Here is a 484698-nt window from a genome sequence, read left to right as displayed (position 1 = left end):
TTTGGTTACCTTAATAGATAACAGAAAGCTACAAGTCGTGATTTCATTTGTGGGAATGGTGAAGTAAATGATAACACGTAATTTATTCATACACTGTCGGAAACCACCTGATCATATTTATTTTTATCAAGACATTATAGATGAGGGCTAGGAGGATAGTTGCATATTCTTCCTAACCTAAAAAAATAAAAAAAGTGACAAGAGGTTATATTTTTAAAATATTTACATTTCACTAATACTATTTGCGACGGACATTAGCCAACCGATTCCAGGTAACTAAAAGACCGACAGCAACGTCTATATAATAATATATTGTCTTACACACCTTAATGATACATTTATTGTGTTACATACAACTATGGAGGAATTGTTGCAACAATACAATTGTGGTGTAAGTATTTACATAATAATATATTGTCTTACACACCTAAGGCCATCCTCCCACGGCGCAACTGAAATCTGATGGAACTGGTTTGTGAAGGAACTCATAAACTGACCAATGTGATGCTTCGCACACGGCGCTACTGAAACCCAGTTGAAATAATAATCACATAACCTCAAACTATCAAACTGGACTGTCAGCTGTGTTGTACAAAAACTGACAATACGCGCGCTGCAGCGTTTACAATTATGTTATTTTAATTTTCCGATTAATATTTACTTTTGACGTCTCTGGTTGTTTTGGTTTTTACGATATGACGCTAGCGGCTTTACGAAGTGATGTTGGTACTACTGTTTTACGGTGACTGGAAACTTCAGAGACCGCGCGACTAGCATGTCGCATCTCTTCGCGACCGTTTTGAAGCTGAGAGATTCCAGTCTCGCCGTCAGCGAGCCGCCATTGAAATACATTAGCTAGATACTGGCTGGAATTTTAGTTTCAGTTTCGACGGACATAAGTTGCGCCGTGGGAGGATGGCCTTAATGATACATTTATTGTGTTACATACAACTATGGAGGAATTGTTAGTTGCAACAATACAATTGTGGTGTAAGTATTTACATAATAATAATATATTGTCTTACACACCTTAATGATACATTTATTGTGTTACATACAACTATGGAGGAATTGTTGGTTGCAGCAATACAATTGTGGTGTAAGTATTTACATAATAACATATTATATTGACACATCTTCATCTCATAAAGTACTATATCTACAAATTTCTTACATTACGAGAGAGAGCTTAGATAATATTTTTCTATTTACACTATCGATTCAATTTGGAAATTTGAATGGAAATATGTTGACTTTATGAATGGGTATTATTTTTTATGATAAAATCTATTAAATGCCTCATAAATAACTTAATTAATAGTCATCAAAAATACAGTTAGTGTGTTTATGTGACATAGCTGGGTACATTATTCACAAGGAGTAATTATAAAAATTCATTTACAAAATAAAATATAACAATACTTTCATTTTCAACAGTTAAATCACAATGAATATATTATTATATGAGTTGTTCAACATAAGTATTTATTATAAAATTAATAGTACATAGGTAGGTACTCAAATAATTAAAATAAATATTAAATAACTACTACTGGACAACTTTTTAAATAGCCAAAAGTGGCTTCTTATGTTCTCGGTAATTGCATTTGATCGTGGAACGGTTCATATTTAAAATGTTGTGGCAGACTTTTAGGGATTGGTCCGACGATAAGTAAATCACCCAAGCGAGTCGGTTCCGATTGTTGAATCGGCATATAATCTTGAAGACTATAATACCATGGCATTTCCTTCACTGACTCACCGTAGGGAAAACTATCCAGCGTCTTATCCGCTATGTAAGTATACATAGATAAAGAAGGGTCCTCGAGCGTGCCGTATACATTTGGATGAATATGTCGGCTTATAGGTTTGATATTTGCTTTATCCACAATTTCTCTATCGAAAATATGTTTTCCATCGATTACTTGATCACTGTATGAAGATTCTTTTATCAATGTGTTTGTTGCAGATTTTCGTTCTCCTTTTGAGACGTGATTCTTTAGAATTCTTTCATAATTCTTTTCTACATACTTTTCACCTTTCAGAAACCCTTTCCCGTTCTGAATGCTAGAGTACTTTTTCATTCTCCTTTGAGCGTCCATGACTTGATTTTTAATCATTCTCCCAATCATTTCAGGCGAAGGAACTATACGCTGACGTGTTTTCTCTTCTTTTATTTCTACACTGTCAGGAATAGCCCAATAATTTTTTGATTCAGACCCCGAACCCACCGGTTCATCTTGTGATTCAGACACGTCACCCGTTTTGTGATTCAGACCCATCACATCTTCTATGGTAAATGGAATCATTTCAACTTTAAAATCTGGTATTTCATATTGTCTTGTATTAGTATTCACATTTGACTCGAATGAGTCTTGTAATGACGATTGCGACATATTATCTTTCTCATTTTCATAACTGTTACTATCATTAACTGAAACACCATCATTAACTCTACTCTCATCCAATAATGATTTCATTTCGTTTTCAGAAGTTCCACCATACTCATCAGTTGTATTTGGTAATATTGAATTAGTTGGTAATATGTTTGAAACTGGGACAGGGATAACTTTGATAGTCAATGAATCAATCTTATTCTTTTCCGAGTTAAAGGGTGTCTGATTTGGGTCAATTAGTCTGGTATTCACTGTTTGATTAACACACGTTATATTTAAACCCTCAACAGTAGTGTTTTTGACATGGATGATGGACCTTTCAAATGAATCACTAGTAATGTTTTGTGAATCTGATTTATTTTCAATTACCGTAGTTTCTGTCGTAGTAGTTATTTTGTGTGTAGCTATCTCTAGTTTAGATTCTGTAGATGATTCAGCCAATATGGGTTTTGAATTTTTGTGGTTTTTGAAGCGCAGTTTACTTAGATTGGCTAACCTTTCTCTTAACTTGGAATTTTTAGTTTCAACATCAGTCAAAAGGCTTTTCCCTTCACTTTCGATTGTTTTTTTTAAATCTTTATTATTCGATTTCAATTCAGAATGATGTTCAATTTCTACTGCGATTGATTTTGACTCGTCAGTCACAGTTTTGTTCATCTCTTCATCTTTGATAACGGTAATAGATTTTACAACGTCAATATCTATCTCCTCTTTTTTGATTTCATCAACGACACTCGGAAATATTAACATAGCGTCATCAGCATCTCTCATGCCAATATATAAATATCTTTCTGAGCGGTTATTTGCGGGTGAGATTTCTTTTCGATATTTATTATTGGGGTAAACATACTGAACGTTAGTAATGTTCTCTATTTTCATCGAAGACTCTGTCGCATTATGTGTTGAATCAAGATTCTCACTTGGCAATGTTGTGTTTACATTTTCAGGGACTTCATGTATCTCATCTCCAAAGACAGTTTGTATCAAAATACATACCACAAAGAATGCGAATCTGAAAATAAAAAGAAACATTTATTGAGATGGGACGATTGAAGATATCAATTAATAAATGTTTGGCACCTATATACTACAAATTAATCTCTCTCTCGACCATGTCCGATCCTAATGAGATCATATGGGCCTCCACAGGGTGGAGGTTTCTATTAACAGATTTTGTTTTTACGAGAAATGGATCTCAGTTACTTGCTCAACCTATTAGGTCCATACTCTGACTCTACATAAATTGAAAAACATTATGTGTACTTGCCAGACCCAGGATTTGAACCTGGACGCTTACGCTGCGCGACCATCATACAAATGTACAAATTGAAAATAAAATATGGTTACAGAATATTATATTACTTCTAGTTCTATTTTTCCTAGGATAAACTAGTTATTCTTTCAAAAATTACGATACAGTAAAACCTGGATTTAGATGGACTTGATAAAGATTTCAGATTTAACATAGAAAAATTACAGTCCGTAATAGTCTACATAATATTTAAATTCAAGTGTCACTGCACGTAAACAAAGTTCGGCGCATGACTACCACTGTAATTAGTTCTGTTGTCACGTGGTTTCCTGCAACAGTTTTAACACATGCCTGTTGATGTTCATGCGACATTATGACATGTGAATAGGATTTTTTAATACTATTATAATTATTATTTATTATTATAATTTTAATGAATAGTATAAAACTTAACTTACAATTTTAAGAACATTGTTTATATGTTTAGAATACATACAATTAAAAACAGCTAATCTAACTAATTTGTCGGAAAACTTACTTTATTATGTAACAGACTATCGGTTTTAATGACACCTTCTTGCCTGACTAGTCCGTTACATGAAGGTCTTACTGTACCTTCTTAACCTACAAGAATAATTCGGCCCCTTAGAGTCAAAGAAACTTATTTTAATCTATAACAATTTTGAGTTACATATGATACAGGACATTAAATGACATGTTATGTTAAGTGACTAAGAAACTTATCAAAAAATTCAATGGATAAAAGATAAGTCAATACATATCGCCTGCAAACAATTTCTTGTTAACGTCTGGAATGTAAATTTACTCGTCTTTGGGGTCTCCTGTAAAGTAGAGAAAAATGAAATACGTTTCATTGACTCTAAGGGGCCGAATTGAAAGTATAATATATACAAAAATTAAGATCGAATCGGTTCAATAAAAGAAAATTCATAAGTCGCTGCAATGCTTGCGGTATGGAATACTGAAAAAGCTTACAAGCATGTATTTTATAATATTAAGTTCACCTTTGAATCTAAAGTGAACTGGTTTGCGATCAGAAACACATTTATAGACAATAATGGAGTGGTGGGTATAATATTAACGAAACATACATAATTTTATTTGTAGTAAGTACCTAGGCTTTATCTTATATGCCCCACTTTTTAGGGAAACATATTTTTTCATATGTTGCAAATAATTTATATCATTAATATATTCATTAGTTAAATCCTCAGCCGTGTTAGATGTTATGACTGATCTTAGATAAATGTACCTATCTCTATTTTTTAACAAACTTATAATACAACAAAAAACAGTACATGATGATCAATAAGGAGGAAGATTTATCGAGGACAGATTTATTGGTACCCACTCTGAGTGTGGGTAGGAGTAGAGCCCCTTGATGACAACGTCCTCCAAAATCAAAGAAATATTAAACACATAATGAAGATGTCATTTTCTATAACCCATTTAAAAAAAAAAACAAATAAATCATGATAACGAATTACAAAAGAATAATACAGCTTTTTTTACCGTTTTTCTAATTTTTGTTTAAAATATGATTATAATCAAGTGTAAAAATACAAAACTTAAATCAATTTGGAAAATAAATATTTTTTTGTGCGGCCTCATTGTGAGTAGGTTATAGTTTTATATTATTGTGTCCTTACCTTTTAATAGCCATGTTGATTTTACAATAAAACATCAGCTAAATCCGGCTATTTAAATAGGTTTTTGATTCTATCACCACTTTCACAAAGAAACTTAACTAAACAGAAAGAAGTATGGATTATCTATGTCTTAAATACTAAGAATTCCGAAATCATTTCTTGATTAAGTGCGAAACACTATTGCAAATGTTGTTTAATCTAGCTGCTACCAGGATGTTAAAAATTTTGTACATATTTGAATACATACTGGCCCTTTTGATAGGTGGACACACACATAAATGTAAAAGAGAAAGTCAATTACACAATACATAATGTGTTAAACTATTATTCAAAGTTTCAATTATTTTATTGCTGGTTCGCAGTTGTAATGAATTTTAAGTCTATAGGTGTATATACATGTACCTACTTAAAAATATTCTTACATAGGTAATTATTTTTATTAATTTAAATACGATTACCTACCTTAAAAGTTTGAAAATCCACTTAACAATTTACCCAATTATCTTGACCATAATAATATTATGGATTTATACTATAAATATACCGCATAATATGTCATGTTGTGAACGTCTTGAATTAGAGTTTCAATAGTTTTAACAGAAAACAACGCAGTCAGAGTGACATCGAGCGAGACTACGTACCTACATGCAGTCGGGAAAAATAACAGTAACAATAATCACACTCGCCCTACCTATGTAATTTGTGCATGGTCATTATGGGTCCCGTGGATTGTAGGTAATAGAAGACTGTGGATTCACCTCAAAGCTTGTTTAGGTTAGAATTCAAAATGTTACATCGACCGCATTGCTTTTCAATATAGTGCTGGAAAAGGCAGTAAGACAACATCAATGTCAACAAACCAATGACATACATATATATGTCATAGGCCAGAATGAAATTGTTGTCGGAGAAGTATTTGTGGACCTTGAGAAAAATGCCAGGACACTATAACTCACTGTTAATGTGGCGAAAATCAAATATATGGTTGTATCAAACAGACCTTGTGACACTTTCAGGGTGCACAACAGAACATTTGAGGGGTCAGCAATTTCATATATCTGCGATTCTCCATAACAGTGATCATAACCTACAAATTGAAATTAAAAAGAGATTGTGCTTGGCAACAAATATCGCTTCGGTCTAATGAAGGTGCTACGTTCCAAGGCATTGAAACCGACACTTGAATAATGTATCTTGTACAAAACATTGATAAGACTACTTGTCATGCGTAGTTTCGAAACCTGGTGTATGACCAAAAACATGGAAAGGATCTTAGACTTATTTGAGCGGAGCATGCTGTGCGGATTCTTTGAACCCATCAATGACTTGTACGCTTTGTCAGGAGCCTACATATCGTACAATCCACCAATTTGAGACGTCTTAGATGGCTGGGTGATGTACACAGCAACTTTTCGGGAATATATATTTATTTCAATCAATAATTTGGCCGACAATATTATTCAAATGCCCCAGGTAATCTTGGATTTCACGATCCGCTTACGCCAATTTTCAATGTTATTTTCACATATTTCAGGCAACGTTCCCTGTAAGGCAGCGATTTCCAAACTGGGAGGCACGGAGTGTTGCAAAGGGAGGCACGAAAAGTTTAACACAATCAATGTGGCCACTGGTTTGCAGTTTGGAAATGCATAGTTTATAAAACGGTCGCTAGTTATAAACTACATAAAAACAGTCAATAAAAGATTGTTTGCAAACCTGTCTGAAAATATGGAGACTCATTTTATAATAACTCACTTCTATACTATTGTGAAGCGCGCTGGCTATCGTGAAAAAATGAAATAAAAGGGTCACATCATAATGTTGAAATTTGAGGCAAATTTATTTAGGAATGATCATTTTGTTGTTAAACTTGTCTATTTGCTTGAAATTTAAAAAAAAATGAGTGAATAAATCAATGCAAGAACTACTAATGCATTCACTGATTTATAAAGAAAAAGTGAAGGCATTCATAAAAAAGTGGAGCTTTGGAAATCACAATTACAAAAATAATAAGTTCCCCATGTTTCCACTTTTAATAATTAATGATTTTTGCGCCAGATATATTGAAGCAAACAAAAATCTATTTACTGAGTTCTTGGTTAGTCTTCGCAGTTTTCACATTATTTTATTAATAGGTAGTAAAAAAAAGGCTCTGCTTTGTTTCATGGTTATTAAATATTTTTAATATGTGGTTGTGCGTTGCAATTTGATGTGATACCTATATGATGATTAATATACTTAAATGATAACTCTCCTATGTCTGATGTGTCAGCACACATCTTTTCATCCTCCGCACAGTCCTCACACAAAAATATTATAAATAAAGTTTCCTTTGCCAGATTGCAGTAATAACTACAGGTGTGTTCAGTGTACGTAACAAACAATTCAAGTGAATAATACGATTGCTTGCACAGTTACTTATTATATTATTTATTTCTTTATTAAACACCACAAGAGGCCGTGAAGCGGTAATAGTGGTAAAACTCCCAGGCTTGAGGAATTTACATAATTAGATTATGTAAATATATTTTGACCTCACTGGGAATCGAACCCAGAACTCCGGGATGGAAAGCCAGCGCCTTACGCACTGCACCACGAGAGCCGCCTTATATAGTACAATAATTATTATTGTACTTATTAATATAGAAATAATTATTATATAAAACTTATCCCCTAAAAATGTCAAAAAAGAGTGGATGTAATATTTCAAATGCGATCATTAAGAAGAAATCCTCCGATTAATTTAAATTGGGATGGCTCTCTGAAATGCAATCTTCAATGCATTCGCAAAAAGTAAGAATTGGTGATATTATATTTTTGTTCATTCGGAAACAGATGATTAGGTCAAATTCATCATATGCTCCATAGCAAATATGCAAGGAGAATTCACATCTGGAAAGAAGTGGATTGAATGGAGGTTGTACGAGGGTGGGTCAATAAGTCCTTAGAAAAGCCGACAGGTGGCGCGACTAGTACTGTAAGCGGTTTGTTTTCGTGCAGCGGCACTACCGATTCAGTATGCTGCGAAGTTTCAATCAGATTGGTCGGGTTGTTGTTTTTTATTTACGTACATTTAAAAAAAATTTGCTTGTTTACAAAAATGGAGAAAATTGAGTTTAGAGCTGTTATTAAACATTTTAATATAAAAGGGTTAACAGCAAAGGAAATAAAAAATGAGTTGGATTTAGTTCACGGCATATCTGCTCCTTCACTTGCAACTATTTATAACTGGTTAAATGAATTTAAACGTGGTCGTACATCAACAAAAGATGAACCACGCTCAGGACGTCCTGTAGAGGTGACTTCACCAGAAATGATCAATAAAATCCACGATATGGTGTTAAGTGACCGAAGATTAAAGTTGAGTGAGATAATTGAGGTTACAGGGATCTCAAAAGGTAGCGTCATTTCTATTTTACATGACAAATTGGGCATGAAAAAAGTTTCTGCAAGATGGGTGCCGCGTTTGCTCACAGTCGACAATAAACGCAATAGGGTGGTGGCCTCTAAAGCCCTGTTGTCGCTCATGCAACGCAATCCGGATGAATTTTTTCGTCGCTTTGTGACTGTAGATGAAACATGGATACACCACTATACTCCCGAGACGAAAGAACAGTCAAAGCAGTGGATTGCGAAAGGCGAACCATGTCCAAAGAAGGCGAAAACCGTAAAATCAGCTGGTAAGGTTATGGCTACTGTATTTTGGGATGCACGTGGAATTATTTTCGTTGACTATTTGGAAAAAGGAAAAACAATAACAGGGGATTATTATGCATCTTTATTGGACCAGCTAAAAAACGAAATTGAAGAAAAACGGCCTCATTTAAACAGGAAAAAAATCCTCTTTCATCAGGACAATGCCCGTGTTCACACATGTTTACGATCAATGGCTAAAATTGAAGAATTGAAGTTCGAATTGGTCGACCACCCACCGTATTCGCCAGATTTAGCCCCCAGTGACTTTTTCCTTTTCCCAAACTTAAAAAAATGGCTAAGTGGACAACGTTTTTTTTCAAATGAAGAAGTCATCGATCGGACAAATGCTTATTTTGAGGACCTTCCGAAAACTTATTTTTCTGACGGTTTAAAAAAAATTGAGAAACGTCTAACCAAGTGTATTGAGCTCCAAGGAGATTATGTTGAGAAATAAAAAAAAAATACAAAAATAAAGACTGTTTTTATGCTTTTTTCTAAGGAATTATTGACCCACCCTCGTATCTTTTAAAAATGCATTTAAGTCAAAAAGTACACTGGGATGCTATTACGAAATTTAATGATTTTGATATTTGAAAATAATGACCGAAACACCCGAAGAACGAAAGAATAGGATTGAGATCGCTGAGCACATAAAATCTGTTTGCGATCTAGTCAAAGTGTTAATTGATAATGTCGATTGTTAATTGGCTATAAAAATAAAAATGCTTCTATGCTTTCTGTACAAGAAATTCATAATCATGTATCTAATATTATATATTCCCGAAAGCTGAAGAAATAAAAAGTATGCGTTCGAATTTGTCGAATGCATCAATGCAGTCATTAAAAAATATTTTTTGGAATTACGGAAGTCTCGTTTTCATACATTAATTGTTGATGAAAGTACGGATATATCTCTATGCAAACAATGCTAATTTTATACGTAAATTATGAAATTAATAAATACCTTAAAATATAAGTTTTAATTAAACATTGTATCTGCGTGTTTGTGGGGCAGGGGATATAAATTTACCGTACTGGGTGACGAGTGACACTGTACCGTTTTTAAAAAAATATTTTTTTTCGGTTAGGTACATGTTCAAACACGCGCGTTAACATGATCTTATGCCCTACTTCATTTATTGTTCGTCAATTTATGGCTACGGCCGTATGTTGTAGCTTAGCCATATCTATCCACATTTATCTTGTAATTATTTTTGATTTTTTTCAGACATTGAAAATTATAGTAACTAGGTATTTAGGCGTATGTACTATAGCTTTTTTTTATCGTGTTATGGAGCTATGGGAACAGTGTTGTTATCTATTTCTATGCTGATTATAGTACAAAAGTATAAAAATATAGTATTTATGAAAATATTATATCACAGAACCATTTTTCGTCGTGAATTCTCCAAAATTATAGTATTGTACTATAATTATAATACGGTTGGCATAGACTAGAAGTACCATGACAAAAACTATATTTTCCCAAAATATGTTTTGCCGACCTAACATAAAAACTTTTAATCCTATTGACTCTAGCCAAGGGACTTCAGTCTTAATTATAAAAAAGAATTAATATTGTCTTATCATGAAGTCAATCTTCTGTGAAAAATGGAATTGAAAATTCAAATACAATAAATAATTTTCTACTTACTAGTATCTACCAGTGGCGGCCGGTGGTTTCCAAAATTGCTTTCATTGGGGGTGCACTAAAAATTTTCTTACTTTATTTAAAAAGAATATCAATTCAGCGTTGTTTCTGGTTAGCGAACACCTCAATCACTTCTCATTAAAGTCTGGAACTGTTTGTAAAAGTTTTTCCTCAATGCTTAACACAGGTAGACAGTTAAGTCTGTCCTGATTCATGGTAAGTATTTCTTAAAGACGATTTAATTCTTTTAATGGTTGAAAAACACCTTTCACTTTCCACAGATGTCATCGGACCATCCTTTTTTTATTCTGACTCTTTCTTCAAAGGAATTCGTATTATTATTGATAAAGTCTACGTTTACCGACATCATTTTAAAACACATACACTTCACTGATTAAACTATAATTATATGTATTATTATGAATCTTTTATTCAAAATTTATTTTTATGAACAAAATTATCGAAATAACATGAGAAAACACCTAAAAAGCCGACTATAGATCGCAACGACAGAAACCATACTGAATTGTATTGTAAGTAAATAATATTTGAAGAAAATATTAAAAAATATAACTATCGATTGCTTTGAATAGGTAAGTACGTATTTTTCGACTCTCGACAAGTCGTCAGTCCCTTCGTCTACAAAAAGCAATAAAGCTCCGCGCCAGTCAGGCAATGTTAAAAATATGACATCATGTTATAATAATTCACTCACTTGGTAAAAGAACATGGTAACTAAGATATTATTTTTTTATAAATTACTAGCTGAAGTACCCGGCTTCGCACAGGGTCGCTTCGTGGTTATATTTATCTTAGATATTTAAAAAATAATAAGAGGTACCTAATTATTTGTTTAATATTATAATATCTATGTAATACAATATGGCAATATGAAATCAATTCTAATAGGAGTAAAGGTCAAACAAAAGAATACTAAATTAAAATCGAATCCAAAATATGAAAACGTTATTAATGTTATTAATATGTAGTAAAAAAAAAATCAAAATTGGATGGAACAAACAAACAACAAACTTTGTATTTTATATAATACTAATTTATAAACCTTCGCAGGTATGCGCACAATTACTGATGAAAGTTTTATTGCAATCGGATGAATGGAATAGGAACGCATACGAATAGAAGAATATATAATATAAGAAAACGAAGAAGATGGTTGTACTAATTCAGAAACCTTTGCGGGTGTTACCACAACAACTAACGAAGGTTTCATCGCAATCGGATGAATGGTGTAGGAACCATACTAATAAAAGAAGATATAATGAAGAAGAAGAAGAAGATGGTTGTATAAATTCAGAAACCTTCGCGGGTGTTGGCACAACCACTGACGAAAGTTTCATCGCAATCGGATGAATGATATACGGACCATACAAATAAAAGAAGATATAATGAAGAAGAAGAATAAGATGGCTGTACTAATTCAGAAACCTTTACTGGTGTTACCACAACAACTGATAAAAGTTTCATCGCAATCGGATGAATGGTATAGGAACCATACGAATAAAAGGAAATAGATTGAAGAAGAAGATGATGATTTTTCTAATTCAGAAACCTTCATGAGTGTGCATACAACCACTTACCAAAATTTCATTGCAATCGGATGAATGGTATAGGAACGCATACGGGACAGACAGACAGACAGACATTCATTTTTATATATTAGTATAACCTATACTCTTTGCACAAGTGCAAGCAATAAGTTGACAAAGTTTTATCGCAATCGGATGAACGGTATGGCTGCGCATAAAATACGAACAAACAAACAAACAAACAAATATTAATTTTTATGTATTAGATTATATAACGATTTAAGGATCGTATCCATAATATGTATATTGAAAATCAATTTGTATTCAATATCAGCCTATTTTCAATGAATTTATGAGATTTAAATAAAAAAAACTATTTTTTTATCAATGAATTATGAATAACTGATTCAAATTTGAAGAATTCTCTGCTGCTCTCAGTAGGTAACAAATTTAAAACCAAACATTGAAAGACTAGCGAAATCCAAACGCTCACAAGCTCTCAGTGCTCCATCCCGCTTAGAGCTCTCTCTCTTTCTCATCACATCCAACAACTGTGGTCCAGAGTTATACCTATTCACCAAACGAGACTCTCCGGCACCTGTAGCACCATCAGCGGTGTCCACGACAGCGATCACCCTCTCGTCCAAGAGATCATTTCTGATTATTACTGTAGATTGGTGCTCCAATAAACGTGTGTTTTTTGAACTGTCGAAAATTAATTAATTTAATTGCCTGATTGAGTTATTCCTTTTCCTCCCCTAAGCAAAGCAGTTCCTACCCCTATCCCTATTTTTCAACCCCAACCGTGAACGTAAGAAGGTAGAAAAGGTGCTTGAGTTGTATGGCGCATCTGGACTCGTCTGTGAAAAAAATTGGCGCATGGTATGGAAAAAATTGGCCATTGTACGATATTGAAAAGGTATACCTACTTTCTTCTTGGTCGTGCACTCATGGCTGAGGATCGTGACCACATTTAAATTTCGCCATCCTTTGAGCGACCAAGACTTTCCATCCTTACCATACCTATCTAGTACGCCCAAAATACTATAATTTTGAATATCGTAAAAAATATTAAAATTTCGATATTTCCGTAGGTACTATAAATTGGTGCAAAATATAGCTGATGACAAGACGTAAGGTAAGGGGAAATACTAATTTAGACCGCGTACTACCTATAATTCGGTGACAAAGAGATGCAGTGTTGCCAACCGTACTATAATTATAGTATTTGTACTATAATTTTCGTCTGCGTACTATGTACGATATAAAACAGGTATAGTACGCCCAAAATACTATAATTTTGAGAAATCGGAAAAAAAGTTGACAATAGAAGAAAACAACGCCAAAATAATCCGTGAGAAACAAAAAAAAAATTATCCCCATGTCTAAAAAAAGGTGACGTTAATTACTTAACACAGCGATTTTCAAACTGGGAGGCGCGGAGTGTTGCAAAGGGAGGCGCGAAAAGTTTAACACAATTAATGTAGCCACATGTTTGCAGTTTGCAAATGCATAGTTTGTAAAACGGCCGCTAGTTATAAACTCCAAAAAAACAGTCCTATAAAAGGTTGTTTGCAAACCTTTCTGCAAATATGGAGACTAATTTTATAATCCCTCGCTTCTACACTATTGTGAAGCGCAATGGCTATCTCGTAAAAAAATAGTATATAAGGGTCAAATTAATCATGTTGAAATTTCAGGCATATTTGTTAAGGAACGATAATTTTGTTGTTAAACTTGTCTATTTGGTTGAAATTTAAAAAAAAAATGAGTGAATAAATCAATCCAAGGACCACTAAAATGCATTCACTGATTTAAAAAGACAAAGTGAAGGCATTCATAAAAAATTGGAGCTTAAGAAAATATCAAAATGACAAAAAAAAATTTCACCATGTCTTCACTTTTAAATAATTTCTACGCCAGATATATTGAACCAAACAAAAATCTATTTACTGAGTTCTTGGTTAGTTTGCTAATGCACTTTTCACATTATTTTATGATAGCAAAAAAAAGTCGCATGCGGCGCTGCTTTGTTTCAAAGCTATTAAATATTTTAAATATGTAGTTGAAAATCCTGACCCGAGGGGTCCGCTTCAGGATGTGGCGTCCATGATAGAATCCATTTGTCAATGAACGAAGATGAATTTGGATTGACTACTATTGAAATTGATTGCGCTAATAAACAAGCACATTCGTCAAAAATTAATGTAAGATAAGTACCTAGTGAAACCTTGTTTATTTTTTTTTAATTTTTGCATTCGTAGGTTGTTGACTATTTAAAAAGGTGTATGTATTATTTAATGAAATAAGAACGGGGGAGGCGCCTAGATTAGATTTTTTTAAAAGGAAGGCGTAGTAATATAAAGTTTGGAAACCACTGACTTAACATTTGAATTTTGTCTAAAAAAACAAGACGTTAATTACCCACGTTTAATTTTTTGAAAATGCAGAAAATTATTGGTCACTCAACGCGTACTATACTTTTTGACGAAATACTATAATTTTGAAGGCATTGTACTATAATTCCACTTTCAAAATATGGCAACACTGAAGAGATGGCAACACTGATTGATTTTGAAATTTGAATTGTCAGTTGCACGTTGCACAACTGTCAGTAGTGTCAGTTGTTATTATTAACAACATTATAAAAATAACAATCCATTCGTTGAGTTGATTTACGAAAGTACTATTTCATTAATCACGTATTTATCGTCTGTTTTTCTGCAATTTGAAACCTTTGAACAAGGGGTTTTTCTATTGGAAAATACTAAGCAAAACCAATTCAGATGGCTCATTATGAAACACCAGTGAAGCCGCCGAGGACTGCTTTGGTCGCTGAAACACCATTCACAATTCCGCCGTCACCGTTTCTAAAGAAATTAGGATACGGCACAGGTATTGATACTAATAATAATTATGGGTATAAGTTATAAGTCATAAATAAAAGATGCTGGTTCTTAATGTTTTTCATCTCGTATCATATTGATCATTAATTTATAATACAATTTGTCAGGGGTCGATGTCTTTGAGATGGTGCGTTCTCCAAAAGTGGGAAAATTGCGCTCACCATGGGCAATCAAGAGAGTGTCGGAGAAGAAAAACGTCAAAACAATATTTGGTAAACGGCTGCTCGAGGAAGCTGATTTGCTGAAACAGATGGACCATCCAAATGTTGTCGGGTTCCGTAGGTTTACAAAAATGAACGATGGCAGACCTTGTCTTGCGATGGAGTCTTGCGGTGGGTCGTTAGGAGACAAAATTGAAGCTCGGAGAGAAGACGAACTCGGCTCTTATCCACCACATAACATTATGAAGGTAAGAGAAACATGTGACTATTCAGATGTGGTGTAGTTTGCAGCTAACTTGCTTTTCCCTCCACGACATCTCCACACCTGTTATGTAGGCGTATACCGTGGCGTAACGAACGTTAGGTGCTCTTCAAATTTGTGCCGAAAGTGTCCCAGGAGCAACTTCCTAAGACCTTGGTTGGCGTGCACTAGAGTGTGCGTGATTCCTACTTCGATATAATGTATTACAGTCAATTCTTGATGAGAAAAGACCTTCTCGCTCGCTGTAAAATGCCGCAAACTTTTTAAAAGCTGAGAAATTTTCCCTCGTAAATACCAAGTCCCAATGGCCGACCGGTCCAACTGAGGGTCGGACCAACTAACTGGCAGTGGTGCGTACAGACTTTTAAAAGCAAGGCTACTCTTTTAAAAATGAGTACCTTACTACATCCACTATGTTGACTCCGTTACCAGGGATTAGGCCGCAACCTTAAATTTAATAATATTAAGATTTAGTTGTATTTTATACTTGAGTATGTACAAACTTGATCTGCTTTAAAAATTCTAATTTACGAGAGAGCCAATGTATTTTCATTTATCAAAAAAGGTCTGTAAATTGGAATCTATGTCTGATTTACTATTGTCTCGCCAGCTGTCTAATTTTCGTTAAAAAAATAATATCCATGATAGTTAATTTGTAAAATAATTTATCAATTCCGTTGTAGAGATACTCGTACAACGAGTGACTTGTACACACCGATGTCAAATGTGCCACATTTTTACTTACTTTTAGTGTTATTTATTCATTTAAGGTGGCTCTGGATATTAGCAAAGGCCTGGATTACATCCATACGAAAGTAAAAATACTTCACGGCGACTTGAAGTCCTTCAATGTATTAATAAATGGAGATTTTGAAATATGCAAACTCTGTGATTTTGGTGTGAGCCTGCCACTGGATGAAAACGGAGCTTTGACGGATGACAATGCTGATTGCTACATTGGTACGCTAAAGAAACTTTCACTTTAATATATACTAGTATTACATGTTCTTCTTCGTCCTGTAATTGGAGTTGAAATGGCATATGGTTGCTTGATACAATAAAACTTTCTGAATGTTCGTATACAACATAAGGGAAAAAGTGTACCAATTTATTTTTAAAGTCACAAATTTTATTCAGGCTTTTAACTGGATCTAGCTATGTGCGGTAATCCATTTCGCCAATGTACAGCTGAACAGTACAGTACAGCAATGTACAGTAGAAGGAACACTGGTTAGCATCTTAGCTTCCCTCATTTGAATATTTAATTTAATGTATCTATTAGAGCTTATGATTTCTAGGGTTTTTTTTGAACATCGAGAATCAAGAATTCCAGAACTATGGTATATTTCATTATCGGGAGTTCGAGTTTCGTCACTTTTCCAGGTGGAACATTTATATTTTGAATGTATTTATATTTTGATTGTATTTTTTTCAATTCTAGCAAAGTACTATTTTCCACGTAGCTTCGGTGGAATTAATGTGCGGCTTCCGAAATGACTTCAAATATGAGTGATTCTTGTAGTCACCGCTTTCAAACGTGAAGCTGTCTTGAGGCATGCGGTGTTGATTTTTGTTTTATATTTCTATTTTACTCATCTCATTAAATATTGAAAGTGCAGTTCTGTTGAACCTTTCTCGATTTCTTGAGAATTTCATTATTTAACAATTTCTTGAATTAAATTTCCTGAAATAAAAATCTCAAGATAAATTCATATTTTCTCATAATCTCGATCACAACCTCGAATATCTACATGATTGTGAACATCTGAGGTGTTTATTTTCTAGAAAGTCCACAGTAATGTTTCAAAACAATGACTTCAGAAATCGGTTAATTAAAAAAATATAAATCAATCCGAATATGTCCAATTTTATTACGGTTATATTAATTGCAAATAAGGCCTTATTGTCTAATAAAAATGGGCATATTATTCTAATTTGACAATACAATACAATATAAAAAAAGAAACTAATGTTAAAAGCTGTCACTTAGGATTCGAGTCCAATATTCGTGAAAACATTTTTGTATCTGTTCTTTTTTAATTAATCCATTTCTGCTAGTCTTTAGTTTTTGAACTTATTTTGTATGCTTTCGTTTGGGTTTCCGATTCCCAATGAAGTCTCGATACATTTATCTCTCGCAATTTATTTACAGAAAACTGCAGTAACATATATATAATATATATTATATTAATACTATCGACCGATGGTACTTGATGGAATTTGAATTTAAATGCTAATGAATTTAGTTTTGTACTATTCCATTTAAGTAATTTTTTGCGACCCGGGCGATGCTGAAAGGTGAAACCCGGGTCGCAAAAAGTGACTCAAATGGAATAGTACAAAACTTAAATCCATTAGAATATAATATATATATATTATTTAGCACAATAGTCCATGAGACAGTTTAGTAGTGTAGTGTATCAGTAGTATAATAATAAAAGAAGTGAAACAATCACAACCACCCAGGCTTTAAGAAAATCATGCAAATATATTGTGACCTCACCGGGTATCGAAGCTTGCCCCGAGCTCATGTATTTTTGCGTGCACTTATGGCGCATTTCTCTAGAGTATTCAAAAAAATCTTCACTTCTAAATTTATTATTCTTGCTCGACACAGGAACACAGTGCTGGTCAGCGCCAGAAGTTGTTAACGACAATGGATTGGTCACATGCAAGGCGGACATCTTTAGTTTTGGTCTCACTCTCTGGGAAATGCTGGCTTTGGAGCCACCTCACGTCGACCATATCGCTGATGATTTGGATGACTCAGTGATTATTGTTTCCGACAATGATGACAGCATGCTCAGTGATGTGAATACAACGTATGGTATGAATACTATTTATAGTCTTACCTATCTGTGATCGATATTCGAACTAAACCTATCGATCTTTATAATACCTATTGAAATACTATTTTTCATTGTCCTTGGTTCATCGCAACCCTGGTAGGTGTGAATTCATTATATCGCAATCGATTTTAATATTTCTTTTGTCCTGCACTTATTTTGACATGTATCACTTGCCAGGAAACATTATAATTTTATTTATATACATATACAGGGTTATCATTTCGATTACATTTCATATCTCATACTGATTCAAGTCACACGAACAGCAAAATTTCTCCTCAAACGCATTAATGGAGAAACTCTGATTTGTTCTTGTTTTAAAAGCATTCACGAATTACGTCCGCTGCATGGAAATGTAACTTTTTAGCCATGATGTCATGAGTCAGCCGTGACATCATGAGTCAGTCATGACGGTGGATGGTGTACGGCTGATGTAATGGGCAGTTTCTGTCTTATACAGTTTTAATCAGTCGCATATGAGCATCGCACTAGAGGTGAGTTGGAAATACAGTCACCAGTTTCTGTACTCAAGTCTCGGATGAAACTACCCATACTCAGTACGTGTGGCCCAATAAACTTGTGATGATATCATCGCGAGTTGCTCGCTAGTTGGTAGACTTTCAATACTATTGACATTAAATGCGCACGAGCGAGATAGCACTTGAATACAAGTATATTTTAATTTATCAGTCTATGCACGCGATTGACATAATCTTATGTATGATTAATAGGTCATAAATTTTGTGTAGCAGCACATTCCCTCGGGAATGTGGTGAGGTGACGGCACAGGCTCGTTATGGCTGCTCAAAACATGCTTAAAATTAAAAAAAAATTGTATATTCATTTTATAATATTAAAGAATATTATAACCTAACATAAAAACAACTCATAAATTTAAAATGTGTCTAAAATTTTATAATAAATGGGACATTTCGAAAAGTCGAGCTCAGTGTATTTTTAGCGATTCTATTGAAGTATTTCAAATACTAGTAAGTATTTTGGAACAAGTTTCAATACTAAGTATTTTTTTTTATACTGGTAGTAAGTATACTTAGTCTTCAAAATCAACTAGTTTTTCCACCTCTACGTCGCATGTTTTAATACCTACAGTCAATGTCATAATGTATGGTTTCTGGAATTCAATTACAAAGACAGTGTAGTACATGACTTATGCAGTAAAAGTGGCCTGAGCTGACAACTGCCTCATCCACCTGACATAAATGTACTAACAATATTATTTACTTATGATATGTGTTTTTGGTTATTTTTTTCCACCTCGAACCCTTAATTTTAATTGACACCAATTGGGAAATGCTGGTATAGACAACACCATTTGTCTCTGCTGCATACTGCAGCAGGGTTGTTTCATCTTTTGCCATTGTACATAAGGCATCAACTCCATTACACTTGTTATCTTATGAACAGCATCAAACTGCTCCATTACCGATGGGTCTTCTGCGTATCTGTTGTTTGGTAAATCCGCAGCATGGCCGATAATCTATGGAAGCAGATAAAACATTACAGCTGAATTTCACTCTGCACTATCCTGGGTTAGTTCTCTCGAACCATCTAACTTCCCGTTTATCAGACTCACCCCGTGTGTGTACGGTTATCTGAGTTGGTGTGTCATAGTTGTTACACCATTTTAATTGTAATGATTGATATTTATTTTTGTTTGCAGGTACCCGGCCCCCAGTCCCCGATATTAACAAAGATACTTATAGAGACATACTCACTTTGTTTTATTGCACTACAGAACAGGATTATCATCGGAGACCGACTGCAAACCACATCACTCAGTGTGTAGAGAATATGGTCAAAAAATAAGTAAGGAAACTTGAATATTCCAATATGTACATCTCCAAAATTTAAATACATAATATTATATCAAATATCTACAGCTTATTTTGTGCAATGAATCTACCTAAGATGTTATAATTTTATAATATGTACCTAACTGAAATACAATAAAGCGCAAACCAAATTGAGGTGCATGTCATGGTGCATGTCGCTTACTGTCACGGGCTGCCGCTACGGGAAAAAAGTGTGTAATGTCGTTGTTCTTGGTGTTTTATGTTATCAGACTGATGCTCCCATCCCGTAGCACATTTTGAACCTTTAAACGAACATTGTCAGTCAGGCAAAATCTGCCGAAATCACTCAAACAACAATGAGGTCACCTCACGTTGAACTGCACTGCATCGACACCTGCATGACGTTTTGAACGTTTTTATCATATTCCACATGCCTACCTACACTCTTTGAATGTCATGTCAAAATCACGTTTTTTTGTTTTTAGCGGTTGGCACTATGTATTTTCGATAATATAGTTGTCTATAATATGGTCTGCAGGTTGGGTTCTTTTCAAAATATTATCTATGGATGTCATGCTGCAAGTATTTTAACGTACGAACACGTAGAAACTGTTAAAATTAACTGAAATTAGCATGAATAATTAATAATAATTCAAATTACTAATACATTATAGTAGGTACTTTTCATCAGTGTCTTTCTTCAGTGAATTTATGGAGATAATGATATGAATGAATAAAATAACGAAACCATAGACAAAATTTTCGCTGCGACAGCGTGACAGTAGGCGACATGCACCTCAATTTGGCTCGCGCTTAAGAATAATATTTTATTTGCAACTTCATCCAATTGTTTTATTAGATTGTACATTTCTGTTTATGAAAGGAAAAGATGTGTCTAAAATCACCAGTTTTCTTGACATTCAAAATATATTGAGATTTGAATCAATTTGTATGTTTTTCATGTTGTGTGATTGATGTGAAATTTAGTAATCCCTGGTTCCCAACATCACCATTAATTTCATCAATTTAAGATGAATCGATAATTATCATAAAGGTAATGATAATCATCCACTTCAAACCTTGTTTTGATGAAGCGATGAAGGCTTCATACTTCAATCAGGAACTAAAACAAAGGTACCATGTGTCAATCGCATTAAGATCAAAATAAGTGGTTTCTGTGCGCTAACGACATGCATTGTCGACTAGAATGACAATTCACAGTTGACTCGACTAAAAGTAGAGAGGACCTCGACTTCATTCAATTCAGTTTACAAGTTAATGATTAACTTTGTTGAAATTTGGTTTCCACCAACCATCAATTTAGATTCAACAGACAGTTGAGCAACAAACATACACGTGGGTAAATGGCATATTTTAGAGTCGTTGATTAAACTAGCCCTTTTCTAATTTATACATAATAAGATATATCTTCCTTTTGCCCACAGATTTATTCATACCCATCGGTTTAATAATATTGTTATTATTAGAGCCCGGATTTATATACTAGTGCATGTTTTGTTAGGGAGTATGCACAGCTATGAGAGATGCACAGAAATTTGATTTGAAAGACACGGAATCGAAAAATAAAATTTTATTATGCATATAAATGCATATTTGAGACGTTAGAGCATATTTGAGACATTAGTGCATATTTCATAAATAAATGCATATTTTAGAGCTTTTTAATTTATAATTTTAGTTTTTTTTAAATTATTTTATCGAAATATAACTAAGATAGAAAGGTAGATAGTTTAGATCAGGGGGGGGCAAACTTTTTGGATGGAGGGCCAAATTCAAGAATTCAAAATGAGCGGCGGGCCGCAAGTAAAATACCATTTTTAGATATACACTATTTATTATCACGAAAAATAAAGATTACAAAAAAAATAATGCGAAGAATGAAATTTTTCGAATTCAGGTGCTAATTTTGTAGTTGATATTCTCAAAACTGCTTGTAAATAGGCATCGGAGATATTTGATCGAAAAGAATTTTTATTGAGATTCATGATCGAAAATGTTTGTTCACATAAATATAAGTTTATCCAAAAATATCGAACATTTTTCTTGTATAATCTTTAAGTTGAAGGTCTGAATTAAAGGCATTGTAAAATTTGGAGATTTCTTCACAACGATGCAATTCTCTTAAATCAGTGTCACACTGCAGATGAATAATCTCAAGTTGTAGCTCTGTCGGTACACTATCAATATCTATTGAAAATGGATCGCATACTATTGCTAAAGAAATTTTAATCTATTGTCAATATTTTTTAAAAAATTATAAAGAAGTTATTCGTTAAAAGTACAATTAATGATGGCGGGCCGCAAAAAAATACCCGGCGGGCCACATGCGGCCCGCAGTTTGCCCCCCTGGGTTTAGATGCACTTGCATTTTTAATGCCATCTCCGAGCTGTGGATTTATCAGAAAAAGTGAAGTCAACTGGGGCACTTTTATTAAAAGTCTGCCCAATCACCTCTGTGGACGTTGAGAGGTCGTTTTCCCACAAAAAAATGACAATTTTTAACTGCATATTTCTTTGGTTTTAGTGCATATTTTATTGATTTTAAGTGCATACATGCATGCATATAATCATGTTTTTTGTTGCATATAAATCCGCTCCCTAGTTATTATATTCATTTTTTGTTTATCAATTATGAATAATTAAATGCAATTTATATATATTTTAATGACTTTTTATTGACTACACATTTAATTTTATACAAGAATAGTTTTCCTTTCATCTTATATACAAAATATATTTATCAATAATTATCAATTGCTTAAGTTTTACAGGTTACATTGTTCAAGATCGTCTGTGTCCGAACTTACAATTTGTTTATTGGATTATTACTTTTATACTTACCAAAATAATATTTGTTTTACTTTATGCCACAAATAAGATAAGTAATAAAATTGCCAGTCCGACCAGTAAGCAAATTATTATCATGGTTTTTTTCTAAAATTTAAAGATACATTTTTATTAGTTTATATATGCTCAAACAACGGCAGAACCCAATCTATCTTATTTATTGTATTCGTCAGCTGAATACGAGCTATTCTAACTCACATTTTGAATGTTTTGCAGAAGAGTTTTTTGAAACAGCCCACTTCAGTTATTTATTATTAATATAGACAAGTGTATGCACCATTTTTTTCAAATATAATCCTACCTACTAAAATATGATGCGTACATTTATCCATAAAATAATAAATAATTTCAGTAATTTGTTTAAAAAAACTCCCTCCTCAAAAATTTCAATTGTAAGTGAGAATAGTTCTGCATTCAGCTGACGATTTGGTTATCGGGCTGTCAATGTGTGTTTTTTCACTCATCAACGGTTCTGGCTCATTCTCAAAGGCCATTCTCAATAGAAAATGTAGGAGAGTGTACCGTTAGGTGTATGAATATGAACACCGCTCTAACAGTGTCGCAATGGGTTCGGTTTAAAGGTAAAATGGGTGTGATAATTTACTGTGTTAGTTACGACCTAAGATGCCAGATCGGATCAGATAAAAATATGTGGTTGCGATGCAATTTGAAGTGATGTTATGATGATTGATATACTTAAATGATGAGTCACACGTAGAATTTTATTTTATAATTATTTTTAGTGTATTTCCTAATAAAAATGGCTACCCAATATGCCAAGGAGTCACAAATTTTATACGGCTACCACAAATAGAGGTCGCGATTAGTACCGACAACTCAATAATTCAAGTGGATTTTTATTGAAAAATACAAAACATCACTGAAAATACATGGAATACCCTTAATTTTACACCGTGAAACCGTTGGGTTCCGCAGAATACTATTTGGAAACCACTACTTTAAAGCATCACGCTGCCCTAAACCTTATCGATAGGTAGTGGAGCCTGTTTCAGGATTTGGGGGCCATGATTATGTGCATCCAGTATTCCTTATTTATTGAATTATTATAGTTACAGTTGATACATATTTATCTATGGTTGGTATGTATGATATTTCTCCTGTCAAATGATAAATTGTGGCTTGTTATATTATAAAGAAATTGTTTCATTTATACCTTTCTTGCCTTTGTCCTGTTTATTGTACCTTTATGAAGATTTTTGTTACCGGATTCCACATGATCTGATGCTTGATTAGCAAAATGTTCCACGGTGTCAATCAAGCTTTGCTATGAAGAAGAAAGCACAGTAATTATGTTGTTTATGTCCAGCAGCAGAGTATCCACATTTAAATTTTTCAGTTTGCGGGTCTGCATTCCGCGTTTGACAAAATTCACATGTCTAACAACAATGGAACTGTTTTCGATTTAAGCCTTTTCATCTATGTAATACACCCTGATCCATTATATTTTGTATTATAGACGTGATGCTCCATGAAAGAAATTTTTACTGATGATAATAACAATGAGAAATAGCAGGAGTCTGTGTCTGCCCGCTGAACTGGTTTTGTATCCCTCGACAGTGTTTTCATGTCTTGACGCTAAAGATTTGCTGGGAATGAACATGAATTACATGAAAATATACCCTTCAACTTATTTATTTCGTGATTTCTAACAGGACGTTATGCACTCAGCAGCCATCCTCAAGACATTAGACAATTAATAAACTATAGGATTTTCATTATGTTTTTTTATATCTGAGATCGTTGAGGTACCGAATGAAAATACTAATACTGGTATTTCGGTATTTCCTTTTAAATACCGATATTAATACCGGTATTTGTGAAATACAGTCGAACTTAGTTATTACGAGGAAGATGGGACCGACTGAATTTGCTTGTTATATAACATTTTTCGCACCACGTTCTGTTTAAGCATAGAACATAAAAAATCTGAAAACCATCATAAAAATCCCCGAAACAAGCATGGCATTCATAAACTACAAAAAAAGTTGTTTATTGTAATGAAGTGCTGAGCCGCCGGCGCTGGTAGGTACCTACTGACTTCACAAAGCTTGAATTTTTTACATGCAATTTCAACCATATGCGTGGATACTTTTTCAATGTTGTCGCGCGAAAACACCAATTACATACTTGGACACTTAACTAGTGTCATAAATTTAATCCGATCCCAGCGGCATCAGTCTAGTTAACTGCCCGCTCGGATTTTATTGCTTAGGGTCGAAAATGTTGTTTTTAAACGATCGACACATTAACAGTTTTGCTCGGTATACCCTAGAAGTAGCTCGTTATAAAAGTGAATAAATGTATGGAGGAAATCATAAACTAAAATGTCAACGAATGTTTCCTCATTACATCCGAGATCTCGCTATTTTCGTGATCGTAATATCCAAGTTCGACTGTAAATGGAAAAAAATCAGAAGTATCTACCAATAAATATAATTATAAATTTCTTTAAAATATTAATATTTTATACCACGTACTATTGCTGGACTCCAAAGGCATTGAAAAGCAACAGAAGTAAACCAGACATTGCGTAACCCGACAAAAAAATACTGTCATGTTAAATCTCCTACGTTAATATATTTTGTTTCCACTTTCAATACTGAATATATCGGTATTATCTGATTTTTAAATCCGGTATTTCGGTATCGAAAAATACTGGGCTACCGGTATTGCAATCCTTAATACTGATGCCATATTTATTACGTCCGTCCCGAATCACCTTTTTTCAAAACATTGATTATATCCAACAATAATAGCATAATATGTACATACAGTTATTTTTGTCTGCTGAAATTATTTCTTTTATACAATCCAGATAACTGAGATTCTTTTATACTTATATCATCAACGAAGCGGAAAATATTGATTTTGTAATGAAAAGTACACAAGCAACCAAACCAAGGGCCTTTCTTTAGTATACTGACTATTTCTGACTTAGAGTGACATTTTTTGTTTCACGCCACCTTTATCCCTCACGGCGGCTCTGAAAACATGTGTGACAAAAACAGTTTTAATTGAATTTGTTACACTCACTTGGAAGCAACTGTACCAGTGGTGTAATGCTAAATAAAATAGTGTTGGGTTGCTGGTTTTTAAAAATTCAAATCCCCCCCCCCCCATTCATTGTTTTCCCAAAACACATTTTTCAATTTATCAATTGTACTGACAATTTTGAATTTCACCACCAGGGAAATCAGAAATAATGGGAACTGAAATACCTAACGGGTAAGGTGATAGCAGGTAACAGACTCGAGTGAGGAAGAATCCAGGTTAAACTTACACACTTGTCAAGAATACGTTGTACGTCGAATACTGAAAACTGCTCTCGGTTTATGCATTTACTGTCATTTAATGTTGGTGTATTACACACCCTATTGCACGTGCATAATGCGTGCTTAATTTTCGTAGGACACTCACACATTTAAAAACCCTGCATCAACATGCGGCGTATTGAATATAGCCTATCGGTATTCTATTTATTATCTGTTCTGTTTTCACCGCTCAAATAGTGATTCAGATGTGTATAACATAATATTAATAAAAACTATTTGAAGAGTGTCAAAAGTGCTCCAGCCTGTAAAAAAGTCCCGGCGCGGTTGTATATCTACTGACATAAAATTCATATCTAAATAAATCACGGTTCTTGTTGGTTTACAGGAAGCCAGCGGCAAACAAATTTTGCAAATAGCCGATATACTGGATTATTTGTTAGGTTTTCATCTAGGGGCGGCAGGTTATATGAAAGTGTGGTGAAGCCGGCTAGTATGGCGAAAAAGTATGGTGGGGCGGGCTGGCAATCAATTTGTGGCAAAATTTGAACGTTAACATTATATTATATGGGTACGTTATAATGACCAAAGTAAATTCTCTGTGATGCCCTGAATTTTTTTTATCGCGTCGCTATTTTTCGTAAGTTATCGGTTATTGATGGCCTGCTTCATTCAGCTGTATGAGAAAGCCGATTCATTGCCCCTCTTTTAATTTAATACCTCTATGGTTTTCATTCTTGAATTCATGAATTTTACCAAAATCAGCTATGGAAATTGAATTAATGTTCATATTGAATCTAATAAAATTGGAGACCGTATAGTATACGGTTACAGGAAGTAAGTAGCAAATAAATTTTAAAAATAGCCGATATACCTACTGGATTATTTGTTAGGTTAGGTTTTCATTCTTGAATTCATGAATTTTGTCAAAATCAGCTATGAAAATTGAATTAATGTTCATATTGAATCTAATAAAATTGGAGACCGTATACTATACGGTCATCTCTTTCTGATCAGAAAGGTCACGGTGAAGTGTTTTATGTACAATTTACATGTAACCGTTACACCACTGAGTGTATGATATTAAGCTCTTATTTGCCTGTATTTTAAATGTGAAAGATTTTTGAAGAAGTATAATCGGTGACTCTACTGTAATTAACTGATTTTTATCCTATCAATAATTATCTTTGTGATAGATCGTCATTATTCAATTGATATGGTGTCTAGAAAATAGTTTCGAAATTATTTACTTTCTCTACCAAAAAAATGTAGATATAGGAACTAAAATATTTAAATATTACCTGTTGCTGAACCAGTAATGCCATCTGCATAAACATGTTTCTCACGTCTTTCAATGTATTTTCAACTTTGATAAGTTCTCTGTGTCTACTTTCCACATCTTGCAGAGCTAATTGAGCTTCTCTTGTTTCTACTTCTATCTGGAATAGCCATAAAAAAAATTACTACAGCTTTGATCTGACCTGAACAAAAACTAATCATAAGAAAGAGTGAGAAAGCAATCAGTACGCGTTTAATCTTCACAATATGCATTTAGAGTAAGATAGGAAATATGAAAAATTATGTTAGTAAAGCTCGATGTGAAGTTTAGGTAAGTATTGGTTTGACATGTGCTTAGGACAAAACCTGAAAATACGAAATATAAAGTTACTATTTTTAATTAATTTAGTAGGAAAAAGAACTGCACTGTGTTTAAACAAACTGCTTTCTTATTTTTCCCGAGTCACAGACATCTTGGGCGGAGGGCATGAGGAAATGGAAAATACTTTCCTTTACAAAATAAAAAGTTTCCAAAGAGGAAATTGGGACATCCTGAAGATCACACAAGGGGGGGGTTATGGCCCCAAACCCCCCTCCCCAGAAACAGAAAAATATAAATTATTCAATTATATGGAGTAATACTTTTTCTTCATCAGAACCTCATGAACAAGGATAACCATCTCAACGGGTTGGCCTCACTTACAAATATATGAATAAATTATGCTTTATACTTACATTACCCACAAACATTGATATCAGATTGGATTCTATAAGTCCATGGCATTCCTCCTCAGAAATTGATTGGCGAGCTGTAAATAACAAACATATTTAACTTCAAGGACATGCAGTAATTCAAAAGGTATAAATATGAGTACCTACATAAAATTACTATTTATACTGTATAAAGTATGGTGACAAAAGATCGTTTATTCAAGATGTTGCACAGGTTTGTATCATTTACATTTGATCACTTCGCACAGCTTTGTTTCAGTTCACAATATCCAAGATTCCCAAATTTTATGGACTACTTTTAGAACATTACCCCATACAATTACTTAGTCAAAAATGATACATTGATAATAGAATTTTATCAAAAAAATGAACAACATGCTTGTTCTTCAATAACCAGTAAATTTGACCACTGAAATTGCCATATTCTCATATATAAAACCATTTAAATGCCTTTTTTGAAAGTCTCACGACTTCAAGACAAATTCAAATTATTCAGGTGAAAATCTGAGATATCGAATGGTATTCTTTGGCCTTTTGTAGTAGCGCCTCCTTGTCTTCCAGCACCTCTTTTGAATCTTCTACTGTCCCCCAAGGTGGCGGTAGCAACCACTTTTGAAATCACTATACATCAGTCAATTATATTGTTACTCTCTTCCTTTCAGAAAATTTTCAGTCTAATTCAACCGGGACTGTGTTTATATATTTTTCGTGAAAATCAGGTAAAATTTAGATTGGATATCTTTGAGAGCTAAATCTGGACAATCTCACTTTGTAGGAAAGTACCATAAGTACTAGTAGGTATATACCATTATTTTTCATTTCATAATCACCAAATATATTAAAGCGTATTATTGTAAACTTGGAGATTGAAAATAAAGCCATATTTTTGTAAATCAGATGGCCGTAGTCACAGTGCCTTTTAAAATCATTCTTTGATCAATGTGTGCTGTATACATTTAATTTTTATTTAGTATATTCGACAAACTTTCCATTGAACTTTGTAATTTTGATAATATTGGAACCTTTTACGTTCTGTATTTGCTATGATATATGTTTAATATGTTATTATCTCAAGGTCCATTCTCTTCCTCACTTGAATACGTGTATTAATTAAGGCTCTAAATGCCAAAAAGTAGTATTGCCTGTAGTTACAAAATACCGAGTCATTGCAGTAAAATTTCATGAAGCAGACCTTTTGAAAAATGTGGTTTTACAGTGTGAAGCAATCACGGCAGCTTCTATAATTTTAGGTATTAAGAACTCGCAAGTGTCAACACACCATCGTCAGCCATTTTATATTGAATGAGGTTGACCACTGTAGTGCTATTTACACCATTATAAATAAAACAGGCCAACGGACTTACAACGTCGACAGGTTTAAATATTTTGCTGTATTTTTTTGACTTACTTGAGGCACTTAGACCATAGTTGAAGTTATTGGCATTAGTATGTAAAACACTTTTCTATAAAAATGTCAGTTTTTTTGTTTTTGGTACTTAGCGCCTTAATTAATACACATATTCACTTATTCAATAACATCAGTTTTGAATGTGCGTATGTGGTATATCGATAAGTCTACCAGCCTATCAGGGTGCGAGTTTTTAATTTCGCCCTGTCTAGTCAAAGAATTTAAACGAATATTGACTAGTGTCGCCAGAACCGCTCTAGGATAAATAACAGGTTATTAAATGCGCTCTACATTGCCGACCAAGCTGACGTCACGATTCAAACCATGATTTTTAGCATTAATTTAAATTGCTATACAAACGTCCCCACTACTAGTATCAACATTATCGTAAATTCACAGAACAGTTTTTTGTGATTTACTCGAAACTCAAAAAAAACCTCCAGAGCCGGGTTTAACGACTAAGCGACTCAACTCAAAAATACCCCAAATTCCTAATATATGGCTTTTACATGGCATGTCGGCCTGTGGAAGTTTAATTTTAACACTCACTCAATTTTATCTGTCGCTGAAGGAGTGCCATTCTGCTTTCCTTGTATTTTGATAGAAATGCTTCATTATTAGAGAGCGCGTCTGAGTACAGATGCCGCAGTGATGAATATTGTAATTTAATAATTCGAGACGTGGCGGTGTTGTCAGTGATAGTTTTAGTTCTCTCTTCAAATTCCTTAAGCGCTCCGCAGGCCTTCAATCCGTTTGCTGTAGATATTGTCATATTGGAGTCCATGTCATCTTGCATAGCTGTAAATTTAATACAGTATTAAATAAGTGTAGTAGGTAATTACATATCAACGTACATCGACTTTCTACTCACTAAGGGGACATCCATACATGATATCTTCGGTCCCTATTAAAAAAGTCGGATCTGAAATTTTGTCATTTTCGGATTATTACGTAAAAGTTATTTAAACACTTTAAACATTTATACCACAATCACAGTTTATTTTGTTTGTTTGAAAAATTTCGAGATACTCAAGTTAAAAATGACGGATCTACCGAGAGTGTCCGAAAAACTATGTCGGTTATTACCAACCGATGGCTGGGCATGGGTGAGCAAGATGCGTCGGATCTGACAGTTGCTGCTATGTTCACCGGACAGACGGATGTTTTTATAAACGTTTAGAAAAGTTTCTATAACCCGTATTTTTATTCATTATGGCAACTAATAGGTCACAAAGGATATTTGATGAAACATCTTTGATTGCTCGTACTGAAAAACAGCATTTTGCAGATCCGACTTTTTTAATAGGGACCAATGATATAATACAGTCAGACCACTTTATGATTGTTTATTGGAAGAATGGATGCAGAAATTTGGTGTACAATGCCAGCAACCTCCACTTTATGGACATATCCTCGTTAGTAATTTGTTTAATACCGTATAATGTAGGGGGGGGCAAGAACATTGGGGATGCCCATGCTTAGTTCAACGTTACCCAATAATTTTTAGTCACAGAATTTGTGTATAATTTTTATATAACAGGGGTTGCACCTAAAATATTTTTGATTAGTGGGTAACAAAAAGGTCTTTTTTCTTTTTCAAGTATTCTGATCCTTCAAGAAGAAATATTGGTAAAGAGTCATATTCGGCTAATAATGAAGTTTAATCATAGCTGAGATCCTAAATTGCAACGAGACAGTGAAAATATTTTGCTTTTAAAATGCTTACATTTTTACTTGGAGTGATAAAAATACCTACTCATCCGATACTTTTTTTTTTAATTTTGTGAATATGTCCACAGAATATGCAATTTTGGATAATCATGAAATGTGTGCTAATCAGACAATCAAAATTTATAATCCAGAAAATACACCAATACCTCTTGCCGCAGTTCAAATATTCCGAGAACTTCTGAATGCAAAAGCAGGGTTTAGCTGTGATTACCCATATATTCACGATATATTATGTAATTAAAAATAATTAATAATCTAGACTGCTTCGTCTAACACAGTTTAAAGTGTAATTGAAATATTTTCAGTTAATCTTCTTCAATCACTTTATCAAAAGCATATAAAAAAAAACAGCAACTCTCATCGAACCCATTCGGAAAATGCTGATTTAAATTACACTGAACACAACGTTGATCGAATAATCAACTCATGAAGTAAAATTATTACTAACCAAGAATATTTTGCTGCTTGCAGTGTGATGTGATATAAACAATCACGCACAAAAAGTAGCTGACAAATAATCAATTTAGAAAGTCTATTATTATATAAATATATATATAATACATACTTTTTGAAACTTGATATGTTGATTCACTGTACAGTCTTTTCATAATTTGAGTTTTTTCATTAATTTCATCTATCCATTTTCTGATTTTTCCCACCTGCCACGAGAAATACAGTTAAAACATAGAATACTTTAATAATAAATATCACAGATAAAAATAATATCACATTATTGATTAAATACCTCTTTAAATACTTCTTGTCGTTTACTATCATCGTCGGTTTCTATATCAATTTGCACTGTATCAGTATTTGCGGTTACACCCAGAATCTAAAACAAATTATTTATATTTAAACTTATATAGGTAAATGTATAGGTCGTTATGTACAATAAAATCTGTCTGTTACTCTTATTAATTCTGGAAGCCGGTCTTTTACAGTCATCTTAAAGAATTCATTTAATATAATCTAATAGAGACGTGAATATTGTACGGCTTATCTTTTGTGCACAAGATAAAAGTTGTAATGTTTCCTAGGTGACTTCATGTTATTATGTATTTCTTATCATGTCTAAATAAGGGCAATGTGTTATTTGTTTAGCAGTGTTACTTTTGAAATAAATTTACCATAAAAGAAAATATTTTTTGATAGACAACCCATTTGTATTAAAAACAATAAATTATCAACATTAATATAGTAAAGTTACTTTAATAGGTTACAGATAATTAATTAGGTAATAAATAAATTATTACAAAGATAATAATCTTAGTTTACCTTAGTTAGTGTTTGGAGGTACAGAAGTCTTTTCTTTGTCTCTTTTCCACTCACCGGAATTAGGTAGACGGACCACTGGACCATGTGAAGGATCGGGGCCCGTTGGTAAGGATTTCTGTTACCGAACACATAACAATATGAAACACCCTGCAGAGCATTTTTGATGTTTACCAACTTTCACGACTTGTCAAGTGGCACCATAAAATGACAACATCATAAGTTTGAAGAATGAGATTGGCGAGACAGTCAGCACTTTTACGTGTAAAAAGCTATTATCGCAATAATTTAAAAATACACACGATTAGTGCCATTAAATCCATGCACGTGTAGTCACATTAAATAGTACTACCGATTATAAGCATTACAAATATTTATAAACTTTACCATAACCACAACACATAATCATGGCCCCCACAAGGTGGGGGCTGACAGGGCTCTAGCCTAGGGGCCCGGCGTAGCGGGTCGAGCAGTTAAGTAAGATAAACACACCACACATTTGGTCTAATAGTAAAAAAAAAGGTGCTATTATACTTGAGAAATATGTGGCTATGCAATGCAATTTGATGTGATATGATGATTAATATAATTAAATGGTAATACATGCATAGAATTTTTTTAATAACTGTTTTTAATGTGTTTCCTGACTAATATAAAATGGCTATTTATGCAATATGGCAAGGGGTCGCATGTTACTTAGTTAACACAAAAGGGGGTCACGATCAGTACTCCATAATATGATGACGAGTGTCGACAACTCAATAATTCAAGGGATTTAATAAAAAATACAAAAAATCGCTAAAAATACACGGGGTATCCTTAATTTTAACTCGCGGAACTCTGGGGTTCCAAGGAATACCATTTGGGGAACACTACTGTAGAACTTTAATATCTACATAAGCACATACTTTTTGTTATGTTGGTTTTAAGTCATTTTTGTAATTTGTATTTATTATGTATTATGGCGCATTCGGCTATCGCTGTAATGCCATAATACTGTTTTCTAAATAAATAAATAAACATCATACTATCCTTAACCTTAGGGATATGTTGGGGGCCATGAACATAATAGCATAATATGGAAAAAGAACATTGTTTGGACAATGCCGTATAATTTGAACACATGGGACTAACATTATCGAGATTCTAGACAGCGACTTAATTGAAACAGTGCTATGAATTAATTATGTGCCACAGAATTATTTTATACTGAATGTTATTATCATATTCCGCCTGCCCTTCTCACATCAACAGTGAGGAGACAAAAAAACTCTTTGGATACAATTATTGCATCTCAACATATAGCAGTATTATACTACTGAGATTCCAATCCGCTGTTGGTTAAGCATGTAAATTGTAAAACATGAAAGTATATTAATTTATAATATACTCAAGTGATCAACGATTACTATCTATATCGCACCGTGAGTGTAAAACCAACGCATCTGCAAAAGACATATGTTGGATATATTAGGGTTTGAAGTCTTCGTTTTGTGAGGAGAAATAGATTTTCTAAAAAAAAACATAATATTTGGTTTATATCCACATTATATTGCATGTTCTTTCAGTTACTTCACTTTTACATGATCAGGTTCACGACTTCTGCAGTTGTTTTGCATTTAATCTCGAAATTGAAAAATTTGCAGATACGTTAGTTTTACACTCACGGTGCGATATATTCGTGTATATTAGTGGCGAAGGGTGACTTTTGGAAAGAGGTAGGCTGTGGAGTAACCACGCTTGTCAGATATATTTACGGGAAATAAGAAGATAACCCAATATTACTACTGATGAATAGGTACACTAAATCGATGAAATTTCAAAAGCTTAATTAGTTAAAAATGGTTGGTTTTTGTATCTAAAAGTAATACAAAATGTATACTTGTAAAAATTCGAATTATCCAAACAATACAAATGTTTAGGAATATTTACACTGATAATAAAGCATAATTTTATTGTGGCTCACCACTAAAGTCATTAATGAAATATGATTGTATCACCGACCTTCTTCGCGCTTAGGCGGAGATGGCAGACCGTGATAATGTCATGGCCAAAAAAGCGGGTGTGGGGGACAGAAACGCACGGTGTATGCTGTTGTTGCTGGTTTATTATAAGTCGTTAGGGTATTGTCGTTGGCGGTGGGTAGAGGCAGTTTTTGCTGGCTGTTGGCTTAGGATGCTTGCTTGGCGCCGACGCGGTCTTTTTGGCTGGAGAATTGGAGATGCTGGCTGTTCGGGGTCCGAGGCAAGAGAGTCAGGGCTTGCGGCTTGGCGTGCTGCCAACGCGGTCTTTTTGGCTGGAGATGCTGTGGCTTAGCGTGCTATCGACGCGGTCTCTTTGGCTGGAGATCCTGTCTGTTCGGCGTCTGAGGTGAGAGAGAGCTTTTTCGCGCCCATCCAACTGACAGATCCGCGGCGTCCTGGCGCTGTCGGTCGCGAACCTCCCTGTTTTACCGACGGATTGACTAGTGGCGGCGCTTTCGGTAGACTGCGTTCGTGTTTTGGCGGGAGCGCGGACGAATTTCGGATTTTGAGGCGGGCTGCGCTCGGCCGAGGGTTGCGAGAACCGCGAAGAGTGGCTGTAGTGTTTTGGGAAAAATGATGGTTCGGTCCGCCCTTTGAGGTGGTCTCTTGTGGGAGACCTTCATCCGGTATCAATTGTATAATTTTTCTTTAATATTGTAATTGAACTGGTGTTTACTTAGTAGAATACAATGATTTTGAAACAAGGCCTCTGTTAATTGAAGTGCCTAGTTTCAAAAGCCCCTAAAACGGTTTTTGGTAGTTCTGAGAAAAATGATTTTAGGTGATTTTGAGAAAAATGAGAAAAAATCATATCTATTAAATCTGTAAACTTTATGTTTTTATTTCGTTACATTCTAAAAAGTATTTTGGCTTTGCATTTTAGGGGTATTTGAAAAGCACACCCACCCATTTTAGCGGGTTTTGAAATTTACCCTAATTTTTGATCACACATATTAACGGTTTTTGGCGTTTTATAAAGTTCAATCTTTGGCCATAATATAGGTAACAAAAATATCCATCTAAATACATATCTAACTCAAAAATTTTCAAAAACCGTTTTAGGGGCTTTTGAAACTAGGCGCTTCAATTCTATAATTTACGAGGTATTGGTATTGACAGGACTTTCGGGTTATTTGGATCGTTCTGAAAATGAGTTTATAGCCCAAAAAGGGTGTCAACATGTATAGCTCGAAAATTGAAGAATTACCCAAAACTCGGTTTCAAAACCTTTGAAAACTGATGCAAAGTGACTGAAATTTGTACTAGTATTAATTATTGTAAGTTTATATTGAAATAAATAAAATGCGATTGTGGAAGTATCTATTTATTTAAATTAAACAGTAATAAACTAGGATAGTGTTAACCCATTTTTTGGGCCATCGCCATGGCATTTTCATTTGATACCATTTGAAATTCTTGAAAGCGTTGAGATATTCGTTGATTCATTTTTAAAAACTTCTCCATACAATTCAATGCGCAAGTATCCTGAAAATATAAGACGAAAATGATGTTTAAGTGTTCGGGAGACAGAACGAAGAGAGAAAACTTTTTTCAAAAATCATTTATTGATATCGACAGTCCCTATGTAAACTCAGACATCTACCAAGAAAGCATTTCTGCCAAAACCCTTAAAATTCTTCCTCCATCTTTGATTAAAATTAAAGAAAAAAAAATCACTTAATTTCGGAAAAAAATGTATGTAAAAACGGACAAATAGGTAAGTAGGTACGTACTCTAATTTCAAAAAATGAGTGTAAATGCAGATATGATGTTAATATGTCAGTCTATACATTGAGCACCAGACAGTCACATAAACAAATGAATGTCAGTTGTCTTTATGTACTCTGTGCTAGTTATGTATAATAATTGTATTTTCACTGCTTTTTTATGTTTATATCAAAGAGATTAGACTGTGGAGAGTGAACATATCGCCATTTTCGTACGAACACTACGAAGCAATAAGAAACAGAAAAAAAGTCTGTTGGTATTACTGTAAGCTGCTACTTCATTATCATTTGCTTTTGTGTTGTAAAAAAACATGGCGTTAAACGTGGGTTAAACCAGGGAGTTAGAGCGGACCCGTTTTGAGTTGCTCCGCTCCGGGACCTAATACTTGCTCCAGTTCCGATCCAGGGTCTACTCCGCTTCGGGTAAAAAAAATTGGTACAAGTAGGTTTAACTGGAACTGGCCAATTTTGATAGCCGATTTTGGCAAAATTCATGAATTCATGAATGAATACCTAACCTAACCAAACGAATAACCCAGTATATTGGCTATTTCGCTGGCTTCCTCTAAACCTACAAGAACCAAGGTATAATATGTATGCAAATGTTAAAAAAATTTAAAACAAGGTTTATTATTCGCCATTTTCATTATTAATTCTATTAAAAAAAAATTTCCAACAGCAAATCGTCTTTCATTATCTGCCACTTAATTTTAGTACTGAAAATAACCTCTTGACACTCGCTTGGGTAGTGGGCACACTGGATATGACTCGACATGCTGCTTGAATTCATTTTCGTATTAAATATAATATTTTCATTGGATTTTAGGATGAAAATTTAATAATACTAATAAAAACATCCACAGCAGCAGTGGAGCACTACAAATTTTCGATGCTTCGGGTAAAATCCCACTGCTCCATGGTCCTGCTCCGAGCTCCGCTCCAATGCTGTGGTCTGAACTGGCTTATCTTGCTTTAAAAGTTAACACAGCCCCCGTTTACACGTGCATCGATGTACTGTGCATAGTAAGAAAATGTATGGGGAAATATGTATTATCCTGCAGTTTGCATGATTGCGTGCATAAATCAAACAAGATTGGAAGCTTCCAAATTGTGATGATTTATTGCGCGCAAGTAAGAGTATTTTCGATCTGCGCCTGCACAGTAGAGCGAGATACCGATAGAGAACAAGCCGGTAAAAAAACGAACTACTCATTTTGAGCTCCGATTTTCAATACGACCTGTCAGATAGTAGTATAAAATGATAACATCGGGTCTCGCATACTCTTGAAGAATGAGATTGGAGAGACAGTCAACACTTTTACGTGTAAACAGTTATTGTCATGACAGTTTAAAATTAGCACAATTGCCGACAGTAATTCCATGCATGTGTACAGGCGCTATTATGTTAAATTAACAGTTCAGCCTTTCAACACCCACCTCGGATTTTTTCACCAGTCTGGTCGTAAAGTCGTGTACACAATCAACAAAGCAAAGCTCTGATAATTTATTATAGGAAACGACGAATTCTTTGAACTGAAAAGGTAAAAGCAACATGTATTAATAATAATTAATATTAGCTTATTATTTTCTATAATCTAAGATTAGCAATTTTATCGATAATAGTTACGGTATAAAACGCTGCATTTATTAGAAAATTGCATGTCATCTCACCGACTTAATTTGATCCGCTTCGGAAGAATCTGCCGATATTTGTGCCATTTTTATAAGTAGTTTCTTTTACTATCTGATAAAGGTGCTTATTTCAAACTAACGGCGAATAAAATATTTTATTTAACCTATAAGAGGGATCCAACTTCTTTCCGACATGATTTGACATTTGGGATAGTGTTGCCAAAAACCAATACTTTTCCTTGAAAATATACCGAGTGAAATTAATTTCAATAAATTTTAGACCATTAGGCCCCCATAGACGGACAGTTCTCGTAGCAGTTTGAACATGGCACAGACAATAACTGTTCAATAACTGTACGTTAGTGGACACACCACAGATCAGTTTAACTACCCCATTTAAATCTGTCGAACTGTCAACAGACGTGCCCATATACGTACAGTTATTATCTGTGGCAGAGCAAGTGTCAAAAACTATGGCGGTTAGGTTCGCGGAGATATTACACAGGGGTATTGTTTCAATTAGTTTTAGGTAGGGTATACTTGAACGATGATACACGAATAATTTTACTTTGAATTTATTATGGTTATAATTGTTTTTATTAGAAACAAATTGACATAAAATACACACCTATGACGTTGGTAAAATAAATCATGATTTCGCTAGTGGATTGTGTATTTTATCGATTCACCGAAACAATATTATACACATTCGTGTAAATATAAAATGTAATCTTTTCTTTTGAATAAATTATTCTAATGGACAGTATTAATTAAGTAAGAAAATGGTAATATTTATAAAGGTATTGATTTTATATACAATAAATTTAAACATGCCACAAAATTATATTTACATCAATTATCAGTATAATAATTAATTACTATGATATTATTAAAATATATACTTAAATTTTATTTAGATTTACCGAGATTGTCATTCACAATTAGGTATATTAATTTATGTTGTGAACGTCTTAAATTAATAAGTTTTAATATTCACTACATACAATAAACAAAATTTGAGTACTGAGTTATTAGTCTATATTTTCACAATAACTTTCATTTTAACATTTATATTATATTGTATAAAATAATATGTTTACATAAATAACTATTACTTTGTTTTACTCTCGTAAAAATAAATAAAATATAATATTTGCGATCTCCGCGTACATAATATTATTACATTTTTAATGTATTATAAAATATATTATAAAATGCAATAACAAGCAACACCAGCCGTAGTTGTATCGCGCGGTATATTCTACTTTACGTTACCAACATCTAACGTCACCCGAAAACTTTCGGCTAGTTGAAATTCCAACAGTTTTACAAAAACACGGGAGTAGGGGGTCGCTGGCAGTTTGAACATGGCAAACATCTAAAAGGTCGAAAAGTGTCCGTCTATGGGCGCAGCAGATTATCTACCAAAGATAACTGTATAGTTATTAACTGGCATGTTCAACCTGTTACGAGAACTGTCCGTCTGTGGCCGGCAATTAGTAATGGTTTTTATATTTGGGTGGAAATTAATCGCACAATGCAATAATCAAAATTCACAAAAAAATACTCTGGAAAGTAGTTTTCACACATAATAAATGATTTCACAAATAAATAAATGAAATCACATAAAATAGTTTGTTTCACAAAACAAAAATCATACATCACTCATTGTAAATATAAGTTAACAAAACTTTGATAACTACACACACTGGTAAAATTGTTTTCACCGATAAATTAATAATAGATCGCACAAAGAAAAGGTAGAAATTCACAAAATGTCAAAGTAATATTGTAGTGGCAATACCATATACTGGCAACAACGCTGAAATTCTGAAATGTCACCAACTTCACGGCGCATTGTGCTGTCCAGTGTTGCCAGCCGTACTATAATTATAGTATTTTTACTACATTTTTGGTCCGCGTACTATGTACTGCCAGCGCTCCATTGGCGAGCCAAAAGTCCGACGACAATAAGTCTTCAGATTTTTCTACGTTCTGCTACTGGCCAACAGACGTTCAACGAAACGAGTATATAATTAATTTGACGAGTAAAACAGTCGACTTTGACAGCATAGATAATATACGTATATCTGACAGTTAAATCGTTATGGCGTTAAATGATACCGACGTTTTATGTTTTTTGGGTTATTGGGTGGCAGATAATGTAATAACGAAGCAAAGGGTAGACAAATACTGGGTGAAACATTGGATAAGGAAACAAACGACATTATCCCACACAAATTTAATACGAGAATTGCGTTTGCAACCGAGCGATTTCCGCAATTATTTGCGAATGTCGGAGGATGTATACACAGAACTGTATAATTTGGTCTCCCCATTTATTAAAAAAAAAAATACTATGATGAGGGAAGCTATTTCTCCTCATGATAGATTATGTGCAACCCTGCGATTTTTGGCTGCCGGCGGAACATTCACTGACTTGCATTATAGAACTGCGATTGGAAGACAAACTCTGGGCAAGATAATTCCCGAAACTTGCCAAGTCATCATTGACGTTTTGAAAGGAGAATATTTCAAGGTGTGTATTATATTATACGTCATCTAATAAAGTTGGGCAAATTTACAAATATATCATTAACAAGTAGACATTGGTTGGTCTTATAAAGTGAACGTTTAGTGGATTGTTTTACCTATATAAATCATAGACGGCAACATCATAAGAATGGCAGACAAGATGCATTTGAGATAGGTATATATATAGTCACAAATAAGGCCATCGTTGACATGCTAAATATTCAATAGACCATTAGAATGCTGTACCTAGCCAGGACTCTCCATATAGGCTGTAAGCAAGCTGCTTAATTATTCCTGTTGAATGTATTGTAATACTAGTCATATTCTTCGAAAAGCAAGCATGGAATTTGATTTCTAAATGAGGCCACATAATAATATAGGTTTGCTAACATAGCTCAAATACTTACCATTTGTTGTATCGCTTAAGCTAAGGTTTATAGGCATAAAAACAAACAAAAAAACAAATATTTTTACAAGATATTTATTCATACAAAAAACATTAATTTATTATACCGGCTTTTGTACATTTTTGCTTAATATACGATAAACTGGTTGAGTATGAACAGTAGTTGCTGGCATTATTTTGTCACTTTGTCCCATAAAGGCAACTTCATGCATCAGCTTCTCGGCCAGCAATCTTTGTCCCTGTGACATCGATCGTAGTTTCATGGCCATCATTTTGCCAAAAACATCAAATTCATCTTCAGTCTTGCTTAGTTTGTCGGTGATTAATTCTAACACTTTGTTGGCGCTATCATTCGATTTTTTTCGTTTGAACGATGGGGGTTCTGGTGCTCTATTGAGATTCGACCTTGGAGTAGTCGACAACGTGGATGTTGAAGGCGAATATTCTATCTGTAAATAAAATGTTGATTATTTTTTGTTGCAGTTCCCTGATACGCACGAAGAAATGGAGACGATTGCAGAAGAATTTAATAGTAAATGGCAATTTCCAAATTGCCTGGGCGCAGTTGATGGGAAACACATTGCAATCGTGCCACCTGCAGGCGCCGGCTCCCACTTTTATAATTACAAACATTTCCACAGCATTGTTTTGATGGCGATTGCAAATGCTAATTATGAATTTATTTATGTTGATGTTGGAACAAATGGACGTATTTCTGATGGAGGCGTACTGAGAAAATCTGATTTTTTCAAACGTTTAGACGAAGGCAGATTAAAAATACCTGCACCAAAAAAACCTACTGCTAATTCTGATGCACTGCCATTTGTTTATATTGGCGATGAAGCCTTTGCATTACGTAACGATTTCATAAAGCCGTATTCACAAAGGCAATTAAATCACAGTAAAAGAATATATAATTATCGGACATGCAGAGCCAGGCGAATTATAGAAAATGTTTTTGGCATTTTAGCTGCTAGATTCCGCATTTTTCAAGCTCCAATAAACATGAAAATTGAAAATATCAATACAGTTGTATTAACTTGCTGTGTGCTGCACAACTTTCTTCGTCGCAAATCAACACATACTTATACTCCTTCTCATGACCTTGATAGGGAAAATCCTGAGACAGGTTTAATAGAGCTCGGACTGAGGTCACAGGACACCTTAGCGCCTTTGGAAGCAACGACTAATCGGAACTCGACTGCCAATGCTAAGAAAGCGCGAGGAGATTTCGAAAAATATTTTAATACTACCGGGGCTGTCACATGGCAAGAAAGTATGATAAGCAATAGATAAATTAAACCAATGTAACAATTTAGTTAAAATGTTTTACCTCAATACAATCTTCGTTGTTTAACGAGTTGGAGTAACTCTCATCAGGAGACATGTTTTCCAAATCGTCCACCATGCTGGATATTGAGCTCGATTCTGTAAAACAAAATGTAAATTGTTAAAATACAACATAATACTCAAACTTGTTTTTTATTATCTCTCCCCTAAGTACCCATTCCTTCATACGGTTAATATTGATATTGGTATAATTGGTGTAATCCAGTATATCGGGTATTTTCAAAATGTGTTTTCCGCTGTATTCCTCATAACCAAACTGTACCATTAATTTTGATTGATGATTGACGATTTATTGATTGTCTCTGAAGGAACCTAACTCGAGCGATTTTTGATTTTATGATCATTTCTTTTCTTCTTCTTTCGACCATGTCCGATCATAATATGGACCTCCACGGAGTGGAGGTTTGTATTGACAGATTTTGTTTTTACGAGAAATGGATGTCAGCCACTTGCTCAACATATTAGGTCCATACTCTGACTCATACACAAATTGAAATTCAATGTGTACTTGTCAGACCCAGGATTTGAACCTGGGACCCGACCACGACTCAATAAGCCGCGCTTCCACCGCCATGATCGTACCTATATATTATTATTTCTTACCTACCTCAGCAAAGAATAAATAATTTTATTGTGACTAGAAATGATTCATAGCTGTATGTTTTAATTGCTTAATAGTAGCTAATCTAATGCGATGTCACTTTCAGAGATACGACAATGTCATAGTCTGCACGTGTATAATAAATAGCTTTAAAGCATTCCCTCGTACCTATATATTATTATTATTTATTACCTACCTCGGCAAAGAATAAGAAATTTTATTGTGACTAGAAATGATTCATAGCTGTATGTTTTAATTGCTTAATAGTAGCTAATCTAATGCGATGTCACTTTCAGAGCTAGGTACGACAATTTCATAATCTGCACGTGTATAATAAATAGCTTATAGCATTCCTACGTACCTTCCATTTGGTCGTTCAAGAACTCCAAATTTTTATAGTACCACAGTTTGGGTAGATAAACTGCGTCTGTGCCGGCTCCGCTTCGATATGATGTCCTTACTTTATTTCTCTCCTTTCTGTAACCCGACCTCAATGTCTGTATTTTCTTTTTAACATCGTCGACCCTTGCCTGCGGCTCCACCTTGATTAAAATCTCCAAAAGTTCCGCATACGCCAAGGACTTGGCATCACGATTCTTGTATAGTGGGCTGGTCGTCTTCCACAACGATGGGTTGTCTTTAAAACAATTAATAAAATCTTCCAAGAAACTTTTCGAATGCACTCGTAGATCTACCATTGTTGTTATCGATGTGAGATGTCCGAACACTTTGAATGACAGTAAAATAATGATGGCGCTGTCGTCCGTCGGCATAGATATAAATAATGTGACGGTAAAGCGTGGTGAACGTACGAATTTCAGCGGCTCGGCGAGTAAAATATCAAACATGTTTGAAATCCAACGAGCCTGGTCTGCGGATTAAAAAGTCCGCAGACCTGGGGTGCTCCACGCGAAAAAAAAGTCCGAAGACTGTAAATCGTCTGACTTGCGTGCCAATGGAGCGCCGGCAGTATTATAAAACAGGTATAGTACGCCCAAAATACTATAATTTTGAATATCGTACAATAATTTAATATAAAATTACAATAATTTCACATTTGCTATGTCGCAATCGCGCAATCGAGTCGTCTTTTTTGAAAATTGGGAACCTGCGGCCCGCGGCGAAATATTTTTCCTAAAAAACGAGCTGACTATGAAAAATCGGGAACCTGCGGCCCACGGCGAAATATTTTCCCTAAAAAAAAAAACGAGCCGATCATGAAAAATTGGGAACCTGCTTCCCGCGGCGAAAATTTTTCCTAAAAAAAACGAGCCGACTATGAAAAATTGGGAACCTGCGGCCCGCGGTGAAATATTTACACGCTCTACTAAATTCTCCGTTATTTTTTTTCTGAGTTATAAAAAACCTATACATTTTTAATGCCAGCGCTCCATTGGCGAGCCAAAAGTCCGAGGACAATAAATCGTCTGATTTGTCTATGCCCTGCTACTGATCAACGAACGAATAAAAAAGTCGAGCTGTCAAAAGTCAAAAGTTGCGATTATCGTAATGTCTTCCGATAATCCTATAATTTTGTGTTATTTATATGTAGACTTGCATAAAATAATACAGCAGTGAAAACAACACACGTTTTACGTTTTATTTTATGAATTTCATAAATACAAATAAAAAATAATTGGTAAATCTCTCATTTTCTAATGTGTACATTAACAAATTAATCAATGAAAATGTTTAAAACAATTACAGTTTTTTTTGCGGTCCGAATAATTGCGTATTAATGTCAAAACGAATTTGCATAGCGATCGACGGACGAAGTCTGGCAACTCGGAGGGTAAAATATCAAACATGTTTGAAATCCAACGAGCCTGGTCTGCGGATTAAAAAGTCCGCAGACCTGGGGTGCTCCACGCGAAAAAAAAGTCCGAAGACTGTAAATCGTCTGACTTGCGTGCCAATGGAGCGCCGGCATAACAGATGACAACGCGTACTATATTTTATTCCCAAGTACTAAAATTTTGGAGGCTCTGTACTATAATTCCACTTTCAAAATATGGCAGCACTGTACCTACGTATTATTCAAATCGAAAACATGTAGGTATAACAACACTTCCTCGATTTTTTGTTGGTTGTTTAATTATATTGAAAAAAATAGGATGGGGATATATCTCTTACAAATTGTTAATAGATTAATGGAATATTCGTTCTACTATCGTTCATATATTATTTGATGTAAATCTACAACTAAATAACACTAGATACCGACCTAAGTACCTATATATTTTTCGGTTCATCGATATAACTTTGAATTATTAATGTCACTTTTTTAAATAAGTACTTATAGTATTATTTAAATCTGAACGTAAGTAGGTACCTAATACATACTCACGTTTTGCCAAAATATTGTTTAAAATCATTAAACACATTGTGTTCATTTACGATTAATAAGTTACAATAGTTTATTGATACGTGCAGACTACTTTTTCCTTAGTGCAAATCGATCATTTGAGAGTTGTAGTTGATTTGTGAATATCATCCATTTCCGATGTGACGAACATCTTTTTAAATGTTGTCAGCGCTTCGTGAAAACAGTCTATTCAATTGTGCGAATATATATTCCCCTTTATATTTTATACAGTATTTTTTTTAATTAAAGAAATGATTTTAGAACATTATATGTCATGTCACTATTTCGCATAAATTACATATTATTAAAAATACGTTGACTTGATTATATTTTACATTTTCTTTGTAATATTCAGGGCTCGAAATGGACCGGAGCGCCGTTCCGGTTCGTGAAATTGGTGAAATTATCACTCTGTCTCGTGGAAAAAATATTTGGACTGTCTGAGCTAGATAGGCCATATAATAGAAAATCTAACACACTTATTTTTATAAAATACACATAAAATTTGATAATTATGTAAATATCTTCAGATATTTGTCAAGCGCTCCGGTTCGTAAACTTTTCCATTTCGTAATATTATAGGTATGAGATCCGCAGGAAAACCAAATAACCGTATTTTAAAGACGTGTGTCATAAACATCAAAATAAAAATTTTCAAGAATGCGCACGTGTTTTCATTTTGAATAATAGAAGCTGGTGAATTCACAACTCAGTTGCTGATAAAATGGATAAAATATCGACATATCGGTGGCTAGCAAAAAAACATGTTTTTAATCCAAAAAAACTCATTGGTATTTTAATCACAGAACAGATTAATAAATTCAATTCCGATAGTACATAATACAGTATGTATGTACCACATTTTAACACAGGGTTTTGAATGTGTGAGTGTCCTATGAAAATGAAACACGCATTATTTACGTGCAATAGTGTGTTGCAACCTTTACTACACCAATATTAATGAGCGCCAATGCATAAGCCGAGAGCAGTTGTCAGTATTCGATGTATGACGTATTATTGACACGTGCTTAAGTTTATCCCGTATTCTTCCATACTCTAGATCAGTTGCCTGCGTCTCCTCACCCATTAGGTATTTCAGTTCACATTATTTCCCTGGTTTTAATGTATGTGGTTTTGAAGTATTAGAAGTATTATTTTCTAACACACAAGCTATGAACACAAATAAAGAAATTTAAACTGACATTTCAATGTCAACATAAAAATTCCTAATATGAAAGCGCCTGTACACGTGCATAAAATTACTGTCCGCAATAGTGCTTATTTTAAACAATCATGACACTAACTGTTAAGTAAATAACGTAAAAGTGCTGTCTCTCCAATCTCATTCTTCAAGAGTAAGCGAAGCGCGAGGTTGTCATTTTTTACTACTATCTGACAGGTCATATTGAAAATCGGTTAAGCTCAAAATGAGAAGTTCGTTTTTTTACTGGCATGTTCGCCCCTATCGCTCTACTGTGCATGCGCAGATCGAAAATAATCTTACTTGCGCGTAATAAATCATCACAATTCGGAATCTTATAAACTTGTTTGATTTATACACGCAATCTTGCCAACTGCAGGATAATACATGTTTCCCCATACTTTTTCTTACTGTGCATCCATGTACATCCATGCACGTGTAAACGGGGTATTAATATTAATACTTTCGACCAAAGGTACTTGATGGAATTTGAATTTCAATTCTAATAGATTCAAGCTCTGTACTATTCCATTTAAGTCGGCCATTTAAGTCGTTTCTCGCGACCTTTCGGCATCTTCAGGCGTCGTATACACTGAAATCCATTTGTTACGATTGATACATCGAGTTTTGAATTTTCGTACCAAGAGAAGATGAAGAATTGGTCACCTTGTCAACGGATCGTACTCTGAAAATAATTTTTCTGAAATAACTATGGAGAAACTTTGGATTTCTGCCCAAGATGAATATCCAGGTCTCTGCATGAGGGCACTGAAAATCTTGCTATAGTTTTCAACATCATATTTGTGCTCGCTTTCTCAACAATAACTAATATAGAAACTAAAAAACGAGAAAGTCTTATAATTTTAGGTGAAGAATTGAAGGCCTAATCATTCTGAAATCTGCAAAATCCGACAATCACATTAATTTTATTGACTTTCACATCAAATAAATTCCATTTTGTTAAGGGTAATTTTAGTTACAGTTTTACCATATATGTATATATCTTTTCTTTAATAATTTTTTTAAACTGTTATTTGTAATCTGTTTAATTTGTAATAAAAATTATGTCCGCATATTTTTCTTTGTTTTCTGACCGTTTGATTTTGGTGCACCGCTTTTTTTTCTTATGATCAAAAGTGCACCGTGACTTCGAATAGGTTAAGAACCACTGCTCTAGACCAAGCGGGTAGCGCAGCCGATATTATTTGAGTAATGGTTTAGAATGCTAGGCGCATATGTCCAGCATGGTTGCTGTTAGTCACTTCCAATCCGCCAGTCGCTGATGACACGCTCAACGGTTACCGCCACTATGCCTCCAATTTAATAAAAATGTTTTTCAATCCTTGTTGACGAAGCTTGTGACATTTCGACAACGCAACAATTTCCTTTGTGTATCAGATACATAGACGATGAAAATAACAATTAATTAAATAATAAATTTGTGAACAATTCATTCAATTTGTTCCTGTAACAAGCACCACAGGAAAAAGCTTATCTGACAAAATATTGGAAAGTTTCCATAATTATGGAATCGATTTGTCATATTTACATGGATAATGTTACGACGGGCGGGATGAGCGGGAAGTTTAATGGTGTCCAATCTCATATATCCACAAGTTTTATATGTTCATTGTGCATCACACAGTTTGAATTTGGCAATTGCGATGAAGCGTGTGCAAAAGCCAATAACTTTAATGTTGAAATAAAAAAGCGGCGAACTACATCAAAACAAACATTGATGTGTAATGTTCCAGCTGATTCAGTAGAAGAGTATTTCAGAAGAACTATCTTTGTTCGATTTATTGACCAAATAATAAATCAGCTCAATGAACGTTTCATGCGACATCGCGAAGTACTGAAGCAGTTTATAACTCTTCTACCAAATGGAAAAGATGCTCCAATCGAAAGTGCATTGCAAGAACTTCGTGAGCTATGCGAATTTTATGACCATGATATGCCTTCTACAAATCTTGCAATTTTAAATGCCGAATTGAAATTATGGTATAAAAAGTTCGATAAATCAAATGCAGTCACTCCATGCAGAAATGCTGTTGATGCCATATCAAAATGCGACAAAATGATTTACCCCAACATCTTTTAAAATGTGTGAAACATGCGTCATGCGTCAGTGAAAGATCATTTTTAACCTTACGCCTTTTAAAAACATACATAAAATATACATAAAACACACATTATATAAGGTACACATTGCACATGTGCACATCGACTGCTGACTAGATAATTAGTTTTTAATTACCACATTTAAATAACATGCTAATTATATCGAATGACCACCTTAATAGTTACGCGCTGGATGCGTCTTTAGCGTCCAATGTATTAAAGTAACCACGGCCGAAGTAATTCAAGAGCTTTGTAAAAAGAAAAGAAAACTTGATTTTGTTCTGTAAATAAAATTTTCAAATCCCACTAAATGTTTTTTTCATTCGCATGAAAACTATATTTAACCCTCCTACTTGCCCCCCCCAATAATAAATCCTGGGTGCGCCACTGGCAAACAATATAATATTAACCAGTGGTTTCCAACTTTGGTTCAATATTCTGAAAGAGTTAATTTTATTGTGGATAAACATAGTTTCAAATTTAATATATATTAAAATACGCTGATGGGTAAATGATATAATATTAACCAGCGGAAATGACAAGTGGCCCCGTCAACCTGGGACTACGCTTCTTGATTTTGATCGTCTGGAATCAAGAAGCAGGTGGTATTTCTTTCACCCGGACATACGCCCTGAGATTCAAACACCGGAATAGGAAACGGCGAGGAAAACACATCCAGAGGCTTGCCCTCTGGTGGCGCTCAACAAACTATAATAATAAGCAGTAGAAAGAGGATGCTGCCAAAGCCAAGCCAGTGAAGAAAAGAGCAGAAACACCCGGATTGCGAAGTCAGTGCTCCCGATGTACTCCCGACCAATTGCATCCGCCAGCGAACTTGGCCCACGGACGAGTGTATCGGCAAGACCCTGGCTCCAACGAGGGAAAACGGCATCAAATGCCCTGCATCATCAGCCGCTTGAGCCCCCTTCGACAACAGCAGCGTGTCTGTGAGCCTTGCAATCAGCCCTGGCCCAGATGCACCATGATGAAGAGAGCTACAAAGCGGCCTTCTTCAGTTGAGCAAAGCAGCCTCCATCTGCGGAAAGCAGCCAAGCAGCATCCTCAGCCATAGCATCATAGATTAGTTAGTTTTAAGTGTTTTGTGTATGGAAGCAATGTTTTAATTAAATTATTTCAGTGCTCGAAGTGGAAAATTTTACAACCCGGAGCGGTTGTATGAGGAAGAATGGCGCTTCGGTCCATTTCGGGCCCTGATATATTTTTAACAATAATTTTATAAACTTTAAAGCCATTTTAAGTGTTAAATTATGTTTTCTGCGTATTATATTAGTACAATACCAGTGCAGTGCGTGTAATTCGATAGCCACGGCAGGGCAAGCGAGCAAAAAGGGGTCGAGTAATACGCCGGTATGCATTTTTGTGAGGGATCGACTGATTTTCGGACGGTCGCTGTTGGGAAGGCTGGGTGCGACGTCCTCTCTCGGCACCCGCCCGTACAGTAGAACCGGGGAACCGTGAACCACTACGCCCACGAAGCGGCGTAGTGCTGACATCCGAGTCTCTACGGTCCGAGGGTGTTGAGAGGGCTGGGCGCGACGCCCTACTCTCGCAGCAGCTTTACGGTAGGCCCGGGAACCGCAAACCACTATGCTACAGTGCTGACATCCGAGTCTCTCCGGCCGCCGACGTACCGGGAGGGCTTCAATCCTTCAACGTCTAGAGATGCAACCACCCCTTATCAAGCCGCCGCACTGTCCAGTTACACGCGCTATCGGAATCAGCCCTTAGTCGGCCCGATCCCCATTCGGGCCTTTCCGGAGAGGTGCGTTTGTTACACCCCCGTATGGTCCCCGTTTGGGGATGTCTCTGTGTATCTGGAGAGGCCCGAGTCGGTATCAAATCCAACAAATAGTAAAGCAGCTGATTACGAAAATAAATAATAAATAATAGAGCAGGCAATGCCGTAGCTTATGACGGTTGAAAAATATTGCAACGTCGCCGCTCTCGTTGAAAGCGAAACACAATATGGCGGGCAGAACGCTGCAACAGCCAAATCGCAAGCACGTACATTTCGGCCTCCGTAAAATAAATTATTAAAAATGTAACAATTATATAATATTAACTTAAATATACCTTGACGTTTCCAAAACAATTCCGGTGTGTTATTTGTTTACCTCCACATCCCGAATCCAGACAAAAAACCAGACAACAAAATAAAAGTGACAGCTTGCTATTCACCTTCGAAAATGGAGGGAAATGATACAACGCACAACTTCCGCACCTATTAGAGATTCTTCAATTTTGTTTCGGCAGGAATTTAAATAAAATCGAAATACGAATTTAACATTCACGAAAATTTATTGTGATAACTGATATTATAGAAGCTAAGTAGCTTGTATTAAAAAAATGGATATTTTTTTGCAAGAATCGACCATCCCCAGACGTAGATGCAATGATCATTTTGAAAATGTTTTAAGTTACCAATGCAGTTTTGTTATTCGTGGATTACCGATGTGGATTTATTCGCATCCAAAACAGCACATGTCGTTGCAACGTACGTGTCACGAGACGTTACAGACAGTGGCGCTTTGTTTCACGACGCCTTCAGCCGAGTATGGGACTTCAGACTGGCGTGGATATTTCCTCCACCAAACTTACTTCCACGAGTCTTAGCACACCTGAACTCAGCAAGAGGGAGGTACCTACTAGTGGCACCGAGCTGGAAACAATGCTTTTGGAGAGCGGACTTATGACGAAGGGCGATAGTACCACCTTACACAATACCTCACCAACAGACGACACTAGTAGATACGGTGACCAACCGTCCACCTCCAAGGACCCAGGAGCTGAAATAACGGCGGATTGGACGGTAGAAGAAGGGCGCTCCTTACTTCCGGATGGCGGCCTTCAACCCTAAAAATATACAAACCAGCTTGGGACAAATGGAAGGCATGGTGTAACATGAACCTAATATATCATAATAACTCTCAACCAATGGAAGTGGCCAGATACCTAGGCTACTTACACAACAAGGAGAGTTTGTCGTACAACACCATCCTAGTACATAAGTCGGCCATAGCCACATTTTGCAAACCAATGATCATTGGAGATATCAGCAGCAACGTGGTAGTACGGCACATGTTAAAGGCAATTTCGGTACATAAAACCAAACCCGTAAAACAACCGGCTTGGGATCCAAGACGAGTGGTAGATCATCTTAGGAAAACAACACCGGTGGAATACAGCCTATACGAAACGTCTCGCAAGACAGCTACTCTGCTGCTTCTCGCATCGGGACGAAGGGTTCATGACCTCACACTACCGAGTATAGTAGACAATCGATTAGTGGATCAAGGTGACCACATAATTTTATGGCCAGTGTTTGGCGCAAAGACAGATACCGCCAAGCATCGTCAATCGGGATGGAAGTTAAGCACTTCCACATGTAAGAACATCGACCCAGTATTCTGGCTACGGAAACTCATATGCGTGTCAAACCCAAGGAGAGGAAGATGGGGATATTTCAGAATTATTTATATCTTCAAGAGGACCACCAAAACCAGCCACCAAGGCAGTTATAGGGAATTGGATAAGGTCAGTCCTGTTAGAAGAAGGGGTACAAGAACCACCAGGCAGTGTCCGATCAGCGGTGGCTTCCTTAAACTGGCTAGAAAAATACTCGATAGATGACATCTTAGAGAGGGGTAACTGGCGTAGTGAGTCAACATTTCACGACTACTACCAGAGAACGATGGACATACCATCGTCAGAAGGGGAAAAGAACCCATTAACTTCTCTACTCAACCCTATACATTGAACGGCACGTTGGAAGTACCTCGTCAATGAATCATGGTCACATACAGGAATTTGGCATACCCAACAGCAGGTGATAACAAACAGATATCTCAAGGACTTCAAAGTCAAATTCGAATAATGAAAGGTGTTTTAAGGCTTAATTACATTGGCAGACGCGCAGACCCAACCCGATCATAAATAAACATAGTATTGTTATTATTAAAAATATAGGTTGACCGAAAACTAGATATTTCTTAGATTGGTGGCTACACTGAACGTATTCCCGCGCAATTTTACGTAAAAAAACTGAGCTGTCAAACCTAGCGAGCGAGCATCTGTTGAAATTTGTGCGGCCGTTTGTTATTTTTCGACGAGGACTGGGTCCTCAGCGCTAGTCCATAATTTTTTTTGAAATTTCACCATCTTGTAGTTGTTGAAATTGAGCAGTAGAATGAACGACCATATTATGTGTGGCTCGCGAGCCGGCGTGTATTCGGCTATTTTCGTACGGTTTCGGCAATCTTCGCTTGCTAATGAATGGATCGCACGACGGAATAATAGAAAATTTTCCACTTTTGTCCCGATCGCTCACGATCCTTGAAAACCATAGAGAATAGAGTTTGACAGTCGTGGCAGACGATCGGGCCAGACGCAATCTGCCAATGCAATTTGAGCTTAACCTACCAATAAAACTCTTATTATTCATGTTGACTTTGAAGTCCAGGTAACTTCTACCTGGTTCCTTGACCCATATCATAATGAAACAAAGAAACATGAATAATAAGAGTTTTATTGGTAGGTAAAACTCCTTTCATTAATACTTACCAAGTCGGTTTAAACATTATTATAAAATTGAGAGTAGAGAATGCGTAGGGACATAGCGTAGATTGGTTCTTGCATTGAAAGCAGAAATACTATGAGTATATGACGTGACAGGGTAACCGTGAGTGAAGTAAGTATTTCTTTTTAATTTTTGATTTTAAGAATTTATATAGGTACTCGACATGTGTTTGTTGTGAACGTCTTAAATTTTAAAGGTCACTAAGTACATGATATGTATAAATAAATTGAAATTTAAGACTGTGGTTCTCTTGATTTGGTGCATCTATTTAGAAAGAGCTAGGTATTCCTTATCCTCTGTGATCTTCGACCTAATCAAATATCATGGCGTTTTCCAGGTTGCAAATCTTCCTACAGGCAGTAATATTATAAACATATAATTAGAGGTTCCGGCACAGGCAATCCGAGAAGTCTGGCCTGCCCTGAATACATTGATGATGGTCATACTCATAGGTCAGAAGGCAGCATCTGTAGTTATATAAAAAGTATGCAGGCCAGTATTTTTATTGTATTTCTCCATTGACCCTGCACCGCCACTGGTAATATTGTTAGTATTATCAATGAACAAAAGTTGGAAGTGTGGATTATTGAGAGATTGTACCTATATTATTTAAAATTTAATATTTTAGATGTTTTTTATCATTAGAATATCATGTATTTCTGGAATAAAACTAACGTTATGTACAGATTTTACATTTATTTTGGTTTTGAATTGAGACATCTTTCTAATCTTTGGTCAACCACCAACCCTTCAGGATTTACTCCTAATAATTATATCGATATTTCTGTTATATTTTAGCTAGTTTTAGTATTCGCGAGAGGTTAGTTTTTCTACGTGAAGTTTTGATAACTGGCTTAATAAAGCATTAACAATACCTTATAATTACTACTAGGTACTACTAATGGTACTAATTATTGCCTAGTAAGATTAGTGTAGAAACACTTATTATTCTATTGGCAACCAATCCTCAAAACATCATAAGAGCGATGAGCCTGTACCAAAAAATCGAAGAGGGTTTTGGGGACAACGCATAATAAAATTTGCGAGAACATGACTCAGATCCTTACCGGAAGGATACCTTCACTCGGTAGGCACTATCAAGGATTCCTCCGAGCTGAGAGTCCCGGAAGGCTCTCGAACTCACATTATGGCCGGCGTACTCCCAAGGGGCGACGTCCTGTGGGAAGGGAGTTCTCCATCGGAGGTACGGGCTCCATCAGGGATCCGTACTCTAAGCGAAGGTGACCGCATCTGGACGACCAACAACATTGAGGGCCGCCTAAGAGACTTTCGGGGAGTCTGGATGGCGTAGTGTACCCCCCCCCCCCTAATATTGGTAAAAATAATAGCCGTAGCCCGCATACCGTTTGTGCGGATACCACCATTGGTAAGTCCTTCTTTACTTTTACGGAAAGAATTTCAAACGCAACAATCAGCAGAGGTCACTCTCGAGATCGAAGACTTAAAGAACTCAGGGGTTCTAGAAGAAGCGGGTCAAACCCCCAGTTTTTCGCTCAACCCTGTTTCTGATCAAGAAAGAAGACGGGGCCCTATGCCCTGTTTTCAACCGAAAGCGTTTGAATGCGTTCCTACAGCCAAAGCCATTCAAACTAATTCACCATTACGAGGTTCCAGCCGTCTTACAAACAGAAGACTGGCTAGTAATAATAGATCTAAGCCAGGTGTCCTTCCAGTTACCAATGGCTTCTCAACATCGTCGATTCGTTCGACTAGCCTACCAAGGGGAGCTCCTACAATTCACGTGTCTCCCGTTCGTGCTGCCAACCGCTCCGATTTTGTTGATATCCCTGACCAATTGGGTCGCCGAACGCCTACGAAAGAATGGCTGAGAATATTCACTTACCTAGACGACTTCTTAGTAGCCAACCAATCCGAGAAACAGTCTCGGTTCAGGTGGAATACAGGATAACCTTCCTACAGTCTTTAGGGTGGTTAATAAATATTAAAAGATCCTGTCTGAACCCAAGCCAACAATGAGGGTCCCCGGACATCACGTAGGACACACACAACAAGCGGAGGTTTCTGTCGCCGGAGAAGTGTGTAGCACTCCGTCACCATCTGCTAATGCAGGTACAAATAGGCAGTTGGTCCCCCAGACAGGCACATATCCAATCCCTTCTGGGGCGACTCAACCTAACATCCTACCTCCACGAGGACGGTTGCATTGCCGACGGCTACAGCGCTCCAGTCATCAATATGGCCGAGGTCCCATCCTCGCCAATTGATGATAATCCCACCACAGGCCCAACGGTACATCATGTGGTGGCTCTAGGCGATAGGATCCTCAGAGTTGACATAACGCAGGTACAAAAAGGCAGTTGGTCCCTCAGACAGGCACAAATCCAATCCCTTCTGGGGCGACTAAACTTCACATCCTACCTCCACGAGGAAGGTTGTATTGCCGACGGCTACAACGCTCCAGTCATCAATATGGCCAAGGTCTCATCCTCGCTAATTGGTGACAATCCCACCACAGGCCCAACGGGACATCATGTGGTGGCCCTAGGCAATAGGATCCTCAGATTTGACACAACTCAGGTACAAAAAGGCAGTTGTTCCCTCAGGTAGGCACATGTTCAATCCCTTCTGGGGCGACTTTACTTCGCATCCTACCTCCACGAGGAAGGTTGCATTGCCGATGGCTACAAAGCTCCAGTCATCAAAATTGTCGAGGTCGCATTCTCGCCAATAGACGACAATCCCACCACAGGCCTAACAGGACATCATGTGGTGGCTCCAGGTGATAGGCTTCTCAGAGTTGACACACATCAATCACTTACTGACGACAGACGCAGCTGACATAGGCTAGGGAGCCCAACTGAATGAACACCCCCTATCAGGTACGTGGAAACAAGACCAGTTAGCATGGCATGGCATTCCAACAGGAAGGAAATGTTTGCAATTCAATCTCAGATACAATCAATCATAGGATCAGATCTGCTTCTGCAGACAGACAAAAAAACAGTGGTGGCATACATCAACAACGAGGGCAGCACAAAATCTGTCACCCTCCTAAACCTATGCCGACCGATACTAGTATTTACCAGTCGAGCCAACATCTTTACTGCACAATACTTCCGAAGAAATTACAACTGCGTGGCAGATCATCTCTCCCGCAGACAACTCATTCCCGAATGGCACTTCATCAACACCGCAACCACCCCCCTGTTTCAAAGATGGGGTGTTCCCGAGGTGGATTTATTCGCAAGCGAAACAGCACATGTCATTGCAACGTATGTGTCACAAGACGTTACAGACAGTGGCGCGCTGTTTCACGACGCCTTCAGCCGAGTGTAGGACTTCAGACTGGCGTGGATATTTCCCCCACCAAACATACTTTCACGAGTCCTAGCGCACCTGAAATCAGCAAAAGGTAAGTACTTACTAGTGGCACCGAGCTGGAAACAATGCTTTTGGGGAGTGGACTTACCAAAAAGGGCGATAGTACCTCCGTATACAATGCCTCACCTACATACGACACTAGTAGGTATGGAGACCAACCGTCCACCTCCAAGGACCCGGGACCTGTCCCTTTAACTATGGATAATTTCGGGTGGGTGGAAATAACATCAAATTGAATGGTGGAAGAAAGGGCACTCCTTACTTCCAGATGGCGGCCTTCGACTCTAAAAACTTATAAACCAGCTTGGAACAAATGGAAGACAATGCAATGGGTAACATGAACCTAATGGATCATAATAGCCCTCAACCAATGAAATTGGCCAGATACCTAGGCAACATGCACAACATGGAGGGTTTGTCGTACAACACCATCCTGGTGCATAAGTCAGCCATAGCCACATTTTGCAAACCGATTATCATTGTAGATATCAGCATCAACGTGGTAGTACAACACAATATGTTACAGGCAATTTCGGTACATAAAAAGAAACACGTCAAACCACCGGTTTGGGATCCAGGACGAGTGGTAGATCATTTTAGGAAAACAACACCAGTGGATTACAATCTATTCGAAACCTCTCGCAGGACAGCTACCTACTCGGTTGCTTCTCGCATTGGGACGAAGGGTTTATGACCTCACACTACTCAGTAATAGTAGACAATGGATTAGTGGAAAAAAGTGACCACATAATTGTATGGCCAATGTTTGGCTCAAATACAGATACCGCCAAGCATCGTCAATCGGAATGGAAGCTAAGCGCTTCCATGTGTCAAAACATCGACCCAGTATTCTCTGCTTTTTTCGGGATATTTTGACGGGGTAAATGCGAATGGATGGTAGTGTTGGAGACAAATTGCATACCGTCATGACCCCGAACTTCGCCTAGTTTTAGTGTGATTTTGCGTAATATCATAAAAATTAAAATGTTTTCGTGACTAGTAATTATATCCAATGAAGTATTTCGTTGTCAATTTTGTACAAGTGACATGAAATTTCACATTTTGTAGGAAAAACATTAATTTTTGATCATTGAAAGACACCAGGCGAAGCATGGTGTACTTACCCGAACTTCGCCCAGCGTTGTATTTTTCAAATGTAGCCATATATATAAATAAAGGAAAAGATTTAATAGTAAATAGATGTGTTCAAAACAATATGAACCATAGTGATGCGTGTATAAGGTTCAATGTAGCAAGATATTGGTAGTAGGCGAAGTACCGAACCTGTTCTGGCGTGTTTTCATACATTAGATAAAATTCTGTCAGGGTTGTCAATAAAAATGTGGAATAATTTTAATAGTTATTTATGAATTTTTTTTGAACATAGTAGTAAGTATAAAAAAGTAACATCTGTTTACAACTGCAATAAACTAAATCAACTACACATATGCCTATACATATTTTAAAATATGTTATAATCATTAGAATACAACTTATTAACATATTGAAAAATCGTTTAAAACTACTGAATCAAAATCAAAATTTCTTTGCGATAATATGGGTTCAGTTCGTGTAGAACCAAAACAATATCGGTTTTAATGATTTGAGAAATATAACCAATGAAAATATAAAAAGGAACATTTATTTACAGCAACAATTAATTAATTTAAATCAACTATACATGTAAGTATACCAATAACGAAAAAAATACAAATCAATCGCATTCGATTAGAATGCCATAGATAAAAAATGATAGGTAATAAAAAAATCTTATGATACAATTATTCAGCAAACTTTTATGCACATAACACAATATTTATTCACTCATAATGTCGTATACACCATACACATTAGAATACAGCTTATTAATATACTGAAAAATTGTTTAAAACTTCTGAATCAAAAATCAAAATTCCTCTGCGATGTGATTTCGGTTCGCTTAGAACCAAAACAATATCGGTTTTATTAATTTGACAAATATCATCTACCACCGGCCAGCCATATCTGTTTCTTCCTTTATTTCTCAAAAATTTTATCGTATAAGTTTCATTTATTTTTTTAATCACTTGCCCAATATAAAAGCGATCCGATTTCTGGACAAGAAATTTGACTAAAACAAAACAATGAACTGCCAGATTGTCATACTGTTCAGGTGTTTCGCTCGTTATATTGAAATCAATATCAGTTTTTATGTTTCTACTCTCAAATTATTCAGACACTTCACCGAATTTAATAGATTCGGTGTCAACATCACTATCTTCTCGAGGCAAAAAGTCATCAGATTCATCTAATAGCGAATATCTACTAATGGTACTAATAGTCTCTTCAGAATCTGATGAATCTGTAAGTATAATGTGTTCTTTTCGCTTCTTAGTTTTAGTGGGTGGAATTATTTGAATATCCGAAGTTACTGTAATTTTTTTGTTTTGATGCCTTTCGTGTTCTGAGCATTTCCAATCTTTTGGATCTTTAGATGTTCCAGGTAGAATTATTTCATTAGATGTATTAGAATGTTCTGGTACAATTATTTTACTGGATGTATTAGAACGTTCTGGGGGGAAATTGTAAGTTGACGCAGACGTACCGGGCTGGATGTAAAGTCTTTTATTTCTTTCTTTCTTCATAGGGTTGGGTGACCTATTTTCCTTCAGGTAATCTAAAAATGATTTTTCTATTGAATATTCATTTCTATTTGATACATCAGGAAATTTCCGCAGTACTTTCTCTGGGTTAAAAGGGTATATGCCGGTATTTACAAAAGCACTAGTAATATTATGCCTTTTTTCGTCCAATTCGTTAATCAGCTGTTTAAGAAGTTCTGGGAAATGTGCCTTATTTAGAGATGTTTCTCTTGGATTCTGGTATTTATATTTTAATAATATAGTACGCCACAACTTCTTCATGGGCCCAAAGTAACAAACATCTAACGGTTGAGTCAAATGACTCGAGTTTGGTGGCAAAAAAACAAATTTAATATTGTTTGATTGACACAAATCTACAACGTAATGATTGATGTGTGTCACCAAATTATCTCCAATTTTAGAATTAGCCCAAGGTATAGCTATTTGTTGGAACCAGTCTTCAAAAATAACAGAATCAAACCAGCCAGATTTGCTCCTGTTATATCTTGCTCTAATAGGTCCATTTATTCGCCACTGGTGAAATAAATGTTCCGCTTTATAAACCACATACAGTGGCAAGCAAACACCACCTGCAGATATGGCAAACATCACAAAATTGATCCTTTTGTGTAATTCACTACACGTTCTGGATATTTAATACCGCGGCGAAAAATGCACTTGGACGCACCCGGGTCATCCACCAAATTGGTTTCATCATAATTTAATATATTTTCCGGTGGTACATCTTTCAATGTCTCTTTCAAGTTTTTGAAATACATTTCGATTTCACTTGAATTTTTTTCGGCGCGTGATCTTTTTATATTTTGAGTGGATAGTGTTGTTAAATTAACTTTGTTACGTTTAAGAAAAGAATATGCCCATTTTTTCCCTGGCGGATTGCCATCAAATAAAAATTGTCGCCCATTGGACAATAGGTATCGATGCACCACAAGTCTTAAGTCCAGCAGAGTCAGTAGAACACCGTAATCCCCAGCAGCAATTAAAACTTTAACAATTTTGTCTTCTTCTTCCTGAGTAAGACGGGTTGGAGAACCAACTGGTTTTACATGTTTACCATGTAGCCTATCCAGCAATGTTCTTCTTGGAATGCCAAATTGTTTTTCCGCTTGATACGACGATAACTTTTTATCTCGCATTAATTCTAATGCAATATTCATCATCTCCTCGTCGTGTTTGGTGGTGTAATTTCTTTTTTTATTAGACATTTTCTTCGCACGGAATATTTTATCTGAAACAAAAAATATACTCGTGTAGTTAATAAGTAATATTTGTTGACAAGATCATGCAGACATATTATTTTAATACAGATATTTCAAAAACATAATTCATGGAATGTAAAATAATAAAAAGTACACATGGTGGTGCCAACCCTACGCGTAGGCGAAGCTGGGATCACTTTGGCGGGAAAAGGCTCGAGTCTCTTATTAATTCAAATTTAATACTTACTAGCTGAGCCAGCTGGCTCTCGCCAGTCTGTCTCGCTAGGTCTTGCAGACAGCTTTTCATCATAGTGACTTGGTGTTGGATTTTAATATAATAATTGTAAAGTGTGTATAGACGGCGCCATAGTTTTCCCTTCGGGATGGATTTTCATTTACGTCAGACAATTGAAAATTTATCTGATTTGTCAGTTTTACGATATGCATGTCGTCACTGCAAATACAAATTTGGAGTCATGTGCGTAGTCTATTCTGGAGTCTGGCCTTCTCAATATCATCTGACACCATTTCAGGCTGCTAAGCCTAGCAAAACAGCTGGCAATCGCCGATTGCTACCACTGTCATTTTAATTTTAATACAATATATGTGTAGGTATGTGCATTTAAATATGATAAATAGTTATACATCTCAATCGTGATTATCATAAATAGCGATCCAATATAACGCGAATATTAATCTCTTTCGGGTCCCATTTACATAATAGAAAAAGGTTAGCAGCATAAAAAATAAATTTAAACATTATTTTGTTTCATTGTCTATAAAAAATAAATGCTTGGAGCCACAGAATAATATTTTAAAAATCATATTTCGTTTTAAAAATTAACCTTAAACAATATAGTTTCCCGGTGCGGGACATTCATATCGAGACCAATGTTGATAAATAATGAAGTAATACATATTATATCTGATAAGAATAGGAATTTATAAGACCTAAAGATGTGGAATCAGCTTAAAAAGGCCTTCATCCAGCAGTGGATTGATACAGGTTGATGACGATAATGACGATATAAATGGGTAGGTATATAAAATCACAAATTTAAAAAAAATATTGCAGTTTATATGACCAAGAAGAGTAGAATTAGGTTGGGATAACCTTCATCCAGCAGTGGATTAATCTTGGTTGATGATGATAATGACGATATTATGAATGGGAAAATATAATATCAGCAATTTTGATAAATATAGTAATTCATATGACCGACAGAAATTCAAACAACTTAGAGAGGCCTTCATCCACCGGTGGATTGATTCAGGTTCATAATGATAATGGAAATATAAATAGATATAATATATTATCACCGATTTTGATAAATACAGCAATTCAAATGACAGAAAGGAGTAGAATCAGGCATGGGAGGCCTTTATCCAGCAATAGATGGGTTCAGGTCAATGATGATAAGGACGATAGAAATAAGTATAATATAGTAGTAGAATCAGGTTGCGGAACTCTTCATCCAGCAGTGAATTGATCATGGTTGATGATGATGACGATATGAATATGTAGATAAATGTAATATCACCGATTTTGATAAATACAGAAATTCATATCACAGAAAGGAGTAGAATCAGGCTAAGGAGGTCTTTAAGTAGTGGATTGGCTTAGGTCGATGATGATGATGATGACGATATGAATATGTAAATAAATATAATATCACCGATTTTGATAAATACAGAAATTCATATGACAGAAAAGAGTAGAATCAGGCTAGCGAGGTCTTTATTAAGCAGTGGATTGTTTCAGGTCAATGATGATGATGATGATAATGATGATAATAACGATATGAATATGTAAATAAATATAATATCACCGATTTTGATAAATACAGCAATTCATATGACAGAAAGGAGTAGAATAAAGCTAGGGAGGTCTTTATTAAGCAGTGGATTGGTTTAAGTCGATGATGACGATATGAATATGTAGATAAATATAATATCACCGATTTTGATAAATACAGCAATTCATATGACAGAAAGGAGTAGAATCTGGCTAGGGAGGTCTTTATTAAGCAGTGGATTGGTTCAGGTCAATGATGATGATAATGATAATGACCATATGAATATGTAGATAAATATAATATCACCGATTTTGATAAATACAGCAATGCATATGACAGAAAGGAGTAGAATCAGGCTAAGGAGGTCTTTAAGTAGTGGATTGGTTCAGGTCAATGATGATGATGATGACGATATGAATATGTAAATAAATATAATATCACCGATTTTGATAAATACAGAAATTCATATGACAGAAAGGAGTAGAATCTGGCTAGGGAGGTCTTTATTAAGCAGTGGATTGGTTCAGGTCGATGATGATGATGATGATGACGATATGAATATGTAGATAAATATAATATCACCGATTTTGATAAATACAGTTATTCATATGACAGAAAGGAGGAGAATTAGGCTAAGGGGGTCTTTATTAAGCAGTGGATGGATCCTGGTTGATGATGATGATGACGATATGAATATTTAAATAAATATAATATCACCGATTTTGATAAATACAGAAATTCATATGACAGAAAGAAGTAGAATCTGGCTAGGGAGGTCTTTATTAAGCAGTGGATTGGTTCAGATCGATGATGATGATGATGATGACGATATGAATATGTAGATAAATATAATATCACCGATTTTGATAAATACAGGAATTCATATGACAGAAAGGAGAAGAATTAGGCTAAGGGGGTCTTTATTAAGCAGTGGATTGGTTCAGGTATATGATAATGATGATGATGATGATGACGATATGAATGTGTAGATACATATTATAATATCACAGATTTTGATAAATACATACATTCATATCGTCGCTATAGGATTTGTTTCCCGAATAGACCAAATGTCAATTTTACAGGAGACGAAAAACAAATTTCATTGTCGTATATTTTAATATCAGTAGATGTATCAATCATTCTTTTAATACTGTATGATTGCAAAATTATCTAAGAATAGATTCCAAGAGTAATATACTGGTATAAATCATTAAATGCACAGAAAATGCGTTTTATTTACAAGTATTCACTGTGGATATTCGGGAAATTTTTAGCGCTCTCTCAGAATAATGGATATTCGGGACAAAACATGGACGTTCGGGATTTAAAACCGTAGCGTATTGCTGCACGGCCCACAGATTACTGAGTGGTCAAAAAGTACGCGCCTCAAATGTTATATTTATTTACACGATAATTGTTAATAATTACCTCTACTATTTAAATAGGTACTTAATGATCGTAATTACCCAAGTTCGTATGTAATAATAACATGCGGTAATCGCTTTTTCGGTTTTTTTTTCGGATTAAGTAATAAAATAGTTTTTAAGTAATTAACTATTTTTTTATTGAACGAATAATTCACAAGATTTAAGAATGTACCATTCTAATAATTGAACATACTTACATAATTTTTTAAAATAACTTCTGAGAAAATATATTATAAGGTATCTACTACTTCAATTATTAACCGCCGTCACGGTCATTTCTCCAATATTTTATGATGGTACTTACTCGTACTTGCTAACAATTTTATATTAATACTTTTTCCAAAAAAAAAAAAATCTATTTAAATATATCTGTATATTATTATATCTATATATTTCTATAATTGACAATTAAACTTATTACAAACCACCAAATAAATATTATATATTTACTATTGTAAGGAATAACAACACAAAATAATAGCATGTATAAATTAATTACCATTAGCTGCTAATATTAGGTAGGTACCAATATTCTTAGTATATAATATCCACCAAATAAATAGTTACTAACATGCATATTAAATTAAATTAACTATCAGCGCATTCAAAAATAAATATTAGCATCGCCTTTATTTTCATAGAAATACCTAGATTAAAAGTAAAATAAAGACAAACAATGTTTGACTAATAATAATTTGAAATAATAATTATTTTTTACGTCATAGTAGTTGCCGGGTCATACTGTAGAATTCATATAACCGTTGGGATTTTGTGTCATTTATCAAAACAAAATGCAGTTATTTAAGGTAAAATAGTCACTTCCACAACTCTACTGTAAGTTCAGGGCGAACTGGTGATGTATCAGCTATGAATGATCTCTTCAAATTTGATGAATTCACTATTAAAACAATAGTAACGTTAAAAACAATATCAATAAGACGAAATTTGAAAGAAGTCTCCGGACGGCCGAAACATATTAAAGTGGGCGTGATTGTTTTAGAGCTAGGCAGCGTGAATGTGGGAGCGAGATGCACGGCGTGAGCGCGGTTTGATTGGCTAAAGTCATATTCAGGAAATAAACACTCAGCCAGAGATATATTTCGACCAAAATTAACTTGGATATTCAGGTACAAATAGTTGGATATTCGGGAGAACACCACGGAGTAATTGTAACTTAACATGGCGTATTCGGGTTTTTTAAAAAAATATCTCTGTTCCTAGATAAAAATATATCGTTTTTATAAATGATTTCGGTAGAGTTCGATAAAAGAAATTGAACTGCATTAAAATGTCGATTTTGACAAAAATGGATATTCGGGAAACAAATCCTATAGCGACGATATGACAAAAGGAGTAGAATCAGGCTAGGGAGGGCTTTATTAAGCAGTGGATGGATCCTGGTTGATGATGATGATGACGATATGAATATGTTTTTAAATATAATATCATCGATTTTGATAAATACAGCAATTCATATGACAGAAAGGAGTAGAACCGGGCTAGGGAGGCCATTATCCAGCAGTGGATTGGTTCAGGTCGATGATATAAGAATGATAGAAATACGTATAATATCACAAATTCGTTAAACCGATAGTAGTAGAATCAGGTTGCGGAACCCTTCATCCAGTAGTGGATTGATCCTAGTTGATGATGATGATGATGATGATTATGATGACGATATGAATATGTAGATAAATAACATTAGAAATTAAATACTGTCAAGAATACAATCAACGTAGAGAGGCCTTCATCCAGCAGTGGATTTATTGAGGCTCGTGATAATAATGGCATTATATATAGATAGGTAGATAATAATATTATATCACTGATTTTGATAAATATAACAATTCATGTGTAAGTAAGGAGTAGAATAAGGCTGAGGAGGCCTTCATCCAGCAGTGTATAGGTCAAGATTGATTATGATAGGGACGAAAAAAATAAGTAGATATTATACAATATCACACATTTTGATAACTATAACAATTCGTATTAATTTCTTTCATTGTTTGCAATGGCAACTTTTTTAGTATGGAAATTAGTAGCCTAGGTAATTATTCAATAACAAAAATAGTGTGTGAACAGCCACAAAGAAGTATTTAAAAAAAATCAAATTTGGAATATCACGTTATCTATGAAATGGCCGTCAGTGGCGTACCCCGCTGTCAAAAGATATTATACGTAGTAAATTGTACCAGGATTATGGTTTTTTCACCGGAAAAAAGTGCGCCAATGCCTACATTACGATATTTGAATAAAAATAATCGAATTCGTTTGTCAAATAAAGGATTAGAAGGTCTTAAGCGACGAAGACGTCATTCTGACAGGCGTGGACAGTAAATATGGCGATCGTATACGGTGTGTAAGAAAATATCGGATATAAACGTCAAGTACCTGTAAAATCATTGAAAATTTGTGAAATGTGGTCAATTCAAACGGTAGATGAATTGGTAGGGCACATTTCGAAGTGAAGATGTAAAAATAACAATAAAATGTCGCTTATGAGCCGTTAGTGAATTTTCCAAAATCTCTTAGGATAATAATAATGAAAGATAATCAAAGATAGAGTTCTAAATGTTTTCAATTTATAAATATAAAACTTCATTAAACCTATAGAATACAAAAATAATAACTTACCTTCAACAGATTATTTTTACAGACAAATTTTTGTAAGACAATTCGTAACTCGACACTCCCGCATCACAACCAATCGTGTTTTCCTGACACATCCACATGAACTTAGATTCAAATTTTGGCACAAATGTTACCACTATAAAAAAATATATCTTTGGAAAGATAGTAGGAATGCCATTGTCAAAGAAAGAAGGGTAATTATTAGGTTTAACTAAAATAGGCGATGTAAGGTACTGCAGGCGAAGCTCGGGGTCACGACGGTAATGATAATGAAAGGAGTTTTACCTACCGATAAAACTCTTATTATTCATGTTGACTTTGAAGTCCAGGTAACTTCTACCTGGTTCCTTGAGTCATATCATAATGAAGATAAAGTGATGCCAAACTACATACATAAAAAATAGACGCGCGGGTATGACCAGTAAATAAAAACGAAGGAATGACCAACGACAAGAAAAAGGAAAATAAATTACTAGAATATAATCTCACGCGAAGAAGAAAGACCAACCCTATCTCAAGGACTTCAAAGTCAACATGAATAATAAGAGTTTTATTGGTAGGTAAAACTCCTTTCATTATCATTATGAAATTTGTCTCCAACACTACCATCCATTCGCATTTACCCCGTCAAAATATCCCGAAAAAAGCACCCGCATCGATATGGAAGGTCCGGTCAAAATAGTTTCAAAAATAGCCGTATATATGACAAATTGATGGCTTTCATTATATTTTTAGATCTCCTGCGTACCTAAATGTTTCGTTTGTTCATTAACAACAGGTAGGTAGGGAGCATTACAGCGGCATTAGCTTTTTTTGAGACTCTTTTGACCGGACCTTCCGTACCGATGGCGGGTGCTTTTTTCGGGATATTTTGACGGGGTAGTTAGTGAAAATACAAAAATGCGAATTTTTCACGTAATTTCAATGTAAAAAACCATAAAAAATACATTAAAAAATATGCAATAAAATTACTCAAAGGTATGCATTAAAAAAATGTGGAAAAAAATGTTTTTGTGTTAAAACTTGACGGCCACTTAAAAATCAAATTTCTAATGGGTACTGTTCGGTTATACCGGAGCCAGCGGAAAACGCATTTTGAAAATAGCCGATAAACTGTATTATTTGTTAGGTTAACCTAACCAAACCTAACCTAACCTAACCTAACCTAACCTAACCCAACCTAACCGAACCTAAACTAACCCAAACTAACAAATAATCCAGTTTATCGGCTATTTTCAAAATGCGTTTTCCGCTGGCTCCGGTATAACCGAACAGTACCTTCTAATGTATTTAGTCTATGGCTCCAACCAATGCTACCCACCTATAATACACTTTACGCGAATTGGGTAAAAATTGTAGCAATTTTGAAAGCGCTTTAGTGTACGTATATTTTTCATATTTAATTCATAAAAATTATAGAATATTTTGGCGTAAAATATTAATATTATTTACAATTTTTTAATCTGGCGTGGAAATAAAATTATTTAGTCTATGTCTGTGCCGCTGTCGCATTGGTGTGATGCCAAATGTGAAATTCGCATCAAATGCAAGCGGTACGACGGCGATAGCGGGTGCGTTGTGAATATTCGCGTTGGTTTGTGGGAGCCTCTATAATTAAGATTATATTTAATATTATTATGTACTATACGGTTGGCAGCACTGGACTGACGGGTTTATATTTTATTTTTAAGGCCATCCTCCCACGGCGCAACTTATGTCCGTCGGAACTGAAACTAAAATTCCAGCCAGTATCTAGCTAATGTATTTCAATGGCGGCTCGCTGACGGCGAGACTGGAATCTCTCAGCTTCAAAACGGTCGCGAAGAGATGCGACATGCTAGTCGCGCGGTCTCTGAAGTTTCCAGTCACCGTAAAACAGTGGTACCAACATCATTAGATTTCGGTGAAAAATCATATTTTCTTACCAAAATTGGTTAAATATTAATTGGAAAATCAAAATAACCTTATGTAAACGCTGCAGCGCCCGTGTTGTCAGTTTTTGTACAACACGGTTGATAGTTGAGCTTGACAGTTTGAGGTTATGTGATTATTATTTCAACTGGGTTTCAGTAGCGCCGTGTGCGAAGCATCACATTGGTCAGTTTATGAGCTCTTTCACAAACCAGTTCCATCAGATTTCAGTTGCGCCGTGGGAGGATGGCCTAAGTTTTTCCTAGATGGATGACAGATCGTTTTACACTGCGCATGCGCAAGTTAGCTTAGTTTTCAGTAGAGATGGCGCTGTCGGATGACAGATGTTTTGCACGAGTCCGTATCGTTTATGATTGCAACGTCTATAATGCGCTAGCCTTTTTAACAAGAACCTCGCGCACTATAACTAGGTGACATAAAGTTGGCAGCACTGTAACCATAGATAATGTGTTCGTATATTTGTCTATGGTTCTGTCAACTAGTCTATACTCTATATTTTGTTCTCAAAAGTCAAAATAGTCCGCCAAACGCACAGCTAATATACTTTTGCCAAGCGGTTCGTTGTATAAATTTAGATAGTGATGATATGCGTGGCTATTAATGGTAATACTGCTTAAATAATTATCGTCAGTTAAATCAACCTCAACACGTGCCTGTTCTGTTTTCCATTTTCAAAAGATCACGATGTTAAAATGTTATTGTTAGTCTTTCTGTAGTTATATATTCTAGCCTATTTTTAGTTATTTAAATGTGGTAATTAATTAGTATTTAATTAAATATTATCAAATATTCCTTTGCCATGACGCTTCCTTCGTCACCTGCAAATTCAAAACACCAGCAATAATTTTCCAACAAAATCCCACTAACACTGTTCAACAACTTCCGTAGATGTCTGCCCATAAAATTGTATCAGCTACAAAGAAGAAAAGGGGGCTTCAGTGCCGTAGATGAACGCATGACATTTTATCATTTTGTTTTGCCGGAAACAGTTTATCCTATGTAGACAATTATGGACAACTATGGAGATGCTTTTCGATTAATGAGGGCGATGTACTTAAGTTTATTAAAAAAACTAAAGAATACCTCCTCGCTCTTTGGGACCTGATTATGTCCCTACATTTTTTTAAAGGGTTGTATTGACTTTGTCAAAGGCCCGCTTTCATATATATTTAATCTCGCAATGGAGACAGGTATCTTTCCGGAAACCTGGAAGATGTCGAAGGTTACTCCAATCCATAAGAGTGGTACAGAGTCATCAGTGGAGAATTACAGGCCGGTAGCTGTTCTCTCTGCACCAGCAAAAGTTCTTGAGATGATCATGCACAACATGATTTCTCCAAAAATTGAGTCATTTATAATAAATGAACAGCGTGGATTTAGAGCCGGCCGATCAACGGAAACTAACCTGATGCTATTTACCGATTATGTGTCATCGGCACTGGATAGAGGCCACCAGGTTGACTGTTCTTACAATGACTTCTCGAAAGCATTTGACAAAGTCGATCATGACATCCGTCGGATCGATTTTTGAAGCTATTCGGGAGTTATTTTAGGAACCGTCAACAATACGTAACGTTAAGGCCTTTATCAGTCACATACCTTTTACACATTTTCTGGTGTCCCCCAGGGCTCAAACTTAGTGCTGTTGCTGTTCACGATTTTTATAAATGACAGCATTGGTAATAAAAAATGCTATGTTTTTGATGTTCGCTGATGACTTGAAACTCTTTTTGGAAGTTGTCACCTTGGACGATTGTCGTCAGCTCCAACTTGATATAGATAATATATTAAATTGGGGCAGGCGTAACAAACTAGAATTCAATATTGATAAATGCAATCTTTTATCGTTTACCAGAGCCTCAAAAGTGTTGTTTTTCCAATACTCGATGCATGACAGAGTTCTGTCACGAATATCATCTGTAAGGGATCTTGGCATTACGTTTGAGAGTAAACTGACATTTATTAGTCATATAGTTACCATTTGTAACAAGGCGCTTAAAAAGTTGGGCTTCGTCATGCGTACTTCCCGGGTCTTTTTGGATGTTACGGCATTAAAACTTTTATTTAATTCTTTAGTTCGAAACAGACTTGAGAGTGGGTCTATTGTTTGGGCACCGCATCAGTTGAAGTATGGCCTTATGGTGGAGAGGGTACAGAAGAAATTCTTGCGACTCCTTTACTTGAGGTTGTATGGATACTATCCGTGGCTTTATCCAACTGACTTTCTCTTAGGCATGCTTACATACTGCAATTTAGAAGAAATCTTTATTTAGCCATGTATTTTTTTCGACTTATACGAGGTATAAATAAGAACTCTGCCATTCTGGGCAGTGATGACCTGTGTGTCCCTGATAACTATCTTAGAAGTTGAGATCATCAGTTGTTTATTCTCCCAAGGTGCAGAACCAACCTGCCACTGGTAATGCCAATTGGGAGGCCGATAACTATGTTCAACAAAATTGCTTCGGGTGTTGATATATTCCACCTACGTGAGAATGAGTTTAGGTGGACGTTGTTTTATAAATTCTTAAAATAGGGTCTGCTTAACTCATCCGGTGTACTTCCTTGTACCCATCTAATTTATCTACTGATCTATCTCCTTTTTTATGTAATACTGTTTTATATATCTTTGTTTCTAAATGTCATGTTGTGAACGTCTTAAACTTATAATTTGTAATGTCCACAATATGTTAAAAAAAAAAAAAATTGAAAAAATTAAATAAATTGAAAATTACACAATTGTTAATTTAAAGTTTGATATTTTGATACATTTCAAAATGTCATTGTCACACTAAAAGTTACGGAAGCAGGGCGATTTTCATTCAAAGATTATGTATCGTAAGGGGAGGCATCCAAATAGAGAAAACGGAGTAACAGAAGAGGGTAAATGTGCCGCAGATGCCGTCATGAGGTTTTATAACTTTCTTTTTAGACCAAACCTAACCTAATATAAAGTTCCATTTACACGGTTCGCTTTTGACCATCATCGCGGATGAATCTTCCGCAGTCACTCGTATAAACGCACATTCACCCTCGAATCATCAAAAGTGATCATCCGGAATCGAAATCGAATAAAGTTAAACATAATCTACTTTTCGATCATCGCGGATGATTGCAAAAGTGGCACGCATGCGCCCCACGCCACTACCCATGCCACGTATGCGCAATGCGCCCCTGACTACTGTCATCTATTTACATAAATAGGTACGTAAACTGTCATTCTGAATTGAAAACAAACCGGTTACATAAATACTCCCATGATATTACGTCGCATTACCCATGTTTTTATCCACCAATGCCACTTTTTCCTATTCCTCTTTCTCTCTATGAAAATAATCATCTGCGATGATCATCCGCAGTGACTCGTGTAAACTAGCCTTTACCTGAAATAATCTCAGTTTGTGATAATGTATGAAAATTTTAAATTTTAAATTAACAATTAATTGGATCGAAAAGCCTATGCGCCGACAGAAAAAAGTATTTATTATAATTGTCTACATGGAATAAACTGTTTTTGTAAAAAAAAATTATAAAAGCTCATGACGGCATCCGTTACCCAGAAGAGAAGCGTAACTCGTATCTCATGCGTATAAAAAAAATCTCATTGTCGTTTTATATTATATTAATCGTGTGAATATCGTACATTCGTATACAATTTCACATAAAGATAATTTAAGTAATGCTTACCCCCAAGTCTCATCTTTCCTCAATCTCTTATGAAACTGTTACCTGTTAACCATAACAGACCAATGTTACGCATATCCAATGCGTTGATCCCAACATTATTGAATTGAATCATGAGAATGTAAAAGGCGTGTAGTTACATTCAGTTGTAATAAAATATGATTTTATTTAGATTTTGAGAGGGAAACATTAGCCATAATTCCTATTTTTATGTTGTCGTCATTTTCAAATTCGAGGTGGAAGCCCCTGAAAGAGGAGATATTAATCTCCATGTTTTAAACTGAGGCGTAGTCTTGTATTATCGTCACACAGTAGGCAATGATGGTGAAAGAGAGTGTGCTAGGACACTGCCAGTGTTTATACCAACATGACATGTACTATAGTAGTAGATCACAGCCTTCTCAAAGTTGGACATGTCTGATATGGACTGAAAAATTAAAACATCTGCTCCAAGACGCAGCACATGAATCTCCACAAGATGGATCTGTTCTCTATACAGACATTACACACAATGGTTAGCAATGCACTCAACCCATTGGCTCCATTATCTCAATCAAAACATACATATTGAGCCATGGAATTCAAACTCGCCATCCATGAGGAAAGTTAGAGGCGGGTGGTCTGTCTACCACTGCGTGTGTGTTATATTATTTTTTTTTAATTTCAGAATATTGATGTAGAATCTCAATTTACATGATGTCGTCCTCTCCTGAAGGTATGTTATCTATTTTTTCATGTCGTGTTAATTAGGGATTGCAATACCGAATGAAATTACCAATACCGGTATTTCGGTATTTTCTATTGAATACCGGTTTTAATGCCAGTATTCAACAGGAAATATATGAAAACAAAAGTATCTACTAATAAATATATTATATATAAAAATCTCTTTAAAATATTAATATTTTATAGCAAAACTATCTAAATATGTACATATATGTAAACCTTTGAAAAAGGTAAAGATTAGATATGGTAGAGATATTGATGTTTACAAATACCTACGTAGTATGTAAACTGTTGACACTTTCTTCTTCAAATGATCTTTCAATAAATTTATATTATGTAATGTTCATTTAGGTATGTGCCGCTCTGGTGATTCCACCTAACGTTTTATTAGTTTATTGCATTTTTTACACTGACCAATTCTTTAGTTTCATCCTGTAAAAATTAAAAGTTTTGTTCAAAAAAATCCATTTCTCCATTATTGTGTAAGCTACGCTTTAGTAGTTAAACATAAAATAATTAGGCACAGACAAGTCCATTATTGTTTATAATTATTATTTCATCATGAAATATTCGCTACTAGGACTTTGGTTACTAATGATTATACAAACGAACAGTATTTAACCATGAATTCAGAAACATCTAAAAATACACTGGACAACCTCTAACACTGGCTTTCAGTAACAAATATTTAATGTTTTTTTTTTACATTTTTAGATCATGCGCCTCTCAAATGCCATTTGGAAATTTTAAGGAAGCATTTTGGTCATACATCGTTCAGACCGATGCAATGGAAAATTATCCACTCTGTGATGGAAGATAAAAAAGATAATTGTGTGATAATGGCTACAGGATATGGAAAATCATTGTGCTATCAATATCCTGCTGTTTTCAAACATGGATTGTCAATAATTATATGTCCCCTTATTTCTTTGATGGAAGACCAGGTTCAAGCTTTAGAGGTAATATTATTATTGAATAGGATCGCCCATGACTTCATTTGCGCGAAATATGAAAATAAAAATTAATTAAATATATACCTACAATAAAAAAATAAACCGATTCGTTTTGAATGTAATTTATCCACCTATTATTATTTTCAAATCAATCAAATGGACAACGGTTGGATCTAGGCGCTACTTTTCTGTTCTATTTCTATGAATATCCAGTCACCGCATTGAACCATGTACATCAGTATCAAATTAGACTGATAGATCGACTGAGCTCACGCGATCGACAACGGTTGAATGTTGGATGACAAGTCCCGCTACTCACACCTCACCTCCCCATTCCACCGGTGATTTTGACCACTTTACCTATTCATACCACGATTCACGATGAATAATTATTGTAAACGCACTATTTTCGAGAAGTTTATAATCTGAATAGTGCGCCGTGACATGTAAAAGATAGATATCAAATTGATTTGTTATTGGATTTGAAATGTTTTTGTAGAAGAGCAGACCACAGAATTAATTTGCCCAATTATATTTCAGGTGGCAAATATACCGTCATGTTATCTCGGTTCAGCACAGACAAAAACAGGTGATGTCATTGACAAATTAATGGAAGGATTTTATAGATTGGTGTATTTAACTCCAGAGTACGCATCCGGGGAGTCAGGTACCAGGTTTTTTCTTTAATAATATAATTACAGTAGGTAATGGCGACAATTCAATATTAAGTGAATTTGCCGGCCAATGTGCTTTGCCAATTTACGCACCTCCACCATACCTAATTGCGACGAAATAACCTATTAACTATACCAGTGCTCCGCAACCGGTGTGCCGCGGGATGATGCTAGGTGTGCCGCGGTGCATTGCTTCCAAAAAAACAAATATTTTTGTATATTATACAATGCTTACTTAAAGTAGCCAAATTTGCGTACATGGCTGGTAATATATTTGAGCACCTGCATGAACTTAATAAAATGCAAGGTTAGAATGAAAATAATTAATTTTGGATCCGACTCAAAAACATTTAAAACTTTGCTGCAAAAGAAATTTCATCATTACTTTCATACAATCAATACGACTGGATTCGAAACCCTTTTGCAACCAATGCCAAAAATTTGAACTCAAGTTATAATTAAAAACAATAAGCAGTCTTGCTTGAAGGGTCTTGACCAAGAACTTCGGGTTGCACATTCAAATATCAAGTCAAAAAAATATATAAAACTTGTACGTTCATTGAAACAAGCTCAGGTATTACATTAATTAGTTATTATATTGATAATACAAATACCTACATAGAAATATGTACATTAAGTTCTTCGTTGTGTGGTATGTATATTTAATTATTATTTATCAAAAAATAACATAAATTAATGTAATTTTGGTGCATGGCCCCCACAAGGGGGGGGGGGGGGAGGCGGTGTGGCATGTCAACCAGATAAGTGAGATAAACACAAATTACAAATTTGCTCACATAGTAAAAAAAAGTCGCCTGCGGGCTATTTTACTACGCTAGTATTAATATTTTAAAACATACGATTGTAGGATACAATTTATTATTATTTTGTCAATATTTGACAAATAATAATTATTCTTAACCCGACAACTAACCATAATTCAAGTGGTTTAATAAATACCAAAGATCCTGGCCTGGGGTCCCCCTTCAGGATGTGGGGTTCATGTTTTGATGTATACATTGTTTTACATATGGTGTGTCGCGAATTCACACTTTTGGTGTGCCGTGGACAGTGACGTCCCGTGGAGGTAGGCAGATTGAGCGTTGCATGGGGGCGGCAGTTACCCAAAGGGCGGCAAATCGAAGAGAATCACTGGGTTATATAAGTATAGAAATAGCTACCTAAACTTAGTAACACAGGAAATACCTTTCCATTACAAAAATCAGCTCACTGATTGGAAACAAAATGTATTAATTAGGTACCTACCTACTATAAAAGTTTCAACAGGATTTTTTGTCGGTTTCGCGATGTCTAGTTTACTTCCGTTGTCCTTGGATGTCACTTTCTTGGTGAACAGCAATGACACGTGCACACCTAATTTAAAATTTATCCAAATATGTTTACCAGTCACTCTTGTCAAGTGTATTTTTAAATGTAGACACCTATCTGAAACTGTAGACTCGCAATATTGCTTATTGGAGCAGAGATGGCATTTAAATTAGATTTAGATATTGGAGTCATGAAAGGATGATAAAAAGTACTGTAAGTATAAAAAAATGTGCCGGCATTTTGGCACTGCCTAGGGGTGGCATTTTGTCTAGGGACGTCACTGGCCGTGGATGAGAAAAGGTTGCGGAGCATTAAACTATACGACTGTAGTGTTTATCAAATGTCGTTAATATAATTATAATATATCTTCCAAATTTTAGTCACTTATAATTTTAAATTAAATTATTTTTTGAATAATTCACAATATTAAAGAATGTGACGTTCTTTATTGAACATACATATTTTGTAAACACCTCAGAAACACACCCATCAGGAAAATCTTGAAAGCTTGCAGTTACAATAAATAAATAATACAATACAATAAATAGCCAAGAATGGTGCAAAAATCTTTAAATAGTATGACATTGTTGATCTGTTATTGTAACTAATATTTGTATGAACCTCAGAGTAATAATATAATATAGGGAGCGGCTATTGTTCGGCAAAATGAAGCCGTGTTTCTTGCGTATAACGCACAGTAGAACTTCAATTTTATTATTGTCAACGTTATACCATCGTGATGCTTCTTAGTACGGCTACCAAATTTAAACACAAAATAGTTAACCATGTGTTCTAAATATCATTGTTAGGTAATAATTGAGCGTAGTTATACACAATGCAGCAGTTATTGTGATTTCCATAAACTCACACGTTTGTTTTACGTTCTGCACAAATCAGCCAAGCTGCTGTCATGCAAAAATCTCATATAAATGCGTTTTAAAGATTTTACAAACCGCAGAATATGACTTTTTCGATCTGCATAAAGCAACCAAGCTGCTGTCATACAAAAATGTCATATCAATGCGTTTTAAAAATATGCCATTTTCGATGTATGATAATTATTATGTACCTAATTATTAAAATCCTAATTGTGTAAGGTGTGTTTTTCTACATTCAATTAATAAACATTATTTTCTCAATTACATTATATGTTTTTCATTTTATTATATATAAAATATATAATATAATTTAATATGTAGATTTTTCATGTAAAAATTAGTGCCAGGCAGCTAAATATTAATTTATAATTTGCAAGTTTTTCGAATTATTTTCAGAACTTTGAAATTCCCATAATACTTGAGTAACTTAGATGGTTTTTTTTAAAGAAAATAGTTGCAAAAATAAAGATTTTTCTTACAAAAATAAGAGTTGGCTGCATTCCAGAATGAAGATTCTAAAAAAACGGTTTTGCACAAAACAGCATGGACTGCTAAAACACCATAATTTCATAGATTTTATGCTTTTATCTTTTGAAAAGTTACACAAAATCATACATATATATATAATATCTATCATTCAAAATGTATAAATAGTATACACAGGCTTTGTGGATTTAAAGAAACACACTTTATATAAAAGTCCTTCTATCTCTGATTGAGGTTGGTGTGGAATGGCTGCTTTGCGTATAACTACGCTCAATTGAGGGTATTAGTTTCAAAGTCAGTAATCTCCATTTGTACTTTTTTATATTTTTCTTGATTCAGGTTCTGGAAGTACTTTTTCATCGTATGCATATTCATAAAATATCAAATATTCAGCTTCGTTAGATAGTTAAATGGAATTGAAGCAGAGGTTGATTGCAACGTTGTTTATATTCATCACCCACCATTTTTTTATATTCCACGAACAACTTTAAACATGATTTTATATTAATTTTAACAACATGAGTACATTTTATTTTTCTATTCGCTTTTTCTAATCGATTATTAATATATTTCCAAAAAGAAAACATCTTATTTTCAGTCCTGAATATGCTTGACATTTTTTTGCAATTATCACAAAATGTCGAAATAATTAGATTACTGATTTTGAAACTGACAGTCTCAATTTTCTTGCTTTTTAGGTATGGCGTTGTTGAAACAACTCCACAAAACTGTGAATGTCACACTTCTGGCGATTGATGAGGCTCACTGTGTTTCTCAGTGGGGACACGACTTTCGGCCGGCCTATAAACACTTGGAAAAACTGCGATCTGCTTTGCCGTTCGTACCGATATTGGCCGTGACCGCAACCGCAACAGACGTAGTCAAAAATGACATCATACAAATGTTAGGTCTGAGGTAAAATAAATAATTTAATATGTTCTTAGACTTACAACTGTTTCTGCCTCTGATTGCCTTTTGGATTTGATGCCTCCCTCCTTATGTATTGCCAGAGCATTCCATAAGCTATGTGTATTCAGTGTGCCCCGGGTACCGCAGGCTGTTTGAATACGATGATAATTCCAGCCAGTCTTTTAATTAATGCAGTTTATTACAATGATCGAGTTGTGTACTTTGAGGATTGTCTTTTTCAGACTATAAACTAAACTAATCTTCCTTTTGATACCGTAACCATTCATCTATTATTTTTAGATTTCTATACCATTTTCGTTATATAAATGTTTCCTTTAAATTTATTTTGAATAAAATATACTGCGCAAAAATTGACAAAGAGTGAAAAACGTCTTAGTCGGCTCGCACATCGGAACTCGTCTCGCCTAAAAACGTGTCGAATACGTCGATGTGACGTCATCGTTATTTAACGAAACAACATAACACGCGTTGCCAAATTGGTATGACTTGTCATAAATTTCTTTCCACGCTCAAATGATCCATAATGTGTTCTTGTGATGAGATCATGTGTGAAATAGTCCGTTTCTGACTTAACGAAATTTCTGCGGGTATACAATTTCACTCATTTGTTAAATGTGGGACCAAATATGGAAAAAGATGGACTTAGCTATAAATAAATTGATCCATTTTTTTAGTAAATAAAATTTAGAGTAGTAGAGAATTAAGAAAATATAATGTTAAGAAAAATACTAGGTACCTGAAAAGAAAATTATGATTACATGAAATGGTTATTAGCTAGTTATAAGTCCATTGGCTCCACGGTCTGGATTCAAACACACTTGAATTTTATTCAGCTACGAGTTACTTTTGTTTTGCCTTACTCCAATGCGGCCACTAATATGGATACTTACATATATTTTATTTTGATGTTCATTCTAGGTCTCCTGAAATATTGTCTTCCGGTTTCGATAGGCCCAATCTATATTTCAAAGCGCTTAAAAAGTCTACAGATCCCTTCGCTGATATATCCAAAGTTTTACTTCACGAAAGGAAAATATTTAATATTGCAAACGGATCCGTCATCATTTACTGTCTCACCAAAAAAATTACGGACTCTGTCGCAGATGCCCTAAATTGTAAGATAACAAAATTTAAAGCTACGAGGGTGGGTCAATAATTCCTTAGAAAAAAGCATTAAAACAGTTTTTATTTTTGTATTTTTTTTTTATTTCTCAACATAATCTCCTTGGAGCTCAATACACTTGGTTAGACGTTTCTCAATTTTTTTTAAACCGTCAGAAAAATAAGTTTTCGTTTTTTAGCTGGTCCAATAAAAATGCATAATAATCCCCTGTTATTGTTTTTCCTTTTTCCAAATAGTCAACGAAAATAATTCCACGTGCATCCCAAAATACAGTGGCCATAACCTTACCGGCTGATTTTACGGTTTTCGCCTTCTTTGGACATGGTTCGCCTTTCGCAATCCACTGCTTTGACTGTTCTTTCGTCTCGGGAGTATAGTGGTGTATCCATGTTTCATCTACAGTCACAAAGCGACGAAAAAAATCATCCGGATTGCGTTGCATGAGCGACAACAGGGCTTTAGAGGCCACCACCCTATTGCGTTTATTGTCGACTGTGAGCAAACGCGGCACCCATCTTGCAGAAACTTTTTTCCTGCCCAATTTGTCATGTAAAATAGAAATGACGCTACCTTTTGAGATCCCTGTAACCTCAATTATCTCACTCAACTTTAATCTTCGGTCACTTAACACCATATCGTGGATTTTATTGATCATTTCTGGTGTAGTCACCTCTACAGGACGTCCTGAGCGTGGTTCATCCTTTGTTGATGTACGACCACGTTTAAATTCATTTAACCAGTTATAAATAGTTGCAAGTGAAGGAGCAGATATGCCGTGAACTAAATCCAACTCATTTTTTATTTCCTTTGCTGTTAACCCTTTTATATTAAAATGTTTAATAACAGCTCTAAACTCAATTTTCTCCATTTTTGTAAACAAGCAATTTTTTTTTTAAATGTACGAAAATAAAAAACAACAACCCGACCAATCTGATTGAAACTTCGCAGCATACTGAATCGGTAGTGCCGCTGCATGAAAACAAACCGCTTACAGTACTAGTCGCGCCACCTGTCGGCTTTTCTAAGGACTTATTGACCCACCCTCGTATATTAAAATAATAATAGTATGATGAAATAGTGCGCAGATACTGTATGTCCAGTTTTGATCGAATTTGAGTTAACACTCGGACACCCGGCGTTTACACTCAAAACTTACACGTACCTAATCCCACTATTTCGCACACATATTCGAATTTGCGAACATATTTTGAAAAAAAATCATATCTTTTTATCCAGTTGCAGTTACCGTACATTGGACCGGAACTGAATGGAATGACCTACGAAGGAATGAGCATAATGTATAAATCACGGCAATCAGAAAGGCCGGCAAATATGGCCGACATTGCATGATTCACAAACATAAAATACACAAAATTACAAACACATACGAAGTTTACTGCATACGTACAGACCACGTGATATTTGTTTACGCAAAATCGTCGCGTTCCAAGATGGCGAATTTGGTTGTCCGTTTTTATACTGCAATAAATCAGTATGTTCCTTCCTTTCTTTTTTTATTCAATGGGAATGACACGTAGTTTATTTATAACAAATAGATCAAAATGGTTTATTTTTGGAATATGTATAACAATTCGTAAAATATTTAATTTCGAATACAGTTTGCACTTCTAAATACAACACAATTTTATTTTCAAGTTCAATTGTTTTTTTTATTATATTACTTCAATAACCCGGGACTAGAATAGGCTCGTATATAATGACGTGGGTAGTAACTCTATAGTAGTGAGTAGAGACGTCACATTATAATGAAGCTGTAGTAATGGGAGCATGATAAAACATACCTACAATTTTATTACAATGTATAACATATAATTAGCACAACATAACCAGATTTTTATTTTTATAAACACGTAATTACCGTGAAGGTAAGATAACAGTGCCGAAAATAAATCGCAATGGCGGAAAATGAGGATGTGTTATCTTTAACCAATATATCGCACCCGGGGAATAATAGTGGCACAAGTCGAAAAACCTGTTTCTTCAGGAGAGCAGTTTGAATATTTTATGTTTGTGTGTTAAATCAGTTTATTATAAATTTCAAAATATTTTCCATCAAAATGTGGGAACTAGGTATTTGATTAGGTTACAAATCTGAATTTTTTAAATTTTTTATATTTTAAGGGTATATAAGACAAAATTCGAGTTTGTGCCATTGTTGGTTATTGCCAAAATTTTATCTTGTGCCTCTGAATAATATAATTATGAAACATGATATTGTTAAAATATAATGTAAATAAAATCCAATTTGTAAACATTTTTATTTAAACCAAATAAGTATAAACAAAATAAAAATAAACCTTTTTTCTTATTACAAACAAAGTTGCTTACGACACGCTTATAAATTAAAAATTGTCAATGAAAATTATTATTGAAACAAGTAGGTAAGTCATCAGCATAATTTCAAAATAGCTGGAGAAACATTTTAATTATAAAAAACAATAGTTTATACTAATAAACCACAACATTGAAAAAAATATAGAATAAAGTCAATAATACATAAACAAATTAACGTGGAAATCAATTATCATCAAGAATATTATCAACCCTATCAGCATCGGTAGTAGTTGAAGCCTTCAATTTTTTGTAAAACTGATGATAGTGACTTGGAATAAGTTGTGCTTCAAATAAAGACCATAGATTTTAAAAGACATTCGCAAGAATAGAGGCACAACTTTATATAAGCGTGAAGTTGGCACACTTGCATCATCTGGTTTTGAATTTTATCCTCAATAACAATGGCACAATGATCATTGTGCCACTATTTCTGCTTGAATTTAAGTAAAATTTTATAATATAATAATGATAAAATTGCTTTTAAGGTCACCATTATATTTTTAAGAATTATGCCGCTGTTTGTGCGGATAGAAATAATATCTAGGAACATTTCTGCATACTTAACTCAAAAATGACAAATTTGGACTTGTGCCACTATTATTCCCCGGGTGCGATATCGACACTAAAATATATTTCAACAATAATTCAGGATATCCAACAACCTGCAGTATTACTTTTTTATTTAAATCTGTGACTGGTTAAAAAATTATCACAAATAATATTCTAATGGAAAGTCATCTGAACCTATAAATCATTTTTCAAGGGTTATTTTCAACCACAAATATAAGAAGAACTAACTCTACACAAAAAATCTTAGTCATGAATCAAACCCTGTTGAATAGTATTACGAAAAAAATAATTCTCAAGTAGTCTGTCTCGCGCTAGCAGATGACGATTCGCCGACCGGGTGTGAGAATAATACGATAATTTCCGCGTTAATGCGGGACTGGGTGTCTGAGTGTTAATATACACAAAATGATTGTCTGCATCATAGCTTTATGGTGTAAAAATATTGTATGTCCAAGTATGGTATTTCAAAAGATATTGTCTCGTTCAAATAATATATAATAAATAATTAAAAAGATAAAAAGAACATTTTATATACAACGTTTTAAAATTTTCTGTTGAATTATTATGCTCAATATGCTTGTACTTGATAAGAAGTAAATAAAAAACAAACAAACAAATATAGAATACTGAAATGTCATTTTGACATTTCATTTTGATTTTCATAGTAACGCACGTATATATTAATAATTTAGTTGCTAGGACCACCCCCTTAGCAACCAATAATAGTCTTTTACTTTTTACGGATTTTTCTGAAATAACTTTCCATAGAAAACAGAATTAACTGAAAATGAATTCAATTCTGCTTAAAGATGGCTAAAAGTATTAAAAGAATGCATTGGCATCGTGTTCTGATATATTCTAAAAGTTTCAAATGTCTAGCTAGTCGGGAAGTTAGTTAAAAATCGATTGCAAGATTTTTACTCGACAAACAACCACCGGACAAACAAGAATACGAGCTAATAAAAACGTTTTAAAATACGTCCATGTCGCCATTGATTTGAATCTTTCAAATTGAATTTTCTCAAAACATACATCATCCGCGCATCAATCTATCTATAAATAAACTCATTGTGAAGTACGAGCTGTGCTGCATTTTAATGAAAAAATCAGTTGGTTCATTTTGTTATCATGCAGGTCAGTTTGCTGTTTCAGTTCTGTTCTTAATAAGTACCAAAAAGAAAAATAACATAATTCAGGCAAAGTATTATAAACAAACAGTATGATAATGAGATTGTTATTATATTATATCTATTAAATTATCTGTTTATTACGGTTTCAGCGAATAACATAAAGTGTCACTCCTATCACGCTGGACTTTCTCTTAAAACTAGGAAATTTGTTCATGAACAATTCGTGAAAGACGAAATAAAAGTTCTGGTAGCTACAATTGCTTTTGGAATGGGAATAGACAAGCCAAATGTAAGGTGAGATGAACAATGATTCTTAACAGTAGGTACTTGATATTGTTATTCATAATATCAACACTAGTTTATCATTTTTTAAGTTTTAGGAGACAGTTGTTTTAATTAGTATTGTATTTATCTTTTTGTTAAAATTAACACTACCTACTTTCCGTCAAAGTATTAGCCAAATAGAGATTGTAGGTTGAAGATTGTTTCAGGATATTTCAAAAAGTACAGTAAAACATCGTTACTTTGAAATCGGCAGGACAAAAAAAATGGTAAAAAGTCCAATCCCAGAATTAATTGAAAAAATCTATCTTGGACTGCGCAGTGTGTTATTTATTTTGCTTATTTTACAGGTGCGTCATCCACTATGGTGCGTCCAGCGTTATGGAAGGCTATTATCAAGAAGCGGGAAGAGCGGGCCGCGATGGTAACCCATCGCTTTGTATTCTCTATCACTCGCCAACTGATTTTTCCACACATGAGTAAAATGTTTCTTTAATTAATACAATATATTATATTATATTCTCTACTGAAACTAAATCAGCAAGAAATATGATTATCTACTAAAATTATTACAGTAATCATATTTTCCTTGTTTACTGTCACACTCAATGTTAATGATTTCGAGATTCCCGAAAACCTGTAACGAGATTCTCATCATATTAAGAAATTTGCATATCTGTAAGCAGAATAAATCAGAAATACTTCAAAGAAAACCAAAAACTATTCTACAACATCGAAAATCCACAATAAAAATAATGATAATAACGACTAATCGTAATAATATCCTGAATATACATAATTTTATGTATATGACTGTCAATCTTATTTTATTTGATAATTCAGTTTTTCTGCATTCTTGCAGTGTTAACTCAATTTTACCACAATATTTTCCAGAAACTTACGTGAATTCGGAAGCATGTCCACCAATGCAAAATTGCAGCAAGAAAGCCTAAATAAATATATGAAGCATTATGTATCATCGCGAAATTGCAGGCGGCATTTGATCTTGTCGTACTTTGATAAAGAATTGCTTCCTCCTTCATCCCACCGAACCGACTGCTGTGATAATTGTACCAGAATGTAAGATTTTCATGTACATTATTTAATTGGTTTCATCAAATAATCGAGTCATATTTATCAGTTCACATTAAAAAGATCACTCAAAAGGAAGAAACACATTATTGTCACGTCACATCAGGACACACGAGTTCAGGGTAAGCTCACACCACTGGCAAAAAGTGTGCATATGTGTATCAAAACTAAACCAAAGTCACCTTACCCGAATCATATTGCACCACCAACCTTACGCACAGTGGGGCGTTCAGTAACGTGGAGGCCCGACGCAATGACTGATTTGGAGGCAAGCAAATTTTAAGTTTCCCTAAATAAATCCATGTGTACGGTTTTTTTTTTATTTTCTATAAATTATACATTCTTTAATCAAAATCTTTAATATAAGTATATCATATTGTTAAATTAAAAATAACATCCGACCACCATTTAACACTGTTATCCAAGCTATGTGGATAACAGGCACCGCTAGCTCAGGGTACTGGGTTTTCGCACTATCTCTCTGATGAATTCCAATCCTGTTACGGAAAGGACCATCGAAATCAATTGGTATTCGATGGATAATGTTTACCATACCGCTGCAGGAGTTAATTGCGAGCACTGAAAACTTAACTCGAATTGGACGCCAAAGCCTTTTCTATGAAAGAAAAGAACATAAAAGAACATAATATTATGGGATACAATTAAATTAAATGAAACACCGTGATGAAAATGTAATTAAAAGTCAATGGTACAAAAATGGCGACATGACGCCATAGTCAAATCACCACCGTTCATAAACGACGATGTTATAATACATAAATGAATATTTACGTTATACAAAAGACATATTAGCGTCTGCAAACTAAAATATTAACACAATAAGTCCTCAGCAACTTAACCTAACTTAAACCAAAATATCCACATGTGAGTGAGGTTATAATTAAAACAAATACTTAAAATTAATTAATACTAAAAAAATGAAATTGAAATGTATTTACAGCCGCTTGGCAATTGCCAAGCGGGAATCGCTCCTCCCACGTCCTCTCGTTCCCAAGGGTCAACCAGAAAAGGAAGGAGATCCAAACAAAATTCGATCGCCTGACATCGATTCCCCCCACCACTTATCCAACCCGGAAGCTTGAAGTGCCAACCGCAGGATTTTTGTGTTGCCCACGAGAGAAAAACCTCTCCACTAATTATGATTGTTAATTAGCCCGTTGGTGACGTCTGCAACGTCACAATATACTTCCACTAATAAAAATTCAGGTCCAAGGAATCTACTGTCAAAGATGTATAATTTAATATTGGAACTATCTGCCTTAATTTTCTGTCCCCAAGCAGTGCATGGCTTGCTTAGTCCCACGCGATGTCACTGATTTTAACATGATTTAACAGTGTAATCTAAATTCGGATTATTTAACAAGCTACTACTTGCAAGTTTTCCTTATTCAAAATAAAAGGTTACATACTTTTTTCCTATCTGTTAATAACTACTAGGAACCTATTTTTTATTTAAACAGATCTATAGAAACACTACTTTTTTATAGGTTCTAGGTTCAGTTTCATTTAAAAAATTGCTTTGGGTTCAGTTCCGATTCCATAAAAAAATATATTAGGTATATAGTTTTATATTAAAAAACTAAAATATTTAAATTCAAGAGCTTTGAGTAGTTAGCTATACTTCATACCCATTCCAGGTGGAGCATACGCGCACCAGAATTTATAACTTTTACACATATCTTTGTTTTTAGTGGTTTGGAAGAGAGCTACATATGACAGGTAAATAACACGGTTGTTCTGATGATTAGGGCCCGGATTTATATGCTAATGCATGTTTTGTTAGGGTGTATGCACAGCTATGGGAGTTGCACAGAAATCCGTTTCGAAAGATGCAGAATCCAAAAATTAAGTTTTATTGTGCATATAAATGCATATTTGAAACGTTAGAGCGTATAGACAGTAGTGCATATTTCATTAATAAATGCATATTTTAGGGCTTTTGCATTTATAATTTTATCGAAACATAACTAAATCAGGTAGATGCACTTGCATTTTTAATGGCATCCCCGAGCATTTCATTAATTTATCAGAAAAAGTGAAGTCAACTCGGGCACCTTTATATAAATTTTGCACTATCACCTCTGTGGACGTTGAGAGATCATTTTCCGCATATAAACAAAATATTGACAGATATGCAGAAAATGTAATGCATGAGAAAATTGAAAAAAATATTGTAACTTATTTTTTCTGACAAAAAAACAGCAAATAGTATTTAGGAATAGTTGTCATTTTTGTTTTTTTAAGTTGTGTTTAGTTTCCATAGTTTACAGTTTGCATTTCTTGTTCCATTATTTGTACCTACTTGTAAACAAAGTATTTTGAAAATTGTAATTGATTAACTTTATATTGATTATTTGTGTTTTTTTGTTATTGTATTATATTGCTTAAGATTATTAATTCGATTTTTTATTGGTAATATTGGGTGAAGTGGGTATTTACAATATTTTTCCATAAAAATGTAAATTTTTAACTCCATATTTCTTTGGTTTTAGTGCATATTTCGATGATTTTAAGTGCATATGTGCATGCATATAATCATGTTTTTTGTTGCATATAAATCCGCTCCCTACTGATAATTCTAGTATGTGAGTTCTTGTGACGTGATAATAATGTGTTTCTGCTTTTACTTGTGTAATATGTATAATATTTTGTAAGCGGGTATTTTTGAACAGCGGTTTCATATTATATGTTTTTTTCTTCTTTGCTATGCTCACAATGCACAGCATGTAAGCATGAAAGTAGTAGTTACCCTTTGTTCAGTGTAATTTAATAGTCCAGCTAATGGCCTGTTATTTTTAGGGCAAACACACCGAAAGATTCTCTCCGTTATGAAGGCATAAACGAAAATGGTCTCTATGACTTTTCAAAAGACACAGAACTCTTTTTAAACGCCATTGATTGTTTTCATCCGAAAGCATTTGGCGTAGGAATGATCATCGCTCTTCTCAAGGGATCCAAGACAAAAAAATTAAATACGTCTTATCTCACTACCGCCATACACGGAGCTGGTTCCTCAAAAAGTGACATGTGGTGGAAACAGATTGGTTAGTTTTAACGATGCTATTCTTAATTAACAGTCAAATGAAATATTATAATGACTTTGTCACCGTTACAATTATTTTACATATTTATTTGATAAAATTTTTTATGTTTTTTTTTGTATATTTTTCTGTCTATATTACGAATTTAATTGATTTCTTATAATGTAACAACATATTCGAATTTTACTGAATAGCGTTCCTGCTAGAGCAAGAAAATTTTATTAAAAAAGAAAGAAGAAATTTCGGGAACATTGGTATTTCTGTTATCCTAAAAGATCGCAACGGGGAAACTTGGTTGAGATCCAGAAAAAGAGGAAAAGCTGATCCAGTGCTACTAATGCCAACTGCAGATATAGTGGCATGTTTGAAAACTAAATCGTATGTACCTTTTTGTAACAGATAATAAATATAACTGTTTGATGAATATATTATAAAATTGAACAGATATGTTGTTCCTGATTTTTGTTATTAAGACGATACATCAGTGAAACGGCAAATAATTTTCAACTATAGGTGCGACGAAATTTTGGACTCGCTGGCATTCTGAGAGCGAACGTCGAGGTGTCAATATGTCAATTCGTTTCGTGATGGCGACGGGGGTATTAATTCTTAAATCGTGTAAAGATGACTAAAAACGTTACCCATTAACTTGAAAATGAAAACATGTCAGTGAATATATTATTATTGTTACTAATAGTACAATAAACAGAACATTAAATGGACGCATGTTGGATTTATATGACAAATTATATTTCATTCGGCATGCGTCATTTGCACCCGTAATCCGCGCATCACCTAGCCACGATCTTTTTAGACCATGCCTCAACTGAGGTATAGCCTTAAGTATTATTTTTTTAATCTCATATGTCCAGTCCAAATACAAAGTGATGGCCAAGGAAATTTCAAGACATTTATATATTTAATATGGATTATTCATTAACCATTCACTCAATCTCTGATTGAGTGCAGTGCAATCGGAAATAAAATCGAGAAAGAAAACTCAGATATCCTTGCCATGCATCAAAATACTCTAAAGGTTATTAATTAATATTAAATTACATAAAGTTTTTCCTTTTCAGTGTCCAACCGTTACTCGGAGATAGTAGTGATAAAATTGACTTACAACAGTTTGTAAGAGAAACTCCCTCTACTTCATCTAAGTCAAATGAATCGTCAAGTGTAGTTATCCAGTTGAATGAATATGAAGAAAAAATCATGGCCGTAAGGAAAATATTGTCTAAACGATATTTAAATTTAATTGGTATAATTCAAATCGGAGCAGGTGCTATGCCTTACTAAAAGGTATACAGTCGATTCCACTCAATTGGGTTCGCATAGGGACTAAGGAATTTTGGCGAATTCCACATTAAATTGTCACCTCCGAAAGGGGGGGGTGATGACTGATGCGCTGGACCCCCCTGATGATGTATGGTCATTATGTCATGGTGATATCGTCTGCTGGCTTCTTTCGGGGACATGCTTAAGTTGATTGACAACGCGGAAATATTGGCGAAAACGGCGTTTTATTGTTCGGAATACAGTTAGGTACAAAGTACTACAGCATAGGAAATATTCAAAAATATTTTTTAAAAAAATAATAAATTTAAAATGGCGGTGACGCCGAGAGCGCGGCGCCACAGCCGACGTCCGCAGAGACCAAAAACCGAATGAATCCACCTTTTTGGAGTAGGTTAACTCAGGCAAGAATTAAAAATATTACCTACAAATTCTGTCACTGAAAAATGACAAAAGGACAGCCTTTACACCCCATGTACCTGGCTGGTAGGTACATTGGGTGTCATATTTCTGAGAATTTTTGCTAACCACAGAAATATTCAACCAGACCTTTTCCAGGTACATGCTTTGAAAGGGACTGCATTTGCTGGGATTAACATTACTGCACTAAATTACAGCTTGCTTGTATGTTTAAAATTGAATAAGTATAAAATTTATAATGACGCTAGGTTTTACTTTGCTTGCTTCTAGAATTAATGTAGGTATAAAGAAAATGCAGGATTTTACATACATTAAGGGCTAGAATGATTTCATTAAATTTTGTAGAACTTGCAAAAGGGTGACTAAATTTTCATACATCTAAGCTTACGGGCTAGAAATTTGCCTCGCAGTCGATCTGTTCATGTTTGCATGAATCAGCCCAATGATGATTCAGGCCTCATGGCCTTGGATCCTCTGAGGATGCCATGGTTTAGGCGGTATCAAAATTAAACAATGAGTATTTTTCTTTCAAAAAAAATTGATTTTATTTCTATACAGTAGCCGTAAGAATAATACATTCTTAAATAAAATAATTAGTAGGTACTTACATACGATTTAATTCTGCAAAAATGTATCAAGTGTATTCACAGTCTTAATTTTCATGTAACATGGTACATAAATTGTTGAAAATTCTTGACAATTGACAACAGGAACTTTTAACATGCAATAATAGAGGCCACTTTCACCAGCACGGTATTTAAATGTCATCTGCACAAATATTTCAGCGCATTTACTGTCCCAATTATGCAATGTAAATTACTGTTAGTTCCTTGGTTAGGTTTTCGTTCCTGAAGATTTGACCCAAATAAACGGCTGCCCCAATTAGCCAGTGGCCCGATTAAATGGAATCTGTATTTCGATAATATCTTGTTTTTCTTATATCCTTTTCGTGATAAATCTTTATCACATTGTTTTTGGTTCAATAGTCATAGTCATCATAATATTATGTTATTGATATATTCCACCTGTATTATATTTATCTTAATTATAATAGACTTAATTATATACTATAGCGTTGTGGGTCCCAGGTTCGAATCCTGGGTCTGGCAAGTACACACATTGTTTTCCAATTCGTGTATGAGTCAAGAGTATGGACCTAATTGGTTGAGCAAGTGGCTGACATCCATTTCTCGTAAAAACAAAATCTGTTAATACAAACCTCCACTCTGTAGAGGTTGATATGATCTTATTAGCATCAGACATGGTCGAATAATAATCATAATTATAGAAATCATCACAGGGCATGGTCATAATTCTTGCTTCATCATTTTCTTACCTCACAATTTAGAAGATTCTCACTGTGACTTATTTTCTGTAATTCTCAGGAACTTATGAAGGTCAGGCATATTTTAGCCAGGACTGGCAACATAATGCCATATGTGGTGGCTTCAGATATTGCTTTGCAACAAATGGCTGTCAAACGACCGTTGACCTTAACTCAGTTAGTGGATGGAAAGTGTGAGTAAAATATATTTGATTCTCGTATATTATTTTCTATAGTATATTACCGACATGAGCTGGGGAAAATTTTTTATTGAATACCTAAATTATTATTACATCCAGACTGGAAAGGTTGCCACACTTTTTCCTGTTCGCAAGCTGAATATGCATGTCAAGAACGCTAGTGTAGGAAGCAGTTTTACAAAGCAGTCTTACAATTTGTTGCTCACATTCTTTTTGTCTCTTTGGACTGTATGGCATCGGCGAAGGATGGAGCTAGCCTGTGTAGATTCGACATAAATAGTGTCCACTAAACTTTGTTAGTCATACTTATTTGTTTTCATGGAAGTAGGAATACAGATTGCAGTTGTTATTGGTTAGTTTTTAAAATGCAATTAAACCCTGCCTAGACCAAACCATAATAGTCGAGGTGGGCTGTGGAGAGCCGACAAAAATAATGCACACTTTCCCAATCATACTTGTTTGTTTTCATTGAATGAAGAATACAAATTTCAGGTAGTTTTTAAAATTCGGTTAAACCCAAACACAATGGACCAATAACCAAAACACATTACAAGAATATTTTTTATGGTTTGTTTTAGGCAGGGTTTAATTGAATTTTAAAAACTAACCAATTGCAATTTGTATTCTTAGTTCATCGAAAACAGCAACGTTGAGTGTGCACTATTTATGTCGGATTACCATAGCCAGTGCCGTACGGAGTTTTGACATTTTTTTGTGAAGAATGTGTTGGGAGAAATAAGGAAATCAGAAAGAAATGCTATTTTACTTATATTTTATATACATTTTTATTTTCATTTCAGTTGATGGAATGTCAGATTCGAAAATATCAAAGTTTGGCAGTTCTTTTGTAAGTCAAATCAAACAGTTCTGTGTTGATAATCCACAACCCGTACAAACCATAGACGAAATTCTCTCACAGCATCCGTTACCTCTGACATCTGTGGGCCAACTTCCATCGTTTAATTTGTCCCAAAGACAATCGCTCAGTCTTTTCAATGAAGGGAAAACTATTCAAGAAGTTGCAGCCATTAGGTTTGTCAATCTTGTCATTTGTTAATTATACTAAGTCACTGCATTAAGTTATACTCGGTGAGGTTTAGTTGTTAGTCATTATTTAGCTTTGTAAATAACGTTATATTTTTTTATTATGCATTTTTTTTAGAAAATTGGAAACATCAACCATTATGAATCATTTCACAAGTGCGATGCGGTCTGGTTGTAAAATTGACATACGGACATTAATAACGGCACCAAAACTGAAATGTATTATCGATGTCATAAAATCTGCTCCTATTAACAGAGGTATGAAACAAAATATATTTTATATGTTGTCATCCACTGTTGTCATATTGATGGATTTAATTTTTCTACCTGTATTCATTGTATCATGCGTAAGCTCCACTCATTTTACAACGTTTTTCTTAGCTCGTATTCTTATTTGTCCGGTGGTTCTTTGTCCGGTACAAATCTTGCAATCGATGTTTAACTAACTTTCCGACTAGCTAGACATTTGAAACTTTTAGAATATACCAGAACACGATGCCAATGCATTTTTTAATACTTTTAGCCATCTTTAGGTAGAATTTAATTCATTTTCAGTTAATTCTGTTTTGTATGAAAAGTTATTTCGATACCATTATTGGTTGCTAGGGGGTCCTAGCAACTAAATTATTAATATATACGTGCGTTACTATGGAAATCAATATGACATGTCAGAATGACATTTCAGTATTATTTCTATCAAGTACAATTTTTTTTGATCGTTTAAGCTAGTCAAGTCAAGTTTATATGATTCAACAGAAAATTTAAAAACGTTGTATGTAAAAAGTTCTTTTTATCTTGTAGTTATTTTTAAATTAAAATAAGGCTGTTTCCAAAGATGTTGAAGAAAGCGTACTGTGGTTTCCTTAACAAAATCACTGAACCTAGTTTCAGTTTGTCATAAGTGACATTTTCTACGCAACAAATAACGATTATCTTCCTAAATTTTCAGAGTTTGTATGAACATTAATTAGTAAACCAGAGGTCTTTTTTTTACTTTACTTTCATAAATTAAATTTCTCCATCTCTATAGAAGAAGGTTTTCTTCAATATCTCTGGCTATTTCATAATTTACATTTTGTTCATTTGTTTCAGATATGAGCAAACTTGGTCCTATAAAAAATAATTGTCCCCCTGTCATTAAATATGACGAAATCAAATTGACTATAGCATATTTAGAAGTGAGGAACCATCTCGACGACCTTAACTGTGTTTACAAAGATGACTACAGTCTGGGAGAAAAAAATGGGATTGAAGTTTTTGAATGCAAAACTGTTTCTCCTTTTGGTTTATGCATAGAAGAACAACAAACCAATTTATCAAATTCTCCATCTGTAACTGATTCTGTTTCGGTGACTACTAACACATCGCAAAATGAAGTTCTTAATGTTCCTCATGTAGGATTAATTACCCAAAAAAAATCTGATACAATCTGCATTGATGATGGTCCTTGGGATGCGGATGATATTTTTAACACATCGCAAAATGAAGTTCTCAATGTTCCTCATGTAGGATTAATTACCCAAAAAAGTTCTGAAGTAGTGTGCATTGATGATGACCCTTGGGATGAAGATGATATTTTTGCAGAAAATATTGATCAGTTGGACAAAGATATGAATCGGTCCATCGATTGCACAATAAAAAAAAATATTGTTCCAGATGTTATTCGTTTAGATATTGAAGGAAAACTTTCTATCCAAAGTCTAAATGAAGTACAAAATCTAGATAAAATTAATACCACTCGTGCAACCCAACAAACCAGTGAAACATTGCATGTCGGTATTGATGAATCGAGTGGAAGTATACAGAAAAGAAAGGTTCCTGATTGGCAAACAGATGCGGTACAAGCTAAACGAGTAATGAAGAATAAAATGGCTAAGAATAGTTTATTTAATTGAGAATGTTATGTATTTTTATCCAAAATAAAGTATGTTTGTATGAAAACAACTTTGTTAATTTATTTAATTCTCTACCTGAGCAGTTATTAAAAATTATTCTTCAATTATAGTTAGTGAATAATATAATATCATACAGCGCCCATTCTAGCAGTCATGTTTAATATTTATACAAAAGTTGGTCAATCTCTTGATTATTGTAGATATATGTGTTATTGTGGATTAAGAAAATTAACAGAAACGTGTTGCCGTGTTAACTAGTTAGAATAGCCCTGCAAGTGTTAACTTTTGTTTTAGCAGTAGACATGACTATTGGGATATGGCTAGCATTAAGATAATTTTAAAACCACTAAGTTTGCGAAACTGGTGTCACATCAATGCTGTTCAGCTAACTATTAATTACTATAATATGACACGAGGCATCTATTTTCAAAACTGAATATTTGTAGTGAAAGTAAGTAAGTAAGTTCGTTCGATGGAAATTGAAGTGAGACATTGAAACGGAGGGCCCACTGTGTAAGAATAATGATTGCACTCTCTACCACTCTCGCAGTATCAATCAGTCGAAGAAGTGGATAACGTTTTCATCACGCATTGTGTACCAATGACCCACCGGTTGTTTGCTATGATTCAAATGAGTTGGACGCATCGTTTGAACATAATATATCTGCTGCCAAATCTGGGACTACGATTGATGCAGTATTTTCTAGATATTTATAACAATTACAATCGATGACTTATATTGTATTATATTTTAGTTACCATAAACCGGTAATTTAATTTTGAAATTTTTTGCAAATGGATACTTTATTATTATCCTAATAAAATTGATAATTTGTTTACAATTTCATTTAGTGTATTTTATGAATTGGAAAAGTAGTAATTTATTCAATATGGCGAGGGGTCGCTTGTTACTTGGCTATCACAAAAGGGGGTCGCGATTAGTGCATCATAATATGATGGTGAGTGCCGACAACTCAGTAATGTAAGTGGATTCATTTAAAAACATAAAGAATCGCTAAAAATACACAGAATACCCCCAATTTTACCTCATACAACCCTGGAGCTCAGCGGAATACCATTTGGGAAATGCTGCCGTATGTTATCACACTGCCCTTAACTTCAGCGATAGGTAGGGAGGCCTGCCAAAGATCCTGGCCTGAGGGTCACTTCTTCTTCTTCTTCTTTCGACCATGTCCGATCCTAATAGGATCATATGGGCCTCCACAGAGTGGAGGTTTGTATTGACAGATTTTTGTTTTTACGAGAAATGGATGTCAGCCACTTGCTCAACCTATTAGGTCCATACTCTGACTCATACACAAATTGAAAAACAATATGTTTACTTGCCAGACCCAGGATTCGAACCTGGGAGAGGGTCACTTATAACTAGTGGGATTCAAATAAACTTGTTTAAATAAAATGTTATAACACTCAATAGTGATTCAAAACACGTTAACAGTGAATCAGAATAATAATGTATGTACATATTGCAAACTTTGCAACCCTGTAAAGTGTAAACATATCTGTGTATAAACTGTGTGGTATGTTACAAATGTATCTGCAATCCGAAATAACTTGCAGCCAATTCAATAACCACCCATAGTAACCCACTTTTTAACTTATATTATATAGTTTCTATCTATTTACAATGTCTTTGATATTGAGCATATACAATATTACCTTTGTGACAATGTAGTAGCATCTCTGTCATTATGATTCGCTGCAGCACAGGACAGTCTGTGAGCCGGCTCATCTATTGGCAACGGCGACACAGAATTCAGAGTAATAACGACATTAGGTGTCACGGTTCCGGCATACAGGTTCGATAAGTCGTATTTGGCTGATGCCTATTAATTTTGGCCTGCTCATTCTGATCATAATGCTGGAAAAATGTGTGGCGGTTCCCTGTGTCCCGTTGCATTTACTCATACTCTGCTTTTTTTCGGGCGATGGACTTGATCTCTTTCCGCACCTGCAAAATGATTTAAGCGTTACTATCAACAACCACAATTTACAAATTCTAATAAGTGTTTAATATATTAATCAAACCAGCCTCCACAGAGGGAAGTCCGTTAGCTGTTTGCTGATTCTGTCTAACAATGGTTTAGATCAGGGGTAGTCAACCTGTCCCTACCGCCCTAGTGGGCGTTCCAGCTTTCATGGTGGGCGGTTGGGGTTTTGAAAACATCTCCATTATGTTTTCATGAAATTCCCCGTGACAATAAATTATTTAAATTTCAGAAAATATGCTATTTGTATCGCCCCCGCTATGGGTATGATGAAGAAAGTAAACATAAATTCGATAGTGGTGGATATGAAAACCTATGCAAAATAAAAAATGCCTGTCTTATATCCAAATATGTGGAAAATGATATTCAGTTTATTGATACCTTTCCCTACCTCATATCTTGTTGAATCAGGCTTTAGTGCTGTTAATCATATTATAACCAAAGAAAGAAACCGCCTGAATATTTCTGAAAGGGGAGACCTTCGTTTGTTCCTCACAAAAATTGAGCCAGATATCCAGTAGGTACAGTAGAACCTCAATTATCCAGATTGTTCAAAATAAAACAAAAAAATTATGATAACATCTGGTGTAAAATATGAGTTATGCATCCTGTGAAAAAAAATTTAGATCAGTAGTCTTCCGAATTCAATACGCATTAGACCATAGAGGTATTAAATAAAAAAAGGGGCAAGGAATCGGCTTTCTCATACAACTGAATGAAGCAGGCCAACAATAGCCGACAACTTACGAGAAATAGCAAAGCGATAAAAAAAATTTCAGGGCATCACGGAGGATTTACTTTGGTCATTATAACGTACCCATATAATATAATGTTAACGTGGAAATTTTGCCGCAACTTCATTACCAGCCCGCCTCACCATACCAGCCTGCTTCACCATACTTTCATATAACCTGCCGCCCCGCCCCTAGCATTAGACGTTTGTTTCTTGAAAATTATCGGTTACGATTTAAATATTTATTTTTAATATTACCGATATGTCATTAAAAAGAAAACGTGTCATATTGTCATTAAAAGACAAATTGGATATAATCGATGCTCTGAAACGCAGTGACTCAGGACGTTATCTATCTAATAAATATGGTGTCAAAATGTCAACTATCTCGGGATATAAAAAAACAAAGTGAGACTATTATCAAGCTTACTAATTGTTTAATGTCAGAAGATGGAAGCTCAGAGCAGAAAGTTATGAAAAAATCAGGAAATAAAGAAGTTGAAGAGTATATTTTTATGTGAATTGAAGATCCAGGACAACTTATATGTCTTAAGAGTATTCGTGATTTGGCAGCTTCTAAAAGAAGAACCTAGCCTGCTGATCGACCACGACTGGCCATTAGATATAATTAACATGCTATTTAAATGTGGTAATTAAATATTGATTAATTGATTAACAGGTCAGCAGTGATTGTGGCAAAAATCGAAAAATCGAATTGATTTTTTTAATATGTGTATGCAGTGGCGCACCCAGGATTTAATATTGGGGGGGGCCCAAGGAGGAGAATATAAATTAGTCCCATAGGCTCTTTTTCTTCTTCACAGTCTAATTTCTCGTTTATCTGTCTTTTGTCTATTGCACTCTGTGTACCTACACCATGGTCCCCACATCCTGAAACGGGCCCTCAGGCTAGGATATTTGGCGGGCCCCCTACCTACCGCTAAGATTAAAGGCAGTGTGAAACACTACATTAACGTTTTTCAAATTGTGTTTAGTTCAAATTAAATGTACTTATACAGTGAATTATTGGCGATTTTTAATACATCTACTTTAATAATGGAGCTGTCGAGTATCGACACATAATAATCAAAAAATATATTGCACAATTATATAAGTAATTGAAAATATTCATGGCCATGAAGTGTAATAGCGCCGCAGGAGATTTTTTTTACTATTAAAGCTAATTTATGATGTGTGTTTCTCTCTTATCTGGTCAACCCGACACGCCGGGCCCCCCACAGCCTGGGCCCCCAGGCTAGAGCCCTGTCAGCCCTTCCCAGCCATGACCTACACCACTCCGGAATTCGGGTGGACACCGAGAATTTTTTGGCAGTTCCATTAGGGATTGGGTTTCTAAAAAAACCTGACATTAGTGTTTCGAAATTTTTGTGTTAGTAATTAAAATCTAAGAAATTTTTCTAAAAAGTATGCTGGAGAATTAATACAAATCATTTTTTTGCCGTGTTTTTATTTGTCTAAGCCCAAAGGTATAGTTTATTGGCTTTCAATTTCAATGTTTAAAATCATTCTGATAATTTTCAGTTTTGGGGGTAAGTGTAGCTACTAAGATATCTCAGTATCTACTACAAATTGGATGATGCCATCTATGGAAAGGTGATAGCAAAGTCACCGATTTATAAAAATAATCAGAAATGGTGTCGATACCATGTTTTTTGAGGTGACTACATGGATTATTCTCCAGACGACATTTTGAAGTCGACGAGTGAGATGGTAGCTGTTACTAAATTATTTTTTAAAACACGGAAATCTGCACATTATGGTTGTAAAATTTGGTGAGTATATGTGTTTTGATATCCTGCTTCACGTGTTGTTATCGTTTTACTTATTGATAAGCATTTTAAAGCTTTAATCGATTAGACACACTTCCCCCACGAAAGTAAACGCATGGGGTAAGTGTGCCTTTGTTTTGTGTCACACTTCCCCCATATATTTTCTATGAATTCGCATAGTCATTATTTTAACTAGTGATGGGACACGACGCATTATTTATATCGATCGAAAAAATGTTCGCAATTGAAATAAAATGTTTATAATTTTATTGTTATAGTTTTATGTTAGCTAAGTAGGTAGGTACTCGGAAGAGTGCATGTGTTTCAATTTAATACAAAGTTTTTAAAATAAGTGCTTATCTAGCATGTGATAATAATTAATGTGGATTTTTTCCACATGTAAATATAAACGAAAGACAGATAAAGGAACTTACGACCAAGGAAAATTACAAAAAACAGTTGAATGTGTAAAAAAACAGGATATGTCATATGGATATGTATAATCATGTTTACGAAAGAAGACAAGACAGTTTTAGCAGTAGTACAATATTACCCAAAGAGATTGAAACATCTTTTGCAGAAAATTTGCATACGTTGGAAAAGCATGTCTCACAAAAAAAGTAGTCCTCGAATTAATTGGACAGTATATTAAAGAAAATAATATTAACACACCGCTTAAAATCGAAGTACCCGGACACAATTGGTTTATAGATTTTATTAAAAGAAATAAGTTATTATTTAAAGATGATGGTTACTTAAACCCGAACGGCTAAAATTATTAAACATGAAACATGCTTTGCCCACTGATTCTCTGAATGCTGGTTGTCCAAATTTGAAGGATAATAAAATTAATTGCGGGGCGCGGGTCACACGCTATTCCCGAAGCGCCGTTTGCGGCCGACTGAAGCCAAGCCCGCGCCGCGCTACTTTCGCGACTTTATTGTTTGTTTTCGTTATCGCTGGCTGTGCGATGTTTTCGTAACGAATCCGGCCGGGTGGTCAAGACAAAAGCATGTTCCATGCTAAAAACCGCAAGCCGTAGAATATGTTGGAATAAAAGTTTTCGATCCTTTTGTAATCAATTGGTACTATAACTTGTCTAATTAAATAGTACAATCATCAACCTGAGTTTAAAGGATTGTCCACAATGGATATATAATGTTGACTTTCAACTTGACATAACAAGTTTTTCCCATGATCCTTCAAAAAGTATACTCATTAGTGTCATCGGATTTCCGTCAACTACCTACGTTAATTAATAAAAAATAGCGCTTCACATCACTAGCGCTTCATACATTAGTATGACACACTTACCCAAAAAAATGTTTTAGTTCATTTTGTTGAAATTCTATACTGTAGTTTTAACTCAAGACTCAATATCCATTACCTATATGAAATATTACCTTTCTATGCATATAATACATTATGGTTTTGAAGTAATTTTGGAATAAAGATGAATTTAGTTACACTTACCCCAATATTGGGGTAAGTGTAACAAACTGACTAGTGATCAAAAAATATTAAAATGTCGTATTATAGTAAGATATACAGTGGGTTCCTTCTGTAAATATTAATTGTAATACTTTTGTAGATTCTACGGTAAAGTTTTCAACTGATTAAAACACACCTATTCATCATGAGCCACGTTGAAATTCATCTCATTGAATTATATGTCACACTTACCCCGACTCACCTTACTTAAGATAGGTAGGTATTGATATATTTATCGAAATTATGGTATTTTCGTAATTTTATAGTATCCCATATCGTTTTTGTTTTCCAACACAATCTAATGTAACCCAAAAATAAGTAGGTAAGTAGGGGTTGTGCTAGTTTTGGGTTGTTTACCAGTAGGTTTTGTTACGTTATGACGATATTATGGAGTAGTATAAAATTAGGTACCGTCAAATGGGGTTATTCCGCCTAGTAAAAAGTATTTTGTTTCTATGGCCACAACTTAATTTTACACTTGGGTAGACAAAATATTTCTTCATAACCTTATGCTCAATTGTCAGTAAAGTTAGTCATATTGTACTACATTTTATACATCTATAACTTTACGTTAATTATTATAAAATTTGACTTTTGTAAATGGTGTTTGCATATGCAGTTACGTCAACTGTCGAAAAATCATAATTTATCTATCAGAAATACAAAAGGTACGATATTAATATTTTTACTCTCCATTCCATTATATGTTAGCAATTAGAATGCATAGCTATATTTAAATAAATTGAATTTTAAAGGCTTAAAATACGCCAGGCGGACTTGTACCGCAGAGCGACATGAATTTTTAGAGTTATTCCGCCTGAGGTAGGGTCGGCAAAACACTTTTTAATAGTATTATTTTTTAATATCGATAAATACAATAAATTGTCTATTATTTATTAGTGGAACGCCAAAATAGGTATAACAACACGATTATTATTATTATTATCATCTGTTCGTTAATAAACCAATTTGATAGAAGCATGATGAAATTAATGTTGGCGTCTTATAAAATTATGTAAAAAGTAAGTAAGTACTTACTAAAATATAAAAATACACATAACCATAATTATTGTATTTATATATATATATTTTGTGATTAGATGTAAGAGGCTTCATTAAATCAGTTTTTGTATTCAGTTACAAATATACTTTTTGTGATATTTCTTTCAAAAAAACGAAAATAAGCTTAAAAAACAATAGTTTCATACATTATATTCCTACCTAATGCACGTTAATTTGTTTGAACATATCATAATCAGTGACGTCCCTAGACAAAATGCCGCCCCTAGACTGCGCCAAAATGCCGCCCCATTTTTATACAGTATTTTTTATCATCCTTTCATGACTCTAATATCTCAGAAGTAAGAAATGAATTTTATGGATACATTACTAACAAACTATAGGTATACTAACCTACCACTAAATCTAATTATTTCAATGCCATCTCTACTTCAATAGACGTCCACAGTTTCAGATACATTTAAAATACACCTGACAACTTTCAAAATTCGCGAGTGACTTGCAAAAATATTTAGATAAATTAATTAAGTATGTGAGTATGTACCTACTTACCTATAATTCAAATTATAATTCGGAAATCTACACGTGACATTGCTGGTCATCAAGGTTGACATCCAAGGACAACGGAACTGTTAAACTTTTTATGTTAATTAAGACATTTTGTTTCCAACCAGTGAGCTGAATTTTTTAATGGAAAAATATTTCCGTTATAACTAAGTTTATGTACCTATCTATTTCTGTATACGTACGTCCTAATGATTCTTATCAATTTGCCGCCCTTCAAATAACTGCCGCCCCCAAGCGATGCTCAATCTGTCTACCCTCACGGGACGTCACTGATCATAATAATTATTATGAACATAGTTTATGTACAAAAAATAATTAATTATATTTTTGCACACCCCTAAGGTCAATCTACAAAATGTATGCACGTGTAAGTGAAACAAGGGTAATTCCGCCCAGAAAATTTTGACGATGCAAAAACACACAAAAAAGATGAATATATATGGGTTTTGGTATTTAACATGTTTGCAGCACGTGTTATCAGTATTATTATACTACATTGCTGTTCCCTCGTAACAGTGATAATGACTTAGACGGATTTTTTAAACGTAGGTAGGCGGAATAACCTCTTGACCGTGTAACTACGCTTACATATTTGTATCAGTAAAATCAATGTATTAGAATGTAGATAAATATTATTCACTATTTTTAATAATTGCAGTTAAGTATAACCATAAAAACCACAAAACAATGGTACCTACGTAGTACAAAAAAAAAACAGAAAATACAAATTAACAACACGCCGTAGAAAGACCAGGCGGAATAACCCCGTTTGACGGTAGGTACTGTATTTTTTAATGTAAATACAAATGAAATTAAAAAAAAACTCAGCATGACCGGACGTCCATCCGTTCGATGACCCAACTTTAAATTTTCAAATCTTTTTTGATACAATCGTTTGTGCAATTTATTTTATCAAGGTACTAATTTTATTGCTAGCAACATCTTACCACTTGTCAATTAATTGTCAAAAGTGTGTAGAGTAGAAGAAAAAGCTATTTCATTTGACTCGACCACGACTCCGTTGATTTCGATCAAATAAAAATAATAATAGTCCGATTTTGACGTTTGACGTTCTCAACGATATGAAGTCATGAACGAATATAATTTGGTGAGGGCAAATCTAAAATTATTGGCTTTTTATGTGATATCACGAGTTCATTTTTATTAGCATTTAACGGGATTATAAAACTCTTTTTATCATAGGTATAAACAAGATTCTTTAAGTATTTACATTAGTGACAGTAACTGTCAGTAATGTCGGTGTGGTCCGCAAGTACTGCAGGTTTTAAAAGTAATTCAAATCGAGGCAATAAGTCATCTGAGGTAGTTGATAATTACGGACGGCTTAAATACTACAAGGTAACTGACATTTTTTTATCGATGTTTGCATTTTCTAGCAGAGCTTTTTAAATATCTAGGTATAGGCGAACTTCAATGCTTTCAACATTGTCACAGACTCATGCTTCATATAATTTTGCGGAACTCTTGGCTGTTTTAACGATATGTAAAGGTTTCCGTGTGTAAACTTTGCATGAGATCAACAAAACTATTTTGCAAAGGCAAATCTTTTTACGTGTGTGCAAGTTATTTCACTCTCACAAAAATGGTCAAGAATCATTGGCCCGATGTTTTCCAAACATTACGCAGACGTGGGCCGGTATTTTTTTGCATTACATATAAAAATATGTATATTTTATAACAACCTGTGGGTACCGGTCCACGGAACCTAATAGTGGAATAACTGATCTATATAACTGAATGTGCACAACTTTATAAAATGTAAGGTACATTTTAGACTTTTTAAACCATTTCAGGCACCGTCTCGTTCTTATTATTGAACGCAAAATCTTTCTAGCTCTCTATCATTTGCAGAATCTTACTCATATTTAAGCTTTTGAATGTTACATATTATATAAAATTATTATCTTATTTAACACTGCTACGCAAAGGTTGGTTTATCCTTTATATTTAATAAGATATCCACATTTTAAGACATATATGTACACCAGACATCTCTAAAACCATATAGACTAATTCAAAATCATCTCCACATACATACGTGCATCTGTAGAATTTTCGTGTATTAATGATTGTGTAGTGATATTATTCGTTAATTAAGAAAAAATACAGTTTATACCTACTTACTAAATACACACTGTTTCTATTACCAGACTTCACAACACTATCCCCATACTATAAGAATCCATACAAATCTATAAGTAATTATAGTTTATTATAATCATTACCTACCTATAAATATCTGTAATTAAAATTTAAGAAACATATATGCAGCGCTTTATAGCTTTTATAATTGACAGTAAACTTCTTAATTGTTTACTTTTGAAGCATACACTTAAATTTGATGTTGTTATACTTACATACACATAATGTGGTGAGATCCACGTATGTTTGTATGTATATTATTATGCATACTAAAAATCTAATAACTTATATACATTATGAAATTGAATTATGCAACTCTAAATTCAATTTCATTATCATTTTCTTCCTTTTGACTGCATTTACACAACTGACATATTGTTTATAATATATATTATTTATTATAGCATTAAATATTAAGTAACGTAGCCTTTCTATAGATTTTTTCTTTCATTTAAAATAAGGTCGCAGCCCGAGTCTTATAATCAGATCTAGGCACCGGTTTAAGGTGTTCGAACTACTAGTGCACTTCATTTCTACAAACTCTTTCTGGTACGAGTATCCATTTTAAGTTTTCTATTGTACCAACGTTTAAGTTTGTAATTAACATTTCACATGCATTAACTTTCTACTAATTCTACTGCAATCATCAAGATATAATAACTAATGCTTAAATTTCTATGAAACAATAACAGAGAATAGTACCTGGGTAATTGAATTCTTAATTATACATACAGTAGATCCTTACTCCGACATCGAAATACTCACATAATAATTATGTAGAACCTTTTAGAAGAGATGTGTATCTAGTTTTATTTTAGTATATATTATGCACTTATAAGCACCTTACACATTAATGTTTTACCAACACCGCTAAGTAACCAAAACATATAGTACATGCTATTCAGTGGCACTGCCAAATTGCACTGCTAAAACGCTAATGTGTAAGAAACTTCAATCATTGCACGCCTACTAACTGTCAACTAACTGCACATCATAATGTAGCAATTCAAAAATCGCATCAATACTTTATTCCTATTCAATATTCGCCCAAAGTACTTCACAATGTTGTAATAAGCATACAATACAGTGGCAAACCTGATTCTTTCCAATCAATCTGCAGTGATATGATATCTTTGTTTCCAAAATTTATTTTATTAATATACAATATTTACAATGATTGGTCATCTTTACCAAAAAAAAATTATTATAATTTCTATATTATTACAGGTTATTTTCAATTATTTAATCATCGGTTAGGTAACTGAATATTTTTTTATAAAACAAAATTTGTTTTATTCACTAATTTGAATCAAAACAATAAAGTTAATTATATAATTAAGAATTAACAGGGTATTAATTGAATTGAAGAGTGACATTCCAAACCGGCCTAAGTCTAAAAATCTGATTTTGAGATAATCATATTTTTGTGATTTGCAATTTACCTCTTAATTTTTCGGTACTATAATGTTTGGCAATTTTATAGAAAATTCAAAGACTCAAAAACATAGTATATAAATAACATTAAAAAGTATAGTAAAACTTCAAAAAAATTCATTCAAAAACTGACTTTTTTTTCAAAATGGCCCTAAGTCTGTACTAAGTACAGTTTGGGACACAATAAAATAAAGTTGAGTGTCTTTTGTGTATACAATTATGATTGTGTAATAGAATGTGGTCATGGACAGTTCTGTTGGGATGATTAATGAATAAAAATAATATAAAATTTCTTTCACTTTGATGCATTTTTTGATAAAAAGGTAAACATTGTAACTTTTACAGCATAATAATATATTATATAATAATACTACAATGTAGGATCAGTTTCAATAAAAAAATAGTTTACTGATGTGCACATGAACTTATAAAACACAAATTCTCTAATATTTACTCTGACATTTCTAATCTGACGTGTTACAATATTATATTATGGCCGCTTGGAGCGTAAATGAAGCAAAAAGAGTTCAACTGCGCATGCGCATATATCCTTAGGCCAGTTTGGAAAGAATCAACCGTTACCTTAGTGCTGTTTTGAGAAAAAAGGCACAATTCGACATCAAATTTAAGAGACTTAGGATTTTTTGTAAAATATAAGTTTTAGTGAGAATATAGATCTCAGCACACTCTATCGGATTCCATCAAAACATGAAAATTTGTAATTTTGGACTAAGGCCGGTTTGGAATGTCACTCTTCAATTGGTGATCGTATACATTATATCGATACATCAATTTTGTATTGTCAAAAGGCAATTTTCGGAATTGTTGTAATGTTAGTTTTTGCCTCCCTGCAGTGGGTGCTTATATTCTAATCCATCGGCATCGTTAGTTTTTGCTTGTTGTAAATTTCCGTATGTCTGAAGCTTAATTCACTCAAAGCTAATTGGTAACGATATGCTTGGATTACAAAAATTGATTAGTGAAATTTTACTCAGGCATTTGGATATTTTGAAAGCACCTTATTTATTATTATTTTTTCTTTCTATGTAATCTTATAATAACATTATACTGTTCAGTGTTTAATTTGTCTGTCACGAACTCCACGTTTGTTGTGCATGCATAATATTATCTAGTTGATAGTTAACTAGTATTATAGTATATTATAGTAAAGTATAACTGTGTGCAAAAGGAAAAGGGGGGTGAATCCAAACAATGACTTGGAAATGCCAAATTAAGCGTGCTGCATATATGAATGAAGGAGAGAAAGTACGAGTCGAATCAATGCTAGTAAACTTCACACAGAACCATTGAAATTCAAATTTTATTGGCTCCTGAAAAGTAAGGATTTTATACTTATTTTCCCTTTGCACACAGAACTAAGCTAAACGGAAGTATCGTTAAACTTAATACATTGACTTTTATTGCTCACTTTCATTACTAAAGATACCTCATTCATTGTTATGTTCACATAATCTGTCTGGAGCAGAATTTGGAATAAAAAATATTCTGTTATTAAAAAGCGATATTGAAATAATATGCCAATTTAAGAATCCTGAGTTTCTTCTTAGAGTCTCCTTTGTTTTATTAATACTATAAAAAAAATAGCACTACATACTCGCTAGATAGATCGAATGATTGGTAGTCCTCATAATCCAATGGCTTCTCTCACCAGGGTTACGGGTTCGATTCCCGGTGAGGTTACAATATATCTATGCAATTTTCTTATGCCTGGGTGATTCTGTGATTACTGTAATTGGGCCTTATGGCCTACTGTAGTGTTAAAAAAATGATATTGAATGTTTTATTATAAAGGAGATTTAATGTCTGGTGAACAGAGTGGTGGGATGTCGCAGGCGGGCGATGGACTGCACACGCCCGGTTACCTGTCATGGCGGAAGCTGCAACTCAGTCGAGCCAAGCTGAAGGCCTCCAGTAAAACATCGGCGCTCCTCTCTGGATTTGCCATGGTAATTACTACCATAATCTTAATTAATTACACCATTTTACATACATTGTATTTTACCGATCCTGAGTTGCAATTAGACTCTAATCAATGATTCATCATCATCATTTATGGCACTATAAGGCTCGGCGGGTCATGTTCCAGTCATCTAGTTTCGGGAATCCAGGTCTTCTCTTGCCATAAAGCATGTTGCCGATAAAGTGTGTACAGCTCCTCATTATAGCTTGACCTTCAAATACCATCTTGAACAGCCCCAAAGATTCTTATCAAAACTCCTTTCAAAGATATCCATATTGCTCGAGTGGTCAGCATTTTGAACCATACGTTGATAACAGGCGCAGGAGAGTTTTATATACGGTTGTTTTGGTTTTCCTCGGGAGTGCCTGTTTTTCAGAAATCTTTGGAGACCAAAATAGCACCTGATTTATTTCGTCGCTTGTGTTCTAATTAATTATTAGGAATTGACATCCCAAACCAAAAAATAACAATCCCAGCGCATCTATTCTACACACAAGATTGCTATCGAGGGTGGTTTATCATATTTTTATATTCAAGTATTATAGTTATTACAAAAAGTTAGCCGTCTAAATAGTCAAAACTGTATATCTCACTCTAAAAGGGAATGGGACGACTGGCCTCCGGACAATTGGACGCCGCACTGTCGTAGACACGTGTAGACGAGGTATTTTAATCTGTTTCTATCCATTACTTAGTAGTTTGAATTCATTTTACTCTTAACATAATGTATTCTTTATCGCGGATTGAGAATTACCATGCCTAAGGCTTTATATAAAATAAAAAACTCTTTTTTCGTTGGAATTTAAACATATGCACGATTAAATCATTGTTTACGTCTGCATATTTACATTCTTACCAACTTTTAAATCTAAATATAATCATTGAAGTATAAATAATAATATTGAATATTTTTTTTCAAAGTACCTATAAGTACCTAACGTCTATTTATTTTCGATTCCGTGGCATCCAGTTGTCCGGTGCCAAATCGTCCTAGACCCCTCTAAAAGTTAGCACAACCAAGAGAGGTGCTGTTAAAACATAGCTCTTATTGTAACAATTACAACTATCTTATAAAAATTATAATACCTCAATACAAAGATAAGGAAAACTTCCATGGATAGCAGTCTTGTGTATAGAATAGATGCGCAGGATTACTGTTTCCCCATTTTTCATTGGTGCCATACTATAATATGAATTTATAGAGTATATAAAACACGAGAAATTTCACTTTTATTTTCACTTGATTGATGATTAAATTTAGATTATAATTTTATTATGCCTATTGTTTTTATTTACAAAACATAATTTTATCTATTTTTCAAAAACTACAAAAATGAATCCTGGGATCCTAACATTTTCACTCCCGATATTTCAAGATCAAGAAATTGTACTGGATCTCGGGATCGCCAACCCTTGTTTCCATTAACAGAATGATGCGCTGATATATCCCCTTCTTCGTGTATAACCAAAGATGTTTTAAATGAATTGTGAAAATTTCTATAATAATGAAGTTAATGATAAAATTTACTCTTCGAAAGTTTCTACGCTGTCTTCGTGAACAATGTGTTGTTTATAGCAACTGAAAATATCACTTGATGATTTTTCAGATATCAAATTTTGAAAAATCATCCAACCAATCAATTCTCCAATAGGATATTATATTATAGCATGTTTATATTCACACAATGAAATTGACACGAATGAGGACGACAATAATACCTGATGACGCTCGTGTACTTTTTGTTTTAGAATCTACGGATGGGATGGCTCACCTTTTATATTTCAATAATTAGTAATTTGCCTTTGACAGGTCGCCATGGTGGAAGTGCAGCTGAACACGGATTCTAAAGTTCCGGAAGGCATGCTTGTGGCTTTTGCGATTTGCACGACGCTCCTCGTTGCCGTGCACATGCTCGCTTTGATGATCAGCACTTGCATATTGCCCAATATCGATGCCATTTGCAACTTACACAGTATTGCACTCGTTCACGAATCTCCACATGAAAGATTACATTGGTATATTGAAACCGCTTGGGCGTTTTCGACTCTGCTCGGTCTAATTTTATTTTTGCTGGAAATAGCCATACTGTGTTGGGTAAAATTTTACGATTTGAGTCCGATGGCGGCCTGGTCTGCTTGCGTAGTACTTATACCGGTTCTGATAGTGTTTCTGGCATTCGCCGTTCATTTCTATCGCTCTCTCGTCATTCACAAATATGAAGTTACAGTTTCTGGTATTCGTGAGCTTGAATTACTTAAAGAACAGATAGAAATGGGCGATCAGGAAGGAAGATTAAACGGAATGAGCCTTTTGGATCAAGCTCATATTGTTTGACAATATTTGTTTAACTGTTTGTTGCACGAGTTCTTTATGGGACTCACTTTGTTTTCTTGTACTTGAACCTTTATATTTATTATAACCATATTATTTTACTGGTGACAGCCGTTATGGCATTTAGAACCCTTGACGTATGTATACATAGTTAATGTTGTAAATTATTGATAATATTATAGATGTCGCCTCGTATATATATAATATCGTTAAAACCTTTATCAACTCATTACCATCTGTCTCGAACTCGCAAGTTGTAAATCGCAATCTCATTAATTATTTATATTTTTTTACTCAAAAAAAGAATACTAATTAATATAATAATGTAAACAATTATTAGAAAAATTTACTAATACTTACCGGAAATAAGTTTTTTTTTTACTACAAATATTAATGAATTTAACCTTTTGCCAAATGACATGGTGTAGTTTTGTCTTCCATTCCAATACAATAAGTTGAATTTTGAGTGTTCACTGTTGAGATTTCACTATGCTATGGAAATTTCAGTCATATTTAATATGTACATATTATGAAAAATATAATATAAATCTTTATTTGTACATAGAATCTTGAGGTACAGCCGGCGCTCGCGGAGTGCTCGGTATTCACTGAAAGACAGTAAGTCTAAGATGATGTCTGTGATATTGTGACAATTTTATTGTTGTACATTGAAATTTCAGATTAAGTATTACTTATAAACAAAAGAAGTATTTTCATTCAACATAAGAATAATTTTGGAGTTCCTCTACACGTGAAAAATACTAGCAATACTTATGTATAAACACTTTTACTTAATAGCCACTTTAGAATAAAATCAATCTTTTAGTAAAGATAATCTGTGTTTTATTTTTTAATTAAATTACTATCAAACCATATTCCCTTTTCCGGTGCTTCACTAAGCAATTTTGACACCATGACGTTACAGTGACCTACGACGGCCACAGCCACCTCTATTCATGAAAAAAATAATGGACCGTAGTGGGTTTCGAAGAAAATATACGTAATAATATGTAATTCTACATATTTGAAAACTTTTTTTATCAAATTAAATTGTAATTTATATATTACAATCATTAATATGTTTTCATAATGACTCCACATGGTGAAAGTTATTTTGCCTAAGAGCATAATTTTCTTTTTTATTTAACTCGTCTAAAGACAACCTTCTGAAGTGTCTTGAAATTGTGATGTGGAAAACAGGTACAAAACAGGAAAAGAAGGTATATCATCGCATCTATTCTATACACAAGACTGCTTCTGCCCGCTACGGCAGCTAGATAGGGTAGGAAAGTATCGAAAGATCAATACTTATTGTAACAATTATACTAAGTTGGCTGTTTAAACAGTCAAAACTGACTATCTAGCTCTGAAATTTATCATAGCCAAGAGAGGTACTGTTAAAACATAGCACTTATTGTAACAATTACAATATGTATTGTAATTGTTACAATAAGTGCTAATATTTTGATACTTTCCTACCCTATATAGAGCTGTTTTAGCGGCCGAAAGTAGTCTTGTGTATAGAATAGATGCGCAGGTATTAAATATTATTTTCTAAATAAAACAAAAGTTAGCAGACTTAAATCATAGTTTATTTTATTCAATAAACATTTCCTATGTAAATGCATTTCATAAAAGTTGAAAAAAGTTACAACTAACAAATTGTTAATAATTTAACTTTAGAGTTATTCTTATTGTACATATAAGGATTAGGAGGATCCATGAGCCAGTCTTACACCCTGGTCGACTATTAATTTTTCTTTGTACATCTGCCGGAAGGCTTGCAGCGCCAGCTCTTGGTGCGCCTTCTTGGATGAATTATTCTTTATGTAGTCATCGATGCAATTCATACATTTTTCATCCAGCTCTACATTGATGTCACTCAAGTTTTGTACATTATCGCTATTCAAGGCGAGTATCTAAAAAAATATGAATTTATCAGGCAGCAGATTAATTGATAAAAAACAAACTTTTAGTTTTGTTAAAACCTAATCATCACTTTTGCACTTAGTAGGAAAGAGAAAAAATACTTTCTACTGTGCGCCTTCTAAATATTGACATCTACATCATGGCGCTGTATTTAACCATGCACTTTTTGCATGATGGCAGTATTGCAACGGTTTTAGTTCCAGAAACGAACGCGGTGATGTGTATGTCTCGATATAGAAGCCGCAGTCTATGCATTGGAAGTAGATTTTGTGTTTGCGGTGGCTAAACTGAAAAAGTGCAAAGAAGTGAGCATTATAATTGAGGAGCAAACATTCAAAAAGTGATTTGTCACACATTTTGAAAAATGCCGTTTATTGTCAATTCTGATAGTCCATATTTAAATCTATGAAAGGAAACCAGAATCAGTGTTCAAAGAACCTTTTATCCTATAAAAAAATATAATGCCTTGCTTTTCATTCAAATAGTGTTTTGCCCACAAGTTTCATGCAAATCGTGTTTTGTCCATATTTCAAATCAAAAAATGAACCACTTCCGCGAATTTTGGATTATACAAAATACCAGGTTTAAAATTCTTTCCTTAACCCTTTATAGGGCAAAGGCCGAAAACGGTTTATTTATCGACCACCTCATTTATGAGCTATAAGTCATACACTAAATATGGAAATATCAACCTTAGTGCGTCAAGACGTTGTCGAGAACGTTCTCTGGCTATGAAATAAACCATCTAATATGAAGTGTACGTCAATCGCTCGCAAAACACTATTTCGACGATTGGTCGATGTATCAGCCATTGCGCGTTTGCGGTCGCGACTCGACGAATTCGCGAGTGACACTTGACTTTGCAAGTCATTTTGTTCCCATTTATATTATGTGTTGTGAAAAAAGGTATGTACATAAGTATTTAATATGCATTTATTTATGGATTTACATTATATTTTTTACAAATATATTGTGATAGAGTACTTGTTTCATCATTCTATTGCCAAGCGGGAAGTACATAACCTCAAATTTGCAATTCGCACGGCTGACTTCTAGAATTATTTTAAAAATAAAAAAGCGGCTTAGGCAGCTGTGTATAGTTATGTTTTATTGTGAATATAGTATACTATCATAGATATATTTTAGTTTTACTCAAAATATTTGGGATCGGAAAAGTTTTCAAAATATCCGCAAAGAAATGGTGTTTTTTTGTTAGTTGTGACATCAATTGAATGCTAAAGTACGAAATTACTATCAATATCGCAACTTTAATGGGTTTGTATTGTATTATATTTGACTGTAGAAGTAACATCATCATCAGCTGGGGTCTATCCACTGCTGGATGAAGGCCTCCCCAATCATACTCTACTTTTCTCGGTCATTTCGTAATATGGTAATGTTGTAGGTCGGTAGGTACTGTTACGATAATATGTTTTATTTTTGTTGCAGTTCACGAGTAAATCTAAGAAAAAGAGCTGTCGATGTGCTTATTGTAGTATGGCTAGAGAGCCAAAAAGCATATCTTATTTTTGTAAGCAATGTAACGTACCGCTTTGCACACTATGTTTTGAAAAGTATTACGTAAATGGGTGTAAAAAAATTAAAAAATAATTTTAACTTTTCTTAACACATTTTGCGCGGGCCTCAATACAAATTCACAGGTACACGCAGCGGGCGAAAACCAGCGGCAATTGAAATAAAATCGAATTTTACAAAAATCGCTCTATCTTCCAAACTATCAGTTATTTTTAAATGAAATTTGGAATTCACACTCACCATATATTGCTCCTCAGTGCTGTGTTTCTTTTTAGAACAAATTGTTTAAAATAACATAAGTACATGGTGCTAATCACATATTTACAGGAAGGTTTCGTAAAAAATATTCCATTCACTATAAATAAATTCCCGCACAAAAATTATTATTCTAATATTTGGATAAAGTATGATATTTATGAAAACACTCACCCCTGTGTAGGGGGACGTCACAAAATGTACACATATAACTAGTCAAACTTTTCTTTTTGTGCACCGAACACACTCGACACTGTCTTTGTGGGTATTTTTTTTTACCATCTGTAACAATTTTTATCATTCGATGCTTCTTCATATCGAGTGATAACCTACCAGGATGATCACTTTTACCCACTCTTCTTGGTAATCGTGATGTAGATGGCCCTGCTTCTTCCAAAATTGCGTCGGTTTCAACGATATGGTCGGCTATCCAAAATTTGCTTATACTACGCAAAAACTGTTTGTAAGTTAGCCTTTTGGTCGGATTTAATACTTTATAAACTTTAAAAGAATTGAAAAAAGCACAATTTAACAAATACATGACAACTCTCTTTGTCCATTTTTTTGTTCTTCGTATGATCGAGTAGTAAGAGAGATACTGATCCGCACGGTCAACCCCTTTCATATATTTATTATATTCGATAACACATAGCGGTTTCCAAATGTGTAGTCTCGTATTCCAATCGGTGTTGTGACTCTCTAAAATGGTAGATGGATGTATTGTTGAAATCATTCGAACATCTCTCTTTGATTTCCAGAGTTGTAACAATACATCCTTTCGCCGACGGAAAATACTCTGTCCTGCACTAAGATTGACGTGTTTAAAACATTCTGGGAAGCCTCGGTTTATTCGCATTGTTCCGCACGTCCTAATTTTATTTTCTAAAAGTGCTTCACTGGTTTTTACACTATTATAATAATTGTCCATATAGACATGATGCCACAAATTTAAATACGGACCAAGAAGCAATTGGATGGTGTCTAATAGTGGTCTTCCTTGCCCACTGTAAATGAGCATATTACAGATGTATCCCGTAGTGGCTTCACTGACCATGCGCACTAGGATACCGTATTTTATTATCTTAGATGCATTATATACTTTAAATACAAGTCTTCCCCGCCACGGTATAATACCTTCATCTAAAGAAAGTTCCCTTTGAGGCTTATAAACCGAAGAAAACTTCGGTATTAGGTATGTCATAATTGGCCTAATCTTTTCAAGGCGATCGCTGGAATCCGTAATGATATCGTTATTTGAAAAGTGCCACGATTGCCAAATTTGTCTAAAACGATCACGACTCATTGTTTTAGAATATATTGGTGTTTCTATACTCGGATCAGTAGACCAATAATCATCTCTTGTGTCTTTTCGAACTTGTCCCATAAGCAAAATGAGTCCGAGGAATTTTTTCATCTCACCAAGATTTACAGGCTTCCATTTGATAGATTTCTTCATTTTCTTGATTCGGGATTCATTTTGTGTGCGGTATCGATTGCTTTCCTCTACCATCATGCTAAGTAAATCATCTCCAATAAATAAACTAACTATATCCATCACATTTTCAGAATTGTTTGGTGCTACGCAAATACCAACGTTGCCTAAAAATGGTTCAATATGCGGTGGGTTGTCTATTTCAGACCATTCCATGACTTCCTCTTCCTCCACTTCACTGTCTTCAGAATCACTGATTTGTAACGGTATCACTGGTACCCTTCTCGTGCGAGGGAACTCTTCACTATCGCTGTCGCTATCACTGTCGCTGCCTAATTCTGGTAAATCTTCACCCGAATAGGCAGACAAATTATCGGCAAATATTTCGTCATCGCTTTCATAATTGTCTGAAGCCATTTTTTAAAGATTAAATAAAATATCGATTACTTAAATATATTTCACTTGTAAAAACACACCCGTTCTATAGCGCCGTATTTCAAGACTGAAAATTCAATACTGATATTCAATATAGATCGTAGTAGATTACAGACATCTAAATAACATTGGTTTCCACTTATGTTATAATTTATTGCTCCGCTCGCATACCAGCGTTATCGCACCGCACAATATCACTTACACAAGTGCGAAGAATGCATTCCGTCTATCACAAATTGTCGTCTTTTCACTCGCTCACAAAGGATAATATTATAGTATGAAAAGGAGGCCTATGTATTTATCACACATCATAAAAATATACATATAATCGCATTCACAGTACAGCGAACAAACCATGTTTAAAGAATACATCGATATTTCACAAAATGTTGTCTTCCTGCTCACCCATCAAAAAATAAACAAGTGTAAAAAGAAGACGCATATAGTTTTAGCATTCTTATCATCTACAGAAATATAGTTCGCTGATTTAGTGACTCTAAACAAATTTCCTGATTACGCACAAGCTCTCATTTGGGCTGCGCAAGAGTGTGTGTGTAAGTAAATGAATCGACGGTAAATTATTTTTTTTTGTAGATGTGTGTGTAGTTTGAAACATTTTCAAACCGTTGACATAAAATATTCGTATGCAATAATCGGGTAGAAATACCTTTCCCGCACTTCAAGTGGAGCCGGCGTAAAAGGTATTTCTACCCGTCCCGCCGACGAGCACCGGTACGGCGCGCGGGTAGAAATACCCTTCCCGCTCAAGATGTGTTAAGATTAGATAAATAATATGTACAACCATTATTTATTTGTTTTACTTGAAAAAAATATATCAAAAATTCAAAAAAAAAAAACCCCTGAATGGGCACTGGTTGATAAAAAAACCATCATAAATTATAGTTTTTCCAAATTTCTGATAGATATTTTTTATTTTTATATTGAAATTGTCTTAAGATATTAAATATCTGATGCAAAATGATAGAGATCGGTTTGAAATGAAGAAAAAAATGCTTTGCCCTATAAAGGGTTAAGGCCATTGGACCCGTTTTTTCCTGTCTTCTCAGAATCGTGGAAATGGCAAGGACGTTTAACACGAATTGACACATAATAAACACTTTATTTATTTAAAATCTAATAAATAATATTCAAATAAAACTTTTTGTGTCATTAAAATTTTCTGATTCGCTTTACTTTTTAAAATAAATGACAAATAGTCGGTCCTGTTTTCGAAATTGGCCAAAACGACTGTCACGCCACAGTGAATTTTTCAACTTAATAATAGTTTTGCAGGTGTATATTGTATGAAAGAAATGGGTAAAATAATACATTTGATTGATTAACCCACATACTTTTTTCAATATCAGAAAAATAAATATTTTAAAGCCATTTTAGTTTGAGTATACATCAGCCAATTTTGAATGATTTTTTCTCACAAAATAATATATACTGCACAATAAAAATATTTTTTTATTATAATATAACATTCAAGTAATACTATAAATAATAATTAACAATGAAAAAATAAATAAAACCCTATAAATTCGGTACAATTAGTGACGCTATATTAGCTATATTACCAAAACACATCATGTATTTATCCTATTTTCAGACAATTTAGAAATATAATTATTTTGCAAAATTAACAAAAAGAGACCATTTGATCAATTAATCCATATAGGTAACAATCAAATTGGCAAGACCACATGACGTAGACCAGGTGTTATAATTTGTGTTGACAAATCAAACATCATAAAATACCACTGAATCTCAAACTGAGAAAAATGTAGTTATATTATTTTATTTATTATCTTGTAATACAAATGGTTGCAACATGTGAGATATTGTAAGATAATTGAATCTTATAACCACGATAGCTACAAAGAAGTCCTAAAGGTATTCGTTCGGTGCAACATTTATAAAAAAAAATATTTTGGACTTGAGCAGTTTAGATAAAATATAGGTGGACTTTAATTATTTTGATAACTACCTACTTGGTTGGCTTTAAGCGATTTGAAAAACTTTGCATGTACTTAATACAGTTTTTATGTACCTGGGTGGCCATGTTTTGTTATTTTCAAAGGGACGTATCCAGGAGTATGTTTATTGGCATTATCAATAGAAACAAAATAATATTATTTTTCAAGGTCTATTTATTATCGATCTTAAGTGGTTTATGTCACAAATAGTAAATTTGTAGAAAATTTAAAGTAAAATACGTTTTCGAATGCTGTCATAGTAATGGCCACTGAAACATGTGTCATAATTTTCCTAATCGTCAAAATAATAATAAAATAAGTGTTTTGGGGCACAAAATCACGTATATGTTTTATGATGTATGTATTTTTCAGATGGTTTGTGGTAAAATCTTTTTTTTTCATACTGCCACAATTCAACTATTCATAATTAATTGTTTGTTAAATTTTTCATTGTGCACTTTGACTTAATAGGTAGGTGATAAAGTTTTTACCTTACTTTATTGTTAAGTGAGAATTAGCTGCTTTCGTTGTCAGTGTATATTTGATGAGTGCGCATCCTGACGATGTCGAAAGGCGAAACCAGGATCGCATAAAACGACTCAAATGAAATAGTACAAAACTTTTAGAATTTAATATATTTAATGCCGAGTTGAATTGAATGGAATCACCTTAGGCATTTATTAGTAATTATTTAACTCAAGTAAAACATATATTGAGGTAAGAACCTATTTCATTGAATAATAAAAACAATATTACTCTTCACATCACAAGTGACAAGATTTATATGAATTGTGTATTGCCTGAACTCGTTGATCCTAGACTAACACGGTCGATGGATATAAGAAACCCTCAATATAATAATTATCAAGTTAACAATTAATATCTATCAATATAATAATATCAATTATCAATTAATAGCTATCAATAGAAAAGAAAATAAAATTATAAAAAAAACAATTTATAATAGTTATTCTAATACATTGCATACCGTTAAACCTATACACTAATTAAGGAACCAATTATTAATTTTCTATACACTAATGTTCCGAAATCCTCCGCGGCAACCAAAACGTACTGCCGTCAAATACACGCTATTATAATAATTGTTTCTTAAATCATAATTGTTGTGTACTAAATTTAAAAAAAAACGTTCCTCGACAAATATTCATTGAATTGCTTTCTTTTATGAGTCATTTTTTTATAATTTAATAAAAACGCAATAATAACAGAAATCTTTCATGCCATCTTGTGAATGTTTTAAACTTATAATTTGTAATGTTAGCTTATGAAAATGAATAAAATTATATTTGTTTACACTTTCGTGTTTTTTAGTATTAGATTTTTTTTTGAAAAATATTTGCATTGAATTTGAACCTACAATATGATAGGTTCAAGAAAAGGTGTCACTTCACAAATTCAGCATATCAATAATATGAGGTTCTTATTTAGAGGTCTACTATTTTTATTCTTATAATTTATTCTACTGACAACAAAAATGTTTATAAAATTTGTTAGGAAAAAAATATTATTAATTCAACACTTTTAAAACCTCTGATTTCGTATCTACTATGTGAGTGAGAGAAGTGATTTTTGTTTTTTTACTTTGATATGGCTTTGAGTATTGTTATTTTTTATGGCGCTTATGTCAAATTTAAACCCTAAACAGTTTTATAATAAAAAAACCATTTTGAGTACTTGAGTACAATATGTTTTTCTTGATTAACTCAGCTCAACATCTGTGTGACAAATCACGTTTTGAATGTTTGCTCCTCAATTATATTTCTATGAATAAGTCATTTCCTCGGCGTAGTAAATCCTGCTGATTTGTGGCAAAAAACCGTCATGATTTACTCTACAAATGAAATAAAAAGCAAGATCCATAGGCCTTTTAATTAGTAAGCACAAATCGCTGCAGATTGCACTATTTGGATTTTAGGCCATGGGTTGAGTAATAAATTTTTGTCTTGAAAACCAAAACAATGGCAATTTAAAAAAAAATATTAGTTTGTGTTAGTATTAACAGATGGTAATATAAAAATGATATTTTAAAATTTAGATTACATTTTTTTAAAATATTTTATTTCCAATATGTAATATCAAATGCAATATACTATGCCTGCGCATCTATTCTATACACAAAACTGCTATCAGCGGTTATCGAGGGTAGTTTATCATATGTTTGTATTGATGTATTATAATTGTTACAATAACTTAGCCGTCTTAACAGTTAAAACTGTCTATCTCGCTTTAAAACTTAGCACAGCCAAGAAAGGTGCTGTTAAAACATAGCACTTATTGTAGCAATTACAACTAACTTATTGTAAAAATTATAATACTTCAATACAAAAATATGAAAAACTACCCTCGAAAGCCGCCGATAGCTGTCTTCAGAGGTATTCTATCTACCGTTGCACAAGTGATGAAATGAAATTATGTCATTGCAATTTGCCTTTGAGTGGTTTAACTATCATTAAATTAATGTAATTGCACTAACCTCATCTGCCAATGTTTTGCTGTCATCTGTTTGAGCCATTTCCGGGTGAAGAACTCTCTGTAAGGAGATCAAAGAAACGGCTTCTCGTATCTCTCCAGCTTGCAGAATATCCAACATAAGGCCATCAATGACATTACGCCAAGCATAATAGAATGCCATTGGCCCAAAATGGCGGGTAGATCTGAAAAGAAAAAACAGTAAATCATCTAGTTCTGTGTGCCCCTGATAACTGTATTTAGGAAATCGTGAGTGTTGTTGTGCATAAATAACCTGACATTGGTGATGCCAATTGGGAGGGCAGTACATCGGATATCGATATATTCCACTTGCGTGAAAGTGAATTTAAGTGGACATTTTCTATTAATTCTTAGGATATTTAGTCTATTTAGATTACTCTGTGTATTTCTGTATAATGATTTTGAAACAAAGTTTTCTTCTGTTATTTCTATGATATTTGGAATTATTTAGGTTGACTGCTGTTTCGAGTTATAAACCTGTCCTCGGAACGGCCTTTGGTAACCGTAGACTGTTTCGACGGTGGGTTTGTAACCTGAAACAGCTACAAACATAAATACCTTAAATATCGTAGAATTACCAAACATATTCTTATATTATACTCCAATAAAACTTACCTCAAAAGGTCATACGAGTTTTGCGCATCGATATGCTCGAAAACTTTACTCTGAATGTGCTGAAAAGACGGATTGTCCGGTTCATACTGTATGCATGCTCGGTCTAGTATAAATACATATTCACTTTGGTTGAGGAGATTTTGGAACAAGGCGTCATCGGTAAACATCGCAGGTTCCCTGATTTTCCTACCGACACTAGGGAAGTATAACTGGAAAATTGAAATTCATTATTTATTGAAAAAAAATATTTATTGTGTTCTCTATGATCAGAGTTCCAACAGTCTTTTTAATATCGACAAGCTATAGAAGAATTGACGATATATTGAACAATGATAAATTACCTGATTAAGTCGCTTTCTAGCTTCATTATTTGCGTAGTTTAATGTTCCATCTGGTTCTCTAAAAAATAATACAACAGCAAATGTTAATAGGTTTTAATTCATGGTATCGTGTCCGGAAATTTGTATGTATGCAGTTCACTGTATCACACTTCACCGTGAAATGTTGTATCGGAAATATGTGGTCGTATATTAAAGACTGTCCAATCTCTTTGGGTTGTATGGTACTGCAATTAAATTCATGTCTAAATAAAACACGTTTCTTGTCGGTTTACATGAAGCCAGCGTCAAACAAATTTTGAAAATAGCCGATATGCTGGATTATTTGTTAGGTTAGGTTTTCATTCTTGAATTTTGCCAAAATCAGCTATGAAAATTAAATTAATGTTCATATTGAATCTAATACAATTGGAGACCGTATACTATAATGTGCTTAAAGTCAGACAATGTTATCTACAAAAAAGTGTTTTTTTTTTTTTTTTGAGATAACGTTATTTTACATTTACGGCTACATGATAGTCAAACAACGTTATGTCAATCTTTTCTAATTTTTTATTAAATCGTCAGTAAAGTTTAACGCTAACTACATAAGTTACCCTTGTTTTCATATTTTTTAAAAACTATCTCTATAAATTTTAACATCATAAGCAAGATAAACGTACAATACACAATAAATTATAAAATATTAACATTAGGTTTTAAATAAACATTTCCCTTGTTGAGTTACAAGAATCTAAAATAACGATTTTTGGCTCTCCTGTAAAGTTGCACTTTTGTAGATAGTGTTGTTTGACACTAAGCCTCGAATATGGTCATCTCTTTCCGATAGAAAGTTCATGGTGAAATATTTTATGTACAATTTACATGTAACCTCGTGGTATACGGTTAGTAAAAAGACGCATACAGTTTGTTACAGATGAAATCCTTACTAAATATCTAATCAGTTTACTCAATTAAATTTCAATCAAAGCATGCATACATTTCATGAAGGAAGGATGAAATAAAGATACGATAATTACTAACCTCACTACTATTGTCCGATCTGCATCTTTTATTCCGTATGTAATATCAGTAAAAACAAACTTAGAAGAATCGTGTCCTGTTAATGCGGGATCTTTACTTATATAGCCTTCTTTTATAGTATATACCTAAACAAAATTATTGTGTTTTATTAGAAACTTAATTCACACAATATAATTATCGAAGTTAAATCTCTTATCTTAATTTAACATGAAGTGAATTAATGTGGTTTATAACAATAAAAGTGTCATATTTCATATTTTGTAAAATAAAGTATAGGCAGAAAACGGAATCTAACCATGGGCTTATATTGATTACAAGGAGTGCATGTAATGGTTACGCCACTCCAGTCATTGTCGTTATTGTTTTCCAGTTCAATTTTATCCAGTTGAATCATTTTCCTTCAAACTTAATTAAGTATAATATAAAAAGGGGAAAAAAAAATAAAAGCAGACGGAATTGAAACATATATCAATTGATAGCCACTGCGCCATTGATGTAGACCACTGGACCATCTTTAAAAATAGAGGTTCACAGTAGAAAAATCAACAATGGGTTGGACTTTGTAATGGAACACCCAAGGCTGACTATATTCAAACAGTGGCACTGAATTGAGAATTACGATGGTAATGCTAAGTTATAGATTATCTTTGAATGCAATGCGGTAACCAGTTTGGAAGATTTTCGATTGTATATTTCGTTCAAATTATTACTATTTATTTCAGTCTGCATCATCATTTTTTACAAACTGCTTAGGTACCATATTGCATTCCAAGAATGAGAAATAACTAACACTACCATCAAAGTTAATGGTTTCATGTCACGGTCTGAATATAGTGGGCCTCGTGGAACATCAAACTATCGGTAAATTCAGTAAGGCACGTAAAGACTGCGAGAGGTGGGTCACATTGACAGAATCAGGGCAACAAAGATACTGAGCAGGTGTAGGTGTGTACGCCACCGGAAGCGACCTAGAGGAAGACGGAGAATGGCTGCTTTGCGTATAACTACGCTCAATTATACCAAAGATGCCGCACGTAGGTTTGGCTACGTGGACGGAGAAATTAATTTAACCAAGTGCAAAAATAAAAAAGAGTGAAAAAATTACGTAGGTAAGTATGTAAATTGATATGTAGGCATTATAAAAACCAAAATTATGTCTTAAACTGCTGAGTAACTACAGTCGAACTTGGTTATTACGAGGAAGATTGGACTGACTGAATTTGCTCATTATAAGCATTACTCGTTATATCGTTGTATAACATTTTTCGCGCCACATTCTATTTAAGCATAGAACATAAAAAATCTGAAAACCATCGTAAAAATCCCCGAAACAAGCATGGCATTCATAAACAACAAAAGAAGTTGTTTATTGTAATGAAGTGCTGAGCCGCTGGCGCTGGTAGGTACCTACTGACTTCACAAAGCTTGGATTTTTTACATGAAATTTCAACCTTATGGGTGGATACTTTTTCAATGTTGTCGGCGAAAACACCAATTAGGTACTTAGACACTTAACTAGCGTCATAAACGTAATCTGCCTACCTAGTCGGATTTTATTGCTTATGGTCGAAAATATTGTTTTTAAACGATCGCCACATTAACAGTATTGCTTGGAATACCCGAGAAGTAGCTCGTTATAAAAGAGAATAAATGTATGGAGAAAGTCATAAACTAAAATGTCAACGAATGTTTAATTATTACATCCGAGATCTCGCTATTTCCGTGATCGTAATAATGAAGTTCGACTGTATATTAAAATACTGAAATGGTTCAATAATATTGGGATGGAGTACGGAGAAATCGATTAAGAAGACAAAATTGGCAATCTAGCGAAGGATTACTTAAATGATAAAACAAAATGTTTTATGTTCACCGCATTGCACTTACTTTGACAATAGGTGGCATCTGTAATATGTGATCGACTTTCTGGGGAATCATTTTCAACTGTTCGTCGAGTTGCTCATCAGTCATAAATGTATATTCGGGGGTAGATAGAGTACGATCGCCTTTATTGGTTCGTTTCCTAAACACTTTGGTAAGATCAGGCCGGGTGACATACCTGAGTAGTTTCTGCACCCTTTGTGAGAAAAATATTGGCGCTGGGTCTTTGCCATCAGATTCTATTGGAAAGAAATAGGTAGATGGTAATATAAAATTGACATTATAAATTTTAACCTCAAAATTTAAAATATATTTAACAAACCGTATGCTAGCGGAATATTGTTGAAATTTCTCTTTACAACATTATAAGAAGGAAGGTGACAGCGAGCGAATAATTCATTGCATCGAAATACTGTAAATTTTGGGATATAATTCACTAACGTCAAGCGCGAGGCCGCCATTTTTATTGACAAAAGTATATTATTAGTCTATGATTGACAGTTTTGTTTTAAATAGGTACCTATACAGTGCTGCCATCTTTTTCTATGCTGATTATAGTACAAAGGCGTAAAAATTATCGTATTTCTAAAAAATATATAGTACAGGAACATTTTTCGTCTTGAATCCTTTAAAATTATAGTATTTTGGTATATTTGGCGTAAAACCATAGTATTTTACATTTTTCGCGGAATTAAAATTATAGTATTGTACTATAATTATAGTACGGTTGGCATCACTGTACCTATATCTATAAGGTTAAGTATATTATTAATTTTTGGCAATGTTTAGAATAAATAAAATTAAAGAGCTATCAACTGCAAAAGTATTAAATATAAACTACGGATCCAGCCGTCCGGTTTGGTTTGTTTGGTTCAGTTTCAATGGAACATACGGAGTATAGAGACTTCTCCAATTCATTATATCTGGCAACATTGCTTATTATTGTTCTTATGTCAAAACTTTAGTTGTCAAACTCGAATCCAAATTCACAAAATAATACCTATATACAATATACGTTAATACCCCTTTTTTCCACGTACCTACTATTTTAGCAGGTTTTTCAATTTCGGTGCAACGATTTTTTAGGGAATGCGAGTTAATAACAGCTTACTTGAAATATGGCTTCAAATTGGTTAGTATTGGTTTACATTAGATCCCAATTCATCTAGTTTCATTTCCCTGTTACTAAGTTAGTTTATTGTTTTGGTAATTGTGCCGCAGATGCCTTTTCAGATACAAACTTTCTAGTACCCCAATGCAATGAAGTGCCAATATTTAACACAGTATGGTAATTTTTGCCGATTGCAACAGTTCTTACCCCCCTAACGTTCTTTTGTTTTTTGCTTGTCGTTGTGGGTACTTCTTTCTTCTGCCTTCCTTGAAGATATAGACTCTTTGCAGATAGCCCATAAAAGACACGAATGTCTAAAGCAATATATTCTTATTCCTAGTTGTCTGTGTCCAGTGAGATGATGTGCTATAATCCTGGTACCTACTTATAAATAGTGAGGCTGGCTTAATTTTTCATTTCATGGATGGTTATCTGTGTAAACCGGTGAATATTTGGAACAGTCAGTAGACCTTGGTGATGCTGTATAATTTATCTATCTATTATATGATTATTAGAGCCACTACTGCTCAATTTCTATGGGTGCTTTGCTTGCCCCTAGTTACTCAGCCACCCCCATGCGAAATTTGAAAAACTGCCCTAATATTAAAAAACATGAAAAGTTTTTATAATTACTCAATTGGTTAGTTATTAAATTGTATAACAAAAATAAGGAATTGGGTTGGTATTCCGGTGCATATCAGCATAGCCTATATACCTAAAACCAATTTTAATATGCAAGGAGTACTTACATTTACTAAGAATTGCCGAAAGTCCTACATAACTGCATACTTGCACATTATTTTTTGCACAAGTATACATGATGATCATAATATAGTCTCCACACGACACAAGTATACAATATGAAGAGTACAGTTTATGCTTGCACCATGTCATCAAAAATGAAATGAAAAATATATACAGTCATACAGTCACATTGGTTATTATGAGTAAGATGGGATTGACTGAATTTGTTCGTTATAAGCGTTACTCGTTATATCAGAGAATAGGTATTTTTAAATGAGCGGTCACATAACACAAAAAGTCGAAAATAAAAAATCTGAAAACCATCATAAAAATCCCCGAAACAAGCATGGCATTCATAAACTACAAAAGAAGTTGTTTATTGTAATGAACGCTGGTACCTAGGTACCTACTGACTTCACAAAGTTTAGATTTTTTACTTATTTCATATTGTCAGCAAAAGCACCAATTAGGTAGGTACATAGACATTTAACTAGTGTCATAAACGTAATGCGATCCTGGTGGCATCCTGTCTGCTCGAATTTTATTGCTTAGGGTCGAAATGTTTTTCAACAATCAATACATTAACAGTTTTAAGAAAGTTTTTGACAATTTTTAGCTCGGTATATCCGATAAGTTGCTCGTTATAACTGTGAATAAATGTATGGAGAAAATCATAAACTAAAATGTCAACAAATGTTTCCTCATTACATCCGAGATCTCGCTATGTCCGAGATCGTAATAACCTAGTTCGACTGTAATTGGTTCAGACTTGTGTAAATCTCTGTACCACACATTCAATTATACTTGCGTAAATATACTGTAAGTATATAAATTTAAACTTTGTTATGTCACTTGCACAGTCAAAATACTTATGTAATATTATCATACACATTCTCATATATAACCTGTGGAAAAAATTTGGAAAAAACTGTCCTATGATCTGTTCGGTAGTAATCTGTTTCATAAACAGTAGTATAGTAAATATAGTAAATCATTATAGTAGATTTAGCATGATATGGTCATTGCATTACATTACCTATACATTATAATAACAGAATTATTAATGATTTTTAAAAGTTCTGATATTGGTCATATTATTATTTATTTCAGGAAATGTTTGATTCATGATAGTCAACTTTCAAAAAAGACATGCAAAAGAGTTCCAACTGATAACCATCCTTTGAAGGGTATATCGGTGATGTTGGTGAGTACAAAATATAAAAATTAAAACGTAATTTAAAATAAAGATTGTTTCAAAACCATTAAGATATAGAAATTTCGCCATTTAAACGCCAGTTTAATCGACAAAGATTAGTTTCCTAAGTAATTTGACAAGCATTAACCGATTTATTAACCAGGAAAACATTCCAAAAATGGTTCCGATTTCGTGAAACCAATTTCAAATTTCGTGTACATCTATCTATATCAGTGGTTCTCACGTGAAATTTAACTGTGGCCGCACAATTGACATTGACAGTTCTATGGAAACGTCTGGTGGCCGCACCAAATTTCAATTTTGTTGTGATTGAAAAAATTAAAGCTAAATTTTATTTACTACAAAATGGATCAATTTTTTAATAGACAAGTCAATTTTTTTAACAAAAAAAAAGAAGAAAGGTCAAACGTATGTGTTTTGAGTCACTCAGTTGTTAACGCGGCCTTATTCGTATAGTATCAGATAGAGTGCGATAGCTATAACAAGCCTACGCGCATCGGCTGTCTTGAAGTAACTAAACTTAACTTTCACCACGGTCAATCATGACCCGTGACTGTTGGTTTGTGACAATAATAAATAAGGATTCGAAGGTAGGTAGGAAGAAAGGAATGACAGCCACCACGATTGGCCCAACCATTATGTAAAGTTTAATGGCATAATTTTAGATGTTTTATAGACAAACGATAATTTTATTATCTACTATGGCTTAGATTAGGCAAGGTTTAATTTAATTTAAAAAACTAACAAACACTATTGACACATTGTAGTCTTAGTTCAATGAAAACAAATACGTTTGACTGACAAAGTTTAGTGTGCACTATTTATGTCGGATCTTAACAGCCTACCTTCACCCTTCGCCACTGATGTAAATAGATAGCTTCTATTTCAACCTCGCCTAATGTCTCAATTGTTGATTTTGGCAAATGGGTGACTTAAAATGATTTTCAAATAATATTTTTTTTCAAATGCTGAAATTGTTTACAGATATCATCTAAAGAAAAGCAAAAAATTGATTCACTCTCTGATCCTCTTTCAATTACATTAGAAGGATATGATCCGTTGTCTATGTTTGCGGAAGAACATCCATTAGCCACTACGCCTAAGGATGTAAGTATTAAAATCTGGCACTATTGTTAATTATTGATTATTTATGACATTATTGTACTTCAAGAGCTTATCCGACCCTGGGTTGAAGCATATGGACACGACATGGTATGTTGCTCGCCAGTCTTCTTGCTTCTTCTCAGGTCATGCCAGCATCCCGTTTCTCCGCCACATACATTGTAGATGGTATTTAGCAGCCTTCCAGGACATCGGAATTCGGTTGGCTTAATGAACAGTAAAGCCAGGTTGAAATTCTCTTGGGTCATCTCCAGCATGCGGCCGAGCCAGGTTTAACGTCACCTCTTCACGCTCAGTGTGATGAAAAGCTGCTCGGTCCGCTCTCTTATCTCCTCGTTGTTGCTAAAGTTATACCATCGTACACCCAGTACCCGTACACCAGCCACAAACATCTGTCCCCAAAGTTCAGTATAGAGTTGCTCTGAGCCTTCATAAGGTAATTAGAGGGAAATTTGTATCAGGACTAATGCTATTACACAAAACATTGGTTTTCTTCATGTTGATTTTCAAACCTATTGGGTATGTGACTGCTTATTAATTTACGTGTCTATTTTGTAGTTTACCCCACTAGTCAGAGTTCCCTGAGGTTATACAAAATATTCCAATGGTTCTGCCAACCAAGAAAGGTTGAAAATCATTGGTATATAGTAACAGATATATACTAATCAAAATTGCTACATTTAGTAATAACATGAATAATTCGTTTGTAAAGGAATATATCCTACGACAGTGAATGTACGCACAATCGCAAGTTAATAAAAAACCATTTCAAATTTTGTTTCGAGGTATATGAAAAGACTAAAAGTAACGAATGGGCAGATACATGGCAGTCGCGAAGGGCTGCAATATTAATAAGATACACCACTGCAGAAAAACTGTCAATTATTTCCAGTTTTTTGCCTGGCGGTGAAAAGAGTAAGTACCCAATGATACGTTTTCATTAAAATCATTATTAAAATTCAGATCAAGTCCATTATAATATTATGGTCACATATTTTCTGTGATATGATTCTTCTCTGATTTATTTGTTTTTTCTTTAGTGATCATGAAAACACAAACATGCGTGGTTGATCAAGTAAAAACGCGATTGGAACAGCTGGATGACTTTGAAGAAGGATCTGTGAGACAAATGCTGAATTTATCTCAGCAGGAATATGTTTCAAGAATTGATATGCTTAACCGTGAACTCGTTCAGGTAAACTGTATTCATCATCTCGTATGTATAGTTCGTATTCTATATTGTGACTGACCTCCAAGCATGTAGTGTGAAATGACACAAGTAAGGGACGGGAACAGAGATGTATTTGAAAGAGTGGAGTAGCCAGAGTGCTATGAGATGTAGCACCAATATTTATTCGCTGTTTGTCATGTAAAAGGACAGAGGCAGGGGGTGTCAATTGAGATTTACTTGAAAGAGCGGGGATTTTTTAGTTCCCTAAATTGCTGCTTTAGTGATAATGTAGCAGACTTTATTATTTAGCTATATGGATATTACAACGTTTTTCCTCATTTTTATTTTTAAAATAAACCATGTTTTATTCATTAAATACTACATGAGATTCAATTATGTAGGATTTTTATTGAACATGCATAATTTGGAACAGCTCAAAAAGATACGTAATATATGTTTTTAAAAATATATTTGCACCGAGCGGAACCTGAATTAAAATGGATTTAGAATTACAAAAGATGGTGACCAGTATTAGTAGAATCTATCGTAGACTGGTTATATAGTAGGTGCTTAATAAAATGGATTATCTGCTGTGTCTGCCTATCTGTGTCTGTTTGTTCCGTTAAACTACTGAACCGATAATATTAATAAGATTTGCACAGCTTATAGACTACAGTAAGTCCTCGATTTGCATGAATTCGACTTAAGTGAATTCATACTTACGCGATTTTTTAAAATATGCTATTTTTGCTGCATTCTCTGTGCTTGTGTTTACATAGAATATTATGTTGTAAGTATATTCCATACTCCATTCAAATAACGGTGTTTGTACATGTACGTCTATGTAAAACGATTATTCCTTATATTAAAACAGAAAAATATTTTTTCTCTATGGTCAGTTTTTGATGTCTATGGGCACTTAACTGTCAAATAAACGATAATTTTTCACATTTTGCCGCTAGATAGCCCTAGTAGTCCATATATTTTGAACTCGCCATTACATACTTTCATATTATTTCTTTTATTTTTCGATTAATACTACATTATGGCAGGATAATCCGAATGCCGAATAAACGTTATTGAATAAATATAATCATTACAATATAAACAAATGAAAGGAAATGGTTTTCGTGATAGTATACCTACCTACCATATAATTATTATGCATAAATCGATTCCAGTATAATCATGTGAATTGAGTTGTTAAAAATATTATATTATATTTATTTGATTTTCATGAATCTGCGTCTGATGTGTATTTACTAACGAGACTCTTATATTTGAAAGCGTCGCCGCTTTTACGAAATTTGCGGCATTGTAGATTAGCTTCATCTACGAAAGCAAAGTTTAGTACCTATAAATAAAGCATTCATGATTGAATAAAATGAAGCACCAATTATAGGATCAATTGTAAAATAGATAATACCATTAGACAATAATCAAAATAATTCACTGAATCATAATGAAATACGGAAGAAAACAGGTACCTAGGTATGACAATTATCAACAAACGCGGGCTGTCAGTTGCAATCTGTCAAAAATTGACTCTGCCGAATTTAGCAATCGGTTCGCTAAACTTATGGTAGAGGGGCATTAGGTGTTCGGGTTCGGCGAGATGCTTATGTACAAAATTTCCATGAACACAATTATACGTTTTGCACGCCATCTGGCGTAAAATCGCATTCGAAAATATTGGATGAAAGGGGCCTTATTCGACTTACACGAAAATCTTCGGAACGAATTAATCACGTAAGTCGAGAACTTACTGTAGATTATTGGTACCGATTATAAATTCATCTTCTTCTGGTGATCCCAACAAACATTTTTTTTTGTTAATGGTGCGTGCTATCAATCCATCTGAAACTTATACTGTTAGATTCCTTCCTCATGATTGGTCTCCAGATAGAAACAAAAAAAGTCATTATTATCTATTTACTTTTGTCATGTATATCTATCTGTCTACTTCTAATTACCCTACTTCACCCGGACAAACCTTGCAAGCGATCACTGATTTGTAAGAACACCTCAAATGCATATTATTACAAAATTTCAATAGCATAGTCCCCGTATTGCGATGGTCGTGTATTCAAGTCCCATTTGGCGCATATATTTAAACAGGCTTATTTCAGAAGTATTCTAAAATCAGTTTCTCTAAGAAATCTTTTTGTTTATTTAGGCTTGGAATACAGAGCAAAGAGTGAAAGCTTTGAAGATTGCAATCCAGTGCTCCAAATTACTAGTGGATACGTCAGTCATGCAGTTTTATCCGAGTAAATTCGTTTTGATAACCGACATCCTCGATATATTTGGAAAATTGGTTTACGAGAGACTCAGAACAAAGGCTGAATATTATGAGTAAGTCAGTGACAAGGGGTGGAGGTAGGCTGTTAAGATTCAACATAAATAGTGCACACTAAACTTTGTTAATCCAAAGTATTTGTTTTCATTGAACTAATAATACAATTAACAGATGGTGTTGGTTAGTTTTTAAAATTCAATTAAACCCTGCCTAACCAAACCATAATAGTTTAGGTATGCTATGGGCGATCAGTACATACTTTTTCAATCATAGTTATTTGTTTTTGTTGAATTAAGAATTCATATTACAGATGGTGATGGTAAGTTTTTTTAAATTCATTAATCCCTGCAAACCAAACCATAATTGATAAAAAATAATCTTCTATCTATAAAATATCTAAAATGGTTTAATGCATAGTTTTAGATATTTTATAGATAAACAAATATTTTTAGACTATTATCTGGTATGGCTTGGAGTAGGCAGGGTTTAATTGAATTTTAAAAACTAACAGACACTATGTACACATTTTAGTCTTAGTTCATTATTTATGTTCGATCTTAACAGCCTACCTTCGCCATTGGTAGTAATTAATCCGTAATTGTTTATATCCAAATATATGGCAATGTTAATATTTTGAATGCTGAAAAATATAATAATGTTACTAATAAATGTCAAGTAATACATTGATGTTGTACAAAATGAAATATTATATTTTCAGACCAGGCAGTAGAAGAGCGACATCTTTACCTGAAAATTTTACTCCAGATATGGTGCCCGAAGCTGCAAAAGAAACATGTCAAAATTGGCTGTATAAAATGGCGTCAATCAGAGAACTTGTACCGCGACTCTATGTCGAAATGTCGTTACTCAAATGTTACAGTTTTTTGACTCGCCATGAATTTGGGTCAGCCTTGATCAGAATAACGTCTATGATCCGTGGTATAGGCCATCCACTGGTCGCGGCCTATGCTCGTTTTTATCTGTGTCGAGTCGGACTTACTCTGAACACTGCAAATAAAGAGTATTTCGTGCACAATATTAATGATTTCATTCTAACATATCCTCAGGTATTCACAAAGAAATCATTAAAAATGTTATATATCCTTAAAACTACAATAATTATTCAATTCCATTATATTATTAATTAATTATTTATGTATTATTGTATCAGATCTTTAGCAGTTGCGTCAGAAGTGAACTGCAAATTCAACATATCGACATGAATACTTATGTCAATCTTTATTCCCCATCTATTGACTGGATGCTATATGGACTTGTTCACTGGTCTAATATGTCTACGGCATTTTTAGACAAACTCGTAGAACAGTGCAAAAATACTACAAATAGGTATCTATCTCTTATCCTTAAAAAAGTCTACATTTTTCGTATTTCATACAAATTACGTACAAGGTAAACAGTATATTATTCTGGTTACATTTCAACTAATTGAATACCGTTGAGTAGAAAGGTGCAAAGTACCAAAAATACAAAAAAATCATATTTTACGTGGAATGGGTGCCAAGTACTATCATGCGTTAAATTGCAAAAAGGCTATATCTCCAGAAGTATAGAAAACATTTTACGATCGATCAACAAATGGCAGTGCCCCGTGTTATATTGTAACATATGAAGAGTAATATCAGAGCTCCATTGTAAGTTAACTGAAAAAAATGAATAAATGTTTTTAACAAATGAAATGTTTTTCTTAATTTCCCACACTTTTGATTTTTGGCACATAGCACCTTTCTACTCAACGGTATTCAATTAATGATAAATATCTTTAACCTATATTGTCATCTGTCATTATCGATTGTATATTATTGAATCTTGGTTAACAGGTATATATTATTTTATTTTTAGTAATATGCTGTTACGTTCAATAATGTCTTCATTTAAACCGGACTATATCACATGCAGAGCGATGCAATTTTTAGAAATGATTTCTAACACAGACACCGATGGTAAGCAACCCCAAGAAATTCAGCATTTACTTGGTGGAATTTCACAATAATCTTATAAGATTTATGTCACTTAGTATTCACCACATGTAAAAATGAACATACTTTTATTTTATGCTCCTATTTGAAAATATAATAATAATTAAAATAAAACACAATATTTCTAATTAATCCACAGTTTTGTCCACTTTATCAACTGAAAAAAATATTAATAAGTGCAGTAAAATCATCTTGTTCCAATTTTGTAAAATTGTTCGAAATCGCTTTAAATAGATTTTATGAATTTTTGCAAAAATTTCGATTTATGGCGAATTTCAAATTAATCGTGTTCATATTAATGTGGTTTTATTGTATTAGAACAATACAATACTGTATATATTAGTATTTATGTACTGTACTGCCCGAAGGACGATATTGAGCATGTCAATGTACAAACTGTGAGACCAAGAATGAATCGTTGGCATCGAAGAATGCACGGAAAAGTTTGTTTTATGACAATTTATGTACATCAGGTTCAGTGGGGACACTAAACTGGATTATATCCACAAGTTCGGGGCAGTCAAAAATCAAAAATACAGCTGTTGGACGTTGTTAATTCTGGTGTTGTTGATATGAAAATGAAATATTTCCGAATAGCCACAATAATTTGATTGTTTAATAAGCAATTATAACACATTTGTAGATGCAGTTGTGAGTGAAATGCTGGGTACTCTCGGCAAGAGAGTGTGCAGCGGTGGAGGTTCCGCCGATGATAAAGCATTACTTGCGGCAGCGTGGCGGACTATTCGGCAATTTAAAAACTTGCAACACTATCTCGCTTGTGCTGAGCCTTGGATTCAGTTTGCTGCCATCCATTTTTCAGTAATTATTTCTGTATATAAATAAATATATTAAATGCACACTATATTGACATTTTTTTATTGTGTGGTTTTTTACTATTTTCTCACAAAGTATATATATATACCAGTGGCGAAGGGTGGAGGTAGGCTGTTAAGATCCGTCATAAATAGTGCACCTTAAACATAGTCAGTCAAACGTGTATGTTTTTATTGAAATAAGACTACAATTTACAGATGGTATTGGTTAGTTTTTAAAAATAAATTAAACCCTGCCTAACCAAACCATAATAGTATTTGTATATTTTAGGCGATACGACAAAATTGTGCACACTTTTTCATACATACTTATTTGTTTTCGTTGGATTAAGAATACACATTACACATATTGTTGGATCATTTTTTTAATTCATTAAGCCCTGCCTACGCCAAACTATAATAGATATGAATTATTATTCTATCTATAAAATATCCAAAGTTATGTATGATTTAATTGCATAATTTTAGATATTTTATAGATAGATGAGTATTTTTTTACTATTATCTATTATTGCTTGGTTTTCGCAGGGTTTAATTGAATTTTGAAAACTAACCAATACCATCTGTAAATTGTAGTCTTATTTCAATAAAAACATATACATTTGACTGACAAAGTTTAGTGTGCACTATTTATGGCGGATTTTAACAGCCTACCTCCACCCTTCGCCAGTGATATATACCAATGTTATTTAAATGTAATATGTGCATATTATACACTGCAGCTGAAGCATTCAATATGAACTAATAATTTAATCTGTTGAAGCTTCAGGTATTTTTAAAAATAACTGTAAGGAACACCCAATAGGACCATTCATGGAGATATTCGTAGCAAATATAGCATTCAAATTAAATATGCAATGATCCCAAAATGCAGACACAGAAAGCAATAATTGAGCTCCTGGCTGGAATAATAGCCGTATCACAATATCTTCATTACGAGATAAGGGCAGTTAATTTTAGTATCACAGATTGGAGAATGGTACATAATTTGAACACATAGGCAGAAAAATAGTTTTATCCCGGCAGAATGTTTACACAATTGTTTAGTTTTTATATAGCTTTAGATCAAACTGTTTTAAAAGAGCAAGAGAACATCATTTTAATTCACATTTGCTCAATTACCTTAATTTCATTTGAATAAGTTACAGAAGTTACAATAGAAGTTACAAACAGTTATATAATGTGTACTGTGTACTTACAATATATGATTTATTGACTGTAGAATATTCTTGAAGGTTCAACAGATCAACTGGTTGCTTGGAGATATAATTTCTAGTGTTATGAAATCTGATGACTCTATTGATCTACATTATGCACAGCTGCAAGTTATTTTGAAAAAGGTTGTCACTCATACTACCGATATTGAGGGATTGTTTACTATGGTATGTATCATTAATTTTTTTTTTTATATTGTAGTATAATATTCCGATGTCTGAGAGCTGTAAATGGGACCGGAACCGAACCCTGTTAGCCGGTAAATTATTTTGAAGCCGGAACCCTTAATTTCGAATCTTGGGAACTCTAAACTGGAACCCATTAAACATGACTCGAAAGGGTTCAAGAAATCCCCAAAATTATCGCTCCGCCTCGTGGAAAATAATTTGAAAATAATTTTACCGTCTGAGGTAGATAGAACAAATTACACAAATCTAACGCACTTATTTTTTTATAAAATATACATAAAATTAGATAACTATGTTAATATTTTCGGAAAATTAACGCGATAATTTTCGGTAATCGCTCCGGTTCGTAGAATTGTTGCCCTGCCTTTAAAAAGAGATTACATTGTTCTATTCATTATATCATATTATTTTTGATCATTGTTCACTCATTCTAGACCTAGTTATTAAAGAAAAATACTAAATAATATTTTTATACATTGAATTCATTGAATACCTACAAATTGTGGTGTTCATATGTTCTACCATCCAAGAATATCTTGATAATATAGTGTATAGCAATGGTTCTTAACCTATTCGAAGTCACGGTGCACTTTCGATCATAAGAAAAAATTGCGGTGCACCAAACGGTCAGAAAACAAAGAAAAATATATGTTCATAACTTTTATTACAAACTAGTGAGACCCGGAATGCGTTGCAATGCCACTCAAAGAAAGAAAATGTTTGTCTATTTATTGAAGTGCTTTTGGATACACAATATTTTTTATTTTTCCATCTGGTGCGTACACGAATAAATCAGAAGGTTTTCCAACACGTGAGCAGGCTACATACATCTGTCCATGTGAGAAGCATGGATTTTCCAAGTGTAGTCCACACACTTGTAGCGATTGTCCATGTGCTTTATTGATGGTCATTGCAAATGCGAGTCGCACCGGAAACTGCAGGTGTTTGAATTCGACTGGCATATCTGTCGGAATCATTGGGATGCGTGGCTACAGTAAATCTTCTCCTTTAAATTTTCAATTTGAAATTGTGGCTTCGATGATATTCTTCATCATCTTTTTCACTGAAAGCCTGGTACCTTTGCAATGTCGTGGTGGACTTATTATATCACATTACATCTTTCGTCGATTTTCATAATTTAGTGAAGGACTTTTTCGGTTTTCACTATTTCGCGGATTTTTCTGCTTTTATCATTTTTTTCGCGGTGCACTTGCAATAAGCTAGCGGTGCACCGGTTAATTAAGAACCACTGTTGTATAGTAATAGCGAAGGGTGGAGGTAGTCTGTTAAGATCCGCCATAAATAGTGCACATTAAACTTTTTTAGTCATACATATTTGTTTTTATTGAACTAAGACTACAATTTACAGATGGTGTTGATTAGTTTTTAAAAATCAATTATCTCATTTCGAAAAAAACAAATACGAATGACTGGCAAAGTTTAGTGTGCACTATTTCTGGCGGATCTTAATAACCTACCTCCACCCTTCACCACGGTGTATAGACACATAATTTGTGAATATTAAAATAAGTAGGTATAAATTGGTGGGAATATTGTTTTCTTGAAGAACCGGAACTAAACATCTAGGAATTCTAACATCATTTGGATACAGTGCATTTGTGTTACTCGTCTTCTCCTTATCAAGTTAACAATGTATCCTCCTAGATATCAAATTCAGACAACTCCCCATTATGGAGTCCATAATATGCTCTTTCGTCGGGAGTGGATTTGTTGATAAACCCACAATATAGGAATGATCAGTTTGATTGAGTACCTATACTTATTGTTTTTTTTTTCAGGAAAATCTTCTATCAACTTTAAACCTATTCAAAGCTGGACCCATTCAAGTTGAAGTTTGCAAAATTTTATTAACTGCCTATCAAAATCAGCAGGACTGTCCGAATACTGACCAGACTGTCATCAATTATCTAATGCACATTTGTGTCATTTTACACAAGTCTGTAAAGTAAGCAAACTAGTCCGTCGCCTTGGTGACGAGCTGACCTATCCCATATTTTGTAAACTCCGGAATATTATGGGTGTTGGAAAATTTTATGTTTTGCTAAATACACGGTTTTACACAATGACATCAGTTTCTAATTAAATATTTTTCAACTAATAAATATAAACACGTCTCATTGGATCTCTTTATTAGGTTCAAATTTACTATTTTTAAAGTCGTTTTATTTCTCCAATTTTTTTAAAATTTAAAAATATATAAGCGAGAATTAACTGTATTTGTTGTCAGTGTTCATTTACCGTTGGTGAGTGTGTATAGTGCCTGTAGATGCCGAAAGGCGAAACCCATGTTGCAAATACCACTCAAATAGAATAGCACAAAACTTAAATCCATTAGAATTTAAATTCAAATTTTATCAAGTACCATCGCTCGATAATATTAATGTAATATGATATATGTTATTAGTAGAATTGAATGTTGTTTGAATGTTTTGAACATCATAATGTATGTACCTCTACATCTTATTGCAGTATGTGTAATTGATCACTGACAGTTGTCAATGGCCTTATTTACTTTACTTTCAGTGCTCTCACAGTTGACGATGAACTGAAGAGCATCGGCGAATTGGTGTGCGGTTTTGTACGTCATGTATCGTATGGCAGAGATTTTGAAAAGCAATTAGACTTTTATGTGGAAGCTCGTGCTGCATTTTACAAATTGGAAATGGTCCATGTAATACTTGTTCAGGTATAATTATTACTAATTGTAATTACTATACATATCGCTTACACTAATATCAGCGGCTCGAGGAAGGCGGTGGATGAGATCAAGGTTCGAATTGACTGTAGCGCCATCGAAAGAAGTTGGCAGTATTGCCAGGACTTCTAAAATTTCAACATTTATACTGATATTTTCCCTGTTCCAAGCAGTTCTTCATCATCAATTCATAGTTAAACTACATGATTGATTGATTGTAATGAGATTACTACAGCAAGATAGTAATAACATTAATCTGTAGTTGTCTAGGTACTGAGTTTAGGTTTTAATATGTGGATAAATAATTGATAAACTGTTTATTGATTCACTCGTGCAATTATGATTGTGATTATGATCTAATACAAGTCGCCTGTGACTGAGCGTTAGTTATATTTTTTGACAATAGATGTTACTATAAATCCATCTACTCTCTCATTTTAAGTAGTTGTTTGTAATGGTTTTGAAACAAAGTTATTTATGTTGACAGCTGTTTCGGGCTATAAATCCATCTTCGGAACGGTCGACTATAATTGAAGTTAAAGATTTGCGTATTTTGTAGCAAAAAAAAATCTAATAAAACCATCGCTGTTAGGTACCTGGTGAATTATAAGTCGAACACGTGCACGCGGCTAATTTTGTATGGCCAGCCCATCATTTAGAACGCCGACATGCTTTCGGCAGTTAAACATTTTTAGAATATACAGTGTGCCATCTTGAACTATTTTTTAATTTCTTTTCAGTATGTTAACAGTCTCTCCGTAGAGACCAGACGTATAGTATCAGGAAAGCATACCAGAAAATCAGGGTGGTTTGTTCATGCTTGCGCGGCATACTGCTACGTCACCATTCCCGCGCTCGATTGCCCGTTTACCAAAGTACAACTCTATCTACTATCCGGACAGGTCGCTTTACTCAATCACTGTAGAGGACAAGGTCAGTACCAAAGACACAGACACTGAAAAAAACCTATATAGATAGGTCAAGCTGAACAAAAAAAGGTTATTTAAGATTAAATTAGCTGGAAATCATTTTGTATTGCAGATCTATCTGTTGTAAATTTCAGATTCACTCAATTAGTGAACTTATTGAATTATAAACGAATAAGTTGAAACATACAGATATTGCCATGATAAGAAACATTTTTGAATGAATGGATGATATTGTTTGATTATTGCATACCACATGGCCCCCACATCTTGAAGCGGGCCCCCAGGCCATGATGTTTGGTGCCTCCTAACCTATCGCTAAGGTTAAGGGCAATGTAATGTTCTACAGTAGTGTTCCCCAAATGGTATTCCGTGTTTTTTAAATCCACTTGAATTGTCAGCACTCGGCATCATATTATGAAGCACTGATCGCGATACCCTTCTATGATAGCCAAGTAACATGCGACCCTTGGGCATATTGGATAAATGGTCACTTTTATTAAACACGCTAATAATAATTATAAAATTAAAATTCACTCTTGAAACAGCGCCGCATGTGACCTTTTTTACTATTAGAACAAATTTGTGGTGTGTTTATCTCACTTAAATGGTCGACCCGCCACGCTAGGCTAGAGCCCTGTCAGCCCCTCCCTTTTGGGGGCCATGGCGTATCATTTTGAACATGACACATATTCAACTTGTACCACAGCCGAATCATTCACATCAGCTATGTGGAAAGAACTAATTATTGTACATGTATATAAAAAGCATTACATTTACAAGAAAATTCAGTATATTATTTGAAGCTTTGATATCGATATATTTCCAAATTTAACCCTTGATTGTTTTTCAATATTTTTTTTTTTGCAGCGGAAGACTGTTTGAAGGAAGCGCTCACCTTGCTCAGTGAAGTACCATCGAAAAGAATGATTGACGGTCAATTACGAACAACGGATGCCTTCCTTGTTGCATATCTCAGTTCGTTTCTGTCTACTCTTCTAGTTGTGCCCGTAAGATATCATTTTAATATCCACTATGAGAGAAACTATAAATATAATATAAAACTAAGAATATTTTGATGTACATTTTTAAATAATTGTAAAAAAATGTTTCAACAACGGGATAATGTGGAATAATAGAAAAATTTTATTCACAAAAGCACAAATTCATGTACTTACATTGTTTATTGAGAGAAGCATACATATTTGATACAGAAAATTAATGCATTACAGGATAGAGCGGGAGCAGGAAACGAATTATATTTGGTTAAGGGCCTAATAAAAATGCTGAATCGTCTCAGTTGGGAGGCAACCGATCCTTCCAGATACACCCTTCTTCTAAAATCTATAGACTTGTTAGCGAATATGGCACAAGATACCTATCTGTATCATGTGGGAAAAGGTTTGTTTTTTATTTTTTAATATTTAAAATTAAAAATAGCTCCATTATTTTTTACACTTAAATAGAATTTTTTTTACATTTAATAGTTTTGGTTCAGTTATTTAAAAATGATTTGTAATTAAACATTTATGTTACGAACAAAAGTGTTCAAGATATATTCACCACTCTGTTTTCTTTTTCAGTTGATTCTAATGATACTTTATATGGATCTGAAGTTTCATTCATAGCTGAGATAAACAAAATGTGCGCATTGTTAGTTGATGAAATTCTATCCGTTCTAAAACAACTAGGCGAGGAGAATGAACATCACAAGCAGTCCACGTTGGCTTTAGAACTGTTTTGGAGAGTCGCGATAAGGACCGATACGAACAATAAAGAAACGGAAATTTTAGCAGTAAATCTTTGGAACTTAGCCCACAAGCACAGAAGTTGTGTTGACTTCAAGATGGCTGTATGTACCGAACTTACATAACTATAAATCAAATTATACATAATAATTATCTTAATAATTTAAAACATTATTACTTTCATTGCAGAATAAACAGATGCAATCGCTTCAGTTAAGAAATGGTAGTAGCGGACTGTATACAGATATTTTATCAAAGTTGAAAGTGTGAAATAAATTGATAACTATCGTCTATATGCAATAAATTAATGGAAAAAATGTTTTCATTTTTGGATCACAAACAAGTGTAAATATAATTAAGATGTTTATTTAAGAATAATTGTCTTAAACCCACTGAAATTATTTACTTATAACATTATTATAACTTTATTATTAAATAAAACATAAAAATCATTATGTTACCATTCCACTATTGGTAATTTTATACATCATATAATTAATTACAGATAAATATAAAAATATACTTTGGAAAGGTGTTATTATTTGAATTTGAAGAAGAGCATTAAAACAATACATAATTATCTTATAAATAAAATACCAATAGATATGAACTTCGGTAGATACTTGACATATTTTTAACATATGACTTACCATTTAGGTTGATTTATGAATTGTTAAGATGTGGTCAGTTTTCAATTTCGGTTTCATAATTTTATTGTTGAAATTATTTGATGCTATTATTATGTAGTGAAAACAATAAAATTATTTCACTCAATTCACTTTTTAAGTGTGTAAAACTATCCACAAAAAAATATTGACAATAATTTTTGGATAGTGTTTAAATTATTAAAAATATGTGTAATAATTCAAAATAATGACAGCATTATGCAAAAAAAAAAAATTAGCTACACGGTAACAGTCCCTTTTTGTTAGTTTTTTCCAACATTATCACAGTAGTAAATAAAAATAATTATTTTTGTATATGATGGCGAAAAGCAGTTTTCAAATGTATTGCAGATTTAATATCTACCATATTAAAGTTGTAGTATTGCTGATGATGATTGATATTTACTAGAAAGCAGCAACGTAGGAAAAAAAACACTATAATATTATAATACATATTGGATAATATCACGAAAGCTAATAATGTCTTATTAGGTACATATTATAATCACACTGTTGAAATATACATACAATTTGATGTAGGTATGTAATTTCATAATATATGACAATTAATCAAAAATCATAATGCTTTTAATCATTATTTAAAGTCTTTAATATTAATCACTTAATAGTAAACCTACAAAAAACAAATTAAAATAATATATTTAAGCCATAATTATCGCTTCCTAAGGAGTTAAATTTAAATCACAATTTAATTTTCAGCAATGCACTTTTAGGCGGGTCGCACATCTAAAATCAACTCGACTGCAACATGTCATTGTAATTTTGTTGATATTCCTAAAACACATGTAACTTAATGCACCTCCGCAAACGGCTCGAATGCGACATGAAGTAAAAAGCTGGTGTTACAAGCAACGAATTTCACCCGACATGGGGCGCAAGTATGATACCAAAATGTCGCACGGGCACATGTGCAGAAACCTCGGCTGGCCACGTGACGTCACTGTCCCGGCATGTTCTCATTTATGCGCACGGAAGAAAGATGCAATGTTATGCCTTATTTTGATTTACGACTATATCTCGATCGAGACAATTTTCAATGTGCGACCGAGCTTAAAGGAAGCTGTTGGATTATGGTGAAAGTGACTGCGTTGCATTAATTAGCAATAGATGACATCAGTGTATCGTGAACTGTCATTTGAAATGTCAGTCTGGAGCAGTGAGGATATACTGTATTACAACCATGTTGATACTGATGTAAGTAGGTTTGATGAAAAGTCATCTTTTCTTCTCAAGGCAACACTGGTCAGAAGTCAGATGGCGAACCGTTTAACGTATGCGTGCCAAAATTTCCCAAATATTATTTTTCGACTGCCTGACGTGCCGGCAGTTTTTCACAGGGAAAAAATGAAAAAAAAATTAAGAATTCTGTTAAGTAATAAAGTTCGAAAATTACAATTAAGTTCTTGAGATTCTATCTTTTATATTTTTTTCCATGTTCAAAGAGATCGTGGAAGCATTTTAACCACGCTTCCTTCATATATTCTTCTATTTTTAGCAATAAAGTTTGAGGCGAAATAGCAATCAGCTGTTTGTATTTGAACGACTGTCAATAAATTTCATCAGATTTGTTGATTGAATATTTTCATTTTTAATTGCCTGCTTGGTCTCAAGCATTGTAAATCGATCAAAATCAGAGACAGGCTTTTCCCGCCGCCTGATGAGGTCGGTGCGATAATATGTGTGACGCATAAAGCCTAAGGACCGACCTAGAAAATTATATATTTACATTAATTTTACAAACGTATTGCTTATTCTTAAAATTTGTAATATTTGCATGCTATTTTTTATACAATGCGATGTGTCATTTACACATTTTGTTGTTTCCGTTTGCGAGTGTCATTATTTTAAAATTTATTTGTAAAAAAAACTCTTGTATTTTCTTAATAGGTCATTTTTTTCTCTTCAAAATAAAACACTGGTGTGCCATGAAAAATAATCTCGCGTGCCATAGGTTCGCCATTCCTGGTATAGTGTATAGTGCAATCAGGATAGTATGTTTCTAGGTTCATAATTCGTCACCGTTCAGGCAAAAGTCACCAACCCTAAAAACATAGTTTTGAGATATCGCAATTTGAAAGTTTGAAAATGCAGGAAAAATCAGATTTTAATGTTTTTAAGGTTTTATCTACATTAAATTATTTTCTCATGTCTTCTTAACCCTTTCTAAGCGTTACGAATCCCGACTTAGTACAACAGTGCGCGTTGTGATTTCAAGCATCAATAAATCGTAATAAATGTCAGTCAAACATACACAAATAGAGTAGTAAAAAATCGGAGTCAAGTTCAAAAATGATTATGACAGAACCTAATATTTTATGTGACTCTAAAAATAAACATTCGTCGCCTAAATCTGATAAGAAATCACGAACAAGACTTCTTCATTGAAAAAATGCCAGCTTACTCGAGCGGCGCCATGACACTTACGAAATGGTGCTGGACTAATGCGTCGATGACAGATTAACAAGTGTAAGAACAGTTCAGTATTCTTATAGTCTACCGGCTACCATTTCGACAAATATGTCATACACATAATGAATAATAATATGGTTTATGACTTTTATGAGCATTTTTGTTGAGTGTGTTGAAAAAATATCAGTCATAAATAACTCATTTTTATAGCATCCAGGACATCTCAAACTGTGTAACTTTTGTTTGAACTCGCATACACATTGCAGCACTGCAGGCCGAGTATAAATAAATCATCCTTGAGAACTACTGGCTATTTGAGAGTGATGTACTTACCACCAGTGCCTGGTTTGTACCTACCATTGACCCCGAACTGAATGGAATCGAATGACACATAGTTTATATAACAAAATGGTTTATTTTTCGAATACCTATTACAATTCGTAAAATATTAAATTTCAAACACTTTTTGCACTTCTAAATGCTTTATAGTCACCACAATTTTATTTTCAAGTTCATTTGTTTTTTTTTTATTATATTACTTCAATAACCTGGTACTAGAATAGGTAATCTCTTATTTTATTATAATGACGTGATAGTAAGTAACTCGAGTTATTTTCGACTATAAATATAAGAAGAATTCTACATAAAAAAAATAGTAGTCATGAATCAAACCCTTTTGAATAGTATTACGAAAAAAATAATTCTCAAGTGTCTGTCTCACACCAGCAGACGATGATTTGCCGCGCAGTGTATAAAAATTCAGTAGCGCGGCACCTGGTGTTTGCGTAATACGACAATTTCCGCATTTATGCGGGAACGGGCGTCTGAGTGTTCGTGTCTTTTCTTTATAAATGGCTGATAACTAGGGTAAATAAATAATTTTTGTCTGTTTCACCTAATACTATAACCAGAAAATAGTATTTAAAAATGTTAATCAATGATAAACAAAGAGACATATTAAATCGCGGACTTCTAGGTATATTTAAATGACACCTGGTTCAAATTATTTTCCGAAACTATAAACTCGCGGATAATATACTGGCAGATAGGCGAATGAATGCAATCTCCAAAAGCATTCCTTTTGTAAAAATATTTTGTAAATTCACTTTGATCAATGTAACTTTCGAATATTCTATTTAACAGTTTACGCACCAAATAGTTTTTCAATCACTAAAAAACAATATAACTTATTATATCGCAAACTCGTATCGTTACAAACACGTCAGTCAAATGTCTTCGGCGCACATGCACTAAGAAGCGATAAGACACTATATACGCGGCAAATTTGAATTGGCCCGATGACTGATATATTTTTATTCAAGACACGCTCCCGAAAAATATTTATTTAAATTAGATAGAACAAAAGTTTAGGCTATCCATTGACAGATGTCAAGAGAAGGATGATTTTTGAATAAATTAAATCAATATTCGAATTATTCGCGCCTGGCGGAAAGCAGTACTAGGCAAACGAAAATCGAAATGACTTTAGTCAGCTGACGCGCGGATGACTCGCGCGTATAGGCTGACTAAAGTCAGTTGCCGCGTTAGAAAGGTTAATAATTTCTTTAAGGTAATTTTACTTTTTGATGCTAATTAAAACATCTGGAAGGTTTTGAAGGAGGCAAGGTAGCTCAATTATGGTTTGGTGACTTTTGCTTGTTAATAATCTGAACAGTGTTAGCCAAAAGAAGGATCAGTAAAACTCACCATCCATAGTATAGTGACTTTTGCTTGTACATTTATAACGAAGGATTTATTTTTTTTATATAGTCAATAATGTCTATAATAGATATATATAGATAGATGAATAATTCACCTATAATGACTTTTGCTTGTTAAGATTTTATCGAAAGTCATTTAGTGAAAAACAAATAATTCGGATTTAAGCAAAATTTTACTAACTAATGTACCGTGGTGAGTTTTGCATCTAAAAGAACATAATTTTACGCTTCGGGTGACATACTCAACTCAAAACTGCCATTTTCAGGGTTGGTGACTTTTGCCTGAACGGTGACGATATATTCATTAGAGAAGTTTGAATAAGCCATTTCCAATCAAAAATACATTGTCGGTTAAGAGATTTATTTAACACGACATGTAGAAATTTTAACACAACAAATTTTATAACAATTAGAGGAAAACTATGACTTGATTTTATATTACTTGCAAATAAAGTATTGAAGGGGACCAACACTTCCCTTATTATTCCTTCTTTTAGACTAAAATCGTAAATAAGCAAATTTTGACTTATTAATTCAAATATTAAGTGATCATTTTGACTAGTGAAGTTTGTGTTCACCATTTTGAATTAAAATACCCTAAATACACATGCATGGATTTACTGACTACGTATTATCGTGGCCATAACAAGAAAATGCATGTGTAAACACGTATTATTGTGCAAGCTGCAAGATTGCATGCATGGATCAAAAAAGTTCAAAAGCTTCTGAATTTTCATGTGACAGTTGGGATTTGTGCGATATCTGCTCCTGCGCAGTAGAACGATAGCGGCGAACCTGCCGAAAAAAAAGAACTACACTGCGCAGGGCATTTTGATGTCACAACCTGTCAAATAGCACCCATACAATGACAACATGTGTCTCGTTTACGCTTGTAGAATGAGATTGGAGAGACAGTCAGCACTGTCACGTGTAAACAGTTATTATCACGTTAGTTTAAAATACAGTATTGGTAATCCATGCACGTATACAGGCGCTATTAGACTAATATTCCAAGAGCAGAAGTGTTGCAATGTGTCATGCGACAAGATCACACATCTCAAACTGATTCATTTTAAAATACATTGGACCGCTACGGGATGAGACCTGTCATATGCCTCTTGTCGCCTTTCAATGTGTCTATAGTCTATCGCTGAATTCAAACAGCCTAGCTTTAACAAAATCAGCTGGGATTTGATTTAAAAAAAAAAGTATAAACAAGATTCATTTTGTGTGTTTACTGTTTAAATAAATTTGAGAGGTACTAAGAGATAAAATAATTGAAGAAGAATGCATACAATATAAAGTTTGTACTTTCTCAATTATTATATACATCCATTTATCATTAACATTCAAGGCGACTTCGAATAAAAATTAAAGTGAAAACTGCAAATAAACCAAAATATATATATATCACAATATTATACAACATACATATTTGTATATTTAGTAAAAATAAAATAGATTAGAAAATTATGCAATAGGATGACAGTTCTTGTTACAATACTAGGGATGTGTCTCACGTATTCACGTAAAAAAGTGTCTTTCAATTCAATACCAATACAAGGTACAGTAAATCCTCGTTAATAAGAACACAATAAGATCGAAATTTTCATGAAAAAATAATCCCTCATACATTATTTTCATATAAAACCATAGGTACTTTTAATTCGAATTTCGTAATATGAAATGATTTCAGAGTCCTGACATAAAAATATTCAATTAATCGTAATAAAGTACACTATTTCATGAGCCTGACATTGAAAATTGTGACAGACTTTTTTAACATCATTAATTGCTTATTTTACGAAGGTAATAAAAATAATCCTCAGTGGCACAACTGCTCCACTCAAAGTTTCAGGGTTAATTGTTGATTGTTTATTGGATTTTCACATAGTTTTACTAGAGAACCAATGCCAAATGATTGCGTTGACAAATTGGAAAAATAAAAAATATTTAGTATTTTTTTATAATTCTAGTTTAACACATACATGGTGGTAAATACCTACCCACATTACTTGGTAACTTCAATTAATGGATTAATGACGCATGGCATTTCCACAGATTTTAATTTGAAAGAATTGTATCAGAAATTTGTTAGGCACATCTATCTATGATCGTAAACGAAATTAGGTAGTGAAAATCAAATTTTTTCTCTCGAAATTTTAGTATTTTCCCCCCATACATTTCGTCATTCGAATTTTTTTTTTGCTTTTCGGTCCTGTGGAATTCGTATTAACGAGGTATTACTATATAATACTTTAATGCCTTCGTCTCTTGCATTTTTTTTGTGGTGATCTAAAGAAAAAGGTCACATAGACAAAATCATTTGATATTGATACTTGACTAAACGATATTTTTTACTGTTACCCAATTATAGAATCACATACTTGAGGTAAAATATGTTTGTAATAATTATCGTCAGTGTTCTGGCAGAAGACACTAATTCGAAAATATTACATATTGAATTAGTTATACCAAAATGTTCCTTATTTCAAACTTTGCTGTCTGGAAACCATCTTAATAAATAAACAGTCTTTATTTTAAAGTCATCCTTTTTACGATTACTTAATAAACTCACACAATAGACCATTTCAAACATTTTAACAACTTCAAAGTCAAATTACTCAAAACTAGTATTCTCCAGTTAGTGTGTTCTGCCAGAACAGAGACGTTATGCACTATCAATAAAAAGTAGTATTTTCTACTATAGCGTCCGGCTTTGTGTAGTTTACTACAACTAACAGTTTTATTTATTGTCAATTAAGTATTTAGTAAGTAGGTATAGGTATGGCTAATATTAGACATAATAGCTCAGAATAATAACATTAAGCAAATAAGCAGTCCACTGAAATAAAAATTTTGCGTAACCTAATAATATATTTGGGATACTGATTAATTTTGAACAAAAAGTATGGCATGTCTGATTTAGACAATATTATTATTTTCTAATAATAAATATGCAGTCAAAAAAGTATATTATTATTATATACTTTTGAGGTAGTGATACATTTTTTGACCGTTACTTCGATATCGATATGACCCAGCTGCGTATAGACTGAATTCAAAGATCGGTTGAGATATTCGCTTTTTTGAGAAATTTTCCAGTAAACCTCGCTGGCGAAGAAAGGTAATTCGAAAAATGTTCTTTATTCTATTAACAGACAACGTGAGATTTCTATTTCCAAAAAACAGTCCACATACGCACATCCGGTGCAATAACGTCATAAGTGCAAAACACACTTTTTTCAGAAGCATTTAAAGATTGTGAACTTGATAGTCACATGGTTTCATGATTTGACATATGAGACCTTTGACGGAAACTATAAGAACTACACTTATGACATTTTTGATTTTTTAGCACTTGTCACGTTGTTGCACTGGATGTGCGAATTAATATGGTCGTAACCTAGCAAAAAAAAAATGTAAAAATTTCACCTTACTATCCTATAACTTATAAAAAAATATTTAAAAATTAAATGACTCGCAGAAACAGATAACTTAAAATGATACAAATAAATGCCGATACGTTCAATTATATTTTGCTTATATTTATTGAAATAAAAGGTTTATTGGCTAATTAAAATGTGCATATTGGTCCAATTTAAATATACAATATGATAGAAAAAAGAACTAACCAATTACACTTGAAACACAAAAAAATACTGACTGTGTATTGAATTGTGGAAATAGACACATCTATCGAAATCAAACAGAGCAATCTTACAATCGCGCAACTGCACAACCTATGCTAGGTATCAATTATACGAATCGAGTCGTTTGTAAAATATTCTGGTACAATACTCTTATATTGCGGAATATAAAATCTAAAGAGATTATGAGATGCATTTAAAAGAAGCCACTTTTGCCACGAGAGGATATGTGCAGCCAGGCAGCGGTGATTCCCCCCACCCATCCGGAGCCGGTGGAAGCGGTCTCCGAGATGCCAGCTCGTCGGCAGACAGTCCCGCCGGTGCTCACCGCCCATGCTCCTCTTTCTCCGACAGACACGTGACGGAAACCACCGGTGCCATCTGAAATCGCAAAGTGTTAATATCATTTCGACGTTCTGGTTTTTTCTTATCTAAAAAAATATTTTTTAAACTTTGTGTGAATCGCGGTTTGAACAATTCAAATCTAAATGTGTTGTTCATACTTATGGTAGATTATAATTCCAAGTAGCAAAAAATTATGCCGACAGATGAACATATAGCAGTGTTTACTGTGGCAATGCTACAAGTGATCTACGCGCTGCAGGTCTGACATAGTAAGAGGTACTGGACTGGTACTCGCCCGATGTTTCGATGGTGAAGTGTGATGAGAGAGAAAGTAGTTGTACCAAAACTACATATATTTTAATTTGAAAGATTTGATTAGATTTTCCCTCATAAAACATAAATAGGGTAAAAATTTGATAAATTAGATACTTAAATGAATTATATTAAATTCCACAAACTGGTTATTCAGTCGATAGCTATTTCAGTTGACATCAAAAAATCAACTTTATTTAATCAATAATTCATTACAATCTAACATTTTTGATACCAAAACAAGACTGCATAATCTTACCACCACTAAAATACCGTTGTAAGTGTTATGGATATAGTAGAATTTGTTTTTTTAATAGTGTCCGCAAAAAAACACTTTGGAAGTACAGTATATTAGTAGTTTTCGCATATCGTTCAATCTAGTGATATACTAGTAGTTAATATACCAAAACCTATTAAAACAACTAAAACAATGTCCTTATGAAATACTGACGTTACTAAGAAATAGTAAAATATTCCCATTTCCTTATGTTTTAAAGAATAGTGAGAAATGCAATTAAAAAGAGATCATGTTTTTCTACAGAAATAAACATCAATTTACAAAATATTTCAAAGATTTGAAACATCAAATGGCTCTCATCCAAAATGTACATTTATTGACTTAGTACAGTATTTTACTGGAGTTCGAATTGTGTATTTTGCTTCTTCTGTAAAACTGGCACAATATGTGTACGTAATTACTATTTCCAAGATAAGCTAGATATAGATTGATACAGAGTGGACGTACTTTAACAGATGACTCCGTTTGATGGTTGGTTGTCAAACATGTGCTCAACTGATCTGGCCCATGATTAAAACACACATATTGATTGCAAAATAACATGGTGTTGTGAATTTAACCGAACCGTATGATTCTAATCAGAAGAAGAGTATTTCAATCTGATACTTAATTGGCACAACGACTATGGTAAAACACTGATTACCTGGGGCGTCATTTCCCAGGATCAGCCAATGCGACCCTTCAGGCATGGCGGGGACAATATCTTTACGGACGATGATCTTTCCATGAGTGTCAACCGCCCAAACATCTTGACTGCCCACAGACAGCTGCTTCAAGCTGCCCATCCCCGGCATGGCTTCCACCACGTGCCATAGTGTCCCTGTAATAAATAAAGTCATGGTACTAACAATACTTTGTTAGATGACAATCTGATTGGATGATGTAATACGTCTCCTTATTTCAGTTAATGCAATTATGTATTTAAGTATGTAGTACCCATAAAGGTAGTTTTGGTACATTCTATTCCAGACAATAACTCATAATATGCTAAAACCATCAGAACATTCAATATTGAAAACTGAAAGCCTTGTGTTAATTACTTGTCATTTGTTCAAGTTCAGCTCCTTCCAAACTACAAAAAACAAAAATATGTGAGATCACGTGATTCAAAAATGTGTAAATTTAGAGAAAATAAAAAACTTTCTATCACACGCGAAGTTGACGGTGGTTTTGATACATTTTTTGCAACATTGCACACTTTTTACCTACAGTGCAGGCTTACCATAAACTCGCATATGTTTACATGACATGAGAATGTTATAGATTCAATGCATTCACATCTTTAACTGTCAACTTATTTTTCATTTTTATAGGTTACCTATAGGATTGTCGACGGTAACTCCCATCCGCCAATAGGACTCTCCTTTCCGACCGACCGCCCATACTCCAGCGCCTCCCACGCTGATACCGACTAAGGGTTGTGTGCATGTCACGTGTTCCCAAGAGGCGCCCTATATTAAAGTTTATATTATTAAGTTATATAATGTAATATTTTTTGATACCTTTTGCAAAATCAAATGGTAGATAAACCCCGGATTCATATTTAATAAAAATTTCATGGATAATTATTAAATTATTAAGTTATTATTAAATGTTATTTTGGATCTGAGTCCCTTTATTGAGTGTCAATCATATAATTTTGTTGTTTGATGGTAGGTATTGTCATTTCCCTCCATTTTCGAAAGTGAAAAGCACGCTGTCACTTTGCTTCGTTGTATGGATTTTCGTCTGGATTCAGGACTTGGAGGTGGACAAATAACACACCGTAATTGTGGTGGAAACAGCAAGGTATATTTACGTTAATATATTCTAAATGATTACATTTTTATACAAATTCTTTTCAATTTAATTTTGGCGGATAGCGAGGTTAACACTGCTTACTGCGTTGCTGTCAAAAATGCTTTTCCCGCGCTAAAACAAACGGCCACTTACGAGCGGAACAAATGCGGCGTTGCCGTTCGTATTTTTTTTTAACGGCATTCAGACAATGTTGCCGGTCAGATATTTAACATTATTTAATTATTTTCGCAATCAACCCATACTATTTGTTGGTTTGATACCGACTTGGGTCTCTCCAGATACACAGAGACATCCCCAAATGGGGACCATTCGGGGGTGTGACAGTATGTAGTGGTGATAGTAAAATATACTGTCAATCAAAATGGAATAAAAATTAGCACAATCAATGCTGACTCATTGCGAATGGTTACGTCATGATTTTGACTTTTTGTATAAGGTAAATTACCATTTTCGTTCCTGACCTATTATTTCAATGTGGGCGTTGACAGAATAGATAGAAACAAACCTAGGCCAACCATAATACAGGTAATGCTTATGAATAATACTCACTCCTGGTGTTTCCTTTGTAACACCTGTTCGGAACAATGCATCTCCCGAAGCGGCAATCGCCCACACTGCGATTGGAACATTGGACTCATCGGTTGTATCTTGGGACTAAATTAAAATATTACATTAATCATTTAGCAAAATACAGATACACCATGCCCTGTTGGAGCTAGCCGCTAGCCAGGGGTAGTCAACCTGGTCACTACCGCCCACTAGTGGGCGTTCCAGCTTTCATGGTGGGCAGTAGGGATTTTAAAAAGATTTTCATTATCATTATTTTCTTTATAATTCACCATTACTGTGGAACCGGTGGGTGGTTGGAAAATTTTACTACTAACAGAGATACAAAAGTGGGCGGTAGGTATAAAAAGGTTTACTAGATACCCCTGCGCTAGACAATCACTGCTAGAACAATAACATTACATTCACAAACAATTATTCTTTGTTTACGCATGTATGTATGTATGCACATTTTCAGCTTAACATAGGGACATAAATTCTATTCTATAAAATAAAGTATTTAGGTCGCTTTAATTTGGTTGTTCAAAATTGTTCAAAATTCATACTGTATTAATATATTTCTGTGAGATATAACAGGTTACATATCCTATAAATAGATATTTAGAATAGAAGATATTTTATGAATGTGAAATGATATCTCCCATCTTGCCTTTAGATCATGGGTGGCCAACCCGCGGCCCGCTGGGTGTCAACTTGTGGCCCGTGGAGCAGTGAGAAAATAAAAATAATATCAAATGCTACCGTAGATGTGCTAATTTCGCAAATTGAGATTCGATATTGGTTCAAGATTTTAAAAAGCACCGTGTGCTTTTTGCTGCATTTGTTACGCCATTCTCTGTAGACGTGAATTTATTACCAGGAAATTTACAAATGGAACATTGTGAACTTTGTTGCGATGAACAGTTAAAGAAGAAATTCCATCAGGTTGGTTTGGAAGAGTTTTACAGAACATATTTGGACAAGGAGAAATATCCTGCATTTTACAAACATGCTCTAATGATGACTTCGCTATTTGGAAACACTTCCACGTGTGAACAGCTTTTTAGTCGGATGAAGCATATCAAATCCCAAGTGAGAACACGATTCACTGATGTGCATTTGGAAAACTGTTTGCGTGTAGGAACATCACTCGATATCGATATTGATGCACTTAGTTCTGCCACACAAAATCAAACTTCTCACTAAAATTTATTATTTTGTTTATTTTTTATTATTTAAAAAAAAAGTCTAATCTAATAAATATGTTTGATTCTAAGTTTCGCAGGTCCGTACATGTTGGAAAAGGGACGCTTACTAACTTTTTTCTTTCTTTCTAAATTCCCCGTACCTACGCCGACCAGCAAAAAGGACTCTCGTGATTGGCCAAATTTGATCGCATGATCTTTGATTCGGCGAATCACGAGCCTGACCCTGGCGCCGGCGCGCGAGGATTTCACCGTTGCGCAATGCGCGGCAAAATTTATTATATTTGAATACTTATATTTAGTCTTAAAATAATCTCTTTCATCCATCATCATTTACACTTTTTAAATTAAATTTAATTTATCTTAATTACACCTCCGCCCAATATGTGATTTTCACACACCGGACGAAGGCCTTTACTTACGAATAAAAAATACTTACGTGGTTGAGCAAGGAATCAGATTAGATGTTTTATGAAGCCGTTTCTAGAGGTCAGGGTTACGTTTCGACTTATAGCTACTAAATGATTATTTTACACCGGGAGAAGCCCGCCTGTAACAGGGGTGTATCAAAACATTACCCTCAGAAGAGAAAAAAAAAATGTTATACAATAAAATAAAATACACAACACCTATGTCTATATCTCTGGGGAGCGCATTGATTAGTCTCACACCTTTCGCTAAAAGTGCTTGATGATCCTGACATGAGGAAACAGTTCTGATCCAGAATAGGTTATGGCTGCAGCCACATAGTTAACTGATGGGCGCATATAATTTCAAATTCTTCAGGATGTCAAGATTGAAAACTATCCCTCGTGAGAGCGAACAAAAATGTGTTAAGAGCAGTAGTGACCTATAAACTTCGAGAGAGTGAAAAGTGATCATGCCTTGAAGATAGGCAGTCGGAAAATAATCGTTTGAAGACGAACACTAACCCATAGGGAGAGATCTAAGATCTTGGTGTTGCCTAACTCGTGCCATGGTCCTGACGTGTTTAACTGAGCACGGCGGAACCAGCGCCTTCTTCTGACGCAATCAGTGAACAGCTTCCGGCCGTGGTACGTTGAAGGGAAGTCAGTGGCATACTGCCATCCGTCGCGGTCGACTCCTCCGGGAGCATGAAAATCGACGATCCAATCTGACACCTTAAATAATACATTTATACTATTGAGTACGAGCCAGTATTTAGCTGTAGATGAAAAATTGATCATGGGTTCCCACAAAGTAGTGTCTAATTCATATTGAAAGAATTAAAGTAGTCTTATATCGAGCGCTTAGTGTGAGGCCTCAGTGCCAGCGTTCGGCGCAGCGTTGAGCGTTTTGCGCAACTCAAACGTATAACTGTATAACCAAAAAAAGACATTGTCTACGAACATTTTCACACACGGTTATACGTTTGAGTTGCGCAAAACGCTGCCACTCAGGACGTACACTTAAGGCCCAACTACAAAAATGTGTGTTTTGAATTAAGTCTGGTTTCGGTGACGAATCATACATCGTCGGTGTTTTGTAAAAAGGACGATTCAACCATTTTGGCGAAATCGAGATTTTAATGAAAAAGCAATGTGTACCTCACTAGCTTAGTTGTGTGAAAACGGCGAATTTCTATATCCACAGGAAAAGTACTTAAAAACGATAATCGTAAGGGCGAATATCCACTTTGTGTTATGAATAAAAAGTGAATGTGACATATTAGGCCTTTTAAAATATTATATTATAATGCCTATTATAAGGACTGTATTCTTTCTAAGCTTTATCATAAACTTGTTAGACATTAATAATCATCCACAGGCAATTAATAAATAAATGTCAAAAGTTAAATAACATTTTGGTTAATTCGCGCTTTTTACAAAACACGGACGATATATTGGTGACCCAAAGCTCTATCTCATACATATATCCATTTACAAAACAAAAACAATATTATTAAGGAATCACTAACCTAAGAGTTGTTATGTTGAAAATTTGTGTGTATTGTGATAAATTTGATAAATATGAAGGATTCAATGATGTATGATTCATCAATGGAGACTTATGGCTTCATAAGTGGACACATTACCAATAGTCTAGTTTACCTATGGTAAATATGTATTCAACTTACAAAGGTTATTATATTTTTAAGATCAATAAATTTAATGTGTGAATTTATAGTATTAAACGCTTATCTTGTCAGTTGTATATTTACTACAGGTAAGGTTGTCTGCCGATGATGAACCACAAACGCAGTGTAAGCTGTAAATGTAGGGGCCAATCGGCGAGGTATGCACACATGGGGGGATACCTCGCCGACTGGCCTCTACATAATATGATCTATGGCGGTAGGGCCGAGCTGGGGGTTACTCGCGGCTTTCATGGTTCATTGTCGACGGGCAGCTTAAGATATACATAATGCCTGAAGCGCGAAAAGCGAAACCCAGATCGATTAAGCGGATGTTCATTAATCTGGATTTACATCTTTGAAGACTGCACAATTGTTGCAAGTATGTAGCATCCAATAAAGTTGTTTGTATGAAGTTTACTATAATTTTTAGATTTTAGGTCTCATCTAAGTACATATTATTATAAATAAATTTGTATTAATAATTGCAGTAGTGCAGCAATTTAAATGGTAATATTAATTGTGTTAACATAGTTTCTAGTACACAATTAGAAATAAGATAATTGAGTCGTAGACTCGCAAAATCCGCTTTGGAAATTTTGCGAAATCTGCTTAGGATATTTTTAAACTACCTTTTCATAAATTGCATGAGGTTTCATCGGAAATTGAAGTATTTTTTGTGACAATTAATCAGTGTAATGAATTTACCCAATGCCAGTGCCTATTCAATAGTTTAGTCAGTTCTCGAGTTCTCTTGTGCTTTCCTGTTGAATCACTCCACATGTAGCGGTCAGTCGGCAGGCCAGAGCCCGTGTACCCTGACAAAGGATTCCATCTTTGGTTTTCATATACAAAATAATTTTGCGTATCAGTCATCGGGTTTATCCCGTCTTTGTGCTTGTCCAATACTAAAACAAATTAAACGTATTCATTTTGCAATATTCAATTATTTATCATAAACTCTATCCACACATGCGCAAGTACGGTTCAGTCATAGAGAGATAAAATAATAGACGGGTTCATACTTGAAATCAAGCTCTCAATTGATAATATTCAGTTTATTTTTAATTATAATTATATATTTAATTAATAGTTGAGTGGTATTTTTTTTAGATGCCGATACATTTTATACTTTTTGATTTTACAACATATCTTTTCTGTTATAAATCATATAAAAAGGGACATAATTCCGAAATTAGGATCACGAAATCGAGTAAGATAGTCAATCCTAATTGCTATACAATAAGTAAATTTAAAATCAAAGAATTTGAATTCTAGATAATTCACGGATTCTGTATGTATTAGGAATTTTGAAGCCAGTTCGATTTTCGAATTAAACCATTATAAGTGAGGGATGTATTAGTAATGAATCCATTATTTCCTTCTTCTATTGGCAACCCCAAAAATGAAATGGCGGCTCGTATTCTGGTTTTAAGTCGGTTAGTTGTTTACATAACCTACATTTATGTATTTTTAAGTGTTTTATGTGAATTTTTATCTTAAAAATACTGGTCAATGTATCGCTTTTGACTGCCTGCATAAAATTGACGAGATTAGTATCTTTCCATATGTATTTATCAAGGAACTGAAATACATAATGGGTAAGGCGATAGCAGGTAACCGACTCGAGTAAGGAAGAATCCGGGTTAAACTTACACATGTGTTAAGAATACGTTTAACGTCTAATACCGAAAACTGCTCTCGGTTTATGCATTTACGCTCATTTAATGTTGGTGTATTACACACACTATTGCACGTGCATAATGCGTGCTTCATTTTCATAGGACACTCACACATTCAAAACGTGCATCAAGATGCGGCGTATTGAATATAGCCTATCGGTATTCTATTTATTATCTGTTCTGTGGTATTTATAGTTAAATTTTATATTGAAATATCTGCTTAATAACGCAATATGTGAGATACGTGAAATGTGATATTGAAATTGAATTTAATTATTTACACATATGATTATTTGAGTGAATCTGAAATTATAATGGAATGTCAAAGTAGAAGTGTCAAGTGCTCTTGTAAGCTAAATTAATCGATAGACCAGAAATCCTTTTTTTGCTTCAGCTTCATACGTCTCTACACTGTTTAACAAAATATTTTGTCCACGTGTTAAAACTAGGAACTAACAACACCCTCCTGTTTAGTTAATCGCAATCGTTTTCAAATGAGGAATGCCCATAAATTTATCATTTCATTTTACGCTTCCCTGGTGTAAAGATCTATAAATTTACGTAATTTGATGCTTTTTATAATAAATATATCGTCACCGTTTTAGCAAAACCATCTATGTGTCACTTTTATCAAAAATGACTTTTAAATACCAAGTCATTCCTTATTTTTTTCTCTATAGGCCAGTAAAATGATCTATGTGTTGGGTAAACTCGCTCCGAAGTTATTTCAAAAAATAGAAAACAGCTATGTGTAAGGTTCAAAAACCACGGTTCACAAAAACAACTATGTGTATATTATAGTAACATATAGATGGTATTTTGATATCGAGAGTGTAATGTTTTTTTACAGTTTGGCTACACATAGTTTGTTTCTATGTTATATGCTATGCATTATGGTCTTGCACGACGGTTTGAAAGATGCTTTCTCAAAAAGAGAGACAGGAAATATTCAATAATTTCTGGAAGATGCCTACATGGTCAATAGGGTATAGGCGAGAATTAATTTAAAAGATGGATAAACAACTACAAACGTCTCGATGACAGTGACCAATTGAAAGCAACAATGACAGGTAATAAGAATCTGACTGAAGATAAATAATTGGTAGTGCAACCAAAAATCAAAACGGAGAGATTTGTGGAAAAATGTTACATTATGGTTTGATCTAATTCCAAAGTTCCCAGCCTTTATTGCAGAGAAAATACCTCCAGGATGTATGTGGAATCGTGTTTCCGATCCAAAATACAAATGCATGATGAATATAAAAAATGGTCTCTGGAAAATGGTCATAAAGCAGCAGAATATACTCAAATATATTTACCACCAAAAAATCAGTATCCACCAACCACGTAAAGATCAGTGTGCCATCACTGCCATCTGCTGTAGTTATAAAATGAAGAATGTTTCAGAAATGGAATACAATAGCCACATTATTAAAAAAAAAAAAAAGATGCTAGAAGACCAAAAATGAAATGAAGGAGAGTACCAGAAGTATTACTGGACGGTTAGTAATCACAATGGATCTCCAAAGTGTGCTGCTATGTCCAAAACACAGGCACAAATGTATTATAAACATAAGCTGCAACTACACAATTTCACCATATACATTCTTCATAATGTATCTTCTAATGAATTTGTCTCATCTCATCGAAAGCAGGACAATACAATGAATTAATTCTAATATCGGATGGGTGTGGATATCAAAACCGAAATAAATTATTCGCTACTGCTCTAAGTTATATCTTTAGAGAGAAAAAACATCGAGATTCAACAGCTTTTTCTGGAAAAAGGCCACACCATGATAGAGGCCGATAGTGCACATGCCACCTAAGAAAAGTATTTTAAGCCTCCAATATATTCACCATCTGATTATATAGCACGTATGCGGCTAGCAAGACCAAAACAACCTTATAAAATTAATGTCATTGATTTTTAATTTTTAAGAATTGTGGATAAGATTAAATCTGGATTAAGTTCAATCAGACCAGGAAAACGAATCGGAGATCCTGTTGTATATGATATTAAAATGTTACAGTATCTACCAGATGGAACAATCTTTTACAAACTCAACTTTATCAGTGCAACCGTTTGACTGCCTTTGTAATATATATAATGAATCATTGCCAATATCGCAGTCGAAATACATACATCTTCAGGAATTAAAAAGTGTAATAGAGAAAGATCACCACTATTTCTACGATAACCTAACATTTAAACCTGCTAATAGAAAGTAAACGAACTTATAAATATAATATCATCTCACTATTGCATTAATAATTAATAAAATGATATTGCAATTTATCACTAACGCACTATGTATATTTCAACTATTATTTATGTAACAGTTTTTCATGAATTTATTATTATTCACATTTTGATGAATAAATTAAACTATGTGTATTTACAAAACGGTCAAAACAACTTATGTGACATCACAAACTGTATTTTTATTATTTTTGTATTAAAAATAAAAGATTTTTGTAAACAAAATAATAATCTTAGACCATTTTCTGATTATAATAAAGCATTCTTCATAATTTTAATGTTTAAATGTAACATTATTTTTTTATTCAGTTTTATCCTTCTCCTGCACAATTTGAGAAAGTGCACATAGATGGTTTTGCTAAAACGGTGACGAATGTCCAAAATGATAATATTAAAATGTTTATTGCGAAGAAGAAAAAGAGTCGTACCTAAAAGGAGAGCCGATACATTATTTAAACACGCCATGACAGGTATATCACCGAGAAGTCTTCTATATGCGACTACAGCGACTTCCGGTTATCGACAACATCTTGTTGTCAGACAGCAGAAGCGGGTTTTTTCAATATTTTGGTAAAGATAGTATTTTTATACACAATTACTGACCTTTAGGGCAAGGTCCTCCCCAACCGCCAGTATAAAGCCAGGGGGTGTGATCGTGAGCGATTCCCCACACAATACCTTTACTAGATGACTCAACCCTCCGCAAATGTCCACCCATGCAACGCCAAACCATATCATCATTACTGATTATTACCTGGAATAAATAACATAAGAATATAAAATATATAACATCTACTTGTATTCATTTGTAAAAACATCATAATATGAATACTTCACGGAAAAACTAACTAAAAACTAACTCAAAAATGTTAACTTCATGAGACCAAAAAATTCATAGAAAAACGTTATTGCGTAAATAAAACACTACAATGTTATTGTCTATGCTTTATTTAAGAAACTATGTGATAAAAGACATTTTAAATAGTATGTCTTTATAACAGGATAGTTGATTGATTAACTTTATTAGACAGGTTAATCGCGGGGGATTCGTTTTGGACAGGGTAACGAAATTTCACGATAAACAGGGGATTTAAAAACAAAACAATATATAATATCGTCACTGTTCATACCAAAATGTTCCTTATTTCAAACTTTACCGTCTGGAAACCTTCTTAATAAATAAACAGTCTTTATTTTAAAGTCATCCTTTTTAAGATTACTTAATAAACTCACATGATAGACCATTTCAAACATTTTAACAACTTCAAAGTCAAATTACTCAAAAATAGTATTCTCCAGTTAGTGTGTTCTGCCAGAACAGCGACGATATGACAATGTCTTTTTAGTAATTTTGTTCGGCGTTGCAAAAAAGAATTTACATTGTTTACCCCACTCGGCCTGTCTACACTTATTATGTATAATATGTCGATTACTGTCAAATAATTTGGTCGTACGCGCATGATTCCACTCATTATGACGATTTCTGACATGTGGCACATGTCTAAATAAATGGGAAATAGAAAAATATTATTAAAAATTGTTCGCGATATGGTGAATTTGCACTTGCCGGGATCGCGATGAAGGGTTACCTGTATACATTATATTGCTGTAATACTATAATGATATACATACATTTTTTGATTTATAAACAATACGGAAGAGTCTCAGTGGTCCGCTGATTTTTAGACTAGCCACAGTTTCAGGCTCAATCCGGTGCTTATAGAACGTGAAGTGTACTCCATTTGTCCAAATGTCATATCCTTTCTCCTTTGCCACAATCTAAAAACATAATTAAATATTGAAAGCAATATCGAAGATGTTGAAGAATCTCTGCACAGGTGGAGCCTAATAACATGAAAAACCTTGACGACTCGCACACTCACACTGACTATTGTGAGGAAATCGTCAATGACTGATACATAACACAAAGCATTGAGAAAAATCTTCTCTTCTAGACAGAGCCCAAATATATGAAAGTGAAGCTGAAAAAGTGGATGGAAGAGTTAAATTAGCTGCAAGTCATTTCGTATTGTCGATTACTTTGTAGGAAGTTATACACCGTTAAAACTAGAAACTAGAATACTTTTTTTTAAACTGATTTTTTCTAGTGGGTATATATGCATGACATGTTTTCGAATTATGTGTGTTCAATATATAGGATATTACATTCTCAAATCTTGTGAATTATTTGTTGAATAAAAGAAATAGTTTATTAGAAAATTTAGATGAACAATCACAAAAAAACAGTACTCAATTTCTATATGCAGTGTAACTATATGACAGCAGCTGTCAGTTTTATATGAATGTTTCCATGCCGCCTGTGGTGCCACCCATTTATTGTTATGTACTCGTTATTAGTATGTACTTATTTATCCGAAAGTCAGCTAATTAGTGCATTAGCAGACTTATTTAAAGCATCATTGTCAGCTGGGGTCGATCCCCCACCGAATGAAGACCTTCACTCTTCTCAGTCACTAGTTCTTCGCATGCTACTTTGTCTAATCAGCAGGTTTTATGGTAGCCCTGTGGTCATTTAATGTCCATTTCATCTACTCGTTGACCTCCATCACATCACATACTCTTGTCTGTCTCCCTATCCATTGATTTCTTTTGTGGTTTTTTCGAGTTACGCCCAACATCCACGTTTCCATGCCATATTGTACTACTCGTATTTTTTGGATTTTTCTCACACGGTCCATTTTTTACACGCATATGTGAGCACTGGTAGCACACATCGGTTAAACACTTTGTGCTTGAGACAGAATGGGAGGTCACTTTTGAAGATAGTATTCAAGCGCCCAATTAAGGTTGTTTAAAAATGTACTACTATAATTCGTCGGTGTTTTGTAAAAAGGGCGAATCAACCATTTTGGCGAAATCGAGATTTTAATGAAAATACAATATGTACCCCACTAGCTTTGTTGTGTAAAAACGACGAATTTTTATCTCCACAGGAAAGTACTTAAAAACGATAATCGACTAAAATTAAATTAATTAAAATTACGAAATAAAAAGCAAATGTGACATAATAGGCCTTTTGAAATATTATATAATAATACCTATTATAATGACAGTATTATTTCTAAGCTTTATTATAAACTTGTTAGATATTTATAATCATCTACAGGTAAAAAACAAATAAATGTCAAAAGTTAAAAGTCCTCCTCCTGTAAAGTAGCATTTTGGTTAATTCGCCCTTTTTACAAAACACCGACGATATAAAGAGTAGGTAATGAATAAAATGAATAATGAAAAAATACCTTTATGCTAAAATCTTGCCCTGGAACGAGGTTCATTGATGAATCTCTCTCCTCTTCACCCCAGTCTCCTTCTTTCATTGTATTCCGAACTACAATCCCTTCCTTAAACCTAACAACAAAAATTATATTTTTAATTACCGGCATTGAATGAAAACCATTAGTATGAATATTCTGTATGATATTAATAAATTCACCTGGGATTGAAGTGTAAAGCGACATCTCTGATGTCCTTTTCTGTTTTGTGTTTAATTTTGATTCGCGGGTGCCCTTGAAGGTTGATTGAAAATCGTTCAACGACATCGTAGAGACAACCGGATATTTCAAGTTCCGTCCCAACAGGAAAGCTGTTATGAAGAGTTGCCAAGAAATCAACGTTAGTTGTATCCTTACCGAACACATCCATTTCCTGTTAAAAAAATACGCATTAAAGAGATATCAATAATAATCACTGCAGAATAATGCATGATACCATTACTTATTGTAAAAACAAAATACCTGAATATATAAATTATCTTGTTTTTCTACTTTCCATGACTGCGGATCCCAGACTAAAACATCTCCGGCGGCAGTGGCGCCCCACAAGGCTTCTGAGCTTGGACGTCCAGATACATCATGGACTTGACAGATTACTAAAATAATCATACTTGTAGTGATTAATTATAACACAAATATATGAGAACGAAATTATATTATAAAATCACAAAACAAAATCCTGATAGCTGTCAGTGATGTGATTTTCACCATCAATAAAACAGCTTGTTAATATATAACAATCGCGAAGGGTGGACGTATGCTGTTAAGATCCAACATAAATAGTACACACTAAACTTTGTGAGTCATACATAATTGTTTTCATTGAACAAGAATACAATTTGCAGATGGTGCTGTTAGTGCATAGTAAACTTTTTCAGTCAAACGTATTTCGCGAGTGGAGAACTACAAGGTTTTAAGTGTTTGTCCTTGGTGAAACAAAAGTAACAATGAGGCAGCTTAGAATACATCTTCATTGTTGGGTTATTCACAAAGATGAGAACTTAGAATCTTCTAGTATTAGGCTCGCGATTTGTTTTCATTGAACTAAGACTACAGTGCGTAGATCATCTCTTTCTGATAGAAAGCTCACGACGAACTGTGCTATGGTGAAATGTTTTACGTACAATTTACATGTAACCAAAAATAAGTACATACATCTGCTGTTGCACATAAAACATTCTCTTGTATTTACAAACTTTATATTAGTAATGTAAAAATTATGAATAGATGTAAGTATATATGTTACGCCGAATGTGCGAAATTGACTATTACATGAAATGGGCCAAATTTTGGCTAATTCATGTAATAGTCAAGCTCGTTGGCTTATTCATGAATTAGATAAATTATCTGCCGAGTGCGTGAATTCGCCAGGGTATGATATTCTTAAACTGTCAACATGACAGTAGAAAAAGTAAATTTAATACGGAAGGTTTTATTAGTTATAATTGGACATAATATTATATTATTATTATTAGGTTAGGTTGGGTTAGGTTAGGTTAGGTTTTGTAATTCTGAATTCATCTGAATGTCCATTTTGAGGTTAGCTAACAAGTATCAACAAACTATCACAAACATACAATCGACCATTGCACGATTGATACCCAAGCACGAATCAAATCGCGAAAATACCTTTTAATAAAATTCTTCCGTTATCATATTATAGTTCTAGATTTTTTTGCGCATAGTAAATGGATATGAACGTCATTGTAGCTATTGATTGGTATATTTTTATATTATAATCAATGACATTTGACACATTTGGTTAGTTTGATTAGTTGCAAAAAATACCACCGGAGCGTGACTATCTATTTTGACCATAGATAATATACATACATCTTGACCAATGCATGAGCATTTGACACATTTAGTTTAGTTGCAAAAAACACCACCGTAGCGCTACTATCTAATTTGTCCAATGCATGAATTAGGCAGAAAAATTACGGTCGAATTCACGCACTCGGCAGATATTTTGTCTAATGCATGAATAAGGCAACGGGCTTGCATTTTTCATGACTTAAATTTTGCCCATTTCATGTAATAGTCCATTTCGCACATTCGGCGTAACATAATATATACATAATTACAGTATTTCAACCTCATTCTCGCAAACCTTCAAACAAGTGATAAAGGATATTGGCATGGGGCAAGCAGCAGACATAGAGCCAGTGATAAACTTCACACTTAAATACAATTAAATACATCATGTTACGAAAAGTGAGCTAGGTTATATAATAGCATTCATTATACATATTAGTATCTTAATACAATATATTCTACAAACCATCAACTAAAAGCGATAACCACTCTTCTTGGTCCGTGTCGGATGCAAATTGAATTTTGAGAGGACTCTTGAACCGTCTAGGAGCATATATGGCAATACGTGGACATCCGGCTTCCGAACAACTGACGACACAGGTTATTTCACTGAGAATCATATTATGCTGAAATAAAAAGAAATAAAATATATAAAAAAAGTCACTTCAAAGGACATTAAATTTATACATAATTATTATTACAGTAGTGGAAGGAACATTAAAAAATTTATAGGACGATTGTGGTATTTAATGTTTGTGCTGTCAGCAATTCTCAAAGGCGCCGTGACATTCTTGATTCAAAACCTTGATTACGGCTCCCACATCCTGAAGCGGCCCCCAGGCCAGGATGTTTGGCGGGCCCCTTACCTATCGCCAAGGTTAAGGACAGTTTGATGTTCTATAGTAGAGTTCCCTAAAATGGTATTCCGTGGAACCCCATGGTTCTGCGAGGTATAATTAAAGGTATTCCGTGTACTTTTAGTGATCTTTTCTATTTTTCAATAAACTATAACTATTCACTTGAATTATTGAGTTGTTGGCACTCGACATTATATTATAAAGCACTGACCGCAAGCCCCTTTTATGGTATCTAATATGCGACCATTCGCTATATTGGATAAATAGCCATTTTATTAGTTAGGAAACACATTATAAAAAAATTCTACACTTGAATAATATATAATGAATTACAGTACACTCTCAGTAATCCGCCGCTCGATTATCCGACAACTACTATAATCCGCCGTTATTTTTACTAGTTGAAAGCACAAAATCAAGCTCTATAATTCGCCGGTATTCGATTGTCAAATTCAGTAATCCGCCGCGTACAAGTATACAACGCAGATGAGACGGGTTTATTTTGGAAACTTCTCCTTCGTAAAACGTACGTTCATCGCGAAGAAAGTAATGTACCAGGGAGGAAAGTGCCCAAAGACCGCATCACAATTTTGCAAATTTGTGGTGTCTGTTTATCTCATTTAACTGGTTGAACCCCCACGCCAGGCTCGCCCTAAGCCCAGGCCCCCAGGCTAGAGCCCTGTCAGCCCCCACCTTATGGGGGTCATGGCCTTGATGCACGATTACAATGATAAATTTGTATGTTTCGGTGGCTGTTTTCGCTACGGTGACCATTTGTTAGAGGACAGTCCTTTATTTTAAAAACAGAAAAGTAATGCCCAAAAAAAATAATCTTGAAAACCAATGGCTTAGGGGCCATCTATATATGACGTCACGCTCTATGGGGGGGAGGGGGTCTGATATAATGTGACGTCACAAAGTAAACAAAAAATATAAAAGGATCTGAAAATACAATATCTTTGATCTGGGAATTTCAATAATGTCATTTAAATTACTTTAAGTAAACAGTTTCAGAAAAATATTATATAATTGGAAGTACCCACTTAATAATACAATGGTGTTTTGACTTAATAAATAAGTAATAAAAAAATCATATAAACCTTTGTTGTGGCTCCATCAGGATTCAATATAGTTAAAGTCCCTCCACTGGATCCAGAATGGCATTCGAGTGCGAGAAGACAGTCTTCTGCTTCCTTTCCTGATCCGCCGAAGCATCGAGCTTCCGCACTGCGCACCCAACTTTTTGTATCAATGGCTTTTTCATATGATGATACTTCAATATCGGATCCCTGCAGCCGTCCCTTGAGGTCGTCGAGTATTTGAAGACGCCACGCTTGAGTTAGCTCTACTTGAGGCACGCTATGGTTATCAGCAAACCTGACAAAACAAAATTGCGGTCAATTTATGATTTTTTTTTCTTCAAATAATTCACAACATTTGAAAATGTAATGTACTTTATTGAACAACCTCAGATATACACTTACAAGAAAATATCTTTGAAAATAATACCATTCCCGGCGGGACTCGAACCCGCATCTATTGGATTCGCGCCAATGTGCTTTATTAATTGAGCCACCTGTGTCCTACCTAATTACAACGAAATTAGCTAGTATACATATATCTGAAGCGCTCTACGAATTGTGTTAATTTTGGCAATAGGCTTTTGTGGTTTTATTAATGTTATAAAACATTGTTTTTTTCCTTCGCAGTCTTTTAGAATTACTGTAGTTAGGTACTTTAGTTAATAAAAGATTAAAAAAAATGTTTTCTCTTTAAAAAATACCAAATGTTTGAAGTATGACTAATCATTAATTCGGCTGTCCTGTAAAGTTGACATTTTGGACCAAAATTTACTCAACTATGAATTATTTTATTTTTTAATAATTATAAGCAAAATATTGCACTATTTGTCTGATCAGCTATGAGCCGAATACTGATAAACGTTGTTTTAATGGTAGTGAATTCTGAATTTACTATCCAGCTTATTACATGTTATTCTAACTCACACCTTTGTCATCAAGTGCTTCCGAAAACTTTTTCTGTTACACTCACATGCCAGTTTTATTCAGGCCTCGGTCATAATATATTTTTCTGAATAAATAAATAAACATAATATTGAATTCACTCTCCTCTAACATTATTTTTATGCTATTTGCTATTAAAATAAAATAATATTACATTGGATTAGGTTGATGAAAACGTATGCGATTCATCTGTGTCTCATATAGCACATGATAATTGTAATTTAATTACTGTATTGGACCAAAACTCATCTTTGCCATACAGCAGTTATAATCGATTCAGAAGTGCCCATGATAAATTAATAAAAAATCAAATTTTAATATATTTTTTGAATTATTTACCAACTCAACATTCACAAAATTTATTTATTTATTGATATATAATTTTACTCATAAATAATACTTACATAAATATAGCCTCAAACCGTGATACACAATCTTTACAATGAAAAATAAATTTACACTCCAATATAAATAAAGTTTTATGAATATAAATTAACAGTGTAGAATGTTAGTCTCCAGAAATTTGTATATAAACATATATATTTATAATTAACTATTTTTTTTTATTCAAACGAATAATTCACAAGATTTAAGAATATATCATTCTGATTATTGAACATTATATAATTTAGAAAAACACTTTCTGAGAGAGTATATTATAACCAATAGAAAAAATCTTTTTTGAAAAAAGTAAGCCACCCGGCCGGGAATCGAACCCTGCATCTCCTACGGGTAAACGCCCCAATCGGCGCATTTTATCCAATATGCTACGGTATGACATACTAATAGCGCCAAAAGAAGTATAACTTCAAAAATATTTGTATGTAAAGATAATATTATTATTCAATGATAATAACAAAATTTCAATACATAATAACATTACATAATATTGGTAATAGGTCATACCAGTGTGGTAATTGTGTTGGATCCAAGGTGCATCCTCCGGCTTCCACTAGTGTCCAAACCGCGTCACATTCATCCCAATACAAAGCTGCATGATCGCTTTCATCATCACCAAACATCCCCGAATCCGTGTCAAAAACACTACTGTCGGTTTCAGGGTGCGCCTCCATCCCAACCTACAAATTAAAATCACGCCTCTTATTCAGGAATTGTCGTAAAATTATAGAAATAATACAATCTATGTTTGCATTCATCACAACGTAATAAATTCAATTCACTCACGACAGATCCGACACTGCGAACTGGACTCCAAGCTCGAGGGTTTTTGAGAGTTGTTTCAAAACATTTTCCCGTAACATCTATCATTCTGTCCCCCGCCTCTGAACCCTGCTGACTGTTTGACTTTATACTGCAAGTGTCTTCCGAATCTGACCTGTATATTGCCCAAAATACCATGCTGGTGAGAAAACTGATGACAACTGATACATATTATATTTCTACGACCACACAAAAACATTTACTGGTGAAGAGATGATTTGCAAGTTTGATGAAGAAGAGCCAATATTCTCTTATAAAAAATGCAAATTTATTTTATAAAATTGATTTCATCTAAGATTCATACGCATGCCACACGCCACCGCTGATGTAAGTATATAATTCTCGTAAAATATAATTCATATTAAGTACTATATTATCTGGTTTTATGAACAAACAGCAATTCAAGATAACAGAGACGGTTGATAAGAGAAATATATTTACGTTGGTGGAGTGGCAGAAATGAGATGCGGAGGTCTGAGCGGAAGAGTTCGAGGCGCCGGAGCTGATCTGGATGATTCTTCCCACGATCCTGGTGGGAGGGCAGCCTCATGAGCGCTCAACGGACGATTCTATAAGTTTAATAATACTATTTGCACAGTTTGAACAATATAAATTATCAGGGATATAAGGAACTCAATATATTCAGGGATGTGGGTCAATAAGAAATAGGAAAAGTACAGTATTCTGCATGGCATTATCCAAGAAAACAGAGGACTATACTGCATATTGTAACTTATGATCTTCCATGATTGGTACGAGTGCAGCTCCATTAAAATGTTTGAAGTAGCGGATGACAGCAAGGATTGCCGTGATGGTAGCCGACTTCCAATAGAGGATGGCACAAAAAGAAGAAGATATCCTATATAAAAGATAACATTTGATATTTTCATTAAATATATCAATCGTTTGATAGAAAAATCATTACTTACTAAAGAATTGAGACTTCGATGGCGTCCTCTTGGAGATCCTTTGATCAGGCTAGCATTGCTGGATGCTCGGCTCAAATGCAGAGGAGCCTGTACCAGTCTCCAATTTTTCCCGCTCAACTCTGCCGGGTTGACTCCACTACGCCAATAAACACATCTGTCCAAAGCGCCCACACCGAACACTTGATCATTGGCTGCGACCGATATGTGAGCCATATTTCCGCCTATTTCCAACCAGCCCTTTCCCATTGCGAGAGTTTCACTCGTGCCGGATCCGGCACCGCTGATCCCTTTCCGGAACCACACGCGTCCATCGGTGCTTATGCTCCAAACTGCATCACAGCCGACCGTTATCACGCAGAGTTTTGTCTCATCGGGGGCTTTCACTTCCAACCAGGAATCTCCGGTGGGGCAATCGCGAGTCACGCCCTTGCGAACGAGGGCGCGGCCGGTCCACAACAAGACCCATACCAACCCCGTGGAGCCGACTGAGATCTGCTTTACTTCGCAACCGGGAGGCACGGCAATATTTGTCCAACGTAAGCCTTCTGGTGCAGTCGTGCAAGCTCCACTGCGGAACATCACCTGTGGTCAAAAAAATGATTATAACTGACAAGAAAATTGTCTGTTACCCGCCCTGTATTTATAGCAACTTAACATTCATGATAATATTTTTAATAAACTTCCCAATGAACAAAGAAAAAATTATTATGGCAAACAAAAAGAATATCACTATATTATACAAAGACTGATCAATATATTGTCATAACATGCTTATTTTATATAGTAATTCCAAGTAACATGCAAATATTCGTTGTATTATATTATGTATTCGGCTTAATTCAAAAGAATTAATTGAAATAAAATACAATAATTATAATTATATAAGTAGGACTATTTCCACTTAGTATAATAACAATCAGGATCAGTTTCATCCGGTTCAAAAGGACATTGTTAACTGGTACAGAATATACAATAATAGATATTTATACTAACAAATAATTTTAAAAGGCAAAATTATTTATTGAAGATGTGAAGATTAATTTTTCACAGGCTGCAGTGGCCTATAGCATCGTGGGTCTGACAAGTACACATATTGTTTTTCAAATTATGTATGAGTCATTGTATGAACCTAATAGGTTGAGCAAGTGGCTGATATCCATTTCTCGTAAAAACAAAATCTGTTAATACAAACCTCTACTCTGTGGAGGCCCATATGATCTTATTAGGATCGGACATAGTCGAAAGAAGCAGTGGGTAAAAGTGTTGAAAATTAATGATATATTATGCTAGGCGAGACATACATTTTATTATTTTAAATTTAATAGTTACATATCAGCTACTCCAATCACTCTCCACCAGTGGCGAAGGGTGGAGGTAGGCTGTTAAGATTCGCTACAAATAGTGCACACTAAACTTTTTTAGTCATATGTATTTGTTTTTATTGAACTAAGACTACAATTTACAGATGGTGTTAGTTGGTTTTTAAAAATCAATTAAACCATGCCTAAACGAAACCATAATAGTTTTGGTCTAATTTGGGCAATACGACAAAATTGTACACACTTTTTCATTCATAGTTATTTGTTTTTGTTGGATTAAAAATACATATTACACATATTGTTGGTTAATTTTTCTAAATTCATTTAGCCCTGCCTAAACCAAACTATAATAAATAAAAAATAGTTCTATTTATAAAATATTCAAAGTGATGTATGATTTAATTGCATAATTTTAGATATTTTATAGATAGACATGTATTTTTTGACTATTATCTATTATGGCTTGGTTTCTCAGGGTTTAATTGAATTTTAAAAACTAACCAACACTATCTGTAAATTGTAGTCTTATTTCAATGAAAACAAATATGTATGTCTGAAAAAGTTTAATGTGCACTGTTTATGGCGGATCTTAACAGCCTACCTCCACCCTTCGCCACTGCTCTCCACTCTGCATTACGTACATATGTATTTGCAGGATAGAATTAAGTATATAGGAAATTAGAATTATGTCATATATTCAATGAAAAATTTGGTAATGAAGTACTTGTTATTTTGGGCAACAACAAATGCCATTTTGGGCCGCGGTTTGTACATCACTGTCTTAGGATCAAGCATGATGTATTTCATGTATTAATCTTGCAAAACACATCATGTATAAGTAATGAGCTCTTGAAAATTTCATTTGAGTCACTGACATATTAATGCAAGATTTAAAAGAAATATCAGCTTATGCACGGCATAACTTAAAATAAATGAAGTTTAAAAACTGGAGAATGTCATAAAAGAAAAAGAAAAATAAGCATTTTGGGCGTGTGCCAGATAAAAGTGTCAGAAAATGTGTGCCAATTCCGTGTAATGATCACATGAAGTACATCAGAGGAAAAAGCATGACACACACATGTTGTTCAAAATAACTGCAAACTCTAGTCACGGGGATAACCAATAACAAAGACATGATAGTTGATATAAAATGAATGAAGTATTTTTAATCTCACCCGGCCGTGAGCAGTGATGGCCCATACTGAGAGGCTGCCGGGTAATCCATTTGGCACTTGATGGCCTCCGATTGAAACATCAATGAATGGCTCCTGTGTAGGATCTTTATGCAGAGGTGCAATAGCACACCAAGAATTGAGAGCACTATATTTGCGATACCTCATCCACTTCCTTCTTCTCACGCAGGACTTCCATTGCTTCGTCGGGCCGTACTGTGCGGGAAAATCAACAGCATACGACCAACCGTCGTGATCTAAAGGCTGCCCGTCCAACGATAGCTCCAGTTGCCAATCTCCCTCCCATTGCCAAGCCATTGATGGCAATCGTATCCTATCGATGGATCTATCTCGACTGCCATCCTTAGTGGAGAAATGATATCTATCGGTTGGTAAGAGACGACCGCTGAAACCTTCCAGTGGTAACCATCGCTCATTCTCGTAAGCTTCTTCTTTTACGCGTATGGGTATCTCTAGTCCGTGAACATGTACATATATTTGCCTGTCTCCACCCACTGCCCATAAAAAGTGAGGGATGGCTGACAATTGCTTGAATTCTAAGCCTAAATACATAAATTCTCGCCATAGCGAGCCGGCTGTATTAAGTACATATACTCTGCCTTCATTATTAATCGCAAATAACAATGAGCTGGGCATTTTGGCATTAAATTATTGTATATTTTACACTCGGATAAACATTTTTCAAAAAATAAGAACAAATTGACAGCTGTCAGTAGTGTTTTATTCTGTTGGTATTGAATTTATTATTCTCAGTGCCTGACTGCCTGCGCAATAAAAAAATAAATAATATGCTATACAACAATGTCGTATGTAGCCATGTAGGTATGTTATTATAGCGAGAATATATAGGTAGGTATTTATTTTGGATGAAGAATTAATATTCATTTTTAAATTTCGTGTTCATGATAATTTCCATTCAACAAAGTATTATATTATTTCAAAACCAAAGAGATTTATCCAATCTGGTTGTTCAAAACAGAGGAGAATTAATTCGTCATAGCATACCAGTGATGCCAACCGTAATATAATTATAGTACAATACTATACTTTATTTTGATTTCGCGAAAAATGTAAAATACTATAATTTTACGCCAAATATACCTACCAAAATACTATAATTTTTACGCCTTTGTACTAGAATCAGCATAGAAAAATATGGCAACACTGTAGCATACTGGCAATACTAATTCGCACCTTGTTTTGACAGTTATTGGCGTTATTTTACTTATTTTGAAATTCACGGTTTTTTGTGGGCACAATCAATCGACTCGACACAACGTAAACTAAAATATATAGAAAATTTGACGCAGACATAAAAATGGAGTGGAGTGAAATTGATAGCAATGTTCTGTTAATAGAGAAGGCATGTTCTGAAAGCCTCGCAAACATTGAAAACATGGAACTTTTGTCCCAAGGTAGGTCCGAAAAGGATTGTATGGTTTATGCAGTTTGTGCGATTCATATAATTAAAATAATATTGAAAGTGTGATCTTTCGTAAATATATGTAAATAATATAAATTCTTTTGATCTTATTATTATTATTAATTATTAATCTAATTGTCTACATGGAATAAACTGTTTTCGTAAAAAAAAAATTATAAAAGCTCTTGTCCACCTCTGCTGCACAATTACTCAAATTTTGGCAGTATAACTTAGTCCCATAATATTGAAAAGTAAATTATTTATAGATATTATCCTTTCTGAAAATGAATGTAAGCGTAATTTCATTTTCAGTGACGTTGGGGGTAGATGATGAAAATACACGTATTTTACATGAGATACATCTTTTGAAGCAGGAAAACTCAGCTCTTACATCAAAGTTGGATGAAAATATTATATGTATTGTATGTATATTTTAAATTGTAGATATCTACTAATAAATCCAATAATAAAATTGTATTTACTCTTTTGACCTGAATATATATTTTTAATAAATTAGATTTGCCTTTCAGGAAAGTTTAAAAAAATCGCTACAACTCTTGCAAAGTGATGTCGCTGAGAATGAAAAAAAATGCTTAGAAACAAAGAGTTTGATTAAAATGACACCAAATGATAATCTAAGAATGATTAAAGCAAGGTAAAATCTTTTATTTACAAACCAACCTGTGCAGCACTAAAAGTATACTGCGGGGGTGTTTATAAATAACAATTCACCATGTATCGTCTACCTACAGCAGATATTGATATAGATATACCGGTTACATGTAAATTGTACATACAACATTTCACCGTGAGCTTTCTTATCGGAAAGAGATCACTGTATAGGTACTATACGGTCTCCAATTTTATTAGATTCAAATTTCATAGCTGATTTTGGCAAATTCATGAATTCAAGAATGAAAACCTAACCTAACCTAACAAACAATATGCTGTTGGGTTCCTGTAAAGTGTAAACCGACAAGGACCGTATTTTATTTAGACATGAATTTTATGTCAGTACTTAGGGATTGTAATACCGGTATTCCAGTATTTATGAATACCGAAATACCGGTTTTAAAATTCCAAAATTCCGGAATTTTCAATATTAAAAACCACACTCGTTTACGTTTTTGAAAATGAATGGAATGTTATTTCTACATTACTTTGTACTGTATTGCCTATTAAATTTAGTGTATAAGTTATGTGCTGCTGAAATTCAAATATATTGACTGAACTCAACAAATTTGAAATAGTAAAAAGACAAAATCCATCAAATATAGGTAGGTACCTATTTATAAAATTATCGAGATAAATTAACATAATATTATTTTGAAATAGAAGACATCCGTGAAATATGTTCAATTTTATTATACTATAATAAAATTATTGATGACTGTACAAGCGTTGAATTGAAGAAGCATTTCCTGCAAACGCACTTATTTGCACGTCTTACGGAACTAGCCTTTTTGAGGGTTTTAGTTAAAATTATCAATTCATTCAAATTGTTTGTAAAAATCACCAATTCTACAATATTAATGATCAATACATATTTTAAATGTCAACATAATAAAATGTAGGTAGGTAGGTTTTGCTATAAAATAATGTTTTAAAGAGATTTTAATAGCGATATTTACTGATAAGTACTTTTTTATATTTCAACGAATACCGGTATTCAATAAGAAATACCGAAAAACCGGTATTGCAATCCCTATCAGTACTATACGACCCAGAGAGGTTGGATGGTCTTTATTATTTCCGACACAACATTTCACGGTGATGTGTGATATGGCAAACTGCATACGTACAAGTTTCCGGACGCGAAATATGCCATCATAAATCGGCAGGTGTTCGAATTTAGAACTAAACTCATCACAGTATAAAAAGTAATTAATTAGGTATATGTCAAATGTTAGCATCTAATGGCCTCGCTCAGTAGACAATTTATACTGATGGATACTTTTGTCGATGGGAAAACATAACCTTTTTAAAATTTCACCCCATTTTGTTTAAATCTAATCTATAATAACTTGTACAGCAATGCTCAAATTTATTTAGGTTATACTATTAGTCGTGGCATCCCACTGATTTTGGAAATGGATAAGTATTCGGCCAAAACTATTGATTTTAGCAGAACTATTAATTATTGTGTTGGATACATTGTGTGGGTAGCGGAGTTAAACTGATTTGAACTACCTCACGCCCTGAAGATTGCTAACACTGTTCAGATGCCAGGACTAAATTGCTACTCTATATACCTACATGAAAAAAACAGCACTCGCAAGACAATATTCTATATTTGTTAGCGGTATAACATCTCCAAGGCATGCTCGCCTTTCATTCTCTTGAAGCTTGTAGATCACTTCTGCTCTTAAAGCATTTTTCTCGCGTGGTATAGTTTCAAATCCTGATATTCTGTAAAATTTAAATTTTTATGCACTTCTCAATTACATGCGTGGTCGCCATGACCTATTTTTGGATGAAAGCTGTTTCCTCATGTCAGGCTTACCAGGCACCAATAGCGAGGGCTGTGCGGCTGGTAAATGCACTTCCTAGAGATGTAGACATTTTTAGCGATGCATTAAGTATTTTTAAAAAAAAATTGTATTTTCTTCTATAAACGTCATGTCGTATTCCGTTCCACAGTGGACGTCCTGTCATATCACATCTCACAAAATATGACGTCGTGTCCGCGAATGTGTAATTTGTATTTTTCTTGAATTATTGTTTTTTTATTCTATTTTGCTTTATTTTTTTCTCTACTAAGTTAATTTACCTGTACTTTTTATTCTAAATGTCATGTTGTGAATGTCTTAATTAATAATTTGTTATGTGCTCAATGTGTCTTTTAAATAAATATCTATATTATTATCTGCCCATGACGATTTTCAAAATTTGTATTGCGCATTTCATGGCAAAAATATTGCTGATCTCTTGTTTACCTGTATGATCAGGTTATTTGATGTATAGGTGTAATACTGGTGGATCAATATGCATTTAATTAATTTATTTCTGTTTCAGGGAGACTCTAAATGTTGGAAAAAGGTTTACGGGAATCAGATGGGACTTTGCAGCACCAAATAATTTCGCCAAAGGATGTATCCTTTCAAAAATGATATACCTACAACATATTTTCTTTTTAGATATTTATTAATTATTGTCTACATAATCAGCATGCGAGATTTAAATCCATGTGTGCCCTTGTTGGATGAAATGAGTGTATCATGAAATACCACCACATAAATACCTGAACCTCTTGAGAACATTTTCAGAATGCCTGCTTCTAAAGCGCGAATCAAATTGAGGTGCATGTCGCCTACTGTCACGGCGATAAATTTAGTCTGGTTTCGTCATTTTGCGGAATATTTTGAACCATCACCATCTCTGTAAATTCACAGGGTAACCATCTCTGTAAATTCAGAGGGACATTTTCAACTATATAGTTATGACTCAAGCTGGACTTTCGAGTGTAATATTTGTCACGGGACCCCATTGAATCATGAATAACAAAACAAACCCATTTTTTTTCTCGCGGACATAATCAATTTTTTTTCATGAAACTTAACTTGTTAGTGAAATGACAGTATTATAATTTGATGGTATCTTGAGGGCGCACTGGCGCCATATTGCGGATCCCTGGTTTAGAGGGTTACAGCTTTTGGTTGGAATATTTTTTGTCAAGTTTCAATGGTTTTAAAAATAGTTTTTAATTATTTTGGGATTTATGATACTTTGCCAGTTCATGTAAGAGTATGCAATAAGTCCATTGCCCTAAAACTGCCATTTCGGTGAAAAGTTAGGGTTACGACAATTGGCCTGTACAGTGACAATATATTAATGGCATATTCTTTTGTCAACTCTCATGTATACGAAATACCATATTAGTGAATTCCCAGGGCATTTTCATGAACCTTCAGATAGCTGTATAATATTATCTTGTTTTAATTGTATACTGAAGATATATTTCTTATACCAAACTAATGCTAATACCTACACTGTTTCTATTATAATAATACATTTCTCATTGTTTAAGAAACTAATGATTCACTTTCCCAGTACATACCATAGTTTTGGTAAACCATTCTACAGTAGCACCATGAGTAAGGCAAAAGCGGTTCGCATTTGTAGTAGTATTGTATGCTAGCATTGAAACAGGCTTTGCAGCAAATATTGCCAATACACCAGCAAATCACCTATGGTGCCACTGTAGGGGTTTGGCACCCCCACTGTAGCATGATTTACCTATACCTCTAGAGTAATTTACTAGTCCATCACAGGATGAGTATGTGACGGTGGTCACACAATAATATGTATGTGGGTAAGTTTTTGTTTATGTTTTTATTAATTAAATTTTATTTACCAAAATGTGATTCTTAACTGTAAAAATATCAGATATTGCAAATAAGCAGAAGAAAATTTTGGAGCCATTCGAATTTGACAAGAATGCGGTGTCAGAAGAAGTAATTCAACACAAACTATGGGAACTCATCGAAGCCAAAAGTACAGTGGACTGGAATGATTTAGTTAAATTGTGCAGTGCCCGAGAAATTGGTACAAATAAAGAAAATATTCAAAGAAATTAATAAATTATGTACTTTCATACCAACCCGATTAGAGTCTGTCTTCTATAAGCTGGCGTGCCGGTTTCCCCCCCGCTTCAGCATACATCTCGGTCCCTCCCATTGACAACTTACAACAGTTGAACGCGATGGCACAATGCTTTTCGTGCGACGTGTACGAGAGTTTATAGAACACAGACTCTACTTCATTTCAATAATTAATTATATGCATAGTTGTAAATTAAGATAGGTAATATAAGATTTCCAAAATGTTAAATACTTATTTTCATTACTCATGTAACCGCTGTGAATATAAATATATTTCATGATGATTAATGTTTTTTTTTTTTAAATCCTGTTGCAGTTTCCAAATGAAAATTCATCTATTCATACATTGAAACACCCGCTTATCTATCTATTATAATATGCTGAATATCCAATTTTAAGGTGTACTCGTACTTGATGTTAAGAAAAATAATGTTTCAGGTTAATAGCGCCTGTGCATGGATTTTCTGGTAGCAATAGTGTGTATTTTAAACTATCATGACCACAACTGTTTACACATAAAAGTGCTGATGTGTCTCTCCATCTCATTCTTCAAGACTAAGTGAGACGCGATGTTGTCATTTTATGGTACTATTTGACAGGTCGTAAAAATCGGTTGTTCGTTTTTTGTCGGCAGGTTCGCCACTATCGTTCTACTAGGCGTAGATCGAAAAAATCTTGTCACATAAAAATTCAAAAGCTTCCGAACTTTCTTAACCCATCGCGCCAAATGCGCCGGTGTTACTGGGTGCAGGACATGATGAAAATCAAAATTTTTTATTCATATTTTGATTTTTTTAAAAGTTGAAATTACTTAATAATAGATGTAGCTATCATTTTATGATGTTAGTTATATATAGTCCAATATATTTTTTAAGAAATATTTGATTTATAAAATCTATTTTTATTTAAATTTGTCAAAATAATGATCAGTTCGCTAGGTATGAGGTGTTTGAGACAGTAAAAAACATAAAATGGCCCTCCATCTTCTAAAAAGAGAGTATTATATTTAGCTCCAGTTTTAGTATATCGTCTTTTTATTATTTACTTCTATTATGGACTTTTTATCTATCTCATTTTGTATAAAAAAAGGCTAAAAAAACCCAAAAAACTATATTTGACATGTTTTTTTCATTCCACGTATACACAAAGTTTGCTTAAAATGTAAATACGTAATAGAAAAATTCAAAACCTATAAATATTTTGTGCCTTTTTAAGTGATGGGTTAATTTATGCATGGAATCTTGATGGAAGTGCAGGATAATACATGTTTACACGTACATTTTCTTGTTATGACCGCGATAATACTTACTGTCAGCAGTAAATCCATGCACGTGTAAACGGCGTATTAAGAGCAATAAAATAAATTAAACAGATTAATGATTGTTTTAATATTTTTATTGACATAGTTCAAGAATAGTAAAATAAAACTACCCTTGACATTATCTAAAAAATAATTTACAAATGCTTGCAATACTTTGCATACAACCAAAAATTCACATTGGGGTAGAAATTTTCTGTAAAATTTAGAAAATTGCGTAAATTTAATTTGACGGGCTAATTAAACAAAACATTTAAAAAATATATCTCCGCCAAGAGGAAGCCGCTCGAGTAAGATAAAGTGGAAATAATAAATACTCAATTTTAATACTTTCCTATTTACATACTAAGTTAACTCTTCACCTTCGTTGAAGTCTATAAAACAGGTATGTATAGTGTTATTTCAAACTTACGAATTCACAGCTGAGAAACTTATCTTATCGATAGTGAAGATAAGAAACAGCTGCCGAAATTCAATCTACTTTTTTAAAAAGCAGCAAACTTTGTCAACATTTTAAATCCACGTTGGTTTTAAATTAAAATGGCAAAATTTCCTATATAAACCACAAGCACAAGAGTAAACATATGAAAGATACATTCTCCAATTTATGTAAATATTTCACATTTTTGTTAGATGATTAACGGCTGAAATTCTTAATGTTTTCTTTTGTAACGAGCCAACTAATAGTAATTTTTCAGACTCAACACGAAATTAATAAATAGGGTCAAATAAATTTGTGCGATTTCGAAGGAAACTGTTGAAAAACCAAGCAGAGACAGATATTAAGAAAACATATTGATAATTCTTATAAAAATATTTAAAGAATGGATACTACACAAGACAAACGGTACAAATTAGATTGTGAAATAAATATAATTATATTTATTATTAATTTCTCTGTAACAGGAACAAATGTAACGATCTCTAACAACTCCCGCAGTTCGCTTAATATTTAATAATGTGTCACTATTCACCGCCGGTCGGCCATCGATTTTCTTATAATTATATTTACAATATTCGTAATATTATTCACAAAAGTCTTCTATAATTTGTTAATGCTGCAAGATTTTATGACTACACTCTAATATACACAAAACTGGACACTTACATTATTGCAATTTTCGAGGAAGGAATCATAGAATTTAGCATCTATTTCCAACCAACCGAGAGCGGCATCACAGATTGAATGTCAATATTTCAGTTCGAGAAGTTGCGCTCGGACAAAATTGATTACTATCGATTTTCAGAACACAAAACGCGCATAGAACAATTAATCACAGCCAACTGACCATGTAGTCATATCATTGTAGCAAAAGCAACTTAAGCCGTTTCATTCCAAGTAAGACGATTCGTCAACATTCAATCCGCCTTAAGTCGTTTCGTTTTATTAACTGAATAGAATTAAAACACTTCCAGCGTAAGCCGGAAGGTCGATCAGGAACAATCGGATAATAGCATTTCAAAAATCAACTCGAAAATTGAAGTGTCAAAGCATCGCAGGGATTTTATCAATAATTCACTCTCCCGACGGGTGATCTGTTCGTAGAGATGTCGATCGAAAAATAAAAACCGAAATCTTCAAACCCAATTTATATTTGAACACAGCAAATAACACGGGTTTGAGAAGCTTCTAAAAATGCGGGAAAGCAAGCGTCAAATTTTTTTAAATGCGTCAAATCTTTTCACAATGGAAATGTCCAGTTTGGCGTGCGGCCTCGATCGACAGGCGCTTAAAGGAGTCCTCCCTTGCGGCCGAACAGCAGCGAGCTTAGAGTCCCCAGGGTGGAGAAGGAAGAGGAAGTTCTTTGATTTCCGGCAGAAGGGACGGAGCCCAGGTCAGGGCGGGACAGGTTGACGGTGCCCAGGTCGCGACGCGGTCTCTGTCGACGGGCCACCCGTTCCGTTTGCGCTTCTAGAGCCCCCGATCCCGGGTGCGCTGGTACCCCGAGGGCTTCTGCAGGAAGGCGGGCCGCTGCGGCCGCCCTCTCCGCATTGCCCTGCTGGAAGGCTTGCTTGAGACAGGTCAACTGGGCCATGGGGCTCTGTTGTCCACGGCGCGCATACAGGGCGCCGGTGGCCTGCAGGGCTAGAGGGGAAGTCCCCGAGCCCATGATGCCGCCCAGGCCGATCTGCTCCACCTTTTCCAGGATTCTGACTTCACCAGGGGCATATCGCCCGCATCCGGAGAGGCGGGAGGGGGTACGCGGAGGTAGGGGGGAGAAAGTTCGGCGCAGGATGTCAGCCCCTCCGGAGATGAGAGCGTGGAGTGGTGGCAAGGGGTGAAGGGGGGGTACAGGGGAGTTCCAATTTTCCAGACCGGGAGGTGGGGAAGACGGTGGCGTGGAGACGGGGGAACCGAGTTGTGGGCTGTTGCAGGGTGTGGCGGTGGGCGAAAAGCGTGCAGGAGTGCCGGCACAGGAGGGCGTAACGGCCTTGATGCCTCTTTCGTTGAGAATGTGCGCAAGGCCAGCGTGGGTTGAGTAGGTGCAGGTGGAGTTGCGGCGGGATACGAAGGCACGAGGGGTGCGGCAGGGAGAGTGACGGGCACTAGGCGGGCGGGTGGAAGCGCGGCTCTCGCGAGCACTGCCCCACATGCTACCTCCCGCGCTGCCCATCACACTACAGGCTGCACTGCCAGCCATGCTTCCCGCCATGCTGCCGTCGTCTGGATGCATCACCATGCTGCAACAGATAATGATTGATTATAGTTGTAGAGTGGCCTGACATTATTACAATTATATAAATGTAAATATTCATATTAAAAACACAATTTATTATTGCCGCAAAGCTCACCTGTTAGTAAAGGTGTAGATGTGGTTAGAGTTATCAAATCTCTTTCCGGGGAACTCGTCATCCTCCTCCACATCGTTTAGGCTGTACATCTGCAGACCCGATTCAATAGGGCCTCGCCCGCCCCTGATCTGGACGCCAGGTCTGTCTTCTAGGAGACCTGTATCACAAAAAATAAGTATTAGGAAACAATAACAGTAGGAACAATGTAATTTATACATACTGTACATAACTGTTTATTTTTCAATTTTTATTCACATCTATTCACTGGAAGATGCTTTTAATGATTGATATAATTTATAGTTAGATATAAAAAGGAAAATATCGAGTATTTAACAGATAATAAGGCTGAATACTGTCAGGAAAATATAGATAACAATGTTTTTCCTTACCGGACATGGTGGGGGTGGCGAGTTGAGCCCAGTGATGCAACGTGTGTGATCCTTCCATAGGTTTGACGATCTGCAACCGATCGGGTAATCTCCAGGAGGTCCCCGAGCCGCCTTCTCTCCCGTTGCTGCTGACAACGCCCGTGGACATGATGCTGTCGGGAGTTCGTAAACCGAAGGGTAGACCGCTCACTGGAGAACAGTGACCGCCTTCAAAAAGATCGCAAAATACAACTTGGATTATGTACCATTTTCGACTGCATGGAGATTTAGTTATGCATCAAACATGATGTAGCTATTTTGAGGCATACTATGTATTGAATAGTGAACAGTGTTGAATTGAGAAATCGGAAAGTATTTTAGAAACAACACAAATTTCAACAACCAGTCGTTTCTCTAACATTATAATATTGTTTGGGTGGGCTCGAGTGTTTTTAGCTGCCTTCATAATGTGTTCAAAAGTGACTTTTTACTGTGCGTAAAATGTTCAACCGGTGTCTACACATAATCACATATTATGGATGCAAAACAATGACTCAGTAAAAGAGAGATCCAGAAACTTGAAGGAAGGAAGGACGAAAAACAGTTAAAGGAACAAGCAAGAGAATGCGGCATGGACAAATTTAATCGAGTCATTCAGTGGTACCCAAGAGGTATATAAAACGCCTGAAAGGTAGACCTATAGGCCCCTGAATCAATGAAATAGTTAATTTCTGCAGCACATAACCCAGTAGAATGGAATCAGCTAGGAGAGATCTTTATCTAATAGTGGATTGATCGAAAAGATCACATACGCCTCTACAAGGGTAGAGGTTGTAGAAACAGATTTTTGTTTCTTTTGGTAGGTACATACCATCATAATCGTAATGGCTGAATCGCGACCCAGTTGACATGGCGGCTCGGCGTGCGTTCACTTCTGCAGGAGTCAGTCGGCGCAGAGCGGCTTCCAAATCTGCAGCCCCAGGAACACCGGGTATTCCCACATTAGGACCACCTCTGTCGAAACACATACAAAATTAATATTAAAATTGAGTATTGATGCATATTATAACTTAATGTTTGCCAAATTTCCATAATGAAAAGCATGATCAATTTTTAACTAAATCTTTAGGTATGTGTAGCATTACTTATTAAAGACTCTCAACGATGAACCCTAAAAACCAGCTGTGTTAATTGCTAAACATTAGTGATGGCCCCTTCTAGAACACGGACATTTTCAAAAAACAATTCCAGAATATTTTTGATTGTAATCAATGAATTTTCTCCTCGGTTAGTTTTAAAAAGTGTTAAGTCTTTTTTGTATGTATATAGCCGGTTAAAAGCCACATGAATTCGAAGTCATTTGAATGTTTTATTTCGATGAAACTCTTGAAAAATTAACATAACGTACACATAGGCATATGCCAGTTGTTTAGATTTTAAAACATTATTTCACAATAATAATAACAGTGTATATTGCTAGTGTTGTTAAAGCAAATGAAACGTAATATCAAATTTTATTAAAGTGAATACTCCAAGCAAGAAATTTAAATGTAATTTTTTGCTACTCGTCAACTTTTCTAGGCTCATTTGGGAGCAGTTTTTTCATACCAATAATTCTATTTTGAACGGTGAACATCAAAGCTATAATAATATATTTAAAACTCACGGATAGAAGTCTTCAGGGTCTCCGAAGCTGCTGACGACAGAGGCGTTGTCCATGGCCGAGTCCGAACTGCAGATGCTCATGCGCGGACCGGTGGCAGAAGCCGTGCCCAGAGCTGGTCTCTGTGACAGCCATGCTCCCGTGGAAGAAGACGACATGTGGAGGTTGCCCAATCCGCCTCGGGACGCAGCGGGCCTGTCCAATGCGGTCGCCGACGCCTTTGTTGAGCACCGCACGGTTTCAAACACTTTCTTGTATGATGGTCTGCAAGAAAACATGATATGAACAATCCATTCAATTCACTGAAAAAATGATGAAGAAAATAGAATATTACCTTATCAAATACAAGAAGTATAAACAATGTAATGATAAAATGTCTGTATAAATTATGATTGAATTTTTTTAAAATTGTTAGTATATTATTGTTGATTATAATAACCCGCCCCCCCACATGTGGTTCACACAGGACATATTATTTTCTTTAAACTACCCATTGGAACCCGGAAAATAGAGACAGACGACACATATAATTCTACACAGCAGTGTCGCCTGTCTCAAAAAAGCTTATTTTGCATTATAGTTTTTTGAATGACGTATTTTTTATTGCTAAGAATTATTTTTATTAAGCATTGTTATAATGCAATTTGAATTATTATGTCTTGAAAAGAATCTCTAAAAGCATCAATATCTTTTACAACAATCAGGTCACAGTTTGACTATTTTTTTTATTAAAATAATACAATGACTTTGAATTAACATTGCCGGTGTCCACTGACAAAATAAATCGCAGTACATATTATGATACACAGCAAACTTACATTCTATCCCCGATGCCAGAATCTAAGCTCAAGTCGGAGTAGAGTGACGATTCCAGCTCAGACTGCAGCGAGTCGTGTTGCGGCAGACCAGCGGCGAGGGCCACATGCGGCATGACATTGTGCTGCATACCCAGGCTGTGGTGTTGTTGCGGCACGCCACTCCTGGCCACCGGCTGCCCCCTCTTCCTCTGCAGCTTCAACTGCTCCTGGGCCTCCCGCAGTAGACTCAGGACTTCATCATAGTGGCCTTTGAACTCCGATAGCTCTGCCGCGAGGCTGTTTTGGTTATCTCGAGTTATTTCAAGCAGCGCTATTGCCTGCTCGTGCTCCAATGTCACCTTTTAATATAGACAAATCAAAATAAATTGTAATGTTCTCATGATATACTACATACTATACTTCGCTGATAAATGGTTCATGGAAAATTAATCGCTTGTCATATTTTATAATAGGTAACTATTATAAGTATGGAACTTTTTAAAACTAGAGTTAAGCTACATTTTTAAATCAAGGTTTGTCTATTTACATGTCTACCGAAGATCGGTGTGTTTGTTAATTTTTGAAGTTAGTTAGTTAGTGGTTTTAAAATATGATAATATGTATGTAATATTATTATATTATCTCTTTTTCATTACAATATAATTCAAATTTATTTCAGTATAACCTATTACTTACATCTGAACAAAATGCGACAAGCAAAGCTGGACGTGTCCGCTTCCTTGACAACCAAATCAAACCTGGACACATTTCATGTCATAAAATTGGTATATACGTTTATAATGTGTGGATCATATTATTTTATATTTAAGATTTTTTTAATACCATCATTGTGGGTAAATCAAATTACAGAAAAGTTCATTAATCTTTGAACACCGTGGACACGTCCAGTTTTGATTGTAGATTACTGATGGATGCCTCTATAAATAGAATTAACAAAAGATAATATTATTATGTTTTACCTGAAGCAATTTTTGTTCTGCAACCTGTAACCTGGAAGTGGTTGTGTCGAGGAGATCTTTCTGTAGTTGATATTCTTCTTTGGTTCTTGTGAGTTCATCTCCCATTCCATCAACTTCCAAATTTGCGTTTGCTGCAAGAGTAAAGAAATAAAACTTATTAAATTGCGTAGGTACCTATCTTATTTTATACTCTTCAATCATTTTCACAATACATAGAACAGATAGAAAAAATACAGTTAAAAAGTCACATTGTATTGGGAATTTTCCAACAGGCATTCTTGTAATGCCTTTAAGGAGGATTGTTCTATTCTGTTAGTGAGAACATGCATATTTCAGGCACAAACAACGAACTGATACCACCTATTTATTGGCAATTAAATTTTTTATAGAACTTATAAAATAAACGGTACATTTTTATAATAAACAACTTTTCCAAAATGGAGATAACAGTCACAGTTGTTTACGGATTCGGCCAAAAATTATTGTCTGATGCCAAAAATCACATCTTAGTAGTTTTAATGATATGGGTATTTCAATACATGTTTTCTTCAATACAAAGAAAAAAACAAGAGAATGGTGTGAAAGAGTTTAAAATAATCAGATATTTTTCAATAGGTTCTATTCTATTCTAGTTCATATTATCTGCATCTGTGTAGGTACGTAGATGGTAAATGGGTAATATATCGCTACATGAAAGCAACGGTGAGATAAAGAGAAAAAGTAGATTTTGAGATAAGTATGCCAATTGATTGCTGAAACCTATACATACATAATAATGAATAACTGAGATTTAAAAAAAAATTGGAATACCCCATTTAAAAGAAAAAAATGCCACTGTCTTGTAACTTCAAAGCAACAGTGGTATAACTGAGACCCCACTGTTAATACTGGTATACAAAATAACCTATCATTATCATTTATTGTAAACCGCAGAAAAAACAAAAGAAATGTGTAGTTAACTACTTCATTTGAATGACATAAACATGAAAGTTCAATTATCTCGAAACTAGTATTTTTGACTAATCTTACTGTTGCTTTAACGTAGCGATATGTAGTTAATATGAATGTACGAATCGGACGATTTATGTCACAATTAACTTCATTAGAAAATGTAATAATTTGCAAAAATTTGTACTTCAGAAGTAAAAAATGACGTGTCACATGCTGCATGTTAAATTAATGTATTGGTCAATCTCTTTTTCTTATTAGAATGTTTTATAACAATTCGATATATTTAGATTCAAAAAGAACTTTGCATACTCGACATTATACAATTACTTGATTTCGTATTTTTTTTATTGTAGGACTTCCATTCCTTTACCAATATATTTTAGACAAAAAAATATTACGAACGACTACGTTCTTAAGCCATTTAAAAATGGATATCCAACCTTTTAATTTTAACACGATAAAGATTACAAAGTGATTCACGTCATGTCACAGTCTGTTGCAGATCCTTGAGTCCTTCAGCTTACACGATATGTTGATTGTAGATTGTTGATGATGTCAAAGCAAGTATGGTCTGACAGGGTGCGGTTTTATGATGAAAACACACTGCAAGGCCACCTTGCTCCGCCACCCCAATACAAAACTAGCTCCCTCATCGGGCAACCAATCGATGACACATCTTCGTTAAAACATCAAATCATTATCAAATTAAAAGAGGTATTTATACAATACAAAATACGAGTGTTCCAACGAAACATACAGTAGTAACAATATTAACCCAAATATCAACCAAAGAATATTATTTTTTCAGGTTAGAAAATTTTATGTAACATTGTTTCATTGGTCAAACTACAAGTTATGGTTACATAATATAAACAAAATAATTTCAAATTATTTTTTATTAATAAGAACATTATTGAACTCAATAAAGCGATAATATAATGTAAATAGCCCCCACTGTCAGTTTTGACTACTATGAAGTTGGCTGTACAATAACACCTCATAGGCCAAAATACAGACTGTTATACTAGATCCGATTTAAGACACTTTCAGCTAAAATAAATATAGGTACTGTTACGCTTTGACATTTCCCTCGCACATACAGTAATATGAGTGACATATAATATCAACATTGGTCAGTACAATGTAAAATTTTACGAGCGTTAGTGATAATTTAATTTTAATGGCATATTTTTATTTGTAGTGTTCTTGTGCTGTATTCTGATAATGTCATCAATAAAAACAAGTTAATAAAGGACTGCCGTAAATTCAGTTAAACTTAGTCAAAATACGTAAATATCGTCTATGTTCTGGCAGAACACACTAACTGGAGAATACTAGTTTTGAGTAATTTGACTTTGAAGTTTTAAAAATGTTCGAAATGATCTATCATGTGAGTTTATTAAGTAATCGTAAAAAGGATGACTTTAAAATAAAGACTGTTTATTTGTTAAGAAGGTTTCCAGACGGTAAAGTTTGAAATAAGGAACATTTTGGTATAACTAACTCAATATGTAATTTTTTCGAATTAGTGTCTTCTGCCAGAACAGTGACGATATAATCGGGGACATCATATTATCCTATTTGGCTAATTGAATTGGTGAATAGACCACAGTAAAACGTACCAATTAATAAATAAAGAAAATTTAAGCAAGCAAAAATAAAGGTTTATTTTGATCAGTGAACACTTGCGTCAATTGCATACATTTTTAAGAAAGGCCAAATTTTTAAACTAAACTGATTTCAGTACATACTGCGATTCCATTAACCAGAGATGATTATTTTTGACTGATTTTCTCATATTTCTTGCTGTTAGTCAAAAGCTTTAATACATTTAAGATGGCAATAAAACAGTCTGTGTCTTTGTTATCTGTTATTAGCCTACCATCAAAGACTGACAGTACACAAAATTAATTCGAATTGACTTCACAAAATTATGAAATGACTCATCGTGTACAAAAGTATACTTTGTTCCAGCATTGATAAAAATGTTACAATTCTAGGAATATAAATAGAGATGATTCAATTGAGATAAATTAAAATTATAGAGAGCAACCATATAAAAAAATACTTCACAAAATCATAAAATAATATTAGAATATACAAACATAAATCTGTTGATGATTGGTATACTTAACCAAGAGTTTAGATAATTTTACACACAACATAGAGTCATAGTTCAGACAAAAATCACGAAGGGTAGAAATTACGACTTTGTATTTAGGGTAACATACTGTTTGAACTGGTAACTTTTCTAAATTAGAGATGTCGTAAGCATAATCACAAAACATCAAACCTTTAATTTTTTTATACAAAATTAAACATTCAAAAAGTAATTAATGCCCATCTCATATTTTCGTTGGTGACTTCGGTCAAAAAACTGTGACAATATAGGGTTTTTGAACATTTTATTCTTATGATTCACATCTGCAATCACCATCTTATGATTCGAAACGTTTACATTTTAAAAAAATCAGATAATTCAGCATGCTAATTGTAAAATTAGATTCACCTATTAATAATTAAACATAACATTCCATACAAGTATTGGTAGTGTAATTGTTCCAACTAATTTTATATTCAATTATTTTTATGGTCTTTCATCCATTTTATGTTCATATATACACATTTTTTTTTATACCTTATTAGTCACTTCATTTTTCAAGGAACTAACTTTTTCAGATAGATGCAAGATTTTGCAACATCTTTGATTTTCAAGGCATTTAAAAAATAAAGTTAGTAATACCTATCAGTTTGTTTTAATTTATGATACTTGGAATATACGCATCTTCTTAAAAAGTGAGTGATTCACCTTAACACAGCGGTTTCCAACCTGGGAGGCGCGATCTATTGCCAAGGGAGGCGCCAAAATTTTTTAATAAATTAATTTTTATACCATAATATCTACAAATAAATAAAACTTCATATCTTAACGTAACAGTGAAAATTCAGTGCATGAATGTTTATTTTAATATATAATACGTATATTTAAATCCTATTAAAAAATATTTGGAGCGGAGAAATTAAAAAATGGCGCTTTTGCAAACGCTCTGTTTCGGTAATGCACAAAACGACCGCTGGTTGCATGAAAACAATAACCTCAAATTTAAATGTCACTCGTAGCTAAAGTGTCAACTAAAGCGTGTAGGCAGGGTGTGATATTGTTTTTTTTAATTGTTTTTGACGTGATTTCTTTAATATAATATAACAATAATACATGTCTCCACTTTTAAATGATTTCTACGCCAGATATATTGAAGCAAACAAAAATCTATTTCCTGACTTCTTGGTTAGTTTGCTAATGCATTTTTCATATTATTTTATTATTAGTAAAAAAAGTCGCCTGCGGCGCTGCTTTGTTTCGGGGCTATTAAATATTTTTAATATATGGGTGAAAGATCCTGGCCTGTGGGCCCTATTCAGTATGTGGAGCCCATGATAGAATCCATTAATTTTTGTCAATGAACGATGATGAATTTGGTTGACTTCTATTAAAATTGATTGTGGTAATAAGCAAGCTCATTCGTCGCATGAAAAAAAATTATTAAAAAATGAATTTAATATAAGTAAGTAGTAAAAACTTGTGTGTTAAAAAAGTGTCTGTATTATTTAATGAAATAAAGGGGGGGAGGCGCCAAGATTAGATTTTTTTTAAAGGGAGGCGTAGTAACATAAAGGTTGGAGACCACTGCCTTAACAGACAGTAGACATTAAAACAAAATGTATGAAAATTAACTTTAAATTAAGGGTTGCAGGATGAATACGAATGGCACAGAGCAAGTTGTAAATTACCGAGTTGGGCGGCGACGTCTCGCACGAGCTTGGCCTCGCGCTCCTCCACGGCATCCGTGTCGAACACGAGGCGCGTGGTCTCGGCGCGCAGCGATCGGTTCTCGTCCTCCAGCCCCCCGATGCGGCGGCGCAAGACCTCCATGGACACGGTGCCCCGCGCGCTCGACACTCCGCTCGCATTCTCGCTGCTGCTTGAGTCGTCCACTTCGTTGGTTAGCACCTGCACAACATCGCAAAACCACACCATTTATTTCACACGTCAATACTACAATAAAATTGCGTAATAATTTTAAAGTAAATGAAATCAATAGGCACTTTAATAGATTTTCTAACAGTCTTCGTTAAGTAAAGTTAATTCTTATATATTTTAATCAGTACTAGAAAACGGGGAAAAGCTTCCACCGGATGGAAGGACCAAATTAAGAATGCCACAGGTTTTCTACTGACACAGGCTCTGCGTACCACTGAATACCGAGGTAGATGGAACCAAGCCGTGGAGAAGGTTGTCAGACATCCATATCATCCGGGACAAAATCCTCAATAATGAGGTCCTGACGAAGAAGAAGCTTAACGGGTGAAGCATTCATCCGGCAAGTGAACGTTGTGTACAAGATTTTTTTAGGATTCTTCTAATATGTATATTTCTGAGACTGCTACGAGTTATTTATTTTTATTTATCTTAGATTATAATGCTCATATATTAATATACTTTTGTTTCTCTTTTCGGCATCTTCAGAACCTATGGTTATGGAATAGAAAAAAACTCTCACGAATTAGAATTTACAGTCACAATCTATTAAGATCCTCAGTCGATAGTATTAATTTTCTAGTTAGTTTCGTTGTCCTTTTTTTTCAAAATACGAGGGTGGGTCAATAATTCCTTAGAAAAAAGCATTAAAACAGTTTTTATTTTTGTATTTTTTTTTTATTTCTCAACATAATCTCCTTGGAGCTCAATACACTTGGTTAGACGTTTCTCAATTTTTTTTAAACCGTCAGAAAAATAAGTTTTCGGAAGGTCCTCAAAATAAGCATTTGTTCGATCGATGACTTCTTCATTTGAAAAAAAACGTTGTCCACTTAGCCATTTTTTTAAGTTTGGGAAAAGGAAAAAGTCACTGGGGGCTAAATCTGGCAAATACGGTGGGTGGTCGACCAATTCGAACTTCAATTCTTCAATTTTAGCCATTGATCGTAAACATGTGTGAACACGGGCATTGTCCTGATGAAAGAGGATTTTTTTCCTGTTTAAATGAGGCCGTTTTTCTTCAATTTTGTTTTTTAGCTGGTCCAATAAAGATGCATAATAATCCCCTGTTATTGTTTTTCCTTTTTCCAAATAGTCAACGAAAATAATTCCACGTGCATCCCAAAATACAGTAGCCATAACCTTACCAGCTGATTTTACGGTTTTCGCCTTCTTTGGGCATGGTTCGCCTTTCGCAATCCACTGCTTTGACTGTTCTTTCATCTCGGGAGTATAGTGGTGTATCCATGTTTCATCTACAGTCACAAAGCGACGAAAAAATTCATCCGGATTGCGTTGCATGAGCGACAACAGGGCTTTAGAGGCCACCACCCTATTGCGTTTTTTGTCGACTGTGAGCAAACGCGGCACCCATCTTGCAGAAAGTTTTTTCATGCCCAATTTGTCATGTAAAATAGAAATGACGCTACCTTTTGAGATTCCTGTAACCTCAATTATCTCACTCAACTTTAATCTTCGGTCACTTAACACCATATCGTGGATTTTATTGATCATTTCTGGTGTAGTCGCCTCTACAGGACGTCCTGAGCGTGGTTCATCCTTTGTTGATGTACGACCACGTTTAAATTCATTTAACCAGTTATAAATAGTTGCAAGTAAAGGAGCAGATATGCCGTGAACTAAATCCAACTCATTTTTCATTTCCTTTGCTGTTAACCCTTTTATATTAAAATGTTTAATAACAGCTCTAAACTCAATTTTCTCCATTTTCCATTTTTCCATTTTCCACAAGCAATTTTTTTTTTAAATGTATGAGAAACACACAAAAACCCGACCAATCTGATTGAAACTTCGCAGCATACTGAATCGGTAGTGCCGCTGCATGAAAACAAACCGCTTACAGTACTAGTCGCGCCACCTGTCGGCTTTTCTAAGGACTTATTGACCCACCCTCGTATCAAAGGGAAATATTAAAAATATATTAAAAATATATAATATGGACATGATACATATTAAAGACATGTTACCGGTGATCTGCAGAACTACAAATCCCTTGCTACCATTCTTTACACTACATGCAGTGCTATGAAATCGCAGTCATAAAATATAGGTTGCAGAATGGTTTGAAATAACTTTGATTCTTCGGGAGATAATAATTTATATATTATAAGTACCTGAATGAGTTCAGCTTTCTTGATGACGTCATGTGCCAGCTGCGTAATTTCGTCTTTGGCACTCCGCAGCTCAGCCTCTAGGGATTGAACGTTCGCCTCGAGCTTATTGTTGTGAGTCAGTAGTTCCTTTCCGATTCGAGCAGTCAGCTCTAGGTCTTTCTCTTTCTGCAACACACAAATACATATACACTAATTAATAATCAATTAACGGTACTTACACTATAACTTAATTGTTACATCGTTACTATAATTGAATTTCATGATAAATGAATCACAAAAATAATATTATTTCACAGCCACATAATAACTAGCTAATACATCTGACACTATAGCACAGTGATTTCCAATCTTTTTCGTTCATCGGAACCCTTGAAGCATTTTGTAAAATCTAGAGAAACCCCTACGTGATTGACACATTGAGGTACGGAAGAAAGGATTGAAAAATAAACATGTGAAGTAAATCGGTAGTCAGTGACATACCTAGACATAGTGCCGACTGCAAGTAGACTCATGCCTTAATATTTGTAGTATCAAACTATATGTAAAATCATTAACTATGTAGTACCTACATTCTATTATTTTTGCTAGACTATTTTAAATGAATATATTAGTATGCAAAGAAAATAGTTTCTGATCCACAAACAGTCTAGCGAACAACAACTTACAAATCGAGCAGGTAAACAACTACATCTATCTTGGACAACAAATGTCAATTGACAGATGTATGTGTATGTATTTCGATATTGCTCGCAGAACTAATGGGTCGGTTTTGGGTGGCTGAATAGTATTTTTAAAAGTGACCTCCCATTGTGTCTTGGGTAAAATGGTCAACCAATGTGTGACACCGGTGCAAAGTATACACATGAAAAACGGACAATTAATGTAACGGAGATCCAAAAACTACAAGTACATTGGACATAACACGAAAAGATTACAAAAGAACAACCAATGTATAAAGGAGGCAGACAAGAGTACATGATGTAATGGGTCGTACATATTACTCAGCGAGTGAACAACTTCTGGATAAAAGCAATTAGACAGTTTTAACCAGGGGGCACTAAACGACTACGTGTAAAATCTGCTGGATCGACGAACTCATTAAGTTCAGCGAATGTATGTGGCAGCGAAGAACTAGGAACCGAGAAGAGTGGAAGGAGTTATCAGTGGATTGACCCCGGGCGATGAATTCAGCAATAGAACGTTACAGTCCTACGAACTTATCTGAAGAACGGTCAAAAATTAAAATACAAACCACTATATGGACGCCATATTGAAAACGTCATTCGAATGTCAGATTCAGTCCTGCTGCGAGTCTTCACTGGGTAGTTTTCGACTGTGGCTCCCCCATCAATTCTTCAGATAAGTTTGTGGCACTGTACTATGGTGTAAGTGTAATGTTAGCATGAAAGTTAAATGTTGTACGTAGTAATCGGTGATGTTCTCTACTGACAACTGAACTTCTTCATTCCTTAAAATATCCCCTCAGGTAAATCTCATGCTACTACAATAATATCTATCCAAGCTTAACTTTCTAAATGCCTCAGTGTTCAGGTCACATTATTTTTTTTACCCTATTACCAAAAAAGGTTCCCAAGTTCTAATCAGCATTCTGTGGAATCTGGTTGGGGATCACTGATTGCAAAAAGTCAACCACTTAAGTATATCGTCCCATTCAAATTCCTATATCGTCTATACTCTATAATGTACAATGTACAGCATATAATGATACTGCACTAGTTATCTTGGATAACAATATTTTATCGTGGACCAACACAAACTTCTTTCACAGACAATGAGAAGACGACTGTGAATATAATATCGGTTGCACAGATGTAGGTACAATCTCAGTAATACAGAAAATTATTTCGTTAACTTGGAAAAAATTAGTAGGTACCTATATAGTCATCAAAATAATAGAAAATAAAAAGGGCAAGGGTGGTTCTAAAAAAAAAAAAACTGAGCATGACTATATTTTAGTAGACACTACACTACTGTAAGAAATTATTCATTAAAAAGTTTGCTACTGATCATTTAGGATATTATGAAATAATAAGAAAGAAGGTGAAAGCTTTTTATCATCTGTTAAAATGCTTCCATGGATCATGATAAAACTGTTGCAGTCAGAAATTAAGTACATCGCAGAAAGGTGAAAGTAGTTTAGTTAAAATAGAGTCCACAATGTCCCGTGCGGAGTAGATAGATGTATTATAAAAAAAATCCAACATAAAGGCTGATAATGCCATAGAAAAATTGTGAACAACCCTTGCATCATTATCATTAACAAGTATTATATTGTCAAATCAAACGTATCGAAAAGATTCAAAAAGTTATAGGCACATACTAAAAATGTCGATAAAAATTAGCAGTCCTTTTAAATAAGTGCTGATTGGAAACAGAAATATTTTTCTCAAATCATATAAGCGTCAAATACTTAACAAATAATTTGAAATTATGTCTATTATTAGATACCTACCGGTTGGCATGGAAAGGCCGATATTGATCAAAATAATTACCATATTATTAGCATACCGTATACTATTTACATAATTTATTTTGGCATAGGTTATGATGAAAGTGATCTTACCTCCTCTAGAAGCCTTGTGACTGCTTCTATGTCATTGTAGGTTTTGGTCATTTGGCTCACCCTGTTGCTGCATAGAACTGCAAAGAAAGGAAAACATAATGTTAGAAATCACTCATAAAAATGTATAAATAAATAATTATCAATAGGGTTTTTATTTGGCCAGTTTTTGTTTATTCGTGGACGAAGTAATAGTGGTGTACCTTCTGGATTTACTTCGTCGAGGTAATCTTGAAACTGTCGCCCTATATGGGTGACTGCCTGGACGCTGGTTTTCACCGCCAAGCTGTCGTGCCTGGCGTCCAACTGTTCGCTAGACACTTTCCGTTTGCGCTTTTTCGAAAATAACGCAACAGTCCGCGGCCACATTGAAAAATCCCTTCAGACTTACACGATTACAAAATCACGTATTATTTAGAAAATTTATACGGCGGACAGACTACCGAATCCCTACTAAAAAGAAAATCGGTTGCAACTGCAATTTGACAACTTCGCCGAATTTTTCATCGGAAATTGCACAACGTTTTGTCGCGTTGCGAAGGGGTGAGGTTTTTCTCATTTTTCCGTCCGTCATAATCGAGAAGCGGCTGATTGGGCCGCATGGAAGCTATTTCGGAGACGGGGTGATATAGGTGGCGGATACGACGGCGGTGTGCTGCAGACTGCACGGCCGGGATCGATCCGCGCGCTCCGACGGGAGGGCGGGGGAGGACGTCTGACGTAGGCGGGTGGAACGGGACGCCCGCGGGAGACTATCGATCGTCGCGACGGCGGCTGGCGACCGCGCGGCGCACCCTCAGATGCACCAGTGCGCTGCGCCAGCCAAAGTGCATCGGTCTCGCCGATACGAACGCACACCGACGCGTTTTGCCCCGGGTGCATCCCCGAGCAGGGCCGCGAAAAACAACAAAATTTATTCATAACCGTTGAAAGATTATTTTAATCTTATAATTATTATTAGAAACTCGACCACACCAAGGAGTACATTCACCGAATTAGCTTAAATTTACAGTACCTCTTATAATAAGTCTAGTGACGAAACACAATAACACTAAAAACAATAATAAACAATAGGGCACAGCAACTAAGCTTAAATAAATAATACACCGATATGTTGTATTGGATTGTTCATATGCCATGATCAATAATTGTCACAACCATATCGTGTCAAAAAAGAAAAAAAATGGAAACTTAAGGGCAGAACTTGTACGTAAAATATTTCACCGTGGCACAGTTCTTATCAGAAAGAGATGACCGTATACTGTCTATAAATAAATGTCTGTATACGGTCTCCAATTTCATTAGATTCAATATGAACATTAATTCAATTTTCATAACTGGTTTTGGCAAAATTCATGAATTCAAGAATGAAAACCTCACCTAACCTAACCTAACAAACAATCCAATATATCGGCTATTTTCAAAATTTATTCGCTGCTGGCTTCCTGTAAAGTGTAACCCGACAAGAACCGAGTTTTATGTCAGTACTATACGACCCAAAGAGGTTGGACGGTCTTTAATATACGGCTATATATTTCCGGTACCTACAACATTTCACGGTTAAGTGTGATACGGCGACATGCATACGCACAAGTTTCCGGACACGGTATTAAACATCGGCTGGTACACACTCGTAGTATGAAATGCCTAGCCCAGGAGTCTGGACCCTTTCCATGTTAGAAGGAGCCCAAATAAGAACGAATTCAATAAACATCAAAATGTATCTAAGTACATCATTACCTGTTGATTAACTTAATGCAAAATTTGAATTCATTAAAAAAGATGCAGATTCCCACCCTTAGCCTAGTCATAATTTATTATGTAGTTTCACTACTAATTATTTTCTGTAGATAAACTATGTTTAGTTTTTGAGTAGGTATTATAACGGTTTATATTATGAACAATTATCCACATATAAACGTAGGGACTATGCGTATTAGCCCCCTTCGGATTACGGCCATCCATGGCCCCCACATTCTAAAGCGGTCCCTCCGGCCTGGATCTTTGGCGGACCCCCTACCTATCGCTAAGTATAATAGCAGATGTGACGCTCAACATAAGCGTTTACAAAATTGTGTAGACGTAAAAGTAAGGGCCTTCAGTGTATTTTTAGCGTTTTTTTTTTGTAGTTTTGATACATCTACTTTAATCTAATTATGGAGATGTCGAGTATTAACACAAAACAGACAAAAATTGCACCGCACAATCTCATGACGTGTAATAAGCGCCGCAGGCGACATTTATTATTATTAGAGCAAATTCGTGATGTGTGTTTATCTCACATATCTGATCTACCCGACACGCCAGGCCCCTAAGCGAGAGCCCTGTCATCCCCCCACCCTTGTGGGGGCCATGCTCGGCCGCCTGTATGAATTACACATATGGATGGGGCGGCGTCCCTCCCCCGCTGCTGTCCCAGTCGACACTCAAAACCGCACAATTAAGCGGGACTCAGTATTTGCACTTCCTCTCCGGAAACGCGAAACGTAAGTATGTGAAAAACTTCGCATTGTGTCAGAAGAAAGAGAAAAATATGAGTGCACTTCTATTACGTAGTTGTGTATGTAATATACAAGAAAAACTGTTATTAAAGCATTATACGTGGATACGCGGAGAGAAATCGTGTTAAGTTACTTAATAAAAAGATGAACAAATGGTTAATCATCATAACATAACATACCTAATGTTATTATAAAATAATTAAATTGTTAGTTACAATGAATTCGTAAATAATTCAGAAAAACGAAAGACATTCGAGTTAATAAAAATATGTTTTCACAGAATTGATCTCGTTGTAATTTATTTTCAGTCTTTTTATTTCTTTATGAGTTTGTAAATGTTACTCTTTTGCACGTAGGTATATTAATGTATCATATTTCATGACTAAAATACACGGCAAACAGTCGTAACTACCAGTTTTAAATTTGGCCCAAAACAGGTCGTATTATCCCACATTGGCAAGTATAATATTGGTAGGGTAAGTAGGTAGTATAATATGGTAAATATTTTAATGTGTCAGTTTGTTATCTATAGCGAATTATTCACATGATTTTGAGAATGTAACATTCCATATATTGAATGTATGTTGTTATTTTATTTAACAATATTGTTGTCCAGTGAAAACTGTTTGATTCAGGCATGCTCTAATCAAACTGCGAATGTATTCAAAACTCGGCTTCGTTTCATTATACCCCGTTAACGCGTGCATGGATTTACAGCTGACAGTACGTAATATCTCGGCCATAACAAGAAAATGCACGTGTAAACAAACAGATTGCATGCATAAATCAAAAAAGTTCGGAAGCTTCTGAATTTTCAACGTACAATATCTGCGGCTGCGCAGTAGAGCGATAGTAGTGAACCTGCCGGTAAACAAAACTAACTACACCGCGCACTCATTTTGAGGTTAACCGATTTTCACGACCTGTCAAATAGTACTATAAAATGACAACGTCGCGTCTTGCTTACTCTTGAAGAATGCCATTGGCGAGACAGTCAGCACTTTTACGTGTAAACAGTTATTATAGCGATAGTTTAAGATACACACTATTGGTGAAAGTAATTCCATGCATGTGTACAGGCGCTATTATGCTATAAAGACGATGCACTACCACCAGACTACATTATTCTACTTTTATCCATGGTTGTAACTAATAACTATAAACAATTCTTTCACAAAAGGAAAAGAGTAAATAAACCCTTACATTTCTAGGCCCATTTAACATGTTGATTAAAATACAAAACTATAGTAATATCTACTTATCCATATAATTTGATAACGATCGCAACCGGATAAATCCGATTAGAAGGACACCATCAACTGATACAAAAAATACATGTGTAAATATAGTATTTAAATAATTTACCATGAATACCAATTACATAAAATATCCCAACAATATTCCATATTAAAGGAACAGTTAAATTTAATTTACCTAGTCTTACATAATGCATTAATCTAAATAAGTTGTTAGTACGTAATATATAAAATTAATGTCGTCAATAAAATTAAATAATATAAATTTACAAATCAATCAAAAAATATCATCAACCACTATTCTGTAAAGACCGAGAATATGGAATTGAATATTATATTATTCACAATAATAATTCATTACCATTGATTATAATGTGTACTCTACTATCAATTATTGAAATTTATAGATTAGTAAATTCCATATTGAAATGTAAATACCTAAGTAATATTTAAACACATGTCAATTTTGAAACAAAGAAAAACATTATTTATGTATGTGTATTAAAGACTCCTAATAAAATGTATACATTTAATGTAGGTATTATGTATAAAGCATTTCCTTCCTTATGTTCAATGAAGGGCTATTTCGAATTTACTTTAGATGACGCCTGACTTTAGAAAAAAAGGCTATAGACTTTTGTCCTTGCTATGGTTATGAAAAAATACAATAACAATATTTTTAAGGGCCCAGTGCCGTTAAAAAGTCGAAAATTAGTAATTTTGGGTATGTTAGGAGTCTAAACCTGAACTGTAGATAAACTTTGTAGAAAATGTTTATGTCGTCACGATACCATATCATTTCTTATTATGCGAAGCAATATTTAATGTGCACACAACAAATTTTTATACCGTAAAAAATATTATAATTTTAAACGACTTCGTTCCAAAATTAAAAAAATAAAGTCATATTTCGTTTCATAAAATAGCAGTTTTTCAAAGCATTCTTTATCAACATGCGCAAATTCACAATTAATTAAATTAATGTTCACTTATTATTATGGTAAAAATATATTCGGTAAAACTATCTATTGGAGATTGCAATTATAAATATTTTTTAAGAAATCGCAACATTTCACAATTCGTATTTTATAATGGATTAACACAATCACTGCGTACCTTTTAATTAATTATTAATTACCTCATTTAAATAGCATGCTAATTGCATCTAATGGCCGTTTAACGGGGACACGGCAGCCGTGTCGTCCGCGTCGAACGAGTTAAAATATATTATTACAGCGTTTATTTTTTACTATCCTTCTGGTTGCTTATTTTGTGATTTTCTGATAGTTTTCATATTGTACAATCATGATTTGCCATAAAAAAATCGGTCAACGTTTCCTTGAATTTCTACACTCATTCAATCAGTGTGTTAATGATGTGAATGAAATGATGACGTTCCTATATTCACTGTATTATAATTATTACACAATGTAAAATACCTACGAACTAACCTCATTGTGAGATTGAACTTTAATGGTTGCCATGTAATGGCTATAGATCCAGGAAGCTGCGCCTTGAAATTACAACTAACAATAATTAATTACGAGTTAAGCGAAGCATTGTAGTTTGAAAATCCCGAACTTTAAATGTCGATATCTGACATTAGCTTATTTAAAAACTGTCTGTAGGCAAGCGGCATGCTTATTGGACATTATGTACGTATATTGAGGCAGGTCATAGGAACCAGATAAATTAAAAAAATGTATTATACTAAAATATGTGCTAGAATTTAAAGGGGTTGATGAAACTCTTCTTCTTCCAGATAAGAGCCTTCTGTGGTTCCCTTACCGAAAAGTAATTTTGATTACAATAAAATACAATATTATCCCAAGTACTTATTCCAGATTATTTAATAAATAGTTATATCAAAATACATATTAAGCTGAAAGGTAAAACAAAAGAGTTTGAGAGCTACTGATCTGGTGTTTGGTTAAAAATATATAAGATGATTTTTAACGAAATTTGAGTTTTAAATTTAATATTATTTCGCTCTATATTTAAAATATTTTACAATAATTATATACAACACGATTTCTTGAGATTTCTTGAATTCAAGAATATCAAATTTGATTCCCGAGAATTCGAGATTTATTTTTCGACATTTTTGATGTAAGTGTTACGCAACGAATTTTGTTAAAAATGAAAGTCGAAATCTTTTTAAGTCTTCGGGTGAAAAATTCCATCCTTGAATTATTTAACAAATTCTGCCCAGAGTCAGAATCGACAGTTTTGTAAGTATAGTTTTTCTTTAGCTCTTCAGGCAAAGTTTTTACAGGCAAATTACTCTAAAACGTTATCCCGACAAGAAAAACGCTAAGTTAGCTACGATACACTTATTAATCTATTTTTTTTTTTAAATACTTATCTTTAGTAAACAAATCTCGAGAAACGAGAATCGACTTTTCGCGTTATTTCTCGAGAATCTCTATTATAAACTCTAGATTAAAGGACACAATTTATCGATAATTTAAAGCTATTAAAAATCGATGTGACTCACTGCACAATTCAAGTAGAATTAGGTTCACGTTACTCATTTAATTCGTTGTTCAATTTTTCCAATTCAACAGATGTATTTAATTTATGTGCAATTAATGGCATCCAACAGAAGCACTTAAAATCCGCTAATTTTTGAAAAGTGCTAGTTTCATCCGAAAAATCAGAGGATCTAGGTACCTAATATGAAGTAGGTATTCTCTCATAATAAATGGAGAATAAAAGCAATATTAAGTATCAAAGGAGCATGGCGATTTATTGTATTGTTTGATAGGATATTTTTTTAGCCTTAAAGTATTCATAATGACAGCTAACGCCCCTACCTCTGTCTACAATCTACATCGTGGAGAAGCCGTAGAATATCGTGGCAACAATACTCACAATAATATTGCAGCGCGAGACAAACTAATATAACGACAGCCGGACAAGTTCAATGAGCCAAAAGTCAAGTTCAGAAACAGTATTAAGTGGTCAATGTTGCCAATATGGAAAGGCCATTGATAATCATTTTAATTAAACAGGCACCCTTCTAAATTTAGTCTACCGGTGCTAAAAATATCGTTAACCGTATTGTCTCAAAATAAACTTTCGTTATTAAATTTGATTCATAGTTAGTTGTCATGGTCATGAGCATTTTATAATCCATCAATTTTATCTATCAATATAACATTAGGTAGCAAGGCACTGTCCTTCAATATTAAGTATATTATTAAAAAATAAAGTGTTCCCAAACTGTCTGACTAAACTAAAATATGCAGGACACAATCTAGTTGTCAGAAAAAATGCTACATTTTCTAAAAAATTAAGAACATAAGTAATAATTAATTAATTATGAATAGATTTTCAACCAAATATGAATTTAACACCATACTATACTAGATTTGCAAAGAAAAGGTCGCAACGCTTTTTTAAGTTCAATTTTATTCATTAAAATTTCCAGATATAATAAGATAAGACAATAAACTAGATGACAACAAAATGTTACATTCCCAAAATTAAAAATATATATATACCTACAAGTACCTACTAGAAATCAAGATTTAAGAAAAGAAGTCATTATTCTGAACACTGTTTTCACGAGAACAAGGTTTGTATAAGTATTTTTAGTTTCTAACCTAATAAATAAATTATACAACTAAAAAAATAATACAGGTACGAAATTTGGTTATCACTTAAATTGGTGTTAACTTGTTAAATTTATGCTACAAAGAGCGAGCATGTTGATGTTGATTTCCATGTAAATCTGGTGTACTATTCTAGGTTTATATAAGAAATTTGAAGTGGTTTTATCCCAGATGACTATTTTGCAAGCTTAGACTATTCAAAAATTCAAGATATTATAGCAAGAAAAGCTCAACTCGCGACGCTGCGATAGACTTCACATACCTACCACATCAATTTATTTTTTATTAGATGTGACTATAACGATAATGGACAAAACTTGTCAAAATAATGTAAGAGAACTAAAACGATTTCTAAAAATAAGGTAGAAAAATGAAGAATCGAATACCTTATAATATGTAAACAGACTTCACTGTTAGTCTATCACGCGCCGTACATATTTGCTTATTTTCTAGCTTTGCAAAAAAATAACTTGAGATCGTGGAATGTCACAAAATATTGCGTATCGATGATATGTTTGTATTTGCAATACATTGCTGTAGAAACAACGGCGTAGTAACAGAAAGCTCTATTTTGCGGAAAAGCTCAGCATGTGAAAGCGGATCGGCTCAAACAATGGACTTAAAGCTACATATTATATACAAGACGCGACGATCATGTGTTTCATCTATAAAAATAACTTATAATAATATATTACACAAGTTTATTACTACAACACTTTAGCACTGATTCACAATGATCAATAAATACATCACAAAATGCGGCATGCAAAATAATAAATATGCCACAAAAACGAAAGAAAATAAATTGTGTTGGTGAAATGCTTTTATGGTGTGCACATCGATGATGCTGGAGGCCTCTGCGTCGGCGAAGGACAGCAACTAGTCCTCGCCAATACTTGTTCAACTACGTTACCTTTCAGCATGAGATCTTCTTCGATGGACTCTTCCCTCGCGTCGCTCGCCAATCGCGGCTCGAATATTTCATCGTCATATTCATACCCGTCTTCTTCCGAGGAAGCATAATCGTGATCTTCGCCAACGCAGTTCGCTTCTAAAACGTAGTCCGCTTCTTCGAAACGGCACTCGCTTCCGCACAGAGGTCTCGGCAATCCGCTGTCGACGGATCCAGCTGAATCAGCATCGATCAGATTATTTCTCCACGCGTCGGCGACCGGCGGTATAGTGGTCGGCGGAGAAGGTGTCTTCGGTTGAGATGCGTCGTTTAGTGGAGAATCTGAATTCCTGCGATTCGGCGACGCATCTTCGTCATCGACGCCGTCTGCGAATTCGAAGTCTTCGTCCACGTAACAGAGAGGCCACCATCCACTCGGCTGACCGTTCTGCCATCTTTCCGAAGCTAACCACTCGCTCTTTCGCTGGTTTTCATCACTATCTTCCATAACGGATTGTTTTACTTCCGATTAAAATTATCATCGCGATCGGTGTTCCGTCAACAGCGACGCACGTCAAAAGCACATTGCAATAGTGTAATATGTTGCAGACACTGTCAACAATGAAAGCTTAACTCCTCGTCGGCCATTCAGGCTGAAGTGCCGGCGATAACTACTGTGCCTGCACACAAAAGAAATGTAACAACTCCTATCTAATCTTATCGTATTCCATCTGCGATGCGTTCGTCGGATGAATAGGCGCCCATTATGTCTAATTAATTATGCGCGTTTTTATTGTTTTAAGTCTACGCTTATTTCTAGCAAAACAAGAAGCCAAAAACGGTTAAGCCTTTTCTATTGAAAATGACGGAGATGTTTTCCCACAATATAACGCTGTGAAAACATCACACATAAAAAGTTAAGAATCTTAAAATACAATTGCTCTCAGGTCAACCTAATGTGGAAAATGATAATTACGCATCAGGTTAAATTGCATAGGTATTATATGCAGGCACGCGAGCTGGGAAAGCGCAATATATAATAACGTTTTAAACTAGGGTGTATAATATTATGTACGACACAAGATCGCAGGAAAAACTTAAGATGTAACTTTATCCACAATATTATACGAGTCATCACCCAAAACGATACAAAGAAAAGTTTAAGGTTGAAATAAATTAGTATAATAAACGACAATGTTACAACAATCTTTGTATTATAAATTATAATATATTATTATTAAAAGATTAAAATACTAGCTGCATAATGCATAGTGTTTATGTATTAGGTACATATACAAAGTAATTTTAAAATAATCAATGCACTCGGATATTAAGAAAGGCGCTCATGCTACGAGTAGATTGGAAAAGTGATTATTATGAATGAAATGAGTATTTGGATTAGTAAATTTAACCTTGGAAAATATCAAAATAATCTTACCGGGAGTTTTAGTTTTGTTAGGCGACGATTTATTTTATACACTGTAGTCGATGGAAAGACCTTTGCCCTCACATTTTGTATACAATCTCACAGAAATAGACTTTGGTCTTGTCAAGAATAAATAACACACATCCCAAGACTTATCTATCGTGCATTAAAATAAAAGCTCGCTATAAAATTTTCACGAGACACTGGGAATAAATACCGTGCCGGAATTATTTGGAAAAAGTAATGGACAGTTTCGAGTGAATCATTTTGAATTGAAAACGAATGGCGGCTACATCTGGCAGATGTCACGTGAATTTCGTGGTGGGTGATGTCACATTGTTGAAAATTAATCGTCGGTATGGCACTGAAACTCAGCTGTTGACGAGGTTAGGTTGCTACACCGTCGCTAGTCGTCGCTGCGGGCGAGTGGCGAACTGAGGAAGCACGGGGTGGGGCGTGGATTTAATCAATCCTGAATAAACCGCGCGGCGTGTGCTGCGCTCTATGAGGCACAAACGCGAACTATTCACGCGGCGCGAGTTTTCAAAAATTAATTCGAATACTTTTGACAGATGGCAATAATTATCTACATAAATAATTATTGTCATTGATAGTTGAACAGAATTATATTCTTTAACGTGAATACTTTATCAGCGTTATTTTATAGCGGCAACATTCACTACAATGACATTAACAATAAATTCTTTTGACACAGTGAGTTTAACAAACTTTTGAAAGGTAGACAATTTAAGTATTGGGAGTGATTCTAAATGTAAAAGGATAAATCAGTAAAATCAAGCGGTTCATTCCTTGCAGTGTAATAAAATAATTAACGTAACGAAATTGTATACTCGCCCACAATTATTTTGTAACTATGGCGTTGTTCAGAACTACTAAAACTATAGTTGCTGAATCACATAAATTACTCCCTGCAGTGAACCTATTGGTTAGGAAATTGAGTGCCGAGTCTACTGATTTAAAAGCCATTTTACAAGAGAAGATTCCTGCTGAGCAAGAACGTGTACGGGCCTTCAAAAAGAGTCTCGGCGCCACAAAATTAGGGGATGTATCTATTGATATGATATACGGAGGTATGCGTGGCATCAAGGGCCTTATCTGTGATACTTCCGTGTTGGACCCTGATGAGGGAATCCGATTTCGAGGACTGACTATTCCAGAATGCCAGAAGGTACTGCCTAAAGCTGTCGGCGGCAACGAACCACTCCCGGAAGGACTATTCTGGCTTCTAATCACAGGCGATGTTCCCACCGACTCGCAGGTAAATGCGATTTCTAAGGAATGGGCCAACAGGGCCGAACTGCCCGCACATGTTGTAAATCTGCTAAATAACATGCCTGAGAGACTTCACCCAATGTCTCAGTTCTCCAGCGCAATCACAGTCCTCAACAGCGAGAGCAAATTCACCAAGGCTTATTCCGAGGGCGTCCACAAATCCAAATACTGGGAGTATATTTATGAGGATACAATGGATCTGATCGCTAAGTTGCCCGTTGTCGCAGCAACCATATATCGCAACACTTACAGGGAAGGAAAGGGTATCGGAGCCATCGATACCAATAAAGATTGGTCGGCCAATTTCACCCACATGTTGGGATACGACAATCCTGAATTCACAGAACTTATGAGACTGTATCTGACAATCCACAGTGACCACGAAGGAGGAAACGTATCGGCACACACTGTCCACTTGGTTGGCTCCGCGCTGAGCGATCCTTATCTATCGTTCGCCGCCGGTATGAATGGACTCGCAGGACCGCTTCACGGATTAGCAAACCAAGAGGTGTTGGTGTGGCTTCAGAAGTTACGTCAGCAAGTCGGCGAAGATGCCACCGAAGACCAGATCAAGGAGTTTATTTGGAAAACACTCAAATCTGGACAGGTTGTGCCCGGATATGGTCATGCCGTTCTCCGCAAGACTGATCCTAGATACACATGCCAGCGAGAGTTTGCCCTCAAGCACCTGCCTGACGATAAGCTGTTCCGCCTTGTTTCCAACGTTTACAAAGTAGTACCACCAATCCTGACCGAGCTTGGGAAAGTGAAGAATCCGTGGCCCAATGTGGATGCCCACTCCGGAGTACTTCTTCAGTACTACGGACTCAAGGAAATGAATTACTACACAGTACTGTTTGGAGTGTCTCGCGCTTTGGGAGTGTTGGCTCAGTTGGTCTGGTCTAGAGCTCTCGGATTCCCCATCGAACGCCCTAAGTCGTACTCCACCGATGCTTTAATGAAGCTGCTGAAGGCCTAAGTTAACTATTTGTGCAATACTTCATTGATTTAATATAATATTAATTTTAGTGTTATACCTATTGTATGCTATAATTTTTTGTGGTGCTGAGGATTAATCGAATATGTACAAGTGCCTACTATTGTAATATTAAAAAAAATAGGAGCAGTTTTCACATCAAATGCCTACATATTTACGCATGAACAAAATTCAAACATGTAATAATTGTTTTATATGAACATAAGTATTTTATTCCCAAGATCGTAGTATATTCATTGTATTTAAAATGTCGTTATTATTTTCATAGCAACCGTATATAATTTGAATGTTTTGACTTGAGAAGTCCTCTTCTAAGCATAATGAATAATTTTGTGGAATAGTAAGTAATAATTTCATTTTCGATCAATTGTGTAGAATATACAAAAGCATAATATTTCACTTTGAAGTCTGTTTACCCAAATTGGTCGTAGTGCGCTTGTATTAGTTATATCCTCAGCACCCCAATATGGAAGTATTGACTTATTATCATGTACTTTTACTAATGATTTAACCTTGCTCTCTCACATGGTAGTGAATATTACTGTTGCAGACATTTTAACACTTTTTGTCAAGACTGGTTGTGATTTTTTTCAATTATGCAGGTAAATTGTTTTAAAGTTTATTATTCAATGAGGAATATGACATGGTATTCCTTCCCATTTTTTGTTGTTTATTTTTTACCCACAAAGTAATTATCAAACATGACAGGTATCTGTTTACAGCGAGTTCTACATACTCCTGCCAATAAATATTTACTATCGATATATGATTATTGATTAGTGTTAATCGAAAGGTTGTGAATGTTGTGATATATATTTAAATACACATATTTAACAAAATGGGTTGTTTATATTTATAAGGATTTACGGACATACATACTTCATTAAATTGACTTTAGGGATATAAAATGCTTTTTTATTTATCTCTGAATAAATACATCAGATACCCACATAATGTCGAATGATATACATATATATATTTTTTTAAGTAATTGTTATATTAAAATCGTTTTTAGCGACCCCTTGTTTCGCATTTCGGTACTAATAATGACATGCGATTTTCAGTGTTATTTTTTTGTTGCTGTTTAAACTATAATATGAATAATATTATACCGACTTAAAATATTCTTAACGAATTATATAGGTACCTATCTGAATATTTATACTAACTTTAATTCAAATTAAAAAATAAAATAATATGTAATTCATAAAAATGTTTGTACTGTTTGGCACTAATGGCTTGGCAATCTAAAAAAAGTAATAAAAAGTTCCTTTACATAGGTAACAATAAGAACTGTTGGGACATAATTTAAAAATGGATTATTGCCGGATAGTCGTGATCTTAGATCGATATTGCTCAGCCAGGAGGGTATAGATGACAATTTGGAACGTGAATATTATTGGTAACGTCATATATTTTCACAAACTACTCTATAGAAAAAAAATGATGTAACTTCGTCACGGAATAGTTCTTGCTGATGAGTGATGACATTTTGGGACAATGAGATATAGTTAATACGAAATACTATTATCAAAAGTAAACTATTCTGAGTGCTTGAACTATTAAATTTAATAAATTGAAGTAGATGAAGTAGTTACCCACGATTATGTATCGTATGCAGACGAAACACGTGTCGTAAAACACAAGGTTATAATATTCCAACTGCATTACAATAAATGAATACGTGTATTAAATAAGGCTCTAAGTACCAAAAAGTAGTATTGCCTGTAGTTACAAAATACCGAGTCATTGCAGTAAAATTTCATGAAGCAGACCTTTTGAAAAATGTAGTTTTACAATTTGAAGCAATCACGGCAGCTTCTATAATTTTAGGTATTAAGAACTCGCAAGTGTCAACACACCATCGTCAGCTATTTTATATTTTATGCCGTTGACCACTGCAGTGCTACTTACACCATTATAAATAAAACACGCCAACGGACTTACAACGTCGACAGGTTTAATTATTTTGCTGTATTTTTTTTACTTGCTTGAGGCACTTAGACTATAGTTGAAGTTATTGGCGTTGGTATGTAGAACATTTTTCTATAAAAATGTCAGTTTTTATTATTTTGGTACTTAGCGCCTTAATTAATACACGTATTCAAATGATTACCTAATCAAATTGAAATAATAAGTACCTACCCACATATAATAGGTACAAAGGGTTAAATCTAAGTATTCAATAATAATATCCACTAATGATGTATTAAAAAATATACAATGGGTGTAATAATTAGAGAGGTCACATTTTCATTGTAAAAATATCTAGACCAAATCGTTATCTTAAACTTTACAGGAAGATTTTTGGTGCCATCTGTTGGATACTCGAATTAAGTTCTCTGAGAACGCCCCACATAGATTACAATACTATTAATAACACCTGATTAAAATTCTATAGTCAGTTAATTCGTGACAAACATAAGATATAAAAAAAAAACAATGGCTGATGATAAAAAGTAACGCTTTTTAACGGTATCAACATATTATAGTTTTTTTTTTCTCACGACACATATTCGTATCACTCTGGTGATAATAATTAAATGGTGGCTTTAAAATATTAAATTGCCGGAATTAATACTGCGAGTTTTGGTTATTGTTCTAACGGGCCGGTATATGGAGATTTATGCAAGGTGCTAGATTATGCAGCTATTGTTTTTTCTTAAATATCTACACGTTGGTATTTCTACTACGGATAGTAAAAACTGTGAGAATTTTTCATTGATTCATTAATTTAAAAAAAGAACAACACAAGATAAACAACCGTTGTATACGTATTTCAATAAATAAAATACAACTTGGAATAGAATAGGCCAATAGAGAGTTCATAGCTCGATCGAAAGAATACAAATTATGTAATAATTTGGTATAACGATGCAGAGAATGTTTTTAAACAAATAAATAATTCTTGTAACCGCTACATACTTACATGAAAAAAAAGCATAACTCATTTCGTCAGTTTAAAATTAGAACTCATTAAGTGCATTGGCATTTTCTTGAAAAAAAAAAATGTAATTTAACATTCGTCTACTTCAGTTGCTGAGAACATTTTTTAAGTCAACAATTCTCATTTAAAAACCTTTTTCTTTCGAAAATGGTAAGTAGGTACCTAGTTAGTGTTGCCAACCGTACTATAATTATAGTATTCGTACTATAATTTTGGTCCGCGTACTATGTACGATATAACACAGGTATAATACGCCCAAAATACTATAATTTTGAATATCGGAAAAAATATGTAAAAAGTATAAAATTTCGATATTTCCGTTCGATAAATTGGTGCAAAGTACTATTATTTCTTAATATAAGAAGATTTGGAGAGCTTAGAAAAACGTAAAAAATCCCTTGACTTTGGTTTAAAATGAATTTTTTTGAATTCTTCGGTAAGCATTTTTTGGTCGGAAGAGGTACCTAAATAAAAAAGCGTCTCGGAGTTTCTCAAATTCTACGTTATTTGTTTTTTCTGAGAAACAAAAAACTTTTACATTTTCAACAGATGACAACGCGTACTATATTTTTCCCCCAAATACTATAATTTTGGAGGCTCTGTAATATAATTCCACTTTGAAAAGATGGCAACATTGTACCTAGTGCCTATGATTAAATATGCGTGTAATTGTGATAATAAGATTTTCTTAAAAAATGTAAATTAATACAATTATTTTTCATTGCTTAAACTTTCCAAATGGAACACTGATAGTATTTTTGCCTATTCAAATTGTACTCAATTACTATGAAGCATTATTATCAGTTATTACTCATTAAGGCTTGTTTACACGGACTTAGTGCTAGTAATCCTAATCAATACTCGCAATGATACCGCTACGTGTAAACAAGCCCTTATCCATGTCGCGTTGTTATTATTGGTTGTCGCTGTTATTGTACAACGTTTAAATAATGTAAATAGTCGAAATTGATTACAATATTTTAAAATAGTAGTGACAGTTTATATAAAAGCATAAACGAATGAATTGTTTTTAAAAAATATCCATAGACGGAAAAATGTAACAATTAACGTTTAATAAAAACAATGATAAACTATAATTAGTAGACACGAGTACGGTATTAAGTTAAACGCCACCCGTAACAACGCCTAAACATGCTATAATCTTCAAAGCCGGCAATTATTGTCAATTAATACTATTGCTCATTGAAATATTTTAAGTGTGGTTAGAAATTGTAGTTGATTTTTTATTGCTTGAAGCGATATGTAACAGAAAGGCTAATTGGGGAATGTATCAGAAGACGTGGAGCCAATGAACTGTCAAAGGGATAACAGTGCTAAAAGTGGGAATATTTTAACTACCAGAGATTAATTAGAATGAAAGGCTTTGCCAACAATAACGTCTGGTATAATTGGTTTAGTCACCGTAATAACGAAAGCAAGGTGGAGCTAGAAGCTCATATCGCATTTGCTTCGGATTTGACACCTGCCAAAGTGTAAAGTAAGAATTTATCATTTACTTTACCGCGATGATATGCTCGGGAATCAGGATGTAAAACCAGATAAGTCAAAAAAATAGAAATTTTCAGAAGGGTTTTTGTGGACAAAGCAAACATAGTGTTAGCACCAGAGCGTCACATAATGCAACCAATAATTATTGTCACCCAGTAACTAATAATATAAATCGTCATCCAGTATTGCTAAATTCCAATGCATATTTTTTAAATAATCACAAAATTCGGGCGTGTGTATTTTTTCACCACTATATTCCACAGGTGGAAAATTTATATGATTAGGTCTGTTTGTAATACCTATCTAATTTTCCAAACAACAGTTGACTTATGTATACAAATGTATGTAGATCCCATTGGCTTGAACCGGTAACACAAGAAAATGCAATTCCATGACATGTGGTTTCACTCGGCCATCGTGTTACCTCAAAAGAATAATTGTTTTGAGCAGTGAACCAGGTAAAATCCACAGAGTGCGAAGAGGTGTTGTGAATGAGTTTACTGGAAAATCAATACGAGGGTGGGTCAATAAGTCCTTAGAAAAGCCGACAGGTGGCGCGACTAGTACTGTAAGCGGTTTGTTTTCATGCAGCGGCACTACCGATTCAGTATGCTGCGAAGTTTCAATCAGATTGGTCGGGTTGTTGTGTGTTTCTCGTACATTTAAAAAAAAAAATTTGCTTGTTTACAAAAATGGAGAAAATTGAGTTTAGAGCTGTTATTAAACATGTTAATATAAAAGGGTTAACAGCAAAGGAAATAAAAAATGAGTTGGATTTAGTTCACGGCACATCTGCTCCTTCACTTGCAACTATTTATAACTGGTTAAATGAATTTAAACGTGGTCGTACATCAACAAAGGATGAACCACGCTCAGGACGTCCTGTAGAGGTGACTACACCAGAAATGATCAATAAAATCCACGATATGGTGTTAAGTGACCGAAGATTAAAGTTGAGTGAGATAATTGAGGTTACAGGGATCTCAAAAGGTAGCGTCATTTCTATTTTACATGACAAATTGGGCATGAAAAAAATTTCTGCAAGCTGGGTGCCGCGTTTGCTCACAGTCGACAATAAACGCAATAGGGTGGTGGCCTCTAAAGCCCTGTTGTCGCTCATGCAACGCAATCCGGATGAATTTTTTCGTCGCTTTGTGACTGTAGATGAAACATGGGTACACCACTATACTCCCGAGACGAAAGAACAGTCAAAGCAGTGGATTGCGAAAGGCGAACCATGTCCAAAGAAGGCGAAAACTGTAAAATCAGCTGGTAAGGTTATGGCTACTGTATTTGGGATGCACGTGGAATTATTTTCGTTGACTATTTGGAAAAAGGAAAAAAGATAACAGGGGATTATTATGCATCTTTATTGGACCAGCTAAAAAACAAAATTGAAGAAAAACGGCCTCATTTAAACAGGAAAAAAATCCTCTTTCATCAGGACAATGCCCGTGTTCACACATGTTTACGATCAATGGCTAAAATTGAAGAATTGAAGTTCGAATTGGTCGACCACCCACCGTATTCGCCAGATTTAGCCCCCAGTGACTTTTTCCTTTTCCCAAACTTAAAAAAATGGCTAAGTGGACAACGTTTTTTTTCAAATGAAGAAGTCATCGATCGGACAAATGCTTATTTTGAGGACCTTCCGAAAACTTATTTTTCTGACGGTTTAAAAAAAATTGAGAAACGTCTAACCAAGTGTATTGAGCTCCAAGGAGATTATGTTGAGAAATAAAAAAAAAATACAAAAATAAAAACTGTTTTAATGCTTTTTTCTAAGGAATTATTGACCCACCCTCGTAGCATACGGCACAAGGTTTACAGACAGCTGGAAAGGTGGAGAAAGCTGATCAAAAATTCGGCAGTAGGTAGGTACTTCCAAGAGTGTTAACGATTCTTAGCCATGAGGGTGATGACGAGGAAGTTTGATACGTTATAAATACGGGATAGTATTTTATGGTCTGATTCATTATCATAGTATTACACTAAATATGTGCCAAAATTATTTAAAAACGTCGTGTTTCCATTCAGAAAAGTATTTAACTACTTCTTGAAGACGTTTAGAGATTCAACACAAGTATACCTAATCGATAACTGTTAAACACATTACTTAGTTTTTGTTGACGAATTCAATACAACACTGAATACACGGCCATCACGTGAATATACTATTATGCTTATTTACATTGTAAACTGGCAGCAAAGAGTTAGCAAGTAAAGTGTGACGTAAGGTTTTTAAATTAGTGTCAGGTAGATACTTAGCTGGCTGTATTTATTATTATCAAAATTATATACTTTTCACTGTTATTATATTGTTTTCTCTAAGCACGAAAATTGATTATACCTTTCTTTAATTAAGACAAATTATGAGATATTTCTCAGTTAGAATGTGCGATTACACTAAACACATACTAAAACTTAAACAAATTAATTTTACAGGTAAGTGTATAGATAAAAATCGCAGGAAATGTTTTCCTTGTAGTATTATGTAAATTCAGTGAAAGTGTTTGAAATATTGAAATGCACAATGGACCGGCCCTCGTCTATTATGGGAAGGTTTGATTTAAATTTATTATCTTGTCCCATTGTTTTAACGTGACAAGGTGCTAAGATTGTAAACAATGTTATGAATAGACATAATTTACAGTTTACACAATAATTACTAGACAGACAGTAAATAATGATGTACAATTCTGATAGTGATTTTTTTATAAATTTGACTCATTAAAACGCGTAATATTTTCCTTGAAACGGTTAGAGGCTAATGAATGTCAATTACAAAAAGACGTACAATCTCACAATACTAATATAGTTTGATTCGGTTTGAAATTGGTATACGTTATAACACAGTAATCCACGTAATAATAATATACCTACAGGAACATAGAACATTGGATTGTGTTGACTGTTGAGATAGACAATATCCCACTAAGCCAGTGAACCTTTTTGGTTAAAGGATCGCGAGAGATATAGAATCTCGGTGAACCAATACCTGACAGACACGTATTATATTAGATTCGATAGGAGTAAAAATAAACGCAAACATTTGCACTTTACGCATCAATAGCGTACGCCATGTGTTACAAACAAGCATTGTGTAGGTATATAATTAGTAATTATTTTGTATAAATATAATCTCATTTTATATAAATTTGTTCAATAGTAACCATCACGCGAACATTTTAACTTAGTTAATAAGCTTCCAGAATGCTTCACTTGCATTAGTTACAAGTGGTAAGTTGTAATTATTTCGTAAGCTTTTGAGTAACCCAAGTAGGGAATCACAGCGACGAAACCCGTTCTAATGTCATTGAAATACATGGTTCAAATACCTATTTACAATTGATTTTCTTTACTGACAATAGTGTCAATAATTTGTTTGAAAATTAGCAAGATTAATTAAAAATACAATGTTGTTTATTTTAGTACCTCTTTAATGTTGTATTATATTAAAATATATACCTTTTTTTTCATTTTTATCATCTGGTATTCACCATGAAAAATACAATATGTCTTTCGTTCACACAGTAAACGTTATTAAAAGTATAAGTAAATAATCTACCTACATATACAATATATTTATAAAATTAAATTCTGAATCACTTGAACAAGAGTGAATAACAGTTTCGTTGGCAGTGATAAAATTAATTAAGTAGGTAGTTGAAAATGTCGTCTCCAACAAAATCTATAAAACATAGTTATGTTGTATAATTAATTTATTGCAGCATATACGAAATATACGTGTCATAATTTGTTTTCAATAGTGGAGTTCCACTAAGGATTAGCCATTAATAGTGTTGAATTTTGATTTGGATCAAGAATTTAAGTAAGATTATTTTTTTTTGATATAATATTTTCATGCTCTGTACAAGTTACAGTTGGGATATGAACACATCTTATAAACCTACTTTTACCTACACGTCGTAAAATAAGCTCAATGAACTTTTTTAAGCAACGTTAGTAAATTTAATACGCGAATTGAACGTTCCCTCAATTTGACTTTAATTTTAATCAGATTAGCCTCAATGATAATTGTGTTTGAAACTGACACAAACGTAAAATTGCGAAAAATCACATATAGAGATTACAAAAAGTAATAACTTAATTTCAGCTGTAAACGAGGAGAATAAATTATGGCACTCAACTTTTTAATAAGATAATATGAGATTTCTCAACTTTTCGGAGATCAGCAGACTGTTATGACAACTAAGTAGCATAACCCAGTATGTATAGGTATATCTGGTACAGAGAATATTAGACTCTTCATAACCTAATACATAATGACGAATTTATATAAAGTCTTGCGGTGCCAAATAGTTAGGTACTTCAGATCCCGCTCTAACGCTGAGACTGAGGGTTTGTGATTCCGGGATTCCGCTAGATTTCTTAATCCCGGAATACCGACATTGAAAATGCTGCAATCTCGCAATAAGTCTGTGTATATATTTTTTTTCTTATTTCCAGAAATAAGATATGTTCATGAACTAAAGAAACATACTATTATGTATCTTCCTCACCATTATCACAAAAATGTATTAAAATGAGTTTTGTAATTGGTACAAATCTTAACATACTTTTAAACAAATACAAAAACGGGGAGATGTATCTAGGGAACCATGATCAACTAATCGTGATTCTCGACATACGAGAGTGATCGAATTCTAAAATATTTGATTCTGTCTGTCCTGATTCGAAGTCTAAAGCTATTTTAGTTCTTCCAGCCAAAAAAAATCCATCCAGAGTCAAAGTCTACTAGTTTTTAACTTTTTCGGTAAGATGTCGAAAGATGGTAGATTTAATGTCGTATGAATACTATTTTACAAGCTAGAAGTTTTCGTATCAATTTAACGGAATATGTATATATGTAGTCTCCTCCTCAATCCTGTTACATTTGGGCATTTTGAGATAATCAAATAAAATTATTTTATTGAGAAGAAATTATTTATAATTAAAAAGCCTCTCCTGAATTCTTTAATCATTTATTTTGATTCCTCTTCCAATTTTCCATGTGAATTTTTCTCTGTGAAGAATTTTTGCATCCGCAGGGTTATGAAAAACTCTCGTGTCATCCTCCATTTTGACAGATGCATAGATCATTATTGTAGGGAGGTCAACATAACGGATAAAAAACAAGTGACTTAATGTTGCTAGATCAAAAAAATATATGCCAAAACAGAGGCAATGTGATTGTTGCATATTTAGTTCAAAACTGCCAAAATGTAACATAGATTATTATCGAGGTGGGGGGCTTCATAATATAATCCTGGTAAAAATATCGCCAAATGTAGAGATTCTTATTCAAAAATTATTAGCTCGTTATTATGTTTACTGTAGTTAAGTATTAAAATATAAGAGCGGCATGCACAATCTAAGTCGATCCTAAGGATAAGTCGCCGAAAAGCATGACTTAACTATAGACAATCCTGAGTATAGAGTTAAGGAATCCTAACCATAGACTACTTTTGTTATGAACACGCCCCCTTCTGTATTACCATTTACCATTGACAGCTGCTGTCAAAATAAATTCGCATGTCTATAAAACAGTCCATAAACTCAAATTCATCGATGTATCTCAATATGGATATTGATAGTGTTAATTCGTTTGGCATGTACTTGCAGAATATTATTTTACTTTTATACGCCAGCCCGCAGAAATATAAGATGCCAGATGATAGAATGACACTTGGCGTTAGTGTTACCATGTTAAAAAAATATCTTGCGGTGCCTGTAGAATCACGTATAATGACTTATAACGGAAACATAAGAGTATTATAATTAAATATTAATATGTATTTATAGTTATTGCATTTATAAAATGCAGTTGTCATATTTTTGTCATCGTTTAACAATTATAAAATAATTTACCTAAACTATAGGAAAGAGAATTTTTAAATATGGTATTATTTTCAATAGAAATGATCTTAACTAGGGACAATGTTTCTGCATAGTGTTTTCTGCTAAGGAAATTTTAGTTATGACAAATGTTTCTGCATTCCGCTCTAAAATATATAGCTAACTGACAAGTTAAGCCGTGCCATCCCGTTCGAAAACATTAAATACAGCAGGATTGCATTAGGACCACTCAAACTATACTCTTGCACGCACTGAAATGTACCGGCAAATCCGCAAAAAGCCCCGGGTTCAGTATTAAATAGATACGTAATAGAACGAACAATCATGAGAAGAGACCTAGGAGCGAAACAATATAAAAACAATGTATTGTGCACATTTGAATAATTCCAGCCAAATTATTAATGACTGCAAAAGCAGAGTTTAATTTGGTTGTGATTACGCTGTTGAGAATACTTTTTTGACAGTGCAGCTATGAATCATCTCACGAATAGCATAATAGTGGTGTTTTAAATCTCAGGTCTTGAACATAATTGGCAGCATAAAATAATGTTTTGCGGTTAGTTATGTATGGTAAAAAAAAGCTTGTATCACTTACCCGAAATCAAAATGGATGCGCATAATTAAAATTATAAAGATAATACGAAAATAATTGTTAAACAAAGATATATTTAAAGTTTACCCGTGATATGTGTGGCAGCACATATGCCATGAAAAAGATACAAGCTTTTTTATTTACTGAAAAAGAAAAAAATATATAATTGCGGATGCCGCCGCTTCATAAAACGCAGACGTCATTGGACGACGGCGATTGAATTCATAATAAAACCCAAATATACGTATTATTTATTATTCTTTGGTATCTACCTATTGAAGACGGCTATCCTTAAATTTATAATAAATTCGTATAAATTATCATTTAGGCAAAATGCTGACCGATGAAAATTTCATTCGTATTTAATGCTTTTCTATAATGGGTCTCAGTCAATTTTCTTTCGTACAAGTACTTTCATATTATAAAGTATAATATAACCAGTTTTTTTCATGTCAAATAATAATTCTCAAATATTTTGTTGATATGAGGATTTGTGAGATGTGTGAAAAGCTTAGAATAAATTTCAGCACTCTACGTACAAATGCATATCGCCGCTATTTACATAGTACATGTCCATCAACGAAATATTGAGAATACCTACCTAGAAAGATAATACATTTACATATTCAATGGCTTGAATCGAAAATATACCTTTATCCAGCAGAAGACTTCTGATGACTCTGTAGTAGAGTCCTCCATGCTTATCGCGAGCGATGTGGTACAGAAAATCAGGATACTCTCCAAGACACTCCCTCAGAAACTCGTCATCCAGCGGCGGAAACTCCTCGTCGGTCGGCGAAGGAAACTGCGCCACCGGTATCTGATTAACAATCGGAGGATCGTCGTCGTTGTAATTGAATTCGGGATTCGGCTGTTTCTTAGAATCGCTGTTCAAGTGGACCAGATCGGCCAGCCAATTCTTTGGATCCGAGTTGGGCGGCGATTCTTGTATCGGCGAGAATCCCCGTCGGGGCCGGGCAGAGATGTCGAGGGGCAGATGCCTGAAGCCGGAAGGTTGGTGGAGGTCGTTTCTGTTCATGACATCTCGACGCCCGGAAGGACATGGGCGAGCAAAAATGTCCTCCCACCTAAATCCTCCTCTTCGCCGCCAAAGTATTGAGTCGATTATAATGATTATTTTTTTCACTTAACACCTTTTTTATATAAACCATTAAAAACACCAATTCAATTGCAAAAAGTTCCACCGAAATAACTTAAAATATGTTTTTTTAACAACTGAATATAACACACAACAAAATTGAACAGAAAAACGAGACGATGTCGCTAGGAATACAAGACGTAATGAAATTACTTTAATATTTTTCTTCGTAAATTAAATTAATACTGCCATATGAAAAAAAATACTCCACACAGACGAACACAAACACCAGACTGCAGAATTTTATTATCATTCATTATTCCATGTCTATAATTTCATTATCATGAAACAATTATGAGAATAAATATTTTTATCGTATTTTATTACCTACAGGTACTTGAATAATTCTTCAGAAATACCGATAAAATCAATTATTTACACACTGAAAAAAAATTAAATGGTATTGTTTCGATATCGTTATCATTGTTATTTTTTTATCAGGATTTGATAATGATGAATACAACTTCAATAATAAAGTTTCCTAACCTCTAAAATGTAATATAAGATGACACTGTTTCATTAAATGAAAATTCACGAACACATTATACTGGAGATTTTTCAGTTATATAAATAACTGGAGACAGGACGGTCAACTGAGTCAACGTACACTGAATAAGTCACAGTTGCCGCAGCTAGCCGACAAGTTAATGGTATGAGAAACTCTCAGGTGAGGTAGGCAAAGTTACGGCGAAGGTAAATACCGGCTCGCCGTCCAACACTAACCGGTCACATGTTTACGCGGTACTGTCGCGAGAGTCTGACAGCCGTCAGATCGCGCTATGAAGTTAAAAACACGATTCATAGATCCGTAATGTTCCGCGGATAACTCAGATGAGCGCGATAATGATTCGATTATAATTGCTGTCGTCTGTTGCACTTGGGCCGGCTCGCGGTTGGCGAACATGCAAACAACCAATGTAATTTTATTATCATTAGAGTATCTTATAAAAAATCGGAAGAGCAAGCAGGCGAAACCAGTCGTTGCGTCATTACGTACGAGATAGTAAAATTTCACTCGGTAAGTCATCATAAGGGAACATGAGATAAAACATCAAAAGTGCAAAAATTTATATTATAATTATTATGAATTTTAACCAGCCAATATTTGTCTAATTTGAAAAAAATAACGACAGTTATATTATGACGTAAGCTTTTTTAAAAACAAATAAGTATTGAAACAAATAAACAACACAAACATAGACCTTTCCAAACTAACCAACCCGGCCGGTATCACACGCTGTCACAACCGGATTATCATGAGGCCCTACGTTTGTATGTTAAGCATCATCAGGTGTATGCCAGAGAATATCTCAGATGTTACCCAAGACTAAGATCACTAGTCACTACGCACTGCGCGGAAATGCGTGATTTGACTAAATTTAAGTTAACACAATTACTGCTGACCCTTTAATTACCACATTTCAATAACACGTTAATTATATCCTAAATGAGTTAAGCGTATTCCAGGGTCGTGCGCACATCGCAATTAAAATAAAAATAAAATACTACACCTATTGGTATAATAACCCTATCGTTTGCTTTTCCATGCAAGATTAACGAGAAGTTTCTTTGCAAATGTATGTAGGATGTCTTTTAAGTTCTGTTCGTATAATATATTGCCTATCTGAATAATGTCTATCTCGAGTACTCGCATATAAAAACATCTAAATAGATAAGGGCATGTATATAAATAAGGTAAGTACTTATCTAGGTTTTCATTTGATAAGAATGCAGTGAAACATCTCAGGATAGTATGCATTCCTGTTTTACCAGTTTTCCGCAAGGCATTTATCAAGCTATCCATACACCAACAACCAAGGCGATTCTCTTTTAAATATCATATAAAACCGTCTGAGCTTTTCGTCTTAAAGTTTTCGTATTTTTAATCAAACATAATAAAAAAATAATTAACAACGCTTACAATATAAGTCAACTATTTAGTTCCTTGTTGAAAATATAACGAAATTATTGATTGTTTTATTACGTTAAATAAAAAAAAACAATTTATGCAAAAGTCATGGACAATCAGTCAGTTAAACATAAAAAATATGAACTCGTTCAGCCGTTTAAAGTATACTTACATAGGTACAGCTTGTTTTTTTTATATTATTATGAATCGTGATATTCGTGATACAGATACACATTTTACTTAGTGCCTAACTAAATTAAATGCACTTTGGAATTGACCATAGTCGTCTCGCAGGTGAATGGTTGTAAGTTGTAAGTCACCTGGCCTCGGCAAAGAGAGACGTCAGAATATTATAAAACAGCCAAAGAGCAATGCATCATGAACTTAATATTGCCACGCATACAATAATAATATCAATGTTATTGTTAGTGTATTTTTCTAATATACATACACGAAATAAACTGTTACTTTTAAATATTATAAAAATTGATAACTAATATACATAATATACAAAGGTAGTGAATATTGTTAGATAATTTAACAATAGAGGTTTAAAATATTAATATCTTCCGCATTCCAACTATGCAAAATAGTACACCATAACGAATTAATTCAGCTGACATTTGTATGATAGAATTGATTGATTGAAACCCGTAGTCAAGGTTTTGAGAATCCTGTAACTGATAAATGCAGTGGCCATGTAACTCGGATGTAGGGGGTCACAGCTTGGAGAGCAGTAATGGTAAAATGGGGAGATGAAGAACACCAGCCCGCTAGATCGATCAAATTGAGAATGCGAGAGGATTTTTTTACTATCAGCGAGGACAATTACTGGAGTAGAACCGTGAATAGGAACTGCTCATGAACACCACGATCTAGTAATAAAACAACCGTTGAGGATAAAGGTGCAAATTTTAAATTTAGAATTAGCATAATATTATGCTTCTCACGCCTGTTATAATATCGTAATTATAATGACGTGCACAGTTAACTTGAAACAATAATTTATTATGTCTAGTAAACCTATATCAGGGGGTAATTTACAAAAATAGTTAAGTCCAAAAATATTTTTAATGCTAGATCACTCTTTAAAAGTCTAGAGTGCTTGAAAACTCGCCAAATGTAACATTAGATCGCTTAAATCGTTTTAAATCCTACCTACTAAATATGTTACCAATTTTCAATAGTGGATAAATCTATCAGGTTTATATTCAAAGAGCGTCAAATCCATTTTAGCCAGTCACGTAGGTATGTCATCGCAAATGCAGATGTCAATATGCTAAATGCCACACATTATTAATTGCGATCAAAGAGACAACGTGATTTTGTTGCTAATAAACATAAACTTTTTAGGAAGGAGCAGTGAACATATTTAATTTTCTCACTTTGTCAAAAAGTTGATTTCAAAATTACCTTCTGAGCATCTATTCTATGCACAGGACTGCTATTGGCCGCTATCGGAAGCTATCGAGGGTAGTTTTTCATATTTTTGTAATGAGGTATTATAATTTGCACACTAAGTGCTATATTTTAATAGTAACTCTGTTGGCTGTGCTAACTTTTACAGCGAGATAGACAATTTTGACTGTTCAGTTTAGACGGCTAACTTATTGTAACAATTATAATACATAAATACAAAAACATTATAAACTACCCTCGATAGCCGCCGATAGCAGTATTGCGTATAGAATAGATGCGCTGATATGTTTAAAACCAGTTAACGTTACGATTTGAGGCATGACTCATACACGATGCACAAATTTAATATATCATTATGTGCATATCGTCTTTGTTCTGGCAGAACACACTAACTGGAGAATACTAGTTTTGAGTAATTTGACTTTGAAGTTGTTAAAATGTTTGAAATGGTCTATCATGTGAGTTTAAGTAATCGTAAAAAGGATGACTTTAAAATAAAGACTGTTTATTTATTAAGAAGGTTTCCAGACAGTAAAGTTTGAAATAAGGAACATTTTGGTATAACTAACTCAATGTCATTTTTTCGAATTAGTGTTTTCTGCCAGAACAGTTACGATATATTATTCATGTTGTCAATATATTGGTATAACTTCAGATAGTTTTATTCACCGACTATCAGTTACGATAAATATACACATAATAATCACCCACACACTTGCGCCGGGACAATTTGCATGAATCTATTCTCTAAAAGTCTTAACTGCATACTATCTGCATAATGATGAATGATACGTGTCTTTAATGTACACTAATAAAATCTAGGAAAGTGCGTAGCGGAAAACAATAAATATTATACCAGATTGCTCGCCTTCAACTATTAATTTATCAGACCGCGTAACCAACGCATTTAATAGTTAGAAGTAAAAGGGTCGACAAGCGGTTCACAAATGAACCAAATCGGTTTTCATATTGCTATTATTACGGCTTCAGCGCCAATAGTATCTTGTAATAAGATCAACAAAAGCTACAGTGTGAAGCCGACGTACAAAATGGGCTTCGTACTTCGTCAAGATTTAAAATTAGCTAAGTAATAATAACACTTACCTAAGTATGTACCGATTTGCTATAAAATTTCATACGTGTTAAGGCTAAACGAAAATTATTGTAACTTTGCTAAAAAATGTAGCATAGTAATAATAGATAGTAGTGGTAGTAGGTATCATTATATATCGCACCATCGCAACTAAACTGCCACAATCCAAAAAACGTCAAACAGAGAAAATCAGCTTTGAAGTTTTTACCTTTCGCATTTTTGTACTGTGTTTTCGAAATATGTTTAGATATTGAATGAAGTTTTGACAATTTGATGACTTAGAGATATGAAATTTTCGGTACATATACTATGAACGATAGATAATGAAACGTAGTAATTAACTCAAAACACGTAAATTTGGACTTGTGGCGGTTTAGTTGCGAGGGTGCGATATATGCTTGATTTATCTGCCTGCCTGTAACGCATTAGCTGTCACTGTAAATTTTCATGAGAAAGAATTTGTGTCTTTGTTGCACGATCGCATAAATATAGCACCCACGTTGCACTCCTCTCATGCGCGCTGCACTTAAACGCTCAGTCACTTAGGTATATGCACTTCGCCAACACGCTTCTTAGCCGATACCAATGAAACTTACGTAAAATACCCCGCTTTATCGAAATGGATAACTACCAATCTATATTGGTACAATTCAAATCGACTCGTTCTTTAGCTATGAATATTATTACCCCATATTGTTTTGCTTATGATAAAAAAATAGTATTATTGAGCGCATCGACAATAATGTTGCCAGGTGACACTGCCATCTGGTATTTTTTTTTAGTAATTTAATAATAACCAGGACCGATTTCATCCCGATAGAAGTAAATTGCTAAGATCGATGTATACAAACATGAGAGCTGTGTACTACCCTGCTAAATTAGACAGGTAGAACCCAAGAAAAGGTAGTTTAAAACTTGGGACCACCAACAACAATTTCACTACAACCAAAATCACTGTCTTTTTAGTTAGCGGGATCTTGGGACTTGGACAGGGCATGTTTCAAAGATGGAAAACAACCAACCAACCAAGAGGCCATATACCGAAATGGAAAAAGGGGGTCGGTCTGAGGTGGTTGTTCTGTGTATTAGCGAGGCTAAGGGCTTGCGCAGACAGAGAGCGGTCGGAGTTCTGCGTTCAACCGACCGTTGACCGCTAGCGTTCAGGGACAGCAGACAGGTGGCGGTCAACAATGTGCGTTCCATTTGTATACAAACGTTGTAGTGACACAGGCGCTGCATAATGCGAGACCGCTATATTCCGACTGCGAGTGGAAGTGAGAAAGCACCGCTGTTGCGTACTCACTCCCCCGTGTGGTTTCGCTCTATGTTGTTTGACTGCTCAAATTCCTATGACGGGACTGGACGGGAGGTACGGCGTTCTTTGTAATTCCGGGAATAGACCTCTAGAACGCTAGCGTTCCAATTGACCGGCGCGGTCTGACCGCCGGCTGTGTACCCATACAGTATGAAGTCCATACAGTACAAAGAACGCCGAACTCCGAACGCGGAACGCAGACCGCCTTGACCGCTCTCTGTCTGCGCAAGCCCTAAGGCAATGGAAACATTCCCTGTAGGCAGTCAAAGTGTAGAAAAAATCCAACAAAAGATGCTTCAGACGCGAAGCAATTTCCATTTTTTCAATTGAAATAACGCAAACGATTGGCAAAAAATGCACAAAGCCGATCCGCCCAACAGAGGTGCAGTCGTCCGAAAATTTTAATCATCCCAGTTGCCTTGTCGCTTACCAGCAAGGTCGCGGAGAAGCGTCTCAGGCCACAGTTACAATAACAGCAACACAGCTAATGACATTGGATATAAAATATTTTTATATCGACCACATGATTGCAAATAATCGCGATCACAAGTTGAAAAGTTAATGGAAATCATGACAATATCCTTGTGTCTCGTACGTGTTTTAGACGAAACTAACAAAAAAACGAATTACTTTTCGTACAACACTCAAAATTGCAGGAACTATTTAAAAATGTACGAAGCGGCCGAGAATGAACTGAAAAGAAACTAAAATTAAAAAAAAAAACACACAAGGTTTTGTTTTTTGGTACCTAAGTAAATAAACCGTTTTCAATACATCTTATACCTACATAGTTTCTGTAAAATGTTAAAATACAAAATATATTATTTAGTTTAGTAGATATTCGATTATCTCATACGATGTAGCTCCTGTTACGGAATCTCACGGGTCTGCAATGATAAACACTTTTCGAAGCAAATAATTTAAATACGGCTTCTAATGCCTTGATCAGATGGCGCGATTTGACTCGTGCCCATTCCAGGAACATATGACCCATTGAGCCGTCCACATGTAATCGCCGCGTGTCACTTCTCGCGCGCGGTCGAGATACAGGTGACCTCATTGAGCTGTCCACGTGCACTCGCGGCGAGACGCGCGTCATCTGGACAAACTCTAAAGTTGACGGAACGGGATAACGCCAACCGGATAACGGAACAACTAGACGCCGCAAAATGATTGAAATGTGCGATTAAATAGTTACGTTACGATTTGAACCAGCAAATCTAATATAAAGTATCTACTTATAATAAAAACGAGGGTTACGGTTGTTGCAAAGTTACTCTTGTTAATGCTGTGTTTCCGTAGTCCTGTCTAGGATTGAACTTTAGCGATATTGTGCAAAACTATTAAAAAAAAAAAAAATGGTAGATGTTCCGCAGTTTGCGCAATGCATTTCAACGAACTTTCAATTGCCGCAATATTTGGAATTGTTCAATGTTGCCAAAAGTATTGCGTCGTACAAAAAGTTTGTTTGTGGGTCTGCTAATTCATTAATTAACAACAAATGAGATAACCGCAAGGTTTACGTGGCATAGCAACATATTATGCATTACCCCGAAGGTTAAATCGAGAAGTCATATTTTTTCATAATTGCAGACAAAAACTGCGTGTTACGGTTACGCAGGCACTACAAGTCAGGTGACAGTAGCTTGTTGTTAATTGAAATAATAATAAATGTTATTGTTTTCAGTCTGTACCGATGGATTTGTGTTTTTTCGTGTAGGTACGAAAATACTAAACTTGTCCAAAAACAAATTAACCGTAACCTTCGGTACGGTTCACACCAAGGTATAAAAGATTCAAACACGAAAGGAATTTCCATCGATTAGCATTTCACCGAATGAGTAATTTTGACGAATTTTAAAAGTAGGAAAATAGGTACGTGGGATTTATTTTATATACGAAGTAAAAATTATTTAAAAAAAAAAAAACATATTTTCTTCAAGCTAGAGCAAAATTACGATTACTAATTAAAAAAAATATCATATAAACGTTATGTGTGTTTTGAATGTGGATAAGGAAGGCAACTACCTAACTGTTAACAAATATATCTTACAAATTGATGTCATTTTACTTAACTGCATCTTGATGAACACATTGAATCGACGATCGATAAAAATCACATTAATTCTTAACGATTTTCTGCCTTTTTGCAAATCGGCCAATCTATACACGTACACGTGTTTTCCTAGAAGTCACCGGATACGATTATATCAATACATTATTAACGGTTGCCAGACCTACTAAACTGCAAAGAACGTTAAAAATGCGGTAACAAAATAATTAGTATTTACGTAGGTACATGTTTATTTTATAATGCATGTATGTAGCCTGCAGCGATTGTAAATTGGCTGGGGATTTCTGAGATTCACGCGTGATCGTTAACAGCACGCATGCGTCTTGGGACGAAAGAAGAAAAAAAAACAGATGGAATCTAAAAATTATAGGAACACTACGCTGCAACGGAGAAAGACAATCTCATGATAGACGAACACCTTCTCTCTTTATTTACACTTGTCTTGCTTTTATCAGTTCACACTGTTTGTGTATAACAAAGATAATAAATCAACTATGTTCTAATGGTAGTTGATGCATTTTTTGTAAATTATATGATCGGATGTGCTGTAGACATTGCGGAAGGTGTAAATTAATTAATAATAATCCAATAATGCAACTATGCAAGCTTTCTATATCAAATGAGATAAAAGAAATCATATTAAGTATTATGATATTTAATGTTGACAATTTTTACCATAATTATAGCGGCGCATAATCAGTAACGAAATATTATAAGAGTTGCAATTAAATTATTATTATTAAAAAAATTAAAAGAGTATTTTGAAAATCCAAATGGACCGTTCCAATACACAAAGAACTTGGATAGTTTTCACGTGGAATAGATTACTTGAACAAACCAACAATCCGGGACTTTTACTTCAGATGTTATTTTTGTTTACTGTTCAGTTACTAATGTAACCGAATCCAATCTAACAATAAACAATAACGAGATTTTAGTGAAGTCGTTGATAATATGTAATATTCGGACAATCTATTAATGAAATGTGAATACAAACCCATATTTGTACGCGGTGTACGATCATTTTCGCCTCACCCGTGAAACTTGGGCGAGTCCGTTGGGCAAGCCATGTCGCAAGGATGGAAGACACCCAACCACCAAAGAGGTTACTTTTCAACAGGGCAAGAGCGGGGGTTTGATTGCGTAGAAAGAAACACAGCATCCCTGAAGCTAGGGGAATGGAGGGAGCTTGTGGCAGACAGAGTAAAGTGGAGACATCCTGGAGGATGCCAATACCCACATTGGATTGTAGTACCTACTTTGATAATACATTTTATTCAAATATGCAATTATATTTAGATAATATGTAAACAAGAAAATCAATTAATGTTAAAAGGAAATGAAAAAGAATTGAACTTTGGTGGTATTATAAAATCCCTTTTCTAGAAAGCTACCTACCGCGTTCTTCATGCTAATATAATTTATTATTATTATCTATGCGTAACCAAATAATCATAAGCGGCAGTAAATTATTTTATCAAGCGTAAATATTCTACATTATGAAAATCACGTAGGCACCGGTATCTAATGCATATTGATAATGACACATGACGAAACTACAGTCGCTTACAGCAATCTGCTTATAACGCACGGGGAAGTTATATCTGGCCTGGCAAGAGTGACTACGCTGCATGATCTGTCAACGCACCAACAAGGGTCACGGACCGCAGTTTCCGCCAGGTCGGAAACGGGAGATAAAATACGAGCTATCGAGCGCCCAGAAAGGAGAATACCAATGAAGGGAAACGTGGTTATGCTTTCACAACACTGTTGGAGGGATGGGAAAAAAACAGCGTGTCGAGTGACAGTGAGGAAACATGAATAGTATTAGAGTTCGAATTTTTGTCGATGTTATTTTAAACTTCGATACGGGACGTCAATCACTGACGGATATCCGTCAAATAAAAATAATACTATTTTTATTCTAAATGGAGTAATAGAGTGGTGTAAGTATTGACAATATTGACAGAGTTCATTACGAAAAAAAAACAAATTGGTTATTTGCTTTGCAAAAAAGTGTAATTTTTGCATGAAGCGAAATAGAACCCGACCCGCGGCTTCGGAGGCGGGCGCTCTACCAACTACGCCACCGTGAGACGAATCAATAAATATAATATATAAATATTATAGCTTCTTCATCAGTCATATCTGTAGAAGCATCGTATCGTTGATTGGGAATCTTATCTATACGATGAATTGATAACTTTTCATAAAGACAGAGAAATCGTGATAAAATCTAATTGATGCAATTCATTGTATTTGAATATAAGGAATTTTTACAACGTTTTTCTTAGCTCGTATTCTTATTTGTCCGGTACAAATCTTGCAATCGATTTTTAACCAACTTCCCGGCTAACTAGACATTTGAAACTTTTAGAATATATCAGAACACAATGCCAATGCATTTTTTTTTTTAAATACTTTTAGCCATCTTTAAGTAGAATTGAATTCATTTTCAGTTAATTCTGTTTTGTATGAAAAATTATTTCGACACCATTATTGGTTGCTAGGGGTCTGGGGTCCTAGCAACTAAATTATTAATATATACGTGCGTTACTACGGAAATCAATATGACATGTCAAAATGACATTTCAGTATTATTTCTATAAAGAACAATTTTTTTTTGATCGTTTAAGCTAGTCAAGTCAAGTTTATATGATTCAACAGAAAATTTAAAAACGTTGTATATAAAAAGTTCTTTTTATCTTGTAATTATTACATAATATACAATTTCATTTTGTAAAAGAATATATTATCTATCTGGGAATATATGTATATATTTTCACTGGGTATTAAAATCCATGCCATGTGAGAAAAAAATCGCCAGCAGAGCTCAATCATTATAAATACATTTTTTATTCATAAAATAAGTATTTATGCGCGTTTGATATTGGGAAAAGTTGATTTATACCAGACGTAAAAAGAAGAAATCTTTACAATCTGTTCAAAATAGATAATTAATAAGTTAATTCAATCATCGTTAATACGAGGGTGGGTCAATAAGTCCTTAGAAAAGCCGACAGGTGGCGCGACTAGTACTGTAAGCGGTTTGTTTTCATGCAGCGGCACTACCGATTCAGTATGCTGCGAAGTTTCAATCAGATTGGTCGGGTTGTTGTGTTTCTCGTACATTTAAAAAAAAAAATTGCTTGTGGAAAATGGAAAAATGGAAAATGGAGAAAATTGAGTTTAGAGCTGTTATTAAACATTTTAATATAAAAGGGTTAACAGCAAAGGAAATAAAAAATGAGTTGGATTTAGTTCACGGCATATCTGCTCCTTCACTTGCAACTATTTATAACTGGTTAAATGAATTTAAACGTGGTCGTACATCAACAAAGGATGAACCACGCTCAGGACGTCCTGTAGAGGTGACTACACCAGAAATGATCAATAAAATCCACGATATGGTGTTAAGTGACCGAAGATTAAAGTTGAGTGAGATAATTGAGGTTACAGGGATCTCAAAAGGTAGCGTCATTTCTATTTTACATGACAAATTGGGCATGAAAAATATTTCTGCAAGATGGGAGCCGCGTTTGCTCACAGTCGACAATAAACGCAATAGGGTGGTGGCCTCTAAAGCCCTGTTGTCGCTCATGCAACGCAATCCGGATGAATTTTTTCGTCGCTTTCTGACTGTAGATGAAACATGGATACACCACTATACTCCCGAGACGAAAGAACAGTCAAAGCAGTGGATTGCGAAGGCAAACCATGTCCAAAGAAGGCGAAAACCGTAAAATCAGCTGGTAAGGTTATGGCTACTGTATTTTGGGATGCACGTGAAATTATTTTCGTTGACTATTTGGAAAAAGGAAAAACAATAACAGGGGATTATTATGCATCTTTATTGGACCAGCTATAAAACAAAATTGAAGAAAAACGGCCTCATTTAAACAGGAAAAAAATCCTCTTTCATCAGGACAATGCCCGTGTTCACACATGTTTACGATCAATGGCTAAAATTGAAGAATTGAAGTTCGAATTGGTCGACCACCCACCGTATTCGCCAGATTTAGCCCCCAGTGACTTTTTCCTTTTCCCAAACTTAAAAAAATGGCTAAGTGGACAACGTTTTTTTTCAAATGAAGAAGTCATCGATCGGACAAATGCTTATTTTGAGGACCTTCCGAAAACTTATTTTTCTGACGGTTTAAAAAAAATTGAGAAACGTCTAACCAAGTGTATTGAGCTCCAAGGAGATTATGTTGAGAAATAAAAAAAAAATACAAAAATAAAAACTGTTTTAATGCTTTTTTCTAAGGAATTATTGACCCACCCTCGTAACATACAATTATATAATATTGTGATGTATGAAATGGTTGTGACATGTTAATACCAAAAAGTGACCGGTGAGAGAAGTTATTTGGCAATGAGCTAAAGATTTTAATGGTCATGTATGATGTTCAAATTTAATTCAATACATTTCATACGAATTTTTCGATCATTGAACCGCAAACAGCGTGATTTTCCGGATGTTGAAAAATACTTAAATAAAAAGCGGTAAAAAAGCTTTTACAATCAACAATAAATACGTAATGTGGTTACACCATCAACATACTTAGTGATTCTCGAGTGTTGCTATTACTTATTACATTTTATGAAAATGAAAATTCGCTTTACATAAGTAAAGGTAAGTACTCACTGTTTACTACGAACTTTATACGTCTCTAGAGATATAACTGGAATATATACCTATGCTTATGTAGATTGTAGAATGTAGAGAGTTATGTATAGAATATATTAGAAAATTTCGAAAACAGTTGTAAATAATTTGTGAGGCGAGGCCCGAAAGTAATATATTATTCGATTGTGCTATGATAGGTTAAAGGGGTTTGTTGGAAATTCAGTGGGAAATGTTATACGATAGAGCTGTCTCGGGAATATGTTTTTAGTGTTTTTCCGACCTTAGCTATTTGAAAAAAAAGGAAAATAATGGATTACCGAAATATCTTACCCACATAAAATCATCATTATATTTGGAGCCGCCGTATTTCGGCTGTCCGATTTTTTTTGGCAAAAAGTTAAAAAAAAATACACAAAAAAGTGTAAAACGATGACGAGTGACAGACATAAATGTTAAAAATGTGTCAAAGTGACATTATTTAGGTTGAATATTTTACATTCTTAAAAAATTCATAAAATATATTGAAAGAATTCGATCTTGTTATCGTAACTAATGACACAATACTGTACGCTCCTTTGAATTTAGGCTTCTTGCCAAAAAAAAAAGTCTAAAACATTATGAAAGAAAAATGATAATCGGAAAAAATGATTGGTTATTATCACTAAACAATTGTTCGGCAGTTTCCTGATATTATAAATAGTAGATATTCGTTATAATTTTAAAGGCGGCCAACAATTTAAGCACGGATATAAGAGTAAATAATATGGTTGTAAAACCACTGAAGTAGGACACCGGGGTTACAGAATCAACTCAACTTACCAAGAGACGTTGTAGCTAAGTGTGAGGTTGTTATTTCGTACTTGGCATAAAATGTTGACTCAAGCGACAAAACCAAGGAGAAATCGATTTTGACAGAAAAATAAAGTCACCAAAGACAAAAATAGACTCAATTTTCATTTGGTTAGTTTACAGTAGAGTGCCATTATCAAACTTAATAAAGCGAATAAATCTATTTGACATCTAATAATATTTTAGAACAGAATAGATAATTACTAAATCTGTAAGATTATGGCATATTTGTTTCTATTGGACTAAGAGTGAAGTGTGTAGATAGTGTTTGTTAGTTTTTTAAAATTCAATTAAACCCTGCTAATCCAAGCCATAATAGATAGTTAATAAATAATCGTTTATCTATAAAATATCTAAAATTATGCAATTAAACCGTACATAATTTTTGATACTTTATAGATATCATCATCAGCCGGGGTCAATCCACTGCTGGATGAAGGCCTCCCCAAGCTTTCTCTAATTCTCTCGGTCCTGTGTCGTTCGCTGCCACGTATTTCCGCCGTTCTTATAGATATAAGAACATTTTTTATCGATACGGTTTGGTTAGGCATGGTTTAATGAATCTTATAAAACTAGCCACCACCATGCGTAATATGTATTCTTAATTCAACGAAAACAAATAGGTATGACTGCAAAAGTGTGCACTATTTTTGTCGGTTCGCCCATAGCATACCTAAACTATTATGGCTTGGTAAGGCAGGGTTTAATTGAATTATTTTTAAACAACCAGCACGATCTGTAAATTGCATCCTTAGTTCAATGAAAACAAATAAGTATGACTGATAATATTTAGTGTGCACTATTTATGTCGAATCTTAAAAGCCTACCTCCACCCTTCGCCACTGCCAAATACATACAAATTTATTCCGAAAAGTCGTTTCATTAATAAATAATGAAATTTGACCAATTGAATAATATTGTATCAAAAATGTATACCTACTACACATTCTTTCACAGATGTTATTTTCAACCAAGACAAATTGCGACTGTTCAGTTGATTTTAAACAAAGCTGAAAAAATGTTTTATAATAATTGAATAAAAGTATAACGGTAATCAGGAGAATCAAACAAGTAGGTTAATACCAAAGTGAAAATATAATTTTATTATTTATTTATAAAGATACAATTACCGCGTTCAATAGTTTAGGAAGTGAGTGAATACTACAGCTATTTATAGATAAAATTGATTTGACTGAAAAATAATCGTGCCGTGAAATCGAACGCATAGAAAAATGATTATTTTCTTAATAAAACGTCAAATAATGGCATTATTCATAACAGTGATTGGCACACAAAAATACTTTAGATGCTGTCCAGCGTTTGAAGCCAAAGTGGATGGAAATAGTCCAATAAAAAAATGACGTGCCAAGAATAATAATCATTCATTTTAATATTATCATGCGGAAACTGGCCATATAAATACAACAATGGCTGACTAACTGCGAATGAATAATATTTTCGAATATCATTGTATTATTATGTAAACGACATAATGGATAAAATAATTTTAAGGGCCTCTTAATTCATATTTATATACAGAAGAAAAGTAGAATATTTTAATATACGTGTACCTACCACAAAATACTAATTAATACAAACTGTATGTAGTTAATTATACACCTAATGCAACTTAATTAATAAAAATGACGTGTGCTTGCGTTATCTAATACCTACAGGCCTGGGCAAACTACGGCCCGCCAGGTATTTCTGTGGGGCCTGTAGCAATCGTATTTCTGAAAAAAAATATTTTGGTACTTTTTTCTACATTTTAACATCTTTTAAAAAATTAAATTTGAATATAATACATGAATTGCAACGTCGAGAAAAAAATCTGAAAATTTTACAACAGTCTTAATTCGGACAAATTCGAACAACTGAAAGATTCTGCTCGAAAAATGTTGGTTATTTTTTGATCAACCTACATTTATTATGTGAATAAACATTTTCTATTATGAATATCAATAAAAACTCTTTATGATTCATCAGCATCACCGATGAACATTTACAAGCAGTTTTAAGAATCTTAACTACAAAATAAACACCTGAAATTAAAAAAAAATGTTGAAAAGTATATAACAGTTTCATTCTTCTCATTACATTACTGGCTATTAGAGAATCATTTATTGTTTTATGTGGAAATTCCTTTTTCATGATAATAATTAATGTATGTCTAAAAATAGTATTTTACTTACAGCCCGCCCTTAATTTTATATTCCGAATGTGGCCCTTCATCCAAAAAGTTTGCCCAGACCTGATCTAATATGTAACTAGGTATGTAGTCTCTCTTGTTGAAAATTAATGTCGTTCTTGTGTAAAAAAAAAACGATTATTCAGTGGTAGGTGGTGTGTGAAGAAATGTTTCTCAATATTGCAGCGTGGGCAGGGGCGGCTCTACTTTAAGGGCTCGTGGGGACCATCCCCATATCGTTGTCATGTCAAAAACACCAGTCCGATATTTTTATCATGTCATATTATACCTACTTAATTACGTAATTTAATTTAATTTAATTTATTTTATCCATCTAAACCCGTCGCAGTTTTATGAAGATATTTGTTATTGTTATACAAATAAATAAAACAATGATTATAAATACGCCCTATTTTATTGTGACACCTATGAATGTACAAATTAAGAAAGCTATGGCGTTTATTTTTTGATGACCGGGGTCACTCGGGCTCAGCCCGTCGCCGCGGTACAAATCTCGTTCTGGAAATGATGTGTATTCATTAGAGAAATTACTCATTTCCTCATAAATAAAATCATATTATTATATGTGACACACACATGTGTTATCGTGACACCCACGGTGGCGGCGCGGCTTAAGCGTTGGACTGTCACGCCGTGTGTCTCAGGTTTGAATCCTGGGTCTGGCAAGTACACATATTGTTTTTCAATTTGTGTGTGAGTCAGGGTATGGACCTAATAGGTTGAGCAAGTGACTGCCACCCATTTCTCGTAAAAAACAAAATCTGTTAATTCAAACCTTTACTCTGTGGAGGCCCATATGATCCTATTAGGATCGGATGTGATCGGAATATGAGAAAGTAGGTAGGTATGTATATTTAATACTTAATGGTTAAACCCCACCACCTAGAAAGTCGTCGAGCCGTCACTCAGCGTGGGTATACCCATTTTGAGACATAGATTTAACTGACGTAACCATGGCCCCACATCCTGAAGCGGGCCCTCAGGCTAGGATCTTTGGCGGCCCCCCTTATCTATAGTTAAGGATAAAGGCAGTGTCACGCTCAACAGAGGCGTTTTCCAAATGGTGTACGCGGTAAAATTAATATACTTAGTGTTTTTTCTTGTATATTTTAATACATCCATTTGAATTATGGAGTTGTCGGGTATCGATACACAATTAAAAATTGCGTCTTCCAGCCACCTAATTTTAAATAATAACATTATTCAAGGAAAATAGCACCGCAGGCTACTTTTTTTTTTACTATTAGAGCAAATTTGAGATGTGTGTTTATCTCACTTACTTGGTCGACTTGCCACGCCGGGCCCCTCCTGATCTCGGGCCCCCAGACTAGAGCCCTGTCTGCCCCCCCCCTTGTGGGGGGCCATGGACGTACCTACCCCACTTAATGATAATAAAATATACTAATGGCCGCAGACGCTTTCGCAACATATATGTAAATTTACATCTAAAATTCACAAATTACGAAAAAATGATCCGCATAGGACAATTAATATTCTTTGAGTAGCTACTATAGTTTGGGAAACATAAATTGCGAATTTTATTATTATTGTATTCCAAATGCACACAAATACTAGTGATTCTACGTCAAAGGCAAGATGAAATCTCCGTGAAATATCCACGATAGATATGAACGTTTTGTAACATTTTATTGCTAATATGTTGTAAATAGGTACATACTTAGATAATTTATGGGACGATAGGGTCGGGTCACACGTCAATGAGATAACCGACAGTTGGATAATAATTATTATGTAAAGAAATATACTATGAGTGCATTTCATTTAGGTTACTAAATAAAATGACGATATACCTAATTCGTAGAATTTAGTACAGTTATAATATAATACTTAGGAAGGTCATCATAAATTATCGATAGATAAACATTAATATATTTGAAAGATAAGTTAGTAAGAAATATTTCCCATGTTTGCATGTTCCCATGCTATTTGATTACCTATGTCCTACATGCAGAAATACGATAAATGCACATACAAACTTGATTATCTTTTTCTAACGTACCTTCTGTACATGAGAGCTAGATTACATAAAAGTCTAAAAAGAAAACTTTGGAAAACGTAATTTGATATTTTTTATTGTTCATACCAGTGGCGACCGGTGAGTTATTTTACTGGGAGTTCACTTTTTTCACCTTTTGACTGCCGTAAAAAGGCATTTGCCTTCATCAAAACTTCACCAAAAAATCAAAAAAAAAACTATTGGTTTTTTTAATTTAGTACATTTAAAAGAAATAATAAATAACTCACTATTTATTATTTGTTGTACCTCTAAAAACAGTTTTTCTTGAAAAAAAAATGGATTTTAAACTTTAACACAAACTATTTTGTTTTGACCGAATTATTAGTAGTACCGAAATATCTCGTATCTGGCAGTGACCGGGATTTATTGTTCATTTGTATGAGAAATCCATTCTTCTGTTTTTCATCGACACAAATTTTTCAATTACGCGTTTGTTGAAGTCAGGAATCTCTTGTATCATTCTTTTTTCGATACTGAGCATACATAATGCGTTCAATCTTGATTGCGCGATGGTGTTTCTACTAAAACACTTGATCCGTTTGAGTGTGAAAAAACATCTTTCGCTTTCCACTGATGTCATCGGAATAGTAAAAATTTAATTTAATAGTAAAACCGTTTCCGTAAATGTGTCAATGAGATTTTTTTCGATTAAAATGTTTTATAATGCTGAGGCGCCATCAGCATTATAAAAATTATCCAAGCTGTAAATAACAGACAATTCATTTTTGAGTTTATTTTTATCTCAAAAGTCAGACGTATTACAGAGCTAGTTTGAAGAGATATCATAATTGATAAACATTGTGAATTTAGTTATCAAACTGAAAAAAAACTTGAAGTTTATTTTTAAATTGTACTTCGCCTAAATTTATGAAATGTTGTCAACATGTGCAGAAATTTAAATGCGTACTGTGAAAAGAATTTATTTTTATAATAATATTGAATAAAAATTGTCATACAATAATTGTACGTCTGATACGGGCTGAATCTGCGTTCGGGCCGAGAGCGACTTGAACTGTCGCTCCCGAGCACGTAGAAAAAATATTTACGTATTGCTGTTCCACGCGCCAGACGACGCTCTTTCTCATTGCAAAGAAATCGAAATTAGATTACTGGGCGCTTTGGTCGAGCGATGGCGAATATCGCTCACATCAACATATAATATTATTATTTAAAATAGCCGGTTAAAAACACATATTAGAGTTTGTTTTTGTATATGAATTAATGACTACGGTAATAGATCAGAACACTTTTAATTAATCAAATATAAATTAAATACTCATTTAAAAAAAGTCTTTTCGCATAACTTGAGTGGGTGGGTGTGCACCGCTCCAACGCTCTCAAGGGAGAATCGCCACTGGTTCATACCCTTAATGTACTCACTTCAATGATTTATCAATTTAGGGTTTCTGATATGAATACATATATTCACCCGAGTGTAAATGTACCTACAGATTTTATAACATTTTATAACAGTGTTATATGGACATACTTACAGGGGTTATCCGAGCGTTAATTATTTAATAATCCTAGTACTGATCGATTATCCGAATGCGTCACTCTGTATGCGAGCACATATCGTCATATTTCCAGCATACACAATTGTAAATAATGTAATCTTTAAAATAAATAAGAAATTGGAATAATATAGCTCCTTTAACATTATAGCAATATTTTATATACATAATACCTAATTATAATATTGCCGTCGGATGATACTCTATAAAAACTAGACATCCCCAATTAGATTCCACGTTCGTCACAAATTGCGAAATGATTTCATTAGCCGGAACACACAATTTTGATTAGTACGCTCTTTTTCCGTATGAATAATAATATCAAATAGAATACTCCAAGGATAACTAAATTAATTCAACCTCGATTGCCTATGCTCGTATTTTTGATTATTCAATCATATTGTATGGAAACAACGCGGTTATAATATTTCGCTCATACGGCAGATTATTTGGATATTTCCATCCACCGCATTCATTCTTTGCTGGAAATAATTACACCATTTACATGAGTGTGCGTTATTCTGAGATGCAATGGTTGGAACCACGCCTTGGTTAATTTCACAGTTCCGATTTGACGATGTTGATGGTAATATGTACATAGTTATTTTCGGCCAGCCTTTCTGAATCAAATACAATGTGGTATATTTTCAATGTACATATTACATTTATTGGTAATGTACGTATGCATAATTATTGTGTATCGCAATGGTGAACGTCATATATTTGATATGTCGCTATTAAAAAAGGACTAGGAATAAGAAGAAGGACTAACTAGTTTTCTTAACTTCTAAAATATAAAACAATTAAAAGGCCAGTGGTCACTTATGGCTGTGAGCCTTCAAAATGAGGAAAACAAATTAGCTGTCTTCGAGCGCAAAATACTCCGAAAAATCTTTGGACCCACGTTGGAAAATGGGAACTACAGAATAAAAATGAACCACGAGTTGGAAGAGCTGATTGAACAGCAAACAATCATAAGATACTGTAAGCCCCAAAGACTACGATGGGCGGGACATGTGGAGAGAATGCCTGAAGTTAGAGCGCCAAGGATCATGACGAAGTGACTATCCCAACGGAAGAGACCCAGATGCCGTCCAATTAGGAGATGGGCTGACGCCGTAGAAGTGGACCGGCTTCATCTAGGAAGACCTGGTAACTGGAGAAGTGTGCCGAGAGACCGGAGTGAGTGGAGAGCGGTTGTGGAGGAGGCCAAATCCCACCCCGGGATGTAGCGCCGTGGACGAAGAAGAAGAAGAACTAACTAGTTTTACACTATGTACCTAGCCATTATCAGTTATATAGAATTTAGTCGCAGTTATTTTAAGTACATAGTCAATTATTCTTCGTGGAAAGATATTATATTATTTAATATAAAATACTATGTACATATACCAAGTATAGATCCACCAGTATAAGTTATCCGCTAAGTGAGGCGCCACATACTAACATTTGACATACCGGCTCTGTTCTGGCAGAACACACTAACTGGAGAATACTAGTTTTGAGTAATTTGACTTTGAAGTTGTTAAAATGTTTGAAATGGTCTATCACGTTATTATTCTGAGCTATTATGTCTAATATTAGCCATACCTATACCTACTTACTAAATACTTAATTGACAATAAATAAAACTGTTAGTTGTAGTAAACTACACAAAGCCGGACGCTATAGTAGAAAATACTACTTTTTATTGATAGTGCATAACGTCTCTGTTCTGGCAGAACACACTTAACTGGAGAATACTAGTTTTGAGTAATTTGACTTTGAAGTTGTTAAAATGTTTGAAATGGTCTATCACGTGAGTTTATTAAGTAATCGTTAAAAGGATGACTTTAAAATAAAGACTGTTTATTTATTAAGAAGGTTTCCAGACGGTAAAGTTTGAAATAAGGAACATTTTGGTATAACTAACTCAATATGTCATTTTTTCGAATTAGTGTCTTCTACCAGAACAATGACGATACAATGTAATACGTTTTTATACTGTGATGAGCTTAGTTCTAAATTCGAGCACCGCACAATTTATGACGGTATATCTATAGTTAATCCACGTAGTTTAATAACGATCAGGATCGGTTTATTTCGTTCAGACGGATATTTTCAAACTACATTTTAAAATACAAACACAATGAAAACGATAATTAATAAATCAATTCTTGAAAACTAATCATATAAAATTTTCCATTAATATTCTTTGTTCGAAAACAATTTAATTTACCATTGTTTCAAAGAACTTATTTTAGGTAACTAGAAGATCTATGCAGGTTAATTATTATTGAATAGTATAGTATAAAGTTAATTATTGTATAATATGTTGTAGGTACTAGTTGACGATGTCGCTTTGAAGCGGATGAAACTGATTATTATCAAGCTAAGTGGAGTAAGTACTACATATTATTATGTTTTATTTTAATGAATTAATTTCAATGGATAATGAATGGCACAAAAGGCGAAATATCTATCGTCTCAATAACTATTTTAGTACATATATTATATCATTGGATATAATGTGTTATTAAAACACTTAAATCGTCCTCATTACGCAGGGATGAGTTCAATGTATTACGGTTAGCCACCTATGTGGTTTCGGGTCTTCACGTATTGTGGTTTGGTCCATATTACTCACAGACATAGACACTCACCGTATCACGCTAGGCAGTCTCTATGAAACACAATTATAGTACTTACACGGCAGTGTGATACTGTGATTCAAGCTAGTTATTGAAGTTGTATAATGCAAACTTGTCTGATTAGAAAACATCGCCTTGGGCGGACCAACAGAGTTCGTCTACATCAGTGCAAATGTAAAACTATCAAAGTGAACGGTGAATCATACAACATCAATGAAAATTAAATACCTGCATAAAAGGCAATCAAACTTATAAACTATTACGATGCCGGATACTACAAAATAGTATATTATTAGTTGTTGTTTCAAATTTTACACAAACATTGAAGCGTCAGAAGAATATTAAAATAAGAAGAGATTATCGGTAGGCAGCGTTGTCAATTTGGCATTTTTATTACCAGATCTAACATTTTTCGATGCAAAAGACGCATCTGGCTTGTGGCGTTTTTACTACCTTTTTTGATGTCTTCAACAGCTTTAAACGTGTTGAAAAAACGCTAGATATTTAGTTTATTAATTTTCATGCACATCAAATTTCTGACTATCAGATACTTAATGCAGGTCGGTCGGTACATATTTCAGTGAGAAATAAGACACGATCAAACAATTTCATATATTATTAATTATTTTTGTATATTACTCCGAATTTCCGCGTATATAAAATAATAATTTAACAATTATTCATCTAAATGGTATGTTATTTAATTCTCTATGTCGGACAGACATATAATGTAGGACATACAAGAAAGAAGCTCTCATCTTCAAATATGAAACGAAACTTGAATGCCGTTGACACAATATAGGTGGGTATTTGTTGTTAATTTTGAAATATATTCTGTTAAAATGTCTGGTTTTTACATGTACCTATCGACATTTTTTTTTATTTTTGCACTCTTTTTCAATACGCGAAGAATAAGTAAATTTACTTTCAATTTTATTTTCACAAAATCTAGCGTTTTATCATGCCAAATAGCTTGTTTTCATACCTCTGGCATATTTTTGTCAGCAACAGTTGGGAACACTGTCGGTAAGTAGTACCTATAAAGGGAAAAACCTACAAAAGCAAAAATCGTTGGCCGTAATACAGATAATACCTATCGATGAGTGCCGTATGCTTGGGGTAACCAATAATTGGTAAGTGGTCAATTCGGATAAGAACATAATATTACGTAAAATAATTGTTGGAAGAAATCAAGACTCACACAGGATTGTCACGTTTATGATGATGACGTTTTCCCAGGGAAAACAAAATTAATGGGAACTGGCTTAATTACTGGGTGTGGTATGACAGGCTAGAGACCTCGAGAGAAGAAAATATGGGATAAATTTAAACACGTGTTAAAAGAATATGCTATTTTCAATAGTAATGTCTGTATCGTAATATGTATTTTAGTTTCTCACGTTAATGTAACGTGCTATCTTTGAGAACAGATGACGCAGTTTTTTTACTTGGGTTTTATGGCGGTCAGGCCATGAACTACCCTGCTCCATTACTTTGATCCATGGAGATAGCTTTTACATATTTTATATGTATTAATCCGTTCTGTGCGTTTTTCCTTTAATGTAAGTATTAATAAATGTATATTTACTAAATATAATATAATACTACGAAAAAAAAGGCTGCAATATTTGGACGGTTTGTATTTTATAGACATTCAAGATCATTGTCAACATAATACTGTATTAGTATTTAGTTAGAGAATTCACCAGATATGAAGTAATACGAAATGCGACATTTGTACTGGCGAATTCATTTGTTGTCCCTTGTGATCTTTTGATCTGTTTATTGGGTATTATTAAAAATGGACGTTGTCTTTGGACTTGGACTGGTACGGTATCGTTTTCTCCTGATCAGTTTTGACCGCTCTTTAAAACAACGTGTTTTCTACAAGTCCAATCTCTCCGGAGCACATAAAGGGACTTATCAACTATGTGTTTGACAATAAATAAGTCAATCATACAAATCATTTGTAATCGTCAAATAGGCGTCGGATTGCGATTTTTTAAATATTAAATACACCCAATCTTTCGTTTCTCGTTTCGAATCTCGCTTGGTGGGTATGTGCCTAGCATAGTTGGAAGGTAACGAAAAGGCAGGAGGCAACAATACATACGTACATTCAAACATAATAATTATATTATTTTTTACACACCTGTCTGAAGTTAATGTAAACATCTTTATTTCAGCATAGCTTGTCAAATTAAAAAAGTAGCACCGCCGGCGATTTTTTTCGATCAAGAGTCATTTTGCAAATATTAAATCTCATTCAAATTAGTCCAATCGTCCGGTCGATCGCTACCGAACTGTTGGACACCCGTGGGGCAATGATAATTTTACGGTACGTAACGGGAATTGAAGATTGATTTTAATATTAAGTAAGCCAATTATAAAGTTAACCAAGGCGAAACGAATATTGCAATTTGCATAACGCTTAACAATTATTATTGGGTGCATTGATCGATTGGGACACGGTACAACATCGAATTGATATGCCGTTGGTCGTAATTGGTGAGGATTTGCATGTCGAGGAATTTTTAAGTCTCTTGAATGTATAATAAATTCGTTAAAGAGCGTATATAGTAGTTGGACAGCAGCCCGCAACTAAATTTAATAAATAGCAACGATGCACTGGTATTATAATCCATTACGTTCTCTATACAACAGTGGCTAAGGGTGACTTTTGGAACGAGGTAAGCTGTGGAGATCAGAGGAAAATCACACTTGTCAGCAGGTAGGTATACTTACGGGAAATAAGAAGATAATACGATATTACTACTGATGAATAGGTATACTAATGATAACGACACACTAATTCGATGAAATTTCATTAACTCACTGACGACATAAAATTGAGCGATGAATTTAAATTATGTATTTTCCAAAATAATTATACACATCAAAAATCATTACATAAAATATTTTTTTTATTGTTAAACACTATCTATATGTATTTAAGATATGATTGTATGCCAAATTATATTTTTAAATTATCTAATTATTAATTATTTTAATAATATTTAGATTTAGGCTTACGCATTAGAACCTATCGTTTTGTATGCAATGCTCAAGACATCCTGAGGTCACATGACATAAAGGCCATACAGAAAAAAACACCACTTTTCTCAACAAATAGTTTGACAAATTTGTTGAATACATATGTCGCGCCGTTTTAAACATTTAACTGACGTATTGTTATCTGCATGTATGTATAGTGCATTCCTACTTTCTTACATGTTATACGACAGATGTCATTGGCGAATAAAATTATTTTTATTTAATAAAGTGTAGATACATCAATATGCATTTAAAAGATAGTCTTTATAAATAATCGCCTAGTATGGAGTTTTCGCCACTGCTATACAACAATCTGGCGAGAAAAACTAATAAATATGAATCACGGTGCTGGACACTCAAACATGATGAGAGAAAGATTGATATATTTATTATATGAGAAGAGAGTCATGCGAAGAATTTTTGATGTCGAGATATAATTACGATATTCATGTAATAAATACCTGCATTAGAAGGGACGACACGATTATGAATAAGGCAGAAAATAATAATGCAAAGACTACAGTGGATCGGCCATGTGCATGTTCCATGAGGGCTAAGAAGGACACGGACGGCCGATACTAAGGTGGCTGAACAGGAACACAATAATTGGACAGCGATAATGCCTGACCATCTTGGATGAAAACGGTTTCTGAAAGAAACACTGAGAAAGATGACGATTTTTAGGTTGTTAGGAACTAATGAAGACCTACGTAAAATTGTAACCAATGCCGAATAAAGGTAATTGACTTATCTGTATATTTGAAAAAAATCATGTTTTACAGAAGTAGAAAACTTGTATTGTATAAACTAACTAACTTGTACTAACTAACTAAATTATATGAAATGACTTGAGTTTATTAGTGTCATGTAAGACGTAAGTATTAGGAATATGTATTATGTAGTTACAGCTTCAGTTAAGCGAATCGTTAACAAACAATGTACGAGTATTTATAATGTAGGTACTCCTAAATTCCAGCTACTGTTATCACGTTATCAGTTTTTCTATTACATTTAATACCCAATTACAGTCCAATATATTGTTCTAATCAATCATAAACTAACATTTTTATTTTATCAACATGAGTACAGAAAAAATATTTACAACAAAATTGAACTAAGTACCTACTTAGGTACACGATTATAGATATTTCATAAACGATTCATGTTTTCTCGATAATTTAAATGAAATATTGATAATAATGATGCGTGGAATGGAAAGGTGCATGTTGGACACTTCGGTTAAAGACCGGAAAAGTAAGCGACGGGAGAGGTTAGCTCATGGCCCCCATGGGGGGGGGGGCTGACAGGGCTCTAGCCTAGGGGCCCTGGTGTGGCGGGTAGATCAGATATGTGAGACAAACACACATCACGAATTTGCTCTAATACTAAAAAGTCGCCTGCGGCGCTATTACACAACATCGGATTGTGCGGTGCAGTTTTTGACTGTTTTGTGTTAATATTCAACATCTCTATAATTCAAGTAGTGGTATCAAACCTACAAATAAAAAATCACTAAAAATACACTGATGGCAATGTTCCCTGTGAGGTGTGCGCACCAAAATGTGTCCGCACACATGTTTTCATCCCCCGAACAGTCCATACGTATATAAAATCACTGAAATTAATAAATACTTTAAAAATATAAGTTTTAATGAAAAATTTTATGTGTGTATTTGTAGGGGGGGGGGGAGTAAATTTACCGCACCTTGACACCAAACCCTAGTTACGCCACTGCTCAGATGTGTTCATGATCCGCACACACAATAGAAAAATTAGAGGGAACTTTCACTGAAGGCCCTTACAAACTTTTGAAAACGCTTCTGTTGAGCGTCACACATGTCATTACACATAGCGATAGGTAGGGGGCTCGACACAGATCCTGGCCGGGGGGGTGTGGGGCCCATGGTTTAGCTACTTACTACCTTGCTAGCCACAAGTCTGCGATGTGATACAGTTTGATAAACAAATGAAATGGGTATGTGCCCGTGATATCGCTCAAACAAATTCAACCATCTTGACTAACTTAAGAAACTACAAAACGGCCAACGGGTGGCCCCTTAATATGCTGAAATAATGAAGTTTTACAGAGAATTGGCAACAAAAGAAAATGTACAGAGAATGGAGAAAACTGGGGGTGATCTTCATTCATCAATGGATTTGCGACGGCTGATAATGATGATACAATTGAACAAATAATGGTTGCATATATTTTATTTTTAAAGTAAGCAGTTTTGCTGTAAAGATAAACATTAACTTTCCAATTTGAAAAATATAAACCGGTGATCGATGTCTCAATTAGTGCCTGCAGGTAAAAGACACGTTTAACGTAGATGATAAAATAATACCGTGATATTGCATGCATTATAAATAGTATGATGAATAATACAGTGCAGTAAGTGGCGAAGGGGGGCATCGATAGCAGACGAGGCGTTAATGGTGCCGCCACTGAATTAATTGGTCAAACAAAAAGGCACGTCACTCGTTAATTGAATATTATTTCAAAGCGCTACGGACATTGTAGTCACCGTGGGATTAGGGTTGCGAGAAAATAATATTATACAGAATGGACATGACACCTATTTGTATTCAACCACGAGTGTTCATGGCTCTATTAAGTCTTCCCTCGTTCCGCCTTTCCTAAAAAGGATTATTCAAATAGCTACATACACATCAATTATATACGTACATATTACGTAATATAAAAATAATATGATGCACATAATATTATGTAGGTACGTTGTTGGGATGCTCTATGAAAAGGAAAAAAATTGAAAATATAAATTATTACTTTAATGGCACGAAAAAAGAACATTTTGAGGAATTCCGAAGTCATCTATGAATCAAATTAAGTATTATTATTCATTTAAATTAAACATATAATAGCTATATTGTCTGAATTGGAAAACATCTTTAGAAATTATCCACAATTACGACACTTGTCTCGGTGGCACGCTGGATAAAGCACTCACCCGGAAAACGAAACTTGTATGTTTCAGTTTTTCAAATGTCTCGACGACACGTGTGTCTAGTATTACAAGTTATGTATTTTAAATCATTAATATTAGCTTGATTATGTAGGTACAAGTGTATGTTGTCCAAAAATAACACTACACCGGAAAAGGCAATTTAAGATTTTTCACGACCCTAATGTTTTCGTACTTGTGGCTACATTGTTTTAAGAATTTCTGGCTTCTATAATAGATATCGTCAAACGTTGAATTATTGATACGATAATTTAGGTGAGGAATATAATATTTAACTCACTGTCGACGAACTCAGGCTTGATATATGTACATTCAACCTGACTGAATTATATTATACTGATATTAGCTAGTAATAATTTAAAGATGGCAAGTAAGGTTATTTTTTGAAATACATGAAATATTTAGCGATCCATTATCTATATTAAAAGTTATAATAGTAATACTATCGACCGAAGGTACTTGATGGAATTTGAATTTAAATTCTAATCGATTTAAGTTTTGTACTGTTCCATTTGACATTCCATCATAATTAATAACTGAATTGTTAAAACATACATACGAAAAGATACACGAAGTATAAAGAAACTATAATAATACTTAAGTGGGTACATAATATTATATATTTTAAATTAAAAGTTAAATATTTCGCTTCAAACTGAGCATGTAGCTAGAGTCTGTATTCTATAAACTGGCGTGCACGTCACACGGAAAGCATTGTGCCATCGCGTTCAACTGTTGCAAGTTTTCAATGGGACGGATCGAGTTGGATGCTAGAGCGGGGGGGGGGGATGAAACTTTCATAGCTGAATAATATTTGGGAATTATAAACTACCTATGTGCACATGTGAGTTATCTAGTAAGATTATTGGGATTCTGTCCAACCTCGGTATTAATACATCTACGCCTCTATCTTATAGTATGCTATAGGTATTTATTAACAATCATTTTTTATTATTATAAATTATATTATATCCCGATGTCAACATCATCAATTTTATATTGCATCTTGAGGAGGCTCGTGGCATATAGACGACATAGACACGAATAGCGACAAGTCGCCCACGATTTAAATTCTAAAAACGGCATCGCTGTTTGTAGATTTCTGCAAAAATGACAGATGTAATTGGCATTTGACAGGTTTCGATTGACACTAGAAATCGTTTACAGAAACAGAAACGTGACGATTCGAAGGGGAACGGCTGAAGCAAGACACTAGGAAATCGATTCAGAATGCATGTATTTTTTTGCGATCTATTTATTCGCACACTTTTCGTATGGCCGAATTTATCATTTGGAAATGCAAGTAAAAATGCTGAGCCGCTATTTAAATGCAGTACACTGTTGATCGGTTTTGCAACAGTTCTTATCTCGCTTGGATTAAGTCAGACTGTTCAGATCAAATTTGAAAGTAGGTATACCAATTACTTCATAATATCTACTAAAAACAAAAAATACTCAATTATGTCTATGACAAAGCGATGATTAATTAATGGCCTATGTCCAAAATCTAACTGAGATTAAAAATAGTATTGCACAGAAAAAAGGAACTTTGGTATGAAAGTCAATAACTTATATTATATTGAAAGAACCTTCCTCATTTCATTTACCAAAATATTACTAGTTTTAAATAGCCAGTGAGCATTTATCTCCATAGTCAGTGCATGTATGCAAAGATTAAGGCATTGGGGTTTAGAAACTACAACTCAGGGTCCCACCAATTGGAGGGAGTTTTATATTCTCTTACTGTAAAAAATCCCCTTTGTTTGAGCACAGAAATTGCAATTAAACAAGTAAAACAACCAATCGATAAATAAATAGGGGTAAAAGAATTTTATCAAACAAGACCAAAAATCAAAGAACCATCATGATTCTCGCGTTTTCATATCGGTGCATAAAAATATTGAAAATCCAAGACACATATTTAAATTTGGTTTAAGTATATATACTTATAGTTATATTTAAATACAATAGTTAAAAAGCAGAAGCGCAGGTAGAAATAGATTCTCTAGGCTGTGCAACTTCCGTAAGTGATTCAATGTCCAAGGCTGTGAGGTTGAAATCTGATAGACTGGCCCAGGAAACGGTGTACTGCAAGTTGGACGCCAACCTTCGATAGAAGATGGCACCAAAAGAAGAAAAAGTTAGAAAACTGTAATCTTCCTACATTAAGATTATAAAACTAAATTTTCAGATGTTTTGGAAGAACCCATCATTCGGCCCATGGGGCACGGTAGATTAGATACGAATGGCCATTGTTTCAATTTTATTCAGTTTATGAAGTACACTACGCTGCAACTCAAATACGTATTTGGCAATTAATTGATTTTGCGATAATCCTTCTAACAAACTGAAACATGCATAGCATTTGTTACGTACTGTTGGAAATGTGTGAAAAGACCATTATTCAATAGTGAATTGGTTGAGCCGTGTAATCAAACAGACATAGAGAAACTTTTAAATCGATTTTAACAAAATTGTATATGATAAGACGTTAATAACGTATGTGTAACCATCCATTACACTTACTTGACTACAGTAACGTTAACGTCAGTTAACGAATAACGCCACATATTTCAGCGGCAAATATATGTGTTTCAGTGCCCTGTGTATTCCCCGGGAAATTGAGTAATTCATTAAAATGAACATATTTAATTTAGATGATGAGTGTGGTGAACGAAGAGTCAAGAGATCTATTAATATATTATTCGGTGGTGGTAATATTATTTTTCCGAGAAAATGTGACTAATTGGAATTGCTTTTGCGAGTTTAGAATGTTGAAATGTCTGGATATAGCATGTTATAATAATAATAATATTATGAATATATTATAATGGGCTGAATATTTTAAGAATAGCAATGATAATATATTAAAGCAGCGATTTCCAAACTAGAGCGCGGAGTGTTGCAAAGGGAGGCGCGAAAAGTTTAACACAATTATTAATGTAGCCACAGGTTTGCAGTTTGCAAATGCATAGTTTATAAAATGGCCGCTAGTTATAAACTACATAAAAACAGTCCTATAAAAGGTTCTTTGCAAACCTGTCTGAAGAATTATATGGATACTAATTTTATAATACCTCACTTCTATACTATTCTATACAGCGCGCTGGCTATCTCGTGAAAAAATGAAATAAAAGGAATCATAATATTGAAATTTGAGGCAAATTTGTTTAGGAACGATAATTTTATTGTTTAACTTGTCTATTTGGTTGAAACTTAAAAAAATGGGTGAATAAATCAATGCAAGAACCACTAATGCATTCACTGATTTAAAAAGACAAAGTCTTGAAGGGATTCATAAAAAATTGGAGCTTTGGAAATCAAAATTACAAAAAAAAAAGTTCGCCATGTTTTCACATTTAAATGATTTCTGCGCCAGATATATTGACGCAAACAAAAATCTATTTACTGAGCTCTTGGATAGTTTGCTAATGCACTTTTCACATTATTTTATTAATAGTAAAAAAGTCGCATGCGGCGCTACTTTGTTTCAGAGCTATTAAATATTTAAAATATTATGTGCTTGTGCGTTGTAACTTGATGTAATACCTACATATATGATGATTGATATATATATATATATATATATATTGAAAAGTCAATATTGATAGAAATATCATGCGATAATTCATTGAAACAAAACCCTAGTTCAATAATTTTGATTGAATCGAAGTGAAGAATAATATAATATTTTATCAAGAAAAGCAATGCAAGATGTAACCATTTGTAGCATATTTTATGTGAAACGGGATTTTCTGCATTCGCTGGAATGGAATCCAAATATCGATACCGTTTAGTCGAAAAAGAGCTCTTTGTGCTAATAAACGTCATTCATCGCATGAAAAACAAAATTTAAAAATGAATATAAAACCTTGTTTATTTTTATAATTATTTATTTTTTCATTTATGTATTAACTCATTTTTGACTATTTTAAAAATAGGTCTGTATTAATTATTTAATGAAATAAGGACGCGCCAAGATTAGATTTTTTTTAAAGGGAGGCGTAGTAACATAAAGTTTGGAACCCACTGTATTGAATATTGAAAGGTATCCCCCATACTGATCACAGTTGTATGTATGAAAAAGGGGCAAGTTACCATATCCGTTCCAATATGGAGCATCATACCTGAGATTCGTCAACACTCAGATAGGAAGCAATCCTTTGACCGACCAAGACTATCAATCCTTCACGACCTTCAACTTCTCTTAGGGCAGGAGGCGCCTTATTGATCTCTAAACTCTAACTAAAGCCTATTTTATTATACGTTGTTAGTTATACGCTTAACCCATTTATGTTACATAATATAATCATAATATTATTTATACTTGCTTATTATTTATTATTAATAATATGTCCGATACCCATTATGTTCTAGTGAAGTTTAACGGTTTTGCTTGTAACTATGCAATACGTTAGTGAACATCAAACCATACGATAATAATGGAAAACATGATTTCTGCAGGTTTAGCTTTCACAGTCATTACAATCGAATTCTACACCATATTATTATCGAAAACATGTTTTTGTTCTCGTATCAAGGCTATCGATATACTTACCGTGATTTACTGTAGAACATAAATTCTTTTCTTTCAAACATCGATATAATACTACCCAAGTACAAGAGCAAATTAGAATTTTCGCTCCCAACGGAGTAAGTACATTATAGACATTCACAGAGTGAAGGATATACGAGGGTGGGTCAATAAGTCCTTAGAAAAGCCGACAGGTGGCGCGACTAGTACTGTAAGCGGTTTGTTTTCATGCAGCGGCACTACCGATTCAGTATGCTGCGAAGTTTCAATCAGATTGGTCGGGTTGTTGTGTGTTTCTCGTACATTTAAAAAAAAAATTTGCTTGTGGAAAATGGAAAAATGGAAAATGGAGAAAATTGAGTTTAGAGCTGTTATTAAACATTTTAATATAAAAGGGTTAACAGCAAAGGAAATAAAAAATGAGTTGGATTTAGTTCACGGCATATCTGCTCCTTCACTTGCAACTATTTATAACTGGTTAAATGAATTTAAACGTGGTCGTACATCAACAAAGGATGAACCACGCTCAGGACGTCCTGTAGAGGAGACTACACCAGAAATGATCAATAAAATCCACGATATGGTGTTAAGTGACCGAAGATTAAAGTTGAGTGAGATAATTGAGGTTACAGGGATCTCAAAAGGTAGCGTCATTTCTATTTTACATGACAAATTGGGCATGAAAAAATTTTCTGCAAGATGGGTGCCGCGTTTGCTCACAGTCGACAATAAACGCAATAGGGTGGTGGCCTCTAAAGCCCTGTTGTCGCTCATGCAACGCAATCCGGATGAATTTTTTCGTCGCTTTGTGACTGTAGATGAAACATGGATACACCACTATACTCCCGAGACGAAAGAACAGTCAAAGCAGTGGATTGCGAAAGGCGAACCATGCCAAAGAAGGCGAAAACCGTAAAATCAGCTGGTAAGGTTATGGGTACTGTATTTTGGGATGCACGTGGAATTATTTTCGTTGACTATTTGGAAAAAGGAAAAACAATAACAGGGAATTATTATGCATCTTTATTGGACCAGCTAAAAAACAAAATTGAAGAAAAACGGCCTCATTTAAACAGGAAAAAAATCCTCTTTCATTAGGACAATGCCCGTGTTCACACATGTTTACGATCAATGGCTAAAATTGAAGAATTGAAGTTCGAATTGGTCGACCACCCACCGTATTCGCCAGATTTAGCCCCCAGTGACTTTTTCCTTTTCCCAAACTTAAAAAAATGGCTAAGTGGACAACGTTTTTTTTCAAATGAAGAAGTCATCGATCGGACAAATGCTTATTTTGAGGACCTTCCGAACTTATTTTTCTGACGGTTTAAAAAAAATTGAGAAACGTCTAACCAAGTGTATTGAGCTCCAAGGAGATTATGTTGAGAAATAAAAAAAAAATACAAAAATAAAAACTGTTTTAATGCTTTTTTCTAAGGAATTATTGACCCACCCTCGTACTAACATAACGAGAAATAAATGTTAGCCATTCACCCAACTCACTGTGTTCTTGGATACAGTTAAATTCAACAGCTGCTCGCCTTACGCAGGCAATGGGGAGCGATAATAATTAATATAAATTGATGGGTTTTTCGGATTAGTGCACGTAGTTGTAAATCATTCTACAGTGGCATCATAGGCGTTTCGCGTATGTATTGGAATTGTTTGCTGCAGTGCTTGATTTAATGCTAACAAACAACACCACTACAACTGCAAGTCGCTTTTTCCGTACCCATGGTGCCACTGTAGAGTGATTTACCTATACCTATGTCCAGTTTTGCACGTTTTTTCATAGTTTCGAAATTATTAAAAAAACTATGTTGACTTATTTATTTTCTTATATTTGTATGCATAAAATACATAATAAAACTTTTTACCCGTAGCGGAGCAGACCCTGGAGCGGAGCTGGAGCAAGAATTAGGTCCCAGAGCGTAGCAACTCAAAAAAGGGTCCGCTCCAACCCTCTGATCTTAACAGACATTAATTTGTCGAAAGCTATTGACCAGGCCAATAAACATACACTTAACAATAAATAGTATAGGCTTATTTCTGGGTTGTAACTACCTATAATGTTATCGTACAAATTTAAACGCGTTGACAGAAATAAAATAATACAGTGCATAGTAGGCGGTACAATTCATTACTGATAACTGGATTACTCGATTTTGACACTAAACTTTAAAATACTTAATTACTTAAACATTGGTCATGTTAAACATATTTTTTGCCCAATTACCAAATTTGTACTTATAAAGTTTTAGTTTTTACGAATTCTCGCTGAGCACCTAATACGCCTCGCGGAACCCGGTTGAGAATCACCGAGATAATTAGGTTAAAACTGGATATATACAATATACCTATGCGCACTAACATATTGCTGACTGGATCAATATTTGAAACTAATATATTTCTAATGTTATCGGTGTACCATGTATAAAGATCAAAGTTTGTGTTGAATACACAATGAACGTTCAAATTATGATTAATCGCTGGTTGGTGTAAAAATATTTGAAAGTAAGGCTACATCGGATATTACATGCAACAACCGGAATGAAATATCACATAATGTGTTTATTATTCAAGTATTCCAGCCCCTCCTCGTAGCGAAGTCAGTATTACGAGAAGACACCGCACTGTCACAATTTCACGCCGACGTTTCGGCCTTGCGAAAATTTCAAACTGAAATTTCATGACATCTAGCATTCCATATGCGACAGACGATCGATAATAAATACTCGACAAACAAACACAGACACATTTTATGTCATCATTTGAGATGAAAAAAAAAACTAGACTATGTATATGCCACTTATCACTGCGAACTCTTTTACTTATCACTAAAAGTGTATAACCTCAAAAACAGCATCACATTTTGACAGAAGGAGAACACATTCCAGTAAGATATTATTACCGTTTTATCAGTGGGCGTGATAAACACCTGACACTTTGAAGATGACACTGAGAAATACGTTTGATAGAGGTAATCTCGCGTATGTAATACAACATGCTGGTGAACGGTCAGATATTGTCGGCCAACGTCCGCGGCGGGCGGCGAGGCACTGAGTCACAGATCCGCGGGGGGCGCCCGCCGCCCCCCGGTCCCCCCCGAACGCCCTTCCCGCCATTCGCGATAAGGCAGAATGAGATTGGTTTACTTTCTCCGAAAATTCGCGAGGGAAACGCCGACCGTATTGAGAAAGGTCGAGGGGTGTTTCCTCCGGTTGTAATTTGCGTCTCTTCCGGTCTGGACGGTAATGTAATGTATATAGATGTACTATATACGGACCGAAGTGCTCCTCTAATGGAACGGATATAGGTATAACGGTGGGAAATTATATTTGCATGATGGGAAAACCAATCACTCTATACACTCTCGCCTGCATAGACGTTTCTACAAAGAACCACCTTTTGTATTTGTACTCATGTTTTTATAATATGCAGTGTTTCCCAGTTCAATAATTTTATATTTTGCATAACGTAATAGAACCTATTAGATAGAAAACGCGTCTCATAATAATAGTCATAATATAAACATAAAAACGTTAGATAAAAAAAATCTTGATCCAAGGTCAAGATTTTTTAATGTGGAAGGCAACTGAACACTATGACTTCCTTGAGGTCCCATAAATAAACGCAACTGTCCTGTACATACATCGTTGCTAACTTTTTGCATAGTATGTAATATCTAGCTTGCAAAATTCGCATCTGGCGTATGGCGTTAAATCTGGTGCTTTTCGAGAACGCAAACGTTCCAAGACTTCTAATAAAAATAGCTACAATATTACTCCAGATTTTTTTGAAAATCAACATTGCTGGGCTTTCGTTCCTTATCTCACTAGGATTTTATCAATAACATAAACGGTACGTAAGCGACGATTAAATTTCGTACCTGCATTATTTTTTTTTATTAGATATTTATTATGTTAACCGTAAAATTAGGTACAAATTATTATAGTTGACGATGATGACTTTGATTACAAAAAAATGCGAAAATAAATTAATTCTCCTTCAATCTGTCAATTCCGTGTAAACAATTTTGACAATTATAATTTTTAATGCTAGTTTCTAAACATTTTTTGACTTTAAGAAAATCTAGAATGTTATTCTGCTGTCTGATTTATTTTCTTCCAGTATCTAGATTCTAGCATATGTATGTAAATGCCGGTTGCTAACACTGACTATCTACCTAAAGCGTCAATTACATTGAGCTTCTTTACGAGCTGTTTGTTGGCGAATTTATAATCTGCCTGTAAAGTCGCTCAGTGTAATCATCAAGCTGATTGTAAACACTCTACCGAGAAAAGTTGAAAGCCGGTCAACTTTACACGCCGGCGTGTGGGCCTGCTGCGTCTGCGCAGTAGAGCGCAGTAGCAACCTCCCCGTAAAAAAACGAGCTACGTTCTGTCAAAACAGTCGCTGGCTTGTGGCTTCTCAGCGAATGGAAAGTTTTGTGTGTAATCATCAAATCGCAGTAGCTGAATTGCCCGCTTTTAAATTCGCCAACAAACAGCTCGTAAAGAAGCTCAATGTAATTGACGCTTAACTGTCCGAGAAAAATTAACAAGATTTTAATCTTAATTACATAGGTACTTAATAGATAATAATTATATTATTATGTATCGGATTCAATTTTTACTATTAATAGTACTATTATTATCAACAATATATTTAATCCTATATTTGGTTTAATTGCTGACGATAATAATTGTATTTGAATACTTTAGCCGCATAAAGTCGGTTTCGATAAATCGCTTTGGTTCCAGAGTACTTATAGCGAGAATCCAGTGTGACACAAGTATTCTAACATAATTATACAAGTGCGTGTACAGCGCGTGTAACCACGTTGGGACCACTACATTTACTGATACTGAGAACAGGGGAATTTTCAATCATATGGAACAGGGATCCATACATAGAGCGTAATCACTAATCGATCACAGCCATTTGGACGTAATTTAGCAGTATTTAGGTAGGCAGGCGAGATAGCACACAGGTGATGTAATGTGAAGGTCTTTTGATTACAGCTCAAATGCAGTTTTCATATAGAAGATGTGTAGTAAAACACCCTGACCCAAATAATGTCTTCGATATATTTGATGGCACCATAAACGTTGATTTATTTTTTATTAACTATATAATGTTTGTGGACGTGTTAAACAGGTTAAATTTATAATTGTATATATTATCATGTTTCTTTAATATTTACATATACACATGCTGTCTTTTCTACTTTCTTGTTATATTTGTAATTAAGAAATTTTTATAATTTTGTATTTATTATGTATTATGACGCATTGGCCAATCGCTGCAATGCCGTAATACTCTTTTTCTAAATAAATAAATAAAATAAAAATATAAACGTAGCTACAATATTTTACACATTTGTATATTTTCTCCGCTGAATACATCCATGGGTAAAACTTTAATACATCGACCATACAAGGGCCAAAAAAAACGACGAATAATATGGAAATGTTGAAACATATCGCAAATAATTTTAGAACACAAACATATTTAGGCCCTTCGTTCAATTAAAGAAAACGAAGTTTTTTTTTTTAAATACGTATAATAAATACGAATAAATTTTGAGCTGGAACTGCTGCAGTAATAAACGTGTATTATAAAAAAATATTTTAATATATAATAATAATTAATTAATTATTTAACTAACTAAATAATTAATTAGAAAGGAAACGTTATCTTTACGTTTATAACAAAATATTATTAAATTACCGGAAGTGTTGAATTCAATTATCTATAACATGTAAGACGTTCATTATAATCAACTTACAAACTATAATAGCAACAACGTGTAATTTAAAAGTATTTTATAGTTTAATAATTCGGCACCTAAATGTAAATGTTTATGTTTATTTTTCGGAATATTATTCTATCTACAATTATTTTTCAAATATTTCGTTCGCCAAGACTGAAGACGGAATCGATTATGCATACAAAGATGGCGTTTTGATCGAATTTTCGATTCTTCCAATACGCCGATCGGAATATTATCGTGATTCATGAATCATGCATCATAATACGGCAGTTTCCAAAAGAAAACTTAATTCTAAGCAAATCCGCGGAGATTGGATCTATTCAGCGGCGAATATAATCCAGACACTACAATGGCGGACAATATCACAACAGTTGCCGGTCAATTTAGGCACTGTGCATACAAAATGACAACACAACATGTATTCGTACTAAGTAATGGATGAAGTTTGTCTGCATGATTCTTCTATAATCTATATTGTATCGAACACAAAAGAATCGTGTTTATAGCAAACTATAAAAATATCAAACGTTTTGCTTCGAACCAAACTGGAAACATTGTCTTATATCAAACGAATACCCAACAGTAATCAACACGAAGCTCGCGGGCTGAAATAAGTGAACAGCGAAAAACATGCAGCCTCTGTATTTTATTTGCGTATTGTATAATTATTATGTTATTATATAACACTGAGTTTTTCCTTTTATTTTCAAACTCGAACTAACTTTATTTTAATCTTAACCTAAACACCCTTTCAATTAGAGGTTGTGATAGAGAAATGTATTCCGTGTACATACATATTACATACATTTAAGTATTTAACCTTTTTATCGGTAAAAAAAATATATAACTGTCCATGTGCCCTTGGAGAATTAAAAAAAAATGTATTGCGCTCTATGCCGCTCGGTAAGGGTTACCGACCTCTTGGATACTCTGGTATTCTACATATTATTTATATTCGACCGTACATATGTTTAATATATAAGAGCGGAATGCACAATCTAAGATTTCGATCCTAAGGATAAGTCGCCGAAAAGCATGACTTAACTATAGACAATCCTGAGTATAGAGTTAAGGAATCCTTAACCATAGACTACTTTTGTTATGAACACGCCCCCTTCTGTATTACCATTTACCACTGACAGCTGCTGTCAAAATAAATTCGCATGTCTATAAAACAGTCCATACACTCAAATTCATTTAACAATGTATCTCAATATCGATATTGATAGTGTTAATTCGTTTGGCATGTACTTGCAGAATATTATTTTACTTTTATACGCCAGCCCGCAGAAATACAATATGCCAGGTGATAAAATGGCACTTGGCGCTAGTGTTACCATGTTAAAAAAATATCATAATATATATATATAATAATACTTAAATCAACATTCTCTGGTCGTTCGAATTTGTTCGGCAAGAGAAATAATAAAACTAGCCTCAGACATGCATTCAATCAATAGATTGATTGCACTGTTATCAAAATAGATTGTATTGCACCATTCCATAATCGATCTGATACATAAAATATTCTTTCTTTCGGTATCTGGCTTTAGATTAACTTTGTCATTCGTATAATTGGCTATAACTCTGTAAGTCCTTCAGTATTCATATCATAGAAAAGATAGATACACATTATAATATGTAGAATATTAACACTACTTTACCGATAGCATTGTAAAATACTTGTGCAGGTGCCGTCTAATAAATGTTCGTAGAAAACCACCGGTCGTGAGTAATATCACATTGAATAGATAAAATATAAAATAATATGTGAATGATTATTCACATCACGAGGCCCGTTCTCCTCGGTGAATGGCCGAAGTCTGTTCTACTGCGACCACTTCGATCCACATACATAAATAAATATCATATTAATACCATGTAGCTGGAGACCAGTTTTTTCTAGCAGACGTAAGACGTAGACCTTATATGGTGTACCTTACCAACAGTGTTGTCAAAAAATCAGTTAATCACATATTATATCAATAGTTCGCAACTTGATTGGAAAAGAACAGTGCAGCTTGATTTTGGTCTTTCAATAATTTAAATACTATAATCTAAGTCTAAGTGATTGCTTATTTTCCCACCAGTAATCCTCGGCGGAGCACTATTGTAAAATAATAAGACAAAAATATTGTTGAATAGAACTTCCATATTTCAATAACGTAAAACAGGACCGTTTTGATCTGAAGTATTATTTCTTTACCGTGGATTATAAACTTATACTTCAAAACGTTACATTTTATATTATAGTATTTTCACTTATTATAGGTAGATTACCAACTGTATCTTAGAATCTCATGTGTGACAGATGTTTAGTGTAAGCTTTCCTAAGGCTCAAATTACACTGACATACTCTTACGCCGACCGTTCCGAGAACTTACAGAAATCGTCGGACAAAGTACCATCACCGATCATCGACTGGTCGTGCGAAAAAATGGGAATTATTCTATTTTGGCCACGATTCCGGTGAAAGATCCAAAATTACATTTCACGATCGGAGGCAATCGGCCCAGGCTGATGTACTACACAAGCAGACATTCATAGACAAACTGATATGTTGAAATATAAGTACCATCTCATGTATGCCTACAATAAGGACAATTGCAGCATACATACATTTAAAACGATTTTAGTCTTATAAGTAGCATGCCATTTGTATGGTGTCTGATAATATATTATTTATAATTATTATTTTTTTATGACTGAGAGTTGGTGGAATTATAAAAATAAGCAGGCTCTTAATTAATGCAACGGTGAAAGTTAGGGTCCGTTGGAAGGCAATGTTTAACTAATCCATCATAGATCAATGTATTGTATTATATATACACGTATTCGTATGATTAATAATTAATCTACTAGCTCTTGAGAGATTTTATTAATTCATCAAAAAAAAAAGTCACACTGCCCCTCTAGACAAAATACAAATACAACAACGTTCTCGAAGAGAAATCAAACCGTGTCAGATTTTTCGACCACATCTATTTGTATTATAATGGATATCACGATGACATCATTCTACCAGCGAAATATCGGACACGCAATAACTAAACAATGAGTTCACTGTTATTAAATAATGCCTTCTCGCCCGTCTATCGACGACGCTTCCAGAAGCGAGATTTTGCTTGCCGTGTTCAATGAATGGACTACGTTGTATTTTCGTTAATTCGTGCCGCTGAGAACGGTGAATCATGGGGCGGGCGGGCACAATGCTTCGTCAAATCCAGTGTGCGCTGGCGTATTTGATTACGTTGTACTTTCGATGATTTACGCGTCACTTGTGAAATTTTGCGCGACTACTAGACAGGGTACGAAAACAAGCTATTTCGAAAGAAAAAACGTTCGATTTTATGAAAATAAAATTGCAAGTAAATTTACTCATTCTACCAAGACCGAAGTCAATACATTTCCTTTCGTGTATCGAAAAAAGTGCAAAAATCGATAAAAAATCTATAGGTGTAAAAACCACACATTTTAACAGAAATATATTTCAAAATTAACAACATTATGCCTATATTGTGTCAACGACGTTCAAGTTTCGTTTCATATTTTCATTCCGATAATCGTCAAACTGATGTCACATACTTAAACACACATTAAACTATATGATAACATTTCACTACAAGTCCATTAATGCTCTTATTGTTTCCGACTAACTGCATTCAGTCGGAATTTTAATGCGCATGAAAATTAATAAACTAAATATCTAGCGCATTTTCAGCACATTTAAAGCTGTTGAAGGCATCAAAAACTTGTAGTTAAAACGCTACAAGCCAGATGCGTTTTTTGCGAGCTAGATGCCTATCAAAAAATGCTAGATCTGGCAAGAAAAACGCTAAATTGGCAACGCTGGTTACAATACAATTGTTTGTACACCAGTCAGGTTCATCATGAATTATTTTACCCATGAAAATTTAGACTGGTCTAGTAAAAATAAGCAATCATAATAAAGCGAAATAATAAATCCTGTTTTTAAATGCTCTCTAAAAATTAAATTTATGTACTTGTTTATTATAGACTTTATCAAGACGATTTTCCGGCGCCTAAAAGCTTTTCGCGATGCGAGATTAACAATTCACTAATGTTCAGTTTTAGAATTACCGCCCCGTTCGTTATGCCTACGAGAGGTGACAGCCGACTCGCGTTTAACGCCCCTTATTTACCGCCACAATATCATTTATAATTTCGTTGACAATGTTGTACTAACAACACACAGCTGTTTTATTATAGCCATGAAATAATGCGAATGAAAGGCCGCATTAATACGCAGTAATGGGCTCGAGATTACTTTACTTAATTAACAGCAACGATGAATAACGTCACACTAAATCCAACAATATTAATTATTTTCCACGCAATCTATTCCGTAGACACCACACAAAAGTGTTGTAAAATAATTATTACTGATTGCTCGACATATTGAATTGAATTTAGTCGTATCTTATCCGTAATGTTTTGAAGGTAATAATATGTGACTTACTTTTCCCTCAAAACGTCTCGACTGGGACATGTAATATAAAAAAAATGTCGGCAATGTTAAAACCAGGGTTTCGAACCGGAACTGAACCGAACCAGAAAAAAATATCGGTTTTTCGGTTCGGTATATGTTCAAATATGCGCGTTAACATGGTCTTACTCCCCACTTCAGTTGTTGACATAATCCTCATAACGTCGTTGAAACTAGAAAATTGTGTAACTCCAAAAACACTACTTTACAGGAGAGACAAAAAACATTATGGTTTCCTATACAAATATATGGTTTTGGAGTGAAATCATCCATGATTTAACAATGATACAATTTTTCTGGAATTACATAATTTGCAAGATTGATAGATTTTATCAACGGCCACTAGATGGCATTCAAAGTCAATTTTCGATTAAAACGGAGTTACACAATTTTCTAGTTTCAACGACGATAATTAATAATATATTATTTCAAAAAAATATGGCGACGGCCGTGCAGCATAACTATTGGTTTCGGAGAGTGCCCCCCGGGTTATCATACAAGTACCATAAAATGTTCTAAATTATGCTAGAGAATATTTTTTTTAATACAAATAAAAAACAATTCAAAATTAATCACTCGGAGCTGAACCGAAAACCGGAAAAACCATTATTATTGGCCGGAGTCTGTTGGATGAAGGTTTGAGTCCTGTTCGGCACCGTATTTTTTTTCAACATTTGTTCTAATGTGTATGTTTCTGAGGTGATTCCAAATTATGTAGGCATATAATAAGTGTTGCACATTATAGATATATCTAAATAGTAAATTTAATATGAAGACGAAACTTTCATTGCAATTAATCAGCGATCGAAATGGAAGATTTAATGAACCGGAGCGGTCGATGATTTTCCTAAAATATTTATGTAATAATAACTAGGTTTATGTATTTATTATAAAGGAATATATCTACCAACTTCAGACGGCCAAATTGAGTACATAACTGTCTTTCAACTTGTTTAATGTTGTCATAAATACTATTTTTCTACTATGATTCAGACAAGTTTCGTTTAAACTTAAAAAAAAATATATATAGTAAATCAATTTCATATTTTTTAGTTCGTGAAAACCGGAATGAAATATTTATTTTTTCCACGAGACGGCGTGAAAACAGAATCTGCGCTCCGGTGCGTCCCGGTTCATTTCGAGCGCTGCAATCAATTAAGTTTAACTATTAAACTATTGTATGGTTTGACTAGAATTAAAAATATTTTCATGGCGGTCTCGGTACACCGGTGACTGACACTTCTCATCACGAAGTCGAAATCAAATTAGCATGACAAATTTCGATTTCTGCAGTTGGTACCCAGTCATTGCTAACAAATAAAAACAGTAGTTTAGTATTCTACATCACTCGAGGGAAATTTACTTTCAAGTGGACGAAATCAGAAAATTGTCATAGATGATTACTATAATTGCCAAATTCTCTGCCAATGAGATGGATATCGGAAGCTACAAAGGAAAAAAAAATCAGATAAAGACCGATTCATTGTTTTAAATTAGGTCAATAAAATCATACACTTACAAGGATATCTTCATCATATCTATTTAAATATTAATGAATGACTAACGCATGTTAAAACAGAAATTTCTGAGATGCGCAATTGTTAAAGTGGGTCCGTTTCCTACCCTATTTACTTCAACTAGCGGAGAATTAACGTAACTGTTTTGATATTTAACTTTGGTTAATGAAAATTAAATTTGTAGCCCGAAACGTAATATGCCAAACATATCAACATCTCAACATTATTGTACAATTGTCAAAAATATGGTTTCAAAATGATCATACCATTACGGAGTTTTAGGACGAAGTTCAAACATTTAATAAGGTTGGTTATATAAATACGGTTCGTTTCTGTTTAGATACTCGTAGGAGCATCCGAATGCAATAATACACAATGCAAAAAGCGTACACGCACATCCATTAAGTGCATTATGCAAACTCTTATTATATCCATAAAAAACAAAAATGAAAATAAGTACCTCAAAAACATACCCACTAGACATAATCTTAAAAAAAAATACGACGCTGAGTGGGACTCGACCCAGCATCCTTTGGATTCTGGCCAATTTACTTTACCAATTAAATCACCTGCGTCTCACCCCATCACAATAAAATCAACTAATAGTATTTACAAATGAAGTGCTTATCAAATTGCGTTAGTATTGGCAATCGGCATTTGTGGTTTGAATCAAGGCACCAATAATGGGTACTGACCTTTATTCTAGCCGACGTCAGGATCTCTCTGAATGTTAATCTTAACATACTTGCACTTCCTATAATTTAAATATTTTGTTTAATTAAAAATTGAAATATTAAAATCCCAGCATGCACACCTCCATAATATTATGTAGTACTTATACACACATTTATTAGTATATAGTTATAGCGTATATAATTTATGTAAAGTTAATATGACAAGGTTATATAAATAGTTAGTTGTCAACGCTACATAGTATAACTGCATTTACTCCATGAGAAAGAAACTGTTGCATTTTGAAGTCTGAGATTTTGAGTACCTATACTAAGTAATGTTACTGCCAATGACATCTAAGTCATTGGTTACTGCAAATAAAACACGATTATTACGATCGTTAAATACGTGTGTGCTTTCTCAGTTTACGGCTCAGAAGCACAATATTCCATGCAGATATTTACAACTGTCATGGTCTCTTAAATCTATTTTCCAGAAGTCGTGTTGATTAGCATATTGCCTGTGGAGACAGCTAACGAGCCGTGATATCGTAATTCGTCACATTGCTATTATAATGACAACGCGGGGCACAATAATAATATATGGATATTAAGTTTCCAGTACATTGGTAAAACGAAACGTATCCGAATCAATTGAAGTGCGACCAGGCGAAATGGTCCATATCACGAAACGTTTGGCTCGTGCTATGGTACGGAGAGTTAGAAACATTTTTTTTTCACAATCAAAGCCTCGTTTCATTGTTTAGAAAAAATGTACGCACAAAATTAGACAATAATTTTGGTATTTATTGCACAGAAAAAGGTGAAGAAAAATTGCTACAAAATCTTATTTGTTGATGTTGGAAAATTAATGTCTTTTTTTTCATTTAATTTCATTAGTTTCTTTAGGTTTAGATTGGATTTCCAAAGATTGATTACCATTCCCGAAGTGAAAGTAATGCGGTTTATTTTTCGTTTTACTGGAATCGTACGCTAACAATAAGGCAATGTTTTACTTAAACTCTTGCAGTATGTATGTACGTGAATCCTACAATTATTTCTGAGTGCCCTGCCTACTACTGAAAACTCTCAAAGAGTGAAGGAGGACTTTAGGGTAATTTTTACTCATAAAAAATAATTGTAATAATTAAGAGTAGGCACCTATTACAAGTAGGTATACCATCGGACAATCTGTAATGATTGCATGACAACATTCTTTAAAGATAATTGCAATATTATTGTAAACATATTATAAACAACACGACCAGTTTCCGGCAACTAGGTTGATAGCAACCATGAAACACAAGAGAGCGTTTACGTACATGGTTGCGGCAACCAAACCACACTTTATGGTTGCTGGAGACTAGTCAACAGTGAGTAAGAGGCCTAATCCGACAAACAGACGAATGCAAAGATGCGCACCTACATACTGTTGATTGCAATCCAGAGATTACGATTCTGAACAGAGTTGTCAAATTTTTGGTCTACGGCTATTTTCTAATCCCGAGTGAAATTTAGCCAAAAAATGAGTCTAGAACCGACATAACTGCCTAGTTCGTACCGACATAATATAAATTTATAAACACAACATAAGACAAAGAAACAATGTATATTGTAAAGTTAGAAAATTAATGGCATTTTACTGAAATTTTAATATTAAACAGGTATGCTTTTAATTTAAAAGAAATCACTGAATTCCCGGCATTCGAACATTTTCAATCCTGGGATTACAAACCCTAATGCGTAACATACTATTTCGTTTACTTCTATTAAATAAATCTTTGTATTAGAATATTAGATACACAGTACTGAATTATACAAAGGTTACTATTACTTTAAATTTCTCTACATTACAAGTTATAATACAACAATAGTTTATTCTGATAGCCAATCGTAAAATGTTTCGTAGAAAAGATACAACAGTGTACTTAAATGTAAAATGATTATTACCGGCAATAACCGACTACAAAGTGGCATGAAGCAATCATTTCGTATATTTCTTTTAATAGGCAACACTTAAAATCGAGCTCCAACAATCGTGAACCAAGATATGGGATCTTCCGAGTAAAAACACCGAGCTCTTGTTAATGGTGTCGGTATGGTATTTTAAATCAAGTTAGTATCTAACATTTGTGAAAGGAGATCGCGAAAGACATGCCTTAATAACGGTTTCACATTGCCGAAGAGATGCGAGGAATGAGAAGACCATTAAATGTCACGCTAGTCGTGATCAGGTGGGAACAACTTCGCTAAATGCCAATCGCCTTGTAAAGACAAGGTGATATATATTTTACTGACAGACATCTTAAGAAGGTATGATTAGTTTTACTAGCGAGTTTATGACATGACAGTTATAGTACGGGCAGCTCACATTGTCTAGTTATACTATGTAGATTCAGGGCTCGAGATGAACCGGACCGCAGCCGCGGTACGTGAATTTCTCCGGAATATCGCTCCGTCCCGTGAAAAATATAAAAGATTACATCTGAAACTAAGTGACTAGTATCTACACTTCTACACCTACATCAGCGCACGCTAATTTTTGACGATACATTTAGAAAAAATGTCTATTCTAATCTTTTTTTTTTGCTATGTCCGATCCTAATAAAATCATATTGGCCTCCACATGGTGTAGGTTTGTATTAACAGATTTGTTTTTACGAGAAATGGATGTTAGCCACGCCTAACCAATTAGGTTGACTGACGCAAACACCAATTGAAAAACAATAATATTTACCAGACCCAGGATTCGAACCTGGGTCCCACGACGTTATAGTCCGAAGCTTAAGCTGCTCGGCCATCGTGGGCCTAGGTATATCTACAGTAGATATTCAACTGTTATTGTATTTATTCGTACTAGGAGGGAATCTAATTTAAAAAAAATCGTATACATTCTTCTGAAAATTATCTAGCGTTCCGGTTCGAAAAAATATCTATTTCGAACGCTGTATGTACGTATATAGGTATTTCGTAAAAATATGTAGTCACAGTTTTGACTAATTAACAATGTGAAACGGTTTATAATGGTTTGGTTACTAATAACACGTAATGACATCCCCCTCTCGGACACTCATCGAAGATAAAGATAGATGATAGTATCGTAATATGACTATGCCGGAAGGGCCTGTCACACTGTATGTATAGATAAATTATTAATTAAGGAAACGTGTGATTTTAATAGATAGAACGGGGATTAGAACATTGAATACTATCAAACAGTTGATATTTTTTGTATTTTTGTGATGTTATTCATTAAGAGAGATATTTGGTTAAGTAGAGAGTACCTATTGCAAATTGCTAGAGTGCATGCCAAGTATAAATTTACATTACGAGATTAAGATGGAGTAGGTATTTAGTGAGTACCGAAGTATTGTTATCTTCCTCCATACATTTATTGATATTTTTATAGCCAGTTTTAGATATATGTGTAGGCAACACCTCTCAAATGATGTGGCATGTCATTAACGACTGCCCAATACTAGAAAAGATGTGATGAGCTCTGAGCGGACAAAACAATTACGAAATTAACCACTTACCACATCACGAAATACTAATCAAGAATATAACACAGAAACACTACACAAAATATCTAATCTTCTTCTTCTTCCACCCTATCACGTCCCAACATTGGGGCATAGGGCAAGCACAAGTTGGCACCACTTCCCTCGGTCCATCGCCAACTCCCAACTCCTACTCAAAATATTTACACAAAATATCTAATACTAATCGTGACTTAGACATTTTCATACTGGGTCACAATAGAGGATATAATGTTAAAAGGTTACTTACCAATAGTAGATATGTTATTTATGAAATTCCAAAGCTTCGAAGTTATCGGAAAAAAATATAACCCCATATTATACAGGTATACTGTATACCGTATACATAGGAATTTATATATAAAAACCGATAAGCTCTGCAAAACGCCGCTTAGCCAGGGAAATTCATTTCATATTCCACGGGTAGAAAATGCACAGTCACAAAGAAACATTTTACCCGCATATTTTTATCTCAAATTATGCATTTAAAATAAATGCAGTTAATTAACATGACTCAGCTATGTTTTAAATATATTTTTTCATTTGCACACGCCAATTTATCGGCAACAGAACAATGCATTGTCATTAATGCACTCATTTGACGTTTTTTGACAGTTAACAATAAATAAATGACTGTATTTAAAATGGAAACGTTTCGCTAAATGTACCGCACAATTCACGTTTTAATCAACACTGGTGCAAATAATAAAGGATATCGGACAAAATGTGCATTGTTTGACCGTGGACTTACTACCTTCAATACCCAGAGGCTATTTATTTCAATAAAAGTGTATTTCCAGTGTTCCATGTCTAGTAACAGAACCTTCACACATCTAAACTGCATTGACATCGTGAAATTAACAAACGATCTTGAAGTAAAATATCTTAATATTATCGATTTGTGTTTGACCACTAAATGTTCGACACTGATTTGCGACTACCTGGTAAAACCTTCAGTATAGTTAAATTACAAAAAAAGATGCAGCTCACCACCCAGTGCAGATGCCTCACTGTCAATGTAAAATAACAATGCATAATGTGTTTGGTAGATATAATACAAACAAGTAGTTTTTACATGTTCAACAAAATATTGTATTCCTTTAGATCAGAGGTCGGTAACCGTATTGCCACGAAAGGTGCAATAAAAAGTAACACAGATTTTGAAGATCTCCAAAAATACATCATAGATAATATCATAACTTGTCCGGTGTTGTTGTAGAACTAAGCTCGTGACAGTATAAAAAGTATTGAATGATATGATTTGAGTTACTCCATCTCCACCCGCCATGTATATGCAGCCGAGTCAAATGTTAGCATATTGTGGCGCCCTTACTCAGTGGACAACTTATACTTGTGGATCTATACCTATAGGTACACACACACTAATAAAACGATTTACGGCCGAAATACATTTCTGAAAAGTTGGCCATAAAGCAAAACGTCGTAGGTACAGTCCTACAAACTTATCTAAAGAACGGTAAAAAATGGAACTACGAACTACCATATGGACGCCATTTTAAAAATGTCTGATTCTGTCCAGTTGCGAGTCTTGAATGGGTAGTTTTCGACAGTGGCTCCCCCATCCATTCTTTAGATAAGTTTGTAGGTCTGTATCTACATATTATACAAGCATTATTTAAATACGGTATGAAGGTGCTAATTTTACAAACTAAAACTTAAAAAATTAAAGCTGTCGTTATATATACATTTTTAATTATTTAAATAAATTATTCATTTGAAATACAAAAATAAAAGCGTCTTTCACCGGGATCCTTGATCAAATCGTTTTTGATAGTTTTTTCAATGTTAACTGCTGAGTGGTTCTTGTCACGTGTCGTTTGTTGAATATTGTATAATCGAGGTTTTCATGACTAGATATTATTTAAAGTGTCTAAAGACGGTATATCGAAAAGTATTTTTTTGGCCGTCCACCGGAAAAAAATGAGTTGAAAATCGAAATTGAGACACAGTTTAAAAATGTAATTATAACAAAATGTCGTATATGAAACAGTCGTCTAGTGAGGTATAAGAATAATTGACATATTATATTATTTACTGTTGTCCATTATTAAGAATATTATAAGAACAGTTCAAATTAGTTTTATGTATACAAATTACTCAATTTAATAGTATGTATATGTGTGCGAAGGCTTTGAATGTGAAGCGATTACCGTATATTGCTGTAATTTTCGGACTTTTTTGTAGTCGTGGATATTTTTCTCTTATTATGTCGCAATTATTACTATTATTAGAACATGTATCGATTATCAGGTGTTTATGTCAAATAACTATTAAATAATCAACACCTCCTTAATAAATTAATAATGATGGATCCAGTCATATTATTGATATATTTTAACGTAGTGTTGCGCAATCACGTAATTATTAAATGTTAATACACACTAGAAAAAAATGCGGCAGTTTCAAAGTAGGTAATCAGAATTTACTCTGTTTCCACTATGACTAAGGGCATATCAAAGATGGGCCCCTGTTGTCCGCGTAAAACACTTCACCGTGGCACAGTTCGCCGTGAGCTTTCTTATCGGAAAGAGATGACAGTATTCCATACGGTCTCCAATTTTATCAGATTCAATATGAACATTAATTCAATTTTAATAGCTGATTTTGGCAAAATTCATGAATTCAAGAATGAAAATCTAACCTAACCTAACAAATAATCCAGTATATCGGCTATTTTCAAAATGTCTTTGCTGCTGGCTTCCTGTAAAGTGTAAATCGACAAGAACCGTGTTTTATTTAGAAATGAATTTTATGTCAGTACTATACGACCCAAAGAGGTTCGACGGTTTTTAATATACAGCCATATATTTCCGATACAAAATTTCACGGTGAAGTGTGATACGGCGAACTGCATACTTACAAGTTTACGGACACGGTTGTCCGCAGTCGCGAGTTGTCGACCTCTACTATAAAAATACTGTACAGTCGTTAAAAGGAACCTTCACCCAACAGCAGCAATTATTATACCCCGATAAAACACGATGTTGTAAATTTTAAGTGATAACTCGGACAACAGTTTTATCTGTAACCAGAGTGTTAAAATAAATTGGTCAAACAATGATTTCACGTTGTCCCATCCTATACGGGAAATGATCTGTATCCAATTATGTTTAAAACGCAGGTAATTATCCAACTGAACAATGATGACGTAGGTATCGTATATTTGCGGAAATCTACACATGTAACCAATTTCCTGGTCAAGGTCGATTTTTATAACATTGTACAACGTAACCGAAAATCGTTAACTGTGGAAAAATTGAGTTTATTTGAATTTCTATGTCACGAGAAACCACTCGCACAGCAGAAAAGAAAACGCGAAGGAAAATCAGAAGGTAACATGTTAATAACTGAGAGTGGGTGGGTTATGTTTCAGTATAAACGAGGGGAGTAGTATCGATCGCTTTGCCACCGCCGCGGCTGGCGATATGCAACATTTGGCCTACTAAATAACTTAACTGCAATCTTGACTTATGACCCACCAAATAGGTCACTGAATCAAAACACAACGAACTAATCGATATTAAATTAATAATATATGGTATAATTGTAATCAATTTAATCATCTTAAGAAACAACCAGACGAATTTATCACTGCGATTGTGATAGTATAAGTATACCTATAAGCGCGTTGAATTCAAATTGCCATGATTTATTAAGATTTCGAATATCCTCTTCTGACGCACATAAGAATTAATCGAGTCGCCCCAGACAACAGGGTACACTTTGAAAAGCTCTGGTCCTACACATACAGTACACTTTTTATAGCTGGGTTTTCTTTTGATGTTTACGATATTTTACGAAATATAATTTGATTTGTAGGGAGATTGGAAACACGCAGACGCGGAGAAAAGAAATTTGAAATGTTACAATGTCATATTAAATCGTTATTTTTTTTTAAGAAGCCGTGAAGGCGCCCGTGAAGTATTTTCATTGGGTGAATACCTACCACTGGTTTTATACACTGTTTACCCTATATTTAGATGTATTGAGTGAAACGAAATGAATAACGCCTGCACACGTGCATGGATTTTCTTGCAGCAATAGTGTGTATTTTAAGCCATCGCGATAATAACTGCTTACACGTAAAAGTGCTGACGGTCTCGCCAATCTCATTCTACAAGATTAAGTGAGACGCGATGTTATCATTTTATAATACTATTTGACAGGTCGTGAAAATCTGTCAACCTCAAAATGAGTCTGTGGGCTGTAGTTCGTTTTTTACCGGCAGGTTCGCCACTATCGTTCTACTGCACAGGCGCAGATATAGAAGAATAAATCCGTTAAAATTCAGAAGTTTCCGAACTTTTTTGATTCATGTATGCAATCTTGCAACTTGAATGATAATATATGTTTACACGTGCATTTTCTTGTTATGGCCGAGATAATGCGTACTGTCAGCAGTAAATACATGCACGCGTAAACGGGGAATAGCGCACCTAAACAATTGTGCCGATTTTAAAATCAAAGTTAGTAACGTAAATTTAAGAAAATTCATTATGACATGGAATAATTTACACAGTTTAAGTTAAAGGTCTCTTAAGTCTCAACTAACATGACCATTTTAGACCGTGATAATAATTGATAATGATACCTATGGATATTGTTTTTTTTATGGAGATTTAAAGAATGACATGAAAAGTTGGGCTCCCCACTGAATGGTAAAATAAGCTAAGAATATTTTCGAACGATTAGATGAAACAATTAAATTCAATATTGTTAATTAAAGTAGGTTCTTCTCAATTGATTAAGATCGCGTAGCGTGAATTTTCTTCGTCGAAATGAGAACAAACGTTTTGAAAATCCAAGGTTGGTCAGTGAAATCAACCGTATCTCACTTGACATAGAAAATGATTTCAAATATTTACCCACAAGTATAAAATAATAATACGTAATTTTGCGGCATGTGCGACATAACAGGTAAACATCAAGCTAAGAAAATTATCCAGTACGAGAAGCTGGCGTTTTATATGACAATGCCGATAAAAAGCAATTGCCTTTTTGTATATCGTAAACTAAAGGAAATCATAGGATATATTGTAGAGACATAATTATCAATATACCAAATGTCAAGTAATCAATACTAGTTAGATTATATAATGTTTGAGGCTTTCACGGTTGTTTTGTATGGTAGTAAATTCTTGGGTTTTCACCGTGTCTCCTTCTTCCTTCTTTACATACACTACATTTCATCATAAAACATATCTCTTGATAATGGCCTCTGCAACGAGCCCGAAACGTCGAGTAAAGAAGGAAGAAGGAGACACGGTGAAAACCCAAGAATATACTACGATACTAGTTAGATTAGTTAATTGTTATCTTGATGTAAACAAAACATTTTACTTTTGAGAAATCGTTAAAGATATTAACAATATAATTACAATACAATATACATAGAGCGGATTTAATCATTCTTTGAATTGAACTGTGAAAACAGTTGAACTGATTGACACATTAGTTAGAAAGATTCTGCGGTGAGTCAGGGCAGAAATCTGATTCTCCATATTCGTAAAACTCCTGACAGTAAACTGGGCAGACCATGTCCAATACCGTAAAAAATGTCTTTGTTGGAAACCCTGGAGAAATGACATTAGTCAGGAAGCCAAGAATGCGGCGGGAGAAGTGGGTGAAGACGACGATAAGTTGAAAGGCTACAGAAGATTGTGTTGGGTGGATGAAAAAGCAGTGATGGAGACCAAGGCTCGAGTTGAACCATCAGAAGATGAATAAAGAGTTAAATATTATATAAAATTATTGTCCAGAAGTAGTAATGTACGAAAATGATTAACGCCGCACCGGGGCGAAATAAATCAGACTTTACAAGGTTTTTGTTTATCCAACGTTTACCTTTGTCTAAAAGACACTCTTTATCATATTGGCCACAACATCCACAATAATATCAAGCTACCAACAAAAATATTACGTAATAATTAATATAACACAACACGGTTGTTCAGAGTGATAAATGTGATAATATTTTGTTTTGATATTAATTTGATTACATTTGTGTGCCGTAAAAACATGCGCAGGGGGAGAGATCTCGTGAAATGTGAAATGGATACTCCTCCACAAGGACAAAAAGAATTAACGACGAAAAATCGATCTCATTTTTTTACGTATCATAACATACCTTTTGTTGCCAATATTTAATTTTCCTTTGTGGTACGAACTCTATCCCATAACTATCTAACTAGACCCTATATAAGTTTGAATAACACAACGATTTAGATTTTTTCGAGAGCCTTACCATATTATATATATATCAGTGGCGAAGGGTGGGGGTAGTCTGTTAATATCTGCAATAAATAGTGCACATTAAACTTTGTCAGTCATACGTAGGTATTTGTTTTCATTGAAATATAGCTACAATTTACAGATGGTGTTAGTAAGTTTTTAAAATTTAATGAAACCCTGCGAAACCAAGCCATAATAGATAACAGTCAGAAAATACTCGTTTATCTATAAAATAACTAAAATTATGCAATTAAATCATACATAACTTTGTATATTTTATAGAGAGAATAATATTTTTTTATCTATTCTAGTTTGGTTGAGGCAGAGCTTAATGATTTTTTAAAAAAAAGAACCAACAATATGTGTAATATGTATTTTTAATCCAACGAAAACAAATAAGTATGAATGAAAAAGTGTGCACAATTTTGTCGTATCGCCCAAAATATACCAAAACTATTATGGTTTGGTTGGGCAGGGTTTAATTAATTTTTAAAAACTAACCAACATCATCTGTAAATTGTATTCTTAGTTTAATGAAAACAAATAAATATGGCTGACAAAGTTTAATGTGTACTATTTATGGCGTATCTTGATAGCCTACCTCCACCCTTCGCTACTGATATATATTTATACAAGACAACAGCGGTTCGTGTAAAGTAAATAGATAATAAATAACTTGTAACCTAATAGGTTGAGCAAGTGGCTGACATCCATCTCGTAAAATTTGTATTTACACCACTCTGTGCCTGTGGAGGCCCATATTATTAGGTTCCTATTAGGATCGGACATGGTCGAGAATATATTAGGAGTCCGGAAGACCATTCCAACCTTAGACTATAGATACAACTGTTAAAAATTATTATGTCTGCATTCTGTATATCAAATTATATGAACAAGATAACAGCCGAATTTGTGTTGTGAAATCAGATTTCATTTTCAGTACCAAGACGAACAATTTTGTATCTATTTTCTCTTGCTGTCCTCCAATTTAATTTCAAAAGACCCGATGTCAAAATTAAATGTAATTCATTGAGGGAGGATAATATACACTCCAGGGTACATTTCAGAAACCTACGCAGAAGATTGCGTCATGTTTAAAATAACTGTGCTGAAATAATAAACATCGTCTGAGACATTATTGTTTTCTCGGCTGTATTTTGAGAAGTGTTGGGTAAATATGGCAGTTTACTTTTCACTTTTATTATTTTATGAACAACCAAACCGTGCGCACGTGCCAAATAACCGAATGTGGTTCGCAAGCCGCAGATTGCCGGAACCTGTCCCTGTGGCATCAGTATTTAATGTCAGTGAACTTAGCCAAAAAGTCAAATTTGAACAAATATTGGTCAAATAATTTGTGAAAGAAGTGTGAATATCGATTACAATAATTTAGCAGCGTAGGCCAGTGTAGGTTTCCATTGTGAGTTATTTACGCCTGAAAATGTACTAGATAGCTGATAGATCAAGCAAGCTGCTGTTAAAACAGTAAATTTATATGAATGTATGATAATATTTGCCTTGGTATATCGACTTGTAAAAGTCGACAAAAATGTAAGATTGATGATTTGCATGTGTGGTGTTTGAGGCGCATGTTAAGGACTATACGAACGGCAAAGAGGACCAATGTAATATCTTATCCGTTTCGGAAGAAATGAATGTGAAAGTGTATATAAAATATGTCTCCAGAGTTTTTCAGGGGAAAACAATCATTTGGAACGGCTCATTGCCAGCAGGTCGATGAAGAGGAGGGCAGTCGCCTACAACCCTACACGATGGTCCGATCAATTGGAAGGACTTTACGGGATTCTAAAGCTATGCCGGTGGATCGCTGAAGAGACAACATTAGGCAATTTAAAAGAAGTCACGTCAAGTATATTAACATTATTAATTGAATTTGCGTTTCGTTAGATAACTCCATTATAACAGTTTCAGTAAATTGTTTTACAAAACAATCATTCCAGGCAGGTAAGTAAGACACAATCGTTATATTATTAAAACAACCTAGCATGCCTTTTCTTTATCGAAAATGGAACAAATTCTTATCAGCTGCCTTAATCTAGATAGGAAAATAATCAAACCAAAAGCGGCACGGTACAATTTTCACGTCAAACCAAAGTTCGCACGGAGTATAGGTAGTTATTTTTATTCTATGCAGGAAATTGGCGCTAAAATGTAAACTGCATGGGAAAATAAATGTGTGCGGATAATGATTATTACAACGGGCAACTCGGTACAATGACTCTCACTTGTTACAAGAATATGCAATGCAATCACAATTGAATAATTGCTACCTTCATCAACCAGCGATTCAACATAAATACTACCTAATCAAGGAAATCAATTCTTTCAAATATTTATTATGCATGTGTTGCAGTGACGAAGACTCCATACTAGGCGATTACTTAAACTATTTGAAGCCTGCATTCTTAAGAAAAATATTTTTAAATTGCATATAGACATATCGTCACCTCAATACTACAACTAGATAACTTCATTTTCACTGTTTTTGACTTAGCTATTGACTATGATTCTACATTTCCTTCTCTATAAAATGACACAACTGGGTAAGTCAGAAGTTAATGGGAATTGTATTAATTTGGTGTTTGAAAATATTAGATAACTTTAAAACCATAAATGCATTAAATAAATAAAATAATAAATCAACAATAATTTTTCATACAATCCCAGATTTATGTTAATCAAGTAAAGTTTAAATTTCATTTTCCCAACGATGACCAAATCAGAGTAAAGACATCTAGTTGTAGTATCGAGGTGACGATATTTAAGTATATTATAATCACTTGATTATTTTATATTCTATAAAAATAATTTAATTTAATTAGATATCGTATAATATGTTGGAATATATGTATTAAACAGATTATAAAACAATCTGCAAAGGTTTAAAAAAAATATATCACAGTGCGCCATCTGCCTTGGCGTGAATAAATGTCGGATTATTTCTGGAGGAAATGTGATATTTTTTTCGTATGGACTTAACGTCGTGTAACCTCAGTCAGTCTATCGAATTGTATGAAATATGGTAGGCTGCTGTAACAGAGCCTAAAACCTCTTCTTGTCATGACTTTGTCCAACATAATGAATAATTAGATAATTAAAAAAAAATAATTTCTATTGCGTTTAGTCGCATATTAATTAATATAGATTGTTTTTAAAAATAAAAATAAATTTTATCTAATGATTTTTGATGTGTATAAATGTTTTGAAAAATACGTAATTTACTCGTAACTCATCGTCTAATTTTATGTTGTCAGTGAGTTTCTGAAATTTCATTGAATTGGTGTATCGTTGTTATTAGTTAGTCGTAATATCGTATCGAATCATTTTCTTATTTCCAGTAAGTATACCTGAGTACCTGACGAGTGTGCTCTTTTTCTAAGAACCCCACAGGCTACCTCTTTACAAAAGTCTCCCTTTGCCACTGATGTGTTGATATATCAAACATATAAATTTACATTAAGAAATAAGCTCGACCAAAGCAACAGGTCGTTAAGAAAATAATTAACATGCGGAATTTGTGATAAAAAGACAAATCCGTTTTCTACAAACGCACTGGTATAAAGTATAAACAACTCCACGCGTGTATTAAAAGATTTTTTTGTTAATATATCGATCATTTGATCCCGTGTTAATATTGGTCAAATAACAAACCACCCTGAATCATATCGGTCTTAATCAGGCGTGTCACGAGGCGAAATAGGTGACAAGAGATGTCTGCAGTTTTTTTATTCCAGCAGGGCTATTCTAGCATAAAATCAATAAAAAATTGATAAATATGATAATATCGAGGGTATACTGACAGAAAGCATTAAGTCATTAAAACAAGTTCTGAGATAATCGCATTAATAGCTAAATTTTTCTTTCAAAGCTTTCTCCCACGTAGAATGTTTTATGTCTTATATATTTTTTTTCTACATTATAAAGAATAACCTTTTTGGCATACAAAACATAAGATTTGATGTTGATAAGTTGTATGGATATTTTTTTAAAAATGTAAATGTAAGTGACCGCTGACATAATGCATTCTGTCAGTAACTATTTGCTAACTTTGACATATTATTAGATAAATGACAATGCATTATTGTTATATTTATTTATGTTAATGATTAGATTGGTACATAATAATACAAATAAAAATAATATTTTTAGTGAAAATAACTTTATTTATTTCAAATTAGAGAAATATAGAAAAAATACAATGAAAATAATAATAAATCACAATAATTTTTAAACAGATTTTTTTTAGAATTAAATTATTTACCGTAAACTACAATAATATTTCTCTGAAGTGTATGCAGATTGGATAGTATGCTACATATTACGACTAGCCTTAATTCTGATTGACATTCTTTGCATTTCCTTGCACTTGCACATTGCACTTATTCATGAAAACAATTAGATTAGTATCAGTATTAATATTTAAAAAAAGAATGTTCATTATTATTCGTCGTTTTTGGCATCGGAATAATTTATATCGGGCTCCGGAAGTAAGTCTGGATGGCTGTTATTCTCGGCAGATAATTGTTGAAACCACCAATGAAAAATGTCCAGTATTACACTTTTTTCACACAAATCCTTTTTTTTGGCACAACTTATTTTTAATGGATTTTTATATTATAATTGTGGAATGTTTTCGATTTCTACAAAACAAATTTGGTTGATACGCGAAGCATTTCTAATTTTTAAAACGTTTATTGTTTCGTACACATCACTAAAATTATATTTATATTGAATGGTAAATGGTTTTTCCTTTTCATATTTAAGACATTTCATTTTTAGCCAATTTACGCCAAGTTTTTATTTTTTATTAACTGATTCGATAAAAATTTGAGGTCATAAAAGTCAGTATATTTTAGCTCGCTTGCTTCGTATGGTTTCTTTTTCGAAATAAAACGAGACATTCAAAAATCATTTAGTCATTGGCACAATAAATCGACGAAAACTTTTGCCTGTTTTCTATGGCACTATGCATAGAATCGCATTCCATAGATTCAAGAAAAGAGCAGATACTTGCAAATTTCTATTATGGCCTCCGCATGTATCGGAGAAGAAAGATATTTCAGTTACATTCGATGGAAGCTGCTTGAGATACCACATGAGACTACTTTCTATTTCGCAACTCCCTCGTTTTCCATTTATTTCGGTCCAAGCCAAACAAAATCCTTTATTCGGCTTTGGACCTTCGTAAATAGTTAAGTTAAACATATTTAATTTTCTTTTATAATAGAGCAGTGAAACCTCTGTGGATGGTATATGTAACACACTCTGAAGATCGTATGTTACAGTCATGAATAAGGACTCATTATTAGACATATCGTTATCTTTTTCTTTTTCAGAATGACATTCATTTTTCCTTTTCAAATGACTCTGAAAATCCTCTTCCATATTATGATGTTGTCTTCGGGGCAAATTACTTTGTATTTATTACAAAATGTGCACTGGTCGTTTTTTGGTTTTAAAAACGATAAATTATAATTTTTGCAGAACACTCTATGATAGGTTATCTGTGTCAATGGTGAAACGCCTTTTTCTGTGCAATAGTCTTTACACAGGCTATACATTTTGCAAATTGTTAATTTACTGTCTAAATATTACCTTATATATATAGTCCTTTCTCGTGTAGTGACTCCATAAACGGGAAGGATTCTATGTGAGACTTTATATGGATACTCTCATTGCTTGTTTTGTGAATAGGGGGATGTTTACCTCTACGATCGTGTAACGTAAACTGTACTCCCACGTTTTCTTGTTCTTTAAATGCGTGAATTACTGATCTATTTGAAATGTGTAAAGTACTCTAAAAAAAAAATTTCAGACTCTGACTTTTTGTCCACTCTTGAAAAAGAAATAACTCTTTAGTTTTGTCTGGATTTCCTTTTTTCATTCCTTGGTTTTCTATCAACGGGAATTTCAATCTCAACATTTTTTAGAATGTAATCTTTTTTGCGATCATAAGAACAACTCCAACACATCTTTAATATATTATGTTTTGCTCTTTGAGACGAAGCCATTCTAATAAATTCTTCAAATGGTTAAATGTATTGTTTCACTAATCACTAAAGACAGAAGAATTAAAATTGCAAAGGTATGGCCTATGCCCTATGGTGACATCTATTGACAAAATTTGTACTGACAAAATGCATTATGTCACACTTAATGCATATGCCATGTTACAAGTCCTGTATGTTGTACACACAGAACGCATTATAGGTCATATAATGCTTTCTGTCAGTATAAAAAAATAACAATATGACTTAATGCAGTTTCTATTTTCTTACCAGTATATCCTATGACTAAGTGCGTTTTACCAGAACGTAGAGCGTAAAATTCTAAGAATTTTGGCATTTAAAACAGAAAAACAGCAAAAACTCACTTAATGCGTTCTGCAAGTATACCCTCGATATTATGTCTTCCATGCAGTTAATTATCCCGTGAAGCAAACCGTCCGGCGTGATGTTTTATTAGTAATTTATTTTATTGTATAAAATTGTTTATGTTTTTGTTAGTATTATTATTTTCTTCTTCTCTCTTGTAAGAGTGACATTTGTTATAATTTAAATCTCATGTTGCGAACGTCCTGAATTTTGATTTGTTATGTCCACAATGTTTTGTTTTCTTAAATAAATAAAAAATAAATAAAACTATCGCTCTAAAAGTTAACATGGCCAAGAGAGGTGCTGTTAAAACATAGCACTTTTTGACAGTTCAGACGGTTGACTTATTGTAACAATTAACCGCCTTAAGGATATACCTCAGTTGAGGCATGGTCTAAAAAGATCGTGGCTAGGCTATGCGCGGATTGTGCAAATGACGCGTGCCGGACGAAATATAATTTGTCATATAAATCCAACATGCGTCCATTTAATGTTATGTGTATTGTTCTATTAGTAACAATAATAATATATTCATTGACATGTTTTCTTTTTCAAGTAAATGGGTAACGTTCTTTAGTTATCTTTACACGATTTAAGAATTAATACCCCTGTCGCCATCACGAAACAAATTGACGTGTTCACAGCTCGACGTTCGCTCTCCGATTGCCAGCGAGTCCAAAATTTCGTCGCACCTATAGTTGAAAATTATTTGCCGTTTCACTGAAGTACCGTCTTAATACATAAATATGATAAACTACCCTCGACAGCCGCCGATAGCAGCTTTTTGTATAGAATATATGCGCTGGGTGGATTTTATTGAACACAGTTTTTAAAAGTCTCGCAGGAGAAGTGCATTTTTTTTAAAAACAATAGTGAATATCTGGTATTAGTAATACGTGCATAGCTGGAAAATTCACATCGCTTTAACATGCATGCGAAAATGACCTACATTTTAATATTCGTTTTGAAAATATTACGACTTCAAAGATTTAATGCCAGCATAAATATAATTATTATTGTATTGCAGACCGTAAAATAATTAACAATAACGAGACCGAAGAGTTTGGAGCAATACTTTCTTCGGAATATATAATTTTATTTTAATCGATTCCGTCTGACTAACGATATTAAATTCGCTAGACAAAAAAAAGTTAGCGTGCAGAAAATATATTTTTACGACGTCAAAAAACACGATTTGAACGAACTAAAATAGGTTTAAGCGATTTTATTATACAATAATTTATGTACTTGCGCATTTCTTATATTTTATATACAATAACACGAGGCGATGGGGCAATATATAAGAAATGAAAAAATCCGACAGAATAATGTATTGTTGCTGAATAATTTATACCCTCTATTATACTCCATCAAAATCTCCCAACAAGTAACTATTTCCATACAGTGTGTGTATACACAGCAATAAATAAATAATGTAGTCGTATATCATACACATTGACATAATAATGTAATGGGCATTATCTGTCCGGTAATTTGTAAGAAAACGCTAGTACGAAGGAAAATTATACGAAACCACTAGGCCGATTCACAGATGACAGAAATTTCATCGATCAGCAAAGAGGCTTTGCCGAAGCAGTAATTTGTTACGTTATGGTATGTTACTAAAAAGTATTAGAAATACTCAATGAACATGCACATATCGTGGGGTACTTATATAATAATACAACGGATTATGTATATATATAAATATAAATAATATGTATGTTAGAAAACAAATTCAAGGCCATCCGATGTATAGAACATGCACATAAAGCACAAAGAAATTAGCATTATGCCTGATTTTAGAGGGCATGTAAAACTTCAAATTGCAATTATTATAGATTTCGAGACTTACCAACTTTTAGCAGTAACCGCACTATATAATTATTGCATTATTTTGTAACGCATATCCATATGGTGTATTATTGCTATCAGGGCACACGCAAAATCGAGTTTTACATTTGGTTGACTTTAGAATAAAACAATACTACACTTAAATATTGTTTTTTTTTTTTTTTGCAATGCCATGTCCATTATATTAGTATATTTACTTAGGTAATTAAGCGGAGCTTTATTGGATGATTATTACAATTGATGATTAAAACAGAAGAAGACAAAACAGAACATGACAAAACAGAACAACAATAAATATAACTATGACATTTCAGGAAAAATATAAATTTAATATTGAAATTGTCCTATCTCTATTATGTTGATAGATTTTTAATAGCAGAAATTTTCAATAGGCCATAATAAATCAAATTATACACCTAATTTCTGCATTTATATTCACTAGAAAGCCTCAAATAAACTTAACTCGGTGTTGCCGGCAAGCTTAGGATGGGTTTGGGTCGAAATCCCGAAAAATAATTAAGAAAGATAAAAAAATGCTTTTTTGTCTCTTCTGAAAAAAATTGCGCAATCGTAACTCTTACCTTGAATTGAGCAATTTTTAAAAAATGTATGATTTTTTGACTCTCTTGTAAAATATGCGCAATTCAAAATAAGTGTTACGATTGCGCAATTTTTTACAAGAGACAAAAACCATTTTTTTCGTGATTTTTGATTTCGTTCGGCACCCCGATTATTATTAGCTAGCTAATATTGCTTCATACAGGTCGCCTTGAAGTTATAACGAAAAAGCATGAAACACTTAGTAATAGAGTGGCAATAGTCGTGCATGATTATCAAAATCAAACAGATAAATTGAGGTATTTACACCAAATGGCCAACATGCAGTGATTACATTATACAATTTTATATACTCTATATATATATAAAAAATGCATTATTTTCAAAATAACGGTATTGTAAAAAAAATTAAAGTATATAATATTATACCTTAATAATTTCACTTAAAAATTGTTATTAGTAATATTAAATATTTATATAATATATTATATAATAAATATTTCGTTTAAAATTTAATTAATAAATAGATTCCACAAAAAATAATGTTTCATTTTTCCCCTGGCTGTTCTGTTTTGTCTTGTTCTGTTTTGCTTGTTATGCTTCAAGGGTTCCGCCCTACGAGTAATAATATAAAGAGAGTAGGTTTTGTACAGCAAAATGAAGCCGTGTTTCTTGCGTATAACGCACAGTAGAACCTCAATTTTATTGTTATTAACTTAACTATGAAACGTTATACCATCATGTAGCTTCTCAGTACTGCTACCTACTAAATTTAAACACAACATAGTTAGCCATAAATGTTTTACTAAATAAACTCAAAATAATTACAAGATAAAAAGAACTTTTTATATACCTACAAGGTTTTTAAATTTTCTGTTGAATTATTATGCTCAATATGCTCAAACTTGTACTTGATATGAAGTAAATAAAAAACAAACAAACAAATATAGAATACTGAAATGTCATCTTGACATTTAATTTTGATTTTCATAGTGACGCACGTATATATTAATAATTTAGTTGCTAGGACCACCCCCTTAGCAACAAATAATAGTCTTTTACTTTTTACGGATTTTTCTGAAATAACTTTCCACACAAAACAGAATTAACTGAAAATGAATTCAATTCTGCTTAAAGATGGGTAAAAGTATTGAAAGAATGCATTGGCATCGTGTTCTGATATACTTATTCCAAAAGTTTCAAATGTCTAGTTAGTCTAGATTGCAAGATTTGTACTGGACAAACAACCACCGGACAAACAAGCATACGAGCTAATAAAAACGTTGTAATAATTAAGTACCACTAACTTTATATTTAACACAAAAATAATACATTTAAGCAACACGTGTTCACAGTTTTTAAATAACTTTAGTCATCCAAATCGATATTATATATGTATTATATATTTAACGACGACGTGAACAAAAATATTTAATTCATCCGTAGAAATTATATCTTACTCTAACTCTAACGCATATTACAGAGATATAAGCATGCCGAATGCTTTCTCACTCGCACTTATAGATCGTTTTATACTTATAGAAGGTTTTAGAATCACTGCTCTAATAGCCCACAATGAATTCATTTTGCTATAGAGTTGTATATATATTACATAGAACACGTAAAATAAGTACCGAAATAAAACGGAACATGCAAAATGTTCGCCCTAGTATTGAATCCATCGTACACTACGATTTACCAATTCGCCTGTTTAGTTAAATGCACGACTAAAATGCTTTTACTTTTGTCTTTGAAAAAAAATGATCGCTGTGCTGCTAAAAGGGATATTAAATACACGTTGTTCACAACATTCGCAACGACCATTATCGTGTCTGCCATCACCATTCACTAAAAGTTCAAGGTTTGAAATAATTTACGCTATTTAAAAGATTAACTATCTACCTAACTGTAATAAACTTAACTCCAAAGCGATAACATTTTACTAGGTCTTCAATATTTTACGGCGCACTATACTACTAATTACAATGATAACAATTAAATTTGCATAAAGCATGTAATAGTAACTGTAAGTTTCTGAATTAATTATAGTAGGTATATGCACCAAAACCGCTGAAATTGAATCTATGTTTATAATAAAGCTAGATATGTTGTATGTTGGGTTGGAATGACTGTAGGATCCGAGGGCGTGAATATATTCAACATAGTTATATTATCATTTTGTAGTTTCCTTTTGACACGACACAAAGTGAGTGAAAAGAAAAGAATGTTGAGACCAAAACATTGTAGGAAATATTGATAAAACTGACAAGACCGGGTGCTGGATTCGAAACCGTATACAAAATAATAGAGACGCACTTCCTTTTGTGATTCGTCTACTTGAGGCTATACACGAAAAGTCTCACCTCTCACTCCTTACTTCGGTCAGTTGATTGGCACTGGATGCGTGGCTTAGATTCATCTACACAATGACAGGCGAAGTTTATTTTGTCATTTGTTGATACCATGGTATACACGAAGAATCATGGTGTTATGCAGGAAGTCATCGTGGCTCGCACTCCTTAACTCCGTAAGAGGTTTTCCAGATGACGCGTGTCTCGCCGCGATACGGCCCGAGTGCATGTGGACAGTTCAATGAGGTCATCTGTACCTCAACCGCGCGCAAGTGACTCGCGGCGATTACATGTGGACGGCTCAATGCGGTCACATGTACCAGGAATGTACGCGAGTCAAATCGCGAGATCTGGACATGGCTAACGTTGTATCTGAGGGGCACCGTGCATGTGCCTCAGATTCGCCTATATAATACGATATATACGGTTTATTTTGTGATTCGTCTACCTGAGTCGTCTTCGTCTATACGACTATAAATAAAAAGAATTTCAAGTTAAACACATTTATATTTTTATAAAAATCGATGTTTTTTTAAAATTAATTTAAAAAATTATTAAAACTATGAATTAGTCAAAAATCTTTACGAAGAAAAATTGAAAACTTAATAAACTAAATTTTAATAATAAATATGACCATAAAAATAAGTTATAATAAGATGGGGACGTAAACAAAATTCACATTTTATATCATTTTTCTTAAATTGTACCTAGGTTTGTTTATCTTTGGCTTAAAATAAAAAAAAAATCTTTTTAATATTTTCAGATACATATTTATTAATTAATTGCAAATTACAATCTTCGTATTTTTCCGTTACGCCTCTTTAAAATGGGGTGTATTCGAATGATATCTAGAAAAGGAATGCTAGATTTTCAAATCTTGTGAATAAAATTCGCGAAATAAAAAAAATGTTGAATTGAAAACTCACATTAGCTTCAAAATATTACCGTATGCAATACACTGTATTGAATAAGAAATATCAGTAAAATACAAATCAATCACGCTGTTAAACGATCAGCACTTCAGATAAATTAATGTTTTCCTCCATCATAATAATTTTCTTTTCAGATTTTATTAGCAGATTGTGCCTGGCACTGTGACTGACGTCATCGAGACACTTATGTAAATCGTTTCTTGGCATTAACATACAAATTTAATTTCATTTCATATTCAAACCGTTATACTCCAGTGAAAAAATAAATTGCGAGTTAGTATAAGAGAGTAACGATTTTTCCACTGTCGCGCTGTACGCAGTGGACGTTACGCATCTGGTAATGCGAATAAAATAAAAATGTCTTCAGCATTATGTCTGCTCAAAACTTTGCGTGACTAGACTACGGCATAATTAGTCTTTCCTTACGGAAAATTCTTAAATAAAAAAAAATCTCAACTATAAAATATATGGTGACCATTCGTCCTTTATTTTAGGGGTTTTTTTATTTATAAACTTGGTACGTTTCTTTCAATACCCAACTTTTTTCAATCATTTACATTACAAATTGAAAAATGTTACAAGATTATAACAAATAACTACAAGATAAAAATAACTTTTTATATAAGTACAACATTTTTAAATTTTCTGTTGAATCATATAAACTTGACTTGCTAGCTTAAACGATCAAAAAAAAATTTACTTGATAGAAATAATATTGATATGTCATTTTGACACTCATATTGATTTCCATAGTAACGCACGTATATATTAATAATTTAGTTGCTAGGACCCACCAATAATAGTGGATTGGATTACGGATTTATTCCGAAATAACTTTTCATACAAAACAGAATTAACTGAAATAGAATTCAATTCTACTTAAAGATGGCTAAAAAGTATTAAAACAATGCATTGGCATCGTGTTCTGATATATTCTAAAAGTTTCAAATGTCCAGCTAGTCGGGAAGTTAGTTAAAAATCGATTGCAAGATTTGTACTGGACAAACAACCACCGGACAAACAAGAATACGAGCTAAGAAAAGCGTGGTAAAATACTCTCCATAGATTGTTTGGTATGGAGAAAAAAACCTATCAAGCCCTACAGGGAAAATTTTCCATTTGCTGCTTATGACTTATAAATAAGTACCCCTAAATCATTGATGGCCATATAGACAATTTGATAGACCACTAAATACAGAAGAGAGTATTTACAACAGGCTGTCTTCAAATAAAACAATTTGTTTGAAAAAAGTATGAGTACGCGACAATCATTTTTAAATTATTGTTCTATATATGGATATATTATAACCTTTTTTTTCATTATATAATATTTACACTTCCTACGGTACCCAATTAGTTGGATTGCAATAACTTGCTCTCTTATTTTTTATCCAGGCAATTATACAGAAATGATAACATCAATTTTCATAACCTTACTATTCTATAACAATGGCGGCGACCTGCACAACTTATCTTGACCTAAATCAACGCGCAGGAAACAACTCACAACATCCACTATTTTTGTCAAGAAAATATTATAATATGGTCACCGTAGCTATCGAGCTTATTCATGTCCATGGATACCCATCAGGATTTGGAATTCTGGGATATAGAATTTAAGGTTGTATGATTTTCATAATTCAATTAATCAAGTCTGTCTAAGAGACGGCCGCAAGTTTACAAGCGATTCCACCCGATTTCTCGATCCTAAAATACCAGAATTGAAAAGATAGAATCCCGGGATTTTGTCGTTAAATCAACTACAGATGTATGATTTAGAGAAAGTGGTAAGTTCATAAATAATAAAAATATATCTGAATGTAATATAGATATATTATATAATATTATGTGCCTTCTAATTTCAAAGAAATACTTACAGGATTTTAAAAATATTATACAGAGATAACAGAAAATTTCATTTAAATAAATATAATCATTATAGTAAAATTTTTACTGAATGTCGATTTGTTACGTGGTTTTATTCGACAGAAAATTCATTTAGCATGAGAAAAAAAGATATAAATTGTTATTAGTGTTTGTGTACGTCGGGATCATGAGATTCTAAAAATGTTGATAACATAATTCCATCCCTAATGATCTTAATGATGACGTTTAAACAATACAAATCAAACATTTATTATTCCATAATGATGATGAACTTATGACAGCTGAGGTATAAAAGTTTCCTTGCATAGACAATGTTTTGTTTTTTATGTCAATGAAAAGCTGCAGGAAGTATTTAGAGAAGCTTTCATAAAAATTTAGCTGTCACGTAAAAAAAGCTTGCGTCTACGTCGTCAGGTCTAAAATATAACAAAATCGTTTGCCAATTTTCAACGAAAACTCGCTATTTCGCTGAATGGTGTAATTCTATTTATATCGGAAGTGGTTAAATAAACAAAACTACGTATTTCGACTATTTTCTGTAATAGCAGTAGGATTAATTAGACAATTTATTGTGTATACCTACTTGATAAAAAAAAAAAAAAAAAGAATGCCGTTCCTCACAATGCCGGTTAATAATGCTAAAATCAAAGAGTGTGGACTATAAACTAGTGGATACATAGGTACATATAAATTTGTTGTATTAGTGTGGTTAAATAGGTTTGAATAGGAAGACACGGAAAAAAATCATACGTTTGGAATTGAAAAATGGTGGCTACAAACAAGATGGCTACCTGTTTTGACATTTAGCTATAATGTACCTATATAGTTATTTAGATTTTTTGTTATCGGCAATATAAATATGTTCTATTATAAAAAATATGGTGCACCGTAAAAAAAACAATCTTATGACACGTTTTTAACATACTTACAGCTAATTTAATAGTTAGCTTTAGTACCCCCTTTTCAGGTTAGCTTGCATATATTTCAGATCTGTTTTTGTATAACAAGGTTTTCTAGTATTGCTTAAAATACTATATAGAGATGCACTAATATGGATATATAAACAATTTAAAGGATATTCACTAAATTGCGAAAACTGCATTTACGTACACTTTTACGGCAATCTGATAGTGATCGAAAATAGATTTTATCATCAGTGTCAGACTTTTTATATGTGGGAGATAAGCGTATTATTGAAATACGTGTAAATATGATGACGATAATATCATATTTCGATTTGGATAAGTACATAATAATGAAAACATACCCAAAACAAAGCGAATACGCCCAGAAATCCGCCGAACATAAAATACACCAAAATAGAACTAAAAATGCAAACGAATACTGAACTCGGTGTGTATTTTCCGATTACATGATCACATTCTTAGCAGATAAAATTTTCAGTTCATGAAAATGACTTTCGTTCAGTAGCGACTCGAGAATGTGTGCATCTAAAAATACAAGATGAGAAGTGAAAATCATAATACACAACTTATTTACACAACACTCTAAACAACATTGTTTCTAATAGATTATAATACTTAGTACCGGTATAAAGTGTCAGTATTCACCTAATCACTTTAATGATGTTACAGTTTTATGTCACTACTTCTTGATGTATTATATGTATATTAATATTACGATTTTAATGGACCTACCTAGTTGCTTACTTTACAACATAAAGATAGAATCAATAAGAACCTAATTATTTTTGTGAATATAAACATGAATAATATGATGATTGTTTCATTCTGTAATACGTGAATAATGCGGTTAGAATAAACGAATTACTCCAAGCTAGTTAGACGATGGTTGTATCTTGCATCCTTTCCCATTGCATCAGTGTCGGATTAACAAAACAAGATTTTTGTTAATTACGAAATCACAGAAAAAAATAATAACTGAGGTAGCATTCACTTGGTAGAATTCTATTTTACAGATGATATAATACAAATTATATTAAATTGTACACATATATCGAAGAAGGGAGAATCGCTGGACAAATCTAGTCATCCAGTGGTACCTAAGAGGAACAAAAGGTCCGCAAGGTAGACCTAGAGGCCGCTGGATCTATGAAATGATTAAGTTCTGCGGAGGTACGTGGCATCGCAACGCACAGGACCGAGGGAAGTGGAATCAGATTGGAGAGGCCTTCATCCAGCAGTGGATGGATTCAGACTGATGATGATTATATTAAATTTTAAGGACTGGTTTTTTCTTCTATATTTCTTTCTTCTTTTGAGCATGTCCGATCCTAATCGGCTCATTTCGATATTAGGTTCATACTCTGACTCCAAACACACAAATTGAAAAACAATAATTATGTGTATTAATGCTATTGACCGAAGGTACTTGATGGAATCCATTATAACAATATGTGTATTTGTCAGACCCAAGATTCGAATCTAGGACCGACGACATTATAAGTTTTTATATAGGCATTCAAAAGATTTAAGTTGCCACATTATTGACTACAAAAATACACAATATATTTCTTTCCTTTACAGATAATTAGAAATTAAATCTTCCAATTAATTTATTACTCGTAGTAAATATTTTAAAAATAATACTAAATTCATAAAAAAACTGAAACAAACCCCAAATGTTTTTACTTTTTACTCACAAATTACTGTAATTAAAGATAGAAAATTCACAAAGTAACTAAGATACTGTACGGTAAGAACTTCTTATTCTGCATTATACAGATACCAATTTTACGGTGACCTTTACATAAATAAGAAATCATTCGTTTGAGTCATGTACGTATTTTTCATCGATAAGAAGTAGACACAAGGCGCAAGCAAAAGCATCGATTATTTTGATAAACAAGCAAAACAAATTAATATAACTTATATAGATACTCAGGTACCTCTTTACAATTTGTCTGATAACAGTGATATGATAACATAATGTAAATAGTATTACTTGAAGAGCATTTATCTGGATAATTAAAAGGGTTTTAAAGACAGAAATAAGCCTACAAAACCTTCTTTTACATATTTCACTGACAGTCGATAATAAATGTTTGTGAATGATTTTAAAAAAAATCATAGAACTACAGCCATCTATTTGCAGTCGTGTATAAACAATAATATTATGAAAAATATGGAATATTAAAAAACAATTCCAGGCATATTATAAACACGTAAAAAATAAATAAATTATGTCACTTTCCTGGAATTCTGTATATTAAAATTAAATATAACCATAGAGACCAAAATGCTAGCAGTGAAAATGAAAATACGATTGTGAGGGAAATTCGTTGCCGCCAACGACACCTGTGTATTCGAAGGAAAACAAGCGCGTCGTATCGTTGGAGATACCTGTAATATTAATATCGCGACACCAACGCAATCTAGTGGCAGGTGAACAAAACAACACTAATCAAATTACCACTGACAATAAATATAATTAAGAACCTAGTTACTGTTGAATTTATGGACAACATTTTATCGATCAAACTTTTTAACTGCTTCCGAGTTTAATACTAAATTTTCCACGCCAATTTAGTAATTCTACAATCAATAATTTTGATAATACAGCAATATATACATTGCAATATTCTTACCTTTAGATGTGGAATAATACTGTATAACTTAGTTAGCTTATAATTAACACATTATCGTACAATGGCAAGAGGTTATCTCTCTTTAGCACACACAATAAAATTAATACTGAGATATTTTGCTGGTTGATAAAGTTGATACTATGTAAATATAATAAAACATACCTAATTACTTTATGGAAGCAGAGAATGGCTAAAATGTTGATTAGGTTCATTCATATTTTTAGTTTAACTTGGAAAGATTTTCGGGAAAATATTTTTATAATTATCACGAAGATAAGAGACTTTTCTTGGTGGAGGGGAAACAGCATTTTTGTGTGTGAGTGAATAAAGAAAATATCACTTACGGAAATAATTAAGTGTCTCCCTGATTTGATCGGGAGATAGTTTGAGATCGATGTCGTCGATCTTTAGCGCTGGTGAAGGAATGAACCAATCCTGGTTTTCGTATCCTGAAACAAATATTCTATATTAACTTTTTACACTTACACGAATATAATTTTTATCACACACCGGTCCACAAAAATGATTTTACGCCAACTATGATTTCCAATTATAACTTTTCGCATATCTGATTTATGTGATCAAAATTTCAAATAAAAGTAATTATCTTCAAAAGGACTTCGGTTAAAAAAAAAACAAGGCAAGTAGGCAGGTACGATTGGTACAATGATATTCGTTACAGGTCTAACTATGTAGTACCTACATTACAACCCAATGTGGGCATTGGCCGCCTCCAGATATAATATTCCCTTACTTCTGTCTGCCACAATCTCACTGTCCTGTATTTACACAGTCCAATCACCTCAGTGCAGATCCATCATAGACCGTTCCCATTTCAGTCTAATGAAGAATAGTCTCCTGGGTGTCTTGTAAAATCATTGTAGGGGAATTTTTATATATAATATGAGTGGATAGAAAAAATATTTTTATTATTAATTATTAGGTTACAGTATTATCCATCCGAGGACCAACAAATCAAAGATACAACGCGTACAGTTCGTGGTTATATCTTCCTCGCCACGTGTCATCTTCATTGCATCTGCCAAGACCATTCTGTATATCTTCATTTCTAGTTGCAGCAAGTTAGCATATACAACTTAGGAAGAATGTACTAAATTGTAAATACATGATAAAAGTGATTATTGGTTTACCTGAAAATGCTGTTAGGGAATCTGCCCTAAGTCTGTACTTGGGAATGTTCTCATGCAGCAAACTGATTATTTCCACTTCAGGTAGTTCACCGCCACTGCAAACCTCTGTGAAAAATAAGATAATATCACATACCTAAGTAAGTATATTAAACGTGTAAGAGGTTTTTTCCGATATATTTTTATTTATATGAGTATGTAAACATTCCAAATTCAAAACGCATTATTCTGATATCCACTAATTTTATACAACATTTAAAAAAAAAACAAATGAATGCCGCTTCTTATGTCACTTGCATAAAAAACTACGTAACAGCATAGATCTAAGAATTGTCATCTAACAAAATTGCGTGTGAATTGGGCAAGCTAAATGTTATTAATTTATTTACAGATTAATGCTTAGATAACCATAGACTTCTATTCTACTTTTATTTATTTAAAAAAAATATATTGAGTACATAACAAACGAATTGTTCATTTCAACGCCCACAACATGATTATGTTATATTAAAATCAAAAATTGAAATTTCCACTATACGAATTTTATTTTTCACTACCAAATAGACATTTGCTCCCATAGGGAGCAGTTACGGGTAGCTAGTGATATTATTAAAGTTGCATTTTATCAATACTGTACCTATAATACTTTTAAAATCTTATTAAATCTTGAAAACGTTCTCCATAACTCGATAAGACGAATTCTAAAATTAATGTACATTTATAATATCAATTACAAAAAAAAAACACTATTTCCGCTAAACGAAGCGTGCGGACCTTCACGGTATGGAAATATTTTGAAACTTTCTATCCAAACTCACAATGTATTCAATGAAAAAAAAACGGTACGTATTTCGAATTTGAAATGATAGTGGGATTCGAACCAGTGACCCATAGATCAGGAGCCTATCGCCGCATCGCGTTGATATCTGCTCCGCTAATGTTAAACCGATATGTTAAAAGTTAAACTCTACAATATATGCAAGTACAATAATATCTAAGTATCAACTATAATTTTGATGTATTTTTCATTTTCCAATTCCTATGTTCCTGTGAAACGTTTTTAAAGTGTAAACATGCAGTCTCTCATTAGTATGACGATGAATGTGAATCTGTGCGACGGATGCCTCAAGAGATCTCAACATGGCATACCGCTAAATATCACGCATAAGGATGTATACGGCGGAGCTACGGGATTCTGGCATTACATGAGAAGTCACGTTGTGTCCACATATGCTCGAGCTAAGGAGAGTACCTATATGGTTTAAGAAGAATGAAGACATTCCGACTACCTACTCTACTCATGTATTCTATCTTACAGCCTATATCAAAAACTAGATGTTACAAAGTTTTAAGACTACCACTAGTGTTATAGATAGTGTACTGTACAACACTACTGTCCGACAACAAGAAATCGACGATAACAGGAAGTCGCTGTAGTTACATATAGAAGACTTCTCAGTGACGTGTCTGTCATGTCAGGAACGCTTGCTAGATGCATGTTTAAATAATGTATCTGCTCACTTTTAGACGCGACTCTTTTTCTTCTCCGCAATAAACTAAAAGTTTATTAATAACAATTCTAACATCACTCATGTGGGTCTATTCTATGCTTATCGACCGCTAAAGTGATAAAGTGAAAAATATTATCAAACTTAGGGTAGGTTTGTATCAAAATATTAGCACTTATTGTAACAATTACACGAAGCCGGTTTTTATTGTTGCAATAAGTGCTATATTTTAACAGCGCCTATCTTGCTGCTGTTAAAATATCGCACTTATTGCAACAATAAAAACCGGCTTCGTGTAATTGTTACAATAAGTGCTAATATTTTGATACAAACCTACCCTAAGTTTGATACTATTTATCAATTTAGTGTTCGATAAGTATAGAATAGACCCACTGATCGTTTTAGAGATATTTTTTATTACAAAAACCTTCAAATTACGTAAATTGATAGATCCGTACACCACGTGAGCATTTAAATTTGGGGGCGTTCCTCATTTGAAAACGGAAGTGCGATTAGCTGCTCTGGAGGGGATTGTTAGTTCACAGTTTTAACACGTGGAAAATTTCGACAATATCTACATATACCAATCTAATATGTCTCGTATTAATCGTGAAATTTCATTTATATGAAAAATCCTTATATTATCTTAAGCCTGTATGCTGTCAGTTATTTCGTCCGTGAACCCAGCTGGAGGCGCTGCGAATCTACGGATATCCTGCGTCATATGATTATTATATTACAGGAGTACGTTTGAGCATTGTTTTTCATTGCTCATTTCCCGTCAGAATTGGTACGCGTATGTAGTAAGTACCTGACGTGTAGATCGCTACAGTTAGCGACGGTTAATATGTGACTAAATTTAATCATAGTAAGTGTTGAATTGTGTATAAATTATAATCTATTACCTGTAAGTATCACGCTTTCGAGAGGCGGGGCGCCGAATCTAGACAATTTTTGGGGCAGGGTCGTTATATTAGCAAAATTTATTGCTAATGCTCCACAAACTACACAAATAATTGGTCCCACACAGCTTGTATAAAAAAATGACACCAAAGATGATGCATAAGTTCCACTATGTTATAAGTATCACTTTTCTTTGCAACAATCAACCTTCTAAAATCCTCGAACAGATTACTCAGTTTGTATGAAAATTAGCAGTCTAGAGTTTAGCCCCATCTATATAAAATAAGGTTTTCTTCAAAATGTTTGGTTGGCACCAAAGAGCTTGGGATATATCACTAGAGGGAATCATATGAATGTTGTGAATAATAAATTTTAACATTTGATAGCAATTATTGTGCAACGTTTTAGTGTGGTTGAATATTGATACGTATTCATAGAAAAAAATATTTTGTCTGATGGTGCATTAAAATACCAATGTCAGCTATAAGCTCTTGTTTAAAGTCGCCTTCTTTTGACGTTTTATTATTTTATTTTTCGTGATTATTCATATAAATAATACGATTTGCACGGTTTATATTGGCAATATTTAATAATCCATGTAATCAACTGTATTGAAACGCCTGCACTTTAATAGTATAATAGTCTTAAGTATTATATGTAACTACATCTAATCTAATCATTAGTCCTAGTACCCTTTTTTCAGCTTCATTTTTATGTATAGGCTACGTCTATACCAGGGTTTCCCAAACTTTTTCTGCAATGGAACACTTCGGCAAACCCGGAAATTTTAATGGAACACTTAGTTTATTTTGTACGTTATTTGTTAGCGCAGCTAACCGTTCTGCCAATTTTGGCAACTGACGTTAAACTGACAAGACTTATCAGTCGGTCAGTTAAAAACAATATAGGTACCGCGTATTTTTCATGCGCACGGTGTGAGAAAAGATGTTCCTCCGCCTGTACCTAGATCATGGCCCCCACATCCCGAATCGGGCCCCCTGGCTAGGATCTTTGGCGGCTCCCTACTTATCGCTAAGGTTAAAGGCAATGTGACGATCTACAGTTGCATATTCCAAATGGTGTTCGAGGTAAAATTAAGGGTATTTTTAGCGATTTTTTGTATTTTTAATCACCCACTTTTATGTTGATATGCACAATCATGGACATGTCAAATATCGACAATAATCAAAAATTGTAAGTATGGCAAAACCACAAATTATTAAATGTTAGTATGCTTGAAGTGAAACAGCGACATTTTTTTACTTTTAGTGCATGTTTGTGATGTGTGTTCCCACCTGCTAGTCGATCTCTCACACCGCCCCCCCGTAAGCCCAGGCCCCAAGGCTAGAGGCCTATCAGCCCCCCCTTGTGGGAGCCATGACCTATCTAGATACTTGACATCATAAACATCAGTGGAGATTGATCATCACTCGCCTTTCAATAAGAAGTAGATTCTTTAATTATTTTAGTTTTACTCATTTTACTTCTACTTAGTAGAAGATTATTAAATGTGTTGCAGTGTATAAAACCTTTCCAAATGGTCGCGGAACACTTGTTCAGGTTCGGCGGAACACTGGTGTTCCGCGGAACATAGTTTGGGAAACCCTGGTCTATACAATGAAGATTTTCGTCTTTAGTCGGTAAAAGTGAAAAACTAACTTCTTAATTCAATGAAAACATATAAGTATGACGGACGGACAACGTTTAGTCTGCAATATTTATCTCGGATCTACACAGCCTACCTCCATCTTTCGTCATTGAGTCCTTGGTAACCTTGTTTCAGTTTCACTTTTACGTTTAGGCTACGTCTGTATAACGCAGATTTTCGTCTTCGGTTAATATAACATAATATAATATCAATATTTGGCAGCATGGAGTGTCTGTTATAATTATGCTCTAACAAGAAAATACTAATAAACAGCTAGCAAAAGTATGAATTAAGATTTTTTTTAAATAGTAAGTATACTTATAATATATAAATATAGGTACGTATTATTATGGTACATAAATGGCCATATAGTATGACGAAGAAGATATCACTTTCTAAATAGGAGAGATTGTTTTTTTGTGAAAACGTATAATATAATACATTGCACAATAATAACATGTCGTTATGACGTATTGTGTTACATTTTTAAGCAATGCAATTATATAGCAATACGTATGTACCACATAACAGATTAATAAATCGAATTCAGATAGGCATAATTTTGCAGCAGGGTTTTGAATGTGTGAGTGTCCTACGAAAATGAAACACACATTATAAACGTGCAATAGATTCGACAGAAGCTATGTAAACACTGTCGACGATAACGAGCATAGTATGCAATATACAAATTAGCCCTGTATAATTAATTCTTGCGGACATGAAGAAATTGTATCCGCGTACCATAGTCTCATTGAGATCCAAAGTCGCACGGAGTATAAGATTAAAATAATTATATAGGTAAGGCGTATCAAGAAGAAATATATATAAATAAATATGTAGGCACAAATGATAAACCTACACACGAAGATATTAGCAAATACGTTAAAATTGGTTGTGAATTATGATACTTAGATGAGAGTGTAATGCTAATTTCAGAGTTCCCTGGCTAATTGTTTTACTTCTCACTATTAAATTAGCAAATATTATTCCCGAAGCAGTTTTAAAACAATAGAACTATTAAAATGATAAAAAAACAAAGACATAATAATATAGATTGTCTATGAAAGAGTTGACGCTAAATGTAGGTATCTGGTATAGTATTCTACGCCTACGACCATTATTTAACAAGTACCTAATTGAGAGTTAACATTAGTTTTCTTTGTTCAAGTAAATAGTTTAAATTAAAATATCTCAAAAGTTATTCGAAACAGTTGAAAGTTTCCTATTCACTGGAGGGTATAAGTATAAAATTGAATGGTTAGACAACTGAGTGATTATAAGAGAAAACGTTTTCACATCATTAGTTATTGAGTGACATTGTCACATCGCTGACAAAAATAAATAATATCAGGAAGGTGTGTGCCAATTATTAAAGAAATAATAATTATGTCAAAAAAATCCGTTATATAAAGAAGATCCATCACTTGGTAAACAGGAGATGTGTTAATGTATATAAACTGTCAGACTCAGACGGAACTAACTTTGAGGATAGAGACTAATTTGTACTTCCTGTGATTTACTCGTCTAACCAACATAATACGATTACCGATTGTATTGCTTAAACGATTATTCGAAAATTACCACAAAATTCGATTACCCGTTACTATAGTGACTGTTTGCAACGACTTGTTCGAAAAGTTTTTGAGAATATTTATTAATTTAATGTAGAATTAGCCTAACTAGCAAATTGCTGATTATTCAAAAGATCATCTCAAATTTACATTTGAAAATAGATATCTAATTTAAAAGATTTTTAATAAGATCCTTAATTAATTATAGCATGACAATGGTAATAGTTATAAATAATAATTATTTTAATACATAACATATTTTTTTGCAAATGCAATAAACGCAATTTATTACAGGTCAAGCCAAACTGACAAACGTGCACATAGGATAGTTTATTTTAAGTATACCTAACATATAGGGTTTTAACGATTTATAAACCTATTGATTGTATTATTAGCGATAAGGTAGGGGTTTTTTATAAACACTTTAACTATTCATAATTTGTTTGTTATTTTTTTTTATTGTGATCCTTGATTTAATAGGTGGGTGATAAAAATTTTAACTATTTTATTGTATTAATTTATTATATAAGTTAGATTTAACTGTATTCGTTGTTAGTGTGTATTTACCATTGGCGAGTGCGCATGGAGCCTAAAGATGCTGAAAGGCGAAACCCGGGTCGCAAAGAACGACTCAAATGGAATAGTACAAAACTTAAATCCATTAGAATTTATATTCAAATTTTATCAAGTAACCTCGGTCGCTAGTATTAATATCCTAAAATAAATATTCAATTTTAGATATGATCTTTCTGCACAACGTTGGGATGGGACTGATTAATTAAAATTGTCTTCTAATCTACTAATTTCTGCATTATATTACATAATATGTCTCATTTATACCTAACTTTTACACCTAAAATTGGAAATTAAGAAACTTATCAATGCATCTATGATATTTAATGATACCAAAAACCTGTAATGTTTGTGATTCGAATAAGAGTATGAACTCGTAGATAATAGATACCTATACACTATACAGTATACACAATATACTACCGAATTAGAACAGCATCAAGATATACACAACATGATAACATGATTTAAAGCGCCCAAATCAACGAACAAGGACATTAATTACCTCATTGCAGTTTAGATTCCAGAAAAAAACAGACGACAAGGGCATGGACGCAATTACAAAGGAAATTTTAATTGCTAAGTAGTACAAATAATAGTGTACTTACTTGCGTCAAAAAATGAAGCACAAATGAACCAAAATTCCTGGATGAAACAACATAATCTTTCGAGCACGAAGTCAATGTCTTAGTTACCGAGATATTTGGCAAAGGGCCAAAGGGGCACATTCATTCTGACTGACTGCATCCGTCAACCCATTGCAGTAAGTATTAATTTTAGCTACCAGACGGTTTTCCTCCACATTTCTCCGTCGCCGGAAACGCATTTCTACCGAACGGGAGTAAACTATTGGGGCCAGAGCAATCCGCGTAGCCTGATTTCGAAAGAAACAGCGATTGTAGATGTTTATGAGTGTGAACTGTAAACACGAGATTTAAACTGAATTTTTATAGATACACATATTCGTTAAAAAAATATTTGTAAAACGCCGGTGCTTTTATTCGGTAATTGTTTTTTATACATACCTTTATACCTTCGTGGGTATTCTGCGAAAAAGCACTAAGTCAAAATTTTGCTGTTTTGACTTAATGATGAGATAATCTTATTAAGAGTACGCTCTATAGTCTACAAAAACACACACAGTCATATCTATAAAACTGGCGAAGATAATTTATGTTATAAGTCAAAAAGACATTCATCTATTCAGAGAAAAGGCACTAAAGGGACTTAGTGCATTTGCTTCTCTCATTCTCAGGCTATATTCACAAAATTCTGCGTGCGAAACTGCACTCAGTCATACTCAAAGCAATATCGCAGAAAGGAATTTGCCTTTTATATATTATATAAAATAAGTTAAGACCGTCCAAACTTTCAAACTCGATTATCTCAAAACTGGTATTTTTGACTTAATGCTTATTCGCAGAATACCCACGCTATATTATATTGTATGCTTACAAATTACTAGAAGAATAAGCAAGCTGCACAAATTTCAAATAGGTAAAGAAAGGCTCTTGGTCCAATATACAAAGGTGAAAAGTGATAATTTGTTTACAAGATTGAAATAACCGTACTTCAACACAGTTATTGTATACTATTCAGAACAAAAATTACGTTGTAATTTCAATAAAAATCATTACATAATTTGAAAACATCTCACGCATATGCAGTGCACTAGAAAAAATCATTTTTCAGAAAAAAATACGACACCCGACGGGACTTGAACTTGTATGCTTTTCCAATTAAGCTACGGGCATCTTAGTAATTTACGACGATTTTAACTAGTAGTAAAATTGTTGTTACATGAAATGCTTATCGAATTGCGTTATAATGTTGGCTATCGGTTTTAGTATATTAAATTAAGGTAGGTATCAATTAAATCCTTAATTACTAATCGACGTCGCGGATTACTCCATTATTTTACTATGTACTATGTACTTTGACTTGCTAATAATTTTATAAACATTTTTTTTATTCAACGAATCATTTTTCTAGTGTGTGATATTTTCAAATTATGTATATTGAATATAAAAAATGTTACATTCTCAAATCTTGTGTCTTATTCGTTGAATAAAAAAACAGTATATTAAAAATAATTAGGTAGATACATCAAATGTTAGCGGATTAGCGGATAAATATTAAAAAAACAATTAAAACATCGAAAACACTTTTTCTAGAGACTACTTATATGCATAATGCCGAGTATGTAATAAGTAATAAGATATAAATAATAAAAAACCATCTATCGTATTGTTGATTTAACTGGGGTAGGTATTATCAAAATGCAAATCTTATACCTACTTAACAATAAAACTCATAGGCCAAAGTAAAACATAACTATTTCCAAGTTTCAGGTATATAACATGTCCACGATAGTATTGAGATCAGATATATTCCAATACACTACATTTTGACGCAGGGTTTTGAATGTGCGAGTGTGCTACGAAAATGAGCCACGCATTATGGACGTGCAATAGTGTGTGTTGCAACCTTCAATACACCAATATTTAATGAGCGTGAGTGCATAAACCGAGAGCAGTTGTCAGTATTCGACGTATGACGTATTCTTGACACGTGTTTAAGTTTATCACGTATTCTTCCACACTCGAGATCGGTTGCCTGCTTCTCCACGCCCGTTAGGTATTTCAGTTCACATTAATTCTGAGTTCCCATTATAAAACTGTCATCGATTACATTTTAAATTCGATTTCCATAAGAACCTATCCACAATATATTGGAGCCATTAATTAATAAATAAATACACGACTATAGTATGTATTACTTCAAAGTAACTAACTACTGGCATCGAATGGAGCGATCTATTATCTATATTTACTGTTTTATGTGTGTGTATAATTATTACTTGTTGACCTTGATCTAAATTTAGTTTGAATTCAATAATTTGTTCAGCGAATTTATTTATAAACACATTAATAAAATTTACATTCTTTAAATAAAACACACTAAAACTAAATGGACAAACACAATTTGTTAGCGCCAACAAATCAATTTACCATTGATGTAAAATAAAAGCACGTGGTACGAATTCGATGACATCACAACACATTTCAATTAAATAGATTCGGACTATGCACCGCCAGCATAGCTTACAAACGACCATTTAATTGAATATTTAATTTAAAATAAGTGAGTCATGGTTTTATATCGCCTTGCTAGGCTCCATAGAGAAACTGGTTTTACACGAGATGGAAATGAATTTCGGCGATATGACATACATAACATAACATTCGTAACAAGAAAGTTGAATAATCGGATGGCACGAATCAACAAACAGGTTCATTGGGATAGGTCGAGTGATCATAGCGGTAATCAATGAATATTATTTTCGTAGCTGCGAATGCATCATAATGATGTGAGGTTATGGTGCAAAAATACTGACGATACATAAATGATTGTATACTATTTTGGGCACTTTTGAGAGGATAGGTACAGCATAATTTAATTACGAAATAACTGAAAAATTATAAATCTCAATTGGTTAATTAATTTCATATGCATTAGCATTACGGTATTACAGTCACGGGATCATGCACAATTCGTTGGACCACAAATCCTGGAATTTAAAATGTTGCAAATCCGGAATTATTATGAAAGATTAGTTTTTATATAATTATTGCTTGAAAAAATACATGTTATCTGTTATAAAAAAATATACCTATCTTAGAAATATATCATTAATTTCTTAAAATTCACGTGATCACGGGAATAAAAAATATGCATATATTATACTTATAATAACAAATTTATACAAACTAAATTATCAATCGAGAAAAGGTTTTAAAAATGTGAAATATTTTGAATGTTTTTTGGTAGGTAGTATAAAATCATGATACATTTATAATCACTGTTTTTTGACAAATTCTGGGATCGAAAAAATATAAATCAATTCTAGGATTAAACACTTGGCCATGATTGCAATTCCGTATACTTACATAAAAGGAGGACATGCTCCACCGCTACCGACAGAACAATAATCATTATTAACCAGATAAAAAAGTCGAAAGCCAGTCGCCATAAACCAATACTTTTTTTAAGCCGGTGTTCCCTGTTCCGATTTAATGAACTGATCAGTTCAAGATAGTGCAGGATCCCATAGACTTCAGCACAAGTTTATTTATGGAAAAGCTCACCTGATCTACTATTTGAGCCTATTGATTTCTACAACTTGGCGATGAGTTACGAGAAAATAATTTGTATCCAAGACAATTAATCACGAATGAACCTTTAACAAATTATTTAGTTAAACCATGCAAATGTAATTCTAACTGCCGTACATTATCATGTAGTTATAAGAGATCGGCTTTGACATGTATATCATTGTGCAAATGTGTAAGCAGTGTTTGTAAAAACTGTGATCATGATACTTTACTTAAAGCAGTTTGAACACTTGACTTGCTGTTTCTTTTTTTTAAATAAATGTGTACTTAGTGTGGTTAGTGGTTATCGTTACTTAATTTATTCACCTACCTATATATGCAACCTACACTGTTTCTGGATTAACCATAATACTAAAACTAATGTCATATGCATAGATATAGTAAAGAAACCAATCTGGGTGATTTTATACAAAAATGCTACTAAATAAAATAATTTAAGCCAAGGAGGATCCTAAGAATCGATAATTTTGAACACATTGCACTACCCGCTATTTTTATTTTTTCAAATGGGACGAACCGTTCTACGACCATGCCGATGGCATGGTACAATTATTGCATTTTCAATCAATCCCTGATTCGGTCTTGGTTTTATTGAAGAATTCGGAACAATTTTTGGTGGGTTATAAGAAAAAAAATTAAAACGTCAATAAAAAAAAATTGACCACTAATATCGCCTGGCAACATCGACATTATATATCTTGGTGACCCCTAAAACCTATTCCAATTGTCAGAATGCGTTCCGCATATTATGTATACGAGAAGTCTATGGGATCCTGCACTAAGAGAAGCTTGGTATTTCCCAACATGTATGTGCAATAAAAGTGTGTTTTGAAAAATAAGTTTTTTTATTATAATATTGCAAGGTTGTTGAAGACATCTAATTTTGAAATATGTTAATAAGAAAGATAAAACCTTGTCAGTTAGGTATGGAGATGGGGGGGGGGGGGTCAAAAAAGCGTCAGTACATACACGTTGTCACAAAAAAAAAATAGCTGGCATACCTCGATAGTTAGTTGTAGACAAAACCAGAGAACTTAAATGCCCAGATTACACAGTTATATTATTACGTGTATATTGTAATATAAATATGGATATCATAAGTGACATAAATTTATTATTACCACGTTTTTCTCAACTCGTATTCTTGTTTGTCCGGTGGTTGTTTATCCAGTACAAATCTTGCAATCGATTTTTAACTAACTTCCCGACTAGCTAGACATTTGAAACTTTTAGAATATATCAGAACACGATGCCAATGCATTCTTTTAATACTTTTAGCCATCTTTAAGTAGAATTGAATTAATTTTCAGTTAATTCTGTTTTGTATGAAAAGTTATTTCGGAAGAAATCCGTAATCCAATCCACTGTTATTGGTTGCTAAGGGGGTGGTCCTAGCAACTAAATTAATAATATATACTTACGTGCGTTACTATAGAAATCAAAATGACATTTCAGTATTCTATATTTGTTTATTGCAAAATAGCAAAAAAATGATTTGTTGACAAGTGCCTTATTTGTCCTAAATTATTAATACATAGAATTGTCAAGTTTATATGATTCAACAGAAAATTTAAAAACGTGGTAAAAAAAGTTCTATTTATCATGTAATTATTTTTAATAAACTTAGTATGAAAGATTGAAAGACCAATTGAATTTTTCCATTAGTTATATTTAAGGGGGGACATGCTCGTCGAAGGTAAAAATTGAGTTTTTATTGTATTTTCAAACCATGATCCTCGACACTCCTTAAACGTTGTAGATAATCTATTTATATAATTTTGAAGCCTTATTATCCTTTATAGTTATTTTAAACATTTGATGACTGCATAAAGTATTTTTGTTACATAAAATAGTATTCTTTTAAACCTCTCGCTCTAATGTTTTAGAATATAGTCATATTTCGGTACATAACTGTGCAGTGGTGTTAAGATTTTTTACATTTATTAATTTTTAAACGCATTTATAAAACCATTAGTATGATTTATTACGAGATAATTTTTGTAAAATATTTACGATAAAAAATTATATTGATAATCTCTGTGATCCCAAATTTGACAAGAATTAGGCATTTTATTATTCAAAAAATCGGCAAGATTAACACATTCGAAGATGATTCTAAAGATACTTATTATAAGCTATGTCTTTGACCATTCAAGTGTGATAAACATCTTATGAATAATGATTGCTTTATAATAATTATTGACCTAAGAATAAGGTAGTGTTTTTTTGAAATACGCCATTTCTTTTGTTATTCCCCAGTGGTTAAGCTACAACATACGGCCGTAGCCATAAATTGACAAACTATAATTGAAGTAGGGAGTAAAATAATATTGACGCGCGTGTTTGAACATGTACCGTTTAAAAAAAAATAAAAAAAAATTCGGTTAGGTACATGTTCAAATACGCGCGTTAACATAATTTTACTCCCTACTTTAATTATAGTTTGTCAATTTATGGCTACGGCCGTATGTTGTAGCTTAACCACTAGGGAATGACAAAAGAAATGGCGTATTTTAAAAAAACACTACCTTATTCTTAGGTCAATAATTATTATAAAGCAATCATTATTCATAAGATGTTTATCACACTTGAATGGTCAAAGACATAGCTTATAATAAATATTTTTAGAATCATCTTCAAATGTGTTAATCTTGCCGATTTTTTGAATAATAAAATGCCTAATTCTTGTCAAATTTGGGATCACAGAGATTATCAATATAATTTTTTATCGTGAATATTTTACAAAAATTATCTCGTAATAAATCATACTAATGGTTTTGTAAATGCGTTTAAAAATTAATAAATGTAAAAAATCTTAACACCACTGCACAGTTATGTACCGAAATATGACTATATTCTAAAACATTAGAGCGAGAGGTTTAAAAGAATACTATTTTATGTAACAAAAATACTTTATGCAGTCATCAAATGTTTAAAATAACTATAAAGGATAATAAGGCTTCAAAATTATATAAATAGAGTATCTACAACGTTTAAGGAGTGTCCAGGATCATGGTTTGAAAATACAATAAAAACTCAATTTTGACCTACGACGAGCACGTGGGCCGTTAAAAAAAAAGTCTGGATTCACTTGAATAGCGGTCATCGAAAAGCCACAAGAGAGTTACTGGTGGGTATAATATGGGCATTTTTTGTTAAATGAATCTAACAATAAACCAGACCAGCGTCATTGCAAATTGACTGTACGAATGTTTTTTTTTTATATAGCAACTCAAAATGTCGACGAATAGCTGTTTCCGTTTTTATGAATTCGCTTCAAGGTGATTTCTGTTAAAAATACTTTGTCAAAGAAACGAAATTGCATTGTAGCTAACCATAGCAAAAAGCAGTCGAAGTTATTTCATTAAAATATTTGCAGATTTTTATTAAATTAAAGAATTTATTATGTTTATTTCGAGCATGATTGAAAACTAAGTAAGTTGACGAATGATATTTTTATTGATGCTTTGTATATTAAAGGTTTGTTTTACATTGTTATCTGAGTTGCAACAGCGATGTTTAATAATGTCAAAAACAAGCTAAAGTCATGAAATTCGGATATATCCCTGACATTTTAAAAATACATTAGGAGATGCTTTGATAAATTATTAAAACAAAAAATACTAATAATTCTATCTCACCTCCCTGTGTGTAAAGCAAATAAAGAAAAGAGAAATAAGTCAAAACAACCCGATATTGAGTTATAATGCCAACTAAAATTAATGTGTAGCAACAGGTAGTAGCGAAGGGTGGAGGAGGTATGCTGTTAGTATCCGCTATAAATAGTGCACATTAAACTTTGTTAGTAGTATTATGTATTTGTTTTTATTGAACTAAGACTAGATGGTGTTGAAAAATCAATTAAACCCTGCCTAACCTAACCATAATAGTTTTGGTATACTTTGCGCGATACGACAAAATTGTGCACGATTTTTCATTCATACTTATTTGTTTTCGTTGGATTAAGAATAGACATTACACATATTGTTGGTTAATTTTTTTTAATTCATTAAGCCCTGCCTAAACCAAATTATTATATATTAGTCTATCTATAAAATATCCAAAGTTATTTATGATATACCTAATTCCATAATTTTAGATATTTCATAGATATACGAGTATTTTTTGACTATTATCTATTATGCCTTGGTTTCGCAGGGTTTAATTGAATTTTAAAAACGAACCAACACCATCTGTAAACTGTAGTCTTATTTCAACGAAAACAAATACGTATGACTGACAAAGTTTAATGTGCACTATTTATGGCGGATCTTAACAGCCTACCTCCACACTTCGCCACTGCCCTGTTGCTACACATGAATGTTAGTCGGCATACATAACTCAATATCGGGTTGTTTTGACTTAATTCCATTTTCTTTCTTTACTTTCCCTCAACCACCCGCCCCGTCTCAACACCCTTTCGTGCATATACCGTAGCGTAGCGGACAAGAAGCGCCCATGAAAGTTTGGGTAAGAGCCTTACATAGGGGAAAAAACTTTCCAAGATAATGGGGTGAACTAGGTAGGGTGTGCGAAATTCTGATTTTAATCACTAATATTATTTCGGTTGAGCCAAGTCGAGAAGACATTCTCTTTCGCCGTATGACGCCGCAACCTTTTCTTGACCCAACTGATTGTATAATGCGAAACAAAAAACAACACTTCTTGATGAAGACATAATATTATCAAGTTATGATGGATGTTGATTAAAATTACAATATATATAGGTATTAGGTGGTTGACTAGTATAATTATACATATTATCAGTAAGTGGCGGGTTTAGGGACGTGGTACCAGACGCACTGAATTATTTTGAGGCCCCTCCACGATGAAAAAATAATATAAAACCGTAAACTCAAACATTTATTTTGTATAATTTGTAAGTATTATTGCATTTCTTTTTAATGTTTGGTTTTTTATGCTAAATTTATAAGAAATGCGCATCAATTTAAGATTTTGGTATAATATAATAATTGTATGACTGATTTGAACTGTTTTGAGGCCCCCCTTTAAATCATCTGACGAATGGATTGCGTTATCTGCCGACAAAGAAAATCGCCACCGATATCAGTCGATGTCGATACTCTGCTATAACAAAGTCTCTCCGTGACTATTTCTCCCAATTCCTGTTCTCATCTTGTCACTAAGCTTCGACAACCAACAATTCGCAGGGTTTTTAATACACAACTACCCAACGAATGATGTTTGTTGAATGGTTACTGTGATAGTAAATGGTTATATCTGACTGAAACACTATTGATTTTACAGATGACGAAAAAGCAAGTTTAGAAATCGATTAAGAATTAAATTTTAAAGCAATAATATGTAAAGTAGGTACTTCGCAATAATATGTAAGTAATAAAATATTTAACATACCTTTTTAATGTATTTACCATTTTCCTAATTTTATAGTTTTTTTGTTGTTGTAAAAATTGTATTTGAGTCCTTTTGCCATATCAAACGTTATAAATTTTCAAATGTAATAGAGAAATAGGTATCTCTTCTCAATTCAGCAAAAATATAACAATTGCAGATATTTGCTGAAAGATCAAGGAATACACTATATCAGGGTTTCCCAAACTATGTTCCGCCGAACCTGAATACGTGTTCCGCGACAATTTGAAAAGGTTTTATACACTTTTGCAATATTTTCCGAAAACTAATAAGGACGATTCCTGGGTGCAGAATCCATTTTCCGTGATAGCTAAACCAGTAAGCTTAAGCGCAAGTGACTATGCAAATATAATTGATTTAATTAGTGACTCTGATTTGAAATAAAAATACAAAGATCAGCCTTTAAATGATTTTCTAGGTGAGTTTGTCAGAAGAGTACCCCAATTTTTCAAAACAAGCCATTATTGTTTTACTTCCGTTTTCTACAACCTATGTATGCGAAGCGGATTTCTTTTTGTGCTGCAACGAAGTCAAAATGAAGGAACAGGCTCGACGCTACACCAGATATTAGAATGCAACTTACCAGTATTGTGCCTGATATCAAGAAGATATGCAATTCAAGGACTCAAAATCATCAAAGTCATTTAGTGCTTTATTTATTCATATTTTTATGTTTATATTATAGTTTTATATTTAAAAATAATATTAGATACTAAATAAATAATGTGTTTTAATAACATTTTTTTGAAATTTTTACTATTAGGAATTACCCAACCTAAAAAATAAGCTTAGTGTTCCGTTAAAATTTCCGGGTTTGCGCAGTGTTCCATTGCAGAAAAAGTTTGAGAAACCCTGCACTATATTATGGAACATTTTTGGAAGGAAATTTAAAAAATACAAAAACTGTACATATTTTATAACTTTTTGTCATAATAACCTTTTTAATGTTTAAGCCAACGCAAAAATGACTTGTTTTATATTGGAAAGTATGGTAGATACCTAATAAAAATTAACAAATTCAATAAAAGTCAATTATGTTTTTATGGGAATCCGAACGATTTAAATATCAGATATTACACTTTCTAGGAAGAAGAGTCGTGCCGTAGTATTTCAATATTGTGTAAATTATGAATCTGCATAATGGACGACACGCCCGAGCTATGTGAGAAACAATTAAATGAAAGGCAAATTGTAATCTTTTATATCAGGAAATAATTATATTAGTATTGTTTCACCAGAAACAAAAATAATTATGTAGAATAAAGGCGGCTCATGGGTTTAACAGCAGGTGTGTCCAACTGGTCGATCACAGAGGAAATAAAAAAGTTGGGTACTGTTCGGTTATGAGGAATACAGCAGAAAACACATTTTGAAAATACCCGATATACTGGATTATTTGTTAGTTTGGGTTAGTTTAGGTAGGCTTAACCAAACAAATAATCCAGTATATCGGGTATTTTCAAAATGTACCAAAAGTTGATATAAACACATCCACATACGATAATAATACAATTTTTACTCTACGTGAGTTTAGAATGTTTAGATAGACTATTACAGTGCCCCCCTAACCTAATATAATACCAAAAATATGTGATTTATACGGATAGAAACGTAGAAAGCCAGTATTGGAATGACCATAGAGTTACAAGATACTAGATACCGTCACTGTTCTGGCAGAAGATACTAATTCGAAAAAATGACATATTGAGTTAGTTATACCAAAATGTTCCTTATTTCAAGCTTTACCGTCTGGAAACCTTCCTAATAAATAAACAGTCTTTATTTTAAAGTCATCCTTTTTACGATTATTTAATAAACTCACATGATAACCATTTCAATCATTTTAACAACTTCAAAGTCAAATTACTCAAAACTAGTATTCTCCAGTTAGTGTGTTCTGCCAGAACAGAGACGATACACTTTCTGAAGGCGATTACATATTCATATCCACATATAATTTAAAAAATAGAAAAATGTTTACTTAGAAAAATTCAAATATTATTTAAGAATTGCAGAATTAACATCGATATTCAAACTGTGGTCGCTGGTCGAAAAATAATGAAAAAGTTCCCGAGTGAAAAAATTGGAAAAATCTTTCACACTGGTTCTGAATGGCATTTTAATGTTGGGTGGAAAAGCCGACTGAACCAGGATTTTAAAGGATGAGCTAAAAATGTGTAGGACGACGTGAAATAATTTTTACATTAATAAAGGTTTAAAATAATATAAAAAACTTACACACCCATCGACCAAAAAGTAATATGAATTTAATACTCATAATAAAAATACATGACTCGAAAACATCTCAGATACTAGAAACAAACCTACTAGAAAAAAATCACATTTAAAAAAAATACGATGCTTGACGGGATTTGAACCCGTATATTCACGGGTATCGCGCCAATATGCTTTAACTTTAATTTAAACAAGTAGGTCCTACATGAAATGCTTATCAAATTGCGTTATTATTTACTGTTTTCAAGTGGGTATATATCTGATGTGTTTTCAAGTTATGTATGTTCAATATATGGAATGTTACATTCTCACATCTTGTGAATTATTCGTTGAATAAAAGAAATGGTTTATTAATATAATAAAATTGAGACCATGCTACTTTTTTCTCAATTCTACTACAAAGGTACATGGTAAATCAATCAATTTATTGACATACATAAGTACTTAATTAGTCAGATGAAAAATTCGCTTGATTCGAAAGAGATTGCCTCGATGCAATTAAATTTACAAGTAAAGCAATCGTGAAAAAAACCCTGCATATAATAAAGTAAAGAAGTGAAAATTGTGTAAACACAAAACATTTTCCGAGAAATTATAAACACATCTCTTGCATTAGGATTGTAAACGGCGATCGCTATCAAGAAGTATGAAAAGTAATTCAAGTTCAAAAAGTTGGATACCCGGGATTTGCAAAAGTAGAATATATTATGGTATTAAATTTGTATTTATTTCGCATAACACTGCTAACCTATTCTCACCTTCTATTCAAGTTTAAGAACGTGCAGTTAAACTAGAAATCGATATTATGAAACGAGGTTACAGGGACACACGAAGAAAGTTCAAAAATCACTGTATTATAACCAAAACACATACTTATAGCAATTTCATACTTTAGTCATAATAATATAAATTTGAATGTTGAATGAATTGCTATAATAATGGTGGTTAATATATGAAGCTTATCCTTAGTGGTATATATGTATGGGAAACATATAGATACCACGAGCATTGTAATTTTTAATATTGATAACTAGACATTCACCACACCTCACATATAAATCTCTAGGTAAATCTATTGAAATATCAAATAACAATATGTATAGGTAAATATAATAATAGTAACCCAATTCCATTGAAAAAAAATCGTTATGTACATAACTAAAATAATATTAAAATCACTTTTTAATTGTCGAAGTCGATTGTCTTAAAAATATGTAGATCGAGTCTGTAAAATTATATTTATCTTATTTTATTACCACGTTTTTCTTAGCTCGTATTCTTGTTTGTCCGGTGGTTGTTTATCCAGTACAAATCTTGCAATCTTTTTTCAACTAACTTCCCGACTAGCTAGACATTTGAAACTTTTAGAATATATCAGAATGCATTCTTTTAACACTTTTAGCCATCTTTGAGTAGAATTGAATTCATTTTCAGTTATTTCTGTTTTGTATGAAAAGTTATTTCGGAAGAAATCCGTAATCCAATCCACTATTATTGGTTGCTAAGGGAGTGGTCCTAGCAACTAAATTATTAATATATACGTGCGTTACTATGGAAATCAAAATGACATTTCAGTATCTATATTATTTGTTTGTTTGTTTGGTGCAAAATAGCAAAAAAATGATTTGTTGACAATTGCCTTATATGTCCTAAATTATTAATGCATAGAATTTTTAAGTATTTAAAGCAAGAAAATTTAAAAACGTGGTATATAAAAAGTTCTTTTTATCTTGTAATTATTTATAGTGCGTTCAATTATCAATTTACAGCTCTTTAGTTAAAATTATATTTTTGACGATCAGCCATAATTTGAAATAACGTACAGGCATGTGAATAATATGGGTGTCTAGAAACCAAACTCAGTTTGTCAACCAGCCTGTTCCATTCCACAGTATGTTTTTTGAAACATTTAGAAGTATTGACTTTTAATATTAATAAACATATAAGTAGGTTCATCTATTTTTATAATAATTGTGCATTATGTAAAAGGATCACAATGTGTAATGTTTTCGTTTATAATGTTAATTTTAACTTACATATTACGTTGATAACAAATTCAAGCGTAGAAAGTTGCGCAAATCCAACGTAAATTTTCGTCAACATATTAAGAATAATATTATGTTTGGACTCACGAAATAAAATTATTATGATAAAGAACAAAAGGAAAGTAGGCTTTGTGAATAAACGTTAATTATACCAGAAAACAAGCATATTTAAAACCAACTACATTTATACGATTTCATTAACAACTCACAATACTACAAAATGTTGGGTTAGTCCCCAAACAATAAAATTTATGTATGTATATTTTTCTTAAGGGGGGACGTGCTAAGCGTAGGTCAAAATAGAGCTTTTGTTCTATTTTCAAAACATGATCCTGGACATACCTTAAACGTTGTAGATAATCTATTAATGTAATTTTGAAGCCTTATTATCCTTTATATTTATTTTAAACATTTGATGACTGCATAAAGTATTTTTATTACATAAAATAGTATTCTTTTAAACCTCTCGCTCTAATGTTTTAGAATATAGTCATATTTCGGTACATAACTGTGCAGTGGTGTTAAGATTTTTAACTTTTATTAATTTTTAAACGCATTTATAAAACCATTAGTATAATTTATGACGAGATAATTTTAGTAAAATATTTACGATAAAAAATTATATTGATAATCTCTGTGATCCCAAATTTGACAAGAATTAGGCATTTTATTATTCAAAAAATCGGCAAGATTAACACATTTGAAGATAATTCTAAAGATACTAATTATAAGCTATGTCTTTGACCATTCAAGTGTGATAAACATCCTATGAATAATGATTGCTTTATAATAATTATTGACCTAAGAATAAGGTAGTGTTTTTTTGAAATACGCCATTTCTTTTGGTATTCCCCAGTGGTTAAGCTACAACATACGGCCGTAGCCATACATTGACAAACTAACATTGAAGTAGGGAGTAAGATCATGTTAACGCGCGTGTTTGAGCGTATTTTTATGTAATAAAAATACTTTATGCAGTCATCAAATGTTTAAAATAAATATAAAGGATAATAAGGCTTCAAATTTATACAAATAGATTATCTACAACGTTTAAGGTATGTCCAGGATCATGCTTTGAAAATAGAAAAAAAGCTCCATTTTGACCCACACTGAGCACGTCCGCCCTTAAGAGTTCATTGTGTATTTTGGCGTGAATAATAAATACTACATTGACCAAACATAATTTTGATTTAACTATTAATTTTCACGGCTCCTCAAAAACTGAGAGCTTTATTCCTATAGTATTAATTATTAGTACCTTTAAGGAGTACCTACTATTATCACAAAGTTAGATCTAAAAAGGATATTCTTTTTTGTGAAGTAAATTTATTGCAATATATGCGAGTGCATTAAATACCTAATACATTGCTGATTATGTAAGATATTCATATCAAGTAAACTCGTTATTACAACGGTACAGGGCCGGTTCTAGCAAGTGTGAGGCCCAACTGGAGTATGGTGCGAGACCCATAAGAATATTATTTTGTGCTCCAGAAACGGTAGAAGAGGAGTGGGGTGTTACTTATCAGTTTGTAAGCATTTTTTTATTTCTATATTATAACAATTGACCGAACATGTTAAAAATATAATAGTATTCTTGCCTTTTTTATCGCCAACTCCACTAGTAACAAGTAAGTACATAATTAACAGAATACATTGCAAAACTGTAAATTAATACTGGCCGCTTTTATTCGCCCAACAATATTGTTCTATGCTGCATCTCCTATGTAATTTAAAATAAATTTTTCAATAATTGTGCCGAATCGTTTTAACCGCCCTACGACCGGACCTGCAATGGTTGGGTATTCATAACTCTACTATTGTGAGCAATTACTTGACTTGGCCGTGTCCGTTACACTAAGGTGCATTCCGAAAAAAACTTACTTGAAGCAGAATGCAAATTAACATTCTGCAATTAATATTTAATAGAGAAGGAAACAAAAGAATATATCGCAGACCTGGGAGAAAAAATAAACTTTGTACGTAAGAATTTACAGCAAGTTGACTTATTTTCTCACATGCCGAGCAAAGAACCATATTGTTTGCTGATATACTTAATAAATAAATGAGGCTGTGCTTTTCAAACATAAAACTGCATAACACTCAATGTGTCAAGATATGCTAATATCGAGACAAATAATGTAAGCAACATAAGTATATATATTATGTTATGATGATACTAAATACAGGTGTGGTATCTCTACATTCGTACATAAAGTATATTTTCTGATCATTAATACATACAAGAGAAAATGACCCTTTATCATGCGTATCAACCAAATTCGAACATGTTAAAAGAATAACTCTGTTAGTATCTGTTTATTTTCATTTTGATATGCAAATACTCCATTATTTATGTTTAGTATTTATAGCATCATAAAGGGGTTACGATTAGTTTTTTTTTATGTTTGGAAATCTTAATATTGAATTAACAGAACAACTCTCAGTATTATATTTTGTTGTAAAAAAAACTCTTGATTATAATCGTAGAAGTATATCGATGGATTAAAGCTAAAATATTGTATCTCCAGTTTTGGTCGAAAATGAGTTAAGTACTGAAATGTACCAAATATAGCCTATATTTTTATGTGTTAAAATATTGCATCTTCTAAACCAATGATACTCAACCTTTTTTTTCTTCGGGCCAAATACATATATTTGTAAAGTAACGCGGGCCGCATCACTACTGGTGTGACGAAAAAAATCATGAAACCCCCCCTTTTTTACAAAACATTTTTGAGATTTTAAAAATCATGCGTGTTTTTTTAAATTAATCGTGTGCAATAGCAACACTATTATACCAGATCTGATGTGGACCATAATGACAATCCTCTTCGGGTGTCACTATCTGTGCGTCAAAGTCGAAACGAATCTCAAGATATACGAAATTCCTGATAATAAATGTGTTTCGGGCCGCACATAAAAGCTTAAAGGGCCGCAGGTTGAGTATCGCTGTTCTAAACCTACCATTTCAAAGATATATACCAATTTTTATATCACAAAATCTAATTTTCCAAGGTTTGCAAACTTTCAATTGCAGTTTTCTCAATATTATGATTTATGGAGATACAATATTTTAACTCTAAGCCATCGATATATATGTTAGTGACGAAGGGTGGGGGTAGGCTGTTAAGATTCGACATAAATAATGCACACTAAACTTTGTCAATCAAACGTATTTGTTTTCTAATATTAATACTATCGACCGAATGTACTTGATGGAATTTGAATTTAATTTCTAATGTGTTTAAGTTTTATACTATTATATTTGAGTCGTTTTTCGCGATCCTGGTTTCGCCTTTCTGTATCCTCAGGCAATACGTGCTCTCACCAAAAGGCAAATACACACCGACAGGTACAGTTAACTCTAACTTATATAACAAATTAATAATTTGAAGCGTTTGTAAAAAAAAACCCCTACCTTATCACTAATAATACTTACACTCGATAAGCGTATAAATCGTCAAAACCTAATAATAGATCATAATAGACCTAAAAATAACTTAATAATAGGCCTAATGATCTTCGTAATCCCACGATAGATATCATTGTTAAGGCTATAATAACCGCGGGTTTTTATAGTTGCCGATAACATTATATTCTGAAAATATTTACATAAAAAACAACACTGTTTTGAGATTTAAAAAAAGACCATTAGACCACAGCAATTAACAAAAAATAATATAGGTGCTTAATATTATCCATAAACTACGTAAATATGTAAATGTAAGGTGGCGGAGTCAGTTTTCGGGTATTGTAATGGTATTATCGCGATTTAACCAGTTAGATAAAAGCAAAACATTAAGGCTATAACCTCAGCTGAAGCATGGTCTAAAAAGATCGTGACTAGGCGATGCGCGGATTGTGCAAATAATGCGAGCCGAACGAAATATAATTTGTCATAAAAATTCAAATTGCGTCCTTTTATTACTACATTCGTAATAATAATAGTACATTCATTGACATGTTTTCTTTTTCAAGTACATGCGGAACGTTTTTTAGTCATCTTTACACGATTTAAGAATATATTTCTCCGACGCCATCACAAAACAAATTAACGTGCTCACATGTCGACTCGCTCGTCGCTCTACGACTGGCAACGCGGCCGAAATTACGTCCCACATACTGTTGAAAATTATTTGCCGTTTCACTTATGTGCGCTCTTAAGACTTTCAGACGATTTCGGTAATGTTTTAAAAATAAAATAGACTTGGAAGAGTTTATTTATAAAATGTTTTGAGAAACACGTGCCCGTACAAATAAACTACATTATAGCAACAACTGCCTATAACAATGTTATTTGCACATCTGGAAGTGTGTATAGAATATTTTATTGCTCGAGATCACGCGAAAGAGAATTTCATAGGCTAACTTGGTGTAAGTAAATTGTGAAGTTGTGCTCGCACACACTTTTTTATAATTGGAGTATTGAATCGATTTTTAATCAAACAATAATTGAAGAGTTACCCAACCAAAAATACTCTTTATTTTGAAAGATATACTATAGACCAATGTTTCTTAACCTTTTTACATCCGCGGACCACAAAAAATCAAAGAAAGTTTTACGGACCATCAACATTGGAATAAAATAATAAATATTTATATGTACCTACACTATTTTTGAAACAATTGTCGAAATACAATACAACCCCACTTCAAATGATGGGTTTCTATGTAACTATTTTTGAACCGCAGAAAATTTTTGCGGCCCACAGGTTAAAAAACTATGTATAGACAACACATATAAGTACCTACGTTAAGATCCTAAAAAACTTGTTATTTTATATCTGCTGGTTAACTTATTGTATTTAAAATTGCTATATACATTTAATCTGTTTAATTCATGTTGTAGCCTTAAAGGTTTAAATTAAAATTTATTTATTTTACATAATATTATGATGAAGAACCTTGTGCCATACTAAACTTATGATGTCTGTTCATTAAAAGATATTTTCACTAAATTTGTAAGTGTAATTTATAGTATGGTAAAAACGGATAAGATCAGATGCTTATAATATATATTTTGTGAAAATATATTTCCATGAACAAAAATCATAAGGTTAGTATGGCACACGATTCTAAACCGCATCGGGTTCAGTCTATGGATGGCCTCTAAGCCAGTGCCTCCCAATATTGACTGCATAACTACACACTATTGACTAATAATAGTGGGACACTTTTTTCAAACTACATATTAATTTTTCACAATTCACTCGAAAAAAAATACCCGATGCAATTATTTCTAATATATTGGTTTTTCGTAACAACATACTTAATATAATTATAAAAACCATAGAAAATTGTATGTCAACAGGCATGATACGAAACTATTAACAGTGTCACGGGGCATATTGCTTATTTGTTGTGTTAGAAGTACAGAAAAATATAACCCAAATAAATATTTTGTTAGACCGGAATTAGCAACAAATAATTCAAATTTAAAGTGCAGTTAATTAATTCTGGTGCAGGTGTGCATGAACACATTTTTTCTATTGCCGAATCGATGCTTGAAAGAGCTACTCTCAAATAGAGATGGAAATCAACACTAAAATTATAATTTTAATACTGATTTAGTCACTGTAAATGCATCGAAGTTCGAATCGCACTCGTTGAGTAAATACTTGAATTTTACAATTTGCGACAATATCTTGCGATACACTTCCCGATTGCTTGCGGCACATCAGTTGGGAAGCTCCTTGGCCTAAGTGCCCAAAGCTAAGCAATTACAATACTAAGTTAGGTCGATATTATTATTATATTTTAGTGTCGATAAGGCATGCTCGCAACGGTACCATTGTTCCACGTGCACAGCAACTTATGCTTGTCGCGAAATTCGCCCGAAGACTGCCTGCGCAGGCGCGGTCGGCCCTTCGCCGCGGAGGCCGCCGCCACCGAGTACATCTCGACGCCCTCGCCTCACTCGTCCGCCGCGGCGCCGCAGGCTAACATCGACGCCCCAAAGGTGGCCCGACCGCACAACACCGCACCGCACTATGAACGCACTGTGAACCAATGGCACTATAAACTCTCCACAACACTTATATGAATCTCACAAATCAATAAGCACTACGAGTATTTATATTCCTTACTCATCAATACTTTTTTCAGTAATCACTTTCAGTTCCAAAACACAATTAACGAATATTTTTTTCGTTTCTTTTAACCTTCAATTAAACAGTTTTTTTCTTTAATTAGTACGTAATTTAAAACGATTTTAAACATCCTTTATTTTTAGTAAATTTATATTATTCACATAAAAAAGAGAAAGTAAATTGGCATTCCGGCCTTCACTAATATAAAGACGATTCTCTTCCGTCTATAATAAAATACTTAGATAATTTTCATCGGTCAGTAAATAAGCATATTTGGTTTTATAAATTTTTCGCGGATGTCTTCAATGAAAAGCGGCAGTCTGTTATCGGCCTGCCAGAGTGCATTTCGCCACACCTCACTGCATTCGCCTTATCTGCTGCCAACGTACCGAATCGAATCGGTCGATGATCTAACAGAGTTCGCGATTACGTTCGGTGAGATTTGTCCCTAGAAATAGGGTCACCTCTACCTCTAGATCAAAACGAAATACCGCGAGACTCTAGTATATAAAAGCTCGCATGTGAAAGCTCGCGATATCCTGTTCTGTATCCGATATAGATTGAATGAACGATATAATGCATCGGACTCCAGTGTTAGGAGCGGCGCGTGATGCGTGCGAGAGAACTACCGGCAAGCGAGTTAGACCAGAAATAAACAGCTGAGAGGTTTGGACGGAATGGACCGGCGCCAAAAAGCGTCCAACGCGGCCAACCTCCTCGCCTGCGATTGCCAAGTGGAACCCCTTCGAAACGCGTAAAGCGGACGCCTCTGTGTTTACGTCTGTATCTGATCAAGTTTGACATTTTTCTCGACTCCGGAATGACGTCTATTTACGTTGGATATTCGCTAATTACTCGCGAAGCAAGGCCGAAAGAAAACTGCCGTGAAAGCTTTCAGATGACCGCGAACGACGCAAGGTTGCTTGTACTATTGGACGGAAATAAACGGTAAAACCCCGGATTACATAAAGAAAAAAAATCTCTATCAATAGATTCATTGTATTCATATAGAATAATTGCGGTGGCCATACGTCTTAATATTATAGAGAGCAGTCATATATTTACACACTACTCTTAGACACAGTAAATAGTTCAGTTTTACAATCAGAATGAACTATAAAATGTGTGGTATGACAGTACAACAACTTTTATTGTAAGATTGAATAAATTGCAAATATTAGAACCTGTGGGTCTATTCTGTACTTATCGACCATTAAAGTGGTAAAGTGATAGATATTATCAAACTTAGGGTAGGTTTGTATCAAAGTATTAGCACTTATTGTAACAATTACAATACGTTGTTGTAATTGTTGCAATAAGCGTTACATTTTAACAGCGCCGCTCTTGCTGTTGTTAAAATATAGCACTTATTGCAACAATACACCCAAATTATTGTAATTGTTACAATAAGTGCTAATACTTTGATACAAACCTACCCTAAGTTTGATAATATCTATCACTTTAGCGGTCGACAAGTATAGAATAGACCCACTGGTTAAGTTTATGTCTGTGTTTTAAACCCATCGTTCCAAATATAAGATGCATTTTTCGGATTTAGAAATTAACAATTATTAGGAGTGATATAAAATGTGAGAAATATTAATCCAAAATAGAGTCGTAAATGATGTAAGTGTAAGTTCCTTATTGTTTCCATTATAATATGGTCAGCGAAATTATAATTCATAATATAACGAAAAGATTACTAATACAGAAAATGTAAAACGAATGCAAAACTGTTATAGGTACCTACTGAAACGATTGCAAGGGTTACACACACCAGGAGTTAGTTAATAAAAAATAAGCTCAGCTCATTGAATTTACATCAAAACTCGATAAAATATCTGTTGGTTTATCGACTCAAACGTATGTCTGTTTGCACAGTCATAAAATTCAACATACACACTGCAATGTAAACACCTGAAATAATACATACAAAAATTTTCGTAGAATTATAATATTATAAAAGCACGCTATTTACATTGTTTTCTGTCTGGGCACGATTGATAATAATCAATTTAATATGGGAAAACACACCATTCGATCAGACGAATAATTCCTGAAGGAGGCGATGCATTTATAGCCGATGAAACATGCTTTATTATTAGCGTTTCTCGTTTTAGATTCTTCGCGTAGTAAAATACTCTGAGAACCGTAAATACTTCTAGGGATGTGCGATTAAAATCGATTCTTTGTGAAATCGATTCTTGATCTCGATTTAATCAATTCTAGATACAACGGTTTAATCGGTTTTCTTTAAAAAGTCATGAGAACCTAAACGAAATAATCGCTCTTTTAAGTATAATGATTATCTACAGATGCTTATAATTAATGATGTATAGCTATTTTTCATTGTTTTTTAGTCAATGATTAGAAAAAAAAATCATAAAAAGTCGTGAAATTAGTGAAATTATATAACTATTATACCCACAATAAAATCGATATTTCGTTTATTTTAATTTTTTGTAGAATCGATTTTTTATTACCCGAATCTAATCAAATCGAACATCCCTAAATACTTCTCAACGTTGGCAACAAAATTAATAGTATTGAAGATATCAACTGACAGATTTTAATTGACCGTAGAATAAATTTTGGAATAAATTTGTCTTAATATACATATCGCTCCATTCATTCATACTAAAAGTAATAAAAAACAAATTTTAAAAATAATTTTTACACGTGACTGTGAATTTGAACACAGCGTCTCGTTTGGCAGAGTCGATGGAAAATTACTCAGACACAATGATGTTTGGTTTTCATTTCAAAAGACAAATGGTGACAGCAGTCGTTTTAACTAAACTGATCATTATTACTACAAAGAGATTTTCCTGAAATAATACGGTAAGATTGGTATCCATTCATTAACTCTTGTTTACTTCCAAGTATAAGTATAAATATATATCGCCAGTTTGTCGGAATATATGGAAACATATGCATATTAAACATGTACCTACTATGGGAGCGCAAACAGAGAAATGAAACACGTAACCAAGATTTCGACTAGATCAGTACTTCTCAAACTGGGGGGCGCGGCCCCCTAGTGGGCCCTGGAGCTCATACCAGGGAGCCGCAAAATATTTCAGTCTTTGAAAAAAAATCAAAAAATGTGATCACTGGACGATACCTGATACAAATCAGTCAACATCTCAAAGTCGAATTTTCACACAATCACAATACCTACTTTATCCGGTATGGATAAATAATCTACTAATTTATATTTATAAATTATTTAGATTTTTTAGTTAAATAAAATATTATACTAAATTTATATTGACCTAATTGCGACTACATACCTATGCGAAACAATGATTACTGGTAATAAAAAATAAACCCAGGTCGTGTCTTTCAACGGAGACCTTGGAGCAAACCCTGCGAATTATCATTTCAAACATTGTACCGGATATTGATTTATTATGTAAAAATATGAAATCATTCCCCTCTCATCAGATTGTATTTGTAGGCTGTAGCTGTAATAAATTTGAAGTTAATTTTTGTTTTTGCTTTTTTAATTTTAAATTTTGCCTTACAAGGAAGTAAATGAAATGTTCTATTATTTTTAATAAAAATGTACCTATAATAATAATTAATGAAAAATAAATTACTGTCGGACGTCGGTTACTAAAGACTAAAATTTTTGTAGATTTTTTTTCTGATTTCGGGGGCCGTAGTATAAAAAAGTTTGAGAAGCACTGGACTAGATAACCAAAATGCACAGACAGATTCGAAAGCTTATTAGGGAGGAACCTGGGTATGTCGGGGGACAAAGGTTTTTTAACTGATTCTGACTTTTTCAATGATTATCTGAATTCTCGAGCAAATGCAGCCATTTTGGAAAATGGAGGCTAATTTTTTTTTTGTTGATGATAATTCATTACTCGTTAGCCCTACGGATTTTGTATTCTTTTATGAAATAATAATGGTAAAATTCTACACATATAAAGCATCTTTTATATTTTAACGAGTTTAACGGTATCGTAAAGCATTTAACTGTCTTCCCATTTTTTCGACTTGTATTGTTAAATTAAACCAAACTGCTGTGAAATAATCTTGCTGCGACATAAGACGTTATAATATAGATATATTGCTTTATTTAAATGAATACTTTGTTCCATGGCCCCCACATGGGGGGGGGCTGACAGGGCTCTAGCCTAGGGGCCCGGGCTCAGGGGGGGCCCAGCGTGACGGGTCGACCAGATAAATGAGATAAATACACATCTTAAATTTGCTCTAATAGCAAAAAAAGTTGCATGCGGCGCTAGTTTTCTTCGGAGTTATTCCCATTTTAAAATATATGGTTGCTGGGGGACGTGTTGAGTAATACTCGGCAACTCTATAATTCGATGTGTTAAAAAATCGCTAAATTACACTGAATTTTTTTGACCTCGAACACCATTTGCAAAACAATACTAGAGAGCGTCAGACTGCCTTTAACCATAGCGATAGGTAGGGGCCCCGCCCAAGATCCTGGCCTGGGGGCCCGCTTCAAGATGTGGGGGCCATGCTTTGTTCTATCACAAATAATTATAATAAGACGAATTTGAGTATTTCGAATAGATCCGAGTGTATATATAATTATTAATTGATTTAGGTACACCAGAGGATCTTCCCTTTTTGTTATAATAATTATGAGATGAGAACAGAAAAAATATGATTCTATAAATACAGAATTTAGATTAGATTATACTCTAATCTAAATCTTGTTAATGCCAGATTACAGTTTACGAAAAAAGATTTGATTCAATTACCAACTACTCTCTCTCTCTCTCAGTCTACGACAAGGCGCCGATGGCAAATATTTTCTTACCCCAAATTCCTTTAAAATATCCAGTTTTACTGCACACAATATAAATTATACTTGCCACGATAAACCTCTTGGATCAGAGCCAACGCCGTCTAGTAAAAATATTTTAAATATTGACTCGACGTCGATTGAGTGAAAATATAAACAATACGAATTGATTTTATGTTGATGGTGCCCTGATAATTGAATAAGTTTCTTTCCGTCAAATGTCTGCAAATAAGTGCTAAGTGGATAGGTTCCGGTTGGTATTCATTTTAAATTCTAAAGGTAAATAATTGATTAATAAAAATAGAATTTTATCTAATGGATAGTGTGGTAGTTTAGTACCTATTGATACGGAGTATTCCATATTTACATTTGAAATCGTGACACGCCCATTGTAATCGTCACATTGGACATGTTTACTCATTGTCAACAAGGAATTAATCATATTTGGAGATTTTCATAGTTGTTTTGTAAACGTTCAAACGACATATTTTCAGACATACTGCTTTTTTTCCATAAACCACCCGCTACGTCACCACACCTATTATGCGAGCGAATACCGTGGCGTACCAAATGTTAGGCGCTTTCTAAAATTGTGCTGAGAGTCCCATAAGCAACTTCCCAAGACCGTGGTTGATGTGCACTAGACGGTGCGTGATTCCTATTCTGATATAATACGGCTAATCCTCGATGAAGAAAAACCTTTTCGTTTGTCGTAAAAGGCCGCAAACTTTTTGAAAACTGAGAAAGTGCCCTCGTAGAAACCAAGTTGAAATGGCCGACAGATTCAGCTGAGGGTCGGACGAAATTGAGAAGTTCTTCTCCTTCCAGACACAGCTTTGAAATGGAAAGACAGAAAAAATACAAATAGGTACTGATGAAAAATAATGCGATGTTTGCTCATACACGATGTGATAGAGGTCGCTAGATGATCACAAGGACGCCCTAACACCCGTTGGATAGACGAACTCATAAAACTAGGTGAATGTACGTGGAAGCGAAATGCTAGGAAGCCAGAAGAGTAGCGGAAGCTTGGAAAGGCCTTCATTCAGCAATGGATTAGCCCCGGCTGATGTTGATACAGGTTAAAGCTGTCATCGCTTATAAACACATCTAATAATAACACACACACCTACCGGAAAAAAACAATTTAATTACAAAGTTTATCATTTTCATGAACAAAGATCGCATGACTCCAAATGGGAGGCCTCAATACTCTCAATATGTATTCATTGCCCCTTTTGAGCATCCTAGTTCTCAATTCCGTCTTACATCGTCTTTCATCATTGGCATCCAATGTCCCGCATGGGACATATGCCCCAAATTTCGGTATTACTCGTGTAGATAAGCCAAAGCAAAATTCCCCTCGGACTAAATTGTAAATTGTATAATATGAGGCTACTATTTCCAAGCCCGGCTCATTCCCAAAAACATATTTTGCGGTAAAATGCAATAAACTTAGACAAATCAGACGAGGTAAGTTGTTTGATTTTTTAGTTAATTTGTAGTATAACATATTTAAAATAGTAAACCAAGGGAAACTTATTCATTTCAATATTAATAAAAAAAAATATTTACAATACATAATGCTCAAGGAGGATCAGGCCGAGGCGGGCTTCGACGCATACATATTGTGTGCGCCCCGTGTCCCGAAAGTTCTACATAAGCAGTTGGCCGTAATACGTACAATTTACATGTAACCGACATAAGTCAAGTTGTGGTGTAGAAGAAAAACTATGACTTACCTGTGATGGTGGCCGCTTCTCTGGTCTGAAGAGTGGTTGGTCTCTTGTGATGCGGGGCTGGGGCGGCACGGGAGGCCTGCGCTAGCGGGGCGGGGCGCGCGGAGCCCGCATCCTGCAGGGCGGCCAGCTTGCCGGCTAGGCTGTGGGCGACAGCCTGCGTCGCTTGCTCGCCTTCCTGAAACATGACATTTTTCATTTAATATATAATACAATTTTCAAAAACTACAGAAACATGCAAATAGTAAGAAACCTAGAAAAGATAATGTACTCGTACCTACTAATTTACAGTCTTAAATATGCCACAGCCACATACGAATTTATATATATTTGACGTTTTGATATATCTGCCTAATGTACGTATGATACCTACACATATTGTTAATTAATATTTTTATATAAATATTGTGAAAAAATAATATTGCATTATATAAAACACCCGTTGTATGCATTTTGACAAAAATATCTCAGAGCACAAATGTTGTGATGTTGTTACAAATGAATTAGGTGCCGACTAGGTATATGCAGTTAATTTATATCATTGGCCTTAGTTAATTTTTTTCCAGCATCACTTTCATATATTTAGCAGGGAATTCCAAACCTGTGCACGCGGGAGCAAGTGAATAAGAATGAAAATTCTGATATTATTAGATACGTCCTTTCCTTGCTAAGTTAATGTGAAAGAAGTGAAAACTGTTAATGAACGGTGACATCAAACGAAGAATTTTCACTAGTGCAGATTTTTTGCTGTTTGATGGATTTCCCACTTAAAAACTATATTTTTTAATTTTTTTTAACAGCATAATTCACAAGATTTAAAAAATTAACATTATTTATTGAATATAATTCGAAAAAAATGGTAAAACACATTGGCCGGAATCCTTTTTCTAATATGTAGGTACCAAAGTCGGCTTTGAGTGCCTATGTATCTGGGGGTGTTTCCGAATTATAATTATGTAAGTGTGAAATTGTTTCCCCAATACACGAATTATATTTGTTATATAACACGGTTACAAGAGCGATTGATTCGATTTAAACTGACATGGAAACTCAGTTTTAAAAATGACATGGAAATACGTGAATGGCCTTCATTACAATTAGACGAGTTCGCAGTTATCATTGGAAGGGTATTTAATGACGTTTTGTGACAAATGTGTTGGCCATTTCATACTACGCTATGAATGTGATCACTGATCACAAACCTATAAATTTATGCTCCATTTTCTTCGCACAGAAGATTTTCTTTAACAAATTTAAACCGCATTTGAAACAGTTGTAAACACTATTAGTTACCTATACGGAACAAAATTAGTGTGAAAAGTATGCAATGCAATCATAATATTTACCACATTAGCTGTCTAGTATGTAAATAAGTGCATTACCACAATATATTAGAGCAAAAGTTTGCAAAAGCTCCACAAAGCTTTTGTCATTTGATTCTATAAAAAAATAATTTATTGGGATTACCAACATTGCAGACATTATGGAATATATTTACTTTCATGAAGATTGACGCAGCTTACGATGCATATGACAAATATATTTTAATAGGTCGCGAAATTGGCATACACACATCTGAGAGATAAAAAAAACTTCTTTTTTAGTGATGATCGCATTCAGAGCTACCCCACGCGTTTTACAGGAGTATATTTAGTGCAGAGAAACAAAATAACACAATTCAAATTGAAATAACCATGTAGAATAATTATATTATGTATTGTGCCGAAAGTATAGTAGGATTTTTATAAATTTTAAATTGAAAACCTATTCAATAGAAAGTACCTACTTAAGTTAAATCAGACATCGATATTTAAAACACTAGATATGTTAGTAGATAATTAAAATATGATTGGAGGTAGATGAAGGTGGATGAGATAGAAGGTCGTTGTTGCGTGGATGTTTGGAGGAGAGTTTATTTGTCGGTACAAGAATACACTGAATACAATAATAAGGATGATAACGTGAGATTATAATCGCGGCCAAAGATGTACTGATGAGATCGATGTGATCAAGAGATTGATTTATTAATGAGCTGAGAGACTTGAATCGAGTGGAATGACGTTGACTATGTCGAGTGAAGGACTTGTGACGGACTCGATGAGTTGAGTGAGGATTCCTGCATTGTCCTTCCAATTTCTACAAATGCAGAAAATATATTACAATATATATTTTAAGAGATACCCTACTGATCTAGTTATGATTGAGGAAGGGCTGACGATAACTATCGCTCTATTGTTTTGTTTTGACAACAAAACATATGGATAGCAGTAGAAATACATAGTGTAGTTACTGATGGTAATTATAAGGAAACTGTGATTAACTAATACCAACCATCACTCAAAGAAAACATAGATAAAAGTAAATCAATTCGCCCTGCTCCTACTTATTAGTTATCATGATGTACCTACGTAGTGTACTGAGGTTGCTTCTTAACTTGGCCGAAAATACGTAGAACGGTAAAGAGCTGCACCCAAAAAAGTATATTGGCACTACACGACTAAAATTAAAATAAAACAAAATATTTAGTAAGTACCTACTTATTTCAGATAATTTCTTATTTAAGGGGGGACATGCTCGTCGAAGGTCCAAATTGAGTTTTTATTGTATTTTCAAACCATGATCCTGGATACTCCTTAAACATTGTAGATAATCTATTTGTATAATTTTGAAGCCTTATTATCCTTTATAGTTATTTTAAACATTTGATGACTGCATAAAGTATTTTTGTTACATAAAATAGTATTCTTTTAAACCTCTCGCTCTAATGTTTTCGAATATAGTCATATTTCGGTACATAACTGTGCTGTGGTGTTAAGATTTCTTACGTTTATTAATTTTTAAACGCATTTATGAAACCATTAGTATAATTTATTACGAGATAATTTTTGTAAAATATTCACGATAAAAAATTATATTGATAATCTCTGTGATCCCAAATTTGACAAGAATTAGGCATTTTATTATTCAAAAAATCGGCAAGATTAACACATTTGAAGATGATTTTAAAGATACTTATTATAAGCTATGTCTTTGACCATTCAAGTGTAATAAACATCTTATGAATAATGATTGCTTTATAATAATTATTGACCTAAGAATAAGGTAGTGTTTTTTTGAAATACGCCATTTATTGAAAATATATTATATATTGAAATATCTTCCCTAGTGGTTAAGCTACAACATACGGCCGTAGTCATAAATTGACAAACTATAATTAAAGTAGGGAGTAAAATTATGTTAACGCGCGTGTTTGAACATGTACCTAACCGATTTTTTTTATTTTTTTTTAACGGTACATGTTCAAACACGCGCGTCAATAAAGGATAATAAGGCTTCAAAATTATATAAATAGATTATCTACAACGTTTAAAGGAGTGTCCAGGATCATGGTTTGAAAATACAATAAAAACTCAATTTTGACCTATGACGAGCACGTGGGCCGTTAATAGGAATTGTTTATTTGTTTCCATGTGACATTATCAGCTAATCGTAATTTATTGTTATTAAATTATATGGAATACATAGGTACCACATATTGTGTTTTATTTTAATAATTACAATGTTTTTTTTCCACCAAGATTTGACCGTCAACCGTTAACAATATCAATCAAATCAATATGTGGGGCTTGTTTACTGCAAAAAGTTGGTAAGTTTCGAAATCGTGTAATGGAGTAATTGCAATTTGAAGTTTGACATGCCCTCTAAAATCAGACATAATGCTAAATTATTTATGCTCTATCGTCGTTGAAACTAGAAAATTGTGTAACTCCAAAAACACTACTTTACAGGAGAGACAAAAAAACATTATGGTTTCCTATACAAATGTATGGTTTTGGAGTGAAATCATCCATGATTTAACAATGATACAATTTTTCTGGAATTACAAAATTTGCAAGAAGGATAGATATTATCAACGGCCACTAGATGGCATTCAAAGTCAATTTTCGATTAAAACGGAGTTACACAATTTTCTAGTTTCAACGACGCTATGTGCATGTTATGTATATCGAATAATGTTGATTTTTTTCTAGCATACATATTTATAAGTACTTATATAGACACATAATCCGTTGTTAACACTAAATACATAAATTATCGACTTACCAACTTTTGGCAGCAATTACACAATAATAATCACAAGTATTAATTTGAAAATATTCTTATATCGTAATTGGTGAAAATTGTATATAATCATTGTATAATGGGGGTGCCAGTGTTATTATGTGGAATTGTAGAATACTAGTATATTAACATTATAACATAAAGCCTTGTCGCACATATAAACTCGTCTCGATCGTAACACGTCGAATTTGTCGATGTGATTGTGTTATCATTTACAAAACACATAATCTAACTTAATGTAATGCAGCATGTCTGGTAAAAAAAAATCTGCTTGTCACGTGTAACAAATTTCATTCGATATGGGGCGCAGGTAGGTATAATAGCAAAATGTAGAATCTGCTTTTTCATTCGTTTGGCTAGCCGCGTGAAGTCACTATCCCGGCATGACATCGCCCGTGTGCACGAAAGATTTTGATGTATGACCACATCCCAGTCGAGACGATTTTTAATGTGCGACCGGGCTAATAATTGGATCCGGCAACTATACATAATATGATACACATTCAATGAACCGTTGTCAACACATTACAGAGTGTACATTGGTAGAATAGAATATGTATCAAATTTTATTTATTAAATGTTTAATTACAAATATGTAACTTTAAATTAAATGACAGTATTTTTAAGCTATCAAAAAACAATTGAAATTACTTATAATCAAACATCTTTAAAAAAGTGTGTTTTTTGCATATAATTATAAAAACTAAATTAATCAAGTATTACACATTTCCACACCCTTTATTTACAGCGAGTTCATTGGCGGCATAGTAAATTATTGTGGGTTGTAAACATTTTACTACTAAACGTTAAAAATCGAACGATAATCATCCGTATCTGTTGCATTACATAAAAATCACAGACTCCGTGCCAACAATTTGAAAACGATCGAAACAGCGAATGTTCCAAAATAACATTTTACAAAATTAAATAAAAATTGTCATTGTGCCTACGCGCACGATATGAAATATTGCACATTAAAATAAAATTCATTTTATAAAAATTTGAACAGTAAGTACTTCAGTAATAAAACAATATTTTTAATGAAATGCGTACCAGCTAATCTAGGAACTCGACCTGAATCCTTGAAATGAAGTTTTCATGAAAATTATCGTAACATTTATTTATTGTTCCAGTAGTGATTTTACAATACTTTACCTACTTAAATCAAATCAAATCAAATAGTAAAGTACCTACTCGCAGTTTAATTAAAGGTATTAAAATTAGTATTCAACACAATATTATGATAATAATGGAATATAACATGTTTTTTTCTTGTTCATTGTTATTTCTTATTGATAATACAACATGTCATGGCTGTAGTGTGAAGCACTAAAGTGGGAATCGGTGCCATAAATGGACATACATATGCAGAAAAGATCCAATCCACAACATACTAGTTTTGCGATATTTGAGATCGGATAAATAAAATAAATATTTAATATTTAGGTACGTGAAAGCAGCGCATGGCTAGAGTTGGGTATTTCCCGAAATGATGAAATTTTGAATTCTCGAGATATCAGGAAATTAAAAATAAACCTGTAAAAATCCTAAAATCGGTGTAAAAACAGACATATTCCAAAAAAATATGTTTTTCTTTTATGTAAGAAGACAAACAAAATAGAAGTTGGAAAACAAAAATAATTCAAAACATTACTTATTAAAATAGAGATTCAAAAAACACAGACTGTCAATCGCTGCGTCTGACAATCGCGCACGCTTTTGAGAAACAAAATTCCCTGATGTTGCAAAAATTGCGCTCATTTTGAGACGATGTTGGCTTAATTGTGTTAAATGCCCCGATCAGTCTTTGAACGTTTTGTGTTTTCTGTCCACTTTTTTCATATACAAAATCGTTTTTTTTTTTTTAATTAATATTCGATAATAAAGAAATCCCGAATCCCGGGAAATGATTCTCGAGATTCGGAATGGAAAATCTCGAAAATTTCTCGAGAATTCCCGTCGGGAAATTCCCGAAACCCAACTCTACGCATGGCGATTTTCTCGTTTCACAGTTTGGTACTAAAACGTCCGTAACCTTCACATTATAATATAATGAAGATCAACGAGCTGAAACGTTATCATTTCAGTAAATAAATTAAACTAAAATACATTGTGTAGCACGATATTTTTTTTTATTATAAGACAGGACCGGTTTCATCCGTCTCAAATGGACATTGTAAACTGATAAAGACGGTAAAATACAGATATTTAATACTAACAAATTTTAAAAAGCAAAATTCTAAGCTAACGTTAATCGCTAAAAATATCGAAAACGCTGGCAATATGGCCCCATACTTCGTAAAGCAGTAATTTAAGTTGGTTCCACATTTTGAGATTATAGTGCCCTAAAGGCCTAAAGGATTGTTTCTATCGTCACCATCACCACTATCAGAAGCATGACAACTCGTGATTAGCTCTGATTTCCTCCAGCACATTTTTCCACATATCCCTGTCGAAAATAACCGTTTTCCAGCTCGGTACTCCAAGTATACGACAATCATTAATAACTACATATGCCAGCGAATTGTTCGTCTGTGCCCTTTATTTGAAGTTTTCGATCTTTCAAATATCCTATCATGGAATGTTAAACCAAAGGCATCAATCGAAATGACAAAAATTGGTGTGGGTTTGGTGTTATAGATTTAAAAAATTAAATATGTAGGTACTGATAAATAATATCTAAGGATGAACGCAAAACTGCTTATACTACCTATAGCCATAGCGTGTGGCTAGATTTTGGCAACGGCATTATGTAGTTGTATGTTTAATCTATGGTTGTTTGTATGCAGTGGCGCACCCAGGAGGGGGGGGGGGGAAGGGGCCCTGGCACCCCCCAAAAATGAAAATTATCAGAATGATTTTAAACATTGAAATTGAAAGCCAATAAACTATACCTTTGGGCTAAGACAAATAAAAACACGACAAAAAAATGATTTGTAAGAATTCTCCAGCACCGTTTTTAGAAAAATTTCTTAGATTTTAATTTCTAACACAAAAATTTCGAAACACTAATGTCAGGTTTTTTTAGAAACCCAATCCCTAATGGAACTGTCAAAAAATTCTCGGTGTCCACCCGAATTCCGGAGTAGTGTAGGTCATGGTTGGGGAGGGCTGACAGGGCTCTAGTCTGGGGGCCCGGGCTGTGGGGGGTCCTGCGTGTCGGGTTGACCAGATAAGTGAGATAAACACACATCATAAATTAGCTTACTAGTAAAAAAATTATACTTCCTGGCCATGAACATTTTCAATTACTTATATAATTGTGCAATATATTTTTTGGTTAATATGTGTTAATACTCGACAGCTCCATTATTAAAGTAGATGTATTAAAAATCGCCAATAATTCACTGTATAAGTACCCTTGATTTGGACTAAAACACAATTTGAAAAACGTTAATGTAGTGTTTCACACTGTTTGTATGTATGATTTATTGTATTAGGTAAATTAACAGTATACCTATTGTTATAACTAGGTACAAGGCCCATCAAAGGATATAGGAAATATATCTAAATTCTTGTTAATTATTAGGAACTTATGCTGGTATCTATAATTATTGAGGAATGTGCCCAATCCGCATGTAAAATGACAGAAAAAACATTGAAGCCCCATATAAATTCGGTACCTAATGCCATCATCATTTTTACCACTACCAAGAAAAATGTTTTACATAATATGTATGCACAAGTATTATTTCCACATAACAGATTATTTCTGAGTTCCCTGATTATTTCCATAATTAATAATTAATTAAGTCATCCAATTGGCAATGTCTTCTAAATCATCCCAATAAATCTTTCTTGCTTCCATGCTCTGCAAATAGCTTTCCATTAGATTTCATTCCATCCACCATAATATGAGGTGTGTGTGTATATATTATATGTACGCATAATTTAATTTATAACATTATAACTATTGTTTCAATGCGTAATGCGTATGACAGCAACGTCATTTTCATATGTAATCTACATCAAAATAATGTTTTAAATAAGACGCGTGCACATTTCAGGTTTAATTTAGTGGAAAATGTAAAATTATATACAAGATAATTAATACAATAAAGGAGTGGTTTTAATGTTTAGAATATTCGACATGCCTGTATCAGAATTATAAATAAACCATTTGATACTTACAATGTATTATTATTTCGTAGAAAATAATATGATGTATGTACTAAGTAGGTACAGCGAACACCTCCGTCACTAATTTGCTGAATAGCAGCTCATGATGATATAGTATCTAGCCGCAAACGACATAAAAAAAATCGTCATAATGAGATAAAGGAATACAAAGTGTAAGAATTCGTTTTGAACGCATCACCGTGTCGCCTGGTGAGGAAATGTAAAGTAACCATATTGAGAAGCCGTAAAACGAAATCGGCAACCTGACGTCAGGAGTCAGTGAATATAAAAGATCGTCAGCAATATACCTATTTGACTTGCGAGTCAGTATACCGTATACCTATCCGCCAATTGCATGTCACTTTTGATTCTAATAGATAAGTAATTAACTGTTTAGGGCTTTTAGACTAACACTCCTATTGGAAATAGATTATGTACGTATTGGATTTAGAGTAATTTTAAAATATTAATATTTGATATTGTATTCATCATTAAAAGAATTTACTACCGTTATTTGAAAACGAAATTGCTGTGGCGTATGCCATAGAAGAGGGTTTGACATTATTTTTTTCTAGTACTTATATCTTAGTCTTTATTATTTTTCATGGAAGAAATTTTACCTATATTTGAATACATAACAAATAACAATATTCTTAATATTTCCAAGAGATAGACACAATATGTGGTTAACCGCGGGTTTTTATAGTTTCAGATAAAATCATATTTTGAAAATATTTACATAAAAAAACAACACTGTTTTGAGATTAAAAAAGACCATTTAAGCAATTAACAAAAAAATAATATAGGTGCTTAATATTATCCAAACTATGTAACTATATAAATGTAAGGTGGTGGAGTCAGTTTTCGGGTATTGTAATGATATTATCGCGATTTAACCAGTTAGATAAAAGCAAAACATTAAGGCTAGATCTCAGTTGAGGCATGGTCTATAAAGATCGTGGCTAGGCGATGTGCGGATTGTGCAAATGACGCGTGCCGAACGAAATATAATTTTTCATATAAATCCAACATCCATTTAATGTTCTGTTTATTGTTCTATTAGTAACAATAATAGTATATTCATTGACATGTTTTCTTTTTCAGGTAAATGTGTAACGTTTTTTAGTTATCTTTACACGATTTAAGAATTAATACCCCCGTCGCCATCACGAAACAAATTGACGTGTTCACAGCTCGACGTTTGCTCTCCGATTGCCAGCGAGTCCAAAATTTCGTCGCACCTATAGTTGAAAATTATTTTCCGTTTCACTGGAGTACCGTCTTAAGTGCGTGATGCAGAATCACACTTAGGCGCGATGTCCCTAAGATACCCGTCTAACTTTAAATAGGGTCGACTTCGACGACTTAAGTTCAGTGAGATAATTCTTATGTTAACGGTTCTGCATCGCACTCTAAGTACCTACATCACTGGTCTAATAATTCAACTGACAAAATCAATCAATAAAAAGAAACCCCAAAGTGCTGACAGATGTCATCTTTCATCAGGACAACGTGCGGGTTCACACTTGCAATGATCGCGCTGCATGCCACTTCCAATAATAAAATTGATGATCCACCCGCCATATTAACCTGTCTTGGCACAGTCAGACCTCAATTTCTTCCCTAACAAACATATCAGCTGGATAATATTAACTTGAGCTATGCAGCTACCGAGCATGGATCCTGCTATAAAAATGGATATCGACTTTTGAAAATTGCTAGAAAAATATTAGGGAGGTACTATAGTGTTTTTTTAACGAAGCTGAAAGTTTTTAGCTTGCTCTTGTATTATGTAAGACATGCGAATTAAAATATGCATTTGTTGACTTCATGGTAATTTACCCAGTTGGCAATGGCATTAGAAATTGTTCTGAATGTTAGAAGGTGTTAGCTAAATTTGGTAAAAACACCCACCCGGCAAGTGAAAGATGTGTACCTACCTATTAGAATTCTTCTCGATCAAAGATTTTTCTAATGCAGTTTTCAAAACAAAGTTGATCTGACAAACGCATATAAATTTTATCTGAATACCTATGGGAACAACGTAACGTAACCAAAATAACGTTTTTTGACAACGAAAAGAACGCTAGAATATTACACCAATTTCTTTGAGAATCAACACGCTAGTCTCTTATATCTTAATATTTTACCAAAAATGCAATATATTATATTATAGTATATATATACGATATTTAAATGATGCCCACTTTTCACACCTAATAATTGTTTTTGGTTGTATGACAGGTAGGTAGTTGCGAAACAATTAAGTATAATATATTTTGTTTTCGCAAAACAATCCTCGAAAAGAGGACTGTTTTAAAGTGTTAGTTTCTAACTATAAGAAAATCTAGCATTATTTTGTTTTGCCAACTATCTTCTTTTCTTGCCCTATTTGGCACATTTCATAAATTGATTAAAAAACAAAAATAAAAATGGATATTTATTTATGCCCTATATTGTAATCGTATAACATAATAATATGAACAAATTAATGTGATACTGGGCGCCTGCGTGATGCACTTATTTGAACTTTGCCCGTGAACCTGAGTACCAGCATCACAATCGATTTTCACTCCAGACATTCAACAATCCACAAGCAAATTATTATTCTAAGCTTTCGATTCTTAACGCCCACTACGTTAAAGGCTAGACTAGGCATAGTGTAAAAAGCCTGTAACTATGCAAACGTTTGCCACGTAAATTTGGATGGAATCCTTAGATATGATATTTTCAAAATAGTTACGTGGATTCAGAAAACTGTAGCCGCGGACAAAAGAATACAATAATTCTGGAAGAAATATGGTATAAACTTAAAACACGTTTTAAAGAATATTATGTTCTTTTCAATAGTTAGATCTGTATTAAAGTATGTCAGTGAACAAATCGCGTTTAATATTAGTAAAATTTGATAAATTCAGACCTGACCATCAAATAAATAAAAACTGGCTTCAAAGACTTGGCATATGGCGACCGAATTTTGCATTTGTATCTTATTAATCGGTTCTATGACGTAGATCGATAGATGAGTGACACTATACGTAAAACTCATGTAATCCATGGTGTCTAAATTCTCTAATAATGTAGAATGGACAACTTACATCGAACATGATTATTTAAATTTTGTTGACTTATGAAGGAACCCTCGCATGTACTCGGCCCCTGGGTCACCCCCGGAGGTGATGGGTAGATAACATCAAGTGACGCACAGAAATACTGACTGTGGAGAATTGGTGAAAGGTAGGTAGTTCGAGATATAGATTCCTGGAGGACGAGTGTTTATTATGTTAAGTTAATAGTTTTACTGTTACTAATTCATATTATTTTATCTATCTATTCGCGTATCTATAAATTTTTCGTATAGTTGACATTACCTACTAATAAATATGTTTAGTGTTTAGGTTGACGGTGTGGATGAGTTTTGGAACAAAATGGAAATACCTTTCAGCTGAAGAGGGTTGGTGAACAACAAAAATCAGTAATTAAGGCCATCCCATCCTGGGACCGAGACCGAGAAAGACGGAGACTTTATTCTGTTTTTTTTTTTTTTTTTTTTAATATTTTCCTTATATTTACAATGTACATATTATGCACTAATTATTATAATGCTTTGACTTACTGTTGATTGTAGTGCATCAACTTATAACCGGTACTTAGGTCACAATACTTTTTCTGGATACAAAAAAAACCTGAATATATCACAAAGTTGATTGATCGAAGTTGATTAATTTATCATTAACGGGTAATCATCGTCCGGAAAATCAAAGATATGAAATCGAATCCTCCTCATTTTTTGTGAGGTTTTTCAAAAAAAAAGTGTATTGTATGTATGTAATAGGTTAATTAATAAATAAACATGTGTTGGTATAACGTTATCTATGTTTTTAATATAATTTTTTTTATATAGTCCACATTTTTTTATAAAATGTCAAATAGTTTTATGTCAGCATTTCAAGAATAATAATATTTGCTGTGTTCACAAAGGAAAAACACGAGACCAGCAAGTACACAATATACACTTTCAATATTTCTACAGATGTTCGTAAAATAAATTTCCACAATATTTTCTTATCTTCATCTTACCGGAAAAGTTGAGATGAAAAAGTATTGATCCACAAATTTCTTATAATATTATATTATGAATCACCATGGTAATTGATATCTTCTCTTGACTATAGACATAGGCATTAATATTGCGAAAAACAATTTGATATAGTATATATTAATATATACGAAGGAAAATATTACAAAAAAATCACTTTGCTGATTAATATTTTGCATTTACATCTAATTATTTAACTCCAAGGACAATTCAATGAAAAAATCACAGATTAAAACAGAAATAAAGTCTGGAAAACTTTATACGTGAATACGAATAGTTAATACACTAGAAATAAATTATTCGTTAACTCTTAGTGTGAGATTCAGAATCTGAATGAATAATATAGGCATACAAATAAACGTAATTATTTTTACTGTTAATTCATAATGAAACGACATGTTATTAGAAAAATAAACAAACGTTTTTTAAATGTTTAGTTATTAGTTTATTTCCTATTTATAAAAAAATATGAATATAGATTCAAATATTATCGTATACCTACTATACCTAATGGTGATCAAGAATCTAGATAGAAAAGACATGGTGCTAAAGAAATAACAAACACAAATATTGTTTCGACAATTTCATTATTTTATCACGTTTTTTATGACGTTTTACGTCATCTTCATAATATTCAAAAAATATGGACATAATATTTATAAGAATTAAATAAATAAACTACTAATAAAATAAGTGAATGTTATTTATTTAATAATGGCAATCTTGTAAAATACTTCAATGCTTTTGCACAATATATTAAAACATTTGTAAATGTATTTAAAATTACATATCCTCATCACGATAATAACCATTTACACGTAAAAGTGCTGACTGTTTCGCCAATCTCATTCTTCAAGAGTAAGCGAGACGCGATGTTGTCATTTTACGGTACTATTTGACAGGTTGTGAAAATCGGTTAACGTAAGTAAGTAATCGTTAAGTCTCCGCGCGTTGTAGTTCGTTTTTTTACCGACAGGTTCGCCACTATCGTTCTTTTGCGCAGGCGCAGATATTGCACAGTCCAATTATCGCGTGAAAATTCAGAAGCTTCTGATTTTTTTAGATTCATACCTGCAATCTTGCAATTTGCACGATAATACGTGTTTACAAGTGCATTTTTCGGTTATGGCCGCAATAATACGTATTGTCAGCAGTAAATCCATGGACGTGTAAGCGGGGTATTAGGGTTTTCATCCAGAAATAGATTCCACTTAAGACTGTATCTTAACTCCACACCAATCCAATTTTTCTTATAATATATTGAATAGTCATAGCAGATTTATGGCAATAAATTAATTATTATTAAAATTCAAATAATTAAAATAATATTTTCTGTAACTACTCTGCCTATATAATATACATATACATACATAGATAGGTTGTATACACACATTTTCACTAATATATGACTAAGAAGACTAAGATGCAATGTATTCCATCATTGTCAGAATACAAATAAAGAAGACTTTTGTATAAAAATATTTTTTATGTTCATATATAGGTACATACGTATTTGTTTTTAACAGTTTTTATACAATGTTCATTTTTCACGCACTATGCATTAATTATTGACGTACAGCAAAATTCATAACTCTACTAATACAACATAAATGCCATGAAAACTCAAGTTGACAGCTTCCTTATTTAATCGGATGGAAAGGTTAATGGCGTCGTCTCAATATCACTCCTGTCTACTCTGAAAGCCGATACAGATAAAGCAAAACGCCACAGCCAATTTTGCGGTTAAACCTTACAACTCATCGATTTTCCACTTCAATAGACACGACATCGATGCCTCTCTTAACAGTTATAAATAACTAGAAATTTAAAATAATTAAGTACAAGTATATTATTTTTCTTACTAATTTTCAACCGATGACCATTTCGATCAAGTGAAAATATATGAAACAAGTTGGGATACAAAATAAAAATGGAGATAGTAGTAAGAAACGTATGTTATTATTTAACTAGTATAAAAAAGAAATATTTATAACGCAGGTTCTAAGTACGCCATAAAAAGTTACTTTGTTGCACTAAAAATAACAATACGCCTTTTTAGCTAAATGTGATTAAGTACAACGATTATATTGTAATTTTATCAAATTTCTTCACATAATTCAGTAATTTGCCCTGCAGGACTATTGTCATTTCCATACTCTATCCTATTCATAGAACCTTTCCCTTGAAAATTAATAAAAAAAGTACTTAAGGTAAAGGTTGACACATTAAGAAAAAAATCATGTTTTTTTTAATATAGAATACACATTTCTTCATAGATTTAAAAACCAGATATCTTAATCACTGCACAAAACCCTTACCGATTATATTATAATGAGAGAACATAAGCAATAATCAAACACACTTTTTAATAAAACATTTTTGTATCCTATCGTTTATCACTAATGCTTGTAGCTGTATATTTAAACAGTTTTCCCAAATCAACTACTTGGCAAAGTGTGTTTTTTTGTTGTTGTATAAAAGTTTGTGTTGGTATATTCTTTCGTTTGTTCTAATTAACTATAAAAAAAATACGTAAGTTCACAATTAATAATCTTCCTAACATAACACAAGTGAAATAGAAAAATGTGGTACTCGTTGGTACGAGGAAAAATAAATGGCATGCCCTACAGGGCTGGTGCCGTTGGCAGCAGTTAAATTTTCCATAACCCCAGAGGCCTGTAAATGTTGGAACATTTTAATAGGGTACTTGAACAGCTTTTTTACGAACATATTCTTCTTATATTCATACTACTAACAAGTTAGAAAATACGCATATATTTTTATTCTAACATCGATATCTGTCAAATTATTGTAATATATGGTCACATTTTGCCATCATTGATTGTTCTAAACTAAATCATTCGCAATCTATCCAATTTGGTGAAAACTGTCAATTACTATCGATTATTCCAATATGTTACGCACCACTGTTCCGAGTAGGTGTATTATCGGACGAATCAACATGACGTCGAATGTAAACAATAAATTTGCTTCCGCATATCAGAACGGATTTTCCGTCTGGGGAACACTTATACCTACCACATAACAAATATGCTTCCTCCACGCGCAGCAAAAGTAAAACTTAATAATGACCATACATCTACTATTTGAAATGTGTTACCATATTAACAAGAAAATTACTATCACTACATAGTCACCAACAAAACCTATTCATTAAAAAAAATATTATAGAAAATATATTTTTTTGTTTTTTATGACTAGGAAATCGTCTTCTTCTCACATTCATCATAAAGATTATAATAATATTGTGTTATAATCTATTAGCATTATATTCATTTCACTCTTGTTTCGAACGTTATATGTTTATAAAAAAAATATATAATTTTTGTAATGTTCATTTCCACCAGAATCGAACACCTCCCTGAAATATAATAATATGTCGCCCTGATACTTTGAGATATTTCATGACAAAATTTAGTTTAACATTTCAATCCTTCAGACGATTTTGAGCTACTACTACTATTACGTCTTGTTCAAGTTTTACCGACTGTAGAAAGAAAAAAGGGCGTAACCCTCAGTTTTTTCAAAATAGGTTTTATTGCATAATAATGTTGTACACGACTAAATACACGTTGTATCCAAATTATGTAAGCTGCAAATGCAGATTTATTATCTAAATTTAGCTAGCAATTTCAGTGAAGTGGGAAAATGACTTAACCATCATTTTTGATGGTTTTGTATTTAATTAACTCAATAATTAATATCAGAGTATGGATATAAAAACCAAAATATTAATAACCATGTCCTTGTTTTTTCTTACAAGATGGTTATTAGTAATTTTGAAAAACACTCAGTCTTTGAGAAAAACATATATATATATATCGTGTCTTCCCCGGGAATTGAACCCAGAACTCTCGGGTATATGGCCAGCGCCTTACACACTACACCACAAGAGCCGCCTGCACTGCACTTCAAGGTTATATCTATTTTGTATTTTAACTTTGACCGAAAACCGTAACAAAAACGTTTTTGTGCCTCCTGTAAATTTTGATTTGTCTGGATTACGCCTTTTTTCCTTTCCACGGTCGAAACACAAAATAATAATATATTATAATTATTCTTTAAATGAAAAAAAAAACACCACAGAAGCGTAACTAACAATAATAAATTTTGGAATAAATTCGTTCGAACAACATTTTGGTAAGTATACAAATTTAATCAATTTGCAACACAAAATCTTCACGACCAAGAAGACGTAAGCTTGGCAATTTGGGTAGATCGCTAGTGTAAAAAATTCCGCCGTTCATTGACAAAGCGGCCGCCCACCAAGTCAGCTGAATGCGGGCTGCGTTCGCCAGTGAAGTAAAATAGGCGAAGGGGAAAGGCGGGGGCAGTGTTACGTAACCCTAAACAAGCGTAGAACTTATAATTAAGTAAGTATACAAAGTAGACTCAGCATATGAGCACAGTATTTTGTAGACAGGTGGGCACCAAATGATACAGGTATATATATCTTTAATTATAAATACGAAATTTCACATTGAAAACATCCGTTTCTCTCACTATACACTGATAAGTTATTTCTAACCGAGAAATTTATCAAGAATGTGAAAATGCAGAATTAACTATTCGGTAAGCAAATTTTCGAAGATTGGTCGATCGCGATCATTAATTGTGGTACATAAGAGTTTTAATACGTCCGAAAGGTAACCCAGAGGCCGTGGGTCGACGAAATATTTAAGTTCTGCAGGGCCGAGAAGTGGAATCAATTACGAAAGACATTAATTTAGCAATGGATAGATTTAGGCTGATTATAATCATGAAATGCTACGTATGATAAGTAAAAAGATAATAAGTAAGTAATATATTATATAATATCGTCTCTGTTCTGGCAGAAAACACTAACTGGAGAATACTAGTTCTGAGTAATTTGACTTTGAAGTTGTTAAAATGTTTGAAATGGTCTATCATGTGAGTTTATTAAGTAATCGTAAAAAGGATGACTTTAAAATAAAGACTTTATTTTTTAAGAAGGTTTCCAGACGGTAAAGTTTGAAATAAGGAACATTTTGGTATAACTAACTCAATGTATCATTTTTTCGAATTAGTGTCTTCTGCCAGAACAGTGACGATATGAAAAGCGGTCAATTTTACTATATCATAATAATTATAATATTTGTGAAGTTGTGACCTTTTGAATATGAAATCTAAACAAATCGCAGTTTCGTATCGTAATTTTCGTGCGGGAACCAAGATATTATTTTATTGGAATGCTTTTATTTTAGGGTGCAAGCATAGTGTTTTAGTCATGGTTTTGTCATCGTCATGTTATAATTATAATCAAACGACTGAAAAATGTGTTACATGGAGTTAAGATCGTGCCTCTGAACATTACGTAGCCCATCAGACGGCTCTCAATCGGAAAAATCAGCGGTGTAATACTTCTCATACATTATTAGATACGTAGATAAATAGTTCAGAATAAATGCAATCTTTTATATAGGTAAGTGAATCAAATAGTTATAATATAGAGTTTACTGTTATTGTGATATGGCTACTTGGTAAAATACGATTAACGCATTTATTTATTCAATTTTTTCTATCTTTCCTTCATTCAACATTAAATTTGTTAATTAAACGAAAATTAAAAATATATTTTAACCATTATTCATAGAAATCTATCATACTCATATAGGTAAATACTAACTTATATCTCAAAAGAAGCATGTGTGGATTTATTCCTATGATGTTTTCTATGAGGCAAAGTGATTCGAAACTCTGCGATTGTTTGCGTTCAAATCAATCGAAATGTCAATTTAATACACTTTGCCTGTAATATTTTACTTGAAACGTTGCCTGCGGTGTTAACCAACAAACAACACCAAAGAAACGTGCAAATTTATGAAGCAAAAAATATTGTCAAACAGCTACCGCTGAGCAAGTAATAGTTGGCCAATACTTAACTATAAAGTTTGTTTTCATCGCGCCATAACAAGATAATATTAATAATATTAGCATGCACCTTTATAATAACAAAGAAGAATAAGGTGGGTATAAAAAGTAAGACAATAATATTACACTTTTACATGTTTTCTTTGAAATGACGCATTGAAAAACTGTACGTCAATTTTAGAGTGTTCCCGTGTCAATATAATATATGCACGCTTTGCTTTTAGTCTTGTTCGAATTTCAAATGTGACAACAGCTGCATTTCCGTGATCGTTAGGACCCAAAATTAGCTCATTCGGCATTTTTAGATGACAAATGAAGGTAGATATCCGACAAATCCGGTGGCGATTAAGACGCCCGAGCGTGGAGTCACGTCGGGAAAATGCAATAAGAAAAGTGTGAAAAGCGTCAATCTTGGACGGCGGCGCTGTGTGAAGCGGCGCACGAAGGAAAAACGCCGAAAAAGAAGAAGAAACACGATCCGTCAGATGCGGGCGGCAAGTTCATCGACTCCCTTGGCGCCGCGGCAGGATTTCGGATTTTATTGCGTGACGAGAACAACTCGTGCACTGGTAATCAATCAAGTAAATCACAATAATTAATATAATATTACTTAATAATAATATGTTCACTAACCGAATTCAAAAATAAACATGCACACTATTTACATAATACTAGGGTGAAACTAACACGGATTAATCATTATTACGGGCACTTATAATATCGTGCAATACTAATGTCGTCCCAGTAACAAATCATTTTTTCAGGAAAACGATAAAATTTTCAAAATCCCTTATCTATGAATTTTACAGCAATCTGTATATTATGTAGTTAAGCAGCGACGAAATTGAGGTAAATATTGACACCAGACCAATTTCCATTTTTTCCACGTGCTACTTAGTGCAATGGCTTTAAATTCTTAGTAGAAACCACCTTCTCCGGCGGCCATTTTGAATTTAATAGCGGCCATTTTAAAATATAATTATATATTAGCAGGTACGTAACAATTGATTTAGATTATACTATCTTTAACGTGCATCAACTCTACTTACCTTTTTACACGATACCTCTATAATTAGGTAATTCCGTGAATTTGTGAGATCCGATTTATTGCTTATACCTACTTGGAATACAAAAAAATGAAAATTATCGGTGAATGAAAGTGTTGCCATTTTTTTTTATTTATTGTGAAACAGTTTACAGAGTTGCATTTGAAGTACAGTCGAACTTGGTTACTACGAGGAAGATGGGACCGACTGAATTTGCTCGTTATACGCGTTACTCGTTATATCAGATAATAGGTATTTTTAAATGAGCGGTCACATTACATAAAAAGTCATTGATATACTACTAGATGAGCAGTTCCCATACAAGTGTCATTTTAAAAGTGTACTACAAAAGATATTATGAATATCGTCTTATAATATTTCCTTGTAGGTATAATGCGTTAAGACCGATAACATGGATTCACGAATTTCACCCGTATTGCCCTGGCTGTAAAACTAAATTTGCGTTCTTGGAATAGTGAACCTAAGGGTGACTGCAACGCAAAGCAGACAGAGCAAGTCGTCATGCGCTGACTATTAAGCTAGAGTAAGATGCAAGCTAGATCGGGCTTACCCAGTAAGTTTTAACAAAGGCCGACTCGCTGAAAATTGGGCGTCATTTTAAGAAGCATATGATTCATCCAGTAGTATATCAATGTAATAAGTCGAAAATAAAAATCTGAAAACCATCGTAAAAATCCCCGAAACAAGCATGGCATTCATAACTACAAAAGAAGTTGTTTATCGTAATGAACGCTGGTAGGTACCCACGGACTTCACAAACCTAGGATTTTTCAACCATATGCGTGGATACTTTTTTATTATTGTCGGCGAAACACCAATTAGGTAGGTACTTAAACTAGTGTCCTGTCCGATCGGATTTTATTGTCGAAATGTTTTTAAAAGATCGACAAATTAACAGTATTTTAGCTCGGTATATCCGATAAGTTGGTCGTTTATAAATTATAACAGTGAATAAATATATGGAGAAAATCATAAACCAAAATGTCAACGAATGTTTCCTCATTAGTCATTACATCCGAGATCTCGCTATGTCCGAGATCGTAATAACCGAGTTCGACTGTATGTATAAGAAATGTTTTGCGCCACAATCGGAATTCATTAGTTCGTACCGTAGCCTGGCTGGGTCCCTCGCTTATTACAATATAATATTTTCAATGAAGAACAAGGGCTGTTAGCTATAAATCACATATTTTTGATATTGGTGATTGATTATAAAGGAATTATGATTAATTATGTCGATTTATCCACGAGAGATAAAATTGTATACCTGCATAATAACAGGTAGGTGATAACTTTTCTCGCCGATTGATCGATTGCTTTATGTTTATGGAAAAAGGCAGGTTAATTATTTATCGCTTGTACCTACCTAATAATATTATGTAACAAAGCATTAGGTATCGTAATCTAGGATAAATTTTTAAATCCCTGGATTTCGGGATTAGTCAAAAATAAGCTAAATTCTGCCCAACTATTTTTTATTAAGTTATATGAATTTCTAAAACATTTAGTACCTATGTTAAGAAGTTTTATATATATTTACAAATCCAGTGATCTCAATATGGATGGATTAAAAAATGCAATTTTCAGAGAAGTTAATATTATTTTATAAAGCCGCACATTTTCTCGGCGTGTCGATCAAAAAACATCTAGAGGTTATTCAATGTTCATAAATAATATTTAAGTGACATATTAATAGTACCTACATACCTAAATTAAAAATGCATACAGAGAAATAAAAATGCACAAGAGCAAACAGATAAACAGGTGACCATGATGTTTACATAACGAACCCAAATAAAGGAGGTAGGTAGGAGTAAACATTACAGTTGCTTTAAAATTCAAATATCTAATTACTCAGTGCTATTTTGCATTTTGAGAAAGAAAAAATATGTCTAAATACAGCCTGCAGTCAACTGTATGTTTGATTTTTTTTTTCGATAAACTTATTTGTGGCATTCGCATTGATATTTCATTTAATTAGCAATAAAGTAGGCACAGAACCCACAAGAAGCATCGTGGCGAGATTTTGAGGTTTTGAGGGGTTTGAGTGAATAATTGTGTAACGATGTATCATGAGTTACCATCTAAAAATCACTACAAACCATACTCGTCAGATTGAATTTGTACTCGCCACGATCGTGACGACGGGCAGAGAAAAGTCTGCGGTCGAAGGCCCACCTCGGGAGGCAAATTCGCCTAAGGTGCAAAATATGTTAGACCTAAATTAAGCTTTAATGACCCGCAACGTACTTCAACGCGAATCTCTACTACTATAAACAATAATAAAAGAAACGACACTATGCAATGATACCGCCCTATCCTCCTCGAAATCGATCATCCGCTCGTGGAAATGCGGTCTGCGTAACATATTCTTTGTCCTGTGAGATAACCGGCTAGACCAGGACAGCAGCGAAAATGTGGGGCACACACTATTATCAAAGACTTAAGTATTATAACATGGAGTAATTCACTCGCCAAGGGACATTTTGTTACTCACCAGCGGTGAGTAAAAATTCCGAGGGTTGAATTATGGAGGTGGATACCAGTAGCGAAAGGTGGGGGTAGGCTGTTAAGGTATGCCATAAATAGTTCACATTATACTTAGGCATACGAATTTGTTATTATTGAACCAAGACTACAATTTACAGATGGTGTTGGTTAGTTTTAAAAAATTAATTAAAGCCTGCCTAAATCAAACCATAATAGTTTTGGTATACTTTGGACGATGCAACAAAACTGTGCACACTTTTTCATTCCTACGTATTTGTTTTCGTTGGATTAAGAATATAATATATTACACATATTGTTGGTTCATTTTTTTAATCAACCCTTGCCTTTACCAAACTATAATAGATAAAAAACTCTATTCTATCTATAAAATATCCAAAGTTATGTATGATTTAATTACATAATTTTAGATATTTTATACTTAGATAGACGACTATTTTTTGACTATTATCTATTGTGGCCTAGTGTTCGCAGGGTTTAATTGAATTTAGAAACTAACCAACACCATCTATAAAATGTAGTCTTCTATCAATGAAAACAAATACGTATGACTGACATAGTTTAGTGTGCACTATGGCGGACCTTAACAGCCTACATCCACCCTTCGCCACTGGTAGATACACCTACTTACTTATTTATGACCGCGACAAAAACATGACCATAAAGTAAGTAGCCAATAGTAAATTATCTTATTAGATTGCAGAAGTCCGCGTCAAAATATTTTTTATTTACAATTTCATGCCTTAAACATAACTATTACACATTGAGATATAGGACGATTAGTTTATGGTATAACATAGCATATTTCTGAAGGTGAATTGTCAGTAAAATGGACTCGCATTAAGGGTTATTTCCATCGAATGCATTTTTATACGGCAGACAAAAAAGGACGAAGCCAAAAATGGAAATTCACCGCAACAGCCGGGCGGCCGAATCATCTCGAGGCACGTGCCGGAAACTGGCGCCTGGATTTTCTTTCACCAACATTTCCTCCTGTAAATATACTTCTACTAGCGTGTCGTATATTATATGATATTCGTGAATGGGACATTTGCGATACGTTACAATGAGCAACAAATAACGTTTTCTAGTTAACCAGTTATAGTAAAACAACTGATTGAAAGACGATCATTAATAATTAATATTCACATATGAAATAACGAGAACTGTAAACTAAGTTAGATGCGCAAAAAAAATACACATCACAGGGTAATAATTAATGTAGCGCCATCACTGCACTATTTAATAAGAGCGTACATAAGTAAAAGGGCAAATAATTTTCAACTGTATGTGGAACGAAATTTCGGCCGCGTTGCCATTCGGAGAGCGATAGTAGACCTGTTTGCACGTCTATTTGTTTTGTGATGGCGTCGGACGAATATATTCATAAATCGTGTAAAGATGACTAAAAAACCTTCCGCATGTACTTGAAAAAGAAAATATGTGAATGAATATATTATTATTATTACGAATATAATAATAAACATAACATAAAAAGGACGCATGTTGAATTTTTATGACAAATTATATTTCGTTCAGCTCGCGTCATTTGCACAATCCGCGCATCGCCTAGTCACGATCTTTTTAGACCACTGCATCAGCTGAGGTATAGCCTTAATATTTACCTAGGAATATGCAATGAAATATTGAAAATGCAAGTACCTTTAAAAATGTTTTAATTAATTAAGATTAGTGTTCGTTGAACGGTCTTAATGTACGAGTATTATTAGTTATTTTTATTATTGAAATTAGTTTCTCAAATGTAAGTATGCAAGCAGCGTTGCCAATTTAGTGTGTTTCTTGCCAGATTTAGCATTTTTCGAAAGGCATCTAACTTGCAAAAACGCATCTGGCTTGTGGCGTTTTTACTAGCATTTTTGATACCTCCGATAGCTTTAAATGTGCTGAAAATACGCTAGATACTTAGTTTACTTATTTTCATGCGCATCTAATTTCTGACTATCAGATACCTACTAAATACAGGTAGGTCGGTAGATACCTATTTTAGTAGCGTGAGAAATAAAACAACATAATTTAACTTTAATTGTATCATATAATATAGTGTGTGTTACATCGGTTTGACGGGTATGTGACATCAGTTTGACGATTATCGGAATAAAAAGAAACAAAACTTGAATGCCGTTGACACAATATAGACATTTGTTGCCAATTTATAAATATATTTCTCTTAAAATGTATGGTTTTTATACGTAGACATTTTTTCGATTTTTGCACTCTTAATCGATACACGAAAGGAAATGTATTGACTTCGTTCTTGGTAGAATAAGTAAATTAATTTGCAATTTTATTTTCTATCTAGCGTTTTTTCCTGCCAAATAGCTTGTTATCGTATCACGTCTAGTATATTTTGGCCAACAGTTGGCAACACTGTATACAAGACATTTTTAAATTTAATTAAAGAGAGATCCATTAAGTATGTAATAGAAAATAAAAATAATGTCCAGCTTTAAATCCTTTTATATGTAATCCAAGCGTCGGTACAGTCAGATTATTTCTCAGTTCCGTCACTAGACGACCGTTCTCTAGTTTTATGTGTATCTTAAATTAATGTGTATGTCTAATAGTGGTGATAAATGGATGCGATATTGCTTCATAGAATGATTATCAAATTTATAAAATCTATCGACATTCTCACAGTCGTTCGAAAGACACCTCTAGTTAGCAATAAATATCGTACAATAAAATTTATTAACATAAATAAATATTATGAAGTAACATATTAAAAAGATTTTTGGAAAAAATACACTGAGACTATTATATTCTATCGTGATAGTATTCGATTGATTTACATCTCTCGTGATAGGAAAGTCAAAAAATAAACAATGAAAAAAAGCATTTGAAATAATAATGCTACCATTGTTTTTATTTTTACTATCAGTGATAAATTGCATAATGTCAAAATTATCGATCCTAATTGAATATCAAATAGATACTTAGATTTTTTATAATCTTTTAATTTAGATAAGACAACATTTATTATGATAATATAAATACTGTGACGTAGGGACCACCTTTTTTAAACAAATTATAATAGATTCGGTCTTGCACCGATCAACGCTTGGGAAACGCTGGTCTACAGTAGACGCGTCGTCGCGGGAGGGATTTTGGTCGATCGCATCACAGGCCGCCCATATAAATTGAGTCGTGAAAACGTAAAAAGCTTGTAGATACATTCAGTTGTAATAAAATATGAGTTCATTGTGAGTTTGAAAAGGAAGCATTAGCTTACTATTCCTATTTGTATTACCTTAATTTTCTTAGGTGTACGTCGTTTTTAGATCAACCACGACGAAGCTCGCATAACTTCATAGTGAGAGAGAGAAAAGATGTCGATTTCCGTGATTTACGCTGAGGCGTAGTTCCTTTTACCGTCACGCAGTAGACTCTTTGCACAGTATGAAAATAGTTTGACGGTGAGAAAAAATAGACTAAAATTATCCTTTTTATGCCGAATGGGAGATTAAGTATTTCTTTGTCATTGTGAATGAATGACACGTTTTGTTATTTAATTTGTAACACGCCTCACTGTCATCAGCCAAATATAACATGTTTGTTTATGTTGAAGACTGACAGACTGAGAAGAATGACGGAGACTGTGTTGATACTGGATTGTGGATTACATACTACTTGAAGTTGACATCTGGTCTACAGTATTACTGAATTTGCTATTTTTTTTATTGTGGCAATCATTTATTATCCATTATCTTTACAGTATCTCTTATTTATCTATATGTTGTTTAATATTGTCTAGCAACGCATAAATTACAATAAGTATAATAATATGTATGTAGAGGTACCACGGTGGCCGCGCGGCTTAAACGTTGGACTATAACGCCGTGGGTCCCAGGTTCAAATTCTGTGTTTGGCAAGTACACGTCATATTGTTTTCCAATTTGTGGGTGTCAGTAGAGTTGGGTTTCGGGAATTTCCCGACGGGAATTCTCGGGAAATTTTCGAGATTCTCGATCCCGAATCTCGAGAATTGAAGTTTTTAACATTTCAGGAAATCCCGGATCTCGAGAATCTTTTCTCGGGATTCGGGATTTCTTTATTATGAAATATTATATGAAAAAAGTTATTACAGAAAATACAAAACGTTCAAGGACTGATCGGGGTATTTAACACAATTAAGTCAACGTCGACTCAAAGTGAGCGCAATTTTCATTTCAGTTTCAAACATCAGGGAATTTTGTGTCCGTGTTTTTTAAAATTCTATTTTAATAAGTAATGTTTTGAATTATTTTTGTTTTCATACTTCTATTTGTTTGTCTTCTTACTTACATAAATGGAAAAAAAACATATTTTTTTGGAGTTGTCTGTTTTTACACTGATTTTAGGATTTTTTACAGGTTTTTTTTTTAAATTCCCGATATCTCGAGAATTCTCGAGAACTCTTTTATGGATATCCCGAATCTCGAGATTGAGATTTTCTCGGGAAATACCCAACTCTAGGTGTCAGGGTATGGACCTAATAGGTTGAGCGAGTGGCTAACATCCATTTCTCGTAAAAAAAACAAAATCTGTCAATACAAACCTCTACTCTGTGGAGGCCCATATGATCATATTAGGATCGGACATGATCGAAAGAAGAGGTACCTACCTACCTATGTTATTAAAGAAGAAAACGTTCATTACATACGTGTTGATTGATAATTTTCATTTTATTTTCTCAGCATGATCTCTTTTTTCAGTGATCAATGTAATCAATGATCATCGATTCATAAATAGACCTGACCAGATAGTATGGGAAATTATAATTTATAGTAATTCAATAGTAATTAACTATTTATCGTTATATTCTATTAGTGCATTTAATACACACTAACATCATATTTACAAATCATAAAATATTAAGAATAATGCCCGTCATAATTGAATGCTCATAAAAGAACTATTAATAATACGTACCTACTTGAGAGACCAACGGCATCAAGTCAGAAGCAGTTTTGGATGAGTGCTTTTTCAGAGGATTCCAATTCGATATAGGTACACAAAAATGTCAGCGATATTCGCGAGCGGTGTTTGAACAGAGATATAATATGAAAATATTTGCAGGCGTCTAAATATTACATCTACGTGACTTTTATCACGAATAAAATTGAGTAGGTAATAAAATTCCAAAGGTTGTGGCAGAAAATTTTAAACAGAGACGAAAGTCGTCAAACTTAAGAGATTTAAACTTCTTCCGTAGGTAATTGCGTTAACTAATGTATAATTGCAGGTATTACGAAAGAAAGTTCTAAATGTCATTATACTTGAGGTATGTAGATCATGGACCCCACATCCTGAAGCGTGCCCCCAGGCCAGGACCTTTGGCGGGCCCCCCTACCTATCACGAAGGTTAAAGGCAGTCTGACGCTCTACAGTGGCGTTTTCGAAATGGTGTTCGAGGTAAATAAAAATTCAGTGTATTTTTAGCGATTTTTAACACATCTAATTATGGAGTTGTCGAGTATCAACACACAATAACCAAAAATTGCATCGCACATACATACTTATGTTTTAAAATGGTAACAACCCCGAAGTAAAATAGCGCCACAGGCGACTTTTTTTACTATTAGGGCATATTTAAGATGTGTGTTTATCTCAATTATGTGGTCGACCCGCCACGCCGGGCCCCCCTGAACCCGGGCCTCTAGACTAGAACCCTGTTAGCCCCCCCTTATGGGGGCCATGGTGTAGATACTTGATAATATGTAGGTACAGATAGGACTAATGACTATTTATAATACAATGCTAAAATAATAGGATTGGTGATAATTTGATAATATAGCAAAAGATATAACTACCTACCCACTTCTTTGGAAGCAAAGTAGTACAATTGAGAACATATATTATAAATTCAATTAATACAGGTGCATTGGTGACAGTTGAATAAATTGACTTTAAAGTTAAAAATGTGGTTGTAAATTATACATTATTGTTTTCAGCATTCTGTAAATGAGGCTTTGTTCTATAATGATACATGATTACCATTATTTGAAAAAATATTTTATTTAAAAAATACTCATGTGTAGGTATTCATTTTTAGTGGAGGATTAGTCAGACCAATATATACGTTGCTATGAAAACACTTTAATACAAACTGAAGTCCATGAAACGTAATCCAACGTTAGTAATGAAAATATGCTGTTACATAATATTTGAAGTATGTTTCACGCATGCACGTATGTGGACGTGGTGATGTGAAAATTGCTCCTAACTAACCCTGCGCCCCGATTAGACGGCCGGCCGGTGCAACTTGCCCCGACGGCCAGTAGCTGAGTATGTGTAGAGTATAGACTGGTTACTATCTGAATATGAAGACTGATGACGCGTGGTAAAGCTGGAATACCGCTGTAGGAGTAATAAGGCGTGGTAGGGTACGCACGGACAGGGGAACATCTGGTGGTTGGCCCACCGACCGGCAGTTGATGGACCATTGCGACGAGTTGCACCGGTCGGCCTTCTAATGGGCAGTGGCTTTTAATTTTTTGTTATGTACATGTAAACGTGTAATACCTAAAGTAACGATTCTACATTATAAACAAACAAAATAAAAAGTAACTTCGACGGATCATAAAAATAATAACATGTTCGATTATCACTAGCTGTATGAATAATTATAATTTATAGTTACGCATCGCGGGCATATCAATTGGATAACAATAATTGACGGATGAATAACCGAAAATGTAACTGCATCAAATTGTCGGTTCGTTTTCTATTATTTTATTATACCTACTAATGAATATACCCAACGTTCAATATAGTCTAGAATGAACGGTCCTACCTACTTTCAGTGATTATTAGTTATCATAAAATTCTTAAAAATATGGTTTCATATCAATTTTGTAGAGATTTTCGTAAAAAAAAAACTCATCAAAGATTATATGGAATACGCACAGGTTTATAGATTGTATGTATATAAAAATACTATAATACCGGCATACAAAGCAAACAAATCAATGGCCCTAAATGGAAATGGTGTATTATGCTAATTCTGTTACTTACCATTTGCCATTTTGTTCAAGAATTGGTTTTAGAGATTTGTATTCATAATATAAAACAAGATGGCTGAATAGTATGCTGTACCTAAATGTAAACAAATGAAGAAAAAACATTTTTATTTTGGCTTCGCTACAAGTACATAGGCGAATTGATTTTTGTTATTTCCGGCCAACTAACTCTAACACAATACACTTTGAAAGTTTCAAAGTGTTCTCCTGAAAAACTAACGAATTCGAGTAAAAAATTAGCTCGGAGCAATTTAAATGTTCGCGAATTTAATGTAGCTAGAACATGAATTGTTTAAACTGTTTTATTACAATGTTGTGAAATAATTAATTGTAATAATTAAAATAACTGCTTATTCTTATGCAAATTGAATAGATTAGCGAAGATAAAAAGTGGATAACATGCGTTTTAATTCGCGCTCATTTATTGTGCAGGACAAGATGAGTAAAGTTCGCGTAATTAGCAGAAGGTTAATGTTAACTATTATATCGTTGAAGACAATGGTTCAAGTAATCTTATATTAACCGGTATCTGAACAATTCATTTGAGAAATATTTAATATACTTAACCGTAAGATTATATTCCATTGTGTATACACGAAACAATGCACGGGAAGAGGAGTGTTATGTCTGTGAAAGTGGTAAGTATTTACTCCTTTACACATTAATAATAGGTATATTGCTAATTAGACTTAGATAGGGTTCGCGATAAAACATAGTGTTATCAGTAGATTAGATAGTCATAATTATTATGCTCATGCCAAATTATCTGTAGAAAAATATTTTTATTATTATCCGATTATGATTTTTGCACAATTTACGTCCCAAATATTGACAAATTAATAAATATTTATTTATACCTGTCGTAATAACAACAAGTAATTTTATACTGTGTGTACCTCTTGAAACTAGCTATATACTAATATACTCGTACTAGTAAGCAGTAAGCATGGCCCCCACAAAGGGGGGCTGACAGGGCTCTAGCCTGGGGGCCTGGCGTGGTGGATCGACACACATCACAAAATTGCACTAATAGCAAAAAATGTCGCTATTTCACTTAAAGCATTATAACATTTAGAATTATGTGGTTGTGCGATGCAATTATTGATCATTGTTTGTCGATATTCGACAAGTCCATAACACAAAAGTGGTTGTATTAAAAAATACAAAATATCGCTAAAAAAATACCCTTAATTTTTCCTCAAATAACATTTGGAATACCCAACTGTATCGAGATCGTTACACTGCCTCTAACTTGAACGATAGGTAGGGGGGCCGCCAAAGATCCTAGCCTGGGGGCCCGCTTCGGGATGTGGGGTAAGGTCCAAACGTTCCAGGAAGTTTTAGACCAGTTTAAAGACGAACATTCAGATTATTATAGTGTTATAGAAACGTCAATTTGCCGTTCTAAAAATGTAGGCACCTATCGAAATAAACGGTGATTATATCGAAAAGTAAAAATGGTTGATTCTATCACCTCTTTAATACCCAGGCCGGAAAATTTTGGACCTTTGTGGTATATTGCACTATGATTTATAATTATAACTTGCATATAAATGTACTCTTCACTTCTGTTTGAATGATTTAAATTGTTTGCAAGAAAATAATAAAGTAAAGTGATTCATTTTTACGAAATAGTGGGTGAATAATGATTACTTTTGCTTAGGTTCACGCGACGGAAAACTGTATGCCATAAAATTGTAATATCATACAAATACACCTAAAAGTGTTTACTTACCTTAATTGGTATAATAAAATTAAAGCATTGAACGTCCTCCCCAAAAGCAATGCACGACGATTGCCTCATCAGCTGTGACCATTGCGATTGTTTCTCGTCCGATCGCAGGTCGAGTCTTTCCCTTCCCAGACACCAAGCCCTGACCGCAAGCCATCTTCCCTCAGTCAAACCTCCTCTTAACATGACGTGTTACGTGATTTCTAGGAGTATTAATATCACAAACAACATCACAGGGCGGACCATTCCGCTGTATAGTTTCATAAATAAGTATTTACTAATCTATACGATAATCACTTCTGTATAAATCACTTGCAACTCACGGTGACTGACTGCCGGCTAGACACAAGACAATTCGCGTATTGAATAATCGGTACAAGGACGATTATTCCTTGCGAATTCGGTAAAGCTAAATCAATCACGTAGATTCGATAATATACTGCAGAAAAACATTGACAATAAACCGATGAAAATTGACGGGCAAGTATTAAAAAATACACACAAAAGAACAACTAAAGATTCAAATCACACGACTGATTTTCGCGGTAAGGATATATGGCTGTGAAATTTTGTATAATAATTATTACTACAAGAGAATGCGCGAAACTCCTTTCAGTTTGGAGCACACTTTAGCTCGATGAATAATTTGTACCTATCTGAAAAAACGTAGCGAAGATAGTGCAACTGATAAAGAATGAAATATATTTTCGTATAGGTATACATTATAATGAATGTTTTAATAAAGCCACAGGTGAATTGCCAGCTAAATAATAATTACAGTACGTAGTTATCGATCGCCAATAATGAATTTAATAAATATCACTAATATCAGTGTGGAAAAATTCAATTATCATTTTATTACCGATCATATTTGTAAATTAAATTAATATAGCAGTTATAAAAAAACGTTAAATCGTGATGTGCGTACCACATTATCACATTCAAATTATTTAATATAGGTAGGTACCCGACATATTTATCCATGACTAGCGATCGCCCACGATTTCGTCCGTGTGAAATACGGATAGAAAAAGTAGACAGATAAACCTGCACAATAAAGAAGTATATTTATTCGTATTATTAATTGTTCAATTTATAGGCGCGCGCTTCTCTACCCGCGCCTAACCTCATATTGTTGCAAGTTTTTGACACACATTGAGATATCGAAAATCAAGATGAAACTCTACAAAAGTCGATTAAGTGATAACCAACAATTTTTTGAGTTATTATCGAGCAAACGGACAGATAGGTATTTACACTTTTTTCAAACACTTTTATTAGCTATTGTAAGCGAAACAAGATAATATACGGTATGTTATATCACAGTGATGGCGAACCTATGGCACATGAGATGATTTTGTATGGCACGCAAATGTTTTATGTTGGAGAGAAAAAAATTAGATGCCCGGGTACATATAATAATTTAAAAAAAAATAATGACGACATAGCCATGCGTATTTTCTTCGGTTTTTAATAATATTTTTACCGATAGTGTTTACCAACCGATGCGCAAACGGAAATGACGAAATTCATGCATAAACGACATACTTATTGCATTGTATAAAAAATAGCAGGCAGATACCCTTCAAGAATAAGCATTACGTTTGATTTAAATTGCTACCTTTGATTGAATGCGACACACAAAATAATATCGCACTCATCCCATCCCATGAAGCCGCGCCGCGAACTTCTAATTTTGATCGATTTACAATCAACGTTGGAGACCACTGTAGCTAGAGAATGCCTTATCTTTACAATTTTTGTGTAATGAACCAAACTAAATAATACAGAAATACTCAAGAACTCAATTATATATTTTTTAACTTTCTTAATAAAATGCTTGTAACTATTTTTTCCCTATGAAAATATGCTCGTCAAAAAATAATAATTGGGAAATTTTGGCATGCGTACATAAAAAGGCTCGCTAACCCTGATATATCATATTCTGGATATTGTTTGCACGGTTAAAAAAATGTTTTATGACAATATGTAAATGTCAGTCTTCGTTAAAGCCTTCCATCAACATTATATTATATTTACATGCACGATGAAAATTATACATAAAACCAATTTTTCCTAGATTTGACGTAGGTAATACAAAACTAAAATAGCACTTCCCATACATATAGCTTCGACAATATTAAACTCGGCGAATTACTTATTGATTTATAACGGTTACTGGGGGAATAAAAAATATATATTAAAAAATGTCTGATAATCACCCCACTCCTATGCTTTATTAGACGGTCGTTACACTATAATATAATTAATAATAGTAATTAATATATACCTACAGTAAGGTGTAAACTAGTGATTCAAAATACGCCAATACCTACAGCAGATTATGCAGTATAGATTTTGCTGCAGGTGGATCTGTTCAGCTACCAAATAAATGCCAAGTATAGAAAAGCAGAAGCCATCTCAGGATATCTTTGGAAAAACGTAGACACCGTGACATATAGATGGAGATCAAAGCAGTCACAGGCAAAACTAAATGTGTATTGCGAAGCTTAGAAATGAAGACACACAAATGCATAACATGCATAACCCTCAGAGATCATACAATGAATGAAGAGTTTTGGCATTCTTAGAGCGAGCTTTGCATTCATACACCTACACTCAATGACATATTAAATGGACGACTCACTTCATACCCGGCGCGCACGAGAAATTGTGCATGAAAGTCATTCATAGATGTATAGGTAGATGTCACGTGACCATTGACGTATCCGTTTCCATTATGCGATACAAGCTTCGAGAATTTATAGTAATATAACCTTTATTGTAATGGCGTATTAGTGTCATGACTCATTGCGTTAAAAACAGATTCTCGGTTACTTACGACTTCTCGGAGATTAGACGCAAGTGAGCCCAGCGAATCACAGGCGACTGACTGTCCAATGGTTCCTGTCATTCAATTGCATTGAATAAACATTCATCAATATCTTAAAATGGCATTTTATAAATAATAAATAATACTAACACATGCAAAGTGATATCCCATCTTTCTTGGAGTGTTTAGTAGATTTTTTTACAATTTTTAACTAGGCACATTGGCATTTTGTAACACAATAATAACGGTGGAGTCGAAACCTGACAGTCAGAAATTTTGTATGGGCAGACCCAGCGGTGTCGCCAGACCGCTTGCAAGCAGAATGTTCATTTGAGCGTAGGATACCAATATTAAAATATGAATTTCGCCATCCGGCAGACCCGACACAAAGTGAGTGTTATTTTATTTTCTAGATGCTTCGTCCATATTAATGTCATTGCCTACACTACACTTTATCATTGCGCATATCTCTTGATAATGACCTATGCAACGAGCCCGAAACGTCGAGGAAATAAGGAAGTACACACGGTAAACCCAAGAATCTATTACGTTATAAATGAGGAAATCTGCGGTATTAGCGAAGGTAAATATGTGATCAGATGGGGAAGATAAAGGAGATTAACATTAAAAAGGATGGACAAAACTGGCAACCCATACGCACAGAAGACCCGCTGTCTCCCAAAACATGGAAGAATAGCTAGGATTCGACTACTCTGGATAAAAACCGATCTAACGGTAGGTATAGCAAGAAAACAATAAATTCTATAGTTTGAGTATACGCTTCACAACTTAACACTCCGGCTCTCGGGTGAAAGTGGTGTAATAGGTTGATGGTAGATTCAAAAAAATATTTTTTACATATACCTATTATGTATTTATAACTTCATATTATATTAATACAAGTGAATATCATTTGATCCAATTTTATGCGAGGTAATAAGGCAAAGAGGCGTAGCAGTGTAGTAAAAAGTGAAAAGCTATTAAATCTACACTCTACCAATAACATAGTTAAACAGTTAGTAGACAACTTCATGAAAACGAATATCATTGTCGCTTTCCCTACACGGATTGTTCGACATGGCATTTATGTACGTAAAAAACAAGATATTAGATTAAATACTATAGTATTTGAAAGCACCCAAAGTCGATTATACATAGGCCGTGGAATTTAAGTGCGAATTACGATGGTAGTGCTAGTTTCTGATCATCTTCGAAGGCAATGCGGCAGCCTGTTCGCAATAAATAAAGGTTTTCGATTGCATATTTCATCCAAACTATCTTCATTTATTTCAATATACTTACAATACTTACCATTTTCTACAAATAGTTTAACATGTTGAATTCGAACTATGAGCAATAACTAACACTACCATCGAAGTTTACCGTTTCGTGTCACGGCTTGACTAGATAGTGGGGCTTAGAAAGCACTTATTATAGTATGTATATTATTTATACATGATCTCATTGTGAACGAGAGATATAACACTCGTTTCAGTGGTATGCTAGAAAAATGTGGCTTTAATACAATTATTGATTCTTACCCCATGACAAAATAATAATTATGTATATTTGAATCACATTCTGTAGTAACGAGTAGGTAGACAGTTTATCTGTATATTGAAATCGTAATATTAACTACAGTTAAGTACTTTTTTCTATAAACCTATGGATTGTTGTTTTTTTCTTGTTGATATATTTACGTAATACCTACATAGAATTAAATATAGATCGACCAAGGAAATGGATTCATTTATCTATTTATAGTTATTAAACTACATAAATAAAGCAAAAAATACTTACATAACTTTCGTAATAATTATAACAAAGCCAATTCACGCCTCTTTTATAGAAAAAATCGCGTGCGGGGTATTTTCCGTTCGCATGTATATTATTATAGGTACCTACATACTTCCTTAGAAAAATAAGTCAATTAGTATTTTCAACCGACGTTTCTTTCATAAAATACATGAATGGATTTTTCACCAAGTACCTACATCTTACTTACAGAATTTTGACACAGAAAGCGGTGACTATATTATATTATGGAACAATTTGTAAATAGGTATTAATATTTACTAAGTATTGCGTTGGCTTTTATATAAAATAAAAAGGTTAGCCACGTAACTAATAAATTATTGTTTACACGTAGCTGTATATTTTATATAGGTAATAGCAATTTCAGTTTTCGAGTGAAGATTGCATGAAAAAACCAAACGTAATTTAATTTTAAATGGGAGTGAACTTTTATGTGAGCATCACTTTTAAATTAAATGAATAAAGGATAAAACTTAGGCCTATTCAAGAGATTCCACACCTAACCTACGATATGTAGTTTCAGGGAAGCGATTATCTATGACGTGTAGTTATTATGCAATACTTATTTAAGTCGGAGACAAATGTAAGAAAATTCAATATTTCAGATTGTAAAATGTACTTAATGATATTCGTGGATATTTTCAAATTGCTCAGAGATTCAACATAGGTGGAGAATTTATTAATCTTGCTACTGTTTTGCTTATAGGTACTAACGTGATAAACCAACAACTTCACTATTTAGACTCGCCTATTGAAAGGATTGCCACGCTGTGACAGATTTGTGACAGATGACGTAGATTGTACCTATAATCTGTCATAGCGTAGGTATATTATTATCCAATTACTGATCAGGCATTTTGACATAATTAAAAAAAAAAAAACCTCATAAGAACATCCAAAAAGTTGAGTTCAACTATCACTGATAGGGGTGAGATCGAATCGTCTGTGATTCATGGGAATTATTATTTCCAATAACTGCGGTCTCAGAGACTTCAAATTATGCCAAATAAAAGGCGAACAACTTTGTATTTATAACATTACATACTAACTTAACTCATTAGTATGAATACAAAAAAATTCTATCCTTACTGCATAATGACTTATTCATTATTGGGTATATGAAGTATATTGGTGAATAAATAAAATCAATTTGAAAACAATTTATTTACTTGATGGTAGTTAGCCGGTGAATAATACGTAACATGTCACCAAACTGATGAAATGCACATAACGTGGAATCAGTGACGTTCCTAGATAAAATGCCCCTAGCCAGCGCCAAAATGCCACCTCATTTTTTATACAGTATTTTTATCATCCTTTCATGAGTCCAATATCTAAGAAATGTGCTGTATGGATACATTACTAAAAAAAAGGGTACCAGACTTATTATTCGCTAATCCACACGTGTTCTTTCTGGTCATCAAGGAAGTCGAAGGGCAACGGAAGTAAGCTAGATCGCGAACTATCGCGAACCCGGTATACCTACCTAACCAGTGAGACGTGAGACTTGAATAGGAATAATTAGTATGAAGATGTCTAATCCAAGTGACAGCTCCATACTATTTATTCATATCCAAGTTAACTTGGATGAGTAGGACGCGGTCCAAGTAGCTTGGATAGGAATAATTAGTATGAAGATGTCACATACGAGTGCACTTGGATAGGAATAAATAGTATGAAGCTGTCACTTGGATGAGACATCTTCATACTAATTATTCCTATCCAAGTCTACTTGGATCGTACTTGGACCGTGTCAACGCGCCTTTACTTATAAATATTCAGTCCAAAATAATATGTTACCTACCTTTAGAAAATTTGAAATTCAGCTGCAATATCCACAGGATGATATTCCTTTTTGCAGCTCATCAGAAACACAACTGGAAAAATAGAGAAAAGAATTAGACAAACAATATTTTGTTACCTACCTCTCAGTATTAATTACTATTACAATGCATCAAAGTATTTTTATGATTTTATGGTGAGTAATAATAATAAATATACCAGAATTATTAATGGAATGGTCATAAATCATAATATATTTACTGACATGTGGAGCATTGCAAATAAGATGATATTATCAGGGTGACATCATTTAATATGAGGTTTGGTAAGGCAGTAAGTAGTAAGGCCTGAACTTACTGACATAATTATATTATAATTATATTATACACGTAAAACCTAAAACCAATGTACCAAGTATCTACTAGTTTTGTTAGTGGATACAAATATTATTATGAAGACTATATTATTTTAAGATTTTTAAGTCTATATTTTGATTTAAGAAAACCTTCGCCATATATTTTTTAATTAATATTAAAATAGGTGATAAGCCGTGTAATATTGTTTTATCTGTACATTATGACATTAAAGATATCAGTCATCTGGCTTAGATTAAGATTAATAAGGTTCGGGGATTTAAAATTCTCTCTGCCAAATAGACCAATGACCTTTGGTAAGTTACTTAAAAGGGAGGTTTTAATAAATTTTACCTAAACGGGTAAATAATAAATAACATTCGCTTAACGTTCACTACATTTATGTAGATATATTACGAACCGTAAACACTGATAACTGAATATTTTGCATTGACTGAAGTGAGTTATTGACAAGGCTACCAGTTAACATTTTTGAATGGGCACGTAAACAAACATAAATAAAACCACGTTTGAGGTAACATAGAATTAATCAATCATTGCAATTGACTTCTGTAAGGAAGGTTTGATATTATTCAATCTGAAATACATGTATATTATTATCAAACTTGATCAAATTTGAGCTGCAGAAGTGAGACAAAATCAATAAAGGCATAACCACCGAAACATATCCAAATGACAGCGCGCCGTTGTCATTCATAATACTAAATTACATTTTATACGAAACGTTGATTGAATTTATAGGGAATATTGTTTAATTTTAGCATTTTGAATCCCATTGAGTCATAGGGATTTTCAGAAAATCATTTAAGTACCTGGTGCATAAAAATTAATATTACGCTGACAGGGGGCACAATTGTAAGTATTCCGGTTTCTAGTGGAATGGTGGTAGTTTAACTTAGATCACAGCATGTTAAATGCATTAACTTTACATACAATAAATCGTAAAAAACGATTTATAAACACAGAAAGACAACACACACGACACACCGAAAGATCACTCAGGTTAGACGTTTGAGAGAGGGGGAGGGGATTCAATTTTATTCACCAAAATCCTCCATCTTAATACCATAACTTATTATTCTTGTCTTTGGTATATGAAGAGCATAGTTATACTTGGAACTATTTTTTGATTGATCATCAAATTACAATTTATTATTATGTTTACATGGGTTAAGTAACTATCGTGATTTTTATTAACACTTTTATTAAATTACATTAAAAAAATGTTATTTCATAGTCGTGTGTAAAATTTGCGATATAATAATATTATTAAGTATCTTTAACTGACCACGTAGGTACCTACCTAGGTATATTTTTAAAGATTATTACGTAGGTACATAATATTTTAAAATATAAATTATTTTGTAATAGGTAACTGAATATATTACCAAAAACTTTTTTCAACACATAATAGAGTTTTAGAATGTAAACGCCAGTAAATTAAATTTGTATACCTACTTTCTCACAATATTAATAGTTGCATCTCCTATTATCGTGAAAATGATAAGATTTGACCGCATAAATTTATTTATTGCACTCCATATTACTATGTACCTATCTAATTTATTGTAAAGTCTGCTTAAGTGTATACCGACATACATCTGCTTGCAAACAAATAAACATTGCACAATACTGTTACAAACATAATGTATAAAAACAAATAAAATGTCATTCAAATAACCAGATCTTTTTGCATTCCTTCCTCTGTAGATTGAAAACATAATATTAATAATTATTATGTAAATGCATTGACAAAAAACCAATTTTTTATTAATCTTACCTACATCAAAAGTAACAGCATGGTTGGAATGGTGTTTCAATGTAAAACACTCAATTTTTTACAATGTGTTGTGTTGTACCTATGTGGACTGTACAAACAACATGTAATTTGATAGCAATGTTCACGGGTGTATACATGCATTGAGTTTGAAATTAATGTTTTTGCATGTATTTGTGGAGTGACATAAATTAATTTACAATCATATAGGTAGGTACTTAATTAATTTATGAGTGGGATTTAACTGTATATCAGTTCGTACAATGTTGCTAGATATTATACTCCTATGTTTTCTTCATTCATAGAATAAAAATATTAATTTATGAAGAGTTCTCATGGATTAATTTTTTTCCTCGCTTGAGATATGACTTTAACTCATTTAGCGCTGACAACGTGACTGGTGCATGGCCATTAGACATTATTAGCATTAGCATGATAATTAAATGTGGTAATTAACTGATCAGCAGTAAATGTGTCAAGGTCAAATCAAGACCGAAAATATTCAGGCCGTAGCACAGAATTGAGGATTACGATTGTAGTGTTAGTTATTCATTATTGTCAAATGCAATAAAGTAACCTGTCTGCAATAAACAAAGATTTTCAATTGCATATTCCGTTCAAATTATTACCATATAATTCAATATGCAACCATCATCATTTTCTACAAACAGATTACAATATTGAATTAATACTAATATGTATCAAACAATGTTGTAAAGAAAAACCAAAATATTTTTTAAGATAATCTGACTATTATTGTTATTTTAACTATTAGAATATAGTTTACTATCGTCGGTCCCTATTAAAAAAGTCGCATCTGAAATTTTGTCATTTTCGGATTATTACGTAAAAGTTATTTAAACACTTTAAACATTTATACCACAATCACAGTTTTTTTTGTTTGTTTGAAAAATTTCGAAATATTCAAGTTAAAAATGACGGATCTACCGAGAGTGTCCGAATAACAATGTCGGTTCTTACCAACCGACATTGTTGGCTGGGCGTGGGTGAGCAAGATGCGTCGGATCTGACAGTTGCTCCTATGTTCACAAGACAGGCGGATGTTTTTATAAACGTTTAGAAAAGTTTCTATAACCCGTATTTTTATTCATTATGGTAAGCAATAGGTCACAAAGGATATTTGATGAAACATCTTTGATTGCTCGTACTGAAAAATAGCATTTTGCAGATCCGACTTTTTTAATAGGGACCGACGCTATGATCTCTTAAAAGTATCAGAGATATTTTTGAATAGGTAGGTACATAGTTCATTAATGTATTTTTATTTGATTTAACAAAAAAATTGATTTTTCTACAACATAAATCTTATTTAAATAGGTACTTACATAATAATTATATCGAATAATGTTAAGAATGAAACAAAAGTAACTTGGTTACATTGTTTTATTTATTTGTATTATACATTGCGATAAACATAGAACCGCGTGTTATAAAATAAACAAATCTGTCTGCTCAAAAAATCTATATTGATTCTGGAAACAATTAATATTTATATCTTAAATAAGTACCTATTAATATTTTTGAATCGCTTGTGTGACTGAAATGTTCACTACTCATTTTACAACGTCAAAGTTTGTGCCTGCTTAGTAATTGTCACGGAGCCTTGTTTTTTAGCAGAGTCTTCCAAGCACTGAATTTTGCACTCGAGCAATTCAAATAGCTGTGACCAGATGGTAGACTGTTCTCCGAGCATCGATTGGCGTTCGCTTATCAGTTTTTGCTCCTGAAAAAATACACAATCACTTACACCATATTTACATTGCTATCAAGCCAAATTTAGTTATATTTTGGTAAAAATTAGCTAATTATTCATCTTTAAAAATTAAGTCACTTCCGACATTATTACAAAAATATTTTTGTGGTGACAAAGAATTTAAAATGAAATCAGTATTTGATAAAACTATTTTTTTTATAGAACGGATAATTCACAAGATTTAAGATTTCAGAACATTACTTTTAAACACATTGACAAAACGTTCACTGGAATTCATAAAATAATATATAATTTATTACAGTTACCTCCTTTAAAATAGCCGATTGCTTTTCTTGATGATTGATCTGTTGTTGCAAAGTTTCCATCCGAGAAACAGGCTTTGGGGTTATACTATCACCACTGCGTGACTTGCTTTCCTGGTCTATGACATCCAAGAGCTGTTCTGCTTTTTCAATGCGATGCCGCAGAGTTTTCCATTCTTCTTCTTGCGAATTGATGGTTTCGTTCAATTCTTTCACCTCGCGTTCGAGCGGTTCCATTTGAGAAGCCAAGTTGATTGAAGTCGAATCGAACACCTATAAAAATGGATTATGAAATGATGCTTCAACTTTAAATGGGGAATATACATTATGTATGTAGTGACTAGTGACACTAACTATAATCAATTCTACATAAAAAGAGATTAATATAATCTCTGTAGAGATCTTTAACGAAAGCGTTGAATTGGTATCGTGAACTTGGTCCCTTTCACAGTGTTTCTCAGTTGTGCACAGAGCTTCGCTTACGGCCTCGTCTCTAAGTCTTCAGAGTATACGCCATAGGGTATTATTATTAGGTATTTCATGTAGTTATTGCAATATATGGCAATAATACGTAAAGTTTTTTAATGCTTCAAATACAACAGTGTTTACCTCGCTGACATCAAAAGTTAATAAAAGTTAAGACAAATAAATAAAAAGGAATTATCAGGTGAATTAAATGCTGGTTATCAGAGTGATCATCATGGGTACAGATGATTGGTTAATTAGAAGTAAGGACGTTGTGAACTTACTCTTTTTTTCTGTTCATACTGCTGCTGAAGTTGCTGAAATTCCTCTTTTAATGGTTTCAAACGATTTGTCAGAGGGGAGAATTCCTGTTTAATCTCAGTCAAATTTTGATTCAGCTCAGCTACAATCTATAAATTCCAATCACAATACAATATCTACTGAATAACAATGAGTGGACTCCGGCTTCTATATCGAAGCGTACACGTTATCGCGGCTGTTTCTGGAACTAAAACCATAACTATTGCAAAGCGTGTAAAAAGCATGTGGCGTAATACTTAAATCCCAAACAGCGCCATAAGGTAGATGTCAATATATAGAAGGCGGACACTAATAGATCATGTTAACTAGAATTAACTACTAGTCATTCTTAAAAATAGAAGGTGTGTAATGAAATACCTTATTATGAAACAATGAAATGTTACCTGTGATATTTCATTGACAGGTCGTTTAGCCAGATTGTCAATACTGTTGCTTTCATTATTAAATGGTTGAGAATCCAAATTCAGATTTAATTTTTTATGATTAAGAAGGGCTACTTCTAAAGTGGCGTCGCGTGATTGCAATATTTCAAGTGTTCGAGTCAATACTCCCGCTTCTGCCTAAAAAAATTAAAGTACGATGGATGAATATTCGTTATATTCAATCATCAATTTTATTTATTGCACTATATGATAATTTTATTTTATTAAGTTCAAACAAGGGTTTATTGTTCTTTTTACCTTCAACGAAGATAGCATCGCCCTCTGTCTTTTATAGACAGAACTCTTGGTTCTCAGTTTATTAACGTACTTTTTTAATTCTTCTCCTCTAAGAATAGTGTCGCCTAATAATTGCTGAACCTGTCAAACAAATGAAAAAACAATACTTCAATTTTAAAGATGTTTAAATAACTCGATAATAGTATTATTATACCAACCTGAGATTGTTTTTCAGATAGCTTCAATTCTGTTTCACGGAACACCGTCTTCAAGTTCTCTAGTTTTTCTGCAACTGCTTGTTTATTGCGCTTTATCACAGATGCTTGGTGTCTAAACGGTGTTAATTTATCATCTTGGGGATCGGAAGCGGCCATTTTTTTCTGTACCATGCTTTCGGTTTCACGGTTCACCGTTTCCATCTGATTAGAATACAAAACAATTGATATGAATATGCAAAAGATACATGACCACGTAAAAGGATTTCCATGTAATAATATGTATTCAGTATTTTTTACCTTTTCTTGAATTTGAATCAGGTTGTCACGAGTTATGTGATCGTGCCCTTGAACACTGTGGAGAACACTTACATCTCGTTGAATGTTAGCCAAATCAAATGGATTCTTTTCTTTTACCAGATACTCATTTACCTATAAAACAGAAAATGAAAAGAAGGCATATTAAAATTTGAATAGGTACATTATAGTGCGATTTCTATTTATAGTGGCGAATTTGTCACCACTGCCAGCTTACAAAACTACCGCCATTCTTTTAAGTATATCGCTATATGTCCGCTGTCCACTTTCATCCTGTCACACTAAATATCTACGGGATTGTGAAGTGTTGGCCACTATTTATTATTATAAGTCGCACTGTAAGTATTATCACTCAGAAAAGCATATAAAAACATCTGAACAAGTCTAAATATTTATGTGATTCCATAAATTCCTTTAAATGCCGGGAGGTATTAGATTGGTGGTATCCGCCGGGCCACGAATTTCTATGAAAAAATGAAACCTTAGAAACATCATTATTTAGAAATATATTAAAAGTATAATATCATAAAGACTTGTATATCGGTTAAGAATGTCACAATGATTACAAGAGATGGCAGTATATTGTGTACAATATATTAATTTATTTAAAACAGCCCACCGAGGCTAGTGTAGTGAATGTAGTGTACAGCATGTATACGTACTCATTTTCTATGACCGGCCTTGCATGCATGGATTTGTAGAGTGCGTAAACGCTCTTGTGGCATACCTACACCCGGTTAATGGATGCTCGTTACAAGGAATTGCCAAAATATTTTTCAAATTTGATAATTATAATGGACAAACATTAGGTAGTTGGCAAGATGACAACGATTTAATTTTAATTTATTTCGATTTACGGACCACTTTATAGAGAATGAAAATATCCGTTAAACAAATACCCCGTTTACACGTTCATAGATTTACTGCTGACAGAACGTATTATCCCGGTCATATCAAAAAAATGCACATGTAAACACGGATTATCTTGTAAATTACAAAATTGCATGCATGAATTAAAAAAGTTCAGAAGCTTCTAAATTTTCACGCGACAATTGGACTGTGTGATATCTGTGCCTATGCAATAGAACGATAGTGGCGAACCTGCCGTTAAAAAAATGAACTACACTGTGCACTCATTGTGAGGTTAGCCGATTTTCACGACCTGTCAAATAGTACCATACAAAGACAATATCACGTCTCACTCATTATTGAAGAATGTGATTGGAGAGACAGTCAGCACTTTTACGTGTAAATAGTTATTATCGCGATAGTTTAAAATACACACTATTGGTGCAGGTAAATCCATGCACGTGTACAGGCGCTAAAAAGTTAAATCTATAATTATTGTATTTAAAAGTGTTTTTTATTTTTATTTGTGAAGACTAGAAATAATTCAAAATACATGTTATGGAGATTTTCCTGCAGTACGCTTAATTTGAAGATGTCATTAATAGTTTACGTCACCTTGAGTTCCTCGTGTAACCGCTGCATAAGATCAGTGGGAGCTTTTGGTGTTGGAGCCTGTCCTCTGAATGAGGAAAGACTTCGCTGTAAATGCTCACTAGCTTTTTTAAGCTTCTGTTCTTGTTCCGAGAGCTATGATTATAAAAATTTACATTAATAACTAATGACATTAAATAATTTCGACATGAGAAGTGAATCAAAGAAGTTTTATCTATTGACATAAAACATAAATCAACAAAACTATCATGTTGAGTTTATGAATTAATTTTCACACTTACTTGAGAAGAAAGCTGTTTGGACTTTTCTTGCTGATTTCGTAACGCTTTTGCAACAGTCAGTAAATTTTCTTTGTTGGAGACGTCGTAAAGGTTTGTTTGTGCAACTTCCAAACGTTTTATTACTGCAATAATATAAAATTATTATTTTGCTTATGAGTTGATTTTAGGTAGGTAATTAAAAATACAGTAGAGATTTTATTGTGTTATTAAAATTAAATTTGTTTGGTTTTCCAGGCACTGACACTGTTTAATTAAATAATTTATATTGTACAAACCTATATCTCTTTCTAAAGCCATTTCCTTAATATCATTGATAACTTCAGACGAATTATTTTTTCCGAATGCAACAGAATGTTTATGCGCTTCTTTAAACTCTTCCATTAGCTTGTCATGCGTCTCTAGAAGGTCAGCCATGTCAGCGATACCTAGTATATCAGCCGGAATATCAGGCCTGATCAAATACTTGGCGAGGTACGCTGTCTTCTTGACTTGCTCTCGATTCTTAAGTAGCCATTGGAGCAAGTTGAAAATTGTTACTCTGTCGCCTGTCACCAAGTTTTTGCGAAAAACTGACAAGTCGGTTCCAGGTTCGGGTTTGTATTTGACATTCCGTAGCATGTCTAATAACTTTATTGATATTGTCTCAGGTTCTTCTTCTTTGACAACAACCTGAAATTATTGCATATTATAATGGAGATTTGTATTGCAATATTAGAGAATTTATTGTCAAACCGAAGTGAAAAATAATTCTCACAAGCAATAGGGATTTTTGTCTATATTTTATTTAAAATTTTACCAACTTTGCTACATTAAATACACTAGATATTTGCTTAGAAGAATATTCAAGAGCAGGAACAATGGTACAGACCTACAAACTTATCTGTAGAATGGCCAAAAATGGAACTACGAACTACCATAGGTCGCCATTTTGACAATTTCATACGAATGTCAGATCGTGTCCAGTTACGAGTCTCGATTGGGTAGTTTTTGACAGTGACTCCCCCATCCCATTCTTCAGATAAGTTTGTAGGTCTGTAAAGGTATTGTATGTCCAAATAGGGTATCTATTTGAAAAGATATTGTCTATTGATTCGAATCTTCCAAATTCGATTTTCTCAAAATATACTTACAGAAATGTGACACCTGTGTAATATCCCATTGAAATAAGGATTTAGCAGTTAGATAAGGGAATTTTTAATAAAAACCAATGACAATTAAAAGGATCTTACAATATTTATCATTATCGAGAGGCAAACGGTCCTATGTTCATAATTCGATTTATAGATAAATGTATAATATGCCATCAACTTTACTATTACCTACCTATCAATGTAGTTCAATTTTCATATTGTGTGTATCCAGTCAGTTATTTTTCTATGAATCCTCGAATGGACATAAGACCCTTTCTCTCTGACAAATAGATATAAAATTGAATTACATAGGTAATATATTTCATATTACCTTTTGCCCTGCGTCATAATGGGCGAGTAAATCAAGAAGTACTTGTAGGTGTTGGACCTCACTGAGAGCATCGAATTTGATGAGGTCATAATTTGTTCCCAATTCCTTATTCAATTCACTCGATATGTATTTCAATTGTTCTGTCATTTTTACAGGAGCTTTTGATTTCTATAAATGCTGATATACCTACTTACCTTTTGTATTATATTTTATTTTATAAATTTGTGAACAAAAATAATAAATTGATGTCCTAAGAAATGAGTAAATAGAAACAGTAAAGTTTTCCCGAAATGGCATGTATACATAAAACATGTTTTGTAATGTTTGTATGTTTTGTACAGGTTGCTATAGCGACAATGTTTGTTATGATTTTACAGACTACATAAATGAATTTTATTATTGAGTTGTGGCAATATTAGGGTGTCCAACTGTAAAATAAATTACTTTTCTTAACTCATGGTACCTAAATAGGTAAACAGAAAGAAAAGTTAGTTACTATTTAGTATTAGATATCAATAGTAGAGTGTGTACCTTTTGCTATAATTTTTTGTTGTTGTGTTTATTGGTTTAAGGATGATTAATGATTATTTTTTCATGCTGTAAACTCCAGAGATAGCATAAATGCCTGTCCACATTGTAAGAAATGACTTAAAATATTTATATTTACGAGGGTTCATTTTAACCATTCGCTGAAAAACCATTATTTAGAAGATGCAAATAGAAGAGAGTAAAGAGGAACATTAGAAATACCTGTACCATGGATCTACATACACGAATTGCAAGAAAAATTATCTGTATTAAAAGCAGATGGTGGGATTCGAACCCAAACCTTCCAGATCTATAGTGTACAAGGCTACCAAGTAGATCACAGCAACCGGCATATTATAATGAATAGGTGCATATTTTAAGAATTATTACAAACATTTTTTTTCCGAACTATCATATTTCCAGCAAATTACAATAATTGAGAAAATGGTTAACAATCATTTGTTGTAAAAATATCACTTTATCGGGGAACTCTAGAGCAGTACTGCACAAACCTCGGCAACAGAATAACAAGACATACTCATCACTGAATTCATTTTTTTACAAATGAGTGACTGTCTGCGATGCAGGTGTAGTATATTTTTAGATTAGTGTTTTTAAAACACGTATTTTAGTGTTAGTTCTTCAGAAATTTTGTCAGTGCAAGTTTAAAATAATAAAATGTAGGTATGTCTTGTCTAGTATATATCATTCACTATCAACACTTTTACCCACTGCGACCCGTGAAAAATTATAAAATGGATAAATTATTGGCCCTTCTTTCAAATAGGTCATGCACCACTGCTCTCACTGAAGAAGGATTGATGTAATATTTTTTTGTTATAAATGCATTTCAGAACTGCAAAATGAGAAAAAATATGGGATAAGTGTTTGTTATTATTAAAAGATATTATGGTTCTAAAATCTGTTTTATTAAATTTTACAACTTTTTCAGTTCACAAAATATTATCACTAACAGGTAAGTAGGTATATAAAAATAGTTATGTGCATCACCTCAGTTTGATAATAAATGTATTATTCATAAAAAATTCAACTAGTTAAAGGTTTATGATAAATAATTAATTTTAATATCACAAGATTGGTATAATTGATCTAAAAATTTGCTAAGCTATGCATTGTGATGATAATATTCATTTTATATTTATCAGAACACAATATTAAAAGTTATGATTATTGAACACGTGGTGAATTGTTTACTGGACATTTTTATTATTATCTACTTACAGACCAACAAACTTATCTGTAGAACTACGAACTACCATAGGACGCCATTTTAAAAATTTCATTTGAATGTCAGATTTTGTCCAGTTATGAGTCTTGATTGGGTAGTTTTCGACAGTGGCTCCCCCATCCCATTCTTCAGATAAGTTTGTAGGTTTGTAACACAAAAACATTACTACCAGCATATCTATTCTATACACAAGACTGCTATCGGCGGCTGTCGAGGGTAGTTTATCATATTTATGTATTGAGACGGTTAATTGTTACAATAAGTTAACCGTCTAAACCAGGGCTCGTCATTCTGGTCCCTACCGCCCACTTGTGGGCGTTCTAGCTTTTATGGTGGACGGTAAAAATTGAGTCAGATCAGTATTTAGTTCCGCAGCGTCAGCCTCAAGGATCTCATTAATAATTTAATTAATTAAATGTAATTTAATCAGACATCATGCTTCTATGTATGCAAATTATAAATAAAAAGGTAGATTTAACTACAGTAGGTAAGTTGTTTTATAAAGATTTATTCTGCCAAACTTAGCGAAAGTCTGCCATAAAGTAGTTGGTAAGTAATTATTATTATATGCTTTAACTTTGCTTTATAAAGTAAAGTTACTTCCCTACTTTATAAATTACCATTACTGCGGAACCGGTGGGCGGTTAGAAAATTTTACTACTAACAGCAGGGCTCGAAATGGACCGGAGCGCACCGGAGCGCCGTTCCGGTTTGTGGAATCTGTAAAGTTATCGCTCCGTCTCGTGGTTAAAATATTTTGACCGGCTGAGGTAGATGTGCCATATAACAAAAAATCTAGCACATTTATGTTTATAAAATACCCATAAAATTTGATAACCATATTAATATCCTCAGAAAATTTTGAAGCGCTCAGGTTCGTAAACTTTTCCATTTCGAGCACTGACTAACAGAGATACAAAAGTAGGCGGTAGGTATAAAAAGGTTGACTACCCCTGGTCTAAACTGTCAAAAAGTGCTATGCTTTTACAGCACCTCTCCTGGTTGTGTTAACTTTTAGAGAGACAGTTTTGAAGGCTGACTTATTGTAACAATGATAATACTCAATACATAAATATGATAAACTACCCTCGATAGCCGCCGAAAGCAGCCTTGTATGTAGAATAGATGCGCAGGTGCTATAAAAATCTTAATTTCATAATGTACATAGAATTTGGTTATCAATTATTTTGTATTGAAAATTATTGTTTCATTATTTCTTATTAGAACACTATCAGATGCAATGGTGTAGTGTGAAATAAAATAATGTGAAGACATTGATTTATTTTTCTAATTAAAAATAACACTGACATTACTTACTGTATTCATGAGATTCAAAACATTCTGCAACGTTTACATGACAAATGTTAAAAAAAATTCTGGAGCATTACTTAGAAAAAAAAGGCCGGGTTCTCTCTCTTACCTGGTACTTTCCGGTCTCACTGATCACATGCCATTGAATACTTTATTTTTATTTATAATGATATAAAAGATTAAGGCAATTTTTCTTGGATTTTAGACTGGTAAACTATATGAAAAACTTACATTATTCTCATAAGTTGTATCACATAAATCATGGGTCTTAAAGCGGCGACATTGTGTCCATGAAAACAAATATAATTTGAATATATTATAAATACTCTCATAATACTAAATTCATTGAGATCCTGAGGATAAAACGAGAACAAGTGACATATAATTAAAAAAACATGAGTGAGAAACAGTTTTTGCATCACAAGATACCTTTTTATACGTTCCAGCAGGCCTGTTCTAACATATCACTTAACATCAAAAAAGAGTTAATTGTGATAAATATATCACATTTATCACATTACATATTCTGGCGGTTAATTATGTAAAAAAGTTAACCGTCTGAACTGTCAAAAGGTGATATCTTTTAACAGCCCCTCTCTTGGCCGTGCTAACTTTGAGAACGAGACAGAGTTCGTTGATTTTACATATTGAGAATAGAGACGCAAGACTGACTATCTTGCTGCAATCGCAATGACATGACTAATAATATTGTTGGTTATGTTGATATGTCTGACGCGTCAATGCAAAATTCTTGTGTTCGGCTCATTACCGACTAGATGGCGCTGATTCGGCTTTATCCGCTTGGGTTCGGCAGTACGAACATAACCCTGAATTTGACCGACATGTCTACCAACCTAAATTTTTGCCGTATTACGAATTAGAGATAGCCGCCGATAACTGTTTAGTGTATAGAACTCCTTCCGTGTTGATTTGTACCAATGAAAATAACGGAAACATATTAAAGTGATAACTGTTAAGAATAGACCTGCTGAGAATTAAAACATGCAATTGTTCTTATGTAATAATTTTATTCCCAACATTTGAATATATCGTTATGGTATTATTTTTATAGCAATCGTATATAATTTAATATAAACATAATGTTGAAAGTACTACATATAACTGTAGAATTTACAATCACATATTTAACTTTGAAGGAGTTTTATTTAATTTTGTTGAAAATGCATTATCTTCGTTCAATCCTCAGCACCTCAATGATATAAATTAAGTTTTCCAAGCCTAGTTAACAATATTTAAAAAAACTATTGAAACAAAACAACCCCTTTATTTTACTCATATAATAAAAAAACTGAAAAATGATTATATTCTCTTTTTGTAGGTCTGTAAAAAAAAGAAATTTCTTATAATAGTACTGTGCAATTTTGAATATTTATAAATACTCAATATTTTTTTGAAACTGGTAATAACAGGTTTTACAGATTACATATTATATTGATGTGAATGAAAAGTTTCTAAGTAAAATTATGTTTGAATTGTACATTTTCGAAAACCATATGGATAATATTCCTGGCTGCCATTTATATAATAATTATAGATTTAGATATCTTTATAAAAAAAAACCATGATGGTTTGACGCTTAACATATCAACATTTTTTTTAATGTTCGGAATGTAAACATTTAAAATTTTGCTAAAATTGTGCTATTTGAAATCCTGTTTTAATTAGTTTTGACTTCTTTCATTCTTGCCAATTCTTCAGCCGGTATTTCTTTCATGTAGGCCAAAAACGAAGCCCACACAAGACTGCAGATACTAACGTAAACTACCCTGTTTTTCTCCGGGACAAAACAGAAGTTTATCGTTTGTAGGAATGGCCAGAAGAGGCACCCAATCTGGAAAGAGAGAAAAGGATTATTATTGATTAAGGCGACATTAGTATTTTCGGTCACACTATAAATGGAGTGGAAGCATAGCTACTTACAGAACCAACACTTAGTGTAGGTCTTGAGTGCCAGCATTCGGCGCAGCGTTGAGCGTTTTGCGCAACTCAAACGTATAACCGTGTGTGAAAATGTTCATAGACAATGTCTTTTTTTGGTTATACATTTATACGGTTATACGTTTGAGTTGCGCACAACGCTCAACGCTGCGCCGAATGCTGGCACTGAGGCCTCACACTAAGAAAACTTTAAGTGTGGACTGTAATCAGCTGCAAAGACAAAATTACGAATGTCAAGGGTCGAGGATGAAAAAGACCAAAGACATTATCACTAGAAACTAGAAAGTTGGCATTTTTTGACCACATCATGCGGTATTCCAAAAGATATAAATTTCGGCGTCTTATCATGCATGGGAAGATTTCCAGTAAGTGAGGCCCTGATAGAAGAAGATAGAGCAACAACAGACAGTGAAAAGATATGGCATAGAAAGAAGAGAGTGACATTAGAATGACCCGAATATAACCCATATTGAACATACATAATTTGAAAACACTTCTGAGAAATATATAACCAATAAAAATAATGTTTTTGAAAAAAATATGACAGGGCACGACGCGACAAGTTCAAGTGCGTTACAACAAAAAATCTTGGAGTGATCTGTGACGTCGGTTAGTAATTAAGGTAATTTAATACCCACTTTGATTTAGAATCAAAAGCCGATTGCCAATAGTAACGTAATTTAGAAAGCGCTTCAGAGAGTATTGTAAGAACCATTAGTTAAAATTCGTCGCAATTAGATAAGATACGTATAACATCGTGGTCAGTGCACGTGGGCGTGATTCCCGAGAGACACAGGTTGAACTGGGTGTCGTATTTTTTTCAAAAAGATTTTTTCTATTGATTGTATTATATTTCTCAGAAGTGTTTTCAAATTATGTATGTTCAATAAAAAGAGTGTTACAATCCTAAATCTTGTGAATTATTCGTTGAATAAATAAAATAGTTAATAACCCATATTCCTTATAATTTTATAATACTGAGAAGGATGAGTTTGGATAGGTTATGGGAAGAAGCAAAAGTAGTGACCGAGTGAGAGACACCATACGATGGGAGTGATGTAAACACTACTATGTCAGCAATAGCAATCATAGACAATAAATAATTTAGCCCCATCCAGCGTTGCCAACATAGTATTTTTCCTGTCAGATCTAGGGATATTCGATAACTTCAATCTTGCAAAAACCGCATCTAGCATAATATGGTGTTTATTCTAGCGTTTTATTATGTTAACAGATTCAAATGTGCTGAAAAAAGGCTAGAATCTCATAAATATGTTGTCGAAGAAAAAATAAAACTTGATCCCCATTCTGAACGGAATTTTAAAAATGCATGTCGTTCTTGTGAAAATAATAATTATTTCAAACACCAATTACTAGTATTTTGAGGAAATTTAGCATATTTTCCTGCCATCTAGCTTATTTTTTAACCCCATCTGGCAATTTTCGTGAACGACAGTATGACGGCAACACTGGCCCCGTCTAGTTCTGGTTAATGGGCTGAAATGGTATCATGCGATGATATCTTTGTGATGATTCACCTTGACATCATCGGTATATAGCGACTGGGGTTTGAAATTTGGAGATTATGAATCTAGAAAGCATGGGATCAAATTTCTTGATCCCGAAACACAGATTAAAAATATTTTCATCTCCATAGTAACATTTATTGTCAATTTTACTACATTAAAAAAAAATATATGTACGTAATCCCAAAATACTTCATCAGTGTGGTCGAAAATATGGTCATGTTTAAGGCTGATGTGAGGCGTGAAGCACAATAAACGCTTACCTTATATGTTGGCACGAATTTGGCTTTAACTTCATCTACGCTTTCTTCAACAGTTTTCTGTTTTAATAAACTCATTCCAAAAAAGAAGCAAACCATGGCGGCTGGACCGTAAGACACTTGTTCAACGAGAGCCTGAAAAATACACAAAAAATTAATCACACTATTTTGTATTAATACAATATTAAGGCTATACTTCAGCTGGGGCACGGTCTAAAACGATCGTGACTACGCGATGCGAAGATTGTGCAAACAACGCGTACAGAACAAAACATAATTTGTCATAAAAATTCAACATGCGTTCATGTAATGTTATGTTTATTGTTCTATTAGTAATGATAATAATATATTCATTAACATGTTTTCTTTTTCAAGTAAATGGGTAACGTTTTTTAGTAATCTTTACACGATTTAAGAATTAATTCCCCCGACGCCATCATAAAACAAATTGACGTGTTCACAGCTCGACTATCGCTCTCCGATTGGCAGCGAGTCCGAAATTTCGTCGCACCTATAGTTGAAAATTATTTGCTGTTTTACTGAAGTATGCTCTTAAGTAATTGTTATATTAAATTGTTCTTTTTTAAGTCGATAACTATTTCGGGTGTCATACAGTTATCAAGACCACAAAAATAATCAAATTGAGTATATTACTTACAAAAGGAGATGAGATATTTCCTCTTTCATTGTTTAATTTGACATATTTAACGTTATCTATATTGTATTAACCTTTTCTATGCCTCACAATATTACTATGGCAGTATCTGACAGGCCACAGATTTTTAACGACACCAGTTGAATGTAGAGCGAAGATCTTACTAAAATCGCTCTAATATCGATAATTTGTGACTTAGTATTACATAATTATTCAAACAGATCTCACTGTGTTTTTAATTTTTGATTATGCAAATCAATCGACAGTGGCTAGTAATTTGAGTCGGACGAGATAACTCGCGAAATTTGTATGTGCGACCTGTCGATCACAGCTTCATAGGGCGAGATAACTTGCTGAAGGCATAGAACGTTGCTGTCATCCATTTTACAGTATTTGAGATATTGACGGCTGTATCAGCTAAATTGTAACTATTATTTGTATGAACATAGGTGATTAGTGCCGCATTTTGGGGAAATAAGAAAGATTTAAGGCCGTGGCACACAGAAAGCGATCTAGTCGTATACACAGGATTGCATCATCCCGGCAACACACAGGGCAAGCTGTTGCAGTGAGCCAGTCATGATCGCAGCGGGCAGCGATACGGTTGTACAAAATTACAAAATCGACCACACGATCTGTGCAATGGCGGAAGAAACGAAGTTATTTATCGAAAAAGTGAGAGATTAACATGTTCTCTTGTACAACACGAAAATATAGAAAAAATCTATCTTTATGAGATTGAAGCTCAATGCAGAGACGGCGGTACTCCCTAAATCTTTCCCTTTTCGTATTGATGTCATGTACCCAACATGGTTTTTTTTTCTATTACTTTGTAGTGCTCGTCCAAACTACTCATTCCGAACAAAAACCGTTAAAAAAGAATACACATCTGGCCACTAGGAAGCAACCACGATATTGAATCGCGCACAAAGGTATCACGGCCTGTGTGATGTATTTATATCGCTGACCGCCTTGACGATCGCGGGATTGCTGTCCGCAGCAACAGATCGCGTTCTGTGTGCCAGGGTTTTTAACTTCAATACGATAAAAATATTTAAAAAAAATTGAATACGTTAGAGAAAATTGCTGCGCATTACTATAGTGATCATCATCTAAATGTGTATTATTATTTTTGTTGGTTATAATCATCCATGTGTCTCCGACACGCAGTCTTCAATTTGGCGATTCTCTAAGGTTTTCGTGCGTTTCAAATGAATATCTATGTAAGAGTGTGGCTTACTTTCACCATTGCCGTCCGGATGTCAGATTTTGGCCAAATTCTTGTGGAGAGTCGTACCCACATGTATAGCGTCGGCGCTGTGAAGCAAGATCCATATAGGGAATATCTCGCACATTCTGCCCAATTGTAGGTACCTAGAATAACATGTTATTAAAAATATGTTTATTATAGACACTGTTCATTTTAAAATACGATAAGATTGAAAAAAAAATACAGTAGGTATCATTAAAACCGACCATTTACCCTTGAAACAAAAAATGTTATTAACTAAAAAATATTGAATTTTGGACTCAGTATTTCGAGATAGACATCTTATATAATAATATGTTAGAATAGCTGCCAAATATGGTGGTATGTTTCAATGCTCCTTACAAAATATAATTTTTTCTGTAGCTACCAATTTAACTGGGTGGGCATACTAAAAATGTGCCAGGTAAAAGTAATGTAAAGGTATATAAGGCTCCATCTAGTTATAGTCTGAGTTATTTATAATATACCAGTGGTGGCGAACCTATGGCATACAAACATTTTATTTTGAAGATAAAAATTACCCATAAGAATAATAAATGACAGATCGCATTGTATAAAAAATAGCCGACAAATACTCTTCAAGAATAAGCATCACATTTAACTTAAATATATAATTGTACATATAGGTCAGCCCTTAGGCTTTATGCCTCACATGTAATATTATCGCACTAACCTCATCAGGAGGCGGGGGAAGCAGCGCTATGAATTTCTAATTTTGATCGAATAACAATGCTTGAGACCACTGTAGCGAAAGAATGCCTCATCTGATCGGAGCAATTCTAGTGTGAATTTGAGCATAAAGAACCAAATTAAGTAATACAGTAACAAATTTTTTTATTTCTACCCACAAAAATGGCTGGTTCGAAAAGGTTCGCCAAACCCTGTTAAATAGATAAATGTTTTTTTCACACAATATGACGGTTCAAAATCAAGATTCTCATACAGATTAATTTATAATCAGCATTATTTGTCCATTCAGGATTCCATTTGGAATTCCACAAAAGTAATTCTAGCAATTAATTGATGGAGATTATCGCTTTTATCTTTGATATCTAATATAAGCAATCTTTGAACACCTTTACCGTGGAATTCGCTTGATGTGTCTGTGCTGATTTTTATCAACATGATTATAGAAAAAATATCTCAGTAGAAACCTGTGTTAAAACATTGGTAAAAGTAACAATAGCAATTGCAATAATTGAATGAATCCTTTTCTTTTTAGAAAGGGGTACCATATATGCCTCTAAATTGATCTTTACCCTGCTCTGTAGTTTTTATATCTCTTACAAGGTAGAGGTGTATTCTAATAAAAAAAAAATATTAAAAGAGCTACATTTTTCCACTTTTTTCCACCATTTCTTGGTAATTTTTAGTGACACGACGATTTTACTGTCAGTTCTATTATAATTCCAATGAAATTAGAAATATTTTAGGTTAAAAACAAAGAACTCGCAATCCGCATGTGTAGCATAATATGGCTGACACGCACCAATCACTATTACTGTGTGTATCATGCTTAGACCTTATATAGATTATGCAAGTATTTTAGTTGAGTGGTGAGTAATTTTGTAACTAAACATGTATGAACAGACAGATTTAGTCGAGTAATTTAGTAAAATCATTTAGTCCAGTCAATCTACTTTGTTCTAATTTTTGATAAAGTAGCGGCACCCACCACCACCCCTCACTAAATACTAAATAAGCCGCAAGACAAATCAGAACACGTTATCTTTAGTTAAGTTCATTAGTTGTTGCCAAAATCATAAATCAAAATATCATAAATATAAAAGCACTCTCCGTTATTCATCTGATTCGAATTCCTTGAGAAGAATATTTATAGGTTCCTAAAGTTTCTCTCCTATTGATCCAATTTCTTATTCAAATTCTCTTTTCCCTTCTCTCGCCAATTTCTGCTTCCACTTTTACTAATATAGTCATTATAAATAAATTTATTAGTCTGTTTATTTTTACTTTAAGTTGTACTCTATTTATCTTGATACGCTACTCACTTATGTTTTGTATTCAGACATTTTTCGGTTCTAAAACATTTTTTGGGAAGTAAATCACTTGCCACTTGACCAAAATAACATAATCTGAACTAGGGTTAATAGCCTGTTTACACATCATCCATGGATTTACTGCTGAAAGTACGTTGCAAAACTGCATGCATAGATCAAAAAAGTTTAGCAGCTTCGAATTTTCATGTTGTCTCTGTTCTGGCAGAATACACTAACTGGAGAATACTAGTTTTGAGTAAGTTGACTTTGAAGTTGTTAAAATGTTTGAAATAATGGTCTTTCATGTGAGTGTATTGAATAATCGTAAAAGGGATGACTTTAAAATAAAGACTGTTAAGAAGGTTTCCAGACGGATAAGTTTGAAATAAGGAACATTTTGGTACTAACTCAATATGTAATTTTTTTGAATTAGTGTTTTCTGCCAGAACAGTGACGATGTGATAGTTGTAACTTCTGCGATGCGGCTGCGCATATGACGATAATGGCACACCTGCCGGAAAAATACGAACTGCGGTCTGACCATTTTGCCGTTTACCACTTTTCACAAACTATCAAATAGCACCATACAATGAGAACAACGCGTCTCACTTACGCTTGAAGAATGAGATTGATGAGACAGTCAGCAGTTCTGCTGTCCAATCAGTCTCCGTTTCAGTTGAGCTGTCAGTTATACTAACGTGTAAATGCATAACTGAAGTGGTCGACTGAAACCGAAACGGAGACGAGACAGGATGAATTTTCCATCAGTCATCGTATCTGTTTTAAGAGTTGCCAGTTAAATTGACGTGTAAATTACCATGTTGCCGTATTTTTCATACTACTTTTCTAATTTCGATTGAAATATTATTATTTCTTCGAATATAGGTACTGTATTATACCAACCAATATGTTTAGAAAGTTATTATAAAAATAATATTCATGTTTAGTGGATAAAAAATATGTAAATATAATATCGCTGTTTCCCAACCGAACTGTCAACTGAGACTGAATGGATAATGGTTTAAATACACCGCCGTTTCAAAACTGAACGGACCAAAACGGAAACCTCGACTGAATGAACAACAGAACTGATAAAAGGACCTTTACAGTTATTATCATGGTAGTTTAATTTACACACTATTTGTGCCAATATATTCCATACATGTGGAACAGGCACTATTAGGTCTATGTTGGATGTGCATCATTTTAGTTTAAGCACAAAGATGTTTTAAATTTTTTTTCCGAATATAATGCACAACTGATTAATAAACACAAGGCAGATGTACGCATTGGTATATTTGAGTAATGATAAAATAAGGATGGTTCTAAATGTGAAGCAACAACTAAATGAATTATGAAGTTACTCACCCCATCTTTTTCCTTCGTAGGTTTGGGTTATCAAACACGAAGTTGGCCACAGAACACCGTATGAGAGCATTCCACGAACAATTGGATGCTTTGTAGTAAATGCTGCCATCTTTGATCCAAATACTACTAATTGAGACATTTTGAGTCTAGTAGGTATTCAAATTATTTGGTTATGGAAACTGTTATGCAATATTAATAATACCTATGTCAAATTTTGATTCACTGGCATCTGTAAACAAATGAAATATAAACAATTCAAATAACCAATCATAATATTATTATAGCATGTGACTTGTTGAATAATAATATTGCACATAATTATTTTAATTGCATCATACACATTTTACACTAGACTAGGTAGGTATTAAACAAAACCACTTGCTGTGAACATAATAATTTAATATAAAATCTAATGAAAATGATTATCATTACGTTTTAGATTTAGAACAATACTCACATCATCTTCATTTGCATTGTCTGAATATTATTTTCTATGGGCATATTTTCCTCACAGGAGCAAAAAAGGTAATGTTATAAAGGAAATTAGTTTTATTATAAATTGTATGAATTGCCGTATCAAACCATTCAAAATCTATTATATCACACCGCACACAATTTTCCATTAATCCAAATCGAACGCGTGAAAATTTAACACTGAGGCAGTGAACTTGCACTTATTTCCACCGACATAGAAAATTTAACGTCACACGAGGAAGTTGCATAATTTTTAGTCTAGGAAGTTGGCAGCTTAATTTTGAGATACGATAAACCAATGCCAAAACATGTCATGTCATCCGAAATCGTAACTCCACATTGCGAATGTTTTAAATTAGCAACAATCCATTCATACTCGTAATGATCTCGCAATGCGCCATGTGTATTTTGACATTTGACAGACGTCATTTAATGGAAGAATGGCATACTTTTATACATACGTCATATATTACGCACCGCACAGTGATGACGTTTACGCCAGCTCAATTTTATTTATGTTGAGTTATATATTTTTAATCTATGATGTTGAGTGTTGCTTTTCTGCATAACAATATTATTAGCACGGTACTTATTAATAATTTATTGTAGGTATCATTAATATGGCTTCCAAATACAAAAGTTTGAAATTATTTAGTTCCAACCAAAGTACCTAGTGCCAAAGCAAGACAAAGAGATTGGACGGTTGAAGGCTTTTTGTGGCACTAAAAGCAGTGGCGGAACTAAGTTATTAATATAATATAGGTACATATAAAATCAAATGCTTTTTTCCCCAATTATAGAATGACAGACCATAGAATTATTATTATGCATTCCTTGCGGCAAACAAAGCACGCTTAGAGATTCAAGAATACAATAGGTAGGTATAATGAAAGCCTGTTGAAATAAAACGGTAGATACCTATTGAAGAATGCAAATGACGTCCATATTCCTATAAATATTGTATGATTAGACAGTCAAGTGGTGATTAATAATTTAATTGAGGTAGCTAATTAACATACAGTGACATAGCTAGATATATTGGGCCCCTATACGAAAATCATGCAAGCCTCTCTTCAGTATTTTAATCTTTATTTTTTTTTAAACTAAGTAAGTACATTTTTATGAATAATAGTAAAGGTAAAATAGGTACTTACTTACAATTTTAAAAACCATAAAAACTATCGCAATGAGATTTAAGGTCCCTTGTTCTGCCGGGATGCGTCTTGCCAAACTTATCAGAAAGTTAGGCAGAGCCAATTTTCGCACCTACATTGATGTAGCCTTTGTCGACTTCATTTCTACTCCAAACCCTAGATACTTATTGGAAATCAGTACGCCATCAAATAATATTTTACATTATTTAAAAACTGATATTTAAGTTCATATTATGTGACTAAATAGAGTCCAACATATTTTTTATGACGAATGGTAGCGTGGATAACGTGGAAAATAATAACAATAAGTAGGTATGTATATTATCTTACAATGAGAATAATGTCAATGTTTTGGTTATATTTATTTATTTTTAAATACACCGAAACAGGTCTAATCTAAGGATTATTCTAATAATATATTTTTTTAAATATCGTAATAGTCATGTACATATAGTCGTAGAACGGTTCGTCCCATTTGAAAAAATAAAAATAGCGGGTAGTGCAATGTGTTCAAAATTATCGATTCTTAGGATCCTCCTTGGTTTAAATTATTTTGTTTAGTAGCATTTTTGTATAGAATCACTCAGATTGCTTTCTTTACCATATTATATGCATATGACATTAGTTTTAGTATTATGGTTATTACAGACACAGTGTAGGTTGCACATATAGGTAGGTGAATAAATGAAATAACGATAACCACTAACCACACTAAGTACACATTTATTAAAAAAAAGAAACAGGTCAAGTGTTCAAACTGCTCATGATCATCAAAATGATCACAGTTTTTACAAACACTACTTACACATTTGCACAATGATATAGGTACATGTCAAAGCCGATTTCTTATAACTATGTAGTTATAAGAAATCACGTGATAGTGTACGGCAGTAAGAATTACATTTGCATAGTTTTACTAAACAATTTGGTAGAGGTTCATTTTTTTTTAACTTGACTATGAGTTGCGAGAAAATAATTTGTATCCAAGACAAATGACGAATGAACCTCTACCAAATTATTTAGTTAAACCATGCAAATATAATTCTAACTGCCGTACATTATTATGTAGTTATAAGAAATCGGCTTTGACGCGTATATCATTGTGCAAATGTGTAAGTAGTGTTTGTAAAAACTGTGATCATGATACTTAAAGCAGTTTGAACACTTGACTTGTTTCTTTTTTTTAATAAATGTGTACTTAGTGTGGTTAGTGGTTATCGTTATTCCACTTATTCACCTACCTATATGTGCAACCTACACTGTTTTTGTATTAACCATAATACTAAAACTAATGTCATATGCATATAATATGGTAAAGAAAGCAATCTGGGTGATTCTATAAAAAAATGCTACTAAACAAAATAATTTAAGCCAAGGAGGATCCTAAGAATCGATAATTTTTAACACATTGCACTACCCGCTATTTTTATTTTTTCAAATGGGATGAACCGTTCTACGACCATGCCGATGGCATGGTACAATTATTGCCTTTTCAATCAATCCTTGATTCGGTCTTGGTTTTATTGAAGAACTCAGAACCATTTTTGGTGGGTTATAAGAAAAAAAATTAAAACCTCAATAAAAAAAAAATACCACTAATTTCGCCTGGCAACATCACCTCACATCGACATTATATATCTTGGTGACCCCTAGAACCTATTCCAATTGTCAGAATGCGTTACGCATATTATGTATACGAAAAGTCTATGGGATCCTGCACTAGTAGGTATGTTTATATGACAACCATCATAGTTCAATTATTTTGTAAAAATGAAAATGTATATTATTATACCACTCTCCAAGGACAATTGGATTTTCGATGCAGGGTAGTTACATTAGGAATGTTCAAAAAGTAACAGTACTTTTTTGTTACCGATAGATATTTCAATACTCTGATATATCGGTCTATCGATATGAACGTGTAACGTTCGCGCCAAAGGTTTATTACCTAAATTGCGATGTGCTGATTTCCGACAAGCAGGCTTTGGAGTATAGCGCAATATCCAGACTATATAATTATGGTTATAGTGTAGTTATGCAGTCTGTATGGGAGACGTTGAAATGCGATCCCCAAAACTACATCGACGTATGCGCGAAAATTGCTATGCATTGTTTTATTACAAAGTAGGGTTTGGCATGGCACGGCCGGGACCCAAAGCTTTGCATACTTGTGTGATGAAATAGGTACGCCACTGGTTTTTTTCAGTTATTACAGTAACTGACAGTTTATAGTTAGGTACAATCATTTATTCCGCAAGTATACTGTGCTGATGCAAACGCGAACTTCTTGATAATATCATTGAAAATTTAATCGAAAATTTTTAACCTCGATATAAAAAAAAAACGAATTAGCTAATTATTCTTATATATAATACATAAACGGGAGTCTGATATTTTTTAGCGAGGGGGGGGGGTAGTAGTAAATTTAAAATAATGGGTTTTCAAAAACCTTTTTTTTTGTTGTCGGAAATAATAATACTGTTTTCCTGTCCTTACCTTATTGCAATCACATTGCTCCTATATCCACGCTGCTGGATATGTCCCAAAAATATATGTAATGTAGTTTTCAGGCGCCCACCTTTCCACAGACCGCGCTGCACAGATCAGTAAGTATCTCTTTTCTGAATTTGAGCCTTCGTGAGGTAAATACAACATACCTACATACATAGATATCCAGTGTACATCTCCCACATTTAGATTCCAACATATAAATTATTGTAGGTACAGATTTTTTACTATGGTTGATTTTTCGTAGGTTTTTAGTACCTGTTAGTTTCCCAAATGTATACTTCGACATAGTACTTTTCAATGTATAAGTATTGTATTAAATTTAATATTAAATTTATAGGAGTGCTTCAGGGACCCATCAGAAATCGTTAAATTTAATGTTTAAATCCACAAGTGGAATAGCTGTAAAAAATCATTCATGGACTGTAATTTTACAACGTTTTATTAGCTCGTATTCTTGTTTGTCCGGTAGTTGTTTGTCTAGTACAAATATTGCAATCAATTATTAACTATATTTCCGACTAGCTAGACATTTGAAACTTTTAGAATATATCAGAACACGATGCCAATGCATTCTTTTAATACTTTTAGCCATCTTTAATCCGAATTGAATACATTTTCAATTAATTCTGTTTTGTATGGAAAGTTATTTCAGAAAAATCCGTAAAAAGTAAAAGACTATTATTGGTTGCTAAGGGGGTGGTCCTAGCAATTAAATTATTAATATATACGTGCGTTACTATGGAAATCAAAATGAAATGCCAAAATGACATTTCAGTATTCTATATTTGTTTGTTTGTTTGTTTTTTATTTACTTCATATCAAGTACAAGTTAGAGCATATTGAGCATAATAATTCAACAGAAAATTTAAAAACGTTGTATATAAAAAGTTCTTTTTATCTTGTAATTATTTACTAGTAACATCCATTGTCTGAATTACGATATACTACCTCTGGACTATTTATGTTGGATCTCCGCAGCCTAATTCTCCCCTCTCCACTGGTATATTGTCGTGTTGAAAGAGGAACTTTTAACGAATTAGAATAATGATATATCTATAATTTATTTATTATACAAAATGAAATATCTTTTCTTAATGTCATGATAAATATTTATACAGAGTGGAAGTGTGAAAGCAGTGTAATCCGATATGTTCTTAAATAATATCAATGACCTTTAACAGAACTGGCCACGCCACTCTAAGCTTTCGACTAGCGAGAGATAGAGAGTCGTGCGGAGTCATGAATAAAATGTAGAGCACCGGCATGGTGACCATCGTGCTTCACAAATATAATCAAGTTTTAATAAAAATAACAAATTAAGTTGTAATTTTATAAAAAAAAAATTGATGTCACACCACTGACTGCCTTATCTGGATATTTGTATATACCAGTATAACGTTTAGATATAAAATTTCGGTGAAGTTTTACTCAAGATGATTTTCGGGATATATCGTCACCTCAATACCACAACTAGATAACTCTGATTTGGTCATTGTTGGGAAAACGAAATTTAAAATTTACTTGATTAACATAAATATAGACTATAATTATGATTTAAAATAAAAATGGAAAATTGTGCCTTGTCTTTGTGAACAATTAAATAATGTTCAATTGAATGAAAAAATATTGTAGATATTTTATTTTATTTATTCAATGCATTTATGGTTTAAAATTTATCTAATATTTTCAAACACAAAATTAATACAGTTCCCATTAACTTCTGACTTACTTAGTTTCATCATTTCGTAGAGAAGGAAATCTAGAATCATATTCAATAGCTATCTCAAAAACAGTGAAAATCAAGTTATCTAGTTGTAGTGTTGAGGTGACGATAATATATTGTAGGTGTATACTTTTAGCGATTGAGTCGTGTATATTGAATGAAATTAATTATTTTTTTGACATTGTAGAAAGTAATTATTATAGATAAAAAAATCTTAGATATTATATTGCGGAACTCATTGTCGGTTTCCCTTCGATTAATCCCAGAACTGAAGATGCTTAAATACCGGGATTAGCTTCTGGGTATATGATGTTCACTAATTTAATTATGTGAACTAGTGTTTGTACATAATTGCCAAACTAGTGTAACCCAGAAAAATGGCTAGACTCAATAAATCAATTTTAAAATTGAGATTTTTCTTATACAAAGGTAAATCAATACATTAATTTATATCTACTCTTTCATATGTTAGAAGTCGGTTATTATTTTTTTAACTGTGGATAGACACGATTATGAAAAAAACAACAAACCCGATTTTTGTCAGTTAAGTTATTTCATTTTTATTTTAAGTCGATACTTACTTAAGACTTTATACCTCAGTAGAGGTTGGATAAATAATTAGAACAGGTGAATCTCGAATCTCGAGAAATATAGAAATTTCGACAACACTCATTTCACAAGAATTTTAGAAATTTTCACTGTAAAAAATAACAAAGGGAATTTGAAACGGAAAAACGAATGCCGCTGTATTTTATCTGAAATGGAAAGGAACTATTTTCTATTCCCCGAAAAAGAAAACAAGTAATTGATGTTGAACTGGAACGAAATATAATAGTTATTCGCCAGTAAAATAACGGCATGGAAAGTTAAAAAGAAGCAAAAATTTGAGCAGGATGAGTTAACATAATAAATAAAGATATTTCCGGAGAAAAAATCTTCAATTTGGGGGATTCTCGAATCTCGAGAAACGAAAGAACTCAAGAAATCACAAGCTCTAGTAAGGGAGTGTGAAAAGAGTACATAAACTCACAAAAATAATAGATTGGTGTTTGACATTTCTTTTTCGGTTTCCTTTATTTAAACGTCGTGTATCTTAATAATTACCTTTTGTTGGTTTAACTATTGTTTTTTTACCGGTGTCATTAATGGTACCTATGTGGAATTATTGATTTTTTCGAACACGACGTGTCCTTGACTGTTGGTTGCGAGTTGCGAAGCACACTTTGAAAACCACTGGTTTATATGATGTATGTTTACATGGAAAATGAGTGAAATGATTTTATCCTCCAAACATTAGCCCATCCGGGATCAATTTCATTGCGTGTATTAAGTATTTTACTGACTGCTTATAAAATGATTACGTACCCATAAGTCCGTGTTATCTTTACGTGACTTATAAAATTCATTTTATGTTATACCAATTATTTATAGTCACTCTACTACATACCTACTTTACGCACTATGAATGCTGGCTAATGAACCCACTCACTTAGGTACATGAATATCATATTTAAGAGTATATTTACAAAGTGCACTGTGCAGTTCATTTGCGCAATTGAAGAGACGCTCGCGAGACAACGCTTGTGGTTAAAATTGAATTTTTATCGAGTTTAGAAGATTAGGGTTTATTTTTCAGTAATCATGCATTTAGGAGCAACTATCCCGAATTTCAATGCGGAAACAACCGTTGGACCAATCGATTTTTACTCATGGATCGGGAAATCGTGAGTGATTGCTATCTGCCTAATAATATTATTGTGCAATTGTCTATAATATTAATAATATTATGTATAACCCTTTCTTCATATTTTTTTTATTGCGAATATCTAATATTTAGGTGATGTGGGATTGATTTTAATTGGTTATTAGTGTTATTACTTATTGTTTTCCATTTATCAATAAACTAATATTTTTTACTCAGTGGCGGGCTTAATGATTTAGCTTAGGGACTGCCACAACAAAAATGAGATAAATTTTAATTATCGACGTATCTACTTAATAAAATATCAATATATATCTTTCCTAGAATCATATCTTTTAACAAAAAAATAATTATTATTGAAGATGACACATGTTGGTGGTTTATTTTTTGTATTTGTTTCATGCAATTTTAATGTGTGCGTAATATGTATTTTATACTTTAATTTGTGAGAGATAGGTAAACATTTTTTGATGAAGTTTCGAAACCCTCAAATTGTCGCTGTATCTACTACAAGATACTACCATTGAGTTAGTAACTAATGAATCCTTAAAAATAATATCCATTGTCATTTGATAGCGATCAGAAATTATAACTATGCCACTGCTCCAATCCCTTAATTCTATTTTCAATTCCAAATTTAAATCTCAAATTAAAATTACACTTCACCACCCATTTATGAGTTTGAGTTAATCTAATTTGATGATCGTTGGTGACTTGGTATTTTCATATTATGACGTGATGTTAGATTTACGAAAGAATAGAATTCCAGGTAGAAAAAACTCTAGCTAATTTATAAGATAGGACAATGCCTACTGAAGGGTGATCAAAAGTACAAACATTTGTGATTACTGATAGTGATTGAAAGAAGTGCCTTTTCCAATAATCAACAAGTGTGTAAACTAATCAAATTTATTATTAATTGAAATAAAATGCAATTTTGTAGTAGGTACTATTCCACTTGTATTAAACTAAACCGGTTTCGTCATTTATAAATATTGCGTTTTATTCAAATTAATAATAAAAAGCGTTTCCACCATAATTTGACAGTTAACACCATAAACGTGATCACATTTACTTATTTTATTAAATATCCCAGTAAGTGGAGAGATAAAAATATCACTACCTAGAAAGGTACCCACAGTTACTTAAGGTCAGAAACTAATTAAGTATGTGAGGTAAAAATAATTTATAAAAATATTATGTATAATAAAATGTTAAATATATCTTATACTTATACATAAATACGTTTTTTTTTGTCAAAAGTTAAATGTGTATTCTCAAATTTTATGCAGAGTTTTGGTACAGTTATGAGAGGTTGATTAATAATAATTTGTTGAGGTGTCACTGAATTAAATAAATAAAAAAATATAGTTGTACAAAATGTCTTTTATTCAATTATAAAACTTTTATAAAGTACATGAAACACGATTGTACGATATTATATCTATATAATAAATAAACCTACTTGGTACAATATTATCTCTCATAATAATCTAAATTTAAATAAATAAATACTTAAAAATAATTAACAGTTTATATTATGATAAATACATAATAATTAATTAAATTAATATCACAAGATTTTTATAAATTAAAAAAAATCTTTATAAAACTATAATAATTATACAGTTAGGTAGGTACCTAATGATAAAACTGTTTTTACTATATCAGAAAACAACATTTATAATTTGTTATTTAAATACCTAGTAATTTATCTACTTAACGTTTAATTTTGTCATATTTATTTATGATATTATAATTCTAAAATATTAAATAAATAGTACCTACGTGTTAATTCGAATACCACGTATTGAAAATTATTACTTTACTCCTTATTAATACTTTTTTTCAGATACTTATTGAATACCGAATAGTTACCTATAATATTATTATGTATAATTGATAACAACTTCAGTGAAACTTAACTTAAAAGTTTACTTTTCAATGATAATTATATTGCTACATTTTTAAATGTATAATAATATTTATGTATCGGGCGTGTAAAAGATCGTTGAATACTTCTGTAGTAAGATGGCAATACCCAATATGTCCGTTTTTTTGGCAAATTGAGTTATGTATACCACCAGACTCGTCTAGGTGAGATCTACAAGCTGTCAAAATATAGTATGTCTAGGTCTTATATGTTCGGAGAAATAAGCTGTGTCAATATGTGATTTGTCCATTATTTGAATTTCTTAAGATGGAAAACTATGATATGTCATGACGTGACTTATTTTGGCTTCCTACATTTTTACACTTTTATCCCAGATTTTCAGCATTTTTTCTAAAGATACCTTAATTTAAAAAATATCCCCCTGTAAACAACTATTTTATACACATTTAACAATAAAGTAAGACTTTTAAAATTAAAACTCTGATTTTTCCGAGCCCGTCAAAGTTTAAAATTGCTATCCTGAACAATTCAGAAAAAGGGATATAGGTATTGGGGATTGCCACCTTACTACAGACTTTATCTTTCAAATACACATTGCTGGGAGGACGTACTGACATTAGACTTCAGCGCATCTATTCTATACACAAGGCTGCTATCGGCTACTATCGAGGGTAGTTTATCATATTTATCTATTGAGGTATTATAATTGTTACGATAAGTTAGTTGTAATTGTTACAAAAAGTTCTATGTTTTAACAGCACCTCTCTTGGCTGTGCTATTTTTTTAGAGCGAGAGAGATAGTTTTGACAGTTTAGAAGGCTAACTTATTGTAACAATTGTGATACCTCAATACATAAATATGATAAACTACCCTCCATAGTTGGCGATAGCGACCGATAGCAACCTTGCGTATAGAATAGATGCGCAGGAGCAATTTACTACTACTATGCTTACCAAACTTATATAATATAGATACATTGGACAATTGATCGCGTGCGTTATTGATGAAAAATAATAATCACTTTGACAATACAAAAATAAATAGTAGAGTATGTCTTCTATAAGCAGGCGTGCGGTTCCCCCCCCCCCCCGCTTCAGCATGCATGCAACAGTCGAACGCGATAGTACAATGCTCTCCATCCGCTAACGACGTGACGTGAACGACAGCTTATGGAATACAGACTGTAGTTGTGTATTTACCACTTAGTTTCACCATAAATCGCGTGTAATAGTACGGATTAGGGCATTTCCTTTATTTTAATAATTCGAGCGTATAGCCAATTAAATAAGTTATATGTACAAGCTGATTTTTCTTTATCAATTCCTGGATAATTCAGGGACCATGAAGGAAACAAAGAATGGTAAAAAACCTGTAATTAAATTTTTACCATTTCTTTCATCGGTGATCGATGTCGATTCTCCGAGAATTCATACAACGGAGAATTCTATGAATATTCAATGCTAAACATCATATTATGAATATAATATTCTTATTTATCGCAGTTGTTCAATGGAATCATTCAATGGTATCATCAGGGCTCGAAATGGATCGGAACGCACCGGAGCGCTGTTCCGGTTCGTGAACTTTGTAAAGTTATCGCTCCGTCTCACCGACAAAATAATTTGACCGTCTGAGCTAGATATGCCATAGATATAACAAACAATCTATCACACTTATGTTTAGAAAATACACATAAAATTTGATAACCTTGTTAATATCCTAAGAAAAATTTCGAGCGCTCCGGTTCGTAAACTTTTCCATTTCGAGCGCTGTGTATCGTCGAATATCGTTTATGGAATGAAAACATTAAAATTATTGTTAAAGTTGTGCTATTTCAGTTACTGTGTTAAGTTTGACTTCTTTCGTTTTTGTCAACTCTTCGGCAGGAACTTCCTTCATGTAAGATAAAAATGTTGCCCATCCAAGGCTGCAGACACTAGCGAAGATGATTCGATTTCTTTCTGGGATGACACAAAAATTTACAGTTTGTGCGACAGGCCAGAAGAAACATCCAATCTAGAAAAAAAACACATCTTTATCAATATCTTACGGTGTTTATTTCAATGCGGCGACTTCGTCTGATTTAATCAAATAGGAATAAGGTGTCTCAAATGTCTACTTTTCGCAAAAACTAAAATTTTTGTTCCTCTAAAGTCGACCAGTATATTTAAAAATGGGATAGTTATATTAGGTACCTTTCTCATCTAAGCCTGAAAAATCTTCAGGACAGGAAAGTTTCAGGAAACATATATTATATTATGTCATTGTAATGCTCTATATTTTGTCATCAACATTAACATAAAATAATATTATCTATAGATTTTCTTTCTAAAACTGAAAATAAAGGTATATTTCATTTCATAAAATATTTGTGGCTACATCACTTTTTTTTTAAACTATTCTTTTATTACCACACCAGGGCTCGAAATGGGCAGGAGCGCACCGGAGCGCCGTTCCAGTTCGTGAAATCGGTAAAATTATCGCTCCGTCTCGTGGAAAAAATAATTTGATCACCAGATAGTGACACGAACAGAAACGCCGACCTTCAGTTAGTGTTTGTGGCAGAGTATGGTTTAACGACATAACTATACAAATCTAGCCTTGTAGTCAATTCTACTTCTCAATAGCCGTGCGACAACCTCACGACAAGGTACAAACAGGATATATAAGTCCCATAGTTCTAAACTATGGAAGGAGCAGGAAAGAAATGGTCGAAAGAGACCATGAACAGGTAACCAGTAGCGTAATCGTTTAGTAATAGAAAGTAAATGTATACTGTTAACCTTTTCTTTTGTAAATGTAATAAAAATTTTACGTAAAAATTTTCGCCTCAGAAAATCGAGACTGCTCAAGTGTAATTGGAACACTGTGATCACAGGCCTCGAAATGTCACGTCGTGAAATTTCAACGCGATCTATTTTGAATATAAATTTCCGGGTAATCTCCATTAAACTTAGAAAATAAGTTATGGGAAAGATTGTTTACGTAAAATTTGAAAAGTACATGCTTGAATAATTTTTATATGAGTAAGGGAAATGTATGAAAATTGGAAAAGAAAATTCAACATTTATAAATTTATGTACTGTGCAATTATGAGCGATGAATTTTAACACTAATTTTATTGAAACAAGATAGAAGCGAACTATCATTATAAAAATACTGTAAACGCGTACCTATATTTATAGACGCGTAATTATAACTATAGATTTTGTTAATACTATAACTCGCTAACTATAATAAATGTTATAAAAGTAACAATTGGAAAAACTTGAGATTCTGGTATAGATGGGTTTCTACCCATAAACAATAATACATCTTAGTCGCATCCTAGGTAAATAAAGGAATCAAATATCGCAACTAAAAACACAAATTAACACGCAACCTTGAACTTTAAAGAAAATCTATTTCAATCAAATACGCGGCCCAGCTGTGTTGACTTGCGAGATAAAAATAGATTAAAGGTTGCATTCAAATTACTATGTAAAAGTTACCATGAAAGATTAAATAGGTTAGTAACTGCTCATAATTAACATCTTGTTAAGATCAAACATATATATACTTAAGTAGAAATGTTAAGTGTAATATAATAGTATTTTCACGTAATAATATTCGTCCGAAAGGTAAATATCGAATGAGAAAGTTTCTGCGGGACCAAATAGTTTTATTAAAACTTAGTAAAATTCTATTGGCCTAAAAAGGCCAAGAGTGGTGGAAAGGACCAGGACGTGGGTGTCACCCTTTCGTTCTGACGTTTTAAATTTAAAGACTGCCATCCCCTTATCTAGTACACGAATACCTATTCCGATACCTCATTGGAAAGCTAAAAACTTTCCCCTTCGTTTGAACACGAAAAATTATATAAAATCAACTATTTTGCTTACGTCATCGTAACTACGCATTTGAGAAACTTGTTCTAGAGGGTGTTTAAAACACCCCTATTGAGATTTAATTTTGCGGAAATAAAGTAGAGTAAATTTAACCCGACTAAAGTAGAAGATATCTCTATTAGAAAGTTGTCAGGAACGGGAGATATACGTAAATTTATCTCGTGAGAGAAAGATATAGATCTGCTATCCTTTACGGACTGTTTCTTATTAAAACTTCATCCTGAGGGTATAAAAGGTGACACTTTTTCCCGAATATTCATTAGTTTTCTACACTTCTCACCAGCGATCTCCTACAAAGCAGCAGTCCTTCCGCGGATACGAGACATGGTTCTCAGTAGCATTCGTGAAATTTACATACAATAAGTCCCCATCGGCGGGCAAAAAGTAACGCGAATACCACGTATCTGCCGGTAGTGACGTGTCGCGGAGTAATTTCTTTTTCATTACGCATCATACGAGGTGACGTAATCGGAATAAGTTACGTGATCGGATTTGTTTTATAAAAACAAATTAATAAACTCAGTTTGTAATAATAAATTTTACAAATCATTTCGGAATTATAAAATAAATTTTTGAAACTTTATTAAGTAAACATAATTATAAAAACAAATTTTAGTAAATAAATTTGTAAACATTAACAAACCTTTTGTAAACAAGTTAGTAAGCACAAATAAATATTTGTAAACATGCTGTGAACATAAATAAATTTTATAAACAACAATAAAATAAATTCTATTCTTTTTATAAACCCAATACTATGTGACTAAAGAATAATTTATATTTTTTTTTTTACGGGAAAATATTTCATGAAATAAAAATATCCAAAGAATATCTGCGTATACATTCCCCGAGTTAGGTGTGACTTTTTGGAAACTTGTGAAAGATTTCACAGAGATTCTATAGTGAACAAATAAATAGTTTACTGACACTTTAATGAGATTTAATTACGGGAACAATGACAGTTAACTTTATTGTGAAACCGTGAACTCTAGAACCTGAATAAATTCGGTACCACACCAGCTGAGAGTTTTATTTGGGAATTCAAAAGTTGTATTACTACAAGGGAGATCCACCCTCCTAGTTCATCCCTAGTCTCCTTAGTGACAGCCCGGTAGCATTATTGAGCTAGCCGTGAGCCGGGTCATGTCAATAGGACAAAAATAGAAAATCTAACACACTTATTTTACCCTTAAAATTTGATAACTATGGAAATATCTTCTGAAAACTGTCGAGCGCTCCGGTTCGTAAACTTTTCCATTTCGAGCGCTGTACCACACGCGGTTTCTATGTAATATATTTAATTTAATATTATGTAGTAACGTTATATTCAGTAAAACGTTCAATTTTATTGTAGGAAACAATTGACTAGCATTTTTAATAAACATGCAAGATTTTATGATATTTATATGCCATGCCATAATAATGAACAATAATAACTTTCATACAAAGTTTACCGATTGTTTAGGGCGTTTAGGCTTTGATCCCTATCGTGCCCCAATATCTTCATTTTAAATCTTCATACATAGACTTTATGTATAGGTACTGTACTCGGACCAGTCAGTCAAAAATAATATACGTATTTATTTAGATAGAATTAGATATTCCAATTTGGAGTAATATTTTCAACTCGAATAGAAAATAATATGTTTGGATGGAATACAAAGGAATAAAAATATGATATATTGCGATATTTTTTCAGTTTTGAACTGACTCACATGTTTCAATGACAAAAGAAATATTTAATCAATTTGCCAAATATAAACGTGCAGTAGTCGGTCACCACAATACCAATTATTTTTTGCTTTTCTTGAGCTACTATTATGTCCTAACGACTTTTGCTACATTTGACCCGAATTGCTATGTGTTATGTACTCGATTATTGGATGGCAATACATTTTGACATAACCGGTGTGTAGAAAAATAAGAGTAGGTGATTATTTAAAAAAAATATATATAATAGTAACATTTACATAATTATAATGTCTCAGTATTAAACGACATTGCAATACTGTGACAGATTTATCTATAACGTATGAGAAAAACATATGTAGGTCTGTAGGAGAGGGCGAGACAGAGAGAAGACGTATTAAATGGTGAAGAAACTTGAAAGAAAAGATACACGCAGACGCAAATTTATTCTAAATTTGAAAAATTAACTAACACGAAAATAAAGGAACCGCTTATTTTAATCGAGTCGTGAAAGAAATACTTTCATAATAGTTTGACAGATACAGTGCAGTACTGGCATAAAGAAAAGTATTTAACGACATTACAATTAATTTGTGACAGATTGATGGAAAGTTAAGCCAGTAATAAAGTCTAAATGTGATTTTAATCAAAATAATTTATATTGCAGAATTAACCGCATACAAGAATGTTGACAGGTGGCACTACCTCCTGGTAGATTTTTCTAGTATGTACATAATAAATATCTTATTTCATTCTTATTATATTAGTTAGGTAACAAACACGGATTTAGTGATCACGTAATCCTGAGATTGAAAAATTTATCCGGGATTTAAATCTATAAAATCCTTCCGCAGTACCTATGGTATCGATTTATATAAACTCAACGCCATAAAATAAATTTAGAATAAATATTATATTTCAATAATGGTGACATACCTTATACGTCGGCCAAAACTTGGCTTTGAGTTCATCTTTACTTTCTTGGATGGTTTTTTGCTTTAGTAAACTCATTCCGAAAAAGAAACTTCCTACGGCCACTGGATTAAAAGTAACCTGTTCAACGAGAGCCTGAAAAACAAATTAGAAATTAACATTAATATTAATATTATTCTATATTTTGGTGTGTTAATGCACAGATATTTTATGTCCAGTTAATTATTGAGATATTATCCACAAAACGCCCGCCTAGGAAATTTATCTATTTCATTCAAATATAAAACATGTCCCTTTTGCGTTCCATTTTCAAACTATTCGAATGTTTTAAATTCGAATAATTAATAGAAACAGTGCACATAATAATATTATCTGTATCTTATCTGAAGAATGGGATGGGGGAGCCACTGTCGAAAACTACCCAATCAAGACTCGTAACTGGACGCAATCTGATATTCGAATAAAATTTTCAAAATGGCGTCCTATGGTAGTTCGTAGTTCCATTTTTGGCCATTCTACAGATACGTTTGTAGGTCTGTACAATAATATGCAGATGACAAAATTCTTGTTGTCATACATTACGAGTAAAAAAGTATTTCCAAATAGGATTTTCGAGAAATTATTGTCTATTAAAATGCTGAAATTTCCGGCTTCGGTTTTCAAACGATTTCACCTACCATTTTCTCAAAACATTCTAAATTGGATATTCAATATCTTTGCACCAATCCGTTAATTTGATATTGTCATAAACAGTACTGCCAAACTTTTTAGTGTTTTGCCTATTGGAAATAGTCATTTGAACGTAAAACTTACTTTCACTACTGCAGTCCGAATATCAGTTTTTGGCCAAATTCTCGACGCAAATCGTACCCACGTGTATACGGTTGTAGCTGTGAAGCAAGATCCATAGAGGGCGTATCTTCCACATTCAGCCCAGTCGTAAGTTCCTATAAACAAATATTACAATTATTATTATTTAATAATTATTCTTGATAATTTTGGTTGTAATACTAGTCATTATCATTTTTAGTTATACAATATAGTGCATATTTTTTGTTTTGCATGTTTTGAAGAAATATGACAGCAATATTATAGTCTCAGTTTAACATTATTGTTTTTTTATTCAATACCTACTGAATATACACATGATTTAAGAATCTTAGATTCTTTATTATATAATATATATATATATATATTTACGTTATAATTACAATATAGCCTTCAATTTGTAATCTATTTCTGTCTTAAAATTACCATTTAACTACGAGGAAGCCTGAATGGCCTCGTTGTACCACTTGTTTCGCACTGCATCACTCACAGCCTTTCGCAGGAGTGAGAAAAAGAGTTGTGAATCCCCGCGATTTAAACTGAGTCGTAATTTCCCCTTACCGTCGCACAGTGGGCTCTTTGTATAGTAAGACAACAGTTTGATGATGAGTATAATGAGTGCCCAAAACAAGACCAAAGTTTACCATTCTCATGACGAATGAGAATTTGAATATTTCTTTATGACGTCAGGTGTTGTTGTTTAATTTGTAACACCTCAGTCTCGTCAGCCAAATATTATAAAATGTTTATTCAAGCTGAAGAAAGTGTAGAAGATTACTTCATTTGTTCGACCATGTCCGATCCTAACAAGATCATATGGGCCTCCACAGAGTGGTTTGTATTTTGTTTTTATGAGAAATGGATGTCAGCCACTTGTTCAACCTATTAGGTCCATACTCTGACTCATACACAAATTGATAAACAATATGTGTACTTCTCAGACACATGCTTCGAACCTGGGGCCCACGACGTTATAGACCGACGCTTAAGCCGGGCGGCCATCGTGGGTGGGGGATTAGGTATTAGGGATTAGGACTTGTGTAGCCAACTATGAATTCCGCAACAAGTGCAGGGGTAGTGTTATCCATCCAATATCCAATTGAATGGTAACAAGTTAATACTTACTACGTTTGAATTTACCTTTAGTTGTTTTGTCCTACACCTATATGTTTAATATCAATCAATACGGTATAAACAGACTCGTATGAATAATAATGTCCAGCCCTGGATCACAGTCAATGTTAACTCTTGAGAAACTTCACAATTACAATTCATATCACAAGTTTTTGCTTCCATGAAGATAATATTATAATAATACTAGCTGACCCGGCAAACGTTGTTCTGCCATATAAATTATTTCTAGTGAATATTTTGGTTGTTAAATAAAAAAATAACGAATGTATCGTAAGTGTGTGGGGATGGGATCTATGACAGAAAGAGGAATAGAGCGCTGTAGACGATGACCGCCGATAAAAACAAAAAAACATCAACCATTCATTTTCTCAATTCAAAATGAGTAATGATGTTCATAATGAATGAATTACTTGTGACAGGATCTCGTTGTTTAATGTTTATGCAATATCCGTCTTGTCCCTTCTAGGAAATGAGCGGATATTGGAGAGCGTCCTATGAACGGTGTGTGTCAGCGATGAACTCCAGATTATTGTTTCTTCTTCGAATCACGATTTCTCGCGTCGATGTGCGGTCGCCAACCATGATTCCAGCAATGTCGTCAACAACAGTCGCATTGAATCCACGTACGTGCTCTCCAGCTAGTGTTTTATCAGGATTGATGACAATAGCGTGATTGTCACTTTGCAATTCGTACATGTGTGCTTTGAAGAATTTCAATAATTCATTGTGCTCATTCAACAGGCCGTCCAGTTCGCCGACGATGCGCCTGGCATTAGGCGAATTGAGGCTATTGTAGCCGCAACGTGCATCTTGATTGATTCCTCATCGCCGCGCCCATGAAGTAGATTTGTAAAAATGTATGTGGTTCATTTGGCATTGGCAGCAATGAGCCTACTTTGTGGTATACTACTTGGCCTTTGATTTTGAACGTAGAATGGAATTGTTGACCATTTGCCGCAGTATGGTGAACTATTTCTGTAGCTCCGGACGAAATCATTTGGAAGCATGAATTGAATGTGCGAATGGACTTCAGGAACAGGTTTGAATCTGGAACCGTGCCGATGAGCAAGCCGTTCAATGGTTCTGGTGGTATCTCAATTTCTGTTAGTTGCACTTTTCCTGATGCGCAACACATCCCGGCTAACTCATGTTTGAATTTGAGCGCATGACAATGGGGACATTCTTTGTCCATAGCACCAATCAGCACTTTCGGATGAGCGGAATATTCAATATCTGGCTCGTACTCGAATGCGAGACGAAGGAACGAAGCGGATGTAAATGTTCGATGTACTTGTTGGCGTTGTCGGTCATTTGCTCTGCATGTGTTAACTACGAACCGGCGCGCTTGGCTCCGTTCCAATTGTCGTTGTTGATTTCGTTCAGCTCGTGCCTCTTGTGATTGAGATGCACGCAATTGCGACATGCTTACACGCACGTTTTTGTTATCTTGTTGGATTTGTTCCTCTGTTCTTTCTGCTCTTCTATTTCGCATGTTTGTTGCTTTATTCGTTCGACGGCCCAAATGGCCCCCCTTGCGTCTTGCTGGCATTGTGCACTGTACACTGCTGGCATTGTACAGTGCACGCACATAAAAATAGATAAATTAAAATAAATCGTACAAAATTTTGCACGCACTGCGTTGTGATATGCCGAATGAAATATCAAAATGACCCGATGCTTCTCTTGAATTCTTCTCGGACGTAGCGCCATCTGTCATTCAACAACATAAATAATTTCGTTCTGTTTAAAATACGAACGACGGTTAAATTTGTTCATACAAAAATTATAAAATCGCGATTAAAAAATGGGAGGGTGGGGGTAGGAAGGTGAAAAATTGGGGTTATAGGTATTTTTTGATGCAAAATAATAAAAAAAATACAAAAAAAAAATTGTCAAAAAATAAAAAGAAAATTTTTCTGGATAGAGATACCCTAATCACCTAGTGGTATGAAATATACTTGTTGACTTATTCTCATACCTAACAAATATACATAAAAAATTCATAAAAATCGGTCGAGCCATTTCGGAGGAGTTCGACCACAAACATCGTGACACGAGATTTTTATATATATAGAGATGTGTACTCACCTAATCTTTTGCCTTCATAGGTTTGAGTTATCAGACTCGACGTTGGCCACAGAACACCATATGAGATCATTCCACGAACAACTGGATATTTGTTGGTAAACGCCACCACCCTCGATCCAAAGACTGCTAATTTAGACATTGCGAGTTTTGTATTTAAGATATCTGATAATAGAGACTGTTCCAATTTTGGTTGACCGACATCGACCTATGAATAAAAAAGAAAACAATTAAAATAACCGATAATTATAATTTTTTATTATTTATTCGATATGATGTTATTGAATATATCTACATTAGATTTGTCTTGAACAACACAATAATCATTTCATTGAATTTTTTAAACGTTATCTCTTGGTGGAAAGACATGACGACAGTTTGAAGAAACAAATGCAGTTCATTTATATGTAGTACTCTGTGTGTATAATAAAATAAAGATGTATACCATACACAATGGTAATAACAATAATTTTGTAATTAATTGCATACGATTTTAGTTTAATTACCCAAATAACGTATTATTTTCAATTGATATGATAGTAAGCTATATTTTTAATTCAAGGAATAATTCACAAGATTTGAAAGTGCAACATTATTTATTGTAGATACATAATAATAGCCGACAGCCAAAATTAATGCAATAATTAATTATGAAGCGATTCAAAAATGACTACTAAAACTACTAGTTAGTTTCATTGTAATTAGATAAGACACACATTGCTCAATTGGTTAAGCAAATTGGCACGAATCCAGCAGATGCGAGTTTGAGTTCTGTTGGGTTTTCCTAGTAAGTAGTTGTAAAAACCTGAGTTGTATTCAAATTATGTGTGATGTGGTATTTTTATATAAAAACATGTTTTTAAGTACCTACAGTACAACAATAGTAACACATTTCCTTTATTACAATGAATCGTTCAAAATATGCGGTGTATTGGTTACTTACTATGCACATTATTATTTAACGAACATATTGGTTTGCATGAAATCATTCATAGGAATTATGTATTTACTTTTTTTTTTAAAGAATTTTTATTACCTTATGCTTATATAATATTATATTTGTCTTGGTTTATCTGTAACGCATGAGAAAAACATATGTAGATCTATAGGAGAGGGCGAGAAAGGGAGAAGACGTATTAAATGGTGAAGAAACTTGAAAGAAAAGATACACGCAGACGCAAATTTATTCTAAATTTGAAAAATAAGCTAACACGAAAATAAAGGAATCGTTTATTTTAATCGAGTCGTGAAAGAAATACTCTCATAATAGTTTGACAGGTACAGCGCAGTACTGGGATATAGAGAAGTATTTAACGACATTACAATTAATTTGTGACAGATTGATGGAAAGTTAAGGCAGTAATAAAGTTTTAATGTGATTTTAAGCAAAATAATATCTGTTGCAGAACTAAGCCACATACAAGAATATTGACAGGTGGCACTGCCACCTGGTAATTTTTTCTAGTATCTACTTATTATGTACATAGTAAATTTCTTATTTTATTTTAATAATTATGTTAGTTACCAAACTAATTAAAAAATAAATTTACAATATGGAGTATGGACACGGAGACTGATATACGTAATTGAATTAAGATTTTTTCTGTATATACAGTGACGTCCTGTGGGGGTAGGCAGATTGAGCGTCGCTTGGCGGGCGGCAGTTACTCGAAGGGCGGCAAATCGAGGAGAATCATTGGGCATATAATATAGAAATCGGTACTTAAATTTAGTAATAACGGAAATATCTTTCCATTTAAAAAAAATCAGCTTACTGATTGGAACCAAAATTTATTAATTAACATAAAAGGTTTAACGGGGTTGTAATTTTTTTTGTCGGTTCGCGATATCTAGATTACTTCCATTGTCCTCGGACGCCATGTCCTTGATGACCAGCAATGACACGTGGAGATTTGAAAATTATAGGTAGGTACATACTTACCTAATTAATTTATTCAAATATTTTACTAGTCATCTTAACCTAGGTCTGAGACTGCGTATGGTACGTTGTTATGTGCTCTCAATTCTTTTCTATGGTATGGAAGTATGGACGCTAAGCCAAGAGATGTCACGGAGACTTGAAGCTTTCGAGATGTGGATGTATAGACGCATCCTCAAAATTCCTTGGACTGACCGGGTGACAAATGTTGAAGTTCTCAATCGAATGGAGAAGGACCGAGAAGTTCTACGTTGTATCAAAACCAGGAAACTACAATACCTCTGCCACATTATGAGAGGACAAAAATACAGCATTCCCCAACTTATCATTCAAGGAAAGATCAATGGGAAGCGTAGCAGAGGACGGCGCCGCATTTTGTGGCTTAAGAACCTCCGTGATTGGTACGAGTGCAGCTCCACCGAACTCTTCCGGGTAGCAGACGACAAATATAAGATCGCCTTGATGGTGGCTGACCTCCGCTAGGGGATGGCACAATAAGAAGAAGTTTCAAATTTGTCAGGTGTATTTTTAAATGTACGTATCTGAAACCGCGGAAACTCGTAATATTGTCTATTGAAGTAGAGATGGCATTTAAATTAGATTTAGTGGTATATATTTTGTTATTAACAACATATTCCTTAGATTATAAAAACTGTATAAAAATAGGGCGGAATTTTGGCGCTGCCTAGGGCCGGCATTTTATCTAGGGACGTCACTGTGTATATATATAATTTTATTACACTGTAATGAATATCTTTATGCGAAATGAAATAAGTCTGAAAAATGAGTTGAGCACTACTACATAGATATATTTGAGAAAAAGATTTCATATAGAAATATATAAATTTACAGTATACGAAGATTGTCCATTTTTAAAATTTTCGTTTGGTTCTACTAAGAAGTATGATTTCTTTTCTTGTCCCCTATTTATTTTTGCACACATAAAATGTCTTTATTTTCCAGTCAGTTACTGATCCCGGATCGATTACGCTATCTTCAGTGCATTTATTTATTAGTTAAGTACTTTCCAATTTTATGATTTTTTTATTATCTGAACGGTATCTACTACTGTTATTATTTGCAGTCTATTGATAGCATCGTAAATTATGTAAATGTAGAGTACCTACCAATACTTGCCTAACAACATACCTACATACTTGCCAATTATATTTATGAATATAGTATTACTAAAGTCAGTGTGCAGTTCATTTTTTACATTGAAGGAAGGCAGACGGGGATAACGTCTCTCAAGTAAAAGTTCGCGTTTATTTTTCACAATCATAATGCATTTAGGCGCCACTATTCCGAATTTTAGAGCGGAAACGACCGTCGGACCCATCGATTTTTATACGTGGATCGGAAAATCGTGAGTGACATAATTTAAAAAAAGAACATTAATTATCTACGTATTATGTAGTTGGTAGTATGTAGTTGGTTGATTGGAAAACTTGAGTTTTCCATTCTTAACGTCGATATGCTTTCTGAATATCTGATACTCTGGATATCAACACTACTAAATTTTAAAATTAATAATATGTACCTATTACAACCTTGAAAACCTATTTCGAAGATTCTCAGAATAAAAAGATTTTTTTTTATTGAAATAGGTAGGTACTTACATGAAATAGAAAAGCTCAGAAATATACATTTATTTAATTAAGATAAGGAAAAATCTTCGAAAATAACTTTGGACTGAGTGGAATTATTAAGCTATCGTCCTAAGTTTGAATTTTATAATATAGTTAATTACTATAGTTTAATAAGGTGATGAATGAATTGAATTTATCAAACCTTCATAATAATTTATTTTTTGGTTTATATTATATGAATTAGTAATATGCCTTTGTATTTTCCGGTCTAAGTGGAGGTGTGTTACTGAAGTGAATTACTTTGCAGTACCACTTACTTATACATTAAACATATTTTGTATGTAATCATCTTATTCAACGTGACACAGTTACATATATTTTGGTAAAACACCATTTCATGTCAGCATTCCATTTCACCATATACTATTTCTCGTTTAGTACCGATGTACAGTCACGGCCCTAATAAAGTAGGTATGTAATATAATATATAGTATATCCATTTATTTTTACAAGTAACATTGGACATTATATAATTATCCAATATCTATAAGATCGTATATTGATTTTATTAATCCTATTATTATTGTGTACCATACCGGAGGATAACAGAGTTTCCACAATTTTATTTATTCACGTATAATATACCCGTAGTCACTATCGAAGGTGTTGTCACAAAAATAAATAGAACCTAGTTTCATTGATTTACCATATAGGATAGCCGCTGATATAAATTCTCATAGGTTTGACATGTATATAGTGTTTAACATTTCGTAAGGCAATCGACTATGCACGATTTCTTCAACATAAAGATAACCATTCGTAAAGATAACCTCAGTTAGAGGAAACTCATAGGTACTCTCTGTCTTGGAACGAAAATTGTAATTCACTGTACGGTAATGATTCAATTTAATTTCCATTATAATAAATCATTTTTTTCCATAGATGGTGTGTGCTATTTTCTCATCCTGCTGACTTCACTCCTGTGTGTACGACGGAATTAGGTCGCATTGCTGTACATTTCCCGCATTTCGAGAAAAGGGGCGTCAAGCTACTCGCTCATTCATGTGACAAATTGAAAAGCCACGTAGACTGGGTTAATGTAAGTTCTTAATAATATCGTCTATATCAGTGGTTCTTACGTGAAATTTAACTGTGGATGCACAAATTGACATTGACAGTTCCACGGAAACGTCTGGTGGCCGCACCAAATTTCACTTTTGTTCTGATTGAAAAAATTAAAGCTAAATTTTATTTACTAAAAAAATGGATCAATTTATTTATAGATAAGCAGCTAATAAAAGACATTTGAACATTTTAGTAGGTACATATTAGGTATTTTTTTTTTTAAATAATGCAAATTTTATTTTCCTCATTCCTCGTTTTTCGATCAAAAATTTTCAAAATTGTCAAAAGTTTAAAATTATCAACCGTAGTATTATTAAAATGGGTTTTAAGTACTAAGCCATGACTCATTTTCAATATCGCACGTTTAACGTTAGCCCTGTTAATTAAATAAAATATTGAAAATTATGTTTAACTCATTTGTAGTCCTATGAAATTTTCATTTGTCATCATTATCTGAAAAGGTGAAGTTAAGAGCATACTTTAGTGAAACGGCAAATAATTTTCAACTATAGGTGCGACGAAATTTTTGACTCGCTGGCAATCGGAGAACGAAAGTCGAGCTGTGAACACGTCAAATTGTTTCGTGATGGCGTCGGGGGTATTAATTCTTAAATCGTGTAAAGATGACTAAAAAACGTTACCCATTTACTTGAAAAAGAAAACATGTCAATGAATATATTATTATTGTTCCTAATAAAGCAATAAACAGAACATTAAATGGACGCATGTTGAATTTTTATGACAAATTATGTTTTGTTCTGCAGGCGTCGTTTGCACAATCTTCGCGTCGCGTAGTCACGATCGTTTTAGACCGTGCCCCAGCTGAAGTATAGCCTTAACATTTGAGTGTTGAAAGAAATTTAAGACAAGTCATGTATATTTTGAAATATTCCGTAAAGCGCTGATGGCCGCAGCAAAATGGGCCGCACTTGACATGAGAACCACTGATCTATATACACTTTTACAGTAAAAATGCAAATTTATTCTTGATAATTATCTGAGTTGCCTACTTGATACGACTTTGACACGTCCCTATGCAATGTGGCGACATATTTCTATGCAATTTTGACACATCAAAAGATAAGCCACGTATGGTTTATTATTACATAATAATATGTCGGCAGTTCTCAACCATAGGGTCGTAGTTATTGTTGTGTGCTCATACAATAATAGAATCTGTGTATCAATAATCTAGACTTACACAGCAACACCAGGTTCTTCTTCGCTTTAAGTTATATAGTTTTGAAGTAGGTATTATGTAGTCCAGGGAGACATTTCAAAAACCAAAGTATTCTAAAAACAAGACTATAAAATATTGTTTTATAGGTACGTGACATCAAAACTTATGAGTTGTTATGAGCATTGAGCCTCGAAAATTGATGATTTTGGTGAGTTCTATTATAAAATTATTTATTTTAGGATATCAAATCGTACTGCCTGGATATTCCCGGGGCATTCCCGTACCCGATTATCAGCGATGAATCCCGCGACCTGGCGGTTAAGCTTGACATGATCTCGGAGAAAGACAGGAACAACCCTGAGTTTGCCATGACAGTCAGAGCCATGTATGTTATCGACCCTGACAAGAAACTCAGGTTGTCGATGGTATATCCTGCTTCTACGGGAAGAAATGTTGAGTAAGTATTTCATCTCATAAGCATTTAAAAAAATATTTTTTTATATGCTCTATTGTGTTAACCAGTTAATCTGATTTGTACCTAAAGATAAGGCAACCAATTTTTCTATAATAAAAATATGATTTGACATATCGTCTGTGAATTCGTTATTTTTTTATTAGTCTGATTTTAGGTAATAATTTAATAAATAAGTCAACCGCCATTTTTAATACCATTGGCGGCCATCGCAGTCTAATGCGTGAACCACTCGCTTGTGATTTTGTCAAGTCTGGGTGTTTTTATGTATACGCCATTGCTATAATTGGGGCCCATGTGTCTTATTCTGGAGTACAATTCATTGTATAGGTAGAAAATATAAATATTGGGGCAGGAAATAACATTTTAACTGTTCAAGTTTCGTTAAATTGGCGAGTATAATATTACAATTCTTGTTTGCTAATATAGATTGGTAGACATTGATTTCGAAACTAAACGTAGGTACTGTATATTTTAACGACGAAGAAAAATATGTATTACGCGGCGTCTTACGTGGGCGAAGTCAATGCGAATGCGACGCGGTGCGGCATGAAAATATCAAACAGTCAACGCCACCTGTAGTGGCCTACGTGCAGATAATACCCGGCGAGCGGTGCGAAGCGGTGTTCGGCTACAGCGACGCGATCAAATGGTTTGATATTTTTGCGCGAAGTGGACGCGGCGGTGTAGGCATTGCCATGGTAACAATTTTATAATAAACATAGGAGGTAATTATTTACATACATCTAAATATTTCTAGGCGTTACCATGGTAATAAACAAATTGTATAAATGTTCGATGGTGACAGCTGGTGACCATAGATAACAGACATATATATGCTGGTGACTCAGCTACACGTAGGACAACGAAATCGCTTCGCATCCTTTTGGATCGTATCGCTTCAAACCGCATCGCGATCGTGTTAGCATCGACTTCGCCCACGTAAGACGCCCAGTTAGAAAATCAAGTTATGAAATTAACGCGATTTAGAATGGAGAAATTCACCGAGTACCGACACCAATAAATTTGTTCGATTCGAAAGAGAGTTCGGAAATATATACTTTGTATACTATGTATGTCCCGAATATTTAATAATCCATGTTTTTTTTGCTATTTTTCAGTGAAATGCTCAGAGTCATTGATTCTTTGCAACTTACCGACAGGGTGAAGCAGATTGCAACCCCCGCCAACTGGGTGGTAAGTTGTCTATTTTTAAATTAAAATTTTTGTTCAAAATCACCTATTAAATAAAGAGGGTTTTTTGTTTGCATACTTACAAATCGGCTTACTTGTAAAATAAATAAACAAAACATAATTAACAGCCGTGGGTATTCTAATATGTATTTATTTTAATATTCTAAGCTCAATAGTACAATTTGGTGTCATTGATTATTGAGTACCTATTGATATGAAATTACCTAAATATTCATATATTTTTTTATTGACATAATATGATAAAAAATGTTTACTTTTCAGACGTTAACGTACGTTATAGGTGTTGTCATTTCTAATGACGATAACAAAATAACATCAAATAACTTCTTGATGGTTTATTCCTGAGTTTTTATAAGTGGTTGAAAATCGTTTTGACTGAGTATCACTATTTTGGAAGCATATTAATCTATTAGAATATTATGCTATTCGCTTGAATTTAATCATCTACTTATTTAATTATCACTGTTTATGTCAAATTACGTCAAATTACCTCGTTTTTTCGTTATTTATGGATGTTTCTATTTCTCTCTATTGTTTCTTGTATATTTACAAAATTGGTACTGCTTTCAATACTTATATTGAAATAACAAGATTGGCATCTTATTTTCTGTATATGCATACGTCAAATTGTCGCATGTTAATTGGTAAACTTAAAAAATATAACACAAAACATTAAAACAATTAGGTTTTCAAATTATTCGTAACACATTCAGTATTCTAACAATGTTAAAATACATAATAATTATGCATCTTGGTCGTTAGGATGAGGCATACGAATGTTAATAATTGAAGCGCCTAGTTTCAAAAGCCCCTAAAACCATATCTATTACATCTGTGAACTTTATGTATTTATTTTTTAATTCATTACATTCTAATAAGTATTTTGGCTTTCCATTTTAGGGGTATTTGAAAGGCACACCCAATCATTTTAGCGGGTTTTGAAATTTACCCTTATTTTTGATCGTACGTATTGACGGTTTTTGGCGTTTTTTAAAGTTAAATCTTTGGCCATCATATAGGTAACAAAAATATCCATCTAAATACATATCTAACTCAAACATTTTCAAAAACCGTTTTAGGGGCTTTTGAAACTAGGCGCTTCATATGATTAGTTAGTTAGTATAGTAACCATATGACTCTATAATTTAAGTATGTACCTACCACAGAATAGATTTATATAATTCAGATACCCTACATTTTGAAGAAGGGTTTTGATGTGTGTCCTACGAAAATGAAACACACATTATAGACGTGAAATTATCAATAGTGTGTGTTGCAACCTTCAAATATACCAATATTGATTGAGCGTCTGTGCATAAACTGAGAACAGTTGTCAGAACGAAGGATAAGCTTAGAATGACGTATTCTTGACACGTGTTTAAGTTCATCCCATATTCTTCCACACTCGAGATCGGTTGCCTGTTACAATCTTCTATTTAAAATATTATTTCAGTAGCCAAATCATAATCTAATTGATTTATTATCATCAATCACAGTTTATATTAATATTATTCACTACCTTTTTGTAGTATGTGGTAAATATTTATGTACCTATTCGTTTTATTTTATATTAGGTACTTACTTAATTATTATTGAATAATCTTATTGAAGTTGTTAGGTAATGCTTTATTTAAAAAAAAAATGGTTTGCCACTGTACTGTATTTTAATGGTATAAATACGGGGTGTCCTAATATAATAATTTTCAATCAATGCTTCATAAAAGATGAACTTGAAAATTTCAGGTTCGTTGCCTGTTATTGACATATAAGGCGTAGTTTATATATAATATTATAAAAAAATCAAGATAGTATATTTATTACGCAAGCCTACTATCACTGCCTACCGACTCAATTTGATCTTTGATTTTGGTGATAAAATAATATGTAAAAATATATTCTTGTCCGGATAGATACTAATCTATGAACCGATACTAGTCGCATAACAATATAAAATACACTTTTTTTCTACGTAGTTTATATTAATATCGTAATATATAATTATCGTAAATTTATAAAAGCTACATACTATAAAAAAAATTAATCAATGCTAATATTTTGTTTTTCAATGAATATCTACATTGTATAATCTAAGAGTTAAACAAATCGGTAACGATAATTAATCTTTTCCTAGGTGTATAATATTAATAATAATATTTATTGAACGTACCAGCGGTGATTTTCTTTGACGCAGATTACGCATTTGATTCGTTAGATTATTTAAATTAAATTAAACACAATTATTAAATTATATCGAAATTAAAAAAAAAATGCATATTTCTTACAAATTGAGTATACAATATTATATACACTGTCATCTTCAATAATACTTGGATAGGAAAAAGATACCTACATTGGTAGTTGAAGTATACGGTTTTTATTTTACTGTCGGGAGCCTCAACATTAATCGGTGACTCGGCAGTCCCAGTCCCTAACCCGCCACTGGAGGGTGCTAAGCCAAGATGAATGCAAGGAAAATTAGTTATGTATGGGTTTAGAATGTCATCTTCAGCGTTCCAAAAGATCGTCAGCAAACGTTAGGCCCGTTTCAGACGGGACACCGGTGTCGCGCTCGATATAATATAGGAGGCCATTGTATTCGAATAAACGGGCCTTTGTATTATGTTTATGAACGCCCCAGAGCTAATGAGTCAACGCATAATTTCGCGTTATCAATTAGAACATAAAACTGGCTGCGGTAATAAAAATAAGTGTATCGGCGGCTTGAGAATGTAGCGGCCGACGGAAAAGTGTACTGGACACGCGTTGACTCATTATCTCTAGGGCGTTCATAAACATAATACAAAGGCCCCTTTATTCTAATACAAAGGCCTCCTTATTATATACAAGCGCGACACCGGTGTCCCGTCTGAAACGGGCCTTATTCTGTGACGGATAGGGAATACAGAAATAATGGGAATTGCGTTACATTTTGGGTTTGGTTGTAAAAGTGTACAATTTTCAAGTGTGTAAAAATATGGGATAAACATAAAAATGTAATAAATACTATATTATTATGTTGTTTTCAATATTTATTTGTGTATCCACAATATGTACATATTCAAGAAAACGCGCATTCAATATTGACATTGAAGGAGCTTTTTTTTCCAAGTCGTTTATGGCTTGAAAATAATTAACGTATACACATAAACGAATGTATGTCGACTGTGTTTCGCATTTCTATCTTATTAATATGTTCTGTGATAACCGAGATACAACTTATAACAAAAATATATGATAGCCAATAAAATTAATAGATATTAAAAAAAATGTTCCCATATTAGCAGTCCTGATTTTATGCTACAGTTTGGATCTAAAATGGTGATACAAAATGCACCTTATTGTAATGTAGAATGTAGATTATTATCGTATAATCATTTATTTAAGTATTTCGTTTATTGCTTTAATTGTGTACTTAGTTATGGTTTACAAAAGAATAACTAAAAATTAAGTAAACGCTGCATATTATGTTCTTTTCTATATAATATTGTTATGCATATTATTAGCTATGAACTAATTTTCTACATACTTTGCAGTACCTACCAACACTGTCTTTGTTGGCCTACGTGACAACGATGGCCTTAATTCAACAGCAAAGTTCTTCTAACTAAGTATGGTTATCGTAAAGTCATGAATAGAAAATTTGCAGTGTAAACACATTCTTTAAATGATCAGATAACAATTATAATATGACGCAAACAGCACTTACACCGCGTATCAGCATTCTGCAAACAAGATCGCCCTTTTAAATTAAATTATATTCTTCGCATGATTTTAGAATTTGCATATTAGGCGTTGCATGCCGTTGATAATAATTATTTGTGTTCATTCAAAATGCAGCATGATTATTGATTATTGATTATTATAAACATTGTTTTTTTTACTTATGGTACAATTCAAGCTTTTAAATGATACGATTTATATAAACATATATCTGTACACAAGTTAAATATAGTCATTAGCCAGCCATAAGAAATAATATTATAATCATTCGATCAAATTTTACGTGTTAATTGTTTTTAATAATTTAACTGTAAACAATGGAACCTGATTTGAATTTGCGTGCAGGGCCTTTCGGCGAAAATGCGAGGCATAGGGTGACCGGTATTTTTGGGCCCCACCGTTCACAAAATAAAGCTAATAAGAATAATTATTAATATAAAATGCTAGTTTTAATTAGATAGAAAATTATTTAACGAAATCTTTTCACAATTTCGCACCACCAAATTGAATGATTAATTCTAAATATTCGACAATTATTGCTCTTGAATCATTGTTGATCGTAGAAAGATTTTAATTGTTTTGTATAAGTGTGTCTCCTTCTTATACACGCACATACTATATGATACAACATTGCAATTATTAAGACATTGCGTTAATCAATATATTATGTGTTACGCCGAATGTGCGAAATTGCCTATTACATGAAATGGGAAAATTTTTGCCTAAATCATGAAAAATGCAAGCCCGTTGCCTTATTCATGAATTAGGCAAAATATCTGCGGAGTGAAATTAGATAGTAGCGCTCCGGTGGTGTTTTTTGCAACTAATCAAACTAACCAAATGTGTCAAATGTCATTGATTATATAAAAATATACCAATCAATAACTACAATGACGTTCATATCCATTTACTATGCCCATAAAAATCTAGAACCATAATATGATAACGGAAGAATTTTATTAAAAGGTATTTTCGCGATTTGATTCATGCTTGGGTCTTAGGCAATGGTCGATTGTTTGTTTGTGATAGTATGATTTGATAGTTTGTTGACACTTGTTAGCTAACTTCAAAATGGACATTCAGTTGAATTCAGAATTACAAAACCTAACCTAACCTAATAATAATATTATATTATGTCCAATTATAACTAATACAACCATCAGTATTAAATTTACTTTTTCTACTGTCATGTACAGTTTAAGAATTCCATACCCTGGCGAATTCACGCACTCGGCAGATAATTTACCTAATTCATGAATAAAGCAACGGGCTTGACTATTACATGAATTAGCCAAAATTTTTCCCATTTCGTGTAATAGTCAATTTCGCACATTCGGCGTAACATAAAGAGGTTCAATAATAAGATATTGTTTGTTTCATGTGTCTATGTCATAAATAAAATAAAATGTAAAACAACACTACTATTTTTGCACATACCTACTATAGTTATGTATTTTTTATTGTAATTATATTTTTCTTGTCACTAACAGAATAGTTATTATAATCATTGTTCTGCCACTTTTTCAAGTTTATAAGTACATGGACTACAGAACTTTGACCTCTAAAAGAAATCTGGACATTAGACGTTTTTCAATTTCGTCATTTTTAATTGTCGGGCATCCATTATTTAACCAAAATGTAGACATTTTTTAAAATAATGATTGCGTTTACTTTACTTCTGATGTACAGCTATCAGATTATTGATAAGAATCATTAGTCATTTGCATTAAAAGCTTTCTTTGGTCAGAGATAAATCTTTCAAAATAACCATATCAATTAGATATTTGTGTAGTTGATAATATATAATTTGGATACAGCATGCCATTTTAATATAATTTTGATAGTATCACGAGACGAGAACCGTGAAGTATCCAATAAAATATTATTTTAGTTTATATTCTGTTTATGGGACTCAGTTATCGACGGTTATGTTGTGGTGGCTGGAAATATTGTCATTCATAATACCTATCCAATGACATTATTAATGGACAACGCACTCAGTACAGTAGCTAGCGAGTAAATTCGCGCATAGTGACATTCGCACATGTATAGGTAGATGTCACGTGACAAAATTTCGCAATTTCCATTATGCGATATCACGCATCGGGAATTTATAGCAATATCACCTTTATTGTAATGGCGTTAGAACAGTGTTTCTATAAATTTGAGCGAGCGATATTGATATTAAAATATGAATTATGCCATTCGGCAGACCCGACAAAAAAGTGAGTGTCATTTTTTTTCCAGATGCTTCGTCCATATTAATGCCAATGTACCTATCTACTATTAATGCATGCGACAATGTAAAATATCATTGTAGTAAAGAATAATCTTTTTCATTTTCAGCCCGGTGAAAAGGTAATGATCTTGCCGGAAGTCCCCGAGGAAGATTTGCCAAAACTTTTCCCCAAAGGAGTGGAGACGGTGAAAATGCCTTCAGGAAATGTGTACGTGAGAACGACTACTGATTATACAATGTGAACCAATTACGATGTAAAACAAGCATAATTATTATTCCAGAAAAATATTTTTCATATCCATTGCATTTATATTCAAATAATATATCAATTTGAATCTTTTTATAACAGTATTCATAAGTCACAATAAACGATATTTTATATATGACATATTAAAAATACGATTTTTTTTTATAAATGTTTTGTCTACTTATTGAATGTACCTAGACGTAATTTTATAATATGTTATCACACGAGGCAACTTCGTAGAAAATAACCAATTAAAAATGCGTAAATTTTACAATCTGATTGTATAAAAATAATCAAAGATCTTCGCAGCATAACATAACGATTGTTAGAATTATAACACACAGTGAGATTATCGCAGTGTTAAAATGTTTCCTTAGAATCGAGGCCTCTTGAATTGCCCTCAAATGATCATCGGGTAAAACTAACATTTGCAAGTCAAGATTAAAAAAAAAATTAAATATTATAATAATAATTAATGTACCTAGGTAATGTATGTATACTATTAAAATTCTCCAATATAATCCTACACTTTCGCAGAGGAAATGGCAAGACGTGACATTGAAGTAAGTAAGTACCTAAACAGTTTACACGGTAAATCAAGGTCATTGGAAAATAATTAAATAACCAAGAAGGGATATTTTAGATATTTTATTACCTACACATCTATTCTATCCACAAGACAGCTATCGGCAGCTATCGAGGATATTTTTTCATATTCTTGTATCGAAGTATTAGCACTTATTGTAGCAATTACAATAAGTTAGTTGTAATAGCTACAATAAGTGCTATGTTTTAACAGCACCTCTCTTAGCTGTGCTAGATTTTAGAGTGAGATAGACAGTTTCGACTGTTTAGACGGATAACTTATTGTAACAATTACAATACTTCAATACAAACATATGAAAACCCTCGACAGCTGCCGATAGCAGTCTTGTGTATAGAATAGATGCTATGGTTTATTTTTTTTTAGAATGCCATATATTGGCACCAGGAAGATTTATTCCGCTAAAAAAACTTTGTAAAATATAGGACGACACCAATAAAATTCTTATTTCAAACTGTCCTTTGAGAAGAATACTCGATATAATAGAGTACCTAATTGATTACAATATATCAACCTATATTGAACTATATTTGTCGGTATGCGATTACTTTGAATCGAATTTCATCACAAATATGTTTTCACAAGAGAAATGAAAACAAATAATTATCTCAGTACTCAATTAAATTTATTTCTAGAATTGTACTACATAGGTATTGAAAAAAATATTTGTAAATCATTCAAATATTATTGATTGTTAAATAATTATAAGTAACTTACATGTGCATACAGTACAATTCTATTGATACATAACGTCAGTCATCTCATAGACAAATCGGCGCGACATAAAATAATGAATGACATATAGTTAAAATGGTCAATCACATGACATAAAGAAAAATTGATCCAATGCCAATTGAATTAATTGTGTACCTACTCGTTTATAGCACGTAGTTAGAACTAAGAATGTTGTAAGTATTTATAAAGACGATATTACGTGGATATAGTTTATTCACCATTGAATGAAGGACTCGGATCTCGGACAGCAGGTGCCCATAGGCGGAAGCATGCACGATGAAATTGCTTGCAGAACAAAGCTGGGATGGAGTGCTTTCGGACGTCTGAATAGTATCTTCAAGAATGACCTACCATTATGTCTTAAGCGTACGGTGTTCAACCAATGTGTACTGCCCATGCTCCCATATGGCTGCGAGACGTGGACCGTCAACACGAGAGATGTCCAAAGGCTATGAGTCGCACAGCGAGGCATGGAGAGATGTATGTTGGGCATCACTTGAAAAGACCGTAAGAGAAACGAATGGGTTAGGAAGCAGACAGGAGTACGCGATGTCACAGACGTTGCCAAACAGCTGAAATGCAGATGGGCGGGGCACATTGCTCGCCGAAAGGACGGCCGCTGGACAAATGCCGTCATCCAATGGTACCCAAGGGGCACGAAACGGCCACAGGGTCGCCCTATAAGCCGCTGAATTGGCGAACTGATAAAGTTCGGCGGAAATACGTGGCAGCGAACGACACAGGACCGAGAGAGTTGGAAGAAGTTTGGGGAGGCCTTCATCCAGCAGTGGATTGACCCCGGCTGATGATGAAGGACTCGCCGTGATTGGATGAATGCCAAGTCGTAAAACTATATTATATTTTTTACGTGGATACGTATTATTGATTCGAGATACTTTGAAAATGTTTTGAATAAGATGGATTTTTTCAGATTGTATACCAACTGGGTGGGTACAACAATCCCGGACAGAATGTTTAATCCTGGAATTACAGGATTTGTGTTTTTCATTCTGTAATCTGGGATTCCGAAACAAACACTGAAATCTAGGTACTTTTTTAGTGTCTGGAATAGAAATAAAAATATGAATAATTTATACTAACAAAAACCACATACAAGAAGAACATTCCCATTCCTTAGTACCTGCTCTGTGCGAATCAGTTTAGTTTATACAAAGTATAGAAGTAGTTCGTAGGGAGTAGAAGGGCGCGATACCCGAGAGATGCAGGTTCGATCCATGCGGGATACTTTTTTCAAAAATATTTTTTCTTTTGGTTTTAATATATTTTCTCAGAAGTGTTTTCAAAATTATGTATGTTTAAAGAATAATTATTAGAAGTATGCATAATATCTTACGGATCCCGTAGGGGTGTGTAAGTATCTACATATGCTATGAGTAAATTGATAGTATATTTTTTTTTATCCCGTTAGTAATGGTAAATTAACAATAAGTCAAGCGACATTGCAAACCCTAATTCGAATAGTTAGGTTAGGTTATGCTACATAATATCTATGAAATGACAGGAACTGGTCACCAGTGGCGAGGGTGGGGGTAGGTTGTTAAGATTCGACATAAATATGTAGTGCACACAACACTTTGTCACTTATCTCGGATCTTAACAGCCTACCTCCACCCATCGCCACTGCTGGTCACTGAGCTTTACTAAAGTATCAAAGTAAAATGCCATGCTAGTGCATAAAAGTTTTTATGTATAACTTAATTTTTATTTTTCAATTTCTAGTAATTTTTGTTATTTCCAACATTAATCCCATGTATTATAGTTGTTAATGAATCGACCTTATTTTTTTAGTAGGGATTGTCAAACAATAGTCTGCTTAAATCTACAAAATAATTTGTATTAAAAAGGAAGTGTGTTATTAAAGTTTTTATCTTGGAATTTGCTCATAAATTAAAATCCCAGATAAAATAGATCTGATAAAAATAAAAAAATAACTTAATAATATCTCAACCCGAAATCTAATGGTGAATGATCTATTTTTAACTTGAATAAAAACAAATCTTTTTGACATGGTAGATATTAATTAAAGCAGTCTAATTAATACCTAAGTTAATGTATTATCAATAATAACTGAATGAGAAACAGACATAAACACATACAATATTGTGGGTCTCTATCTTTAAACGATTCCATTTCATGAAGTTTCATTCATGTGTTATTACGAATATTTGTAAGCAGGGAATGATTTTGTGTTTCCTGTTCCCATAAGAAACTGTAACGGCCCTTTCACAGTGCCCCAAGTTAGGAAAACGTTGGTGCCCTTGCGTGTTGAAATACCGACACTGTGTCGACGGACGGCAAGCATTTGCCTCCCAACCAGCGTTGCAAACTTTCCGTTTTTCTTGCCAGATTTAGCAATTTTCGATAGCTTGCAAAAAATGCATCTAGCTTATGGCGTTTTTATTAGCATTTTTGATGCCTTCACAGCTTTAAATGTGATTAAAATAATCTAGATATTTAGTCTATTTATTCAGATATTTAATGAAGCTAGGTCGGTATTTGAGAAATAAAACAACACAATGAAACAATAGGAGCATTTTTGGCGTTATAGGCGTAATGGTATCAGATATTATAATTTAATGTGTGCTTAAGCATGTGGCATCGGATTGACTATTATTGGGGATTCCACTCTCTGGTATTACCTAAATATTACTTACCATAGGTTGTTAGATTAATTAATTATTTTTGTCTATTTTGAAATGAGTTTCTGGGAATATGTCTGGGTGTGATTTTTTTGTACTTTTTTTCGATAGGAAAAAGGGCATTGAAATTTTATTTTCACAAAATCGTTTTTCCTGCCAAATAGCTTGTTTTCGTAAACGACAGTTGGCGACACTGCTTCCAACTAGTATATCGACCTTTTCACAATGGTGAGCACCACGTAACCACTATCATTTGCCAAACATTATATTATAACTACAACGATTAATTATTTAGTTATATTATTTGGTAGTTATACAAGTCGATAACTGTACTGATTTTTAAGTATACCTATATACAGCATCAGTTAATGTAGCATAGTACCAAATAAAATTTACGAAGAAAAACGACAAAGAAATACAATTAATATTACAGCCTCGATAACAAAAAATCAAAACTTCACTATAGAAGTGGTCGTATACATTAACATAAGTAATATTAATATCTCAATCGCATGTCTGGGTCTAGTTTTATAATTATTATATTTAAAACAGCTCTACTACGAAAACGCCTGTTAAAAAAGTTAGCTACGACATTATGGAAACTACTAAGCGTACCAATTTTAGAAAACGGAAGATAAAAGGAACATTGTGCCTACACCATGGCACAATGGCGAAGGGTGGAGGTAGGCTGTTAAGATTCACCATAAATTGTGCATACTAAACTTTGTCAGTCATACGTATTTGTTTTCATTGAAATAAGACTACAATTTACAGATGGTGTTTGTTAGTTTAAATCATACATCACTTTTATAGATAGAATAATATTTTTTTCTATTATAGTTTGATTTAGGCAGGCAAATGAACCAACAATATGTGTAATATGTATTCTTAATCAAACGAAAACAAATAAGTATGAATGAAAAAGTGTGCACAATTTTGTCGCATCACCCAAAATATACCAAAACTATTACGGTTTGGTTAGCCAGGGATTAAATGATTTTTAAAACTAACCAAATACTATCTGTAAATTGTAGTCTTAGTTCAATAAAAACAAATACGTTTGACCAGCAAAGTTTAATGTGCACTATTTATGCCGGATCTTAACAGCCTACATCCACCCTTTGCCTGCATGGCATTATAATACCGATAACATCGAACTTCACTGAATATTTAGTATGTTTACTAATTTTCCTCTAATAGCTATTGATTATTGAATATGATAAGACGATTCACAGTAACTGTTACGAGTTAAGTGTTATTATTGCTCGCATCCTAAGTAGATACAGATACATACATATTATTGTAATATTGAAGTTGATGAGCCGCTTCAGGGTATTATTGTACCAATCCGAATATTATTTTCTAAATTAATTAACACTGAATTAGAAGAATTACACTTTTTTAAATATGGTTAATTTTGAACATCACTAGGTACTTCATTTTATGTGTGATTTGTTATTACTTTCCGTTAAAATCAAATTTGGAATATGCCTTATCGTACTAAAACTTAATCGTTGAAGTTTCATAATTAACTAAGAAAATACACAGTTATATTATTGAATATGGGATATGGATCAATAGGTTGCAGAATTTATAACAAAAACTCACCACTATCCAAAAAGCACAGAAAAAACTTCAGTGACACTCAATTAACTTTTAAAATAAATATTGTTTTGCCTGAAGATTTTAATAATACTGTAGCACCCTTACACGATGCCCAACTTTATATACTGCTAAGAAATAATATCATTTTCTCTTTCTATTACTGAGAAAAAATGTTTTTTTTAATCTTAAAATCATGGCATACGTCGTTATACGTAATGAATAATAAAGTATTCATTGAAGATTGTCATCTTCTGATGATAATCTCTGGGTTATCCGTTGATTGTTATCAATAACAAGCTAGCAACAAAAAAGATATACTACAAAACAAATGTGCGTATTAAAAAAAAATGAATGGATTCGATGAATCATTAGTTAACAAAGAATTTGATTTATTATCATTATTTAATGGCGTGATTATTTGGCGCCCATTTTCAAAAGCGGGCGTCGCAGTGCGGCGTCGTCGACTCGACGCCCACTCGACCCGACGGCCCTGCCTATTACGTGGTCCCGTCTTGTAAATATTATGATCTATGGTTATTTCACCTCAAAGATAACCTACCAAATGTCAGATTGAAGAGGTCAAATTAATAAGCAAAACAAACACCGACTTTGGGAATTTTACGTGTTGTGTAGGTTAGTTGCATCAATGCCAAGTTCCGTGAGTGTTGTTTGATTGAAATTTACCATTAAAATCATTCACAATGAGGGCTGTCTTAAGATTTCTTGTAGTTTTTCTCTTCAACATTGCATTCATCGATGCCAGTAAGTAAATTATATAAAATTATCAATATAATCGTAATTATTCATTAGGTAATGTCAATTATTCGAGTAGGTAGGTCAATGGTCAATGGCATAATGCCCGACTAATTTAGAATAGTAGATGTGATACAATATCATGTAATACCAGACGGTTTGCATTCTTTTTGTATATTCTGTATCAGAACAAAATATTTGTTAACTCAGGTACATACTGTTTGAATCTAAAAATTGCTGTAAAGCTGCTAAGTAAAAAGACAATGTTTTACTGTAGGCATTCAAATTAAACTATAATATTAATTGAACTGGCGTTTATGTATTAAAACTCTGTTACGATGGTTTTCAAATAGTGTCTGATAATAAAATTGTATTGTTAAATTGACAACTCAGTTGTAAAGCTTACTGAAGATTGAAAATAAATCCTTGAATATAAATTGTACTCATGCACATTGGTCGAAGAAGAGAAAATTGCTGAACAAATCTAATCATGTAGTACCCAAGAGGTAGGAGCATCCGAAAGGTAGATCTAGATACTAGATCGACGACATAGTTAAATTTTGCAGTGTTACATAGCAACACAACACACAGGATTGAGAGAAATGGAATCAGCTTGGAGGGGCCTTCATCCATCAATGGATTGATCTAGTGTCTAGAATCTAGCTATATCAATCCATTCCCAATAGATTCCCATCAATCAATAGATCAATAGATACCAAACTTATTTGGCCCACTGACCCCTTTTCTATCCAGAAATCTATCTTCAACAGAAAGATGGTACGGCAAATTTATATTCCTTGATGTAAGTATCTATATTTTTACCTATGAAACATACATAGTAAAGGAAGATGGTGTTATAAATCAGATGTTGTCTGTATTGAAAAAATATTTATTAAAATCAACAATATATTATAAAAATTAATAAATAACAATAAAATAATACCGATATGTCAACAGCATTCTTAAATCACCACTATTTGTTATTTGCAGTCAGTTTCTTTTTTTAGTCAACAGAGTTGTGACAGTGCTGAACCCACGTTCCACTCAATATGATGAAGCAGCAAGAACGTTTAATAGCCAACATTGAATTTGAATTTCAATTCCTTATTTGTTGCTATTTCTATAAGTTCTTCTTGTAATTTTAAAGATTCTTCTGTGTTTGTACTTGAAGGGATCCAAAACCAAAGTGGGAATGTTCATTTTAAGAATTTCATGAAATCGTTGATTGAAGTCAGTATGGAGCATATAGATAACAGACGTATATATATATATATATATATAGATTCGTAAGTTCCATACAAGAAGATGCCCCCTTTAATTGGCACCATCTATTGGCGTGACTAGAAGTTTTGGCTATGACAGAACCATAGATCCGAACCCAAAAAAGTATTTATAATTATAAAAACGAAATTGTGACAAAAATGAATAAAAGTCGATATTTCAATTCAGATAGGTACACTTTATTGCAATGATAATCATATTGACAAATTATGAGTAACAATATAAATTTATGAGGACATAATTATGTAATAATAATAATAGTAATGCACTCCCACCATGGAAATTATTTGTCAGCACTTCCTGTCAGATTGATGACTTCATTAATTATTTCATATATTGTGTAGCTTGAAGATTTCTTTATAAATTTTCATCGCTTGACGATCAACAACATATTGATGTATATTCTGAAACAATAATTTTAAAATCTACTTAATCTCAAAATATAAAATGACAATGGTCGCCATTTACACTTTTGTAAGAATGCGCAAATATAATATAGACATTTTATATAGGTAGGTACGTAATTTACTCAAACATAATCTTCTTTATATACCTACCTATTTTTTATGTTTGCCTTGGTAGATTTACAAACGTGAAAATTACAATAGGAAGGTACTATCATTATTTCGATACCACGACTGCAAAGAAATTTCAAGGGGCATACAATTGTATATACCTATAAACATAATATAATAAAAGTAGACTTACCCATTAACTTATTTTATCAGCTATCGGATTGCAAAACCTTTTATCAATATGGTTTATAAACGCCGAACAGCAATATTATTCTGACACTTGACACTTGGACGACTGCTTTTGTTTTGAAAATATCATGTAGAATTGACATGAAATTTGAAAAGACTGATCGAAAGCTCGAATGTTGATTGGCTGGACCATGGGTGAGCTCTGATTGGTCATTGAAATGGCCTTGTATCATGCGACTTCGTGTGTGACCGTGCTACCATCTATTCTGAAAACTGAGTATTAGGTGGTCACGTTCACTGTATGGAACTTTCATCCCCCTGGTATGGAGTGCCTCCAAGTGCTGACAATATATCAATGCCTTTAGTGCAAATATATTATTGTATATCCAGTTTTGTATGTTTTGAGAAAATCGAATTTCAACATTTGTTTCAACGTTTTTCGTTTTAAGGAGGCTTATCTAGGTATTATAGTTCATCCAACATTTGTTTACTTACCTTTTAAGTTATATTATTTGAAGTGAGAGATTTTAAAATTGGAATGAATTGTTGAATGAATCGAATATACAACTACAAGAAGATGAGCTGAATTTAATTAAAACAAAAACAATAATTTCTGCGTCTGTGTCAAAACTTCTTCTATACAAACAAAATCTAGGTCAAGGAGAATTCAGCCAGTTTTAAAATTTATTAATAATATAAAAATGTGACGAAGATTTGATTATAATATTTTACATAACTTTTATTTATTTAAATAAATTTGCTAAGCAAGTTTGTCAAATAGGCAATATCATTTTTGGAACCATTCAAGCTGGCTCGTAAAGCATCGTCGAATTTTATTGAAACAACATAATGTCTACAATTTGCTTTATCTATGATCCGTAATCCGTAAAAAACCTATGGTAATTAAGTTTATAAATATACTGATTGCACTTGCACTATTCGTCGCTATAGGATTGGTTTCCCGAATATCCGCTTTTGTCGAAATCGACCTTTTAATGCAGATTTTTTTTTGTGTCTAATTGGACTAGAACCATCCCTTTCTTTAAATTACTTTGTAATGGTAATGAATACATCATTCATATGCTGTAAAAATAACAATTTAAATATCTCCATGTATTTAGATATAGGATTATGAAATTTGTTTTTCGTCTCCTGAACATTATTTGGTCTATTCAGGAAACCAATCCTACAGCGACGTATTGTTAACTACTTGTCATAAAATTCAGAAACAAACTAAAATAGATTTCATATATGTTGCCTATTTATAGTATTGGATAAAATATGACAACACGCGACACACTCACCTTCCACCACATATTGGTATAACTTAATAAATAAAACATAATATCAATGTCGTAATATATTCTTGGGTTTCCACCGCGTGTTTTACTTCCTTCTTTCCTCAACGTTACGGCCTCGTTGCAGAGGCCATTATCAAGATATATGTGTTATGACCCTGAAAATATCAATATGGATGATGGGTTACAGTTAAAAATGTCATGGCTTCCAGCACTGTCAGCAAAATTCAATATTCGATCCGGTATCTCTGGTCGTAACGAGTGACACATTACTCTGAGCAACGTTTACTCTTAGCTAATCAGATTCCTTTTGGCATTCTTAGAGCGACGTTTGCATTCATACACCCACATTACATTTCATCATAACACATATATCTTGATAATGGCGTCTGCAACGAGCCCGAAACGTCTAGGAAAGAAAGAAGTAGTACACGCGGTGGAAACCCAAGAATTTATTACGATAAAAAACAATCATGAAAGTCTCAAACATTATAATATAATATCAAAGTTATAATTTTGTGTGTTCATTTGGAAAATATAGAAATCACCACGAATTAACTGTAATTTATAAAACACATGAAACGTGCACGAATAGTTTTTCGAAATTTTCTTCTGCTTCTTCTCCGCCGTCCCATTATTTAGATTCACTGGAGCGATATCGCCCACTTTGGGAGTCGCTAATCTAGACTGATGATTATTTTCTTATTCAATTGAGAAATACAATTATTCTCACAATACTGTTTTGTAATTAATATTTATCTAGCTTATTTTTTTATTTCACTGAATAAGTATTATATGAAAAAATATACATTTTTTCTTATTCAAGACATTTTCTGACTTAATCACTCATTAAGATAGTTGATTATACTTACCATTGCCGTGGTTACATTGTCAGCTATAATATTTATTTGTATACGTAGTAATGTTTCTTAGAGTTTATAAGTGAAATTTAAGACTTTAATTTAATTAAAACTTCATTACAGATTGCAACTTAAATATAAAAGAAGATTTAACGGCCAACCATCCACTGTTGCTGTCACTGAATAGCCCAACATGGCTATCGCTTAAAGATTCACCCAAAGGATCATTAGTCATCGACCGAGATGAGCATATACGATTGGCTTGCGTTTCCAGGAATCCTTCAAAACAAAATACCTTCTCCAAAGTGCCCGGATCAAATGTCGTCACAGCAAAATGCCTCAGCGGAAAGAACTTCGAAGTCAATTCGAAATCTTATCCGTTCAGCGATTTGCAGTGTAATACTCCTGTCGAAACCGTTGACTTGAAAACCAATCAACAATGTCTTGGAAAAGATACTGAGCTCATCAAAGTTGGATATCAAGTTGCTAATGATTTTGTTACTGAGTATGAAGTTTGTTTTAATACAAAAGAGAAGCTGACTTTATACACTGAAGTAAAAGTGCCACCGACTATTGGTAAAGCCGCTACCACTACGAGGGAACAGCAATGGGCTTCGAATGATGTACAGTACAACAACGTTAATTTAGATTCTGTTTACACTTATAATACTCAAGTGGATACGTTCAAAAAGATCTTGAATAAGAACTTCTTCGATGGTAACAGATGTGGGTTGGAAAAAGGAAAGTTGGTTTCTAATAATGATATGATCTTTGGACCTGAACAAGCGGCCACTGCAAATTATCTGAATACAGTTCCTCAATGGAGCACGTGTAATAGGGTAAGATTCTTCAAGATTTAAATTTATTATAATCTTACTCATCCATAGATAAATTCTTTATCAGATTTAGATAGATTGTTATCAATCAATAATATTTTTTTTTTAATTTATAACAAACATGAACACTGCCATCTGTTTTGTAGAGAAAAAATTAAAATGTTTTTGGCTTGCTAAACATTTCTTTTCTTGGTGATTCAAAAAATAAATAAAATTCAGAGACACCTCAACTATATTTGAGCCGGATAATTTTTAAATGTTATGTATTTCTTTCAATTTGATTAAATTTTATGTAAGTACATGTACTTAATTAATATTTTTTTTATTACAATAATATTCACAGAGAAATTTTAGTAGGTAATTAAACTGTTAGGTTGTCATGACAATATTTATGAATTTCTTTTGTAATAATTTCTATAATATAAGGCTGTATAGTCAGTCGTAGATGTTGTTGCAAAAATTGATTAGGCGAGAAATTTTACCAATTGATAAAATAAATGTAACAAAATCCTATTTCCTTTATTATTATAGTTGAACTGGCTGGAAGTTGAAAATAGGGTTAAGAACCTGGCCGTATCTTTGAACCGACCTCTGACTGTATACACCGGAACTTACCGAAAGATGACTCTGGCTGCCAAGTGGGGCTTCTCTTATAAAGACATGTACCTCCATTACAACAGCGATTCAGATAAAGCTATTCCTGTGCCACTGTACATGTGGAAGGTAAAATTGTCATAATCTTTTTGTAATAATAAATTTGTCCAACTCGAACAGTGACATCTATAATAAGTAGTTTAAATAACAATTAGATTACTGTATAATTAAAATAGTATGACCAAAAATGATGGCGTAGGCCTTAGATATTCACCTTTAAATAGAGTCTATGATTAATTAAGAATGGCTTTAATACTTCTTTCACAGTTTTCTTATTATTAGAACCAGTTTTGTCTTTGAAGACCTTTTCAACAGTGATAATAAAATGATTAAAGCCAAGTTACACTATTTTATCATGTCTAGTTATGTAGTAAAAGGAACGGAAGAAGCTGTTATCACTATTTTACAACGTTTTTCTTAGCTCGTATTCTTATTTGTCCAGTGGTTGTTTGTCCGGTACAAATCTTGCAATCGATTTTTAACTAACTTCCCGACTAGCTAGACATTTGAAACTTTTAGAATATATCAGAACACGATGTCAATGCATTTGTTTAATACTTTTAGCCATCTTTAAGTAGAATTGATTTCATTTTCAGTTAATTCTGTTTTGTATGAAAAGCTATTTAGGAAGAAATCCGTAAAAAGTAAAACTATTATTGGTTGGTAAGTGGGTCCTAGCAAATAAATTATTAATATTTATATATTTGTGCGTTACTATGGAAATCAATATGAAGTGTCAAACTGACATTTCAGTATATTTATTCAGTATTTCTATCAAGTACAAATTTAACAGAAAATTTAAAAACGTTGTATATAAAAAGTTCTTTTTATCTTGTAATTATTATTATTATGACCGTTCACAAAGCAATACACCTTAAGAATATTAAGATTGAAGATACTTCAGTATGTATTATTAGTTATATTTCAGTATCGTAGCACATTATGTAATAGAATTGCTAAATAAAATATTCATTATCTTTGGCTATATTCATTAGTAACTCAGCAGTTTGATTGAGCAAACAATTTTATTTCAGTCAACTGGAAATATTGCGCTGCAGTGGACACATAGTATGGCGAATAGTTGCAGAAATCTTCGTTGATGATTCAGAAATGATTTTGGAGAGGGTCTACTTAGGCAATTATGACTAATATTCAAACTGAGGAAATAATAATTTACTCAATTGTTACACAACATAAACTTGTTAACCCAATTGCAAATTGTTTCCATGCTGTTGCTCTATCATTTAGGTACCTTCAGTTATGGGTACTTTTTCATATGCAGTAACCAAACCTTTTATTTAACATGAAATGTCAAGTGCAGACTCGTTAATCTGATAATACAAGTTTAAATCATAGGGATTCGAATTCCTTGATGAGAAGGATCTTGTGGTTAATAAACTTGAGAGAATCGTTAACACAAAATAATCAGTTTCATGCTCAGCAGGTCGGACCTCGGGACAATAACATAAGTATTGTAACATAACGCTGTTGTAAAATACTCTTGTACCAACTGTTTATGCTGCAAATAAAACTCGCTCCTGCATCCATCGGAGCAACCACCACCAAATCTCGACTTCTCATCTCTCCTCCTGACGACTCTCCATCTACACCTCCTGGTCATCCCCCAACACTGCGGGCTCGTTCCTCAACCACGAGACTCATGAAAGATATCTCCAAAATAATTGCAGCATTAAAAAAGTGACACATGAAGAAAAAGCTTTATTTTATTTTAATTAATGATATTTCAGTGATATCGTTGTATTTCTGTTTTCAGGTTGTGTTTGATCAGCAATCTCAAAAAGGAGTTGCCGTTATTGAAATAAACAATCCTCATCTATCATTGACTGATATTGATAGTCTTGTATTATGTGAAGACATTTGCAGAAATGTCAATTGGCTTAATTTCTTAGACCGTAAAACTGTCATCAATGGATATGTATATTGCTGCGACCTCAATAACTTTGAATTTGGATTTGCCTTCAAAAAGAGCCCATTCCCAAGAGCCACGGGAGGTATTTTGAGAGATGACAGCTCCAGAAGTGGATAATAAAACATTACATTTTTTGTTACTTTATTTTAAAGATGTAAGTGATTGTTAAATAAAAGTCAGAATCGAAAAAAAAAAACAATTTATTCTTAACGCTTTAAAACTACATAACAAATCAAACAATATTTGAAACACGGTTAAAGAGACTTCATCAAAAAAAGTAACTTTTCATACCGTTTATATAAATACTTTTGTCAATAAACAATACCTTTTATTTTAGGAAAATAAATACATAATGATGAAATTAAATTAATTTGTTTTCATGGTTCAGCGGAGCATAAATAAGAGTGTATATTTAAAACGTGTAATATTTATCAGACATTTGGTTTTATTATATTCTTCCCATGTTATAAAACTATCTAACGCCTAATTTGATAACAACAGTAATATATTTATTAATAATAATTACTAAGAATATATAGTTAGATCAGCATATTTACAAAACAGTTCTACAACGGTACAATTATTTCCCTGATGACAGTTCTTTATCAAAATTGGTCTCGTGTTCAGACTTAGTCAACATGAATTTTGGCAAAGTAACTCCTAATTGTTGGCTGTATTGAGGGACAGTGTCTGCCCAGAATGCACCTTTTGATTCTTTACCGGCAAATTCTGTGGGATTGGCAATATTGTCTAATTTAGAACTGGCAGCTGGCGGAGAATCATATTTGTCAGCTGGTGGCGGTCTTGTACTACGGACATTGTTTTTGGTATTGCGCTTAACAATACTCGGTACTGTTGGAGCTTCAACATAAAGACCGGCTGCTTTATCTCCTGAATAAAGACCTCCCGGCCTCACGGTTCCCTTTTTCGAGACATCATCTTGAAGTGCGTATTTCTTAAATGGCTGTTTTCTCTTTTGGTCGGGAAGAGCTGTGGATGAGACGTCAAATAATTTTCCAATAGGGGCAGGGTTGGAGGTAGGTACAACTTTGCTCTCAGCTTCCTCGCTACCTTCTGATTGGTCTTTCTTTGATTGTGGCTTAGAATTGAATTCCTTAACTTCCTTGTATGCCAAATGACTACTTACTGGAGCTGACTCAGAAACAAACATGCACTCTTCATGCTTCAAACCGGTTTTGTCTGTGCACTGATAACATGTCATATCATTTTTGATGACCTTTTTGCAAGCTGATCTATCTTTTTTAGCGAATTCGGCTAGTACATGTTCAACGTTTTTCTTTGGTTCATTATCAGTGAAAAATCCGGGAATAGACGACTGGTAACCGTCATCTTTGTCCTCTTTCTCTTTGCCATCATCTTCATCATCGTCTTCATCATCATCTTCCTCAGAGTCTTCTTGTTGTTGATATTTAGCATATTTTTGAGGTTGTCTTGCTTCTGACCTAGATGCTGGAGTCGGGGCCGAATAATAGTTGCCGAATTTTTCTTCAGGCTGTCTTTGTGGTCTTCTATGGTGTACGGTTTGCTGGAATCTTGCTCCACCTCGAACAGGCTTAGTTTCGTAATGTTGTTTAATGGGGGCACTGGCTGTTGAAGAAACTGACTTCAAATTTTGGGACTTTTCAGGAGACTGTTTCGATTCCTCCCCGCTTGAACTTTCACCCTCACCTTCTGGCTCATCATCACTGTCGAATTTCTGTTCCTTTACGTACGCGTATTTATTATTTTTCGGTTCAGAAACATACGAGCAAGATTCATAACTTCCTCCATTTTTGGGGTTCTGGCAAACCGTGCATGTCATGGAATCCTTTTGAACTTTTTTGCAATTCTCGGGGTTTTTCTTCACGTCAGCAGCCTGTTTTTCTGATAGACTCTTAATCCTGTCATACTCGTCTGAACCATATTCTTCATCTGATCCATAATCGTACTGCTTCAACGCAGCTTTATCACCATAGCCACTGAAGTCGGGTGAGTCATAGCTTGAGCTATCGTCGAACTGTTTAGGTCTCGATTTGTAGTCACCACTGTAATTGTAGCCGGAGTCTTCATCTTGACTTTCTTGATTTTTTCGTTGTTTGGGCTTCCTCCTGTTACCTGAATATCTTTTGTAACGGAAAATTTTGGGGTCAATTCCAGATAATTGTGCATAACTGGGATAGCTCCCTGCATATGCATTTCCAGTCAGAGGTTGATATGTAGGAACTGCTGCTTGAGCATCTTGAGGTTGGAAACTATATTTCTTGTAAGGAGCAAGATATTCATCTGAATTGAGAGCGCGAGTTGTCTCACTGGGGTGAATAACTTTATATTCGGAAACTGTGGGTGGAACGTATACATCATCAGATTTAGACTTATCAGTGTAAGATGCTGAAGTTGCTCTTGAACTAGAATCAGGATGATTATTTTTCTTGTAATTATTATTCCTCTCGTGTTTTGTTTTGATATCAAAATTAAGAGGAGCTCTAGTCAACGCAGATGATTTTGCAGTTGCTTTGGTACGTTCTATCTGCACAGTATTTTGCTGATAACGGTTTGGCTGAGGAACCGGTTCCAACCCTGAACCCTGGCTGAATTGAGGAACGAATCCAAAACTTTCAGGTGAGAAGGTTTTGTCTGATGCTTGACCTTGGAAGAAGTCTTGTGTTCCCAAGACTGATTGCGATTCAGCTCCGCCTACATCGAAGAGTGATTGATATTTTTTGGGAACTTTTTGGAAAACGTCCGCGACTGGATTGGATGCCGCTTCGCTGAGACCTGTAATGCGATTTTTGATGATAATGTTAACTACATATTATTGTGTTTAAATTTACAAATACCATTTTTTATTACTGATCACATTTTTTTTATTACCGAATTGACCACCTCCAAAGAGTGGTGAGAAATCTAATGGTGTTACAAATCCGCTGTCTTCTGCACTTTTCTCTGCGCTTCCTTCATTTTCTGCTGAGTAACTTTCTCCGTACGAGCCTTCATCATCATATTGCTGGCAAACAGTAATCTTTGCCAGGCAAAGAATTGTCACCTAAAAATCATAATTAAACAGTCTTAATTAAATGGATGGCTTTATATCATTAATCAAATTGGGCAGATTACCAGTGGTGTGCGGATCATAGATGCTGTCAATATGGAGCATCCCCAGAAATAACTATTTAATAAATACTATGTTTTTATTTTACAATATTTTTTAAATATCCCAGTGGTACCATGCCACAATAGCACACCACTACTACTTCGACGACCGCCTGCCAAGATTCATAAGAAGATAATAATATTAATGTATCAAATAGTAATATCAGTAGGTATCAAACATTGAAACATTCAATACCAATACCTAGGCAATATATTGGGCCTCTATGTCAAAACCATGCAAGGTGTGTATTTTTCTAAACGTCAAATACTTGTTTAGAGATATGAGTTGATATATTAAAGCGATACCTTTACCTACCAGAGGCACCTAATCTCATTTAGGTATGGTCTCAATATTGATGCTCGATTTAATATAAATAAAAAGGATTTCAAGTTATACACATTTTTATTTTTATAAAAATCAATGTTTTTTAAAATAAATATAAAAAATATTACAACTATGAATTAGTCAATAATCTCTTGGACAAAAATGATAGAAAACTTAATAAACCAAATTTTAATAATATATGACCATAAAGAAATACATATAATAATAAGATGAGATCCTTTGACAAATTCACATTTTATAAAAAAAAAATACAATTGTAAGTTTATTTTTGACTTAAAATAAAAATAATATTTTCCTTTTTAACGTTTTCAGATACCTACATATTTTAAATTGTAAATTAATAAAAAATGTCTCAAATTGCAAAGTTCGTATTTTTTCCGCTAGGTGCCTCAAGACAAATAAATAGAAGTATGAAACAAAAATAATTGATAACGTTACTTATTAAAATAGAATTTCATAAAACACAGACTGTCAATGGCTGCGTCAGACAATCGTGTACGCTTTTGAGACACAAAAATTCTGAGTCGACGTTGGCTTAATTGACTGTGTTAAATGCCCCGATTAGTCTTTCAACGTTTTGTGTTTTCTGTCCACTTTTTTCATACGCTGTGTGACATACTCACTCAAATTCTGTTAATTTTTTTCAATTAAAAAAAAATAATAAAGAATTCCCGAATCTCGAGAGTCTTTTCTCGAGATCCGGGATTTCCCGAAATGTTAAAAATTTCAATTCTTGAGATTCGCGATGGAAAATCTCGAAAATTTCTCGAGAATTCCCGTCGGGAAATTCCCGAAACCCAACTCTATTCACGGTAAGTTAGAACTGGGATCATAAAATGAAGCCTCTCTCATGTTACATTTGGCCATTTTGAGATACTTAATCAAATAAAACCATTTTGTTGAGAATAAATTATTTATAATTAAAAGGCCTCTCCTGAATTCCTTAATCACTTTTTTGTATTCCTCTCCCAATATTCCATGTGAATTATTTCGCTGTGAAGACTTTTTGCATCCGCTGGGTTAAGCCGCGTTGGCACGACCAAGTACGATCCAAGTTTACTTGGACCGAGCGCACTCGTATGAGACATCGTCATACTAATTATTCCTATCCAAGCTAGCTTGGATGACTAGGACGCGGTCCAAGTAGCTTGGATAGGAGTAATTTGTATGAAGATGTCCCGAACGAGTGCGCGTGGATGACGCTCGGTCCAAGTGTACTTGTATCGTACTTGGACCGTGTCAACGCGGCTTTAAGAAAAACTCTCGTGTGATCCTCCATTTTGACAGATGCATAGATCATTATTGCAGGAGGCCAATATAACAGATCAGAAACAAGTGACTTTATGTTGCTAGATCAAAAAAATACATATGCCAAAACAGAAGCAATGTGATGTAGATCATTGTTGCATATTAAGTCAAAAAACTACCAAAATGTAACATAGATCATTATTGAGGGGGAGGCTTCAAATATCGAATTGATATTTAGGGTCCCTTTTCTGAATGGGACAGGATGGAACCCGATGCTTTCCAAACACTTGTGTTGAGGTTGCTATGCCACTGACTCAAAATATAGAAAATGTCGGAAATATAAAAATAAGTTCGTAAGAGTCAGTGGCTCACCCAGGATATAATATTGGGGGGGGGGCCCAAGGAGGAGAATGTAAATTAGTCCTATAGACTCTTTTTCTTCTTCACAGCCTAATTTCTCGTTTATCGGTCTTTTGTCTATTGCACTCGGTGTACCTACGCCATGGTCCCCACATCCTGAAGCGGGCCCTCAGGCTAGGATATTTGGCCCCCCCTACCTACCGCTAAGATTAAAGGCAGTGTGAAACACTACTTTAACGTTTTTCAAATTGTGTTTTAGTTCAAATTAAGGGTACTTATACAGTGAATTATTGGCGATTTTTAATACATCTACTTCAATAATGGAGCTGTCGAGTATTGACATATAATAATCCAAAAATATATTGCACAATTATATAAGTAATTGAAAATGTTCATGGCCATGAAGTATAATAGCGCCGCAGGCGACTTTTTTACTATTAAAGCTAATTTATGATTTGTGTTTATCTCACTTATCTGGTCAAACCAACACGCCGGGCCCCCCACAGCCCGGGCCCCCAGACTAGAGCTCTGTCAGCCCTCCCCAGCCATGACCTACACCACTCCGGAATTCGGGTGGACACCGAGAATTTTTTGACAGTTCCATTAGGGATTGGCTTTCTAAAAAAACCTGACATTAGTGTTTCGAAATTTTTGTGTTAGAAATTAAAATCTAAGAAATTTTTCTAAAAAGGGCACTGGAGAATTATTACAAATCATTTTTTGCCGTGTTTTTATTTGTCTAAGTCCAAAGGTATAGTTTATTGGCTTTCAATTTCAATGTTTAAAATCATTCTAATAATTTTCATTTTTGGGGGGTGCCAGCGCCCCTTGCCCCCCCCCCCCCTGGGTGCGCCACTGGTAAGAGTAGTCTGATTTTAATAGTTTAGTACAGAATGTATCATAGTATGTGAAATATCTCGAAGAATAATGTCACATTGTTGTTATTGTTATGGAAAAAGATCTCACTTAATGGACATCACGTTATCGACAAGTAATATTAGTTATGAATCAATCAGTCGCGCCATTTTTCATTACCTAGACAAAAAATGTCCATGCAATATCTATTTATCTATTATCAACGAATTTAAAACTACTTCGTCAATAACACCGAAGCAATACAAAAGAAAAAAATAAATCGCTTTCGATTTGTTAGACGAAATTATTATAGACATCAATTTATATTTTATGTTTCGTAATGCAGAGCTGTGTGACATGGTTGACTGCGTTTTTATTCGTTGCATTTGATTCAATTATTAATTTCTATTATTGATTTCTTAAAAATAATATAGAATCGAATAAAATGAAATTTGTCACCGTTTTTAGATCGATCTAATACAAAATTATTGTTTTAAAATACGACGCTTTTTCAACCAGTGTCACTGTTGATGGCATTATGTTTAAATTATAAAGGTTTCTCTTTAAGTCTTTTAATTTTAATTTGTTTTGTTGTAAGGTAGTGTGCAATTTCCGAAAGCTAAGACTTGTGCTGATTGATCAAAATATAGCAATGCATACTGAATAAAGACTAACACTACACACTTTTGCGAGCTTTTCACTTACATGTGTGGTGACGACGTGTGAAAATAAATAATTAAATTACCATGCAGAAAAGAACATCGCATTTTTTGTCTTTCTAGTTTGCCTAAAGTTTGTTCCTAATGATTGCTATAACCGGTGATTTTCTCGTTTTTCGCTGATTAACAATACAAAGGTATTATCTTCCAAGCACCATAAAATAAACTGATACACATCTTAGTCACATTATTTTTAAAATATCTTATATAAAGTTATATAATAATATAATATATTATATAATTTTGGTCACAGCGAATTTTAAGCAAAACTTGACGAAACAGATGACTCTTTGGAAAAGTTACTTCAGTTATTAGTTATAATTTACAAATAGTAAAGATATACGTAAAATACCTTTAACTAAATGTAAGTTGTATAAAAATAAAATAGCCAATATATATATATATATAAGTTTGTTAAAAATATGTTTAGTTTAGAATACAAGTTTTCGTGATATCCTAAAATGAGTATATTTTTTTTATTTGCTGAAGGTTAGATTTTTACAAACTTATAACAAACGAAAATTGTACCCTTCAGTTTTGGAAAACGCGATATAAAATTTTATTGGTTGAAAACCACTCTATACTAATCAGGCGATGACCCATTGGCTGCATACCGTTTAATACGTTATACGCCGACCAATGAATGGCTCCGAATGCTTTGCGAGCTATCAGAAAATGTGTACGCATCAAATCTAAGTGAATTTAGCTAAATGCCTATCCTATGTACATATAGTGAATCAATGGTTTTACCACATAATAAAAATATGAGATTTAACACTCCACTTCCAGAGTGAGCCACATAAAATTTTCGTTATTAGTAGGTATAGTGTTATTTACCCTTGGTTGAAAATGCATTGGATATCAGTAATTTTTACTACTAAATACATATTTTATTACATGACGGAAATACACGTTCTTTTATTAGAATTTTAATAATACATTCGATGGTTTATTGAAATAAAACATAGGTATCTAAATGGAAAAATCATACATGTTTCTTATATAATACATGTCATGTGGTCATTATCTAATGTAATACATGACATTTAAGTGTTTCATCAACATATTTAGATACGTCATAATATATATGAGTCAACAAGGTAATTAGGTCAAGGTTGTTGAAACTATCTAGGCTCGCAAAGCTACTCCGAAAAGCTTTCGGGAGCTTTCGTTCTCAATAAATAATATCGTATGCTCGTGTAAAGTTTTTATGAATAAATCACGTTAAATAATTTTATGTATGGCGTGAATATGCTGATAAGTCTAAAAACATCACTTCTCAGGGCAGCTGTACGTTTGGCTTTCTGTAGTAAATCAGGAATGTTTTTTGTTGTTTGTTGAGAATTTACAAACATTTCACTAAAATTTAAAAACATATAATCTGATTTACCACAGAAAGCCAATCGCACAAATAGTATTCCTGAGAATTTATGTTTTTAGACTTATCAACACATTCACGCCATACACGGAATTTACATTAAGGGTTTTTTTAAACAGATTTTTTTGACACGAAGTGGTTTTAAGCAATTCGCTCAACCTGTTTACATAGACAACAATTAATTTGCCAGACGTGGGATTCAGACCCGCAATTTACAGTAGCAGAAGCAGACATTATGCTACTCCACCACGCCGTGCGTTACTGTATCGGTCATAAATTATCTTCACTGACATTGTTACTCAATATTATATACTATTGGATGACAATGCGGCTAAATTTTCGTTTTCGAGGGTGTTTAATTCATGCATTCATTTTGTAGAACACTTTTCTAGTTATAATATACCCATTCGTGCACCCCCACAACCAGTGTTGCCAAATGTCTCGCTAGATTTCAAAATCAGCCAAGTCCACCTTTATGTATTTTTGATTTTTTTGTGAATTGTTGAACAACTACTGCTTTCTAACATTTTTGCATTATCGAAATGTGGAACCTATTAATTTTAAATATTCTATAAGTAATCGAAATAAAATAAACTTTCACCCTTGTTACTATGTAGGTACTTGAGAAAACAAAAAAGCTGTTTTTCTCCTATTCTTCCATTATGGACTTGGCTGATTTTGAAATCTAGCGGCACAAATAAGATAAGAAAATAAGCTAGCTGACAGAAAACAATGATAGATTTTCTTATACCTACTCAATTTAAAAAAAAAATGTCTAAATGTATAGCACCTACTTCATTAAAATAAGTCATAATTTTTGAACACTGTTTTACAAGAATAAACAATATTGAAAGATAATTAATCTCGCAACTAACAAACACCTAAAGGCATATAACCAAAAATAATCAGGTATACATTTTGGTCATCATTTAAATATCGTATGTTACCTTTAGTTTATTGATATTATAAGGTACAAGAGGCTTGCATGATGAATTTATTATAGATTTTTTGCGAAAAATTTTAAGCGGTGTCGAAAAACCTTAGATTTAACGCCATACGCCAGATGCGTATTTTGCAAGATGTCTATTGAAAAATGAGAAAACAAGCCAAACCCTAGGTTGACAACACTGCCCATCGTAGCGCAGAGGCTAGAAAGGTCGATGCGTTTTCCTTGTGTCACGTGTTACTCGATCCAATTAATAAATCTTCGCGTGAAAAAGACACTATCGATAACTAGTATTATTAATTAAAACCGATTTTTAACCCGTGAAAGAATGATACATATCTACTATAAATTGTGGTATTTTTGGTAAATAGTATTGCAAAACTATAAAAAACAAAACCTCTCAGCCTTAAATCCGTCTTGAGAAAGTTATGAGTTAAGACTATATTTATTATAAGGGGACAACAATTTACCGTAGCCGCAACACAAAACAATTACATAACAAATTATTCGCGTTTAAAAATTAATAGCTAGCTGTGACTACGCAATAGGATGTAACCGATCTAATCATTGAACCAGATTTGATTATGAGAAACAAATTATTATTAATACTATAGATTCCACAAGTTTACTTTAACTATAAATCTTTCTCTATTAAGTGTACACCTTAGAACAGTAACTCGGCTCTTGCGCATCTATCCTATACACAAGACTGCTTTCGGCATCTATGGCAGCTATCTAGGGTAGGAAAGTATCGAAATATTAGCACTTATTGTAACAATTACAATAAGTTAACCGTCCGAACTGTCAAAACTGTCTATCTTGCTTTAAACTTTATCACAGCCAAGAGAGGTGCTGTTAAAACATAGCACTTATTGTAACAATTACAACTAACTTATTGTAATTGTTACAATAAATGCTAATACTTGGATACTTTCCTACCCTAGATAGCCGCCGAAAGCAGTATTGTGTGTAGAATAGATGCGCTGATCGGTATTCCAAGGGTTCAATTAATAATATTATCACGATTGACGAGAGAGATGGTGTGCTCTTAACCCTGTAAATCGCGGAGTCATGCCGCGGTTGGGTTCAAATTTTCAGTGTGTTGATTCCAGAGCGAATAGGGATTGATCAAATTAAATGTGTAATACCTACCACGTAGATACTGATAATCCATTAACAAATTTATATCAATTTAATTAAAACACAATATTATGTAGAATATATTCCACATAATTTAGTATTATTTTATCAATAAATGTTGAATAAGGCCTTGTCGACATGGGGCGTGTCTCGCCGCGAGTGCATGTGGACACCTACCTCGACCGCGCGCGACAGTCGTCACGGCGCGAATACTTGCGGAGGGCTCAATGAGGTCGCATGTACCTGGAATGCGGGCGAGTCAAAACGCGCCATGTGCAGAAGGCCTTAACTACAATGGGAGATTGTGAGCTGATGGCTGGTGCCCATATACTACGAACCTACTATTAATAAATATTAAACCAAATAAATGTGGAATAAGTAGGTACTAGGTACTTACACATTATTGTATTTTATTTTAATTAATAGAAAGTCTTTCTACTAAGAATTGACAGTAAGTTAATGCTATTAAAGAAACCATAAACCTTCACATGAGTCAGCCGATATAAACATTGGGTTGCTTATATGGAGAATTAAAAGTCGACATCCCGTTTCTAACTTGTTATACGTAGAAAATGACTTCAATCATTAGAGATGTGTACAGTTATGGGTTTCCTTCAGTAGGTATTGACGTATGTTATAGAACGTCTTTTTTTAAGTTTGAGTCTACTCCATTGGATACCATAATTACATTCAATCTTCAAACTCAATTATTATTTAAAAATTAAGAACAAGTTAGAGGTGGAATGACGATATTATATAGTTATTATTAATTGTGAAAATATTGGAGTAAACCTGGGACAAACTGATTATCACGTTTTATTTTTAAAATTTATATTCTGAACATGTAATTAATTAATAAGTAACTATTGTATCGAGACTACTAAGGCAACTTTATTTGACTTTACATGAGAGAAAAATTAAATAATATTCTTTTTGGTTTCGTCATACTAATATATTTTCACTAACTTTTTTTTAAAACCATGTTCGATGCTAAGAAGATATGGGCATTCACAGAGTGGTTGGATTAAAAGATTTTTGTTTTACGAGAAATGGATGTTGGCCATTTGAACATATTGGTCAGTCAGTAGAGCTTTAGAGTCATTCACTAATTACCCTACCAATATAATTGTAACTTCGTTATGGAATAAATCGTATTAACGCACTGTTAGGATGATAAGGGTGGGATTCTAATCAATTTAATTAACCTTACAAATAACTTATTTTCGTCAAAATGTTTGTTTTACGCTCTCGATATTTTAAGACACTAGATAGAAACATCCATATGGAGTAAAGTTTTATTGAGCATAGATTCTGACAGAAAGACGTTCACGTTTTTAAAATGCTCTTTTGTTTCAGGTTTACTCCAAATTATTAAAGTAGGTGATTGTTAGTTGTTCTCTTTAATTGTATTGTAGATATGTCCCTACCATAAAACTGATGCCTTTATAGGTATTCATCTTTGGGGTAAACTGGGACTAATCCCGGATGACGTCACAACTGATTTCACTACACAATGTTGTCCTTCGGAACACTTTCAAGAAAGTAACTGCAAATAACCGGTAGCAAAACGTTTTATAGTCGGGTTTTGTAACTATTTTTTTTTGCTTCAGTATTGTCTGTTGCTGGTACATTCGGTGAAAGAGGTAAACCAATGGACCGAGTGCTGTAACGAACCGTATCACAGATTTGGACAGTGACGGAGAAATGATAAATCGTAGAATTAGATGGGTAATTCTAACAGGTGTAAATTAAATGTATTTACTGTTGTATTGCAAAACCGCCATAACATCATACTTTACTACAGTATGACTTTTATATTTTGGGCTGACACTAGTGACATTTGGAGAATTATATATCCATGTGTTCGGAAACTTGGACGTATGCAGTTTGCCGTATCACACTCCACCGTGACATGTTGTATCGGAAATATATGGCCGTATATTAAAGACCTTTCAACCTCGTTGGTGTCCTATAGTACTGACATAACATTCATGTCTAAATAAAACACGGTTATTATCGGCAAGTCAGCAGCAAACACATTTTGAAAATAGCCGATATACTGGACTATTTGTTAAGTTAGGTTAGGTTTTCATTCTTGAATTCATGAATTTTGCCAAAATCAGCTAAAAAGATTGAATTAACATTCGTATTAATTGAATCTAATAAAGTTGGAGACCGTATAGTATACGCTCATCTCTTTCCGATAGAAAGCTCACGGTGAACTATAACACGGTGAAATGTTTTACGTACAATCTACATGTAACCATAAATATCCACCCCTATCTTTCACATAAGTACATAACGTCTTTATTTCCTCGCCCCCGCTTCAGTCATGTGATATTGCTTACCAAGCATATCATTGTATCGCTCGTGACGCGTCGGCCAAAACATAATAAAATGAGATGACACAATCGATTCGTCAGATGATTTCAAAGGGGTCTCAAAACAGTTCAAACCAGTCATAAATTTATTAAATTATACCGAAATATTAAAAGTGTGCGTGTTCCTCACACAATCTGTATAAGATATTACCCAAACAACACGTATTAAAGGAACCTATAACGTAACTCTCAAACAGATAGGTACTTATACACAAATAAACCATTGATATTATGTGTTAGCACTGACATCATAATTATTTTTGGCTTAGGATGTGATTCTAAGAAAGAGATAAACATATTTTAACTATGCACAGTTAGTAGTAGTTAGTCTTTATAGTTTTTATTTATTTTTTATCATGGGGTGTCAAAACCAGCTTTCAAGTACCCAGTGTACAAGGCGAATGTCTTGCACGTATTTTCAATCGATGCATCGGTATACAATGGTTTTCAATCCTGGGATTCCACTCGATTTCTTTATCTCATAACCCTGGCGTTGAAATTGTCGAAAATCCAAGATTTTAGGATTAATTATTTTATATGTTATATTTTTGTCAACTCAAGTGTAATTCAAAGAAAGCGGTTGGTTTTATAAATTAAAAAATTATTATAATCTCAGAAAATACTCCACATCATTAATTTATCATAGACTTTTTTTAAACCATATCCGATCCTATGAAGATCATACGAGCCTCCACAGAGATCTATTAGATCCATACTCTGACTCCAAACAAACGTTGAAAAACAATAGGTATACATATTTACCAGACTTAGCATTCGAACCTGGAAACCACGAGATTATAAGTAGAGTTGGGTATTTCCCGAGAAAATCTCAATCTCAAGATTTGGGATTTCCCGAAATGATGAAATTTTGAATTTTCGAGATTCGAGATTTCCAGAAAACACTTCTCGAGAATTCTCGAGATATCGGAAAATTTAAAAAAAAAACTGTAAAAATCATAAAATCAGTGTAAAAACAGACAAATTCGAAAAAAATATGATTTTTTTTATTTATGTACGAGTAAGAAGACAAACAAGAAAACAAAAATATGTACTTAATTTAAAACATTACTTATTAAAATAGGATTTCAAAAAACACAGACTGTCAATCGCTGCGTCTAACAATCACGTACGCTTTTGGGACACAAAATTCCCTGATGTTGCAAATATTGCGTTCATTTTGAGTCGACGTTGGCTTAATTGTGTTAAATGCCCTGATCAGGCTTTGAAAGTTTTGTGTAAAATCGTTTTTTCAATTAATATTTGATAATAAAGAAATCCCGAATCCCGAGAAAAGATTCTCGAGATCCAGGATATCACGAAATGTTAAAAATTTCAATTCTCGAGATTCGAGATGGAAAATCTCAAAAATTTCTCGAGAATTCCCGTCAGGAAATTACCGAAACCCAACTCTAATTATAAGTCAACGTGTTTGCTGCTCGGCCATCGTGGGGTCATCATAGAATTATGGCATCAGAAATGATCTTCATATTTATTTAAAAAACGAACCTAGAAACGTATTTATTACAATGAGATTATTTAAAGAAAACTAATAATATAAAAATCATAAATGTTGTTATTATCTATATTCTATGGTTTAAATATAATATAATTTTAATCTTGTTGATTGTTGAAAAAAAACTTCAAAATTAGTGAGAAGTTTGGGGCCAGCACTGATAATAATTGTATAAATGAGCCAATGCACCCGAGTGGGTACTCGACGGTCTTTTGAGTAATGTTGTCACAATTTTTGCTGCTTCAACTATTAATTGAGATAGAATCAGTGCTCGAAATGGAAAATTTTACGAACAGGAACGCTCAATAATTTTTCAAAAATGTGCAATATTAGATATATCTGTAATATAAAAAAATATCTTAGTTTTACATAATGTACTTTATAAAACATTTTCCTCATCACCTTCGCCCGAATCAGTTGTTTGTAACATAAAAAATATATCATAATATAAGTTTACGAAATCGTTTACTAAAAAATACATCATTCATAATAATAATAATTATACAAATATGTATACCTAAATGTAAGTATATGAATCTAATTGGAGTAGGAAACATAAAAATATATGAAATAATGGACAAACCAATACAATTGTCCATTTGTTTCGTCAGTAGTTTGAATAAAAACATCTAAATAAGTGTAAATGGAAACATGAGTGAAGATACCTTATCGTTATTGATTTTTGGGTTTTCACCACGTGTACTTCTTCCTTCTTTCCTCGATATCATATAATATCTCTTGATAATGGCCTCTGCAACAAGCCCGAAACGTCGAGCAAAGAATGAAGAATTACACACGGTGAAAACCCAAAAATCAATTACGATGATAAACAACCGTGAAAGTCTCAAACAGAAGATAAGTACATTGGTTAAACCAAGTTACATGCTACTTTATTTAAAGCTAGTACCTAAATTGGAAATATTTTGATTAAACAATTTTTTAATCAAATCAAAATCCATCATGTACGAAAAAGTAGGAGCATGGTTCATAATGAATTAATTTAATAAAATTAAGTACTTAATGAATACACAAGTTTTACGAATGTAGCATTCATTATTAAATATGCATAATTTTAAACAACCCCAGACTTGTAGATATTAGAAAAAAATATTCAAATATTTACACCATGTGGGCATGTGGGATAATTTATTCTAATAGGTTTCTGATGTTGTTGAAACTATTAATTACTATGTAAGTAAATTCCCATTGGATTCCTCTATGATTTTATTAAAATGTATGCTACCTCTTTTATTTCGACAACATCTATCGCATGAGTTTTCGCAATGTATTATTTGCTCAATGCAATCTATATGTTATGTATTATTTAATATGTCATTGGTATTATATAATATATAGGTGCATATGAGGGTGAGAAAAAACACGTCACACAGTGATGTTCCTAAATAAAATGCCGCGTCAATTTTTCTACAGTATTTTAAATCTCCCTATGATGACTCAAATACCTCTGTAATAAGGAATCTGTTCTATGAATATATTATAACAAAAAATACCTTTGCGATAATAGGTATATGAAATTAATAACTAATACATAATATATATTCGCTTTTTATGTTACTAGGTATAAGATAGAGTTTAGACACTTACCCAAATCACCGGAGTGTAAGGTATATTCTATTCGATACCCAACTTCTATAGGGAAACAACTCAAAATACATTGTTCTAAGATTTCGTCGTTACCACTTGGCAATACCTACACAGTTTTGTTATTTTTACTCATTTGTACTCTGCTATTATTGTACAGTAGGTACCTATATAAAAATCCTTAGTACTATCATAGTACCACTATGTTTGTGGTTTGCATAGTATGCGACAAGTTTCTCCAATCACAAGACAAACAATAATTCAAAACACCAACAAAAACTCACAATCAAGACACGATAATTATTATAGTACCTAGGTACTTTATTTAGGTGGGTATGTACTTTTTTATAATTATTATGGTTTTATAAATAAATACTACGACGATGTAAACGACCACGACCACGACCTCTTGTTAGTCGAGGATTGCTGTTTAAAATAATATTTTGTAAGAAAATTTATTCTTTCAAAGCCCTCAAATCAAAAATTACATGTGCTATTAGTTATTGTTTATAAAACCTTTTTTTGAGACAAAAAATCTCTTCAAGCAATAAATCTTCACACAATATTTTTTTCAATGCACAATAGGTAGGATTCATTGTATTATTATTGAGTAGTAAACAGCTTTGCTACGTAGAAGTTTTGTGAAACAAAAAATATGAACTAAGTAGGTACCAACCTATATTGATTTAATGATTTATTTCAAAGGACCGTATTACTATGGTTATTTTAATATCCTCAACAATATATTTTTTCCATTAGCTTTATTTTCTGTATAACATGAAGGATAGGTAAAGAGTTTAGGTAGGTACCTACCTACGAGTATTTTTTCACTGCGAAGTATTTCTGCCGAACTAAAACCGAAATAAAAAATAAGAGTAGGTACCTAGCTCAGCATGATATGGGTAATACTATGAACGTTTAAATTTTTTCGTTCCCCCTGATGAAGATGCCCATACACGCAAAAATTGTACAGAGACCACAGACATTTTAATTTACTTGCACAATAGCGTTATTAAACCTCCTTGGATGTATATCGCTCCATACCGATGGGAAGACACCTTGTTGGTTGCATACCATCTAATATCAACAGGTCGACTAATGAACGGCCTCGATTGTCTTATGATGTATTGTGAAAACTATGAATGCGTCAAGCCTACCTAGTACCTAAAGTTAGCTATCCTGTATCCTATATTTTACGCAATCGTCAATCGGACAGTTATTGTTTTGTTTCTTCCATCCATTTCTCTCCCGTTTCATTCCATAAAATATTGTGACTTCCACTCCCGTATTGATTACAAATTTAATGTACTCAAAATCATAACTGTTTGGGAACCCGCGATTTACACTCTTACCCAAGTCAGCTAAGCCCTGTGGTTCATACCAAAGTGTCTAAAATCCAAGCCTTGGTAGATACCTACACAAAGGTAATTTATTTATTCATAAAACATTAATTAACAAATGAATTATTTTTCACAATACCTATGTAGATATTTCATGTGTTTTAATTGAAAATCAAAAAAAGGTGCGTAATAATTTAACGTTATTATCGATATTAGTAGTAGGTACCTACCCTAAATAAATGATGTATTTTGTGATTTTGTCTGCAAGCAAAAAAAACTTGTTGAATAGCACTGACGAATAGAATAATATACTATTATCTCATATTGTCTTAAAGAAAACGGAAGAGAGCAATACAGTCATGTAAGGGTGCTTTCTTCAATAAAAACTGTATTTTTTATTATCAGGCATGGGTTGTCTAGAAATGCATTGTTAGGAAAAAATATACCTAGATGCATTTCTAAGAAATTTGCCTGTTATTATCGACATGTACGAATTATTAAAAATCAGGGGTAGTCAACAAGTAAAATCATTGTTTAATATTTTTTTTTTTTTTTTTAAATATATTTATATACCAATTCATATTCCTCAATTTCAACACAGTCTGAACCGGAACGCTATATTAAATATTCTGATGAGGCTCGAGAATTTTACGAGACATCTCGCTATCAGGATTCCACGAGAAGGAACGGTAGATTCGAAGAATCCACGAGACGGAACGGAATTGTCAACGAATTCACGAACCGGAACGGCGCTCCGGGGCGTTCCGCTCCATTCCGAGCGCTGGATAGAATATTCCTACAAAAAACAAAATAAAATCAATATTGAATTAGAATAACTTTAAATCAATTGCAAGACATAAAAAGGTTTACATTCTCCTCCACTATTCCCGGTGCTGCAACGCTGTCACCCATGTTAATCACATCCTGAAAAGTCGTCTAGTTCGTATGACATCCTTCTATTGTAGTCATTGTAATCTTCTAAATTTTCTAAACAGTCCACATAAAAAAACTCTCAGAAATAATTATATAGTTTCGGTTATTTTGTGAAAAGTCTTTTCGATCGTGTCCAGTATGATCATTCTAAAAAATATTTGTTTATACTTATGACAAGTTTTTTTTATTACGAATTAATAGATGCCTAAATGAAATAATTACAAGATAAAAATAACTTTTTATTTACCACGTTTTTAAATTTTCTGTTGAATCATATTATACATATAAACTTGACAATTCTAAGTATTAATAATTTAGGACAAATAAGGCAATTGTCAACAAATATTTTTTTTGCTATTTTGCAACAAACAAACAAATATAGAATACTGAAATGTCATTTTGATTTCCATAGTAACGCACGTATATTATATTCATAATTTAGTTGCTAGGACCACCCCCTTGGCAACCAATTATAGTGGATTGGATTACGGACTTCTTCCTAAATAACTTTTCATACAAAACAGAATTAACTGAAAATGAATTCAATTCTACTTAAAGATGGCTAAAAGTATTAAAAGAATGTACTGGCATCGTGTTCTGATATATTCTAAAAGTTTCAAATGTATAGATAGTCGGGAAGTTAGTTAAAAATTGATTGCAAGATTAGTTCTGGATAAACAACCACCGGACAAACAAGAATACGAGCTGAGAAAAACGTTGTAAAATATTGCCTAAAGTCCCTCCAATAAAGTTAATATCTAATAATTATCCCATCATACTTTTTACCACTGTCAAGGAAAATGTATTTCGCATATAAAAGCATTATTTCCAGAATAATTAATTACTACAAACATCCAAATAGCAGCCTAAAACCTTCCAATAAATCTTTTTTATGTTTTGCATAATATTATGTTCCTCATTATTTTAAGGAACCACAATAATATAATATAATAAATAAATAGGTATAATTTTTCAGTACCTGATTCGAATGGTAGCAACGCTATTTTCATTTGTTTTGTTCATCTGTCATTGAGTTCAAAATAATATTTTAGAATTTGGAACTGCGCAGAAGAGGCATGCTCCTTTTGGGTTTATTTAATTTTGAAAATTATGTAAGTAACTATAAGATATAAAAAAATATTTTTGTAAAAATCTAATTAATATCTTACGATTTTTTTTATCATCTTTACTGTTCTCGTAATATCGTCGCTATACAATTGGTTTGCCGAATATCCGTTTTTGTCGTAATCGACCTTTGAATGCCGAATAATTTTTTGTATCTTAATGACCAGAACCATCATTTTCTTTAAATTGTTTTGTAATCATAAAAGCATTGATATGCTGTAAAAACAACAATTTAAATACCTTCATCTATATAATCAAATTTGTTTTTCGTATCCTGAACATTTGACATTTGGTCTATTCGACAAACCAATCCTACAGCGATGAATTAAGATGAGAATCTATAAGTTCTAAATTCATCCGAGGATTGCTTTAAATGTTTCAACCATAAGGTGCGTATTATATATTATGTAAGTCTTCTTCCCAAACGTGCACATTCCTTGAAGTACATGGCTGATTACGATAACCTTCTGTTCAGCGCATGTATTCTATACACGAGGCTGCTATCGGCGGCTATCGAGAGTAATTTATCGTATTTATACATTGGGGCGGTTAATTGTTACAATAAGTTAACCGTTTGAACTGCCAAAAAGTGTTATGTTTTCACAGCACCTCTCTTGCCTGTGTTAACCTTTAGAGCGAGATAGACAGTTTTAACAATTTAGACGGCTAACTTATTGTACATCAGTAGCGAAGGGTGACTTTTGGAAACAGGTAGGCTGCGGAGGTCAAATACAAAGAGCACACTTGTCAGGTATAATCACGGGAAATAAGACGATAATACGATATTAGGTACAACGGATGAATAGGTAAACACTGATGTCAACGTCACACTAAATCGATGAAATTTCAATAGCTCACTGACGATATAGAATTTTGCAATGAATATAAATTATGTATTTTCCTATACCTACACGTAACATACGCCCAAAAATATATCATCGGTAAATATTATCAATAGCCCAATATGACAAACAACTAAATAAAAAAATAGTTTAAGTACTTATATATTCTATGACTGAATAAAATGATAAATAATAATCGCGAGATAAAATAATTAATTATTTTTAAAAGTATTCTATCTTAATATGACGTGATTGAACAAATATAAATTATTTTGTTTAATTATCGCATTATTAATTATTATTTGAATAAAGCTCCAAAGCGACAGTCCTCGACACTAAATATATAAGCTTTGAATATTCTAAGCCGTATTATTCGTATGAATAAAAGCAGACTGCTCCGATGCCCTTGGAAAGCAGTTCATACGATAAGCTCGGCAAATTATTGTCGAGTGAATCGATTTATTAATCCAATACTCGCTAGAGGTGCTGGTTTGTCACGTATTATTTATTTATTCTACATTATTCTGACGATATATTCAATTGGTTCCCGCATATTTTAAAATTATTATTACATAAATTTAAATACTTTCTATCTATTTTTCTTAGAATGTAGGCTTCAAATAATCGCCTACATCGCGTTGTACATACATATGACAAACTACCCTCCATAGCCGCCGATAGCAATCTTGTGGATAGAATAGATGCGCAGGTGTGGTGTATTATTATCGTATTATTGTGCATAAATCAAAATTGGGTGAGTACTAGTTGGTACGTAATAAGTGAGTGAGATAGACCTCCCAGCACCTAAAATGATGGAGAACTTTTGAGACAATTTTGTGGCCAGAATAATGAAATGCTAAATTAAATCGGAAATGGTGACTATACCTACGCTAAATATTTCAAAAACTATTTCATAAAAGAAAAATAAAATAACACATTGTATATTATATTGCATTGCGACGGTACATTAGATGTATTTTAATAACGATACCGTACTGTAATTAAGTTACATAAACAAGCTACTGGTAATAGTAAGAGCACAAAAAATCAGGTTTTTAAATAGGTGATATGCTATTACAACACATTGCCTACCAATATGCCTTGTATTGTAATATATATATGATAATGTATTTCCGTTAAAAAGTTTGAGAATGGTTCTTTGAGTATTTCGATTAATGATACAAAATTTAAATTCCAATGGATTGAAGTTTTGTACTATTCCATTTGAGTCGTTTTTGCGACCCGGGTTTCGCCTTTCGGCGTCTTCAGGCACTATGCACACTCACCAAAAGGCAAATATGTATAATATTATATATTAAAAAAGTAGGTATCATGTAAGAATATTATTTAATTTTAAGTTTAATATTATTTAACTAATAACTTTTACGGACTGATATCATATATATATATATCTCATTTCATTAGTTATAACTCCATTAATTCCCAATACGTTACCATTGTTCCCAGAATGGTCGATTTTACACCTCTTGGGTGTAGTATTTTTACAACGTTATAACGTTTTTTTTTAGCTCGTATTCTTATTTGTCCGGTACAAATCTTGTAATCGATTTTTAACAAACTTCCCGACTAACTAGTCATTTTAAACTTTTAGAATATATCAGAACAATGCATTTTTAATACTTTTAACCATCTTTAAGGGGGGACATGCTCGTCGAAGGTCAAAATTGAGTTTTTATTGTATTTTCAAACCATGATCCTGGACACTCCTTAAACGTTGTAGATAATCTATTTATATAGTTTTGAAGCCTCATTATCCTTTATAGTTATTTTAAACATTTGATGACTGCATAAAGTATTTTTGTAACATAAAATAGTATTCTTTTAATCCTCTCGCTCTAACGTTTTAGAATATAGTCATATTTCGGTAGGTACATAACTGTGCAGTGGTGTTAAGATTTTTTACATTTATTAATCTTTAAACGCATTTATAAAACCATTAGTATAATTTATTACGAGATAATTTTTGTAAAATATTCACGATAAAAAATTATATTGATAATCTCTGTGATCCCAAATTTGACAAGAATTAGGCATTTTATTATTCAAAAAATCGGCAAGATTAACACATTTGAAGATGATTCTAAAGATACTTATTATAAGCTATGTTTTTGACCATTCAAGTGTGATAAACATCTTATGAATAATGATTGCTTTATAATAATTATTGACCTAAGAATAAGGTAGTGTTTTTTTGAAATACGCCATTTCTTTTGTCATTCCCCAGTGGTTAAGCTACAACATACGGCCGTGGCCATAAATTAACAAACTATAATTAAAATAGGGAGTAAAATTATGTTAACGGGCGTGTTTGAACATGTACCTAACCGAATTTTTTTTTTTATTTTTTTTTTAAACGGTACATGTTCAAACACGCGCGTCAATATCATTTTACTCCCTATTTCAATTATAGTTTGTCAATTTATGGCTACGGCCGTATGTTGTAGCTTAACTACTGGGGAATGACAAAAGAAATGGCGTATTTCAAAAAAACACTACCTTATTCTTAGGTCAATAATTATTATAAAGCAATCATTATTCATAAGATGTTTATCACACTTGAATGGTCAAAGACATTGCTTATAATAAATATCTTTAGAATTATCTTCAAATGTGTTAATATTGCCGATTTTTTGAATAATAAAATGCCTAATTCTTGTCAAATTTGGGATCACAGAGATTATCAATATAATTTTTTATCGTGAATATTTTACAAAAATTATCTCGTAATAAATTATACTAATGGTTTTATAGAAGCGTTTAAAAATTAATAAATGTAAAAAATCATAACACCACTGCACAGTTATGTACCGAAATATGACTATATTCTAAAACATTAGAGCGAGAGGTTTAAAAGAATACTATTTTATGTAACAAAAATACTTTATGCAGTCATCAAATGTTTAAAATAACTATAAAAAATAATAAGGCTTCAAAATTATATAAATAGATTATCTACAACGTTTAAGGAGTGTCCAGGACCATGGTTTGAAAATACGATAAAAACTCAAATTTGACCTACGACGAGCACGTGGGCCGTTAAGTAGAATTTGATTTAATTTTTAGTTAATTCTGTTTTGTATGAAAAGTTATTTCGATAGGTACCATTATTGGTTGATAGGGGGTCCTAGCAACTAAATTATTAAATAATATATACGTGCGTTACTATAGAAATCAATATGGAATGACATTTCATTATTCAGTATTTCTATCAAGTACATTTTTTTGATCATTTAAGCTAGTCAAGTCAAGTTTATATGATTCAACAGAAAATTTAAAAACGTTGTAAATAAAAAGTTCTTTTTATCTTGTTATTATTATTGATAATAATTACTACTAATCTTGACGATTTATATATGCTTATCGAGTGTATTTTTATTGATAAGGTAGGGTGTTTTTTTATAAACATTTCAACTATTCATAATTTGTTTGTTATATATTTTTTATTGACTTAATAGGTAGGTGATAAAGTTTTTTGTATTGATTTGTTATATAAGTTAGAGTTGATTGTATTCGCTGTCAGTGTATATTTGCCTTTTGGTGAGTGTACATAGTGCCCAAAGATACCGAAAGGCGAAACCCGGGTCGCAAAAAACGACTCAAATGGAATAGTACAAAACTTAAATCGATTAGAATTTAAATTCAAATACCATCAAGTAAGCCTTCGGTCGATAATATTAAATGATATAAAATTTATTGATAACGAATAAATCGTAATGGCTTGTACAAAAGAAACTTTCAAAAATTGTTTTATCTTTGAAAATAATGCAATACTTTTAATGGGCAAGTCTTCACCTTATTAAAACATAATTACAATTATTATAGTTATTTAAATAAGAAAAAAATCCGAGAGACAGACGGAGTAATAAAATTGTTAGCAATAAAAACAAGCATTGAAAAAAAGATGGTTGGTTAATTTCGATTCTCAATCACATTTTCATAATCATTACGATTGAAATGGACTAAAAAACCAATTGGCTTGTGGTGAGTTATATTTATTATTAGAAAATATAACTCGAAGAAGACGTTTGCCAGACTGTGAATAACGCAATTTATATTGAAATGCAAAATCAAATTGTAAGGGATAATAAAACCAATTTAATAAGACGCATTGTACTGAGATATTGAAAAAAAAACCCTGTTGCCATGTATGAAATTGAAGTGAATTGCATTGCCATGTATGAAACCCTGGTATATTGATTAAGACAAGTAAAACTCGCGATTTTCTTCACTCCAGTAGCGAAGGGTGGAGGTAGGCTGTTAAGATCCACCATAAATAGGGCACATTAACCTTTGTTTGTCATACATATTTGTTATTAATGTTATTATTGAATAAGACTAAAATTTACAGATGGTGTTAGATAGTTTTCAAAAATCAATTAAGTCCTGCCTAACCAAACCATAATAGTTTTGGTATATTTTGGCCGATACGACAAAATTGTGCACACTTTTCATTAATACTTATTTGTTTTCGTTGGATTAGAATACATATTATTACACATATTGTTGGTTCATTTTTTTAAATTCATTAAGCCCTGCCTACACCGAACTATAATAGATAACGAATATTCTATCTATGAAATATCCAAAGTTATGTTTAATTACTTAATTTTACATTTTTATAGATATACGAGTATTTTTTGACTATTATATTGTATTATATTTTGGTTACGCAGGGTTTAATTGAAATTTAAAAACCATCACCATCTGTAAATTGTAGTCTTATTTCAATGAAAACTAATATGTAAGACTGAAAAAGTTTAATGTGCACTATTTATGGTGGATCTTCACAGCCTACCTTCACCATTAGACACTGCTTCACTGATACATACAAAGGACTAATAATAAATTATACTATAGTAACACAGTAAAATAAAACAGCAAATATTCTGTTACACTGTCTTAATATATTTAAAAATAATACGTAATATAAATTCTAATGGATTTAAGTTTTGTACTATTCCATTTGAATGGAATCAACTCAAACTACAAAACTTAAATCCATTAGAATTTAAATTCAAATTCAAATTCCATCAAGTACCTTCGGTCGATAGTATTAATAATACGTAATATGATTATCTTTTTATTATTTAATATATTGTGTGTTTAAAAAATGCTGATAAATTAATTCGTCTCTGCAAAATCTGAGTTCAGCTCTGCCACCAATAACTGAAGGGTCCCATAAGGGTAAAGTTGCGTGATATTAGCGGATTATAGCTTTCGTTTGTTTCAAAGCTTTTTCTCCGGGCGATTCTTTCGATGCCTACATTCAGACTCACGATTAAAAAAAACTTTCACGGACAAGGATACCGATACGACTTGAAAGTATCAATTCTTCAGATACGGATTCCAGCATCCAGCCTCCATATCATTCCAGCAGATTCGATATTACATCCTTACGGATCAAGGACCTAATGTAAGGCGTCGGGAGAATTTTATAAACTAATATTATGTTCTAATGGATTCAAGCTCTGTACTATTCCATTTAAGTCGTTTTTTTGCGACCCGGGTTTCGCCTTTCGGCATCTTCAGGCGTCGTGTGCACTCACCAAAGGCAAACACACACTGACAACGAACACGCTTAACTCTACCTTATATAATAAATCAATACAATAAAGTAGGTAAAAACTCCATTACCTACCTATTTAGTCAGAAATTACAACAAAAAATACAATAAACTGTTTATTGTATTTTTTGTATACTCACTGTACATGGATGACTATATTTTTTATTGTATTTTTTCTTATCTGATATTATATTCTCGTTATATGTGTGGCGATCAACGAGTCCTGTGAGAACAACCTCGACAGCAAACTCCGTAACATACGAATCGATCGCAGAAATAATATTTATTTATTTGTACTTATATACATTTTTCCGTGTCCGGAAACTTGTACGTATGCAGTTCGCCGTATCACACTTCACCGTGAAATGTTATATCGGAAATGTATGGCCGTATATTAAAGACCGCAAGGGTCGTATAGTAACTGACATAAAATTAATGTCTAAATAAAACACGGTTCTTTTCGGTTTACACTTTACAGTAGCCGATATACTGGATTATTTGTTAGGTTATGTTCGCTTAGGTTAGGTTAGGTTTTACTTCTTGAATTCATGAATTTTGTCAAAATCAGCCATGAAAATTGAATTAATGTTCACATTGAATCTAATAAAATTGGAGACCGTATAGTATACGGTTATCTTTTTCTGATAAGAAAGTTCACGGCGAACTGTGTCACGGTGAAATGTTTCACGTACAATTTACATGTAACCACATTTTTCACATGACGTAAGCGTTGTCGGTTAGTGCTTACTCAGTGAGAAACGCTGATGGCGAAAAATAAGATTGTTTAGTGCATATATTTTTAGCATACAAATGTCATACAAATCTTATTACTAATTGCAAATAATAACTTTTACCTCAGTACTATTTATTATGTTAAAATGCATTTCTCATCGAAGGCATATCAGCATTATTTAAACGTGTGGGGTTCAATAAATATGCTATCACGATTGAATGAATATCTTACTCCGCTTTTATCTTGATCGTGTAACAGTCACTCAGTATCACCGAGCCTCGGGCTACATATTTAAATCACTTTTATATCTTATATTATTGTCTGTATTGCACGTATGTAAACTCGCCATCTCCTCCAGCCTCCAGTCTCCACTTAATACTGCATCATACATAACCCCAAATATGTATATACTTTTTTTATGTTTTCCAGTATAATTTATTTTTACTCTCTTATAAGTACTACCTATGTGTTTTTTTTTTATTTTAATCATATTAAATAGCTTACTCCGATGTATTTTTCATAACTGTATTTAATATTTAATTTAATTAGATTTAATTATAATATGCTCTTTGTGTTCGCCTGTTATTGAGACTGTCAATATATTTTTTATTAGAACGTTTTCATTAGCTCGTATTCTTATTTCTCCGGTGGTTGTTTATCCAGTACAAATCTTGCAATCGATTTTAACTAACTTCCCGACTAGCTAGATATTTGAAACATTTAGAATGTATCAGAACACGATGTCAATGCATTCTTTTAATACTTTTAGCCATCTTTAAGCAGAGTTGAATTCATTTTCAGTTAATACTGTTTTGTATGGAAAATTATTTCAGAAAAATCCGTAAAAAGTAAAAGACTATTATTGGTTGCTAAGGGAGTGGTCCTAGCAACTAAATTATGAATATATACGTGCGTTACTATGGAAATCAAAATGACATTTCAGTATTCTATATTTGTTTGTTTTTTATTTACTTCATATCAAGTACAAGTTTGAGCATATTGAGGATAATAATTCAACAGAAAATTTAAAAACGTTGTATATAAAAAGTTCTTTATATCTTGTAATTATTAAATTTTATTTCCTATTGTACATATTCTTCTGTTATTGATTTATTTGGTTAACCTAACTAAAAACAATATATGTATGGCTAGTTGACAGCTGTAGTATTTTGATGTATGGATAAGTAGTAAATAAGTTTCTTGGGTGCAGCACATTCTACGGCGGTGGTAAATTAATGAAGGAATAAAAAAAATAGAGTAGATTACTTGGAGCTGTCCATATTTTGCAAGCGGTGCTAACAAACTTCAGGTTACAAAAAAAATCTAAATAATTTAAGAAAAGCTGTGTATGTATCCATTTAATATATCAAAATAAAAATTTGTATTAATAAGCAAGCACATGTTACATACTAAAACTAATAAAGGATGGAACTTTGCCTCACTATATCACTGAGTATCCGTCTAAATATAAAAATCTGTGTACTTACTATTGTAAATTTTCCGACAGCAAATCGTCTCCCATTATTTGCCTCTTCTGTCAAAAGTGAGGTTATTTATCACTCGGCAGTGTTCTCATATTTTAAATAATTCCAGTGTTGCAAAGTATACTATTTTCATTAGATTTTAAGACGAAAATTTAATAATAAAAAAAAGCATCCGAAGCAGTGGAGCACTACAAATTTTTGGTGCTCCGGCTCCGCTCCTACTCTGGATAAAGTCCCATTGCTCCTGCTCCGAGCTCCGCTCCAACGCTCTGATTGTAATATCATTCTTGATCGTTTTAGGCATATTTTTTACTATAAAAAGCATCAAATTACGTAAATTTACAGATCTGCACACCACAGAAGCGTAAAATGAAACGATAAATTTACGGGCGTTCCTCATTTGAAAACGGAAATGCGATTAACTAAGTAGGAGGGGTTGTTAGTTCACAGTTTTAACACGTGGACATAAAGTTCTTGTTAGGTACAGATACGCCGTTCCGCCACTCGATTCCCGAATCGTCGTCCATTGAAAATGCCGTATCAAATCTGTGCGTGTAAACTGTGAAACAATCTATAGAGATTTCAAGTACTCTCAATTTTGAACGGGACGAAGTGTGAAATATTTTGCAGCATTCGAAAACTTAGTTATTGTTGTTCAATAAGCGTTTCAGTTCTGACGATTATATAATAACAGCAGTAATGCGCCGCACTAGTTTCCCAACAATTAGGCAATGTTTTAAAAATAATCAGACAAATCAGAAGTAATTTTTTTATGTTATTTCAAACTTTACAGCCGAGACTTAATTAATCGAAAGTATACTTTCGTAATGGAAATGCAAAAAGTCCGTTTTGCGTGATTTATTATTATCATTCATGGGAGCAGCCGCTAATTTGTTGCCCAATGAAGGTCTGATTTGAGTGCTTTTATTTTAATATTACATTTATTTATTATATACAATATACGACATGTTATACATCATCATCACCATCAGGGGTGTGACAACCCGGAGTGGGTCTTGGCCTCCTCCAACAGCTCCTTTGTTATCTTAATTTTGAACATAACTAACTTTCATACTGCTGGCAACCCCGACGATTATCTATGGTCACGTCGATGGAGCGTACGCAATTTTGACAGATGTCGCTGATGGAATTTCCGGCCGCAACGGACGTCGCGAGGTGTGGAACAAGCAACTTGGCTTTTTTGATTCTGACTGTCGTCGAGTATAGTCGTGCTCCGCTTGAGTTTTACCCAACATTGATAATGGACGTCACTTAACGGAGCACGATGCAGCCGCAGTGTTTGAAGCCTCTGATCGTTCCAGTTTGATATTTTAAATCTATTATTTGATTCACTACTCTTCCAATGTTTCTTTTCAAACTTAGCTGCTTGCATTTATTTTAGTATTTCCAAATTTTAATATCGAGCCGCTTAATAACATTTTAATGTATTTCTAATTTCTTGCTTTTGCTATAATATAGTTTCTGTCAAGTATATAAATTGCTGATTTATTTATTGTTCCCACTTTATTCCACACTGTTAAATGATTATAATCTTTCACGGTCCTAAGATCGTGTGGCGTCCAGGACTTTATTATGAACATCTTAAATCATAGATTGCACGTGCCTTCAGCCGTGTAATCCCTTCTTGATTTCTAATCCAAGCTTACAGTTGTCAGTTGCGAGGTTGCAGAAGTAATTATTGTTCGGCTTGAAAAAGATCAGGTAATCCACGGCCCTTCCTTGTGTCTCATGTCTCATGCGCTCTTATGCTTATAAACTTTACTTTATTCTATTCTATTCTATTTAGAAACTCTTTTATTTTGTGATTGTGACGACAAAGATCACAATCACAAAATATTAATACACCTGTTTCTATCCAGTGTGGCCGCTTTCCAATTCGGTACCCACAAAATACGGCACACACTGGCAGCTCCATCCAACCAGCGAATCTTTGGCCTGTACCTTCTTCTACGCCCTATTGGATTGCTAGACATCACTCTCTTTGCCGGTTCATTGTCATTCATACGGTGCACATAACCTAGCCATCGCAGTCTCCCAATCTTAATTGATTGAACTGCGCTGCAATCTTCGTACAGCCCGTAGAGCTCAGCATTATATCTTCTCCTCCAATTGGTGTCATCCCTGATCGGTCCATATATACGGCGGAGAATTTTTCTTTCAAAAATGTTCAAGGCTCGTTTATTTAGCAGAGTTAATGTCCAGGTTTCCGATGCGTAAGGTCAACATGTTATACAAATCATTGCAAATATTATAAAATAGTTTTTCTAGCTATTTATTTATTAAGCTACGATGTATTATTTCAGTCGATTCATAAATGCGTACTAGGTAATGAGGCTGTTATCTAACATAATTTAGTCAAAACTGTCTTAGTCTAGATTGGTGAAACCTTTGACACGTGAAATAATACTGTAGATTGCAGAACCATGTTAAACCTAAACCACTAGCACATATAATAATTATAATGTCTCAGTTGACGTAACACTTCGTAAAAGTAGCTAAAAAACTATTGACTTAGGGCGCGGACACACGGCATTGCAGTCGAAGTGCGTCGACGCAGGTCTTATTTGTTTCCAATTGCACCCGATTAGAATCAAACACGACTCTGCGTAGACGCACATCTACGCACGTCCATTGCAAAGCCGTGTATCTGAAGCCTTAGATTCTGGATAAATTTTTATTGTCGTTAAAAAGGGTGATATGGTTGGAAGAAAAAGTTAAAATCTTTTTAAAAAAAAAATCCTCGGTACACCACCCGTATTTTTTTATTTTTTATTTAGAAAAAATCAAAAGTCTTTGACAGTGCGCCATAAATAATACATAGTATGACTTCCTACAAATCCCTCGAATTTAAGACAAACAGTTAATATTGAGTACCAAAAATATATCTTTATAACATATAACTCATTATCTGTTCGAACAAGAGCTCCAATCTTGGGGTATTGTCTTGGCATTGCTCTCTTGCTTTGGTTTTACGTACTTAGCTTTTTTTGTTGTAATACATTTTATTTTTGCGCTCATCCCAATCAAATTTGTCTACAAATATCGAAATAGGTTTACCTAGTGATTTTCGCATAATTTAAGTAAAATACAGAATTATAATATTATGTATTAAATTTGTTTATTTAGAAATGCATCGTTTTTTTTAAATATTAAAATATTATTCTAAGTTTTTGGCCAATTATTTGGTTAATATTTCATTTACCGAATTTTGCACGGTTTATACAATGTTACAAAAACTGTTGAATGCCACAAAATGGTACGAATTGAATGATTGAAAGTCTGTCAAAATAATGAATTATTCTAATAGCTATCGAATTGAAAATCTACAACAACAAAATAAACGAAAAACTTTTTAAACTAAGAATAATTTATTCACCCGTCCTTGGTGAAATTTTTCAATAGAAAGTCAAAAATAAACTAAACTGTACCTACCTAGTAATCGAAATTGTTTTGACGTAGTAGGCTTTGATACCGAAAACGGCACAAATGAAATTTATTTTGATAAAAAAATGATTTTTTTTATCATCGGATCATAGATTTCTACGCTTTTTGCAAACAAATCTTTATCGCTTATTTTTAACTGATGTTTACGTAAAAGAGATAAGACATTTTTTGGCGGCTACGGTCAATGGACCTTTTTATTTTACGGTGTTAAAAAGTGTCAATATTATATTAATCAATATATTTATTTACTTTTTGTACAATATTGAAAACATTCTTAAAGAAAAACGTTTTTAATTATGTATAGGTCTATGCTGCGTTGTGGTAAGTAATTATTATACAGCTGTGGTTTTATTTGACGCAGATGACGCAGTCGATTCGTCAGAATATTTGAAAGAGAGCTTCGAAATAGTTCAAACTATTCAAAAAAAAATAATAAATTATACCAAAAACTATGCGTATTTCTCACTAAAATATTACCCGACGCATAACGACATCTGTGCAACTGCCACCAAAAAAGCCTATAACATGATCATTCAAGCAAATACCTGCGTCCTTGCACACAAAAAAACTAATTATTTTTAGTTGCATGACGTGATTTTTGGAAAGAATACCTAAATTGATATTTTTACTATGTACGTTGGTGGTCGGATTTTTTATCTTCAAAATCAGTAAGTGCCTCGGGCCTCCACGTCTCTAAACCCGTTAGTATAATTATGTAAGTAGTTGCCTGGATAGTCCTTTAATAATATCATAATCATCATGGGCGTGACAACCCGGTATGGGTCAGGAGTCAGGACTATCTACAGTGGCCGGTCTTCAGGTCAAAGTATACGCAGTCATCGATTTATCAATTCAATTAAAGGATCATTGGCTTTTATTTTCTCCTATATTATACTGAGTAGGGAAAAATTTATTCTGAAAACCCTGGATTAAAAATTGTATTCGTGAATAAAATCCTTAATTCCAGAAAATAAATTACTTTTTTGAGGCTAACGAAAGCTCATAACAATCATACCATTTTTTTGATCATGTCCGATCCTAATAGGATCATATGGGCCTCCACAGGGCAGAGGTTTGTATTAACAGATTTTGTTTTTTTACGAGAAATGGATGTCAGCCACTTGCTCAACCTATTAAGTCCATACCCAGACACACACACAAATTGAAAAACAACATGTGTACTTGCCAGACCCAGGATTCAAACCTGAGACCCACGGCGTGCTAGTCCAACGTTTAAGCCGCGCGGCTACCGTGGTTGTCCATACCATGCATTGCCTTATAAACGTAATTAATTAGACAGCGCTGGGATCATCATACAAGTTTAGTGGTAAAGCTCAATGTTATATAATAATTGTTGATTAATATTGTAACTAATAGATAGTACGGGGGTAGATTTTTCGATTCTTGTCGGTTTACAGGAAGCCAGCGGCAATCAAATTTTGAAAATAGCCGATATTCTAGTAACTAGATTATTTGTTAGATTAGGCTAGGTTGAGTTAGGTTTGATTAGGTTAGGTTTTCATTCTTGAATTAATTTATGAATTTTGCCAAAATCGGCAATGAAAGTTAACGCGGTTCCCGCTTGGCTTCCTGTAAACCGACTTGCACCTAACCCAAAAAAATAAAAATAAAAAACATTGTTAAAATTAAAAAAACGTGTTTTTATTAGTGTAGACTGCAGACTTGCCATTATAACATACTGGGAGTTTTCATAATATTAAAACATATTTTAACGACTATGTTGCAGTTTCACAATATAACCTAAACAATTTCATGGCATTTAGGAAAAAAAAACACGATAATATCTATGATTTTAATAAATATTATGATTTTTAGAAAATCGAGAATAACTAGTATTACCACTCTTCAGCAATTGTTAAATATATGAAAAGTGAAACGTCAAAAATGGATGTCAATACTATAAAATGTCCATTCAATTCAATTCTCTTTTGAAAATAGTTTCGAATATATCATAATATTTTGCCCAAATCCAATTGTTATTAAAATAATAATAATTAATCAACAATGCTTAATTATAGATTTAAACTTTCTTATCCCATGTTGTTATGAAGGGCGGCACTTGTCTTGAAAATGATCTCAATGTTCTTTTTCAATTCAGGAACGTTAATGCTGGTTATGATTTTGACATTACTGGTCGTCACATTCTGGGCTGCATTGTAGAAATCTACCAACAGGCCTCCCCGGGCTTCTCCTGAAATATTCAATAACACTTCATTTTAAATATGATTCATAAATTTTTATTACATATAGTGATATCTTTCATCCCTGACACTATGGTAAAAGACGCCTTAATTTGTTTCGACATAACATTATGTATTACAAGTTACAACAAAAATGTTCCACTATTTCCACTGCCAGACATCAAAGTCCATACTGCGCTACGAAGAATATCTGAATAAATGCTCGCAAGAGAAAATTATTACAAAACTTATAACAATTTGAATTGCACCTCTGGAGAAACAAGGACAGGTCATTATGATAAAATGAGAAAAATCGTGTAGGCCATGGAATTAGGTACATGTTACGTTACAAAATATCACCATTTAAACCAAGTTAAACTGAAATTTTACAACGGCTTAAGCTTAAATTGTTGTCATCTGTATATTAAAATGCTACACACTTATACATAGTAGATAGTCTGTAAGATTAAATATTTGGCATACAATTGTTATAATTAAACATTTACATGATATAAATAACTGACCAAACCTTGTCAAAATATTTCACATGTAAGTTAGTACGAAAGCTGGTAGTGAAAGCAAATTAGCTGATGTTTTAGTTGTGGCGGTTCTATTATAAATGTAGGTTCTGATCCTAGTTACGGAGTATATATGTTTGCGGTGGATAGCATTGTGTATGCCTTTGAGACAACGGACCATGCAGGCTCTTTATATCTCTCTAAATAGGCAATTACAATGTTTAAAGTAGTAATTGAAAGGTATTCTTTTGTTAAATACGCGGTAAATGCAAAATAATAACCTCTTTCTGCTTCCGGCTTAAATTGGAACTTAGCCAAGTTTGAAAATCGCCTCATTGTGTGCTCTTATTTGATTGTTTTAGAAAAAGTCAAATATATAAAAGTACTTAGGTATTGAATATTTATTTTGGATTATTAACTGAACATTTCCTTCGATAGCGAAAGTGTTAATTGTTGGCGCCTAACCCAAAATCACTCGTGCATTTTTTTAAATCGAAGAAATATACAAATTACAGAAATTGCCAAAATTATTTTGAAGTTTTTTTTTTATATAAAGTAAACAGTGATTTACGTGACTCATGAACTTGAGAGCGGTAGAGAAAGTATTTTAGAATTTATTTTTATTTATTTATCTATTTTAGAATTTAAAAATAGATGAGTATACACAATACAGCAGGGATTCCCAACTCCGTACCGCGGGCGCCATGACACCCGCCACCATTTGACCGCGACAGAATATTTTAAATTTCAATTTTATTTTGACGAGTTTCATAAATATTTATTTTAATGTATATGTAATTAATTCGAGCTCATTTGTCTGCATAAGTCGACATGCTTATGTTGTCTGGCTACAGAGCACTGGATGGAGGAAGCGATCCTTAATATCAAACGAGGACTTCTGGAATACAGTGGACAGAAAAAAGTTTCCATTCTAAAAAAAAGAGGCATATAGCAGGCACGTCCTACTAGTCCAGGGATGGCGAACTTATGGCACGCGTGCCACTTGTGTCACGCTAGATGTTTTTTTGTATGGCATATCGAATGTTTTATTTTTATGAGAAAAAATACCCATAAATGACAGATCGCATTGTATAAAAAAATAGTAGGCAGATAAGAAACACTTCAAGAATAAGCATTACGTTTAATGCAACTATATAGTTGTATAGGTCGGTTCTTAGGCTTTATGCGTCGCATATAATATTACCACACTAACCTCAGACTCTGAACCTCGACGATTTGCAATGCTTGAGACCATTGTAGCGATAGAATGCCTCATCTGATCGAAACAATTTTGGTGTCAATTTGAGCTTAAAGAACCAAACTTAGTAAAACAATAACTAAAAATTTCATTTCTACCCACAAAAATGGCTGTACCAACTAAGAAACAAAAACTTGGTGGAGTAGTAATCTGTCAGTTTCAAAATATTGGTGTACCGAAATGTATGGCATAATTTTAAAAAGTGATAAAGATATGTACTATATTCTATGAGTGGTATCTAGAACACAATTATTTTAATAGAATTTTTAAAAACTACTTTTTCCCCATGAAAAATTGCTCGGCACGTCAGACAGTCGAAAAATAATATTTGGGAAATTTTGGCACGCGTACGTAAAAAGGTTCGCCAACCCTGTAGGTACTAGTCGATCGCGGGATGGACTTTGATCATGATTATTAATTAATACGGTATATGTAAATAATTATGTTGTACCTATGCTAATGTAATTAAATCAACAAACAATGAGATCGTTTCAAAAGGTGACAGATATTATTCTTAGAAGAAGTCGAAGGTTACGACCAGTCGTAGGTAATTATTGTGACCGTTAGTTTTATAAAGAAAATTATACTTCCGATTTGCGAAATAAGATTGTCACGGCAGGTAATCAATGATTGATTATTTATTATTTATAACACAGGAGACGACCTTTTAAAAATCAATTATCGTTACTTTCAGATGCAATTTATTGTACATAAATATATCATAATTTTAAATACAGACTTACTATTATTTTATTTAATAAATTAGAATAAGTAAAACAACCCAACTCAATTTATCCTCAACGTGAAATAAGTTTTATTTTACTTGTGCTATTATAGTTCATATCTATTTTTAACATTTTAAGTTTTATTGATGACTAACGTAGTTACGTTTACTGAAAGAATTACATTGTTTTTTTTTTTTTTTTTAATTAAAAATCTACTTAATTTAATAGCAGAATTCCACAAAAATGCCTGTTAGTGTGAATGTAAAATTTAGATAGGTTGATAGTTGTACTAGTTGTACCATAATATGTCAATTTGCAAATTCAAGGGATTAAAATAAAAAATGTTTAAAAATACGGTTGTAATACCGCATTCAAAAGTGCGATTTTTTTGGTTTATCAATTTACTGTATATTGAATGACAGTTAAAATTAAAACGATAAGTGAGAACTACATTTGTAAATTAAATTGAATGAAAGTGACATCGTTTCGTCGGTCAATTTAATATGATTTATTTCATCATCTTGATTACAACTATCGATTCAATTAAAACTGCTAATTAGAATCATTGCTGTTAAAATTCTTGTTCGATTATTATAATATAATATGTAGTTCAACATTCAACAAAAAGTTGATTAACAAAAATTTACGTGGGAACGCGGGAAGTATCAGTACAATACATAGATTTGGCGATTTATCTCAATCTTAATATTTTGTCTAATGACGGTTGACAGCTAAGTAATAAGAAATAATATTAAGTTGTTACCACATGTAACTGCTGTGGTCCTATAAGGAGAAATCATATCGATTGTAAGAGGCCAGATATATGCAGCAACGGCCATTGGGTCTCCATACTGCCAAAAAAGATTAGTCGTAGTCCAAATTCTCTCGGCGCTATTTAAAAAGTCAATATCTGCAATTGAAATTTTGGCCAATTCCAGACGCCATTCCTGAAAAAAATCCATTAGGTGATATTACGGTTATTCATGTCACTACTGATTTCCGATTGCTCTCAGACTATTTTAATAATAACCAACTTAATACTTAATAATAATATTATGTTTTCGGGAACGGAAATCTTTACCAACGGGCCCCGATACTTCACGTGGTCCAGTGGAAGGTGAATGTCAGTAATAAGACTCGATGGATGTTAATCTCCAGAGATGTTTATTCGTCAATTCTCAATTTACAGTTACATGGAGTAAAAATAAAAGGGAAATAACTCAGGAGAGGTCGATCCGCAGTGAAACAATTCGGTGAGCAGAGCAACAAGTTGAATGGTCCGAGTTGAATAATGAAAGAATCATTTACAATAGTATAAGTAAGAAAAAATAAGTAAGTAATATTAGTGGCACAGCTAGATAGGGTGCATAATTTGAGGTTCATTCAGGGCTCGAAATGGACCGGAGCGCCGTTCCAGTTCGTGGAATCTGTAAAGTTACCGCTCCATCTCGTGGTTAAAATATGTTGACCGTCTGAGCTAGATATGCCATATAACAAAAAATCTAGCATACTTATGGTTATTAAATTTGATAACCATGTTAATATCCCCAGAAAAACTTTGTGTGCTCCGGTTCGTAAACTTTTCCATTTCGAACGCTGGGTTCATTATAATATAATATTGAGTAGGTACATTGCAATAGTCGAAATCACACTGATCGAATAATATTCTAAACAGTGGTATATAATTAGTAACTAAGGGTTACATTAAACAAACATTATATTACATTAAAAAAAGACAATTTTACTGTCATTGGGGACATAATATCATAGAGAGTGGAGTTACAGATATATTACAATATTTCAACGTACATAATTTGGAATTTTCCCGATACCTACACAATTTCGAAGAAATCTGAAGTATTTAGAAGTAAAGAATTCTCGAGTATTCAGAACATATTGTGGTTCGATAACGAATGCGAATTTTTTAGATCTTATGTAATATTCATTGAATAAAAATAGTTTAATTAAAATTTTGATAGGAACCTACTTCCGCATTGTAGTGCCACCAATTGTTCTACTTTGCGTAGAAAAGTTGAGTTGAGTTGAGCACACAGAATAATGTCTGACATTTGACGTTTCTATTATGTAATCAATGAGATTTTAAAAAGTAGTATACATTATCGTTATGGTATGTTGGCAAAAACAAGTCCTACCCACAATGCATAACACGTAGTTATACAATCTTTAAAATAGTTTATTTATAAAATATTTTTTTAGATTCAAACCAGTTTTTTATAACCTTTGTATCTAATGTTACTCGCTTCTAAGAATTTAGGAATTTTACATATTGATTTTACAAAATTACCTGTATAACGTGTTATAAATGTTATATCCTAGAACTTACGATAAAGCCCATAGTTTTGTTGAAAATTACTGTAAGTTTTATATCGTTTGCTCTTCGTAAGGTAAAATCCGTCTATCCCATGGATTGTGGTATTTTGTGTCCAAAGACTTGCACGTATGCAGTTCGCCGTAGTACACTTCACCGTGAAATGTTGTATCGGAAATATATATGGCCGTCTATTAATGACATAAAATTCATGTTTAAATAAAATACGATTCTTGCCGGTTTACACATTACAGGAAGCCGGCAGCAAACAAATATTGAAAATAGCCGATATAATGAATTCACAAATTTTGCCAAAATCAGCTATGAAAATTGAATTAATGTTTATATTGAATCTAATAAAATTGGAGACCGTATAGTACACGGTCATCTCTTCCCGATATACTCACGGCGAACTGTGCCACGGTTAAATGTTTTACGTACAATTTACATGTAACCGTAGTATTTTCGTTAAATCATTAGCATGTTTGAACGTGAAATAAGGTTATTGAGTGGATTAGAAAAATGCTTACAATATCTATGTTTGTTCTAACAACAGTGTCCCAAGGAAGTATAGTGACTTTATCGTATGTGCTCGCCTTAAGCAGAATTGAAAATGCCTCAGGATCGATGTAACTATTGAATTCTATGCCTGGTTTCACATTTCCAATACCTGTAAAAAAAACAGAATTTTCTATTAGTTTTTTTTTGTCTCTGGCGCTACAACCCGCGGTGAACCTTGACTGCCTCAAGCAGACTCCGGTCTCTTGCTATGATCGATTATTCATTGCAGCAGTCATATCTACCAAAGACGTGATCTTTCCGTTTCACTTTTGGTTTATATTTTTTATCGAGGTATTTATTTAACCAAAATGCAAATAATTTCCTTAACCATTCGATGAAGGAAACTAAGACCAATAGAGACTATATATATTCAAAGCTAAAAAATAAAACGAACCGTACGGCGAACAATATGACAAGATAAAAAGCTTTTAGACCTAAGCCCAATGTTTTTTTTTTAAGAGCTCGAGAAAAAGCTCTGGAGTCTGGTTTCAGACGAATTTTTCTTGTCAATGAAGCTCTCTGAATGATGGAAAATATTTTTAAAAAGAAGTTCACGATTTTTTCTTGCGTAACACATTAACACACAAATCAATAAACCAATCTCGCTTCAGAGTTCTCGAATCATCTCAAGATTAAGTAGTAAGCTCCAAATATATCTAAAATAAAATCTTTTCAACTTCAATAAAATAGCAAATCTATAATTCCCTACTAATTTACTGTTGACGATATAATATAGAAATACCAGAGAACTCAGAAATAATTGGAACTGAAATACCTATCGGGTAAGAAGAAGCAGACAACCAATTTTAAGTAAGGAAGAATACGTGATAAATTTAAACACGTGTAAAAGATACGTCATACGACAAATACTGACAACTGCTCTCGGTTTATGCACTGACGCTCATGTAATATTGGTGTATTACAATACACACCATTGCAGGTTTATAATGTGTGGCTAATTTTCGTAGGACACTCACACATTCAAAACCCTGCTTCAAATTTTACTGTATTGGTATATTATAGCCTATCGGAATTCTATTTATTATCTGTTCTGTGAGAAATATGTTACCTGTTACAGTTCCTCCAAGAATTACCATTTCTTTCAACTTCGAAATGAATGTTGGATCCAGTTTTATTGCCAGCGCTATGTTTGTGAGCGGCCCCAGAGCAAGCAGTACAATTTCACCTGAAGTCGAAAATAAAATCATGATCAGCATTTATGTAGTTATGCCTAAATTGCAATATTGTTCTGGTAGGTCACTTATAGGCAGGTCAAAAGAAATTGCGGTCGAATGGTCTAGTTGTCAGCAATTTACAGGTATTAAGAAGAGAAGAGAAAGGAAGAAGAGGAAGAAGAAGAATAATATTATAACTTCACAATCTACTCACGCAGAAAATCTTACAAAACGTAGTAACAGAGTAAACAGCTACTATTTCTTTTATTTTTTTATTCATCGAAATACGTCATTAGACTAAGTGATAGTTAGCAGTGTAGTGAAACAATAGTGTAGTGAGTAACATAAGTTTAACAATCACAAAGACTCAGGGCTTGAGAAAATTATATATTAAATCTATTGTGACCTCACCGGGAACAAGTGGTGGTGAGGGACGGGGTCGACTCGGATGATAGTTATAGTGGAAATATTTAACCATGGATCTGCGCAGATGAATTTTTTTCTAGCGCGCAGTAATTATGCAAGGCTAATGTGATTATTGTTACGGTTGCTATTGTCCAGTGGCGAACGGTGGAGGTAGTCTATCAAGATCTGACATAAATACTGCACACTAAACTTTTTCAGTCAAACGTAGTTGTTTTCATTGAACTAAGGCTTTAATGTGTAAATAGTGTTCGTTAGTTTTTAAAATACAATTATTAATCCCTGCCTAACCCAAGACATAGTAGATAATAGTAAAAAATATTCGTTTATCGATAAAATATATTATGCCATTAAACCATACATAATTTTAAATATTTTATAGATAGAAGAATATTTTTATCGATTGCTGCTTGGTTTAGACAGGGTTTAATTCACCTGTATTCTGTAGTCTGTATTCTTAATTCAATGAAACCAAACAAATATGACTGAAAAAGTGTGCATTATTTTTGTCCGATCGCCCATAGCATATCTAAACTATTATGATTTGGTTTATGCCACCGCTCGAAATGGAAAAATGTACGAACCGGAGCGAGCGCTCAAAAAGTTTTTTTTCCCGACCGTGTCCGATCCTAATAAGATCATATGGGCCTACACAGGGTGAAGGTTTGTGTCAATAGATTTTGTTTTTACGAAAAATGGATGTTAGCCACTTATTCAACCTATTGAGTCCATAATCTTAGTCATACAGAAATCGAAAAACAATACGTGTACTTGTCAGGCCCAGGATTCGAGCCTGAGTCCTACGACATCATATGCCAACGCTTTAGCCGCGCAGCCATCGTACTTGTTTACGAAAATATTAACATACCTAGTTATCCAATTTTATGTGTATTTTATAAAAATAAGTTAGATTTTTTTTTGTTATATGGCCTATCTAGCTCAGGCGGTCAAATATTGTATTCCACGAGACGGAGAGATAATTTTGGGGATTGTATGAACCAGAACGTCGCTCCGATGCGTTCCGGTCCATTTTGAGCCCTGGTTTTGGCAGGGCTTAATCGAATTTAAAAAAATAACCAGCACCATCTGAAAAATGTATTCTTAGTTAAATGAAAACATATAAGTATGACTGACAAGGTTTAGTGTGCACTGTTTATTTCGAATCTTAACAGCTTCTCGTTACTGCTATTGTTACTCCTCGTCACTACTATTGTAGACTTAGGTTAGAGATTGAATGATTAATACTTTGGACGCTGAAGACGCTCCTGGCGCATAATGACCAGGCGGCCAATTGATATAGTTAACATGCATTTTAAAGGTGGTAATTAAAAAGACATTATCTAGTCAGCAGCAAATGAGTTAATATAGTGATTTACCTGGATTTTCATTGACCAGTCTGATGAGAGCCAGAACAGCATGTTCGTCTTTTGGACTTCCTAATGTACTCGGATCATATGCAAAGTCTCCAAATCCATCAGTGCCGAAGAAATTATCAGATGGGGGGGTTATTAATAATGATTCATTTGCTCCGATGTAAACTGGAATCTTATTACATCGAAAGTATTTTATAAATAAGAAAAATCATAAGAGCGTCGTCGGTAAACAGGACATACAAAATACATTGGATTATTCCAAGCCTTTATCCACATGTGTCACTAAAAGATTCGATAGATATTGATACAATATAATATCTAGGTGTATGTGAATCCTAGATTATTTAATACTTAGCGACTGATATGTTTGAAATTTAATATTTAATATTTGAAATCTCGTATGTTTAGGTTATTAAAAATTATTTTTTTGAAGTAGGTAAGCTTTGAGTTTAAATAATAACCTAGACCAGGGTTGGAAAACCTTTTTACGTACGCGTGCCAAAATTTCGCAAATATTATTTTTCAACAGTCTGACGTGCCGAGCAGTTTTCCATGGGCAAAAAATAGTTTTTAAGAATCCTAAAAAAGTGATGATGTTCTAGATACCACATATAGAACATAGCATACATAGTAGCTTTATCACTTTTTTCAATTACTCCATACATTTCGGTCCACCAATTTTGAAGCTGTCTGCCAGTATTAATACTACAAGCTCCACCAAGTTTTTGTTTCTTACTTAGTACAGCCATTTTGTACGTAGAAATGAAATTTTCTTACTGCATTACTGAGTAAGGTTCTTTATGCACAAATTGATAGCAGAACTTCTCCAATCAGATTAGTCACTCTCTCGCTACAGTGGTCTCAACCTTAACCATTGTAAATCGATCAAAATCAAAAGTTCGCGGCGAGGCTTCCCCCGCCGCCTGGTGCGGTTAGTACGATAATATATGATATGACGTATAAAACCTTAAGACCGACCTATGCAATTATTTTAACATCAAACGTAATGCTTATTCTTGAAAAGTATATGCCCGCAATTTTTATACAACGCCATGTGTCATTCATCATTACTATAAGTATTAGTTTTCTCTTCAAAATAAAACATTCGCGTGCCATGTTAAATCATCTCGCGTGTCCATAGGTTCGCCACCACTGACCTAGACCGTGTAGAACCTTTGCTACTGATGTATATATCCCTTGGGATGAAAGAAAGACTAGATGACCCAAAATAAGATGGCTGGACTGCGCAGAGGGGAGAAGGTTTTTGGATAAAGCGAAGGATTGGGGGATGAGGGGTGATGATGGTATTTGTGTATGGTTCACCATAGTACTTTTTTTTGTTTTTTTAGTCAGCTTATAGTGTGATGGGTCCCGGGTTCAAATCCTGGGTCTGGCAAAAACACATATTGTTTTTCAATTTGTGTTTGGAGAGCATGGACCTAATAGTTTGAGCAAGTGGCAAACATTCATTTCTTGTAAAAACAAAAAAAAAACTGTTAGTACTAGCCTCCATTCTGTGGAGGCCCGTTTTTCTTTGAATCGGACATGATCGAAAAAAAATAGATGCTTGCGTAATTATTATCATTGTGTATTTTGAGCATTGACATTATTGAAATTGATGTATTGGGAACTACTATCATTGAAAGGTTTATAATAACAATTAATTACTACTTACGTCTTCTCTTTGGAGTTGATGCAAAGTTCTTAAAACATTGGTTTTAACGTTTTGCAAATTAGTGTTACCATTGACACACGTAATCGCTATCACAGGTGACCTGTAAATATCATAATAATTAAAAAAAAATCTTATTTAAATTGTGTACCAACTGTATATTATTATACCTACGTTCACCTTTTATTATCTTATGGATGATATTAATAAATAAATATGTATACCTAATGTTTATCTTATCCTTATAAAAATAGTCTTAATAGTACCTATTGTGTAAAAAATAAGAATATTCAATTGAACGTAGGTATTTATTCAAGGTATATAAGGTGTCTTGTAGCATAAATGTATACGTAATGTTAGTATTTAATCAGGGCTCGAATTAGACCGGAGCGCACCGGAGCACGGTTCGTGAAATCGGTAAAATTATCTTTCCGTCTCGTGGAAAAAATAATTTGACCGGTCAAGCTAGATAGGCTATATAACAAAAATCTAACACACTTATTTTCATAAAATACACATAAATGTTGATACCTATGTAATGATAACAAAAAATTGTCGAACGCTCCGGATCGTAAAATTTTCCATTTCGAGCTCTGAATTTAATAATATAATCATCTAATCTTTATGTCTCCGAGTTCAATTCCCGCATAAGTCACAATATATTTACGAAGGTGATTTTCTCAAAGCCTGTGTGTTTATATTATGATTGTCTAAATTATATTAAGACATTACTGTCAATGAACCTCATGCATCTTGTATTGTAGTGTTTTATTATAATATATTATAATATAAATATTTTTATATATTTTTTTAATGGACTGATATATAGGTATCCGATTAATTTAATCCAAACTACATTGACTGTATTCTATTATATATAAATAAATATTACTATACGAGATGTAAATTTTTGATATTACAATTTTTTATAATGTTCGAAATTTAAAAATAGTATTAAAAAAATAATAGGACATTTCAGAATATAATTTCAGCACCTAATTAATTAAGCTGATTAACAAAATAACTTATGGACCTGTTCGTTAGTAATGACTAATGAGGTAGTTAATTTTAATATAACGTAATAAAAGGCACTGATAATAATGACATAATGTTCAATTTAGAAATACAGGATCAAATTTTGTTTCAATCAATCCTAGAATAATTAGACAAAGGGCAGAGAAATTTTGCCTAATTTCCTTATTGGCTGTCTGTTACCAACATTATAATATAATATGAATGTTTACTAACAAAAATACATACATACAAGAAATTTCAAATGGAATTCCTAGTTGTTTCTTGATTAATCATTTAGGACTCTTATTATATATTATGTAATATTTTTTTTTGCATTTCTTTTTAAAAATAATTGTAATGTTTTATAATTATTTATAAACTAACCATTTTCTTTGAATAACTTACCTTCACTTGACAACAATATGTTAATATACACAAAACTCACGATTCCATCGCTGTCAATCCCAGGATATCCGGATAAAAGTATCAAACGAAATCCTGGGATTGCAAACCCTAAATCACCATAACATAGTATTATTGACATATTATGTGAAATATCCATTCTGTTATAATATTTATATTACAAACAGTCACTATTCTTTGACAAATCAAATAGAAATAAATGGTTAACTATTACTTATTTTCTTACCCAGAGTATAATTCTGCATTCCTAACAGCCAGGATAATTCCAAAAGCGTCATCTACCCCTGCATCGACATCCATAATAATTTTAGTTGTAGTTTTTTTTAAAGGGGTTGATGTCTGAGACACACCCCATTTTACCAAAGTTTGTGTATCACCCACCCATGATTTACTGAAAGAATACATGAAATATTTTAGATTATTGAATATAAAAATAAAGTTGACAATCTGAGAGAGTAATTTATATTTATGGCAAAAATCAATGAAGTCATCAATTAAAATTGAATTCATTATTTATTCAATAAGATCTTTCGTACTGATTTTAAAACGTAATAATGTATGTGTAGACGAGTCACAGTATAAAATTACCACAAAAATATTTCAATAATAATTACATACGTACATCGTTATCAAAATTTTCACATATTAATTGAAATAATATATAATTTTATTTTGATACCAACTGTACAATCGTAATTCCTAAGCACAACAATATGTATGAAGGTCCTAGGTTCATACCTCATTTTGATTTGTAAAATATTTTGTGAAAATTATATATTTTTTTGAAGTTATACTTCTTTAGGCGCGTTTGTAAAATCAGATCAAAGTGTATTTTTGGCGTGTGACATGTAACACATAATTTAATTTATCACACAAAAATAAACGCACTCGATTGGATTCGAACCACCGATGGTTCGGTTTTCAGCCGAACGCACTACCATTACGCCACAGTTTGATACTCCAATCGTGACGATTATACAGTATAATATTATAGTTTAGAATTGTTTCGTTGCCTATTCAACGAATTTATTATTGTCGGCCATTTGCAATTCCTTACTTAAACAAACTATTAAACGTCATAGTGGCAGCTGTTACTTTAAAAATAAAAACAACGATAAATAATTATATAATTTAGTAATATAAGTTAAAGTGTATATAAATAAACCAACGGCGTTCCAATAAGCGGTTTTTTTTCTTGAGTGTGTAATTTAATAAGATAATTAAGAGCTAGTCGATGAATCTAGGTTATCACAAGTTTTGTTTTATTGCGCCAAAGAAGTATAAATTCTAATGTGCGTACATAAGTACACACACACCGATTTTTTTTAAATAATGTGATGATATTTTAAGTCAATTTGCAGCCGTGTGTATAGTTTGAGAAATACACAACTCACGACTTGTCACATAATAATTTCTTAAATTATCTACAATTAAAGATGATGAATCCAGGCGCCAGAGAGAAACCAGATAGAACCTTATATATTAATTCCTATATAAAAAGTAATGAAAAAAGTTATGTGTGTAAAAAAACAATGATCGCGGTAGTTATGGAAACCTGCGGTTTGTATAAAAGTTAGTCATATTTACATTCCAGAGGTCCTTTTTACCTCATTTTCATACGTTTAGACTTCATCTCTATATACGAAGTTTTTCTTCAACATATATATCTACAAGCTATTTTCACATATAGATGCCTCCATAAATTCTACAGTACAATATTTCTCTCCTCTTAAGGGGGGACATGCTCGTCGAAGGTCAAAATTGAGTTTTTATTGTATTTTCAAACCATGATCCTGGACACTCCTTAAACGTTGTAGATAATCTATTTATATAATTTTGAAGCCTTATTATCCTTTATAGTTATTTTAAACATTTGATGACTGCATGAAGTATTTTTGTTACATAAAATATTATTCTTTTAAACCTCTCGCTCTAATGTTTTAGAATATAGTCATATTTCGGTACAGAACTGTGCAGTGATGTTAAGATTTTTTACATTTATTAATTTTTAAACGCATTTATAAAACCATTAGTATAATTTATTACGAGATAATTTTTGTAAAATATTCACGATAAAAATTATTTTGATAATCTCTGTGATCCCAAATTTGACAAGAATTAGGCATTTTATTATTCAAAAAATCGGCAAGATTAACACATTTCAAGATGATTCTAAAGATATTTATTATAAGCTATGTCTTTGACCATTCAAGTGTGATAAAAATCTTATGAATAATGATTGCTTTATAATAATTATTGACCTAAGAATAAGGTAGTGTTTTTTTGAAATACGCCATTTCTTTTGTCATTCCCCAGTGGTTAAGCTACAACATACGGCCGTAGCCATAAAATGACAAACTATAATTAAAGTAGGGAGTAAAATTATGTTAACGCGCGTGTTTGAACATGTAGCTAACCAAATTTTTTTTTATTTTTTTTTAAACGGTACATGTTCAAACACGCGCGTCAATATCATTTTACTCTTTACTTCAATTATAGTTTGTCAATTTATGGCTACGGCCGTATGTTGTAGCTTAACCACTGGGGAATGACAAAAGAAATGGCGTATTTCAAAAAAACACTACCTTATTCTTAGGTCAATAATTATTATAAAGCAATCATTATTCATAAGATGTTTATCACACTTGAATGGTCAAAAACATAGCTTATAATAAATATCTTTAGAATCATCTTGAAATGTGTTAATCTTGCCGATTTTTTGAATAATAAAATGCCTAATTCTTGTCAAATTTGGGATCACAGAGATTATCAATATAATTTTTTATCGTGAATATTTTACAAAAATTATCTCGTAATAAATTATGCTAATGGTTTTATAAATGCGTTTAAAAATTAATAAATGTAAAAAATCTTAACACCACTGCACAGTTATGTACCGAAATATGACTATATTCTAAAACATTAGAGCGAGAGGTTTAAAAGAATACTATTTTATGTAACAAAAATACTTCATGCAGTCATCAAATGTTTAAAATAACTATAAAGGATAATAAGGCTTCAAAAGTATATAAATAGATCATCTACAACGTTTAAGGAGTGTCCAGGATCATGGTTTGAATATACAATAAAAACTCAATTTTGACCTTCGACGAGCATGTCCCCCCTTAAGCAGACACAAAAATCCTTTACCATTTTTAGCTACTTTTTATCGTAGAGGGGGCTCAAAATTAGTCAAGGCCCCGGGACTCCATGACCCTTAATCTGCCACTGTATTAAAATATGTTGTTGTTGAGATTAAATTAATAATTAAACATCTTATTATTATTAATAATTATACTGCTGTCTAGTGAGGACCCTTAACTGCCACCGTCATATTCTCTTCCTTGTCCCGGAACGTCAGTAAAGCCTCAATTACATTGAGCTTCTTTACGAGCTGTTTATTGGCGAATTTACAATCTGCCTGTAAAGTGGCCCAGTGTAATCATAGAATAAGCCAATAAGCAGGTTGTAAACACTCTACCGAGAAAAGTTGAAAGCCGGTCAACTTTACACGCTACACGCCGGCGTGTGGGCCTACTGCGTCTGTGCAGTAGAGCGCAGTACCAACCTCCCGGTAAAAAAAACGAACTACGTTCTGTCAAAATAGTCACTGGCTTGTGGCTTCTCAGCGAATGGAAAGTTTTGTGTGTAATCATCAAATCGAAGTGGCTGAATCACCCGCTTTTAAATTCGCCAATAAACAGCTCGTAAAGAAGCTCAATGTTATTGAGGCTTAAGACGCACTGGAAGTCTGGAGTCCGTTTCTTTTTCATCCAGCTACCGGAATCACGGTCTCTTGGTGCATCGTCTTCCCCTTGGCTTTGTCGACATTAAGCACTTCAACGACGATGTATTTCTAGGTCTCATCCAGCGAAGACTTTGCGCTTTTTTAAATTTAACGATGTTTGAATATCGAATATTCAATATAGAATTTAACAATATTTAACGATTCCTGATATCGTGCTTATCACACATTATTCAGTTCGCAGCGATACTCCACATTTAAACATATTGAAAACTTAACTAATTAATACCTATTGAATACTTAGAAATATTTATTTAAAACAATAATGACAAACCTTGCTACAGCTGCAATATTAATTATTAAAAACACTAATAAATTAGCCTGCATTTTTATAGAAATTTCACATTCACCTAGTTTTAAACACTTATAAATTATTATGATCTCATCTTAATATTAAAAGCAAATTTTAATTATAATATTTAAATTGTATATATATTTTGAATCACAGAAAATCCGCGTGTTTGCCGTTTAAAAAATAATACTATACTAAACCGGAAAAGTTGATGAAACAATTTATATCGTCAATATGTTAATTATAAAGCATACGAAACCTAGGAAACATGGTAATATAATTTCAGTGGCGTGTAAGGCAGATAAAAGTAATATGTTTGTTACAAATGTAAATAGGTTATAATATTATATTATAATAAAAGTTAGTTGGAATTATTTAGGTAGATTCGAAAAGATTTAATATATTTTTAAACATAGTATTTCACAATCGCCAGACTTTCAGAATATAATAAAATATTTATTTTATTCAACGAATAAGACACAAGATTTGAGAATATAGAATGTTCCATTCTCAAATCTTGTGTCATATTCGTTAAATAAAATAAATAGTTAATTAAATTATTAGCATGTCTTAGTACGTTATAAAAAACTAAATCACGGAGTGATCCGCGACATCGGTTAGTAATCAAGGAATTAATTGATACCTACCTCAATTTAATATACTAAGCCCGATAGCCAACATATAACACAATTCGATAAGCATTTCATGTAACTACTAGTTTAAATCGTCGTAATTTAGTAAGATTCCCGTAGCTTAACTGGAAGAGCATACTGACGCGAATCTAGCAGATACAGCTTCAAGTCCCGTCGGGTGTAATATTTTTTGCTACAAAATGATTTTTTCTAGTGTGTATATGCATGAAATGTTTTCAAAACTATGTATGTCCACTGAAAATATAGTTATTCGTTAGTCTATATTGAATTACGATCAGCTGTTATATTGTACATCTATATCACCTATTCATAAATTTAACATTAATTCAAGAACAATATAAAAGTATTTTTCCCAGCGCTATATCACTGTGAGGGTTTTTCTTCCTTCAGCATCTGCTTTCATTCAGGTCTACTCAAAGCTTTTTTCATCCAATTTTGGACAACCAAAGTTTTTAAAGATTCATTTTCTCTATTTTATATGAGTTTGACCAGGTCGTACTTTTCTTTCATGCTTAGTTTTTTTTTCAGATCGTCAATTGATTTATCATACGTGATTTTTCCATCTTATGTAGGTATATGATCCGATGTCTTTCTGTCTTCATCCCAATTATATGCCATAGATAGACGGCTCCGAAGATACCCCGCAGCATGATGTGCTCAAATGATCCCAGCACTCACCGGGTTGGTTACTGAGCTATAATAAACGACAACTGGTCATATTGGTGTTTTATACATTATGTAATTCAAGTGTCAATTTAATGTGATGGATCGTAGTACATTCGTTAAACCGAAGCAACGTTTATTGTCTAGCACAATAATAATTAGGTATTCTTTTAATCTCCAGACTACTCTCTCTATTAATTGAGGATCCTTCTTCTTGGTCATACACTCATGGCTGAGGATCGTGACCACTTTTTAATTTTGCCATCCTTTGAGCGTCCAAGACTTTCCATCCTTCTCGATCTTCCGTTTCTCTCATGGCAGAATAAATGGTGCCCCCAGTCAGCTCTTTCATTTGGTCGCTCCAGCGACGCTCCGACTTCCCTGGAGGCCACCCAAAACCACCAGTTTCTCTAGGTTTTCCCGTCCGCGTCGGACATAATGTCCAAAAAACTGCACAATGCGTCTCAGACATATTGTCGAGAGCCGTTCCTTTATCTGCAGTCTCTGGATGATTGACTGGTTCGTCCTGTATTCTGTCCAAGAAATACGAAGCATTCGGCGCCAACACCACATCTCAAATGCATCAATTGCCTTCCGCTCCCTTGCCTTCAAGGTCCATGACTCGACTAGAGAACACTAATGTTTGCACAAGCATCATTTTTGTGGCAATCGCAATTCCTCAATCCTTCCATATAGTGGTAAGACGTGTCATCGCATTTTTTGCAATCTGTGTGCGACTTCTTATTTCCGCTTCACATCCGCCCTTTCCACTAATGGTCGATCCCAGATATACAAACTCGTCCACTGATCCTAGGGATACAAAATTATTGAACCTCTCAAAAGTGATGTGCACTCTGAACATGTCGCATAGTTCTCTTTACAACTCGTACAACCTGTTTACAACCATGTAGGTATTTACTTGATTTTCTCAGCATTAACATTGAGTTCTAGTATATCCTGAAATATGGTCTAATAATAAAAATATTTATTTGCAGGAATATTTGGTAGTTTTCTATACATTTTTCAGTATTCACAGGCAAAACTAACATGAACTCTATTATTAATTCATGTGGCGTTTATGTGGTAGAAATCCATTGTCATGGTTTCGAAACAATATAATCGTATAATTCACAAAATCTTTGTTTCAAAACCACGATCAACATTTCATGATCAATTCAATAATCATGTTTGACAGTTTATTTTGTAGTTTTTGGATAATGTTAATTTTGGTTTTACTATTGGCCAATGGACAACCGTACTTAGCACTTATATAGTGATGGGTTATGTCTTAAGGGGAAAATGCATGGGCTTCGATAATTGGCAAAAATGCTATTTCTACCGTTGGGGGCTCAAAATCAATTTACCCCTGGGATCTTCACGATTTTGAAACCGCCACTGCAAATATACAGTAAAATATTATGTTAATTAATATACGCTATAAATATTGTGAATTTTTAAAGTAGGTAGTCATTCTCAGCTTATAACTATTTAAATTATTGGTTTTTACTGTTGATATTTAAATAAAAGTTATACACCAAAATACTCTATCCAAATACCTACTAATATATTATATTATTACGCTATTTGAGTTGGCAAGCGATTTTATGCCTGATAAATTTTTATATACTTTTCAAACATAATAGCGCCTGTACACGTGCATGGATTTACTTGCACCAATAGCGTGTATTTTAAACGATCGCGAGAATAACTTACTGTTTACACGTAAAAGTGCTAACTGTCAGTCTCGCCAATCTCATTCTGAAAAGTAAGCGGGACGCGATGTTGTCATTTTATGGTACTATTTCGTGAACGTACAGGCAGAAGTCACTAACTCCAAATACACTGAGATAATCAATGTTTTGTGTTTTTGTTTTTCTTAAAATGATTGTAAAATCTTTATTTTTTGAGATCTTCATTATTTTAATTTTTTTATATGTTCAATTATCTTAAATCGTGACTTATGCCAATCAAGCAGCATTACTTTTTCTATATAATGACATTAAAATTTCAATTTCGTCAAAACTGGAGTTATTGATTTCTGCCTGTACGCCCACGATTTGATAGTCGTAAAAATCGGTTTACCTCAAAACGAGTCTCTGCGCAGTGTAGGTTCGCCACTATTGTTCTACTGCGCAGGCGCAGATATCGGACAAGTCCCAACTGTCGCGTGAAAATTCAGAAGCTTCCGAACTTTTTTGATTCATGCATGCAATTTTGCAACTTGCAGGATAATACATGTTTACCTACACGTGCATTTTTTTGTTACGGCCGTGATAATACGTACTGTCAGCAGTAAATCCATGCACGTGTAAACGGGATATAATGCAAAACTTATATAGTTTAAGTTATCACATTTTAAAATTATGAGTTTACCTGATACATCCCAAAACGATTATTTGCTAATTTGCTGATAATATAATTAACTCTCATAAATTCCACTAAAAATCTAATAGACTTATCATTCATATAATACAATCTCAATCCGGATATTCTTCCTTTATAGGCGTAATGAATGAATCTATATTTAGTATAATACTCGT

At 33.5% G+C, this 484698-nt stretch overlaps 17 protein-coding genes and 1 pseudogene across 33 annotated transcripts; 8 read left to right on the top strand and 10 right to left on the bottom strand.

The window, feature by feature from the left end:
* The first annotated feature begins 14778 nt into the window (after positions 1 to 14778).
* Positions 14779 to 21149, top strand: LOC147064509 (lymphokine-activated killer T-cell-originated protein kinase). Of its 2 annotated transcripts, XR_015071886.1 has the most exons (6): positions 14789 to 15107; positions 15226 to 15527; positions 16312 to 16501; positions 18159 to 18368; positions 20072 to 20379; positions 20990 to 21148. XR_015071886.1 is itself a non-coding variant. In XM_085957542.1 (5 exons), exons 1-5 carry the CDS (start codon positions 14999 to 15001, stop codon positions 20215 to 20217), a joined length of 957 nt encoding a protein of 318 aa, XP_085813668.1. In that variant the 5' UTR covers positions 14779 to 14998; the 3' UTR covers positions 20218 to 21149. The 2 variants fall into 2 exon arrangements, 1 of the variants encoding a protein (XP_085813668.1); XM_085957542.1 differs by having other exon boundaries at positions 14779 to 15107; positions 20072 to 21149.
* A 1739-nt stretch (positions 21150 to 22888) lies between these two features.
* On the bottom strand, positions 22889 to 33002 carry LOC147064508 (syntaxin-like). 2 transcript variants are annotated; one of them, XM_085957544.1, is made up of 8 exons: positions 32421 to 32567; positions 32257 to 32343; positions 32077 to 32170; positions 30330 to 30578; positions 28376 to 28449; positions 27664 to 27801; positions 24247 to 24357; positions 22889 to 23159 (listed from the first exon to the last, which is right to left on the bottom strand). In XM_085957544.1, exons 1-8 carry the CDS (start codon positions 32454 to 32456, stop codon positions 23088 to 23090), a joined length of 861 nt encoding a protein of 286 aa, XP_085813670.1. In that variant the 5' UTR covers positions 32457 to 32567; the 3' UTR covers positions 22889 to 23087. The 2 variants fall into 2 exon arrangements, with proteins under 2 accessions (XP_085813670.1, XP_085813669.1); XM_085957543.1 differs by lacking the exon at positions 32421 to 32567 and adding an exon at positions 32787 to 33002 and having other exon boundaries at positions 22975 to 23159.
* Positions 33003 to 36101: 3099 nt separating this feature from the next.
* LOC147064507 (mitochondrial import inner membrane translocase subunit Tim9-like) lies at positions 36102 to 38649 on the bottom strand. The gene is made up of 3 exons (XM_085957448.1): positions 38206 to 38649; positions 37972 to 38067; positions 36102 to 36292 (listed from the first exon to the last, which is right to left on the bottom strand). The coding sequence occupies exons 1-3, from the start codon at positions 38251 to 38253 to the stop codon at positions 36167 to 36169; spliced, it is 270 nt and encodes an 89-aa protein (XP_085813574.1). The 5' UTR covers positions 38254 to 38649; the 3' UTR covers positions 36102 to 36166.
* A 30147-nt stretch (positions 38650 to 68796) lies between these two features.
* LOC147064506 (uncharacterized) lies at positions 68797 to 93830 on the top strand. 2 transcript variants are annotated; one of them, XM_085957527.1, is made up of 16 exons: positions 68797 to 68938; positions 72687 to 72734; positions 73460 to 73704; positions 74239 to 74365; positions 77764 to 77980; positions 78914 to 79110; positions 83323 to 83467; positions 83806 to 83934; positions 84350 to 84535; positions 87368 to 87612; positions 87804 to 87987; positions 88689 to 88830; positions 90711 to 90843; positions 91650 to 91881; positions 92012 to 92151; positions 92986 to 93830. In XM_085957527.1, exons 2-16 carry the CDS (start codon positions 72713 to 72715, stop codon positions 93786 to 93788), a joined length of 3147 nt encoding a protein of 1048 aa, XP_085813653.1. In that variant the 5' UTR covers positions 68797 to 68938; positions 72687 to 72712; the 3' UTR covers positions 93789 to 93830. The 2 variants fall into 2 exon arrangements, with proteins under 2 accessions (XP_085813653.1, XP_085813654.1); XM_085957528.1 differs by having other exon boundaries at positions 68797 to 69035.
* An 8455-nt stretch (positions 93831 to 102285) lies between these two features.
* On the top strand, positions 102286 to 110143 carry Orai (calcium release-activated calcium channel protein orai). Of its 5 annotated transcripts, XM_085957697.1 has the most exons (5): positions 102374 to 102506; positions 102602 to 102757; positions 104023 to 104110; positions 106831 to 106962; positions 108787 to 110143. In XM_085957697.1, the coding sequence occupies exons 4-5, from the start codon at positions 106840 to 106842 to the stop codon at positions 109309 to 109311; spliced, it is 648 nt and encodes a 215-aa protein (XP_085813823.1). In that variant the 5' UTR covers positions 102374 to 102506; positions 102602 to 102757; positions 104023 to 104110; positions 106831 to 106839; the 3' UTR covers positions 109312 to 110143. The 5 variants fall into 5 exon arrangements, with proteins under 5 accessions (XP_085813822.1, XP_085813821.1, XP_085813820.1 ...); XM_085957696.1 differs by lacking the exon at positions 102602 to 102757 and having other exon boundaries at positions 102286 to 102506; XM_085957694.1 differs by lacking the exon at positions 104023 to 104110 and having other exon boundaries at positions 102358 to 102506.
* Positions 110144 to 110879: 736 nt separating this feature from the next.
* mRpS22 (mitochondrial ribosomal protein S22) lies at positions 110880 to 123713 on the bottom strand. Its single transcript, XM_085957537.1, has 7 exons — positions 123565 to 123713; positions 123249 to 123481; positions 121362 to 121486; positions 120342 to 120399; positions 120001 to 120209; positions 119369 to 119549; positions 110880 to 111227 (listed from the first exon to the last, which is right to left on the bottom strand). The coding sequence occupies exons 1-7, from the start codon at positions 123701 to 123703 to the stop codon at positions 111018 to 111020; spliced, it is 1155 nt and encodes a 384-aa protein (XP_085813663.1). The 5' UTR covers positions 123704 to 123713; the 3' UTR covers positions 110880 to 111017.
* Positions 123714 to 124176: 463 nt separating this feature from the next.
* LOC147064503 (VPS35 endosomal protein-sorting factor-like) lies at positions 124177 to 140948 on the top strand. Of its 2 annotated transcripts, XM_085957534.1 has the most exons (18): positions 124177 to 124374; positions 126208 to 126301; positions 127298 to 127420; positions 128221 to 128350; positions 128476 to 128630; positions 130783 to 130961; positions 131624 to 131972; positions 132077 to 132252; positions 132766 to 132866; positions 133546 to 133724; positions 134974 to 135120; positions 136941 to 137107; positions 137686 to 137848; positions 138598 to 138790; positions 139654 to 139793; positions 140016 to 140184; positions 140367 to 140635; positions 140721 to 140948. In XM_085957534.1, exons 1-18 carry the CDS (start codon positions 124361 to 124363, stop codon positions 140799 to 140801), a joined length of 2829 nt encoding a protein of 942 aa, XP_085813660.1. In that variant the 5' UTR covers positions 124177 to 124360; the 3' UTR covers positions 140802 to 140948. The 2 variants fall into 2 exon arrangements, with proteins under 2 accessions (XP_085813660.1, XP_085813661.1); XM_085957535.1 differs by lacking the exons at positions 127298 to 127420; positions 128221 to 128350; positions 128476 to 128630 and having other exon boundaries at positions 124181 to 124374.
* Positions 140949 to 147560: 6612 nt separating this feature from the next.
* Pex23 (tectonin beta-propeller repeat-containing peroxin 23) lies at positions 147561 to 172930 on the bottom strand. Its single transcript, XM_085957526.1, has 18 exons — positions 172177 to 172930; positions 169683 to 170264; positions 169195 to 169322; positions 168718 to 168868; positions 168439 to 168611; positions 166609 to 166885; positions 165118 to 165277; positions 163299 to 163432; positions 162998 to 163209; positions 162804 to 162912; positions 161176 to 161322; positions 160147 to 160297; positions 156307 to 156506; positions 154436 to 154645; positions 152302 to 152406; positions 151271 to 151403; positions 150596 to 150772; positions 147561 to 149378 (listed from the first exon to the last, which is right to left on the bottom strand). Exons 1-18 carry the CDS (start codon positions 172828 to 172830, stop codon positions 149194 to 149196), a joined length of 3888 nt encoding a protein of 1295 aa, XP_085813652.1. The 5' UTR covers positions 172831 to 172930; the 3' UTR covers positions 147561 to 149193.
* A 454-nt stretch (positions 172931 to 173384) lies between these two features.
* LOC147064501 (uncharacterized) lies at positions 173385 to 178506 on the top strand. Its single transcript, XM_085957545.1, has 5 exons — positions 173385 to 173609; positions 173930 to 174039; positions 174148 to 174272; positions 176633 to 176709; positions 178004 to 178506. The coding sequence occupies exons 1-5, from the start codon at positions 173513 to 173515 to the stop codon at positions 178192 to 178194; spliced, it is 600 nt and encodes a 199-aa protein (XP_085813671.1). The 5' UTR covers positions 173385 to 173512; the 3' UTR covers positions 178195 to 178506.
* Positions 178507 to 179595: 1089 nt separating this feature from the next.
* On the bottom strand, positions 179596 to 364159 carry milt (trafficking kinesin-binding protein milt). 5 transcript variants are annotated; one of them, XM_085957531.1, is made up of 15 exons: positions 363963 to 364159; positions 362799 to 362871; positions 325771 to 325945; positions 293099 to 293203; positions 292292 to 292396; positions 195844 to 195920; positions 193260 to 193424; positions 190878 to 191097; positions 186138 to 186268; positions 185179 to 185516; positions 184364 to 184624; positions 183569 to 183711; positions 182719 to 182925; positions 182330 to 182486; positions 179596 to 182218 (listed from the first exon to the last, which is right to left on the bottom strand). In XM_085957531.1, exons 6-15 carry the CDS (start codon positions 195892 to 195894, stop codon positions 181267 to 181269), a joined length of 2625 nt encoding a protein of 874 aa, XP_085813657.1. In that variant the 5' UTR covers positions 195895 to 195920; positions 292292 to 292396; positions 293099 to 293203; positions 325771 to 325945; positions 362799 to 362871; positions 363963 to 364159; the 3' UTR covers positions 179596 to 181266. The 5 variants fall into 5 exon arrangements, with proteins under 5 accessions (XP_085813657.1, XP_085813656.1, XP_085813659.1 ...); XM_085957530.1 differs by lacking the exons at positions 325771 to 325945; positions 362799 to 362871; positions 363963 to 364159 and adding an exon at positions 318940 to 319968; XM_085957533.1 differs by lacking the exons at positions 292292 to 292396; positions 293099 to 293203; positions 325771 to 325945; positions 362799 to 362871; positions 363963 to 364159 and adding an exon at positions 289647 to 289703.
* Positions 205936 to 208721, top strand: LOC147064500 (putative citrate synthase 2, mitochondrial pseudogene; annotated as a pseudogene). Its single transcript, XR_015071885.1, has one exon. The product of XR_015071885.1 is annotated as a putative citrate synthase 2, mitochondrial pseudogene (transcript).
* Positions 364160 to 366313: 2154 nt separating the features above from the next.
* Positions 366314 to 372512, bottom strand: LOC147064498 (intraflagellar transport protein 81 homolog). 4 transcript variants are annotated; one of them, XM_085957374.1, is made up of 11 exons: positions 371553 to 371631; positions 370960 to 371353; positions 370685 to 370806; positions 370407 to 370538; positions 368925 to 369056; positions 368628 to 368828; positions 368431 to 368550; positions 368134 to 368310; positions 367714 to 367839; positions 366968 to 367237; positions 366314 to 366671 (listed from the first exon to the last, which is right to left on the bottom strand). In XM_085957374.1, exons 2-11 carry the CDS (start codon positions 371300 to 371302, stop codon positions 366507 to 366509), a joined length of 1788 nt encoding a protein of 595 aa, XP_085813500.1. In that variant the 5' UTR covers positions 371303 to 371353; positions 371553 to 371631; the 3' UTR covers positions 366314 to 366506. The 4 variants fall into 4 exon arrangements, with proteins under 4 accessions (XP_085813500.1, XP_085813497.1, XP_085813499.1 ...); XM_085957371.1 differs by lacking the exon at positions 371553 to 371631 and adding an exon at positions 372146 to 372512 and having other exon boundaries at positions 366315 to 366671; XM_085957373.1 differs by having other exon boundaries at positions 366315 to 366671; positions 371439 to 371631.
* A 2917-nt stretch (positions 372513 to 375429) lies between these two features.
* Positions 375430 to 385166, bottom strand: LOC147064497 (PXMP2/4 family protein 4-like). Its single transcript, XM_085957370.1, has 5 exons — positions 384726 to 385166; positions 384269 to 384497; positions 380874 to 381007; positions 378982 to 379113; positions 375430 to 377085 (listed from the first exon to the last, which is right to left on the bottom strand). The coding sequence occupies exons 2-5, from the start codon at positions 384405 to 384407 to the stop codon at positions 376912 to 376914; spliced, it is 579 nt and encodes a 192-aa protein (XP_085813496.1). The 5' UTR covers positions 384408 to 384497; positions 384726 to 385166; the 3' UTR covers positions 375430 to 376911.
* A 10379-nt stretch (positions 385167 to 395545) lies between these two features.
* Positions 395546 to 404425, bottom strand: LOC147064496 (mpv17-like protein). Its single transcript, XM_085957608.1, has 4 exons — positions 404287 to 404425; positions 401050 to 401183; positions 400240 to 400371; positions 395546 to 395743 (listed from the first exon to the last, which is right to left on the bottom strand). Exons 1-4 carry the CDS (start codon positions 404423 to 404425, stop codon positions 395546 to 395548), a joined length of 603 nt encoding a protein of 200 aa, XP_085813734.1.
* Positions 404426 to 407338: 2913 nt separating this feature from the next.
* Positions 407339 to 418176, top strand: LOC147064495 (peroxiredoxin-6-like). Its single transcript, XM_085957368.1, has 5 exons — positions 407339 to 407588; positions 408754 to 408910; positions 410356 to 410573; positions 411710 to 411785; positions 417870 to 418176. The coding sequence occupies exons 1-5, from the start codon at positions 407506 to 407508 to the stop codon at positions 418002 to 418004; spliced, it is 669 nt and encodes a 222-aa protein (XP_085813494.1). The 5' UTR covers positions 407339 to 407505; the 3' UTR covers positions 418005 to 418176.
* Positions 418177 to 424249: 6073 nt separating this feature from the next.
* On the top strand, positions 424250 to 432295 carry LOC147064494 (salivary endonuclease-like). The gene is made up of 4 exons (XM_085958319.1): positions 424250 to 424375; positions 428633 to 429348; positions 429877 to 430068; positions 431774 to 432295. The coding sequence occupies exons 1-4, from the start codon at positions 424315 to 424317 to the stop codon at positions 432044 to 432046; spliced, it is 1242 nt and encodes a 413-aa protein (XP_085814445.1). The 5' UTR covers positions 424250 to 424314; the 3' UTR covers positions 432047 to 432295.
* Positions 432296 to 432376: 81 nt separating this feature from the next.
* Positions 432377 to 449819, bottom strand: LOC147064493 (uncharacterized). The gene is made up of 3 exons (XM_085957607.1): positions 449778 to 449819; positions 434847 to 434972; positions 432377 to 434741 (listed from the first exon to the last, which is right to left on the bottom strand). Exons 1-3 carry the CDS (start codon positions 449817 to 449819, stop codon positions 432510 to 432512), a joined length of 2400 nt encoding a protein of 799 aa, XP_085813733.1. The 3' UTR covers positions 432377 to 432509.
* Positions 449820 to 464714: 14895 nt separating this feature from the next.
* Positions 464715 to 481038, bottom strand: LOC147064492 (uncharacterized). The gene is made up of 8 exons (XM_085957538.1): positions 480825 to 481038; positions 476972 to 477136; positions 475312 to 475411; positions 473640 to 473808; positions 471735 to 471851; positions 470635 to 470774; positions 468539 to 468722; positions 464715 to 465285 (listed from the first exon to the last, which is right to left on the bottom strand). The coding sequence occupies exons 1-8, from the start codon at positions 480875 to 480877 to the stop codon at positions 465125 to 465127; spliced, it is 1089 nt and encodes a 362-aa protein (XP_085813664.1). The 5' UTR covers positions 480878 to 481038; the 3' UTR covers positions 464715 to 465124.
* Between the last annotated feature and the right edge of the window lie 3660 nt (positions 481039 to 484698).

Source organism: Rhyacophila brunnea, unplaced genomic scaffold (genome assembly GCF_057557595.1).
Source record: "Rhyacophila brunnea isolate RB1 unplaced genomic scaffold, BYU_Rbru_1.0 scaffold_7, whole genome shotgun sequence".
NCBI lineage: Eukaryota > Metazoa > Arthropoda > Insecta > Trichoptera > Rhyacophilidae > Rhyacophila > Rhyacophila brunnea.
This window is presented reverse-complemented; position numbering and strand designations above follow the sequence as displayed.

Coding starts and splice junctions, on each gene's coding strand:
- mRpS22 (XM_085957537.1), bottom strand. CDS start 123,703: ATGGCGGCCTCGCGCTTGACGTTAGTGAATTATATCCCAAAATTTACA. Junction 119,550..120,000: donor AACTCGTATGACCTTTTGAG/GTAAGTTTTATT, acceptor TTTTCTTTTCAG/ATCTACCCGCCATTTTGGGC. Junction 111,228..119,368: donor GCAAAACATTGGCAGATGAG/GTTAGTGCAATT, acceptor ATATTTTTTTAG/ATACTCGCCTTGAATAGCGA.
- LOC147064497 (XM_085957370.1), bottom strand. CDS start 384,407: ATGTCTCAATTAGTAGTATTTGGATCAAAGATGGCAGCATTTACTACA. Junction 381,008..384,268: donor CTACGAAGGAAAAAGATGGG/GTGAGTAACTTC, acceptor ATGTTATTCTAG/GTACCTACAATTGGGCAGAA. Junction 377,086..378,981: donor AATTCGTGCCAACATATAAG/GTAAGCGTTTAT, acceptor CTCTCTTTCCAG/ATTGGGTGCCTCTTCTGGCC.
- LOC147064507 (XM_085957448.1), bottom strand. CDS start 38,253: ATGGCACAAATATCGGCAGATTCTTCCGAAGCGGATCAAATTAAGTCG. Junction 38,068..38,205: donor AAGCGGATCAAATTAAGTCG/GTGAGATGACAT, acceptor TTACCTTTTCAG/TTCAAAGAATTCGTCGTTTC. Junction 36,293..37,971: donor GACTGGTGAAAAAATCCGAG/GTGGGTGTTGAA, acceptor TTATATTTTCAG/GATACTTGCGCATTGAATTG.
- LOC147064498 (XM_085957371.1), bottom strand. CDS start 372,292: ATGACAGAACAATTGAAATACATATCGAGTGAATTGAATAAGGAATTG. Junction 368,311..368,430: donor CGATGCTATCTTCGTTGAAG/GTAAAAAGAACA, acceptor TAATTTTTTTAG/GCAGAAGCGGGAGTATTGAC. Junction 367,238..367,713: donor AGTATGAACAGAAAAAAAGA/GTAAGTTCACAA, acceptor CCATTTTTATAG/GTGTTCGATTCGACTTCAAT.
- milt (XM_085957529.1), bottom strand. CDS start 219,768: ATGAACAGAAACGACCTCCACCAACCTTCCGGCTTCAGGCATCTGCCC. Junction 191,098..193,259: donor AGAAAGCTGAACTCATTCAG/GTACTTATAATA, acceptor GATGTTGTGCAG/GTGCTAACCAACGAAGTGGA. Junction 186,269..190,877: donor AGACGTCGCCGCCCAACTCG/GTAATTTACAAC, acceptor TTACTCTTGCAG/CAAACGCAAATTTGGAAGTT.
- Pex23 (XM_085957526.1), bottom strand. CDS start 172,830: ATGCCCAGCTCATTGTTATTTGCGATTAATAATGAAGGCAGAGTATAT. Junction 163,433..165,117: donor GTTATCGCTTTTAGTTGATG/GTTTGTAGAATA, acceptor TGATTATTTTAG/TAATCTGTCAAGTCCATGAT. Junction 163,210..163,298: donor AAGATAATTTATATATTCAG/GTATTTTGTTTT, acceptor TTTTTTTAACAG/GAAATGGATGTGTTCGGTAA.
- LOC147064508 (XM_085957543.1), bottom strand. CDS start 32,870: ATGGTCCAGTGGTCCGTCTACCTAATTCCGGTGAGTGGAAAAGAGACA. Junction 27,802..28,375: donor TATCAATGTTTGTGGGTAAT/GTAAGTATAAAG, acceptor TGGCTATTCCAG/ATAGAAGTAGAAACAAGAGA. Junction 23,160..24,246: donor ACAGGACAAAGGCAAGAAAG/GTATAAATGAAA, acceptor TTTAAATTTTAG/AAAAAAACCATGATAATAAT.
- LOC147064494 (XM_085958319.1), top strand. CDS start 424,315: ATGAGGGCTGTCTTAAGATTTCTTGTAGTTTTTCTCTTCAACATTGCA. Junction 424,376..428,632: donor CATTGCATTCATCGATGCCA/GTAAGTAAATTA, acceptor ACTTCATTACAG/ATTGCAACTTAAATATAAAA. Junction 430,069..431,773: donor TGCCACTGTACATGTGGAAG/GTAAAATTGTCA, acceptor TTCTGTTTTCAG/GTTGTGTTTGATCAGCAATC.
- LOC147064496 (XM_085957608.1), bottom strand. CDS start 404,425: ATGTCTAAATTAGCAGTCTTTGGATCGAGGGTGGTGGCGTTTACCAAC. Junction 400,372..401,049: donor TTCGGACTGCAGTAGTGAAA/GTAAGTTTTACG, acceptor TTTGTTTTTCAG/GCTCTCGTTGAACAGGTTAC. Junction 395,744..400,239: donor AGTTTTGGCCGACGTATAAG/GTATGTCACCAT, acceptor TTTTTTTTCTAG/ATTGGATGTTTCTTCTGGCC.
- Orai (XM_085957694.1), top strand. CDS start 102,653: ATGTCGGTGTGGTCCGCAAGTACTGCAGGTTTTAAAAGTAATTCAAAT. Junction 102,758..106,830: donor GACGGCTTAAATACTACAAG/GTAACTGACATT, acceptor TCTGGTGAACAG/AGTGGTGGGATGTCGCAGGC. Junction 106,963..108,786: donor TCCTCTCTGGATTTGCCATG/GTAATTACTACC, acceptor TGCCTTTGACAG/GTCGCCATGGTGGAAGTGCA.
- LOC147064509 (XM_085957542.1), top strand. CDS start 14,999: ATGGCTCATTATGAAACACCAGTGAAGCCGCCGAGGACTGCTTTGGTC. Junction 15,528..16,311: donor CACCACATAACATTATGAAG/GTAAGAGAAACA, acceptor TATTCATTTAAG/GTGGCTCTGGATATTAGCAA. Junction 16,502..18,158: donor CAATGCTGATTGCTACATTG/GTACGCTAAAGA, acceptor TGCTCGACACAG/GAACACAGTGCTGGTCAGCG.
- LOC147064495 (XM_085957368.1), top strand. CDS start 407,506: ATGCATTTAGGCGCCACTATTCCGAATTTTAGAGCGGAAACGACCGTC. Junction 408,911..410,355: donor GCCACGTAGACTGGGTTAAT/GTAAGTTCTTAA, acceptor TATTTATTTTAG/GATATCAAATCGTACTGCCT. Junction 410,574..411,709: donor TCTACGGGAAGAAATGTTGA/GTAAGTATTTCA, acceptor GCTATTTTTCAG/TGAAATGCTCAGAGTCATTG.
- LOC147064493 (XM_085957607.1), bottom strand. CDS start 449,819: ATGGGTGACAGCGTTGCAGCACCGGGAATAGTGGAGGAGAAT. Junction 434,973..449,777: donor CGGGAATAGTGGAGGAGAAT/GTAAACCTTTTT, acceptor TATGATTTTTAG/GTGACAATTCTTTGCCTGGC. Junction 434,742..434,846: donor GTGCAGAAGACAGCGGATTT/GTAACACCATTA, acceptor TAAACACAATAA/TATGTAGTTAACATTATCAT.
- LOC147064501 (XM_085957545.1), top strand. CDS start 173,513: ATGGAGTGGAGTGAAATTGATAGCAATGTTCTGTTAATAGAGAAGGCA. Junction 174,273..176,632: donor CTAAGAATGATTAAAGCAAG/GTAAAATCTTTT, acceptor TTTCTGTTTCAG/GGAGACTCTAAATGTTGGAA. Junction 176,710..178,003: donor AAATAATTTCGCCAAAGGAT/GTATCCTTTCAA, acceptor TAAAAATATCAG/ATATTGCAAATAAGCAGAAG.
- LOC147064506 (XM_085957527.1), top strand. CDS start 72,713: ATGATGTCGTCCTCTCCTGAAG. Junction 74,366..77,763: donor GTACGCATCCGGGGAGTCAG/GTACCAGGTTTT, acceptor CTTGCTTTTTAG/GTATGGCGTTGTTGAAACAA. Junction 90,844..91,649: donor TCAGTTAGTGGATGGAAAGT/GTGAGTAAAATA, acceptor TTTTCATTTCAG/TTGATGGAATGTCAGATTCG.
- LOC147064503 (XM_085957534.1), top strand. Junction 135,121..136,940: donor TTGAGGGATTGTTTACTATG/GTATGTATCATT, acceptor TTTTTTTTTCAG/GAAAATCTTCTATCAACTTT. Junction 140,636..140,720: donor GTGTTGACTTCAAGATGGCT/GTATGTACCGAA, acceptor CTTTCATTGCAG/AATAAACAGATGCAATCGCT.
- LOC147064492 (XM_085957538.1), bottom strand. CDS start 480,877: ATGCAGGCTAATTTATTAGTGTTTTTAATAATTAATATTGCAGCTGTA. Junction 468,723..470,634: donor TTAGAACAAACATAGATATT/GTAAGCATTTTT, acceptor GATTTTTTTCAG/GAATGGCGTCTGGAATTGGC. Junction 465,286..468,538: donor GACCACAGCAGTTACATGTG/GTAACAACTTAA, acceptor TGAATATTTCAG/GAGAAGCCCGGGGAGGCCTG.